At 38.9% G+C, this 538,552-nt stretch overlaps 30 protein-coding genes across 39 annotated transcripts; 11 read left to right on the top strand and 19 right to left on the bottom strand.

The window, feature by feature from the left end:
• Window positions 1-7,624: 7,624 nt before the first annotated feature.
• LOC130080306 (calpain-1 catalytic subunit-like) lies at window positions 7,625-15,744 on the bottom strand. The gene is made up of 12 exons (XM_056245665.1): window positions 15,610-15,744; window positions 15,136-15,380; window positions 13,688-13,760; window positions 13,410-13,528; window positions 13,187-13,320; window positions 12,189-12,363; window positions 11,847-11,921; window positions 10,190-10,275; window positions 8,464-8,538; window positions 8,223-8,383; window positions 7,762-7,925; window positions 7,625-7,663 (listed from the first exon to the last, which is right to left on the bottom strand). Exons 2-12 carry the CDS (start codon window positions 15,370-15,372, stop codon window positions 7,625-7,627), a joined length of 1,338 nt encoding a protein of 445 aa, XP_056101640.1. The 5' UTR covers window positions 15,373-15,380; window positions 15,610-15,744.
• Window positions 15,745-29,121: 13,377 nt separating this feature from the next.
• On the bottom strand, window positions 29,122-49,605 carry LOC130080222 (calpain-1 catalytic subunit-like). The gene is made up of 13 exons (XM_056245527.1): window positions 49,462-49,605; window positions 48,935-49,179; window positions 46,604-46,676; window positions 46,333-46,451; window positions 46,110-46,243; window positions 42,613-42,787; window positions 42,270-42,344; window positions 41,116-41,201; window positions 39,445-39,519; window positions 30,335-30,495; window positions 29,625-29,788; window positions 29,515-29,526; window positions 29,122-29,397 (listed from the first exon to the last, which is right to left on the bottom strand). The coding sequence occupies exons 2-13, from the start codon at window positions 49,169-49,171 to the stop codon at window positions 29,164-29,166; spliced, it is 1,545 nt and encodes a 514-aa protein (XP_056101502.1). The 5' UTR covers window positions 49,172-49,179; window positions 49,462-49,605; the 3' UTR covers window positions 29,122-29,163.
• A 23,051-nt stretch (window positions 49,606-72,656) lies between these two features.
• On the bottom strand, window positions 72,657-79,795 carry LOC130080219 (calpain-1 catalytic subunit-like). The gene is made up of 13 exons (XM_056245524.1): window positions 79,651-79,795; window positions 79,129-79,373; window positions 78,269-78,341; window positions 77,998-78,116; window positions 77,775-77,908; window positions 76,747-76,921; window positions 76,403-76,477; window positions 75,359-75,444; window positions 73,841-73,915; window positions 73,600-73,760; window positions 73,169-73,332; window positions 73,061-73,072; window positions 72,657-72,932 (listed from the first exon to the last, which is right to left on the bottom strand). Exons 2-13 carry the CDS (start codon window positions 79,363-79,365, stop codon window positions 72,714-72,716), a joined length of 1,530 nt encoding a protein of 509 aa, XP_056101499.1. The 5' UTR covers window positions 79,366-79,373; window positions 79,651-79,795; the 3' UTR covers window positions 72,657-72,713.
• Window positions 79,796-84,054: 4,259 nt separating this feature from the next.
• Window positions 84,055-90,855, bottom strand: vcpkmt (valosin containing protein lysine (K) methyltransferase). Its single transcript, XM_056245525.1, has 5 exons — window positions 90,595-90,855; window positions 90,291-90,404; window positions 86,990-87,062; window positions 85,186-85,305; window positions 84,055-84,519 (listed from the first exon to the last, which is right to left on the bottom strand). Exons 1-5 carry the CDS (start codon window positions 90,849-90,851, stop codon window positions 84,412-84,414), a joined length of 672 nt encoding a protein of 223 aa, XP_056101500.1. The 5' UTR covers window positions 90,852-90,855; the 3' UTR covers window positions 84,055-84,411.
• A 7,845-nt stretch (window positions 90,856-98,700) lies between these two features.
• On the bottom strand, window positions 98,701-106,908 carry LOC130080305 (calpain-1 catalytic subunit-like). Its single transcript, XM_056245664.1, has 10 exons — window positions 106,693-106,908; window positions 106,490-106,562; window positions 105,469-105,587; window positions 105,210-105,343; window positions 104,948-105,122; window positions 103,244-103,318; window positions 102,307-102,392; window positions 101,261-101,297; window positions 98,946-99,154; window positions 98,701-98,859 (listed from the first exon to the last, which is right to left on the bottom strand). The coding sequence occupies exons 1-10, from the start codon at window positions 106,906-106,908 to the stop codon at window positions 98,835-98,837; spliced, it is 1,149 nt and encodes a 382-aa protein (XP_056101639.1). The 3' UTR covers window positions 98,701-98,834.
• A 24,802-nt stretch (window positions 106,909-131,710) lies between these two features.
• On the bottom strand, window positions 131,711-134,801 carry LOC130080304 (calpain-2 catalytic subunit-like). Its single transcript, XM_056245663.1, has 3 exons — window positions 134,650-134,801; window positions 134,182-134,348; window positions 131,711-131,809 (listed from the first exon to the last, which is right to left on the bottom strand). The coding sequence occupies exons 1-3, from the start codon at window positions 134,660-134,662 to the stop codon at window positions 131,711-131,713; spliced, it is 279 nt and encodes a 92-aa protein (XP_056101638.1). The 5' UTR covers window positions 134,663-134,801.
• Window positions 134,802-142,020: 7,219 nt separating this feature from the next.
• Window positions 142,021-149,943, bottom strand: LOC130080221 (calpain-2 catalytic subunit-like). Its single transcript, XM_056245526.1, has 13 exons — window positions 149,702-149,943; window positions 149,480-149,552; window positions 147,230-147,348; window positions 147,009-147,142; window positions 146,714-146,888; window positions 144,897-144,971; window positions 144,337-144,422; window positions 144,096-144,170; window positions 143,740-143,900; window positions 142,936-143,102; window positions 142,543-142,554; window positions 142,233-142,441; window positions 142,021-142,155 (listed from the first exon to the last, which is right to left on the bottom strand). The coding sequence occupies exons 1-13, from the start codon at window positions 149,927-149,929 to the stop codon at window positions 142,131-142,133; spliced, it is 1,539 nt and encodes a 512-aa protein (XP_056101501.1). The 5' UTR covers window positions 149,930-149,943; the 3' UTR covers window positions 142,021-142,130.
• A 21,367-nt stretch (window positions 149,944-171,310) lies between these two features.
• On the bottom strand, window positions 171,311-200,890 carry LOC130080303 (calpain-1 catalytic subunit-like). The gene is made up of 12 exons (XM_056245662.1): window positions 200,543-200,890; window positions 200,374-200,446; window positions 199,881-199,999; window positions 199,658-199,791; window positions 199,229-199,403; window positions 178,297-178,368; window positions 177,967-178,052; window positions 173,778-173,868; window positions 173,543-173,702; window positions 173,035-173,207; window positions 172,034-172,239; window positions 171,311-171,783 (listed from the first exon to the last, which is right to left on the bottom strand). The coding sequence occupies exons 1-12, from the start codon at window positions 200,768-200,770 to the stop codon at window positions 171,744-171,746; spliced, it is 1,557 nt and encodes a 518-aa protein (XP_056101637.1). The 5' UTR covers window positions 200,771-200,890; the 3' UTR covers window positions 171,311-171,743.
• An 11,518-nt stretch (window positions 200,891-212,408) lies between these two features.
• Window positions 212,409-263,727, bottom strand: LOC130080302 (calpain-1 catalytic subunit-like). The gene is made up of 22 exons (XM_056245661.1): window positions 263,618-263,727; window positions 262,765-263,038; window positions 262,478-262,550; window positions 259,710-259,828; window positions 259,443-259,576; window positions 259,071-259,245; window positions 258,857-258,928; window positions 258,445-258,530; window positions 249,820-249,894; window positions 249,559-249,719; window positions 247,875-248,035; window positions 247,735-247,746; window positions 247,438-247,643; window positions 216,142-216,193; window positions 214,081-214,149; window positions 213,936-213,993; window positions 213,782-213,843; window positions 213,552-213,620; window positions 213,373-213,451; window positions 213,003-213,119; window positions 212,637-212,689; window positions 212,409-212,496 (listed from the first exon to the last, which is right to left on the bottom strand). Exons 2-22 carry the CDS (start codon window positions 263,011-263,013, stop codon window positions 212,470-212,472), a joined length of 2,109 nt encoding a protein of 702 aa, XP_056101636.1. The 5' UTR covers window positions 263,014-263,038; window positions 263,618-263,727; the 3' UTR covers window positions 212,409-212,469.
• Window positions 216,610-227,728, bottom strand: LOC130080215 (calpain-1 catalytic subunit-like). The gene is made up of 12 exons (XM_056245521.1): window positions 227,621-227,728; window positions 226,874-227,147; window positions 226,571-226,640; window positions 224,950-225,068; window positions 224,681-224,814; window positions 224,320-224,494; window positions 224,154-224,225; window positions 223,686-223,771; window positions 217,292-217,363; window positions 217,026-217,186; window positions 216,786-216,946; window positions 216,610-216,657 (listed from the first exon to the last, which is right to left on the bottom strand). Exons 2-12 carry the CDS (start codon window positions 227,120-227,122, stop codon window positions 216,625-216,627), a joined length of 1,332 nt encoding a protein of 443 aa, XP_056101496.1. The 5' UTR covers window positions 227,123-227,147; window positions 227,621-227,728; the 3' UTR covers window positions 216,610-216,624.
• On the bottom strand, window positions 245,111-246,753 carry LOC130080218 (calpain-3-like). The gene is made up of 6 exons (XM_056245523.1): window positions 246,731-246,753; window positions 246,347-246,388; window positions 246,163-246,241; window positions 245,794-245,910; window positions 245,356-245,408; window positions 245,111-245,205 (listed from the first exon to the last, which is right to left on the bottom strand). The coding sequence occupies exons 1-6, from the start codon at window positions 246,746-246,748 to the stop codon at window positions 245,179-245,181; spliced, it is 336 nt and encodes a 111-aa protein (XP_056101498.1). The 5' UTR covers window positions 246,749-246,753; the 3' UTR covers window positions 245,111-245,178.
• Window positions 263,728-270,232: 6,505 nt separating the features above from the next.
• On the top strand, window positions 270,233-272,046 carry LOC130080213 (complement component C1q receptor). Its single transcript, XM_056245519.1, has one exon. The coding sequence runs from the start codon at window positions 270,388-270,390 to the stop codon at window positions 272,044-272,046; it is 1,659 nt and encodes a 552-aa protein (XP_056101494.1). The 5' UTR covers window positions 270,233-270,387.
• Window positions 272,047-273,800: 1,754 nt separating this feature from the next.
• Window positions 273,801-275,072, top strand: LOC130080216 (thrombomodulin). The gene has a single exon (XM_056245522.1). It carries the CDS (start codon window positions 273,986-273,988, stop codon window positions 275,027-275,029), a length of 1,044 nt encoding a protein of 347 aa, XP_056101497.1. The 5' UTR covers window positions 273,801-273,985; the 3' UTR covers window positions 275,030-275,072.
• A 1,963-nt stretch (window positions 275,073-277,035) lies between these two features.
• On the top strand, window positions 277,036-284,180 carry susd4 (sushi domain containing 4). Its single transcript, XM_056245520.1, has 8 exons — window positions 277,036-277,481; window positions 278,969-279,172; window positions 279,290-279,463; window positions 279,553-279,741; window positions 281,587-281,778; window positions 283,050-283,194; window positions 283,279-283,664; window positions 283,743-284,180. Exons 1-8 carry the CDS (start codon window positions 277,349-277,351, stop codon window positions 283,778-283,780), a joined length of 1,461 nt encoding a protein of 486 aa, XP_056101495.1. The 5' UTR covers window positions 277,036-277,348; the 3' UTR covers window positions 283,781-284,180.
• A 1,762-nt stretch (window positions 284,181-285,942) lies between these two features.
• hhipl2 (HHIP-like 2) lies at window positions 285,943-297,082 on the top strand. The gene is made up of 9 exons (XM_056245518.1): window positions 285,943-286,332; window positions 288,769-289,421; window positions 289,984-290,127; window positions 290,251-290,582; window positions 291,910-292,036; window positions 292,235-292,380; window positions 292,485-292,566; window positions 293,493-293,575; window positions 295,846-297,082. Exons 1-9 carry the CDS (start codon window positions 285,985-285,987, stop codon window positions 296,667-296,669), a joined length of 2,739 nt encoding a protein of 912 aa, XP_056101493.1. The 5' UTR covers window positions 285,943-285,984; the 3' UTR covers window positions 296,670-297,082.
• Window positions 297,083-305,868: 8,786 nt separating this feature from the next.
• marc1 (mitochondrial amidoxime reducing component 1) lies at window positions 305,869-315,636 on the bottom strand. Its single transcript, XM_056245517.1, has 7 exons — window positions 315,342-315,636; window positions 314,779-314,949; window positions 312,004-312,169; window positions 311,237-311,377; window positions 311,092-311,153; window positions 310,943-311,014; window positions 305,869-306,053 (listed from the first exon to the last, which is right to left on the bottom strand). The coding sequence occupies exons 1-7, from the start codon at window positions 315,590-315,592 to the stop codon at window positions 305,939-305,941; spliced, it is 978 nt and encodes a 325-aa protein (XP_056101492.1). The 5' UTR covers window positions 315,593-315,636; the 3' UTR covers window positions 305,869-305,938.
• Window positions 315,637-317,830: 2,194 nt separating this feature from the next.
• Window positions 317,831-322,352, bottom strand: kcnk3b (potassium channel, subfamily K, member 3b). Its single transcript, XM_056245673.1, has 2 exons — window positions 321,846-322,352; window positions 317,831-318,837 (listed from the first exon to the last, which is right to left on the bottom strand). The coding sequence occupies exons 1-2, from the start codon at window positions 322,126-322,128 to the stop codon at window positions 317,969-317,971; spliced, it is 1,152 nt and encodes a 383-aa protein (XP_056101648.1). The 5' UTR covers window positions 322,129-322,352; the 3' UTR covers window positions 317,831-317,968.
• Window positions 322,353-324,718: 2,366 nt separating this feature from the next.
• Window positions 324,719-341,639, bottom strand: ezra (ezrin a). 2 transcript variants are annotated; one of them, XM_056245515.1, is made up of 13 exons: window positions 341,480-341,639; window positions 335,487-335,570; window positions 334,529-334,624; window positions 332,552-332,826; window positions 330,789-330,872; window positions 330,558-330,704; window positions 330,050-330,146; window positions 329,300-329,463; window positions 328,459-328,589; window positions 327,622-327,782; window positions 327,385-327,477; window positions 326,369-326,635; window positions 324,719-325,090 (listed from the first exon to the last, which is right to left on the bottom strand). In XM_056245515.1, exons 1-13 carry the CDS (start codon window positions 341,489-341,491, stop codon window positions 324,926-324,928), a joined length of 1,776 nt encoding a protein of 591 aa, XP_056101490.1. In that variant the 5' UTR covers window positions 341,492-341,639; the 3' UTR covers window positions 324,719-324,925. The 2 variants fall into 2 exon arrangements, with proteins under 2 accessions (XP_056101490.1, XP_056101491.1); XM_056245516.1 differs by lacking the exons at window positions 332,552-332,826; window positions 334,529-334,624; window positions 341,480-341,639 and having other exon boundaries at window positions 335,487-335,545.
• Window positions 341,640-344,548: 2,909 nt separating this feature from the next.
• tagapa (T cell activation RhoGTPase activating protein a) lies at window positions 344,549-349,108 on the bottom strand. The gene is made up of 10 exons (XM_056245514.1): window positions 348,735-349,108; window positions 348,322-348,396; window positions 348,124-348,177; window positions 347,754-347,823; window positions 347,383-347,546; window positions 347,103-347,264; window positions 346,880-346,989; window positions 346,624-346,795; window positions 346,300-346,408; window positions 344,549-345,762 (listed from the first exon to the last, which is right to left on the bottom strand). Exons 2-10 carry the CDS (start codon window positions 348,346-348,348, stop codon window positions 344,699-344,701), a joined length of 1,932 nt encoding a protein of 643 aa, XP_056101489.1. The 5' UTR covers window positions 348,349-348,396; window positions 348,735-349,108; the 3' UTR covers window positions 344,549-344,698.
• Window positions 349,109-350,391: 1,283 nt separating this feature from the next.
• On the bottom strand, window positions 350,392-353,691 carry nenf (neudesin neurotrophic factor). The gene is made up of 4 exons (XM_056245513.1): window positions 353,282-353,691; window positions 353,076-353,136; window positions 351,374-351,477; window positions 350,392-351,267 (listed from the first exon to the last, which is right to left on the bottom strand). The coding sequence occupies exons 1-4, from the start codon at window positions 353,417-353,419 to the stop codon at window positions 351,091-351,093; spliced, it is 480 nt and encodes a 159-aa protein (XP_056101488.1). The 5' UTR covers window positions 353,420-353,691; the 3' UTR covers window positions 350,392-351,090.
• A 5,205-nt stretch (window positions 353,692-358,896) lies between these two features.
• Window positions 358,897-362,639, top strand: pacc1 (proton activated chloride channel 1). Its single transcript, XM_056245512.1, has 7 exons — window positions 358,897-358,971; window positions 360,106-360,318; window positions 360,400-360,554; window positions 360,625-360,767; window positions 360,844-360,985; window positions 361,641-361,748; window positions 361,841-362,639. The coding sequence occupies exons 2-7, from the start codon at window positions 360,132-360,134 to the stop codon at window positions 362,000-362,002; spliced, it is 897 nt and encodes a 298-aa protein (XP_056101487.1). The 5' UTR covers window positions 358,897-358,971; window positions 360,106-360,131; the 3' UTR covers window positions 362,003-362,639.
• Window positions 362,640-363,189: 550 nt separating this feature from the next.
• znf106a (zinc finger protein 106a) lies at window positions 363,190-386,063 on the top strand. Its single transcript, XM_056245511.1, has 24 exons — window positions 363,190-363,326; window positions 366,032-366,132; window positions 367,168-367,229; window positions 370,232-370,426; window positions 371,247-373,022; window positions 373,154-373,550; window positions 373,773-373,842; window positions 373,938-374,092; window positions 374,198-374,258; window positions 374,515-374,554; window positions 374,591-374,778; window positions 374,889-374,939; window positions 375,047-375,839; window positions 377,986-378,032; window positions 379,084-379,229; window positions 379,394-379,528; window positions 380,406-380,522; window positions 380,635-380,826; window positions 381,313-381,375; window positions 381,474-381,593; window positions 382,991-383,062; window positions 383,196-383,267; window positions 383,351-383,497; window positions 385,239-386,063. Exons 2-24 carry the CDS (start codon window positions 366,079-366,081, stop codon window positions 385,293-385,295), a joined length of 5,010 nt encoding a protein of 1,669 aa, XP_056101486.1. The 5' UTR covers window positions 363,190-363,326; window positions 366,032-366,078; the 3' UTR covers window positions 385,296-386,063.
• Window positions 386,064-388,809: 2,746 nt separating this feature from the next.
• Window positions 388,810-407,997, bottom strand: capn3a (calpain 3a, (p94)). 2 transcript variants are annotated; one of them, XM_056245509.1, is made up of 21 exons: window positions 407,623-407,997; window positions 405,577-405,646; window positions 405,076-405,194; window positions 404,853-404,986; window positions 403,156-403,324; window positions 402,172-402,255; window positions 401,992-402,086; window positions 401,049-401,126; window positions 400,667-400,827; window positions 399,628-399,797; window positions 399,487-399,498; window positions 399,098-399,306; window positions 393,966-394,002; window positions 392,686-392,799; window positions 392,494-392,551; window positions 392,351-392,415; window positions 391,632-391,700; window positions 390,412-390,490; window positions 390,174-390,290; window positions 389,207-389,265; window positions 388,810-389,069 (listed from the first exon to the last, which is right to left on the bottom strand). In XM_056245509.1, exons 1-21 carry the CDS (start codon window positions 407,872-407,874, stop codon window positions 389,043-389,045), a joined length of 2,178 nt encoding a protein of 725 aa, XP_056101484.1. In that variant the 5' UTR covers window positions 407,875-407,997; the 3' UTR covers window positions 388,810-389,042. The 2 variants fall into 2 exon arrangements, with proteins under 2 accessions (XP_056101484.1, XP_056101485.1); XM_056245510.1 differs by having other exon boundaries at window positions 392,722-392,799.
• Window positions 407,998-409,004: 1,007 nt separating this feature from the next.
• On the bottom strand, window positions 409,005-425,890 carry ganc (glucosidase, alpha; neutral C). Its single transcript, XM_056245498.1, has 24 exons — window positions 425,798-425,890; window positions 425,499-425,561; window positions 425,258-425,360; window positions 423,771-423,898; window positions 423,513-423,689; window positions 423,379-423,400; window positions 423,228-423,294; window positions 422,015-422,111; window positions 421,721-421,904; window positions 419,966-420,110; window positions 419,515-419,750; window positions 419,315-419,441; window positions 417,790-417,869; window positions 417,475-417,618; window positions 417,305-417,401; window positions 417,109-417,210; window positions 413,019-413,262; window positions 412,858-412,922; window positions 411,680-411,756; window positions 411,531-411,605; window positions 411,329-411,442; window positions 409,809-409,921; window positions 409,525-409,625; window positions 409,005-409,401 (listed from the first exon to the last, which is right to left on the bottom strand). The coding sequence occupies exons 1-24, from the start codon at window positions 425,830-425,832 to the stop codon at window positions 409,295-409,297; spliced, it is 2,703 nt and encodes a 900-aa protein (XP_056101473.1). The 5' UTR covers window positions 425,833-425,890; the 3' UTR covers window positions 409,005-409,294.
• Window positions 425,891-427,755: 1,865 nt separating this feature from the next.
• ttbk2a (tau tubulin kinase 2a) lies at window positions 427,756-453,323 on the top strand. 3 transcript variants are annotated; one of them, XM_056245496.1, is made up of 17 exons: window positions 427,756-427,998; window positions 434,210-434,360; window positions 437,241-437,388; window positions 439,676-439,749; window positions 440,855-440,995; window positions 441,184-441,288; window positions 441,411-441,476; window positions 441,595-441,687; window positions 441,779-441,904; window positions 441,988-442,145; window positions 442,252-442,453; window positions 442,543-442,754; window positions 444,824-445,382; window positions 447,378-447,710; window positions 449,952-450,820; window positions 451,376-451,503; window positions 452,560-452,696. In XM_056245496.1, exons 2-16 carry the CDS (start codon window positions 434,292-434,294, stop codon window positions 451,491-451,493), a joined length of 3,273 nt encoding a protein of 1,090 aa, XP_056101471.1. In that variant the 5' UTR covers window positions 427,756-427,998; window positions 434,210-434,291; the 3' UTR covers window positions 451,494-451,503; window positions 452,560-452,696. The 3 variants fall into 3 exon arrangements, with proteins under 3 accessions (XP_056101471.1, XP_056101470.1, XP_056101472.1); XM_056245495.1 differs by lacking the exon at window positions 451,376-451,503 and having other exon boundaries at window positions 452,560-453,323; XM_056245497.1 differs by lacking the exons at window positions 447,378-447,710; window positions 451,376-451,503 and having other exon boundaries at window positions 452,560-453,323.
• Window positions 446,866-470,857, top strand: tmed8 (transmembrane p24 trafficking protein 8). 3 transcript variants are annotated; one of them, XM_056245504.1, is made up of 7 exons: window positions 446,866-446,883; window positions 464,188-464,232; window positions 464,660-464,768; window positions 464,858-464,957; window positions 465,056-465,134; window positions 467,372-467,662; window positions 470,527-470,857. In XM_056245504.1, the coding sequence occupies exons 3-7, from the start codon at window positions 464,662-464,664 to the stop codon at window positions 470,742-470,744; spliced, it is 795 nt and encodes a 264-aa protein (XP_056101479.1). In that variant the 5' UTR covers window positions 446,866-446,883; window positions 464,188-464,232; window positions 464,660-464,661; the 3' UTR covers window positions 470,745-470,857. The 3 variants fall into 3 exon arrangements, with proteins under 3 accessions (XP_056101479.1, XP_056101480.1, XP_056101481.1); XM_056245505.1 differs by lacking the exon at window positions 446,866-446,883 and adding an exon at window positions 464,520-464,589 and having other exon boundaries at window positions 464,199-464,232; XM_056245506.1 differs by lacking the exon at window positions 446,866-446,883 and having other exon boundaries at window positions 464,210-464,232; window positions 464,662-464,768.
• Window positions 456,685-462,578, top strand: noxred1 (NADP-dependent oxidoreductase domain containing 1). Its single transcript, XM_056245503.1, has 6 exons — window positions 456,685-456,914; window positions 457,037-457,200; window positions 459,329-459,509; window positions 460,497-460,654; window positions 461,534-461,732; window positions 462,155-462,578. The coding sequence occupies exons 1-6, from the start codon at window positions 456,751-456,753 to the stop codon at window positions 462,291-462,293; spliced, it is 1,005 nt and encodes a 334-aa protein (XP_056101478.1). The 5' UTR covers window positions 456,685-456,750; the 3' UTR covers window positions 462,294-462,578.
• A 2,413-nt stretch (window positions 470,858-473,270) lies between the features above and the next one.
• On the top strand, window positions 473,271-481,109 carry zgc:163014 (uncharacterized protein LOC100038766 homolog). 2 transcript variants are annotated; one of them, XM_056245500.1, is made up of 13 exons: window positions 473,271-473,447; window positions 474,242-474,418; window positions 475,047-475,152; window positions 475,671-475,781; window positions 475,957-476,067; window positions 476,176-476,356; window positions 476,805-476,927; window positions 477,310-477,497; window positions 477,608-477,804; window positions 478,797-478,888; window positions 478,991-479,045; window positions 479,240-479,337; window positions 480,582-481,109. In XM_056245500.1, the coding sequence occupies exons 1-13, from the start codon at window positions 473,386-473,388 to the stop codon at window positions 480,809-480,811; spliced, it is 1,731 nt and encodes a 576-aa protein (XP_056101475.1). In that variant the 5' UTR covers window positions 473,271-473,385; the 3' UTR covers window positions 480,812-481,109. The 2 variants fall into 2 exon arrangements, with proteins under 2 accessions (XP_056101475.1, XP_056101474.1); XM_056245499.1 differs by having other exon boundaries at window positions 475,659-475,781.
• A 223-nt stretch (window positions 481,110-481,332) lies between these two features.
• gstz1 (glutathione S-transferase zeta 1) lies at window positions 481,333-485,521 on the bottom strand. 2 transcript variants are annotated; one of them, XM_056245507.1, is made up of 9 exons: window positions 485,401-485,521; window positions 485,017-485,068; window positions 484,854-484,921; window positions 484,379-484,459; window positions 484,169-484,294; window positions 483,213-483,288; window positions 483,001-483,053; window positions 482,608-482,657; window positions 481,333-481,505 (listed from the first exon to the last, which is right to left on the bottom strand). In XM_056245507.1, exons 1-9 carry the CDS (start codon window positions 485,470-485,472, stop codon window positions 481,385-481,387), a joined length of 699 nt encoding a protein of 232 aa, XP_056101482.1. In that variant the 5' UTR covers window positions 485,473-485,521; the 3' UTR covers window positions 481,333-481,384. The 2 variants fall into 2 exon arrangements, with proteins under 2 accessions (XP_056101482.1, XP_056101483.1); XM_056245508.1 differs by lacking the exon at window positions 485,401-485,521 and adding an exon at window positions 485,151-485,358.
• Window positions 485,522-486,499: 978 nt separating this feature from the next.
• On the top strand, window positions 486,500-513,375 carry aldh6a1 (aldehyde dehydrogenase 6 family, member A1). Of its 2 annotated transcripts, none has more exons than XM_056245502.1 (12): window positions 486,500-486,642; window positions 487,244-487,285; window positions 488,731-488,805; window positions 489,459-489,620; window positions 492,071-492,149; window positions 492,855-493,157; window positions 493,259-493,380; window positions 502,759-502,948; window positions 505,251-505,432; window positions 507,329-507,508; window positions 511,357-511,455; window positions 513,231-513,375. In XM_056245502.1, the coding sequence occupies exons 1-12, from the start codon at window positions 486,604-486,606 to the stop codon at window positions 513,333-513,335; spliced, it is 1,578 nt and encodes a 525-aa protein (XP_056101477.1). In that variant the 5' UTR covers window positions 486,500-486,603; the 3' UTR covers window positions 513,336-513,375. The 2 variants fall into 2 exon arrangements, with proteins under 2 accessions (XP_056101477.1, XP_056101476.1); XM_056245501.1 differs by having other exon boundaries at window positions 487,244-487,288.
• Window positions 513,376-538,552: the final 25,177 nt, after the last annotated feature.

Genomic DNA, 538,552 nt, shown 5'->3' with positions numbered 1-538,552 from the left:
CTGCTCATAGACAGTGCTCCAGCATATCAACAATGACCGCGCCGGTCTGCGCAGACTATGACTGACAGCTCTCACGAGCGAGGGCGGGTCTGTGTTGAAACGATGCTGTCAATCAACAATCCTGGGAGGGGCTTCCGAGCGTGTGACGTCACAATGTCGAACGGCTTGATTTGAGACAGGGGAAAACATATAAGGAGATTAAAACAAAAACACTGGATGGATTTTTATCATTTTATGATGGTTGTGTACAGGCACTGCCAACACACATTTCAGTACAATCAACTTGTAAAAGTGCATGTACCATTATATGACCCCTTTAAACTTCAGACGTTGTTATAGGGAACATGCTGAAAGTCCCTGCCGAAACAAGGCTGTGTTGTTGCAAAGTGCCAGACAAGCAGACAATAGTTATTTTTGAAACCGGCGCAGATAAGAGCGCGGAAAAAAAGTTGTGCCTACCAGCCTCCTACAGTTCTGCAGCAGCTTAAGACACGTAACGTTAGTCCAGCGCGGCGGATACACATTTCCATGTTGTTAAATTTAAATAAGACAACATCTCTATTGCAAATGCAAACCCCTCCATCAACCCAACGTCATCGCCATATTGCCAAAGAGCTGCATGATCACACAACTCGGATTTGAACAGTTGCGACGATACACAGTGTGGACATCATTTTAGTTCACATTCCAATCGTATACAAAGATAATCGGATTTGGACTGACAGTGTGAATGTAGACATAGTTAACTACTTTATGTCAACATTTTAGCCAGTCAACGCTTCATTTACACATGTGGCTGATGCTGTGCCTCTCAACCACAAACACCTTCTTTAATCCGTTTTTTGCACTCTTCTCTTTAACTTTTGGCAGTCTATAGAACTCGAAATGTTTTTTCCCGGTGCGACCGATTAGTACAGACCAAAACACGACCATTTTTCAGCAGTAAAAATCAGCCAAATATGCAAGTCCGTTCAGTTCAGTGGCATTGTTTACGTTCAGTGCCTCCAACATGCCCGACTTCCGGATTGATGACGTGTAGTGAAAACCCTCTAAATTTTCTAGATTGCATGACATGTGGACTTAATACATCTGTATCTTGAGCAAAATACGCAAGCTGACATTCAGTACAACCTGTGTATTTTATTTAGAATACACACAAATGTCATTTACATCTTTGAGTTTGTCAAAATATTTAAAGTACCGTTTTTGAAGACTCCGCATGTGCGAACTTGCTCTATGTAAGAATTCGATTGAATCTGGAAATAAAGCGAAATAACTGAGAAAAATGATAAATAGTCCTCAGACGCCATGTCTGTAATTTATATCAAAACATCTAGCATTAATTCGATCTCAAACTGTTTCATTAAAATAAGTTATTACTCCACCACGTGCGTGACGTTAAACCAACGTGTTTGAACGACCAGCTTGCGACAATTCATACTTTGCAGTCACGTGACTACCATGGAAACCTGGCGGGCAACAAACGCTGACAAAATGGCGACAAACAGTGGCCAGCCAGGGGAATTGCAGACATGCAAATTTGCAATACAACAATCAATTAATTATTTAGACCATATGTCACCGAATGTTAAAATTAGATATCAAGAAAAGATTAACATACTCGGAACATGTGATCCATACCAGAGACAATTTATATAAAAGGACTTTGTCCATACACAGCACCCGGCCCGCTGATGTTTTCATTGCTTTGAAGCTGGCAAAGTCTCTACCGGACTTGGAGTTTGGAGATATTTACATATATGTTATAGGGAATCCGTCACCTTACACCGCACAAAAAATGAAAGCCTACAAAAGTACAGATAGCTATCTTTTTTCAAGAGTGGATGGGTTAACAACACTGTCCTATGGGAGGTGAAAAAACAGGAATATCTTCATAATCAAAGCAAAGGTCCGTTTACTTATGTTTGCAGCTATATACAAAGTGACATCTGTTCCATCGTGTGATGAAGTCTTCTGAATATGTACACCCTGCCTGCCGGCGAATGGCAGCTTGATAAGTAGTACAAAATAAAAACTTATGCCAACTGTATCATATATGGCTAGCAGGATGTCAAACATTGTAGCCTACCTGCTTATCCACTCCACATAGCATCAGACAACAGCAAAATGCGTATAATCCTGTTAGCAATCTGTTAGGCTGTAATGTAGTATAAGTGTACAATAGTATGCATGCAAAGTAACTGTAAGTAAGTAATAAGTAAACGCAGTACAACAGTAACGTGTCATTCATTCTCCATGTATTCATCTTCTCATATCATATCAAATCAAATCCATAAACTGTAAAAAAAAAAAAAAGGATCAAAGATCACGTACAGATGAACGTGTTTAAGCACATATGTTAAGATTACACGATTGACATTGTGCATCCAATCGCACAACAACTATCTGGCATGTCGTTTACACCTCAAAACACCAACTTTTGTATATTAAAACTGGCGACGTCCTGGCACGATATCTTGATTAGTTTACTGGGTTCGTTGCTAGAGAACGACGTTCTTGCCCGCCAGCCAGTACTTGTGACGTCACGTGCAAAGTATGACCAACGCTACTTTTGCGTCATCGAAGGGTAACGCCCCCTTTTGGGGGAAAACAAACGGATTCCCCTGAGAACAGAACTCGCTCTAGATCTGCTAAGTTTCTTGATAGCAAAAATGGCACAAACTTAAAGAAGCTACTGGACATGGGGTTACAGAGGTGTCCCTTTGAAATGGTCGAAAATTGGATTAATGACCCCACGCAGTGGCCAAATATGGACTATTCAGACATACCGCTATCTCGTGGAATCACCAAGTAAGTGCTAGCCTATTATTTTTTTGTCATTAAACACACTCACAGTATGACAAACTAGACGATGAGGCTGTCACTTGGATCATATTTAACTTGATTTAAGCTATTGACATAGTTTTGTTGTCGACTAGTTGTTTTTTTGTTGTCCATAACTCTTTCTCGGTGGGGGTGGAAACCGGTTACGAGCTCGGGCGTAGACGGTATGCATTGTGGGTAACGGCGGCCATTTTAGAGGCAACGCAAAGGCCGGTTTGGAATAATCAAGGGGGTAATCCATCGACCGGAAGTTGAAGCCGGCCGGGTGCCGCCATCTTGTAGCAGAACTCCACTTGCGTTAGCATTTCCATTGACTCCCATTCATTTTGGCGTCACTTTGACAGCGACTTTACATCTGAGGCGTTTAAAGACTCCATTTGTCCATTATTTATTTCTAAAGAAGCACGACAATGTATACAGAGCTCCATTACCTTCTATGTTACATTATGGCCCCGTAGAAACAGATATTGTAAAAATAGGCTAACGATTGCGTCATAACCACTCGACTCTCTGTCGCGCTGTACAGAAATTACCGCACAGACAGGAGGAGAAGCTCGCACGCAATCGGGGGGACGTCCCGTCAAGGGAGAAGCCCATAGATAATGAGTCCATAAAAGCAACGGAATACTTACTCCTGCTCACTCACGCCAAAGAACTCTTTGCTCAAGTTCCCCGTCTCTGCAAGATTAACGTTGGCAATTTTCACGCACAGCTACTAGAAGATTAACATCTGTCAGACAGGTTGCTCACGTCATCAAGCTTAGTTTGAGTCGGTTTGAGTCTGCGCGTCAGGAACGGAAGTGCTCAAAAATCGCTAAAAATGGGCTTCAACTGTCTCAACTGAGTTCCAATGAGATGGCTCTGTCCACTTCTTATACTGTCTATGGGAATAATTAATAGCGTAACTGGCTGGTTTCCACCCCCACCGAGAAAGAGTTATGGGCCGTGACAAAAAAAGTTGGCAAAACAGTACACTGACAAACTAAATAATAAGCCAAACAACGCTACTTAAAAAAATGGAGGATATGTGGAATCGATCCCTATAAACACAGAGTGGGTGTATACATATTAAAGTTTACCAAGCCTCCCTGATATTTTCTCCTAAAGTTACCTGGTCTGTGGAGTGAGCGCTTACACCTCCGATCAATTTAAAACCTTCAAGTCACTGGAGGCTCACCTGCAGTTTACAAATGGATGGATGCATGATCTGCAGATCTACAAAGTAAACGCGGAGAAAACATTCGTTTGCACTAACGTTAACCAAGCATCAGTGTACGCACGCACACACACACAGATTCTGTGAGCTATGAAGCTTGTCTATGCGGGTTTGTTACACTTCAGGAGTAATTACTCATCTATCATACGTGCAATAATCCACTGTTTTCGTCCGGTTAGTTCTGTAATCCGGTATAATATTGGGGGAAAAAACTAACATGATTTATGAGGCGTTTGCCCTTTCGATCGTGAGACCGATTACAGCAGTTCACAATACAGCAATTCTGAACCATTTTCCTTAAATTAACCTAAATTAAACCTAATTATCAAACGTTACAATTTTAATTACGTGATTCCCACAATGCATTGCGACGGGACGACACGATCCCGAGCTCTACGGTTGCGGGAAACGGTCGGGACTAGCTAGTTTATTTCTTCAAGATGCATCGTGCTATGGTAGTGAAGCGTCGAGTTACGTCGTTGTACGGGAAACGCACCCCAGGTTAGTTTGTCACAACGAGCAAGAAATGCAGCAGCGCTAAATCTCCAATCTCCGGGAAAAGTATGTTGGCAAAAAGAGAACGCGACAGAGCTTGTAATAAAACTAGAATCCACTTTGTTTTGGGCTTTTTGGAGATGGCAGAACTGAGGGATTTGAAATGTTGTAAAACAGAGTTCATAGTAAAGCATTATATTGTAGAGGGTAATTTCATTATAGTTGCTGTAGTGCTGTGCTGGAATTTATTTTCAAGGAAATATCGTGTCTATTATGGATAGCCTATAGCTAATGTCTTTAGCTATTCAGCTTGAGATGCTCTCCATCTAAACTGGTTATATCTCTTAAAGGAACACGCCGACTTTTTGGGACTTTAGCTTATTCACCGTATCCCTCAGAGTTAGATAAGTCCATACATACTCTTTTCATCTCCATACTCTTTTCATCTCCGTGCGTGCCGTAACTTTGTCTGACGCACCCACCGCTAGTCAAGCTTATTAGGACTAAGGCCATGTCAACACGGACACGGGTATTTTTATAACCGGAGTTTTTCCTACAGCGTTTTTAAAAAAAATCCCGTCCACACATGCTCGGTCTCCGTCTACATGAAAACGTAAAAACACGCAATCAAGCGCGGTCAAGAGCATGCTACGCCAGCAGGCGGTGATATAAACCTTAAAGGAGAACTCCGGCGCAAAATGAACCTTTGGTCTAATTACACATTGTTACCTAGTCAACCGTTATCTGAGATTTGTTTTCATGATTATCGAATGTAAATAGTTTTATCTCTAAAAACAGTTTAGCCTATAAAGCTAGTATAACGCTAGTATATTGGGCATAGTGTAATGACAAATAAAAATCGCTTGTTAATACCACTAACAAGGCTGAAAATAGACCCACACTAGCACGGTAGCATAATGAGGGTCCCTACCTTCAAACCGAAGCATTGAGAACTTTGTAAGTGTACAGACAGTTTAATAAGAAGATATTTTAAACATACAGTCAACTTCGCGTATACAGGCAGAATCCATCTTTGAAATACAGCCTTTACCAGTCGATCTACGAACGCCGATCCAAGTGCGCTGGTGAGAATGTGAACGAGCTATAAGTTGTGATAAGGTGAGCGCGAACAGCAGGCTTGGATCGGCGTTCGTAGATCGACTGGTAAAGGCTGTATTTCAAAGATGGCTTCTGCCTGTATACGCGAAGTTGACTGTATGTTTAAAATATCTTCTTATTAAACTGTCTGGACACTGACAAAGTTCTCAATGCTTCGGTTTGAAGGTAGGGACCCTCATTATGCTACCGTGCTAGTGTGGGGCTATTTTGAGCCTTGTTAGTGGTATTAACAAGCGATTTTTATTTGTCATTACACTATGCCCAATATACTAGCGTTATACTAGCTTTATAGGCTAAACTGTTTTTAGAGATAAAACTATTTACATTCGATAATCATGAAAACAAATCTCAGATAACGGTTGACTAGGTAACAATGTGTAATTAGACCAAAGGTTCATTTTGCGCCGGAGTTCTCCTTTAACCCTAAAGCCACGTTGGCCAATCAGAAGCGCAAATCTGATGTCAAACACAGCTGATAACGGCGCACACTCTGACGTCGCAAGGCAAAAACCCCGGTTTCACTGTCTACACGACAACACTGTAACCGGCGTTTCTGAAAATCCTCACCCTGGCAGGGGTTTTCAAAAATGTTCGGTTTCAGTGCGTTTTCGTGTGGACGAATGGCCGAACCGCGTAAAAAAAGTCACGGTTATAAAAATACCCGTGTCCGTGTGGACAGGGCCAAAGACTGGAAGTAAATGGCTTCAGCTAGCATACTGCTCCCAATAAGTGACAAAATAAAGCCAACATTTTCCTATTTATATGTTGTGATTTGTATAGTCACAGTGTCTACAAATAACAAGGTCATATGAGACACAGGCATCTTTTATTAATTATTATAACATACCTACTGGGAACTATTCTCAGAAGGCGAAGCACTGCTACTTGGGGCGGAGTGATTTAATCGCAGCACCTGAGAAGCCCCGTGGTGATGGTGGTGATGAGCAGAGAGTTCGCTCAATGTTGCACTAATCACTCCGCCCAAGGAGTAACTTAGTAAACTGCTGCCCTCTACTGTAAGAACCCCGTAGCTGCAGTGTTAGTTCAATATGTACAGGGGCACGTTTCACTTATTCCTCCAGAAACTAAATGGAGCAAAACACTATCCAGCAATAAATAACTAGTTTTATGGATTTGGAGCAGTTTAACTGAAAACCTCGACGCAGCCGCACCAGCGGTCAATCTTATAGCACAGCAAATATTAAAATTGTAATCAGACATTTGAAATATGGGAAAATAATTATTTGTTTATTTATTTTTTATATTGGATCTTTTGTGACACTTCAATTCTATACGATTTTATTTAATTTGAAGACATGATGGGCACTCACTGAAATGGCATTAACAAGGTGTCATTATGTTACTGACTGACCTGACCTAAACACAACGTTACAACATGACTGAAAATTAAAAACCTTTCACAAACAACAATAAATGTGACATATAACATTAATTTCACAGCTCACAAATTCAGATATTACATTAAATAACAATAGATTAAGAGAAACATTAATGCTTGTAAACAACAAAAATCCCCAGGGAATATAGCACTGATATATGAAACTGTCAGCACTGCAGTCGTGTCTTTTCATTTATCTGGAGTTTCACTGATAGGTCATTTCATACATATGCCACCTAAGGTTTCTTATTTCTCTTATGGGATTCACTCTTTGAGAAGATGGACAATATGAATTTTGCACACTCTTTAGGATTGAAAGTGGCCGGTACAATGAGATACTCTCCTGGTTCAAGGTTGAAGAATTTCATCACATGTCTTGCATTGATGAAGTTCCCACTACTTGCAATGGGGCGTTTGCGGTAGAAGAACTTGTCCGGGAGCTTCACATCTTTCATCTAAAGGAGAATTAAATATAAACTTGTATTCAAGCAACCAGTTTATTTTGTTAATACCATGTAATTTATGCATTTTAAAAGCTAAGTTTAACACTTTTAAGCTTGAATGATATTTTTACTTGCCTGTGGTGGAATCTGTTGAAGTAGAAAATAGAATAGCACACCATTAATAAGTGGAAACCAAAATTACTGTATTTGCTTTGACTCCAATAGAGTTATTTGTTAATACTGACCACAAAAACATAGAAGCCGATGGCATAGTTAGAAACTTCACTTCTGTTTCTCTTCTCATGGTTCTGCATGAGGGACACCAGTATGTTTTCAGGGCACTGACCACTACATTCCTTATCAAGCTCCTCAATCCTCACCCGAAACTGAGGGTTCGTCCAGAAAGAGTCTATAAGACATCCATTGAATCAGACATTTGAGGTACATGGAGTAGACACACACACACAAACCCTTTGGCCAATATTATGTATAGACACCCAAAAAGCATGTTGCATGCTGTATCTAATATTTCTATTCTTGCATGCTAGTATAGCCTGGCATGCCAGACCTACATCAAGATGTTAGCACTGGCAGCGAAATGATTTTTGCTGCCGCTAGGGTGCGTCTAGATTTCTAGGCTAATGCTAGTATGTAATTGTATGAAATGCTCACATGCCACTCTCTCTCATTATATATTATGAGCTACCTTTATTATTGAGGCAGCCACCAGCTGTAGTCCCATCAACCCAGCTGTCTTTGTAACATGTGGAAGTCCATCTGCATTCAGAGGAACTGTCCAGAAAATCAGGACTGAGGCAGCAAATATCAAGGTCTTCAAAGTGTTTGGTGAAGTCCTCCATTGACATCCTGCAGTAAAATATTAGTTACTGAAAACATTTGATTCATTAATGCTAGAGATCATATCTGAAACTACATTTAATGCTCACCAGAACTCTCCGTCATTGGCCAAAGAACGACACATGGATTTCTCCTTCTCACTCACTTTGTCCCACAACGATGACCTAAAGTTATGCAAAAGCATATATTAAAATATTGTATGGGGTTATGCTAACTGAGAAACTAACAGCAGCAAATAAAGAGGGAAAAAACAGATATGCTTTTGAACTGAACGTACAACCTTCTGTTGTAAGTATTTCTCTAAAAGGGTATAGTTGAATTTTCAAAGGCACAGAATTAAATAAGATACCAAGAAGAATGGAAATAAAGTTAGCTTTTGTCAATTTAAAATCCATTTTAAGATTTTTTTTAACCATCTTGTTATATTATCAAACCGATTTCTATCATTTTAACAGGCTGAAATGTGAATGAAACAGTGACCAGCACAAAACATCAGAATTCATCAACTCTTTTTAAAAGTAATTGATGTTTGTGCTTTGTTCCCCACCCAAATGATGTCATTTCCCAGAAGATGATGTCACTAAAAAACTGGCTATTGTTTTTAAAGGTATATTCTATAACAAAAGACTGACTAAAGGCAACAAAAGCTCATTCATTCAAAATATCCTTCAGTGAATGAGAGTTGGCAGATTCCGGCGATTTAAATGACAGTGACCGTTGATGTAACTATTAAAAATCAACAGCACTTTTAACCTCCAACGATTTAATCTATGTTAGTGTAAACATTACTTAACAAGACAAGATTTTAAACTAGAAACAGAAAACGTTTTGGCCGTTTATTTACACGACAACAGCGTTTTTGGGGCCCGTGCGAGTTTTTATAAACGATAATGTTATAATTTCTGTGTAATAAAGTACAAAAACGCAAATTTGTGAAACCGGTGATGTCATGCACATGTGTATTATGTTCAGTCTATAGGCGTGTAGTGTTTCTTTACAAAGTGACAGCGCCAACTACTGGCCTGGCATGAATAATACGGCGCTTTTAATCGTTTTTGCGAATCCGTGTGAATGTTTATACTTTTGACAACATTATCGTCTGTACGCACAAAAAGCAAAGTAAAAACTTTTACATTTTTAATAAATTTTTGTCATTTAAACGTTCCCTAAGATTCAAAAAGGCCTGCACACTCTAACAATGAAGGAAACCTGACAATTGCAAGATAAAACCACTACTTCAATGAAGAAACGGCAAACGTTTTGGTCACATGCAACCTTCCTCATTGCCTAATAAACAATTCTCAGTGCAGGAGCCATCTTAACATTTAAGGTTTTAGTTATTCTTCAGATATTCAAGGAATTACCCCCCCACCCCCCACCATCACCACCATCTTGATTGAAAAAAAAAAACACACACACACAAAAAAACGAATTTTGCATTCATGGGGACAGCTTTCAAAAATGGCAGCATCCATGCAAACCAAAGTAGTGGTATAATTCAAAATTAATTATTAAAATGTTGATGTTTTGATAAAAAATAAAAAACTAGAAAAAAATAATATGGTATTTAGCTTGGTGGGCTTAATATTGTATCTAATATACTACATATGATGGGGACAAAATTACTTTTAAAGATTTTCAGTTTGAAAGCTAACATTCTAACTGAAAAAAAGTTATATATAGCATACTAATAACTCTAAAACCTGTTAAGAATTTTTTTTATATAATAGTCATGAATCATCTAGTGGTACAAACAAAGAATGACGCTTGATCGGTGTTGTGATTAGTGAACCTATAATTTCATATGACTCTTACTCGTCACTCCAGTCACCGGTCCACTCGCCTTTTCCCCAAGGGTTCAACACTCTCACCAGCTGAACTGGTTTTTTTTGGCATGTTACCTGTAGAATACAATATGACACGACATTTTTAATGCATAAATACAGAATATGCCATTTCATCAGGGATATTGTGAAATAACCTATTTACCTCAGCACTGAAGTGTCTAAACACAATGCTTTGAGTTACATAAAGTATAAAACATTATTTCAAGAAACTTCTCTTGCAAAATCACAGGCTTGACATAAGGGATACACAGGAACGAATGTAAGCTGAACAAAGGACAAATTAAAGTGTGGAGCTCATGCTGAATACAGCTGAATGGAATTAGTAAATAAATACTGGTGTCCACAATAACAAAAATGGTTAATATGAGAAGCAAGTATAGTTGTAGTTCAGGGGTGCTCAGTCCTGTTCCTATAGATCAAACCTGCAGAGTTCAGATCTAACCCTGATCCAACACACCCGTCTGTAATTATCAAGCGCTCCTGAAGATCTAGCTGGTTCTGTTGTGTTTGATCAGGGTTGCAGCTGAACTTTGCAGGAAGATAGATCTCCAGGAACAGGATTTGGCACCCCTGTTGTAGTTAAACACCTGTCTTCTTTCTATAAAAATCAACCTCAGGCTTATTGAAAATTTTCCCAGGTGGTTACATGTGAAGACAGGTCCCAGAACAGAGCCTTGAGGGCATTACTCAAGAATTCAACACAAAGTTAAAGTCCAGGAGGTTTTAAAACTAAATGGACGGGATATGATGCAACGGAAAAAGTGATGCTCATATGGAGAACATATTCAAAAAAGTTGCTAGACAGCAAGATTTTTACATGTTTTGATATTTCTTTGAGGACTGGAATTTGAAGGAACCCTGGTGAGTTTAACCATGAACCAACCATCTATCTATCTATCTATCTATCTATCTATCTATCTATCTATCTATCTATCTATCTATCTATCTATCTATCTATCTATCTATCTATCTATCTATCTATCTATCTATCTATCTATCTATCTATCTATCTATCTATCTATCTATCTATCTATCTATCTATCTGTCTATCTGTCTGTCTGTCTAATCCAGGGGTAAGTTCGGTCCTAGAGAGCCGCTCTCCTGCAGAGTTTGGCTCCAACACTGAAAAGAACCTCTCCCGCCTATAGACCTTATGTAGCCCTGCCCCTTTTCAGCGCTGCGCTCGTTGTCTTTTGACTTCCGGTCTGTAATTTCACAGCGATCTTGCATAGGTATGAATGAACGGCTTGTAAACAAATTCCCGGTCGACCTTTGTTAAGACATCTGCTTTACAATGCTTATGATAACTTTCGTTAACTCTACAATAAGTAAATCCACTTCACCAGCTAATTACTCCTCGACAGCGATGCCATAGAAATATACAGAGTGACCGCAAAAACGGAAGTTCAAAGACAATATTCTAAAGATGACGGCGCGCTTGTTTCTCTGGTGCGTAAGGTCTATAGCCTTAGTAATCCTGAAGACATTGATTAGCTTGTTCAGGTGTGTTTGATTAGGGTTAGAACTAAATTCTGCAGGACAGCGGCTCTCTAGGACCGAACTTGCCTACCCCTGGTCTAATCTGATGGCACTGTAATCTGACATTTGATTCTGTGCAGACTTACCTTGTAAACCCCAGTCACTGTATATGCATGGCCTTGAACAATGCCATTGGGTAATACTGTGTTTTCAGATGTTTTCTGATATGGCATGAAAAACAGACATTGAATCAATAACGCTGCCCGATGAAATATGTATCAGGAAATAGGAACAGATTGTTTTATGTACAGCTAATGCTTTGTACATTGTTTCCTACATCTTACATTTTAGAAATGTTCACTATAGTAATTTGTATTTAATTCAACATGGAAATCTTTAATAAAAAATACTTCAGTGCCAGTGTTTTAGATGGACATGGTGATAATCTGTCAAGTTAATGAAAGGACAAGCCTAAGGTCACTGCTTACCCCCAGAAAGGTGCCACAGGCCATCAGAGCCTTTGCTTTTTCTGCACGGTGCATCAGGCTCCACAAATCAATAAAAGCTTTTGCTGTTTCATAGTGCACGTGGACGCCACCAGTGAAGTCCAACAGCGCCTCAGACACAAGACCAGCGTGCATGTCAGCATAGGAGCCGCACACCCTGTAAAAGCCATTCTACATTTCAATATACAGTGGACCAACAAGCCTTTAATGATTGATTCTGTGGGATTACTCAAATTGTTGATGATTAAAATAGACCAGGGGTGTCCAATCCTGCTCCTGGAGGAACACTGTCCTGCAGAGTTCAGATCCAACCCCAATTAAACACACCAGCTAATCAAGGTCTTACTAGGCTTACTAGAAACTTCCAGGCAGGTGTGTTGAGGCGAGCTGGAGCTAAACTCTGCAGGACAGTGGCCCTCCAGGACCGGGTTCGGACTGTTATCATTGTGACAATGTCTAATACTTCAGAACCAGGGTACATACAAAACATAAAAAGGGACAACATCTCTTGTAATTATGGTTAAATAATATTTGGTAGCAATTTATGGTAACACTTTATTGTACAGTGTCCTTGTTACGTATGTTATATGTACTTACCAAAGTAATAACAGTAAATTATGTATAATTACATGCAAGTAACCCTCAACCAAATCCTAATCCTAACCTAATCCAGTAAATACATGTATAGTTGCTAATTATTTCTCATGACCTAAATGTATAATTACACTGTAACAATGACACCTTAAAATAAAGTGTAACCAACTTTATTTAGCAATTACAATAACTGGGTAATAACTAGGTACTAACCCTGAACTTAACCTTTACCCATGTACAGTTGCCTTATATTACCAGTGCTGTCTTGGGTAAGTACACTGTAAGTACACATACTTTAAAATCAAGTGTAACCTAATATTTGTATGTTCAATAAACAAACATTATTTTATACTATTAAAGAAGAATAATTTTAAGAATAAACCTACTTGGCATAAGCTTTCTCCAGCAAGGCAGGCCAAAACTCATTAGATGTTTTTGAATTAACAAAAATGAGCTCGCCATTGATTGTTGGCAGTTTGTCATCAATGACAACGTCAATCCATTTCCCAAACCTCCAGAACTATATGAATAAAGCAGAAGGTTTAAGGACTGATCATTTGATTTCATAAAATGTATTTAAGTTATTTTGAAGAAGACCAAAGAACTCACTCTAAAGCGAAATATCCCTGCATAATCTTCACCAAATGACTGGTCAACTGGCATGACCTGGTCCATGACATCCTCCTGAAAGGTTAAAGCTCCAACTGAAGCAAGAAACCAGCAGTCTCCTAAGGTAAAAGCACAAACATTAGCAAAAATAGATCTTTTATTGAGTTAACAAAAGGCATTCTGGTCTATATGGAGTGATGCTATTTACTGCATAGATACAGTATCATTCAAAACCAACACTTACTGGAGTATGTAAATAAACACAGATATAAACATACCTAAATAAGATCCTTGGGAATAGTCAAACCTGGAAACCCCCTTAACAATGAGTTGAGGGTCTGCCACTATTTTCTAAAGAGAGAGATTAATTAAATTAATACATTATACAATGAAATTTGCCCTAAGGATTTGGGAACAACAGAAGACATTTAGACTCCTATAATGTATTTCGAATCTGCTTTCAAGACACTTAAAGGCACAGTCTGGTCCTGGTCCAACTCTGGTCCTGTTTCAAAACAATAACAAAGGCGTAGCTTGATGATGCCGTGACTGAAAGTGGAATCATGGGAGTTGTCTTCTTCACCTCCACACCGATGGAAAGCAATCCAACAGGACTAATGATTGATCTAATGTGTTCATTTTATTAACATTACTGTGGTATGAAGCAGGGCGAGGCCGAGAGCCGCGGGACATATTACCTTGCTGTTTTTAGTTACATTTAAAGTTTACCTTCTTTCCTGAACTTAAACTTTGTTACAGTAATGTTTGATCACTTAAATTCCCCTAATTTTATTTGCTGAATTACTTCTCATACAGGTCACTTTATCTGAGAAAATAAAAATTGTGGGGTGTAACAGCGCTTTTTTACAATCTTACTAAAATACATTTGAGTGTGTTGAAAGTTATGTTAACGTTACTCTGTGCGTTCGCTCGGTGGCTGGTATGAGACACTTGTTGCACATTGCAGTAACTTAGATCGATATTAGAATATCATATTATTAAAAGCTGTTGCTAAATGACATGCACTTCCTTTTAAAATATATTGTATGGTGGAGAAAATGCTGTACTGTTACTACAAGCTCTTTCTGATTATGCCATGTTAGCCACTTGAATAAATGACATTGTCTCTGAGGCATGGTACAAACATGTTACACGCGGTAAATCAAGAAAACAAGAGATTCAAGCAATAGGAGGACTAACCGTGTAGAACTATATAACAATTATTCGTTTTCTGTCAATAAAAGTATCCAAACAGTTGCTCACCTATCTAATAAAACACATAATATATTAAAGCATAATAATTATTAACACATAACGTGTTACAATATATTAAAACGTCTTCTACCAGTAACATGGATATGTCATTGACAGACTACATAATGACACGGGCCGTTACACTGGTTGAAATACCTGATTTCTCTTGATTTAAACATTGTTGGAAACACGTCAACAAAATATATAACATTGTTTTAGTGGTTTATGGACATTTTAATCCAAAAATCGTACATATCGTGCCTTTAAGATGCCTTGCCACAATTGTAAATAAAAATGTTGGGAAATCCTACAGATAAACCTGTTGTTATAAGCCCTAAGAGTCATTTTGCAACATTTGATGATGACAGGTATATTCAACAAGTTCTTTTAGATCTGTTCAAACAATAATGTCTATATACTCTTCTTGAAAGTTTCTGAAGGTCTGAAGATGGAAAGTCAATACAGGACTTACTGATGGCCTCAACCATTTGATTTGTTCCATATCCAATCCAAGTTTCTTCTTTGGGTCAATGGAGCTGCTGTCTGAAGGGAACTTCTCATCAACATATCTCCTGTTATTGGTGAAGCAGCTCTTCTTCAACTCCTGGTAGTCCTGATCCAAGAATTTCAAAGGGACGTCAAGAGTGCCCGTTTTGTCTCTTGTCGGCTGTTCATCCCTGGCTATTCTGTTCACACGAGGTGGCGGCATTTTTACAGCTGTACAATTCAAGTTTTCAGGAAAAAATATAAAGAGAAAAACATTAAAATTTCACATCTGCCATCTGTTACTGGTGAGATGACACAACACTATACTATAATATGTTTTTCTTGTCCCTTTGGAAGACACATCTTGATAGCTTTTAAGAGACTTACAATATAATTAGTGATTAAACTGCAGTTTTTAAGATATAAATGATATACTTCACCTTCAAGAATAACAACGCACCTTTGAGCAGTTTTCTCTTACTGGGTTTGACCGATTCTCTTTGTTCTGCCCTAGGCTCTGGATATCCGTGCTCAGAGCGAATGATGTTTTCAGGAAGGGTGTAGAGCAGTGTTTAGGTTTTGTTTTGCTCAGAAACACTTACGTAAACTGATAAAGACTTCCAAATTCCTCCCACCTGTGCAGTTTCTTAACAGTTCCACCATAGCCTTAACTCTAAACAATTTAATATGCAAATGAGCGCGGAAAGCGCTCAAGAACTGCAAATGTCTTTTTAAGATTGTTGCTAATAAGCCAATTAATGTTTTGACGGAAAGGTTTGTGTGTTAGATCGGTTGATAAGATCACAAAAGAACAAACAAAGATGACCATATGAACAGTAACTAAGAACATTGTGGCATCAGTCTAACAACAAACTACATAAAACTTAGACTTCATCTATAGAAATAAAATGAAGACAGTAACATTCCAATCCTTTTTTCTATTTTTTGGAGGTGGGGCAATTATAATTCAATAGAATACTTATTGTTGTGTCCTGAACAGGCAAGTACAGCCCTTATCCATTTAGCTTTTTCTGACATGATCTTTTCATTAAAAGAACAATGAATCGATACTATAGTCATATAACTGAAACCTTGCCCGAATTACTTGAATACGGAACATCACAGTGATGCTAGACTGAACAGAGAACCACAATTCTACAAGCAATACAATAGAATATTTCAACTTTTAGAGGAACCACTTAAAACAGTTTTATTCAATTAGAGCTACAAGTCCAGGAAAACACATAAACCTTGTTTTGATATACTGTATATTTTTTAATAAGTCAAATTCTTATTCATTGGGTACTTATCCTCAATGTATTATGTTGCGCATTAAATATAGATAGTTCACCCATAATGAAAATTCTGTCATCATTTACTCACCCTCAAGTTGTTCCAAACCTGTACGGCTTTCTTTCTTCTGCAAAACAAAAAATATATTTTGAAGAATGTTGGAAAACCAGACAGTTTTGGTGACCATCGACTGTGTGTGTGTGTGTGTGTGTGTGTGTGTGTAATGTGTGCTCTTGTTTTTATTACATTGTGAGGACTAAATGTCCCCACAAGAATAGTAAAATGTGAAATCACCTACATTGTTAGGACTAGCCAATGGTCACCACAAGGGAAATTGATTAACCCCTTAAGTGTCACGGGCCCACCGGTGGGCCCAAATCCTTTACATTTTTAAAACAGTAATATCCTATACTAAACCTAAACTAATCTTGACAAAATATATATCATTTGAAAGCTTACAATCTCTAGTTTCCATATTTGGTGATTGATTTTCAAAATAAATTACAGAGGAGCCGTAATTTATCAATTTGCAACAAGAATATTTTCATACTCCTAAGGCGTGATTAGACCTTTATTTTGAAATAGTGATGAACATGAAAAATCATGAAAGAAGGATAGAAACCTCAGTTTGTTTTCATGCCAAGAGTTCAAAAGATAGCATCCATTCAATTATTTTAAAAAAAGGTCTGAATTTTTTTTTAAATATAAAGATTTTTTTTTTTATGATGTGGCAGGAAGCTAAAACGCACATGTGTGTTCTTTTTATGTTTCTTAGAGGTTGAAATCATATCAAAATCTGCCAAACTTCTCATATTACTTCTGAATAGGATGTCTACTTCATAAATTGTATGAAAATTGTGGAAATAATGGTTCATATCACTCAAAACACATTTGGAAATGGAGGCGCCCTTATATGGGCAGTAATGGAGTCTGGTTGTCATCTAGTGAAAAAGTTTGGTACTGCGCCCAAACAAAATCTTACTGAAAGCTAATTTTTTGAGATATCAACCTAAAATTTGAAACACAACTTGTTCAGATTTTTGGCTTTGATTTTTTTGCAGTTTTAGAGTCGCCCAGGTTTTGAAAATATATATTTTATATAAAATATGAATGATAAAAATTTTTACATTGTACATTTTCATAAACTCAAACTTCTATAACTTTTTTTCTGTTTCACTTTCTTAATTTATTTCACTTCTACAAAAATCTGCCAAATGTCTTCTTTAAAACAAGACCAATCTTACGTCTATATTCCAAAGCATTCTTGAATTACAACCATTTAAGTTCGAAATGTGCATTTTCATGTATATTCAAAAAAAGGGGGGTGACACTTATTGAACATACTTAATGATGTTTTTTAGAAAATGTAAAAGAACAGAAAGTTTTCTGTGATGGGTAGGTTTAGGGGTGGGGTTAGTATAAGGGGACAGAATATACAGTTTGTACAGTATAAAAACCATTACGTCTATGGAGAGTCCCCACAAAGATTACTATTTTTTATGTTTTTGAAAAGTCTCTTATGCTCATCAAGCCTGCATTTTATTCGATCAAATATACAGGAAACTGTAATAATGTGAAATATTATTACAATTTAAAATAATTGTGGGCGACAATCTAAAAGCCAAAATAATTTGTCGGCTGAGAGACTGAATAGGGGAAACTAATTGCCAGACGCGCTTGCTCAATGAACGTGAATCCAAAGACTGCGTTTTGTAGATTTATTTGTGTTAGAAACAAACAAGGTAGTGTGTCCAATACATACTTGTTTCACTGCATATGAAATGGTGTCCAAACGGCATTAAACAGCGTTAGAAATATGTTCTACAGCGGTGAACAAAATAAGACTTCCCCCGTCATCCCCTCTCTTCCACACGAACCCCACAGGTGAGAAGATGATATAGTCTCACTTCCTCCACCACCACCACCAGGTGCCTTAATTACCGTAAGTAACCAAAAGAATGTGTTCATAAAATAGAACAATACCAGGCTCTTACAATAATGGTTTTCTGTTGCTTGTAATATACTTTAAAATATAATCTATTTCTGTGAGGACTGGAGTTCACCATGTAATTTCCATCTTAAGAAACTTCTGGAGTTCTATTTAATAAAACAAGAACCAACTTTGTGTTTGGCTTTTCTGAGATGGTGAGAACTAGGGATTTGAAATGTTGTAAAAGTGATGTAGAGAAGCCATTTTGTATTACTCAACAGGTCAGTAAAGTATTTTATTGAACTGATAAATTACCATATGTAGCTCTCTAACAGAGTTGATTGTAAAGCATTATCTATTGTGAAGGGTCATTTCATTATGGCTGTTGTAGCGCTGTGATGGAATTTATTTTCAAGGAAATATTGTGTCTATTAATGGATATAGCTAATATCTTTAGTTATTCAGCTTGAAATCCTCTCCATCTTAAGTAAGGGATAATGCACATCCAGCCGGTTGTTCTTTGAGAATAACCACTGACAGGGTGATGGACCCGGATGCGAAGCGGAGGTTAACACCTTAATCAGCCTGAAGGGGGTTATTCTGAAAACAACTTATGTGCATCATCCCTTACTTAAAGGTACAATATGCAGGATTTTTGCAGTAAAATATCCAAAAACCACTAGGCCAATGTTATATATTTTGTGTTGTTGATTACTTACAATATCCCAAATGTTTCCAACTATTTGTAAATCGTGAGCAAATTGCGATTTTAACCAAGGAAACGGGGCGTGTGAGCAGGGGTGAGGAGTCGCCAGTCAATGACGTCATATCCGTGTTAGCCTCGGTTTCCGCCAGGTTGCGCTCGCACTGCGATAGTGACCATGGGGACAGACGTGGACAACCGGATGATTGCCGTTATACCTAGCAAGACGCTCACACTGTTGTTGTTTTGTTCAAACATTATGGACCATGGCAAGCAGACTTTGAGACAAAAAGAGGACTAAAACGAAGATCAACATCTTTCGAGATGCCGAGAGCTCCACGTCTGCGACTAACTTCGACTTGACAGAGACACGAGTGTTGCATGTACTTTATTAGACAGGTGAGCAAATGTACATAAAACTAGTCAATGTTATTTAGTTCAACATGATGAAATGTTAGAATATGATCTGTATGTTATTCTAATGTTGATCTAGCTTACTGCTAGTCTCATATAGCCAGCAACAAACAACCTAACTAACAACATTCAACACACTCAAATGCCGTTTAGTGTGATAGTGTAACTGTTAGAGCAAGTGAAACAGCGCTGCGTTACCTCAAGTTGAATTCGTCTAATAAACTGACCTGTGTGAGTATTAATTCAGCACTTGCGTGTAGTTCGGTAGAATGAAATGTCCTTATTCCTTTATATGTCATGATTCTGCCCTCGTGTCCTTGATTTTCTCTAGTCTTGAGGCAGGATCATGACAGAATCATGTTTTGTGTGCAAGCACATGGTCTTGTGTTTTGAGCCATGTGCTTGTGTTGTCTCGTTACGTTACCCCCCCCCCCCCCCCCCCCCCCCCCTTGTTATCCTCGTCTCGTCATTATTGTCTAGTCAGCTTCACCTGTCTTTGTCATTAGTGTCTCCCTATTTAATCCCCTTGTGTTTGCTGTCCTGTGTCGGTACATTGTCTAACTTTGCGTGTATATCCCTGTGAGTATTTGACCTGAAGACCTGTTCTATTAATTGTGAGTTTGCTTCTTGTCAAGTCAGTATTTTATTTGTCATCGTGTCTTAGTTTAGTTGTGCTCTGGTCCAGTCCTGTTTTGCCCCCTCGTGGGTTTTTGTTTTCTGTTTTGTGCCTCAATAAATCCCTGTTTGTCTGCATATCGTCTGCATTTGGGTTCGTTCCTCCAACTTCTTGACATTATATCCGCGGGACTCGCGTTGCGTGTGGCGCTGGTATATGTCTAGCAATCGCGCCCTGCTTCATACCACAGTCATGTTAAAAACATCAATGTATTCACTCATCCATAAAAGATCCATCAGCTTGACGACAAGATCCATACTTACGCTTAATGAGGAATATACGTCATCATTATACGCCTTTGTTATTGTAAGAGGTTAGCGACCCCTGGTGGCGAAAATTCCTGCATATTGTACCTTTAAGATGGAGAGGATTTCAAGCTGAATAGCTACTGGATGGCATAATTAAATAACTGTACACAAAATATTGATTCTGAGTTTTAATACTTTATTCGCTGACCAAATGCAAAACTTCCACGAAGAAAAAGCGTTCCTAGCACTGCTGACCTCAGTAACCCGGATCAGTCTGCGTCTGTTTTGAGCAGTTGTTCTGGGAATAACATGCCGCTGGATGGCGCTATTGACCAATCCGAATCAACTATTCCACAGAGCTGTGTAATAACTGGTCATAACTCTTAAGCTTAGTAGTGAATGTTTAATGAGCAGTAGGATAATCTCTATCTCTTTTCTTCAAGTGTGAGTATCTGCAGGTTTGACTAATGGACGTGCCAAAAGGTAGAGGTGTGGAGAAATCTCTCTATCTTTATTATTGGTTGCGGAAGCTGTCTGTCTGTGTGTGGGGTAGAGTTAGTTTCTGTTGTAGCAATTCACTCATTACTCCGACCTGCGGCTATCCCTGTCTACTTTATTTAGTTATGAGAAAGAACCATATTCATCCGCACAGAGCCAAAGCACAACCAAAACAATGTTCTTCTGCAAAAATGCATGCAATTTAGTTTTTAACCGCTAGAGGGACAATGTTGTAATATTAATCATTTAATTCTAAGATTTTAATAATAACTTTAATAAATAAAGTTTCTTCCAATTCTATTGGCTCTCTAAGAGCTCAATTACACCTGGTAGGCCTATTAAGATCCATATGAGGTGATCAAAAGTGAAGAGCTAAATAGCCTACAATAATAAACCCCGAGACATTTTGGGATCGTAAATATTCTTTATTCTTTTATTTTGGATAGCCCCTTGAGATGTACCATCTCATTTTCAAGGGGGTCCTTTCAATCACTGATTGTAAATAACAACCTGAGCCACACATGCTCAAAACAAGACAATACACAATAACACAGAAAAACCACACAACCAAACTCAACAAGACATCATTCACAGCATGCCCCCCCACAAGACCAATAAATTACATGGATACATTGACAATTATAATGCCTCATAGGGTATTCACATGACATTACGGCATTTTAATGAGCCCAAATTTACTACAATACAAACTGGAAAGGAGAAAAAAAATCCTCAATTAAAACATGTACATGGTGTCTTTAAGTATAAAAACAGTGCCAATTTAAATGAATGTAAAGATGTAATAGATTTCAATGAGAATGGAAGGTCATTCCAGTCCTAGGAGCTTTATAACAAAATGCTCTTCTTCCAATTTCACAATGTATTCTAGGTGTAGCAAAAAATGGATGTAGCAAGTGTCATATGGGATAGGCTGAGATATCTCTGACAAATATTGTTGAAGATAAGGGGGGACATTTTTTGGCATAATTAATGCAACTAAAAATAAACATATGCCAGTGCAACCTTCATTCTTTAGGTTGGAGCCAGTCCAATTTTTCATAGAGCGTGCAGTGATGTGTCCATGAATGGATACCTTAAGACAAATCTACATATGGAATTAAATAAAAAATCTAGAGCTTTAAGAGAAGTAACACTTGATGTGTGATAAACAATATCTGCATAATCAATTAGCGGTAATAGGAGTTGCTGCACAATACGCTGTCTCTTGTACCAATTGTAAAGCAATCAATTGAACAGTACAACTGACACAAACATTGTTTAACTTTCTTATAGCTTCAATATGATCGTTGAATGATAGCTCAGTATCTAGCCACAGACCCAGGTACTTAAATGCATTTACATTTACAAGAGATCTTCCATCAATCATACAGATTTGTAATTCATTCATATTAACTTTAGATGGTCTCAGTTTAAACAACATAGTGCAAGTTTTTTTTTCTCATTAAGAAAAAGGTTGTGCTCTCTGAGCCAATTCTGAACAGTAATAAACTCTGATTGTAGTGCATTTTGTACCTGGTCCTTCTGGTTATACGATGTATATAGAACCGTATCATCAGCATAAAGATGAACATTACAGGATAAACAAATACTGGGCATATCATTAATATAAACAGAAAAAAGGAGTGGCCCCAGCACAGAACCTTGGGGCACACCCTATATAATTATACTAGTAGAGCATGTATTTTGTAATGCAACGTATTGACGCCTATGTAAATAGGCATCAAACCATAATAAAGATCTTTGACTTAACCCAATCGAATACAATTTATCTAAGAGTAAATAATGATCAACTGTATCAAACGCTTTCGAGAAATCAATAAAAAATGGCTCCAGTATATTTTCCTTCATCAAATGCTGTATATACATCATTTGTAAAGTTTAGTAGTGCTGTAGTAGTAGAGTGCCTAGGTCGGAATCCAGATTGTGCGGATGATAAAATACCATGATCTTCAATAAATTCGCATAATTGCATGAAAAATTAATTTCTCAAATATTTTTTGAACTGTACATATAATAGAAATAGGTCTGTATTTATTCAAATCATCTGGTTTTCCACCTTTGAAAACAGGCAATACCCTAGCCAGTTTCCAAATAGGTGGGAGTGAGTTTGAATTTATAGATAAATTATATAATTCTGCCAGGGGAAACATCAAGATATGTGATGCATATTTTATGAATTTGGATTCCATTCCATCAGGTCCAGCACCAGTACTCAACTTCAATTTTCCTATAGTTTGATAAACATCTATAGGTGAGATTAGTTTAAAAGAAAAAAGATTTTGGGGCAGGGGATTTTTAAAAGTTGTATGTGAATACGGGGTCTTATTGAGAGACTGCAACAAAGTGTTCATTAAGAGTTTGTGTAATTATTGTGGGGTTCTGTATAATTTCATTATTGATATTCAGTTGATTAATTCTCCCTATTTTATTACGGTTAAGTAAAGTATTAAGCACTCTAAACAATGCTGGGTTGTTTTTTGTTTGGGTCAAATATGGACAAACCCAAATGTTGGGTTAAAAATGTAATTTAAAATTTTAACCCAACTTTTCACTTTCAACTGTACATTTTTTAATTACATTTTTAACTCAACATTTGGGTTTGTCCATATTTGACCCAAATTTGGGTTGAAACAACCAAGCATTTTTTAGAGTGAGTTTATTCCAAAATTGTCTTGGATTCTTAAACTCTTTATTTAAGCTATTTTTATAATATTCTGACTTTGCATTCCTTGTTTTAGTTTTACTACTGTTACGTAATTGTCTGTATATTTCCCAATCGCTCTGATTTCTAGTAAGGTGGAAATTTGGCCAAGCTACATATCTTCGCTTAAACAGAGAAATCAATTCTGAGTTAATCCAGGGAAGACAAGTCCCTTTTACTCTAACTGTTTTTTAACTCTAAATCCCATGCATCATTAGGTAAGCGAGAGGCGTTGCCAGTTAATATTGCCCATGTCATCATTAAAGAGGTCCACATCAAAATATTTACACTGTCTGAATTTTATATCTTTAGGGTGTGCTTTATACCTTTTAATTTTCCACAAACAATAAATTACAGTGTGATCACTTAAACAATCTGACATGACTCCAATCTGACATGACTCCAGAGGATAACACCCTTTCAGGGTTGGTTACAAGTATCCAATCTATTAATGTCGATGATAAATTTACTCTGGTAGGTTTATTAATCAATTGTGATAAATTCACACTATTAATTAGATCTCTGTCTCCTGCTGAAGATCGGTCAAGCCAATTGCTGTTAAAATCACCTAGAATAATACATTCATTATTCTTTTCTAAGGAGCTTGGGGTTGACAATATCTTCATCATAGAGCCAGAGGAGGCAGAGGCCGGTCTGTATATGTTTCCTATTGTAAGCGATTTATTTACATGTAATATTAAATCGACAAAAACACATTCAAAATCAATTGGATCAATTTTAGGGGTAGAATGCTGAGAACACAAGTTGGAGCGCACATAAGTGACCACTCCACCTCCTCTTGACCCTCTATCAACCAACAAGTAACCATCCATTTCAACATCAAGATATGCCACTATGTAACCATGTTTCAGAGACTGTAATGATATCAGGTTTATTGTGACTTGCCCAGGCTCTTAGAAGATCTATTTTAGACATAAGGCTTCTAATATTTAAATGAATTATTTTAAGACATTTATAGGAATTAAAAGCCATCATTATTATTGAAGATCAGCAACAATAGGGTTAAGTGGTGGAAAAAGTGGGGAGCACACTGTACATTTAAATACAAACATAACACAGAACAGAGACAAAACATAAGATGTCAAGTTCATGCTCTCCAAACATAACCTACTGTTCACATATCTACTATAATAAATTAAATACTTGAAGTGAACATATGGCGTCATTCGTGAAAACAAATTAATTTGAAATAGAGTGCTACTTTTGAATGCCGTTAATGAAAAGACAAGCATTTTGGCATTACAATTCTGTCATTAGTTATGGCATCAACAGGGGCAATGGTGAGGACGATAACCTGTCAATCTCTCACACCGGAAACACTTTGATTTAGTGATGATTTAGTTACAAAACCAGAGACGTTCACCCGAATCCGACTCATACCAGGTCAACCGTCAAAGGAGACGCATTTGAGACTCATGTTACAGGTGTACTGTACACAGCGATACTTCTTGGCTGATCTCAGTAAATGCTCTCACATTTCTACCTGTGTTTTTTGTGAATGTGATGTCCATTGTTTTAGTAAACTGCTGCCCTCTACTGTAAGAACCCCGTAACTGCAGTGTTAGTTCTTACAGGGGCACTTCACTTATTCCTCCCGAAACTAAATGGAGAAAAACACTATCCAATAAATAACAAGTTTTATGGATTTGGAGCAGTTTTCAGTCTTATCTTATAGGAAATATTAAAATTGTAATCAGACATTTGAAAAAATATATGGGAAAATAATTATTTGAAAAACATTGTTTATTTTTTTAGTATTGGAACTTTTGTGACACTTCAGTCTATACGATTTTTTATATATATATATATATATATGTATAGATATATATAATTTTGAAGACATGATGGGCACTCACTGAAATGGCATTAGCAAGGTGTCATTATGTTACTGACTGACCTGACCCAAACACAACATTACAACATGACAGAAAATCAAAAACCTTACACATAAACAACAAATGTGACTAATAACATTAATTTCACAGCTCACAAATTCAGATATTACATTTAATAACAATAGTTTAAGAGAAACATTAATGCTTGTGAACAACAAAAATTTCCAGGGAATATAGCACTGATATATGAAACTGTCAGCACTGCAGTCGTGTCTTTTCATTTATCTGGAGTTTCACTGATAGGTCATTTCATATTTATGAAGTAATTGTGTGCACAAAAGTAAAACTTACTAAAGTGAAAAAAAAAAATTATATAAAGGCAACGTTTCGACCCTGCTGGGTCTTCTTCAGGCAAGAAGCTTTTGCCTCAAGAAGACCCGTTGAAACGTTGCCTTTGTATTAAATATGGGAGTTTAAAGCAGTGTTGCAGACATACATTTTTTTTTTCACATTTCATACATGTCATCTCAGGTTTCTTATTTCTATTATGGGATTCACTCTTTGAGAAGATGGAGAATATGAGTTTTGCACACTCTTTAGGATTGCACACAATCATCGTCTGTATACGCAAAATAAAAACGCAAAGGAAAAACGTTTACTTTGTCGTGTAAACGTACCATAAGATTCAAAAAGGTCTGCACACTCTAACAATGAAGGAAACCTACAATTGCGAGATAAAACCACTACTTCAATGAAAAAAACAGCAAATATTTTGGTCACATGTAATGTTTCTCAATGCCATTGCCTAATAAACAATACTCAGTGCAGGAGACATCTTAAAGGTGCTCAAAGAGATGTCACTCGTTTTATTAGGCTGAAACATTTTTTGGTCACATACTGAAAACATCTTATCTCTATCCGCTAGCTGCCTGTCCCTTGAACACACTGTAAAATAAAAACGCGGTCTCTGTAGACAGCCCAGGCTCAACAAGCGGCAAGAAAAACAAACTGGTCAAATCTGCACCAAGAAACATAACAAACAGTGTTCCAGCCAATAACCGACAAGAATGATTTGGGGGGGGGGGGGGGGGGGGGGTTTAGTGCACGTGCACATGAAGGGGGGTGTGGGGAGTGGAGGAGAGAGAAGCATGAAGAGGGAAGTTAGCTAGAGGAGAGATGTCCTAGACAACCACAATGGCTAACGTTAGAATTATAGTCTCTTGAATTTTGATATGGCCGACACCAAGACGACGTTCCGATGAACAAATAGCAAAGAAGAGGGAAAAGGAGAAGGAACGCGTGAAGTCCCGAATTTACATCGGAAAAGCCTTCAAAAGGTGGCGAGAACTCCGCCGTTAGAAGGGCTTCCAATCCAACATTCAGGTGACACTGTTTTTGCTGGACAGGTGGGTAAATCCAGTTTGTTTTTTCTAAATGGACGTTCATGTTCGCCCATCCAACACAAGGATATAATTAGCTAGAACTATGGAGTCAGTTCCAACCTTGGTGAATACAACATATAGGTTTCTAGCAGCTAGCGTTCGATCTCTATAGAGGGTTTTCAGCACTACACGTCATCAATCCGGAAGTCGGCCATTTTGGAGGCACTGAACGTAAACAATGCCACTGAACTGAACGGACTTGCATATTTGGCTGATTATTGCTGCTGAAAAATGGTTGTGTTTTGGTCTGTACTAATCGGTCGCACCGGGGAAAAACATTTCGAGTTCTATAGACTGACAAAAGTTAAAGAGAAGAGTGCAAAAACGGATGAAAGAAGGCGTTTGTGGTTGAAAGAGGCACAGCATCAGCCACATGTCTAAATGAAGCGTTGACTATGGCTAAAATGTTGACATAAAGTAGTTAACTATGTCTACATTCACACTGTCAGTCCAAATCCGATTATCTTTGTATCCGATTGGAATCTGAATCCTGTTCAGATCTGATTTGTGTGATCATGCAGCTCTTTGGCAATATGGCAATGACGTTGCGTTGATGGAGGGGTTTGCATTTGCAATAGAGATGTTGTCTTGTTTAAATTTTACAACATGGAAATGTGTATCCGCCGCGCTGGACTCCTGCGTCTCGAGCTGCTGCTGAACTGTAGGAGGCTGGTATATGCACAGCTTTTTTTCAGCGCCGGTTTCAAAAATAATAATTTTCTGCTTGTCCGGCACTTTGCAACAACACAGCCTTGTTTCGGCAACGACTGTCAGCATGTTCCCTATAACAATGTCTGACGTTTACATTTTACGTGGCGTGAGAAGGTCACATACCACACGAAATCCGATCAGAGGATTCAGACTGAAGCGGATTTCCTGATATGCGATTTGAATAGGATTTCAAACTACATATGGATGTATCTTGAAACGGATTTCATGTGCTTTTTTTGGACTGACAATCTGAACATAAGTTAGCCTATGTCGAGACTAGATATAGAAGGAAGAACGAGAAGCTAGCTCGTTCGCATCTTTACCACATATTAACTTTAGTTCGTCAAAATCCTGCGCTCTTTCCTGCTTACTTATGGTGCGTTCTATTATTTATCCGTGTCGGAGTTCCGACTAGGAAGACAGACGTTGCCTAGCAACATGCACCAACACGCCCCCTTTCCTCGGATTTTCCCGCTCGGATTTCGGACAACCGTGAGGACACCGAGCAAGAATTCTGATACGGAATCCAAGATGGCTGCTCCCTGTGTGACTTTAGTATGAATTGTTTTCATTGTTTTTGGACCGCTTTGGTTGTTTAAATGAAGATTTTAATCACTGGTATTACTGCAATACCTTACTGCGTCCGTATCACTGCCTGTGGGTATGGGAATCGGTCTTGTTGTGAGTGCAATATTGAATGAAGCCTTGTTTCAAACGGATGTTACTAACGTGGCTAGTGTTGCTAACAGAAGATAAACTAAAACATGAAATAAAGTGAAAATTTTAGAAGTTCAAATGGCTGAGTTTTGATAAGCGCCTGGTACTCGGCCAGTGCTACCATAGCAACAGCTTTCCGGGTGGCGTCCATGTTTTTCTCCGACTCGGACGCGCAAAACATACCAGAACACTTCAAGTGTGGAAATGGCGTCATATCCGAGGGCCGAGTCGGTTCGTTGACAATAATAGAACGCACCATAAGTCCTTCCCTTTATGATTTTGCAGCTTCCATGTGTTTTTTCCTGTGGTTTAGACATCATAAATTAGTGTAACAATGTGTTCAGTAGTACATAAAAAGTGCAATCCATGCTGTTGTTTACATCCGAGTACCTCCAATATGGCCGCGCATTCGGTTAACTGACCAAATCGTGACGTAGGTGTAAACCCTCTATCTCTATTGTAAAATGATCAAGCAAACTCACAGGGGGAGGGGACGGGATGAGGGAGGGTCGAGCTAGCCTCCATTTTGTTTGTTTCGTCAACAAGAAGTGACGTCACCCAACATCGCTTAGAGCACCTTTAACATAAGGTTTTGGTTATTCTTCTGATATTTCAAGGACTTACCCCCCAAAAAATATATAAAATTGATCACAAATTCAGAAAGTACATTATAACAATAGTTTAAGAGAAACATTAATGCTTGTAAACAACAAAAATCCCCAGGGAATATAGAACTGATATATGAAACTGTCAGCACTGCAGTCGTGACTTTTCATTTATCTGGAGTTTCACTGATAGGTCATTTCATACATATGTCATCTCAGGTTTCTTATTTCTCTTATGGGATTCACTCTTTGAGAAGATGGACAATATGAATTTTGCACACTCTTTAGGATTGAAAGGGGCCGGTACAATGAGATACTCTCCTGGTTCAAGCTTGAAGAATTTCATCACATGTCTTGCATTGATGAAGTTCCCACTACTTGCAATGGGGCGTTTGCGGTAGAAGAACTTGTCCGGGAGCTTCACATCTTTCATCTAAAGGAGAATTAAATATAAATTCAAGCAACCAGTTTATTTTGTAAATATCATGTAATTTAAGCATTTTAAAAGCAAAGTTTTACACTTTTGAGCTTGAATTATATTTTTACTTGCCTCTGGTGGAATCTGTTGAAGTAGAAAATAGAATAGCACACCATTAATAAGTGGAAACCAAAATTACTGTATTTTCTTTGACTCCAATAGAGTTATTTGTTAATACTGACCGCAAAAACATTGAAGCCGATGGCATAGTTAGAAACTTCACTTCTGTTTCTCTTCTCATGGTTCTGCATGAGGGACACCAGTATGTTTTCAGGGCACTGACCACTACATTCCTTATCAAGCTCTTCAATCCTCACCCGAAACTGAGGGTTCGTCCAGAAAGAGTCTACAAGACATATATTGAATCAGACATTTGAGGTACATGGAGCGCACACACACACACACACACACACACACACACACACACACACACACACACACACACACACACACACACACACACACACACACACACACACACACACACACACACACACACACACACACACACACACACACACACACACACACACACACACACACACACACACACACACACACACACACACACACACACACACACACACACACACACACACACACACACACACACACACACACACACACACACACACACACACACACACACACACACACACACACACACACACACACACACACACACACACACACACACACACACACACACACACACACACACACACACACACACACACACACACACACACACACACAATATGGCCAATATTATGCATAGACACCCAAAAAGCATGTTGCATGCTGTATCTAATATTTCTATTCATGCATGCTAGTATGTAATTGTATGAAATGCTCACATGCCACTCTCTCTCATTATATATTTTTGAGCTACCTTTATTATTGAGGCAGCCACCAGCTGTAGTCCCATCAACCCAGCTGTCTTTGTAACATGTGGAAGTCCATCTGCATTCAGAGGAACTGTCCAGAAAATCAGGACTGAGGCAGCAAATATCAATGTCTTCGAAATTTTTGGTGAAGTCCTCCATTGACATCCTGCAGTAAAATATGAGTTACTGAAAACGTCTCAGGTTACGACTGTAACCATAGTTCCCTGAGAAAGGGAACGAGACAATGCGTCAACGACGGTTTGGGAACGCCCCCAGCATGAATGCGTCTGACGCATCTATGTCAACTAGTCCAATGGAAAGAGTGACCCTCACAGGCGGGTAACATCATGACCAGGAAGTGATAAAAGAGCATCCGGTGCAAACCGGCATTAGCTTCAAAAATTGCCGAAGCAAGCCGATCACAGGGATGCAGGAAGTATGGCAGGGTGACGCATCGTCTCGTTCCCTTTCTCATGGAACTAAAGTTACAGTCGTAACCTGAGATGTTCCCTTTCGAGGGAACTCGCGATGCGTCAACGACCCTTTGGGAACGAGAATACCGAAATCGCCAGACTTTCAAATGCCTGAGTGTCAGCCTGTTGTCACACTGCACCAAGCACCTGGGACCCTGGGGCAGCATCCAGGTCCAAGCTGTAAAACCACACGTATGTGAGCGGTGAGGACCAGCCCGCCGCATCACAAACGTCTTGGAGAGAAACTCCACATAATAAGGCTTTAGAGGCCGCCATACTCCTCATAGAGTGGGCTCTGACCAACAAAGGGCACGGCTGCTCGCACTGGACACAAAAGGTTCAGCTTTTCCTGGTCCGAAGAGATAAAAGGAGGAGGACAGAAAGCCTGTAGCACAATAGGCCTCGGAATCATGGTCGGCACCTTCAGGCCTTTTCGGTTTCCCCCACTTGCCTTGAGTTTGCACCGGGGATGGTCAAGACATTCTTATATCCAAAACAGGGATACGTCCCTAAGGCCCCGTCCACACTACTGCGTTTTCGTTTAAAAACGGAGACCTTTTACTACGTTTGCACCTCCCGTCCACACTAAAACGGCAAAAACGGAGACCCAAAACGGAGAAGTTTAGAAACGCTGCCGATCCGTTTTTCGTTTTGAATCTCCGGAGGGCGTTTTAGTGTAGACGGGTCAAAACGGAGGACTTTAGAAACGATGACGTAGTAGAGGCTCACGCTCGGCTCTATGATTGGGTGTCATCAGTCATGGCATATATCTTTGCTAGCAGCTGTTGTACAAGTAAATTCTGAATTTTACAACGCTATAACTGCCTACATGCGCCGGAGTCAAGCTATTATTCGAGCGATCTGTGACAATTCCCGTGTGCAGCGGCGGCTTTGACCGTACATGGAGCGTCGGTTTGGGGTTAACCCAGAGCATGGTGGGATCATTTTATCAATGAAGTTGTGTTTACACCGGCACGCGCATGCCCAGTGTTGGTGAATGGTCACGTGATCCGCGTTTTCAGTCGTTTTAATGTGGACGGAGATCAATTCTAATACGCAGCTAAAACGCTGGTGTGGACGGAGATCGTATTCGTTTTAATTATCCGTTTCTGAACTAAAACGCAGTAGTGTGGATGGGGCCTAAGGTGCCGACCATGATTCTGAGGCCTATTGTGGTACAGGCTTTTCCTTGTCCGAAGAGGTAAAAGGAGGAGGACCGCCTCGGGTCGCCTTCAGTCCCTTGGCCTCAGCCCCTGCCTCGACAGGGTGTCTGCTCCTATATTCTGGCCCCCTGGAATATACACTACCCTCAGAGAGAGTATTTTCCCCAGGGACCACAGGAGGATCTGGTGCGCCAGTTTGCAAAGCGGACACGAACGCAGACCCCCCTGACGGTTCAGATAAGAGACCACCGATGTGTTGTCTGTCCGGACAAGCACATGATGGAAATGTCTCAACGCATTGAAGACAGCCATCATCTCCAGGCAATTTATGTGCCAAGAGAGATGATGACTCCTCCACAGACCCTGAGCCAAGCGGCCTTCCATTACCGCTCCCCAGCCGGTGAGGGAAGCATCTGTCGAGATAGCAACTCGATGGCAAAGAGCTCCCACCACCGGAACCTGGGTCAAGAACCAGAGTTTCCTCCATATAACCAAGGCGTGGAGGCACCGCCGTGTGATCTTGATCATACGGAGTGGGTTTCCCCTCGGGGAGAACCCTCTGGTCCTGAGCCACCACTGCAAAAGTCTCATGTACAGCAGGCCAAAGGGTATCACATTGGACGCTGCTGCCAAAAGACCTAACAGTCTCTCGAACTGTTTCACAGTGCGTGACTGGCCTAGCTTTAGCTCTTTCATGGCTGTAAGGATAGCAGCTACACGAGCGGGCAATAGAACGGCTCGCATCGTGACTGAATCCCAGACCACACCAAGGAAAGTGGTTCTCTGTACTGGAGAAAGCACACTCTTCTTGGCTCATATGCTCAGCTCATATGCTTGCCTGTACGTAGTATGCTGTATTAAAGAGTGTGTATTGAATTTTGTCTTTTAATATAACGGTCTTAATGCATTAAACCTCAAGCCTTTTAGAATGTCACAAAGCAAGTCCACTGTGGATTTGTTTATATTCTCTCTGGGCCTATACTCAGTCAGCTTGTGTGCATGTTGTCATTTTACTCCATTTAATCCAGCCAGGAGGGTGTCCAGGCTTTTCTGCGCTCTTTGTTCGAGTGTTTGTGCCAGATGGACATCTTTGAGTATTACTCCATGTCTATGTATTTTTGTAATGTTGTAGCCGTGAGTGTCCTGTTTAAGATGGAATGAAATTACAATTTGTGCTTTAGACACATAATGTAGCGAATAAATGTCAGTTTGAAAACACTGAATGGACCAATTAGATGTATCTGGAGTTGACCCTTTTCATTAACCATTTATGACAGTTAATGTGTCTGTCTCCCTTTTGCTATTTTTAGTTCTGTCAGGTCCATTAAGTCAAGAACACACATGACAATAAATGATTAGGAAATCGTATTGAATAAATTCCAATTCAAGTTGATAATTAAAATTTGGCGGTATGGCTCTGTTCAGGGAGTCCTCTGACCTTTCATGAGCACCATGAAATAGCAGAGAGTCAGAGGACAGCAGCAGCATTAGGGAACGCTCACAGTTTAGTACTGGGAGAGCAGAACTATTCCCCCCAAACAAACCATACCTGGCAACCTCTTGTGAAAAGACAAGAGATGGAATTAGACAATTAAAATGCTTAGAAATCTTATGGATAAATACGAATTAGTTGGCAATATGTTTCAGTTCAGATGAGCCTCCTGACCATTCATGAGCACCATGAATTTAGCAGAGAGTCAGGGGACAGCAGCAGCATTAGGGGACGCTTACATGATTTAGGACTAGGAGAGCTGAACTTTCCCCCCCAAACAGACCATAAAGCAACCTCCTGTGATAAAATAAATGAAGGATGAATTAGGGCCTGTTAACATATCGCGTCTTTTGCGCGCTCAAGTTCGTCATTTCAAATGTAGGCGCGCTCATAATGGAAGCGACGCGGTCGCGGTGTGACGCGCTCATTTTTTCCAAGCGCGTCCGCGCCGCATCGAGATAAAAACATCTCAACTTTTCAGAATCCCGCAAGCTCAAGTAGGTCACGTTACAAGAACCAAACACAGCAACGACAGATGCTTCCGGAGCGGAACTGCCCTAGCGCTTTGGAAAAAGGAGAACGCGGCACGCCTAGCGTTTTCAGGCGCTATATGTGAATGGCGCCAGCAGCCAGTAAGCGCATCCAAGGGCAATGTAACTAAGCAGAAGAAAGACAAGTAAGATTTAGCAGATGAGACTTTCTTTTAATTGACTCACTGAATAGTGATTGTCTTTTTAGAGCTGTGCCACAGCAGAAATAATTCAGTTTGCACCATGAATTGTTATTTACTAGCTATCTATCACTGCAAGCTGCTTGATCTGTGCTGTATAGTGCTAAATCACTGCATGTGCAACACGAGCAGTTGCCAATGACAACAGATAAGTAAACGCACATTGCCAATATGATCGCATAAGCCTAGCAAGGGCATTTAAATGAAAACGACTAGATAAGCCCAAGCACACGGATAGCATTAGCAACAGCATGGTGCCCATATCCTGATAGCTTTTAACAATGAGCATTAAAAAGAAACTTAGCTTAGCTTCGTGAAGACTTTCAGAGATGAATACATCGAGTCCTGATTCAATATTGCAGAGAGCGAGCAGCGATTGCAGAGAGCGAACTGAATCTGCTTAAATAGGGCGCCCTGATTTGAGCGTAGTCATTAGCAGCGAGGGGAGATGAACAGCAGATGCGCTGATGCAGCTCAGCTGAGCGATCACTAATGAGACCGCATAGTCGGCCGATAGCGTTAGCAGCATCTTGACTACCTGGTCTGCCAGAACTGACGCTGACGCTCAATTTCAAGAACGTTTCCTCTAAAAATTGTAATGTTGAAAATGTTTGGATGCAAATTATTCTACAGCGCATTCAGGAAAATCTGACACTTTTGGCAAATATTATTTCATGATAGCCCCTGTTAATTATCACAGTAAATCTTACAGAGTACAGGCATATGTAATTGTGAATCATTCGACTGCCATTGTAAATGCCACAGGCCTAAACTGTCTTAGAGTCAAGGATGCCTCCGATTTTGTAAATGCCCTTCTATCATCTGTTAAAAGTCCTTTTCCTTATCAAATTACTGAAATATGTTGATAAGATACATGTTCTTTTGTCTAATTATTATTAATATTATTTTAGCAAAGGGGGTTCCTAATGTTTTGGCTCATGGAGGATGCCAAAAGAGAGTATCTGTCGATCTTTTGCCAAATGCAGTGGAGGCTGCAGGCTGGTATGACAGTGAAGCAAGATCTTCATTGACACGAGTTTCAACTTTTGGGCAGAATCCATTTCAGTCACCAGAGGACCAGGATGCTGTGGAGAGGCAGTTTTCTATGCAGTGTCCTGATATTTCATCTCTTTTTGAACGTGCTGTCAATTTCCACCAAGAAAAGTTCCAAAATGCTTTGAAAATCTTAATTGATCTTGTTCGAGTTCATGCTTAAGTTTGCCTTACTGGCCTCTGAATTAACACAAAGCAGTTATTAGTAAAAATGGGGGAAACTGGATCAAGTTCCTGTGGAATAAAAAAATGTTCTTGATGGCATGCATTGTTTCTCGTTTTTATTGTTTGATTATACAGCCAGGACTGGACTTCCGTTTGGGTTCCACCCAGTAGGTGATCCTGCCTTTACACACACACACACACACACACACACACACACACACACACACACACACACACACACACACACACACATATATATATATATATATATATATATATATATATATATATATATATATATATATATATATTTTATAAAAAAACAAAAAACATTCATGGTATAATTATGTAATCTGCTTATTGTGATCCTAAATGAATACATTGGTATTCAATCATTATATGACTTGCCACCATTATGTTTTTTTATAGTTGTCACTTCACATTTAATAGCCTCTTAGAATGAAATTGCTATGCAAATTCACAGTGCCTCCTTTGAGCTGCATTAGACGGTGTGTACTGTACATCTAAATGCCAGGTCAGATGCTGCTTCTGTGCCACCTATACTGCAAAGCTGGGTGTTTGTTCATACAGAGTTCATCAGACAGCCTAAAGCCTCTTACGTTGTTGGTTTAAATTTTTTTTTTAAACAATTCGACATTTGCTCGCAATGTTTTTCTTTCAAAAACCACATTTTGCAGGACAATTGTCTATTACAGTATACAACGAAGGGTGCCAATAAATCTGTGGTGATATATAACACGCTTTAAGAAAAGTTTATTTTCATCACACTGTAAAGGAAAAGCAGATGTGTTTTGCCACATACATATTACGTGTGTTTGTTTTTATTTATGCTGTATTATAATTACACTGGGTCACCAAAGGGACAGATTGAAATCACTGTAAATTAACACATCCTTCTTGACTCTTCAACCGAGTGTAATGGTATTTAAGAAGCCTTTAACATTATGTGCTCAACATTAAATCTGTAACATGTAGCCAACATTAAGAATAGGGTTGTGCCGGTGAGGAAATTTTCCCATTGATTAGTTAACTTATGACAACACCAGTGTTATTTGTTAATCTCTTCTGTAGATTTTGATCTTTATAAGTTGTTATGATGATATATTGTTAATTAAAAAACAACAATAAAATATTTTGAAATCGCCCTTTAAAACGAAAGGCTCGGTTTGTGGTTCACAATTATTTGATTAAAAACAACAAAAACAATACAACAAAGACAAAGTCACTTATATTAAACACTTTTTTAATTGTGTTTTAGTTAACTGAAATTATAGTGCGCTTTTAATTGCCTCCGCTATCGTCCTGTCAATCATTCTCGCGGGTCGAGGCTATGATTACAGTTTCAGTAAAAAATGTATTTCACCATCATCTGTACCCACCCTCAGCCGATTGGCATTACAGTATTTGCAATCACAATCCCGTGTCAAAACGGAGCGTATACTGTCTAAAAGAAAAGTTCTGACTGCTGACTGAACAATTTGTCAGTGAGCCTCTCGCCGCTGTCAAGCGCAGCTTTACCAAACAGATTTAACTCAGCACAGCTAAATAAAACGGGCTGGTGGCAGACTAATAGGCCTATTTAATATTTCTGATATAAAGATTTCCGTGAAACGCGTAAAGTTGCTCAGAAGAAAGCCCAATAGGACCTGCCCTGTACAGTTTAAGAATCGGTAGCCATAGTAGAGGACATTTTGTTGAACAGACCTGAGCGACGACTGATGACGTCACATGCTTAGATTTGCTTGACCAATCGGCGGAAGGGGGGCGTCTCAGGACCGCCCACATGTGGAAAATGAATTTTGAAGTCATTTATCCGTTTTTTGCCTGTGAACTAAAAAAACGGAAGAAAAAAAAACGTTTTTTTTTGAAAAAACTAATAAAGGCGCCGTTTTCTCGTTTCTGCTTATTTCGTTTCAAATTGGAAAACAAACTATAAAAACGTACACGGACCTTCCACGCTGCCAGAAAATCTACTGAGGGAACCAGCCTCTGGGAGCTTGAAACATACCGGCAGGAACTACCTGAACTGACTGTTTTTGAACCCCCCTCAGAGGGTGCGAGTCTGACGCAATGTCGAGTTGACACTGCGCCAGAGGCTCGCTGGAAACCGCTGCGCCCCGAAGCACCAAGGGTGGCAGGGTTGGCAGAACGGTCCCATGAGGACATCGAGATGGGACGGGCACCGTATTCTGAGGTGTACACCGCCCCACCCCGGTTGGGGCTGCCCTCACAGGTCTGATGCCAGTGGCGTCAGGACCTCTTCTTTTGAGCCGAAGCCTTCTTAGCCTGAAGAACGGTCCTCAGATCCAACTTAGACTTCGAAGGCTTCGGCTGAGAGTGCTGCGTCTGTTTCCAGTGTTTTTGTGGAGAAGCACGAGATGCAACACTCTGTTTTTGTTGAGCACGATATGAGGAGCTCGCTGCTGCGGCTGCTCACGCCCAGCAGCCCCAGTAGGGTGGACATGGCGAGGGAGAATTTTTTTAAAAGCCTCGGATTGTTTCTTGGCCACCTGGAATCTGTCGACGACCATGCTTACTGCATCGCCGAAGAGACCAGAAGGATCCACTGGAGCATCAAGGAGGAATGCTCTGTCCTTCTCCTTGATCTCAGCTAAATTCAACCAGAGGTGTCTCTCAGTAGCTACAAGGGCTGCCATAGACCGCCTAATTGTTCTGGCAGTCTCCTTTGTAGCCCTGAGAGACAGATCTGTGGCCCGACGAAGTTCGCAAACCTCATCGGGCCCAACTCCGTCACTCCTATCCAAATCCCCCAGCAGGTCGGCCTGATAAGCCTGCAGAACTGCCATCGCGTGAAGCCGTATAACCCTTGCCCACTAAATTAGATGGTGTTTTAAGAGGCTTCGTGGGCAAAGATGAGGCCTTCAGAGACGATGCTGGACTGGGTGACAGATAACTCACGAGCGTCTGTTCAGCCCGGGGCATCGACTCATATCCATATTCTTTCAACCCTTTTATTCCTGAATATAAATTAACTTGGGGGCTAAATAATCGTGATGAATATATCTTATTCCACGATCTAGACAGCTCACTGTGAAGATCAGGGGAAAAGGGAAGGCCTCGTGGTGGGGGTGAAACACTAGATGTAAGGAAGTGCTCGTCTAATTTACTTTTGGGACGAGCGCCCCTTTTCTCAGCTGGCCAGTCAATATGTAATTTATCTACTGCCTGAGTGATCACCTCCACCAGCTCCTCATATGCGGGGGAAAGAGGTGGCGAATCTCCTTCCCCCATGTGTATGCTTTCACTACCAATGCTCAACACTTCTACCTCCTCGGAGCTAGAGCACTGAAGCATTGGGCTCTCTCCCCGGGTCGAAGAAGCCGCAGAGCGGCCTTCCGACACCAGAGGGAGAGCGCTGGATCTTCCAGATAAGGAAGGAGAAAAGGCCCTCGGACCCGTCTCCAACCCCTCTGAAAGATCCTTTTGCGATCCCCAGGAATGCATTCTCCGTGCTGCCTCGGCAGCAGTGGGTCCTGGACCCCGAGGATCGCGAGCCTGGCCACTTTCCTCAATAAGAGCCAGGCGAGAGCGGAGCATGCGAACCGGAAGCTTTTCAAAGTGCTGGCAATCAGCCCCCTCGAAGGCTGATACCCCATGCTCCACTCCCAAACAAGCTACACAAAGCTCGTGTTTGTCCCCACCCGTTAAATAACGCGGGCAAGAAGAAGCACAGAGTTTGTATAACTGTTTCGCCATCCTTTCGAAATATATATAGATACAGACAACAGTAAATAACACAGACAGTAGATTGCTTGCTGAGGCAACAGAAGCTAATGCCGGTTTGCCCCGGATGCTCTTTTATCACTTCCTGGTCATGATGTCACCCGCCTGTGACGATCATTCTTTCCATTGGACTAGTTGACATAGATGCTTCAGACGCATTTACGCTGGGGGCGTTCCCAAAACGTCGTTGACGCATCGTGAGTTCCCTCGAAAGGGAACATTTGATTTATTAATGCATCAAGAGATCATATCTGAAAGTACAGTTAATGCTCACCAGAACTCTCCGTCATTGGCCAAAGAACGACACCTGGTTTGCTCCTTCTCACTCACTTTGTCCCACAACGATGACCTAAAGTTATGCAAAAGAATACATTAAAATACTGTATGGGGTTATGCTAACTGAGAAATTAGCAGCAGCAAATAAAGAGGAAAAAAACAGATATACTTTTGAACTGAACGTACAAGCTTCTGTTGTAATTAGTATTTCTCTAAAAGGGTATAGTTGAATTTTCAATCGCACAGAATTAAATAAGATACCAAAAAGAATGGAAATAAAGTTAGCAATTGTACCTCAGAGTCAATTTAAAGTCCATTTAATATTGTTTAACCGTCTTTTTATATTATCAAACAGATTTTTCTCATTTTAACAGGCTGAAATGTTTTAAAGTGACCATAGCACAAAACATCAGAATTCATCAATTCTGACTCTTTTTTAAGTAATGTATGTTTGTGCTTTGTTCCCCACCCAAATGATGTCATTTCCCAGAAGATGATGTCACTAAAGAACTGGCTTTTGTTTTATTCAACAAAAGAGTGACTAAAGGCAACAAAAGCTCATTCATTCAAAATATCCGTCAGTGAATGAGAGAGAGAGCAGTGACCGTTGATGTAAGTCATGCAAATTATAAAGCAACAGCACTTGACAACCTCTAATGATTTAATGTTAGTGTGAACATTCCTTAACAAGACTAGACAAGATTTTAAACTAGAAACAGAAAACGTGTTGGCCATTTATTTACACGACAACAGGGGCTTTTGAGGGCCTGTGCAAGTTTTTGAAAACGATAATAACAAAAATAACAAAAATGCAAATTTGTGAAACCGGTGACGTCATGCGCATTGATATTATGCGCATTTAATCGTTTTTGCGGATCCATGTGAATGGTAACACTTTTGACCACATTGTCGTCTGTACGCCAAAAAAAAAAAAAAAAAACTTAAAAGATTTAAACTTTTAAAAGTAAAAACTTTTACATTTTTAGTACATTGTTGATGTTTAAACTTACTCTAAAATTCAAAAACAATGAAGGAAACCTGACAATTGCGAGATAAAACCACTACTTCAATGAAAAAACAGCAAATGTTTTGGTCACATGCAACCTTCCTCATTGCCTAATAAACAATTCTCAGTGCAGGAGCCATCTTAACATAAGGTTTTGGTTATTCTTCAGATATTCAAGGAATTACCCCAAAAATATATTTATAAAATTGATCATCAATTGCTATCATCTTGATTGAAATGGAAAAGAATTTTGCATTCATGGGGACTTGACAAAAATAGCAGCTTTCAAAAATGGCAGCATCCATGCAAACCAAAGTAGTGGTATTATTTAAAATTAATTATTAAAATGTTGATGTTTTGATTAAAGAAACCTAGAAAAAAAACAATATGGCATTCAGCTTGGTGAGCTTAATATTTTATCTAATATACTACATATATGATAAAATTACTTTTAATTACAAAATTACTTTTAAAGATTTACAGCTAACTGAAAAAAGTTATTTAGCATACTAATAACTTAATACAACTCTCAAACCTCATAAAGACTTTTTATTTATTTATTTATACCTTAATATAATAGTCATGAATCATCTAGTGGTACAAACAAAGAATGACGCTTGATCGGTGTTGTGATTAGTGAACCTATAATTTCATGACTCTTACTTGTCACTCCAGTCACCGGTCCACTCGCCTTTTCCCCAAGGGTTCAACACTCTCACCAGCTGAACTGTTTTTTTTTGGCATTGTACCTATAGAATACAACATGACACGACACTTTTAATGCAAAATGCTTGTAATAAAAGTCTTTCAAACCTTAGTGTGGGGTACTTGCTTCTTCTGTTGGATTTCACCACCACAGTTTTAACACAGAATATGCCATTTCACCAGGGATATTGTGAAATAACTTATTTACCTCAGGACTTATTATTTCAAGAAACTTCTCTTGCAAAATCACAGGCTTGACGTAAGAGATACACAGGAATGAATGCAAACTGAACAAAGGACATACCAAAGTGTGGAGCTCATGCTGAATACAGCTGAATAGAATTAGTAAATAAATACTGTGTCCACAATAACAAAAATGGTTAATATGAGAAGCAAGTATAGTTGTAGTTCAGGGGTGCTCAGTCCTGTTCCTAGATCAAACCTGCAGAGTTCAGATCTAACCCTGATCCAACACACCCGTCTGTAATTATCAAGCGCTCCTGAAGATCTAAAATAGCTGGTTCTGTTGTGTTTGATCAGGGTTGCAGCTGAACTTTGCAGGAAGATAGATCTCCAGGAACAGGATTTGGCACCCCTGTTGTAGTTAAACACCTGTCTTCTTTCTATAAAAATCAATCTCAGGCTTATTAAAATTTTTCCCAGGTGGTTACATGTGAAGACAGGTCCCAGAACAGAGCCTTGAGGGCATTACTCAGGAATGCAACACAAAGTTAAAGTCCAGGAGGTTTTAAAACTAAATGGACTGGAAATGATGCAATGGAAAAAGTGATGCTCCTAGAACATATTCAGAAAGTTGCTAGACAGCAAGAATTTTACGTGTTTAACCATGAACCATGGTCCGTCCTATCTATCTATCTATCTATCTATCTATCTATCTATCTATCTATCTATCTATCTATCTATCTATCTATCTATCTATCTATCTATCTATCTATCTATCTATCTATCTATCTATCTATCTATCTATCTATCTATCTATCTATCTATCTGTCTGTCTGTCTGTCTGTCTGTCTATCTGTCTGTCTGTCTGTCTGTCTGTCTGTCTAATCTGATGGCACTGTAATCTGACATTTGATTCTGTGCAGACTTACCTTGTAAACCCCAGTCACTGTATATGCATGGCCTTGAACAATGCCATTGGGTAATACTGTGTTTTCAGATGTTTTCTGATATGGCATGAAAAACAGACATTGAATCAATAATGCTGCCCGGTGAAATATGTATCAGGAAATAGGAACAGATTGTTTTATGTACAGCTAATGCTCTACATTGTTTCCTATATCTTACATTTTAGAAATGTTCACTAGTAATTTGTATTTAATTGAATATTGAAATCTTTAATGCAAAATACTTCAGTGACAGAGCTTTAGCTGGACATAGTGATAACAACATCTATCACGGTAATGAAAGGACAAGCCTAAGGTCACTGCTTACCCCCAGAAAGGTGCCACAGGCCATCAGAGCCTTTGCTTTTGCTGCACGGTGCATCAGGCTCCACAAATCAATAGAGGTTGTTGCTGTTTCATAGTGCACGTGGACGCCACCAGTGAAGTCCAACAGCGCCTCAGACACAAGACCAGCGTGCATGTCAGCATAGGAGCCGCACACCCTGTAAAAGGCATTCTACATTTCAATATACAGTGGACCAACAAGCCTTTAATGATTGATTCTGTGGGATTACTCAAATTGTTGATAATTAAAATAGACCAGGGGTGTCCAATCCTGCTCCTGTAGGAACACTGTCCTGCAGAGTTCAGATCCAACCCCAATTAAACACACCAGCTAATCAAGGTCTTACTAGGCTTACTAGAAACTTCCAGGCAGGTGTGTTGAGGCGAGCTGGAGCTAAACTCTGCAGGACAGTGGCCCTCCAGGACCGGGTTCGGACTGTTATCATTGTGACAATGTCTAATACTTCCATCTGTAAGGCAACCAGGGTACATAAAAAAAAAACATAAAAAGGGCCAAAATCTCTTGTAATTATAGTTAAATAATATTTGGTAGCACTTTAAGTAACACTTTATTTTACAGTGTCCATGTTACATATGTCACATGTACTTACCTGTCATGCTGCCATCATGTCCTTGATTTTTCCTAGTCTTGTGGCAGGATCATGACAGACCCATGTTTTGTGTACAAGCGCATGGTCTGTTGTTTGGGCCATGTGCTTGTGTTGTCTCGTTATGTAACTCCGCCCCCTTGTTACCCTTGTCTTGTCATTATAGAGGGTATGCGCATGACGTCACTGTCGGCCGGAGTGAATGCGATCACGCCCACAAGTGGCAAAAAGACTGAGCGGCAGCATTTGTTTTCAGCGTGAACGCCGTGAAAATCACACAAAACACATCTAAAACGGGAAAGAGCTTTGCGATTGACTGTACAACTAGATTTGACCAGAAATCTGAGGTACTGTATATTTTTACAGACTGCAAAAAGCTACAGAACAGACTATATTCTGCATAATTGGATGTTTTTAAATAAACACTGACAAAAAACTATACAAGTTTTAGGGCTGGACGATATGATGATATACAGTATAACATTAATCTAAGTGATCACTCGGATTTAGACCTATCTATATTGTATTTATATAAAACGTTTACAGGCAAATTGTCTTCATTTATTTCCCCGGCGTCGAAATCAGGCACATATAAATGTCAAGAAACACGATTCCTGGCTGCATGTCAATATCCATGGATCACTGGATCTTTGATAAGTTGTAAGGAACATTATATCGACTCCAACTTTTAGTTTAAACTGATAATAGTTTGTTTTACTCGCGTTAACGCAGTTTCCCCTATTAACTCCAGTCACGCAGCAGCTCTTCTGCCACTCAGTCCCGCTGAGGGGGGCGTGTTCCGGCGGGGAAGTGACGTTAATGCATTCCCTCTATTGTCTAGTCAGTTTCACCTGTCCTCGTCATTAGTGTTCCCTATTTTATCCCCTCATGTTTTCTGTCCTGTGTCGGTTCATTGTCAATCAATGTGCAACCAGCCTGAGTTTGTACCATTGCTGAGAGTTCGTTGTCAAGTAAGAGTATTTTCTAAAGAGTTGTATGTAGTATATCCTAGTTCTCAGTGTAGTTATTGTTTTGCTTGTTAGTCAACCATCCTTACCTCTGTTTTACCCCCTCGTGGGTTTTGTTTTCTCTATTTTCTGTTATAAATAAACCTGTGTTTGCATATTGTCTGCAATTGGGTTCATCCATCCCCATCATGACATTACCATAGTAATAACAGTAAATTATGCAAAATTACATGCAACTAACCCTCAACCAAATCCTATTCCTACCCTAACCCTATAGTAAGTACATGTAGTTGCTTAATATTACTCAGGACTTAAATGTAGAATTACACTGTAACAATGACACTGTAAAACAAAGTGTAACCAACTTTATTTACAGTCTTGTTCCCCATGTACACACATACTTATTATAGCAATTGCAATAACTAGGTAATAACTACTAACCCTGAACCTACCCCTAAACTTAACATTTACCCGCATGTAGTTACCTTATGTATATATATATATATACACTCACCTAAAGGATTATTAGGAACACAATACTAATACTGTGTTTGACCCCCTTTCGCCTTCAGAACTGCCTTAATTCTACGTGGCATTGATTCAACAAGGTGCTGAAAGCATTCTTTAGAAATGTTGGACCATATTGATAGGATAGCATCTTGCAGTTGATGGAGATTTGTGGGATGCACATCCAGGGCATGAAGCTCCCGTTCCACGACATCCCAAAGATGCTCTATTGGGTTGAGATCTGGTGACTGTGGGGGCCATTTTAGTACAGTGAACTCATTGTCATGTTCAAGAAACCAATTTGAAATGATTCGAGCTTTATCACATGGTGCATTATCCTGCAGGAAGTAGCCATCAGAGGATGGGTACATGGTGGCCATAAATGGACATGGTCAGAAACAATGCTCAGGTAGGCCGTGGCATTTAAACGATGCCCAATTGGCACTAAGGGGCCTAAAGTGTGCCAAGAAAACATCCCCCACACCATTACACCACCACCACCAGCCTGCACAGTGGTAACAAGGCATGATGGATCCATGTTGTCATTCTGTTTACGCCAAATTCTGACTCTACCATCTGAATGTCTCAACAGAAATCGAGACTCATCAGACCAGGCAACATTTTTCCAGTCTTCAACTGTCCAATTTTGGTGAGCTCTTGCAAATTGTACTCTCTTTTTCCTATTTGTAGTGGAGATGAGTGGTACCCGGTGGGGTCTTCTGCTGTTGTAGCCCATCCGCCTCAAGGTTGTGCATGTTGTGGCTTCACAAATGCTTTGCTGCATACCTCGGTTGTAACGAGTGGTTATTTCAGTCAAAGTAGCTCTTCTATCAGCTTGAATCAGTCGGCCCATTCTCCTCTGACCTCTAGCATCAACAAGGCATTTTCATCCACAGGACTGCCGCATACTGGATGTTTTTCCCTTTTCACACCATTCTTTGTAAACCCTTGAAATGGTTTTGCGTGAAAATCCCAGTAACTGAGCAGATTGTGAAATACTCAGACCGGCCCGTCTGGCACCAACAACCATGCCACACTCAAAATTGCTTAAATCACCTTTCTTTCCCATTCTGACATTCAGTTTGGAGTTCAGGAGATTGTCTTGACCAGGACCACACCCCTAAATGCATTGAAGCAACTGCCATGTAATTAGATAATTGCATTAATGAGAAATTGAACAGGTGTTCCTAATAATCCTTTAGGTGAGTGTATATATATATATATATATATATATATATATATATATATATATATATATATATATAACCAGTGCTGTCTTGGGTAACTACACTGTAAGTACACATTCTGCAAAATCAATGGTACCCTAATATTTTATGTTCAATAAACAAACATGCTTTTATACTATGAAAGAAGAATCATTTTAAGAATAAACCTACTTGGCATAAGCTTTCTCCAGCAAGGCAGGCCAAAACTCATTGGATGTTTTTGAATGAACAAAAATGAGCTTGCCATTGATTGTTGGCAGTTTGTCATCAATGACAACGTCAATCCATTTCCCAAACCTCCAGAACTATATGAATAAAGCAGAAGGCTTAAGGACTGATCATTTGATTTCAGAAAATGTATTTAAGTCATTTTGAAGAAGACCAAAGAACTCACTCTAAAGCGAAATATCCCTGCATAATCTTCACCAAATGACTGGTCAACTGGCATGACCTGGTCCATGACATCCTCCTGAAAGGTTAAAGCTCCAACTGAAGCAAGAAACCAGCAGTCTCCTAAGGTAAAAGCACAAACATTAGTAAAAATAGAACTTTTATTGAGTTAACAAAAGGCAAACTATAGAGTGATGCTATTTACTGCATAGATACAGTATCATTCAAAACCAACACTTACTGGAGTATATAAATAAACACAGATATAAACATACCTAAATAAGATCCTTGGGAATAGTCAAACCTGGAAACCCCCTTAACAATGAGTTGAGGGTCTGCCACTATTTTCTAGAGAGAGAGAATAATTAAATGAATACATTATACAATGAAATTTGCCCTAAGGATTTGGGAACACCAGTAGACATTTAGACTCTTATTATGTATTTCGAATCGGCTTTCAAGACACTTAAAGGCACAGTACGCCTCTAGTCTAGAGATCCTGTTTCAAAATAATAACAAAGGCGTAGCTTGATGATGCCGTGACTGAAAGTGGAATCATGGGAGTTGTCTTCTTCACCTCCACAGCTGATGGAAAGCAATCCAACGGGACTAATGATTGAGCTAATGTGTTCATTTTATTAACATTACTGTGGTATGAAGAAGTGCGGGGCCGAGAGCCGTGAGCCGTGGGACATTTTACCTTGCTGTTTTTAGTTACATTTAAAGTGTACCTCCTTTCTGAACTTAAACTTTGTTACAGTTATGTTGGATCACTTAAAGGTGCTCTACGTAACTTTTAGCGGCCTCTAGTGGTGATGTTTCAGATTGCAACCTAATTTTACAAGAGCGCTCGTGCTCGAACTCATAGACAATACCGTCTATTACGTAAATATCTCGGCGAATACTTGACGGATTCGGCGAGCACCGAGCTCGTTGGGACCATCTAGTCGAGCTGAAAAGAACCATATAAGTTCCATAGTTTTTGGTGGTGTTTTCGTGGAGATATTAGCAGAAAATCATCGGGCGCGCTGCAAAATTGCGGACGCCGGTGACGTCACGATCTCAGAAGAAAATCGCTCGTATCTCTGGAACGCAAAGACCCAGATAGCTCAAATTCGGGGGAGGAGGTCCCAGGGGAACCCTTGCCCGAACGCTAGAGTGGCGGGCCTCGGGGATGCCCCCTACCGGATCGCCGTTCGCTGGGACCCCCGATTTTGAACGGCTATAACTCGGGGAGCCGGGCGAGTTGGACCTCGGGGGTGGGCTCGTTCGAAAGGCCCCTTCCAGCACTACGAACGATTAGAGTCTTGGGAATATTGATCAAAGAATGACTGAGATATAAGCCAAAAAACGTGCGCCTTTAACCGGACGTAACTCCCTGACCGTCTACAATAGACTGTATATAAGGAGAGAGGCTCGGGAGCGCGCATGCACGTCACATCCGTTGGATTTCGCGGTAAATCCGACCCGGAGACTTCACATAGAAATAGGAATACTGGCCTTCAGAGGTAATAGCAAAACTCGACAAAAGGATCATTTTAATGTGTGATTACAACCCCTTCACACACAGGCAATAAAAAAAGGATTAATTTTAGTAGAAAAGTTACATAGAGCACCTTTAAATTCCCCAAATTTTATTTAAAATAAAATAAAACAGCCGCAAGTGCTGAATTACTTCTCATACAGGTCACTTTATCTGATAAATTAAAAATGTTGGGTAACACAGCGCTGTTTTACAATCTTACTAAAATACATTTGAGTGTGTTGAAAGTTATGTTAACGTTACTCTGTGCGTTCGCTCGGTGGCTGGTATGAGACACTTGTTGCACATTGCAGCCACTTAGATCGATATTAGAATATCATATTATTAAAAGCTGTTGCTAAATGACATGCACTTAATTTTAAAATATATTGTATGATGGAGAAAATGCTGTACTGTTACTACAAGCTCTTTTTGATTATGCCATGTTAGCCACTTGACAAAATAGCATTGTCTGTGAGTCATGGTACAAACATGTTGCACGCGGTAAATCAAGAAAACAAGAGATTCAAGCAATAGGACTAAAGAACTGTATAACAATTAGTTTTCTGTCAATAAAAGTATCCAAACAGTTGCTCACCTATCTAACAAAACTCATATAAAAGCATAATAATTATTAAACACATAACATAATATACACATTATATATTAAAGCGTCTTATACCGGTGATATGGATATGTCATTCACAGACGACATAATGACACGGGCCGTAACACTGGTTAAAATACCTGATACCTCTTGATTTAAACATTTTTGGAAACATTTGGGATCATGCAAGTTCACGTCAACAAAATATATAACATTGTTTTAGTGATTGTTGGACATTTTAATCCAAAAATCGTACATATTGTGCCTTTAAGATGCCTTCCCACAATTGTAAATAAAAATATGTTGGGAAATGCTACAGATAAACCTGTTCTTACAAGCCCTAAGAGACATTTTGCAACATTGATGATGACAGGTATATTCAACAAGTTCTTTTAGATCTGTTCAAACAATAATGTCTATATACTCTTCTTGAAAGTTTCTGAAGGTCTGAAGATGGAAAGTCAATACAGGACTTACTGATGGCCTCAACCATTTGATTTGTTCCATATCCAATCCAAGTTTCTTCTTTGGGTCAATGGAGCTGCTGTCTGAAGGGAACTTCTCATCAACATATCTCCTGTTATTGGTGAAGCAGCTCTTCTTCAACTCCTGGTAGTCCTGATCCAAGAATTTCAAAGGGACGTCAAGAGTGCCCGTTTTGTCTCTTGTCGGCTGTTCATCCCTGGCTATTCTGTTCACACGAGGTGGTGGCATTTTTACAGCTGTAAAAAAAATATATATAGAGAAAAACAGATAAAAGTGTCACATCTATCTTGCATCTGTTACTGGTGAGATGACACAACACTATGCTATAATATGTTTTGTTTCCAAAGACCTAAAAGAGATAAGAGACTCTAAGCCTGTTAGACCTGTTTGGGAGGGAAATCTTGTCCTTTTGGAAGACACATCTTGATAGCTTTTAAAAGACTTACAATATAATTAGTGATTAAACTCAGTTTTTATGATATAAATGATATACTTCACCTCCAAGGATAACAACTCACCAAATTGAGCAGTTTTCTCTTACTAGGTTTGACCGATTCTCTTTGTTCTGCCCTAGGCTCTGGAATTCCGTGCTCAGAGCGAATGATGTTTTCAGGAAGGGTGTAGAGCAGTGTGTGTGTTTGGTTTTGCTCAGGCACACTATTACGTAAATTCCAAATTCCACCCACCTGTGCAGTTGTGTAACAGTTCCACCATATATAGCCTTAACTCTAAAAAATGGAATATGCAAATGAGCACGGAAAGGGCTCAAAAACTTGTCTTTTTAAGATTGTTGCTAAGCCAATTAATGTTTTGACGAAAAGGTTTGTGTGTTAGATTGGTTGATAAGATCACAAAAGAACACACAATGATGACCATAATTATGAACAGTAACTAAGAACATTGTGGCATCAGTCTAACAACAAACTACATAAAACTTAATCTATAGAAATAAACTTATTGTTAGACAGTAACATTCCAATCTTTTTTTCTTTCTTTTTTTGTGGGTGGGGCAATTATAATTCAATAGAATACTTATTGTTGTGTCCTGCTGGAACAGGCAAGTAAAGCTCTTATCCATTTAGCTTTTTCTGACATGATCATTTAATTTGAAAAGAACAATGAATCAATACTATAGTCATATAACTGAAACTTTTCCGAAATTAACAGAAAAATAATTCCACAAGCAATACAATAGAATATTTAAACTTTTAGAGGAACCACTTAAAGGTGAACTAAGTAACTTTTTTACCTTAACCGAACAGCTTTGGAGTCATTGTAATGTTTATATTACTGATTTTGTGTTGAATGGTGGTCGTCTCGCACCCCCCTGGTACCTATGAGCCGCAAAACCACCCTTGCAACTTTGGGCCGGCGAGCCGCCGGCCTCAGTGTTAGGAAGTATTGTGTGATATCCTGATATCAGGTCTCGCGAGGTAACGAATTGCTTTACGGCAAAAAACAGATCTGATAAAATTCTGATAAAATGAGCATCAAACAGAAATAACCCAGCGCCGTATATATGTGGTGTTGGGCGCGCGCAGCTCTTAAAGGGGCCATACCTTCTTTCCACTCGTTACACCGTCCATCCTACTGAACAGGTACCGTGTACAGGGGGAGGGGATCCGGCCGTGAGTGCAAGCCATCTCTGCGTGAGTACTATTCACGACAGTACAAGTACTCCACAGCGACTCTAGGGGTCGCTGTTTGACAAAAACGGAATTCCTACTTAGTGCTGCTTTAAAACAGTTTTATTCAATTAGAGCTACAAGTCCAAGAAAACACATAAACCTTTCCTAGTTTTGATATATATTTTTTAATAAGTCAAATTCTTATCCTCAATGAATTAGGCTATGTTGCCCATTAAAGGGTTCCCTTATCGAATCGGTCCCTCCATTTTCCTCGAAATACTGAACCCTGATTTGAATAACTCTTTTGCTTGCAAATAGCCAATGGCGCCCATGCCCTCGCCTGATTGGCTGACAGCCTCCAACATAGGTGATGTCCGGCACCAAAAACCTCTAAATCTTTCTTCTTCACCTGGATACTGGTTTCGCTGTAGACTCACACAAACAGAGTGGACAACGTGGAATTATCCCCTCTCGCGTTCCGGCAGATTTTTTGCTAGGAACCAACTAGAAATGTTTCTTTGCTGCATGTGTGGTGGACCTATCGACTTCCATAATCAGTTATTCTGAAGGATATTGAAATCATATAGTGCATGAAAACATTTTTAACTCCTGCTTGACTCAGACACACACAGACATCAACAATCAGCATATGATTCTCAACAATGGTGACAATCAAAAGTTTCATGTCACAATGCATGCTGGGTTCTAGATTAGTATAAAACTTCCAGCATGCACTGCAGCACTACTGCATGAATAAAAAAATATATTGCCACCATTGTTGAGAGACATGTGCTGCTTTTTGATATCTCTGTGTTTCTGCAAGACAGTGTAGCTTTGTTTCTTTGGTTGTACATGATGTGTTAAAGAAAATTAGTCACAGTGGTGGTAATGTAACACTTTTGATACAGCATTAAACTCTGAAGGAGATTATATAATTAGCCATATAATTATTTTGTCATCATCATCATCATCATCAGTCGAGCTGGGCTAGAGATCGACGAGAGGTTTCCCTCCTTTCGGTTTCTTTTGGCCAGGCGCGGCAAAAAGACAGTTCCATTGTTTCCGGTTCTTTGCCAACTCGCTGATTTCCTTTTCGCTGAGAGTGATCATGCTTTTTTCGATGATGTGGCATGATATTTGTTCGCAGTACGATGTTCGTAGTGCCCCGCGCCTGTTTGTTGGTTTGATCTGTGACTCATATAAGATGAAACGTTTGACCGGTTCGTCTTCTGCCATGCGAATGCATCGTTTAAATGTTCATTTGTGATATGATCGTTCTTCTGGTCCACACCAAGCATGATGCGGTAACAATTTGTTGCATATGCGTCGAGTCGATTCGCTAGATGTTTAGTGAGGATCCATGTTTCGCAGCCATAAAGCAAGATGGAAATGCAAGCGGCTTTAAAGAGTTGAATCTTGAAGTTGATCTTGGTCTTGGGTGCTTTTAGGATGGACTTAAGTTTGTGAAACGCTACCCAAGCGAAACCGATTCGAACATTAACGTCTTTGTTTGTTGATCCTACGTAGGAGCCTAGGTATTTGAAATCATTTACGATGGCTACCTCTTGGTCATCCATCTTGAGTGCGGGAGCAGGGGTAGCATCTTTCTGTATGTTCAGGCGCATTTGCTTGGTTTTGTTGATATTTATCTCTAGGCCTACTTGGCGTGCTTGTATTTTGAGTGCGGTGACTTGTTGCTCTGCATTTCCTTCAAGTAGGGCGATATCATCGGCAAAAGCTAGGTCATTCACTTTGTGACTTAGCACGCGAGTTGATGCGCGTAAAGTTCTGTAACTTCCGTCTGTTTCCTTGCCTTTGTGTGCAAGATATCCAAATTCGTTAGCTGATAGTTTTGAGACTTAGTCGATGACTATGATGAATAAAAATGGTGCTAAGACATCACCTTGAAGTACACCTGTTGTGATTTTGAATGGCTCGGAACATGGCCTTGCAGGTATACTTGGCTTTTCGAGTCATCATACAACACCCGAATTGCATCAACGATCTTTGCTGGAATGCCATAGTGTCGGAGAATGGCGAACATCATTTCTCTGTCGATTGAATCGAAGGCCTTCTTGAAATCGATGAATGTGATGTAAAGTGGGATATCTTGTGCATATGCTCCATCCATTATTCGTCGAAGAATGTGAATTTGCTGGATGCAACTGCGGCCTGTTCTGAAGCCTGCTTGGTTCTTTCTGAGCATAATGTCGATGGGAAGACGAATTCGATTTAAGATCATGCGATTGTACGCTGCAATTGATGTCAGGGTGATTCCGCGCCAGTTTGTCATTAGCTGCCGGTTTCCTTTCTTCGGCAGAGGTATGATGAGATTTGATATCCATTGTCATCATAATCAATATAAAAAACTGCATGCACAAACCATGTGTGCAAGCACATGTGTGGCTTGCAAAAACACAGTTCAAGCAGCAAGAGAAAAACTAATGTTAAAAAGTCAAGGGTCAGCATCCCAACTAAAGCAAACACTGATCTCCATAATGGTAACTTCAAGCCAAACATTTACAATTTAACATCTCAATAACAACTTCTGTAGATGTATAACAGTAATAACGTCATGTAATAAGTGTAATAATGTGTAATGTCTGGAAGTCAGTTTTAGTTCTTGTGTTTCTCTATTTTCTGTTCGTGTGTCTCTCTTTTCTTCAGTGATTCTGCTTGTTAACATCAGGTGTTCATCACTAATGCTCAACAATCACTTATATTCACTGATCATCTCACCACAACTCTGCATCAATGTTATTTTTTACTCTTTGTAGAGTAGATTTTCCTGTGGGGGTTGAAAGGGTTAACAGTGTAAGATAAAAAGACACACCCACGAAATGTATTTTAACAGTAATAAACTAAGTTATAAAACAGGTGTATGTTTTGCCAGTAGTTTACTGTATGATTTAGTTTTTTTTTGAGTCACCATTGTGCTTAACCGTAGAGCCTGTGCCTCAGTCTAGGAGAAGATCTATAAACATTGATGGCTGCATGTTGCTTTATTTAACAGACGTGACTGTGTAGTTGCTGGCCCAGTGGAAATCTTTTTATGTACAATATTTTTTCAGTGGTCTGTGATGTGTTGGACATAGGGCCACCACATTTTTAAATTACTATTCGTATTATTTGAAGTTAACATAATAAAATACGTAGACCTATGTCACCGGGGTTAAGGCCAAGGGTTTATTCACCACACTCCGGAGGAGCAGACACCAGAGGACACCAAGAGGCAGACAACCACAGTGAGTTTAAAGGTAAGTTTTTATTCAGTTTAAACAGGGTAAAAGCAGGGACAGGAACGTTCGTGGCTCTGTGCGTCGCCAGACTCGTCGATTAGGCTCGTGGGACAGACAGTGACTCCTCTCGTCGTCAGGCTCGTCGATTAGGCTCGTGGGACAGACAGTGACTTAAAAGCTAATTTCACCAACAATGCTGCATACTTCCAGACTCAGACCGTAAGTGGAAAGGTAAGGATTCTTCACGGTACAAAGTACTCTTCGTCGGTGCACAATAATGAGACAGTGGTTTAAAAGCTTACTTCACCAGCGTTGCTGCATACTTCCAAACTCAGACAGTGAGTAGAAAGGTAAGGATTCTTCACCGTACAAAGTACTCTTCGGTTCACAGTAGTGAGACAGTGGTTGACAAGCTTACTTCATCAGCGATGCTGCATACTTCCAAACTCAGACAGTGAGTAGAAAGGTAAGGATCTTCACAGTACAAAGTACTTTTCAGCTCAGCTGTAGCATTCTAGGCTTTTGATGGAGAACAGATATTAACAACTTTCCACAAACGTGTACGCATGGGTTGGGGCCACTTCTCAGCAAAAGCACACCACACTCGTGTTCACTTCAATTCCACAGCCATGAATCAATGTGTATCAATAAGGCAAAAGCACTGCAATTCACTCACGCGATAAGGCTGTTCAGAGGCGTCAATCCGTTTGTTACACTCACGTGGTGGACATTAAATCTTCCGTTCTTGCTCAACACACTCTGAAACACATAGCTTCTCCAACAGTCAGATCCACACTCACTGCATCCTCTCCAAGCTGTTTGAATGTTCGTAAGATGAAATCAATTCACTTATCTTTCTCCCTCTCTTCACAGTGCAGGTTCAATCGATAACTCAGTCCAGTAGATTTCCCACAGACGATCACTCTGATCCAGCAAACTTCAATTGGGCGGCTTCCACACCCAGACAATTTTCCAGAGGAAGCTTGTGCTCAAAACTGCTCCAAGGCAACCAGCGCACCTGCGCTGAGGCAACCAGCGCACCTGCGCTGAGGCAACTAACGCCTGCACTGAGACAACCACTTCTCTGCTGCCTGTACTCCAAGCCCCTCTCTTTATACTCCTTTTTCCCGGGCATTTAGTTCAATGAAGCACTACTCATTGGCTTCAACTGGCGCTCATTATGGTCGGCGGCCATGATGTGTAAACCCAGAGCCGGCCCGGTGTTACACCGGCATTTCTTCCCCCTGGAAACGAGTCAACAAATTTTTTTTGGTTCCCGGTTTGTTCACCCGGTGACACCTACACCAAAAATAGTTGAGGATAAATTCTTTAAAATTGGGCAGTTCCAGCGTTATGGACGTGACATTTGCAGTCAAAACTTGAAATATAAATTCTCAGAAAATGCATTTAATACTGAAACGTCTGTTTATATATTCATATTCACTTAAGGCGGGCTTACACGTGCGATTTTTTGCTGTTTTACGAGCTCGCAGATGATATTTTTCACTCGGGGGAAATCGCGTGGAAATCGGTTGTGCTCGCATGTTGCGGCTTGTGTCGTGTGCTAGGAAGATACGAGCCGAGCCGAACCTCTCGACCTCACGATAATTTTTAAACATGTCTAAAAAGTTCGGGAGCTGTAGGCTTGAATTCGTGAGGTGTGTGCGCTGTGCAGTTGAATGAGCCGATTTGTCGATCTATCTGAATTTGACCTATCAGGAGCTGAAGAAATCCACAGAAAAAAGACGAAAATGGCAGCGCGTGAATTTGGACTATTGAAAGGGAAGCCTACTACTTTATTATGATTTTAGTATCATATTGATTAATAAATGCATGCACAATTATCAGTGAACTTGATAAATGTTGCAGATATGTTTTACTATGCACAAACAAATGCCTTTCAACTTGTGTGCAAAATTCTGAATTAAATGAATGTGCAGCAATTTGTACAAATAGAGTCTGTAGCCTATATGTGTTGTAGCCATAATACGCGCATTTAGTTTCATATTTATTATAATGTTTTATTTTTCCATCTATGTTGATTATGAAAAGTATAGCCTACGCAATATATCGGGAGACATGGCCAGACATTATTTTGACCACGTCATTAAGTGTTGTTTTGTAGAAAGCCTTTCTTTAAAGTGAATTTCGTTTTTTATTAATTGTATCTTAATTTTAATCAGTGTTTCATCAACCAATTGCCTGGATTTAATAAATAAGAAGTAAATATAGTAGAAAATCATCATGACACGGAGCGTGAACTGGACTCTCGTCTAATACGTCTAATAAATGAACCGAAACTCAGCATAGCCTATAGGCTACTTGCCTCACAGACCTGATAAATATATAGAAAGCTTGACATGTCTACTTTTTAACAGAATAATTCAAAACAAAAGAAAACAGACTACAGACTCTGCTTCTGTAATCCGTATGAAATGTGCATTTCTCTCTGGCGAGTTCACTACTGCGAAGATCGCAAGTCAGCATCATCACCTTTATATTTGCAGCCACACTGACAAAGACTTGTTTATTAATAAACAATTAAAATGTCCCCTTGAAATTATTCATAATCATTACTTTTGCCGGTTCTTTGTGGCAGCTTTAAGATACTGTATTGGCAGCGCCACCCTTACATTTTACATGAACGTGTCACCACTGCATCAGCACCGAAAACATGATTTGATTTGATTTTTATTTTTTTTCAAATCAAAAATCGTGATACGAACCGAATTGTAGGTTTGATCTATCGTTACAGCCCTAGCAAGATGAGAGAGCAGGAGTTTAGTCGTTTATCGTGGAATGGCTATCTGAACATCTTTGCAAAGCGCAAACCCGTACAGAAATAATCAATAATTATATCGGGGAGGGTCATGCCTTTTTTCACAATCATTTTGGAGGGTCATAGAAAAAATTATTGCTGGCGAAGGGAGGGTCAAGTCTTTTTTGACTACAGATCTCAAATCTCATCCGGTGGCCCCTTAAATAAATAACGAACAGTGCCTTATGGAAATGTCCCCCTGTGTTGCTATATTATTTTTATGATGAACATTGTTAGATGTTTCTTTTTACATATGGCTGTCGAATTGGAGGCCTATTTATTTATTTATCTATTTTAGAAATGGAGCACTTTATTCTGTAGTACTTAGGCCTATCTATCTTCTCAATTCTCTGTCGTACAACCAGAGCCTGTAACATTAAGTATTTTATGTATTTCGGTCTTGCATTTGTGCATCTGTGTCTGTCCTGTGTCTATGTCAAGTCAAGTCATCTTCATTTATATAGCGCTTTTAACAATGGATTGTTTCAAAGTAGCTTTACAGAGATAAACATATAATTTAAGGTAACAGAGATTGTTTTGGTTTTATAGCGGTTCTTGAATAATGTTATTTCCAGCTAAAGTTAATTTTGATTGATTCACCTCCGTCGAAATGATCAGACTTTAAACGCGAACCTGTGATTAACGCTGATGGCGTTCACATGCACATTCAGAATTGATTCTATAGTTATGTGCTTTTGAAAATATGTGCGCAGGTTTGTAATTCCATACAACCCATGCCTAAACAAACTACTTGTCTTGCCTATAAATTTTGATACAGAATTTTGTTTTATTTTATCACTTCGGGGTACGCGAGCCGGAATTCACAACGCTTTATCTGTAGAGTGGGAAAGGGATCCTCAATAGGGAGAGGATAGTTGACACTTCAGCACTGCATTGTCATCGGGTCCAGGCGAATCTCCTTCGTCAGATCTGGATACGGCCTGGATCCGGCAGGCTGCGGGTAAACCTCGGGATAAACAAAGACATTAATATTAGCGTAGATGCCATTCTTCTTATGATGTAACGAGTACATCAAGATTTAAGGGAAGTGTTCCCAGTTCCGGCTGACCTAATCTATGCAGCCTAGCATTGAATTATAGAAGTCTATAATGTATTATGTGTATGCTAGGTCAAAGAGATGAATTTTAGTCTAGCTTTGAACTGACAGAGTGTGTCTGCTTCCCGGACAATGGTGGGAAGACTGTTCCAAAGTTTTGGTGCTAAATAGAAAAAGGATCTACCGCCAGCAGTCGATTTAGATATTCTAGGTATTATCAACTGGCCGGAATTTTGAGATCGCAATAGGCGTGAAGGACTATAATGCGTTAAGAGCCCGCTCAAGTACTGCGGAGCTAAGCCATTTAGTGCTTTGTAAGTAATCAACAATATTTTAAAATTGATACGATGTTTAATAGGGAGCCAATGCAGTGTTGACAGAACCGGGCTAATATGGTCATATTTCCTGATTCTGGTAAGAACTCGAGCTGCTGCGTTTTGAACTAGCTGTAGTTTATTTATTAAGCGTGCAGGGCAACCACCCAGTAGAGCATTACAATAGTCTAGCCTTGAGGTCATGAACGCATGAACTAATTGTTCCGCATTTCCCAATGAGAGCATATGGCGTATTTTAGATATATTTTTAAGATGGAAAAATGCAGTTTTACAGATACTAGACACGTGGCTTTCAAAAGAAAGGTTGGTATCAAAGAGCACACCCAGGTTCCTAACCGACGACGAAGACTTAGAGTAGCCATCAAGTGTTAGACAGTATAGGTTATTACGTGTGGAAGTTTTTTGTCCAATAATTAGAATCGCTGTCTTTTCAGAATTCAGTAGTAGAAAATTACTAGTCATCCAATTTTTATATCAGCTTTGCATTCCGTTAATTTTGTGAATTGGTAAGTTTTGAAGAAATATACAGCTATGTCTTGCTGCACAACCAATTGCCCTATGGGGACAAATAAAGTGTAAGTAAGATGTCTACAGAAGTTCATATTGAGAAGTAACAGAGGTTTAGATGTTGATATTTGTTTCATTTGAAGTCACCATTGAGGAGGTCAGTGTTTGTTTTACTTGGGCTCTTGGCCTTGACTATTTGATGTCAGTTTTTCTCTGGCTGCTGTAAGAGTTTGTTATAGCAAGAGAAAATGGGATCAAGTATGTTGGCAATAATAACAATATAAACATCATGTAGTGCTCTGATCAGCTGATCTTTTCTAGACTGTCATGTGTGCTATTAATTTCATATAATTGTTTATTAGGTTATTTATCCCTTAGGAATTTAGTTTTGCATAGGTGCCACGCATCACAAACCCGCGATCCAAACACACAAACCCGCAAAAGTAAACAATTTAAAAGGCATATGGTTACAGACTATTTAACATTAGATTTTTTACATTTAGAAATAGCAATTGGTATAAATGAGTTTTTGAACCTATACTGTTTGAACCAGTCTGGTTCTTGTCTTTGGTCTTTGATATAGATTACAATTTGCACACCAAGAGACACAATCCTCCACCACAGGTCCATGAGTTTGCTAGGAGACTCACAATCACAGTATCATCTGCAAACTTTAGCATTTCCCTTTTGTCAAATGTGCTCCTGTAATTATTAGTGTACAAAATAAAAAGCAGAGGGAAAGAACACTCCAATGAGGGGAACCAGTAGAAGAACATAACGTGGAAGAAAGAAAACCATTGGCTCTCACACACCAAGTCCTGTTCGATAAGAAATTGACAATCCATCCTACTAAATTAAGATCAAGGTTAAATAACCTTACAAGTGTATCGGCTAACACATGTGGCCTAATTGTATTAAATGCAGAGAAGTCAATAAAAGCTAGTCGTGCCCTTGTTTTTGGGGTCTCCAGATGTTGAGCTACTAAAAATACAAAAGTAATTATGGCATCCTCAACACGCCTCCCTGCCTATGTACGCAAACTGGACAGAATCTAAATTGTCTTCTACATGCTTCAATATCTGCAGTCTCACAATTTTCTCAAATGTTTTCTCATCACCAGAGGGGCCATCTCGCCACAGGAACAATTGTGCCATGTTTTCAGATTTGTGGGACGATTTTACATTTTAAGATACATGTTAAAAATCTGTGTAAATATGCCACTTAACTGTAAACTATACGCTCTCAAGACCTTACACTAATATTATCTGGTCCAGGTCTTTTTTTTTTTTTTATCCTTTTAAAAAACCTAGCCACCGTGGGAGAATCGATATTAAACACCATATTAAGTTAAGTTAGCTAAGCACACATTGTCACGGTTACAGAGAGAAGCAGACAGGTGAGTAGTAAAGTAAACAATGTTTATTGAACAGAGGCATGGATGTGAACTGCAGTGATGATCGGTGAGAAGATATATGAAGAATCAGAACTGAATGTGGAACTTAGCTCAATGGTTAACTGGACACCACTGTTACAGATGCGGGCTGGATAAAGCATGCAGATGACAGATGGCGGATGAAGAGGCAGCAGGAGATGATGGTTGGAGAAGAGGAACAGGAAAGGGATCTTCGTGGTGAGTATTCAGGTAAGGATAGTAGAGTGTGTGGTAACATAAGGACGAGACCAGACACTCAGTGGATGTGGTGGCTATATGGTGCTGGTGATTAGCTGTGCTGAGTGCAGGCAGGTGGTGGTGATAGGTGATGGTGATTAGTATACAGGTGATGGCTGATGGTGTGCAGGTGTGGGTCAAGGAGGATGCTGGGAAATGTAGTGAAGTGTAGTGGTTATCTGGTGACTGTGACACAAATTAGGGGCCTGTCCCAATACCCTTCCCCTAGATTTTTGCCCTAACCCTCGTTTTCGCACGTTCTCGTGTAGGGGATGTCACGGGGTGACCAGGGCCGGAACCTTTTTCACGGGAGTTGTTGCCATGGAGGAACACTTCCGGTGCAACACCGGGCCGGTGACTCCCGAACAGGGCGGAAATGCAGCGAGAGCTGATCGGGCGAAATCATCGGCACGTGCGAGGGGGAAAATCCCAAACGGTGATTAGGGCGTGAGAAGCATAAAAGACGCGGTAGCGAAGGAAGGAAAAAAAAAAACAGCCGGAGACGCAGTAGAAGGACGGAGGACGGGGGGAAGCAGGATTCTTCTAGCTAAGTGGCTAGCTTTCTTTGGCATGAGTATTACATGAGGAACGATTATATCTTCATATTGCCCAGTGACGTGGAGATTATGGTGAAATAGATTCTGTTTTATGCCAGCGTATGAAGATTCTATTTATCAAGGGTCCATTTGAGCCCGAACACTGCCTTATCCAATGATTTGCTGTGCTGGGTTGATATTTTCACGTGTGGAGTGAGTGTTTTGCAGTGTACACACGAGTGTGGGACCCCTGCGGACCGTTCGGGTGATCGAGTGGATAAACACCCTTGATGTAACTGCGCCAGCTCATGGAATCCAGTCCTGTGAGTACAAACTACAGAGTTCTTGTTGACGTCTTCGTCTGTTCCCCGTCTGTGCTGAAGCACATCAGAGCTGCTGAACCGAGTATACCTCCTGTTGAACTGAGTCCATCTTCTGCCGTAATACAGCCCTGTGAGTACAAAAGACAGAGTTAATGTTGACATCATCGTCGGTTCCCCGTCTGTGCTGAAGCACATCAGAGCTGTTGAACTGAGTCTGCCTTCTGCTGTCATCCAGTCCTGTGAGTACAAAATACAGAGTTATTGTTGACATCTTCGTCTGTTCTCCTGTCTGTGCTGAAGCACATCAGAGCTGCTGAACCGAGTATACCTCCTGTTGAACTGAGTCCATCTTCTGCCGTAATCCAGCCCTGTGAGTACAAAAGACAGAGTTAATGTTGACATCATCGTCTGTTCCCCGTCTGTGCTGAAGCACATCAGAGCTGTTGAACTGAGTCTGCCTTCTGCTGTCATCCAGTCCTGTGAGTACAAAATACAGAGTTATTGTTGACATCTTCGTCTGTTCTCCTGTCTGTGCTGAAGCACATCAGAGCTGCTGAACTGAGTCCACCTTCTGTCGTAATCCAGCCCTATGAGTACAAAATACAGAGTTAACGTCGACATCTTCGTCTGTTCCCCGTCTGTGCTGAAGCACATCAGAGCTGCTGAACTGAGTCCACCTTCTGCCGTAATCCAGCCCTGTGAGTACAAAATACAGAGTTAACGTCGACATCTTCGTCTGTTCCCCGTCTGTGCTGAAGCACATCAGAGCTGCTGAACTGAGTCTGCCTTCTGTCGTAATCCAGCCCTGTGAGTACAAAATACAGAGTTAACGTCGACATCTTCGTCTGTTCCCCGTCTGTGCTGAAGCACATCAGAGCTGCTGAACTGAGTCCACCTTCTGTCGTAATCCAGCCCTGTGAGTACAAATACAGAGTTAACGTCGACATCTTCGTCTGTTCTCCTGTCTGTGCTGAAGCACATCAGAGCTGCTGAACTGAGTCTGCCTTCTGCCGTAATCCAGCCCTGTGAGTACAAAATACAGAGTTAATGTCGACATCTTCGTCTGTTCCCCGTCTGTGCTGAAGCACATCAGAGCTGTTGAACTGAGTCTGCCTTCCGCTCTCATCCAGTCCTGTGAGTACACAATACAGAGTTAACGTTGACATCTTCGTCTGTTCCCCGTCTGTGCTGAAGCACATCAGAGCTGTTGAACTGAGTCTGCCTTCTGCTGTCATCCAGCCCTGTGAGTACAAATACAGAGTTAACGTCGACATCTTCGTCTGTTCCCCGACTGTGCTGAAGCACATCAGAGCTGTTGAACTGAGTCCACTTTCTGTCGTAATCCAGCCCTGTGAGTACAAAATACAGAGTTAACGTCGACATCTTCGTCTGTTCCCCGTCTGTGCTGAAGCACATCAGAGCTGTTGAACTGAGTTTGCCTTCCGCTGTCATCCAGTCCTGTGAGTACACAATACAGAGTTAACGTCGACATCTTTGTCTGTTCCCCGTCTGTGCTGAAGCACATCAGAGCTGCTGAACTGAGTCTGCCTTCTGCTGTCATCCAGTCCTGTGAGTACAACATACAGAATTAATGTTGACCTCTTCGTCTGTTCCCCGTCTGTGCTGAAGCACATCAGAGCTGCTGAACTGAGTCCACCTTCTGTCGTAATCCAGCCCTGTGAGTACAAAATACAGAGTTAACGTCGACATCTTCGTCTGTTCCCCGTCTGTGTTGAAGCACATCAGAGCTGTTGAACTGAGTCCACTTTCTGTCGTATTCCAGCCCTGTGAGTACAAAATACAGAGTTAATGTTGACATCTTCGTCTGTTCCCCGTCTGTGCTGAAGCACATCAGGGCTGCTGGACTGAGTCTGCCTTCCGCTGTCATCCAGTCCTGTGAGTACAACATACAGAATTAATGTTGACATCTTCGTCTGTTCCCCGTCTGTGCTGTAGCACATCAGAGCTGCTGAACTGAGTCCACCTTCTGTCGTAATCCAGCCCTGTGAGTTCAAAATACCGAGTTAACGTCGACATCTTCGTCTGTGCTGAAGCACATCAGAGCTGTTGAACTGAGTCCACTTTCTGTCGTAATCCAGCCCTGTGAGTACAAAATACAGAGTTAACGTCGACATCTTCGTCTGTTCCCCGTCTGTGCTGAAGCACATCAGAGCTGTTGAACTGAGTTTGCCTTCTGCTGTCATCCAGTCCTGTGAGTACAACATACAGAGTTAATGTTGACATCTTTGTCTGTTCCCCGTCTGTGCTGGAGCACATCAGAGCTGTTGAACTGAGTATACTTCCTGCTGTAATCCAGTCCTGTGGACAAGAAGTACAGAGCCAACGTGTGTTGGAGAGACACAGGAAGAGACCGCTTGATTTTAAAAGAGACATTCCTTTAATAAATAAAAGTTCGACTGTATCTCCTGTTGTCTGGCCTCTTCTGTCCTGCGGGGTAGCTCCTCAAGGGGGCGTGGTAGTTCGGGGGTGTTTGTTGGCTGGTTCAGTAGCAACAAACCCCCTGGCCTGTGACACTTGGCGTAGTCGGCAGGGTATTCCCTTGAGTTGAGCACCCGTATCTCGGGAGATGGCTGACGAAGAGGCACCAGCGGCTAGACCTCAAGTTATGCCGGTCTTTATGGGAGCACCTTGGGCGCAAAGGTTCGGAGGGCCTGAATCAGAGCTGAGTCTACACGAGTGGAAAACCCAGACTGAATACTTGGCCGGCTTACAAGGGCTGAGCGAACAGCAGAAGTTGCAATTTGTGCTGGGGTCCCTTGAGGGGGAGGCCAAGAGGGAGGTCCAAGCCGCTCCCAGGGCTGCACGAGCCAATGCAAAGGCCGTCTTTGACTTCCTCACTGAATTGTATGGGGATGCCACCCCGGTGGCTGCTCTCCGGGCCCAGTTTTTCAACTTCCAGCAAGGTCCCCGGCAGAACCTTCGTGCATACTCCTTGCGACTTCGAGAACAGTATACTCACCTGAAAGAACGACGCGATCACGGTCTGGGGGACGAAGATACCCTGTTGCGGGACCAATTCCTCTTGGGGCTCCGCGATGGACCAATCCGTCAGAGTCTACGGCTACAACTCCGCCAGGACCCCACATTGTCCTTCGAGGCTCTCCGACGGGAGGCCTTGGCCCAGGAGATCGACCATACCGAGACCACCGACTCGCCCGCTTGCATGGCCGCCAGTGGAACCTATACCCCCGCGGCTTCAGTACCAGTTGACTGGAAGCAGGAGCTACGTGCAGAGCTCATGAAAGACGTCAAAGAGCAGATGGCTGAGCTCTCTAAGACCCTTTTGGATGAACTCCGCAGGGGCCGGTCCGGGGGAATGCCTCCACCCCGAGAGCGGTCCTATTCTGATGGGAGTCGGGAGATGGGGCGCCGCCCTGGACGGCCAGGTCAGGCCAGGTTCCAGTGGGACGAGCAGGGGTGGCCGAACTGCAACCACTGCGGGAAGTCGGGACACATGAGTCGTCAGTGTGGCCCACGGCGTGGTTCGCAAGGGGGTTTTTAGGTTTACCGGCCACTGTGGGTCAAGTGGTCGGGACCCCTTCGATTGACCCCCCCTCCTTGCCTGCTCCCAGAGACCAATTAGTCGGGCGTTGTCCTATAGTCGAAATCCAAGTCAACGGCAAGAGGCTCCAATGTTTGGTCGATACTGGCTCCCAAGTCACTTTGTTTTCGGAAAGCCTGTCCAAGGAGCTCTTTGGTGGATGCCTAGGCCAGGGGACCGAAGCGCCCTGGCTCACTCTGCGGGGAGCGAATGGGCTCGATATCCCCTACATCGGATACGTGGTAGCAGACTTTCATATCCAGGGGGTTGGTGTCCAGCAAAAGGGCGCTGTTATTGTCCGAGATCATTGTCTGGGGGCCCACCGAGCCCTTTTGGGCATGAATGTCATCTCAGAATGTTGGGAAGAGCTGTTCCGGAGTTGGCCCACCCTAAGGCCCCCTTCTACGGAGGAGCGAGAGTGGGAACGCATAATTACAGATTGCCGTAGGATCCATACTGCCAGAGCCCAGTGGGACCGGGAAGATGTCGGTCGGGTGGCCTGCAGGTATGCCCTTTCGGTCCCGGCGAGGAGTGAGGCCATTATCTGGGCCCGGCTGCCGGCTCGTTCGGCTAGACTGGACGACTGGGTCCTTGTGGAGCCACACTGGGATTGTCGGGCTGTTGAGGTTGCCCGGGGGCTTGCTGTAGTTCATCGAGGGCGGGTGTCTGTGAAAGTGCGGAATACCAGTCCATATCCGGTTAGCCTCTATCGTCATCAGCAACTGGTCCGGGTGACATCAGTGGAACCTCAGCAGGTGCGAGAAAGCAGGGATGTGTGTTTCAGCCGAGTGAATGCTGCGGTGGTCGAAGTGGCTATTACGCAAGAGGATCAGCGAACAGACCCGGTTGAAGGCGGAATGCCAGACCATCTGGCAGGGGAGTCCCTATGGGGAGAAGGGTTAGAGGAGGACCAGCGGCGTCAACTCCAGGACCTTTTGAGCAAGTGGCGGCATGTGTTTTCCACCCATGAAGAAGACTACGGTTGTACCAGCATTGTGAGACACCAGATCCCCACGGGGGACGCAGCCCCAAGTCGGGAGCGGTATCGTCCAGTACCACCGACCCTATACTCGGAGGTTCGTGCCCTGCTGCGGGGAATGCTGGAGGGAGGCATTGTCCGTGAGAGCAGTAGTCCCTGGGCGGCCCCTATTGTCTTAGTGCAGAAGAAGAGTGGAGCTTGGAGGTTCTGCGTGGACTATCGGAAGCTGAACAGTGTGACGAAGAAGGATGCCTTCCCACTACCACGAATTGAGGACTCCCTCACGAGCTTAACCCAGGCTGCCTGGTACTCCACACTGGACTTAGCCAGTGGGTACTGGCAGGTCCAGGTGGAAGAGAGAGACAGAGAGAAGACCGCTTTTACCACCCCCTTTGGCCTCTTCGAATGGGATAGGATGCCGTTCGGACTCTGCAACGCCCCTGCAACCTTCCAGCGGCTCATGCAGCGTTGCCTGGGAGGACAACTGGTCGACTCCACGCTGGTGTACTTGGATGATGTGATTGTCTTCTCCCCGGACTTTGCAGCTCATTTATTCCACCTTGAGCAAGTGTTCCAAGCGATGGAAAGGTACGGGCTGAAGTTACGGCCGGAGAAGTGCCAACTGTTCCGGCGGGAAGTGAAGTTTCTGGGTCATTGTGTCAGTGCTGCGGGAGTTTCCCCAGATCCAGAAAAGGTGTCGGCGGTGCAAGGGTGGGAGCCCCCTAAAACTGTTCGACAGGTACGATCCTTCCTGGGCTTTGTTGGGTATTACCGACGTTTTATTAAAAACTTCTCAAAAATCGCCAAGGCCCTAAACCAATTGCTTGTGGGCACTGCACGCTCACGGGGCCGGGGGTCTCCCGCGGTGACTTGGAGTCCAGCATGTGAGGTGGCTTTCCGGAATCTTCAGCAAGAGTTGCTACAGGCCCCGATTCTCGCTTATGCTGACTTCTCTCAGCCGTTTATCCTTTATACCGATGCGAGCAATTTAGGGCTGGGAGCCGTACTAGCACAGCGGCAGCAGGGAGTGGAAAGAGTAATCGCATATGCAAGTCGAAGTCTCCATCCCGCGGAGCGGAATGATTCGAACTACAGCTCCTTTAAGATTGAACTCCTGGCGATGAAGTGGGCGATGAGTGATAAATTCAAGGATTATTTGTGGGGAGCCAAGGTGCTAGTAGTGACGGATAATAACCCCCTGGTCCACTTACACACGGCTAAACTGGGGGCCGTCGAACAGCGTTGGGTGGCCCAGTTGGCAAATTTTGACTATCAGCTGCAGTACCGACCTGGTCGGGAACATACGAATGCGGACGTACTCTCCAGGCTCCCGGTGATTGATGCGAGGGGTCTGGGGGTGACTCCTCCCATGGAGGTCGAGGAGGAACTCCTGGTGGGGGTAGTGGAGGCCCCAGGATCAAGTACCATCGATGTCCCCGATAGCTGGGGATGGGACCCGAGGCGGTGGAGGGAGCTGCAGGGGAAAAACAGATCTTTTGGTGATCCGGTCCTGCTTGGTGAAGGGCTCCTTGCCACAAGCCACAGAAAGACAGGCACAGACGGTGAGGCTGTTCCGTGGACATTGGGAGAGGCTCTGTTTAAAGGAAGGAGTAATTTGCCGTTCCGTTCAGGACCCGGCAACCCGAGAGCTGGTATACCAGGTGGTGGTGCCTGAAGACCAGGTCCAGCCATTATTGCACGCCTACCATACCCAGATGGGGCATCAAGGCCCAGAGAGGACGTTGTCCTTGTTGAGGAGGCACTTCTTTTGGCCCAGGATGGAGGCGACGGTTGGATCCTTTATTCAGGATTGCCCCCGCTGTTTGCTTTTTAAGACCCGGAAGGAGGTGAGAGCTCCATTAGTCCCGATGCGGCCAAGGGCCCCTTTACACATCGTGGGAGTGGACTTCCTGACATTGGGTCGACAAGCGGACTGCTTCCAGAACATCTTAGTAGTAACAGACTTGTTTACCAAGTATTCTTGGGCTGTTCCCACTCTCGATCAGACGGCGACTACCACCGCTACGGCCCTCTGGAAGACCGTGTTCCAGCCTTTCGGATGCCCTGAGATCCTCCATTCCGACCAAGGTCCAAACTTTGAGTCGAGGGTTATCGCAGAACTGTGCCAGCTCTACGGGTGCCGTAAGACTCATACTACCCCGTATCACCCCCAAGGGAATGGGGGGTGTGAGAGGTTTAATCAGACCTTGCTAAACCTATTGGGGACCCTTGATGCGGACCAGCAGAGTTCGTGGGTGGAATACCTCCCCTCTTTGGTACAAGCGTACAACAACAGCATACATAGTACCACAGGCTTTGCGCCGGCCTTTCTGATGTTTGGGAGACACATACGTTTACCCGTCGATCTACTCTGGGGGACTGCTTCGACGGCGGGGGCCCCGAACACCACTGAATGGGTGAATCGGCACCATCGACAGCTCCATTTCGCCTATGGGAGGGTCACGGACCGAATACATAGAGCTGCAGAGAAAAACAAACGATTGTATGACCGAACAGCTCGAGAAGCCCCTTTGCTGCCCGGAGAGCGGGTACTGGTTCGGGATAGTGGGCGTCAAGGAAAAGGCAAGTTGAGTGATCGGTGGGAGGTTACGCCGTACGTGGTGGAACGACAGAGAGACCCTGACGTACCGGTGTATAACATTCGGCCTGAAGGGAGGTTGGGCCCAGAACGGGTGCTGCACCGTAATTTGCTTCGGCCCTGTCCTAATTATTCGAGGCCTGCGGGGGAGGTTCCAACAGCCCTTAGGACCTTGGAACCACCGGTGGTGGGTTGGGCAGTGGTCCCAGAGGGACGGGAATCTGTGGCAACAGGGGAGCCTCTACCATCTCCTCCCCGACGCTCACAGCGAGACAACCGGGGGCAACCACCTGCGAGATACGGTGAGTGGACCTCCGGTCAGGAGTTCTAGGGACTAGCACTCATTGGTGGGGGAGGATGTCACGGGGTGACCAGGGCCGGAACCTTTTTCACGGGAGTTGTTGCCATGGAGGAACACTTCCGGTGCAACACCGGGACGGTTCCGGTGACTCCCGAACAGGGCGGAAATGCAGCGAGAGCTGATCGGGCGAAATCATCGGCACGTGCGAGGGGGAAAATCCCAAACGGTGATTAGGGCGTGAGAAGCATAAAAGACGCGGTAGCGAAGGAAGGAAAAAAAAACAGCCGGAGACGCAGTAGAAGGACGGAGGACGGCGGGAAGCAGGATTCTTCTAGCTAAGTGGCTAGCTTTCTTTGGCATGAGTATTACATGAGGAACGATTATATCTTCATATTGCCCAGTGACGTGGAGATTATGGTGAAATAGATTCTGTTTTATGCTAGCGTATGAAGATTCCATTTATCAAGGGTCCATTTGAGCCCGAACACTGCCTTATCCAATGATTTGCGGTGCTGGGTTGATATTTTCACGTGTGGAGTGAGTGTTTTGCAGTGTACACACGAGTGTGGGACCCCTGCGGACCGTTCGGGTGATCGAGTGGATAAACACCCTTGATGTAACTGCGCCAGCTCATGGAATCCAGTCCTGTGAGTACAAACTACAGAGTTCTTGTTGACATCTTCGTCTGTTCCCCGTCTGTGCTGAAGCACATCAGAGCTGCTGAACCGAGTATACCTCCTGTTGAACTGAGTCCATCTTCTGCCGTAATACAGCCCTGTGAGTACAAAAGACAGAGTTAATGTTGACATCATCGTCGGTTCCCCGTCTGTGCTGAAGCACATCAGAGCTGTTGAACTGAGTCTGCCTTCTGCTGTCATCCAGTCCTGTGAGTACAAAATACAGAGTTATTGTTGACATCTTCGTCTGTTCTCCTGTCTGTGCTGAAGCACATCAGAGCTGCTGAACCGAGTATACCTCCTGTTGAACTGAGTCCATCTTCTGCCGTAATACAGCCCTGTGAGTACAAAAGACAGAGTTAATGTTGACATCTTCGTCTGTTCCCCGTCTGTGCTGAAGCACATCAGAGCTGTTGAACTGAGTCTGCCTTCTGCTGTCATCCAGCCCTGTGAGTACAAAATACAGAGTTAACGTCGACATCTTCGTCTGTTCCCCGTCTGTGCTGAAGCACATCAGAGCTGCTGAACTGAGTCCACCTTCTGTCGTAATCCAGCCCTGTGAGTACAAATACAGAGTTAATGTCGACATCTTCGTCTGTTCCCCGTCTGTGCTGAAGCACATCAGAGCTGTTGAACTGAGTCTGCCTTCCGCTCTCATCCAGTCCTGTGAGTACACAATACAGAGTTAACGTCGACATCTTCGTCTGTTCCCCGTCTGTGCTGAAGCACATCAGAGCTGTTGAACTGAGTCTGCCTTCTGCTGTCATCCAGCCCTGTGAGTACAAAATACAGAGTTAACGTCGACATCTTCGTCTGTTCCCCGTCTGTGCTGAAGCACATCAGAGCTGTTGAACTGAGTTTGCCTTCCGCTGTCATCCAGTCCTGTGAGTACACAATACAGAGTTAACGTCGACATCTTTGTCTGTTCCCCGTCTGTGCTGAAGCACATCAGAGCTGCTGAACTGAGTCTGCCTTCTGCTGTCATCCAGTCCTGTGAGTACAACATACAGAATTAATGTTGACCTCTTCGTCTGTTCCCCGTCTGTGCTGAAGCACATCAGAGCTGCTGAACTGAGTCCACCTTCTGTCGTAATCCAGCCCTGTGAGTACAAAATACAGAGTTAACGTCGACATCTTCGTCTGTTCCCCGTCTGTGTTGAAGCACATCAGAGCTGTTGAACTGAGTCCACTTTCTGTCGTATTCCAGCCCTGTGAGTACAAAATACAGAGTTAATGTTGACATCTTCGTCTGTTCCCCGTCTGTGCTGAAGCACATCAGGGCTGCTGGACTGAGTCTGCCTTCCGCTGTCATCCAGTCCTGTGAGTACAACATACAGAATTAATGTTGACATCTTCGTCTGTTCCCCGTCTGTGCTGAAGCACATCAGAGCTGCTGAACTGAGTCCACCTTCTGTCGTAATCCAGCCCTATGAGTTCAAAATACCGAGTTAACGTCGACATCTTCGTCTGTGCTGAAGCACATCAGAGCTGCTGAACTGAGTCCACCTTCTGTCGTAATCCAGCCCTGTGAGTACAAAATACAGAGTTAACGTCGACATCTTCCTCTGTTCCCCGTCTGTGCTGAAGCACATCAGAGCTGTTGAACTGAGTTTGCCTTCTGCTGTCATCCAGTCCTGTGAGTACAACATACAGAGTTAATGTTGACATCTTCGTCTGTTCCCCGTCTGTGCTGGAGCACATCAGAGCTGTTGAACTGAGTATACTTCCTGCTGTAATCCAGTCCTGTGGACAAGAAGTACAGAGCCAACGTGTGTTGGAGAGACACAGGAAGAGACCGCTTGATTTTAAAAGAGACATTCCTTTAATAAATAAAAGTTCGACTGTATCTCCTGTTGTCTGGCCTCTTCTGTCCTGCGGGGTAGCTCCTCAAGGGGGCGTGGTAGTTCAGGGGTGTTTGTTGGCTGGTTCAGTAGCAACAAACCCCCTGGCCTGTGACATAATTTGTCCCAAAACTTTAGGGAGCAAGGGGGAGTGCTATTCTTCCCTTAAAATCAACTCGCGAACTCAGTGAGCAACAAGATGGAGGACACCACTGGAAAGGAACAATTTAATTAAGTATATTTTCGCAAATAAGCATGTTAAAATTTCTAAATATGTTGGAATATGTTAGTTTGATGCACGTCCAATGGACTGTTGAGTTTTGAACACTAATGTTTCAAAATATTTCACGAAGCTATCTGCCGAGTGCTTCGAGAGAGTCTGCCCATCAAATATACATCTGATCTGGGTAGTTAATCTAATTTTATTTTCGATTTAGATTTTGGCTTCCAAAGATTATAAAAATATGATAAATGAGGTAAAACTATTAAAAACTAGCCGCGTTCGTCTAGCGCATCATCTTTCCCTTCACAGTGTGCTGTCATCTCAAAAGAGCTAGCCTATATTAAAAGCACAATGAGGTGGACTTTATTGTCGAGGGCACTCAAGTGGAAGTTTTAAGGGGGGGGGAAATGGGACAGGGCCTAAGTCAAACAGCAAACAGCCACCCACAAATACAGTATAATAGGGTAAATCCTGTATAAAGTGCTTGCATATTGCATACACTTTTAGCTGTTATGTATCTTTGGAAGTCCTTGAAATGAATGGATTTCATAGCGCAGCGCATTCGCGCGTCCTGTCTGAAAGGCGCTTCAGTCCCCGGCACGCGCAAGTGCACCCCCGAAGGACACGGTATAGTTCGAACACTGATCTGACTCATACCAGGTCAACCGTCAAAGGAGACGCATTTGAGACTCATGTTACAGGTGTACACAGCGGTACTTCTCGGCTGATCTCAGTAAATGCTCTCACATTTCTACCTGTGTTTTTTGTAAATGTGATGTCCATTGTTTTAGTAAACTACTGCCCTCTACTGTAAGAACCCCGTAACTGCAGTGTTAGTTCAATACTTACAGGGGCACTTCACGCATTCCTCCAGAAACTAAATGGAGCAAAACACTATCCAATAAATAACTAGTTTTATGGATTTGGAGCAGTTTAGCTGGAAAGACGACGCAGCCGCACCAGCGGTCAATCAGTCTTATCGCATAGCAAATATAAAAATTGTAATCAGACATTTGAAATAATAAATGGGGAAATAATTATTTGAAAAACCTTGTTTATTTTTTTCCTATTGGACCTTTTGTGACACTTCAGTCTATACGATTACATATATAGGCCTATATAGGCTATATATAATTTTGAAGACATGATGGGCACTCACTGAAATGGCATTAACAAGGTGTCATTATGTTACTGACTGACCTGACCCAAACACAACATTACAACATGACAGAAAATCAAAAACCTTACACATAAACAACAATAAATGTGACATATAACATTACTATAACATTAATTTCACAGCTCACAAATTCAGATATTACATTAAATAACAATAGATTAAGAGAAACATTAATGCTTGTAAACAACAAAAATCCCCAGGGAATATAGCACTGATATATGAAACTGTCAGCACTGCCGTCGTGTCTTTTCATTTATCTGGAGTTTCACTGATAGGTCATTTCATACATATGTCACCTAAGGTTTCTTATTTCTCTTATGGGATTCACTCTTTGAGAAGATGGACAATATGAATTTTGCACACTGTTTAGGATTGAAAGTGGCCGGTACAATGAGATACTCTCCTGGTTCAAGCTTGAAGCATTTCATCACATGTCTTGCCTTGACAAAGTTCCCACTACTTTCAATGGGGCGTTTGCGGTAGAAGAACTTGTCCGGGAGCTTCACATCTTTCATCTAAAGGAGAATGAAATATAAACTTGTATTCAAGCAACTAGTTTATTTTGTAAATACTATGTAATTCATGCATTTTAAAAGCAAAGTTTTACACTTTTGAGCTTGAATTAACTATATGTTTTACTTGCCTCTGGTGGAATCTGTTGAAGTAGAAAATAGAATAGCACACCATTAATAAGTGGAAACCAAAATTACTGTATTTTCTGACTCCAATAGAGTTATTTGTTAATACTGACCGCAAAAACACTGAAGCCGATGGAGTAGTTAGAAACTTCACTTCTGTTTCTCTTCTCATGGTTCTGCATGAGGGACACCAGTATGTTTTCAGGGCACTGACCACTACATTCCTTATCAAGCTCCTCAATCCTCACCCGAAACTGAGGGTTCGTCCAGAAAGAGTCTACAAGACATCCATTGAATCAGACATTTGAGGTACATGGAGTAGACACACACACACACACACACACACACACACACACACACACACACACACACACACACACACACACACACACACACACACACACAAACCCTTTGGCCAATATTATGTATAGACACCCAAAAAGCATGTTGCATGCTGTATCTAATATTTCTATTCATGCATGCTAGTATGTAATTGTATGAAATGCTCACATGCCACTCTCTCTCATTATATATTATGAGCTACCTTTATTATTGAGGCAGCCACCAGCTGTAGTCCCATCAACCCAGCTGTCTTTGTAACATGTGTAAGTCCATCTGCATTCAGAGGAACTGTCCAGAAAATCAGGACTGAGGCAGCAAATATCAAGGTCTTCAAAGTTTTTGGTGAAGTCCTCCATTGACATCCTGCAGTAAAATATTAGTTATTGAAAATATTTGATTCATTAATGCTAGAGACCATATCTGAAACTTCAGTTAATGCTCACCAGAACTCTCCGTCATTGGCCAAAGAACGACACATGGATTGCTCCTTCTCACTCACTTTGTCCCACAACGATGACCTAAAGTTATGCAAAAGAATATATTAAAATATTGCATGAGGTTATGCTAACTGAGAAATTAGCAGCAGCAAATAAAGAGGGAAAAAAACAGGTATACTGTACCTTTTAAACTGAATAAGCTTCTTTTGTAATTAATAAATATTTTTCTAAAAGGGTATAGTTGAATTTTCAATGGCACAGAATGAAATAAGATGCCAAAAAGGATGGAAATAAAGTTAGCAGAAAATGATGTCAATAAAGAACTGGCTTTTGTTTTTAAAGGGATGTTTATTACAAAAGAGTGACTAAAGGCAAAAGCTCATTCATTCAAAATATCCTTCAGAGAATGAGAGTTCCGCTCTATGAATTCCGGCGATATGAATGACAGTGATCGTAACTAATGCAAATGAAAAACCAACAGCACTTAACAACCTCCAGCGATTTAATCTATGTTAGTGTGAACATTCCTTAACAAGACTGTAATGGTATATTCAAGGACTGAGGGTGCATTTACAAGACACCATTTTAAATTAAAAACAGAAAGTTTTTTGTGTGTTTTGGCCATTCATTTACACGACAATGGCGTTTTGGGGCCCTGTGCAAGTTTTTGAAAACGAAAATGTTATTGTCTCCATGTAAAGTACAAAAACGCAAATTTGTGAAAAGGGTGACATCATGCGCATGCGTGTTACATGTTCAGTCGCGTTCAGGCGACGCGTAGTGTTTCATTGTCGTTGTACCCCAAAAACACAAAGGAAAAACTTTTACTTTGTCTTGTAAACGTACCCTAAATCTGTGTTAGTGAGCACTTCTCCTTTGCCGAGATAATCCATCCACCGCAGGTGTGGCATATCAAGATGCTGATGAGACAGCATGATTATTGCACAGGTGTGCCTTAGGCTGGCCACAATAAAGGACCACTCTAAAATGTGCAGTTTTAACACACAGCACAATGCCACAGATGTCGCAAGTTTTGAGGGAGCGTGCAATTGGCAATGTCCACCAGGGGCCTCATTTATAACCGTTGCGTACACACAAAACAGGCCCTGAAAGAGGCGTACGCTTATACGTTTATAATTTTGTTCAGTGTATATACACACATTTTAAAACATGGGGACTTGACAAAAATGGCAGAATCCATGGAAACCAAAGTAGTTGTATAATTTAAAATTATTGATGTTTTAATCAAAGAAACCTAGAAAAAATAATATAGTATTCAGCTTGGTGAGCTTAATATTTTATCTAATATACTACATATATGATGGGGACAAAATTACTTTTAAAGATTTACAGTTTGAAAGCTAACAAGCTAACTGAAAAACTTTATTTATTATACTAATAAATTAATACAACTCTCAAACCTGTTAAGAATTTTTTTAATATAATATTCATGAATCATCTAGTGGTACAAATAAAGAATGACGTGTTGTGATTAGTGAACCTATAATTTCATATGACTCTTACTTGTCACTCCAGTCACCGGTCCACTCGCGTTCTCCCCAAGGGTTCAACACTCTCACCAGCTGAACTGTTTTTTTTTGGCATTTTACCTGTAGAATACAACATGACACGACACTTTTAATGCATAAATACAGAATATGCCATTTCACCAGGGATATTGTGAAATAACCTATTTACCTCAGCACTGAAGTGTCTAAACACAATGCTTTGAGTTACATAAAGTACAAAACATTATTCAAGAAACTCTCTTGCAAAATCACAGGCTTGACATAAGGGATACACATGAATGCAAACTGAACAAAAGACATATCAAAGTGTGGAGCTCATACTGAATACAGCTGAATGCAATAAATAGGCTACACAATAACAAAAATGGTTAATATGAGAAGCAAGTATAGTTGTAGTTCAGGGGTGCTCAGTCCTGTTCCTATAGATCAAACCTGCAGAGTTCAGATCTAACCCTGATCCAACACACCCGTCTGTAATTATCAAGCGCTCCTGAAGATCTAAAATAGCTGGTTCTGTTGTGTTTGATCAGGGTTGCAGCTGAACTTTGCAGGAAGATAGATCTCCAGGAACAGGATTTGGCACCCCTGTTGTAGTTAAACACCTGTCTTTCTATAAAAATCAACCTCAGGCTTATTGAAAATTTTCCCAGGTGGTTACATGTGAAGACAGGTCCCAGAACAGAGCCTTGAGGGCATTACTCAGGAATGCAACACAAAGTTAAAGTGCAGGAGGTTTTACGTGTTTTGATCATTTCTTAGAGGACTGGAAATGGAAGGAACTCTGGTGAGTTTACTTGCAGTTACATCTTGTAAAAGAACGCACTATTCTTTCTTTCCAATAAGAAATAAGACTGTCTGTCTGTCTGTCTGTCTGTTCTATCTTTCTATCTTTCTATCTTTCTATCTATCTATCTATCTATCTATCTATCTATCTATCTATCTATCTATCTATCTATCTATCTATATATATATATATCTAATGTCTGTCTGTCTAATCTGATGGCACTATAATCTGACATTTGATTCTGTGCAGACTTACCTTGTAAACCCCAGTCACTGTATATGCATGGCCTTGAACAATGCCATTGGGTAATACTGTGTTTTCAGATGTTTTCTGATATGGTATGAAAAACAGACATTGAATCAATAATGCTGCCCGATGAAATATGTATCAGGAAATAGGAACAGATTGTTTTATGTACAGCTAATGCTCTACATTGTTCCCTATACATCTTACATTGTAAAAATGTTCACTATATTAATTTGTATTTAATTGAACATTGAAATCTTTAATGCAAAATACTTCAGTGACAGAGCTTTAGCTGGACATGGTGATAACATCTATCACGGTAATGAAAGGACAAGCCTGAGGTCACTGCTTACCCCCAGAAAGGTGCCACAGGCCATCAGAGCCTTTGCTTTTTCTGCACGGTGCATCAGGCTCCACAAATCAATAGAGGTTGTTGCTGTTTCATAGTGCACGTGGACGCCACCAGTGAAGTCCAACAGCGCCTCAGACACAAGACCAGCGTGCATGTCAGCATAGGAGCCGCACACCCTATAAAAGCCATTCTACATTTCAATATACAGTGGACCAACAAGCCTTTAATGATTGATTCTGTGGGATTACTCAAATTGTTGATGATTAAAATAGACCAGGGGTGTCCAATCCTGCTCCTGTAGGAACACTGTCCTGCAGAGTTCAGCTCCAACCCCAATTAAACACACCAGCTAATCAAGGTCTTACTAGGCTTACTAGAAACTTCCAGGCAGGTGTGTTGAGGCGAGCTGGAGCTAAACTCTGCAGGACAGTGGCCCTCCAGGACCGGGTTTGGACTGTTATCATTGTGACAATGTCTAATACTTCAGAACCAGGGTACATACAAAACATAAAAAGGGCCAACATCTCTTGTAATTATGGTTACATAATATTTGGTAGCACTTTATGGTAACACTTTATTTTACACTGTCCTTGTTACATATTGTATGTTACATGTACTTACCATAGTAATAACAGTAAATTATGCTTAATTACATGCAATTAACACTCATCCTAACTCTATAGTAAGTACATGTAGTTGCTTAATATTACTCAGGACTTAAATGTAGAATTACACTGTAATAAAGACACCTTAAAATAAAGTGTAACCAACTTTATTTACAGTCTTGTTCCCCATGTACATATGTACTTACAATAGCAATTACAATAACTAACTAGGTACTAACTCTGAACCTACCCCTAAACTTAACATTTGCCCATGTGCAGTTACCTTATATTACCAGTGCTGTCTTGGGTAAGTACACTGTAAGTACACATACTGTAAAATCAAGTGTAACCTAATATTTTTATGTTAACTAAACAAACATGCTTTTATACTATGATAGAAGAATCATTTTAAGAATAAACCTACTTGGCATAAGCTTTCTCCAGCAAGGCAGGCCAAAACTCATTAGATGTTTTTGAATGAACAAAAATGAGCTCGCCATTGATTGTTGGCAGTTTGTCATCAATGACAACGTCAATCCATTTCCCAAACCTCCAGAACTATATGAATAAAGCAGAAGGCTTAAGGACTGATCATTTGATTTCATAAAATGTATTTAAGTTATTTTGAAAAAGACCAAAGAACTCACTCTAAAGCGAAATATCCCTGCATAATCTTCACCAAATGACTGGTCAACTGGCATGACGTGGTCCATGACATCCTCCTGAAAGGTTAAAGCTCCAACTGAAGCAAGAAACCAGCAGTCTCCTAAGGTAAAAGCACAAACATTAGCAAAAATAGATCTTTTATTGAGTTAACAAAAGGCACAATATAGAGTGATTCTATTTACTGCATAGATACAGTATCATTCAAAACCAACACTTACTGGAGTATATAAATAAACACAGATATAAACATACCTAAATAAGATCCTTGGGAATAGTCAAACCTGGAAACCCCCTTAACAATGAGTTGAGGGTCTGCCACTATTTTCTAGAGAGAGAGATTAATTAAATGAATACATTATAACAATGAAATTTGCCCTAAGCATTTGGGAACAACAGAAGACATTTAGACTGGTATAATGTATTTCGAATCTGCTTTCAAGACACTTAAAGGCACAGTACGCCTCTAGTCTAGAGGTCCTGTTTCAAAACAATAACAAAGGCATAGCTTGATGATGCGGTGACTGAACGTGGAATCATGGGAGTTGTCATCTTAAAATTACTAAAATTACTTAAACAACTAAAACACATTTGAGTTGTGTTGAAAGTTATGTTAACGTTACTCTGCGTTCGCTCGGTGGCTGGTTAATTGCAGTAAGCTAGATCAATATTAGAATATCATATTATTAAAAGCTGGGTGACTTGTGTTGCTAAATGGCATGCACATAATTTTAAAATATATTGCATGATGGAGAAAATGCTGTACTGTTACTATCAGCTCTTTCTGATTATTCCATGTTAGCCACTTGACAAAATAGCATTGTCTGTGAGGCATGCAAACATGTTACTCGCGGTAAATCAAGAAAACAAGAGATTCAAGCAATAAGACTAACCGTGTTGAACTATATGATTAGTTTTCTGACAATAAAAGTATCCAAACACAAATATGTCCTACTGGTAATGTGGATATATTACGTCAATGACACATTTTGCAACATTTGATGATAACAGGTATATTCAACAAGTTCTTATAGATCTGTTCAAACAATAATGTCTATATACTCTTCTTGAAAGTTTCTGAAGGTCTGAAGATGGAAAGTCAATACAGGACTTACTGATGGCCTCAACCATTTGATTTGTTCCATATCCAATCCAAGTTTCTTCTTTGGGTCAATGGAGCTGCTGTCTGAAGGGAACTTCTCATCAACATATCTCCTGTTATTGGTGAAGCAGCTCTTCTTCAACTCCTGGTAGTCCTGATCCAAGAATTTCAAAGGGACGTCAAGAGTGCCCGTTTTGTCTCTTGTCGGCTGTTCATCCCTGGCTATTCTGTTCACACGAGGTGGTGGCATTTTTACAGCTGTAAAAAAATATATATAAAGAAAAACAGATAAAAGTGTCACATCTATCTGGCATCTGTTACTGGTGAGATGACACAACACTATGCTATAAAATGTTTTGTTTCCAACGACCTAAAAGAGATAAGAGACTCTAGGCTTGTTAGACCTGTTTGGGAGGGAAATCTTGTCACTTTGGAAGACACATCTAGCTTTTAAGAGACTTACAATATAATTAGTGATTAAACTCAGTTTTTAAGATATAAATGATATACTTCACCTTCAAGGATAACAACTCACCTTTGAGCAGTTTTCTCTAGGTTTGACCGATTCTCTTTGTTCTGCCCTAGGCTCTGGATTTCCGTGCTCAGAGCGAATGATGCTTTCAGGAAGGGTGTAGAGCAGTGTGTTTTATGTTGCTCAGGGACACTATTGCGTAAACTGAAAAAGACTTCCGAATTCCTCCCACCTGTGCAGTTGCGTAACAGTCCCATCATATATAGCCTTAACTCTAAAAAAAATTGTATATGCAAATGTACACGAAAGCAGTTTGATCTTATATAGCCAAAATAATGTTTTTTTTTTTATAATATTGAATTAATAAAGAAACTTCATCTGACTTATCAATAAAGTTAAAATGTTATATAAGATCATGAAAATACAGAAACTCTACTGATCTCTTTACAAATCTCGCACTCAAGTTCTCACCTGAGACATCCCTTAAAAATTGTATTCAAATGTGCTACTGGTATACTTTCTTTTAAATAAAAAAAAAAGAAAGTATAATTTCAGTCTACTTTTTATGGGCTTCTCAGAAATATACTTTAAATTACACAAGTATACTTGACTTAAACTGACAGAAAAGTATATTTGGCCTATACTTGTACTTAACCTTTTGATCGAGATATACTTAGTTAAAAGTATAATGAATTAGTCTAAGCATACTTAGGTTGTAGTTGTGTTTGATTGAGTAGCCTTTACACATAGTTTTACATACTGTCTTATAAACTTACATTGTTTTATTTATAAAGAAAACAGATATGTTCCTAATTGTATATGAGTATATATATATGAGAGTATATATACAGTATGAGTATATATTTTGTGTAGGCTATAGTCTACTTACTTGGTTTACTTTCTATCTACTTTACTCTTTCCCATCCCCACCATTGACGGAATTTTCCGTCATTTATGACACAATGCTTCCTGACGGATTTCACTGTTTATGGTTGGGGGAATAAAATTTTGAACCCATGAAGAGGTAATGACTATAAGTTTGGGGATGTTGATGGACTCTATCTAATCCATCTGTATTTTGATCATTGTTCTGAATCCGTAGCATTTGAAAAAACACAATTTTCTCAGCTTTTTGTTCAAAATGTTTAAATAAACTTAAACACAGTCAAGTGTTGATAAAAAATATGCATGAAGCTAGAGTACAATATTTTTGTTTGTTTGTGGAAAAACAGAGGTTCTGTTCTTTCCTTTGATTTATTGTATGTTCAGATATTCATACAAAAAAATATTGTGGGGGCCATGAAAGTTTTCTGAAAATTATTAAAAAAAATTGACACTGGCTGGCAACTGTAAAAAAAAAAATGCTGGCGGGAAAAGTGTTAAAATACAGTTAAACATTTCAAGTCAAATTAATACCTAAATAGGAACATAGTAAAGTGCAAAAAAAATACATAAATAGTAAACTAAGTATGATGTAATGAAAACTTTTAACTTGCTGTATAAAACTACCAAACTAATAGTTTACAGAGAGTATACTTCAAAGTGTACTTTCATAAGTTAAAAAATGTGCTTCAAGTATTTGACTAGTAAACTATCAGTATACCTATAAGTTCACTAGTAGTACAAGCAGTACAAATGTAAAATCTCAAAAAGAGAGCACAGAAGCACCATCTGGCCATTCTTATCTCTTCCCCCTAGCTCCTCACTCCCTCAGTCAGTCATGCATATCTCACAAATCTCATTGCTTTTCATCCCCGAAACCAGGCGTGACCCTTTGTGAATGAGAGTAGATCCAACAAAAGATTCATAAATATTTGGGTGCTAAATGTTTACAGGTCTTTTGTTCCATTTGGGTATTTAAAGAGATTTGGAAAACCACTGAAGAAAGCATCTGTAAGCAAAACTTCCAGCACAATTGCTGTGTGTTTCTCTATTGCCAGGTGTGCTGACACATTGAAACTATATGTTTAGTATTCAGGGTGTCGCCTTGCAGTGGTTGGCCTCTTACCTCAAAGACAGAACTTTCTCAGTGAGCATTGGGAAGTTTTCTTCTTGCTCGGTTCCCCTATTATGTGGTGTGCCCCAAGGGTCCATTCTAGGCCCTCTTCTCTTTCCACTTTATATACTACTATTGGATGTCATTTTTAAGAAATATAGGATTTCCTACCGTTGCTATGTTGACGATACACAGTTTTATCTACCCGCTAAAACTGACCGTTTTTATCCTTTGGACGTGCTCTGCAACTGTTTTGAGGAGATCAAATGTTGGATGGCTAATAATTTTTTGCAATTAAATGAAAGCAAAAGCAACATTTTGATTTCTTTTTAATTTAGACTCAATTGCCGCCAGTGTTCAACATGTAAGGAATATTGGGGTTACATTTGATTTGTCACTAAATTTTTAGAAACAAATCAGTACACAGTGGTAAAGGGCAGTTTCTTTCATCTGAGATCGGTTGCGAAATTAAAACAGTTTCTACCTCAGAAAGATTTGGAGACCGCAATCCACGCTCTCATAACATCACGTCTGGACTACTGTAATTCCCTGTCTCAAACTGCGATCTCTCGCCTGCAAATTGTCCAAAAAAAGCGAACTGGCACAAAAAAGAGAACACATTTCTCCCATTTTAGCGACTTTACATTGGCTTCCTGTAAAGTTCAGAATTGATTATAAAATTGCTGTATTTATGTAAAAGGCTTTATCTGGCGTTGCACCAAAATACATTTGTGACCTTATGATTTCTAACTCTACCCAAAGAACACTTAGATCTGGTAATCAGCTTCTCTTAACTGTCCCACGTGTTCGCTGTAAAACTAAGGGTGGTCGAGCCTTCTCTTCTGACACACTTTGGAACAGTCTGCTCTTAAATGTGAGGTCTGCTCATTCATTAGCCAGTTTTAAATCGGCTCTTAAATCTCATTTGTTCTCTCTGGCTTTTGATTAGATTATATTTTTTTACTGTATTTTTTTTATATTTTGTATGCTGCATGGTTTCTTTTTATGCTTTCTTTTTATATGCTCAATGTTTAATTGTACAGCACTTTGGTACAACTCTGTTGCTTTTAAATGTGCTATAGAAATTAATTTTTGAACTGTGTGTAGTATTTTATGCGGATCTGTTGTGCGCCATGTATTATTTTTAATTGATGTTTACTTGTGTTAGGCAAAAATAATTCTGGATTCTTCTGAATCATTATGAACTGTAAGTGGAATCTGGTGTTTCCACAAATCTGCAGCCAGAATAGGTCAAATTAAAGGCCCAATGAAAGGAGCAGTAGGCACAATCATCTAAAGACCTTTGATTTCTTTCTATCACTGACTTAACAAGTTGCAGTATTGTGACTAAAATAACTGCCTTTTTGTATGAACAAGCATGGAGCGGTGGACTCAAATGCAATAGAAAACCCTGCCCCCTTTGACCAAGGATAGACTTACTATGTTTTCAATGGCATCCGCTGTAAAAAAAAAAAAAAAAAAAAAAAAAAAAGAATTAAAAAAACACCTAGATCATCTCACACAATTTTCCACAGCTCATGTTGGCTGAAGGTTTTTTTTTTGTTTATACATTTCTTAGAGTTTGTAAAAGGTTTTTCCTCCCACCTGTAAATTTGGCAAACAGTGAATTCCACCATATATAGCCTTACCATGGACACAGAATGATGGGAAAACAAGTAATGTTGTTTGTAAAATAAAGAATTAATAAACTCAATCCTCGATCATGTTCCCCCCAGAGACTTTATATGAGAACCATAAACCAATAAATCCAGTCCATGCATTATTTTAAATAAATAAATAGTTTATTTAGTTCATCTTTTGTGTAGAATAGGGAATACCAGTTAAGATCAGGTGGTCTGATGAAGAATCCTTTGAACAATCATTATTATTAGTATTTGGTACAGTAAAGCACTCTAAAAATCCTAATAGCATTTTATCCCCAAAGACAATTGGGGTTATATATTTATCTTTTCCTATTTCAAGTTTCTTTTAAAAATCTTGCAAATGAAAGGAACAAGCTGATGAATCTCTAGGTTTTTGTAACATATATTCACTTAACCAAACTGCTTTACCATCACAATAAAATAAATCCCTTAAATTTTCATTTTAAAGTCATAATTTATATTTTATAGATTTAACAAAAATCTAAATGTTTCCCCCTATAGGAAAAAATAACATCTGCCTCTGTAATTAATTGTGACTTCGAAAACTAAAAACATTAATATGAATCTAATAACTAAATCATACATACTTAAAATTTAAATCTATAAAGATCCGTATTTGCTGAAAATTCAGTGTTTTCTGCTATAGATGTAGCTCTTTAAGTCTTAAAAAATTATGAAACATACCACTTAACATCTCCACTGTAGTCTCAATGCATTCAAGGGCCCAGAATAACACTGGACAAAACTGGAAAAAACATAATAATACTGAAACATCACACACATCAAACATGACACTGAAACTGAGCATTGTCTAAAAGCTGTTAAATGATTTAGTATTGACAAAAATGTTTTGGTGAAGTTTAGACGGTGATTAGCCTATTTACAGATCACACTCAGTTTAACATTATTTGAATTGGTGTAAAAAATAAAATTAAAAAAAGCACACTGGAGATTTATTGTCAGTTTAACATAGTGCACAATGCACACGCAAAACCATTTGCTTAAACTTGTTTGTCTGAAAACACACTTGGGCTCACATTAAGGCCAAATTCCCAGACCATATAACATGCAAAAAATGTTTTTTTTTTATAATAGGTACAATGACAAACACTGCAGTCTATTAAAACACAAACATACATTCAGAGGCATTGAGGTAAAAGGCATTCAGTCGACTCTTCGTCGCAGGTGGAGAAGACGAATGTCAGGACTGTTGAACTCTGGGTCTTGTTTCTCAGGTGGGATCTCCTCTGACTGGAACTCTTGCAGAAGTAGCTATGAAACAGTGTATTAGATGAGAAATTAGAAAATAGCAGATTTAGCCTGACAAGAAATTTAACTGGCCTTTTATTCATGCATTTAAAGGGAATCAATTATGCAAAACATAAATGGGTGACCAAACGTCCTGTTTTCCCAGGACATGTCCTGAACAACCTAGAAGCTTTGCGTAGTTTCACTACGTGAAATATCATGGCCAAACAGAGAAGGAAATTAGTTGAATAAAGTCGTTATTTTTGTTTGTTTTTTTGTGCACAAAAAGTATTCTCGTCGCTTGATAAACTTAAGATTGAGCCACTGTAGTCACTTGGACTATTTTAACGATGTCTTTCATAACTTTTGGGCCGGTCAGTTCCAATCCCTTAAGAAGCCTATGGAGGAGTGATCCGGCTCTCAGATTTAATAAAAAATATCTTAATTTGTGTTCCGAAGATGAACGAACGTCTTACGGGGTTGGAACAACATGAGGGTGAGTAAATTACTGACAGAATTTTCATTTTTGGGTGAACTAACCCTTTAAACTACATTTTGTAAAATGGTGGCATAATAGGTCCCCTTTATTATATATTCTACTGATCTAACACACTCTCATTAAAGTGTGCCACTAAATATGACAATGTATAGTTAGGTGTAATAGAGGATTTTACAGTTTACTTCTCTCACCTCAAAGAATCTCTTCTCTATTTCAGGATTGACACCAACAGTGCGCTGCTCATAGCAACAGATGATGCACGTCTCTGGTCCAGCCAAGAGTTTCAGAGTCTCCACTAGTGGCTCCACAGACTGTGGAATATAAAACACAGAGGGTATTAAACACTAGTACTGTTAACAATTCTGGAAGGTAGAGCTAACTATTCAGAGCAGCGCCATAACAGGTATGAAAGTGAGGCTGTGAGGGATTAGACTTACCGTGTTTTCAATGGCATCCGCAGTAAAAAGCTGCATAAAACTCGCAGATATTTATTACTTATAATTTTCCACAGCTCATGTTGTCTGGAGTTTTTTTGTCTACTGAAATTTCTTGGAAAGGTAATTTTGCAGTGTTTTGACAGCAGAACAACCAAAAAACACATTAAAGTATGTATATGTACACTCACCGGCCGCTTTATTAGGTACACCTGTCCAACTGCTCGTTAACACTTAATTTCTAAGCAGCCAATCACATGGCGGCAACTCAGTGCATTTAGGCATGTAGACATGGTCAAGACAATCTCCGGCAGTTCCAACCGAGCATCAGTATGGGGAAGAAAGGTGATTTGAGTGACTTTGAACGTGGCATGATTGTTGGTGCCAGAAGGGCTGGTCTGAGTATTTCAGAAACTGCTAATCTACTGGGATTTTCACGCACAACCATCTCTAGGGTTTACAGAGAATGGTCCGAAAAAGAAAAAAACATCCAGTGAGCGGCAGTTCTGTGGGCGGAAATGCCTTGTTGATGCCAGAGGTCAGAGGAGAATGGCCAGACTGGTTCGAGCTGATAGAAGGGCAACAGTGACTGAAATAACCACTCGTTACAACCGAGGTATCCAGCAAAGCATTTGTGAAGCCACAACACGCACAACCTTGAGGCGGATGGGCTACAACAGCAGAAGACTCCACCGGGTACCACTCATCTCCACTACAAATAGGAAAAAGAGGCTACAATTTGCAAGAGCTCACCAAAATTGAACAGTTGAAGACTGGAAAAATGTTGCCTGGTCTGATGAGTCTCGATTTCTGTTGAGACATTCAGATGTTAGAGTCAGAATTTGGCGTAAACAGAATGAGAACATGGAACCATCATGCCTTGTTACCACTGTGCAGGCTGGTGGTGGTGGTGTAATGGTGTGGGGGATGTTTTCCTGGCACACTTTAGGCCCCTTAGTGCCAATTGGGCATCGTTTAAATGCCACGGCCTACCTGAGCATTGTTTCTGACCATGTCCATCCCTTTATGGCCACCATGTACCCATCCTCTGATGGCTACTTCCACCATGTCACAAAGCTCTAATCATTTCAAATTGGTTTCTTGAACATGACAATGAGTTCACTGTACTAAAATGGCCTCCACAGTCACCAGATCTCAACCCAATAGAGCATCTTTGGGATGTGGTGGAACGGGAGATTCGCATCATGGATGTGCAGCCGACAAATCTGCGGCAACTGTGTGATGCCATCATGTCAATATGGACCAAACTCCCTGAGGAATGCTTCCAGCACCTTGTTGAATCTATGCCACGAAGAATTGAGGCAGTTCTGAAGGCAAAAGGGGGTCCAACCCGTTACTAGCATGGGGTACCTAATAAAGTGGCCGGTGAGTGTATATTAAAGATATGTATATCTAGCCCTCACATTCTCACTTTCATTCCCGTTAAAAATCAAAGATGGCGCTGCTGTGAATAAGATCTATTGCTGTATGGGTAACACAAGTTATAAAAAAAAAGTATATATATATATATATATAAGTGTAATATTGATTGTTATAGTACCTGCTCATAGTAGATACAATCAGCCATCAGAATATAATGAGGATAAGGTAGAAAATCTTCAACACTTTCACCCCTTTAAAAAGGAAAATATTTTAGTTTCATTACTTGTTTTCATGAATTGAAAACCTTTCATTGTAAGGACAAAAAACAACATATTTTTCAATACATTTTCATATAAGAAAATATGGAAAAAAATTGTCCCATCCTAATTTTTTTCCCCCAAATCTTTTGCATTCCCACGCAAAATTGTTGCGCTCCCTCGCAAAGATATTTGCGTTCCCACACAAAACCCGTTGTGAGGTCGGACAGACCCTTCCTGTTTAATGTCCCGCTGGCAGTGTTTCAGAGCTTCTTACGTTAAAGGGGTGGTTCAGAATTTTGGACATCAGGCCTCATTTCCAAGTTAGCCTTACTGTTATTTATCAGTGGAGACAGTTTTCAAAAAATTTCATCCAGTCGTTCCAGTTGCATAGTTCGCCGGTGCTAGGCTAGCGTGAGTCAACGGTAACTGCTAGCCTGTCATTAAAAACAGTTTTACCCACTCCACAGTACACCAAAAGCAAATACATTATAACGCCAGACTATCGATGTAAATGTCTGTTGAGAGAATAATGTTAGAAATCAAACTGCCCTTTCATCGCATTGCAATAGTTATACTTTGTTCCCTGTATTTATTAGCACAGTCTACAGCAGCGGCGGAGGGATATGTAGTTACCTAGGCAACCGAGAGAGGTAGTGAGAGAGAAAGAGGTGAGAGAGGTATTGCAGGTAGTTCTGACTGTAGTGCGCTTCGGTTCTGTGTTTACTTTTTTGGCGCAGTACTACTAACCGGAGCAAAGTAAAATTCCGCCGCTGCTGAGAAACTAGTTCCTGTAAATGTATTGCGATCATTGAGATGCAAGAGTAGTTTGATTTTTAACATTATTCTCTCAACAGACATTTACGTCGATAGTCTGGCGTTATAATTTATTTGCTTTTGGTGTACTGTGGAGTAGGGCTGGGGCGGTATGGATTTTTTCTAACCGCGGTTGAAAAGCAAGATATTCCCGCGGTATAGCGGTAAACCGCTTTAAACACCCAACCCCACCCCCCACCCCGACAGACTTCCGCGCACCGCGCACTCACCAGAAGGCGTTTTTGCTAGACAGACTTTGTTAAATATTTTCACCTACATCCGAAAAAAAACGAGCACAATTTGAAAGAGTCCAATTTTCATTAAGCTGTAATTTGGCATGAACCAATCACTGAATAGATTTCCTTATTTAAGAATATTCTCAGATACATTCGCATTGAATTCATAATTTTCAGGAGAATACATTATGATGTTGAACGAAATGAAAGATGAACACCTTTTCCAACATGTCTTAATTACAAAAATTATATTCCATATTTATGTTAACATAATATAATGTTATTTTTTATTTAATCTATGTCGATTATATGAAAAGTGAACACCATGAGTAAGATAGGATCATAAGATGGGTCAGACATGATTTTGACCACTTTATTAAGTTTTGTTTTGTAGAAAGCCTTTCTTTAAATAAAATTTCGTTTTGTATAAATTGTATCTTAATTTTAATCACTGTTTCATTAACTAATTGCCTGGAATTATACAAATAGCAGACATATAATCAGGACGATGTGGAAGCGACGGTGCGATCTCTTGCGCGTGAACTGGAGCTCGTCTCATAAATGAACCGAAACTCGTGCGCCCATCGGAGACGGAGTTCACTGCTGATATTCTGAGGATACAACATTAGCCAATAGGCTATACTAGGGACTTTAGCCTTTAAATATCTTTGCTGCATGCGCAGTCTCCTTTCTAGAACAGCCAAGAGCTTTCTAGCCTCGCGGCAGCAGCGCCTTGCATCGCTCATAGACCTTAAAACTGTTCAAAAAATTCAAAAAAACGAAAATTGATCAAAAAACGTTGGTGCGGATGGATGGCGGACAGATTGCGGATGAAATAATAATAGCCCATCCGCGCATCTCTAATACGAATGTAATGCTATGTGTCATGGAACATTGCGCTCCCAACTCCCGAAAGGGATTTGCTCCATCTTTTGATAAGTTTTGTTTAGAAAACCTTGAATCCATGTAAGAAACACTATCATTAGAAATAATCCATGTCACTAGAATCAATGAATCCATATCATTAGACACAACGTGCACACATGTGCAGGCCAAGGTTTTTTTTTTTTTTTTTTTTTTCGGTGATGACGGTGACGAGCTCAGACCCGCGGTTGGAGTCACGTGACCGCGGTATTGCGGTAATGCGGTAACCGTCCCAGCCCTACTGTGGAGTGGGTAAAACTGTTTTTAATGGCAGGCTAGCAGTTACCGTTGACTCGCGCTAGCCTAGCACCGGCAAACTATGCAACTGGAACGACTGGATGAAAATTTTTGAAAACTGTCTCCACTGATAAATAACACTAAGGCTAACTTGGAAATGAGGCCCGATGTCCAAAATCCTGAACCACCCCTTTAATGGAGCGTTTTATAGTGTTTGAACTTGGACTCAAATATAAAGAAATGCGATCAGTGCTTAACTCAAGGACAAGGAGTTCAGTGAAGTTGGCAATATTTTCACATAGGAGAATTGGGTTTTAGCTCATTGTCTAGGTTACTGTGATTGTAAATAGGTGTCGTTTGTGTTTTAACAACGTTTAGCTCAAGAATATTGATCCGGGAAGCACGAATAGCCTATGTGAATATATTGCCAACTTCACTGAACTCCTTGTCCTTGAGTTAAGCACTGATCGCATTTCTTTATATTTAAGTCCAAGTTCAAACACTATGAAACGCTCCATTAACGTATGAAGCTCTGAAACAATGAAGTGTCTGTCCGAGCTCACAACAGGTTTTGCGTGGGAACGGAAACATCTTTGCGAGGGAACGCAAAGTTTCTCGGGGGAACACAAAAGTTTTGCGAGGGAACGCAAAAGATTTGGGAAAAAAAAATTCCCCCATCTTAATTTTTTCCCCCACCACCACCACGTCCCTTTAGGGGCTCCGTAGTATTTAATATAAGAAAAGTCATAAATGTTTGGAATGACTTAAGGGTGAATAAATTATGACAATATTTTAATTTATTTGTGTGCAATATGGTCATGTGTTCATGTGGGGGCAACTAACTTTATTTGGAAGAAAACTTTTTTAAAAAAAGTATTAATTTATTTTGATGCAAAACTTTTATTTAGTAAACCTTGAATGTAATGAATAAATAGGTTTCATAGCTAAGGATAAAAACACGCACCTCCCAAAAAATATCCTGTGGTGTAGGATGAAATGCAGTACAAACCATTTCAGTACCTTGGCTGTGATTGAGCCTGTACGGATGAGTTGCTGATTTTTCTCAATGTTCAGCTTTAGGAGAGGCTGCAGGTCTTCTAGATCTGTCACTGTGACATTTGCCCTATGGGTGCACATTAACGTTACTCAGGTTGAAATCCAGCCAAAACACTTTTAATCAGAAGAAAGAATAATAAATTAAATCCTATAACTTTCAGAATATAATAAATTCATTTTCATCAGTTGTTTAAATGGCCACATCACATCTAATCTATTTTAAATAATGTTTATATGACACAGCATTCATAACTCACCCCAGAGTTGAAGCCACGAGACCAACTAGTCCTGTTCCTGCACCCAGTTCAACAATGCTCTTGGAGAACCACGTACTAACACCAGACTGAATACTGCAAAATTGTTCCGTTTCTAGGTATTTTGACAGGACAATAGCAGCGTCCCATACTACACAGCCAACGTCCCCTTTGCTGCACTGATACATTCTTAAAATAGACCCGTCATTTTTTTCTATTTCTCTAACAAAATAATCTTCCGAATCCTTGTCAGTCGCCATGTTCTTTAGACCGCTGAACACTGCACGCATTCTACGTCACGCTTTTACGTGACGTCTGATTCGCGAATCATTCGTTTGAACAGGTTCTTTTCACTGATGGACTCAAATCGACGTTTGACAGTTATTCATAAGTGGTAGGCTGTTTGTGTAATGTTGGAATTTTTTTTGGCTATGCGTTAATCTGTTTGTTGAACTGACATTCAAGTGGTATTTTAACTTTTAGGTTTTCACCGTCACAGAATAGACCTTATTCACAGCACCGCCATCTTTGGGAGGCTGTGAGGGATAGATAGACTAGCCTACATCTATATCTCGTTATTGGGTTATCGTTATAGTACTATTAAATGTATTTTTGAATTGTTCTGCTGATGAAACACTGAAAAACATATCTATCCGAGAGATTTCACTTGACAAAAACAAAAAAAAAAACAGACCATAGCTGTGGAAAAGTATAAGTGATCTAGCTGCATATAGCTTTTTACTGCGGATGCCATTGCAAACCGGTAAGTTCATCCCTCACAGCCTCGCTTAGCTTACATACCTATAATGGCTCTGCTCTGAATAAGGTCTTAGCAAACAACTGTCCGACAGACTAGAGGAATGTCTTGCGACTGACATCAAATAGGCCTAAAAACATCCCCAAAAGAACTAGCTAGCTTGTCTAGTTAGTTGACTTATGGAAGCTAAAGCACGTGTTTTTCAATTGTCATAAAGAAGAACTACCTGACTGACTTCAAAATATTGTAGTTTTACCGTGTAGGCTATTTGAAACGGCTTAATGCTATTATTTATTTAAGTAATTTTATTGTTTATTATTTGCTCCATTGCAGCTTAAAGTCTCCATAAACAACTGATTAGAAATAAAGTTAATTGAGTTTATTGTCAATGATATGCAGTCAGTGTGTGTGTTGTAGCCTACAATATTTTCTGTACCATTTTGATTACTTGATCAATAGTTCATATTTTAATACTCATATAACACTTCCGTTTTTGTGAAAGGTAAACCACATTTGCATGATGTGTGAGAACGTGTATGTGACTGATGTTTAGTGAAGTTTATAGTTTTGTGCTGCATTCTACCAAACATGGTGGTTTTATATGGTGCCACTAGATGGCAGTGTAGACTGATTCATAGGCCTACAGGTTTTCTAAGGTTTGTAGCATACAGTGATGACATAATTGTCATCTATTATGTACAAATGTAAAACAGAGTAACTACAAATTTAGTAAAAATTTTGCTATTACCAAAAATTAGCTGGATTTAACTCAACTACAGTATGCTCAGATTCAGAGAAAATGGATTATATAATTAGTATCAAATTGATGTGTCCCTTCCAGAATCTTCACTACATAGGACGTTGGTGTTGAACTAACTCTTCCTGTTGAGATCCAGACATTTTGATCATCCACTCTGACTGACATACATAAAGCACTCAAATTTGGTAAATCATACTTGCTTGACGTGCAAGAACAAACCTCCATTGATTCTTGCTGAAGCTCAAATGTGTTTGCGAGACACGTGACGCAAGAACAAATCTCATTGGTTCTTGCATAAAGCACGCATGCTTGCACTTCTGTTTTCCATATTTGAGTGTTTTATGCATGTCGCTAACGCTGATCAATATTTATCTGTGAATAAAAATCAAAATTAAATATATTCATCATATAAAGCTATCGTGGCCCTTCAGAAAACTTGGACTAAACAGCTCGATTGATATGGATTTCTTTTACAATCTCTTTATGAATGTTTTGAATGGTTAGAGTTTTGGGTGAATAGGCCTAGACTTACTGGAGAGACAGAAATCTCACAGAGATTTCATTAAAAATATATTTTTGTGTTTCAAAGATGATGGAAAGTCTTACGAGTTTGGAATGACATGAGAGTGAGCAAATGACTGAATTTTAATTTTTGTGTGAACCAAGTTTCTAAGTTGTAGAAGAATGCTTACTTTCACATATATCTGTACTTCTGACTACTGCATCTTCTGACCAGGAAAGTTTCAGAATCACGTGCAGTATAGAGATCCTTCTCTGCCACCCTGAACCATGTGGACTCAGATGGGGTAGCCTTGACCTAGCGGAGAGATTTTTCTCTCTTCATGTGGTTGGCGTTTCTTTACAAGAAAACTGTGGTCCATCACTTCTTAACACACATGCAATGCCAAAACCAGCAACAGTGGCTTTTAGATTTTCAATCACCTGGCTGCTGAAGAGACAAGAGAGGGGCAGGATCTCTGTGTATCTGGAATAGCATTTAATCTGATACTATAATGTAATGGCATTTATTGTTTACAAAGATCAACTGCTGTTTTCTCCCATGGTCCGCAGGGTAATAGCGTGAGGTCAGCAGTTCCCCACTGAGCTGTCTGCTATGCTTACAATATGCCAATGGTTGCATTCTGGGCAGGAGAGCTCAGCAAGGCATTTTTGACCTGAAATACTGCATGAATGCACAATATTGTGCGTTGTAATGCACTAGAACATTATGATTTAGCTATGATGTTTATCTTTTCTCAGGCCGTAAACCATGCTTGTCAATGATGTGGAAATGTGTTTTTGCATTGTAATTTAAGTCCAGCAGGCTTTCGGATTCTCAGCAGTTTCTCGTGTTATTCTGTTTCAGCAAAGACAAGAACATTGTCTATAAACTGCTGCCCCTTATAGTCAACGAGAAACTAAAAGCTGTAAGAGTTTAAATTTTCCTTCCTGCTTAAACATCTTTTATTTTATTTAACTAGACCCATCTCTCTATCTGGTGCCCAGTTTGCCTTTTCATTAGCTAACCTGTCTGCTTCTCGCTTGTCTCTGCATGAGACTGACCTTGGCATTTGAGACTGCCTGCTGAGGTGGCACTGGCAGGGTGCTTTATTTCTTTGGTGACAGCTGTTTAAATGTCTCATATTATCACTTGTGCATCAGCTCCTGAGTCTGACGAGCTATTGCAGCTTATATGGTTGGAATTTGAAGATGATTACACAGGTTTTTTAAATATAATTTATCACTAAATTGCTGTTAATCCAACAAACATGTTGAGGGAGTAGTCATTTCTGCAAAATGATATTAAGGTTGCTTCTTCACGTTTCACAAAGTGAAATGTCAAGTCAGTGCACAGTATTATTCGAATACCTAACCGATATTGTTAACAAAAGTAAACGAGAGATAAAAACACATTTACTGAAGCAACATCGCCAGTTTAGCTTGTTTCTACAAATATTTGAGCTTTTTTTTTCTGACTAAAGTACTCGAGTGCAATGCTGTATCAGGTGCTCTACTGAAAATTTACGTGAGAAACCATATGGAGCTGGTTATGTGATATAAACATCAAAATGTAAGTAAGTTTGCAAGGAATTGTGGGAAAATTTGTGGGAAAATGAATAAAAGTAGTTTTACTGCCATGTTCATTTCAGCTGAAAATGGCCAAACCAGTTATTATTTGTCGAGGCATGAACTCCACAAGACCTCTGAACATGTCCTGTGGTATCTGGCACCAAAACATTAGCAGCAGATCCTTTAAGTCCCACAAGTTGCGAGGTGGGTAACTTGCAATCCCCAAACACACACATAACATTCAAGAACTGACTGTTTATTTGCTGCCTAATATATCCCACCCCTTGATAGGCGCCATTGTAACAATATAATCAATATTATTCATTTCACTGATTGTGGCTGATCAGGGTATATGTACGTATGTGTAGGTAGACGCAAGTTTTTCCTAATATTATTGATGTAATAAGACGAGATTTTTCTAATTGCAAAATTAGCACCAGAAACAATAGAACTTTGTTTTCCACACATAAGATAAGCCAGGGAAATATTGAGCAACTAAGAGCTAGTTGTTAGCTGTTAAAAATAGACATATATATTCCCCAGACATTGAAAGGGAGTAGGTCAAGTAGCTGTTAAAGCCAGCTAACATTCATTTTGGCTCATCGCCAAAATATTTATAAGCTAATCTTGCTTGAGCAACCAGTTTTAATATACAGAATATTTTTTCCAGTGATCTGAAAAAGTTCAAAGGTATTTGAAATATGGGTAAAAATAGGTGTTATGCCATAGACAGGACAATGTATTTGCAAGAATTTAATTGTAAGGCTATGGACAAAAACTACAACCAAATTGGCACTTAACTTTAGTGAGCATGCAGTTTCTTTTGAACAGCCCTGCAGGTTGCATGATGTTCTCTTTCATCATCTCGTGTTCGAGATCCACCTATGGGAAGGGCATCCGTACCTGACCTCTGCAGAAGCATCCAATTGCACCAAGTCTGGCAAGACAGACAGAAGCGCGGAGCCAATGCCAGGTAAGGCCCCACCCCCTTACCTGAGGGCATATAACGCCTGCAGTTCTACCAGAAAGACTCGGGAGATAGAATAATGTACAAAGCATTGATTTATTGACAGCCCAGCAAGCAATTATATATAAAGTTATTTGGCGTTGGCCCCGTCCGTAGTGCATAATCCAAGGGGAGCGGATCTGCATTTCCTGCCTGAAGACGAAGGAATGGGCACAGACGACCCCAGGGGAGGTATGGACAGGACCATCCTGATGGTGGTGGGGAGGGTGGAGGTAATTGTTACGTCAGCATCTGCGAACTCAAACATGTGTAAGTGCCGATCTTTTATACAGCAAGTATTAGGACATGATTAGATAGATGTGAAGGTAATAAGTGACGTAGTAATTAAGTCTTCCTGGCAGAACTTATGCTAAAGCTTTCATTTCTCCAGTTGACATTCGCTCCTCGCGATCTCAGCACATACACAGTGCGGTTGGATTTACACTGCTCACTTGCGTGTCTTCAGGAGGACATATCGCTAGATCAGCCTCCGGCAGACGTGACAGTCTTTTTATTCAGCCAGTTTAGCTGTGCTTGCATTCTGAGCCGCCCACGCTCTTCTTATTTTTTCACCTGCTCCCCTTTTCCACGGCAGACCGCCACGGATTTCTCTCAGTTCTTTCGCGGTATGTCGCTTTCCAAATCTGCCGCTTCTCCCGGAGACAGCCTATCACGGGCCTGCCCGGCCGCGTGTGGTGCACTGATCGCCGCGAAAGACCTTCACCCGTTCTGCGTGGTCTGCTTGGGCCTCAAGCATGCAGAAGAGGCTTTGAAGAACCCAGAGAATTGCAGCCATTGCCTTATGCTGCCGAAGAAACTCATGCAGTGCTGTCTAGCGTCGAGCTCGGCCTTTCCGACTTGGATGGGGGACACGGTGACGACGATGCGATACCAGGGGCTTCCCTGGGCGCAACGTCCCTCAACTGGGCTGTCCAGCCCAATCCTGCATTCCCCTAAGATGACATCTTTGCGGCAAACCTCTCGTTTGTCGATGAACCGGCCGGATCCGGCGACGAGGACGATGCCGGCCTTCTCAGGGTCTCAGAAGGCGAGGAGGCCATCCCGCGTTCTGGTGTTCCCCCAAGCTAACACCCCCTTAGCCTTACCCCAGTCCATCCTCCTGGACTTATGTGAGCGAGTGGCCGCTCGCCTCAACATTGAGTGGCCGGCTCCATAGAGCGTCACCGACCGTCTCAATTTCCCACAGAGGAAAAGGACATTTACGATGGGAAACTTGCGCAAAGCACATGAGCGACCAACTCGATTTAAAACACGGTCTTGCGGGCCTTGAGGTAAAGAGCCATCGAGCCTTCTATCGCCATGGCACCTTAACCCTGACCAGGGAGGGCTGCTCGCCGGTTTTGCCCAACAAGATGGACCGCTTTTGTGCCTCAGTGCACCAGGCCGCTTACAAGTCCTTGACCTTGGCTGTCAGGGCCCTTAATGTCTCTTCCCTCCTCTCCGCTTACCAGGCGGAGATTCTGGAGGATTTAGGGCAACAGTTGGACAAAGGAACCCTGTGGAAGAAGGTTCTAACTGTTTTCTGTTGTGGGAGAGTGTGCGCTCTGGCTTAACCTGTCGGGTCTCCCTGACAGTGAGAAGAGGTGCATTGCGGGCGCCCTGTTAGAGCTAGGGCTGGGTATCGTAACAAAATGTTCGATACCGATACCGATACCTTGACTTCGATACCGGTTCCTGAACGATACTTTTTTCTATACCAATTTTATGTAACCAGTTTTAACAATATAACATTACCTAATTTTTATTTTTATTTTTTCAGTTTGTTGACTTTTTTACACTCATATTTTGAGTATGTAAAAAAGCACCAATACTAAAGTTTTCTATGTTTCCTAATCATTTAACAACATGTATTCTTTACTTCAATGAGCTCATTGTTTCTGCCTTAACTTAATGCATTGTTTAACAATGAAAATGAATTGAAATGCATTACACTGTCACCTCTGATAACAGATCACTCTAAATTGTAATTTAGACACATCCATTTTCTTTAAAGCTGCTTTGAAACAATATGTATTGTGAAAAATGCTATACAAATAAATGTGAATTAAATTAAATATAGGCTACTGGGGGGCAGGATATATGCCTCGCGCTCAGCACACATGAAGCTTGCCGCAAAGCACTGGCAAAAGTAGCCTAATGATTATGGATGTGTCGGGGAACAATAGCAAGGAGGTATTTTATTTGTTTATTAATGAACAAGTTTACTAATGGTGTGTTCACTGTTCACACAGAAGGCGAATTTAATTATTTGCGCGAGTATACATACAAAGTCAATGCAAAGATGCGAATAGACGCCTTACCTGGCATTGGCTGCACGCTTCTGTCTGTCTAGCCAGACTTGGTACAATTGGATGCTTCTGCAGAGGTCAGGTACGGATGCCCTTCTCATAGGTGGATCTCTCCACTCAATGTTTCAGAGAAGTTACGAAAGTAACCTATTGGTTTTCATCTACATGTATGTATTAGCAAACACTTTTTTTTCAGTTCATGCATTCCCTGAATCAAACCCATAACCTTGAAATTGTGAGGGCCATGTGCTACTGTTTGCTTCACTGACACATTTTTAAAATATATGATCCTCTGAATGTCTTATGGGTTTCCTGAAAGGATGGCCAATAATTACATTAGACCTACCTTGTTGCCGTCACTCTAAGAAACCTGGATGCCAGATCTATATTTTTTACTTTATTGGTTTCATTAAATTATAAATTCTATCACCATTTTCAGAAAGAAGCTGGCAATTAATTTACTCATTTTTATTGCATATATCCTGTCTCTTTGAAGAACAATAAATACATATATGGGAGCTTTTTCATGCATTTATACATTCCATATTAGCCCATTCTGCAGCACTATACATGAATACGAATAAGAATTATTACATGCACTTGCTGATATCGTCACACTGTGGTTTCCTCAGGAACAAACTGAAGAATCCAATTATAGATACAAACTCAAACTTTAATAATAGTACTCTGGAACAAGCTGACAGGCAGGGAAAACAGATAAACGCAACAGCGATCAGACAAAGATTGAAATAAAAGGTGCATCTTAAATAGCAAACAGAAATGAGATAATTAATCATACACAGCTGGGACAAATGAACCTCATAATGATAGTAACCATAGAAACGAAGGAGTGGCGGGAAAAGAACAAAGGAAAACAGGAACCAATCAAAACACAAACTGAAAGTCCAAACATGCACTGACACGTGACAGATATCAAGCCACACTTTTATTCATCTGTTTTTACAGCTTTTCCATTAGTCTTATTTTGACAGGATTACAATCATTTGTAATAAATGAAGTCTTTCTTCTTTTACCTGATGGCATCGAATAATGTATGCTAACATAACTGATCAATCATTAATACAGACAAATAAAAACAATAAAACTAGCAACAACTACTGTTGTACATCACCCACCCAACAGATTACACATTTACTTTACAATTGAAAAACAGTGTTTAAACAAATAAAGGTAAAACAATTTCGTGTTTGAAATAGAATAATTCATAAAAACTAATAAAATTCTACTTTTTTTTCTTGAATTAACAATTGAAAGGAAAATAACCATAAAGACAGAAACAACAAAGGGTTTACCTCACCCTCATCAAGACATGTCTCCATTCTACTCTGAAGTCTCCTGAATATGTCTGTTGGAAAGAGTAGAACTTTACATCACAGAGCTGTACTTTATTCAGGCTTTTTTCGGGTTTCTTTCTACTGCTTCATAACTTACTCAAAGTGTGTCTCATTCTTTGAGAAAATAGACAAGACGAAGGATGCGGTTTCACCAGGATTCTCCGTGCACGGTACAATCAGGTACTCTCCTGGCTCCAGCCTGAAGAATTTCATAACCTCTCTGAGCCATACTAAACCATCAGTCTGTGCCACAGGCTCTCTCTCAATGAAGAACTCAGATGAAAACCTCCCACTCTGACTTCTCATCTAAAAGAGAATAATAAAATCTGTCTTTGGTTAAAAAAAGGAATGAATCTCTTCATAAAAGGACAATATGAGTATAATATTTGTATTATTTTTTCACTTGCCTCTAATGGTATCTGTAAAAGTAAAAGGGGAAAAAAGATAAAAACAGCTATCATGAGTCAAGTCAAGTCATCTTCATTTATATAGCGCTTTTAACAATGGATTGTTTCAAAGCAGCTTTACAGAGATAAACATATAATTTAAGGTAACAGAGATTGTTTTGGATTTATAGCGGTTCTTGAATAATGTTATTTCCAGCTAAAGAACATTTTGATTGATTCACCTCCGTCGAAATGATCATTTGTTATTAAATTAGGGGCCGCTAATATACTGACAGGGATATTGCAGATAATGCACACACAAAATCCGCTTTTTCTTTGCATTTCACCTCTGATAGCTTGTTTCTTAGTCTAATCTAATAAACCAGGAATTGTGCAGAATGTGCACTATGAGTATTGATGGCTCTGTGACAAATTGCTCACATTGTCACTGACAAAAGCATCTGCTAAATGCACAAATTACAAGCATTAATATGCATAGCTCCATCCGCCAATACTGACCAATAATAATTATTTTAAGTATTTTTGTATCTGTCTTACTTATACAAGCATTATCTATATACTGTAATCTTGCCATGCTGGAATTGATTGATATGTGTGGCAGAGCGGGTTAGACCCCACCTTGTTATTTGTGGCTGTCACATGAGTGATGGATGTGGCAGCCTATCGGCCGCTGTCCCTGGCCTATTTAAAGACTGTTTATGCCACCTGGTCATGCGTCATTGTTAGCTCCGCCCCTTGTTGCAGGCGCGCCGCCATTCAATGCTGGCCGTGTTTGGTTGGCAGCGCCACGGTGATGTGCAGGCTGTTCCGTTTTCCCAGGTAGGCTATAGGTAAATGTTTGTAATGTAGACTTGTGCAGCTTGCGGTAACCTACGTGCACTTCCTTCCGGTAAGGTTGTTTTTATGTGTACGCTGCTGTGAGCAACCATACGCTTATACAATTCCGTGATGATCAACTGGTATGTAAAGTTATTCTTTTAAAGTTTCAACTACTATTTAACTGAGCTAATCAACTGATGTCTGATGTTTTTAGCAGGATATTGATTCCTTTGAAGATGCTCCGTCTTAATGTGGACGTTGGGCTGATTGTTTTCTGCATAAAATCCATTTAGACTGCGCTGCTGTCTTGCTGCTGTTACTGTTTCTGTTGTATGTCTTCACCGCTACAACCATCGATCTGTTCACCGCTGCAGGTGCCGAAGTTGTGTACGTGGGCTCGCCCTTCAGTCATCTTATCATTGGCTGCCTGTGTGTTAAGTTGTATGTTTCTTTACTTTGTTTTTGGTTAGTTTGGATGTTGATTATTGTGAAATGTGTGTGTTAAGTTGCAACGTTGTTGCCCTGTGATTTGTGAACTTGTTTTGTCTACAAGTTAGTGTTCCTTTGTGGTGAGTGTTTGGTATCACCAACCACTCTGAATTTTGTTATTAGTTGTGTCTAGTATCATTTGTTTAGTGTGTTCATTAATCTTGTTTTTGTTAATTTTAGGCTGATGGACCCCGGGTTGGGAGGCTAGCTTTTCTTGCCTTCTGGTGGTGGTACTTCAAGCACTTAGTGTGGTTTGCCGCTTGTAACCACTTATACCTCACTGGGCGTGCGTGTGTGTGCGTGTGGCTTTTGAATTAGATACTTAGCTAGCCTACCCCACTATGGGTGAGCCTCAGCCATCTTAACAGTTATTTATTTTTATTTTCTCATTTATCGTGTGTGTGTGGATGAACAGTGTGGTACGAGTCATGTGTGTGACATTCTACCCTTACAGTGACCAGAAAGTTTTACCTATTGATGTGAACTTAATAAATTAACTTTTGTACTGATATCCACGTCTCTTTGCCCTCCATGGTAACGAACCTGTGTGCCCTATTTACATTGGGTAGTTATTTCCCCTCTCTCTGAAGAGGGGTGGCGTAGTCAGCTTGTTATTTATTTACCACTATACGATTTGGTACTTGTGAACCGTTTACCACTCACCGCAACGCTACATATGCAAGGGCTTTATGTGGACCTTGTTGGACCCTTTTGCCTTCAGAACGGCCTTAAATCTTTGTGGTACAGATTCAACAAGGTTATGGAAACATTCCTCAGAGATTTTGGTCCATATTGACATGAGAGCATCACACAGTTGCCGTCACACATATTTTCTCTTTTTCAGACCATTCTCTATAAACTCTAGAGATGGTTGTGCGTGAAAATCCCAGTAGATCAGCGGTTAATGAAATACTCAGACCAGCCTGTCTGGCACCAACAACCATGCCACATTCAAGTCACCTAAATCTCCTTTCTTCCCCATTCTGAGGCTTAGCAGATCGTCTTGACCATTTCTGCATGCCTAAATGCATTGATTTCTTGCCATGTGTTTGGCAGATTAGATATTTGCATTGAACAAGCAGTTGCACAGGTGTACCTAATAAGATGGCATATTTACATATAGAATAATAATACCTGTCTTAATTATGTCACCACCTGCTGTAGTCCCAGAATTCCATCTGCCAAAATGCCGTTTTGAGGTCCAGTGATATTCAGAGGAACCATCCAAAAAATCAGGACAGCTACAACAAATATCTATGCTATAAAAAAATATGGTGAAGTCTTCCATTGACATCCTGCCATAGAAAAAGTAAATCAAGTAAAAAAAAAAGTTAATCAGCCAAAAAGCGATGTATTATATGAAGAAGTCATTTGCTGTTTTTGAATTGAGGGAGAGCTGACAGGGGTCCTGGACCATAGAAGTTAATGGGCAATAAATCAAACCCTTTTCGTCTTCCAAAAAGTGATTACGGTGGGTGTACCCAACATGGTCATGCTCACCAGAACTCCCCGTTATTTAAGACTTCATGGCAAATTTTGCAGAGACCTCTTCACAAACTGTGTCCCACAAAGGTGATCTGTAAAATGTATACCCAAACATGGGTGCAATGTGATATCATGAAGCAAATACAAACAAAATAACTTGATATGCCCAAGTGATGACATGTAGAAGCAAAGTACAGCTTTCTGCCAAGTTTGTCAACTAATTGAAGCTGTTACTGTAACAGTTGTTACAGCTCTTACCCGTCACTCCAGTCTCCTCGCCACTCTTTTCTGCCCCATGGGTTTAACAATCTCACTAGATGAACTGGATTTTCATCACTCGTTACCTGTTGCACAAAGCCAGGAATTTTACAGCGGGTGAATCTCCATTTGTCACTGGTGATCGTCGTTTGAACCTTTCTGGATCCGCCATCAAATCGATAAGTTTAATTATATCAAGTGCTGTGAGAAAAGGCTATAAATCTCCACCTCCAGCATCCTCACACGCAATATAGCCTACTAGCCGAGACTCCTTCTTTATGTGTACAGATGTGACGTAATGATGCAAAGACATGCTCGAATCTGGAAATCCACCAGTACCACTGGAATTAAAAACATTATTACAAGCTTACCGCTTTGAATCGAGCTACGGCAAGCAGATACTTTTGAACAAAGCTGGTTATGTATTTTCTCAAATATGTATTTTGGATCATTTTTAACCCAAAAAAAGCTACAGACTGCAGCTTTAAATTAATTAAAATAGGAGAAAGATAGCTAAAATAAAAACTAGTGCCAGTAAAACAACAAAAACTTTGATTAATTTCACACAGTTTACGCATACATAGCTCAAAGAATTGTAAAGCAAACTAAATCAAAATCAATCACTGTACATGTTACTTTAAAAAGCATTGTGAAACGTGCAATGATGCCACAGGCATGTTTTCCAACTATACAACATTATAAACATTGTATTTCTTTTTTTATTTTTTTTTATTTATTTTTGTAATTTTATTTCTTTTGTTGTAAAGCCTGATTTTGTTAATCTGTTTTAGTTAACCCTGTAAATATATATATATATATATATATATATATATACGTATAATGTAAAAATGTTTCTGAATCTCAATTGCAGTGGGAAATATTCCCTTATCAAAACTCTGAGACAGACTGAAATGGCCAGATGCTTGTGCAGTCTCACCTCAAAAACTCCTGTCACAGTGTAAGTATGTTCCGCAACTATGCCACAAAGTATCTCGTTTTCTTCAGGTGTTGTCTATTGTTACACAAACACACACACAGACACACACACACGCACAAAAGAAAAACATTAAATAATAGTACATAGCTGATCACAGTATATAATTAATGAAAGAACTGTTTTATATTAATTCTATGAAGTTACTTGAAAACAATTCTATAAGCAGTTTTAAAATAAAAAAATGTTTGTGACAAACATTACATATACTCAATGATCCACCAATATTGTTTTTTTATTACTATTATATAATGAGTTTAATTAATCGTTGCAGGAAAAAGTATATGAACCCTCTGGTTTTACCTGGACTTTTGCACATATTAGTCAATTTTATTTATCTTTCATAACAAGTCTCCGTTTTATTTGTTTTAAGTTTGTCAGACCCAATTATGCTCTTTTTCATGTTATATGCACATGTATGCTTTTAAAACTATAATCATTTTTATTGATTTTATGACACTCCTTGGAAAGACCTAACAAATATATTATATGTTTGGCATAGCAAACAATATAGCAAACAATAACAATAGTTGTTAACAAAATTATGAAGCAGTGGGCAAGCTACTTGGAAAATGTAGTGAGCCATAACTATATAAAACAAAACCATAACTAAAAACCATATAACTATATAAAAGTATAACAAAATCAGGTGTCGAGAGTGTGTGCATGTTTCCATTAAGTAAATTTCTCATGTGTCAGCCCAAGGATTGAGACTGGTACGTGATGTCACCATCCGGAGCAGAAGGTGGTAGGAATGCACCAAAAAGCTGGTTGTAGGGCCCACTTTTTTTAGTTTTCTTGATTCCATTTTAATGGTTTAATTCAATTGTAATGACCAATGATATAAAATGTAATGATTTAAGCAAAACTTTCTTCAAAGGTTAAACCAACCTTTTATTTTTACGGGTTGCTGTGTAGACCTTATTTGAGTCTCTGTTTTTTTTATATATGACAATAGTTTTTCTCAAACGAAGCGGTACAATGCTGCTGAAGTGACTCTCAGAGCGGCTGTGTAGATGAAGTTCATGCATTCATGTCCTAATGGCTGAAAACATGCGTGCCTCAGTGTGTGTGTGTGGTAAATGAAACCGCGCATCTGCGCCATTCATTCACAGAGACACGCAGAACATGCATGGTTGATTCCTATTTAAATAGTTTTTATGCAGTTTAATATTCACAGACACTAGTCTATATCGCGATTTTATTTAGGTTTACTGACCTACTTTTCATCCAAGATCTGAGAAATTCCATGAAATTCCTTTACATTATAAAGTAAATTAAGTTTTTATGGATTCCGCCCGTGTTTTCTGCATCGCGGGAATGAAATCATATGGCCCTATGGTTGCCAGCCGCCGTAAAACACGAAGAAGACGAAGTCACCGTCACTTACTAATCCAGCATCAGTGATACTTAGCAGTTGTATTTCCGATTTGAGCTTGAGCTTTAGAAATGCTTGGGAAAATGTAGAGCTTGTGTGGACGCTACCGCACTACTTGATCAAAAAAGAGCTTCGCTACTGAAAAGCTATTTGATTCAGAAAACAGCCACGCTACTGAGAAGTGTAGTTTGTAGTGATGATACTGCCCAACACTGTTATGAAGTACTGGATGAATTATTGGATCCAGGATTTGGGGATTTCTTTCTTACCACTGTATTAGAGGAGCAACCTATAAGCGTTTTTGACGTGAATGCACATTCCATGATGTTCCACAAATCAGCAGGAGCTGTATTCAGTTCATAATACATATGCGTCCCACCAGTGAAGTCCATCAGGGCCTCAGATATGAAACCAGCATTCAAGTCAGCATAGGACCCGCACACCCTGTAAACATGCAGTAAACCAATAATGTAAACCATTTTAAACAACGCAAATCAATGAAGGATGACATGCAGACAGAATGATACCCACTTTGCATATGCTTTCTCCAGTAAGGCAGGCCAAAATTCATTAGACATTTTTGAACAGACAAAAAGTAGTTCGTCATCAATAGTTGGAAGTTGGTCATCAATAACAACATCAATCCATTTCCCAAATCGCCAAAACTGTAAGATATTTTCAAAGATTGAAAAATCAAATTGAATCAAAAGAAATCAAAAACTGAACTAAATGCAAAAAGGGGAAATATGACCCAAGAAATTATGAAAAACTGAACAGGTATTGTAGTCACCCTGAAGTGAAATATCCCAGCATAATCCTTGGTGAATGATTTTTCAGCTGGCATGACCTGTTTCATGATATCCTTCTCAAAAGTCAGAGCCCCAATTGAAGCCAAAAACCAACAGTTTCCTAAATAAATAAGGAATTAAAAATAGTCAAATATCTGCATTTTTTCCCATATGCAAAGTTTAATGGTTCATAAAAGTTATCAACATTTAGGTTTCATTAGGGCAGTATTTATAGTGTGCCATATAAAACTTTAACAGCCAATTGAAAAATATTGGTACAGTAAAATGTACTAAAATTTTGTATTTCACAAGATTTATTAGATCTATAGCAAATAGATCTTTATTAATTCATGCACTTCCATACTCTCGTATACTTAGTAAAATGACAGAGACAGACAAAGGAAATAGCACAAGCACGTAACAGTTTCTTGTGAGCATGCGACAGTCTGTAGATTTTTTTTATTTTTGCGAAGGTTTTAGGAGCTCTGTAGAAAATATGCACCAATTGTGTCAGACATGATTTTCATATAATGATGTACATTATTAGGCAAGTTTCACATCATCGTCACACTGTGGTTTCCTCAGGAACAGACTGAAGACTCCGATTATAGATACAAACTCAAACTTTAATAATAGTACTCTAGAACAAGCTGACAGGCAGGGAAAACACACATAAACACAACAGCAATCAGACAAAGAATGAAAGAAAGGGTGAATCTTAAATAGCAAACTGAAATTAGATAATTAATCATACACAACTGGGACAAATGAACTCATAATGATAGTAACCATAGAAACAAAGAAGTGGCGGGAAAAGAACAAAGGAAAACAGGAACCAATCAAAACACAAACTGAAAGTCCAAACATGCACTGACACGTGACAATCATATTGTGGATGATACCGGTGTAATTGTTATAATGAGACCTGAGTTGATATTGAGTGGAGAACAACAATGGTCCAGGAAACATTGTATAGTAGACATATCATACATGATACCACATATGTGAATAACTCAAACTTACCTAATACACTCCCCTGTGCATAATCAAACCTGGACACGCCGTCTACAATTAAATTAGGGTCTGACACCAATTCCTGATAAGAGAAAATTAAATGCAGTTCTTTCAATACCAAAACACGGACACATAAAATTAAGAGATTTGTTGTAATTTCCATTATGGCAGAAGGTATCAAATATTTAGAAAATTCTGTATGGTTAACATACGAATGGCCACACAGCTTGGGACATATCAGGCGGATCAACATCAAACAAGCCAATGGAGCTGTTGTCTGGAGGAAACAACTCATCGTTGTATAGTGTGTTTTCAGTGAGACAGTTCTGGAGAAGCTCTTGGTAGTTCTGATCCAGGAAGTTCAAAGGACTGGTAGGAGAATTCACAGCATCTTCATTTGGGTTGTGGTGGCACCCTGGGGGAGGCATTTTTCACTCAGAATCCTTTTGCTGCATGACAAACAAATACAAACACAGTTTGTCAGTGTGCACCACCTCATTTATAAGCACAATAGTATCAGTAATGTTTATTAGCATTGTGCTTGTGTATCAACATGGGTGCACATGGCTACAGTTCTTTACACGGTCAAATTAAATGAAAGACCCCTTACAAAGGGAATGTACTTGTCTCCGCCTATAGCTGGTGTGTGGGGATCGCACTGTGGCTGCCGTCGCATCATCCAGATTGTAAAACTCTTTGGCTGCACTCTTTGGTGGGTGAGGAGAGACCCCTGATATAATTGTACAGCTCTTTTGGGTGTACAACAGCACATAATAAAAGCACGGTAACACTTTACTTGAAGACTGTAGACTGACATAAGACTGACATGACACCTTCATAACCATGACATGACATATGTCATGAATATGAAGTAGGGTTTATGCATGTTTATGACAACTGTTATTAAGTGTCTTTCGCTCAATAATGACATTTTGAATGCAAATATGACACTGTTTAAGATGTCTTTGTTATGACATCTTGACATAAACCATAACATCATAACCTGTCAGTGTCTTTGTCCAACACATTCTCATCCCAAGGCGTCATCTAACTGACACTTGCCATGCCGACGCACATGGCACCCTTTAGCGTCAGTTAGATGACGCTTCCGTTATGGGTAGGTTTAGGTCTGGGGTAGGGTTAGGGTTAGACCACTAGGAGGCGCGTCTCATATTGACGCTTAAGGGGTACCATGTGCATCGCCATGTTGACGCATGGTCAAAAGCGTCAGTTAGATGACGCCTTGGGATGAGAATGGGCTGCCTTTGTCATTAAATTAAGTTAAACTGTCATGTGGTTGGTTTTGACATTGGCTGTCATCAGTCCATTATAACTGTGTCATGAATATTTTTCGTGACCTCAACTATAGTGGTACAAATTGAATTTGTCATTAAACAGTTATAATGGCTTCATGACAGCCAATGTCAAAACCAACCACCTGACAGTTTAATGTAATGTTAACCAATAAAGCTAAGTGGTTTGCACTATATAAATGCTTCCTTCCTTCCTTCCTTCCTTCCTTCCTTCCTTCCTTCATAACACTATTTAGAAGGTCTCCCTCTTCTTTTGCCCAGAGGACACGGCACCCGTGATTTCCAACAAGAATGTCAAATTTGGACTCGTCGGACCATAGAATACTTTTCCACTTTGAAATAGTCCATTTTAAATGAGCCTTGGCCCACAGGACACGACGGCGCTTCTGGACCATGTTCACATATGGCTTCCTTTTTGCATGATAGAGCTTTAGTTGGCATCTGGAGATGGCACGGCGGATTGTGTTTACCGACAGTGGTTTCTGGAAGTGTTCCTGGGCCCATTTAGTAATGTCCTTCACACAATCATGCCGATGAGTGATGCAGTGTCGTCTGAGGGCCCGAAGACCACGGGCATCCAATAAAGGTCTTTGTCCTTGTCCCTTACGCACAGAGTTTCTCCAGTTTCTCTGAATCTTTTGATGATGTTGTGCACTGTAGATGATGAGATTTGCAAAGCCTTTGCAATTTGACGTTGAGGAACATTGTTTTTATAGTGTTCCACAATCTTTTTACGCACTCATTCACAGATTGGAGAGCCTCTGCCCATCTTTACTTCTGAGAGACTCTACCTCTCTAAGACATCCCTTTTATAGCTAATCATGTTACAGACCTGATATAAATGAACTTAATTAGTTGCTAGATGTTCTCCCACCTGAATCCTTTCTAATTTTTTTGCTTTTTCAACCATTTGTTGCCCCCGTCCCAACTATTTTGAGACCTGTAGCAGGCATCAAATTTGAAATGAGCTCATTTATTGGATAAAAGTGTCAAATTTCTCAGTTTAAACATTTGTTATGTTATCTATGTTCTATTGTGAATAAAATATTGGCTCATGTGATTTGAAAGTCTTATATTTTTCATTTTATTCAAGTTTAAAAAACGTCCCAACCCCAAATTCGGGTTGTACTTTTTACTTTTGTACGGTGTCCTTGAGTGCCTCTAAAGGCGCCTATAAATAAAAGGTATTATTATTATCATATTGTATATACTGTATATTTAAACAGTACATTAAAGATGCTGTCAGAGAAAATCCCATGAATTCAGTGTACCATGTGAACTATGCCTTTGGCCTATGCCATGCCCATCGATTGCAACATGAATTTTTATAGGGGTGTTGCATCAGAGAGGAAAAACTCTGTTTTCAACTTAAAAGGTGAAACTAATATATTATATAGACTCATTACATGCAAAGTGAGATATTTCAAGCCTTGATTTGTTATAATTTTGATGATTATGGCTTACAGCTATGAAAACCTTTTCACAATATTCTAATTTTGAATTTGGGGTTTTCATGGGGAATAAGCTGCATTTCCAGCAGGAACTAGGGATTTTGGGATGGTACTTGGTGTGTTTCCAACGCAGGAACCAGGGTCTACTGTAAATGAAGTTGCGGGTAAATATTTCCCCCTCCGAAAGTCCCTGCTCGCAAGGTAGTACTTTTTCAAAGTTCAGGAACTTTCGGGAGTGGGACTCGGGCATTGAACTTGCTGATTTGTTGAGTTCATGCCGCATTTTGTTTGGTTGACTCCACGCAGCATTTTATTTCAACCACCATTTTTAAATCTGTTGCGTTGCGTGCAGTAACATTTGTTTGCTATTCGAATCAACAATGGAGTTTAAAAAATACGACTGATGGACCAACGACGAGGTTCAAGCTTTATTAAGGTTAAATTTAGAGGATGAAATCCAGCGGGAACTGTAAAGTAGTGTGCAGTCCTTTGTCACTGGCCTATTTGCCTAATCTTTCCGGTACTTTAGACTACGATGGAAACGCAGACAGCAACAGGTCTGGGGGAAAAAGGTTCCTGGGTTGTTCCGGGTAATTTCAGTGGAAACGCGGCTTTAGACGAACTCTGAATGCGCACTGCAAACTGTTATAGTGAATGGTAAATTTAAATGTTGAGCAAGCAAGCTCATTGGCTGCAGATGCGACATGAACCAATCAGCTTGTGCCAAGTAGTTAACGCTGTAAATATCACCAACTTGCGTTAAGGAGCCATCAGCCTGTACCATCTAGAGTTTCATGACAGAACTATGCATCACTGCAAGTTTATTTAACTCATGGTCTATATGTAAAAATAACATAGCAGCAGAAACGGGTTAAAGGGATAGTTCACCCAAAAATGAAAATATTGTCATCATTTACTCACCCTTATGTTGTTCCAAACCTGTATGAGTTTCTTTCTTCTGTTGATATTTTGAAGAAGATATTTTGAAGAAGATATTTTGAAGAATGTTGGTAACCAGACAGTTGACGGTAGCCATTGACTTCTTCCATAGTATTTTATTTTCTACTATGAAAGTCGAAGCTACAGTCAATATTTTCATTTTTGGGTGAACTGTCCCTTAGGTATTGCAGTGCCCCAGGACACACCATTACACAGGCGTGGGAACTGGTGGTTGGGAGGAGATGATCACTGGGCAACTGAGGAAGGGGAGGGGGCATCTTTGACCATTGTGCTGCCTCTATTTGAAAATATTTATAGAGCCCTGCATGGTGCCCCTTGCAGCCTCTGGCATAGTGCCCCTGAGCACATGCCCAAATGTGATTATAATTAATCCTTTAAACAACTGACATCAAAGTACTTTTCTGATGAAAATAATGTTTCTGTGACATTATTATGGTTATATTGAACACTTACAATTTATTATTGCTTACAATTTTCATGATCTGACACAAAGGGTGGTGTTGCATCTCGGACGTTGAAGACTTTTCTTTCTACATTTTCTTTTTTATTAGATAGTTGAAATGGGTTAGAAAGATTATTTTTGTTTCATTCTTTTCTTTGTGTTGGCACTGTCCAGTTTTCCCTTTTTCCTCCCCAGGTCTGGTATAGCATAATTTGCTGGTTTTCTGTGATTTCTTTCGTTTTGATTTTAAATAATAATTATTTGCTTAAATTGAATTTTCTTTGCTTTCGATATATATATATATATATATATATATATATATATATATATATATATATATATATATATATATATAGCCTATATATAATTTTTTTTTTTTTTGGCCAGTCAAATTTGTTCACATGTTCTGCTGCTTCTCAAATATCACCAGCTTGCGTTAAGGACCCATCAGCCTGTACCCAGAGGCGGACAGAGTACAGAGCTTTGTTACTTGAGTAAAAGTACAGATACCCCTAGCTAAATTTTACTCAAGTACAAGTAAAAGTACTACATTCAGATGTCTACTTAAGTAAAAGTACTAAAGTACTTGTTTTTAAAAGTACTTGAGTATCAAGAGTACAAGAGTAAATTTTCTAAATATTGCATTACTAATCTACTGCCACAGTGCTTACATTTATGCACAGAAACGTCCTACATGGAGTTATGAAAAATGTTAATGTTAATACCTTGGAGAATGTAAAAGGAATTGAAAGTAAAATCAAGTCATTTTCATCTTTTTACCATGTTGCTTTATTTAATTTAATTAAATTTTTGGGGGGTCCCATCTTAAATGCGGGGACAACACACACACACACACACACACACACACACCACATGTAAGGGTGGCGCTGCCAATAAAGCACCTAAAAGCTGTCACAAAGAACCGGCAAAAGGAATGATTATGAATATGTAAAATATAGCAAGGAGATATTTTAATTGTTTATTAATAAACACTTGTTAATAAACAAGTGTTTTCTTTGTCAGTGTCGGCTAAGATGAAGTTGACGATGCTGACTCGCGATCTTCAGTAGTGAACGCGCCAGAGAGAAATGCACATTTCATACGGATTACATAAGCAGAGAGCAGTCTGTAGTCTGTTTTCTTTCGTTTTGAATTTTTCTGTTTAAAAGTAGACATGTCTGTGAGAGGCAAGTAGGCCACCTTATACACTGAGTTTCGGTTCATTTATGAGACGAGATCCAGTTCACGTGCCGTCGCCTCCGTTTCTTATCTATCGTCTGCTATTTACTTCTTATTTATTAAACCCAGGCAATTGGTTGATGAAACATTGATTAAAATTAAGATACAATTAATGCAAAACGAAATTCAGGTTAAAGAAAGGTTTTGTGTTTTCTGTTTGATGTCTCTGTGAAAGTTTTAAAGCATTTTTTTATGCCGCTTTCAGAGCGCTCACGTCCGTAACGGAGAACACGTCCATAACATTGTTTTTTCCTCATAAATGCAAACCCGAAAAATAAAATAAAACAAAATTAATATTTTATGTACTGTGTAGACTGAGCGCCAACCCTTCTTCATTCGCTGGGTAGTAGCCTACTTTGGTTTGCGCAGTGTAATTCACATAATCAGTAAAAACATATTTTGCCTCCTAAAGTTTTTTTTTTAAGAAATCAGAAATCCCTCGTGGCTACGCCACTGCCACATCTGTGTTATACACACCACATACTCAAGAACATCAAACCAAATGCTTGGCTTACATTAATGTGTAATATAAAATCTGACCATGGAGTTGACTTTGGCGGAAAGCTGAAAGTGATTGCTGATAGGCTGTCCCAATCAGTGGCGCCTGCACAATCCAATCACGTTTGAGAGGGAAACAACAAATTGAGGGTGTCCGAGATTTTTCTTTTTTTTTTTTTTACTCGGGTACTCACGGTTATGGATAGAAATGTATTGGAGTAAAGAGTACAATATTTGCCTCTCAAATGTACTTGAGTAAAGTCATGAGTACTCCCCAAAAATGATACTCGATGTAAGGACTGGGCCAGGGTGAATCTGAATAACTAAATACCTTCGTGCTAAAATCCCAAAGCCTTTAGCCCCAAAAGGCCTGGAACTTGAAAAAACACACACAAACACACAAACACACACACACACACACACACACACACACCTCCCCCACAGCTGACACCCACACTCAGGACAGAGCGTGGTTTCCTGTTACGAGACACTTGTATGACTGACTTGGAATTTGATGTTCAAAGAGAAAGAAACTTCTTTTCTTTAAAAGACATTTAACCCGATATATTCGATGTGTTTTTATGTGTGTCCATTTGCCCATGTCACATTGTAATGACTATAATTTGTCCGTAACTTAAAAGTGAATTATAAATACCCTAGGTGTATTTTTAATGTAAATGTTTACCTATAACAGTCGTGTTTGATATCGTAAAAATGCCCTTGACTTGACTCAGCCAGATATATGTATGAACACACCGTAAAAGGTATGATTATGTGCATAACACATCTCTGCAGTAGAAATGACCCTTCCTAACACAGGTCATAATTTAATTAGACAAGCAGTCTGACAAGACAAAGAGAAATAAAACCCAAAGTCCCGCCTGTAAACTTCCAACCCTCTAATTGGCCAAGCCAACAGGAAGAGGCTGGATTTCTCATAGTGTGATAAATGACGCTTCTCCTCTGCGCTCGCTCTCTTCCTCCCGTGTCATGATGTAACGTCTCGCCTCCGGGCGAGCTCTTCGCCTTTCTTTTATTTGTTTCTAGTTTAGTTGTGTTTTTCATTTGTAGATAAGTCTCTGTGTTTAATTCCAATCGACGATTGAAAAGGAAACCCCGTGACATATCTCTTCAGCAAATCCATCTACAAGGGACCTTTAAACGAGCGCGCGCTCTCTTTGAAGGAGAAACACGCGCACGTGACCACGTGACGCGCCGGACCGAGAGACACACACGCTTCTTCAAAAGCCATGGAAAGATGCAACGTTAACTCCGCGTGATTTCCCCGTAGAGATCTTTATTCCCTTTTTGTTAGTCAAAGTTTTGTTTTCCGTAGCCGACTCAGTTCACTTCCACGAAGTGAAACGAACTTAGCCGAACTATTTCCCTTTGGAAATGTTACAACAAAGACTGTAAACCTCCGTTCAACACGCGCGCCAAGCAGCCCACGTGACGCTTCCTCACACCCAAAGGACTCAGCTCACGCGGCCAGACAGGGCCGTACAGGAATGTTTCGGCACAGAGAGAAACCATAACATACGTTGATTGCAAGTATAAGTCTCTTTATAGAGCTTCTAAGAAGTTTTAAGATGATGTTCCGTGTTGTAATCGGAGAGGTGAATGTCTTCCTGCCAATGAAATTCTCCCAATTTCTCTGTTCTCTCTCTCCCCATCCCCTTTCCTCTCTCTCTTACTCGCTCACGCGTGTAAGTTATCAATTGTCCAAACTTTATGCATTTCTCGTTCATTGATGTCTTATTGTATCGTTCATTGTTGTCTATGTGTTTGTAAATACATATATCCCATGTAACCGTAGTAAATACATAAGTAGTCATGCCTCTATTAAATTAATTATATATTCATTAGATTGATGTGCTGTCTCTTTGCTCAATTTCAAGTCACTTAAGTGCCAAAGGTCTAAATGCTACAAGCTTTACGAATTACAGATACTTTAAAGAGTAACGTTAACGTTATGTGTTGATGGGCGGGAAACCCAATTCTTCTGGCCAGAGAATTGCGTTTCCTGACATCCTATAAAGTAAGATGATATTGTGGATCCCACAAATATTATCCTGACAATTGAGCTAATTCATTTTACCTGTGTGTGAAACATGGCCCGTGTAATTAACTGCAAGCAACTTGTGGTTAATTTCCGGGATTCACATGCACGCATGCAGGTAGAATGACCGATCCTCCCTTATCGGGAGATTTATTAACATGTAAGACAGATCTAATCCAAACATGTATGAATAATTATTAATTACCAATTATTAATTATGATATGCAAATTCCCCACGGATTAGATCCGCCCTGAATCCTTACATTAAAGTGGTGGAGAAAATGCTAAGCACACTTTAAACTTGTTTCTGAGCAAAAATCAGTTTTCAATCTATGTGTATATTGTTATTTAATATTGTTTATGTAATATTTAATATTACACGTGCGCATCGGAGTGAACGCTTGCGAACTCCCGATCTGATTTAACAAGCTGCTAAATGTTCAAACATCTTAGTCACTTTTAATCGCTAAAAGTAAACTGCAGTTCATAGTATTAAATTTGTCCCACAAAAGACGAAGAAACCTCTTTTGAACGACGACATTTTTAATGTTAAACTCCCCTGTCCGAACGATGTTCTTCTGTCAGGGTGAAGACAAGATTTAGTGAATCGATGCTCTTTCACTATTCTTAAAAAGGCCTTATTTTATAATCGTTACATTAACGATAAACTCCGGGTTAAAACATTGACGTAGCTACTCAATTGTAAAAACCTAAAGCATATTTAATCATAGGTGCTATTTGATATATGTTATGGGAGTCGAAAAACAGATGAATAATTCCTGTTTTCTCTCGCACAACGCAGCGACGAATCCTGCTAGATGTGCTTGTAAAACATAGCACCAAAAAAAAAAAAAAAAAAAAAAAAAATCCAAAACTGAAAACATTTTTAATCAATGCCATTTGATAAATGTTATTTGGAGTTGAAAAACAGATGAATAATTCCTGTTTCCTTTTGCACGACGCAGCGAAGAAAACCTGCCAATGTGTTTAAAATAAGTATAGCACCGGAAAGAAATCCGTCGAGATTTAAATGAGACAGTGCATGTCCCCCGAGACAATCGAAAGCGGGCTGGTTGCCATACTACTGCCAAACGCTAGGGTGCGCCCTTGAGTGTTTTCCAGTATCAGATTGCCTCCACGCCCTCCATGAGCGCAATAGCGCCATCGTGTGGACACTAGCGGTAAAGCGTCTTTTCTTCAATTTTCTCTTCCCACAACTTCAAAGTTTACCAGTGAGATTTTGAACTCGTGTGTCTAACTTTCAATGCATGGCAATTTACAGCCTCGTTCACTAACATGATTTTCCCTGCCTTGACTGTGTGCACTTGTTTTGGATTTTGGTTCAAACCACATTTGAACTTAAAAATTCAAAACTATGTCTTAGCAGTTTCTGATGACCGCTCTGTGTTGAAATGGCTTTCTCCCAGTTGATCTTGTGTTGGATACTACCACTGACACCTCACTGTGGTCGTGATCATCAAATATAAGGCCAACCCTTAATTTCCTACACTTATTCAAATTTGGTTTGAAACTAACAGATTTCAAGGTTAATTTGAATTAAGTCTCATTGCCCGTTGGGAATTGTTTTATGGCTTTTTCTATATTTCCCTTTTCAAATTATTTTTAATAATTCTGATTTGATTTTATTACAACTGTCTCCTTGCTGTTCTAGAAGTTACTTAACATCTATGAATACGCTTGATTTGAATCGTATTTAAACCAGTTTGAATGCAATTTAAATCAAGTTCTCTGTCAGCCAGCTTGACCACTAAGAGGAAGTGGCCCAAACCCCTTTGTGGCCCAAACGCGCCACTACAGCCTGCTTCCTCCTGTGCTCTTCCTGCGGCTCTAAAACTCTCCTCCGAAGGGAGACTAGGTTATTCTGATAATTAACATTGTCATAATTCCCTTTGTTTTTACCATAATTTTAGTAAAGCCGTTGCCTTTGATTTTTCTAAAAAAAAAAAAAAGACACTCAATTTGATTTAGATAAAAGAGCTTTAATTCACGTTGAGGTTCAATTGTTCTTCATCCTGTTTTGTGTTCGTAGGTAGAAATCTCTCTCGGGCTGTGGCGATTTGACAGTCAGCTCTGCTCGAGGTCCGGCGGGCTGGTTCGTCTGATCTGCGTCACCAGCACTGACTGAGCACGGGTCTCGGACTTTCCTGTATCTTTCCCTTCGTGCGGCCCGCAACACGACATTACCAATGCGGCACCGCCGGTTGTGTTCCAGGTCAAGTTGCTTGCGAGGGCGCACCTAGGTACAGATGCACCGAAAGGCCCGGGACACTGCTGTCAAGTGTTTGGGGCGACAGAAGGACCAGCCACGATACTGACTTCGAGCGGAATGACCTCATTTCACCCCAGGCAAACTAGAAAAAGGTATTAAACCCATCCACTTAGTATTGGCCACAGAATCTATGAATTCCCCCGGTCATTGAAGCGTGTGGCTCCCTTCTCCTCTCCGAGCCACAAACCGCAGGCTTAGGCCTCTTCCCTTGTAACACTTCCTGTGTACTATTGACGCCATTTCATTACAGAACTTTCCATCTTTAATGGTTGCATGTTACTTCAAACTTTGCTATCTTGCCACTGCTCTTTTCTGTTGTGCTCTGTTCCTTTCAGTTCACCTAGAAGACAGAACCTATCTGAGACCACAAGGAACGCTGAATAATAGTTTGACAAACCAAGCCGTTAGCATAGACAGGTGACCCCTAAGCTACCGCCCTGTTAAATTTTATTCAGGCCCATACCGACCCACCTAAATTGTCCCACCGAATGATTTAACTGTCTGCATCAGTTAACCAAAATTTTCATACACGGCATAGCCGGTATTATAGCTCGTTAGACATAGACGAACTTGCATTGGTCTCTCTGTGTGTGTTGTTCCTCTCGCCCGTAGTGAAGCCAGTATGTTCCGGTCCTACAGTCCCACAACCCGCTGGGACAACATGGAGACATGGCTGAGATTCATGACACCTCCATTCCTGCCCAAGGTCGCCAGTGACAGAGCCCGAGCAAAGAGCAGCTGGACGCAGACGTGGACACGCTAATGTCGCACCAACCCAGCCAAAGCTCCCACGACAAAGACTGGGCCAAACACGTCAAAACCTCGCTTTCCAGCTCACCGCGAAAGCACGCCTCCACAAAGGAGCCGCATCGCCCTGGAGCACAAGGTTGCAACGCCGAGGATGACAACGACCCCGAGCTACAAAAGGAAGTGGAAAGACTTCAAACTGCCCTGGCTAACCTTCATCGACACAGACCGAAGTGAATAGTCAGAGAAAAGAACCAGAGAGGAACTCGACGAGAAACTCCGACAAAGTGAAGCCTCTTGCAAAGAGCAGAGACCGAACTGAAAGAGACTCGAAAGCGCACGGCCTGCGAAAAACTCAAAAGAGGCCCGTGCGACCATCCACAAGCCCGTTCAACAGAGACAAGATCTCGAACACGAACTTGGCACCGATCACACAGAGTTGCCACACTCTTATAGACTGCAGCATGACCTGAAAAGGGGAAACACACACCACAAGTTTCCCCTGACCGGTCCGCACATTTCAGCCAACGCACAAGAGCTGAAAAGGGGGGTGAAAAAGCCCGCCTTCCACACATCTCTGACAATCTACAGGACATTGATTTTTCACCTGCAGTCTCCAACCGGTGAACACACGTCACAGACACCCAGCAGCACAGACCTAGAAGAACCTGTGCTACCACCACCGGCTCCGAACGAGTTTGCTGTGGAACTTACAACGAACCTGTGACTGAGGACACAAGTTTCAAGAAACTTTCCCTCCAAAACCCGTTAGCCACCATAGTTCTTCTGCCCCCACGCAATGCCCACTCAACGATGCGTGAAGGTCCCCTCAGTAAGAATTCCTAAAACCCCAAATTCCTGAACTGCAAAACCAGAAGACACACTGCACGAACACCGTGCAAGACTCCGCTAAAAGGTCCTTGATCAACATCGGACATAAAACTTTTAAAAGTAGATGAAAGTGTGCTCAAAGAGTTGCAAGACTCTGCGTCTGTAAAATTAGAATTTTACTGATTTAAAGGAATCTTAGACGGACATGTAAGCCTCAACGGCCGACAGACTATGCACGACTCTTTTGAAACAAACGGTTTCTAGATGTTGAGTAAATCGGCACCGCTAAACATTAGGTTCCGTGACAGTGAAGAGTTACATAGAACACCAGCTCCAAATAGGGTATACGTCACCTTGACGCCAGAGTGTAGTATAATCACCTGAGTTCTAAACTACCGTTAACCCACGGGCGTGCACTTGATCATCGCGATCCAACTAAAACAAAACGTGCAATACGTGTTTCGATCGCTGGCTTGTCTAAATGCCGATAAAACAATAGCTGGAATTGACATCTCTACTTCAAGTAAAAGAGCCTTAGATTCTCAACTGGTATCAGTAACTTCAGCATTAAAGCGTAAGTCTGTGTGAAAAGGGTATCATCTCAGCAGCTTGTAATCTGTACCGATATCCATTCCGCTTTGGTTAAAAGGAAATCCAAATCGCGATATGACTAAAACCTGTTTCTGACAAAGAAAACTCAGAACAGTGTTATCTATGTAGACCCGGGTGATGCTCCCCTTTCTACGATGTAAAGGCCCTCAGAAAAAAAAAAGAAAAAAAAATTTGTTGCTAGATTGATGTAATTCACCTAAATTTTGGCTGCATCTACAAGCAGAAAGCTACTAAGCGATCAAACCAAGTCACGTGCTGAAAAATCAGCATTTATGCACGAGAAGGGACGTAACTACATGCGCTTAGACAAGCGTTGACTTGCAGCAATTCTATTTCCTTACTTTGTAAACAAATAGAATAAGTCATGTAAAGTAAAGAGCAAAGTTGCATTAGTACAATTAGCAAATGCCAAAACACATCTGCAGTTTACTAAATGGAACATCAAGTTCTTGAAAAACAAAGTATAGGCGCCTCCTGTTAACCCGTTAAAACGTGTGTGATTCATGTAAAATGTACAGACATTCTTCAAGTACTGTTGAATTGTTCTGACATGCTCTGGTTCCCATGACAACAACTTGCCACAGGAAGTGTTAACTCGTAATGTCACTTTTGTAAACAAACCAGCATGGGTGGCTAAGCTAAATCTAGCCTAGCATCCAGCTAACTTAGGCTAAGCTAACCTAGCTCCCGCACAGCATAGGCTAAGCGAAATAACTTCCACAGTTAGCAGCTAGCATAATTTACTTGAACCCTTAATCACCGCCTGTGTTCCACAGGGCAAAGTATTCTAGAATACTTTCCTCAACACCAGTTAGGGTTTCTAATTATCCACTTTCCGTGTTTGCAATTCTTATTAGCTAAAGTTCACCTTCACTGGTTTAGGAATACTCCTTGCTAACCGTTGAAGACTAACTTCGCAGATCCCCTGTTAATTAAACTTAAGTTTAACTACATGTAAACTGCGTAACTAACTACAGAAGAATTTGTATAACCATAGGAAGTTTCATCTGCATGTTGACTAAACCTTTGGAGGGACACACACGATGTGGTTTTGAACATGCAACCGCTACAACCCACTATAAAGTGTTGATCAAAGCAAATCCAAAGTTTAGTCACTAATGCCACTGATTATTCTCGACTTCAGATCATTCCTGTGTTTGATCATTTTATTCCATTTTGCTTTAATTTTTATTTTATTTTCCTCATTAATTATTTCATTCCTTTGACCTTGATAATAATAGCAAGCAGCTATTCCCTGGTCTATTAGGTCATCTATATGATTTAATTTTTTTTTTTTGCCTCTCTTGTCCGAGTGTGGTTCCATCTCCTATAGGGCCCAGAAAGGAAACAGACCCCCTTATTTGTTATTTTGGCTTAATTTCAACCAGTGCACTCGTTTTGTGACCCTTCAACACCACTACTAGAGTCCTGAGGATTGACAATAAGCAGAATTTAAATAAGAAAGCTGTCCTTTTCCCTATTATCGTTCACTTCGTCGAACCATCTCTAAGTCCAGAGAAATAATCTAGTCATAAGAACCACCTTACGTCATTTATTTCATCTCGGCTATGTCCTTTCCAGGAAATACCATCGGAACCACACAAAACTTAGCCTAACAGTCACAGCTAAGATAAGGACACAAGAGACACTTAGCTTTATGCTAAATGCTTAACGAACCTATTAAGCAGTAGTTCTGAACTTTTAGGGCCACGCATTAATCACTCACAACAAGTGTGCCAGAATGCCACAGAGCCCCTGCCTAACCGCTCATCAGTCACGACACCAGCCCAGACGCCAAGACTTCTGTAAAGCCTAATCAAAAAGGGGGTGGCACGAAAACTCTACCCAACCACCACCAGAGACATTGCTTTGAGCCTTGAAGGCCTGCTAGACACTAGCTCGAACACCACGCTAATGTCAGCCCAACTCTCTGAAAGACTCAGTGCTACAGCTGAGCATCAAAACGAACTCTCAAGTCCCAAACATGTGAGCTGAACGTGCAATCCTACAGCCAAAACAACACTTGGCTCAAAACAGGTAGCTTCCGTTCACCCAGTGTACCGATCACGTACCCACTTCTGATTGGCCAAGTTCTGTTAAATCGCTTTGAGCCTTTAATAGACCCTAAACAACTGCATGTCTGAGCTCAAGTTCAAAAACCCCTCCCCCTCCAGTCACACAGGTCAAGAGAACCTAACTGGCAGGTCACAGAGGTCACAAGAACTCCCTCAGCCAGCCATAAAGGCACAACCTCAGCACCAAATGGAGATGTGAACTTGCTACCCTGCACCTTTCAGCTCACCAAAGACTGTGACTAACCAAATGAACTTTGAGACAACCACCTCTCTACCCCTCCAACCACCCACGACCGCCGTCTGCACCCACCGACAACCGGTGCCTTCAGCCAACCTGCGTCGACAAGCACATGCTGCGTGCACTAAACAACATTCAGCGTTCTGCACCTGATGCCATCACCGCGCCACAGCTTGTGATGCCACAGTGCAAAAGGGGGGTAATGCCAATGTATGCCGCTGCACGCCGCAGCACCAGAGACACTTGCAAGACACCGAAGCAAGTGGCATACCGGCGAAATTTTTCCTCCCTTTCTCTCTTTCTCTCTCCCTTTCACTTTTACCAGGATGCTGCTGTGCCTCCAGCCAACCAGAGGGCAACCGCACTCGGACATCTCACCAGGTCTGGCACCAGGACTCCTTTTCTGCCGGACCCGCACTCAGAAAGTGAATGTGCCACCTGATCCTTACAACGCCTACAGAACATACTACCCCAGCGTAACAACACAATACAGCTGGGTAGGTGCCGATGGACAAAGGACTCCCGCACTCACGCTGAGACCGTGGTTGAACACATGCTCAAGCAACTTGAGAAAATGACTGTCACGAGCACTCACAACAGAGTGCATCCCTGCAGACCATCGACAAGACACTAAAGGGAACTGTGGTAACTTTAAACACTCACAGCGTTGAACCCCATGCACTCCAACACTCACTCCATGAAACAGCTGTTTACTGTCTTCCAGAATGACTTTGCCCAAACTCAGCTGGTAACAGCCCTGATGACAAACCTGCTGCAGGGGGTGAACTCCTCCATCGACAGCCTCGCCAGGGGTAGAATTCCACCGCACCTGATACCCTTAAGCCTCGTGAAAACCGTGCTGGCGTCCGCCATCACCACGCCAACTGACTCTTTACAAATACACCTTTCCTACTCTCTGGGTAGTGCCATCCCTCTCTGCGTCGACTACAAGCAGAGAAGGGGGGGGGGCTTTCTCTCGAACTTGCCCATCATAGAGTCAAGCCGAATCTACCGGCTCAAGAACATTGTCAAGGTCAGATTTTGAAAAATAACATTCACATCAAGATCCACACGCCGGACGGGGTTGACTGCAACGACAGCAACACAAAGCCGTCCTAAGCTCCGAACCCGTACGTGTGCACATTGACCAAAGAAATTCACTATCTCTGCCCTAACAAGCCTTTCCTCAGAGACAACACTGACGGAATCTGCGGGCTGCAGATCAGCGACACCCGCTGCCCTGCCGAAGCCAAGCTACGCACTCAAGGCATCAAGACCCAAGCAGAGAGTGTAAGTGACAGGCGGCTCGCTAACACTCCTGTGCGCACAGCTGCACTCACTTACGACCAGAATGACACTGACACCTGTGTCACCTCGCTCCACTAGAGCCTGTGAATCCAAGCACCGGAAAGTGCCATCCTTCACCTTGACGACCTGGCATGATACCATCTTCCATGCAAAGAGTACAAATTAAAACTGGAAATCCCATCCTTCTCCAGGTACCACACTTTCACCCTAACTCCAGAACGGGAGTTGTGGTTTGCGAAAGGGGGGGTGATCCCAGCTAATTGACATTGCTCCTATCGACACAGCTTTCCAAGCTGTGTCTCTACTACCCATTCTGACTACCTCACCTGTTGTCCAAGCCTGGACCGCAGCCGACACTGCACGGTGTACCTCTATGGTAGTCAGACACACCCTGACACTGGGCTTGACCTTCATCCTATACAGGAGACTCAACGAGATACAAACATCTTCAGCCAAGCTCACGAAAGGTTTCGGACGAAACCCGCAAAAAGGGGGTGCCAAGTCAGAGACCAGGCCAGAGGCAGCTTCGAACCTCATAGAGCTGAATCCTCAGCCCTAATAACCACCTGCTGCATGAGTCATGATTCACCTGCCATCCGTCCATTGTGATGATTGTTGTCCGATTAAGTCCACACAAGGGACTTCATCAGACAAAAAGGGGGACTGTAAGGACTGGGCCAGGGTGAATCTGAATAACTAAATACCTTCGTGCTAAAATCCCAAAGCCTTTAGCCCCAAAAGGCCTGGAACTTGAAAAAACACACACAAACACACAAACACACACACACACACACACACACACACACCTCCCCCACAGCTGACACCCACACTCAGGACAGAGCGTGGTTTCCTGTTACGAGACACTTGTATGACTGACTTGGAATTTGATGTTCAAAGAGAAAGAAACTTCTTTTCTTTAAAAGACATTTAACCCGATATATTCGATGTGTTTTTATGTGTGTCCATTTGCCCATGTCACATTGTAATGACTATAATTTGTCCGTAACTTAAAAGTGAATTATAAATACCCTAGGTGTATTTTTAATGTAAATGTTTACCTATAACAGTCGTGTTTGATATCGTAAAAATGCCCTTGACTTGACTCAGCCAGATATATGTATGAACACACCGTAAAAGGTATGATTATGTGCATAACACATCTCTGCAGTAGAAATGACCCTTCCTAACACAGGTCATAATTTAATTAGACAAGCAGTCTGACAAGACAAAGAGAAATAAAACCCAAAGTCCCGCCTGTAAACTTCCAACCCTCTAATTGGCCAAGCCAACAGGAAGAGGCTGGATTTCTCATAGTGTGATAAATGACGCTTCTCCTCTGCGCTCGCTCTCTTCCTCCCGTGTCATGATGTAACGTCTCGCCTCCGGGCGAGCTCTTCGCCTTTCTTTTATTTGTTTCTAGTTTAGTTGTGTTTTTCATTTGTAGATAAGTCTCTGTGTTTAATTCCAATCGACGATTGAAAAGGAAACCCCGTGACATATCTCTTCAGCAAATCCATCTACAAGGGACCTTTAAACGAGCGCGCGCTCTCTTTGAAGGAGAAACACGCGCACGTGACCACGTGACGCGCCGGACCGAGAGACACACACGCTTCTTCAAAAGCCATGGAAAGATGCAACGTTAACTCCGCGTGATTTCCCCGTAGAGATCTTTATTCCCTTTTTGTTAGTCAAAGTTTTGTTTTCCGTAGCCGACTCAGTTCACTTCCACGAAGTGAAACGAACTTAGCCGAACTATTTCCCTTTGGAAATGTTACAACAAAGACTGTAAACCTCCGTTCAACACGCGCGCCAAGCAGCCCACGTGACGCTTCCTCACACCCAAAGGACTCAGCTCACGCGGCCAGACAGGGCCGTACAGGAATGTTTCGGCACAGAGAGAAACCATAACATACGTTGATTGCAAGTATAAGTCTCTTTATAGAGCTTCTAAGAAGTTTTAAGATGATGTTCCGTGTTGTAATCGGAGAGGTGAATGTCTTCCTGCCAATGAAATTCTCCCAATTTCTCTGTTCTCTCTCTCCCCATCCCCTTTCCTCTCTCTCTTACTCGCTCACGCGTGTAAGTTATCAATTGTCCAAACTTTATGCATTTCTCGTTCATTGATGTCTTATTGTATCGTTCATTGTTGTCTATGTGTTTGTAAATACATATATCCCATGTAACCGTAGTAAATACATAAGTAGTCATGCCTCTATTAAATTAATTATATATTCATTAGATTGATGTGCTGTCTCTTTGCTCAATTTCAAGTCACTTAAGTGCCAAAGGTCTAAATGCTACAAGCTTTACGAATTACAGATACTTTAAAGAGTAACGTTAACGTTATGTGTTGATGGGCGGGAAACCCAATTCTTCTGGCCAGAGAATTGCGTTTCCTGACATCCTATAAAGTAAGATGATATTGTGGATCCCACAAATATTATCCTGACAATTGAGCTAATTCATTTTACCTGTGTGTGAAACATGGCCCGTGTAATTAACTGCAAGCAACTTGTGGTTAATTTCCGGGATTCACATGCACGCATGCAGGTAGAATGACCGATCCTCCCTTATCGGGAGATTTATTAACATGTAAGACAGATCTAATCCAAACATGTATGAATAATTATTAATTACCAATTATTAATTATGATATGCAAATTCCCCACGGATTAGATCCGCCCTGAATCCTTACATCGAGTAAAGTACAGATCCCTCAAAATTGTACTTAAGTACTGTACTCAAGTAAATGTACTCCGTTACTGTCCGGCTCTGCCTGTACCATCTAGAGTTCCATGACAGAACTATGCATCACTGCAAGTTTATTTAACTCATGGTCTATATGTAAAAATAACATAGCAGCAGAAACGGGTTAAAGGGACAGTTCACCCAAAAATGAAAATATTGTCATCATTTACTCACCCTTATGTTGTTTCAAACCTGTATGAGTTTCTTTCTTCTGTTTTGCGTATCAAAAAGTGTGTATCATATGCACGTGAAAACTATGTAGCCTATCATAGCCATACATGCAAAAACTATTTTGGCCTAAATGGCACGAGAAATTAAATTCGTGGTATAGATAAGCACTTTCATAGTGCAACATTTAGTGCAAGTTTACCTTAAGATAGCATGCAGTGAAGTTGGCTTGACATAGCCTATAATAATAATAGCTAATAATTATTATTATAATCATAATTATTATTATTATTATTAGGCTACCAGACCTACTACTATATTGTGTAGGCCACGGGCTACATGAAGAATTACAATAACTAGCCCATATAGCATAGATTTATGTGGCAAAGATTTTACTCCCTCTCCAGTAAGGCTGATCCCTGCATAAAGAGAGTTGCAGTAGTCTAGTCTTGATGTAATAAAAGCGTGGAAGACGACCTCTAGATCTTTAAAAGTGAGAAGGGGTTTTATCTTAGAAATCACTCTAAGCTGATAAAAGCTATATTCTTTACAACAGAATTTATCTGTTTGTCAAAGCTAACGTTAAGCGATGAGTCGACTATTAAGCTCAAAAATCTAAGCATATAGGCTTAAATTGAACTGACGTGACGACACTAAACGGAAAAATGGCAACTTCGCAGCCATTGAAGAGGAGTGGACCAACATTCGACAAGCCATAATCAACAACCTGATATACAACGCAAAGGAGATATGTTGCACTGCGTGAGGCAAATGGTGGTCACACCAGATACTGACTGATTTTACAGTAAAAGTAAAACTACAGTAAAACTGCACATTTAAGAGTGGCCTTTTATTGTGGCCAGCCTAAGGCACACCTGTGCAATAATCAAGCTGTCTAATCAGCATATTGATATGCCACACCTGTGAGGTGGATGGATTATCTCGGCAAAGGAGAAGTGCTCACTAACACAGATTTAGACAGATTTGTGAACAATAGGAAAAATAGGTTACACTTTATTTTAAGGTGTCCGTGTTACAGTGTAATTATGCATTTAAGTACTGAGTAATAATAATTAACTACATGTACTTACTATAGGGTCAGGATTGGGGTTTAGGGCTAGTTGCATGTAATTATGCATATTTTATAGTTATTACTATAACTACATGTAACGTCTAGCAAGGACACTGTAAAATAAAGTGTTACTGAAAAGTATATAACAGTAAATCAAGCACCAATCAGAGAACACAGTAGCTTTAGTTCTGTGCTGTCAACAGTGATTACATATAGATCATTCAAACTTATTTGTTTTAAGGAAAAAAGAAAAATAGTTTTTAAAAAAAACAACTTGATACCCATTTTGACCTGAGCATGAATAAACAAAGAAAAAGTAATGAGGCTTTGACTTATTTCTCCAAGAAGCCATTTTGTGTGACAGGTTCACTCTCATCAGGGATCATCTTCATCCTCCTCAGTCTCTTCAATGTAGGCTATCTGATGGAAAAAATAACTTTAGATGACAAAAGCTAACAGACAAACCCAAGGATACAAATCACTGATTACATAAAATTATCTTTGTATTAGGGGTGTCGCAATATACCGGTATTGACGATAATCGTGATATTCAAAGCTTGAAATATCGACATCGTGTTAATTTAGAGTGTGGCAATATACCGGTCTTGGCGATAACCACGATGTTTAAAATGAATAGGACTTTTATTATAACATGACACGTATACTCCAGCGCCAGTTGAGGTGGCAGTATTGCACCCGCTGACATATCAAATGAGAAGAAGACGCCAGCGCGCGCCCGCGCAGCCACTCTGGTATGGGAGTTCTTCGGCTTCAAAGAAAACAGCACTTTAAAGGGGGTCGCACACCGGACGAGAAGCGCAGAGAATTCTTTAAAATTCGAACACATTATTTTCTAGGAGTTTACACACACCACCGGCACCATTCGGCGTCTGTCCGCGACGCCCAGCAATGGCTCGGATTTTCAGGTGAGATTCTCAAATCATTCAGTTAACGGTGTAGCAGTCGATTCTGTTCCCTACCGGAATTCCTGTTCCCCCTGACAACGCATGCGTAGCAGTTGCAACGAAGCTCAGCTGGATGTACGGAAAGCGAAAAAGGCCAAAAGCATTGGCGCAACATTTAAATGTCTTGATACACTGCAGCATAATAAAATGGTTCTCGCACTCCAATCATATTTCTGTGAATTAATTTAGCACTTGTTCATAGTTTTTGTATTATGTCTGAATATATTCAGTTGAATTGTGCCCATACAAATCGCCTTATGTGTCCATGTTGACATCCAAACTCAATGCCTCATATTATTGTCTTATTATTATTTATAAAGATTGCAAAACGTCAGAGATGACAGGTTTATGATATACAACTTTGTAAACAATATACAAATATATTAACAATGAGTTCAATGTCACCAAAATACACACATGTATTTGTGTATGAGAAAAAGAGTTCCTCACATTATTGTCAGAAGGGAAACACATTTTGTTCCCTGTATGAAATAAAATAATTAAATAAATATGAATAAAACCATATATTGCTATTACTACCTTTATTATTATTTTTGACATGCAAGATAAAGGCTATGGGTGCAACATAACAGTCTAATCATAATTAATTCAATTTCAGAGGGCACTAATTAAATGAATAAATTACCCATATTAATAAATGGTGTTCTAAATTGGGGAGATGACCACACATCATTGTCTCCTGAATTTTTATTCTTGCTGGCACATTCCAACAATGGATCCAAAAATGTATGGGGAAATCATGAACTCAAAAAACTCAAGGCACATACCCATTTGCATTAAAAAGACCATAATATGTAATTCTCAGACGTTCCTCCAATTTCCAAATTGATGGCAAGTAATTCCAAATGATAATTATTCTACACAGTGGAGACAGCTCTAGATAACTCTACATACAGGACTCAGGAGTGAGGTATAGTGATACACCAAGACTTGATACAAACAAAAAGCCCATACTTGTCCATGGACTATAGCCTTCTTATAATTAACTTGCCAGGAACTAGAACATCAAAAATAACCTATCCTGCAATTTCAGTTTAAATTAGCCTATTTCTTTAATTGGGCCTTTGTAAACGGGGCATCTAAATTGTTGTTTAGATTTATTTTACTAAAGCTAATAAAGTTATTTCAATAGATGGCCAACTTTACTACCTCTCCTCAAAAAATGGAATATAAATGTGTTTCTTGCAATAAATAACAATATCAGTCTTTCAAAACAAGCATTATTTATTTTATAAAATGAGACATTAAAAGCACCTGTGAAGTGATTGTGATTCAAATAGTCCTGCACTAGAGGCTTATCTGTATTTTACAGTCTATGGTATTAACCAGAGCCTTAATAAAACATCACATTGAAATTGGTAATACGTTTTAAATTTGAAAAGAAATAATCTGGATTGAATTGACAGATGGGAAAACTCAATTAGGGCTACAAGTTTCGGAAATAAAATACAATACTTTTTTAACCTTTTGGCTTCCCGTACATCCAGTTGTGCTTCTTGCTCGTCATAGATATGCTTGCTCGTATTCAGTTCTGATGGTACGTATGGTAACTCGGCAACTACGCATGAATTGTAGTATGATTGCGTAAAGGGAACAGGAATTCCGGTAGGGAACAGAATCGACTGCTTCACCGGATGCGCTCTGACGGAGGTAAAGTGTTCAGACTGCAGACTTAGCAACGATTGTATTTAATTGTACAGTACAATCATAACATTGTAGCCTACAGACATGATCTTAATTTCATAATGTCCTTAAACATAACAATATTGCTGGCCATGAACTGAGAAAGTGCGCGTCAGGTGTGCTACACGCGACGCGGCGCGGAGCTGCGCTTCTCGTCCGGTGTGCGACCCCCTTAAAGCCAATCTGCAGAATGTGTAGCCACCAACCTTTTTACCCATCTCCGTGTCCATCACACTGCGGATTACGCTATTTTACAGAGAGTAAATTGCGATTATTTTACTAGTCATGGAATGGGAAATGTGACATTAACCTGTTAACAGCTGGTTTTTGTTTTCATATGTTTAAATAAAGGGTGATTATTAAGTACCCTGTTTTCTTTACTCGTCTTATTTTTGTATTTGCACTTGATTTGTTCTGTTCAAATCTGCATGACTTGCACCGGCTCAACAATAGAGGGGTTTCACCAACGTCACGTTCTGGGCGGTAACCCGGATGCGCGGCCATTATGGAGGCACTCGGATGTAAACAACAGCATGGATTGCACTGTTTATGTACTACTAAACACATTGTTACACTAATAAACCACGGAAAAAACACATGTTAGGTGCGAAATCATATAGAGAAGGACTTGGGAAGCAGGAGAGAGCGCAACATTTTGACAAACTAAAGTTAATATGTGGTAAAGATCCGAACGAGTTAGGTTCTCTAGCACGTAACATTACTGCAATTCTTCCATCTATTTATTATAATACCGACATAGGATACGTTCAGATTGTCAGTCCAAAAAAGCACATGAAATCCGTTTCAAGTTACATCCATATGTGGTTTGAAATCCTATTCAAATCACATATCAGGACATCAGCCTCAGTCTGAACGATCGGATTTCGCGTGGTATGTCTTAAAATGCAAACGTCATTTATAGGATACATGCTGAAAGTCACTGTCGAAATAATGCTGTGTTGTTGCAAAGTGCCGGACGAGCAGAAAAGTATTATTTCTGAAACCGGCGCAGACGAGCGTGGGAAAAAAGCCGTACATGCAGCCTCCTACAGTTCTGCCGCAGTAGTCCAGCGCGGCGGCTACACATTTCCATTTGTAACATTTAAAAAAGACAACATCTAACATTATATTGCAAATGCAACCCCCTTATCAACGCAAAGTCATTGCCATATTACCAAATAACATGCATGGACACACACGTCGGATCTGAACAGTTGCGATAGACAGTGTGGACATCATTTTAGATCAGATTCCAATTTGATACAAAGATAATCGGATTTGGACTGACAGTGTGAATGTAGCCATAGTTAACTAGGTCGACATTTTAGCCATAGTCAACGCTTCATCATTTAGCAGCTACATGTGTCTGATGCTGTACCTCTCTCAACCACAAACGCCTTCTTTCATCAGTTTTTTGCACTCTTCTCTTTAACTTTTGACAGTCTATAGCACTCAACATGTTTTTTCCCGATGTGACCGATTGGTACAGACCAAAACTCGACCATTTTTCAGCAGCAATAATCAGCCAAATATGCGAGTCCATTCAGTTCAATGGCATTATTTACGTTCTGTGCCTCCAAAATGGCCGACTTCCGGATTGATGACGCGTCGTGAAACCCCTCTATAGGTTTAAGAGCTTTTCAGTTCTTCAGGAAACATTCAGACAGTGTTTCGCTCCAGTTTGAAACCAGATATACTTCACATGCTTGTCTTACTTCACAAAGATGTGCATTCAAATATAAGAACGCAAGAAGTAAAAATGCAAAAAAATAAAAATTAAATAAAGTAAAAATTAATTTGACTGATTTGACATTTTTTACCCCAAGGTTTCTATAGATATCGCGATATATCGATATCGTGAATTATTTTGGCCACAATAACCGTGGTGTGAAAAATCTAACATCGTGACAGCCCTACTTTGTATACAAACATTTTCTACTGCATACTTCTTTATTTTTATGTGTGCCTAAAAAGATTGAAAATTGAATGTAATAATAATAATAATAATAATTTGTTACATTTATATAGTGCTTTTCTGGGACCTCAAAGCGCTTCACATATGGAAGGGGGAATCTCCTCAACCACCACCAATGTCCAGCATCCCCCTGGATGATGCGACGGCAGCCATATTGCGCCAGAACGCCCACCACACACCAGCTTACTGATGGAGAGGAGACAGAGTGATGAAGCCAATCAGTGTATATATATATATATATATGGGGATGATTAGGAGGCCATAATGGACAGAGGCCAAGGGGCAAATTTGGCCAGGATGCCGGGGTTACACCCCTACTCTTGTACCATCATGTAATGCACATCAATGTTGTATTTTATTAATTTTTTTAATAGTTGTTATTCACACAAATAAGCCTTTAACATGAAACTTGAGTGTATGTGTTGGTGGCCCTGGGTTGTCTTTTGACTGTACCACAACTTACTCAAAGTGTGTCTCATGCCAATTCACCAGGATTCTCGGTGCACAGTACAATCAGGTACTCTCCTGGCTCCAGCTAGAAAAACTCCATCACCTCTCTCAAACCGTCGAAAGACTTTATAGGTCTTTTGTCTTTGAAGAACTCAGCTGAGAACCTCCCACTCTCACCTCTCATCTAAAGAAAAACGCAATTATAAATCAATACTGTACTTACAGGGGATCACATGACAGACAAAAACCAGCAACAAGCAACAAAAACCCAAAACGTGACTATATATACATATATATATATATATATATATACACTCACCGACCACTTTATTAGGTACACCTGTCCAACTGCTCGTTAACACTTAATTTCTAAGCAGCCAATCACATGGCGGCAACTCAGTGCATTTAGGCATGTAGACATGGTCAAGACAATCTCCTGCAGTTCAAACCGAGCATCAGTATGGGGAAGAAAGTTGATTTGAGTGACTTTGAACGTGGCATGATTGTTGGTGCCAGAAGGGCTGGTCTGAGTATTTCAGAAACTGCTAATCTACTGGGATTTTCACGCACAACCATCTCTAGGGTTTACAGAGAATGGTCCGAAAAAGAAAAAACATCCAGTGAGCGGCAGTTCTGTGGGCGGAAATGCCTTGTTGATGCCAGAGGTCAGAGGAGAATGCCAGACTGGTTCGAGCTGATAGAAGGGCAACAGTGACTGAAATAACCACTCGTTACAACCGAGGTATGCAGCAAAGCATTTGTGAAGCCACAACACGCACAACCTTGAGGCGGATGGGCTACAACAGCAGAAGACTCCACCGGGTACAACTCATCTCCACTACAAATAGGAAAAAGAGGCTACAATTTGCAAGAGCTCACCAAAATTGAACAGTTGAAGACTGGAAAAATGTTGCCTGGTCTGATGAGTCTCGATTTCTGTTGAGACATTCAGATGTTAGAGTCAGAATTTGGCGTAAACAGAATGAGAACATGGAACCATCATGCCTTGTTACCACTGTGCAGGCTGGTGGTGGTGGTGTAATGGTGTGGGGGATGTTTTCCTGGCACACTTTAGGCCCCTTAGTGCCAATTGGGCATCGTTTAAATGCCACGGCCTACCTGAGCATTGTTTCTGACCATGTCCATCCCTTTATGGCCACCATGTACCCATCCTCTGATGGCTACTTCCACCATGTCACAAAGCTCTAATCATTTCAAATTGGTTTCTTGAACATGACAATGAGTTCACTGTACTAAAATGGCCTCCACAGTCACCAGATCTCAACCCAATAGAACATCTTTGGGATGTGGTGGAACGGGAGATTCGCATCATGGATGTGCAGCCGACAAATCTGCGGCAACTGTGTGATGCCATCATGTCAATATGGACCAAACTCCCTGAGGAATGCTTCCAGCACCTTGTTGAATCTATGCCACGAAGAATTGAGGCAGTTCTGAAGGCAAAAGGGGGTCCAACCCGTTACTAGCATGGGGTACCTAATAAAGTGGCCGGTGAGTGTATATATATATATATATATATATATATATATATATGCCTAGTCAAATATTTGTGAGTATCTGTATCTGTAAAAGTGCAAAAAAGTTTGACAAAACAGTGAAATGAAAAGGATAAAGAAACATCTAAACACACAATCTTTGTTTCATTTAGGGTCCGTTAACACGACACTGTTTTCAATTAAAAAAGGAAAATGTTTTATGTGTTTTGGCCGTTCATTTACAAGACAACAGTGTATTGGCGGCCTGAAAATGCAAGCTTTTGAAATCGGGTTTCAAAGTGCAAGTTTATGAAAACGATATGTGGGTAACACTTTATAATAAGGTTCATTAGTTAACATTAGTTAATGTATTAACTAACATGAACTAACCATGAGCAATACATTTGTTAGTGTATTTATTAATCTTTGTTAGCATTAGTTAATAAAAATACAGCTGTTCATTGTTAGCTCATAATGCATTAACTAATGTTAACTATTACAACTTTTGATTTTAATAATGTATCAGTAAATGTTGAAATTAACATTAACAAAGATTAATACATGCTGTAGAAGTGCAGTTCATTATTAGTTCATGTTAACTAATGCTAACTAATGAGCCTTATTTTAAAGTATTATCGATATGTTTATAGTCTCAGTGTAAACAACAAAAATGCAAATTTGTGAAAACTGAGTTTAGAGGCATGTAATATTTCTTATAATGAAATAATGGATGAATAATTCAGCGTATATTTAGTCGTTTTTGCGGATCCTTGTGAACGGATCTTTTCCATTTTTAGTACATCATTGTCGTGCAAACGTACCCTCAGTTTCTATAAATATAAGTAGCTACAGGGGTAAAATCATGATCATGACCATCATTCTCCCGAGGTCACAGAAGATATTGTAAATTCCTATATAAAAAAATGGTTTAATTTAAAACCTTTTTAGGGAATTGTAGCCTAATGTAAAACAAAAATGTAAAAAGGTTACAGATGTTGAAAAAAATAAGTGTTACAACTCTCCCCTAACTACATGCAGAGCTACATCTGTCAATACTAACCTTAAAAACATAGAAACCAATCATGTAGTTTTTTTGGCTACTTCTGTTTCTCTTCTCGTGGTTCTGCATGAGAGACACCAGTGTGTTTTCAGCACCCTCCTCGTGTGTACAGTCCTCACTAAGCTCCTCAATCCTCACACGAAACTGAGGGTTTTTCCAAAAAGTCTCTACAACACAACAAAATAGTTAAGCTTGTGCACAGGACTTTTTATTAATCAAATCCAGATGTTCAGGGATGTTTAATAATCATTTGCACACTTTGTATGTGGAAATTAATCGTAATTATGCCTTAACAAGTTTGAAATATCAGATAGTGAAATCTGTACAAAGACCATAATGTGTGTGAGAAAAGAGTCATTACTGAAACCAACATTTGCACATAATGTTTTGTTAATATCACAATATTAATATAATGTAATATAATAATATGTTAATATATCATAGATCATTTATATTATACACATGTACCTATATTTTTCATGGAACCACCAGCTGTAGTCCCATCAATCCATTTGCCAAAATTGCGTTGAAATTTTCAGTGACATCCAGGAGATCTATCCAGAAAATCAGGACAGAGACAGCAGATATCCAGGCTTTCAAAGTTTTGGGTGAAATCTTTCATTGACCCCTCTGGGGTCGGCTATCGCGCCGGCGCGACAAGCTCACTTTTTTCCTTATCAGTGCAAAAGAGACTCAAATTACTCTGTTGATTTTGATCTTACATATAAGTGTTGTACATCATTAGATCCTATTAAGTGTCTATTTTTTTTGTGGATACTCACAATAAAAACAAAGTGTTCTTATTTTTGTCAAATAAAGAAAAATAAACATGATGCGAATTTTGCCTTCTCTCTGTCAGTGAAGTTCATTCTGAAACGCGTCCGAAAATGAACTGTAACTAAGTAAATACTTGTCACACAGGCACGAAAGATTTATCGTTATGAAGCTGAAATTCTCTTCTTTTAAATGAAGTAATTTATATAAAAAAACAAATATTCTCAGTTTATGTAATCTGTATGAAAAGAGAGAGATGTCAGTCTTTTTCCTTTCAGCTAATTATAGCGTATTACATGTTAATGTGACCACGCCCACTGAGAGCGCGCTATTCAAACGCAAATGTTGAGGCAAACCATGAAAACGCCCGCATCAGCTGGATAAAACATCCAGTTTAATAAGAATCTTGTATCTCGTCTTGCTGCGCTGTGAGGAATAATACTATCGTAATAATCCTGGAAAAGTTACCTCAGAAGTGCTGGTGGTTTCATTTCGAGGAGCACGGATTCAGCTGATGTAGTAAGCCATTTATTCTTAAGTGCTTTGTTCTAATCGCGTTATTGAATAGTGTCTGTAAACTGCACAAAGACTGTTTAAATATGAATTGCGTGTCTGTGTGTGAATGAATGAATGGCACAGTGCAATGTTGTTTACTACAGATGTACATCGCATCTGTGCCGTTCATTCACTCTCGCTCCTTCATTAGTGAACGTTATTTTTACATAAACACATCCAAACTATATTGCTATAGCCTACTGAGATTTGTTCTAATCGCGATATAGAATAGTGTCTGTAATGACAACATTTCGTTGACTAGTTTTCGAAAGATTATAAAGTTTTTGCTCTAAAATAGACATCAAATAAGCTTTTGTTAGACAGTTTCTGCTCATATGTTAAACATATAGTATGTTTTGTCAAAAATAAACTAATCAACTGTTATAGTGTTTGTTCCAATGCAAGCTAGGCTATATCAAAATAATGAATCCCTAACTTTAAAATATGTATGATAAAATGTATTGGCCTACTTTAAAAAATAATACTTTATAAGAGATTTATGGGAAAAGACAATTTTCTTTTCAAGATGTTTCCAACTCTAACTTTGAACCAATTCTATAGAATGGCCCATATTGCTAGGACTGCTATGCTCTCCGCGAGAGGCCTGCACAACACCGACTCTTCGCTCCAGCGCTACCCGCCATCAGAGGAAGCGGAGGCGGTGTTTGCGGAGGCAGAAGAGGGGTAAGCGCGGAGGAGCTAGTGCTAAGCTCAGAGCTAACCCATGTAGAACGCCTTTACCATCAATCCTGCTGGCTAACGTCCGCTCATTGGAGAACAAATTGGACTATATCAGACTGGACTTAACAACAAAACAGGAGGTGAGCGATTGTTGTGCTCTGATTTTCACTGAGACCTGGTTAAATGACACAGTCACAGAGAACGCCATTAGCATGGAGGGGCTAACTACTTTCCGTGCGGATAGAAGTGAAGCGCTCAGTGGTTAATCTAAAGGCGGTGGGGTGTGCATCTATATCAACAACAGATGGTGCACAAACACAGATGGGATTCATTCTCATTGCTCCCCGGACATTGAGTTTTTAATAGTTAAATGTCGCCCCTTCTATCTTCCAAGGGAGTTCTCTGCCATAATCATCATTGGTATATACATACCTCCCGATGCAGATACTAAAGCAGCCCTAAAAACTCTGTCTTATTCCATAAACGAGCTGCAAACTACACATCCAGAGGGAGTACTCATAGTTGCTGGGGACTTCAATCAGGCAAACATGAGAAAAGTCCTCCCTCATTTTTACCAACATGTGGACTTTGCTACAAGGGGAACCAACACACTGGACCATGTTTATACAAACATTAAGGGAGCATTCAAAGCATCACCCCGCCCCCACCTTGGCTCATCTGACCACATTTCTGTCATGCTAACTCCATCATACAGACCCCTGCTTGTTAGAACAAAGCCCTCCTCAAAGCAGGTGAGAGTCTGGCCAGAGGGAGCCATGTCAGCTCTGCAGGACGGCTTTGAATGCACTGACTGGTCTGTCTTCAGAGATGCTGCCACCAAAAGCCATACTACAGACATCGAGGAGTATGCTGATGTCGTATCAGGATACATACTCAAGTGCATGGATGATGTATGTGTCACAAAAAAACATTACAGTCCGGGCGAACCAGAAACCATGGATGACAACAGAGGTCCGAGGCCTGCTCAAGGCCCGGAACTCTGCCTTCAAATCTGGGGATGTCACTGCTCTCAGGTCTGCAAGAGCCAATCTGAACAAAGCAATCAGATTGGCAAAGAGGGCACATGAACAAAAAATCCAGGGTCACTTCAATGACCACAGAGATACCAGGAAACTGTGGCAGGGAATCCATGCTGTCACGGACTATAGGACTGCACCCCAGTCCTGTGATGACAACATGGATTTCCTTAACAACCTTAACAATTACTTCGGTAGGTTTGAAGCACAGAATACCACACCAGCAAGGATAACCACCCCACAGGAAGGAGACCAGGTGCTCAGACTGGATCCAGCAGATGTCCAGCGGGTGCTGAAGAAAATCGACCCACGGAAAGCTGCTGGTCCAGACATGATCTGGTCCCTTGCTGAGGGAGTGTGCAGTCCAACTGTCTCATGTCCTCACAGACATATTCAACATCTCCCTGAGTCAAACTGTTGTGCCTTCATGCTATAAAACCTCAGCCATCATTCCTGTTCCAAAAAAACACACTATCAATAGTCTGAATGACTACCGGCCCGTAGCACTCACTTCCATAATAATGAAGTGCTTTGAGAGACTAGTAAAGGACCATATCTCATCTGCCCTCCCCCTCTCACTGGACCCATTTCAGTTTGCCTATAGCCCAAACCGCTCTACTGGGGATGCCATATCCACCACACTACACTTTAGCCTGGAACATCTGGAGAACAAGAACTCTCTTGTGCGAATGCTGTTTGTTGATTTCAGCTCGGCATTCAATACCATAATCCCCCAGCATCTGGTCAACAAGCTGGGCTCAGACGCACTGGGCATAAGTTCTCCTCTGTGTAACTGGATACTGGATTTTCTCACAGACAGGCCTCAGTTTGTGCGAGTAGGCAACAATACATCTACCATCATCTCACTGAGCACTGGCTCCCCGCATGGATGTGTTCTTAGCCCTCTGCTCTTCACACTGATGACTCATTACTGTTGCGCAAAGTCCAGCACCAATCACATCATAAAGTATGCAGACGACACGACAGTGGTGGGTCTTATCCAGGACAGAGATGAGAGAGCATTTGGGAGGAGGTGAGACTCTTTGCAGACTGGTGCAGGACAAACAACTTAGTCCTGAACGTCGATAAAACTAAGGAGATGGTGATTGACTTCAGGAGAAATCAGCCTGTGTATGCCCCGATCTACATCAATGGGACTGCTGTGGAGATCGTAAAAAACACAAAGTTCCTGGGGGTTCACATGGCTGACAACCTGTCCTGGAATCTGCACACCTCCTCCCTCATCAAAAAGGCACACCAGCGTTTGCACTTCCTGCGGCGGCTGAAGAGGGCCCACTTTAGTCCATCCATCCTGACCACTTTCTATTGGGGCACCATTGAAAGTGTTCTGACCAGCAACATCTCTCTTTGGTTTGAGAACTGTAAAGCTTCAGAGAGAAAGGCGCTGAGCAGAGTGGTGAGGATAGCTGAGCGGACTATTGGGACTACTCTGTCGACCATTCAGGAGCTGGCCCAGAAAAGATGCCTGTCAAGAGCAAAGGGCATCATCAAGGACCCCACTCATCCTGGCTACAAACTGTTTTCCCACCTGCCCTCTGGTAGGAGGTATCGCAGTCCAGGGCCGGCCCGTGGCATAGGCGGTATAGGCAAATGCTAAGGGCGCCACCACTCAATAGGGGCGCCAATTTTTTTTATTTTTTTTATTTTTTTTTACTAATACTATTTTAAAACCATTAATTCGAAATACTACAAAATAAAGCAAACCAACTCCACAAAAACTCAACTAAGTCCCCCGACTCCGGTCCGGCGCATCAATCTTCGCGCGCGCGCGATCAGTTTACTGTTGGTAATTTGTTGTGTAGCGTCGCCCCTCGCCGCATCCAATGTAGACAGCATTGCTTTCGTTTGAGGGCGCTTAACACACTCAAGCACTGCCCGGGCCTGGCAGCTCGCGCCAGCTCGAGACACGGTGAAAGTTATCTCATTGTGACGGATGGCCGAATTTTCATGACATATTTAAATTAGCATTATAGCCTGCGATAGATACAGTGCCAAAAAGAAGAGGACACAACAAGGGGATAAAGACAGAGGTAAAGTGATGTAATGAATGAACAGTTTACCTAATTGCATAGTAGTAAGATACTATAATTTAATGGCAGTTATTTTTACCTTATAACTTTATGCTAACAGTAGTTCTGAGTTCTTCAGAGCCCCCAGACAATGCGATGCGATTTAACAATCATGTCAGTCTTATTTAGACGCATTTACTATCACTTTTATTATTTAATGTTTTACTATAGCCTACAGTTGTGCAGTTTTAAGGGCAATATGGTATTTTTTTGTTTTTTTTTGTTGCCAAAATTATTAACGATATTTATAGGCTACAGGTTTATTATGTTTTATGTAAAATTCACATTAAAGAAGACATTTCGCAGTTTCATTCATGTTGAAAACACCGTGCCATAATTTAGTGGAAGATTGCTGCCATCAACTCCCAAACAAACACTTTTGCTATAGTGCTCAATAAATAGTTTGTGCATGAATGACATTTGGACGATGACATCACTGTTTTATCCAGAGCGGCTATATATAAATTAGATAAATTAATATATTTTTTTACAACAAAATAAACCATCACTGAACATACTTAAGCTTGATTATGACACTATTTTCTTCTAGATCTGTTGTACAGGAGAAGCAAACTTTGTTGCATTATTTTCCTGTTATCACTGTAAATCTGCCTTGATATAATCTGTATTGTAGGCTAAAAAGCGCTATATAAAAATAAAGGGGACTTGACTTGAATGCTAGATGTAATGCTCTTGCCATAGCCTATATATATGACTAAATAATCACCAACACAATGATGGAGTGAAATGGGCTGTAATGCATGGGGCACCAGGTAAAATCTTGCCTAGGGCAGCAAATTGGCCAGGGCCGGCCCTGTCGCAGTCTGAGAACAAGGACTGCAAGGTTCAAAACTAGCTTCTTCCCCACTGCTGTCAGACTATTAAACACAAAAACCTACTAAAACATACCAATCAATGTGAATACTTCCTGTACATAATTATCTGTTCTGACCGCACCTTATGCTCAAATGCATTATTTTAGATATGGATATTTATACCTTCAATTGTATATATCTAGATATTTATATTTACCAGTTTTAAGACGTTGTATATTTATATTTATCATTCTACATGCTCCGCATACCCATACAAGCATTTTTTATTTATTTTTATTATGTAGCTAATATTTTGTTTTTGATTGTTTCTGTGCTATTTTTTCAAGCTGTGAACTTTGCACGTAATTTCGTACTACAGTGTACTGTGGTATGACAATAAAGAAATCTTGAATCTTGAATATCTTGAATATAACCTATTTGAACAGGATTTGTTTCCAGGTATGACTAAAAACGTGCTTTTGACTTTCATTTATATTTAGATTTTATATATGTGTGTGTATGTGTGTCTGTATATATGTATCTATATTGTCCTCGCATTTTTTCTTGAGTGACACACCCGAATGAAAGGCTCATTATGCGGGTCTTTGTCTTCTCAGGTGAGAACCACCTAATTATTCATGAGGGGGTTGGGCCATTCACGCCCATTCGCATATTGCCTTTCCAAAAAAAAAAAATGTTTTCACAATTTAAAACAATCTATTGTTTTATGTGAATGATTAGGCAGGATGCTTTTCAGATCATTTTGAAGCAAAAACTCTAGGCGACAACATCCATTAGTCAAAAGTCTTGTGGACACATGTTTAGTATGTGTTTTGTGGCCTTATTTCAGAAACTTTAACCGTGCATAAACAATATTCTCTCAAAAATACAAACTTGTACATACATGTTGCTCACATATTATGGTAGCCCTGTTTGTGCTAAATAGAGTGTAATTTCACCTGTGCCATTAATATGTTTATAAGCAACTGAAAAAAAGCACAAATGTCAGGGCGTGTCAAAACATCTCAAGGACCCCAAAAACACCTTAGACCCCAGAGGGTTAAATTATAAATTCTATCACCATTTTCAGAAAGAAGCTGGCAATTAATTTACTCATTTTTATTGCATATATCCTGTCTCTTTGAAGAACAATATTAAAGAAATATATGGGAGCTTTTTCATGCATTTATACATTCCATATTAGCCCATTCTGCAGCAGTATACATTAATACGAATAAGAATTATTACATGCACTTGCTGATATTATCACACTGTGGTTTCCTCAGGAACAGACTGAAAAATCCAATTATAGATACAAACTCAAACTTTAATAAAAGTACTCTTGAACAAGTTGACAGGCAGGGAAAACAGATGAATGCAACCGCAATCAGACAAAGACTGAACGAAAGGGTGCATCTTAAATAGCAAACAGAAATGAGATAATTAATCATACACAGCTGGGACAAATGAACCTCATAATGATAGTAACCATAGAAACGAAGGAGTGGCGGGAAAAGAACAAAGGAAAACAGGAACCAATCAAAACACAAACTGAAAGTCCAAACATGCACTGACACGTGACAGATATCAAGCCACACTTTCATTCATCTGTTTTTACAGCTTTTCCATTCAAGTCTTATTTTGACAGGATTACAATAATTTGTAATAAATGAAGTCTTTCTTCTTTTACCTGATGGCATCGAATAATGTATGCTAACATAACTGATCAATCATTAATACAGACAAATAAAAACAATAAAACTAGCAACAACTACTGTTGTACATCACCCACCCAACAGATTACACATTTACTTTACAATTGAAAAACAGTGTGTCAACAAATAAAGGTAAAACAATTTCTTGTTTGGAATATAATAATTCATAAAAACTAATAAAATTCTACTTTTTTTCTTGAATTAACAATTGAAAGGAAAATAAGCATAAAGACAGCAGACAACAAAGGGTTTACCTCACCCTCATCAAGACATGTCTCCATTCTACTCTGAAGTCTCCTGAATATGTCTGTTGGAAAGAGAAGAACTTTACATCACAGAGCTGTACTTTATTCAGGCTTTTCTTTCTACTGCTTCATAACTTACTCAAAGTGTGTCTCATTCTTTGAGAAAATAGACAAGACGAAGGATGCGGTTTCACCAGGATTCTCCGTGCACGGTACAATCAGGTACTCTCCTGGCTCCAGCCTGAAGAATTTCATAACCTCTCTGAGCCATACTAAACCATCAGTCTGTGCCACAGGCTCTCTCTCAATGAAGAACTCAGATGAAAACCTCCCACTCTGACTTCTCATCTAAAAGAGAATAATAAAATCTGTCTTTGGTTAAAAAAAGGAATGAATCTCTTCATAAAAGGACAATATGAGTATAATATTTGTATCATTTTTTCACTTGCCTCTAATGGTATCTGTAAAAGTAAAAGGGGAAAAAAGGTAAAATAGCGATCATGACAGGGATATTGCAGATAACGCATAAAACACTACATGTCATTGAAAGTGCAGAGATCATTACAACTTTTTGAAAAGCAGCTGAAGGCACATTTCTTCCACAAGCACTCCACAATCTTGAACCAAGGCACACACAAAAAAGGAAAGCTTTTTCTTTGCATTTCACCTCTGATAGCTTGTTTCTTAGTCTATTGATCTAATAAACCAGGAATTGTGCATAATGTGCACTATGAGTATTGATGGCTCTGTGACAAATTGCTCACATTGTCACTGACAAAAGTATCTGCTAAATGGACAACTTACAAGCATTAATATGCATAGTTCCATCCGCCAATACTGACCTCAAAGACATAGAAGCCAATATCATAATTTTCTTGGCTATTCCTGTTTTTCTTCTCTTGGTTCTGCATGAGGGACACCAGTGTGTTTTCAGGGCGCTGCCCACTAGCACATTCCTCATTAAGCTCATCAATTGTCACCCGAAACTGAGGGTTTGTCCAGAAGGTCTCTATAACACATTAAAGGAAGATTTGTACATTATTTCATTCTCTATGCATTATTTTAAGTATTTTGTATCTGTCTTACTTATACAAGCCTTATCTATATACTGTAATCTTGCCATGCTGGAATTGATTGATATGCTAGGTTGTGGACCTTGTTGGTACCAGGTTGGACCCCTTTTGCCTTCAGATCGGCCTTAAATCTTTGAGGCACAGATTCAACAAGGTTATGGAAACATTTCTCAGAGATTTTGGTCCATATTGACATGAGAGCATCACACAGTTGCCGCAGATTTGTTGGCTGCACATCCATGATGCAAATCTCCCGGATATTTTCTCTTTTTCAGACCATTCTCTATAAACTCTAGAGATGGTTGTGTGTGAAAATCCCAGTAGATCATCAGTTTGTGAAATACTCAGACCAGCCTGTCTGGCACCAACAACCATGCCACATTCAAGTCACCTAAATCTCCTTTCTTCCCCATTCTGAGGCTTAGCAGATCGTTGACCATCGTTGACCATTTCTACATGCCTAAATGCATTGATTTCTTGCCATGTGTTTGGCAGATTAGATATTTGCGTTGAACAAACAGTTGCACAGGTGTACCTAATAAGATGGCATATTTACATATAGAATAATAATACCTGTCTTAATTATGTCACCACCTGCTGTAGTCCCAGAATTCCATCTGCCAAAATGCCGTTTTGAGGTCCAGTGACATTCAGAGGAACCATCCAAAAAATCAGGACAGCTACAACAAATATCTATGCTTTCAAAAATTGTGCTGAAGTCTTCCATTGACATCCTGCCATAGAAAAAGTATTTCTAAGTTAGCCAAAAAGCGATGTATTATATGAAGAAGTCATTTGCTGTTTTTGAATTGAGGGAGAGCTGACAGGGGTCCTGGACCATAGAAGTTAATGGGCAATAACTCTAATCAAACCCTTTTCGTCTTCCAAAAAGTGATTACGGTGGGTGTACCCAACATGGTCATGCTCACCAGAACTCCCCGTTATTTAAGACTTCATGGCAAATTTTGCGGACCTCTTCACAAACTGTGTCCCACAAAGGTGATCTGTAAAATGTATACCCAAACATGGGTGCAATGTGATATCATGAAGCAAATACAAACAAAATAACTTGATATGCCCAAGTGATGACATGTAGAAGCAAAGTACAGCTTTCTGCCAAGTTTGTCAACTAATTGAAGCTGTTACTGTAACAGTTGTTACAGCTCTTACCCGTCACTCCAGTCTCCTTGCCACTCTTCTTCGCCCCATGGGTTTAACAATCTCACCAGATGAACTGGATTTTCATCACTCGTTACCTGTTGCACAAAGCCAGGAATCAATGTTAGTTTAAAATGATTTATTAAAGTAAAAGTGCATTAAATTAATTAAAATAGGAGAAAGATAGCTAAAATAAACACTAGTGCCAGTGAAACAACAAAAACTTTGATTATTTTCACAGTTTACGCATACATAGCTCAAAGAATTATAAAGTGAGCTAAAATGGCATGATTACTTCAGCCAAACACTTTTTAACTCATGTTTACATTTGTTATCATTTGGTGTAGGAAAGGGTTTAGGTACATTATTTTCAAACGTGAGAAGAGTATTAACCTTTTAGCACCCCTTACCTGGACATTTAATTTCCAGACTGCTGCAATACATACAATAACCCGCATAACAAAAAGCCAGATTCAGATAAAAATGAACATGCTTTCAGCGACAATCACTGTACATTTTACTTTAAAAAGCAAAATGAATATATATATGGCCAGATGCTTGTGCAGTCTCACCTCAAAAACTCCTGTCACAGTGTAAGCATGTCCCGCAACTATGCCACAAAGTATCTCGTTTTCTTCAGGTGTTGTCTATTGACACACACACACACACACACACAAAAACATTAAATACAGTAATAGCACATAGCTGATCACGTACAGTATATAATTAATGAAAGAACTGTTATATATGAATTCTATGAAGTTACTTCAATTTTATAAGCAGTTTTAAAATCAAAAATGTTTGTGACATAAACATACACTCAATGATTCACCAATATTGTTTTATTATTATTATTATATAATAAGTTTAATTAATCGGTTGCAGGGAAAAGTATATGAACCCTCTGGTATTACCTGGACTTTTGCACATATTAGTCAATTTTATTTATCTGTAACAAGTCATGACAATGCACAAATGCAGCCTGCTTTTGCCTTTATTTGGCAGGACAGTCAAGACAGGAAGCAACAGGACAGGAGAGAGGACTCACACTCAAGTCTCCTGTTGCATTACATGTTGGAGCACTGCACACAAGGCTATGGATCGGTTTTATTTACTGCTCTGTTTTATTTGTTTTAAGTTTGTCTGTTTGTCAGACCCAATTATGCTCTTTTTTATGTCAACATGTTTTTAACTCTATGATAATTTTTATTGAATTTATGAAACTCTTTCCTAACAAATATATTATATGTGCAAACAATATTTGTTAACAAAATTATGAAGCAGTGTGGGGCAAGCTACTTGGGAAATGTAGTGAGCTAAGCTAGCAGTTACTCTTCCAAACCAATCTGGCAAAAAACATAACTATATAAAACCATATAACTATATAAAAGTATAACAAAACCAGGTGTCAAGAGTGTGTGCATGTTTCCATTAAGTACACTTTTTCATATGTCAGCCCAAGGATTGAGACTGGTACGTGATGTCACCATCTGGAGCAGAAGGTGGTAGTAATGCACCAAAAAGCTGGTTGTAGGGCCCACTGAAATCCGTTTAATTTTTTTTCCACATGCCAAATTCAGTTTTTTCCCCGTTTGTTACGTTATGTGTATTTTTCTTTGTGTATTTATAATATCGGTGTATGCTTTTTGATGTTTTCTTTGAGTTTCAGATCATCGCTGATTTGATAGCAGTGCTGCCGCCTGCCAGCGGTAACTGGATGATCAGCTGGCGGTCCTTTTAAAAACTCCTCCGCTTGACAGGAGACTTTTGCGGCTTCGGTGCTGCGTTCCAATCCACTTTTAGACATACACTTGCAAACTTCCCTAAGCACTTCCCCTCATGGGAATCCCTGCCGCCATTTTGAACGTGAGTTCCACTTCGTGAAGTGGACGAGGGAAGTTTATATGGACCCTCGCTCCCTCGATTTTGACCGAGTCTACTTTATATGTACACTTCAGGCAGCTCCATATACCACAATGCAACACAATTGTGACGTCAACGCATATTGCGTTTAATTTACCTCACCGCAAACGGATCTACTTTTCTTCCAAGATCTGACAAATTCCAGGAAAGAAATCATATGGCCCTATGGTTGCCAACCGCCGTAAAACATGAAGAAGTCACCGTCACTTACTGATCCAGCATCAGTGATACTTAGCAGTTGTATTTCCGATTTGAGCTTGAGCTTTAGAAATGCTTGGGAGAATGTAGCTTGTGTGGACGCTACCGCACTATTTGATCAAAAAAGAGCTTCGCTACTGAAAAGCTATTTGATTCAGAAAACAGCCACGCTACTGGAAAGTGTAGTTTGTAGCCACGATACTGCCCAACACTGTTATGAAGTACTGGATGAATTATTGGATCCAGAATTTGGTGATTTCTTTCTTACCACTGTAATAGAGCCGCAACCTATAAGCGTTTTTGATGTGAATGCACATTCCATGATTTTCCACAAATCAGCAGGAGCTGTATTCAGTTCATAATACATATGCGTCCCACCAGTGAAGTCCATCAGGGCCTCAGATATGAAACCAGCATTCAAGTCAGCATAGGACCCACACACCCTGTAAAGACAGTTTATTTGAATTCACTCATACAGTAAACCAATAATGTAAACCATTTTAAACAATGCAAATAAATGAAGGATGGCATGCAAGATATGAAAAGAACAGAATGATACCCACTTTGCATATGCTTTCTCCAGTAAGGCAGGCCAAAATTCATTAGACGTTTTTGAAGACACAAAAAGTAGTTCGTCATCAATAGTTGGAAGTTGGTCATCAATAACAACATCAATCCATTTCCCAAATCGCCAGAACTGTAAGATATTACAAATAGTGAAAAATAATAGAAACAAAGTGCAAAAAGGAAAAGAAAAGAAAAACTGAACAGGTATTGTAGTCACCCTGAAGTGAAATATCCCAGCATAATCCTTGGTGAATGATTGTTCAGCTGGCATGACCTGTTTCATGATATCCTTCTCAAAAGTCAGAGCCCCAATTGAAGCCAAAAACCAACAGTTTCCTAAATAAATAAGTAATTAAAAATAGTAAAATATCTGCATTTTTTCCCATATGCAAAGTTTAATGGTTCATAAATGTTATCAACATTTGGGTTTCATTAGGGCAGTATTTATAGTGTCCCATATAAAACGTTAACGGCCATGTACAAAAAAATGTACAAAAATTTCATATTTCACAAGATATATTATAGATTTTAGATCTTATAGATCTAAATAGATCTTTATTAATTCATGCACTTCCAAACTCTCGAATACTTCATAATAAAATGACAGAGACAAACAAAGGATATAGGTTATAGTGTAAATAAACCAGAATAACCCACATAACAGTTTCTTGTAAGCATGTGAAAGTCTAGATTTTTTTTTTTTTTTTTTGCGAAGGTCCCTTTATGAGCTTTATAGAAATATGTACCAATTGTGTCAAACATGATTTTCATATAATGATGTATATTATTAGGCAAGCCCTGGAGGCTAACGAGGGCGTGGCTTCGACAGAACGTGAAGCCTCCAGGACGGTGGCAGCAGTTCAGGGGGCCAGGGCAGTGTCGACTCGGCGGCTCGGGAGACCAGGGCGGAGCAGATGGTGGGAGGAGCGAAGGAGACAGGAAGGACTTGGAGCAGGAGGAGCAAGGTGGGATCCAGGCTGCAGCCAGATAGGCAGCCCATGGTGAAGCCAATGGAGGGAGGAGCAATGGTGGAGAAAGGGCTGATGGATCCAGGGGGTCAACTGACGGAGGCGGAGCAGGTGGAAGAGGAGACCAGGGTATAGAAGGAGATGCCCTGTCTTGAGACAGGGACCGAGGCACAGGCAGGGATACAGAGGGCCCTGGTGGAGCCGGAGCGAGAGAGGACCATGGTAGAGCTGGAGGGAGTGAGCAGTCCAAAGGAGCAAAGGGACAAGGCGAAGCCAGAGAAGTGTAGTCCTGGGGCGTGGGCAGGTCGACGAACAACCAAGGTGGAACCAAAAGGACGAGAGAGCCCGGCGGAGCTGCTGGACTGATGGGCCACAGTGGAGAGGAGGGAGGTTGGAGCCAAGGTGGAGCTAATGGGCCGAGGTGGGGTCCTGGTCGCGAAAGCCGGAGGTGGAGACCGGGATCAGGGGCCGCTAGGAAGCAGCGGAGTCGGGGATGAGGAAATGATGATGGGAGGAAGAGGGAGAGGGAGGCTGGGTGGGAATTTGGAACTGGACATAAAACACATGGAGGAAGACAGGGTATTTCAGTGTTTAAATCTACTTCCTCTGTACTCTGGACGAGGACGTGGACAGGAGACTCAGGCGCGGTGGCGGCCATCTTATCTGAGGGCTTAGAAGCGGCGACCATTTTGGGAGAGGGCTCTGGTGTGGTGGCGGCCATCTTGGAATGAGACTCGGGAACGGCGGCCATGACGGGGCGAGACTCTGGAATGGACTCTAAGATGGGCTTGGTTCCAGACCGGGACTCAACGCTCTCCAGACACCAAATCAAGATTCCCTCCAGTCCAGCCCTGTGTTGTCTGTGAGGTCATTGGGGTGGTGGAAAGTTGCCTCAATCTGGAACAGGGTCCTCATTGTGTTATTTACGAGGGAGCTGGTAATGGCGAGCCGGAGGAATTTCCTCAAATTCTAACAGGTTGTGGCTTTCCTGAGCCACAGAGATGAACATTACCCATTCATCCATCATCCGATCTTCTGTCACACTGTGGTTTTCTCAGGAACAGACTGAAGAATCTGATTATAGATACAAACTCAAACTTTAATAATAGTACTCTGGAACAAGCTGACAGGTATGGAAAACACACATAAATGCAACAGATATCAGACAAAGACTGACAGAAATGGTGCACTTATAAGCAAACAGAAACGAGATAATTAATCATACACAGCTGGGACAAATGAAATCATAATGATAGTAACCATAGAAACGAAGGAGTGGCGCGGGAAAAGAACAAAGGAAAACAGGAACCAATCAAAAGACAAACTGAAAATCCAAACATGCACTGACACGTGACAATCATATTGTGGATGATACCGGTTTAATTGTTATAATGAGATCTAAGTTGATATTGAGTGGAGAACAACAATGGTCCAGGAAACATTGTATAGTAGACATATCATACTATATGATACAACATATGTGAATAACTCAAACTTACCTAATACACTCCCCTGTGCATAATCAAACCTGGACACGCCGTCTACAATTAAATTAGGGTCTGACACCAATTCCTGATAAGAGAAAATGAAGTGCAGTTCAATACCAAACACGGACACATAACATTAAGAGATTTGTTGTAATTTCTAGCAAAGCTGTGAAAGCCATTATGGCAGAGGGTATAAAATTTATATAGAGTAAAAATTCTGTATGGTTAACATACGAATGGCCGCTTCCACACAACTTGGGACATATCCACCACAGGCGGCTCATCATCAAACAAGCCAATGGAGCTGTTGTCTGGAGGAAACAACTCATCGTTGTATAGTGTGTTTTCAGTGAGACAGTTCTGGAGAAGCTCTTGGTAGTTCTGATCCAGGAAGTTCAAAGGACTGGTAGGAGAATTCACATCATCTTCATTTGGGTTGTGGTGGCACCCTGGGGGAGGCATTTTTCACTCAGAATCCTTTTGCTGCATGACAAACAAATACAAACACAGTTTGTACAGTGTGCACCACCTCATTTATAGGCACAATAGTATCAGTAATGTTTATTAGCATTGTGCTTGTGTATCAACATGGGTGCAGATGGCTACAGTTCTTTACACGGTCAAATTAAACGAAAGAACCCGTACAAAGGGAATGTACTTGTCTCAGCTGGTGTGGGGATCGCACTGGCACTATTGTACTGTGGCTGCCGGCACATCATCCAGATGGATTTACAATCCAGAGTGTAAAGCTCTTTGGCAGCACAATGTTGGTGGGTGAGGAGAGACCCCTGATATAATTGTAAAGTTCTTTTGGGTGTACAACAGCACATAATAAATAGCCTGGATGCCAGCCCGAACCCCGCCCACAACATTTTTTGGTCGGGAAGTTCGGTCTGGATTCAATCCATTGAGGAGTAATTATGATCAGTCAAAAAATGTTCGGGCCAATCAAATTGCCAGGGTTGGCTTTATACGATGATGGACAGATGATCTGCAGGGACGTAATCATCACGTTATCAAAGAGCGCGATGACTGCAGCTGGAGAACTGAGATGTAGAGATTCCGCTGTCGCGCCTGTTGTAAAATAAATCGACAGCGCATTAATTTTAATAGACGAACAGAAAACTGCAATCAAGGCATTTATCGATCGGAAAGATATTTTTGACGTCCTTCCTACAGGATTTGGCAAAAGTGTAACTTATCAGCTGGCTCCGATGGTCTCTAAGAAGATGGGACGCAATGAAAACCCTGTGGTCGTTGTGGTTTCTCCTTTGGTCGCACTTATGGAGGACCAAGTAAAAGAAGCAACACTCGTTATTTTACTTCTTCCAGCGTGCGTGCATTTGAGTTCTGTAGTTGACAACTGTGCTATGCAAAGTAGTTGACTTACTGCGTTGCTCTGATTGGTTGTAGGTCTATCCAATTGAGTGCAGAGTTTATTTTTTCCTGGTTCGGTTAAGACACGCCTCATAATCAAAGCCCTATGGAGCAGTATCAGACTCACATTCTGACTAGAATATGAGTATGACGAAGTCAGGCTACATAATAAAAGCAATGGCACCGTTTTTTAAACAAATTATAGAAATATAAAGAGTAAAAAGTAATCAATTAAAACAAAAAAATTTACAGAACCTCTCGTGCCCTAATTCTTTTGCATTTCCTGCGCTACCATTGGCATTCCACCTGCACCTAAAATAAAGAGGAAAGCCAAACCCTGGCTGATCGCCAACCTTGAACTATTCGATCGGATATCTCGGACAATTTCCATATCATACATTTATTCAATGAATCCTTCAAATAGCAGGAATTAAATCTGCAACATTGTTCTCCCCTCTTTACAATCACCATGTGGAATTCATGGGATTTTCTCTGACAGCATATTTAATGTACTGTAGCCCATTTCCTGCACACGCCTGTGCACAGTGGCTCTGGATGTTTCTACTCCAGACTCAGTCCACTGCTTCCGCAGGTCCCCCAAGGTCTGGAATCGGTCCTTCTCCACAATCTTCCTCAGGGTCCGGTCACCTCTTCTCGTTGTGCAGCGTTTTTTGCCACACTTTTTCCTTCCCACAGACTTCCCACTGAGGTGCCTTGATACAGCACTCTGGGAACAGCCTATTTGTTCAGAAATTTCTTTCTGTCTTACCCTCTTGCTTGAGGGTGTCAATGATGGCCTTCTGGACAGCAGTCAGGTCGGCAGTCTTACCCATGATTGCGGTTTTGAGTAATGAAACAGGCTGGGAGTTTTTAAAAGCCTCAGGAATCTTTTGCAGGTGTTTGGAGTTAATTAGTTGATTCAGATAATTAGGTTAATAGCTTGTTTAGAGACCCTTTTCATGATATGCTAATTTTTTGAGACAGGAATTTTGGGTTTTCATGAGCTGTACGCCAAAATCATCAGTATTAAAACAATAAAAGACCTGAAATATTTCAGTTGGTGTGCAATGAATCTAAAATATATGAAAGTTTAATTTGTATCATTACATTATGGAAAATAATGAACTTTATCACAATATGCTAATTTTTTGAGAAGTACCTGTACAATATGATAATAATAATAATAATAATAATACCTTTTATTTATAGGGGCTTTTCAAGGCACTCAAGGACACCATACAAAAGTAAAAAGTACATCAGTAAAATACAAAGCAACAAAGCTCCACACATAACGCTGCAGGGTAGGTGCTGGTTGTACTTTAGATCAAAGCTTCTAAAATACTTGCAGCCTTCTCAATGACATTATTAGCACTATTATAGAGAGCAGGGTTAAAATTTCTAGCAATCAACTGGACAGAAATACACAGTGTTCTCTTCATACTGTGTGCTTACTTAGGGTACATTTACACAACAACAATGTACTACAAACAGAAAAGTGTTTCGTTCGCGTTTTTTGCGTAAAGACGTCAACGTTGTAAAAAACAATCCACATTCACATGGATCTGCAAAAACTACTAAAAACGTTGTATTATCCATGCCAGACCAGTAGTTGGCGATGCCACTTTGTATTGAAACACTATGCGCCCTAAAGACTGAACACGTAATAAGCATGCACATGACGTAACCATTTTCAAGCTATCTTTTTCAAAAAGTGAAAGTGAAGTGATGTGACGGCAACCCATACTCAGAATTTGTTCTCTGCATTTAACCCATTCAAGTTTGTGCACACATATTAGGAGCCGTGAGTAGAGAACACACACACACACGGAACAGAGGGCAGCCATTCACTGCAGTGCCTGGGTGTTAGGTGCCTTGCTCAAGGGCACCTCAGTTGTTTCCGGTTTTGAGAATCAAACCCGTGACCTTCAGGTTACCGTCTAACCATTAGGCCACAACTGCCCCAAAACCTTGCACTTTGAAAACCGTTTTGTTCATTCATTCATTCATGTAAATGAATGGCCAAAACAAATACAGATTTTCCATTCTTCCAACAGAAGAAAGAAACTCATACAGGTTTAGAACAACATATGGGTTATAAACCCATAATATAAACTCATAATTTTTGGGTGAACTGTCCCTTTAAGGTTTTGCAGTGCCCCAGGACACACCATTACACAGGCGTGGGAACTGGTGGTTGGGAGGAGATGATCACTGTGCAACTGAGGAAGGGGAGGGGGCATCTTTGACCATTGTGCTGCCTCTATTTGAAAATATTTATACAGCCCTGCATGGTGCCCCTTGCAGCCTCTGGCATAGTGCCCCTGAGCACATGCCCAAATGTGATTATAATTAATCCTTTAGACAACTGACATCAAAGTACTTTTCTGATGAAAATAATGTTTCTGTGACATTATTATGGTCATATTGAATACTTACGATTTAATTGCTTACATTTTCATGATCTGACAGCTGACAAAAAGGGTGGGCTGCACCAATAAGGATTCTCTCTCTAACGGTAGCAGTTTGAAGATCACGGTAACGGTTTATACAGACAATTGAAATTTTACACATTTATTTCCTTTATCTGCAAGAGCTACTCATGTCAGAGAGTGTCTTTGGTAGTCATTCAAGTAGGTGTATTTACAATGGCGAATCCATAATGGTGGACAAAATTAAATGCAGATGAAGGTTTTGATCACAAGTTAGAATTCCAAAACCTTCTGTCACAGAGTATATTTAAAATACTCTGTTCCCGGTGTTCCCCTGGTTAGCCCTTTCTAGAAACACATGAACACATACTTGGGTTTTTAAAATACTCTTTATTTACCTTGATGTACCAGCGAAGGGAGAGATGGATTACACACACACACACACACAACTAGACTGTTGTGTCTCAGACTGGCCACCTGAGCACTAAACCAGTGGACATTTAAGCTTTTCTCAAACTGTTGACTATCACCTAGATCAGCATACATGGTGGCGGCCATCTTGATTTGAGTAAACGCATTTTATCATGCTTTTTATACTTGGGCTGTGTTGCATCCATAGACTGTAAAAAAAATATGGACGTAGTATCCGTGACGTCACCCGTAGGTTTCTGAAAAGCGTTTTTGAAGCCTAAAGTGGGCGGGGCCGGCCATCGCCATCTTGGGAGCGCGTCACCTCTCGTCACTACCGGATAAAATAAAATGGGCAAAGAGGCAGGTCGTGGGTGGAGCAGAGGTGCTAATGCTATATGCTACTGGCCTCGCGCTAAAGTGACAGCTGATTGAAGAATTACAGCCAATAGTTAAAGTTCATTTTTTTGCCTTTCGAAATATTATAATAGTTAAAAGACGTAACTAAAAGTGAGACTATTTACTTTACTTTTTTTATCAACTTTATTAATCCCAAAAGGGGCAATTAGTTAAGAGCATGTAGGCTATTCAACAGTACATAACACAGATCACACACATTTCTCACAACATACAAGCAGTCAACTATGTGTATCGTCGTGATGCATTATTATTCTGCTAGTTTTATTATTGTGATGCATTATTATTCTGCTATTATTCTGCATCTGACGGTACTTTTTATTTTACACTACAAAGTTAAATAAGCATATCTGTTCCGTGAGAGCAACAGTACCGCATAATGAGTGTGGTCTTTATATCTACAGACGTTTTTAAATCTAAACTCAAAAAAGCAATGAAATTGTCAGACATCCAGATTAGTGCATGCGAGGAAAACAACTGGAAATACAGCCCTGGTTGTTCTCTCCATCCTCGACAACGACGGAATCCAGCGGCGTGCATGGGTGAAGGTATAATGCGTGTATTAAATTGTATGAAATAATCCCGAAAAAAGCACAAACACAGCTGAGGGTGACGCTAACACACAGCAGAAAAACGACTAGCAGTGAAAGCAGCGGCAATCCACCTGTCACTCAAGTGGCCACGCCCTTAATTATGCAGAACTTTAAGGCTTAATATAATTTCAAGGGATGAGTTGTAAAAAAAATTCACCCCCCTCACAGTCGTCATGAAGGGCAAAATTAGCGATATAGACCAAAACAACTATTTGCCACCAGGCTGTAAACATGTTTTTTTCTGCTGTGAAGTGAGGCATTTTAACATGGGGGAGATACAGATTTGACTCGCTTTTGCAGTCAGCCTCAAGCGGCCACTCGATGAACTGCAGTTTATTTCACTTCCGTGTTGGTTTCAAGAGAGAGACGGGGAGGTTGCCGCTTGGTTGCATCATGTGGGTGGGAGATACCAAGTATGGTTGGTAAGGGGTGGAACCGTTTTTGATGTGGTTATTTACTTTTTTTTATTTACTTTCTATAATTATTTTTAAATGAAGTTTGTGCTGTGCCATTTAAATTTGTGTGTTGAAGGAAATGGGGTTACTTGATCTTTAATACATTTTAATGATCTTTAATACTTTCCCATGCTATTATTGCGGAGAAATGGTTGTACCCATGTGTATAAATTCTCACACAAGGAAGAAAGTGGTCAGTTAGTCTATGACTGGTGTCAGTGAGTGCAGTATCTGCTGAGTACTCTGATTGAATTCTTATACCTGATCGAAGGTTATTGTTTTTTTATATATATATATATATATATATTGAAGTTGGATTTTTTTCTTAAGGTTTATTTTTCCTTTTTGAATTTTTCCATGTTTTTGCACCAGTGAGCACCTTTCACTTTACTGGCTTGGGAGAACCTAAAATAAGCAGAAAACTGTCATTAACGTGTGTTGTTTGGAGAACTCTAGACGGCATCCTTAGTTGATCCGTGACGCCTTCATTTGTTAATAATTTGTTAAAATAAAACCTAGTAGTGCTGCCGCGATTAGTCGACGTAAACGACCATGAAAATTAGTCGATGGCAATTATTTTAGTCGACGTTTAATATTGACCGCCTATTTGTTTTGGTCTCCCGTCTCAAATGGCTCACTGTGTGCTGTGCGCGTGCGCCCTGCTGGTTAGTCTGCTATTCTCTTTCTTCCCCCTCCCCCCTCCTTCACTGCTTTGATATTGTAATAACTGGTAGTTATCAAATAAAACGTGAGTCTAACCGGAGCTAAATTATGCTATTTACTTTTTCTAAGCTAATTCCTAACAGGAGATAAGAACACTCATGTCCCATACACCGCACGACCGAGAGTGTTTCTACAGGTGGAGCATTGGTTAAATAAACCAACAGGAGGCAGTAACACTGTCTTTTCCTTCTTTTAATTAAGAACACAGAAAGAACTACTCAGGCAAGGCCCAATTGCCTTACACATCTCTCTCCATGACGGTGAGAGACACATTTTTACATTAGGCAGTAAATGGACCAATAACATCTGATCTAACTTGAACATTAGCACACATAACTTTACTATCACAAAAACTTAAAGATCTTACTGTAATAACACATAAATCAACTCCCAATAAACAATTACCCATAATGCACCCAGCTGCTAGCGCTGACTGCCAGGTCATTACAATAACCCCCACCCAAGAGGGTTAGTGTCCCCACAACCCTAATCTCCCACAACAAAATCTAACAAATGTCCCGGCCGGCGTCGAACACGCTTCGACCTCCCCGGTGTTCTGCCCTCAGCGCCAGACTCAGCCTTAAGTCCATCATTGTCCGTTTCGGCGCTGGGAGGGGATTTTGGGGAGCCACCGTGGCTTCCATCAGTCTTTTGCTCTGGGACCAGTGGGTGGTACGGTGCCAATCGGTCCTTATGAAGCACCACCCGTCTACCCCGTCCAGGCATTCGGACCCGGAAGACTACCTCAGAAATTTTATCCAAAATCTCCCCAGGTCCCTGCCAATGATGAGTCAGTTTGGGTGACAACCCCCGCTTCCTCTGGGGGCAGAACACCCACACTTTGTCCCCGGGCCCAATCATAGGCCCGTGGGCCCGGGCATCGTATGCCCGTTTCTGGCGGGCTCCAGCGTCCCCTAGAGCCTCCCTGGCCATTTGGTGGACCGTGCTCAGACGTTCCTTCAATTTCCTGAAGTAATCCAATTCTGGCCCGCCAGCAATCTCTGGCTCGGGGGGGGGACCCGAACACCAAGTCCACCGGCGTGCGGAGCTCCCTCCCAAACATCAGCGCCGCCGGTGTGCACTGACTCGACTCCTGCACAGCTGTCCTATATGCCCACAGGACCAGAGGCAGATGCTGATCCCAGTCTCTTTGGTGCTGACTGGTTAAGATGGCAAGTTGGGTGGCCAGGGTGCGGTTGAACCGCTCAACGAGTCCATTGCTTTGCGGGTGGAGGGGAGTGGTTCTTGTCTTCTTCACCCCCAATCGCTGGCACACCTCACTGAACAACCGGCTTTCAAAGTTACGCCCCTGGTCACTGTGAAGTTCATCCGGCACCCCAAACCGGGCAAACATCTCGTCCACTAGTCGCTGCGCCGTAGTGGAAGCACTCTGATCCGGCACTGCATAAGCTTCCGGCCACTTCGTAAAATAGTCCATGGCGACCAGGACAAAACGATTGCCGGCATCTGTGATGGGAAATGGACCCAAGATGTCCACACCAATCCTCTCCATAGGCGCCCCGACTAAGTACTGCTGTAATGGCGCATGAGAGCGTTGACTGGGTCCCTTCTGTGCCGTGCAAATATCGCAGCAATGAACATACAGCTCGGTATCCTGCCGACATCCCGGCCAGTAGAAACGCTGCCGCAGCCGCCGCACTGTCTTGGAGTTCCCGAAATGGCCGGCTCCCGCTGCCCCATGAACCCAACGGAGGACCTCCGGCCGCAGAGCGTGGGGAACCAGGAGTTGCAACCGGTCGATCCCCCCACCCGGCGCCTGCCACCGCCTATAGATCACGCCTTCGTGGAGCTCCAGGCTGCCCCACTGAGAATGAAGCGTCTTGATCTCGGGCCCCTGGGAGGACACGGCTGGCCAGTCCGGACATGTTTGGGCCTCTAACCAACCCCTGACCTTCATCAGTACCTGATCATTCGCCTGCTGTTGCCTCAGCTGCTCGGTGGTGAACGGCTCCCCATCTCCACAGGTGTCACCCGGCCTCACTGCTGCTGACGATGGCCCTAGACATCGTTCTTCCTGGCGACTGCAGTACCGACATTCGTCAACAAGGCATGGACGTCTGGAGAGGGCGTCAGCATTAGCATGCTGCCGCCCTGGTCGGTGTTGAACCTCGAAGTCGTACTCTTGAAGGATCTCCAGCCACCTTGCCACCTGACCCTCTGGCTGGCGGAAATTCAGCATCCAAGTGAGGCTAGCGTGGTCTGTCCTCAGTGTGAACCTGGTGCCCAGGAGGTAGGGCCTGAAGTGACGGACGGCCAGGACCACCGCTAGCAACTCCCGCCGGGTGACGCAGTAATTTCTTTCTGGGCGACTGAGGCTGCAACTATAGTAGGCTACCACTCGCTCTCCATTCTCCCCCCTCTGGGATAGTACGGCCCCGACCCCCACGTTACTGGCATCAGTGTCCACAAGGAACGGTTGGTTGGGATCAGGGTAGGCTAGGACAGGAGCGTCGATGAGAGCCGCTTTTAGTTGTCGAAAGGCCGCAGTGCAATCCTCAGACCACCCAAAACGCCGACCCTTGTTTGTCAGCTGATGTAAGGGGCTGGCAATGGTTGCAAAGTCTCTGACGAACCTCCTGTAATAGGAAGCCAGGCCCAGAAAGCTCCGCAGCTCAGTGATGTTGGTTGGTGGGGGCCAGTCCCTCACCGCGGCCACCTTTGTTGGGTCGGTAGCCACCCCGTTCTCACTGACCACGTGTCCCAGGAACTGCGTCTGGCGAGTGAGCAAGTTACACTTGGCCGGGTTCAACCGCAACCCAGCGCTACGGATGGCTGTCAGGACCTCCCGTAAGTTGTGGACAGCCTGTTCAAAGTCTCTGGCATGGACCAACAGATCGTCTAAGTAAACCACACAGCGGGCGCGGGGAATGTCTTTAAGGACCCGCTCCATCAGCCTCTCAAAGGTGGCTGGGGCATTACACAGTCCAAAGGGCATCACTTTAAACTGCCACAGTCCTTGCCCTATTGTAAATGCAGTTTTGGGCCTGGCCTCTGCCGCCAGCTCCACTTGCCAATACCCACTGCGCAAGTCCAAAGAGCTGAACCAACAGGATCCAGCTACATAATCCAATGCATCATCAATGCGCGGCAGTGGGCATGAGTCCTTGCGGGTGATCGCATTTAGTCACCGAAAGTCCACACAAGGGCGCCACGCCCCAGTTTTCTTCCGCACCATGACCATAGGTGCAGCCCAAGGACTGTCCGAGGGCTCAATAATGCCGTTAGCTGCCATTTCTCGGATCATTTCTTCAGCAGCCTGGCGCTTGGCGAGAGGCAGTCTATGGGGGCGCAAGCGAATGGGGGCAGCAGGGCCAGTGTCAATGTGATGCTGCACCAGAGCTGTTCTGGTACAGTCCTCCTCACGAGCTGCAAAAATGTCCGTAAAGTCTCCCAATAGGCGTTGTAACTGCTCCTGCTGCAGTGTGCTCAGATGCTCACTGCTTCGCCGCCCCAACTCCTCAACAGCAACAACAGTTTCAGGTGACGGGGGGGCGGATGGAGCATGCAGTGTTAGTGGCGGAGATGTACTGGTCTGGGCTGCAAAACTCTCACTGGGTTCCCCCTGAGTCTCTGCAGCTCTCGTGTGGCGTTTGGGGGTCGGAGCTTTTCCATGACGGCTCCGGCCCAATCGGAGCGGCACAGTCTCATTACCTAGGCATACGGCGGCCCCCGGCACATCAACACGTGCTCCCCAGTGGGCTAACAAGTCCAAGCCAATAATGCACTCATCTCTGATATCAGCGAGCCAGAACTCGTGGCTCGTCTGGATCATCCCCACCACCACAGACAACAGCTTCTTTCCAGGCATTACTGTCCTTTCACCCGTTACGGTGAGCAGTTCAGTGTTGGTGGGGGTCCAGTCCTCCGGAAGAGGACCGGCCGTTCCAGACAACAGTCCTTTTCGCAGCAAGCAAATGGTGGACCCCGTATCCACCAGGGCGCTGCAGGGCTGCCCGTCAACAACACAGTCCAGGTACAGTCCTCTGGCAGACCCGCAGCGTCCCACAGTAGGGCAGTCATTGTGGAGGGGTACTGAAGAACGGGGTGAGGGTCCCCTCACTGCCTCACTCCGAGGTCGTTTCCCGGGGGTGACATTGCCCGGGGCCGGGGGCTCGGAGCAGGGCAATCCCTGGCGAAATGCCCCGGTTCTCCGCAGCGGTAGCAGCGGTCTAGCCTCGTCCTCCTCCGCCACGTCTACCTCCCGTTCAGCAGCTCTCGTCAGATGACGCTGGAGTGGAGATCGACCTGTCGCCGGCCGAGCCTGTAGCACCTCCTCAGCTCTCTCAGCGCCTCACTGAGATCTCGGGGTGACAATAGGCAGACATGTTGGCGGAGCCGCTCAGGTGTAAGACCCCGCAGGAAAGCGTGGAGGCTCAACTCTTCCCTCGCTGCGGCCTGGAAGGTAGGGTAGCCCCTCCGGGCGTAAACCCGGATGTCAGCGGCGAAAGCGCCCACACTCTCTCCTTCACATCGACGTCGGTTAGTTAGCTTCTCTCTGCTCTGTTCTGCGGAGGTTCTCTGCCCGAAGCGGCGGTTGAGGGCAGCAGTGAGGGCTTGGAGATCACGCCGCTCCTCAGGAGACAGATCGATAAGGACCTGGAGCGCGGGACCCTCCAAGGCGAGGGCCAAGTGAATGGCTGTCTCCTCACAGCTCCATCCATCGTGGACAGCGGCCAGGTCGACTTGTGCCAAGTAGGGCTCCAGGGGCGTCAACCCGCTATATCGTGGCAGCTTAGCGGGCGAACGTGTGAGGGCACCCGGCCGGCCATTAATTTGGAGTGTCGGTGAAGCGACCGGAAGTTCGTTCTGCCTGCGACCAGGAGAGTGGTACACGGCCCGGTGAATGCTGGCGCCGTCAGGCTGGTGCGGAGCCCTGCTCCTCCTCCTCGTCTCGCTCGTCAGATGCTCTAGCATGATGCTGTTCTCGTGAATGGCACGCTCTAATTCGCCTATACTTTGCTCCATAATGACGTCTTTTAAACGACTTTTAAAATCCCACTTCTGACACCACTGTAAAACTGGTAGTTATCAAATAAAACGTGAGTCTAACCGGAGCTAAATTATGCTATTTACTTTTTCTAAGCTAATTCCTAACAGGAGATAAGAACACTCATGTCCCATACACCGCACGACCGAGAGTGTTTCTACAGGTGGAGCATTGGTTAAATAAACCAACAGGAGGCAGTAACACTGTCTTTTCCTTCTTTTAATTAAGAACACAGAAAGAACTACTCAGGCAAGGCCCAATTGCCTTACACATCTCTCTCCATGACGGTGAGAGACACATTTTTACATTAGGCAGTAAATGGACCAATAACATCTGATCTAACTTGAACATTAGCACACATAACTTTACTATCACAAAAACTTAAAGATCTTACTGTAATAACACATAAATCAACTCCCAATAAACAATTACCCATAATGCACCCAGCTGCTAGCGCTGACTGCCAGGTCATTACAATATGAAAAAGGGCAGAGGCAGGAGACTCCGAATTAAGTCTGAGAATTGGCACTAGACCAAAAGCTTCGAAAGTGTGGGAGTATTTCAGGCCAACTGGTAACAAAAGAGTGGTGTGTTCACTCTGTCGAACTTCACTTGCATATCACGGGAGCACAACCACGATGCACAAGCACCTAAAAAGAAAAGTTGTTGAAGATGTGTCCACAGAAAAAGAAAAGACAACGTAAGTATATGAATATTAATGAAACTAAGTGTATTAACTCCTTAAGGCGTACCATGACTGACTTTGGATGCTAAACAGGCTACTAAGGTTTTGGCAGTAATGTTTATGTTTTAAACCCCGTAATGCACGCAAGTGCATACGCGAGCAGCATAGCTGCGTGCCTGGCTGCTTTCTGCGCGATTCATTATTAAGCAGAGCTAGCATAGTAAGGCTAGTCCAGTTTCAAAGCAGCTTTACAGATAATGCATGCATCTCTACTTTACAATTCAGAGTGATGTTATCAGTTATGCATTTCAGAAATGTACATATACAAATTTACAGTTAGACAATGTATTCATTTAAGGCAGAGCAAAGAACTAATTTATGTAATGAATACATACATGTTTGTTAATAGAGGATTAGATTAGGACTAAATATGGTATAGCCAATAGCCTAATGGAAATGCAGATACTTATGCTTAGATTGTGAATACATAATGCTTTTTAACAGTTTACTTAATGAGCTTCTAACAAAAGTAGGCTGATATTGATGTGAAGGTTAAGGTGGATGCCCAGACAGGATGTTAGGAATGGGCTATCTACATCATTAGTATTGTGTATTTCTCCTCTTTTTGTCAGTTGCAGGCATAGTAGTCTGATTGAATTCCTTCCAAGGAAGGATTCCACGCCACAACTTGCAGCAGTACTCACTGACAGTGTCCTGAAAATGATTGTGAGAGATATGAGACCACTGTCCATCGTTGAAGGTGAAGGATTTAAGAACATGGTGGCAACATTCCAACCTGGCTACATTCTACCCAAACGCACATGTTTCACCAAAATGATGGAGAGGAAATATGATGTGGAACTTCAGCGAACCAAAGATGCGCTGTCCTGCAGCTCCATGATATGTCTGGCAACAGATGTGTGGACAAGTATGGCCACAGAGGCATACTTGGGCTTAACCTGCCACTTTATAAATGACGAATGGGAGCTCATGAACTTTAATTTGACCACCATGCCACTTGAAGAGAGGCACACAGCCGTAAATACCGCATCATGGATTAAAACTGCAGTTGCCAAATTTAAAATTCCTCTGCATTAAATACTTGCCATAGTTCATGACAATGCATCAAACGTTGTATGTGCCCTCAAAATCCTAGAAGAAAAACATGGGATCTCTTCCATCCGCTGCTCTGGTCACACTCTGCAGCTAATTGTGAACCATGCTATGAAGAAGAATACCCATATTCAAAAGGCCATTGGTGCTGCAAGGTCCCTGGTGGAGCATTTGACAAGAGTGAGGTTGTCAGCAATATCCTGAAGGTAAAGCAAAAAGAAATGGGACAGCCAGAAAACAGCCTCATTCAAGATGTAAGTGTGATTTGGAACAGCACGTGTTATATGATCAGACGTCTGCTGGAGCAAAGATGGCCTATAACGGCATGTCTGTCTGACCCAGGGATCACAAATAGATCAGAGCATTACCTTGACCTCAAGCCAGAGCAATGGAGCCTCCTGGAAGAGCTTGAGAGAGCTCTAAAACCCTTCGAATGTGCTACAGTGTACCTGAGTGGGGAGTCCTATGTGAGACTCTCTAGCCTACCCCCACTCATTAAAGGGCTTCTAAAAAGTGCACGGACCACTTCCTATTTGAGAATCCCCACATACTGGCATTTCAGAAAGCTGCAGAAAATGAAATAACTGAAAGGTGACAAAATGAGCTTGAATTCACTGAAGACACCTGTAATACCAGCCTAATTGCTTCTGCTCTCGATCCCAGATTCCGCAGGCTGAAATTCTCATCTGCAGATGACATCTTGAGAATGCAGGGTAAGATTCTACATCTTGCACTTGAAGAAAAGCAGAAGTCTGATGCTCTAGTACAGCAGCACGTCACACCCAGCAGTTCTGCTGACACAAGTGAAAAGACCCCTGTGTCAATAGCCGCGTTTCCACTGCCGGGCCGGGGCCGAGCCGTGCTAGTGCGTCCCAGAGCCAGTCGCGTTTCCACCGGCCACTTCCGGGGCTTGATCGGGGCTTACTCGGGGCCAACCGCCAGGATTTCTGGCCCGTCGAATACCTTGGGCCAAAGCGGGCCAGCTCGGGCTAGAGGCGTGGTCAAGGTAAAAGGCGGATATGCATATTTCACTTTTTTATATCGCGCAAAATAATCGCTGCTCGAAATGGTGAATCGCCTGTATTTGGGCAGAAGAAAGGGTACAACGTCAATTTGACGGCATGTGAAGAAACGAAGGCGTTATAAAATACATCGATGCTGAACTTTCTAAGCTAAGCATTCAGCGAGCAACGCTTCAAGTTCAGGAAAAAAAAGTTGCGGGCGCAGTATTGTACAAGGCGATTCAAACGCACAATGGACAAAGCGGAGCTCAGAGAAGGAACTTTCCAAATTCCATGGTTCGACTTGATGGACGGTGTGCTGGGTCACCGTCCCTCTGTTAGTGGCGACTCGCGAGACAATCTGGACACTATTGCAGGCTGCAGCCATGGCCGCTGAGTTAATATACATGCTATCTTCCTAACTTAAAAAATAAATAAATTCATAATACCCGCTGAAATGGGTTGCAGTGTTTCCTCGAGGATTTTTTCCAGCCGTGGTGGCAGGCCCATTTCGCCAGGGGGAGGGGGCGTGGCCCATGAGTGATATTCCCATTGGCCACTCACCCTTATCCCAGGTGTTTAAACCTCCCCTAAGCATTATAACATGAAAGGCGCCAATAAGAGCGGCAAAGCGATTATGCGCATCCCGTGCGCAGAATGATGCACTTGAAGCAACGCGAAGTCACAGCGTGCACTCCGTGCAGCACTTCGCATTGAAAAGTTCAAAGCACAAAGCGAAGAGATTATATCTATCTATGCTTAATGTATTATATCTATGCAACAGTTTATTGAGCCTTTTCTTTTAACAGTTTTAAATTTCAGTTAACTTACTGTGAATTGCATGAAGAACAATTCATAGTGCTCTCTACTCTAGTGCTGTAAGTTAGTAACAGACACCCGGGAGAAAGGAATATGATTTAGAAAGCGCTATAAACTCCAGCAAGATAAAGTAATTTTATGCAAACTATAGACCTTTATATACAAATAAAGTATAATAATGGGAACATTGATCTTGAAGAGAGTGTCGCCGTGTTACTGTCGTACCCGAACGTGACGTGCTGTTTGAATGCTGAATGGAGAATGACTGAGGAGAGATGAGTTTCCATTAACTTTAACTTAACGACTTAAATATAAATTTTTACCTCACATTATGCTATTGAATGACTTTAGAAGTCTTGGAATATAGTACGAAAACTTTATGGTGCTTTACAATGTTTTGTATGCCTTTAGTGATGGACTGTTAGTTACTCATGACATGGAGCAGCTTTAAACTGGGTTCTTGAAAACAGAGACATTGACCTTGAAAAACTAGTGAATGTATGTTTTGAAACATTCTGAATAGTTTTTTATATTTGCACTGTTAAGCAAATACTTTGCACTGGAAATTGTATTTTGATTTATATTTACATAGCAACTTTGTGCAATATTTTAAATAAAATGGACACAATGAAATAACAAACACATAAAAAACATTTTTAAATTAGTCGTTTAGATTAGTCGACTAATTGAAAAATTAGTCGAAAGATTAATCGTTAGAAAATTAGTCGTTAGTGGCAGCACTAAAATCTAGTTCAACAAATCCTTAATGAGCTCTTTGCATAATTTTATCCTTATCAGTGCAACTCACCCAAAATGTCAGTATCTCAAGAGCATACACTGCCCCAAACAGATGTTTCAGATATAAGGAGCAAACAGAATAGAGAGGACTTGAGGTTTCGGCCTGTGATTTACAGAATAGCATAATCATTATGTTATTAATTCCTGTACAGTCATTATTCATTGTAGTCCTTCAGGGGGGGAAAATGCTGAGTCTATGACTGTGCAGAATCTCTGATGGTGCACTGAGCTCTGGCTCCTGTACTCAAACACGCATTTTGATTCAAGACAAAAGTGTAGGGCTATTAGGGGAGCAACTCTGACCAAACTCAGTGTTGGGCAATGATTGGTAATATATCTAAAACACATCTTGATGCAAAACGTTGCAAACGTTGTTTTGTAATTATTATTATTATTTTCATTACACCACATTGCCATAACATGTCTCCATGAATAAGAACAGTGGATTAAAGGCACACTGCGGAACTTTTGGCCACTAGTGGCGCTCGACCTGTAACTTTCACGTCTAGCGTCCCTAGAGGCCACAAGCTCCGCAGCACTGTCGCAAAAGTCAACAAACAGTCAACCGGTCCGCTTATAGACAGTGGGTCAGCTTCCCGTGTCTTTAGATTATGTGTGCTTGCAGTGTTTGAGGCGGGCAGCCTGGCCGCGCTCGATTCCCTTATAGCAGTCTGCTGAGAGAGAGCGAGCGGGGCGAGCCCCGTGGGGCTTAGTGCGAACATGTCTGTGAGTGAATGTGGGCGCGGGACGGCGGGCCGGGCACATTTACTGCACTAAAAACACAGTCGGCCTGAGCTGACTGTAAGTTATGTGTGTTGGTTTCGTTTTACAGAAACCGTGGGACATGTTGTCTGTAGTGTTTGTGGGCACTGAGTCGTGGGAACGTTCACTACATTTAATGTAGCAGCTACATGTCGATTTTATTTGTTCAGACTGATCTCATGAAATGGCGTATGTATGACACGCCAATTCGTATTTCCATTTTTGGCGTGCTATCAACACGCATAATCGCTTTTCAGCGTGTTTATCAACGCCTTTCACTTAACGTTATATTACTGTATTATGTATATATAAATATATGACCTACCCCAACCCCGTCCCTAAACCTACCCGTCACTGGGGTTAATACCATTTATGAGTCTTCTCCTACCATCCTAGGAAAAGAAATATCGCTCCACAGATGTAGATATAGATTTTGTTTCGTTTCGCTCGGACATTTAACGGCGTACACATACACGCGGAATCACTCGGACATTTAATGGCGTAGACATACACGCAAAAGATTTCGGCGTGGACATACACGCGGATAGCTCAAAATGCGTATAAATAACACGCCACTTGAATTGAAAGTGGCGTGTATGTTTACGCAAAGTCATGATGTCATGTTGGATTTGTTCGAGCCCTGCACTGTGGCGGGCTGTGTTTGTGTGTAGAAATGAACAATGGGCTGTGGGCATTTTATCACACCCATAACACCATCGGCTGTGGCCGGAATACCAGACAATACTACACTGCTTATATGATTTATCTGTGTCACCTTGGAAACGGCATTTGTGTGCAGGCAAGCGTTAGCATCGGTCGGGCACCCATCCTCCTCCTGTAGCTCCATAGACGTGTAGCTCACGCCAGCGAGCGAACGCTGGACCAATGGTGATCCTCGTCCTGGCTTTTCATTTGTCACTATGCCTTTTTCTTTTTTTTTGTGTCCTCTGACAAAACCTTTGCCTTCTTCCTTGTAGCTGTTGGTTCGGCCATGACGAAAACATACAGACGGCAATCAAACGCGAGTTGAGCACTCACGTCAGAATCTGAGGAAGTTGTGGGTGGTGGGGGAAGTGACGTATGCCGTAAAGCGGTCGAATTTTGTAGTTCTTTTTGTGCTCGGGTTCCTACCCGAAACCCCGAAGTTACATAGTGCTAGGCACCTACAGACACCTTCAGGCTTCGGCAGACGTGTCATTCAACCTATTGTAAGTCGATGTACCATCTCAATGGGTTTTGGTAATATATTATAAAGGTTGAAAAGTTCCACAGTGTGCCTTTAAGTTTCCACAAGGTGGAAACTACAAAGTTTAAAACCAATGGGGAGACTGTTCTTTGAACAGAAGCGACTGAAAATCCAAAACACACAACATGATGATTGCTGGCATACTGACAGAAATATAGAGTGCGGAGTAAAACAAAACAAAAAAGTAGTTTAAAAGATGATGGAAATTGGGCCACAGTTATAGTAGCCGGTTTAAGTATTACTCTTGTGTTGACAAATTAATATTTTGTAAAACTTTTGGTACACTTACAGGTTTTTGGTAAAACGTTAGGTTCATTAGCTAACATTAGTTAATGCATTAACTAACATGAACTAACAATGAGCAATACATTAGTTACAGTATTTATTAATATTTGTTAATGTTAGTTAATAAAAAATACAGCTTTTCATTATTTGTTCATGTTAGTTCACAGTGCATTAACTAATGTTAATAAATACAACCTTTGATGTTGATAATGTATTAGTATATGTTGAAATTAATATTAACTAAGATTAATAAATGTTGAAGAAGTATTGTTCATCCTTTGTTCATGTTAATTAGGATAAGGTAGTAAACTAATGTTAACTAATGAACCTTACTGTAAAGTGTTACATCACCTGCCAAAACCTGTCGGTTCACCACAAATATAACCTAGGCTACATTATTTTTTTTATTTTTTTGAATGTTTGAATTTTAGCAAAATGTGGCACATTTGTAGCGTAATATTTACCTATAGCCTACTATAATCATAGAATTTAATTATCAAACAAAATATTCTCGTTGTTGTTTTTGGAGGTTCAAACTCCACTTTGCTCATAAATCTAAGCTACACTAAAAATTGAACTGACGTGACGACACTAAACGGGGAACTAAAAATATCCGAGAAACTAACATCAACAAAACACTAGCATGATAACTTTCAACCATTAAAACACTCCCTCAACTTATATTGACTTCACCATTTACTTTATATCTCATTTCTGAAGAGGTCTGTAAACACATACCTGTCGGTGTCTCTCTGTGTGTGTCTCTCTCTCTCTCTCTCAGGCTCGCGGTGCTGCTCTGGATCTGATGTGAAACAGCGCACTGACTGTAACTGAGGCAGCAGAGGACGGGGGCGCTCATTTTAACGGGGATTGCGTAATGACGTCACTAAAAAAGCCCTGTAAGTCAAGTCACCTTTATTAATATAGCGCTTTTTAAAAAACAGATTGTTTCAAAGCAGCTTTACATAGATTACAGGAAAATAATGTTGTAATAATATTGTTAAATATAAAATTAAATGTCCCCAACTAAGCCAATGGCGAAGAAAGGCGAAAAAGGCGACTGTGGCAAGGAACCAAAACTCCACCAGGTGACAGAATGGCGAAAAAAAACCTTGGGAGAACCCAGGCTCAGTCGGAGACCAGTTCTCCTCTGGCCAACGAACGAATGGTGTATTATGATTCAGACAGCATTACAGGTCAGAAGTCAGATTGGATCAGAACTTTCACGACATTTATCCAGTTCCATCTGGTTGGAGGTCGGAGTCATGGAGACAAGTTTGTAAAGGTGTCCAAGGCCTTAAAACGTCAAAATGTAATAAAAATCTTTTGCATTTGCTTGCATTTGCCTTTGCATTTGTAGTGGGAAGCAACCGCTCCGGGATCGCAGTAAAGTTAGTTTGGGGTTTGATATTCGCCTAGGCTGCTAAAGGGACCGTCTGCAAATTTCACTCAGTCCAAAAATATAAAAGTCCAATTATTCATTGCAATGATGAACGATATTTATGAGGTTCTATAGTAAATGCTTAGGCAGACTGACTTATGAGCTTCTGCCAATATCACACAAAATTATTATTAAGGCTGAAAGTTAAGTAAGTTTATTAAATTCATTCACAATTTGTAGACATTCATTATTAATCTTATGCCCAATATATTGGTATATATTGCTATAGCTTTTATAACTAAGAAATATCCAGTGTTGAGTAAGCTACTCCAAAAAAAAACGAATTAATTAATTACAAGCTAGTAATTACATCCTCAATAGTGTAATTAGATTAGGCCTACTGTACTAATTACTCTCTCACAAAATATTAAGAGAGGCCGAATTATTACTAATTAATTTCTAAATCCCATAGCAACCTCAGCCAGTTTACAATACAAGGATAGACATGAAAATGCTCTTTTAATTCTTTAAAAATAAACAATATTCAATTGCATAAATAATTCTTGAACTGTAAAGGGAGAAGGTTACATTAAAAGTATAGGCTACATTTTAACATTTAATTTGTATGTTAAATCCGCTATTGTTTTATATAGAATTTATACAGTGTTTAATGCAATTACATCAGAAGTAGCTGCAACTAAATTAAAATGAATTAAATTACAGTAATTAGATTACCTGCATTACACTTGCTCTGGACAAATCAACAAAAAAAATCCTATCTTTGAGATGATGTATGTCATATTACAATGAAGTCTTTTCATTTCTTCAATACAACCTGTTAACTTAGAATGATAATTACCTAACTTGCATTGCTAATAATAAGCATAATGCACCCATATAGCCTCAACTCTACATCATTAGAAAATGATGGAATGGTACCACTGTTCTGCATTATGTTGTTGCTTCAGCCCACATGAGGAGGAACTTGATGATGCAGGCGAAACACTGTCAATAAAAGCATTCCATTGGAGTGAATGGTATAGGTAAAATATCCGGGTTTCACAGGTCCAGGGGGACCCATGGCCACAATATTTTAAATTGTATATTTTTGGCAACCAATCTATACTGCTAGTTTAATGTTTTTTTTATTATTTATTGTTTTCATTTTGTGCATTTATTTGTTAAAGGTGCATTGCGCACGTCTCTGAGTTTTTGCAGAACTATGCCCCCTCTGGCGACAAGCAAAACTGCCTTACTGTCTTTGTCTTACGTGGAGTTTACGTTGGGGTTTGGAATGAACTACAAGCCGGTGTCTTTGAATCCATCTTCTACTTTTGTCGAAAGTTGACTAAAGTTTTGCCGCTTGAGTTGTCTTCGCTGATACGGAGAATGGCGGCGAATACACAAACCAGCAAGACATAGCCAGGTGAGCGTGAACGCACATGACGTCACGCCCAGTCAGGGATTCCGGCCCGAATCCCTCTTTTATATTTTACTGTACAGGATTATAGAGGCAATCGCAGTGATCAGAGAAGGGCTCATTCAGCCCATCAGGCAATTGTTTAAGCATGTATGGGTTAGAAAAACGGGTATTTTTAACATGAAATGTTGCGCAATGCACCTTTAAGTATGTTTTGTTTCATGATTTTTATATTTACATCAAACGAAGAATTTTTTTTGCATGTTATTAAGTTTTATTATTATTATTATTATGGGTATGACAGACACGTTATGACTGCTGTTGTATGAGACTGAATGGCACCAGTGTGGGTTTGATGGCGGCAAGTGATGTGAGAGTGAATGACAGAAACCAAGACTGTTTGGTTACAAACATTCTTCAAAATATCTTCCTCTGTGTTCAGTAGAACAAAAAAAATTTATACAGGTTTGGAACAACTTGAGGGTGAGTAAATGATGACAGAATTGTCATTTTTTGGTGAACTATTACTTTAACTGATTAGGAGTACACAGTTAAACCTCACTGACGTTACAAAGTATAAATCTATTTTGCGTTATATTTAAGATACAGTTTTAGTCTTAATCTTAGCTCTCTCCTTTAGGGATGTTCGATGTGTCTTCTGAGCTTATTTCGTTAGTTTGCACATATTCTTTCTTTTCTCTGCGCCAAAAAAAAAAAAAATGTATGAAAAACTGTATGAGCTATAATGAGTGTAAACATATCCTTAAAGGTATCAATATATGGCTTTGTCTGACATTGATTTTAAACAATCGTATGATTATATATTGATATTTGTTAGAAATGTTCAAATAGATCAATACAAAAATAAAACAACATCAAATGTAAATATTTATTACCAGGTAAGTAATAGGACCAATAACAAATACATTTTTGGGGCAAAAATTACTCTTTATTTTAAGGTGTCCATGTTACAGTGTAAGTATTTGAAGTACTGAGTAATAATAATTAACAACATGTACTTATAGGGTCAGGATTGAAGTTTGGTTTAGGGCTAGTTGCATGTAATTATCCATATTTTATAGTTATTGCTATGACTACATGTAACATGTACTGTAACAAGGGAACTAAAATAAAGTGTTACCAAAAAGTATACAACTACACAGTAAATCTAGCACCAATCAGAGAATACAGTAGCTTTAGTTATGTGATGTCAAAAGTGATTACATAAAGGGGAGAAAAAAAAAAGAAAACCATATACACCCATTCTGAACTGAGCATGAATAAACAAAGAAAAAATGATGAGGCATATGTTGACATTTCTCCAAGAAGCCATTTTGTGTGACAGGTTCACTCTCATCAGGGATCGTCTTCATTCTCCTCAGTCTCTTCAATGTATCTGATGGGAAAATAACTTTAGATGACAGAAGCTATACCAAACATTTTCTACTGCATATACTTCTATATCATGTGTGCCTAAAAAGATTGAAAATTGTATTGTACCATCATGTATGTAATGCACATCAATGTTGTATTTTTTTTTTAAGCCTTAACGTGATATTTGAGTGTATGTGTTTGTGGCTCTGGATTGTCTTTGCTTTTGTCACTTTCAAAATTAACAATAAACTTTTGACTGCACCACAACTTACTCAAAGTGTGTCTCATGCTTTGAAAATATAGACAGGACGAAGGAAGCTGATTCACCAGGATTCTTCGTGCACGGTACAATCAGGTTCTCTCCTGGCTCCAGCCAGAGAAACTCCATCACCTCTCTCAAACCGTCGAAAGGCGTTATTGCCACAGGTCTTTTGTCTCTGAAGAACTCAGCTGAGAACTTCCCACTCTCACCTCTCATCTGAAGAAGAATGCAATAATAAATGAATACTGTATTTAGTTTTATATATATATATTTATATATATATGCCTAGTCAAATATTTGTGAGTATAAAGCAGTGAAATAAAAAAATAAAGAAACATCTAAACACACAATCTATATATTTTTTCATTTAGGGGCTGTATACACAACACCGTTTTCAAGTAAAAACAGATTTTTTAAATGTGTTTTGGCCGTTCATTTACACGTCAACGGCGTACTGGCTCCCTGAAAATGCAAGCTTTTGAAATCGTGTTTCAAAGTGCAAGTTTATTAAAACGTCACATTTATCATCTCTGTTCAAACAACAAAAATGTGCATTTGTGAAAATGTAGACGTCATGCGCATAAGTATTAGGTGTTCAGTCTATAGGCGTGTAATATTTCTTTACAAAGTGACATCATCAACTACTGGCCTGGCATGCATAATACAGCATTTTTAGCTGTTTTTGCGGATCTTTGTGAATGGGGATCGTTTTGACAACGTTGTCATATGTATGCGAAAAAAGCAAAGTAAAAAATTTCCATTTTTAGTACATCATTGTCGTGTAAACGTACCCTCAGTTTCTATAAATATAAATAGCTACAGGAGTAAAATCATGATCATGACCATCATTCTCCCTAGGTTACAGAAAATATTGTAAATTCCTATATGAATTTTAAAAATGAGGGAATTGTAGCCTATGTAAAACAAAAATGTAAAAAAGTTACAGATGTTAAAAAAAAGTGTTACAACTCTCCCCTAAATACATGCAGAGCTGCATCTGTCAATACTAACCTTAAAAACATAGAAACCAATCATGTAGTTTTTTTTTTTTTGGCTACTTCTGTTTCTCTTCTCGTGGTTCTGCATGAGAGACACCAGTGTGTTTTCAGCACCCTCCTCGTGTGTACAGTCCTCACTAAGCTTCTCAATCCTCACACGAAACTGAGGGTTTTTCCAAAAAGTCTCTACAACACAACAAAATACTTAAGCTTGTGCACAGGACTTTTTATTAATCAAATCCAGATGTTCAGGGATGTTTAATAATAATCATCTGCACACTTTGTTTATGTAAATTAATCGTAATTATGCTCAAGTTTTAAATATCAGCTAGTGAAATCTGTACAAAGACAGAATGTGAAGGTGAAAACAACTTTTTACACAAGTCCATAATGTGTGTGAGAAAAGAGTCATTACTGAAACCAACATTTGCACATAATGTTTTGTTAATCGCATATATCATAGATAATTTATTTTCTACACAAACACCTATTGTACACCTGTATTATACACATTTGTACACCTGTATTGTCAATGGAACCACCAGCTGTAGTCCCAGCAATCCATTTGCCAAAATTGCGTTGTGATTTCCAGTGACATCCAGGAGATCTATCCAGAAAATCAGGACAGAGACAGCAGATATCCAGGGTTTTAAAGTTTTTGGTAAAATCTTTCATGGCATCCTGCAAAACAATGATACTGAGTAACTAATACTCGATATGTGATTCATACATTGTAAATTAAGGTGTCATATATTACAACATGATCAATGCTAACCAGAACTCCCCATTGTCAAGTTTTTCACGCCACTTGCTGTCCTTCACACTCACTGTGTTCCACAAAGATGATCTGAAAGAATTATGTACAGATACACACAAAATATATTGGCTTTGATGTGCCATACCAGCATCACAGCAACCCTATTATATAGAATGATATAACCCTATGATAGCAAACAACCATTTAAGTACATGAATGTGAGGTGACAGAGTGATTAAATACTTTTAAGAGTAATGCATTACAGTATTGCGTTACTTACAATAAAAAGTACCTTTTTAAGCTTTTTATAATTTTTTTCTAATTGGTTATTTCTAATTGGAAAACTAAATATTTTGCTGTAAATTTGAAAGTAATGCATTACTTTAGTAGTTGCTTGAAAAAGTAATCTTACTCATTTTATTGATGCGTTACCTAACACATATATATTGTTGCTGTTGGGTAGAAACCTTGTATCGGCAAAAACACAACAAAAACAGTATTTTTCTAAATAATTAAACACTGCGTTTTCACAGTTGATATTGTGGCTTTGCCCATTGACATTGTTTTGTCCATCATTAGAACTGCCGTATTTGAGGCAGTAAGTGCATCACATTATGTTTTCATCAACTTATAAACTTTTATTTATTTTAACTTAGTTTATTGTTTATTGTAAGTTTATTGTAGGTGGGCACTCTGTTTTTCAGTCATTTGGACAAAATCTCATGCCAATCGGGACGCTTCGTGCCCAGAGCGCATCAGAGCCTTCCAGAATGGGCGTGGCTTAAGGGCCCTGATAGGCCGCTGTCGGTAGCCTAAAAGAGGCCTAGAAATAGGGTTTCGTTCCACCACGTGGGGCACTACCTACTTTTTTTATATTTAACATCAGAAATATATAGAGATTCCTTAGGAAAAAGTTCTCCGCACACAACCTTGCAGTTTTTGAGAAAAATGATGCTAAAGGTGCCCATTTTGAAATAAAGGGAAAACATAGGGAATTTTGCACTTTGAAACTGGTTTATCAACCCAAAAATGCCGAATTACCACTTGAGGTACAAAATAAACCAGTTTAAAATATGTGATATACCTGAAGTTGCAATCTAGGCACAGTAAACATGATAAGATTATCAAGAAAACTTCTACGGTAGCATTAACATCCCAATTACTTCTCATTATGTTGTTCCAATTCAAAGGTAATATTTGAGGTAAAATCTGAATTACAAATAGAATTCAGCCAAAATATAATATATATATATATATATATATATATATAGGCTATATATATATTTAAAAAAAACACTTTTCAAAATAACGCATTTAATGGTGAATTGTCAATTCGCATACACGAGCAGTAACTGCACTGCATGTACACATTTTTTACATGCTATACTTAAAACAATTATGGTAACAATATTACACGTATTATATTTGAGTAGATTTTGAGGGGTTTTTTTTGTGTGAAATCTACCCAAATAAATTAAGTAAAATTTCCTAAATTATTTAGTCTATGGCACATGATGCATTTAATATTATTAGTGTGGAATGTGCTTTTTTAATATAAGTTGTCTCAATAATAAATTAAGCAGAATTTACTCGTTTGTATTAATGAAATTGACTTAATTATAACATTTACTGCATTTTTCAGGTTAAGATAATAATGACTTCATAATGCACTTTTTGTTATCAAACATGCTTTTATTCTGTATTTTTTTGCACAAATAAAACAAATCTATATAAAATGTAAGACAGCAGTTTTAAGATATGAAAAATAAAAGCAAAAAAATGCTAACATTTTCCATGTCATTGAGAAAAATAATTTTGTTACACAAAAACATGTGCATACAAATTTCTGTTGGAAAAGTCACATTCTTGACTAAAACTTGTGAATAACTTGTAGCAAAACAAATCATTTGTACTTGCTGAAAGCTTGTAGAACAATATTAAACGTTCATCAATCAATGCAGTTTTTTTTCCCACCAGAACTTGGTCATAATGCATTGTCTCAATCTAAATCATGAGTTTGTTTTTAAGTGTTAGTAATTTCGGGGAAAACTTGCAAACATCCAGTTCCAAGAAGAGCTTCTGAAAGGCCTCAAAAGTGTGCCTCAGATCTTTCGGGTAGGTGAGGTTTAGTGCATACGTGAGTCCAAGAAGAACAGCACAGGCTCTTGCCAGATTTTCCAAGCCAGCCATGACTTGCATCCCCTCCAAGATGATGCTGAAATACTCCTGAGAATCCCTCTTGCAGATGGCAATTTTCATTATGTGCTGCAGGATATCTCCATTGTCACACTGTAAAACAAACATTAAAGAAGTATTTTTATCTCGTCTGTCTCATTATAAGTCTGTCCATAATTATAAACTTGATTTGTGTACGGTTGTAAAAATTTCTTATAACAGCTTAAAATGCTAAGACACCATTATAGTTTATTTTCTTTGTAATCACTGAAACCACAAAGACCACCACTTTGCGGACCACAAAGACTGTCACAATAACATAAGTACAGTTACACCAATGATAAAGGGGGTGTATTCAGGAAGAAAAAAATAAATAAATTTAAAATTACATTTGGTGACACTATTGTAGAGGGGGAAATTAAATTTCGCTGGTCCTCTATAGACATTCAACTAACTGTATAGTAACATGTCAACTAACACAGAGTATTAGTAGACTGCTAGGTTAGGGTTAATAGAGTAAGTTAACATGTAGTTGCAGTTACTTATAGTCAGTAGAATGTCTAAAGTGGACCATCAAAATAAAGTGTTACCTTTTTTCATATAAGTGGCTGACAAAAATCTATTTTGTGTTAAATATTTTCACATTAGCTTTATATAATTTAATTAGAAAAAAGATTATTGTTTAAGTTGCATTTCTATTTTTATAAATAAAAACGATGTACAAATACATTTCTCAAAACACCATAAATATATAGAATAATTCTTGTCACTTACATTGTACTCATGGATGAGGTTATCCTATTTTTCACCCAGATAACAGATCAAGCAACGGAGGACAACGTCTCTCATCGTGTCGATGTTTTTATCGGGATTCTGATCGGGAAGTTTGTAAATTAGCATCACCCAAAGATAATGAACAAATATTGATATGTTATGAAAGTAACTTACCTGCAGTATGGGCAGGGGTGTAGCACCAAATATTGGGCCCTTGGTACAAACCATCTTGCTGGGCCCCCCGCGACGGACTTTTGACTTGAGCGCGGCGACTTCTCCAACGGGGGGGGGGGGGGGGGGGTTGTAGACGGACTTTTGACTTGAGCGCGGCGACTTCGCCAACGGGGGGGTGGGGTGGGGGGATGGGTATGAGCGGACTTTTGAGGCGACTTCTAAGGGCCCCCCCCCTGCCTCGGGCCCTGGGTCCCTTTTCCCCCCGCTACCACGCCCCTGAGTATGGGATCAATAGCTAGCTCCGTAGTGTCCGACGTTTTGAGCCATTCCTTCGCACATTGCTTGATTTGTTCCCATCGGAGTTCAGTAAAGGGCTGCGGACCTTCCCGCCATCTTTTCCGACATGAAGAACGGCGGCCTATGAGGGCCGTAGATGGGTCCCAGGCGGGGACAGAGGGTAGCCGAGCCGGGTTGAGCCTCCTGGAAGGAAACAATTGACCAGGTCGCTTTTCCAGGTCGAAGGATGTAGGCTTCTTTCGCCGGATAGCCGCAGGTTAATGGTGATTCAGGGGAAGGCAGCGCCGAGTTGAAGGTGATCAGGTCACCTTCAACTCCAAGGTCGTCCGATGATCTAGTCGCTCGTTCTGCTGCAGAGGCTCGAAGGCCAGGGAAGAAGGTGTTCGCTGAAGGAGATTAAATCTGATTCTATGGCGAAATGGTCTGCTTATATAGGCATAAGCCACGCCCATTCTGGCAGGCTCTGACGTGCCCTGGGCGCGAAGCGACACGATTGGTTCTCGCGTCTTAGCTGCACTGCGACAGTTTGAGGATCCAATGGAGATAGAAAGTTTAGTCACAAGCTCTTTTTCAATACTTTTCATTGGTTAAATATTTGCAAAACCCACAAACAAATAGTAACGATGTATGGGGGGGGGGGGGGGGGACTAAATATAGGGATATGAGGTTTCCGCCCGATAGCCACCATATATAGATGCAAGTTTGTCAGTAAAGAATAAAATACTAAAGCTGTTACTCAGTACATAAAAGTAAATAAGCAACACTTACCCGTCACTCCAGTCTCCATTCCACTCTGTCTTTCCCCATGGGTTTAACACTCTCACCAGATGAACTGGGTTTCCTTTACTCATCACCTGAAAACCAAGAATGATGCTGTCAGACTTAAACATTTAAGAGGGCAGCTAATAGCTTATACATAAATAATTTAGAGGGGGCTTTAACATACAAAAAAAGTAAAAAGTGCATGCACGCATAATCAGGAAGATTGTATGGGTTAAGGAATAAACCTAAAAAAGCATTAAGGACGTCTGAAACGAATGCCCATCACTGGTATTTGGTTGCTTTGTAGCAATGAGAATTGATTTTCTGTGGTCTTACCTGGGAAACCCCTGTCACAGTGTAAGCATGACCCCCAACTATGCCATTGGATGACACAGCTTCACGTGATCCCTAAAATCAAAAACAAACAAGATTACACACATCAATAATGTTTATACTGTACAGTTAACATTATACATCAGTACACAGCAGGTTACATATATAATTATGAATCATTTTATGAGTTTCAGTCCATGGAAGCACTTCCATAAAGTTTAGTTTTTTGAACACATGAATTAAACCATTCATTTTGCCTTTTGTTTTTTTTGTACTTTTAAAGTGTAAACATTAAAAAATATCTTTATATATATATTTGTGTTCTGAAGATGAACATAAGTCTTATGAGTTTGGAACAACATGAGAGTGAGTAAATGATGACATAAGTTTAAATGCATGATTCTTTTGTAAACCATGATTTTTTTTCACTCCTTGAAACACTAGTAAGTGCTTATATATGTAACCGAATGAATGAGATGAGTGGTGTTGATTGACGGTTGTGAGCACCAATCAGCAGGGAGTATCCACTGTTTAAGAGCTGGTTGGTTATGGCCTGGGATGCGTCACGTCCGGCTCCTCCCCGTTCTCTGTTGTTGACAGTGGACACAGGTATGTTTCATTAGCATGTAGCAAGTTCTGTTGTTTGCTGTGTGCATGGCAGTAATGATTCATGGCCTGTCTTGTTTTAAATGATTCAATGATACTAGCCTGTCTTTTCTCCTCCCTGGTTCCCTCGGCTTGTTTTAAGTGGATGTTAAAGGAGTCATAATGTGCAATTTTCACTTTTCCATGAGAATCAATGTATGTTATGATTGACTAACGATTATACATTGGCCGGGATGCCGATATTCAAAAGTGAAGCGTTTGTTTACCCAAGGGTTCTTAAACTAGCCAACGTGCACGCGCACTCAAATACGAGATTTCAATTTCTCCCCCGACTTGACGTCAAGACGGGGCCGGATATACCATATATGGACACCGCAGAGGAGGCCCGCCCTGCCCCTCTCCCCATCATATTCAGTCAAGAAAGATGCAGAAACGTAGTGCACACGTAAGTTGCTCTGTGGTTGACTGTCATAATCCACATTCTAATGTTTTTTCTTTACCCAAACTACAAGGGACAAGTGGATGAAATTTATTTTCAATGACGCGGTTCCAACAACCATCTCAACTTGCTCAACGTTAGGTGTCTGCGCTAAACATTTCACAAAAGAATCTTTTACAAATTTGGGGCAATATCAGGCGAAGTTGGCATCGAAGCTACGTTTGGAAAAAGGTGCCTTTCCAACAATCAGGGACTTGCCTGAATTTGAAATGGTAAGACTGTGTTTTTATTACTATATTTTGTGTAAATAGCAGCTAACTACTAATGCGGTTAATGTATGTGATGTAAACACGGGGAATGGACTCTACGAATGCTAGCCACATCTTTCCACTTTAAACAGACTAGAAAATGATACAGCTATTATTTAATATAATCGTATACAATATAACAATGACAACATATCATTGTATTGATTTTTTTATATAATAGATAAGGATAGATACATTTAAAAAACAGTCAAGAATTAATAAACATAAAGAAAAACATAACGTTACATGTCTGCAGATGAAAATTATTAAATATCTAAAAAACCACAACGTCAAAAAAGGCAAAAACAACACATTATAGCAAACGTTAATCTCTATAACCACTGTAAGCTGAAAATAAAGTAGACTACATCTCCGTTAATGTAATCTACATTCAATTAAAGCTAAACTTATGTGGGAGAAAATAGAAAAAAAAAACGTTTTAGCTCGTTACTGATGTTAATGTATGTCTCAGACAAAAAAATTGTCTTTACCATTCAGAGACATGTTGATGTAGACGTCCTTCAATTGACTGTTGTTCCTCTTCCGTTTCCAGCTCTGGTTCAGAGTCTGGCTCAAACATATACGGTTGAATCCCGTAGGTCGCGGCCAGGTCGGGTTCATTAACAACTTGCGCCATGATCTCTTTTTGGAATGATATGCTGAAGTTACCTGCGGTGTCAAGCCCCCTCCTTCCTGCCACCAATCAACGCGCCCCTCATTTGCATTATTAAAATGACCGTCCACGACAGCCAAAACCTCGCATCAGATCTCGCGAGACAATAATGCATTCAGAAATAAGGGTCAAACGAGCTCTCTGTTTATTTTTTTCCAATTTTTCTTTTTTAGAAGGGCATGAAATGACTATAATAGAGCGTGGGTATCAAAGTTAATACTACATTATGACTCCTTTAAGACCGCTAACCTCTCAGGTATGTGCAAACTGTTTTATGGAAAGCAGATTGGTTAGCCTTGTGGGGTTTGGGGATTAGTTGATGTTTCGCGTTGTGTGCAGTATTTCCTGTGTCTCCGCTGAACGGCAGTTATATGAATACCGTATACCCGTGCCTGTAAAGGGATAATAGAGCTCATTTCCATTTTTCGGTGAGTGTTGTCATGCCCGTAGTTATATGCTGAGAATTTTAGCAGGTGATGTATGCATTTTAGTAATTGTTTTCACGAGGCTGAATCCAGCTTCTTATTCGCAGCTTCTTATTGACGCTATCCGTTCCACCTTAAATGACGCGAACTTCCGCGTTTGCTGGCTTCTTATTGACGCTCAACTTAGGGACCGTGCGGTTTTCTCTTTTTCGCGTTTTTAAAGGGATTGTGTTACTTTTGGGTCTATATTCCGAATAAAATGATAATAAAAATTTTTTAAAAGCAAATAACACTGATATATCAGCGAAAATGGACTGTACAAATATTAAAGCACATAAATATAATTAGGCTACATTATTCTTTAATTATTGTATGTCATCAGCTCAATTTAGGGACCGTGTGGTTTTTCACTTATTCACACTTATTAGAGACCCTGTTTGTATTGTTTATATTTTTCAGAAAAGAATAATAAAGTATTTTGAAAGGTAAATAAATAATAATAACACATAAATGTCTGTAAAAATATAATTAGGCCTTCATTATTCTTTAATTATTGCAAATAACATCATTTGAATGTATTCAATACATGTTTTTTTTTTTAAATTATTATTATTACAAATTAGAATTTCACAAGGTACTGAGATTATGCTCCAGCTTGGATCCAGCCTCTTATGAAGACTTCAGATGACCCAGCACATTTGAATAGATGAAACCTACCCTTGCAAGGACTCCAGAACATCAAACATGAATGATTATACAAAATGATCTATTTATAATTGCTTTAACATACACATTAATTTTGCTTAGATGCGTATGTTAAAGCAATTATAAATAGATCATTTTGTATAATCATTCATGTTTGATGTTCTGGAGTCCTTGCAAGGGTAGGTTTCATCTATTCAAATGTGCTGGGTCATCTGAAGTCTTCACAAGGTACTGAGATTATGCTCCAGCTTGGATCCAGCCTCTTATGAAGACTTCAGATGACCCAGCACATTTGAATAGATGAAACCTACCCTTGCAAGGACTCCAGAACATCAAACATGAATGATTATACAGAATGATCTATTTATAATTGCTTTAACATACACATTAATTTTGCTTAGATGCATATATGATATTTGTAAATACTATAATTTGTGGTATCTTATAACTGTACTTTCTGATATCATCTCATTAAATCCTATTGTGGTTTTGTAACATAGAAACCTGCATTTTCTGTAAAGCTGCCTTGAAATTATATGTATTGTGAAAAGGGTTATACAAATGACTGTATGAATTAAATTCAATTGCATTGACTTGAAAGTGCCATTGCATGGTTACTGTACATTAGAAAGATATGGACCCAATCTGACAAAATACAGAAGAGTTATCACATTGTTGGCCTATTTGGTTTTACTGATGTTTTACCCTGTATCTGCTTGAATATAATCATGCACAATTTCACGTTTTACTGTATAAAAAGCCATTGCATTGTTGGCTCAATTGGGGGCTCTATATCTTAGCTGTATTTGATGGAATTTTTTAATTTTGCACTTTAGACAGTGCACAATAAGCCGCCTAATGCATTTTCTGCCCAATTCGTGGCGCTGTTTCTCGGCCGCCTCAGAGAGTGCGTTAAATTTGACATTGTCCCATTAGACTAGAGCTCCTACTCTGACGAAATCCACATTTTGAGCAGTTTTTACTGTAGAAGTTTTTTTTAATGAAATTTTGAATTTTGCACTTTAGACAGTGCACAATAAGCTGCCTAATGCATTTTCTGCCCATTTTGTGGCGCTGTTTCTCGGCCGCCTCAGAGGGTGCGTTAAATTTGACAAAGTCCCATTAGACTAGACCTCCTACTCTGACGAAATCCACATTTTGAGCAGTTTTTACTGTAGCATTTTTTTTTTTATGAATTTTTGAATTTTGCACTTTAGACAGTGCACAATAAGCTGCCTAATGCATTTTCTGCCCATTTCGTGGCGCTGTTTCTCGGCCGCCTCAGAGGGTGCGTTAAATTTGACAAAGTCCCTTTAGACTACAGCTCCTACTCTAACGAAATCCAAATTTTGAGCAGTTTTTACTGTAGAAATTTATTTTAATGAATTTTTGAATTTTGCTTTTTACAGTGCACAATAAGCCGCCTAATGCATTTTCTGCCCAATCTGCGGCTCTGTTTCTCGGCCGCCTCAGAGGGTGCGTTAAATTTGACATTGTCCCATTAGACTAGAGCTACTCTGACGAAATCCACATTTTGAGCAGTTTTTACTGTAGAATTTTTTTTTAATGAATTTTTGAATTTTGCACTTAAGACAGTGCACAATAAGCTGCCTAATGCATTTTCTGCCCATTTCGTGGCGCTGTTTCTCGGCCGCCTCAGAGGGTGCGTTACATTTGACATTGTCCCATTAGACTAGAGGTCCTACTCTGACGTAATCCACAATTTGAGCAGTTTTTACTGTAGAATTTTTTTTTAATGAGTTTTTTAATTTTGCACTTTAGACAGTGCACAATAAGCGGCCTAATGCATTTTCTGCCCATTTCGTGGCGCTGTTTCTCGGCTGCCTCAGAGGGTGCGTTAAATTTGACAAAGTCCCATTAGAGTAGAGCTACTACTCTAACGAAATCCAAATTTTGAGCAGTTTTTACTGTAGAATTTTATTTTAATGAATTTTTGAATTTTGCACTTTAGACAGTGCACAATAAGCCACCTAATGCATTTTCTGCCCATTTCGTGGCGCTGTTTCTCGGCCGCCTCAGAGGGTGCGTTAAATTTGACAAAGTCCCATTAGACTAGAGCTCCTACTCTAACGAAATCCAAATTTTGAGCAGTTTTTACTGTCGAAATTTATTTTAATGAATTTTTTAATTTTGCTTTTTACAGTGCACAATAAGCCGCCTAATGCATTTTCTGCCCAATCTGCGGCGCTGTTTCTCGGCCGCCTCAGAGGGTGCGTTAAATTTGACATTGTCCCATTAGACTAGAGCTCCTACTCTGACGAAATCCACATTTTGAGCATTTTTTACTGTAGAATTTTTTTTAATGAATTTTTGAATTTTGCACTTAAGACAGTGCACAATAAGCTGCCTAATGCATTTTCTGCCCATTTCGTGGCGCTGTTTCTCGGCCGCCTCAGAGGGTGCGTTAAATTTGACATTGTCCCATTAGACTAGAGCTCCTACTCTGACGTAATCCACAATTTGAGCAGTTTTTACTGTAGAATTTTTTTTAATTAATTTTTTAATTTTGCACTTTAGACAGTGCACAATAAGCTGCCTAATGCATTTTCTGCCCATTTCGTGGCGCTGTTTCTCGGTCGCCTCAGAGGGTGCGTTAAATTTGACAAAGTCCCATTAGACAAGAGCTCCTACTCTGACGAAATCCACATTTTGAGCAGTTTTTACTGTAGAAATTTTTTTTAATGAATTTTTGAATTTTGCACTTTAGACAGTGCACAATAAGCTGCCTAATGCATTTTCTGCCCATTTCGTGGCGCTGTTTCTCGGCCGCCTCAGAGGGTGCGTTAAATTTTACAAAGTCCCATTAGACTAGAGCTCCTACTCTAACGAAATCCAAATTTTGAGCAGTTTTTACTGTAGAATTTAATTTTAATGAATTTTTGAATTTTGCACTTAAGACAGTGCACAATAAGCTGCCTAATGCGTTTTCTGCCCATTTCGTGGCGCTGTTTCTCGGCTGCCTCAGAGGGTGCGTTAAATTTGACATTGTCCCATTAGACTAGAGCTCCTACTCTGACGTAATCCACAATTTGAGCAGTTTTTACTGTAGAATTTTTTTTTAATTAATTTTTTCATTTTGCACTTTAGACAGTGCACAAAAAGCTGCCTAATGCATTTTCTGCCCATTTCGTGGCGCTGTTTCTCGGCCGCCTCAGAGGGTGCCTTAAATTTGACAAAGTCCCATTAGAGTAGATCTACTACTCTAACGAAATCCAAATTTTGAGCAGTTTTTACTGTAGAATTTTATTTTAATGAATTTTTGAATTTTGCTTTTTACAGTGCACAATAAGCCGCCTAATGCATTTTCTGCCCAATCTGCGGCGCTGTTTCTCGGCTGCCTCAGAGGGTGCGTTAAATTTGACATTGTCCCATTAGACTAGAGCTCCTACCCTAACGAAATCCACAATTTGAGCAGTTTTTACTGTAGAATTTTTTTTTAATACATTTTTTAATTTTGCTTTTTACAGTGCACAATAAGCCGCCTAATGCATTTCTGCCCAATCTGCGGCGCTATTTCTCGGCCGCCTCAGAGGGTGCGTTAAATTTGACATTGTCCCATTAGACTAGAGCTCCTACTCTGACTAAATCCACATCTTGAGCAGTTTTTACTGTATAATTTTTTTTTAATTAATTTTTTCATTTTGCACTTTATACAGTGCACAATAAGCTGCCTAATGCATTTTCTGCCCGTTTCGTGGCGCTGTTTCTCGCCCGCCTCAGAGGGTGCGTTAAATTTTACAAAGTCCCATTAGACTAGAGCTCCTACTCTAACGAAATCCAAATTTTGAGCAGTTTTTACTGTAGAATTTTATTTTAATGAATTTTTGAATTTTGCACTTAAGACAGTGCACAATAAGCTGCCTAATGCGTTTTCTGCCCATTTCGTGAAGCTGTTTCTCGGCTGCCTCAGAGGGTGCGTTAAATTTGACATTGTCCCATTAGACTAGAGCTCCTACTCTGACGTAATCCACAATTTGAGCAGTTTTTACTGTATAATTTTTTTTTAATTAATTTTTTCATTTTGCACTTTAGACAGTGCACAAAAAGCTGCCTAATGCATTTTCTGCCCATTTCGTGGCGCTGTTTCTCGGCCGCCTCAGAGGGTGCCTTAAATTTGACAAAGTCCCATTAGAGTAGATCTACTACTCTAACGAAATCCAAATTTTGAGCAGTTTTTACTGTAGAATTTTATTTTAATGAATTTTTGAATTTTGCTTTTTACAGTGCACAATAAGCCGCCTAATGCATTTTCTGCCCAATCTGCGGCGCTGTTTCTCGGCTGCCTCAGGGGGTGCGTTAAATTTGACATTGTCCCATTAGACTAGAGCTCCTACCCTAACGAAATCCACAATTTGAGCAGTTTTTACTGTAGAATTTTTTTGTAATACATTTTTTAATTTTGCTTTTTACAGTGCACAATAAGCCGCCTAATGCATTTCTGCCCAATCTGCGGCGCTATTTCTCGGCCGCCTCAGAGGGTGCGTTAAATTTGACATTGTCCCATTAGACTCGAGCTCCTACTCTGACTAAATCCACATTTTGAGCAGTTTTTACTGTAGAATTTTTTTTTAATGAATTTTTGAATTTTGCACTTTATACAGTGCACAATAAGCTGCCTAATGCATTTTCTGCCCGTTTCGTGGCGCTGTTTCTCGCCCGCCTCAGAGGGTGCGTTAAATTTGACATTGTCCCATTAGACTAGAGCTCCTACTCTAACGAAATCCACAATTTGAGCAGTTTTTACTGTAGAATTTCATTTTAATGAATTTTTGAATTTTGCTTTTTACAGTGCACAATAAGCCGCCTAATGCATTTTCTGCCCAATCTGCGGCGCTGTTTCTCGGCTGCCTCAGAGGGTGCGTTAAATTTGACATTGTCCCATTAGACTAGAGCTCCTACTCTAACGAAATCCACAATTTGAGCAGTTTTTACTGTAGAATTTTTTTTTAATGAATTTTTTAATTTTGCTTTTTACAGTGCACAATAAGCCGCCTAATGCATTTCTGCCCATTCTGCGGCGCTATTTCTCGTCAGCCTCAGAGGGTGCGTTAAATTTGACATTATGCCATTATAGTAGTGCTGTTCCTCTAATGGAATCCAGATGTTGAGTAGTTTTTTCTGTAGAATATTATTTTTATGAATCTTTGAACTTGGCACTTTACACAATGCACAATGAGCTGCCTAATACATTTTCTGCCCAATTCGCGGCGCTGTTTCTCGCCTGCCTCAGAGGGTGCGTTAAATTGAACATTATCCCATTATAGTAGAGCTACTACTCTAACGAAAAACAAATTTTAAGCAGTTTTTACTGTAGAATTCTTTTTTGTATGAATTTTTTACCTTGACATGTTAAACATAGCTTGACTAGATACCTGTTAAATACAGAGAATAATCATGCTTTACACAGGTTGCAGTGAGAATACACAATCAATTATTGCTACACGTGCAGCTTAAATAGAACATCACATGGCATGGACACATGACAAACACACCTAAGAGGAATCAACAATAATTGGGAGCACACTCATTAACCAATCAATCAATTAACATGACACATTACACAATGCACAAATACGCCTTTCTGCAGTGTGTTATGAGTTCAAAGCTTCACAAAACAATAATTCCACAGTAAAAACTGCTCCAGATTTGGATTTCAATAGGAACAGCTGTCCTATAACGGGACAATGTCCACTTTAACGCACCCTCTGAGGCGGCCGAGAAACAGCGCCGCCAAATGGGCCTAAGGCGCAATACGCCTCTTTGTGCATTGGGTTATGTAAAGTTCAAAGCTTCACAAAACAATAATTCCACAGTAAAACTGCTCAAGATTTGGATTTCATTAGGAACAGCTGTCCTATAACGGGACAATGTCCACTTTAAACGCACCCTCTGAGGCGGCCGAGAAACAGCGCCACCAATTGGGCAGAAGGCGCAATACGCTCTGTGCATTGTGAAAAGTCAAGTCCAAAGCTTTATAAAACAATAATTCCACAGTAAAACTGCTCAAGATTTGGATTTCATTACGAACAGCTGTCCTATAACGGGACAATGTCCACTTTAACGCACCCTCGGAGGCGGCCGAGAAACAGCGCCACCAATTGGGCCTAAGGTGCAATACGCTCTGTGCATTGTGAAAAGTCAAGTCCAAAGCTTCATAAAACAATAATTCCACAGTAAAACAAAATCTACAGTAAAACCTGTTTAAAATGTGGATTTTCGTTAGAGGAGTAGCTCTACTATAATAGGATAATGTCAAATTTAACGCACCCTCTGATGCGGCCGAGAAACAGCGCCGTGAAATGGGCAGAAAATGTATTAGGCGGCTCATTGTGCATTGTGTAAAGTGCCAAGTTCAAAGACTCATAAAAATAATATTCTACAGTAAAAACTGGTCAAAATTTGGATTTCGTTAAAGGAGTAGCTCTGTTATAATGGGACAATGTCCAATTTAACGCACCCTCTGAGGCGGCCGTGAAACAGCGCCCCGAACTGGGCAGAAAATGTATTTGGCGGCTCTTTGTGCACTGTAAAATGCAAAATTAAAAGATTCATAGAAAAAAAATTCTACAGTAAAAACTGCTCAAACTGTGGATTTCATCAGAGGAACAGCTGTCCTATGATAGGATAATGTCCAATTTAACGCAACCTCTGAGGCGGCCGAGAAACAGCGCCGCGAAATGGGCAGAAAATGTGTTAGGCGGCTTATTGTGCACTGAAAAATGCTAAATTAAAGAAATCATTTTAAAAAATGTATACAGTAGAAACTGCTCAAAATTTGGATTTCGTTACAGGAACAGCTGTCCTATTATGGGACAATGTCCAATTTAACGCACCCTCTGAGGCGGCCGAGAAACAGCGCCGCGAGATGGGCAGAAAATGTATTAGGTGGCTCATTGTGCATTGTGTAAAGTGCCAAGTTCAAAGACTCATAAAAATAATATTCTACAGTAAAAACTGCTCAAAATTTGGATTTCGTTAGAGGAGTAGCTCTATTATAATGGGACAATGTCAAATTTAACGCACCCTCTGAGGCGGCCGAGAAACAGCGCCACGAAATGGGCAGAAATGCATTAGGCGGCTTATTGTGCACTGTCTAAAGTACAAAATTCAAAACTTCATAAAAAACTAATTCTACAGTAAAAACTGCTCAAATTGTGGATTTCGTCAGAGTAGGAGCTCTAGTTTAATAGGACAATGTCAAATTTAACGCACCCTCTGAGGCGGCCGAGAAACAGCGCCACGAAATGGGCAGAAATGCATTAGGCGGCTTATTGTGCACTGTCTAAAGTACAAAATTAAAAACTTCATAAACTAATTCTACAGTAAAAACTGCTCAAATTGTGGATTTCGTCAAAATAGGAGCTCTAGTCTAATGGGACAATGTCAAATTTAACGCACCCTCTGAGGCGGGCGAGAAACAGCGCCACGAAATGGGCAGAAATGCATTAGGCGGCTTATTGTGCACTGTCTAAAGTACAAAATTAAAAAATTCATAAAAAAAATTCTAAAGTAAAAACTGCTCAAAATGTGGATTTCATCAGAGTAGGAGCTCTAGTCTAATGGGACAATGTCAAATTTAACGCACCCTCTGAGGCGGCCGAGAAACAGCGCCACGAAATGGGCAGAAAATGCATTAGGCGGCTTATTGTGTACTGTCTAAAGTGCAAAATTCAAAACTTCATAAAAAAAAATTCTACAGTAAAAACTGCTAAAAATGTGGATTTCGTCAGAGTAGGAGCTCTAATCTAATGGGACAATGTCAAATTTAACGCACCCTCTGAGGCGGCCGAGAAACAGCGCCACGAAATGGGCAGAAAATGGACTAGGCGGCTTATTTTGCTCTGTCTAAAGTGCAAAATTCAAAACCTCATAAAAAAAAATTCTACAGTAAAAACTGCTCAAATTGTGGATTTCGTCAGAGTAAGAGTTATAGTCTAATGGGACAATGTCAAATTTAACGCACCCTCTGAGGCGGCCGAGAAATATCGCCGCAGAATGGGCAGAAATGCATTAGGCGGCTTATTGTGCACTGTAAAAAGCAAAATTAAAAAATGCATTAAAAAAAAAAATCTACAGTAAAAACTGCTCAAATTGTGGATTTCGTTAGAGTAGGAGCTCTAGTCTAATGGGACAATGTCAAATTTAACGCACCCTCTGAGGCAGCCGGGAAACAGCGCCGCAGATTGGGCAGAAAATGCATTAGGCGGCTCATTGTGCACTGTAAAAAGCAAAATTCAAAAATTCATTAAAATAAAATTCTACAGTAAAAACTGCTCAAAATTTGGATTTCGTTAGAGTAGTAGCTCTACTCTATTGGGACTTTGTCAAATTTAACGCACCCTCTGAGGCGGCCGAGAAACAGCGCCACGAAATGGGCAGAAAATGCATTAGGCAGCTTGTTGTGCACTGTCTTAAGTGCAAAATTCAAAAATTCATTAAAAAAAAATTCTACAGTAAAAACTGCTCAAAATGTGGATTTCGTCAGAGTAGGAGCTCTAGTCTAATGAGACAATGTCAAATTTAACGCACCCTCTGAGGCGGCCGAGAAACAGCGCCACGAAATGGGCAGAAATGCATTAGGCGGCTTATTGTGCACTGTCTAAAGTACAAAATTCAAAAATTTATAAAAAAAAAATTCTACAGTAAAAACTGCTCAAAATGTGGATTTAGTCAGAGTAGGAGTTCTAGTCTAATGGGACAATGTCAAATTTAACGCACCCTCTGAGGCGGCCGAGAAATAGCGCCGCAGAATGGGCAGAAATGCATTAGGCGGCTTATTGTGCACTGTAAAAAGCAAAATTAAAAAATTCATTAAAAAAAAATTCTACAGTAAAAACTGCTCAAATTGTGGATTTCGTCAGAGTAGGAGCTCTAGTCTAATGGGACAATGTCAAATTTAACGCACCCTCTGAGGCAGCCGAGACACAGCGCCACGAAATGGGCAGAAAATGCATTAGGCGGCTTATTGTGCACTGTAAAAAGCAAAATTCAAAAATTCATTAAAATAAAATTCTACAGTAAAAACTGCTCAAAATTTGGATTTCGTTAGAGTAGTAGCTCTACTCTAATGGGACTTTGTCAAATTTAACGCACCCTCTGAGGCGGCCGAGAAACAGCGCCACGAAATGGGCAGAAATGCATTAGGCGGCTTGTTGTGCACTGTCTAAAGTACAAAATTCAAAAATTCATTAAAAAAAAAATCTACAGTAAAAACTGCTAAAAATGTGGATTTCGTCAGAGTATGAGCTCTAGTCTAATGGGACAATGTCAAATTTAAGGCACCCTCTGAGGCGGCCGAGAAACAGCGCCACGAAATGGGCAGAAAATGGACTAGGCGGCTTATTTTGCTCTGTCTAAAGTGGAAAATTCAAAACTTCATAAAAAAAAATTCTACAGTAAAAACTGCTCAAATTGTGGATTTCGTCAGAGTAGGAGTTCTAGTCTAATGGGACAATGTCAAATTTAACGCACCCTCTGAGGCGGCCGAGAAATAGCGCCGCAGAATGGGCAGAAATGCATTAGGCGGCTTATTGTGCACTGTAAAAAGCAAAATTAAAAAATTTATTAAAAAACAATATTACAGTAAAAACTGCTCAAATTGTGGATTTCCTTAGGGTAGGAGCTCTAGTCTAATGGGACAATGTCAAATTTAACGCACCCTCTGAGGCAGCCGAGAAACAGCGCCGCAGATTGGGCAGAAAATGCATTAGGCGGCTTATTGTGCACTGTAAAAAGCAAAATTCAAAAATTCATTAAAATACAATTCTACAGTAAAAACTGCTCAAAATTTGGATTTCGTTAGAGTAGTAGCTCTACTCTAATGGGACTTTGTCAAATTTAACGCACCCTCTGAGGCGGCCGAGAAACAGCGCCACGAAATGGGCAGAAAATGCATTAGGCAGCTTATTGTGCACTGTCTAAAGTGCTAAATTAAAAAAATCATTAAAAAAAAATTCTACAGTAAAAACTGCTCAAATTGTGGATTACGTCAGAGTAGGAGCTCTAGTCTAATGGGACAATGTCAAATTTAACGCACCCTCTGAGGCGGCCGAGAAACAGCGCCACGAAATGGGCAGAAAATGCATTAGGTGGCTTATTGTGCACTGTCTAAAGTACAAAATTCAAAACTTCATAAAAAACTAATTCTACAGTAAAAACTGCTCAAATTGTGGATTTCGTCAAAATAGTAGCTCTAGTCTAATGGGACAATGTCAAATTTAACGCACCCTCTGAGGCGGCCGAGAAACAGCGCCACGAAATGGGCAGAAATGCATTAGGCGGCTTATTGTGCACTGTCTAAAGTACAAAATTAAAAAATTCATTAAAAAAAAATTCTACAGTAAAAACTGCAAAATATGTAGATTTCGTCAGAGTATGAATTCTAGTCTAATGGGACAATGTCAAATTTAACGCACCCTCTGAGGCGGCCGAGAAACAGCGCCACGAAATGGGCAGAAAATGGACTAGGCGGCTTATTTTGCTCTGTCTAAAGTGGAAAATTCAAAACTTCATAAAAAAAAAATTCTACAGTAAAAACTGCTCAAAATGTGGATTTCGTCAGAGTAGGAGTTCTAGTCTAATGGGACAATGTCAAATTTAACGCACCCTCTGAGGCGGCCGAGAAATAGCGCCGCAGAATGGGCAGAAATGCACTAGGCGGCTTATTGTGCACTGTAAAAAGCAAAATTAAAAAATTCATTAAAAAAAAAATTCTACAGCAAAAACTGCTCAAATTGTGGATTTCGTTAGAGTAGGAGCTCTAGTCTAATGGGACTTTGTCAAATTTAACGCACCCTCTGAGGCGGCCGAGAAACAGCGCCACGAAATGGGCAGAAAATGCATTAGGCAGCTTATTGTGCACTGTCTAAAGTGCTAAATTAAAAAAATCATTAAAAAAAAATTCTACAGTAAAAACTGCTCAAATTGTGGATTACGTCAGAGTAGGAGCTCTAGTCTAATGGGACAATGTCAAATTTAACGCACCCTCTGAGGCGGCCGAGAAACAGCGCCACGAAATGGGCAGAAAATGCATTAGGTGGCTTATTGTGCACTGTCTAAAGTACAAAATTCAAAACTTCATAAAAAACTAATTCTACAGTAAAAACTGCTCAAATTGTGGATTTCGTCAAAATAGTAGCTCTAGTCAATGGGACAATGTCAAATTTAACGCACCCTCTGAGGCGGCCGAGAAACAGCGCCACGAAATGGGCAGAAATGCATTAGGCGGCTTATTGTGCACTGTCTAAAGTACAAAATTAAAAAATTCATTAAAAAAAAATTCTACAGTAAAAACTGCAAAAAATGTGGATTTCGTCAGAGTATGAATTCTAGTCTAATGGGACAATGTCAAATTTAACGCACCCTCTGAGGCGGCCGAGAAACAGCGCCACGAAATGGGCAGAAAATGGACTAGGCGGCTTATTTTGCTCTGTCTAAAGTGGAAAATTCAAAACTTCATAAAAAAAAATTCTACAGTAAAAACTGCTCAAATTGTGGATTTCGTCAGAGTAGGAGTTCTAGTCTAATGGGACAATGTCAAATTTAACGCACCCTCTGAGGCGGCCGAGAAATAGCGCCGCAGAATGGGCAGAAATGCACTAGGCGGCTTATTGTGCACTGTAAAAAGCAAAATTCAAAAATTCATTAAAAAAAAAATTCTACAGCAAAAACTGCTCAAAATTTGGATTTCGTTAGAGTAGTAGCTCTACTCTGTTGGGACTTTGTCAAATTTAACGCACCCTCTGAGGTGGCCGAGAAACAGTGCCACGAAATGGGCAGAACATGCATTAGGCAGCTTATTGTGCACTGTCTAAAGTGCAAAATTCAAAAATTCATTAAAATAAAATTCTACTGTAAAAACTGCTCAAATTGTGGATTTCGTCAGAGTAGGAGTTCTAGTCTAATGGGACAATGTCAAATTTAACGCACCCTCTGAGGCGGCCGAGAAATAGCGCCGCAGAATGGGCAGAAATGCACTAGGCGGCTTATTGTGCACTGTAAAAAGCAAAATTAAAAAATTCATTTAAAAAAAAATTCTACAGCAAAAACTGCTCAAATTGTGGATTTCGTTAGAGTAGGAGCTCTAGTCTAATGGGACAATGTCAAATTTAACGCACCCTCTGAGGCAGCCGAGAAACAGCGCCGCAGATTGGGCCGAAAATGCATTAGGCGGCTTATTGTGCACTTTAAAAAGCAAAATTCAAAAATTCATTAAAATAAAATTCTACAGTAAAAACTGCTCAAAATTTGGATTTCGTTAGAGTAGTAGCTCTACTCTATTGGGACTTTGTCAAATTTAACGCACCCTCTGAGGTGGCCGAGAAACAGCGCCACGAAATGGGCAGAACATGCATTAGGCAGCTTATTGTGCACTGTCTAAAGTGCAAAATTCAAAAATTCATTAAAATAAAATTCTACAGTAAAAACTGCTCAAAATTTGGATTTCGTTAGAGTAGTAGCTCTACTCTATTGGGACTTTGTCAAATTTAACGCACCCTCTGAGGCAGCCGAGAAACAGCGCCACGAAATGGGCAGAAAATGCATTAGGCAGCTTATTGTGCACTGTCTTAAGTGCAAAATTCAAAAATTCATTAAAAAAAAAATCTACAGTAAAAACTGCTCAAAATGTGGATTTCGTCAGAGTAGGAGCTTTAGTCTAATGGGACAATGTCAAATTTAACGCACCCTCTGAGGCAGCCGAGAAACAGCGCCGCAGATTGGGCCGAAAATGCATTAGGCGGCTTATTGTGCACTTTAAAAAGCAAAATTCAAAAATTCATTAAAATAAAATTCTACAGTAAAAACTGCTCAAAATTTGGATTTCGTTAGAGTAGTAGCTCTACTCTATTGGGACTTTGTCAAATTTAACGCACCCTCTGAGGCAGCCGAGAAACAGCGCCACGAAATGGGCAGAAAATGCATTAGGCAGCTTATTGTGCACTGTCTTAAGTGCAAAATTCAAAAATTCATAAAAAAAAAAATGCTACAGTAAAAACTGCTCAAAATGTGGATTTCGTCAGAGTAGGAGCTCTAGTCTAATGGGACAATGTCAAATTTAACGCACCCTCTGAGGCAGCCGAGAAACAGCGCCGCAGATTGGGCAGAAAATGCATTAGGCAGCTTATTGTGCACTGTCTAAAGTGCAAAATTCAAAAATTCATTAAAAAAAATTCTACAGTAAAAACTGCTCAAAATGTGGATTTCGTCAGAGTAGGAGCTCTAGTCTAATGGGACAATGTCAAATTTAACGCACCCTCTGAGGCGGCCGAGAAACAGCGCCACGAATTGGCGAATTGAATAATCATTCATGTTTGATGTTCTGGAGTCCTTGCAAGGGTAGGTTTCATCTATTCAAATGTGCTGGGTCATCTGAAGTCTTCATAAGAGGCTGGATCCAAGCTGGAGCATAATCTCAGTACCTTGTGAAATTCTAATTTGTAATAAAAAAATAAAATAAAAAAAAACATGTATTGAATACATTCAAATGATGTTATTTGCAATAATTAAAGAATAATGTAGGCCTAATTATATTTTTACAGACATTTATGTGTTATTATTATTTATTTACCTTTCAAAATACTTTATTATTCTTTTCTGAAAAATATAAACAATACAAACAGGGTCTCTAATAAGTGTGAATAAGTGAAAAACCACACGGTCCCTAAATTGAGCTGATGACATACAATAATTAAAGAATAATGTAGTCTAATTATATTTATGTGCTTTAATATTTGTACAGTCCATTTTCGCTGATATATCAGTGTTATTTGCTTTTAAACATTTTTTATTATCATTTTATTCGGAATATAGACCCAAAAGTAACACAATCCCTTTAAAAACGCGAAAAAGAGAAAACCGCACGGTCCCTAAGTTGAGCGTCAATAAGAAGCCAGCAAACGCGGAAGTTCGCGTCATTTAAGGTGGAACGGATAGCGTCAATAAGAAGCTGCGAATAAGAAGCTGGATTCAGCCTCGTATTGTTTTCTGTGTGTATTTGTCTTAGGATTCTCTCTCTCGCTCGTGAGCGATTTGTTTCTGCCATAGTTGAAGTCCCGTTCGCTTCTCTGCTGCCATACTGCGAGAACGCTGTATCGTCCAATTAATCAGGGGGATTGTCGCTGTTTGGTTTCTTTAAATTATAGTTTAGTGTATTTTGGGGTTGACATTCACTAATTTGTGAAATAAGGAGAAGATAACCCCGCGGGTGCTCCTGTTAAGCTCGTCTACCCTATTATTTGAATTGAGTTAATTTGTTTCTCTTTTTTTTTATTGTACTAAAATCTGTATATTGTTTGTGATTTGATATGACTTTTTCACTGCCTGTTCCTGTGACCATACAGTGATGTAATCAAATTGTGATTTATTGTAACTGTTTTTAAGTTTGTTTTTGTTATTTTCTTTCAGTGGCAGGGTCCCACGGGTGAAGGGTCTCTTGTGGTGGTGGTGGTGCTCCTCCTATGGTTGCCGTGCAACACTTTTGAAGTGTTTTGGTTGCGTGATCTGAGTACACGGTGGTGTGTGTGTGTGCAAGTGTGCTTTTGACTAACTAGCTTTGTGATCACTTCTCCGTGGTGAACCTCGGCCCTGTAAGGTTGTATTTCTTTTGTCAGTTGTGTAATTATTAGTTATGTAAATTGTTGTATGTCACTTGTTGTTGTTTTTTGTTTGTCTTGAAACCTATGTCAGCCATGCACTAACGAGTCATCAGACACATCCTAGTGCAACTGAGGTTATTTTAATGTGAATTTCATTCTCTTTTTAAATAGGACTTTGTATTAATAAAATTTTGTATTTCTTCATGATACCCACGTTTCTGCCTACCTTCTTAAGGGAATCGAACCTGTGTGACCTAAATTCTTAGGTTTCATTCATATTTCCCGGGGTGAAATTCCCATGGGTGGCGTAGTCGAAATTCTTGGTGTCTGAAATCTGTACTACTCCGTCACATATACACTTGCACAGCCAAAGAAAATACGCTTTAAATAGGCAAATGCTTAGGAGTCTATGATTGGATCAGTATTGCAGTGATTATTTTGTTTCTAGCCTGTTATATGTTTGGCAACAGTTCTTCTAACCCTAATTGATGGAGTGTGTAGCTTTTCATTTCTTAAACAATCATGTAGGAAGACACATCATGGCCATATAGGGCTTGGGCGTCGTGACGTCATTACTGGCGTGGCGGCCATGTTGACAGCTTCGCGCATGTAAACATACAGCAAGTCGAACAAGGAGAAGCAGCAGAGTTGGGAGAAAGTAAGTTAAAAATATGTTAAAATCCCTAAAAGGATCCTGAATTTACCGGCATACATTTAATAGGGAAACCAGGGACCGACCGGTATGTGGACAAAACCGGCACTTTTAACAGTTTGGATCCATTTGGAATTTCCAACAAACAGTGGGAGCACAGTAACTTAATCCGGACAAAGGTAAACTGCACCCCACCTAGCTGCTAGTTTAGTAACGGTTATAGTGCTAACAACCATACACACATGTAACGTACTTTTAACTATGTGTTTCAAAAGTGTAGTTAGTAGCTGTTTTAAGCAAAACTTAAGTTAGTAAGCTAAACGATGCTTAAAGCAAGGGGGTAGCAACAGGACAACAGTACAGAGACTGACAGGTCCGATTGAAGGCATAGCTGCCAACTCCCACGCATTGGCCGTGAGACACCCGCATTTGATTGGTTTCACACGCTCACACGCCACACTCCCGATTTCTCACGCTGAAGTGTCAACCCGGTCGGTCAAATGCCTGGAAGATGAGTTTATCTATATATCTACCTGTTGAGCCACTCGTGATCGACTAGTTATACCGCAAATTCGTTAAAAATCTCCCGTTATCTAGAGCGAGCGTGCATGCGAGACAGAGATTGTGCTCCAACTATATTCTCTGAAGGCGAAGCACTGCTACTTGGGCGGAGTGATAACCGCAGCACCTGAGACTCGCCGTGGTGAGGAGCAGAGAGCGCGTCTCAGGTGCTGCGGTTATCACTCCGCCCAAGTAGCAGTGCTTCGCCTTCAGAGAATATAGTTCCCAGTATTTATACGGTTAAAATATGTCTGTGTCTCATGTGACTTTGTTTTTTGTACACTCTGTGACTATACAAATCACAACATGTAAATAGGAAAATGTTTGCGTTATTTTGTCACTTATTTGGATTAGTATGCTAGCTGCAACCATTTACATCCAGTCTTTGTGCTAAGCTAGGCTAGCGGTGGGTGCGTCAAACAGACTTATAGCACGCACGGAGATGAAAAAGGTATGTATGGACTTATCTAACTCTGGGGGATAAGGTGAATAGGCTAAAGTCCCAAAAAGTCGGAGTGTTCCTTTAAATGTACATGTGTGAATGATTGTTAGCACTAACAGTTACTAAACTAGCAGCTAGGTGGAGCGCATCTTAACGTTACCTTTGTCCGGATTACTGTGTTCCCGCTGTTTGCCGACTCTTTGTTGGAAATTTTAAATGGATCCAAACCGTTAAAAGTGCCGGTGTTGTCCACATACTGGTCTCTGGCTTCCCCATTTAACATATTCCGGTAAATTCCACATCCTTTTAGGGATTTTAACATCTTTTTTCTTTTCTTTATCCCAACTCTGCTGCTTCTCCTCGTTCGACTTGCTGTATGTTTACATGCGCGAAGCTGTCAACATGGCCGCCACGCCAGTAATGACGTCACGACGCCCAAGCCCTATTCTAGGATGACAATGTCAAGATTCATCAGGCTCAAATTGTGCAAAAATGGTTGTGAGGAGCTAGCCCGGCTAACGTCTGGGAACCACATGTTCATTTTCTCGTATTTGAGGCGTGATTTACAAATACCCAAAGCCGCTTATTGGGTGCTATCAAATGCGCCTGTACTTAGCTCATAGCCAATCGTTTCAATTATACCAGATGATGTATGTAGAGCGACAGAAATTAGACGAGGAAGAAGACGTACGATGGGTCAGAGATTTATGTGTACACGATGGCGCGTATCTAACCCCTAAAATCCACTGGATCCGTCTACGGCGCGGAACGTCAGCGCCACGTTTTTGATGCGTCCCTAGCTCGGCGTCAAAGTCCACTGGAAGCGTCTCAGACACGTTTCAGCAGCGGAGCGTTGGTGACTTCTTTTACCCCTAAAATCCACTGGATCTGTCTGCGGCGCGGAACGTCAGCGTCGCGGATGCCGGAGCTAATCGCGGCCATTATAGTCAATGCTCTAAAGTCCACCAGCTGCCGACGCGGCGCGTCTCAGAAGCGTCCCAGAAGCGTCTCTCCGCGCATCCAGATCGCATCCAGGTAGTAGCCTACGCATTTCCGTGTCGAAGGCATAGCTAGCTAGCAAACTGTAGGCACGATTGAGCGCCGAACTGATGCGAATGTGCTCTATTGTTAGGGGAGGAGCCAGCCTCAGTGCGTCATCAAGTAGGGGCGTGTCTACGAGTTCAGGGGCTCTAGTGCATCATCGAGCCCCGTTTTAGCCCCGCCCAAAAAATCCGGAAAATAGCAATGGTGAAAAACTGTTTAACGGTCTAACTCCACAATTCAGTAATTCACAGTTCACAGTTTTTGTAATATGTTTTAGCAATACATTTCTAACATTTATAATGGGTTTAGAATTTTTTTTTTTAGAATTGCCTTTACAGGGACTTTAAGCATTTGTGTATTTAAATCCAAACAGCGACTTTTTTGTCTGGACAGTGTATAAAGGTTTATGCCAACAATATTTGTCAAAGAAAAATAGATCCAGGATTACTGCAGGTGAGGTCTTACCCCATGGTAAGTACTACAGCCCATAAGGGTTTTTGACTTGGCTGCACGATACATAATGTTCCACAGATAAGAAGGAGCTTCATTTAGCGCAAACTGAATGTGCACCCCACCAGTGAAGTCCATCAGGGCCTCAGATATGAATCCACCATCCAGGTCCGCATAAGATCCACACACCCTGTCAAGGCAAGAACCATTTTATGGTGCAATGTAAATGCTACAACGTCACAGACATGGTTTAATGAATATGACGTAATATGCAATGTTTACACATGTACTATAACTGAACACTTTAAAATGTTCATCCACACAAAGACACAGAGACAAATCAAAGGAAAGGTCAGGCATCCATTCACCAACCAATATTTTTGAGACAAGAAACAATAATTAAATTGACTCAGTGTTTATTTCAAAGCATCTACTGCCACCTACTTTGCATAAGCCTTCTCCAGTAAAGCAGGCCAAAACTCATTAGATGTTTTTGAATGAACAAAAAGGAGATCGTCATCGATTGTTGGAAGTCGATCATCAACGACAACATCAATCCATTTACCAAACCGCCAGAACTGTAAGATAAATTACAGAGAGGGAAAGATAAAGGGCTAAAAATAGGAAGATTCCTTCAAAGATTAATTTATTATCTAATTCAGCTCACCCTGAAGTGAAATATCCCTGCATAATTGATCCTGAATGACTGATCAGCTGGAATGACTTGGTTTATTATATCTTTCGTCGAGGTTAAAGTCCCAATTGAAGCCAAAAACCAACAGTTTCCTAAACACAAATACAAATGTGCATATCTAAATAGAGTTTGACTAATGCATACATGAATTATAGGAAACAGACAATGACAAATGACATGATTTCCACTGAAACATTTGATTGGACACAAAATCTATGAGAAGCAGAGTGATGTTATCAAAATCATTGACCCATATGGAAGAAGTAAGAGACTAAGTTTTGAACTCTTATATCTTCTGTGCGAATGCGAGTGTTTTGGAGCTTATAAATAACAGAAGACAGATTTCATGGGGACTTTAAACGTTACAGTTTATGAACGTTACAGTTCATGCATTTTTTTTAATCACATTGTTCATTTAAGATGATGTAGCCTAAGCCGAACTGTATTTAAATAAACCCAGACTTACCTAATTTGGACCCTTGTTTGTAGTCAAACCTGGATATTCCATCAACAGTGAAGCAAGGTTTAGACACTAATTCCTGTTTAGACAGAATGATCAAAGTATCCTTATATTCATACCATGCATATGAAGAGAGAGATATAATTTATTATTTTAACGAACATTGTTTACATACTGATGGCCTTTTCCACTTGATGTTTTTGTAGTCCACATCAGTTTCTTTATCCAGAGTGCCAATAGATCTGCTGTTTGGAGGAAACAACTCATCAATGTACAGCTTTTTTCTACGGAGAGATTGGTGGAGCAGCTTCTTATAGTCCTGACCCAGGAACGGCAGAGGATTAGTGGGAGAACCCACATCATGATCCGTCGTGTAGTAATGGCGCTCATGAGGAGGAGGCATTTTTCACTCAGAGAAGCCTTTCTCTAAAGACAAACTACAAAAACAAAAAAGCTCTCACATTTGGTATTTAAGTTTTTTACTTACATTAGTCTGTGACTTTCTAATTTCATATTATCCTGTCCCTGTCCCATGTGTTATAGCTAATACTCAAGTATCAGTAACAAAAACTAAAACCATATCTTTTAAGGTTTGCCCAGCATTGTTCAGTTGTTAACCACGTTTTAACAAAATATTTCTTTTGCAGAATTAATTTTTTTAAAATGCATTAGATAAAATGAATACATTCTTAAAAAAGGAGAATAGACATTTTACCTGTAAGAATCTGGTTGGTCAGGAAGTTAGCATAAAAGTGCTTTCTCACCCAGTGCATCTGGTTTTATACTCGACACCTGTGGAATATTCTTTTCTTACATTTTGTTTAGATCGATTTTTTTTCTTGGCATTCAGAAGACTTCATAAGCTTGTCACTGTCTTAAACGCTTCAAATGTCTCACACCCCTGAAAATGTCATGCTCCAGAACTACAGCATTCCAAGCTTGATCTCACTGAAAGACTGACGTAAGTAGATAAAAAATCTTGCATTTTTACTCCTCAGAATGTAAGCTGTTACATAACAAAAGTTACATATGTAATTATCAAATGTTTCACAGTTTGTGACAAGTCCATCAGGCAATACAACAACACAGGTAATAGACCTTAGTTAGGAAGTGCCATATTTCCTTTGTGTCAGGAATAAAAACAAGTCTGTAGGGACAGAAGTAGGCCTACCAACGCTATATCACGGCCAATTCGTAGGAGTGAGTAAAAGGTGGCTAATTCATACGATTTGTGATGGGTAGGTTAAGGGACGGGGTCAGGGGTAGGTCATTCATATGAATTCATAAGAATTTAGCAACTCGTAAAATATGTACGATTTAGCAAAAGTTTGTAGTGAAGAAATGAGTGAGGTCGTATGAATTTTTACATTTTTTATTTTTATATAATGGCACTTAATGCTCATCATGGTATTTATTTATGTTCATAATGGTATTATTATGGTGCTCTGAGGAACATTAAAGAGTACAGCTAAATTAGCAAGTTAGCATTAGCATGGTAAAACCATGATTCTTTTTGGTACATTGTGCTAGCGCTGCATGTGCAAAGTGTGTGACTTGAGTGTTACTTCGGCCCTCTAAGACTCTACTCAGCAATCATCAGCTTAATTGAATTCGCAAGGCATTGAACGGAGAAAATGTAACTAGCATTTTGCCTGTATCAGCTGTCCAGATGATGAATGAGAACGGAAGAAAGAGAGTGTGTGTGCACTGTACACCCATTCCACATATACGGCACGTGTATATAAGGCTGTAGAGGAAAGACAAAGGAATTAAGGGAGGAGAAAAGCTGGAGAACTCCCTAACGCAACAAGGCCTTAACCTTCATGTCAGCCTAACTGGAATGAGTGACTTCACTGCATAAACACAAAGTCGATGGAAGGAGCGCTCTTGTTTAGACTATCTTGTTGAACAGCTCTCTCTCTCTCTCTCTCTCTCTCTCTCTCTCTCTCTCTCTCTCTCTCTCTCTCTCTCTCTCTCTCTCTCTCTCTCTCTCTCTCTCTCTCTCTCTCTCTCTCTCTCTCTCTCTGGCTGTGTACGACATTGTGATAGCCTTGATATGTATGAGTTGGAATGCTCAACAATGCAGTTGGACACAGGAAGAGAAAAGGGGGTGGGTTTAAGGGTGAAGAAGAGGTTCAGCACATTTGTAACCTGATGCGTATAAAGGAGTTGCAGGGAGTGTCTGAATGCTTGAGATTGCTATCACTGTGGGATTGCGCTTTTTGTGTATGTTTGTGTGTGTGTAACCATATGCAATGCCATGAGAGTTGTGACTTTATATCTGAAGTACAAACACAGAACTGCGATAAAGACGAGCATATATAACAGAAACTGTTTTGAAGTGATATTGAAACCTCACGCTCTAGGGGCCGTATCAGCTGTTATCACTGTGGACCAGCTGCGCGCACCGTTGGAGGAGCACGTTCCCCGGCATTCCCGAGCGGCCAAACGCGGCGTGGATCTAATGAATCTTCGGTCAGTGGCTCGAGCCAAATCTTCGCGCACGGAGGATACTATTCTTCAGTTGGCACTGATCAATATTAGATCCTTGTCTAACAAGACTTTTATATTAAACGACTTCTTTGTATCCCGGGAGCTTGACTGCATGCTTCTTTCAGAGACGTGGGTTAAACCAGGTGAGTGTTTCCCCTTCTCAGAGCTTCTTCCACCGGCATGTTCTTTCTTTAGCTCTCCACGAACCACGGGAAAAGGAGGGGGTCTAGCGACAGTTTTTAAAACCATGCTAAACTGTAAGAAAACCCCTTGTGAACAATACAAGAGCTTTGAGCTGCAACTCTTCGAACTAAACCTCAATCTAACAGTATTATGTGCGCTCATTTACCGCCCTCCTAAATTCAATAAGGATTTTATAAAGGATTTTTCGGCGTTCGTGGCAGGCATGGCTCTTAAGTATGATCATTTTTTAATTGTTGGTGATTTTAATATTCATGTGTGCTGTACTTCTAAGCCCTTGGTCAAGGACTTTTTAAACATCTTAGATTCGTTTAACCTCAGTCAGTCTGTGAACTGCCCGACTCATAACAAGGGACATATTTTAGACCTGGTCTTGTCCCATGGCCTAAATCTGTCCATAAAGAATATTTCTGATGCAGGTATTTCTGACCATATGCCTGTCTTGTTTTCTGTTTCTCTGCCGCGCCCTCTAAGTAAAGCGTGCGTCCCCATGCGTCAGCGGCGCGCTATAAGTCCATCTACGGCTTCCCTTTTTGCTGCAGCGTTCGATAACTCTCCTTTCATGTCCATGGGTGCCTCTTGTTCAAATATGGACATTGATGAACTGGTTACTCTATTTGACTCAACGTGCACAGAAATTCTTGACTCAATAGCACCGTTTATGCTCAGGCGCTCTAATTTAAATGGAGAGCCATGGCACAATGACACTACTCGTGCTCTCAGAAGGGAATGTCGCCGTGCTGAGAGAAAATGGAAAAAAGACAAACTTCATGTATCTCTGGGGATGTTAAGGGACTGTTTGTCTAACTACCAAGACGCTGTTAAGGCTGCAAAGACTCAGTATATGTCAAACCTTGCACAAAGCAACTGTCACAAACCTCATGTTCTTTTTAATGTTCTAAATAGGATAATCAACCCCCCTGAGCATACTGGCATCATTCCCAGTGCCCTTCTGTGTGACAGATTTTGTAAATTCTTCATGGATAAAGTGGCCAGTATCCGGGCCTTAACCCTTTGTGTTGCGCCAGATCCCAGTATTTTACCTTTATGTTCAGTTGTTTTTGAAGATTTTATGCCAATATCTCTCTCTGAGCTGTCAAAGATGGTCCAAAGTTTAAGACCCTCGGTCTGTTCATCAGACAGCCTTCCAGCCAAACTTTTTAAAGATGTAATTTACACTGTTGGGCCTTGTATTTTAAATTTGATAAACTTGTCACTTTCAGCTGGGCATGTTCCGGGTGCTTTTAAAAAGGCCATCGTGCAGCCCCTCCTGAAAAAGCATAATTTGGACTCCTCTGTTTTGTCCAACTACAGGCCAGTGTCTAAGCTTCCATTTTTGTGTAAAGTTTTAGAAAAAGTGGTATATGCCCAACTTCAATTGCATCTAAATTCCAACAACATCTTTGAAAAATTTCAGTCTGGTTTTAGATCCTGTCACAGTACAGAAACTGCTCTCTTAAAAGTTTTTAACGATCTTCTTTTAATTTCTGATTCTAGTAGCTCTGCGATGCTAGTGCTTTTAGATTTAACGGCAGCATTTGATACGGTCAACCATAATATTTTATTATCCAGACTAGAGTCCTGTGCAGGCATTAAAGGCACTGCTCTGAAGTGGTTTCAATCATATCTGACAGATAGGTCCTTTTCTGTAAACCTTGGTCCTTTTTATTCAGACAAAGCACCAATTGACAGCGGGGTGCCTCAAGGCTCAATTTTAGGCCCAGTCTTGTTCTCTCTATATATGCTGCCCCTGGGATCAATCTTCCAAAAACACAATATTTCCTTTCATTGTTTCGCAGATGACATCCAAATATATCTACCTTTGAATATCAAAACAAACTCTATTGAAGCTCTGAAAAAATGTTTACAAGAAGTTAAAGACTGGATGTCATTGAATTTTTTAAACCTAAATGACAAAAAAACTGAACTTGTAATTTTTGGGGAGCCCGATGTCTCTGGTTTTAACAGTACTCTTGAACAAATGCTGCCAAATTGCTGCCCGTCAGTAAAAAGTCTTGGTGTTTTTATTGACAGTTCTTTTAAACTCGATAAACAAATCAGCTCAGTGGTTAAAACAAGCTTTTTTCAGCTTAGACTGCTAGGGAAGGTCAAGCCCTACCTGCCCCACAACCAACTGGAAAAAGTTGTGCATGCAATAACAAATCGCCTGGACTATTGTAACTCATTGTACTATGGCCTTGATCAGTCTTCAGTTCGCCGACTACAACTAGTTCAAAATGCGGCTGCACGCCTGATGACAGGGATAAGGCGCAGAGACCACATCACCCCGGTACTGTCATCTCTCCACTGGCTGCCTGTCATTTTTAGAATCCATTTTAAGATCTTATTGTTTGTTTTTAAATCTCTAAATGGGTTGGCTCCATCATATTTATCCGACATGTTGACTCTGCACACGCCAGTCAGAGCACTTAGGTCCACTGACCAGCTGCTTTTAAACTGTCCAAGGTCCAGACTGAAAACCAGAGGGGACAGAGCATTTTGTGTTGCAGGTCCTAAGCTCTGGAACGCTCTTCCTTTCAATATTAGAGCAGCTACATCTATGGAGAGTTTTAAATCACTTTTAAAAACTCATGTTTTTGCACTTGCTTTTTAATACAAGCTGAGTTGTGTAATCTTTTTTCGTGTCGCTTTTATTATGTTGTATTGTATGGTTATTTCATGTTGTTTCTCTGTATCTGTACAGCACTTTGGGGCAGCAGTGTCTGTTTGTAAACGTGCTATATAAATAACCTTGACCTTGTATCTTCCCAATGCTTGTCAAAACATGAAAAGTGATTAACTTTGTATTGTAGGCTTGTATTTTAATGAGCAGGGTGGGGGGGATCTTGTGTGTGTGTGTGTGTGTGTGTGTGTGTGTGTGTGTGTGTGTGTGTGTGTGTGTGTGTGTGTGTGTGTGTGTGTGTGTGTGTGTGTGTGTGTGTGTGTGTGTGTGTGTGTGTGTGTGTGTGTGTGTGTGTGTGTGTGTGTGTGTGTGTGTGTGTGTGTGTGTGTGTGTGTGTGTGTGTGTGTGTGTGTGTGTGTGTGTGTGTGTGTGTGTGTGTGTGTGTGTGTGTGTGTGTGTGTGTGTGTGTGTGTGTGTGTGTGTGTGTGTGTGTGTGTGTGTGTGTGTGTGTGTGTGTGTGTGTGTGTGTGTGTGTGTGTGTGTGTGTGTGTGTGTGTGTGTGTGTGTGTGTGTGTGTGTGTGTGTGTGTGTGTGTGTGTGTGTGTGTGTGTGTGTGTGTGTGTGTGTGTGTGTGTGTGTGTGTGTGTGTGTGTGTGTGTGTGTGTGTGTGTGTGTGTGTGTGTGTGTGTGTGTGTGTGTGTGTGTGTGTGTGTGTGTGTGTGTTCTGTGTGTTCTGTGTGTTCTGTGTGCTCTGTGTGCTCTGTGTGCTCTGTGTGCTCTGTGTGCTCTGTGTGCTCTGTGTGCTCTGTGTGCTCTGTGTGCTCTGTGTGCTCTGTGTGCTCTGTGTGCTCTGTGTGCTCTGTGTGCTCTGTGTGCTCTGTGTGCTCTGTGTGCTCTGTGTGCTCTGTGTGCTCTGTGTGCTCTGTGTGCTCTGTGTGCTCTGTGTGCTCTGTGTGCTCTGTGTGCTCTGTGTGCTCTGTGTGCTCTGTGTGCTCTGTGTGCTCTGTGTGCTCTGTGTGCTCTGTGTGCTCTGTGTGCTCTGTGTGCTCTGTGTGCTCTGTGTGCTCTGTGTGCTCTGTGTGCTCTGTGTGCTCTGTGTGCTCTGTGTGCTCTGTGTGCTCTGTGTGCTCTGTGTGCTCTGTGTGCTCTGTGTGCTCTGTGTGCTCTGTGTGCTCTGTGTGCTCTGTGTGCTCTGTGTGCTCTGTGTGCTCTGTGTGCTCTGTGTGCTCTGTAACCTAAACTCTCCTGACTCCAGGTGCAAGTAGAGGATTAGAGTCCTCTTTCTCTCTTTCTGTGTTTGTGCCAGCATTGATATAACACTGTTTTGTAGGTTATATGTAAATATGTTCACTGAATCTCTTTCAATAAGAGCTGGTGCAATGACTATTTTTTAAAATAATATTTTTACTTTCTTAAGAAGAAATGCCCATCAGAATAGAAATATACACTTTATCTAAATTTAGAGATCAGCTCTCAGCTGTTCGGATATGTGCTTCATAATGATAGATATCCTTTCCTTAAAAGCAGAGGGAAATGATAGGTAAATAACACCCTAGTTGTAACCCTAAAGCTTGACATAAATTGTTAACTTAAATCTGATTGGTTGATTGGAATGCTGTTCCAGGATCAACAAAGATGTTTATCCAGGAACATGTTGTAGTTGAAGTAAGGAGAAAATAATGTTTTAATGGAAAAAAGCCATTATTGGACTTGTTTTCTTTTCTTTTTAGTCAGTTGAGAAACAAAGTTTACAAAAAAACACATATTGATGAGCACTTTTGAGTAAGAACTAAACCCCGGAAGTGTTGGGGGGTAACGCATTACAAGTAACTTGAGTAACGTAATCAGATTACTTTTTTTCAAGTAACTAATTAACACATTACTTTTAAATTTACAACAAAATATCTACAGTAAGTTACTTCAAATAAGTAAGTTGCACCTCTTCTGTCCCCATGTTGAGAGAAATCGTAAGTGCGGCGATGTTGTGTGTAAACACGATGGTTTATTGTAGTTTTAGACTAAATGTGAGCATGCATTTACCCATCTCACTTGCACAAAAACAGATTTAGTATTCCTCAAAATGAATAAAACGGTGAAATGCAGACTAACAATATTACGCAAACCTGCAAAAAATTAATATTTTACATTACACAAATATACTGCGTAAAAGGCATACAAATTGCTGTGAGAGATTGTACTGTTGTTTACCAGTAAAAAAAAAAAAAGTCAGAGGATAAAAACTCATTAAATTATTGAAAGTTGTGAGATCTGAACATTTAAAAAAGACTTTTATACAGCCATTGTAAAGTCTGTAAGTTCAATATGTCGTCTACGCTAACTAAGGTCAATAGACAGAGACGAACATGTCTCGGATTTTATATTACTGTACATCTCCATTTCCCCCCCGTTTTCACTGTACAGTAACAGTTAGATTTACCTGAAACATTTCCTCCGTCTCTGATTCTCCCAGATATCTGTGATTACTCTGGAATTGTTCACACCAGAGCTGAAAGTACAACATTCACTTCTCAGTGTTTCCCCTACCATTGTTTTGGAATTTGGAATTTGTAAATTTGAGGAATAAATAGAAAGCAGTTCAGTACACTTAAAATCAAATCGCGATGTAGACTAGTGTGAGTGAAAATTAAAACACAAAGACTATTTAAATACGAATCCTGTTCGTATTTATAAATGGAACGAATCACACAGAACGAATCCTATATGGGGAGGCTGCAGACCTGGAGCCGGCAGATATACGCCCCTGGCAGTTTTGCGACCCTGACAGTTTGACGCCCCATGTTGTTCCTGATGCGTCCAGTAGAGGGATACACTGCAAAATAACATAATTAAATCGACACGTGCACATTAATAACTCGTCCATAGACTTGACAATTTTTTAGTTTTTTGTTCATTTAAATATAAACGCTACAGTGTAGATCTGCACGGATTAAAATGTCTGTAGATATTCAGTTTGATTTCAGCCAATTTTCAGCCTACAAAAGACTATGAGTTTTTGTGAATTGAAAAATAAAAAATACACATAGTTGGATCAATTATGACAAGTATATGACCTGCTGCAGTTATAGGCCTATTCACCGTAGGTTTTTATGGGAGACTGAGTGAAATATATTATGAATTTATATAAAGTTACATTTAGATATTAACCAAATTTAGCCCATTAGACAGTACCATGTAATCATATGGATCCTCGAACTAAATATCTGCTGTAGCTACTATTCTCTGTTGGTCGTCATACAGCTACAAACTAAATAGAACGACGCAGTGTCTCGTTCCCTTTCTCAGGGAACAAGGGTTACATACGTAACCCGAGACGTTCCCTTTCGAGGGAACTCGAACTGCGTCGGTGACGACACTAGGGGAACGAGATACCCACTATGCCACAACGAACCCCGCTCATCCTAGTGTGAAGCTGTCTTCAGCCTCAACTTAGGACGAAAGCACTCGTGCACCGGGTGTAGAGGGAAGATCCAGACTGTAAAACCTCATGAATGTGTGCGGAGTGGCCCAGCCAGCCGCCTCACATATGTCATGGATAGAAACCCCTGAAAGGAGGGCTCTAGAGGACGCCTCTGGTGGAGTGAGCCCTCACGGCCATAGGTGAAGGCAAATTGCGCACCTGATAGGCCAGGGAAATAGTCTGAACGATCCAGTTGCTGATGGTCTGCTTAGAGGCGGGAAGCCCCTTCTTGGGCGACCCAAAACACACCAGCAACTGGTCCGACTTCCGCCATGAGGAGGACCTCTGGATATAACACTGCAGTGCTCTGACAGGGCAGAGCAGATGAAGTCTCCCCTCATCCGCCGTCACATGAGGTGGAGGATGAAATGCCTGCAGAACCATAGGCCGTGCCACATTAGAAGGCACCTTGGGCAAATAGCCGGGCCTGGGGTGTAAGATGGGCTTAATGTTGCCTGGAGCAAATTCCAAGCACCCAACGGAAATAGAGAGCGCCTGGAGATCTCCTACCCTCCTCAGAGAAGTAATGGCCAACAAAAAGACCACCTTAAACGAAAGGTTCTTGGCCTCAGCCGACTCCAATGGTTCGAAGGGGGCCTCGGCCAGCCCTTCGAGAACCACTGCCAGGTCCCAAGAGGGAACCCTGGTGCGAGTCGCAGGTCTCATCCTCCAGGCTCCACGGAGGAAACGTACGACCAGGTGATGCCTCCCCAGAGGACCATCACTCAGAGGAGCGTGGAAAGCCGCAATGGCAGCCACATAAACCTTGAGTGTGGACGGGGTAAGGGGTGTGAGACAAACAACACCAAATAGGACAAACTGATTTTCACAACACAGAGCGCTTGCTGAATAGCAAAAAGCTGACATTTTCTGTGTGCCGGCGTGCCTTTGTACACATCCGCTTGTGCCGTCACACGCTACGTCATCACGCAACGCCAATAGGATTGGATTCGGTTTCATTCATAAATTCAGACGCGCTACGCTGAAGGGTGTTCCCCTAGTGTCGTCACCGACGCAGTTCGAGTTCCCTCGAAAGGGAACTATCATCATGACATAAACGCACAGAAACTCAAAAGGTCTTCACGGCAACCCGTCAAAATAAAAGTTCGGTTTAACTTGACAGAAATATATTACTGTTGTAAGTCCGTCTAATTCGATCCAAGGGCGGCATTCAAATTAGCGGTGAAGGTCTCAACGCGCGTTCCGTCTCTTCCAATGGCAAAAGGATTTTTTAATTAAATATAATATATTTTGTCTTATGTATTAACTCGTTTCATCTGACTCCATAAAATGAAAGTGTTTTTCAATGATATCTGTGCATCATTAAGTATACGTTAATGTTTGACTATTCCTTTTAACTCCAAGGAAAATAAAGTCAAAGTCTGTTAGAATAATCAAATATAACAATTTATTATGTCAGGTAAAAGTATTATGCCAATTTCATAATCAGTTCAAAGATCATCAATACAAAACATCAAATGCTCTGATAAGAGAAATAGATGCAAACCCAACATTTAAGAACTACATGAGCTATCCTCACGGGCTGATCTGAGATACAGAAAACAGCCCTGATCTTCCAGTTGCATTTCCTTATATACCATGACCTCATTTCATATGTAAGTTCCAGTGGAAATTTACTGGTAGGTAACCATTTGCTTAGTTGTAATTTGCATTCAAACAAAAGGCCAGAAGGTGTTAACTCCAAAGCAAACCCTTCTGTGTGAAGGATATTTATATATTCTTAATAACCTTATTACCTTTTGTTTTACTTCTTTTGGAATGAGACACTCGTACCAGCCACCCTGAGACCTTTAAAATGATACTAAACACAATCCTTAATGATAATCATTCACATTAAAACCATACATATATACTTATGTGAGTTTCAGGTGATCTGCAAGAGTGGGGGGAAGCTGTGTGTGTGTGTGTGTGTGTGTGTGTGTGTGTGTGTGTGTGTGTGTGTGTGTGTGTGTGTGTGTGTGTGTGTGTGTGTGTGTGTGAGAGAGAGTTGTTCACATGTTAATTTGCAAGCAAGGTCCTTTGTCTTCGGAGACCAGTGGTCAGATAATTTCTCTTTAACCAGTTTTCCAGTCTTACACTGTTGTACAATATAATTTAGATATGTCCCAATGTAATAATACACTAACACTAATCCAAATAAATTATCATCAAAACTGAAATTTTTAAGGAATAATCCATGTTTTAATTTTAACAGTAAAGCTCATTGTGCAGCACGTTATTTGACAAAACGTTTCTTTAATTTCAAAATTGATGATAAATGATAAAATTTGTTTTTTATGTCTTCATTTTATTACCAGAAAAAAACACAACACAGAATTAGTGTGACATTTTTTTTCATATACATATTTTTTAAATGTTGTATAAGTTTAATGATTCATAATACATGATTTCAATTAGTTAGACATGCTTTTTGATCGCAAAAAAATTTACACCACGTATCCGTAACACGCCCGCTCCGCAACACTAGCAAAAAGAGAGAAAAAAATCCTAGGGGAAACACTGCTACTGATAGGCTACTATTTTTGTTTTCATTTTTTATTAGTGTTTTGACAGCATGAAGGATGAAATAAGCTATTACACCATGTATAATTGCAGCATTTTGACCCTATACCAAACGGTTCACCCAAACATGAAAATTCTGTCATCATTTATTCAAATTCATACAGGCTTGGAACAACATGAGGGTGTCTTGAACACAAAAGAAAATATTTTGAAGAATATCAAAAAAAGATGTACCCCATTGACTTACATGTTTTTTTGTGTTTTTTTTGCATACTATGGGAGTTAACTTAATGGAGCCCATCAACTATTTGGTTACCCATTATTATTCAAAATATCTGAAAAAAAATGACCCTAGCAACACAGGGTTTGTTCAAATGTCATCTCTTTTTTTTTTTTTCAAACCTAGATAACTAACAATGACAACAATAGGAGGTTTCAAAACCAAAACAAACAATCCGACAACTGTGACTCCAGGTGGTCAACATGAGAAATAATACATCCATTACATGAATCCCTTTTCAAACAGACAGTTAATACGGTTATTTTTGCACAAATTTCAGAATTACAAACAAATTGATCATGTGAAATGTGTATATCAAATAATAATTTTAAGAAAAGCAAAAGCATTTTAATTCTTAGAGGGATAAAAGGATGAAGAATAAGCATCACAAGTTGTTTATTAGTTTGATATAAAAAAAATGAAATAAAATAAATGTTTAGACTGCCTAAACTGCCGATCTGTTCTGGCGTTTGTTGGCAAACCTCCTGGCAAACAGACGTTCCCTCAAGAGTACATGGTGAGTCCAATCCACTAAAACACAGAAATAGGTTGTAAATTTATGAATTTTTTATGATAAAAATAACAAATAAAATCAAGCAGAATGTTTTTAAACACTTGTACAGTATGTGGTTGGAGATATGGAAAAAAAATTATGTTTACATCAGGATTACCTCACTCTCATTAAGAGTTATCTTCCCACTTTCACAGAGTCTCTGGAATATTCCTGGTGAAGAAAATAAAGACTGTTAAAATGTAATAATAAAAATAATAATAAATACCCAGGGTATTTAGCTCAAACTATTTCAGGAGTTTTACATTTTATTTTACAGTCCTGAACATCAAATTAGGCCGGCACGGTGGCTCAGAGGATTTCTGTGTGGACTTTGGTTAAATTGGAAAGTTTAAAATGGCCCATAGATGTTACAGTGAGAGTGTGAATGTGAGTGTTTGTACTGGGAAAGGCTCCAGCTTTCTGTATAAGGAAACCAGAGAGAGAGAGAGAACATCAAATTGTCTTTCTGTCTAGTGTTACTCACTAGCCATGCAGTTCAAACGCATGACAAGGCAAATGAAACCCTCCAGAGAGATCTGTTCTGAAGCACCACCATACCGCACAACCATGAGACTCAGGATGTCTTCATTTAGATGCAAGCCTAGGGCACAAAAACCATGATATACAGTAAATACAGGATCCATACAATGTGTGAATGAAAATATTATATCATAATATCTCTGTTTTCAATTTTAGGGGTCACTGGGCAGCTATAGATATACACTGTACCACCAGCAGCGATGTTTGTAAAAAATAGTTAGTGCAAATATTGAATACTTTTCTACTACTAAAGAAATTACAATATTTTCTACAATGTTTTACTGCAGCAAAGTATAAACTGTATAAGCTTCAACCTGTTTTCTCTAATGCATTTTGCAGTTCGTTCAAAGACAGAACGCCATCTTTGGAAGTATCCATGCTGTAGAAGATTTCCTGTAAAAAAAAAAAAAAAAAGTAAGTGTCTTGTAAGTGCCATGTTTCTTGTCTTAATACAATAACAATCGAAGCTAAATTCCAAACCAAATCCACTCACCTTGTACATCTTAATGCGGGTCCACAGACGAAGAAATTCTGATCCATGAAGTCTTCCAGTGACAGAGAACTATTTTTATTGTCAGGAAATATTTCTAGAGCTAAAACATGTTTCTTCACAGTATGACTGGAAACACAAGCGGATAAATGTGGATAAATCATATATCATTGTTAAACATATTATTTTTTAATAGTTAGTTTTTAATTACTTGTTTAAGGAACAAAGGATACATCTGACATGGCAATTATACTTCTGCAGGAATCCAGGCCAAATCCTTCAGTATTTTTATTTCCTAAAACGTACGGGTCACATTTGAGTGATTTATGAGGCAATTTAAGATTTATAAACTAGCAATAGAACGTACAGGATTTTTAAAACACTCACCTCTAAGTAGGTTTTCATGAAGAATCTGTTGAAGTTTCTCAGCATCAACAACTTTGTACTGTTTCAAAAGAAGACACAAGAGTTTGAAGCTTGTAGCAGCTATATTTTGTTTGTTTTTTGATAATATATTACCTTACATATTTACCTGATCGGAATATTGCCGAAACAAAGTTTTAGTTTTCAATACTTCATCCACTTTATCGTTGTATGCGACCTAAATATGAGAAAAGAGACAACTGTAGCATCGGCAACTGCTAAAATCACAATTAGAGTCCCTATTTCTACAGCAGAAAATAAATGTCTGAGTTCTGATAATCTACTCTTTACAAATTTTAGATTTATTTATTTATTTATTTATTTATTTATTTATTTAAAAGGGACAATGCATATTAATGAACATCTTTTCAGAGATGTAAATATGCCAGAATTAGCCCCAGGGCTACTTTACATCTGCAGTCCCCCGTCAGGTCATCACAATAACAAACAACAATGCTAACATTTAAATTTACATATAATACTACACAGTTTAAGGACACCTCAATATTCAAATAACATACTACAAGAGACATCACTGTTTTCAAACAAGTTACACATACACATATACAAATAAAGTGCTATTCTATGTACTTTAACTACATTGCAATTATGCTAAAGTTCTAAAAGTTACAATAAAGTGCTGGATCTGGTTTGGTATACATACAAATACTTAAACAATACTACAGTGATCTTACCATATACCTCAATTTACAAAAAAAATAATAAACAAATAAATTAGTTAATGGTCACAATTTTGATGTGTCTTGAGCCATTGTTTAAGTTGGTTCTTAAAGCTGTGGTAAGTCGGACATTCACTAATTACAACCGGTAATTTGTTCCAAATCTCTGACCCCTTAATTGACAACACATATTGTCCAAATGTTGTACGCCTGTAAGGCACAATCACCCCTGATGGAAGCCCTAGTAATACTTCTTCCCTCTCCATGTTTTTTTAATGTAATGTATTCACTCAGTGGGGGTGGGGCAAGTCCATTAAGGATCTTATATACAGTACAGGCATATTTTAGCTTTAGAAAATTTTCAAAACTTAGTAAGTTATATTTCTGTAATATTGAACAGTAGTGATGTGATAGCGGTTTTCTATCAAATATTTTTAAGGCTCGTTTAAAAAGTGACTCAATTGGTTTAAGCGTTGTGACATTTGTGAGAGACCAATTTATAAAACAATATTCAATATGGGAAAAAATCATAGAGTGAAGAAACATTCTGGCTGCTTTACATGATAGTGATGGTCTAATATATTTGAAGTTTGCAAGATTAAATTTAACAGTTTTTGAAAGACAATTGACATGATTTTTAAAGGACAGTGTAGGATCTAATACAACTCCAAGATATTTAAATTCATTTACTATCTGTATTTCTTCTTGTTTTAAAAATATATTTGAACGTGTCATTTCAATTTGTCGCTTAGAAAACATTATACAAACAGTTTTTTTAGGATTCAATAGCAGACATGATTTTGTAAGCCACTCCTGTACACGAGTGAGTGAAGATGTAAGCGACTGAGAGGCGTCTTGAGCAGTTTTGGCGTGTGTAAAAATTACTGCATCGTCTGCATACATTAAAATATTGATGTTTTGGCATACTGTAGGCAGGTCGTTAATGTATAAGGAAAATAAAATTGGTGCAAGTACAGAGCCTTGAGGGACTCCTACTGAACATTCAAGGTGAGGAGATTTAATATTATTAACAGAGACACAGTGCGTTCTGTTGGTTAAGTAGGAATTCATCCAGCTGATGGCTTGTTTGGAAAAATTGAAGTTTGTCAATCTAGACAAGAGCATTTGATGATTGACGGTATCAAATGCCCTTTTCAAATCCAAAAAAACAGCATGATATCAGATTCTCAACTCTTAAAATGAATAAAATGTTAATTTATGTAACATTATATTAATAATTTTATAGAATAAACAATAATGTAATATTCAATGTGCAGAGAAAAGTGTTCATGTAGATTCTGAAGTTGTAATTATTCTAACTTTATTGTACAATTAATTTCATTCCCATTGTAGAGTTAACAAAAACAAGACAAAGATAGGGTTTAGTTGAAAGAAAACCAATATTTCAGTAACTAATTCAATGATTGCACATATTGACAAACTCAAGAGTATACTAAACATTTTTACTAAATAAGTCTGTGTATTATTACCTCGTCTACAAGATCCACAAGAAAATCTTTCTCTGTCCTTTCTGTGTCCTTTCTGGATAAAACAAAAAAACACATGTTTAAACAAAAATTAACCTGTGTAATAAAGCACATGATTGTGAACATTTCAGTGTATAAAGTCAGTTTATCTACTTAAATGTTGAATATTGTAAACTTATAGTCAATCTCTCAGTCCTTCATGTAACTCACTGAATGTTTATCTCATTTTTGCACAGAATGGACAGGATGAATTCTGCGTTCTTATTAGGGATTTCAGTGGATGGTACAATGAGATACTCTCCTGGCTCCAGTCTGAATAATTTCATCACTTGTCTTGCATCCTGAAAAGCCCCGCTTGTTGCCACAGAGTTTCTACTATGGAAAAAGCTTGATCCAAACTTTCCCTCAGATCTCATCTAAAGGATGATTAAACAAAAAACGTGTCAGAAAGGTATGACAACTTATGTAATATGTATTAAAAACTGATTAAAAACTAATTTTACTTGCCTCGGGTGGAACCTGTAAAAGTTCAAAACAAAAATAAATGTTACACTCTAAGCACAAAGGCATCATTGTACAACCATATTTATTGCCTTTGCAGGTTTTGTTTTGTTTATATGTTTATTTATTTTTTTGTGAATACTGACCGCAAACACGTAGAAGCCGATGTCATGGTGTGAAGCATTGCGTCTGTTTCTCTTGTCAGGTTTCTGTATGAGGGACACCAGAACATTGCTCTGGCCCTGCTCACAGGCCTTATCCATCTCATTAATCTTCAGCCAAAACTGGGGGTTGGTAAAGAAGGTGTCTACAATTACAGGACACGGGTGTTAGAAGCAGATTTACATGATGACTAGAAGCTTTATATTTATAATTAATTAAAGCACCTGAATGATTCATGCAGCCTCCAGCTGTACTCCCAGGAACCCAGCTGCCATGGTGGAACTTGGAAATCCAGTGACATGCAGACTTTTCTTCCAGAAAATCAGGACAGGAACAGCAGATATCCATGTTGTCAAATGTTCTAAGGAAATCATTCATTGACATCCTGCAACAACAACAAAAAAACACTTCATATGTAAATCCTAGACTAAATGTAATTCATGTTTTACTATGCATTAAGAATCTTTTTCAAAACATGGTTCATACTCACCAGAACTCTCCATTTTCAGCCTGAAGATGTTGTTTGCGGTCCTCATCACTCACTGTGTTCCACAAGGGTGATCTGAAAGAATGATGTAAAACATACATCAGAATAATGGATCATTTTGACTATGCAATAATCAAACAATTTCACAAACTTTTTTGTTTGAGAACTGCAAAAAATAGAATAATTTGTTGTTAAATGTTTTCACTGCCAGTTGTTCTGAAAGTTAGTTATCTTAAACTGCTACTATCGTGTGATATAATTCATGATATGTTATCTTTTGCTCAATTTGGTCAAAGTTTTCTACAGTCTACTTTAACATCTGAATCTGACCATTCTTATATGAATAGCTTCAATAATATACTCTGTCAGTATTTTTTCTTTTACTAACATAACACCTACAGAAGTTTTGAATGTTATTGTTATTAGTCTTAATAATAGATACATTAAATTTGCTTCTCATATCCTTATGTATCCACTGGCTGATCCACTAACTATCTGGATGTATTCTAGTATTACTCCAATTAATAAAGATGGTGACATTCTTGATTCAACTCATCAGCTCATTATCACATACGTATATCCCCATGTGATAATGATCTGATGAGTTGAATCAGGTGTGTTTGATTAGAGAGACAAAGAAAACGTGCAGTGTTGGGGGTCCTTCAGGAGCAGGGGTGGGAAACACTGATTTAGATGATGTTATATATATGTTTATATACTGTATATACAGTGGGGTAAATAATTATTTGATCCCCTGCTGATTTTGTAAGTTCTGCCACTTTCAAAGAAATGAAGGGTCCATAATACCATATTAGGTTTATTTTAATGGATAGAGACAGAAAATCAACCAAAAAATCCAGAAAAACACATTATATAAAGGTTGTAAGTTGATTAGCATTTGTTCGAGTGAAATAAGTATTTGATCCCAAGCAACCAGCAAGAATTCTGCCTCCCACAGATTGGTTATGTGCCCATGTGGAACACAGATTAGTCCTGTCACTTTAAGAAAGTAGCTACTCCTAATGTCCTGATGTCAGTGGACACCTGTCCACAGAATCTGTATCTTCCATTTCAACCTCTCCACCACCATGGGCAATACCAAAGAGCTGTCAAACGTCAAACAACCAGATTGTAGACTTGTTGGTGTGATAATTCGGATCTCGCCTCATGGGGTAAGGATGAGAATGAAAAAAGGTAAGGGATCCGCGCAGAACTACACAGGAGGAGTTTGTTAATGATCTCAAGGCAGTTAGGACCCAACAAAGAAGTGGGCCAAGAAGAAGCACATTAAGGTCTTGGAGTGGGCTAGCCAGTCTCCAGACCTTAATCCTTTAGAAAATATGTGGAGGGAGCTGAAACTTTGAGTCGCCAAGCGACAGCCAAGAATCCTTTTTAAGGAGTATATCTGTAAAGAGGTGTGGACCAAAATCCCTCCTGAGATGTGTGCAAATCTGGTGACCAACTACAAGAAACATCTTACCTCTGTGCTTGCCAACAAAGGTTTCTTCACCTAGTACTAAGGCATGTTTAGCTTTGGGATCAAATACTTATTTCACTCACTGAAATGCAAATCAATTTATAACCTTTATATAATGTGATTTTTCTGGATTGTTTGGTTGATATTCTGTCTATATCAGTTAAAATAAACCTACCATAAAATTTGTAGACCCTTCATTTCTTTGTAAGTGGGCGAACTTACAAAATCAGCAGGGGATCAAATAATTATTTACCCCACTGTATTATTGCAAGGCAAACATTTTCATGGTCAAGTAATGTTTTGTTTCTTTATCATGTCTTGTTTAGTTTAATAGTTTTATTGTCATGTTGTGTTAGTTTCTTTGTCATGGTTTTCCTTGTCACTGTTTTGCTGATTTCTAGTTCATAGTTTGTAACTGTGGTTTCTCATTAGTTAACACCTGTTCCCTGCTTCTTTGATTGCCATCCTGTGTATTTAGTTTCCTCAGTTCTGTGTTTGTCGTTGAAGTAATGGTAGATGTGTAGAGTTCACTTGCTTTATTTGTTTATTTAAACTTGTATTTCATTGTCATTCTGCGTCACGCATCCCTCCTTAGATTCAACTACACTGCTGTAACGTTCCCCAGCTGGAGTGCCCTTGAGAGCCACTAGAGGGCACTCCACAACAGACTATTGTCATTCACAACTTCATCTCATATAACTCACTGCCCGGACTCTTCATCTATTATCACATTCACCTGTGTCTCATTATCTTGTTTAGCTCACCCCATATAAGCCTGGTTCTCTCATTCATTATCTGGGAAGTCTTGTTTAGTGTTATGGCCGTGTGTCCACCAAAGCGTTTTTACTCGTGCCTGGCGTACGTTTTCAATTGTTTTCAATGGGAGCGCAGCGTTTTTTAAACGCCATGAGCGCAACGAGGCGCTGAGCGTGTATTTAACGCTCAAGCGCTGAGCGTTCGGCGTTTTTTACACGCTGAAGCGCTGAGCGCCCGGCATTTTTACTGGTCGAGAGTTGAAAAATGTCCAACTTTTGGATAAAACGCAGTGCTCATCGCTGTCACTTTTCACCAACCGTTCAATCACAGTGGAGGAGGGGCGGGACTAATATCCAGTGTTGGGCAAGTTACTTTTAAAAAGTAATTAGTTACAGTTACTAGTTACTACTTCCAAAAAGTAACTAAATTAGTAACTCAGTTACAAATTTTAAAAGTAACTAGTTACTTAAGAAAGTAACTATTGCGTTACTTTCAAGTAAAATTTAAATTTAAATGCTCAAATGTGACCCCACCTCTACCCCTCTTTAACGGAACTTACAATACATGTGCATGTTCAATTATTTATGATAAATCTGAATATTATAATGAAATGGACACTTAATACAATACATTATTAACAGAAACATGGAACATTGTACACACATCAAAAAAAAAAAATTTTTTGCTGTGGGACAAAGTGAGACTAGCCTCCAATCAAATGCCATGTAGATATTATGTTTATATAGTAGATCAATGCAAATAACACAATAGATGTTTTGGAACTTTTTATATTTATTGCCCCTCAACAGGCCACAACTGGGCAAAATTAAATTAAGCTTGTCAAGCTCGTCGCCATACCTGTCTCTCGTTGACTGACTGGCTTGCTTGTGTTGTTCATTGTGTGTCCTGTCCTGTCCGACTATGCGTTATGATGGGTCGTTCGCAATTCATGAGCGTTAGCCGTTAGTGATGATGGATCGACTCGTTCGCGAATGAGCTTTTGATGGGTCGTTCGCGATTCGCGAATGAGCCGACTCTAAGAGCCGGCTCTTTTAGGTGAACGTCGGGAGCTGGCTCGCATATCTGAAGAGCCGACTCTATTTTTTACTAATTTAGCCTATAGAAATTAAATAATTATGTAATAAAAATTTAAATATTATAGTCAAAGTCACTTAAAGAGCCGTTTGTGAGCCAAAAGAGCCGGCTCTTTTCAGTGAGCTGAGTCAAAAGTGCCGAATGCCTACTACTATGCGTGCTTTCGAACACCCGCCCAACTCTACCTCTGATTGGCTTACAATGACATTTTACTCTACCTCAGTCGTCAGCATTTATGCGCTTGTCTCGTGCTCTGCCCACTAACCAAGGAAGAACAGTAAAAAAAGTATTTGCCTCTCGCTCAGAGATCTAGTTGGTCTGAGGAAAAAAAAAATCCAGCTTCATCAGTTATAGTAACGCGCCGCATTTTTTGGCAGTTACGGGAACGGCGTTATTAAGATGAGAAGAGTAATCAATTAGATTACTCGTTACTGGAAAAAGTAATGCCGCTAGTAACGGCGTTATTTAACGGCCGTTATTCCCATCACTGCTAATATCACACCGACCAACTGTCATTCAACATTCTTTGTGTACAAGGACATCAACCAGTAGAGCTGAACAAAATGGATGAAAAATGTATATTGCTGGTCTCCGAAAATACGTGTTTATACCAGATGACATCCCCGGATTACCACAATGTGAATTTAAAAAACAATGCTTGGAGGAACATTTCATCGGCGATCGGTCTATCAGGTAAGCAGTCAGACAGCTGATCGGTGGGGGCCGGGATCTACGTTAGCGTAACGTTAGCTTGCAAACCGTCAAAGCTAATTTTTTTTAGATACATTTCTATAAATAACACCCGGTAATCGGAATATTCTATTCAGATATTCTGTATCATAGCAACGAAGCGTCTCAACGGAAAAAACGCTGCGCTGCCAAAACGCTCTCAAGCGCCCACAGCTGGGCGTTTTCAGCAGAGCGCCTAGCGTTTTCACACGGCTAAAAACGCTTTGGTGGACACACGGCCTTACACTGCAATTCCGAGCATTCTCCATGGTTTCATGTCTTTTGGTTATGGATTTCTTGCCTGTTCCGTGGATTATTCTTTTGCCCGTGTTCCCTGCCTTGTTTTGTTTGTGTGTATGGACTGCCTGCCTGTGTTTGACCTTGCCTGTACTTTGGATTGCGTCTTTGGATTACCCTGTTCAATAAATACTGATTTGGATCCTCAACCTTCTTGTCCCGGAGCAGCTTGTGACAGAAGACTTCGCCACTATGGATCCAGCAGTTGAGATCCTCCGCCTACATCAAGGTAATCGACCACTCAAGGACCATATCCAGGACTTCTTGAACATTGCCAATTTCACTTACCTCCCAGACTCTGCTTTTATTATGACTTCTTTTGTTATGGACTCAACAACACTTTACAATCCACACTAATCCGTGATGGTCCTCGAGGGTCACTCATTCAGTACCTAGATTATGACCTTCATTTGACTGGTTTCTCCTTCACTGTCGGGGAGATTGAGGAGAACGTTTCCCTTAGACATTTTTTGGGAGGGGGAAGTATGCACCAAGCTCCGATGGCCGCAAGATGGCAGCCTCTAGGCCTTTGTCTTCGGACAAGATAGCAGCCTCTGTCTGTGTCTTCGGAGAAGATGACCGACTCTACGCCTGTGTCTTCAGACAAGATGGCAGCCTCTACATTTGCGTCTTCGGACAAGATGCCAGCCTCTACGCCTGTGTCTTCGGACAAGATGGCAGCCTCTACGTCTGTGTCTTCGGAGAAGATGGCCGACTCTACACCTGTGTCTTCAGACAAGATGGCAACCTCTACGTCTGTGTCTTCGGACAAGATGCCAGCCTCTACGCCTGTGTCTTCGGACAAGATGGCAGCCTCTAGGCCTTTGTCTTCGGAGAAGATGGCCGACTCTACGCCTGTGTCTTCAGACTAGATGGCAGCCTCCAGGCCTTTGTCTTCGGACAAGATGCCAGCCTCTACGCCTGTGTCTTCGGACAAGATGGCAGCCTCTACGTCTGTGTCTTCGGAGAAGATGGCCGACTCTACACCTGTGTCTTCAGACAAGATGGCAGCCTCTACACCTGTGTCTTCAGACAAGATGGCAACCTCTACGTCTGTGTCTTCGGACAAGATGCCAGCTTCTACGCCTTTGTCTTCGGACAAGATGGCAGCCTCTAGGCCTTTGTCTTCGGACAAGATGGCAGCCTCTACGTCGGTGTCTTCGGAGAAGATGACAGCCTCTACGCCTGTGTCTTCAGACAAGATGGCAGCCTCTACGCCTGTGTCTTCGGAGAAGATGGCCGACTCTACGCCTGTGTCTTCAGACAAGATGGCAACCTCTACGTCTGTGTCTTCGGACAACATGGCCACCTCCACGACGGTGTCTTCGGACAACATGGCCACCTCTGCGCCTGAACCGCCGGGTCCTGAATGCCTCCACTCCACCTCACTCCTGGACAATTTTAGGAGCGTCTGGAAGCCACTCCTTTGAGGTGGGGCTATGTAATGGACACCAGCTGGAGTGCCATTGAGAGCCACCAGAGGGCACTCCACAACAGACTATTGTCATTCGCTCACAAACTTTATCTCCCATAACTCACTGCCCGGACTCTTCATCCATTATCACATTCACCTGTTTCTCATTATCTTGTTTAGCTTACCCCATATCAGCCTGGTTTTCTCATTCATTATCTGTGAAGTTTTGTTTAGTGTTACACTGCAATTCCGAGCATTCTCCCTCTTGGATTTCTTGCCATTTCCGTGTATTACTCTTTTTCCCGTGTTCCCTGCCTTGTTGTGCTTGTTTGTATGGACTGCCTGCCTGTGTTTGACCTTGCCTGTACTTTGGATCACGTCTTTGGATTACCCTGTTTAATAAATACTGCATTTGGATCCTCAACCTTCTTGTCTCGGAGTAGTTCATGACAACTGCACAATGAAAAAAATAGTGTGTTGTCATTTATTGGAAGTGTTAATTAATGGTTTGCTGTTCTTGTGTATTAATTATCTTTTTTTTTTTTTTTATGAGGTGTTTTGTGTATTGTATTTTAGGACTCTCTTGAAAATGAGATGAGCATGTGTGGTTAAATAAAATCAGTTCTTACTTGTCACTCCAGTCTCCATTCCACTCAAAGCGTCCCCATGGGTTGAACAATCTCACAAGCTGAACTGGATATTTACCCATCATGACCTGTTAATTTTTTTTTAAAGATTGTTATATATATATATATATATATATATATATATATATATATATATATATATATTAGTATGAATAATTAGTAGTATGAAAATGTGGCAAATCTTTCTGATATTATCAGTAGCTTTATTTTGTAATTTACCAGAATTCTGAAGTAAAACGCATCTGTTTATTTTTAATCATTTGTGACATTTGAGAACTGAGCAGAACAAACACTAAGATTTATGCAAAAAGGCCAAATCATGTACAAACATATAAAGCATGGGTGAGTATCAAGTTGGTTGGCTTCCATTATCTTTTGTCCCTAAAATATTTACCTAAAGACCTTATTTGAATCTGATGCGTGCTGAGACTTGATTTTGTGCAGTCTTACCTGGTAAACATTTGTCACAGTGTAAGCGTGGCCCAGAACAATGCCATTTGGTAATCGTTGCTCATTCTGATTCTGTGGAAACAGAAAAATTATCAGAAGACAGATGATGTGGTATAAAAGTCATTGCTTAAAAGGTGCTGTAAGTGCTGTAAGTCTTTTTGCTTACCCCTGGTGGAGTTGCACAACCCATAAGGACTTCTGACTGGAACGCACGGTACATTATCTTCCACAAATCAGTTGGAGGCGTTTTCAGTTCGTAGTGCACATGAACCCCACCGGTGAAGTCCATGAGGGCTTCAGATACCTGGCCATAGTGCATGTCAGCATAGGAGCCGCACACCCTGTAACAGTCATTCAAACTCTAAATTGTATGCCGCAATGTAATAGACATAAATTTGATGACTATTACTGTACACGAGTCACAGGTTGAATTACAGTCGTTCTTATATTCAATACAACAGCACTATTGCTTACATATACTTGAAATGATTTTTTATAAAGTCACTAAAAGCTGTACAGGCACTTACTTTGCATATGCTTTCTCCAGCAAGGCTGGCCAGAACTCATTATATGTTTTTGATTTGACAAAAATCAGCTTGCGGTTGATTGTTGGCAGTTTGTCATCAATTACAACATCGTACCATTTCCCAAACCGCCAGAACTGTAAGTTTAAATAAGCAGAACACTGAGTGAAAAACTAACAGGAATAACTATTGCTTGGGGTTTCGATTCTGGATAATATGATCAAAATAGAATTAAATATAGAAAACGATGGCATGAAAAAAGAGGAACTTACCCTGAAGTGAAATAAACCAGTATAATTGTGTCTGAATGACTGTCCGTCTGGGACGACCTTTTGTAATAATTTGTTTTGAAATGTTAGAGCCCCAACAGAGGCCAGAAACCAGCAGTTTCCTGAAGAAGAAAAAAAAACTTATTGGAACAGTAAATTTGATAGGATATCTTTCATATTCACTCATTTTGGATTTTTCTAGTTTTACTAGTGAAGGAATTTACTTTGTTTTCAACAGAAATCGAGCCTAAATATAGCCACAACAAGAGGCAATCACAGGCACTATGGCTCGGACTAAAGGATATAGGGATGTTCATGCATCTTTTCAAATATAATAAGTCTTTAAGTGTGTAATATTATTGGGATAAATTGTATACTAATTATATAAAACTATATTGTAAGAGCAATATAAAATTATGTTTCTACACTTTGTCATGAGGGTATTAGGATGATGCATGCCAAGTTTTGTGCAAATTGAACCATCAAACCAAAAAAATAGATTTTCCAGAAAGTTCAAAATGGCGGGGAAATTTCCCTACGAACAAACAAAATCAGATGTATGGTTCTTGGAGCTTACAAGGATTTGAAAGGGGAAATTATTGTAAAACTCTAATGCACTTATTATAACACCACCTAGTGTGTTGCTCAGAGGGCAGAAAAAGAATAAAATGCAAATCTGTACAAAATTATGTCACATATAACATTTACCTCAGGAAAGCCATTTGACCACATTAGTTGGCTAAAAGAGCTATAGAGAGTAGGCCTATTTTGCTAAATATGTGTACTATATTACATATTTATTATATTTTTACTTATACCTTTAAATAAAGTTATTATAATAAAAAAAACATTATATTTAATTGTAGTTACTTTTAACCTTATACTACCAGCTGATAGGGCTCTCTGTATGTTTACAGCATTAGGTGAGTTTTTTTGTTGTTTTTTTTTGAAAAATTAACGCCTATGTTGTGTACCTAATATTTATCGAAATGAGTCACTATTAAATCAAATCACAATAATTTAATTGAATATAAATCGTGAAATTTTTGTCAAGCAGTAGGCCTATTTTAAAAAAAACGTAACTTACCAGAAATTGTACCATATAGGCCTAAACATTGTAAAATTTTTCACTAAACCTAAATAAAATCTGTTTAGTAACTAAAATGTTTTGACAATCACAATCCACTTATTGTGATGCAAGATTTTCTTTTTTACAACTACCCAATCCACCCCCCTCCCAATTACCGAGATGGCAATCCGTGACGTTCACGTCCTCAGGCTCGGATTTTTGGCTTTCTTTGGCAACACTATCAATGCCGAAATGTATTTGCATCAGTCGGTTGGTACAAGTAAGAACTCTGTATGTTGTTCACTTTACATTCAATATTATTGTAGTGTTATGTGCTTTGAGGCGTGAGGTAATTTAACGCTGTCTCTTATGATGCTTTGCAGACTCTCTGGCTTTGCGCGTTCAAGTGTTATGAAGGAGGCGTGGCTTTGGAGAAGCTCTGAAGGGAGGGTGGGATGCGTTCAAAGCTAAATCTTGCTATTGCTAGTGTCTCCAAAACTGCCAACCCACGCTTTAAGTGTATAAAACAACAATATTGTGGGTACTCAGACATACCTATCTTCCCTTGGGCGAAGTCAAACCTGGACACTGTGTCTACAATAAATGCAGCTTTTGGATACAATTTCTGAAAGAAAATAAGTAAATTTTTCAGTATTTGACTTGTGATCAACGGATGCATTCTGTCAAAAGGAATGTTGGTTGATAGTGGTTTTTAGTAGTGTCGTTTAATTTCTTTAAAGCGTTTAGATTGTCATAGTCAGATCTTTTAGCTTTCTATTAAAATTTTACAAGTTTACACTTCTAATTAGGTGTGCATTATTATCAGAACACGTTAAAGATGAAGTATAGATTACATACCATTGGTCTAATCCACTCCACTCGGGCCATGACTTCTGGCTCCAGCAGCCCTTCGCCAATGGAACGAGGGTCTGGCGGGAAAAACTCATCAACAAATCTCATTCTTTTCTTAAGACAGACGTCTTGTAAAGAGTTGTAGTCCTGATCCATGAACTTCAAAGGATGTGTTGCAGAGCCCATGCCACCCTTCATGTTGCGGTCATCCATGACTTTTAGACACATGCCGTGTGGAACCGCTGGAGGAGGCATTTTGAAATCTGTCTGGATTTCTTTACTATTAAAAAGAGGAAATTACAACAATAATACAAAGATATTACATTTCTTTAATAAAAGTTACCTTTGATTTTTCTGTGTTGGAACTTTTACATTTTCCATTTTAGGCTTTTATCCAAACGACTTTCATTTCATTCAAAGTATACATTTTATCAAACCTATTGTTAGCACAATGCTCAACTGTTTATGCTGCGGGAATACAGACATAAAACATTCATAAACACAGTATAATAAATCCTTACAGAACAACATCTACAGAAGTAAATGTACAGATGTACTTTATTTTGCATATGTTACAGACTACAGACAAAGTAATTAAATTCCTACAAGTATACAATGCATAAAGTGTTTTTTTTTTTTTAAATAAATTAGTTTGTATACAAACGGAATATAGGTCTTCCCTTCCTATGAGACTTTCGAGCTTCGACTTATTGCATTACTGACATAAATAAGATAAATAAGATGAATATGTACCTTCAAAGATGCAATGAATTTTCAGCCAAGTGACTGGTAATCTTCTCCGTCTTTACACACTTTTGCCGTACTTCAAGCTTTTAAACACTTGTAAGCCCTGCCCCATTCCCAGCGTATGTGTTTATAACAAAGAAGTGATTGACAGAAACTCATCTGAACTCATCTGAATCTTTGTCATTATAAGACACTGACATCCTATTTGCCAAAGGACAAAATGTTGGTCCACATATTTCACATTAGTAACTTAAGTGACTATTGTTATTATTATTATTTTCTAGGAGGAAAGATTGCATGTTTATTTCTGTGCATGATATTATAAAATACATTCGGCTTTTTAGACACTCTATTAGAGTTTATGGTTTGCTTTTATGGTATGGGCTTGTGTAAGGCCTCCAAAAATGCATCCAGTGCAGCAGAAACCAGTTTTGCATTTGTAATTAATATATTTATGATATATTTTTAATGATGAGTATAAAATATATAACTTATGACCATATAACTATAACAGTAGCCTATAAGACATTTCTTGATAAATGAACACTCATGCCAGCCAAGTATGTTAGGTATTTAAATCCTTGTGTCAATACAGTATATGCAAATGAAAATCAGTCAAGTTAAATCAAGTCCTGCCACTGTACAACAAGAGGAGTTTGATAGCGCCAAACTATAAGAATGTGCAATCACTTTGAAACTGTGATGTTACTTTGGAAAAAAATCAATCTGTTTGTTCATTTGGAAGGAATGAACCCTGCAGGCAGGCCTATGTTTTTTAAAAACGGCATCACAATAGGTATAGATGTCTTAATGTTGGCTACAAATAACCACAAAAGAGTCATGTGGCCCAAAGCAAGTTGATTAGTGGAAAAAGTTTATTTTATTTTTATTTTATTAACGAGACCCTCAGAGTAAGACCACTCAAAAGTTCAATATGTTATTGTTTGTTAATAATATTCAAGAATATAATTTCTATTTCTTAGGAAATTCTGGGCACTGCATCGCTGCTATACATGAATTTCTGATGGCAAGCCAACAATCAGTAATGATTTATCAAATATTCTGTGACTGGCTAAAGAGAAAAGGAAAAAATGCTCAGTGTATCAAATCATGTTAATATCCAGCTTTTTAATCATAAATTCACCAAGTATGTGAATTATTTACAATTGATAAACATATTTAGGCTAAATTGCTTCACAGGGCACAAGCTATAAGCTGAGCATTTCTGGTCAATAGCTTCTTCTTTATTTGTTTTCTGATAAAACCTCAGAATGCCTATGAGACATTTCTTGATAAATGATCACTCATGCCAGCCAAGTATGTTAACTTAGGTATTCAAATCCTTGTGTCAATACAGTATATGCAAATGAAAATCAGTCAAGTCAGATCAAGTCCTGCCACTGTACAACAACTCGCAGTCTTTTCAGCGTTGAGTGGTCCGTTCTCGTTAATGCATTAGTTGTATTTCTTCGTCAACATTTTTTGGATTGCCTTCTGAGTTTGCCATGAAAGACTTTTAACATAATCTTCTTCATCATCGTCTGCTTACTGCAACTGTGCGTGACACATAGTAGCATGTAAAATGTCCTCTTTTTTTTCTTCTTTTTTTTTACGAGACCCTCAGAGTAAGGCCACTGAAAAGTTATTGTTTGTTCGTAATATTCAAGAATACAATTTTTATTTCTTAGGAAATTCTGGGCGCTGCACCGCTGCTATACGGGCCATTCCACAGAATTGGTTCAAAGTCCGACTTGGAAACGTCTTGAAAGGAAAAGTTTTGTTTGTATACAAATTGTATAATATCCAACACATTTCTAGTAATTGTGCAGTTAATTTTCATATTGTATTTTCAGAAAGTTTTGGAATATTTTTCCTCTCCCCAAATTTGTCACTACCAAACCACAATAATACATAATTTAGTAAGAAGGCTTATAATGACCTATTAATATTTTGTTTACATATACCTTGTAAATATATTTTTAGCTATTCAAAAAAAGTTTTTACAGGTAAATCAATAACAATTAGCATTTTAACAGTATTTCAAGTGTAATTTATAAGATTTGTTGTATTTTTAATCCAATCTTTCTTTGTAAAAAGCATTGGCCTGTGACATAATCATACTAATATCAAAGTTAAGAATTCATTAGTTTGAATATACATTGAACCAAACACTGTAATAACATCTTAGTTGATAATTCAATATACTTTATTTTAGACAAAACATCCATGCTTCGGTTGTGACGGCAAATTTCCGGCAGTGACAGTAATGTTTTGTATAGCCACCACATCACATTACAGAATTTTAACTCGCATGCTAAAACATACTATTAATGATTTCCATAACTTTACAAAAATTTTGTTTATTTCCCCCAAATAAATATGTGTTCCCTTTTGTCACTACAATGATGACATGTTTCGGTAGTGACAATTTTAGATACTTTTGAGCCTAGCTCAAATATGCTAATCAGCACATGGTTAACTAGCACAGTTCTGAACCGTAACACAAAAACTCAATTTAATGGAATAACCCCCCCAAAAAATTAGCTTAATTGCAGAATAAAGGTGCTTGGTAGTTATGTTCCTTAAAGTTACACACAGATTTTCAGACTTTTTAACACATTCTCCTCAAAATGTTGGTCTCCATCTACAATGAAAAATGTGTAAAAAAAAAAAAAAAAAAAAAAAAAACATTTCAATATCATTTTCACAAGTTGAAATTTAGGGGTTAGGGTTGGGGACAGCCTCCTCCCAATTAAAAGTACTCAATAAATGATGATTTCATATATATTAAGCTTACTTATATTTTGCCAACGGTATGCCAATAAAAAAACGGTAACACTTTACAATAAGGTTCATTAGTTAACATTAGTTAATGTATTAACCAACATGAACTAACAATGAGCAATACATCTGTTACAGTATTTATTCATCTTTGTTAATGTTAGTTAGTAAAAATACAGCTGTTCATTGTTTTTTCATGTTAGTTCACAGTGCATTAACTAATGTCAACAAACACAACCTTTGGCTTTAATAATGTATTAGTAAATGCTGAATATAATATAAGATTAATAAATGCTGAAGAAGTATTGTTCATTGTTAGTTCATGTTAACTAAGGTAGTTAACTAATGAACCTTAGTGTTACCAAAAAAACTTTATTTTTAAGAGTGAAGAGTAACGAGACAATAGATCAAGTGAATCATTTACATTGTGACCCTATCGCTTAAAGGGACAGTTCACCCAAAAAGGAAAATTCTGTCATCATTTACTCATCCTCAATTTGTTCCAAACCTGTATGAATTTGTCTCTTCTGCAGAACACAACAGAAAATATTGTGAAAAATGTCAAAACAGTTGATGGACCCCATTGACTACCATAGTATTTTTTTCCATATGTGGAAGATAATAATTCGATATAGTGCTTTTCTGGTACTCAAAGCGCTTCACATGGGGGAATCTCCTCAACCACCACCAATGTCCAGCATCCCCCTGGATGATGCGACGGCAGCCATATTGTGCCAGAACGCCCACCACACACCAGCTTATTGATGAAGCCGATCAGTATATGGGGATGATTAGGACGCCATGATGATGGACAGAGGCCAAGGGGCAAATTTGGCCAGGATGCCGAGGTTAAACCCCTACTCTTTTCCGAAGGACATCCTGGGAAGTCCGGACCTCGATTTAACATCTCATCTGAATGACGGGTTAATGGGGCCCATCAACTATTTGGTTACCCATATTCTTCAAAATATCTTATGTGTTCAGCAGAAGGAAGAAACTCATACAGGATTGGAACAACTTAAGGGTGAGTAAATGATAACAGAATTTTCATTTTTGGGTGAACAATCCCTTTATTTGACCCTAGCAACTCAGGGTTGGTTCAAATGTCATCTTTTTTTTTAAAAACCTAGAAAACTAGATAACTAACAATGACAACAATAGGCCTATTTCACAAGATGGCCCCCAAGACCGGAAGTAGGGTAAACTCTTTTCCGGTGAAAGCGCTAGCAGTTACAGTCGGAGGACAAATGCGGAAACTATAAGCGGTTTAGTCCTGTTGCTTACCTTTTTTTATGGTGTTTATGTCAACCCAAAGAATAAACAACCCTATTTATCACTTCACAGCTTTCCGTGTCTTACGGGTTTTCATGGAACAAATGGGGAGACGTTAAATCACGCCAGACACAGACGGCAAAAAGACTTCTGGTCGTGCCGCCCGCCCGAATCGCTATTCATTTTCAAAATGGACTTTGAACAGCTTGTTTTCTCTCCCAGTCATTCATATAACGTTATCTGACAAAAGTAAGAATATCAGATGTTGTCCGTTTTGTTGATAGTTTTCAGGGAGTTGTGAAAAGATCGAAATTGGACAAATTCTTGACGTTTGCTTAGTGCTTACATAAAAAAAGTTCCATTCATTTTTGGCATGACACTTGATGACTAAGCTCACATTTAACGTTAATATATCGAAAAACAATAAATAAATAAATTGAAATGATGTCTGATTGTAGGCTATGAGTTAAATCTAGTGGCTTTTGTTAAAAAAAAAATCATGTTATTAAGTGTTTGTCCAGGAGATTGCAGCAATCTTCCATTACTAGATTATGGCTCCTTTTTCATGTTACCATGAATGAAACTAAGAATTGTACATCTTTACAGTGAATTTGACCTAACGTTGCTAGTATGTCTAATAATGAAATTAAGGCAAATAAAAAAATATTTAGACTAAAAACATAAATGAAGTGATTGATTTTACATGTTTAAAAAAAATCATGTTACAAAATAATATTTAACTGTCTGGGGTCCCCTTATGAAAAGAAAATATTCCCTATATGAATGATCAATATATGAAATGGTTTAACAGTATATTTGAAAACATACAGAATAATATATGGTGATAATATATTACAATATATTGAATGAAACATGTCATTCAAGTCACTTTTTGCATAGAAACAAGTCATTTTCATATATTTAAAAATGTGAGAATATATTTACTAATATATAATGTAATTTTATATTCAGTAATACACTAAAAAATATATACAGGGATTAAAGTTATCCGTCTAAGTTAATATCAGGTTTCCCCCTGTCCTTATGTCTTAAATTACCCTTTTCATTATTTTAAGGCCGTAAATATGCTTATATTTCTCAAATAGTGTAATAAATGTCTTAATTTTAGTTCGAATGGGTCGGAAGGACGAGGTGTTCACCCGCTTAGGGAGATGTGATCAAAGCCTGGACTGGAGCAAAAGCCCGTTCCTTTCTGCACAGAAGCGTTCTATTATCACTCCGCTCCTGATCCACCCACTCACGGGAAAAACTGCTCCGTGTTCAAACAACTTTAAAAATGATTCCAATATGTTTATTTTTTTAAACCACAAACGTCTGAATTTATAAGACTATATGTAACGGTTTGGAAAGTATTTTACACGTTTAATAAATGTCCCAGCTGCCCTTGCTTGCACAAGTAAACAGCAGGCCTGGCATAGCGCACCCAGGTAAAAAGCAAAGAAAGTTACAGAAAACAACTTCTACAAACAATTTTAATTTGCCAACAGGTAATAATAATAAATAAAAGTGCATGGCGTGCAAATCGGGTAACAAGTGCAATATAAACATGTTTTGTCAGGGCATCAGTCCCGAACCGGCATCAACACTCCATTTCAACATCTGCTTCCTCCTTCACACGCGCCTGGCGTGATTTAACTTCTCCCCGGTTGTTCCATGAAAACCCGCAAAACACGAAAAGCTGTGAAGTGATCAATAGGGTTGTTTCTTCTTTGGGTTGAAACATAAAAAGGTAAGCAACCGCTTTTAGTCTCCGCATTTGTCCTCCGACTGTAACTGCTAGCGCTTTCACCGGAAAAGAGTTTACCCTACTTCCGGTCTCGGCGGCCGTTTTTGTGAAATAGGCCAATAGCGAGAGGTTTCAAAACCAAAGCAAACAATCGACAACAGTGGCTCCAGGTGGTCAATATTAGAAATAATACAAACATTAATCTCTTTTCAAACAGTTATACAGTTATTTTTGCACAAATTACAGAATTACCAACACAATTGGACAATGTGAAATGTGTATATCAAATAATAATTGTTAGAAAAGCAAAAGCATTTTAATTCTTAGAGGGATAATAGAGGGATAATAAGTGACTAAGCATCACAATTTGTTTATGAGTTTAATATAAAATGAAATAAAATAAAAAATTTCGACGGCCTAAACCGCCGATCTGTTCTTGCGTTTGATGGCAAACCTCCTGGCAAACAGACGTTCCCTCATGAGTACATGGTGAGTCCAATCCACTTTTTAGTGGATGCACAGAAATTGGTTGTGAATGTATTGAATCGGAAATAGAAAATCAAACAGAATTTTTCTTTTTAAACACTTGTACAGTATGTGTATACAGTAGAAAAAATATGCTTACATCAGGATTACCTCACTCTCCCTAAGAGTTATCTTCCCACTTTCACAGAGTCTCTGGAATATTCCTGATGAAGAAAATAAAGGCTGTTAAAATGTAATAATAATAATAATAAATACGCAGGGTATTTAGCTCAAACTTTTTCAGGGTCAAACCGAATTTTGTTTACCAGTGTGTGACACAACTCTTAGTAGCTTACCCCGATGTTTTTTTTTTTTGTTGTTGTTTTTTTTTAGGTCCTGAACATCAAATTAGGCCGGCACGGTGGCTCAGAGGATTTCTGTGTGGACTTTGGTTAAATTGAAAAGTTTAAAATGACCCGTAGATGTTACAGTGAGAGTGTGAATGTGAGTGTTTGCACTGGGAAAGGCTCCAGCTTTCTGTATAAGGAAACCAGAGAGAGAGAGAGAGAGAACATCAAATTGTCTTTCTGTCTAGTGTTACTGTTGCACACTTAAAACAGACTCCGTCTTTTCTTTTGCAACTTTATTTTGCCAGTTCTGTTGGAATTATATTTTTTTTACACGAAGCAACACAACATCTTCTCACATCAGCTATATAGCCTACGTTCATTTTTTTCGGCTCCGCCCTCGACACCGCGACTGCGTTGGCTTATATCATCGTAAATGAACTTTCACCTTTCAGTAACATAAATCAATACAATATCCAGAATATTTATCAAATGAAATTACAATGAAATTATAGTGATTTCCTTACAGAATTCTAAACATATTCCTATTCTAGGAAATTATGAAATTATAAAATAATACTCCTAGGTCGCAACACCCTCCCCCACTAAAAAAAAAAAATGTCTAAACATTTTCTTTCCTATCTTCACAATATTAATCAACAATGTCCCCACAACGGAACACATGGTGGAAGGTAAGTACACAGGTAAGTATTTTCACACACATCATACATCACAGGGTATTTGTAACATTATCTCTCAGTATTTTTTTTTCTCCTTTGGCAAGTCTCTCATGGCAACAATACAAGACTAAGTGTCCATAGTCCATTAGTATCAAAGGGTGAATAATCCATTGAAGTATTGGTGGGGCCCCCCAATCTTCACAAAGGGACAAGGAAAGTACCATATACACCCAAACTTATGTGTCTACATATTCCAAAGAGAGAGAGAGAACATCAAATTGTCTTTCTGTCTAGTGTTTCTCACTAGCCATGCAGTTCAAACGCATGACAAGGCAAATGAAACCCTCCAGAGAGATCTGTTCTGAAGCACAACCATGAGACTCAGGATGTCTTCATTTAGATGCAAGCCTAGGGCACAAAAACCATGATATACAGTAAATACAGGATCTATACAATGTGTGAATGAAAATATCATATCATAATATCTCTGTTTTCAATTTTAGGGGTCACTGGGCAGCTATAGAGATACACTGTACCACCAGCAGCGATGTTTGTAAAAATAGTTAGTGCAAATATTGAATTCTTTTCTACTACTAAGGAAATTACAATATTTTCTACAATGTTTTACTGCAGCAAAGTATAAACTGTATAAGCTTCAACCTGTTTTCTCTAATGCATTTTGCAGTTCGTTCAAAGACAGAACGCCATCTTTGGAAGTATCCATGCTGTAGAAGATTTCCTGTATAAAAATGTAAGTGTCTTAATAAAAATCAATACATATCTCTGTTTCTTGTCCTAATACAATAACAATCAAAGCTAAATTCCAGACTCAAATCCACTCACCTTGTACATCATAACAAAGAAGGGTCCACAGATGAAGAAATTCTTCCAGTGACAGAACTATTTTTATTGTTACAGTCAAGAAATCTTTCTAGAGCTAAAACATGTTTCTTCACAGTATGACTGGAAACACAAGCGGATAAATGTGTATAAATCATATATCATTGTTAAACATATTATTTTTTAATAGTTTTTAATTACTTGTTTAAGGAAAAAAGGATACATATGCGACCTAAAAATGAGAAAAGAGACAACAGTAGCATCGGCAACTGCTAAAATCACAATTAAAATCAAAATAAGTGAAGTGATTGACAGAAACTCATCTGAACTCATCTGAATCTTTGTCATTATAAGACACTGACATCCTACATATTTGCCAAAGGACAAAACGTTGGTCCACATATTTCACATTAGTAACTTAAGTGACTATTGTTATTATTATTATTTTCTTGGAGGAAAGATTGTGTGCATGTTTATTTCTGTGCATGATATTATAAAATACATTCGGCTTTTTAGACACTCTATTAGAGTTTATGGTTTGCTTTTATGGTATGGGCTTGTGTAAGGCCTCCAAAAATGCATCCAGTGCAGCAGAAACCAGTTTTGCATTTGTAATTAATATATTTATGATATATTTTTAATGATGAGTATAAAATATATAACTTATGACCATATAACTATAACAGTAGCCTATAAGACATTTCTTGATAAATGAACACTCATGCCAGCCAAGTATGTTGGGTATTTAAATCCTTGTGTCAATACAGTATATGCAAATGAAAATCAATCAAGTTAAATCAAGTCCTGCCACTGTACAACGAGAGGAGTAGTTTGATAGCGCCAAACTATAAGAATGTGCAATCACTTTGAAACTGTGATGTTACTTTGGAAAAAAATCAATCTGTTTGTTCATTTGGAAGGAATGAACCCTGCAGGCAGGCCTATGTTTTTTAAAAACGGCATCACAATAGGTATAGATGTCTTAATGTTGGCTACAAATAACCACAAAAGAGTCATGTGGCCCAAAGCAAGTTGATTAGTGGAAAAAGTTTATTTTATTTTTATTTTATTAACGAGACCCTCAGAGTAAGACCACTCAAAAGTTCAATATGTTATTGTTTGTTAATAATATTCAAGAATATAATTTCTATTTCTTAGGAAATTCTGGGCACTGCATCGCTGCTATACATGAATTTCTGATGGCAAGCCAACAATCAGTAATGATTTATCAAATATTCTGTGACTGGCTAAAGAGAAAAGGAAAAATGCTCAGTGTATCAAATCATGTTAATATCCAGCTTTTTAATCATAAATTCACGAAGTATGTGAATTATTTACAATTGATAAACATATTTAGGCTAAATTGCTTCACAGGGCACAAGCTATAAGCTGAGCATTTCTGGTCAATAGCTTCTTCTTTATTTGTTTTCTGATAAAACCTCAGAATGCCTATGAGACATTTCTTGATAAATGATCACTCATGCCAGCCAAGTATGTTAGGTATTCAAATCCTTGTGTCAATACAGTATATGCAAATGAAAATCAGTCAAGTCAGATCAAGTCCTGCCACTGTACAACAACTCGCAGTCTTTTCAGCGTTGAGTTGTCCGTTCTTGTTAATGCATTAGTTGTATTTCTTCGTCACCATTTTTTGGATTGCCTTCTGAGTTTGCCATGAAAGACTTTTAACATAATCTTCTTCATCATCGTCTGCTTACTGCAACTGTGCGTGACACATAGTAGCATGTAAAATTTTTTTTTTTTTTTTTTTTTTTTTTTTACGAGACCCTCAGAGTAAGGCCACTGAAAAGTTATTGTTTGTTCGTAATATTCAAGAATACAATTTTTATTTCTTAGGAAATTCTGGGCGCTGCACCGCTGCTATACGGGCCATTCCACAGAATTGGTTCAAAGTCCGACTTGGAAACGTCTTGAAAAAAAAAAAGTTTTGTTTGTATACAAATTGTATAATATCCAAGGTACACATTTAGTAATTGTGCAGTTAATTTTCATATTGTATTTTCAGAAAGTTTTGGAATATTTTTCCTCTCCCCAAATTTGTCACTACCAAACCACAATAATACATAATTTAATAAGAAGGCTTATAATGACCTATTAATATTTTGTTTACATATACCTTGTAAATATATTTTTAGCTATTTAAAAAAAGTTTTTACAGGTAAATCAATAACAATTACCATTTTAACGTATTTCAAGTGTAATTTATAAGATTTGTTGTATTTTGAATCCAATCTTTCTTTGTAAAAACCATTAAATTAATTGTCACCGGGTGACTAAGCCGGAACTAAAATTCGGTGCATAGTCCCCCGGGGGGAGCACTTCCGGTGTAACATCAGGCCGGTTCTGGTTTGCCGTCATGGCCGATCTAACGGGAAAACGCGGAGAAATTGTTTACAGCTGAATGAAATGAGAGTTGATTACGGTGGCGAGCGAGAGTGTATGTTTGCAGAGGATATAAATGGAGCAGTTGAAGGAAGGGAAAAGCGGCGAGGTACGGGGAGTGAAGGACTGGCCAAAAGTGAGCAGACGGGCGAGGGAGAAGATTGTCCCCGTGAGTGTGAAGACCAACATTTATGAAGAGTTAAGTACCCAATTCCAGCTTTCTGTACTAACATTGTGATTGAGTTTATGGAGGCCTTGTGACCTATTAGAAGATCTGTCCATGTTCGCTGTTCTATTTTCATGAGGTTGAAGCTGGTGATGGGAAGGCACGTTTGTGTTCCTGAATAACCCCCCTGTGCAGCCGCCTCATCATTGCACTTTCTCCCCCCCCCCCCTTCGGTTGGAACCCGAGCAGCAGTTTGGATGATCCAGGTTGAATGGAGGGAAGGCTTAAACCCACTGTGAGGTATTTGTGGAATTGCAGTGCTTACAAGTTGAAGTGTGCACGTGTGAATTGTGGAGGGATTGCTGTATACACAAGTGTGAAGAAGATTTAACCATTCCGTTCGCTCCAATTTTTCCTGGGATCGTCCAGCCCGTGTGGGGTGGGGAAGTTTATAGTCCAGCTGTATAGATGTGTGCAGGTGCCGATTGACTCTCATCTTGAGGAAACGAGAAGGCCAGTCACTCACGTCGCCCAGAACTCACCGATCTCGAAGACCGCCACTTCCTGAGTTCCTCACGAGTCCAAAGCTCCTCTACTGCAGGTACTTCAGGTCTATTGCTGCGTTACAGGAACCGAGAAAGCCAGTCATTCACGCTGCCCAGGACTCACCGACCTCGAAGACCGCCACTTCCTGAGTTCCTCACGAGTCCAAAGCTCCTCTACTGCAGGTACTTCAGCTCTTTCAGCTCTATTGCTGTGTTACAGGAACCAAGAAAGCCAGTCACTCACCTGAAGGTCCCCTTGCCTGAGCTCCCGAGTTCACTGCCGTCTGGAAGGAGTAGGAAATGCTAGCCATCACGTTGTCTGGAGTTGTTCTCCTGGAGATCCTTGTAGCCCGTCTTGAGCTCCACCGTGATCCTAAGGAAACAAGAGAAGTCTGTTACTTATCCACTTTGAGTCACTCACCTGAAGGTCCCCTTGCCTGAGCTCCCGAGTTCCACTGCCGTCTGGAAGGAGTAGGAAACGCCAGTCCTCACGTTGTATGGAGTTGCTCTTCTGGAGACACTTGTAGCCCGTCTTGAGCTCCTCCGGGATCCTAAGGAAACAAAAGAAGTCTGTTACCTACCCATTCTGAGTCATTCACCTGAAGGCCCCTTTGCCTGAACTCCTGAGTTCCGCTGCCGTCTGGAAGAGTGGAACGAGTTTAGCCGTCCAGGCGGACGCCCTTTTAAACCGGTTTTAATATTTAATAAAGACAAATTACTTACTGTACCTTGTGTCCAGCCTCGTGGTGTTCTTGGTGTAGCTCCTCAGAGTGGTAGTTGGTACGGGTCGTGGTTTCTCCCCACCCCCGGCCTGTGACATAATCATACTAATATCAAAGTTAAGGATTCATTAGTTTGAATATACATTGAACCAAACACTGTAATAACATCTTAGTTGATAATTCAATATACTTTATTTTAGACAAAACATCCATGCTTCGGTCGTGACGGCAAATTTCCGGCAGTGACAGTAATGTTTTGTATAGCCACCACATTATAGAATTTTAACTCGCATACTAAAACATACTAAGATAGGAGACCGGGAGCAATTGTAACAGGGGGCGATTGTAACACTCTATTCCTCCAATCAGAAACAAGCTAGAGTGATGACACTTAATCTGTACATGCCCAGTAGGATTCTCTCTCTATCTGTGGAAAAGAAGCAAGAAATTTTCAACTTTAGCAGAAGTTGTTAACGACAAACTGATTTTGAGGTATGAAAGTTATTTTTTGGAAAAGTATTTTTCTTCTGCTGTCTAAAGTTTAGATGTCTGTGAATTTAAACTTATATACATTTTATCCCAGGTTATTGATTAAAAACGAACATGAACAACCTATGCTAATACAGGTTGGGCTAGCTAGCATATAAGATTTTGTCATGGCTGCAGTATCGGGGGCAATTGTAACACTGTTACAATTGCCCCCGAGCCACAAGGCCCATTGTGATAAGCTTGTTTGTGTGTGTTGACATACTTTTCTGTTAAAAAATGAACATATTTCACTAAATTCTATTGTAAAACTTCATTTTAAAAGGGTTTATTAAAATAAATGTTTGTTCCAGTATTAACAAATCATCAATTAACATTTTTTTATATAATGCGTGTGATGCCTGACATCTAAAAAAAATTTAACCATATACAAAAAAACTCTTAAGTAACTATTAAATACAACAGCAGTAAAGTGATTACTTTGAGGTAGGCTTTTATTTGAGATAAAGTGGTTAGGAGTTATGTCTCAGTGTTACAATTGCCCCCACACACTGTTACAATTAGCCCCTTGGCGGGGGAAATTGTAACACTCTGACTTCTTGCATTTAATTAAATATTTTAGTCTTGTTCTTATAAGTGAAAATATATAAATTGTATTATTAATTAGTGCACATATATATGTTTCTTGTATCAAAAGATGACTAGTCTATCTCAAGTAGTTTGTGAGTTATTAAGGAAAATGTAAAATATGTTACAATTCCCCCCGGTCTCCCCTACTAATGATTTCCATAACTTTACTAAAATGTTGTTTATTTCCCCAAAAATTAAATGACATGTGTTCCCTTTTGTCACTACCAAAACAATGATGACATGTTTTGGTAGTGACTGTTTCAGTAGTGACAATTTTAGATACTTTTGAGCCTAGCTCAAATATGCTAATCAGCACATGGTTAACTAGCACAGTTCTGAACCGTAACACAAAAACTCAATTTAATGGAATAACCCCCCAAAAAAGTTAGCTTAATTGCAGAAAAAAAGGTGCTTGGTAGTTCCCTTTCGAGAGGTTCCTCCTATTGCGTAAGTAGCTTACGCTATGGGAAAACTCCTTTTCTCGAGAAATATTGAAGTCTTTATGTAAAACGCATTGCAGCTGCACAGCATACAGCAATGAGCGAGGCAGCTCGGTCATTGGCTGTGCTGCGGCAACTGCACGAACCTATGACGGGGCGACTCTGAACCCGCTTCCAATGAGCGTGCTTCGCGCCCGCGCGCGTCAGGGCCCGCCAAGATGGGCGTGCCAAAGGGCTATATATTGGGCGCCCCGTCGTCTGACTTCTTTAGATTTAATCTCCTTCAGCAAAGACCTTCTCTTCGCTGGATCCTCCGGATTTTTGGAGTCTTTTCGCCGCCGCCGTCGACAAGCCTACAGCAGGACTGCTACGAGGACGCCGGCGCCTTCAGCCGCCTTCGAACGCCTTCTGCTAAGCCATCCGGCGCGCATCACCTATATCCTTTCAAAGCTACCAGTCTTTGCCCCCGTGACACTTTTCTAAAAGAGCAAATTAACTGGGCGTTGTTTCAAATGCCTTCCTGTGCCTCGTGTCGAGGCCCTCTTCAGGACGGGGATCGTCACATCATTTGCACCCGCTGACGTGTGACGCCCTGGGCCTCACCGAGCTGCGCGCTCGCTTCGCCGCTTTCGCCGCGAAAGAGCCCACCACCACCGTGCTTCCATCCCCTCTGGTCGAGCCGCGCAAGAAGAAGCGCCGCTCACAGAGGCCGCCAGAGCACGCGGTTTGCAGTGGCGTCACGCCGGGCCAATCCCCGCGTGCTTCACCACCACCCGAAGACTCCCCGCCGCCAGTCCAGTTCACACAGGCGGACCAGCACCCCTCCAGCAGAGCGATGGGTCTCGTCTCGTTTGGCACGTTAGGGGATGACGACGAAAAGGATGACAGCCTTTCCTTTGATGCTGCATCCGACGACTGGCCTGGCTCGTCCTTCGACCCCGCGCCATCGACGTTAGCGGGCACGAGCGTGGGCTCCAGCATGGACTCGGAGATCGTCCGCATCCTATCTAAGGCCGTGGAAGACCTCGGGCTCGATTGGTCTTCCCCGGAAGAACCCGCCCGCAGCCGACTGGACGAGTGGTTCCTGCAGGGGCGCTGGCAGGCTCCTCTGCAAAAGTCCTCCCCTTTCTTCCCGGAAGTTCACAACGAACTCACGAAGTCGTGGAAAGCCCTGCACTCCGCTCGCCTGAAGCCTTCTTTCTCTTCGTCGCTCTCCTCTGTGGACGGCGCGAAAGAAAGAGGCTACGAGGGGACTCCGCCAATCACCTGTGCCCACCCTCCACCGCTGGATGGAAAGCCAAAGCTTCTCATCCCTCGAAGCCTTGCCGATCTACTTCAGCTCTCGCCAATATTCAATATTTCTCGAGAAAAGGAGTTTTCCCATAGCGTAAGCTACTTACGCAATACTCGTTCCCTCCTCTCAGGGAACCGAGGTTACGTCAGTAACCGAGTCGTTATGTTCCTTAAAGTTACACACAGATTTTCTGACTTTTTAACACATTTCCCTCAAAATGTTGGTCTCCATCTACAATGAAAAATGTAAAAAAAAAAATACAAATAAAAAATAAAAAAACATTTCAATATCATTTTCACAAGTTGAAATTTAGGGGTTAGGGTTGGGGACAGCCTCCTCCCAATTAAAAGTACTCAATAAATGATGATTTCATATATTAAGCTTACTTATATTTTAAATATTATTCAATAGATAAAAGAAGGATCTTAGTAAAAATCTAAAATTTGAACAATTGAATGCTTTTTAAATGTGTTTTTTGGTTGTGGGACAGCAGTTTGCCCCAATTCTGTAAAATGGCCCATACACGAATTTCTGACGGCAAACCAACAATCGCTTTTTCAAACATTCTGTGACTTTGGCTATAGAAAAAAGGACAAAGAGAAAAGGGAAAATGCTCAGTGTTCCAAAACGTTAATATCATGCATTTCTTTACACTCTTAAAAATAAGGTTCCAAATGGGTGTTTTAGTATCAGTGTCATAAGAACCATTTTCGTTTCCCCAAAGAACCTTTCAGTCAACAGTTCTTAAAAGAACCATTTTTTTCTTAGTGTGATCTCAATTTGTAAAGAAAGACGTCACATACATATTCAACCACGCATATCTATAGACTAAACCAACACGATCTCATGAAAGTGCGTATCTATACCTATGTACTCACCCTCAAGTTGTTCCAAACCTGTATGGTTTTCTTTCTTCTGTTGAAGACAAAAAGAGATATTTTGAAGAATGTTGGTAACCAGGCATTTGACGGCACCCACTGACTTCCATAGTATTTTTTTTCCTACTATGGAAGTCAGTGGGTGCCATCAACGGTCTGGTTACCAACATTCTTCAATATATATATATATATATATTTTTTTTTTTTTTTTTTTACTTCAGCAGAAAAAAGAAACCAATACAGGTTTGGAACAACTTGAGGGTGAGTAAATAATGACATTTTCATTTTTGGATGAACTATCCCTTTAAGAACCCTTTTCCACTATAAAGAACCTATTGTGGAATGTGACGGTTCTGTGGATGTTAAAGGTTCTTCATAGAACTATTGATGCCAATAAAAAAACGGTAACACTTTACAATAAGGTTCATTAGTTAACATTAGTTAATGTATTAACCAACATGAACTAACAATGAGCAATACATCTGTTACAGTATTTATTCATCTTTGTTAATGTTGGTTAATAAAAATACAGCTGTTCATTGTTTGTTCATGTTAGTTCACAGTGCATTAACTAATGTCAACAAACACAACCTTTGGCTTTAATAATGTATTAGTAAATGCTGAATATAATATAAGATTAATAAATGCTGAAGAAGTATTGTTCATTGTTAGTTCATGTTAACTAGTTAACTAATGAACCTTATTGTAAAGTGTTACCAAAAAAACTTTATTTTTAAGAGTGAAGAGTAACGAGACAATAGATCAAGTGAATCATTTACATTGTGACCCTATCGCTTAAAGGGAGAGTTCACCCAAAAAGGAAAATTCTGTCATCATTTGTTCCAAACCTGTATGAATTTGTCTCTTCTGCAGAACACAACAGAAAATATTTTGAAAAATGTCAAAACAGTTGATGGACCCCATTGACTACCATAGTATTTTTTTCCATACTGTGGAAGTTAATAATTCGATATAGTACTTTTCTGGTACTGAAAGCGCTTCACATATGAAAGGGGGAATCTCCTCAACCACCACCAATGTCCAGCATCCCCCTGGATGATGCGACGGCAGCCATATTGTGCCAGAACGCCCACCACACACCAGCTTACTGATGGAGAGGAGACAGAGTGATGAAGCCGATTAGTATTTGGGGATGATTAGGACGCCATGATGATGGACAGAGGCCAAGGGGCAAATTTGGCCAGGATGCCGAGGTTAAACCCCTACTCTTTTCCGAAGGACATCCTGGGAAGTCCGGACCTCGATTTAACATCTCATCTGAAGGACGGGTTAATGGGGCCCATCAACTATTTAGTTACCCATATTCTTCAAAATATCTTATGTGTTCAGCAGAAGAAAGAAACTCATACAGGATTGGAACAACTTAAGGGTGAGAATAACAGAATTTTCATTTTTGGGTGAACAATCCCTTTATTTGACCCTAGCAACTCAGGGTTGGTTCAAATGTCATCTTTTTTTTAAAAACCTAGAAAACTAGATAACTAACAATGACAACAATAGCAGGAGGTTTCAAAACCAAAGCAAACAATCCGACAACAGTGACTCCAGGTGGTCAACATGAGAAATAATACATCCATTAATCACTTTTCAAACAGACAGTTAATACAGTTATTTTTGCACAAATTACAGAATTACAAACACAATTGGACAATGTGAAATGTGTATATCAAATAATAATTGTAAGAAAAGCAAAAGCATTTTAAATCTTAGAGGGATAATAAGTGACTAAGCATCACAATTTGTTTATGAGTTTAATATAAAATAAAAAAAAATAAAAAATTCGACTGCCTAAACCGCCGATCTGTTCTTGCGTTTGATGGCAAACCTCCTGGCAAACAGACGTTCCCTCATGAGTACATGGTGAGTCCAATCCACTAAAACACAGATGCACAGAAATTGGTTGTGAATGTATTGAATGGAAAAAAAATGACAAAGAAAATCAAACAGAACTTTTCTTTTTAAACACTTGTACTTTGTGTGGTTGGAGATATGAAAAAAAAAAAAAATGTTTACATCAGGATTACCTCACTCTCATTAAGAGTTATCTTCCCACTTTCACAGAGTCTCTGGAATATTCCTGATGAAGAAAATAAAAACTGTTAAAATGTAATAATAATAATAAATACCCAGGGTATTTAGCTCAAACTATTTCAGGAGCATGAAAGGGTCAAACCATGTTTACCAGTGTGTGACACAACTCTTGGTAGCTTACCCTGATGTTTTATTTTTATTTTTATTATTTTTAAAGTCCTGACCTGAACATCAAATTAGGCCGGCACGGTGGCTCAGAGGATTTCTGTGTGGACTTTGGTTAAATTGGAAAGTTTAAAATGGCCCATAGATGTTACAGTGAGAGTGTGAATGTGAGTGTTTGTACTGGGAAAGGCTCCAGCTTTCTGTATAAGGAAACCAGAGAGAGAGAGAGAGAACATCAAATTGTCTTTCTGTCTAGTGTTACTCACTAGCCATGCAGTTCAAACGCATGACAAGGCAAATGAAACCCTCCAGAGAGATCTGTTCTGAAGCACCACCATACCACACAACCATGAGACTCAGGATGTCTTCATTTAGATGCAAGCCTAGGGCACAAAAACCATGATATACAGTAAATACAGGATCTATACAATGTGTGAATGAAAATATTATATCATAATATCTCCGAATAAAATTTTAGGGGTCACTGGGCAGCTATAGATATACACTGTACCACCAGCAGTGATGTTTGTAAAAATAGTTAGTGCAAATATTGAATACTTTTCTACTACTAAAGAAATTACAATATTTTCTACAATGTTTTACTGCAGCAAAGTATAAACTGTATAAGCTTCAACCTGTTTTCTCTAATGCATTTTGCAGTTCGTTCAAAGACAGAACGCCATCTTTGGAAGTATCCATGCTGTAGAAGATTTCCTGTATACAAATGTAAGTGTCTTAATAAAAATCAATACATATCTCTGTTTCTTGTCCTTAATACAATAACAATCAAAGCTAAATTCCAGACTCAAATCCACTCACCTTGTACATCATAACAAAGAAGGGTCCACAGATGAAGAAATTCTTCCAGTGACAGAGAACTATTTTTATTGTTACAGTCAAGAAATATTTCTAGAGCTAAAACATGTTTCTTCACAGTATGACTGGAAACACAAGCTGAACCATATGGATAACTCATATATCATTGTTAAACATATTATGTTTTAATAGTTTTTAATTACTTGTTTAAGGAAAAAAGGATACATCTGACATGGCAATTATACTTCTGCAGGAATCCAGGCAAATCCTTCAGTATTTCTATTTCCTAAAAGGTACGGGTCACATTTGAGTGATTTATGAGGCAATTTAAGATTTATTTACTAGCAATATTTCACATAGAACGTACAGGATTTTTAAAACACTCACCTCTAAGTAGGTTTTCATGAAGAATCTGAGGTTTGCCTACAACCACTGTCACTGGTCCCTTTGACCTAAACTCATTACTTCAGACTTATGTGCCATCCAGAAACTTGCGCTCTGCAAGCGAATGTCATCTTGTGGTACCATCTCAAAGAGGTACAAAATCTCTTTCTCGGACCTTTACCATGTCTGTTCCCTGCTGGTGGAATGATCTGCCCAACTCAACCAGAGCTGCGGAGTCAGTAGCCACTTTCAAGAAACAGCTGCAGAGACGAATCTTTTTCGGCAGCACTTGATCCAGTAACACTAACACTTTCTTTTCTTTTCCATAAAAAAAAAAAAACTGCGTTAGATGAAACTGAGAGGGGTCATAGCACTTGCATATTGTTGTCCTACTGTTAGTTTCACTGCTTCTATTGTTCTCATTTGTAAGTCGCTTTGGATAAAAGCGTCTGCTAAATGAATAAATGTAAATGTAAATGAAAGAACCAATATTTCAGTCACTAATTCAATGATTGCACATATTGACATAGTGTCCTTTCTGGATAAAAAAACACATATTTAAAAAAAAAATCAACCAGTGTAATAAAGCACATGATTGTGAACATTTCAGTGTATAAAGTCAGTTTTCCAGTATTCCAAGCATAAATAATTACTCAAATGTTGAATATTGTAAACTTATAGTCAATCTCTCAGTCCTTCATGTAACTCACAAAATGTTTATCTCATTTTTGCACAGAATGGACAGGATGAATTCTGCGTTCTTATTAGGGATGTAAGTGGATGGTACAATGAGATACTCTCCTGGCTCCAGTCTGAATAATTTCATCACTTGTCTTGCATCCTGAAAAGCCCCGCTTGTTGCCACAGGCTTTCTGCTATAGAAAAAGCTTGATCCAAACTTTCCCTCAGATCTCATCTGAAGGATGATTAAACAAAAAACGTGTCAGAAAGGTATGACAACTTATGTAATATGTATTAAAAACTGATTAAAAACAAATTGTACTTGCCTCGGGTGGAACCTGTAAAAGTTCAAAACAAAAATAAATGTTACACTCTAAGCACAAAGGCATCATTGTACAACCATATTTATTGCCTTTGCGGGTTTAGTTTTGTTTATGTTTTTTTGGGTTTTTTTGTGAATACTGACCGCAAACACGCAGAAGCCGATGCCATGGTGTGAAGCAAGGCGTCTGTTTCTCTTGTCAGGTTTCTGTATGAGGGACACCAGAACATTGCTCTTGCCCTGCTCACAGGCCTTATCCATCTCATTAATCTTCAACCAAAACTGGGGGTTGGTAAAGAAGGTGTCTACAATTACAGGACACGGGTGTTAGAAGCAGATTTGCATTGATGACTAGTAGCTTTATAATCATAACTAGAATGTACATTTCCTGAAGAAAATGTGAGTGGTGCTTGCAGTGGCAAAACTCGCCAATCGGTTGCTAGGTGCGGTTAGCTAGTTTTTAGCAAGATGATAACAAAATTAGCATAATTAGCTAAATTAGCATGATGCTAACATGATTAGCATGTTGCTAGCATGATTAGCATGTTGCTATCATGTCTATAGCATTATGATAGCATGATTATCATATTGCTAGCATGATCCTAACATGATTAGCACGTTGCTAGCATGATAAGCATGTAGTTAGCATGATAAGCATGTTGCTAACATGATGCTAGCATGATTAGCACGTTGCTAGCATTATTCTAGCATGATTAGCATGTTTTTAGCAATATGCTAGCAAGAATAGCATGTTGCTAGCGTGATTCTAGTAGGATTATCATGTTGCCATGCATGATGCTTGCACATTTTTACTGGTTCTTATCATGTTTAACCCTAAGCTAATTGCAATTAGCATGTAGCTATTCACAGCTAACATGTGTAGCATGTTGGAAGTCATGTTTGCTAGCATGAGTCAAAAGAGCCAACCCCCATCTCTATATGATGTTCTGATGCAGAGATATAGGTCTTGCAAAACGGTTGCTAGGGTACTCTATTTGGTTGCTAGTGGCAGCTGCCAATGATGATACTCCAAAGGCTGCTTGTCAGTATGAATGATATAAACCAACTCCTATGCCTCTATGACATTCAGAATGGAAGATATCTCTCTTTGTATTTGGGTTGTTAGGGCATGGCCAGGAAGTGTTGAAGGTGTCTCATGATTGGCTGTTTGCTGACCCGAGTCAAACGAGACCACCCTAACGTTTCTATGAAACTTCTATTCAAAGATATCCCTTTGATCTCTTTTCAATGGAAGTCTATGGAACATGTTGCTATGGTGTTCTAAATGGTTGCCTGGGGCGTGGCTTGATAGCTTCACAATGATCCTGAGAGACTGATTGGTCGTCTGAGTAAAATGAGCCCTCCCCCTTGTCTCTATGACAGTGTGATCTAGAGTTAGGTTCAATACAAATTCCCAATGCAATTTACCATAGTAGGGAAAACATGTGTTTCATGGGCTGTCCTACACCATAGTATGTCAATGGGGCAACTTTGGGCAGCTCCTGCCCCCCAGGGGTGCAACTTTTACCCCCATTGTGAGGTATGTTCTTACAGAGCCTGCCAGCCAAATGTGGTAGATCACACGTTTCTGCGAAATTCTCGCTCGGAGCTATGACTCGTCAAAGTTTGTCGCAAAATACAAAGTCTATGGGACTTTTTCGGCCGCCTTTTCGCCCCCTGGGGCGAGCACCGCTTATAAAAGTCATAGCACACCTCTGCTCAATAATCCGCACGATTTGACTCCTCATTCATGGGTCTGTGACAAAATTCGTGGGAGGAGCAGCACGCCAAACTTTTGCCTTTGGCACCACTAATGAATGAAAAGCACCTGAATGATTCATGCAGCCTCCAGCTGTACTCCCAGGAACCCAGCTGCCATGGTGGAAGTTGGAAATCCAGTGACATGCAGACTTTTCTTCCAGAAAATCAGGACAGGAACAGCAGATATCCATGTTGTCAAATGTTCTAAGGAAATCATTCATTGACATCCTGCAACAACAACAAAAAAATATATGTAAATCCTAGACTAAATGTAATTCATGTTTTACTATGCATTAAGAATCTTTTTCAAAACATGGTTCATACTCACCAGAACTCTTTCGAATTTTCGTCCTGAAGATGTTGTTTGCGGTCCTCATCACTCACTGTGTTCCACAAGGGTGAGCTGAAAGAATGATGTAAAACATACATCAGAATAATGGATCATTTTGACTATGCAATAATCAAACAATTTCACAAACTTTTTTGTTCGAGAACTGCAAAAAATAGTTTCACTGCTAGTTGTTCTGAGAGTTAGTTATCTTAAACTGCTACTATTGTGTGATATAATTCATGATTCCCTATCCATGCTATGCATTTTATGGTAACACTTTAGAATACGGTTCCTTCGTTAATGAATAACTACACAGGAACAAATGAGTAACACAATATTAACAATCTAGTAACTACTATTAACTAACAAGAAATTCTGATTAACGAATTAGTAAGTAACAGCGCACAGATTAAAGTGGTAGTTCACAATTAACTAATTGATAACTACTATTTTTTTTATGCTTCCCAGAGAACTACTGAAGAATATTAATAGTTCATGCAAAACTAATCAATAACTAATTCAGGACAAATGACTAGCACTACATTAACATTAATAACTGCTGTAAACAAATACACACGGTTTATCAATATGTAATAGCATAGCAGACTTATGATTTGGGAAATAATTAGCCTATGCTCTCTCCTAGAGAACTATTTATCAACTGAATAATTTTAAAGAAATGGCTTTTTAAATGCAGTTGTCGGGACCTTACTTGTCCTGTAGTGATTCAATGCCAGTCCAGAGGAATGCCAGAAAATTGGCCAGAGTCACGGTGACGGCTGGAACATATTGAGTTATCGGCCATCCAAATACCATATACAGTGATTTTATTATTTAACCTATACCTCGCAAAAAAAAAAAAGATTTTATTAATGTCTCCTACCTCATACGTGCGTGCAAATATCTTGTGAGGGATTAGAAGATTCTACACTTTAGGATTGGCTTTTCATGTAATAATCATGATAACTAACTAGTAATGACTCAAGTGTTACTACATACTTCTAAAGGAATGACTAATTATTTGGATCCGTATTCTAAAGTGAAGATCATGGTAACTAACTAGTAATGACTCAAGTGTTACACATACTTCTAAAGGAATTACTAATTATTTGGATCCGTATTCTAAAGTGAAGATCATGGTAACTAACTAGTAATTACTCAAGTGTTACTACATACTTCTATGCGAATTACTATCTAAAACTTCACCAAAAACCTCAAAAGCTTAAAAGAATTAGTAATTCCTTTAGAAGTATGTAGTAACACTTGAGTAATTACTAGTTAGTTACTGTGATCTTCACTTTAGAATACGGATCCAAATAATTAGTCATTCCTTTAGAAGTATGTAGTAACACTTGAGTCATTACTAGTTAGTTACCATGATTCTTACAGTAGTTCTCTGGGAAGCATTAAAAAAAAGTAGTTATTGATTATTTAATAGTGAACTACCACTTTCATTTCCGAGATGCGGAAATTCGGATCAACGAAAACAATGTCAAGTAGGCCCTCTACATGTGCAATGGCTTGCTCTAGACATCCAAACGCCGGGGACAAACTCCTATCCATGAGTGTCGCTGAAGGGAGTGGAAGCGTGCGCGGAAGCGCCGGGAGAAGTGGCGGAGATCTGGAACTGGGAGACACAATATCGAATGTGGATTCTTTGTTGTTGACGAGAGGATTACACCTGCTTCATCTCAACGTCAGAAGCCTTCTCCCGAAAATCACAGAGATCCGACACCTCAGTAAAAGCAGAAAGGTGGGAATTTTTTGTTTCACTGAGACATGGCTGGATGACTCCATTACGGACGCTGAAATTGAACTGGAGAACTATTTCGTAATTAGGAGAGATCGAAACCGCAAAGGTGGAGGGGTGTGTATATATGTAAGAGCGGACATTGGTTTTAATCATAGAATGGATTTAAATAGAGCAGGTTGAAGCAGTCTGGTTAGATATTTTGCTACCGAAGAGTAAGCCCATACTAATTTGCGCATGTTATAGACCGCCTGATCAAACACAGTTTTATGAACTTTTAGAGGATGTTTGTTCAAATTGCATGGACTTGGTTAAATCAGAAGTTATCATGTTGGGGGATTTCAACACTGATTTTCAGAAAAGTGATGTTTCTGGGTATAAAGCATTGATGCATTTCTGTCGCTCCTATAGTTTACATCAGCTGATTGATGAACCTACACGTGTGTGCTCTACCCCCCAAACCACGATTGACCTTGTCCTAGTGTCAGATAAATCTAGGATAACTGAAAGCGGGGTTATAAAATATGGGTTGAGTGACCATTCTATTATCTTCTGTACTAGAAAGATCAAGCAAGCAGTGCTTAACTGTCATACGTCTATTAAGATCCGGTCACTGAAAAAGTATAGCAAAGAAGCGCTGAATGGCTGCTTAATTAAAATGAATTGGTCTAAGGTTTTGCTATGTAGTGATGTGGACAAAGCATGGTGCTTATTTAAAAGTATGTTTTTAGAAGCTATAGATAAAATAGCCCCATATAAGGAAATCAGAATAAAGCAGAGAACAGAACCCTGGGTAAATGATGACATCCTTGAGGCAATTAGGCTAAGAAAAAGGAAGCATGGGAAATTCAGAGAAAAAAAGGATGAGCAGAGTTGGGCTGATTATAAAAAGGCAAGAAATGACGTTAACAAATTAGTTGTCAATACTAAAAAGGCATATTTCAATGAAAAAATTGCTGAATATAGAAATGACTCAGGAAAGCTATGGAAATCCCTTAAACACCTTGGCTACAGTAAAAGGCTAAAAACAAAAAATACTAATATTACTCTGGATCTTGGCAACAATATTACATCAGAGAAGGAGATAGTGGCAGATAGCTTTAATAAGTATTTCTCATCAGTTGCCAGGAAGCTTGTGGAAAAGTTACCTGACCAGACTGGTCAATATGGGGAAAGTCATGTGCAGGACTTTTATTCTCAGTTAGGTGTTCAGGCGGGGAGTTTCTCTTTTGATAAGGTGTGGGAGGCACTTGTTCTTGAGAAGCTGAAGAGGCTTGATGGCTCTAAAGCCACAGGATTAGATTCTATTCCATCTAGATTCGTGAGGGATGCCGCTGAGATCATTACTCCGAGCATTACTCATATTATAAACAGGTCGATAGAACAAGGATACTTTCCCAATGACCTTAAAGTCCCTGTAAAGGCAATTCTAAAAAAAAAATCTAAACCCATTATAAATGTTAGAAATGTATTGCTAAAACATATTACAAAGACTGTGAACTGTGAAGTACTGAATTGTGGAGTTAGACCGTTAAACAGTTTTTCACCATTGCTATTTTCCGGATTTTTTGGGCGGGGCTAAAACGGGGCTTGATGATGCACTGGAGCCCCTGAGCTCCTGGACACGCCCCTACTTGATGACGCACTGAGGCCACTGAGGCTGGCCCCTCCCCTAACAATAGAGCACATTCGCATCAGTTCACTGCTCAATCGCGAGTTACTGTCAGTACTATTAGTACTACAGCCTACAGTTTTCTAGCTAGCTATGCCTTCGACACGGAAATGCATAGGCTACTACCTGGATGCGATCATGTACAAAACAGATCGGTGTCTTTATTTAAATTTCCTAAAAACGATCACATCACATCCACACATCAAGGTGGATTAATTTTGTGAAGAGCCAACCTTGATGGAGAGCTGAGGATCACCGCCAACACCCGCCTCTGTAGTGATGATTTTACACGGGATAGTTTTATAAACTTTCGTCTGAGACAACTGGGATTCACTGATAATCCGCTGTTACTGGTGAATGGGGCCGAACTGACTATCTCCCGCCTCGGCCTTCATCTCCCCGTCCCGAAAGCAGTATCAGCTAATATCAGCGTCGGCAGCTTTCCCGCGAGTGGGCATGGTTTCAGCGCAGCGAGCGGACACGCCCCCAGCGTTTGAGAGCAGAGAATACTGCTCATTTTTTCAAGATTTTGATAGCTTATTTTATGTACTTGCCGGCTTTTTTTATCATTCAAATTTGGCTGGGTGGCTAATAACACATTTTTCTGTGGTGTGACAACCTCAGAACACATACTTAATTTTGACTTTACAGGGACTTTAAGATTGCCAGAGTGATTCCAATATATAAGAAAGGGAGTAAACTAGACCCTGGTAATTATAGACCTGTTTCAATTCTTGGTTGTCTGTCAAAGATAATTGAAAGGATCATTTTTGAACAGATTGATAATTACTTAAAATCACAAAACCTACTTTATGAGTTCCAGTCTGGTTTTCGTAAATCTCATTCTATGGATTCCTGTTTACTGTTTTTAACTGACTATATAAAGATAATGGAAACTTCTGTGGCATGGTTATGTTAGACTTACAAAAAGCCTTTGATACAGTCGACCATTGTGTTTTAATGTATAAATTGAAAGCCATGGGTTTTAGCGAATTAGCACAAAAATGGGTGGGCTCCTATCTGGAAAATAGAACGCAAGTAGTGGACATTGGGGGGAAAATGTCTCAACCAAAAGGCATGGGCTGTGGGGTACCTCAAGGAAGCGTTTTGGGTCCACTTTTCTTTTTACTATATATAAATGATCTAAAGTCTGCTTGTTCATGCAGTCTTTTTTTATATGCAGATGATTCTGCGCTGATTGTTTCTCACAAGGATAAGAATATGATTGAAAGCATACTTAGCGCAGAACTTCTAAATGTTAGGATGTGGATGGCTGATAACAGATTATCACTTCATTTAGGGAAAACTGAATCCATATTGTTTGCAACAAAGATAAAGTTAAAGAAAGCCTCATGTTTTAAGGTCCTAGCTGGAGATATTGTAATTACTGCCAAGGAATCAATCAGTTATCTTGGATGTATGTTAGATTGTAATTTATCTGGTGTAGGTCAGGCCCAAAAGGTAATCACCAAAGTTAATCAGAGAGTTCGTTTTTTGGCCAGAATATCAAAGTTTTTGGATGAAAAAACAAAGTTAGTTTTGGCAGGAGCTTTAATTCAGCCTTATTTTGATTATGCGTGTGGCGCATGGTACAATGGTCTTACAGGGAACCTGAAACATAGGCTTCAGACGTCTCAAAATAAATTAATAAGGCTAATTTTAGACCTCCCCATTAGAACTCATCTGGAATCTTCCCTCTTTGAAAGGGTGGGATGGTTGAAAGTCGAGGATCGAGTGTCTCAGATGCAGCTGAGTATGGTACATAAAATTGTTTATGGAGATGTTCCCAAATATTTTAGAAATTATTTTAATAGAGTAAACGAAGTTCACAGGTACTCCACTAGGGGTAGCTCAACCGATTTTGTACCCCCCAGATTTAATACTAATCTGGGCAAACAGTCTTTTCTTTATGCTGGAACTACCCTTTGGAATCAGTTACCTGGTACACTTAAGACAGTAAAAAGTATAGGAAGTTTTAAACAGGGTTTGAAAGCATGGTTTAGGTGCCAATTGTAGTTATTATAATACTATAGTCTATTTTTATTATTATTTTTTCAGTATAATATGTATGAATTTGTTTAATGTATGATGAATGATTGATGTGTGATTTGCTGCCACTTGTACTTTTCCGCTGCCTTTATAAGGGACCACAATGGAAATAAGTCTTCGGGCTTTATTGTGTTATCCCTGACTACTTATGTATTTTATTTTAATGTATGACTCAGTTTCATACTGTTTTCATATTTTTATATTTAAGTGGTCAAATAAAATCAATCAATCAATCAATCATCTGTGCGCTGTTACTTACTAATTTGTTAATCAGAATTTCTTGTTAGTTAATAGTAGTTACTAGATTGTTAATATTGTGTTACTTATTTGTTCCTGTGTAGTTATTCATTAACGAAGGAACCGTATTCTAAAGTGTTACCCATTTTATAAAACAAAATATACAGTCTGTTCTAACATCTGATCATTCTTATATGAATAGCTTCAATAAACTACTATTATTATACAATTATATAGTATTGTTTTCTTTTACTAAAATAACACCTACAGAAGTTTTGAATGTTATTGTTATCAATCTTAATAATATATACATTAAATTTGCTTCTCATATCCTCATGTATCCACTGGCTGATCCATTTTCTCAAAATGTTTTATTGTGGTTTAATTCCAATTTACATAATAGAAAACAATGTGTTATCACTCAAGGGGGAAAATCTGATAATTATTCAAGAAAGAGGCATACCTCAAGGCTCAGTGTTGGGTCCACTTTTCCATTTTTATTAATGGTAAATGGTAAATGGACTGCATTTATATAGCGCTTTCACAGACCCAATGGCCACCAAAGCGCTGTACATTTTGCCTCACATTCACCCATTCATTTACTCATTCATACACCGACGGCGGTGTCAGCCATGCAAGGCGCCATCCAGCTCGTCGGGAGCAGCTGGGATTAGCTCATGGACACCTCGACACCTGGTCAGGTGGAACTTCTGGTTTGTAGACAACCTACATGAACCACTGAGCCACTGCCGCCCCTGCCGAAATTTGTAACAGAATGAACCGGCCAACAAAGAACCCAGCAGACAGTATGTCCTCCCAGCTCCAGCGACAATCGGAGTTCCGTGAACAATGCTGGTTGTCGGCTCCCACCGACAGAAAGAGGGTCAACCTTCCAGTCCCGTCCCGGGGTGAGTGGATCCTAAGAAATTATGGCCAACTCTGGGATCGTTTTATCCCGGGAGGTGCCGCAGGCTTCTTCCTCGAGGTCTCCACCTTCTGCCCGGCTGCCAGTGATTCCAGAGGGTCGTATGTTAGCCGTCGCGACGCTTGGGGACCAGGCTTGTTCCACCAAGACTACTGAAACACCATCCGTATCCTTCAGCCTTCGCGGAAAACGAGGGAGACGGATCTCGTGGGAGTCTGCTTCGGGGTCCTCAGCGACGGAGTCAACCCTGCCTGAGACTGTCCTTCCACTACCAGTCACGGTTCCTGGTGTGCTTCCCCAGCCAGTCACAAGTCCGGCTACGGCCTCTGCTCCGCGGCCAAGGAGAAAGAGGAGGAAGAAGGGAGCTTTCTCTCCTCCGTCTCTGTCACCCCCTGAGTCCACGATGGTTTCTCAACCTTCCGCTACAACAGAGAGGGCTGTTCCGAAGCCTGCTGCAGAAAGAGTGGTTCCTGAACCTGCCGCAGAGAGAGCTGTTCTGAAGTCTGATGGAGACAACGCTGTTCCAGGGTCAGCTTCAGTCAACGCTGTTCCAGGGTCAGCTCTAGAGTCAGCTTCAGTCAACGCTGTTCCAGGGTCTGTTTTAGTCAACGCTGTTCCGGAGTCAGCTGCAGACGACGCTAATTCCGAGTCTGGTTTGAGGAGCGTTACTCCCGAGTCTGATGTGAAGAGCGCTGGTTCTGATTCTGCTGCGGAGTACGCTGACCCCTTTCCAGCTCCGCAGCCAGCCACAGTGTTGCCTCTCTCTGCCCCACAGTCTTGTGTCCTGTTCCGTTACCTGCTATTCTCCCTGTCACTACCCAGCCCCAGACTGTTTCCCCCAAGACTTTTCCTCAGTTGTCCCCATCCAAGTCTGCCAGGGTTTCTCGTCCTCAGCCCTCGTCCCGTAAACCCAAGACCCCCAGTCCACCCACCCTCCCTAGACTATCCCCCATGTACTCTCTTGTTCCTCCACCCCCCCCCTCCCGTGTTTGTTATTTTTATTGTTACATCCTAACCCCGTTGTTGTTTTTTCTTGTATGCCGTTGCTTTTATTTGTCATGTTTTGTTGGTTTGTGTCTGTTTCCCAGTCTGTCATGTCTCGCGTTTGATGTCCTCTTGAGGAGCGTCTGGAAGCCGCTCCTTAAGGTGGGGGGGGTTCTGTCATGATTCTGCCCTTTTGTCATTATCTTTCTCTAGTCTTGAGGCAGGATCATGACAAACCCATGGTTTGTGTGCAGGCTCATGGCCTTGTGTTTGGGCTGTGTGCTTGCGTTGTCTCGTTCTCTTACGCCGACCCCTTGTTATCCTCGTCTTGTCATTATTACCTTATCAATGTCACCTGTTGTCTTTATTAGTTTATCCCTATTTTATCCCCTTGTGTTTGCTTTCTTGTGCCGGTTCATTGTCATACATTGCATGAGACTTACCTGTGAGTACCTTGTCAAGAGTTCTGTCTAGCGAAGTTGTGATATTGTATTAGCTGTTTTGTTCTTGTGCAGTTTATTGTCAAGTCTTAGTCTAGTGTTGCTAGTCATTATTATTTGTTACTGTTTTCCCCCTCGTGGGTTTTGTTTTCCCTGTTTTCTGTCATCAATAAACCTTGTGTGTTCTGCTAACTGTCTGCGATTGGGTTCATCCAGAAATTCATAACATGTAGAGTTCACTTGCTTTCTTTGTTTATTAAAACTCATGTTTCATTGTCATTCTGCGTCACGCATCCCTCCTTAGATTCAACTACACTGCACCGTTACAAACATTTGTTTGTTGTAATTTATTGGTTATGTTTATTAACGTTTTGCTATTCTTGTGTATTAATTATCTTGTAGTTTTTTTTGTGTTTTGTGTATTGTATTTTAGGACCCTCTTGAAAACGAGATTGTGCATCTCAAGGGATTTATCCATAAGAATAAAATTTGTTGCAAATAGGAAATTTCCACAACATACTTAAAAAAAAAAGAGATTGTGTGGTTAAATAAAATCACTTCTTACTTGTCACTCCAGTCTCCATTCCACTCAATGCCTCCCCATGGGTTAAACAATCTCACAAGTTGAACTGGATATTTACCACTCATGACCTGTGGAGCATATCATAATTAGAAGTATGAACATGTAGCAAATCTTTCTAACATTACCAGTAGCTTTAGCCTTTAGCTTTATTTTGTAATTTACCAGAATTCTGAAGTAAAACGCATCTGTTTATTTTTAATCATTTGTGACATTTGAGCACTGAGCAGAACAAACACTAAGATTAATGCAAAAAGGCCAAATGCATGTACAAACATGTAAAGCATGGGTGTGTATCAAGTTGGTTGGCTTCCATTATCTTTTGTCCCTAACATATTTACCTTGAGACCTTATTTGAATCTGATGCGTGCTGAGACTTGATTTTGTGCAGTCTTACCTGGTAAACCTTTGTCACGGTGTAAGCGTGGCCCAGAACAATGCCATTTGGTAATCGTTCCTCATTCTGATTCTGTGGAAACAGAAAAATTATCAGAAGACAGATGATGTGGTGTAAAAGTCATTGCTTAAAATGTGCAGTAAGTGTTTTTTTGGAATCCCACAAATTAAAATGTCCCTGTAAAATATAAGGGTTTTTTTAAATTTATTTTTACCCCTGGTGGAGTTTCACAGCCCATAAGGACTTCTGACTGGAACGCACGGTACATTATCTCCCACAAATCAGTTGGAGCCGTTTTCAGTTCGTAGTGCACATGAACCCCACCGGTGAAGTCCATGAGGGCTTCAGATACCCGGCCATAGTGCATGTCAGCGTAGGAGCCGCACACCCTGTAACAGTCATTCAAACTCTAAATTGTATGCCGCAATGTAATAGACATAAATTTGATGACTATTACTGTACAGAAATCACATGAATTACAGTCGTCCTTATTTTCAATACAACAGCACTATTGCTTACATATACTTGAAATCTTACATTTTTTATAAAGTCACATAAAGTCACTAAAAGATGTACAGGCACTTACTTTGCATATGCTTTCTCCAGCAAGGCTGGCCAGAACTCATTATATGTTTTTGATTTGACAAAAATCAGCTTGCGGTTGATTGTTGGCAGTTTGTCATCAATTACAACATCGTACCATTTCCCAAACCGCCAGAACTGTAAGTTTACATAAGCAGAACACTGAGTGAAAAACTAACAGGAATAACTTGCTTGGGGTTTCGATTCTGGATAATATGATCAAAATAGAATTAAATATTGGAAATTATGGCATGAAAAAAGAGGAACTTACCCTGAAGTGAAATAAACCAGTATAATTGTGGCTGAATGACTGTCCGTCTGGGAAGACCTTTTGTAATAATTTGTTTTGAAATGTTAGAGCCCCAACAGAGGCCAGAAACCAGCAGTTTCCTGAAGAAGAAAAAAAAAAAAACTTATTGGAACAGTAAATTTGATAGGATATCTTTCATATTCCACAACTCATTTTGGATTTTTCTAGTTTTACTAGTGAAGGAATTTTATTTGTTTTCAACAGAAATCAAGCCTAAATTTAGCCACAAGAGGCAATCATCAGGCACTAATGGCTCGGACTAAAGGATATAGGGATCTTCATGCATCTTTTCAAATATAATAAGTCTCTAAGTGTGTCTTTATAGATGTGTAATTCTGTATATTATAAAAGACAAATAACAAATAACAGTATATATACTACATCACACAAATTGACAAATATGTTTTCAATATTATTGGGATAAATTGTAAACTAATTATATAAAACTATATTGTAAGTGCAATATAAAATGATGTTTCTTTCGATGACATTTTTAATGAGGGTATTGGGATGATCAGAGGTGGGTAGTAACGAAGTACATTTACTTCGTTACATTTACTTGAGTATTTTTTTGGAATTTTTTTACTTTTAAGAGTAGATTTAATTGTGGGTACTTTTACTTTAACTCGAGTACATTTCTAATGAAAAAACGGTACTTTTACTTCGTTACGTTGGGCGACGTTCCTCTCGTTTCTTTATTTTAATGCAATATGTTGTTAAAAGCGTAGTTTATTCTAAGCGCGCGCTCTCTCTTTTTTCTGGGCATGAGCGATGCTCAATTCACAAATGATGAATCACTCTTTTGAGTCGATTCTGTTCAAAGACTTCATCAAACAAGTTGGGCAGATCTGTCTAAATCGGTTCGCGAATCAGTTTGAATGATCTGTTCAGTTTCCTGCACGCACTGAATCGTCTCGGAGTCGTAAAGATTTAAAAAACATCAGACTTGTATGAAGTGGCGGTCCACAGTCTACAGTACAGTCTAGAAAGTAAATCTGCAAAAGCATCATATTTTTTTGCCAGCGATGAAGATCTTTATTAGTTGAACATCTTCGTGTGTTACTTCGTAAGCTGTCTGTGAATGAATTATTCCACACGACGATACATTCGATTTCATTTCATTCAGGTAATACATTTTACAACCAAACAGATTATTACGCCATATAGCACTACTACAAAGTATGACATTACCCTATTTTTGGACATATACATTACTTTATACATTAAATAAGCTATCATCGTCCAGTTTATGAATGTGTGTAGCTACACACACAATGTGTATTGCGCAGTGGCGTGCGAACTCGACTTGAAAACGAATGCCTTTGCCTGCCTTATTAGACACAGTTAACCAGTTTAAAGATGCTTTCATAAATATAGCCTACATTTAAATACATTTTGGAGAACAGACAGAAGAAGATCCGTGTATTTGATCGTTGTTTGTGTTGGGCATGACATGACTGCGAGCACATGTGCAGAGTTTTAACACTTTCTAATCTGTCAATGGTTCCCAATCCCTTTACATTTGAATGCAAAACTCCATAGAGTCACTTTATTCCGACATTAATAATAATCCAAATGTAGTTGTATAAATTATTATACTATTATATACAAACCAAAGGACAGGCAATGGTTTTCGGGCTATAGATATAATATACAGATACAGAAATAATGTTTGTCTCTTCTGTTTTTGTTGCAAAGATAGCTTATCTAATTATGATAATTTTAGTCATTAAAATAAAAAAAATATGTAAATAATATCATGTTATATATATATATATATAGGCCTATGTGATCCAAAGTAACTAGTAACTAACTACTTGAGTAGTTTTTTCATTGGATACTTTTTTACTCTTACTCAAGTAACTTTTAAGATTATTACTTTTACTTTTACTTTGAGTAAATATTTCTATAAGTACTTGTACTTTTACTTGAGTACAGTTTTTGGATACTCTACCCACCTCTGGGGATGATGCATGGCAAGTTTTGTGCAAATCGAAGCATCGAACTAAAAAATAGGTTTTCCAAAAAAATTCAATATGGCGGAAAGATTTTCCTGCGGGCAAACAAAATCCGATGTATGATTCTTGGGGCTTACAAGGATTTGAAAGGGGAAAGAAATGTAAAACTCAAATGCACTTATTATAACACCACCTAGTGTGTTGCTAAGAGGGCAGAAAAAGAATAATATGAAAATCTGTACAAATACAATAAGGTTACTTGGCTTAAATATAGGCTATCTTTTATTTACACAGAGCAGGTCGCTTTATCTCAATAGCCTCTTTAATCTATTATTGAGCAGCAGCCGCCTTTTACAGTTCCTCCTGAACCGAAACAACGAGTTTACGCTGCATAATTACCGAGATGGCAATCTGTGACGTTCACGTCCTAAGGCTCGGATTTTTGTGTTTCTATGGCAACACTATCAATGCCGAAATGTATTTGCATCAGTCAAGTGGTACAAGTAAGAACTCTGTAAGTTGTTTATGTTCCATATTACTGTAGTGTTATGTGCTTTGAGGCGTGAGGTAATTTTACTCTGTCTCTCATGACGCTTTGCAGACTCTCTGGCTTTGCGCGTTCAAGTGTTTTGAAGGAGGCGTGGCTTTGGAGAAGCTCTGAAGGGAGGGTGGGATGTTTTCAAAGCTAACTTGCTATTGCTAGCGTCTCCAAAACTGCCAACCCACGCTTTAAGTGTATAAAACAACAATATTGTGGTTACTCAGACATACCTATATTCCCTTGGGCGTAGTCAAACCTGGACACTGTGTCTACAATAAATTCAGCTTTATCTGAATACAATTTCTGAAAGAAAATAAGTAATATCTTCAGTATTTGGCAACTGATGCATTCTGTGAAAGAGATGTGATTGATAGTGGTTTTTAGTAATATCTTTTAAAGCATTTAAATTGTCGCAGTCACATATTTTAGCTTTCAACAAAAGTTGTAAAAGTTTACACTTCTATTTAGGTGTGCATTATTATCAGAACACGTTAAAGATGAAGTATAGATTACATACCGTTGGTCTTATCCACTCCACTCGGGCCATGACTTCTGGCTCCAGCAGCCCTTCGCCAATGGAACGAGGGTCTGGCGGGAAAAACTCATCAACAAATCTCTGTCTTGTCTTAAGACAGACGTCTTGTAAAGAGTTGTAGTCCTGATCCATGAACTTCAAAGGATGTGTTGCAGAGCCCATGCCACCCTTCATGTTGCGGTCATCCATGACTTTTAGACACATGCCGTGTGGAACCGCTGGAGGAGGCATTTTGAAATCTGTCTGGATTTCTTTACTATTAAAAAGAGGAAATTACAACAATAATACAAAGATATTACATTTCTTTAATAAAAGTTACCTCTATCAAATTCATATCCACCAGTTCCCATTGACCACCTTTGCCATTCCCTGCCACCAGAAATACCATCCACAATCTTTATTTTAAGAGGAAGGTCATGTTTACCCTGACAGATCAATGTGTCTCTTCATCTTACAGCTTGATGACTGTTCTCGTTGGTATGTGTGCAAAGAGTCTTTGAATGTAGTTGTTCGATTTTATCAAACCTATTGTTAGCACAATGCTCAACTGTTTATGCTGCGGGAATACAGACATAAAACATACATAAACACAGTATAATAAATCCTTACAGAACAACATCTACAGAAGTAAATGTACAGATGTACTTTATTTTGCATATGTTACAGACTAAAGACAAAGTAATTAAATTCATACAAGTATACAATCCATAAAGTGTTTTTTAAAATAAATTAGTTTGTATACAAACGGAATAAAGGTCTTCCCTTCCTATGAGACTATTGAGCTTCGACTTATTGGATTACTGACATAAATAAGATAAATAAGATGAATATGTACCTTCAAAGATGCAATGAATTTTCAGCCAAGTGACTGGTAATCTTCTCCGTCTTTACACACTTTTGCCGTACTTCAAGCTTTTAAACACTTGTAAGCCCTGCCCCATTCCCAGCGTATGTGTTTATAACAAAGAAGTGATTGACAGAAACTCATCTGAACTCATCTCATTATAAGACACTGAAATCCTACATATTTCACATTAGCAAGTTATTATTGTTATTATTATTTTCTTGGAGGAAAGATGGTTTGCATGGTTTATTTCTGTGCATAATATTTTAAAATACATTCTGCTTACAGTTTAGTTTGCTTTTATCGAATGAGCTTATGTAAGCCCTCCAAAAATGCATTCAGTGCAGCAGAAACCAGTTTATCCTGCCTTGACTTGCTTTGAATGTAGAATTCTACTGCAGGCTTCATCATTATAATGATCATGAATTACAATTTATATGGATTGAAATTAATATATTTATTATATATTTAATGATGAGTATAAATATAAATTATGGCCATAGAAAGTAAGAGTATGAGACAATTCTTGATCACTCATGCCAGCCAGGTATGTTAGGTATTTAAATCCTTGTGTCAGTACAGTATATGCAAATGAAAACCAGTCAAGTTAAATCAAGTCCTGCCACTGTACAACGAGAGGAGTAGTTTGATAGTGCTAAACTACAGAAGTCAACATTTGAAGTGGATCAAAAAAGTTAATAAAAGTTGTTCCAAGACAAGAATGGGTATTGTTCAAAATTGATAAATAAAATAAAATCCACTTCAAATGTTGACTACTGTAGAAGAATGTGCAATCAGTTTGGAACTGTGAGGTTACTTTGGAAAAAAATATACCAAGGCAAATATCTTTTTAAAGCTTAAATTAATTTACAAAAGCTTAAGTTAATTAACAAGACACTCAGAGTATAAGACCACTCAAAAATTCATAGGGCACAAGCTATAAGGTGAGCCTTTCTGGTCAATATCTTCATCACTGTTTGTTTTCTGTGAGTGATAAAAACTCATATTAACATTTCCTTCTGCATTCTCAAGAACAAAATGTTCTCTGCTGTATTCCATAGTCATAATAAAATGCACATTAAATTGAAACTGATATTCGCAGCCGTCATGTCACCAGTTCTCCACCAGAGTTCACTGACACTAAATTAGTGAATTTCATTCCCATCTTCACCTGTAATCATTCAATATCTTCATGATAATGTAGTACTAGTAACTCAAACTGACTACGCCATACCCTAATGAAGGCAGGAGGAACTACAATATTAGAATCAGTAAACACAAAATGTATAATAATATTAACACGTCTTTTAGTCTATTACACTAGCCGACCATGGGTGCATCTCAACGCTCCCTATAGCTTCCGGGGTCGTGAATCAGTAGGCTATATCGTGCACATGAATTCGGGCACTGGTAAGGACAGTAAGGACCCTGCTTACTACAAGTCACCTTTATTTATATAGCACTTTTTACAATACAGATTGTTTCAAAGCAGCTAAACACACTAAGCACTACACACTGAATTTCCAGCAGCATGACAACGTCCTCATTGTACAACATCACAACTGGTGTTTATGAACAACAGCAGAACTGATATCTTTCCAACATTATCTCCCTGGTTTTCACGGTGCATTGTGGGACTTTTTAGGGAATGAACGTTTCAGTGCACTGGGAAGATTTGGTGATTGAGACAGCCCTTAAAATGGCTGTTTTAATATTAAAACAACGATTAAAACATCTGTATTTCGATAAAATCCATAAAAGAAGATAATAGCTCTCCTCTGTGTCACGTTTTAGGTTCGTTCATGTATTGTTCCCGTGTCTTACTCTTCTTCTTACTTTGTTCCTGTGTCTTGTCATGTGATCCCCTGTTCAAAGTCATGTGATCCTGCCATGTGTTCCCTTGTCTGATGTTTCATGTTGTCATTGGTTCATTGTTCACGGTGTCCCTTGTCTTGTCATTAGTCTTGTGTGCATTTAAGCCCTAATGTTTGCCATGTGTCTTTGTCAAGTTTTTGTTCCACTGTAACCACTGTTGGTAAGCGTCATGTTCACGTTCATGTTTATGTTTTTGAGTTCATGCCACGTCATGCTTTTGTTTTATGTTTTGATTTTGTTATGTTTATAAATAAACTGCACTTGGGTTCTCATCTGCACTTGCCTCCAGTGGATCCCTTTCAGAAAAACTTGACCTACCATGAACCCAGCAGTTGCTCTCCTAAATCTGCGTCAAGAAGACATCACCATAGAGGATTATGTGACAGAGTTTTTCTAAACTCTCTCACCTGTTGGAGTTTAATGATGTGGCCCTTAAGGACATACACTCACCTAAAGGATTATTAGGAACACTTGTTCAATTTCTCATTAATGCAATTATCTAATCAACCAATCACATGGCAGTTGCTTCAATGCATTTAGGGGTGTGGTCCTGGTCAAGACAATCTCCTGAACTCCAAACTGAATGTCAGAATGGGAAAGAAAGGTGATTTAAGCAATTTTGAGCGTGGCATGGTTGTTGGTGCCAGACGGGCCGGTCTGAGTATTTCACAATCTGTTCAGTTACTGGGATTTTCACGCACAACCATTTCTAGGGTTTACAAAGAATGGTGTGAAAAGGGAAAAACATCCAGTATGCGGCAGTCCTGTGGGCGAAAATGCCTTGTTGATGCTAGAGGTCAGAGGAGAATGGGCCGACTGATTCAAGCTGATAGAAGAGCAACTTTGACTGAAATAACCACTCGTTACAACCGAGGTATGCAGCAAAGCATTTGTGAAGCCACAACACGCACAACCTTGAGGCGGATGGGCTACAAAAGCAGAAGACCCCACCGGGTACCACTCATCTCCACTACAAATAGGAAAAAGAGGCTACAATTTGCAAGTGCTCACCAAAATTGGACAGTTGAAGACAGGAAAAATGTTGCCTGGTCTGATGAGTCTCGATTTCTGTTGAGACATTCAGATGGTAGAGTCAGTATTTGGCGTAAACAGAATGAGAACATGGATCCATCATGCCTTATTACCACTGTGCAGGCTGGTGGTGGTGGTGTAATGGTGTGGGGGATGTTTTCCTGGCACACTTTAGGCCCCTTAGTGCCAATTGGGCATTGTTTAAATGCCACGGCCTACCTGAGCATTGTTTCTGACCATGTCCATCCCTTTATGGCCACCATGTACCCATCCTCTGATGGCTACTTCCAGCAGGATAATGCACCATGTCACAAAGCTCGAATCATTTCAAATTGGTTTCTTGAACATGACAATGAGTTCACTGTACTAAAATGGCCCCCACAGTCACCAGATCTTAACCCAATAGAGCATCTTTGGGATGTGGTGGAACGGGAGCTTCGTGCCCTGGATGTGCATCCCACAAATCTCCATCAACTGCAAGATGCTATCCTATCAATATGGGCCAACATTTCTAAAGAATGCTTTCAGCACCTTGTTGAATCAATGCCACGTAGAATTAAGGCAGTTCTGAAGGCGAAAGGGGGTCAAACACAGTATTATAATCCTTTAGGTGAGTGTATTTAGGGTAGGTTTGAATGAGCTTGTCTGTTCCCAGCTACCTGGGGGGGAAATTCAATGGTCTCTGACACAATACATTGACCGTGCTTTATCGTTGAGCGGCTCCTCATTTTCTGTGGGTTTTGCGGACGAGGAGCACGCAAACCCTACAGTATCCTCTCACCCAGAGCCACTTCACGTCATGCCTGCCAAGCCTGAGCCACTTCACGTCATGCCTGCCGAGCCTGAGCCACTACACGACATGCCTGCCGAGCCTGAGCCACTTTAACGTCATGCCTGCCGAGCCTGAGCCACTTAAAGTCATGCCTGCCGAGCCTGAGCCACTACACGACATGCCTGCCGAGCCAGAGCCACTTTAACGTCATGCCTGCCGAGCCTGAGCCACTACACGACATCATGTCACATCCCATGTCCTTTACCCCTGCACAGGCCTGACCCACCATCCCTCCCCAAGACCTCCTCCGCTCCACCACCCTCCTGGAATTAAGTTTTGGTTTGGTTTTGTTGGGCGTCGGCAGCCGGGGGGGGGGGAGTCTGTCACGTTTTGGGTTTGTTCATGTATTGGCTATATCAAAGTGATTGTTTCTCGAACAAGAAAAAATGTAGGGCGGGGCTTGATTTTGTCCATCGTAAACTGATTGGATCATCAATTTTAATTTCAAGGTGACTTTTGTTTTGTTTGTTGATAGGCTAATAAGTCTTGCAGAAATTCAACAATACATTTTGAATTCAATATATGCTATTTGCTACTCCCTGTATATTGTTAGTGTTTGTTAGTCTTTTGCACCAGTGAAAATGTGTGATAAGGGTATTATACAAAAAAAAAAACTTTCAACCAACAAATGGAGATCCCTGATAAGAAAAAATACTACAGAGGAAGGAAACTCTGTTTACAAGTCAGAGCTCATGGGACGGACAGCAGATGTTTCTTTGTCTATGGTGGTTTTCTATTTTAAAAGAGTGAGAGATATTTGGGGAGAGACAATGGGTTGATATTTGTACTGAAATGGAATTTTAATAAACTTTGATAGAGTTAATTATGATTATGAGTATGAGCTCCATTGACATGAACCACTATAAGTATCCATGTCCATCCTTTTTAATAGATCATCCTTTTTGTATGTTATAAACATGTCCTTTGCATTTTTGATGAAGTTCCTTATCACAGTTATGCTAACTTTTATCGATGCAGTGAAGACAACGTTTTTCACTTGTTCCAACACCCTGTATAATGCAAAATAGGAAGAGTGCAATTCCCAATGAACAAGAAAAAAAACAACTTCACTTGCATCGACACATGGGTCTAAAGGCCCCACCGGAAGGGTGTCTTAGGTCATTTCCTGCCATTCAAATGGAGGCGCTGCCCCGCTCAACACAAACACAGGATGTGATCCATGACTAGATTTATCAGCAACAGGCAGGCAACAGACACAATGCCAAGATATGTTGTGTGTTTGTTTCTGTGTACGATTTTGTGGCTGAGTATGCAGTTTGTATTAAATGTTAAATTCATGCGTACAGCACTTTATGTTAGTGACTATTTTAGTTTAGTTACACAAATTTATGTATTCTCTATAGCAGTGGTTTTGTATGTTGGATTCAAACACCTAGATCATAGCTAATATTTTTTAACTTTTTGGTGTTTTATGAATCGTTTTGTTTCGTATTTTGTTTCACTGCTGAATAACCTATAAAAGGCTATTTATACCAAAATATCAGGACAAAATGTCAGTATTTGTGCAATGAACTATATCTTTTTTCAGAACTACACTTGTGGAAATATATATATATAAAAAAGTTTTTTTTTTTTTAAGTGTGACAACTAGCCCTATAGCCCTGGATGTTTGCATACATGGGCCTACTGTCTCATTAGATCAGTAAAGTAATTCAGGTTGCACTTTATTTGACAGCATGCAAGTACTGGTAATATACGAAAGCGTATTGCATTCACTTGAAGAAAAAAAATCTACTCTGTTTTTCTGAATTAACGAGTTAATTATCTCAGAATTACGAGATAATTTTTCATGAAAAAAAAGGTTTTGCTCTGTTTTTCTGAATTAACGAGTTAATTATCTCAGAATTACAAGATATTTTTCATGAAAAAAATTTTTTGCACTGTTTTTCTGAATTAATGAGTTAATTATCTCAGAATTATGAGATACATTTTTCTTGAAAAACATTTTTTTTTCACTCTGTTTTTATGAATTAATGAGTTACTCATAATCATAAGTTACAATAATTAGTCATTAATTCAGAAAAACAGAGCAAAAACTTTTTCCCATGAAAAATTATCTCGTAATACTGAGATAATTAACTCGTTAATTCAGGAAAAACAGAGCAAAAACTTTTTTCCCATGAAAAATGATCTCGTAATTCTGAGATAATTAACTTGTTAATTCAGAAAAACAGAGTAGATTTTTTTTCCTCAAGTGAATGCAATACGCTTCCGTAGTAATATAAGGTAACTACATGGGTTAAGATCAGGTTTGGGGGTAGGTTCAAGGTTAGTAGTTATTGTAACTATACTATTATAAGTATATGTATGTATGGGGAACAGGACTGTAAAATTAAGTGTTACTGTAATTCATTAAAAATATATGCAATATAATTATGTTGGGGGGAAATGAAATAATGACAACATAATACACAACTTGTTTTCTCTTTTTGATAACTTTCATTTGTGAATTATGATTAATGAAAAGATATGAATTTTGACAGTTTTCATCTCTCCCAGTTTTTTTTTCTCTCAGATTCAAAGTTGTCTGATCATGATTGTATTATTTTATTATTATTATTATTATTATCTTGATGACACAAGAACATCAAGATTTGTTTGTTTAAGCTTGATACTTGACAACCCCAATGGGCACTTATTACTCATGGTAAACTAAATTATGCATATCTGTAGGCTAATATTTCGTATGGTGTGAATGTTATTCTTCATTAGAAACTATGACAGCATGAAACATGGATATAAGTCTAATTCTAAAATTGTACTGGTGTCACGTTGTTGAACTGCCATAGGCTGATACATCTGGGAAAGCAGTCAAAACAATAAGTCAGTTGTTTTTTGTTGGCGTCAGGAACTCGCCCTGCGATTTATTCACTAGGCTAAACAGGATGCATTAGTTTGAGTCTTGGGAATGCCTATGAAGAACTCTTTCTCCATTCTCTGAGATTAACTGAATTTTTCTCCTCAAAGCGAGAGGTATTTTAAAATTAATGATATTGGCGGGATGATGCGTGTACTGATTCTGATGTTGTCCTTTTTTATCGCTGACGGAACTCACCGGGTGATCCCAACCTGCACAGCCGAGGCTTGCTTCACATTGCATTTGAAAGAAAAGGATTTTGAAAAAGCTTCTAATATCTGTGTCAATAATGGTGGCAATTTGGTTACTATGAGAAATGACAATGAATTTCAGAGCGTTAAATCGGCTCTTCTAGCAGCAGAAGACAGCATCCTTAACTCTAAACTTTGGATCGGACTTGCGTTGCTAAAAGGAAGCTGCACGGATTTCACTGAGGAGTTGCACGGCTTCAGATGGACGACAGACCCAAAAGAGTCCAAATATTCCAAATGGAAAAAGAAACCTTTGAGCACGTGCACGGAAAAAAGGTGCGTGTCGATTTCGCTGGCTGATGATCTCAAGTGGACAGATGGCTCATGTAAAGAAAGTGCATTTTATATATGTAAATTTCTTTCCAAAGGCATGTGCAAACCTATAGTGATGGAAAAACCAGGTGTTGTCAAGTATATTCTTCCGTTCTTAGACAAACCGCAAACTCAAAGAGAAAAGTTGGCGATGATACCACACGGGACATGGGCTGAAATACTGTGCGGCGGGTCGAAAGATGCAGAATCCTTTATCTCAGTTTGTGACAACAAAGATGGCATTTTTGCCTGGACAAATTCAGAGCGTTTTTGCGCTCGAGATAATAGAAGTTGTGCGCGTAAAAACGGAGGCTGTGATCACCTTTGTTCGGAGACTGTTGGAGCAAGTGTTCGTTGTGAATGTCGTGACGGTTATTATCTGATGGATGATCAAGTTAGTTGCGCTCTCAGAAACACCTGCGAAAATTCACCGTGCAAATCAAAGTGTATTCCAACAGCTGCTGGATTTTCATGCGCATGCGCGGATGGATCTCAGCTGTCTGAAGACAACATCAGCTGCGTTGATATCGATGAATGTCATCAGCGTGTCTGCGGTGAACACAGGTGTCACAACACGCCGGGAAGCTTTCTTTGTGAGTGTAACCCAGGTTTCAGGCTCTTTGCTGGCAAATGTGAAGACGTGGACGAATGCACCGAATCAAGGTGTCAGCAGGGCTGTCTCAATTCACAGGGTTCATTCTCTTGTTACTGCCACGCAGGTTACGTTTCATTATCAGACGATAGAGGGATATGTACAGATATAGATGAATGTCTTGGTAAACCATGTGAAGACATCTGCCTCAATACTATAGGTAGTTTCAAATGTTCGTGCAGAGAAAACTTCATTTTGGCTAAAAATGGCATCAGCTGCGTCCCGGATCCCACTGAGAATCCACAAAACACTCCATCTCCAGTTCATAGAGAAGAGTTCATCACTAAATTGAGTCATTTACCTGTCAGTTTTGAGTCGACAACAATCAACCCCCCTCTACTTAACAAGACAAACGCTAAAGCGGACACCACTAAACGCAGAGAAAGTTTCCTCGGTAGTTCTTGGATATTGGTGTGCGTCTTAGCTTCGGTTATTACACTGGTTGCGCTCACTGTGGTCATATCTGTCGTTTTATGGAAGCGTTCAAAAAAAGCCACTTTGAAAAATACCACCGCTGACAACTACTGCTGGGTTTCATCTGGATTGGACAAAGAACGGAAAAAAAGCAACATTAAACTGAATAATTAAATATAAAGTGTGAAATACTTATTTTCTGTCAGCATCATAACAGAGATACAATGTTATCTAGAAAGTTTTTACACAAATGCCTGTTAGCAATGTTTGTTTCAAACACCAGTTCACCCCTACTAAGAATATAACTAAGAATTTTCTTGATTTTAATGTTTTTAAAGAATAACTAGGGCATGGAAAAAAGAAAGACTGACAGAGGTGTCTCTGCCAGTGTTTTTTTAAATAAAGTGGTTTGCATGGAGCAATTTAACAACTCAAAGCCAAAGAAGGTTTTGTGTGAAATGCCCTATGCAGATAATGGCCATCAAGCCTGCACTCCAAGGTTACCAGCATCATGCATCTGTCAGAACTGTTTAAGAATGCTCTTCTGATTAAGAAATAATACACACATAGACACACACACACACACATTGACATGTTATGTTTTGTTATTAAAGATGTACAAAGATGTTCTTTAATCTGATACATTGTAGTAGTGTTTATTAAGTATACCGTTAAGTACGTTTGTTTAGTAGATTAATGTACACACATGTTTTTTTGTTTTTTTTTTGTTAGACCTAAAGATGTACAAAGATGTTATTTAATTAGGTAGATTGTAGTAGCCTAGTGTTATTATGGCATTAAGTGTACTGTTAAGTTTGTTCTAGTAGACAAATTTAAACACACACACACACACACACACACACACACAGCGAATCAAGCATACATAGTCTGTTATTGAGAGAGAGAGAGAGAGAGAGAGAGAGAGAGAGAGAGAGAGAGAGAGAGAGAGAGAGAGAGAGAGAGAGAGAGAGAGAGAGAGAGAGAGAGAGAGACATTGTTATTTTATTTCAATAAATTTGTTTTTGATCAAAATCATATGGTATGGCATCCATTTTTACTTCTTTTGTCTATTGCTACAGCTTACCCCAGCATGTGTTACCTATCCCGTTAGGGTTGTAAAAGGATCAAAGGAACACCATGTATTTGACATCAACTCACGAGGTCTGTGATATTCTTGTAGGGGGATGAATTGGTTCCATTTGTACAGGTAGTAAACAAATGTGGGTACTTTGTATAAAAGTTTGAGAACTCAAGCTAAAAAATTCAGCGAGTTATAGATGCTAAAGCAAAAGGTGTATCTGTGTCATCGGTGTCTACACTACTAGGCCTACTATATAAGTGAACGTATCCTACTGACAGTTTTCTAGTCAAATACTTGTCGCACATTTTTTTAGTTTATCAAAGTCCACTTTGAAGTATACTCTCAGTAAACTAGTTAGTTTTATACTGCAAGTATCCTTGTAAGTTTTCTTTAAGTGAACATAACATCATACTTGTCGTTTACTATTTATATATTATTTTTGCACTTTAGGAAGCTACTCTATTAGTTTCTTTATACTTGAATATACCTTTAACTGTACGTGAAATCATTGTATTTTAAAAACTGTTTGTTCTGGTGTGTTTAATTGGGGTTGAAACTAAAATCTCCGGTTTGTGCAGGAACAGAATTGAACAGCCCTGCTACTTTTTTACTGAAATGTCTTCGAAAGAGCAGGCTACATGAGGAAGTAAGTGAGCGAGTGAGTGACTGACTGACTGACTGACTGACTGACTGACTGACTGAATGAATGAATGAATCGTTAACTGTGAACATTCTCGTGGGAACACAATTATTCATGAGTAATTGTCAAGGTCATTGATTGCCATTGGTGCATTTCTTTTGGAGCGTGCGTAGGCCTATAAGTGCATCACATTTATAAGAACAAACAGTGACCCGTCATTTTGGGGGTAGGCTATTCCTCGGCTCCCTCAGGCGGGGTTTCCTTCCTATGTTTACCTTTAGGCCTCTGTAATGGGTTTTCTAAAGTTAGGAATATTCAATGCTTTTAAAGCCATATAGACTATCCTCGTGCAGCTCAAGTTGCCGTAGCCTACCTCTTGAAATCAAGATAGGATGGATTCTTATTATGGACAAACTATTTTGATTTTCATCGTGTTAATTTCGTCTTGTGCTGGATTGGGGCATAGCTGTGCTTGCTCAAGTAATCTAAAACATTGTGCAAACATCTACCAAATACCAGCGGACTTTCAAACGGCTCAAGAGAATTGCAGAGAACGGGGCGGTCAATTCTCTATCCAACCGAATGCATCTGATAAAGTTTTCGGCTTTCTTCTTGATAACATGATCGGACACTTTTGGATAGGACAACATTTTCCAAAGGATAAGTGCTCAAGTAATACGAGTGCATTACGCGAAAGAGAAATGACCACGGAATTGACGAACTTGGAGAGCGCAGAAACGGCGTGCGTTCCTCTCTGCGTGTCTGTCTCCAGCGACAGAACATTGACGGTGAAACCATGCGCAGAAAAACTGGATGGATTTCTGTGTGAGGACCCTCAGGAGGATCTCTGCAGAGGAAGCGTGGTCATCCTGGACAATGCGCGATGTATGTATGCACCCTGTGAACATACATGTATTCCTATGGAAACCGGATACAGGTGTTCGTGTCGTGAGCGATTCCGTCCTAATGCACGGGATCCACGCCGCTGTGACTTCTATTGCGCAACGTCAGTTTGTGAAGCGCTATGTATGAAAAGCGGGACGGCGTGTTGGTGTCCGGATGGCTTTGTTAGAAGCGAACAAACCTGCGTAGATATAGATGAATGTGAATCAAATCATGACTGCGCTCACATGTGTATAAATACGATAGGGAGTTATAGATGTGATTGCTTTCAGCCCTTTATCCTCGTTAATGGAAGTGAATGCGTTCTCGATCTTAGTGGTCAAGTATTCACAACACCGTCCCCTAATTATATAGCACGGGGGAGCCTGTCGACCCCAGGAGAATATGTTGGGCTGATAATATTCCTAGTAGTAGCTGCTTTTGCTCTATTAGTACTTGTGCGTTATTTGCGCGGTCGTAAAGCAACTGTACAGGAATGCAATCCACCAGATTATGACGAGTTTCAAGGAAGTGTAGCCTATTCAAGTGAATGATAACTGCTACATAACCGTGTGTTTTTTTTTTAAGTTGATAGTAATGTCTCTTTGTGTAGCTATAGGCTATGTAAAGTAGCCTAATCTTCTTTGTGACTCTACACATTCTCTGAAGGATTGAACTTTTGAATTACATTGAAACTCTGTCCCTATCTAAAATAGAAATGTTAAAAAATATAGTATTTCAAAATGGGTTGAAGCTTTAAAATTGTTCTTGAAAATTTATGTTTTTCTGGCAGTGATGCTTTAAAAGATTACCCATTAAAATGATTAACTCAGCAGTCTTAGCATCCCATAAATGTGAAAATATATGTAGGCTTGCACATGACACAGGTGTGATGAATCCGAACTGGATTAAATATTTGAATGCTATCCTGATCCACTATCAGATTTCTAACTTGTGATGCAGCCTGAATCATAATCTGTTCGTTCGTTGCCAGAGGAGAACTGGCCCCCGACTGAGTCTGGTTTCTCCCAAGGTTTCTCTCTCCATTCTGTCCCCTGATGGAGTTTGGGTTCCTCGCCACTGTCGCCTCAGGCTTGCTTAGTTGGGGATACTTAATATTCAGCAATATTATTGATATGACTGCACTGACACTATTGGATGAGAACTGAACTGAGCTGGATGATGACATCACTGTTTTTCTGCAGAGCTGCTTTATAGATGAAATGAACTGATTTAATAATTGATGATATTTACAATGGAACTGAATCAACACTGAACTGACTTCAGCTGAACAATGACACTCTTCTTTTAGAGCAGCTGTACAGCCGAAATGATCTCTGTTTGGATCATTGAATCATTTTCCTTTTATTACAGTAAATATTCTTTGAAACAATCTGTGTAAAGCATTAGGCCTATATAAATAAAGGTCACTTGACTTGACTAAAGTTTTTCTCTGCAGGAAGTTGGGAAATACATGTTTTTTTCTGTTATTGTAATCTTCAAAAGTTGCTTCTGATGTTTAAAATGATAATGCCTCTATATGAGTATATTCTTGCATGACATGAATATGCACTTTGATAAGACGTAATTTGCAAAACAAACAAATAAATGCAGCTTATTATTATTTTAGCTCTTTGATCTTTATGATATCTGACAAGATGATTTCTATAGTGAATAAATTGAATTCCTTCAGCCTAAACTTTCACCTGAGTCATGCATTCAGTGGTCAAGCTTTGTTCACTTAATTTGTTAGTAGCCTACATTAGCTAACTATTGAATTTTACTGATATTTAGATAGAAAACTTTATTGTCATTGTCACAGGTACAACGAAAAGATTTTAAAGTGCTGACCAGCCAGTGCATCATTCCTAATATAATTAATACACTTTTACCTTGAATGCATAAGATAAAACCATCTCTGAATGCTTTCAATAGCCTATCTGATATTCTGTAATTCGCTAATAAATAATGACAGGTTTCATATTTGTCAAAGTTTCATTCTGAGATGAACAAAATTCATTGCCTGCTGTTAATATGTTAAAAGGAATAGGCCTATTTACTTGTGTAAATCAAAATTGTCTATCACCAAAATTTCATGTCTTTTTTAACCCTTATTTAGGGAGATCAGATCATATCACATGCTCATCCTTTCAAATGTATTCTAGCTCTTTCTTTTAATAGCAGTAGCCTACTAGTTTCCCTTTTGCTCATTTTATATTTCTCCACACCTTTGACCTGCTGTATAATAATTCATCTACCCATCACGAGATAGCCTACTTACACCACGAGAGGCTGGATAACTTTCCAGTGTAGAAATGAAGAGCGACCCTACAACAGCAGAAGTAACCTCATTATTACATTGAATATAATCAGCTTGATCAGCTCGAGGCAGAGAGAAACTCCGACGAAGCTGATTTTCAATGTACGACAGTGGGTAGGTGACAGAAACAAATCTGAAAACACGAGCACTTTTTTAAAAACAGCAGTAGCGTCATCATTAGACCTTGGCTTTCAACCGGGTAAGGTAGACTAGTGACGCTTAATGACGTATTTTTCATCATCATCTCGACCGTCGTACATTTAAACAGCGTCGATATGTTGCGCGAGCCTTCCTCTGATCTGCTGAAGACAATTGAATAATGCATAATAATGCGTGCCGGATATGCCCTACACGCGTTCCCGAAAAGACTATTTTGGTATTTACAAATTGATATGGGGATTTACTGGTCATCATGTTCTGCGCGTCGGCGAGGAGATTCTGCAGGGTTGAAAATCCATGATGCAATCCTAATATTTTCACGTTTTACCTAGTTTTTGTCGTTGTCATCATAATTTCAGAGCATTGTGACCCGATGAATTTCATTCAATGAAAGATGTTTCATCATGGTGATAAAGAAGGCAAGAAATCTGCGTTTGGACATCCTGTCTACGGCCAGATTGTTCTCTCGATCATCCTCCTCCTCCTCCTTCCTTTTCTGGTCACCGCCTTCCCGGCTAACACAGTAGGTAAGAGAACTGCTTAAATGCTGCGATTACAAAAGTGATAAGGATTTGGGAATATGATGATGAGAATGCAGGACCTCCCTTGTGTAACGGGACACTCTGAAATTGTCGAAAGCCCCCCCGGCCCATTCTGTTCTGTTCTGCCTTAGAGTCACTTAATGCCATGACGATGCTGCTTTCCAGCTGCCTGTTAATTGTATATTGAATAACCTTTGGTCATGACGAAGCAAACAAATTCAAAACAAGCAAAAACCACAATCATAAAATTACAGAACCATTGAGTAAAACAAACAGCTCAGCAGAAAAAGTGTTTTCTCATGTAAAAGGAAATGATATATTGATAGTGTGATGCTGGAGAGACTACAGAGGAGTGTTGTAACACGGGCTGAGTTGTAACACTACAGATTTACCAAACAAAAATATGGGTGACAAAATGCTATCATGCCCTCAACACCCTCCTAAGGTGATAGAAGTTGTTGTAAGAACATATTTAAAATATAAAGGAAAATAACAATATTAGGAAAAGATAGATTGCGGAAAAGAGATAGCAAATTTCTATCTTGTTGTTTATGATTTAATTTGTGATAAGCTGAATCACCATGACTGACCAGACTTTGTCAGTTTTTCATACATGTATGGAAGAGTTTCCGCCACAGAATAAAATAACTTAAAAGATAATTACAACTTTTGTTTTCTTTTTCTTTTTTGAGTTTATTGGATAGGACAGTAGAGATTTTGACAGGAAAGCATGGGGTAGGGAGAGAGGGGAACATCGGCAAAGGACCTCAACCTGGGAATCGAACTCGGGTCGCAGTTGCTTTTCCCCCCTCACAATTGAGTTATAAAGTCAGAATTGCAAGATATAAACTTGCAATTGCGAGAAATAAAATCAGAATTGCGAGGGGAAAAGTTAGAATTGTGAGATATAGTCAGAATTGAGTGATATATTCAGACTTTTTTTCTTGCAATTGCGAGTTTATATCACACAATTCTGAGAAAGTCAGTCCCCCCCCTCAGAATTAGACTTAAAACTCAAAATTGAGTTTTTATCTCACAATTTTGAGAAAAGTTGTCAGAATTGCAAGATAGTCAGAATTGTGAGATATAAACACGCAATTGCAAGAAAAAAAAGTCAGAATTGCGTGATTAAACTCGCAATTCTGAGGGGGAAAAAAGTCAGAATTGTGAGATAAAAAGTCGCAATTACCCTTTTTATTTTTTATTCTGTGACGGAAACAAGCTTCTATGTACCTTAGACCAGTCAGTGTTTTTATTTATTTGTCCAGCATTTTCTTTTTTCTTTTTTTACATTTTTTATGAAATACTTTCATATGTAGCAGATATAAACAAGAGTATATTAAAGCTTGAAAGGTATGGAACAAAAACGATCAAATTACAGACATTAGGACCCAACACTGATATCTGCACAATCATAAGACGTCTTCTTTGCTTTAAATGCATGATTTTGGTTCTTCCCGGTGAACTTTTAGTGGGGCAGTTCTGCAAAGATCCCGGTGTTCCTGAGCACGGAATCAGAACTCCAAACACCGGTGTGTTCTTCGAAAACTCGGTGGCGAGGTTCTCTTGTGTTGATGGTTACAGCTTAAAGGGGCCGGCCAAGATTATCTGCACGCGCTTCCACAATGGATCGGTAGGCTGGAAACCAAGCCTTAAACCAGTGTGCCTTTCAGAAGGTGCGGCTACTCAATCTCAAATAGTTCCGTTCTGTAACTCAATGGTTTTTACTGTTTCATTGTAATTGTATGAAAATGTTGCAGCGTTTATTTATTTGGAGAATCTATCTTTCAAAGATTGTCTTCCTCCATTCATCGAGGATGCCCATGTCACAAATAAGACGTACAGGCCTGGCGACAGCCTCATTATTAGCTGTCATGAGGGATTTCAGATCCGGTATCCTGACACGGAAACTATGGAATCAGTATGTCAAGCCGATGGGACGTGGGATAATCAGCCGACTTGTCAAGGTTGATGCTAGTCAACAAATCTGACTATATTTCAAAAATGATGTCCTCCACTTAGGGTGTGGGTTTGATGCGCTCCTCTGTCTCCACAGGCTGTCTACGGCCGCTGATACCTCCACACAGTTACATGAACATCTCGGAAACAGAGTTCTCAGTGCCTGTTGGAACTGTAGTCCACTACCAGTGTTTTCCTGGTTACAAGTTAGAGGGTCCTGAACTTTTAGAATGCATGTATAACCTCATCTGGTCGGACACGCCACCCCGGTGCCTTGATGTTGAGGGTAAATATCATTAAATCATTTCTCAGTTTTGAGTTGAAAAAAATCAAGATCCACAGCTATGTTTTGAATAAAAATGTTCTTTATTATTAGTATTTGTTTAGAATTATTTTATGATTGCACTATATTTGCATTTTTAGTACCCTTGAAAACTTAAAAACGTTTATATGTCACCGTTTTCAACTTAAAACTTACCGGTAAACGTTTTATGCGGTTCTATACACAACAACTGCGTTTTGGGCCTGAAGATGCAGACGCTTGAAAACGGGTTTCAAAGTGCAAGTTAACGAAAACGATACGGTTATCGTCTATGTGTAAACTACAAAAACGTGAATTTGTGAAAACGGTGACATCATGCGCATGAGTGGTCAGTCTATACGCTGATTTCACGCAGCCGCCATTTTGAAATGGCTCTGGTGGGAAGATAACCGGAAGTGTCGCGAATGCGTTGGCGTATTGTTGTGTTTAACGTAGAAATTAGTTATTCTAAAAATGTACATACATTTCTTTCATACTTTAGACTATATACAGTGAAATTCATTTATAAATAAAAATTTTTTTTTATATATATATTTCAGAACGTAAAAAAAGAAGCAGGAACGAACTATATACATATCCTATATTGGATATTAACATCCAATAGTGTAAATCGCGGCAGCAGCTTCAGGTTGGTAGTCTAAAGCCCCGTACACACCAGGACGAATATCGGCGCGCGTTATTCGTCAGCGTTTTTCAACGCTTTTTTTGTGTTCACACCCAAGCGATTTTCGCTGACGATGAGCCGAGTGAACATGCAAATTCATTCCCTTACATTAGATGGCGCTTAATGTAAAACAGAAATAGTCCTATTTTGTAGTCGCTGTCGCGTTTGTCATATAGTTATTTATGTTCCGACACCAACGAGACCAGCAGCTCTACATTCATCTTGCCTGGCATCTTCCTCATCTTCTTCTTCGCCGTTACATATGTGTGCTCGGCAAGACCGTTTTGTGTTTGAGCGCCCCCAAGTTGTGTTTTACTGTAACTTCAGAAGCTCTAGACACGTGAGCAAAAGCGCCAATCTCATTGGTCGGATAGTTTTTGACGCGGCGCGTCAAACAAAAAAAACGAACCCAAGGCGTTTTTAAAAAAAAATGACGCTTTTACGCGTGGCGTTTTTCGTGTCAGTGTGCACACTCACATTGGCGCCCTTTGTTTAGTCACGAGGCGTTAAACGTCGGCGAATATCGCGCGCAAAATTCGTCCCGGTGTGAACAGGCCTTAAGGCATTGTTGTCTATCTGTACTTCCGGGGTTCTTCCCACCGGAGCCTCGCTTTCGATTTCAAAATGGCGGCTGCGTGAAATCAGTTTATAGGCGCGAAGTGTTTCTTTACATACAAAGTGACATCGCCACCTACTGGCCTGGCATGAATAATACAGCGGTTTTAGTCGTTTTCGCGAATCCTTATAAACGTGGGCTCGTTTTTACAACGTTGTCGTCTGGAAGCAAAAAGGAAAGCTTTTCAGTTTTTAGTACATTATTGTCTTGTAAACGTACCCTTAGTTAATGGTTTACAGTATATAGTCTTAACCACAAAGTATACTTCGGCCTTTCACGTCTTTAGTTTTCTCTGTTAATGAAAGACAAGTAAAATCTCATGATCTATATGTAAACTTTTGAAAGCAACTTTAAAAAAATGTATTAAGAAAATCTGCAGTAATGCAAACAGAAAGCTACGTAATAGTGTTATTTTGAAGTGTTTGTAAACAAGTACAGGGATGCATATTAAAATGTGGTGTGGGACTCAGGAAGAGGAAATGAGTTTCTGTTTATCTGTTCTTTTTCTCTGTCTCTGATGTTTTTGCAGCATGTTCCTTACCCCCGATGATAGAACATGGAGATTACATGTGCCACCCACAACCATGTGACCGCTACATTCACGGGACGGTCGTAGAATACTACTGTTATCCTGGCTACTCTTTAGCGAATGACTACAAGTACATCACCTGCCAGTACGGGCAATGGTTCCCACAGTTGCAGTTCTACTGCATCCAAGATGGTAAAGCAGTCTGCATCAGTTTCCATAAAAGATTACAAACATTTTCATTTGGAACAACCTAGTCTAATCAAGCTTGCACATTAGTACAAAGAATGTGCAATGAGAAATAATTAGGTACATTTCTCTTTCATGTTGAATAAGTTTTATGAAATTTATAAAACTGATATGTGTATGAGTTAATTATGCGTTTTGAAACAAATGGACTTGAATTAAATTGGTCAATCTTTTTTTAAAACTGTTATAAAAAAGTTATATTTCGAGTAAATTCTGTTCTCTTTAACATTACGGTCTCAACACAAATATTAAGCAGCACAGGCAAAATTAATTAATTATAAATAAATATTAAGAAATGTTTCTTGAGCACCAAATCGGCATATTAGAATGATTCCTGAAGGGTCATGTGACACTGAACACTTGAGTAATGATACTGAAAATTCAGCTTTGCCATCAACAGTTGGGAAATAATTATTTGAATTGTAATTATATTTAACAAATTTACTGTTTTTACTGTATTTTTCATTAAATAAATGCAGCTTTGGTCAGGATATATATAATACCATTAAAAAGTTTGGTGTCAGTAAGATATATCTATAGATTAATTCTCTTCTGTTTATCTGATTCCTTTAAGTTTATGTTCAATTTTCTCTCATATCCCAAACACAATATTCGTATGCCCTTCTTTCATTTATGGACCACAAAAGGAGAATTTTTAAGGGTGCTGATTGCCATCGGCCGATAACAGCTTTATATAGTTTGATCGGTGGTTTCTGTAAAGGCCGATCAAAAGAGCCCGTGATGCAAAACTCGTGAGACAATTTTTCTATACACACCTAAAATTGCTTCACTACATTGGCAGTTCTACCAATTGTCTGAAAAGAGCAATAAATTTGCAACATCTTTGCGGAGAGCAGAGAGATTGCAACGAAAGCAACATACAGCAATGAGAGCAAAACTAGGGCCTGGTTTCACAGACAGGGCTTAGATTAAGCCAGGATTAGGCCTTAGTTCAATTAGAACATTTAAGTCGCTTTTATAAACATTCCTCAGAAAAAAACATTACCAGTGACATTATCTTGAGACAAAACAATGGCACGTATATTAAAAATGACATTTTAATATATCAGTGCAAGTTGCTTCCAGTTAAAACAGCTCAAACATGCATTTTAGTCAGGGACTAGGCATAAGACTTAGTGCATTTCTTTCCTTTAAAGCGCTATCCCTTTAAACTTGAATGTACATGTTAATAAGTACAGGTTTTTTCCCCTCCATAGAGACATCCTGGCCTGGTTTTCAAGACTCTCTACTAACCACATGGAAAGTAGTGGCTTGTACGGCCACAAGTGTGCTGCTAGCCCTGCTCTTGGTGATCACAGCCAAGACGTTCCACTTCAAATGCAAATCCCAGCAAAGCCCAAGGTACAGCCAATATAATAATCACAGTATCGGTTGATCTTTTTTTAATTACTCATTAAAAAGTTTCTTTTTTTTTTCTTTTTTCAGTGAAGACCAAGATGAAAGCCGGGATCCAAACATCTTGGTTGTAGATGGTGTTGCTGTTCCACTTCCCTCTTATGAAGAGGCTGTTAGTGGTAATTATTGTCAGACACCAAACGATCTGCCCCCTGCTGGTCTGGGGAGCTCACAGCATTCAGAAGAACAAAACCCACCTTCATATCCCGGGCATACAGGGAGTCAAAATAGTGTGCCGTTGGACACCGGTGAGGCCGAGACCTGTGATAGCATCTCGGACACATCAGAATGTCTTCAAGGCATACAGCCGTCGTCCTCGCACGCTGGTGGGCTTAATAACATATCTGAGAAAACCAATGCCTTCACCTCTATGGAAGAGACCGCTTCCACAAGCCCTAGCATAGACATTGCAGACGGTAAGGCTGCTGCCACCTAGTGGTGTAACACACTGTTTTATCATAACAATGACCAATGCTTTGCTTTTTATTTTGCAGAAATTCCTCTCGTGGAGGATGGTGAAGAGGACTGCTGATTGTTACTTTTAACTGAAAATGAGACACTTGAGATTGTTTCACTCCACTGATCATTATTTCAGCATTTATTTCTGATTTTGTAGAACAATATGGCACAGGCCAAATTGCTGCTCATAAGGATGCTATTTAATGATGAGCACACCAGGGAAGGATAGGCAATAAAAAAAAGAATAATCAAAAACTAAATAAACTCCCAATTTTTGCTCATGAAGGAACTATGCATTAGATCATTGCATATTATGTTAATTTAACTTTCCCAGAACACAATATATACAATTCAAGAATTCTAAATTATTTTTCTTTCTGACTTTCACAATGCGCTGCATTCTGGACAGCCATCAAATGGTATGGACTGTAACAATGATGAATATTTCTTAAATAAATGACAAGTTAACTTTACATCTTCTAAGTTTATTGTTATTAAATTTCAGTGAGCACTTTTCCAGGTTAATTGTGGGTGAAAGTAGGTACAAGTTAAAGGCAGGTGCACTGCAAACATTATGACAAGCTGACAACAAAATGCAAAGTGCACTGCATGCACTCTTAGAAAAAAAAAAGTTTAATGGGGTTTTATATGGAACCCTATAGGCATCAAAAAGTTGATAAAAGTATCATAAAACTAATCCATATGAATCGAGGGGTTTAGTCCAAATTTTTCTGAAGAGACACAATCACTTTATATGATGAAAAGACTGAATTTAGGCCTTATTCACATATAAACATTCATCAACTTGTGATAAACACATCAGTTGTGGTAAACGGAAGCTTAAGCAAACTTGCATGGTTCGGTTGAGCTTCTGTTTATGTTCACTGATCAATGTTTATATGTAAATAAAAGCCTAAATTCAATCTGTTCATCATAAAGTGATCGAGTCTCTTCTGAAAACTTATAGACTAAACGGATTAATTCATATGGATTAGTTTTACGATCTCTTTATCTTTAGCGTCAAGGTGGTAGTTCCGTAGCCGTCAATGGGGGGACAGAAATCGCTCAGATTTCATAATAAAAAAAAAATTATTTGTGTTCCAAAGATGAACAGAAGTCTTATGGGTTTGGAACGACATGAGGCTGAGTAATTAATGACAGAATTTTCATTTTTGGGTGTGCAATAAAAAAAATAAAAAAAATAAAAATTATATTGCTACTTACGCGGACATTATTTCTGAACATTGTTTAGATCTAGTTAATCACTTTTAAACTCCATAGAAGCAGATGGAATAAAGATTTATTAGACTGTGTGCAGCATATCAACCACTTTCCAGTTCATGTTGCTGGATCACTAGGATCAAGAGCTATCTTTGAGCTCGTCTGTCATTGAAGAGCAACATATGACTTATGCATCTGTGATACAGACTTTCTTCTTAAAACAAACATAATACACAGAAACTGTTTTGAAAGTTAACCAGTTGTAAGGAAGCAATACTTTGGATAAGATTAGATTTCTTCCCCCACTAGGTGGCACACATGAGTTTGTTTTCAGGAAATCAATGGGAGTTTTTCCTCGGAACTGAAATAGGCTTCAGTTCATCTCCTCATCTACCTGGCTACTGAATTGTGGTGGAATTCTTAATTTCATTAACACAATAGAAACTAATCCGGATTCATTCAATTAAATAAAACAAAAAAATGTCAAGAAATATAGCGTAATTTTAAAATAATTTAATCAACTGTAACTGTAGGCTGTTTGTTAAGCATGGACTCTCTTTATTCATTTGTTTTATGTGATTTTATTGTTTATATTTCGTCGTACTTAACTTATTTTTGTATAAAACAAACTTTATATCGATTTCATTAAAGGTAATGTAATAAATGATTATACCAAAAGTCTTGACAGAAAAAAAAAAAAATTTATTATCCATAAAATGAATTAGTTTTGTTAAAGTATTTGTATTGAGTTTTATATATCAGAAATATGTCGAATTTAAAAATGAATTGTATTTAACCAAATATATATATATATATATATATATATATATATTTAACCAAATATATATATGGTCGTTTTATAGGCCAATTACAAATATTGTACATCACCAATTTAGCATAGGGTAAGAATACGATATCCTGTAATCAAAGGCGCATGTTTTACGAAGAGTGCGGTGCGCGCACGCACGCACACACACACAACATATAGGCTAGCAAGCAGAAATACCGCACACACACACGCTCAAGAGCAAACACACTCCTAAGCACACGGGAAAAATGCCGAGAGTGCCGGATTCACGAAATCATCATCATCGTGTAAATTGCCCTGAGGTGAGTTTCCTGACCAAGAGGACTGCATGGCTCCAAGGACTCTTTACACGCCTCATTATAATAATTTACTTCTCTTATTTGAGACATACTTTGGCACATCCTCAGTGTTTGGACTACCAGCCACCTTTCAAACCCCCTTACCACCTTGAGTTTTGCAGGCACTATGAGAAATTTGGTTGCTGTGACCAAAAAACGGACAACAATATTGCAACGAGATACTGGGACATAATGGACCTGATTGGTGAAGAAGAATATGCAGTGTGCGGGGATTTGGTAAAAGATATTATGTGTCAGGTATGTCTGATTCTTTGTGAACAATTATGATGACGTTTCAACTGTGTTACTGATGTATTAACGTGTTTTTTGAAATGTTTGTCTTATGTGTGTGAGAAAATATAAATAAGTTGCAGCTGTTTAAATTATTGCTGCTCTTCCCAGTAGATGTGCGGCTGCATGTGTTATAAATACAGATGCAGAAATTTACAGTAAATTATTTTATTAGTGCTTGGTAAGACGAGCGTAATTGTTAGGTTATCATATGACAGCTTTTGAACAAACCCCCAAATCTAAATATTATATTTTGTTTGTTGTACTTGTCCCCTCCAATTTTTGAGCCAGATAGATTTTGATTCCAAAAATAATAAAAATAATTACAATTATAATATTTTTACATTTGATACATCACACAGGTATGATTGGAACGTTCAGTGCGGCACGTCATCAACATCTGCTAAATTCACATCTGCTTTCGCGCTTTGGCTGGTTTGAACCAGAGACGAAATCGCTCTCATTTGTTTATTTTATGCTTCTGATAATTAAATGCATATAGTAGCCAACTAGCAAAAACATATATTTTTTTAGTTTGTAAAGTAGCCTACACACTGTCTATAGAAGCGGCAATAATAGTTTAAAATACTCTAATAATAGCCTACTCTATTCTTTTCCCAGTTCACCAACCATCTATATTCTTTCATGTCTTTTAAGAGAAGTAGATGAATTTAGCCACCACGTGTTGTAAAAGCAAAAGCAAAGTTAAGCAATTTTGATTCAAACCATCCAAATTGATTGTACTTAAATTAAGGCAGGAACTTTTTTAGTATTCTGAATTGCAGATCAACTAACCTTTATAGATCTACGAACACAAAGGTGTTTGAACAACAAAATACATTTTCTTACACATAATTGAGAAGCGTAATATCAGATTTCATAATATATGTTTAACAAGTGTTTGGGAATGTTTTGAATAAATGAAAATGAAATAAAACCAACACATCAGTCATACAGCCATGTGGAAGCGGTGTCACGTGGCAAGCATGACGCATCGCATGAAAATAATAAATATATAAAAATGCGAGGCTATCACTGGCCAATCTATACAGATATGAATGCTACCTCATATCAGGGTTTTTTTTTTTTTTTTTTTTTTTATGTGTACAGTTACCTTTCAAAAGCGATTTTGGAGGGCCAATCCTGTTCCAGGAGATCTACCTTCCTGCTCCAACCCTAAATAATACACCTGGACCAATTAAGCTCCTCAGGAATATTTGATAATTACAATCAGGTGTGTTGGAACCAGTGTTGTAGTCGAGACCAGCTCATTCGAGTCTGAGTCCAGGCCAATACCTGAAAAGGTTGAGTCAGAGTTAAGACCAAGACCAGAATTCAAACAGTGTAAATAGGCTTTCCTTTAGGGCAAACGAAGCCAGATTTTGCATCAGTGTCACGTGAACCTCTGTAGCATGTTCCAGAGACACGATGACACTGAGTCAAGACCAAGTCCAAATGCTGAGGCCCTTTTTTACACCTGGTATTAAAATGCGTTTTGGTCGATCTGATCACAAGTGGACAGCTCGGGTTTAAAACGTTTTGAGCTTGTCCACTTTCGACTACTTCCAGAGGTAGTCAAAAACTTATTCGACCAGACTGCTTTCGTAGCAGTCGCTCTTGAGGTTGAAAGCGTTCAAATAGCCACAAAAACCGCCTACTGGCCTAACTCATAAACATTACGAGAAGCGTGCCAGCCAGACGGGATTTAGACTGTCGGCTGAAGACCCAAATTTGGTTTGAAGACGAAAAAACATACCAAGCACAATGTTCTCTCACCATTCTTTCTAACACACACCCACAGTGTTCAGTGTGGTCTTGTGGATTTCAGAGCAGAAACGAAAGCTGATGCTCTCTGTATGTTTTTCCGACATCTTCAGGCGCGTTCATATGTAAATTACAAGCTTATTTTGTCCATTAGATCGAAAGATCTAAAAAAAAAAAAAAACATACATTTACCCGGCCATAGACCCTCCCTTCGAAGAAATCAGAACAGATGTGGTCCAAAAGTGGACAAAAGAGACAGGAATGTTTCTCCCTTGTCTACTTGTGATCCGTTCGACCAAAATGCATCTTAATACCAGGTGTAAACAGGGTCTGAGTTGGTGTAGCTGGTCCACCTGCACTCTTGCTTCCCATGCTGGGGGCCAACAAACCAACAACCAGCATCCCATGCTGGTCCCAGCATGCAACACATACCTTATGCTGGTGACTAACAATGCTGGATTTTTCAGCAGGCTCAAGATGGACTCAAATCTGGTCTTCCAACACTGGTTGGAACTGAACTCTTGGATTGGGCACCCATTACAAAGACTTGTGGGTGGGCTCTTTTGAGTGGGCCAGTATAAGCTTCAGAAAAGGTCAAAAGTCTAGTTGTCTTTTCTTACTTGTATTGCTCTTTTGCAGGAGTGTTCTCCTTACGCAGCACACTTGTTTGATGCTGAAGACCCGTACACTCCAGTGCGCCACCTACCGGGACTGTGCTTCACTTACTGCTCAGACTTTCACAGCAAGTGCCATTCTGTGGTAAAGTACCTAACCAACAGCCGGACCCTGCAGGAGACGTGCGAGAAAGACCGCTCGCATTTCTGTAACCTCATTAACCTCCCTGACCAGGACTACTGCTACCCCAATGTCCTGAGGAACAATAACCTGTATAGCAATCTGGGAAAAGTGGTGGAGGACCCCAGAGGCTGCCTGCAACTGTGCCTGACAGAAGTGGCAAATGGACTGAGGAACCCCGTGCTGATGCTCCACAGCGGAGATGACACCCACCGCATGTTCGTGGCAGAGCAGATAGGCTTTGTATGGGTGTATCTGAGAGATGGCAGCCGCTTGGAGCAGCCCTTCCTGGACATCAGCGGGGAGGTGTTGACCACACCGTGGCTGGGAGATGAAAGAGGTTTCCTGGGTCTCGCCTTCCATCCCAAGTACAGAAACAATGGGCGCTTCTTCATCTACTACTCCATTCTGATCAACGGCAAACTGGAGAAAGTTCGCATCAGTGAAATGAAGGTCTCAGCTCATGACATGAACATGGCAGACCCCCACTCAGAGAGGTTAATAGGTTTGATCCATGTTGTCATGCATATGCTATCAAAATACATGGAATATGGAATGGTTCTCTCAAAAATCCGCAATCTTTTTTCATTAACCCAAGTTGTTTAAAATCTGCACAGTTACTCTGTAGGAATATTGTATGCACAGTCAAGTTCTCAAAAAGTACAAAAAGTGCTTTAGATTTTAAACTATCATAAATTGACGTGCCCCGTTAAGCTGCATGTTAATGACATCAAACCTCATTGGTTCCCTCGTGCCTCATGACCAAATGTCATTGAAGTCAAAACTGACGTCATTGTTGTTTTTGAAAACAGACAGTCACTATAACTGTCGTTGTATAAAAAAGAACTGCGAGAATTTTTTTTAAATTATATTTTCTTTCTGTTCCAAAGAAAAAAATAACAGAATACAGGTTTGGAATGACAAAAGGGTAAGAGTAAGTAATGCCAAATTTTGTTTTTGTGTGAACTGCTCCTTTAAGTTGACAGTACATTTGAAATAGTAGGCTACTTTATATTTATCTTCCTTATATTTCAATCTGTTTTAAATCTATTTTTACAGAGTTCTTCTTGAGATTGAGGAGCCTGCAGCAAACCATAATGGTGGGCAGCTTCTGTTTGGTCTAGATGGATATCTATACATATTCACAGGAGACGGTGGAAAAGCAGGAGACCCTTTTGGGAAGTTTGGAAATTCTCAAAACAGGTGAGGACAGTTTTGAAACAGTTAATATTGTCACAAATCATGCTTAGTGCTTTGAAAAAACTCTCCAGTACCTCCCTCTTGGACACGTTATCATAAAATCTTTGCAATTCAAATATGTTTCAGATCAGCATTGTTAGGAAAAGCGCTTCGGATTGATGTGGATGGTAGCAGTTTAGATGGAAAGCCCTATAAGATTCCTCCAGACAATCCCTTTCTCGGAGAGCCTGATGCAAAGCCTGAGGTCTACGCCTATGGAGTGAGGAATATGTGGCGCTGCTCAGTGGATCGAGGCGATCCGCTCACCCGTTATGGCAGAGGCAGAATCTTCTGTGGCGATGTGGGTCAGAATCGATACGAGGAGGTTGACATCATTGTGAAGGGAGGAAACTATGGATGGAGGGCCAAAGAAGGCTTTGAATGCTTTGATATGAAACTATGCCAGAACTCTTCTCTAGGTGAGCTGGACCGTAGAATAACCACACACACATTTGGGGTCAGAGAAAATGACAAATCAAGCAGAGGATTCCAAGATTTTTTACTGCTCAATGAAACTGGTCACTGAAGAACTTCATACCACAGGCCAGTGCATACATTTGTGATCCTGACTTCTGGAAATGGTGAAGTTTTCAAAACATTTTAAAGAAATAGTTAACTCAAAAAATTAAGATTTACTTACCCACATGTCATTCCAACACTAATACTATTTTCAGTTCCATGGAATCCTTCAGATATTAAACAGAATGTCTGAGCCTGTTTTCCGTACAAGGAAAGTGGGTGATGATTTATACTGCCAAATTCCCATAAGGTAAAAAAAAAGGCCCAAATAAAAAATTAAAGTATCAAAAGCACCCAATATTCAGAATAGTGGTAAATTAATATGGGATTTACAATGACAAATTCTCAAACTAGTCCCTCTATCTTGAATTTTGTCTTCTGAAGTCCTATGAAAGACATGTGTGAGAAACATTTGTTATTTACTGATAATATGCATAGATTTCATAGATGCATAGATTTAATATGCATAGAGATCTAATTTGCTAACGTTACATTGCAATTGGCCACATTGCACACAAAAAAACCCAATGGTGTTTGGTGACAATCAGGTCTAATAGTGCAATGAGCCTAAAAGTAGCATTGCAGCAGTGGAGAGAATTTTCATTGAATAATTGCTTATATTTTTTTGCTCCTCAGACAACGTTAATGTAAAGCTACAGGAAGACTTGGAATATAACCCACAAGTTGCATGGACCACATTTATGCTGTGTGGTTTTTTTTAGGGTTTAGCAGTACAAATCACCAAACTTTCTTGTAAAAAGCAGGTCAGACATCCTAGTCCCAGACTTAAATGCATGTTTGAGCTGTGTTAACTGAAAGCAGCTTGCAATGGCATATCTTAAAACATTCCACTGCCATTGTTTTGTTTTAAGATGCAAACCAGTAATGCTTTTTTCTAAGGCACGATTATAAAAGCGTATGTCCTAATTAAACTAAGGCCTACTCCTGGCTTAATCCAAGCCTTGTCTGTGAAACCAGGCCTTTGTGTTTTATGAAAGAAATACAATTCAGGATCAAAGCAACACAAAAGGTGAGGAAATTATCAAAGAATATTCTAGAATGAAACTTAATGAAGCATATTAACTTGAGGAAAGTAAAAATATGACAAGGTCTGTGTAAAATTAAATAATTAACAAATTCTCATTTCTTTACACATTGTTTTAATGACAAAACCTGCTATAATCCACCTACGTGTTTTTTTTTTTTCGTTTTTTTTTTTTTAAATAGATGACATTCTTCCAATATTTGCCTATGGACACCATGTTGGGAAATCCGTAACTGGAGGTTATGTGTATAGAGGATGCGAATCACCCAACCTCAACGGTCTTTATATTTTTGGAGACTTCATGAGTGGGTAAGGACCAACGCTCATTCAGTATTGCAATAACTTAAAAACTGTATTTTGTGCATAATCAACTTACATTTCGATTTTCTAGAAAATAACTATAAATTTACAGTACATGAGTCATTTTAGGTAATTCAGTCACTACTTTTTTTACTTAACATAAGTCTGGGAGAGATATGACAATTCAAGCCTTTTGTTCTTATTCAGACGACTAATGGCTCTGGAGGAGGAGAAGAAAACTGGGAGTTGGAAGGAAAAGAATGTGTGCATGGGAGACACTACAACCTGCTCTTTTCCTGGGCTTATAAATCATCACCACAAGTTCATCATCTCATTTGCTGAGGATGAAGCAGGTAGGTTTTTGTGAACAGTTCTGTAAAGGTGTCATATGAATATCAAAGCAATAATATGGCTGAAAATCATTCATACAATGTGTTTGTTTTTGCTTTTTCTGAAGGAGAGCTTTATTTTCTAGCAACCTCCTACCCAAGTGCAATGTCTCCTTTTGGCACACTTTACAAATTCGTGGATCCATCCAGGTATGTCTATTTTGATACATATTGTCACTGATTCTCGTGCAAATAAAGGCAATATCTACTGTATCTATCCTTTTATCCATCCATCCATCCATCCATTAATCTATAATATGCGGGCAGTACAGTAAGTGAAGAAATGAACTGTCAAAATTCATCTTTAAGCAATGGCATCTATAGACAGATTGGGTAAGTTCCCCATTATAAGAGTTCTTAAAATGTAACTGATAACTCTCAGTTAAGACATCATGCTGGGAGACAGAAGGACAGGACGTGTCAGTTTAAGCATCATTCCTTTGGAATCTTGGAATCTGTGGCGCATGCTTTCACCAAATGGTTTCCATCCAAACTTCTGGAAATCTGCTATCATCTATCTATCACGGATCATAACTCAATGATTTGTTCATGCTATTCTGTAAGATAGGGAGGGTCTAATGTGTGAAATGTTTAATTTATTATTTTATTTTGTCTCTAAATAAAATGAATTAGTAAAGGATAAATAACTGACAAATGTATATTTAAAGAGTGAAATGAATATAAACAAACAACCATTAGCTGTTTGATGTTTTAAATAATGAACTGATAGAAATCTCAAGAAAATAATCCTGCTGGAACCAGCAAGACTACAGGAGATTAATCGGCACATCTGAAATCAATCTCACTAATAGCAATACCATACATTAATCCCAGATGTTCCATATTCTTTATACCACTTTAAATAGCCAAGTGGAAAAAAAAATGTATTCATTATTAATAGGAGCAGTTGGGAGATCATTGCCGTCTCACACACACAACCTTGTGTATCAATTTGTGTTGAAAAATTATGATGCAATTTAAAATTTCTTTTTTACCTCACAGCACTAAAGGAGGCCTACATTTTTTTAAGGTTAATGGGAGTTAATTTTCTCTGCATTCCCTCTGTCTGTCTACAGGAGAGCACCTCCAGGAAAATGCAAAAACAAGCCACTTCCAGTAAAGGTCAGAGGGAAGAAAGTGCCATTTACACCGAGAGAATGTAAGAATCTATCTTTATTAGAGGCTATATATATACAGTGCTGCTTGAAAGTTTGTGAACCCCTTGCAGAATCTGTGTAAAAGGAGAGGGATCATACAAAATGCAAGTTACTTTTTATTTAGTACTGCCCTGAATAAGATATTTTACATAAAAGATGTTCCCAATATAGCCCACAAGGCAAAAAATAGCTGATTTTATAAAAAATGACCCCATTGAAAAGTTTATGAACCCTTGATTCTTAATACCGTGTGTCGTTACTTGGATGATCCACGACTGTTTTTTTGTTTGTTTTGTGATGTTGTTCTGGAGTCCCTTGTTTGAGCAGTTAAGCTGTCTAATGTTCTTCAGAAAAATCCTCCAGGTCCCACAAATTCTTCAATTTGCCAGCATCTTTTGCATATTTGAACCCTTTCCAGCAGTGACTGTATGATTTTGAGATCCATCTTTTAGGGACTCAAACAGAAGTATTAAAAAAAGGTTCAAACATTCACTGAAGCTCCAGAAAGAATATACAGTCGTGCCCAGAATTAATCATACCCCTGGTAAATATGATCAAAAATGGCTGTAAAAAATAAATCTGCATCGCTTATCCTTTTGATCTTTCATTAAAAAAATTGGCAAAAATCTAACCTTTCATTGAAGTAAAAAAATTGAAAATGGGGGGGAAATCACATTATAAAATAAATGTTTTCTCCAAAACACGTTGGCCACAATTATTCATACCCCTATAATTTTTTATGAATAAAATATCTCTGAAGTATATTCCCATTAATATTTACCTTTTTAGCACACCAGGGTGACTAGGAACATGAAATTGTCCAGCCATGACTTCTTGTTTCACAGGAGTTTAAAAATGAGGAAGCACAAAGGCCAAATTCCCTTAATCATCCATCACAATGAATAACACCAAAGAACATAGTTCTGATGTGCATCAAAAGATTGTTGAGCTTCACAAAATAGAAAGTGGATGTAAGAAAATAGCTAAAGAATTGAAAATCCCCATTTTGGCCATCAGGGCAATAATTAAGAAGTTATAATCAACTAAAGATGTTACGATTCTGCCAGGAAGAGGACGTGTGTCTATATTTTCTTGATGGACACTGAGGAGGATGGTTTGAGTGGCCAAAGACTCTCCAACGATCACAGATGGAGAATTGCAGAAACTAGTTGAGTCTTGGGGTCATAAAGCCTATTAAAAAAAAAATCAAACAACCCCTACATCACCACATGTTGTTTGGGAGGTTTTCAAGAAAAATGCTCCTCGCTCATCCAAAAACAAACTCCAGCATATTCAGTTGTCAGACACGACTGGAACTTCAAACGGCACAGGGTTCTGTGGTCAGATGAAACTAAAAAAAAATAGCTTTTTGGCAGCAAACACACTAGATGGGTTTGGTGCACACAAGGATAAAGAGTACCCCATGTGTACAATTTAATATACCATTGGATCTTTAATGTTGGGGGCCTATTTTTCTGCTGGAGGTCCTGGACTTCTTATTCAGATACATAGCATTGTGGATTCTATCAAATATCAACAGATAAAACATCTAAACCTGACGCCTTCTGCTATAAATCTTATAATGGGCTGTGGTTGGATCTTCCATCAGGACAACGATCCAAAACAAACATCAAAATCAACACAAAATTGTGTTAGGGAGCACAAAATGAAGTTCCCTGACCTGATGAGTGGAGTGAACTGAAGAGAAGAAGCACCAACATGGATCTGGGAATCTGAAGGATCTGGAGAGGTTCTGTATGGAGGAATGGTCTCTGATCTCGTCAGGTGTTCTCCAAACTCATCAGGCATTATAGGAGAAGACTCAGAGCAGTTATCTTGGCAAAAGGAGATTGCAAAAAGGTATTTAATAAAAGGGTATGAATAATTGTGGCCAACGTGTTTTGGAGAAAAACATTTATTTTATAATGTGATTTCCCCCCCACTTTCAATTCTTTTACTTAAATGAAAGGTTAGGATTTTGCCAATTTTTTGAATGAAAGATCAAAAGGATAAACGATGCGGATTTATTTTTTACAGCTATTTTTGATCATATTTACCAGGGGTATGATTAATTCTGGGCACGACTGTATATATATATATGTATTTATTTATTTTTTTACAAATTCTGCAAGGGGTTCACAAACTTTCAAGCAGCACTCTATATTATAAATGTATTATTTCAACTTCAAAGATTCCTGGTTAAGATTGCCAGTGGTATGAAACAGAACTGCTTAAAGACTCATACATGTATAAATATACTGGGTTTTTTTAGTGACTGTGCTTGGCATAAGCGAAACACCTACAAGATCTCCACTGGAAAAGATCATACTCCCCACTAAACCACCGGGCACGCGCCAGCCCACAATGGCCAAACCCTCCACATCTGCACCGAAGAAAGAAGAGCCGGGCCAAACCACTACGGCAAAATTGGGCCAAGACAAGCCCAAGAAGACAACTCAACCAAAGGAGAAACAAATCAATGCAAGCACAAAAACACTAAAGAAAGCTCCTCATCCTCATAAGAAGACAATGTTACAAACCAAAAAAGTCACAGAAAAGCCCTCACACAATCCCAAGCTGTCCATAAAAGGAGCCCCGGAAAGACAGAAAACCAAACCGCTCAAACCAACGAAACCAAAAGAGGTGACAAAGCCGAATGTCTGGCTACAGAAGGCTAAAAAGACTGGGAAAGAGGTGAAGAAACCTGTAAAGAGCAAACCTAAGCCTAATGTCTGGCTACAGAAGGCTAAAAAGACTGGAAAAGAGGTGAAGAAACCCATGAAGAGCAAACCTAAGCCTAATGTCTGGCTACAGAAGGCTAAAAAGACTGGAAAAGAGGTGAAGAAACCCGTGAAGAGCAAACCTAAGCCTAATGTCTGGCTACAGAAGGCTAAAAAGACTGGAAAAGAGGTGAAGAAACCCGTTAAGAGCAAACCTAAGCCTAATGTCTGGCTACAGAAGGCTAAAAAGACTGGGAAAGAGGTGAAGAAACCTGTGAAGAGCAAACCTAAGGCGAGTGTTTCTAAAAAGAATCCAGACGGCGACAAAAATACTAAAAATAGCCCTCTGGCAAAAAAGAGAAAACTGTTTAAATAAGCCATGTGCGTGGTGTAGTAATTAGATGGTAGTAATGTAGTGCAGTAATGAGAATTCAAAGATATCCTGTTCAAACAATGTATCAATGAAATAGCAGCTCTGAGGTCAGTAAGATGTGTGATGTGAGAGACCAAAGAAGAAAACCACAACAGTCTTGCACCAACAGTTGATTTTGTTTAGCATGCAATACAGGAGCATTCTTCAAATGTTGATCTTATTTTTGGAATGTGGTTAAGTAATTCGTTCGGGGCGATGTTTAGATCGAAACTACAATTATAATGAGAAATTCTAAATAAAAACACAAGAATGCTTTGGAAAATCTTTCTTAAACATAACTCTTTGAAGCTAAAATACATTGCATTGTAAAATGTGATAATTTTATGACATACCTAAGAAAGAAATGTAAAACCAAAGTGGCATTGCTTTGCCTTTAATAGACACAGACAGAAGGCAAACTTATGTACCATGCATGATACGTTTTTTGGGGGTGCAAGTAAAAATGGTTCATTCAATAAAGTGTTTTGGTTTATTTACAGTAAAATACTGTTTAATGCAGATCCAAACCAAGTCTGTATGAGGGTGTAAATTAAGTATTACTTGCTACACCCTTGGTGTTTGAAGTACTAGTTCCATCTGAATAATCCCAGACTTATAGGAGGACCACTATCTGAACAGGTAGAAAAAAAAGATGTCTTAAAAATGGAAATTAATAAAATTCACATTTTTTGCAATGTGACCTTTAATGAATTAAACTTTTAAATTATGCAAGTTAGTCATTATATATGCATACAAGTATGCACTATGCACACTTTGAAAATGTTACTTTTGCTAACTCTTATTTCACAAAACAATTAATAAAACACTTTTAATAAAACATGTGTGGGTTTTTTTATAGATAAAATCACCAATAAAGTGCCAAGTAAAGAAGATTTTCAAAATAGTTGCACTTTCTGCAGCATTAAATAAAAACGGGTCAACGAAAAACAATTTCTCATAAAATTGTACCCCGGCAACAGAGACATCACTGTGAAGTATGTCAAAAACTCCAAGCAGAGCATAATGTAGATGATCTGCCATAATTTAACTGACAACAACCAGCCAATGCAAAGACCAATCCATCATTCAAGATCCTAATAACCTCCCCTTCTTTCCATTCCCTTCCACACACCTGGACAGAACTATGCACCTTACATATTTGAATAGATATGGTATAGGCACTTCTTATTTTGCACCGTGAGTTAAAACAAATTTTTTTGTGAACGTGCAGGACTTCTGATTTAGCTGCTACAGGTATAAAAACTAAGCAAAAAAATGCAAGGAATGGTCACACTATTTGTGCTAGTAACTACAACAATACATACAAATAATATGATAAGAAATATCAGTTTGCAATATCAAGCAGTTTTTGTACAAAGCCTCACAAATGATCGCACCTGCTCTTACATCAAAAATAAGGTGGATATGAATGCACAAATTTACAGAGAGATTTTTGCAGCGTTTGTAAGGTATTGTGCTGCATCTTATGGTCTTTGCATGTGTAAGATGTCACGGTGATTATAAGAATTCAACTGTGATGGGATGCTGGAATGGTGCAAGGGGATTATCATATTTGGGTCCTTGGCATCAAAATGTTTTAAACCCTGAGCTAACCTATGATTATCAACTGTAATCAGTGAATTTGATATTAAATCAGTCAAATAAAATGTTTATTCATTTTTTTACCAATTTTTTTTTTTTTTATAAGTTTGGCCAAATTGGTTAAAATAAAATAGGCAAATACTTAAAAACAAACACTCACCCACCACTTTATAGGTTCACCATGCTAGTACCGGGTTGGACCACTTTTGTCTTCAGAACTGCCTTAATTCTTCATGGCACAGATTCAACAAGGTGCTGGAAACATTCCTCAGAGATTTTGGTCCATATTGACATGATATGTTATTTCCTTTCTATCAGCTGAACCACCCTCTGACCTCTGATGTCAACAAGGCATTTTCACCCACAGAACTGCCGCTCATTGAATATTTCCTCTTTTTCTGATCATTCTCTATAAACCCTAGAGATGGTTACGTGTGAAAATCCCAGTAGATCATCAGTTTCTGAAATACTCAGACCGGCCCGTCTGGCACCAACAACCATGCCACGTTCAAACTCACTTAAATCCATTTGCAACCAAAAACAAATGAGTTGAACAGGTGTACCTAATAAAGTGGCTGGTGAATGTATAATGTTTGATTGTGTTCACTTTTAAATAAACTGGCATGCTGATGCAGGTGATCTGGCTGTGACAAAATAGGATCACAAACAAGATTTTTTTTTAAAAACAAGCTTTGTTTGGGCTTGCCTTTTGCAGTTAAACTACACAAACTTCTTGCTGACAGAACCTAACTTTGCTAAGTCTGCTAAATCTTTATTTTAAAGGCTCTCACCTACAGAGCTTTACTGTATGCTGTAATTAAAGCACAGGTTATGGGCATACCATTACAAAAGTTTCAGAAGACATGCTGGAACTAGATTATTTGTATCACGACAAGCAGAAACTAATAACTGGGTTTCTAAAAGCCACTGCAAGACATATTCGTTTGACAGAAATCCTAAGGACTTATCTAGGAGATTGCCTAAAGGTGATGATTTGTTGGACTGGGGAAAACATCACTAAGGTTCCCTTTCATGCAAATCTTGTGCTTGAGATCTTTGTAGTTTGAAATGGGCCCGCAGATTGTGTTCTGGGAAGTAAGCCCTGGGTTGTATTGCACAATTTAAAGGGTCTTCAGCACGCAAGGAAATATTTTTAATTGGTTCTCTGCTTCTCTATTGGCTTTATTCCGTTTAGGGTCTTTTTATTTCGAACTCCAAGATCATGTTCTAATATGCATTTTGATTAGGTTGAGTCTTGAGGTATACCTATATTTTGTTGTTACTTCATCTTCATCATAATCTTAAAGGACATTCTTCAAAATATAGGTTCCCATTGTGTTCAGCAAAGAAAGAAATTCATAGGTTTGAACTATTCCTTTAAAGTGTATATTGCACAAGTTGTTTGCTATTCAGATAATGTGCACTTGTCTACACTCAACAAGGCCAATGATGCCTACAAGGACTGCCAATTCATGACCCCCGACAAATATCATACTGGCACTATAGAACTGCCAAAAAGTAGTCATTTAGACAATAGGCTCTCTCAAACTTTTGAATCAAGGACCCCTTTCTTGACCCCATGCAGTTTGAGGCTGTACGTTGTACTTCAACGTATTTTAAGTAACTGGTTTGACTTCCCATTGTGTGGACAAAAAACACTGAGACATTTCTCAAAATATCTTAGTTCTGCAGATAAAAGAAAGTCATACAGGTTTAAAATGGCATGACACTGAAAAATCTGTGTAGAAGACACATTAATTGCTAATTAATTAAACAAACAATAACAAATAGTATTTTCTTGTAAAACTTGCTCCAATAACCTTGGAGTAAGTTTTACTTAATTTCTGTCAAATGTTGTTTGTTTGCATAGAATCTGTTAAAACATATATAGACAGTTAACAGCAATGACAACAATGCCCTGCAGTGTGACATGCTATACTTACTATAAAACAGCTTTAAACAAGCTCTTACCCATGACATCTGGAGCCAGTTTTACACCAGTGGGGCCCAATTTCATGACTTCAAGGGTACCACAATCCCATGAATTCAAATTCAACAAAAGACCCCCGACAGACAGGTAGAACATCCATGAAAAAACATGTTTTGATCGTTGCCTGAAAGACAACAAAATACCTGTCACTGTTTACTTTGCATGTCTGTAATTACTTGCCCTCTAGCAGACACTTTTCATCGTACAGTACACTAATTACAGGGAATATTCACGTAAAGCAACCTGAAAGAGTGAAGCTGCCAAAATTCAAGGGGCTCGGGACACCATTAACATGGGTGGGTCCCCTCTCCCCCGGGCCCTTAGTGGACCTCTCTGATCACAGGGCCTGAGACAGCATTCCCACTTATGGGGACAGTTCTGCCTGGTTAAGCTCCTGGCTCATGGACACAATGATGATGGAAGAGGATTTTAGATTTCAGATTTACTTAATCTTCAAGAGAACTGTAGAGATCTGTAGTAACTCATAAAGGGCGGCACAGTGGCTCAGCGGGTAGTACTGTCGCCTCACAGCAAGGAGGTTCGGTTTTGAGTCCCTTATATGAGCCAGGAGGCCTTTAAGTGTGGAGTTTGCATGTTCTTCCTTTGTCTGCGTTGGATTCCTCTGGGTGCTCCGGTTTCCCCCAAAAACAAGCATTATAGGTGAAATGGAGACACTAAATTGTCCATAGGTGTGAGTGTGTGCGTGTTTGTTTGTGAGTCCCAAGCCATGTAATGTGGAGGGTTGGGGAAAGACCTGGCGAACTACCCCAGAAAAATCATTGGCAAAAAAAAAATCATGGACAGTCTCTCGCATATTGCAAAAGATGGCCCATAAAATCATCAATATGACTGGAATGGTTAATGAATGAGTAACTCATATAAATGGACACCACAAAATGAAAGGGGAGAAAAATGTTCCAAGAATTGAGTAAAGCCGAAATGCTATTGTCATTTTCCTGCTCACCGAGTTTGTCATCTTAGTGAGATATTTCACATAGATGTGCTAGTCTTCCAACAGGAAGAAAATGATTAACTCTCTTTCCCAGTTAAGAGGAGCCCGTTGACTGAATGAGCGACAAACATGCTGGTTATGAGATTCTTAAGCTTGGAAAAATGGATTTAGCAAGAATTACATTTACAAATGCAAAACAATACAATACAATATACTATATACAGCGGGGGAAATAAGTATTGAACACGTCACCATTTTTCTCAGTAAATATATTTCCAAAGGTGCTACTGACATGAAATTTTCACCAGATGTTGATAACAACCCAATGAATCAGTACATACAAAGAAACCAAAACAAATAAGCTCAGAAATTAAGTTATGTGTAATAATATGAAATGACACAGGGAAAAAGTATTGAACACATGAAGAAAGGGAGGTGCAAAAAGGCATGGAAAGCCAAGACAACAGCTTAAAACTATTAGTAATTAAAAAGCAATCCAACCCCCTGTCCGTGCACATTAATAACAGCTGGTTCAGTCCCAACGGATGGCCTACAAAAAGGTCTCATTGCCAAGGTGTCACACAAGACACATCTCATGATGGGTAAAAGCAAAGAGCTGTCTCAAGACCTTCGCAACCTAATTGTTCCAAAACATAATGATGGCATTGGTTATAGGCACCATTCTAAGCTTCTGAATGTTCCAGTGAGCGCTGTTGGGGCCATAATACGGAAGTGGAAAGACAATCATTTCACCATAAATTTGCCTCAACCACTGCTCCTCGCAAGATTTCAGATAGAGGAGTGAAAAGAATAATCAGAAGAGTTGTCCAAGAGCTAACACCAAGGTGTATGGCGTTTTTAGGGTAATGTGCAGTGCCATTTCTCCTCCAAACATGGTGTGTATTATGGCATCCAAACAATTCAATTTTGCTCTCATGTGACCACACTAAATTCTCCCAGTATTTCCCTGGCTTTTCCAAATGTTGTGCAGCAAACTTTAAACGAGCTTCAACATGCTTTTTTTCTTCAGTAATGGAGTCTTGCGTGGTGAGCGTGCATACGGGCCATGGTGGTGGAGTGCATTACTTACTGTTTTCTTTGAGAACACAGTACCTGCTATCTGCAGGTCTTTTTGAAGCTCTCCACAAGTGATCCTTAGCTCTTGGACAACTCTTCTGATTATTCTTTTAACTCCTCTATCTGAAATCTTGCGAGGAGCAGTGGTTGAGGCAAATTTATGGTGAAATGATTGTCTTTCCACTTCCGTATTATGGCCCCAACAGCGCTCACTGGAACATTCAGAAGCTTAGAATGGTGCCTATAACCAATGCCATCATTATGTGTTGGAACAATTAGGTTGCGAAGGTCTTGAGACAGCTCTTTGCTTTTACCCATCATGAGATGTGTCTTGTGTGACACCTTGGCAATGAGACCTTTTTGTAGGCCATCCGTTGGGACTGAACCAGCTGTTATTAATGTGCACGGACAGGGGGTTGGATTGCTTTTTAATTACTAATAGTTTTAAGCTGTTGTCTTGGCTTTCCATGCCTTTTTGCACCTCCCTTTCTTCATGTGTTCAATACTTTTTCCCTGTGTCATTTCACATTATTACACATAACTTAATTTCTGAGCTTATTTGTTTTGGTTTCTTTGTATGTACTGATTCATTGTGTTGTTATCAACATCTGGTGAAAATTTCATGTCAGTAGCACCTTTGGAAATATATTTACTGAGAAAAATAGTGACGTGTTCAATACTTATTTCCCCCGCTGTACATGCAAATATACTAATTCAATAAAGAATCAATAATCACAGGATTTTTCCTTTTATTTTATGATATCTGCGTTTTCACTATGTTAACTTTCTCTACCACGGAAACTGTATATATATTTTGTGATGATTATTTCAAGTTACATCCGTTTCCGTTTCTTCAATTTATATTAAAGGGGCTATTTGTAGAATTCAGAAACCCTTGTTATTAGCGACACCGGTGGCCATTAAGTGAACTGCAGCCAGCAACTTATTTCTCAAGCTCTTTTTATTTTTCGTTCTTCGCTTCAAAAGAGGTTGCAAATACCTTTGCAGCAATATAAATTTTAACGAACGTCTCGACATCATCCACAATGCTGAGAGAACTCTGTTCAGAGCGATATCTAAATATGTGCTGCATGCTTTCCTCTCAATAACAAAATAAACACCCAGCAAAAATGACAGGGGTGAGAAAACAGCAGTTAAGAAAGCATCTTAAGCATAGTTCACCCAAAAATTTTATTCTGTCATCATTTACTCACTCTATGTTCCAATTTTGGGTGAACTATTTTAAGCTGAAAAACTATTAAGTGACAAACCAAGTTAGTTAAACAGCCACTGGGAGCCAGTTGTTGGACCAAAGATGGAAGGTACTGTGAGAATATTGGGTCACAGACAGAATTGAATGCTGCATTCCAGACAGCTCAGAATATGGATTTGTCCCAAATCCTACTTGGAAATAACGTATGGAACGCCACTCAAAGTGAGACATTCGACCTGCTCGTTCAACCCCAACCTCAGCGAGACGCGCAATTTGACGTCACTTCCAAGATTCTAATGCGCATAGTGTAGAGCTACCGTAAGTCAAACGTAGAAACAAACTTTAACATTAGACATTACGTTTATATATAATACCTTCATTTGAGCTTTTCGTCAGCTGTTTTCAAAGTGAATGGCAGTATTTTAGGCTATTTCTATTCTGTTTTTGCCATAATTGACAAAAAAAATTCTTGATGCGTCATGGCAACATGACAACATGTGAACGTGAGTGTGATTGACTGGAACTGAACTGAGGTCTGAAGTGGGACATTCCCACGTCCAACCTAGTCTACCCGGGCAATATCTGGTATACACATTGCACATGTGTAGGGGGGAAAAAAAACACACGTTTTGCTGCCACACAGCAGAAATACACAAATGACAACACACTAATAGAAGACAGAATGCATTCTAATAGAATATTTAGAGATTTCTGTTCCTATACAATCTTCACAAAAATTCTTTAAAATCTCCTCATTAAAGGGACAGTTCACCCAAAAATGAACATTTTGTCATCCTCATGTTGTTCCAAACCTGTATGAGTTTCTTCTGTTGAAAACAAAAAAAGATATTCGGAAGAATGATTGACAAGTTGACAACACCCATTGACTATAGTATTTTTTTTCCTACTATGGAAGTCAATGGATACCGTCAACTGTCTGGCTACCAACATTCTTTAAAATATCTTCTTTGGTGTTCAATAGAAGATAGATTGAGATTCTTTTATTTAATGCCATGTCAGCATTCAAAGCTATTTTCATGGAAAAAATTAAATTACAAAAATACAAATATCATAAATACAATAAAAACAAATACAAAAACAGCAAGTCATATTACACAAGACTTTTTAAATTAACATTATGATAAAAAAAAATCCCAAACAGTTTCAGGCATAATCTTATTAAATATGTCTTTAAGTGAAGTAACTTCATAAAAGAGCATTCTGCTTGTATTAAGTCCAGGACAATCCAACAAAATATATAGAAGATAGAAACTCATACAAGTTTGAAACAACTTGAGGGTGAGTAAGTAATGACACAATTTTCATTTTTGGGTGAACTATCCCTTTAACAGTTAATAATTGATTAAAACAGGGATGTCAAGGCTTTTATTCAAGCTTATTTGAAAACTACAGGTATGCGTGTAGAAGCAGGATTGGAACTAAACTCTGCAGGGCTGTGACCCTCCAGGAACGGAGTTTGACATCCCTAGATTAAAACATTGAGAGGAAAAGAACTTAACTTAGCAACTACATAAAATAAACTGTAAATGTGGAGAAACAGAAACGTAGTTTAAGTGTCACTGGTTGCCTTCTTCTACTGAAACTCCTTGTAACCACTGAAATGGCACCATCTATTGGGTGTTTTCCAAATGAACACAGTACTAATTACGTTTCAAAAAGCTTTATGTTCAGTATGCCTGGTCTCCTTTAAAAAATCCCAGTATTGGTAATTCAATTCAATAGTTCACTGTCTGATGGTTGGGATCATTTAACATGTTGAGAGAAAACAATACTGAAATAGCATGAGGTTTTTGACAACATCATATACTCAATGCCTCTTTAAATCAGTCACAGACTGTTACAATTAAGTTGTTGATTTGAGTTGTAACATGAAACCTGATTCTTATCACAATGCAGCATAATTATCTTGCTAATACACTGGTCATTTTGAGGTAGAATACGGTTTACTCACAAATCACAGAATTCATATCTTCTCATTGCAATAAAAGGTGACATTTTGAAAATTAAAGAATGTGTTCACTCAAAGTTGAAAACTGTTACTATTTACTCACCCCTGTGGTATTATTTTGAGAAAGAGAAGATTTTTATGTTTTAGAATCTTCCCACAAAAAAAAAGTATAGGGTTGTGTCCCTTTACCTTTGCAGAAGACTAATGGTTTCGTAATCTCCAAGACATTTGATCTATTCCAACCATAATTCTACAGCCAATACAGAAAGTTTTACAAACAATCTTTACATATGATTTTATTTTTCTTATTCAATGAAAATTATAAGAATATTGATTCACTCTAACTTCACAAACTGTAAATTAGTCCGCATGTAAATTAATCACTCGATTTTGATATATGGTTTGATATATCATTCCATCCGGCCCAGTTTCAATAGGTGATCGTATAAACGGGTTCACCAACATGAAGGATACCCGTTTTCTTGACGGTGTAGTACTGTCCCAATATTGGCGAAGTTTTCTGGTTAGGGTCAGTCAGTCGATAGCTATGAAGCAAAAAAATCAAGTAGGTGATGAAAACCGTGGATATATTAAGAGATGCCAACAACATGATATAATAAAATTACCCTATGCGCAGAATCAGGGCTTCCTTTATGATTTCGTTTTTTGAAGGGGGAAGGGGGTGTTGGGTTGGTGTTTGCACCACAAATATATTTATTCATATACAATTTATATATACACGGGGTTGATAATATTTGTTTTTTATTTGAAAGTCTCCTTTGCTCACCAAGGCTGTATTTATTTGATCAAAATAACAAAACAGTAATATTGAGAAACATTTAAAGAATTTAAAATAATTGTTTTCTATTTTAATATATTGTAAAATGTAATTGATTCCTGTGATCAAAGCTCAATTTTTCAGCATCATTACTCCAGTCTTCAATGTCACACGATCCCTTCTTATCATTATTGCTTAATATTTTTGTGGAAACTGTGATACATTTAAGTATTCTTTGATTAATAGTTTAATTTATTTGAAATAGAAATATTTTGCAACATTATATCTTTACTGTCACTTTTGATCAGTTTTATGCATCTTTGCTGAATAAAAGTATTAATTTAGTTTTTAATCAAATAACAAAATTGTATGGGTTTTTTTGTTGAATCATTTATTTAATAAAGACATTTATTATGTTGAAAAATAATTATATTTAATAGTTCTATTTCAAATAAAAGTTGTTCTTTGAAACTTTCTATTCATCAAAGAATCCTAAAAAACAAATTATCACAGTTTCCACAATAATATGAATAAAATCAGCATATAAAACAAACTGAATACTTTTTTACACATTAAGCCTCGTGCACACCGGGACGATTATCGCCAGCGTTTTGAGTTCATACCCAAGCGATTTTCAGTGGCGATGCACCGAGTGAACGTGCAAATTCACTGTAGACAGTAGATAGTGCTTATTGAAAAACAGAAATAACCAACGTGGCGTTGCGCAACTTTACACTTCTGACACTCGCTTGTCACACAGAAGAAGAAGAGAGCCAGTATTTACGTACTTGCCAAAACCATTCACACACTTTTTGCTAACTGGCAAACAGATTATTACGGTGGCCGAGACAGCTCAAGGCGCTGCAACTGAAGCAAACACATGCAAATAGAGAAAAACGCGTGCAAATAGAAAAAAACGCATGCAAATAGAAAAAAACACGCATGCAAATAGAAAAAAACACCAGCAAATTAAAAAAAACATCAGTTTCACAACACACATCAGTTTCACAACACACGTGTGCTCCAAATAAGGAAACGCGCTGCAAAAGTTCACAACACAACCAAATAACTGTTACAGAAAACACGCTGCAAATAACACAGACCACAACGGAAATGTTTCCAGGGGAACCAAATAAGTGACGAACCCGGCTGAGACGTGCTTATTGCCAAGGGGGTAATCCATCGACCGGAAGTTGAAGCCGGCCGGGTACCGCCATCTTGTAGCAGAACTTCACTTGCGTTAGCATTTCCATTGACTACCATTCATTTTGGCGTCACTTTGACAGCGAATAACTTTACATCTGAGGCGTTTAAAGACTCCATTTGTCCATTATTTATTGTCCTCTCTGTCGCGCTGTACAGAAATGACCGCACAGACAGGAGGAGAAGCTCGCAGGCAATCGGGGGGGCGTCCCGTCAAGGGAGAAGCCCATAGATAATGAGTCCATAAAAGCAACGGAAAACTTACTCCTGCTCACTCACGCCAAAGAACTCTTTGCTCAAGTTCCCCGTCTCTGCAAGATTAACGTTGGCAGTTTTCACGCACAGCTACTAGAAGATTAACGTCTGTCAGACAGGTTGCTCACGTCATCAAAGCTTAGTTTGAGTCGGTTTGAGTCTGAGCGTCAGGAACGGAAGTGCTCAAAAATCGCTAAAAGTGGGCTTCAACTGTCTCAACTGAGTTCCAATGAGATGGCTCTGTCCATTTCTTATACTGTCTATGCTTATTGCTCGTGAGCTTCCCTATGCCATACTCCCTTCGAAGGGCAGAATGCAGAGCCCTTTTGGAGTGAGCAAGGCTCTAGTGTGCTGTTAGGCAGCCGTGTGGAGCGCACTTGATGAAGGGAGCAACTAAAGACAACGTGGGATGTTCCCATGACAACGCAGCACGGTGTCCATCAGCTGGTCTTATGACAGAAATATGATGCTGTTCACATAACGGATGCAAATACATTTTTATTTTTAGTTTACAAAAAAAGCTTTTAAAATATGCGTTATATATCTGTGTCTCAACTTTAAAATTTTGGACCCTACATTACCTAACATTTCTTACGAAACTTTTCTTTATGAAAATGTAATAACATGAAACAATTTGTACAGTGTAACTGATGTAACTTATAGATAAATATCTTTCCTTCATGTTTTTCTTCTTTATCTTTTTTATTTATTTTAGTTTCCAGCTCATTGTTCTTTTCTCATTTGTATTCTGATGACATTGAACATATTGTTAATACATTTTGTACATTGTATACAAGTTGTATGTCATAAAAAATTTAATCTCTGTATGTTTTACACAAACAAATAAATAAATAAATAAATAAATAAAGTATAATTTTAAGCTGTAAGCACCAGCACGCATAGATTTATATATGGATATCTATGCCAGCCGATGCCAGCACGTCCCAGCCAGGTTCGTCACTTAATTGGTTCCCCTGGAAACATTTCCGTTGTGCTCTGTGTTATTTGCAGCGCGTTTATGTATTTGGTGGTGTTGTGAGTATTTGGAGCACACGTGTGTTGTGAAACTGATGAAGATGTTTTCTTAATTTGCAGGTGTTTTTTTTATTTGCATGCGTTTTATTTTATTTGCATGAGTTTTCTTCTATTTGCATGCGTTTTCTTCAGTTGCAGCGCGTTGAGCTCTCTCGGCCACCGTAGATTATGGATATTTCAGACACCAAAGAGACTAGCAGCTCTACATTTATCTTGCCTCGTTGCATCTTCTTCTTCGTCTACTTACTTCCTCTTCTTCTATCAATGTGTGCTCGGCAAGACCGTTTTGTGCTTGAGCGCCACCAAGTGCTGTAACCTCAGCAGCTCCAGGCATGTGAACGAAAGCGCCAATCTCATTGGTCGGCCAGTTTTTAACGAGGGGTGTCAAACCAAAAAACGAACCAGAGGCGTTTTTTTATTTATTACGCTTTTACGCCTGCCGTTTTGCTGTGCATACTCACATTGGCGCCCTTTATTTAGTCACAAGACGTTAAACGTCGACGAGAAGCGTGCGCGATAATCGTCCAGGTGTGCACGAGGTAGGGCTGGGCGGTATGACGGTATATATCGTTACCGCGGTAGAAAATGTCAACCGTAACAGATTTTTTTATTCCGTGTATACCGCAACATGCAAATAAGTGGGCGTGGTTAACTCGCGTCCAACGTGCGTGAGACTGAAACACTGAGAATTGTAAAAAGAAACACGGAGAAAGCAGATCAAGATGATCCACAAAGGAATTACATTTTCTAAAGGGTTGTTGTTGTTGTTAACGTGATATTTTCGGGGGAAAAGGCGCAGCAGTTCACTAGAGCAGTGCAGCACAGGCTACAGATTAGTACACGCTCGCAACGGGGAAAGCTGGACAACAACAGTTCATCAATATCGTAACGAATAGAAATAACCTTAAATAATGTATAGTTATCAGCATCTTTCCGTCTCTTATGTATAGTTTTAAAACACGCAAACAGTTTGCCGCCCGTGGTAATGTGCAACCTGCTTGTTAAAGTGAATGTGTAATCCTGTAGCCTATCTGAGGCAAAATTACTAAATATGCATCGCGAGTTATATATTTCTAACTCTAAATAATTGGCCACTGAACCAGTTGATAAAATCTTTCTTTGTTTCGATACGTGATTACAACTTGACACTCAAATTAACCGATCGCATTTTACTGATGCAGAAGACGCGCGCGTGCACAGTGCACACGCACTGAGAGGGAGCGCGGTGTTCACCGGGCTATGGTCAAATAATGACGCAGTTACAAGGTGTGTATAATTTAAACTAGGCTACTTAGTCAACACTAACAGTAGCTGCTGTTCGGTTTTCAAACTGCTGCTCTCCTGCTAGTCACTTCTGAACTTCTATTGATTAAAGCGCAGGGTGACGGGTTGCCAGATATCACAAAAAGAGCAAAACAAGCCCCTTAAAAACGCAGTGTAGCCTAAGCAGACATGGCAAAAATGTACCGGGGAACACGTTTAAACATAACTAGTATTACAATCCTACAAAATTAAAAGGAAATAACTAATTTATCATGTATAGAATAGTTCAATATAAAATATTCAGATATTATAAACTGATTGATGAAGTAAAGCATAACATGAGATTGAAAAATTATTCAGAAACACTTTATTTAAAGTTTAATTGCACCTATGAGTTGTATTTAATATCAATCAGTTGGGGGCAGTTCATCTAAAAGTTGATGAGTGTGTTTTGTTTATATTTAGCTATCTAAATAGTTTACCAAAGAAATAATTTACCAAATAAGAGAAACAGAAAACAATGTGAAGTACTTTTCATTTCTAAAGTATTTGGGTTTATTTATTATACAAAGCCCTTTTTGTTGATTTTTCGAGAATAGCTACATATATAAATAACTATATCGTGAAATATATCGTTACCGTGAAATAAAATTAGTCATACCGTGAAATAGAATTTTGGTCATACCGCCCACCCCTAGCAGGAGGCTTTACACATTATACCGTGTAATACTGTGATTCTTTTTCCAGATTCTGTAACTGATTAACTAAAAAGAAACAAAGCCAAGTTCTTTGGCAAGAAGCACAAGAAGAAAATGATTGACTAAACACAACAGTCATGAACTTGTGAGCTCTGCCCTTTGATCTGGGTAGATTTTAATTCAATCCAATGTGTGCACTTACTTTTTGAGCGTGTTCAGTGGCTCTTTCCGGGTGATGACTCCAGTCTCAGGGTCAACGGTGGTAAAGAGGCATCTGAATATTAATACACAGAATTAAATATTTTACATTACTAACGATTATACTTGTGAACAGTGTATATTCCACTTTACCTTCCACAGCCAACAACTCTCTTCATCTCCACTTGGCCAATCTGAATATGATCCCATGTGTCCTGGTGTAGGAATAACAGAGTTTTATTTTACATCATAACACACCTTCATATCATATCATTCATATTGTATTATTCAGTTATACCTCTGTGAATGCCTCACAGTCACTGACAACAATACTGGGACGAAATTGAAAGACAGTAACATCACTATCCAAACGGCTATTCAGGTCCCTAACAGAGGCCTCCGACATTAGCATGATGGGAGCAGCATCAGGATAGGCCACCTGAAGAATTGAAAAATCAGATCAGATAATGCCAGTGACAGATATATAACATATATATAACATAACAGACATATAACCCAAAGAAAGTCACAGGAAACATTAGATCTCTTCTTTACAGTCATGACAAGTCATTTCCAAAAATTGTGATTTCACATAGTATTGGTTTTGTGTATTGTAGCCTACTAATATATAAAAAAAAAAGTCATATTGCACTAGATTTTCGTACATGTTGAAAGGAGGTAGGAGCACAGCTGTGAAACCTTATAAAATATATATTTTTAATTACTCACCTCTGTCGTGATTCTTTTCTGTCATGACAGTATTTTTTCTTTTTAAATATACATCTATAGTTCTGCTTTTAGGATGATTGAGTGATATGTAATATAATTTTGCTAAAATAAAAATACTAAAATATAATTATGTATTTCTCATTCTCCAATTAATAAATGTATAAATAATAAATGTCTCCTCTCTAATTAATTTAAAAGTAGGAATGTTGCTATATTAAAAAGTAAATCGCAGGTACAATTTTGAGACATGTTTTATCCCACATCTCAAGAGTCAATATTACAGTTTTATTTTATTTTATTTGTAGTATGAGACATGTAGAGGACTGTCCATCAAACCTTTTCGTCCTTAGGATAGAGGGGATCTTTCTCAGAAGGTCTCTGGGCCTTTAGATGAGGTTCAAAATGCACCAGGCGAACGGTCTTGTCTGATTCCAGGTATCGAGTAAGCCAGTCAGACACATCGTCCCCGCAGTCCCTGCCCTGAACGTCTATACTAAAGACTCTGGACACACAAGCAAAATTATTTTCAAGTTTCAGTATGCCACTTCAACTAGAAGAACTCTCTTACAAAGGAAACTTTGGCCACACATAAAATGAATTAGCTTAGCAGAGGCACACAAAGGGTCATTTCTGACCGGAAAATCTTCTGTTTTGAAATGTAAAAAAAATCACAGCTTCATCAGAATGGTACGAAACTTGGTGACTTTTATGGCATTTGGAATGTGAGCACAAAAAAAATTGAGGCCATGATTCGAGCAGGCTAAGTGGTCGTAAAAAAAAAGTCACACTTGTGCTCTTCGGTCAAAAATGACTGACCATAGGAAATGAATGGGAAATCGACAAAAACTCAAATTCAGAGAATTTTTGTGTACAATCTACAAATCGGCCACGATGCAGAAAAAAAGTGCTCAGCAATGAAGGGGTGAAACTCTAAAACATCAAGAGTGCAAAACAGACACACCCACTCACACACACCAATGAATTGTGATCGAAAAATGTTCTGTTTTGAATTTTTTTTAATCACAGCTTCATTGGAATGTTACGAAACTTGGTGACTTTTATGGCATTCGAATGTGAACACACAAAAAATTTAGGCCATGATTCGAGCAGGCTAAGTGGTCGGAAAAAAAAATAGTCACACTTGTGCTCTTCGGTCAAAAATGACTGACCATAGGAAATGAAAGGGAAATCGACAAAAACACACAAATTCTCTACAAATCGGCCACGATGCAGAAAAAAAGTGCTCAGCAATGAAGGGGTGAAACTCTAAAACATCAATAGTGCTACATAGTGCAATAGGGCTATTACCATAAAGCATAATTGAGTCAGAAGACTGAAATAAGAGGTTGTAATGAGATCAGATCCAGATGGATTAAGCTGTGATAAGGCATTCCTGTTTATTTTTGTAAAAAAAAATTATTGAATTTTAATGTTAAGTGTATCTAAATGCTTTCTCTGTATTCAGGTTTGACTGTAGTAATAATAATGCAAAAACGTGTAAACTTCACATTAAAAAAAAAAAAATGTTAAAAAAATTATAAACCTTGACAAAGTATTATTTGAGAAGTTCTAAAAAAATACATTCAAATCCACATCTTAAAAGTAAGTAATTTTGTCCAAAAACTACTAGAGAATTCACAAGCCTCTCCATAGAGAGCTATACAGGCATCTAGTGGTAACACCATGAGATGACATGTTTTATTTGATTTTCTGGAGCTAATCTGACTTCAAAAATTGGATTTAAAATGCCTAGTCTCTATATTAATCTGAAATACTGCATTCATTGACTTTTTTTTTTTTTAAATAAACAATATTATTGAACAAAATTATATTGCATTGGTTTTACTGGGGTGAAGGAAGTTTCATTTTCATGTGTCCGGTCACTTCTGACCGTGAAGATATCAAGTGTGACTCCCAAATGAGGAGCACCAGAGGGTTAAACGAAAGGAGTTTGTCAGGTTATAAATTACAATTCAAAATTAAGTCAAATGTATTTAGGTTGTCCAACGTTATTGGAACATGTTTACCGTTAATGTGAAGAACTACACCTGTGTGAACTTGGAGAAAACTGACTTTATAACACTTCAGGGAAATTCACGCAAAATACTGTATCTGTCATAAGAATGGAAGTTACTGCAGTCGGGGAAGATTGAGGCAAAATCTCATTAGGTCTTTTTTTGCACATCAAGGGGTTTTTATTTCGAAAATGAGTTTCCATCTTAGTTTATGCGCATGTCTACTTATTGTAAAAAAAAATATCATCCACCTCAATTGAGCACATCGCCTACGTTTATTCATGGGATTTATGCGCATCTTGGCACTTCCATGTAGCGTTTTTTTATGCAATATCCCAAAATACACATAAAAATAGGTTGATAGAAACATAGCTAAAGTTAACTAATAATAAAGCTATTGATTAACATTGCATAAAAACCACCCTGAGGTCAGCTGTCCAATGAATTACATACATTTAAATGTGACTTAAAGGGTTAGTTCACCCAAAAATGAAAATTATGTCATGTCGTTCCAAGCCCGTAAGACCTTCGGAACACAGTTTAAGATATTTTAGATTTAGTCCGAGAGCTTTCTGTCCCTCCATTGAAAATGTATGTACGGTATACTGTCCTTGTCCAGAAAGGAAATAAAGACATCGTCAAAGTAGTCCATGTGACATCAGTGGGTTAGTTAGAATTTTTACACCAGACACACGTCAGCAGCGTCACTGCGGAATCGTAAACGCGGATTGACAACAGAACCGGAAGAGAATACAATGCTGAATAAAGTCGTAGTTTTTGTTATTTTTGGACCAAAATGTATTTTCGATGCTTCAAAAAATTCTAACTAACCCACTGATGTCACATGGACTACTTTGATGATGTCTTTATTTCCTTTCTGGACAAGGACAGTATACCGTACATACATTTTCAATGGAGGGACAGAAAGCTCTCGGACTAAATCTAAAATATCTTAAACTGTGTTCCGAAGATGAACGGAGGTCTTACGGGCTTGGGACGACATGAGGGTGAATCATTAATGACATCATTTTCATTTTGGGGTGAACTAACCCTTTAAGTGTTGGTGGGGTGGGTCACTGTTTGTAGCACTATGTACCTGCAGTCCACAACTGCATTACTGGGCTGGTGAAGAGGAACCCTCAACTCCTCCATCTTGGGTCCGTTAAGACACAGCTGCCCCCCCTCACAGCTCAAAGACACCAACACCAGACGAGGCTGCTGTCTGCCCGTCACCATGTGTCCATCCTCTGTGATGACCAGCCAGTGACTGCAACAAAACAAAATATGTGCTCAAAATGTTATGTCGCGAATTATGAGTGGTTTGAGAGGTGTCTGAACTTTGAACCCCTCCAAAGAAAAACAAAACGTGGGAAGACGACAAAATTAAGCATTTACATAAAATACAAGTAGGCTATTCATATTTTCACTGAGTTTTCAAAAGTTTTAGTACACAAAAAAGGTACAAAATAGACAAAAACATGGCAACAGCTCGAGCGCTTTCGTTAGCATCTGTATCAGACGGTAAATCATTAAAAGTCACTGATAGTTCGCACACTGACCCATATAACAGTACATTTAAACGCGTATGAAACAGACAGTCTATGCTTTCAAAGAAATTGCACGATTGGAAAGCAAAGCACACTTCTAACAAATACTCACCGATCCCGCAGTTCGCCATATTTCAGCCCCATTCGCAGACATTCTGCTGTCTCTACCGACACCACTTTCCCAGACTTCATCGGATGAACCAGCAGCTGAGTAACAACTCCAACTCGGGTTAACTTTTTCTCCTGACGCATATATTTATACACGACACCGAGTCCAAGTAGAGCAACAGTTGTGCCTGCAGCGCATAATGCGATTTGCCGATTCTGGTCAAAGACTTTCATAATCATCTCTTTGAAGTTCATCTTTATTTTCGGAAATTAAATCTGCCTGCGAAATTTGACGAGTCTGAAAGGTTTCTCAGCGCTCAGCACTGTGTTTTTATTGCAGCCAATGAAAAGGCGCGTTGCTACTGGGTTGTTTTAAAGGGACGGGTTCCTCGCTTTGAAGTCAACATGAAATCAGAAAACTTTCTTTTACGCGCTCTTATTGTGAAAGATTCATCAGCAGGTTATTTCAAAGTAAATGTTAGTCTTTTGTCAAAATATAATAACTTCACCATCTGAAACGACTTTTCTTGGCAGCTGTCGTCACCAATATCGCTTTAATTTTCAACCCTCTCACCCCAGACACCTGTCATTCAAATCATTTCAATCAATTAAATTTTTGTTTGTTTTTACAAAATGTTGGACAGATATATGACGTCACAGATTCTACCCCAAAAAAAGGTTAACTTGTATTGAACTTGTAACATATTCCTTATTAAACCGTTCACCGTATATACATCCTTTAGTTTTACTGACATTTGGCAAAATAAGGATCAATTTCACATGGACATGGACATTTTCTTTTTTATTATTATTCTAATCAGCAAAGAGTTATTTTTGCCCTGGTCCCTTTAGTAAGGACAGGATTAGAAACATAAATGTACACTCTGTCCTACCCTCATTGACCTGCTGGTCAAAAGATATTTTTTACCTTTCACATGAATATAGATGCCAAACCAGAAAAATATACACAAGAAAAAGCAACAGATGCCGCCACCATGGGTGGGGGCAATACAGGCATTTGTTGTAATGGCGTTCCTTCTGTCACTGTGTCATGCAGGTTTAATAGCTGAAGGCAAAGTCTTGGACACAAAGCGCTTTCTCCTTGGCAGGATGTGAAGATGGCACACACTCCTGTGTGAAGATGGCACACACTCCTGTGGGAGCCAAACATAGCCTGAGCAGCAAGTCCTCTCTGAGTCTTGGGGGATACACAGGACACGATGTCCAGATCAGATCAGTGGGATAACTGCTGTTTTTCCTACAGCTCTAGTTCAGACCAAGGTCATATTTATTCTTTATCTTCAAAGCTGACATTTATGTGTTAAACATCAAGAGTAGGCCTAATTAGATACCTCAGGTTCAAAAGTCGTATGCGCTTTCCGTGCCGAGATGTTGACTCTGATATCATTCTTACATTGACAACTCAGTCCTCGTTTTTGAGCAGCCGATCTGAATATTATTTTATGACTCCACGTGACCTCCATCAGGTTAATATGTTTAGGAGGTTGAGGGAGTCATGTTGGTATGCCATCTGGATCAACAAAAACCTGATAGGTGTTTCATTTTGCTGGTTACACTGAAGTCTACAGCGTATTACAGGGGACTCATTACAATAATGGAGTCTAATAATAATATCCTTTATCAGATCGCAGTTAATAAAGAGTGTCAGATGTAGTTCTCAACAATACAAAAACTATCAATGCAACATGGTTGTGCAAATTGCAGAATTATGTAATTGGCTGCCTTTTAAAGAGTTTAAATTGAATTGGCAACACCCCACAGGAAGTTGAACGGATAGGAAGGAGAATTTATTGAAAGAATTTCAATGCAGATCATGCATTCAACGGAGCCCCCAAAGGAACATGGTGATGGGAAAAATATGAGAAGGGAGAAAAAAAGTTTCCTTAACTTTTATAATAGCAAAACTTTTAAGATGCCCCGAGACACTTTGCTTTGTTTCTCAAAAGTATTGCTTTCCCCTGAAAAATTCAGCGTTCACTCACAAAAACATTAAAATGGTGTTTTTCATACAGTGTCATAATTTTTTGTGAGAAAATGCAAATGTATTGCAATATAATTTTTTTCTCCCATTTCATATTTTTCAATCACCATTATGACATATATAGATATTACTTCAAACATAAATGACATTTCATCTATCTATCTATCTATCTATCTATCTATCTATCTATCTAAATTCAACTCAAATTCTGGAACTGAATTGGAATTTAAAAGGCATTCTCAGTTCAATTCTGAATGGCAAACAACACTGCAATGCAAAGCCAAAAATGGCAGAGATTTATGAAAACTCTAATACCATAAGCATTTCATCTGAACAGGGTAAAATAGCATTCCAGATGGGAAGTTTTTTGGTTAGAATATGTTTTTAGTAACTGTTAAAACATTGTCTATTGCACCATTTCAGGGTGTAAATGAGCTATTTGAAGTAGAAGACCGTTTGAATTCTCCTAACAGTCATCAAAGCGTTGTTGGTGTAAAAATAAGTTTTCATCAGTCCACCTCGAGCTTGGGTGGTCCGTTCAAGCATCTTTATGTGATATATAATGCTATCAAAATAATTCATGTGACTCATTAAAGATCTACAGTGACTGTATAAGGAAGTGAGGTGATTCAGACAGAGCTGCGTCTCTTGGAGAAGAGCCTGAACGGTGAGATGTTTCTCAGGTCAGCAGACACAGTGCTAATGGCCGAGCAGCGTTGAGGGTTACACACGCAGCCCGTTGGGCCGGGTTCGAAAAAGTGGTGGGGCGACATGTCTCCTTGCTCCATTAGCGCATCAGTAAAGGACATATCCTGCGGGAGGATCACCATTTTCTCTCGGCTTTTGTACCACAGGCAGGAGCACACCGTCTGGAAGTGAAGCACCTCAGCATAGACGCTCTTCAGCCCTCGTCTTTTGTCTCGTCCCGCGGCGGCTGGGCTCGGAGGGTCCGGACGCCGCAGAACCGAACCTATCGGTTGATCTTTGGAGAGCAGCGCCCTCTGCGCCGCGTCTCTTCTCTCGTCCTCGGTGTTCATCGTCATGAACCGTAGCACCACTAGATTGAGGAAAGCACCAATTACTGTGAGGCCCATCAGGATATAGACAAAACTAAAGGCCACGTAATGAGGGTCGTTTTGGAGAGCGTTGTCCTTCTGCAGGGCTACGTAGTCCCCGAAACCGATGGTGGTGAGGGTGATGAAGCAGAAGTAGAAGGCATGGAAAAAGGTCCAACCTTCATAGTGGGAGAAGGCCGCTGCTCCTACGCACAAGGTGCTGACGCAGGAGAAGAAGCCGATGATCACCATGTTGGCCATGGAGACTTCCGGCCTCCGCAGGCCCATGCATTTCTTGGCTTTGTGCAACAGGAACCGGACGAAGGTGTTGATGCGTTCGCCCAGGCTCTGGAACATCACCAGGGTGAGGGGGATGCCCAGAAGCGCATACCCCATGCAGAACGCTTTCCCAGCATCCGTACTGGGGGCGGCATGGCCATAACCTTGAGAAGGAGAGCAGGACAAGATACGTGATTTAAAGAATCAACATTTTCAAGGAAGACTTGATGTTGTATGTTTAGATGTTTGTAGACCTACAGATCCTGCATAATCCATTGGAATGGACATCACATGATTTGTGGTTTGAACCAATAAAATGTTATGTTTTTATAATATGGGTAATGTCTGGTCACTGATTGGTTCCTGATCAACCAATCACAATGAATATGTGACCCCTTGCTTAGTCTGGAATACATTTCCCGCTCAACAACACAACTCAATGCTTAAAGGGATAGTACAGCCAAAAATGAAAATTCTGTCATTAATTACTCATGTCGTTCCAAACCCGTAAGACTTTAGTTCATCTTCGGAACACAAATTAAGATCTTTTTGATTAAATCTGAGGGCTTTCTGTCCCTCCGTTGACAGCTACCACTTTGACGCTTAAGAAACGTCATGAAGAGATCGTTAAACTAATCCATATGAATTGAGTGGTTTAGTGCAAATTTACAACCAAGACAATAAAGATATAGATTACACAGCATGTTAGCTTGCTTATTTTGCTAAAAAGCATGATCTTTGCATGATCAGCTGAATCCACATGTCATGGTAACAAAAAACTATGCTTCTAACCACAGGTCGAGAGCTGTAGTTCCAACCACACACCTTTGAGATGTCATTTGTGAATGTTCGTTGGAACTATGGTTTCAGGAAACACAGAATCAGTGAACTTGGTAATGACGAAACTTGCGATCACGGTTGGCTAATGATGCTTTTGACCATTGAGCTTCAAGCATCACAATAAAGATAAAGATATAGTTCTAAAAAAAATCGAAATATAAAAGAATAGCAGAGTTCACACCACAACTATAACGGCATAGAGAAACAATATCATTTACATCAATTTCAGAACGTTTTTTTTGTTTTTTTTTGCAGCTGATGAACTATAAAATCATTGACAGCCAATCAGAATCCATCCTGCTTTCAGAGCTCCAGCATTTAAAGCTGCAGACAACACGCTGGTGTGGACACTAATATGGTTAATGTTATAGTTATCTTTATAGTTATCGTTCTTGGTCTGAACGGGCCTTAAGCCGCTTTTTTACCTTTTATATGGTAATTTATGTTAACGGTAGTGTCATCAACTTGCACCCCTTATAATCCTGATAGTATCAACAAGTGATAATATTCAAAGTTAATTTAAAGATCTTTCAGTTGTAGAACATAAGTTAGTCAAGACCATGAGAATGTCAATAGGTCTTTGGTTCCACTGAGTGTGAGATTTACTGGCTTAATTCAGCCTTGCAGAGAACAACATAAGTGTTCTTTGGTTGTCTATGTCAGCTAAACAACCTCTTAAACAGTCTGAATAATTTATAGAGGTAAACAGGCCAGTCAATATCTTCACTGTTTGTAACTGGCCAGAGTAATCAGACTGTTCATCAGACGCACACCCCCCACATTTATTTGTACTGGATGTTCTTTAACTTTCTGTAAATATTATTACTGACGTTCATTGCACTTAGCCATCGCAATGTTATGATGATGCTGTAAACTCCCCAATGAGGGCAGACTAATATGGCATTAGCCTGGAGATTTTTGAAGCTCTGCACATAGCTCTCGGTATTGGGATACCAAAAAGATTCACGAATCAAGTTTTCAACAAGCAAATTAGGACAATGAAGTTAAAATGAATGAAGAATTTAACATTTCACAATATCTGTTCTTTTTTTTTTTTTTTTGGACGAAGGCTGATTTTGTACCTATAAATAAAAAATATATACTGAAATAAACCGCAAGTTCTGCTGAGAATGACTATACTTTTTTATGTGCATGAATAAATAATGACCATAATTCCAAAACTAACTTAATGTTAAATGATTTATGTAAATATCTTCATCTGACCTTATCCAAACCCTACAGTCCATGTGAATCAATCCCTATAACCTAAGAAAAACCGACATGGTATAACCCACAAATGGTAACATCTAAATTAACTGATTATATTCAAGAAAAAAATTAATTACATTTGTCATGAAGGATGTTTGAAGATATAAAAGTATGATTATTTGTACAGTACAGTACAGTATCACTTCAAATAAGCATAGCAAAAGCCATTTTTAATCTGAAACTAAAAAGCTATTAGTCTTTCAAACAAAACATGAGGGTTAAAGAGAAATAAATAAACCTCAAGGCCTATACTATTTAGCTTTATTATCGTTCAACAGGCAATGCAACGTGTCTTCAGCTAGTGAAAACGCAGAGAGAAAACTCACATACATTAGCATTTTGTAGGGTGCTCTTCCAAAAATAACCCATGACCATTTTTGAACTAATCCACCGGAAGCAATGACGAAATCACCATGAACTGTAACACGGGATTAAGCACTTCAGTGATGACTGCATTGAGTCTAATTTCAATATATGTGTTAACTAAGCAATTTTAACGAGCATATTTCACGAAGATTGAATTTAGCTGAATTTCGGCAATATGTTTATTTCAGAGAAGCACACAGTAAAATGTTGATTCTGTCAGCTGCAGTTGCCAGAACTTTCCCGTTAAAAATACAGTTTACAGGATGGCATTTTGGTGATTGTATATTTTAAAGTCCATATAGCTAGCCTATATGATTACATTAGCTTACCTAAAATTATTACTCTTATTTGAGAAAATATGTTCAATGGAAAACCCAAACAATGACTTTAAGTCCATCGAAACTGCATGTCCTCAAAATAAAACAGGAACACAAACCACAAATGCTATAAGCAACTAAATAACCAAATTAGATTTTTAGTGGAGGGAAATGCCCCTTTTCATACTTAAGGCGATTCATAATTTTCACTAATAGGCTAAACCATTTTTGGAAAATTAAATATTTGGTTTTGCATAATCGTATAAAAAGTGCAAAAGATTTTAAAGTTGAATGGCATATAGTTAGGAAACACATAATTCGACTAGAATGACTTTCTTAACAAATTAAGTTAATCAGTTAGAACTGAATATTTTTTTTACCTATGGTCGTTATCACAGTGATGGCAAAATAAAAAGACCCGGCGAACCTCCACTGGACTCCGGCTTTGTGAGGCTTCAGAAGCAACACGACCTTTTCAATCTGATCAAAGTCAAGCCTGGTGAGATTATATTTATACATGAGTAGAAATTTTCGATAGTCGAGCTTGCCCTTCTGGGTTTTCTCTTGCTTTGACTCGAGAGCATCGAAGACTCCCGCTCCAATGAGTAAATAGGACAAAGTGCAGATAATTAAGGCGAGTGTCCGCAGGTTTTGCCTCTTCATCTTCTCATAGTCGCTCCAACATATCCCTCAGTTTTCAAAGCTCCGGTCCAGGCATGGGAACTTTCCTGATTCATGGCTTGTCATAACTCCCTTGCACCCCTTGGCAGCAATAACCCAACTGAGGGTCTCCTGAAAAAGTGGCCAGTGGCCACAGGGGACCGCTATTAAAAGAAGTCGTGTTTAGTGGGAGCTGTTCTTTCAGCACCACCCCCAGGGACTCATAGGCTACACACACTCCTTATATGGTCATTTGTTCCCTTCAGTTACAGTATGAAGGAAGGTTTGTGCGTTATCGATCATATTACATTGTAATTCTTAAAGGGGCTATATGTAAGAATTTAGACAGTGTCCTTTTTACATATGTTACATGTACTTACCATAATAATAACAGTAAATTATGCATAGCCTAATTACATGCAACTAACCAAATCCTACCCTAACCCTATAGCAAGTACATTTAGTTGCTTAATAGTAAATATATAATTACACTGTCTGTATATGACACCTTAAAATAAAGTGTAACCAGAATTTTCATGTAATCGATTTTTGTATTTCCAGTGTGTGAACAGCTTGTAAGGAGACTTAAAAAACGAGACCTTCCCCGACTTCCTAGTTTATAAAACCCTGTAGACGGATATTTCTGAGAAGCACTCGGGCCGGTTTTGCCGGGAAAATCCAAAGGATGTGGCGTTAACTCGCGCTCCCGAGAGCCTCTCTTCCGCTCTATGACACCTGAATGCTAGATTACACAATGTTCAGGAGGATACTGTACTGTAATGTTAAGGTGTCGTGTCATCCAAAGAAAAGGGATTAATTCAAACTATAGTCTCACATAATCAGATCTATAGTACTGTATATCTCAAACATCATTTATATTAAAATCATAACAGAGTAATTATTTTAATTTACAGAGATTTTTTACATTAACAGAGTAATTAATTACCTCACCTTTGTTTAGACTTGATGGCAATGAATTTCAGAGCTTGTGCAAACATTATCCACATGATCAGATGCTTTCTTAACTACGGTTTTCTCGCCGCTGTCATTTTTGTGTCTAGATGTTCGCTAACAATAGGCTTTATCGCTGCAAATGTATTTCCAACTTATTGTTATTTGTAAGCAAAGTGAGTATCGGAGCATTGAATCAAGTTCAGTCTGCATATTACCTGACCGAGTGCAAGCACGAGCAATAAGTTACTTGCTGCAGTTCACATAACAGCCACCGGTGTCGCTAATAACAAGGGTTTTTAAATTCGACATAGCCCCTTTAAGTAATTACTAAGTGTCACTTTTAGGAGCTTTTTGGATTACTAATGTGATAACATGATGTGCAATATAGAAAATGTAATGTAAAGTGTCGCCCTTTACTTTACATGAAAAAATTAAATAAAAATAGTTTCTTTTAAAAAACAAAACAAGCTTTAAACCTGGGAACCTTTTCTGCATTTAACCTCCCTTGCGTATTTGAAAGAGTTTGCTTATGCTTTATTAATGGCAATAATATATAATATAATAGTCACAGCATTCAGCACATACAGATTCCTGAATTTAGAAAGTGTATCTAATAATCACTGACATTAGTAATTATCTCCAATAAAAAAAAAAGAAATGTTCATAAACCGATGTGTTTGCTTTTTCAAGAAAAGAAAAAAAAACTAAATAAACTGTTCCTACTTTCAGTGAAAATCATTGTAGTATGGAAGATTTTTATAGGAGGTTTTCAGGGAACTAAACCAGTGTAGGTAATGATCGCTGAAACGGTTTACAATGGAACACAGTAATCCAGACCCCTTGCATGTTCGCTGACCCTTTGCATATTTCAACAAATGGTTTCCAGGCTTCATAAATTGTTGTCTAGCAACATAATTAACGCTCTAGTCCTTGAGTAAATATCAGTGGTCCTTTGTGGGTTCAAGCAGGCGCACCCTTTGCATAACAATTTGCCTTTAACAGCCTCTCTGCGCATCAGTGCAAAATAAACTGTAGTTCTTTTAACGGTCACAGCATAAGGACATCTGGTTAAACAGACAATGCAAACCTTTCAGCTATTCTGAACAATTCCGCTATCCAGACATTGTGCTGTCTTTGTCAAAAAAAAACGTACATTTTTTTTCTTAAATTTTTTTTTGCCACAGACCTTCGCCAAAACATGTGAAAAACATGTTTAACCAAGCATTTTTCGTCCCACAGTAACTCGACAGAAGAAGTCATTCAAATCAATTTCATATTTTTATTTCAAAATATTGCATAGAAAATCTAATTTACTATGCGGCATTTAATTAATCAAAAATCTGTTAAAAACATTGACTTGTTTGTTATGGCCACTATTTGATCTCATCCATGTTTTAGATAATTATCTACAATCCTCATACCATATCTACGCTTTTTTTTATTTTTTTTTATTTGTTCTTTTCAAACATAAAAACTCCTTTTCGTGAGGAAGTGATGTGTTTCATGACACATAAAGATCTTAAGTTAGCCACATTAAAAAGGTTCCCATAAAAGATGACATGATTTCTCAAGACAAAGCCTTTGGCACAATTAGCATAAATAGGATCTCAAGAGTGTTCTCAAGGCAAACTTTAAAACATCATTTTAATGCCTTGAATGAGCATGTTGTCCATATTTGTCAAAAAAAAGTTACTGTACTGGTGTGTACAGTAGTGTGTAGTGTGTAAATAACCCAGTCATTTTAAATGGCAAATACAAAGTGAGACCATTTATGATTAGATAAATTCAGCAACACATGAGCAGAGCGCTGCTGGTGCTCGAGGTTTACTGGAGAATTGATCAGCCATTACAAGGCTTCAAACTCATCTATTCTCTGCTTGGTGTTGCCCATGCGGATCTGACGAAGCGTCTTGTACTTGTCCCTCCCGGCTATTACGTTTTCATTGTGCAGAATGTCGTTCTGAGTCTTCATAGAGTTATCGCGGGCCTCGGCCAGCTCAGAGCTCAGGGCCTAAAAACAATTTAAGATACAGTTAATCACAGTGTAAATACCAAATAATGACAATTGAAATAGAATATTTGGATTCATAGCAGTGGCGTATGGTACGTAGTACTGAACTGAAATTGGTGATTTGAGATCAGTGCAACTGAACGAAACATGTTGTTCGCGAATGAACCGAATAAACGTGCCATGTTGTTCATATAAAACTGTATGAATGAAACATATCTTTTATGAACAGCCTAAAATATATACAATAATAAGGCTTGTAATTGTAAACAAATTGTAAATCAATGTACTGTAGTGTTTTTAGCGGAATCTGTTGTATCAATAATACTCAAAAAACACTCACCTAGTAGTGTAATGATGTAAACCACAGATTCAACAGATTTGAATCACTGAATGAATCAAATTCCCCACTACAAGTCAGTGTTACGGAAGTATATAGAATGTAGTATGTGAACAAACTGAAAAAAGGATGATAAGACTTTCATGTTTCATTCATGAACAAAGAATTTCCTGAACGAATGATAGTCAAATTATTTTGATTGAATCAAAATCCCAACTACAAGTAAGTGTTATGTTTGTATATGTATTTAAATAAACTGAAAAAACAATGTACTGCAACAATGTAACCTTCAGATATGGATACTTAACAAACCAGTGGATGAATCTGGATCTGTTTTAGGAGTTCAAAAGATTCAATAAATCACTGAGATCAATCAAAATCCCAACTACAAGTAAGTGTTATATGTAGATATGTATTTGAACAAACTGGAAAAAAAAGGATAATACGGCTTGTTTCATTTGTGAACAACTCTGTGTTTTTGAACAAATCTCCTGAACAAATGATAAAATGACTCCTAATGCTCACTCACTCACTCAATAAATAAATCACTGGTCACCATGTACTGGTATAATAACGTAACATCCAGATATAGATACTGAACAGGCCAGTGGATGAATCTGGATCTGTTTTTAGGTGTTCAAAAGATTCACTAAATCACTGAGATCAATCAAAAACACAACTACAAGTAAGTTGTATGTGTGTTTGTGAACAAACTGAGAAAAGTATAATAAGGCAAGTTTCATTTGTGAACAACTTTGTGTTTTTGAACAAATCTCCTGAACGAATGACAAAAAGTCCAGAACCTCCAGAAACAGTTACTAAACAAATCAATGAGGAATCAGGATCTGTTTTAAGGTGTTTTTCAGAATCAGAATTTGATCACAATTCTTGCTACTAATGCATACATAATCATGTCTGAGGAAAGGTGATACGCATGTTACCATGAGCTGTTTCTGCACACGTTCGTTCTTCTCCGCCTCTGTGATGCGCTCCTCCTCATTGCGGTGGTCCTCTATGCCCTCCACAGGCAACTCAGCACTGTAGGTGCTGTTGTTCTCCTCGTGATCATCATGATCGTTCTCCAAGGGCTCCTCCATCATGGCCCGGGCAGCCATAGGGGCGGCCATGGGGGCAGCAGCCACAGGGGACGACATAACATGCTGCAACTCCTCACGGGTCTTTTCCAGATCACCCTGAACCTCATTAGCCTGAGAAAAGTGGAGGGGTCAGTTTTAAGGAGAAGAATTTAACCATATTTTAACAATTTAGGGCTGGATACCGAACGATATGAAACATTATATCGTGATCAGTGTTGTGCCTGAACGCGTTCAATGAACTCGTTCACGTTTGGGCGAACGTGAACTGAACGTACTGAATTACTGCCTGATGAACGTTACTGTGAACGCGTTCATTCTGGTGTCTGTGAACGCGCGCTCTCTCAGTTTAACTTCGTTCAATAGGGTGCCAGATTTCTAGAGCCTTAAGCCGGCTAAAACACGCGAAAAAAACACCCAATCTGGCAACTACAGCCAGCAGTGTCGCACCGCCGCATGCGTCATCAAAACAAGAAGCAGCATGTAGTCGACAAAGCAGCGAGCGAGGAGGCGTCGTATGATGATTTAAACGAGTTTTATGACAAGGTCGGTGAGGATGGGAAAAATCTTACATTACTGTGCAAACTTTGCCCGTCGATAAAATAATTGCTGTCTGTGGTTGTATGGGCTGTGGCAATAATTTTTTTTTTTTTTTTAAAGCTCGCAGCAACATATGGAAAAAAAGAACTATGAACTAGTTCATTTTTTTGAAGTATGAACTATGAACTGAACTAGTTCATTTTACAATTTGTGAACTGAACTTTGAACTAGTTCATGTAGAAAATGAACTTTCCCAACACTGATCGTGATACATGTTTTATCTATATCGCACAGCCCTAATAGATATACTGTTCACAACTCACCCTGTTCTGCCATTCATTGGCTTCCTCTTCCTTGACTCTCCTGGCTTCCTCCAGCAAGACAATCTTTGCAGTGAACTCAGCCAGCTCTGCTGCCTTTTAAAGGAAACCAAAAGGTAAATCTTTTTGTATTTCACTATAGATAAACAAATAATTCTGCCCCATTACACAAACTGTCACAGAATATGCTAGTGTCACTGTTTAAGGTGTGTTTTGTGTGTAAAACCCTCCCAAGCATACCAGCTGTTCCTGATTTTTCATCTGATCCTCCGCTTTCCTGGCCAGCTCTTCTTTAGCTATCAGTGCCAGCTGTCTCTCAGCCTCCAGACGCGCTGCCTCCTCCTCCACCCGCCGCCTCTCTTCCTCCAATATCCGTGCCCTCTCAAACTGCTCTATCAGATCTGAACAATACACAGAATCATCCAGAAGGGGGCAGCAGTCACTCACTTATACAATATCATTCATTGCAAGTGTGTGCCAAGTAGGGTGGTCACAGGATTTTGTATAATAGGCCTATGCTATATACACTCCTTGGCCAAAAATAAGTCGCAGGCTGTTTGGATTTAAACATGCAAATACTAAGAGTCTATGATTGGATCAGTATTGCAGGGATTATTATGTTTCTAGCATGTTATATGTTTGGCAACAGTTCTTCTAACCCTAATTGATGGAGTGTGTAGCTTTTCATTTCTTAAACAATCATGTAGGAAGACACATCATGGCCATATTCCAGATGACAATGTAAAGATTCATCAGGCTCAAATTGTGAAAGAATGGTTGTGAGCATGAAGAATCATTTTCACACATGAGTCCAGACCTTAAATTCATTGAAAGTCTTTGGGATGTGCTGGAGGAGACTTTACAGAGTGCTGGACTCTTGCATTGTCAATACAAGATCGTGACCAAAAAATGCTGCACCTCTTGATGGAAACAAATGTTGTGATGTTATTTCCATCAAGAGGTGCATCAATTTTTGGTCAAGATCTTGTCTTGACAATGCAAGAGTCCAGCACTCTGTAAAGTCTTCTAAAGTCTAATAATATATATGAGATCAGACATCTAGTGAAATATTCTTACCTCTCTCAACCTTTTTGGTCTGCTCTTCAACCTGGAAAAGCTTCATCATCATCTCTTGCTTCTCTCTCTCCACAATCTCTTTTTCTTTCTCTATTGCCTCCCTTTTCTTCTTCTCATTCTCTAGCTGGGCTCTGGTGGGGGGGAAACAGGTAGCAAACACATTTAGGGCCACATTTACTAACAGCTTGCTCCAGCACAAACCCTCTTTTGTCGTTAAAAATACAGTTAGGATTTACTAAAGACACGCAGTGAAAAATTAGCACTGAAAAGGCGTAGACAGGGTTATTTTTGCGGCTGACCTTACTGCATATCCATTTGTAAGAGTTTCCCTTTCAGACGCAAAATGTATGGGAGGAGAATATTTAAATGAATCATGAAAGGTAATTTACTAAGGTTTGCGCTCGTCAATTTACTGGTATTTGCGGTATTATTTACCGCTCAAAAAGAGCATGTCTTAAACCAGACGCTAATTTGCGCTGCTCTTGTGTTGCTCATTATGGAAATGATCCGGCTGTGTCGGTGTTTTTTAATTTGTGCGTTGTCAGTAGATCACACACACAGAACTTTCCACTCCCATCGGCACTTTTATGGGATTGCGCTAATTTGCCTCGTTTAGTAAATCTGGCCCAAAATATACTCCCAATGCAAAAAGAAAAACCTTTGAGTAAAAATTCACAAAGAAAATAAATAAATAAATATTTGATCAAATTAACTATTTTTGTGGCCAACAAAATTGTGGCCAACATTAGTGATGCTCTGGCCTGAGCTTCCTGGTGTCTTGCTGTGATCACAGGGCAGCTGTTCACTGACGCACTCTGGGCACTGAACACTGTGTCCTCACCTCTCCATCTGTCTCTGGTGTTTCTCCTCTCTGGCTTGTGCCTTCATCTGCTGCACCTCAATGGTATCAGGTTTCCTGCGTTGCATATAAAGTTCATGGTTTCCCATGCACAGGTGAAGGATGCGCTTGTTAATACGTAAACGAGATGCATAGAACACAAAGTCCTGCAAAAACAAGAGAGAAAGAACAGAATGTGAAACATTTAATGTCATATGCATAAATAATTGGGGAAATATAGTATAACCGGACTTCTTGAATGACTAAAAAATACATAAGAAATGCAATTCTGTACATATGACTTGAATATAGACCTACTTCTTTTATGAAGAAGAGTATGTTTTTAATTTCTTCTGAATTACAATTAATTTTGATATATTTTGGATGCATAACATGAAAAATATCAGGGAAGGGGAGTTCAAATGTCCTGATATCGTAATACACAAAAAAAGTAAAAGAAAAATATTTTTAAAACCTTTTCTTACAATTTTGATCAAGGAAAATACGTTATTAATTAGATGGTTACACCACATGACATTTATCATTACGTCATAACATTTAAGCTTTGAAAATGGTATTAAAGTTTTAAAACCATATGAAACCAACATGGATCCAAAGAGACATGTATTTTAAAATGATTTTTAAAAGATTTTTCCTTTCTTCACCTTCGATACTCTTATTTGTCGTTGTCAATAATTTCGGGGGGGGGGGGGGGGGGGGGGTTGAGACAAAATCATTTATGCAAAGACTTACGGGAGCCTTTTTGTCAATGGGTTTGATTATGAACTTCTTGTCGTTGAATGAGATGTTCCTTATTTCACTCCAAGGAAATCCAATCTTTGGAGTCAGCCTAAGTAATGAAGAACAGACAAAAATTATTTAATCTATTGAATAATGTTAATTAACAACATGTACTTGTGTTGGATCAGGGTGTGGTTTAGGGTTCGTTGCAAGTAATTATGCATAATTTACTGTTTTTACTACTGGAAGCACATGTAACGTAACAAAGTGTTACCTTTTTTGTAATTGTAAAGTCTTTTTTTGTGTTTGTCAACAAACATTACAAAAAGTTTGTGGTACATTAGTCCTTGAGTGCATTGACCTCTCAATAATAAGCAGCAGGCGTTGATGTTGACTTGTTTGGCTTGTTGTGGGCTTGAACGGTCACTCTGCAGGTCATTAACCACACAGTCATGGCACACTGACCCCAATATCCCCAACTAACATTTCTAAATAATCAGATCTTGCTCACAAAGCTTACCTGTCTTCTTTTTCATAGATGTTAAGTCCCAAAGCATCCACGCCTAACCACAGGTCTGTTCCTTTCTTGTTCTTGATGTCAAAATAGTTGACGCCATACATCTCCAAATCCTGTGAGATCTTCAGATACTCCTGCATGGCATCTTCCCTAGTGATACAGAATTCAAAGAAATGATAAACTTGTGGAGTGATATGTAGGCGAGCTGAATGGGAGCATATAAGTAAAACTCACTTGAGAATTCCTCTGTGCTCCTTATGCCAAATCTGTATCCTCTCCTCCCATTGCTCTTTAGACAGTTTATGCTGGTCAAGCACTCTGTAAACACAGAATATCAGAATCACATGCGTGTTCTGAGTATTATTGTTACTAAACTATTTGTGTTTAATTCTCCATCATCATGCGCTTACCACAGCCACAGATCCTGACAATTGTCAACAAGTTAATATTGAATTATGAAATTCTGGTATTTTGTGTCAGTTTTGTTTGAGATCCAAACAAAGTCAAAGTGATTTTACAAATATTTACACACTATGGTAAATTCAAGTGGGTACATTTTTGTTTGTTTGTTTGTTGGATAAACTTTAAATAATTAAGTTGGTAACAAACATTTAAATTCTTTCCAACATTTTATGCTTTTTTTTTTTAACAAGGTTATCTTTAAGTCAGGTGGACCCAGTCGGTGAACGTGATTTTTCCCAAGTACAACATGTTTCTGGATTAACATCTTTGTTTATCTTGGAACAACATTTCAATCAACCAATCAGATTTGAGGGATGAGTTTACTCTCATGTGTGACCGTATCAATCACACGATGAAGGAGATTACCACAGAAAAACCTTTAATTTCAATGAAACTAGGAAAGATTGCAGAATAGCAATAGAAACACAACCACACAGATGTAAACAAGAACCGACAACGGACGAAACATAACAGGGAGCATAAATACAAGGAGAACATAATGACAGACAGGACTGATAATATGTAACCATAGGACCAAATGAGGGCATAATCATAAACGAAGGAAACCGAAACTTAAAGGGGCTTTCGCAATGGGTAGTTCTAGGAACTAGCCACCAGGGTGGTTCCCTGAGAACGAATGGTTCCCTTAGGAACATTTTCCCGGTTGCATTCGCACCGCCAGTAGAAACTCTGAAGTGACGTAAGCTGCGCTCGTTGTTGTGACTTTTATTTTGACGGCGCGGCGGACCTTTATTTTGACGACGCTGAGAACGCCGGAGCACACAGTGCTCGCATTCTCCGTGTTCATTAGTTTACGATCTGTCCATTGATAGAACTGTTATACATAGAAAGTAGACAGTATATGAAAAGTTATTAGATTATGCCGTGTGGTTGATGTCCAGTGTTGCTAGCTGAGCAGAAATACATAATCATGTTTAGCTTGGTCCCCTCAAAGTTGTTCGGCCAATCAGCATACACTAACGTCACGGGTAGTTCCTATAGTGCTGGTTTAGACCCTACTCTGAAGTAGGAGCTAAATAAGTTCCTCAAAAAGGAGTTCCTAGAGCTAAAATTGTTCTTAGTTCCTGCGGTGCGAACACGCCAAAATCCGGGTACTTTCGCCAATAGTTCTAGGAACTATGAAAAGGTTCCTCTGGTGCGAAAGCCCCTAAACAGAGCAGGGAAACAGGAACTATGGGAAACAGAACATCTAAATAAGAGTCTATAACCTTGACATTTACAATTTCTGTCAAGTTTAGGCTTACAACCAGGGTTAGGTGCTTCTACATCAGTGTTATTCACCTATCATGATTTTAGGGTTAACTGGGTAGGGTTAGGTTTAGGTGCAGGGATAGGGTTAGGACTACATTTTCAGACAGGAATGTTGTTCCAGGATCAACAAAATATCCAGTAACATTCCTTACATGGCAAAATCACATTGACCGTGCTTAATGTAAATCTTATTTAAGTCATTTCAACTCGCTGAATCATTAGACTGCACTGGATTCGTGTTTTTTAGCAGTTTCCCCCCTCACCTCTGAGGCAGAAGCCTCTCAGACGACAGGTATCCAGCTTTTTGGGATTCTAGTGAGTAGTCTCCAAACTTGGCCTGTACAGAATATGAGGCCAATAGCACTGCTGTCTCTGGGGGGCAGTAGATCTCATCGCTCAAGATGCCTTCCTTCACTTGTAGGAAGAAAAGCTTTTTTGTGATGTCCTGAATCAGTTCCTCGGACACGTCCTCAGGGTAGTGCTTGGCCCGAAACTTAAACTGCAGAGGGTTGTCTTGCTTTACCTCTTGAGAGGACACCTATGAAATCAGAATGAAGAATGATTGTTGGTTTGCCGAGCCTCTAAAGGAACATGGTGACGGGGAAATAAATGAGATGGGAGGAAAAATATCATTTTTTTAATGCTTTCAAAACTTTTGCATTCCACCAAGAAACTTTCCGTTGCCAAATGCTGATAGAAATAATATGAGGTGGTAGGTAAGAAGTATATTTCAAAACATTTATGTTTGCTGGCAAAACCTTTGCATCCCCTCTACACACAGATTGATTGTTAACATATAAAGTAAATGACTATATATCAATGTTGAGTTCTAGATGTCATGATACAATGCAGATATTTCAGTGACTCAGCAGCTATTGATTTAATTTATTGTTTTTTCTTATTTTCTCCATTGTTGAGCAATAATCAAAGTTCAACATCACCTGCATGACTCGTGACTTCTCTAACAGGAATCCTGTAGTGGTCAATGTTTATTTGACTAGCAATCTACACCTATGGATTTGTCTACTGGGCTGCCAGAACACAACATTTGTGATAAGTATTACTATATGATGATATGTATGTATATTAGGTGATTGTATGTACAATAAATATGGCAAATCTACAAAATATGAGTTAACTGGAATGAACATTTCAAGAGTGAAAAATTTAACTGTTGTTCTAAAACCTGAACATTTCAAGAGTGAAAAATGTAACTGTTGTTCTAAAACCTGAACTTTAGTAACTTAATCAAATGCGTCATGTTGCAAATATACAGTCCTGTCAAAAGCAAGGCAATCACATGTCAGAAAGTCAGCCTTCATAGTAGTAAATGTAAGAGTAGTAAAAGAGTAGTAAAATAACAATTATATCCCCACCCATACAAGCTAACACATTCTCAGTGTTTTTTAGCACATTCCTATGCTGTTGTCAGGATGTTTGCTAGGGTGTTTTGGGTCATTTCTATTGTGGTTACAAAAGTGACCCAAGCCAAGAGAGCCCACCCCCAAATCTCTATGATACTTTAATCTGTAGATTTGGATTGGGTGCCTGTAAGTCTATGGGATTCTTTTGCCTTCCCGTGAGTCTACTCTGCTCTGATTGGTCAAATGGCCCAGTCTGTTGTGATTGGTCTACCGCTTACAGTTGCGTGTCGGAAATGAAACACCCATTACCACATCTGAATTTAAGCTCTGTTTCTTCTTCAGCACTTGATAAACAGTGATACGAACAGTCACGATTGCATTGTTTTTTTCCTGTATCATTTCAGGTACAAGTCCTCATCCTTTTGAAGCACGCAAAGTGAATTCACAGCTCAGAAAACAGCGTCTTCTCAAAATGTCGACAACACGAACCAAACTTTTTCAGTCTCAAGCTACAACCACAGCGATTGAGGACGGGGCAAAATAGACACTGTTCGCGGGCAGCCAATGAAGACCATAGGCTGGCATTATGCATATTTGTTACATTGTTACAATGTTGCAATTCAGAATCGATTCATTCTTTTAGGAGACAATAACTTTACTTTGATCTTTCAAACTTTGCAGACCTTTTACATTCACAAACAGCAACATTACACTCTGCATTAAAAGGTAATATTCGAAAAAGCACAACAGGGGCACTTCAACATGTTATTAACATTAATCCAAGCATTGTGACTACTAAGCATTTATTGTCTAACTACATAGTGGTGCAAATACGGGTTCAAATACAGTACATTTTCTGTATAAAATCAAAAATACCTTTTTGTCCAGTTTCAGCCATGTCAGAAAGCCTTTGTTGTCCGTGTACTGAAGACCAAAGTACCAGACCTCACGCAAACCCACCGTCTTAACCACCTGAATACATTAACACAGAGGATAAAATTCAACCAGTTACATGCGACTAACACAATGACAAATGTAAACAAATTGTGATATCGATTCCTATGACGTAAATTTAAAACATAATACCTAATCACCTATGATAAACAAGCATGACCTTATGTTGGATGTCAAACAATGGGAGAGTCTCTGTTCAGAGAAGATTAGAATAGGAACTCTACAATGAGAGTTCATGCTATCAACAGGGAGGGAAACTACCAACCCACCCACCCTCTTATCATTTAGGTGTGTACAAATAGGCAGAGACGGTGTCCACCACCTATATTCCATATACAGTCCTGTCATATCATACCTCACCAATCACCATATACCAAGGTAGTCCCGCATTACTAATCTCAACCGTATCTAAAAAATGATTTACACCCATTGACTATAGTCGTAAGCATGAATTCGGGTGTCTCTCTAAGGTAACAAAAATGCTTTTGCAATTAGCTACAAAGCTTTGTTACAAAAAGAGTTTTTTTGTAAGTCACTACAAGTTTATGAGTAATTGTGATAAAACAAAAGTAGTGCATTTGCCTAGTAGGAAATAGTAGGAAAGTAATACTTATGCAAGTGCATATAAATATCATCTTGGTAGGAGATGTTCATAGTTTGGTGAGGTCTTCTAATTTAAAAAAAATTCCCATTAGTTTTGAAATAAGCTTGAGTTATTTTCCCAGCATGCAATGTGAAACTACAAAAATGTTTCATCATCTGTATATAAAGTGGACGCAATTTACTCTTTAGCTTAAAAACACATTTAAGTACTAATTCCTCACATGCCGCCTCAAGCTTTAAAGAAATATCAGGAAGATTTCAGGAGCCGCTGCTTTACCTGCTCAAAGAGCTGTTTGCCTGTTGTAACTGACTGGATCGCAAATTCCAGCTCGGCATCCATAGTGGTGACACGGACATTGATCTGCACAGAACGAACAAAAGTGTATCAAGAACTGGAATAAATTAAAGCAGGGTATTGTTGGTGTGTTGGTATTTGTAGAAAATATGAAATGTACCATTACATCAGAACAAAAGATTTGTTTTAATTTATTACACCTGAATTACATAACACCATTGTCATATCAGATATTTAAAATCACATCAGTCAGAATATCAATCATCTAAATTACATGTCATTCTACAAAGCCACAGGCAATAAAGCCTTATGACAGATATGCATTACGTAAAATCTTCCAGAGAACTGACAACTGATGGTTTCAACAGATCCAACGAACATTAGGTGTGACATTACTAATCTGGGATACTATAATATACACTGCCCGCCTTGAGCTTTTTGCATCGCTTAATGGAAATAACATCACAACATTTATTTCCATCAAGAGGTGTATTAATTTTTGGTCAAGATCTTGACAATGCAAGAGTCCAGCACTCTGTAAAGTTCCCTCCAGCACATCCCAAAGACTTTCAATGAATTTAAGGTCTGGACTCATGTGTGAAAATGATTCTTCACGCTCCTCACAACCATTCTTTCACAATTTGAGCCTGATGAATCTTGACATTGTCATCCTGGAATATGGCCATGATGTGTCTTCATTCATGATTGTTTAAGAAATGAAAAGCTACACACTCCATCAATTAGGGTTAGAAGAACTGTTGCCAAACATATAACATGCTAGAAACATAATAATCACTGCAATACTGATAGACTCCTAAGTATTTGCATGTTTAAATCCAAAAACAGCTAATTTTGTTTTGGCCATGCAGTATATTTTACCATTTATGAGATTCAGTTTTGTACTTCACAAAGTAGGCATTAAAACAAAACACCTTGCAAACATGCTTGTATTCTACTTAAACTGATCAAGAAAACTCTAACAGTAACAAGACATGAAACTAAAAATCTGTTTCTAGAAGAGATTCCATGACTTCCATGGTGACAATCTCTTGTCCAAGGTCACGTTTCAGTCCAGCACACTTTACACAAGCTTTCATAACGACCCGGTGAACCTTGACAGAGCCTTACAAGTACTGTCAAAGTTACACAACCTCATTGCGAACTACTCTAGAGCTGTAAAGATAAACCCTTCAAACTTGTGCAACAAATGTTAGCAAAGTTATTTTCAGACCCATCAACATTTCAGTTCAACGCTTGCTTCCTGTTATAAGCTCCAATTCGCAAAGCATAAATAAAAGACCTTCATATATCCAGGATTAGTGCACATTTAGTGGCTCTAATCACAGGAAAAGTTCAAGCAATAATACTCACACTGCAATAACCATTACACCCTGGTGTTAGTATTTAGCCACATCAGCAAGTAAATGATCTGCATGTTTTGGCCACCTACTGTAGAACTATTGGTTAATTTCTGACAATACAAAGTTGCAACAATTTTTACCACTTTAAACTCTTGTGCAAATTTGGTACAGTAGAAAATATAACTAACTTTAATGAAAATAATGAATGATATATAAAAGCTATATAAAACGGGTTAACTGTAACCATGCCACAAAAGTTTGGGGTTGGTAAGATTTTTTAATGTTTTTGAAATAAGTCTCTTATGCTCATCAAGGCTGCATTTATTTGATAAAGAAATACAGTAAAAACAGTAATATTATGAAATTCTATTTTTTAATATTTTAAAATGTAATTTATTCCTGTGATGCAAATCTGAATTTTCAGCATCAGTCTTCAGTGTCACATGATCCTTCAGAAATCATTCTGTTGCTCAACATTTCTTATTATCAATGTTGAAAACAGTTGTGCTGCTTAATATTTTTGTGGAAACAGTGATACAATTGTTTCAGGATTTTTGAATAAAAATAGAAAGATGGATAGAAAGTTCCGTGTTTATTTAAAATATGAATATTTTGTAACATTTTAAATGTCTTTACTATCACTTTTGATCAATGTAATGCATCCTTGCTGAATAAAAGCATTAATGGAAAAAGGAATTTAATTCTACATTACTATAAAATTCATGGCAAAAGGAGATAAGACAATACATGCTCTTTCACAGTAAAATCTTTATATATTTTTTAATTATTAAAGTAATAATATAATTTACCTAATCATTTACGGTAAAAAACAATAAATCTGTGACTGTGTCTAAATTGTCAATGTTTTGATGGAATTTGATGCAGTTTTTGTGCCAATATGTTTCTGTTGTGATATAAAGGCCTGGCTCGCAGTCTCCGCTCTAATTCATCCCAAAGGTGTTCTTTTGGGTTGAGGTCAGGACTCTGTGCAGGCCAGTCATGTTCCTCCAAACCAAACTCACTCATCCATGTCTTTATGGACCTAGCTTTGTGCACTGGTCATGTTGGAACAGGGAGGGGCCATCCTCAAATTGTCAGGGTTCTCAAGTTTAATCAAAAGCTTGGAGTGAGATCACATGCGGTTAGGGGAGGAGCCCAAGGGGAGGAGCCCCAGTGGAGCCCCGCCCACCCCCCAATTTTACCCATTGTTCATAATTAACCAGCTCAAATTAAAATTATAACAATTGGTAAATCTGATAAATGACAGAGCAATTCATCACATCAAATATACTCTTTAATGTTATATTTCAAAATTACTAAAATATAACAAATTGCTCCAAACAGTTTGGAAAAACAAATCTTTTTGCATTTTCCCCTGACATCTTTGAAAAATACAAATGCAATGGCAATGATTATAATGTATGTTTTGACAGGATATAAAATATTACCTAGAGCACTCTGCCTTAATACATGTAGCCTTAATGTAACTAGAAAGACTATTAATACAGTATAATATATAATTTAAAATTAAATTAAATTCTTCAATAAACTTCATTCCTTCCCATACCCACTAACATTTCCCTTAGCAAAAGCTTCTGGCTTGGTTGCAAAGTAGTTGTAGAGTTTTTGACTGCATCAATAATAATGTATACGATTGGCTATATATTAAATGTTCTAGCCTAAAAATGTTAGACGAGCTTTCTTCCAACTTACCTTCTCCATCATGGCCTATGATCACGACGTGTGTTCGTGCGATATTGTTGGTTACCTAGTAACGAACGTACGGTAGCCGAGAATGTGTGTGCGTACGTTCACGCGATGGCCGAGAATGTTCCGTCAACTTCCGTGTGTTCGCGCATCTATGTTTCCTAGTAACAAACGCAATCTGGCCGAGATACGGATGCGCTGGCGGCAGGAAACTTCACTTTGTGTGCCTGCACCTCGTATACAACGTTGTATAAAGCTTGCAGGACAACTTGGTTGGCATTTCCTTTTCAGCGTGAGAAATACATGGTGTGGCGTGTGTGCGTGTGAACTGGTTGAATGGCGTGTGTCTCACGGCCAATGCGTGAGACTTGAGAACCCTGAATTGTTCCCACAAAGTTGGGAGCATGAAATTGTCCAAAATGTCTTGGTATGCTGAAGCATTAAAAGTTCCTTTCTCTGGAACTAAGGGGCCAAGCCAAACCCCTGAAAAACAACCCCACACCATAATCCCCCCTCCACCAAACTTTACTCTTGGCACAATGCAGTCAGGCAAGTACCGTTCTCCTGGCAACAACAATATGTGTGTGTGCATGTCTGTATATAAATCTGGCACATTTACACAAGTTCTCATGTCAATTACGCACTGTCCCTTTTAAAATAAAATAAACAAACATAACTCTCAGTTTTAGTTAGAAATCATGTACAATGACGTGAATAAAATGACAATAAAATAGTAGCACAAGGTGTTCAGTCTTCTGAGTATCACTATCAGTGTAACATAATGCAAATGAACCTTATCAGCAAGCCCTTAGATAAGGCACAATAGGCTGGCAGCTGTGTCAAAAAAGCTTAAATCACTGCTGTAACTAATATGGTATCTTTATATATGATAAATACTCCAATACATTAGCAGATATGCTTTCAGTGATCAAAAATCTTATCATAAGTGGCAAACAAGCTGCTTATTATTGGCAGCTTCAGCCTCTCCATATCCAAAGCAAATCAAAATTAATAATCTCAACGCCAGCATGGCAGGTATAATCTATAATCTTCAAAGCTTGTCCTCTCGGTTGGATTTGTCCTAGTAATGGAACAGACTGCATGAGTGCTGTTTAATCCAGCAGTCACCATCTCCATGAGCAACCATCAGAGCTACATGTTATCTAGCCGGAAGAAAGACGTCATAACACCTGCGTGTCTCGTTTGCCTTGGAGGGTAAAGAGTACCTCACAAGACAGTGCTAACCCACTTCTCAAATCACACACAAGTGTTTGTGCTCCACGTAGCCTTAAATAAGCTTTAGGTCTTATCTCAGATTAAATAAACGTATTTGGATAATTCATGAAAAATGGAAATAGACATAGACAATGTATATCTATATGATGCTGGTCACCATTTCTGTTAAGCTTTTTAATAAGCTTTTCTTCTGTAGTTTGTTTCAATGGTCTTGTGGTGTCCCAAATTATTTTTTAAGAACAAAGTATTGGCAAAGTACAGTCTCTCAATACATATGAGTTTATGAAAACTGCATGCACAATTTCAGCCGGGGTTTAAAGTATGTCTGTGATAATCCTGGAAGGACTTTGTACGTTTCAAGCAGCGAGGGGACAATTTCAATTGAATTATCTTTTCTAACAATTGTAATCTTTGATAATAGACATTCTTTATTGGCATCAATGGTTCATGAAGAACCTTAACATTAATGGAACTATGGAACATGAAATATTCTTCACACTAAAAAAATAAATGGTTCTTCGGGGAACCAAAAATGGTATTTTAACCAAATAATTATTAATTTAATTCAATTATAATGTGATACTCAACAATGGGGACAAACTTGGGAATGCTGTATCTCCATATTTCTCTCAGATAATTGTTGATAAGGATTAATAGCTTTTCCAGTTAAAATATACATTTCAACATCACTACCATTTGTAACATGTCCATGCGGTGTGCAGAAAGATTTCACTCTTATACCACTAAAAGAGCCCAAATACTTACAAATACATAAAGATTAAAACCTTGATGAATAAGCTGGTTTATCAGTAACCTCTCAGCAATAATTAGAGTGACATCACATCCTGGTATTCAAATACTAAAGTCAAAAGTATGTTCACAGCAGCACATCTAGCTAATCTTTTACTTTTGCGGCATTCTGCGCCCATGAACACAGCATGAACTCATCCTCATTGTCTAAGTTTAGTTAATGAGTAAAGACTCATCTTACTCAACCATGTTAACCATCAAGTTCATAGTTAGTATCCTCCTAAAGTTTGAGGTGATAACTACACCTTTTGGAGATTAAATATAAAGATGATGTAATGTAATTTCAGAAATAACCACTTATCATAAGCATTAATAAGATATGCCATTTTACTCCTCAACATTGACAAAAATAATGGGGTAATATAGTAATAAATGGCTGCTTTACCTTGGTTTAACTGCTGAATAAAAAACAAAAAATATCCTGTCTTTCAACATTATGGATTTTGTCAGAACAGATTACAAAAATATTGAATAAAATATCAAATAATCATTAACTACGAAACTTTTTGTAATGTAATGAGTCTTTTTGACAGATGCCTATTGTAAGTCACCATAGATAAATACAAAACCCACTAAATAAGACAGAATTCAATTATATTTATCAAGAATAAACATAAATTAGGATAGACATAGACATACTAGGCTACTTCCTTCACAAAGATCCTTGTGTAAAAGGCAGTTTAACTTATATAATTGTTCCCATTTATTACACTGTTATCTATTTTTGTTCTTAGGGGTGAATTCAGGTTGAGTGGGACACTTTTTCCCATTGAGATGACTGGAAAAAAGTGTCCAAATCAACCTGGATTTACCCCTATGTAAACAAACTTTACGTTTAATAAAAAGAAAAGAAATACTTACAGGCTTAGGCATCGTCAGTCTTGTATGGGAACCAACTGAAGAAAGAAACCATAGGCGCGCGCTGGATCTTTAACAGTCTCTGTGCTCGCGACCGATCTGAACAGTGAACGCTAGAAACTCATTCCTGAGTCATTTTCGATAGATGGTGTCAAAGCCTAGTCAAAGCCTCGCCCCAGCGATAGCTAGTACGATAAGTTAGTTAGACCACTCGAGTTAAAGAGGTGCAACGGGTCTCTGCTTACCGCGCAGCTGCGGGTCCTGTAGATTCGACCTTTGATCAGGCTCGCGCCCAGACGGCGACGCACGCAATGCGACAGAACTAGAGCACGTACAGTATGCACTAATGCAGCCTTGCTGATTTGAACGGAAGGTTCTTGTCTCGTCGCTAACAATGATAGAAGCTCTTTAACAGCTCACTGTTACATTACAGCATTAGTCCACCCATATACTGTACACTGCAGGCGGAGAGATCACTGGGTTGAGCTTGATAATCTAGTGCAAAGGTGGATATCTGCAGTTCTCTACTTTCTCTAGTGTATTAGTAGCCTAGGCCTACAGGTAGGCTAATATGTAGTAGCCTCACACAACGTATGCTATTTGAACACTTAAGACGTTGAAAAGTGTTTGAATGTCGTAAAATATCAAAAAATTATGTTTTAAGTAGTTTTAAATGCTAAAAGATGCTAAAAAAAATCTTACAAAATGTCTTCACTTCAAAATAAAGGTTCTTTATCGGCATCAGTGGTTCCATGAAGAAACTTTAAAATCCATGAAACCTTTACATTACAAAAATAGGTTCATTATAGTGAAAAAAGGTTCTTTAAATTATGATTATGTTCTCTACACTAAGAAAATAATAGTTATTTTAAGAACTGTTCACTGCGGTTAATTCTTTTGGGGACCAAAAATGGTTCTTCTAAGGCAGGTGTTCTCAACTCTGGCCCTCGAAATCCACTTTCCAACAGAGTTCAGCTCCAACCCTAATCAAACACACATGAACAAGCTAATCAAGGGGTGCGTCTCAATCAGCTCCCTAGTTCAGCAGTCAGGGCACTGATCAGGGAGTCGGCCATTTTAAGGGCTGTCTCAATCGCAAAATACTTCCAGTGCACTGAAACGTTCACTTCCTAAAAAGTCCAACAATGTACCTTGAAACCCTGGAGCATCGATGCTGTTCACTTCACAGAAATTCTGAAGTGTGAAACATCTTGCAAACCAACTCAATACACATCACGACACATGATAGATATTTTTTTCAAAATCAAACCATTATTTTATTATTATTTCAGCATAAACATACATCGCTAGACAGGTAATGAACATATATAGCCAACATTTATAATATATTGATGGCTGAAATGTAACAAGCCATAATAATAATAATTACCGGTAATACGTTTATTTTATATAGCGCCTTTCTACAAACTCAATATCGCTTTACAATATGACACAAATAAACATGACAGTAGACAAAGAAACAATACAGATTAACTGAATAGGTAACATAATTAAACTGAAAAGATAAACATGACAAGAATCAGATCATAAAGTCAGGGATCAGAGAAACAAGAAGCAAAAAGATGAATGTGATAAGGAGGAGCCTATCTTGTATTGAATACAAAAGCGAACGGGTAGCCAATAAAGTCTGCATAGGATAGGAGTAATGTGGGAAGATTTCTTTGTATATGTGAGGACCCCTGCAGAGTTCTGAACATATTGTATCTTATTTATTAATGTATTGGGTAAACCATAGAAAAGAGAATTACAGTAGTCAAGCCTTGAAGTGATGAAAGCGTGAACTAGAGTCTACTTTAAATAAGATAAAAAATATCAGTTCTGCTGTTGTTCATAAACACCAGTAGTGATGTTGTACAATGAAGACGTTGTCCTGTCACCGGAAATAGAGTCATCAGTGTCCCAGTGTGTAGTGAGCAGGGTCCTTACTGTCCTTACCAGTGCCTGAATTCATGTAGGCTACACGATATACTGATTCACGACCAAGGGAAGCTAGCGAGCTGATTGAGACGCACCCAAGGTCTTTAAGAGTATAGAAATTTTGAGTTTGATCAAGGTTGGAGATAAACTCTGCAGGAAAGTGGATCTCAAGGGCCAGGGTTGAGAACACCTGTGAAAAACCCCTTTTGGAACCATTTTTTTAAGAATGTAGGGTTATTTGTTTGCCACTTGGTTTGACATTTTGTTATCTAATTTATTGGTTTTTAAATGTGGGTCATAACCCATTGGTGCGTTATAAACCGGCATCCCGAACCACATTAACACGCGCACTGCATGCAGAGGAGCAGAACTGAAGGCTAAAATGACTGCTTTAACTAAAAGATTGCTTCATCATATTTCATTTAAATTCATTCTTTTTAATGACTATCAAGATTATACCTCTAGATAGGTCATAGCCTGAGTAATGCAATGACATTTATACATTTTAAGGTCCAAATGTTTTTTTAGGGGCCATTGTAGTTTAGTAATTTTTTTCAGTGTTTGTCATTTTTATTAGTTTTTTTTAAAAACATATGTCTATGTAGTTTTTGTTATGTTTTAGTTTTTAGTTGTACTTTCATTTAGTTTGAGTTATTTAAGTACTTTAACTTAAACTAAATGAAAATAAGAAATGTTGCCTTGGCAACTAGCTGAATAAGTGAATAAAATAAGTTTGTTAGTTTTTTATATTTTATTTTATTTTAGTTACTGTTTATTTTATTTCAAGAAAGGGTTAGTTTTAGCTTTAGTTAACAATAATTTACAGACCAAGCTGATTTGATTCATTGTTTGAAATAAAAACAAAAACTATTCAATTATTTAATTTAATTTTTCATAAATGGAAACATGACTAGTTTTATTTCATGTCTTTATTTCATGAGAAGACATACAAATGGTTTGCATTGCTTTTAAGCATATACAGTACATTAGTTCTGCAAACATTGCACAAAAATTTATGAACCTGTGTAGTGAAAATTCCTCAAAGTGCCTTTCAGTAACTTTTTTCACAATTTTGGGGAGCTGGAAAATCAAAATACTGTGGGTATAAAAACATTGTCACAAAAGACCAGACTAAAATGAAGAATAGGCAAATCTATGCCTGATTTGTACTTTATTGCACTTCTGAATTGTGCCTCATTATGAGGTCATAAGCAAAAGATATTACGACACCACCAAAAAGTAGCAACAATATACAAAATATATCAAAAAGAACTGAACAGTTCATCAGACATATGTCTCTCTGAGGTGTTCTGGATTGCACCACTCTGGCAGTGATGTTTCATACACAGATTCAGATGTGGTCCTCTGTCTCAACTCCGAGGATGATCCACTCATACTATCACAACATGTCTCTTCATTGTCTCTATTGTGGATATCAAAATGTTCATTCCCAGAAGGTGAATCCAATGTTTCTTCGCTTGAGGATCTGGAGCAGCTGCATGTTTTCTTCGACAGATATCTGGCGTCCTGAACGGTCAGCGATTTGCAGCTCGAGAGAGTTACATGGGAATTGTGCTCAAGTGCTTGCTGATAACTCGGAGGATCGCTTGGTATCCTGCTGTCCACCTGATGGAAAACTTCCTCGCTAGACAAGCGTCTCGGCTCCGGTTGAGGATTCAGCACCTCAGGTAGGGTCTGGCTATGGCGTAGAGCTCTCTCGATGGCCCGTTTGGTGGACCCACTTCGCCCGAAGACAGTCCTGCTTCTTATGTGTGCGCTCTTCATTGATTGCGAGCGTCTTTTTGGGGTCTCTGAACGATTCGGTGCAGGTGCCGACTGGCGGGTGGGATACGAATGTTTGCGTAGAAGGGTCTTTCTCTGATTGCATGAAGGCATGATAGGAGAGCTATTATGGATTGAGCTCTCTGAAGCGCTGGAGAAACAACTCTCAAGTGAACTTGAAGAACAATACGAGGAGCCTTTAGAGGTTGCCCTGGCCCCAGTTTTAGGTGCCAAACAACCGCTTTTCCCCAAGCTGTTCCCTGCTCTAAACACAATACAGTCATCGGAGATCTGTTTTGTTAATTGTTTGTCATGAAAGTCCATTTCTGTCTGGCTCCTAGATAGGACAAGGTGCCGAACTTCCTTGCTCAAGACGATTGCTGGTTCAGAGCGTCTGCGAGTCAACAATTTTGTAGTCCAAGGTTCCTCTGTGCTGGAATGTGTCTGGGCATTCTCTTCAACGCCGGATTTGATAGAGTCCATGTCAGAAAAACTTCCCTTGTAGCCATCTGCATCAGGGTCATTACTGTCATACGCAGAGTCGTGATGGTGTGAAGAATACGAGTCTGAAGGAGAAATCAAGGATAGATACTTATTAATTATCAGAAAATTAAGTCTTATAAGATCATAAGTATTTTGTCTACATTGGCTTTTCTAACTATGTAAAGGTTGCCTACACACGGGAGACAGATAATTGGTAAGATGTTTTGAGGGTGTGGAGATAAAATTCAAGTTGGAATTGGACGGCCAATTCGATTTCTGAAGGTATAACTGGACCGCCTCTCTTAAATTCTCATTGGTCAAAGGATGAACAACTACTGATTGCACAATGACTGGCAAAATGGCAAAGAGCACTTTATGAACCCATAGATAAGAACAATTTAAAATGATATCTCTTTAGCTAAAGTCTCCCGCATCCTCTCTTCAAGGGTTTCAGAAGAGATAATGTTTCACACTGTTCTCATATTTCCCAAGATATCATTCAAGATCAAATTCTCCTAAGTAATATTCAGAGAAACATCTGAGACAGTTGATACTTCATGCCCATTGATATAAAATCTACTGCATAGGCATTCAAAAAGACAAAATGTTAAAGAAGCTACCTTGGTTATCGCTGAGTTCCTCTTCATCAGAGTCTCCAAAGAGCATCAGCACATCCTCACCAAATATTTGGTCGCAGTTTTTAATGAGAAACTCTGTCAGATTTGTCACCTGCAAATACAAAGAGTGACATGAGGATTAAACAAAGGCCACTTCGACAGCAAAAAAATGAAATTAGGTAAAAATAAGTTTGGATATGAAACTAGGTTGATCACTTCTTCCTCTGGTGAGTTTCAGTATTACTCAGTCTGCTATTACCTGGCTCCTGGCCACATTGTGTGAGAACTTAGTAAGGTTAAGACTTTCAGAAATCACTATACACTCACCTCTTCCATCTTTTTCACGTCGTTGTCCGTTTGAAGCAAGTTGGGGGAAACACATGTAGCTAGATTGAGGGGAACCATCTTGTTTGATTCTGCCTTCTCACTTATGAGGTAAAGCAGAACAATCAAGTGCTTCAAGAGCTGAATATTTGGCTCAGGAAGCGTGTTGATCACCCTAAAGACAAAATAAAGAAAACCTGGTCACAAATACAGTTCATTTACACTTTATTCAACCCAACTGTGTCATTAGATAACTTACATTTTGATTTCAGCACACTTCTGAACTTCATCTTCCTTTTCCATTGCAGTCATCCAGGATTTGGCCTTGTCCACCATTAGCAAACTGCCAGGCAGTTGTCTAAGAAAATCCTGCAAATCGGAATACACAAAACCCAGGGAATTAATGACCAAATATGCATCTTTTAGACTTCATTACTGTCAATCACTCAAATCAAATCATGTTGCTCAAGTTCGTCCCATACCTTGATAAGATCAGCAAGCAAAAACACTGACTGGTCTGTCAGATCCACTTCTATCCCATCGTTGAGCTGCTTCTTGAACTCTCTCAGCAGTCTGGCGTTCCCTGCCTTCCTGAACACCCCCTCGGTGTCTGGACCCTTTCTCAGTAGCAATGTAAGGATATCCTGTGAAGCAAATTGAGGTAAATTGAGACATTTGAAAGACTAAAACCACATACATAAAATACTATATTTGTTTATGGTTTTGCAGTGAAGTTCTATTGATCATTCAGACAATTCTCACCATAATTGGTTTGGGAGGACAGCCATCTTTTTGACAGATATCCGACAAGGCTCGCCCAAACAGTTTGTTTTCGGGATGTACACTTGCATCATGGGATTCCATGTTCCTTTTCTGTACTCGTCGAAACATGCTCCTCCAACGCCTTTGATTGATGTTTATGTTTCCTGTTGAATATCAATAAAGAAACTGTAAAAACCCACTATTCCACTAGCATACAGTAGTCTGATATTCTAATTTACAGTAAACTGCATTAACTCTGGTTTTGAAAGGTTGTTGTTGTTGTTGTTGTTGTTTTTCTTTTCGACATCAAAAAGTCCAAGACAACAAGAGCAATGACATTTAAAAGAACAGAAGTGAGACTGTAAGCTTACCAGTGGGGGAGATCCTGGTCAGATTTGCATTAGTCTGCTGACTAAGGGAGATGCCTGTATTCAGTGGAACCTAATAGAAATAGAAAGCAATCCATCAGATGAAGCAATGAACTACAGAGGCATATCTAAGAGGAAGAACTAAAAATGGTAATTGGGGAATTTTAGGTTGGTGCAACAAGAGCTTAAATAAGCAAGCTTTGTTGGTCAAATATATTGAGCTGTAACAGGTCAGGACTTTGTAATATCCCATTTTAGGCTTTGTTCTCAATGCTCAGCCTTTAAAGAATCCTTAATTGCCCTAATCTATCAATCAGAAGGTGATAAGAAGTGCTGTATGCGTAAGATCTTGGGATCAATATACAGTACTTACATCTGTGGCTGGCATGATGAATAGGTCCATGCTGTTTTGAGTCAACGATTTAGACTGAAACAGAAAGAACAAAAGATGTGTTTATCCTTTCATTGAGATTTGTGGAAGCAGGTCAATTCAAATACGTACTAATCAGTTTCCATGATGACATTAAGGGACAATAGGTGAGTGAAACTATGCGTGAAGGTGATAACTTACCACGTCGTGACCACTCAGCACCTTCATGGGTTTGCTGGGTTGTGATGACCAATAGATCAGTCCTCGTCAGATTACCTGATCAGTGAAAATGGTTTGATTAGTGATTATAGAACTTGCAGTTTCATTTATTACAGCAACTTAATACAGAGCGGATCATAGAATCAAACTTGGCAAATCAACACCCAAAGTCCATGATCCAAATAATGCATTTAGTAAAATAATCAAATTAAATAGACTCAGTTTCAGACTTCTACACATAACAAAATGATTAGCAAAATATCAAGTGGTAATATTAATCACAGTAGAATGTATGCATAATTATGTTTAATTGAATTAGCTAACAGCTCCCAAACCAGGGTAATAACACACTACCGGTACAATAAAAACAGTATTTGTAAATAAATGTTACTCACCACTATAAAAAATTCAAGCAGATGTCAAATGTTGTGGGTGGCTGGAGAAAGCAACAAGCTACATTGACTCCGGAGCAGAACAGACTGTACCAAGAGACTCAGACAGACTGAAGTGAAACAGCCCACTGCACCACACAAAATACAAGTGGGCGGGCAAAGGGGAAATTCTGATGTGCAATGGAGACAGGAAGCAGCATCACGGGCTCCCACCATCAACACCTCTTTAGCTACAAAAGGCAAGTTGTTGTGACCGAGGGTGGAAAGTGTGACATACGTCACTCGTGTGAGGTCGAATATATACTATATGGGGGTGTCCAATTGGAGTTTAATATCTTAAGACATCAATCATTATTGTGTAACATATCATTGCATACTATATCTTATAAAGATAAAAATGCATGGCAGTTGCTTGGCATTTAGTCATTTTGTATTATTTCTTGAAATCAATTTCAGTTTCTGAGGGTTTTCTGGTAAATAGGATACTAATTAAGCCTGGCTAGTGTTTACAGTAAAGGCACTTTTACAATGATTCATTATTGTGCTGTAAATGCTAATGATACCCCGGGACTTTTTAAAAGAAACAAAAAACATCATTTTGAGACTCCGAATCTGACAGTGTTTTGCTAACTGACTCACTGTCGCTCATGAAACCGGCCAGCCCCCATGTTTTAAAGTAAGATGTATAATGGGTAAATTCATCATGAAAATAAAAGAGCTGCATTTGACCAAATGCCTTTCTGCATATACCCTCCTACTGCTTACAGTCTCCCTGGAAATCAGGTCATTGCCTTCTCATCAGGAGCCTTTTGATGTTTTTGAAAGTTAAACATGCAGGGGAGTTTAAAACTTTAAGAAGCGAGTCTTCTTAAAATCTCAAGTTTGAACAGTTAGTTCTTTCGAGAACTGGGGAGAACTGGGCAGCAGATTTCAGTTTGATTTTAAGGCACTTACCTTACAGCCTTGGTTATTTAAAAAAACTGAAAATGTCCATTTTTATTTACCAGGGCATTTTATATGCCCCAATGCAGGGAATGTGCCATTAAATATATATTTTTTCCCAGTGGAAATCAAACAGTAGAACAAATAAGAATCATATAATTTTGGTTTAAAAATATATAATATAATATAAAAGTTTGGGATCAAGCAAGGTTACATTCAATCAATCAAAGGTGGAAGACATTTATGTTACATAAGATTTATATTTCAAATACATGTTCTTTTAAATTTGTTGAAAAAAGAACCCTGCATTGTTAACACAAAAATATCAGAAGCACATTGATGATAATCAGAAATGTTTCTTGCAAATCAGTATATTAAAACGATTAATGAAGGATCATGTGACACTGAAGACTGGCTGCTTTAAATAGTAATAATATTCCACAAAATTGCTGTTTTTACTGTATTTTTGAGCAAATAAATGAAGCCTTGGTGAGTATAAGACACTTCTTTCAAAAACATTAAACATTACTGACCTCAAACATTTAAATGGTAGAATAAATATGCCGAACAATTTTTTTGTACAACTAGACCTTTTTTTTCAGATCCTTACTGAGTTTTAGCTCTTGTGACAACTAGCCCCGGTCTCTTCTACATGTTGAACAGCCATGTTCCAATAGCCTGACATCACACTCTTTTGAGACCAGATGACAACAGTCTGTGAGTTTCTAAACAACTTGTTTATTACATTCCATTCAGACTTAAAATATCCCAGATGACACTAATATGACAGGACAACAAGCCGAATTAACAAACAACTCTCTCTCAGATTAATGTGAAACATTTCTGGTCATCAAGGGCATTTTATATAGATTAGACACAAACACTATAATTATGACTGAGATGGCGTTTGAGTAAAAATGATGTTGTGGAATGATAACATTAACGCTTAACTTCTTAATTTGTAAAACGAAACCCCTCACCACAAAAGCAATTTCAATTTCTACATGTGTGAATCACCAAACTTTCCCCTCGTGTACAGTGAGAAACCAAGTGATTTATTGCAGGCTTACAATAATCAATACTTTTTAAACAGCACAAACATTAAAAATCATTTTCTAGCATCGTTTGATACATTTAAAAAGGCCAAATGACGTACCTACCGTATATATATATTTTAATCACACCTGTAGGTGGCCTCATTTGAATGACCTTCAAAGCAGCCCACCAGGGAAAAACCCACGTGGGATATAATGCATCATAATATTTTCTAGGTTGTAGGCTGAAAGACCACCAGACAACCTCAAATTTACACATGCCCACTACTGCCAGATGTCACAAACAACTATTATTCAGACTTTTGATTGGATTGTTGGATATCTTTATTACAAGACAATTATCTTTAAAGGCTGTCTCAGCATCAAAATTCATCTTTAATGTTGAAATTAAGTTGGTCTTCAGGTTTGAAGTCTTCATTGGGGCTGCCGTCCTCATTGAGAACGCGCCTGCTGGTGTATCCGATGATAGGGTACTTTGCTTTGTATGTGCCTTTAAATATCTGCTCGAGGGATTGAAGTTGATTCTCAGTGAGGCCCGTCTAAAAAAGTGGAATCCAATATTCAATCTAACAACAGTTTATATGAAGAAGCTGTAACTTTTTTTTCTGTAGCATAGTTGTGATCTTTATAAAATCCCCAACTTACAGTGTCATGTGTGAGATCTGCGGGGTCGAGGGACATTTTGGCCACAGCTCTGGTTGAGTCTTTGCCCACAAGGGCATTATAAGATGCTCCCTTTCCGTAAAATTCTGGAAATGAAAGAGACAAAACAAGGTTTCCACACTTTCTGACCCGAGGAATTCCCATTACTTTTTTAGCTACTCCTATTGCAACGTATATCTGAGTGAAACGGCTTCTCGGACAAGAAAAAATGTAGGGCGGGGCTTGATTTTGTCCATCGAGAATTGATTGGATCGTTGGATTGTTGTGGTTTGCTATTGCTGTGATCTCATGTGATTGACAGGTTGTCCCGCCCTCGTGCCAGTAAGCACACCATCAGAGAAGAAAAGTTATTTTGATTAAAGATTACGAGGTCACGTGAATTAAAAAAAAAATGATGTGCACGAATAAAAACTAAGAATTGTCAGTTTTGGTTTCATGGTGACTTTAAATACACTATAGAAATTCTCATGAATCCTGGAACTTTGCTAAAGGCCCTGATATACTTCAAGCGAAATCGAAGAACGAACTGATGTGACATCATTTCGAACAAAATCAGGCCGTAACGAAGTTCGTTTTGGGAGTTCGAAAAGTTTCCTACGGCTGGTAAAGACCATTGTACTTCCATTGTTCCGTGGCGATTACGTAATAGGCAGGTGTGCCTAGGAAGGCTCCGTGTGATCATGTGGAAATCTTCATTTCATTTCTCCTGTTCAGTCGGTCGAGGTCAGACGTCCGCGAGTGAAACCATGAACACACTAGACTAGAGAGCTGCTTTATAGCAGAAAATGAAGTTGTACTTCTGATTAAATGAGACACTGGTACTGTTTTCCATGTTTAATACGGTGCTTGATTTTAAGCAATCTATTATATAAAAAGATATATAAATAAACGTGACGTGACTTTACTTGAGTGCCGATTTGCAGAGCTCGTGCAAACATATCCACGTTGCTATGATCATATGGTTTTCTTATGCTTTATTAAAATGCTTGCTGTTTTCTCAATTTTGTGAGAGAAAAGCACACAGCACATATTTACATATTCATCTAAATTCGCTCTCAGCATTGTGGGCGGTGTTGGATGTTAGATAGTGTATCACTGCGTATTTCGAACATCTTTTTTCCACAAGCGAAGAACGAAAAATAACTTCACCGTGAGTATATCGGGGCCTTAAATCGCATAGCTTTATTGTTTTTCCAACCCTGGAAATTCCTGTATTTTCCCAGGACTGTTGGAAACTTGATCCAGTAAAATGCAAATAGGCCTGTGGTTACACTGCTTAATTCTAACACACACACACACACACACGTTTGTTTCACTATACTGTATTAGTGAGTGAGGACATTGTATAGACTTCTACTGATTTTAAATCACATTAAGGATATTTTCTTAACCCAAGTCCTACCCCTAAACACAACCCTAACAGAAACGTGCAAAGCACTATATTTAAATTAAAAACATGTTTTGGCCGATTTACAAGCCTTTTTAACTAGTAAGGAGGGTGCCCTCACTAGTCAGTTGTCATAATATTTCACCAGATAAGTGAGGACACACATAAAATCAAAATAGGGAACAAAGCAATGATCTAAACTGATAGATCTACTTCCTCTAATGAGTGTCTATTAGTTTGAAACTTCCACCAGCACACAAAAGATTGAAGAAGGTGAAGTTGTATTCCACATCTGACCTTTTCCAGTTGTGACGTCAAACACTACTCCTTTAATGGCCATGTAAATTGGTTGTCCCTCCTGTAAAGGGGGCGCGGCACGTTAACTCGTCAATAAATTTATAAAACTCGTCAATAAATACAATTTGCATTTAATAATAAATCAAAAGAACATAGTTTCGAAATAGCGTATAAAACTAGCGCCGTGTTTTTGTGACGGAACATACCTCGCTCCCATCGTATCTTTGCAACTCCTCCTCGGTGAACAAACGCACCGGTTTCGATGCGTTTTTTATTTTGCTATCATCATTTGTGGAACAAATACACAGTAACGTGTATAATACAACACTACGGACATAAAACATTGTGGACTGTCCGTGTTGACGTTTGTAAGAACCGAGTCTGCGGCTACAGTTTCCTTGTTGTCACGGGAGTGTCTCTCTGTGTTTCCATTCACTCTTTCAGATGCTGATCTCAGATCAGCTTTCACAATCGGAGGTGGAAATGCTCCATTTGTTTCGGAACAGTATCTAATTGGTGCTTTAGGACAAAATGGTTTAATATTTTAACGTATCGCTGTTTGGGGTCCGGATATAGTGGACCTGTGTGATTTTGCACTTCATGAAAATTCTAAAAACAACAACTTCTGCTTGGGAACTTTCTAAACTTCCACTTGCCGCGAGTTTCTGTTTCTCCATTCACGTGAGATGGACCGGAAGTGACGCGCACCAATGAAACTCCTCTTTGGAACTTGGCTTATTGTTTACAGCCAAGTTCCTCAATATTTTAAACGAGGGAATTCTCAGAATGTCATGGTTATTATCCATAAAAATGCACAGATTTAATAAATCTCTACATTTATAACAATATTGTATCTTATTTTATAAAGCCCATATTTAAAAAGCCCAAAGCTTCACAATTCTGAAGCACAAACTTTTGTTACATTTTAATAGATCTTTACAAATCTACGCTTTAGATAGATCTTTACAAATCAACATTTTCTACTGTCAATACTTGTGCAATTACAAATAAAAGTTTGATAGAGAGAAAAATTATTTTTGAAGGATTTTATAGTTTTGTTGGAATAAATATAGACAGAGAAGACAACATGGGGGATATTAAAGTACTTTTTTAGCGGCCATGAAATAATTACTTATTCAAAAAAAGTACCTACTGAAGAAAGTATGCGATTTCGGATGCAGCCAATATGTACACTTAAGACAGATCCATAGACCACAATACAACTGTATTGTTATCATTTTAGTTTGTGTAATTTTTTTTACATATTCTCCAACAGCCCATGCATGCATACAGCCCATTGGAATGGTGTGTAAAACAAATCCATAAGAGAAAAAACTGTAAATAATAAATCATCTCCATTGCGGATTCCCGTGATCAAGGGGGTGTTCTGACATTGCAAGGGTTCTGCCAGTACTGGGCACTCGTGCAGCATACACTATGTCGCACATTTAAGTGAACGAGACGGAGGGAAGTTAGAGGGAAGGGCATTAAAAAATGGACTTATAGCTGCGTCACAATTCAGAGGCTGCATCCTTTGAAGGGCAGATTCGAAAGCCGATTGCATCACTGCGGCACGACGAAGGCTATCCCAATTCGAAGGCTCCTTCAAATGCGGCCTCCAAATGCGTCCTATACGTGTCTTGTGAAATGAAGGATACAACAGAACAGATATATCCTTCGCGGCCTTGCCTACCCCAGAAATCATTGTGCGCCAGTGACGACAGGATTTTTTTGGAGAGAAATTGCCGAATTACACTTTTAAACCTAATTATTGGGTTTCAACTGACTCAAATATCTAATGATACAAATGAAAAGAAAAAAAAACTTTAAAGCGGTTCAAACGTTGACATATCTTACTTAAGATCGATTATACATCTTTATAAGTGTATACTTCATTATACACTTTGTACTCTTTATTATATACAGAAATGGACCATGGTGAACATATTTAGACAGTTTGTAAACCCTGTTTTCTTTTTAGACAGTTTAATATAACTTTAAAAAAATGTCCAGAACAACGCTCTTCAACGGCACCTGTCAGAGTTTCTAGGTGACAAGAACAATCCTCCGTAGGCTAGACCGTCCCATTTAACAATGCTCAATCCAACCTTCGAGGCCTTCAAAGCATGCAGCCTTTGAATTGTTACACAGCCCTATATGCATTCGGAACCGCATACTACTCTTACTATTTCTGCCATAGATAGATATGGTAAACAACAAAGTAGTATAAGCAGTATACTAGTATGCGGTTCCGAATTCAGCGCTAGTCTCATATAGGCCTAATTTATATACCAAATTTTACACTACTTTTTTATCTTTAGCTTTTAATGCATTGTGAGCTTCTGTCATGAATGTGTGGTTTGTTTGGCCTCGTCTCTTTATCTTGTGTTTTGTTCAGAACTTTGGTCAGCCATGTTTGCTGTTTTAAAATGTGCTATATAAATAAAAACAAACCTGAAACTTGAAAAACAAACTATATACTGAAATTTGCGTGCCTACAAATCTACTAGAGAATAGTGTCCTGTCCAACCATCATAAGCTTCCAAATAAATTAAGTGTTTAGTAGCCTAACGTTCTTCCATAACTTACATTTTTATGGTCATCATTTATTTTTTATAAACATAACAAACCTCATATAACGAGGCTGACTGACTCACATGATGACAAACCTGAACTACAGTGTACATGCCCCCTGTCGTCCAGTAGGGTTAGCAGCACCATATTAGACATTCTCTGGCAGCACCCTTGCGAGATGGGTCTGTCTGCGGACTGCAAGAGAGGGGCGTAACTTGAAGTCGGGCGTAACTTGAAGTTGGGCGTAACTTGAAGTTGTCCAAATCACACCGAACCACGCGATATGTCAGAACGAGATGTTGTTGGCAAGATGCACTGATAGATCAGTGGCAAGATGGCAATTCGTTTAGAGACAACGGTAAGAATATTTTCCACAGATAACCGTTTAAAATGAAATGTGTCAGTCATTTTCATACACATTTTGGTATTGTTTCTAGAGTTGATAATCTATTAAAACTTATCGGTCCTCGTTTAAAGTTAAGTAAGCAATAGTTTTTTACGGTCTAAGTTATTGTTGCCTTGTCGTAATGAGTTCCTTGTTAAAACATGTTTTAACGTTGCATGAACACCCTCCCATTTCGAACTTGAGTTTAATGAGCTCGTAATTACGATTTCAGAAGTTGTAAATATCTCATTTCTGATAGCACGTGAAGGCATGTTACAAGATGGTGATCCTGCAATTTGCACCCTTGCTCTCACATGCACTCGGTTCTGGAGGATAGTGAGAGAGGAATCCTTTCTGAAGGAAGCACACTTCTGCTGGCTAGACAGTAAGTTATGTCTCTTTCCTTCTGCCCTCCTCCATATTTTTTAGAGGTAAAGCCCCTCTGAGCTATAGGTGAAAGTCTCCCACTCACAGCATCATGCACTCAACTAGGACATGCAGGCTCGCCGCTTTTTACATCGCAGCAAGGGCAAAGAAAAGCATTTGGAACTTTGAGCTACTCAATCTTTGTCCCACAGATGCCAGCAACACAACACATTAGATGGCCCCTGGAGTGGTCACTTGCCATTATTAAAATGTAAATGCATGTTGTACATAGATGTTGTCTAATTTAATCTTTTCTATACCAGTATACCAGTTTCCTTTGTGATTTTTGTGCAGCTGTGGTGCTTTTAAATGACGATTCTACATTTGTCCATTTATCTATGTCTGGGCCTAAGTTGTGATTCAAGTCAAGGTTCTAGTGCTAAAATTATTTTAATCATCATAATATAATCTACACTAGACTAATGCTTTTTGTTTTAGGCAATAAGTGTATCTTTTAATTGCTAAAAAAAAAAATTGTGGAGGCACACCACTAATAAAATGAATACTGAAGACACACTGCTACCAGAAAATTTCGTATTAAAAAAAAGAAAAAAATGCAAACAAGTTTTACACATACTACTTTTGTCATCAGGTGTGGTAAACTGGAACTCCTTTTCAGAGGACCATAGAAGGACCTACAGAGTTCCCTTTGGTCTCCCGTTGCATTCTATGCAATGACCTGTATAAAGACTGTGAAGGATACTGGGGATGTGGACGAAGAGGAAACCTACAAGGGTTCTACTGTGAAAATGACTTTGCAGGATACTGCAGCATGGACTGTTTTTTTTTTTGCGGCTGGAGGCACGGTCTGATTTTCCAGAAGTTCAGAACTTATAGGTTGTGTTTGCATAAACCCTTGTTGTCCTTCAATAAAAGTTTTTGTGATGACTGTGCTTGTAGTTAATTTGTCTCAAAGTATTATAAGATGTGTTTGACAGCGGTGCATTTAACTGTTCATTAGTGGTGTCAAAAATGAATTGTCAGCACATCAGGCATACGACATGGAAAGATGTTTAAAAATATTTATATAAAAAAACATTACATTGCAATATGGTTTCTAGCAATACATTATCAATACATTGGTGCTAATGCAGATTGCAACTTGCTTTGCTGTATACAGACAAAACAAAATAAGAATTTTGAAGATATCATCTCAGAGGTTTCTGTTATGTTAAACTCGTGCGAGAGCATATGAAACTTCTCGTTTATGTTAAACTCGTGCGAGAGCATATGAAACTGTTCTCGTTTATGTTAAACTCGTGCGAGAGCATATGAAACTGTTCTCGTTTATGTTAAACTCGTGCGAGAGCAAATGGAACTGTTGTCGCGGTAATTTGGAAGTAGGCATAACTTGAAGGGGCGTGACTAAAAGTGGGCGTAACTTGAAGTCTTGCTAAAGTGGGCGTAACTTGAAGGGGCGTAACTCGAAGTCTTGCAGACTGCAGACAGATACTATTGACCCTTGCCGTTCCGAGACTCGTTCAGTGACGGGGGCGTAGTCGTTCAGTAAACCCAACCAATGAAATGTTCCGTCACAGCCCACCTTGAATGCTATTGGCTCTTGCCATAGTCAGTCTTTCAAGGCACAGCACAGACAGTCAGTCACGGAGATACCACGTCACGCGCTTCAAAAGGAACGAACGAAAATAACGTCTCTTAAATGTGAATGATAACGAACGAATTATTCGCTTTAAAAAGAGTTCACGAAACAACACTACATGTTATTCTGCCTTTTAAAAAACTCCCCCAGTACTGTTGAGAAAATAACTTAATTTCTTTACGAAAGTGCTGGCTTCTCATTAGGCTACTGAGAAAACATTTATGGAAACCATGTGGTGTGATAGAAAATACGAAACAGAACCTAAATCGTGTTATTATGTGTTATGGAAGACTTTGCGTAAACTTTTCAGAATAAGATCAAAGATAGTATCCAAGCCCTCCCCAACTAACTAACAGCTGTGATGTCACGCTTGGCATGTTTGTTGGCCGTCGGCTGAGCCTCACGCGAGCTCCTCGAGACTATCCGTAACAAGAGATGAGAAGGTCTGGGTCCTGCTCCTGCAAGTTGATGGCAAAGTTTAAAAGCCCCAAATATTCGAAGGTGAAGCACAATGCTGAGGAGAGACACATCTCGATCTTATCAGGAGGTAATGAAACTAACTAGCGTGTGAAATGCGGTTTTGATCCAGCAGGACTCATTCATAGGGTTGTAACCGCGATCCGTATGAAAGCACTAGTTTCTTTACAGCGAGTAAAGCAGAAGCTGCAGTCATGTGATATCAGCTGACCGCTGGTCGTTAGAGAGATACGAGGCGCAAAATACTGTCAAATATACATTAAATGTGCAACTGTAAATAACTGTATTTGTCTGTATTTTTTTTATGTCACTTATTGTTGTTGCATTGTAGTTCAATGGTGAGGACTGTGCTGCTGCTGGGCCACTTGAGTCTTACGAAAACAATGATGTTTCTGAAGTGGAGCATGATGAAGCTAGCTGTGACCCTTTACCAGGTCAGAACTTGTTCCTAAAATATGACACTGATAAGTCATTGTTTTTCTGTTCATGTGTGTAGATCTAGATTGAGGTATTAATCCGGTAACACTTTACAATACGGTTCATTAGTTAACTACCTTAGTTAACATGAACTAACAATGAACAATACTTCTACAGCATTTATTAATCTTAGTTTATATTAATTTCAACATTTACTCATACATTATTCAAATCAAATGTTGTATTTGTAAACATTAGTTGATGCACTGTGAACTAACAATGAACAGCTATATTTTTATTAAGTAACGTTAACAAAGATTAACAATACAGTAACAAATGTATTGCTCATGGTTAGTTCATAATACATTAACTAATGCTAACTAATGAAGCTTATTGTAAATTGTTACCATTAATCCTATAGTTATATTGTGGTGGTACACTTTTATGTATTCAGAAAACATCACGATTTTCTGCAAAACTGTTAATTTATAGATTAAATTAACTAATTTAATAATTAATGATCTTCACAACGGAACTGAATAAACAGTGAACTGACTTCAGCTGATCAATGACAGCCAAAATGAACTCTGTTTACATCATTGAATCATTTTCCTGTTGTTTTGAAACAATCTGTATTGTATAAAGCACAATATAAATAAAGGTGACTTGACTAGACTTGTAGGTAGGCCTATGTATGTATTTTTGTGTTTTGCATTTATTTATTATAAATTAATATATATTTTATTTATTTACATATTTAATATATAAATAATGTATTGATTTATAAGTTAAATTAACTTAGGGAGTTGATTTAACAATGTTTGATTGTATGATACATTTAAGTTGCTGAAATAAAAACATAGTAAACCACAAAGTAACCCGTTTTCACTGACCAGGTAATCTGACATAGAGGACTGAATCTATATATTTTTTTATTTGATTTATGTATGCTATAGTTATAATGTGATATGGTCTAGTGGTGCAATTGTGTTATTTTTATTTATTTATTTATTTGTACAAATTTCTCTTCTTGGACAATACATTATTTATTTATTTAGACAAATTGAACATTTAAATTCTGGGACAGTTCTATATTGTGTCTTTTATTAAAGACATTGCTTTAAAATAATATAAAGCAATTCATATTGCAGATGAGGATGCTGTGGACAGCAATCTAATGCCCATTGGTTTCAACAAAGCTTGCCTGAAGAATGTTTTCACAGTCATCCTTGTCCTCATTTACCTGCTGCTCACTACAGTGGCTGTGTTCTTGGCCTACCAGACTATTTCAGACTTCATGGAGAAACTCAACCATCCAGTGATGTCTGTTTCATACAAAGAAGTTGAGGAGTTTACTGCACCAGGTGAGCTATAATACACTGTCATGTTATGGTATCTCTCATTATGTCTATTTACAGAATCTTTCATCATTCCTTTGCGAACAGGAATGGCTTTGTATCCTGGGAAGGCGCAGTTATTAAGTTGCATGCATCACTATCATGACAACATTCCACCTCTTGTTGCATCGGGCAGACTAGAGAAAAGTAACTGTATAACCGAGGAGGTCATTTACTATGGGCCATATTCAAACCAGACGCAAGTATGTTTTAGAGCTTCTTCGTCAACTATTTTTGAAGAAATGCTACTATTAATAATCTTTTATGCCGCAGAAGCGAGCCATAGTGGTCAGAGGGCCGACTGATGTGAGGAACCGAGAACTTATATTCCTTCAGTTCAGTCGGAATGAAACGGAGGAGGATTTCAGCGCTATCAGTTACATGTTTTTTGCCACATTCAGTGACTTGCATAAAAGGTAGATCTATATACAAATGTTCAGCATGAATCAGATTTGTTTGACTGTTTATATAAAAAAGTATTTTTCTTATCAGCTCGGATAAAGCAGCTTTTATGATGGACTGTGAAAGGAACTACTCCATGTGGACCTTCTCTGGGGGATTTCGGACATGGGTCAAAATGTCTTTGGTCAAGACGTCAGGCAGAGGAAATGAATCAGTTGAATTTAGACAGGAGGTAATAGATTTGTTATGCTATTTTTTTAGTCTTTGTCAACTTCAGCATGCTAGTATAACAATCAGGGTCATAACCACCATGGAAAATCAAGTGATCATGTTTTTTATATAAATATTCAGATTAGTGGTCAACCAAATTAGGCTTTTTAGCCATTTCTTAAAGAGGACCTTGCTTTTTGCATGGTCAACATTCTTTAGTGTGTAATGTTGCAGTTTGAGCATGAAAAAAGTTGCAAAGTTACAAAGCACAAAGTCACTCCAAAAGGAGGTAAAGGCCGTTCACACCAAGGATGATAACTACATGGATAACAATAAATATAGTTCTAAAAAAAAAAATCTCAATATTAAAGAATAGCAGAGTTCACACCACGGCTATAACGATAACTGCGCAGAGAAATTATATCATTGGAATCGTTTCTGATTGAGATGCACTGACAGATTGGGTATTGAGGTGCTGCAACAATGTAAAATATGTGAAAAATAATGTTTTTTGAACATTCAAGCATGAAAACCTATTCTTGTAAAACCTAAAAACAAAATCAAGACTTCATAAAAGGGCATAATATGTCCTTTTATATATATTACACTTGATCCACCTATAATACTGAGTATTTTGTTGCAGCCACTTACTTGATAATCATCCATATTTATTTCAGTCCAGTGTGGTGAAGTACATGGACAAGAGGCCGCCACAGGAGCAAGCCAACGAGCTTTTCTTTGTTGTGTTCCAATGGCGAGATCCATTTATACAGCAAGTGAAAGATGTAAGTGAACACATAATTAAATATTAAACTAATTGTCTCTGTATAATGCTATACAGAGAGTCTAATTAAGTGTGCCTTTTGTTTTTGAACAGATAGTCACAGCAAACCCGTGGAACACTATAGCCATATTGTGTGGTGTCTTCATGGCTCTATTTAAAGCAGCAGAGTTTGCCAAACTCAGCATTAAGTGGATGATCAAAATCCGTAAAAGACACTTAAGGGCAAAAATTAGAGAATTGGACCAAATGAGCTAATTCTATTACATCTGACAACACGAATGGAGTTTTTAATTACGACCATCGACCACTTTGAGACTTATGGCGAACTATTTCAGTGCAAAGAATGTATTACACTTTCATGAAAAATGTGTTGTTGCTCTATTGTACGTTAAGTTTTAACTGGACAATAGATTTTAACTTGATGAGCTGAGCCATGTGTTCTACAGTACAAGGGCAAAGTGTATTAATGTGGTTGTGACACTGAAATATTAACTATTCACACTGGTTCTCAGTGAGATTCAGCTAGCTGAAATGATGACTGAGTAGGAATTTAGCTGAAACAAAAAAAAAAGGCTTTTAATGACAGGGACCTTTGGTTAAGTTGCATTTCCAATTGATCAACAAATGTATAAATAACAGGACATTCAATGACAGAGACATACGGCCTTGCTGCTGTTTTCTTTAAACATTTTGCTGTCAGTGTGAATGAGTTATGCTTTATTGTTATGAGACGTTGTTGTATAGACCCATACCAACATATGGAATTATATCATTGATTTAAAAATGTTCTGAAAACATTATTTAATCATGTTTACAAAACAAGCTGGCCTTTTTTGTAGTTATGATGTAACAACTTTGACTTGTTTCCATGTGATGATCTTTTTTTTATTGTGTTTTTTTTTAAGTTATAAAAATTTTAAATATAAGAATTTTTGTTATTAGCATTATAACTTCCAATTGTATTAATATACAAAATATTCTTCTATAACTGATGCTGCCTCCAGGACTACAAATGTTATCTTGTTTAAACTATTGTTTAAAACCAAGTTACTTGAATGTATCCTAGTAAGTACAGCTAAATTAAGTATTCTTATGAGGGGATTTTGACTGTTTTACGCAAGAAGTGATAATAATGTTATGGCATTATAATAAAGAAATAATTGTATTTTATTTTATTTTGCACTTTACGTTTATTAATCAGGACTAATACCAAAGGGAAGCTTTATTTTCTACTAGTATTTACTTGTAGTGGTCTTTTTTGTTCTTCGTCTCCTTCTTTAAAATCTATAAAAGTATTCTGAAATTATTAACTGCTTTATTGTATTTTACATGAGCTAGTGTGTTTGTTTATTTTACAATTTACATGGTTACCAGCAGGTTACCAGATACCGTTATCTAGTAACCGTTATCTAGTGACTTTTACTTTAAAATCTTGCCGGCCATTTTGAAACTGATCGGTTGTTTCCGTTTTCACCGAAAAAAGGCGCCCATAACGTTGCTAAGAAGTGTGGAAAATTAATAGAAATGGTGTGATTTTTATGGAAATCTGAAGAAATGCGTTCTCCGCGTGAATTAAGAGGTATACACGATACCGGGTTTGTCTTTATCCACGTTGTTTTGCTCCTTAACTTATATGATCTAATGTTCAGTCCATGCAGTGTGTTAGCCTAAATGCTAAACATCTGCACATGAGAAACACCCCTGGCTGCATGTTTCAATTTTTACGTTTTTCTGCAATTTAACCTTCTGTCAGTTCACAGTAGCATTTTAACCAGTGATGTTAGCATCATTCTTCTTAGAGCTGCATTAACCAACGAGCGAATTTGTATCAAACACGCCGTTCTCTGCATGAATGAGTTGTAAACAGTTTGATTGGTTTCTCTATTGATAGATTTCAGTAACTCAAACCTGGTTATTAACCTTCAGGCTGTTTCATGTTCCACCCCGTTATTATATTACCGAGCTGTTTTTACAGGAGAGGGAGGCAGGGCTCTATTTACTTGTAGAGGACATGCAAACTGACCTGTGCTTGAGAGCTATTTTAAGCTTTGTTGTTATCAGTGGCACCAATGGAAATTACCACTCACAGCACTGATGCTTTGCCATTTTTATGTTGTGGAACTTTAATATTTCCTGCACCGCGGCCTAATGTCATGCCATTTTCTGAGGCATAAACTGCACTTCCTTTCAGTCATCCATATAAACCCTGTTACACCTGATATAAGAAATAATAGTCAGAAAATAGAAACTTTTTTTAAACGGAACAGTAACGTTGTGTTGAAACTTGCATGTTTGCATGTGTTTTTGTTGTTGTTGTTGTTGAGTATCATATTTGATACATCAGGCTCAAATATGATGTAGTGAGAATATGGAGCTCATACCTGAGGAGGATAAAAACATTTAATCCTTATCAAAATTGTATTCAGAGGCCCAAACTGAGCAGATTTATGCAATTTTAGGCAATTGCTGATATTTATATAGCCTAGGCTAAAAGGAATATGAAATCCTGATAGCTTGTGATAAATCAATGAGATCTTAGCAGTATAGCTGACTACTTCCATAAAATACATATAAATATCAGTTTTTACACTATATTTCCTAATAATATGTCTTGGTAAGATGATATTTAGATGCCAGGTTTTATGATCAGAGTTTTGTAGTTTTTATTGTGGTGACAAAACATGTAATGCAATGCAATACAAGAATGATTGAGAGATGTACATATAAATGTTCCTCAAAAGCCTGATGTATAATATCTGGTTCTTATGTTTTAACAATTTTTGTAAAATAAAAAAAAGTATGGATAAACTAGTTAAGTTAATTCAGTCCACCAAGTGTTCATCTTGGAATATTACTAACAGTATAAATGTAACTGTTGAGTTTACTTAATAAAAATCATTGAATATTTTACAGCAAATATTTCACTGAAGGGGACATTTTTAGATAGGCCTTTTACTGTCAAGATCCACAAATAGAGTTTATTTTTATTTTAGTTATGTCAATTTTCACTGCGCTTTTCACCACAATTCAGTTCTGGAACATTTACATAAATGAATGTGAATGTTTATTATTCTCAATAACTAATAGTCCATATTGAGCACTTTAGAGCAGGGTGACAAAAATGCGTTCTGTGTTAGTCTTTATGTGCAGATGCGCTACACGGGTTTGACTGTTGCGCCTGGTGTCTTTTGCAGCGAACGTCTTGCATATAACATGGCATTCTAAAGTTAAACTTTTAAAACGTGTCTCTAGACCTGGCTTGTTCTATTCCACTGCCATGTGTATCGCATTTTTAATCGCAAAAACGCGTTCTTTGTGAATGGCCCCTCAAGCTGCGTAGATACAGTGTTGGTCCAGTGTTTTTCCAAACGCTGTTCGAGAACTGAACCTGTCCAGACATGACCCTTCTGTGGTGTCGCGGTTGGCTTGTGTGCTGCACTCTCAGCATACTGCATTTAGTCCCCTGACCGACTGCTGTTTCTGCTGGTTTGTGTCTCCTGGCACCTGCATGGAGCCAGACACACTGACCTTCTTTCCGTCCTTATGGAGTTTGTCCAACCTTTTGCATTACTGATACCACACAGTCTAATGTAGGAATTGGCAAAGCCTTTTCATACGAGCCTCTGCAGTGAAATAAATAATAAAGCTCAAGTCATCTTTGAGTTATGTGCATGGCTGAGTCTGAATGCCTTCGCTGGTACATATTCAGATTTGTGTCTGTCTTATCTATCTATCTCTATCTATCTATCTATCTATCTATCTATCTATCTATCTATCTATCTATCTATCTATCTATCTATCTATCTATCTATCTATCTATCTATCTAGTTATATCCAATATTTTATGGACCATAAATGTCCATAGTTACACTTTATTTTATGGTGACATTGTTACTGTGTAATTACACAAATAAGTTCTTAGTAGTAGTTATTAATTACATTTGGGTTAAGGGTAGGGTTTGGTTTAGGGTTCGTTACTTGTAATTATTACTAGTACATGTATCGTGTATTCAACCTTGAAATAAAGTGTTATCACTTTAATATATGATCAATATTTCAATTTTTAAAGATTTATATTCCCTTTGTAAATCCAATTTTTTTTTTGTTATCTCAAATATATTTTGATTTGATGTCTGTGTTTTGACAGGAAATGTTTAACTATTTAAGAGAGAGAGTGTATGTGTGTATGTATGAAATAAGACATTTTTAGCATATGATTTTCTTGATTTTGCACTCATCATGTATGCTGCGTGTTCTGATTGTTTTATCTGTCTCTTTATGCAGAACCCTGTTTATTTGTGGTGGTCTAAGATACAATAACATCTTTCAACATGGTTAAAGAACAGAAATGCATTCTTTGTGAAACGGTCTACAGCTCCAAACAGGTAAACCTGGCTTTTTAAACACAAACCTTCTCCCAGTTCTGATATAATGTGACAATTTGAAAAGTCTTAGTGGTTAAACTGTCAGAGATGGACAAAGTACACAACTTCCTTACTTGAGTGAAAGTACAGACACTACTGGTCAAATATTACTCCATTACAAGTAAAAGTTGTAAAGACCGATTTTTACTTAAGTAAAACTACAGAAGTACTCGTTATTATCAAGTATCGAAAGTAAAAAGTAAATGCCAATGCATTGTTGTATTTAATACTAACAGTACCTTATGCCTCTGAATTTATGCCTGCCTACCCTCATATCAATATCAAATGTATTTCTAGAACGCAGTTCCAGTATGGGATTGAATGTTAGATTGAATAAGTGCTCTCAATAACGTCCACAATGGTTTCAGACAGCCAAATGGCTGTTCCCTAAAATAGTGCCCTATTTAAAGTTTTTTGGCTTTTAGTATGAATATGTTAGCCCTTACTGCTATCTATAAGCTAGTATGCTCCAAAACAATGACAAAATTTGCATTTAAAAGACCAAACCCAACGATGAAAATTAAAATCAGGTTGATGTTCTGACATCAACCCGACTTTCATTTCCAACCAAAATGCAACCAAAATCATCCCCTGACTAACGTGACTACTTTCTACTCAAGGACCATTACAGAAATGTAGTGGAATAAAAAGTACGATATTTGTTTCAAATGTAGTGACGTTTCCATAAAAAATAATACTCAAGTAAAGTACAGATACTCAAAAAGTGTACTCAAGTAAATGTACTTTGTTACCGTCCACCTCTGCAAACTGTAATTTACACGTTCATGTTGGCTCCTATCTGACTTATGCACATGCACTGTTCTGTTGTGAGATCTATAACCTGTGCAAGGCAAAACATTATAAGAATAAAATGCAAGTTAAAAATGATCTGTGTAACATGAAAAAGTTTGTTTCACCAAATGTATGCCTATATGTATTGAAATATTGTTCAATACCATAATGCTATATTTCAGTGGTGTCTGTCTTTGTTTTTAGGAGATGGAAGAGCACATGAGGAGTATGCTGCACCACAGGGAGCTGGAGAATCTGAAAGGCCGGTAAGAGGTCATGATACACACAAATGTTGCACAGAATCATGTAATCCACCTTTTTGTCAACCAGAACCCCTTGACTTGCATCAGGCTCTACTTCAGATAAATATTTTAAGTTAATATTTCAATAATATAACAACACATTTGCACGTTCATGGTTCTGTAATGACGGTTAATGCTCACTTGACAGGCAGCGAAACAATATTTAATCTTTTCTAAGTAAGTGTTTACATTTTTTTTTTTTATGATTCCATTAGTTATTAGCTTTTCATCAACTCACAAACTCCCTCATGAGCCCCTGTTTGGGAAACCCTTCTCTACACTATCAACATTACAGTTATACTGTCAAGTTCATAGAACTGAGCTACCTTTAAATCTCAGGGTGTTGTAGCCTCATCTGAGATGTTTGTACACTAATTATAATGCTAATGCTATAATGCTTAATCTGCTATTTAAAAATTTGGAAATTCACCCCAAAATTTTGTTACAATATATATATATATATATATTTTAAATGCTTATGCAGCAATCTACGGAGCCCCTAAAGGGACGTGGAAATTATTTTTAAAAAAATCAAATTTTCCCACTCAACTTTTGCGTTCCCCGCAAAGGTATTTGTGTTCCCACGCAAATTCTGTTGTGAGCTCGGACAGACACTCCCTGTTTATTGTCCGCTAGCAGTGTTTCAGAGCTCTGTACGTTAATAGAACGTTTCATAGTGTTTGAACGTGGACTCAAAGATAAAGAAAGGCGGTCAGTGCTTATTAACTCAAGGAGTTCAGTGAAGTTGGCAATATATTCACATATTCGAACTTCCCGGATCAATATTCGTGAGCTAAATGTTGTTAAAACACAAATGACACCTATTTACAATCACAGTAACCTACACAACGAGCATCAACACAATTTTCCTTAAAAACTAGCTTTATAAGCAGGCGGAGTGCAAAACCCAAAACCCTGCACATTTTATATTATGAAACATATTCAATAGCTTCACTGTGACTCACTGTACTGTCACCAAATTCAGTCCACACATTACTGCTCTCCTGTTGGTTATACTACAAAACTTGGTTTGATTAAAAAAAAGCATATTTTTTATGATTATTTATTATAAAACAAAATCAATAACTTCACCATTTTTAGAAAAAAATATTCAATAGCTTCACACTGTTATAGTGTAATGCCATAAAATTTAGTAAGAAAATATAGGCTAATGCAAAAGCTATGGTTGTAACTATTATGTTAGCTGCGTGCCAATATCATTTGTGTAAAGAATAGGCCTACTTATTTTTTATGTGCTATTACTCTCCAAACTAAGTGTTGTATAGCCAGCATTAGAGCAGTGATGTGTGAACTGAATTTGGTGTGTTACAGTGAAGTTATTGAATATTTTTCATAATATAAAATGTGCATTTTATAAACTAAGTGTTGTAGTATGACCTGTGGGAGACCATTAGTGTGTAAATTGAATTTGGTGACACTACAGTGTGTAATGACTATTTTATAGTAACTTTTTTTGGGTTATATTGCACTTTGCAGATGGTCCCTTCGGACTTGTCTGTCACCCTCCTGCTCATAGCGATCAATTTATATTATAAAGCTCGTTTTGAGGAAATTTGGGTTGTAGCTCGTTGTCTACGTTACTGTGATTTTTAAAAACCTAAGTGTCATTTGTGTTTTAACAACGTTTAGCTAGGGAATGCAAATTTCTTTGCGAGGGAATGCAAAGTTTCTCGGGGGAACGCAAAAGTTTTGCGAGGAAACGAAAAGATTTAAAAAAAATAATAATTCTCCCATCCCAAATTTTTTTCACCACCACGTCCCTAGGGGCTCCGTAGCAATCACAAACAGCTGTGAAAGTCATGGGAAATATTTTGGAAAATTCTTTGATGAAAAGGTGTGGAAACCCTGAATACACTTATGGTCAAAGCATGTGTATTGAAAGGCACGTGTCTCTTTTGGTCAGTGGATAGATAAGCCGAGGCAGCTGCCATAACCCAGGAGTATATATAGGGACGTTGGGAACAACTGGTAAGGCCGACAAATGACAACTGCCTCGTGACAATTATGTAGATCTCTGGAATGTGAAAAGTGAGAATTGCATTCTTAAATGGGGAGAGTATTGAAATCCAAGGTGAAAAACACACAAACATCATGGCCTTTAGAGGTTCGACATATTTGAGCTAATTGCATTTTGGTAATAATGTTTATGAGATTAGTTTAACTTGTTTTGTGCTTTAATCAGAGCAATAATTAAGAGCGGTAATCAATAATTAATTTGAACAAATGGTAATGAACTGCAGAACAATAATCACATATAATTCTAATCATAATCAAAATCATAGTACTCATTCGCAAGCCATGCAAAACACGTATATTTTCGAATTAGAAAGAACTTTGCAGGCTGCTGACTGGAAAATGGCAAGCTGCCATGACACCATTTTTCAGGGATAAACCAACTGCCAACAGCAAGCATCTATCAGCTCACGAGTTTGGCAGTTAAAGAGAGAAACTATGGAGGGAGGGGTTCTCAAGCCGGCAACTGTAAGCAGGTCGCATTACAGCTTGCTGAAGAGTCCTGGCCTTGGTGCAGCCTTAAAGAGCAGTGGAAGGTGGAGCCAGAGGGTGGGGGGATGCGATTTCACACACCAAAATCGAACCGCTCTCCCAACCCTCTTCTCAGAGCACAGCAGACTCCATCATGACAGCGTGCTAGGCTCAGCTGGTGCTGAGCGGGTGGTCACCCCTCTGAGCTCAATGTCTCCTATTGCATTCTGTTCTTGCCTGTTTACTCTAAACCAGTTGTGAAGCCCTTGGAGATGTACCACAAGATCAGGAAGATTGCATTTTTTTTGTTCTTTTTTAGTAACTAGTTGGATTTTATATTGAAAAGTCAGTTTGCCTCCTGATCTCTTAAAAGGATCCTAACTGATTAGACAGCCACTCTCAAAAGTATCAGCCATGCCTGAGGGAAGCATTGAGCAGCCTTTGTGCATCTCTGTCCCCAGGGACTGTGGACACGAGTGCCGGGTCTGCGGCGTAACTGAGGTGAGCCTGACCGACTATGCCAGTCACATCTCCAGCCCTTCACATAAACAGTGCATTGAGGATCAGAAGCACCAGCCCTCAAACGAAGACCAAGATGAAGACTACTTTGACAAGGACATTGTGCAGCTCATCGAGAAACGCAAGGATATGATCAGGTGAGTCTTGCTATGGCCCTGCTAAAAACCCTGAATTGTATGGCAGTGATGGTGGTTGCAGACCTGCCAGTCTTTATTTATGATATTTAAAGATATATATTTATCAGTTATGTATTTATTAGATGGTAGTGTACTTTTAAGTTAAATCGTTAAGTTGAAATCTTTAAGTTGAAATCTTTCTTATTGGAGTGTCTTTCCTTGGTGTTTTAATTGTCTGTTTGTAACCACAACACATGCAGTTCTATATTAAACTATTCTGCAAACAGTTCTGACACTAGAGTCTGGTGTCATGTGAGGCCTAAAACAGCCGTGACTGCAACACTTGCGCTCTCAAACTCTTGGATGCATACCACACTATACCCTTCCAGCTCAACCCTTAAACAGTATGGGCAGTATGTCTTTAAATAGTCTGACCTCATCAACTATTTTTATGCGCCATGCTGTTTAAATGAGAGTGTTAGACATTCATAAATGACAGAAATCCTTTGCATTCCAAGAAAATTCAGTCAAGATCACTGCAAATTAAGACAGCCAGTAAATAGCTGTAATTCCTTAATAATTCAAAAAGATTCCTTTTAATACGATAGTATTAATACAATATAATAAGTTTGATCCAATAATATAAGTCTGATATTAAGATAGGAAAAATCATACACATTTCTTCCATGGCATTTATGTTTTGTGTTTCTTCCCATATTTTTATTTATTTGCATTGTTGTTTAAACTATCACCATGCTATTCACCTATCCTCATTGTGGTGTGTCAATACAATTTTATCAGTTAAATCATTATGTGACCATTCTGTATTGAACTCTATTAGGAAAGAAGAGGCTTCTGCAATGCATGCTAAAGAAGAGCGGGACAACTCAAGGAGGTGGCAGGAGCTTCGGACTCAGTGGCAGGGGGCAAGGCCTTTGATGTACCAGCAGTGTGGCCCTTGGGACCGACCCTATCCTAACTTTCCTCAGATGCCCAAAAGGGGCAGGGGCTCTAATTGGCAGAATTTAAGATTTCCATCCCCTGACCGCAACAAATGGTTTAACCCTAACCGACAGGGTAGGTGTGCCACATGGCATGCTGAAGGACCACCTGACTTGCAGAAGTGGGGCTCTGTTGGTCGTCAGGGAGGGAGTTTGCACAACCAAGGAAACTTCTGGAGTGGTAGACAAGGTGGCTATGGAGTCTGCCCTCCACATCTGAGAAAGCAATTTCCCTGGAACAACAATCAGTTTAATGCCCCTTGGCAGGGACAATATATGCCACCACCTAGGCACTATAAATCATCTGCAAGAGAGCATCAAAAAACACCCAACTGCTCTGAGAATCAGACAAAGGGTGAACAGAGTGTAGAAGAGTCTGGTGGTGATCACGATCCCAACAAAGGTAAGGGTCAGAAGTCAGAGAAGGCACATCGATGGGCACCTTATCCACCAGCTAAACTTGGGGATGCTTCATTTCAGGCTAACCTTCAGCAAACTTTAGATAAGTCTAATGTGGAATCTCCTGAAAACGTTATGGCACAAAGTTTCAACGAGGGCACTCAGGACATAGTGCGGAAATCCAAGGCAGACCGAATAAATTGGCAGGATAATCCCACAGAACCTAACTGTGAAGAGAGTGTGTGCAGGGAGCAGAAGAGTGCCTTCAAGAACATTGGCAGTACTAATATAGATGGTTTCGCCTACCCCTCCACCTCCACCACTAGAAGAACAGAGATGCCCAGCAAGCTTGCAGGAAGTCAAGACTCTGTCAGCGCTAAAGGTTCTAAGCATTCCCATTCAAGTTCTGAATTCCCACAACATGCCACTTTCAATGCAGACCAAGACAGTCTGCTTTCAGAGATGCTGCGAAAAGCTAAAGAGACATTGCTTAACAGAAATAACTCTTTTGATGTATGTTGCCCAGAGAACAGCTTCAAAGGATCAAAAACTGTGCCTCAGGTTAATAAGCAAGTTGAGAATTTAGAACTAAACAAGAATCAAGAATTACATGAGAGTACGAAAAAACTGAGCAAGAACAAGAGTCAAGAAAGGCTGGGTTTTGTACGATGTATTAGCAATGAACAAGAGCATTTAACCAGCACAGACAAATCAGTACAGATTGCCAATGTGCGCAATGACACTAGGCCATCTCTGCAGTCCTTGCATGTTAGTACCTCCACTATGGACCATGACGATGAGGAGGAGTGTGTTGAAATGGAAGAAAATCCTCACCTACAAGTACAAGATCAAGTCATGGACATACTAGATGAAGATTTATACTCAGTTGGTGAGGAGTCCCACAGCAGCCCATCCCAACAAACAGCAGGTGGCTCCGTGCCCTCTTTAAGTAAGCTTGCCTTGCCTGCTTGTCTCCAAAGGGATTTGAACCGCCATATGGGAACCAAAGGCAAAGCAGCATCCCATGAACCCAACTTGAATATTGCCAGACGAATTAGGAATGTAAGTGGCACGCGAAAGAATGAGCCTGAGAAGGATTTAGGACTTAAACCCACCTTGCGGCAGCTCATTAGCACCTCTGGCTCCAGGCGGAATGTCAACTGGGACCAGGTCTACCAGGAAGTCAACCGGAAGAAGCAAGGCAAGGGCTTACCAAGGTACTGCATGAGTATTTCTTAAATTTTGGTTTACTTTAATTAAATGGTTGTAGACTGAAACTCAGTCAGTACTTTAATGTATTGTTACTTCCTTAATACCCTAATTCCATATTCTTTCTGAATCTTTTCAGATTTGGTATAGAAATGGTGCCCTGTGAACCCGAGGGTCTGAACCAAATGGATGAAAATGATGTACCTCTTTCTGAGGGCTTTCATTGGGATTCTCTGTTTGACCTCAGTCCAGTGCCTTCCCGCAAGCGTAGCTTGTCTGAAAGCAATGTGGTCAAAGATGGCCCTGCTGGTACCAGCTCCCTTCCTAATGGTGTAGACCCAATGAAAGACTCTCCTCCTTGTGGCCCCTCACAGCAACCAATGAGAGAAGAGCTGCAGTTCAAAGGTCATCTGGAGATTCAAGGTTCGAAAGGGCCTTCTAACGGCCCAGAGGATGCTGAAGGAGACAGTGGTTGTACATCAGAGATTGAACAGATTGACATGCAAGGAGCTGGGAAGAAACGCAGAGCTCCTGGGGTAAGCTTTCTACTTTCTACTGTGGAAATACAGCTCTGATCCAAATCTAGTGAGCACCCCTGATGTCTACCATATTACGTAGCTGCCTTCCAAGGCAACATCCTAATTGAAATGGAGCATTATAAGTGTCTGATTTGAAATGTTCCACATAGAAAGTAATGCAAGAATAACCTAAATTTAATCTAGGTCTTGCCATTATTTAATTGGTGATCTCTCCTCTAGGATGTTTTGTCTCCAGAGATTCCTAACGAAGATAGGAAAAACAAGAGGCAAAAAATTAAGTCTAAGAAAGGTAATAAATCTATGTAATCAGGGTTTGAAATTAACTTTACCTCGAAAGCCAATTTAGTTGGCTATTATAATATGGGTATGTATTGTGTTTTGCAGAGCGCTCTCAAGTGGATCAGTTGCTGGCTGTATCTCTACGTGAGGAGGAGCTTAATAGCTCGCTTCAGGCAGTGGATAACAGTCTTATTCAGGCACGTGCTGCCCTGCAAGCTGCCTATTTGGAAGTACAGCGTCTGCTTATGGTGAAACAACAGGTAATAACTTTTTTACTAGATCACATTTACAGAAAAATACTTTTCAGTTCTCACTGGGCTATCACTTTATTTTGCAATATTTTAATAACTACGGATATTTTACAGGTAATCGGTGAGATGAACTCTTTGAGAACCCAGCGGATTGAAATTCTTCAAGGAATGCAAGGTACAAAAATCTAAATGGAAGAGTCATTTAATCATATGTACTAGCTTTACAAATCTAAGCTAAAAGTTATCAGGAAAATTAGAATAGCTTTAATGGTGATCATACTGTACAAATGGCCTGTAAAGGTGGTTGATTGCCAGTTTGCAGTATGTATTAGCTTATGACAGTAAGCACCTTGAGTTTTGTGAACAGCTTATTTGTTATTTATAATAAAATAAAATAGAGATCAAGAATTCTATTTCTATTACGCTTTCAGGTGAATTTGAGCCAAAAGAAAAAGAGAGGAACAGTGAGATCTTAAGCTCTTCATTAACCCAGGTTACTCAGATCACCCCCAGCGCTGTTCTCCCAGCAACAGCTGCCCAATCATCCTCTTCAACCTCCTCACTGCCTGTTACCATCAAACAAGAGCCCATCGCTCAATGTAACCCCATTCCTGAGCATAACCTTATCAAATCCCCCTTCCCAGGACCTCAAAATACAACACCTGTCCAAACAGTGTTTGCAGCTTGTCAAACAGGTAGGTTCCAATCCTCTTCAACCTCCTCACTGCCTGTTACCATTAAACAAGAGCCCATCGCTCAATGTAACCCCATTTCTGAGCATAACCTTATCAATCCCCCTTCCCAGGACCTCAAAATACCACACCTGTCCAAACAGTGTTTGCAGCTTGTCAAACAGGTAGGTTCCATTCATTAAATTGCAGCTCAGAGGTAGTTATTACTAACGTAACTGAATTATTGAATTAATTAAACTGAACTGAATATTAATTCTTCAATTTGAAACAGATACTGCCTTCAAGTACAACCTGGAGTCTTCACATGACGCCACAAGCATGGATTTAACGGCAGCTCCCTCAGATCACAGAATAGAGCCATCACCCAACAAAAAAATTCATCAAAATTCTCTAGAGGGGTTAGCCAACCCTCCTTCCCAACTCTCTCCCAAGCCGCTGTCTCCCTCAAACCACATAGAAACTGATCCAGTTAAGCGTGTTCGAAAACTGAAGAAGAAAAAGTGTCTTAAGAAAGCAAAGGGGAATGAGCAGCCTGAAATCAGTGAATCAGAGCTTGATGCAGAGCAGCCCGCTGCTCGACCTGCCCGCAAGTCCCGACCTAATCGGCGATCCAGCAGAACCTATGCCTCACCCCCCACACCAGAAGAGAAAAATGAAAATGAGGAGATGGTGGTGACCGAAGCTTCAAAGGCACAACCACAGGGAACCAAGCTAGCAACACCACCAATGAAGGAAGCTCACTCTGATTCATCTGAACTGGAAATGGTGGAGCTTCCCCCACCTGTGCCCACTGATTTTGTCAATCTAGATTCTTCAGACCCAGATGAGATGCCTGAAAAGAAGGCCAAGGAGTCGGCCAAGGAGTCGGCCAAGGAGTCGGCCAAGGAGTCGGCCAAGGAGTCGGCCAAGGAGTCGGCCAAGGAGTCGGCCAAGGAGTCGGCCAAGGAGTCGGCCACTGCACACTCAACAGACCGTGCCGTCACAGACCCCCAAAATCTTGCCTGCAACGAGGTCACCTCCACTAGTGAAATTGATACTAGCAGTTCAGTCAAGGCTTGTGAAAGGTAAGTCTCATGTTTTGGACTGTGATTTTCTAAACATTCTTATTATCTTATAGCATGGGTGTCCCATCCTGCTCCTGGAAGGGTAATGCCTTGATTAGTTGTTTCAGGTGTGTTTAATTGGGTTATGTGCAACAGATTTCCGTATTCTGTGAAACAAGTTGCATCACTTCCGGTTCAGGTCTTTTCTATGTGCTTCATTAAATATAGAGCCGTTTTACTCAAGATACCTTCAAAGGAGGAAGCAAAAATGAGCACAGCCGATGGCCTTCACATATACAGATTGATATTTAAAAGTTTTTTATTTTAGGTTCTTCTTACTAACATTTAGATATTTTAATTTAAATAAAACGGGAACAATAAAAATAACTATCTAGGTTAGCTGATTTCTTAAAAGTCCATAGATATCGCCGTCAGTTCATACTGCCGTTTACACTTTCTCTAACAAGCGGATGCAATGAGACCTGTTTTCCTGTTTGTTCATGTGATGGTCAGCATACTAGGATTGGTGCTAAACTCTGCCGGATAATGATCCTCCAGGAGCAGGAGAGGACACCCCTTGTCTTATAGCTTGTGAAGTAAAAAGTACTGATGTTCGATTCTTGAATGAATATTTATTTTAAGCCTGTAATCGGCCGAGCTGGTCCCCAGAACTGAATCAAACTTTAGTTCTGGGTTGATGATGGAGGAACCGTTTTGAAATGAACAAATCAAAAAGTACCGGCTCATGCGGTTGAGTTGGACATGACCGAAAAGCTGACTTTCAACTTTGCCTGTAGGTTTGATTCATTCATTTCAAAATGCTTCTTTGGTTCAATAGCCCCTCTGGACATGCTTATGGACATAAGGTGGGCTTATGGTGCTGTGCAAGAAGCGTGCTACTTCGCCTATGTCATCAGCCCGGACCTAAAGTTCCTTCAAGAATCGAACATCACTAGTAAAAAAGGGTCTTTTGAAACTTGACTTCTAAATGAATACTTCCGAAGTTAACCAAACTGAGATTCTCTGTACAACTACAATTTACTTTAAAGTCTGCAGTGCAGGTAGCATACGCATTGTGAATACACTTAAAATTATGTATACCGGTAATATTCAATGTATTAATAATAATAATAAAAAATACTATATTATTCTAGTTCCCTGTTCCACAAACTGTGATTAGAAAGTGGACTTGGATGTGTTGTGTTTTTAATCTCTTAAGGTTAGTAAACATTCTGAAAGATATTATTCGACAAGCATATGTATGGGCTTTGAACATGGTTGAACACAATGGTGTGTGATAGGCAAGAGTACACAGACATACAGATACTACGGTGGCACATTGCTGTCTGCCACATACATATTATATTTTTCACTCAATTATGTCATAATAACGAGATGTTATGTCGTTTTAACGACATCTCTCGTAATAACGAGATGTTATGTCTTCAAAACGACAATTTTTCTAGGCCTTATAAGGACGTGTAGTCGTACAAAATATGCCTTTATCTACATAAAATGTATATAGCCTATCATACCTTTATCATACTTCTACGTTCAAAAAGCTGAAGCAAATAGTTGTGGACATTCATGTTAAAAGATGAAATTCTGTACCTTATTAATAAAGCATATGTAGCCTACAGAATAGCAGATGAGCCCAGAATACGAATGCATTGCTATTAATTACACCTTAAGCGTTTTCCTCCCATAGAAAACCCTTATTATAAAGAAAATGCTTAATAGGCTGCTAAGACGGGGATAAAGTTGAAAAAATCTAATCGAAAGAAAATACGGTACCCTCTGATTATGTAATCATGTCCGTATGAAAGGTGCATTTCTCTCTAAAGGTGCATCTACTTTACAGCAGAGATGTATGGAGATATGTTAGCAGCCTACACTGATTTAGAAAACACTAGTTTATTAATAAACAATTAAAATGCTTTGTTATTTTTTCAGACACATTTATTATCATTAGCCTACTTTTGCCGGTTAAAACGACATATCTCGTTATTACGACATAATTGAGGGGAAAAATAATATGCACCGTAAGATACAGCTCGTTTAAAATCATTTTCACTGCATGGCCATCTGGCACCTTGAATCTTTCTGTCTGCTTTCATTGATGTTTCTCAGTCTTGCAGTATTAAAAATCTTGTTTTTATTTTTACAGTGTAATAAAATCAGCCTCAACAGTGTTGACCTCCAAGTTGCATTCAGGTATGTGATATATTCAAAAACATACATGGAAGCTGTAACGTATCATTCATACAATTTAACTGCTGCCTCAACAACATATTATGTGCCATTCACTTACTAAATATGTAATTTTTTTTAATTTATTTTTTACTTGTGGGAGCTGTCAGTACATATCAATTCATCTAGTTCCTTGCTCATTGCAGTCGTAGCAGAGCAACCAAATTAGCATACAAATGTAGTTCATCAAGTCCCCAAATTACTTTTTAAGGGCAAGGTATTCTTAGTGCCTGTTAGTTTTATACTTAACCTGTGCCTCTGAGAGTGATTTCTGGTATGACAACCCTGAGAATTGTGCCAACTCATATACAGAATGAGAGCAGTGGTGCTGGTTTCTTGTGAACTCCATTAAATGACTGAAATTAAACATACAGGCACTTTCATATTATCTCAGTCTCAATTATCCCATGGAAGAGAGGGGTGGGGTGAGCAGTTGCTCATTATCATTTAAAGAGACATGCACAGAAACTGGTCGCTGTGAACAGAGCTGTTTTTGAGGAGGTAAAAGGGTGTTGTTTTACACAACTTTTGAGGAATTTTAACCAAAGTATTTTACAAACTTTACATGAAGACCCTAAAGAATCATACCAACTTGTGGGAAATGGGCATCTGATGACCCCTTTTAAAGAGATCGTAAAACTATTCAATATGAATTGAGCGGTTTTGTACAAATTTTCTGAATATTCACGATCACTTTATACGCTGAACAGATTTAATGTAGGCTTTTAATTCACATATAAACATTGATCAGCGAACATAAACAGAAGCTCAACCGAACCTACTTGATGCGCAAGAACAAACCTCTTGCTACCTAACCCACGAGAATGAACCTCATTGGTTCTTGCGGAAGCTTCCGTTTACCACAACTAATGTGTGAGTTAATGAATGTGTATATGTGAATAAAAGCCTAAATTCAATCTGTTCAGCGTATAAAGCGATCGTGTCTCTCTTCAGAAAATGTGGTGTTCATAGTGTTAATGTTTCACTCAATAACTTGTGTGTGTGTGTGTGTTAGCAGATATATCAGATCCAGGGGAGGAGGATGTGCCAACTGAAGGAGAGTTTGAAGGCCATCAAGAGGCCGTTAATGGAATGCAGATCCATAACGGACTGCTGTATACTTGCTCAGGGGACCGCACTATACGTGCTTTCAACTTGATAGTAAGATCATTGTGCACTTCTTTTTTTTTCAGTTGAGTGGGTAAACTTAGTACAAAATTGGCTGAAATTTGTAGTTCAGTAAAAGCATTTAAACAAGAAAATTATGTTCTTTTGAATGTAGCTCACAAAGCAGGTTTCTTTAAGAAGTCTCTTAATTGTTACAGAGCCGGAAGTGTGTGGCTGTGTATGAAGGTCACAGCAGTAAAGTGAATTGCCTGTTGGTGTCATGTGGAGGAGGCCTGCAACAACGCCTGTACTCGGGATCAAGTGACCAGACCATCCGCTGTTACAACCTAAAGGTGCTTGGCTTTGACCCACACTGCTTTTTACAGGGTTTCTGCGGGTCTTTAAAAAGTCTTGAATTCAGTTTGATCAAATTTAAGGTAATATAAAGTCTTAAATATTTTAAATGGTATAAAAAAGTCTTAATTGTCATTTTAAGAGGTCTTAAATTTGGGGATGGAAAAGGAATCACAATACGACCAAATGTGATTATTAAACCTCAAACCGTTGCATGTTTCAAAGTAAAAACCAGGTTCTACGGCTCTACAGGCTAGCAGTTTCAGAGTTTCAAAATAAGAGTCCCGTTTTTATTAAAATTCCCTCATTATCCTTTTTTTTTGGGTGGGGGGTATTATTGATATTTTGGTTACACAATAAACTGTATCTGCCAACTAACTTAAATTTTTTTCTTCTACTGAAAAATGAAGTGGACATTTTTCAGATACACAGTCTGCACATCTTCATTCAGCAAAGTATAGAGTTATTCACACTGTCAAGCTCCAAAAAAGTACCATGAAACAATACAATAGCTCTGCTCTGTGTAAATAACCAACTGATATTTAAAGGATTTATTTAACCAATTATTGGTTCCAAACTCAAATGACTTTATTTTATCCGTGGAACACCAAAGTTCCAAACATTGAAAGTGATATATTACGAAACTACAAAAGAGCATAAAGGCTGATAAAAGTAAAAAATGTTTTATTTTATTTAATGTTAAATCAATGGTTAAAATTTTAATTTAAGTAGTTATTAATGAACATCCTAGACATCAGTGTCTTAAAAGCCTTAATGTCTTAAGTCTTATAAGTCCTTCTATTCCTAAGTTGTATTTTAGTCTTTAAACGTATAATATTGTAAATATGACAAGCATTTGTCTATTTTTTCCCTCAGACAACAGAATGTAAGGAACAGCTGTCTCTCCCAGATCGAGTGCTCTGTCTTCATAATCGTTGGAAAATTCTCTATGCCGGTCTGGCCAATGGCTCTGTGATCACCTTCAGTCTTAGGGTATGAAGTGTTTAATGAATCAGAAATCAAAAGAGTTTGGGTTAAAGTAAGTTTTGTGTCCTCTGTTCTTTGGCTGTGGGGTAATTAACAACATTTCTCTCATCTCCTGTAGAACAATAAGCAGCTGGATATGTTTGAGTGCCATGGCCCGCGGGCCGTAAGCTGCCTGGCGACGGCTCAGGAAGGGGCTCGGCGTATCCTGCTAGTTGGTTCCTATGACGCCACCATCAGCGTTAGAGATGCTAAGAATGGGCTATTGCTGCGTACGCTGGAGGGCCACAGCAAAACTGTGCTCTGCATGAAGGTTTGTGCCTGAATCACACTTTTTCTAATGAATATGCTTAAAGGTGCAGTACGCGATTTCTGAGAAACGCTGTTGAAAGTGGTTCGGACTGAGCACCACACAGAGTTCATAAAATGGAAATTGTCAAGTCTTTTCTTTCCTATTGTGACTTATATCCGAGTGAAACAGCTTCTCGAACATGAAGAAATGTAGGGTAGGACTTGGTTTTGTCCATCGGGAGTTGATTGGATGGTTGTGGTTTGCTATTGCACGCCAGTTAACACATCATAGTCAGAGAAGAGAAAATATATTCCATAAAAAATAAGATTTGTCAATTTAGATTTCATGGTGACTTTTTTCAACATGAGGGTGAGTAAATGATGACAGAATTTTCATTTTTTGAAGAAATAAAGTAAAAAAGAACAACATGAGGGAGAATAAAGGATTCTATCAAAAGATGTGTACCAAGTATCACACCCTAAGTATTTATTTGTTGCTTCTCTGCAGGTGGTGAACGATTTGGTGTTCAGTGGCTCGAGTGACCAGTCTGTACATGCACATAATATACATGTGAGTACCTCATGCACGGTGTTTCTCCTTTCCCATTGAGATGCAGGAACTAAGTGTCTTGTTTATTCTAAATTGCTTCCCTGTCTCTGGATCTCCAGACAGGAGAACTGGTGAGGATCTATAAGGGTCATAGTCATGCCGTCACCGTGGTGGCCATATTGGGAAAGGTGATGGTCACCGCATGCCTGGACAAACTAGTCCGTGTATACGAGCTCCAGGTATATGTGACACATTTGCTGATAACTACTTCTTTTTTTTTTTAAACAAGATATTTTAAAGAAATTTCAATTTAAGAATTTAATTTCTTTTAGTTTTATTCATAAAAAAAATATGTTTAGCACCATTAAGATATTTTTTACATTGTTTTAAGATAAATTAAGCACTGTAAAATAAAGAGTTAACTGAAATAAAAATATAGCTAAATATAAATATTAAAATAAATATTATAAAAATAACAAACATTATTAAAACATGAAAATAAATGAAAACTGAAAACTGAAAATACAAAAATAAAAGCTAAAAATAATAATAAATACAATTGACTTTATATAAATAATACTAAAACCACACTGGCATCCGTTGAACAGTATTTTTTTAACTAAAATCATTACAAATACTACTACGATGTATGAAAACTTTACAGTTTTAATGTATTTTTCACATTATTGGCGCTTTTCCACTGCATAGTACGGTACGGTTCGGTTCGGTACGGCACGCTTTGGCGCTTTTCCACTGCATAGTACGGTACGGTTCGGTTCGGTACGGCTCACTTGTGGTGCTTTTCCACTGCATGGTCCGGTACGGTACGGCTCGCTTCGGCTCACTTTAAATGGTACCTGGTCTGTTGAGGTTCCAAGCGTACCGTACCGGTACTAAAATGTGACGTAAAAACACTGCAGATCACTGATTGGTCAGACAGAATCGTTACTACCAGCGTCATTGGACACTAAACCCGCTAGATTTAAATAACCAGTAGACAACAGCCAACGCGGTAGCATCTGTTTTTTAAACTTTAAAAAGAAATGTCTGAATCGTGGTCAGTGGACGAGGTGCAGACGTTCCTCTCGTTGGTTGCCGAGGAGCGGATCCAGCGAGAGCTGGATGGGGCAAAACGGAATGAAAAAGTGTTCCAAGAAGTAGCTCAGCTCTTAGCCGCACACGGCTATCACCGGACCTACAACAGTGTAGGGACAAACTAACGATCAGTCCCACCCACTTTGAAGAGGTACTAACTGCGGTGGAAAAGCAACCGAGCTAAAGCGAACCGAACCGTGCCGTACCGAGTCGAGTCGTACCACGCAGTGGAAAAGCGAAGCGAGCCGAACCGTTCCGCGCCGAGTTGAACCGTACCGAGCCGAACCGAGCCGAGCCGTACCAGCAGTGAAAAAGCGCCATAAGATGATGAAAATGTGAACAAAATGTTTTTTGCATCACAGTAGTGCAAATTTGGGGAAAGAAAAGTGCTTAATTGTCATGAAATCAATGTAAACAAAATATTCCATTTTCTTTAGAGGTGTTGTGAATATCACTCTTTGTGGATTGTATTGGAATTATATTGTTGTGTGCTTGTTATGAACTCTTTTTATGATATTGACCAAATCTCTGGTGGTTCCAGTCTCATGACAGACTTCAAGTATATGGTGGCCATTCAGACATGGTGATGTGTATGGTCATCCACAAGAGCATGGTGAGCACATCTTAACACCCTATTGGGATCCAATAGCAGGTCCCACAATTTTCTTTTCATACAGATTTACAAGCATTGATTGCTTAAGTAAACATTTTTTTTTAAAAAGGCGGTGATGATTTGTCCGTTGCAGATCTACACAGGCTGCTATGATGGGAGCGTGAGAGCTGTTAAATTGAACCTGATTCAGAACTACCGCTGCTGGGTAAGAAACTGAGCTCATGACTTATAATGTGACTGGAAGCCATTCCTGATGCCAGTTAATATCTGTTGCATGACTCTTTACAGTGGTACGGTTGTACCCTAATCTTTGGCGTGATGGAGCACCTGCAGCAGCACCTGCTGAACGACCACACCAGCCCAGCACAGCAAACATTCAAATGCCGCTGGAGGAGCTGCGACACATACTTCACCACACGCAACGGCTCCAAGCAGGTACGGCAGCTTTCCGACACTCTTAAAGGAGAACTCCGGCGCAAAATGAACCTTTGGTCTAATAAAACATTGGTACCTAGTCAACCGTTCTCTGAGATTTGTTTTCATGATAATCGAATTTAAAGAGTTTTATCTCTAAAACTGTTTAGCGTATAACGCTATTAAGCGGGGCATTTAATAAGTAAAAAGAAATCGCTAGTTAATACCACTAACAAGACTCAAAATAGCCCCACACGAACACAGTAACATGATGAGGGTCCCTACATGCAAAACGAAGCATTGAGAACTTTGTAAGTGTACAGACCGTTTAATAAGAAGATAAAGACAGTCCACTTCGTGTATACAGACAGGAGCCATCTTTGGAAAACAGTCTCGACTAATCAAACCACGAACGACGTGCTAAGTGAGCTGAATTGTATGAAGTTCAGTGAACTTCTGAACTGTATGAATGGCGTTCGTGGTTTGATTAGTCGAGACTGTTTTCCAAAGATGGCTCCTGTCTGTATACACGAAGTGGACTGTCTTCATAAAATATCTTCTTATTAAACGGTCTGTACACTTACAAAGTTCTCAATGCTTCGTTTTGCATGTAGGGACCCTCATTATGTTACTGTGTTCGTGTGGGGCTATTTTGAGCCTTGTTAGTGGTATAAACTAGCGATTTCTTTTTACTTAATAGATGCCCCCATTACTAGCGTTATACGCTAAACAGTTTTTAGAGATAAAACTCTTTACATTCGATTATCATGAAAACAAATCTCAGAGAACGCTTGACTAGGTACCAATGTTTTATTAGATCAAAGGTTCATTTTGCGCCGGAGTTCTCCTTTAATGCAGGCATTAATGTTCACTTTCACACATGAAAATTCTGAAGTTGTACCGCAAAGGGTAATTTATCAATTTTGCTGCATGTACCACACCTGTAACGACTTTCTGTAAGCTGCCATTCATGTACCACCAACAAAATGCCGTTTAACCCTCTGCTGTCATTTTCCATAAATTCTTCAACCCGCTGCATCAGAAATATAATTGGCTACAACTGGAAAATATTACAAAAGAATGACAGAGTACAATTTATTTTCATGACAGTTAACCACATTTTCCTCCCAATTTTCAATACCATAATGCAACAAAAATTCTGTATTATTTTATTTATCATGGTTTTATGATTAAAAAAATGGTTCAAATGATTGTTATACTGTGCCCGCAGCGCACACTCTTCAATTGGCGCGCTGTATATCACTTAAATATATATAATTGTAAGAATATTAATTCAACAGTGTGTGTGTGTGTGTGTGTATATATATATATATATATATATATATATATATATATATATATATACATACATACATACACATACTGTTGAATTGATATTCTTACAATTTATGTGCATGTTGACTTGTAGGGTTTTATTTTTTAACGTGTGTGTGTTAAACATTTGTGAGAAGTAAATTTGCTTGGTTCAAATTCTTATAAATTTGAGTCACGGCTTAATGGCCATATGAAAATTTCATATGCAAATGTAAACAGTTGTGAGCAAATCGGATGTGTAACAGTATATTAGATCTGTGCATTCATTCTTAAATTTATAATAATATTTCACAATGTTACTATTTTTACTGTATTTCTGATCAACCCCAAGCTTATGAACGGTACAATGTGTGTAGTTATATATAGAGAAAAACAAGAAATTTTATGAAAAAATGATAAAACATTGACGTGCCTCTTGTCTTTGTAGGCAGTGCATTGTCACATGCAGAAACATGCTGAGGACGACAGTAAAATGGAGCCATGAGGGGCCAATGGAATATCACAGACATAGTCTCCTCTTTTCCCATATTGGGAATGTCTCATTCAGCCCTCACCAGAGGAGCCCTTTTTTATATGACCCATCAGATACCAACAACTGCCACTTAGATGATGCTGATGCCACAGTTTAAATTAAAATGGATGATTTTAATCGCTCAGAAATTCGTATTATGTAGTAAACAGAAAAGACGTACAAGTGTTACTGTTAATTCAAACAAAAAGAAGAAAATGTGCCCTTCTCTAAGTGGATGTGATTGGTATCTCTTAAGTCTTTTTGATTTGTCTCTTCTCTTTCACTTCTATCTGAAGTGTGAAATATGCTCAGTTCTTTTATACTGACGTGGCATTGCTCTGATACTCTCCCTCCTGGAAGGGATTGATTTCTGTGTCAGATGCTTCTACATGTCTGTCATCATCAGATCTAAGATTTACTGACCAAATGAACACAAAGAAACTGTGGGAAACGGTTGGGTACCGGGACAGCAACAGAGGTGCGGCAGCTCCCTCAGCAAACACGTGTAGCTCACTGTCGTGTGTGTGTGCGGTCTGAGTTTAGAGACGTTATGATGTGGAGTGATTTAAGAAAGCGTGAGACTTGTCAAGCAACTAGATTTTAGTGGGGGTTTTTTAATGAAGGACACATCTTTCTCAAGTTGCATCGCTCTGTTTGTTTGTGTTGTCACGGCGGTACATACTTGACAACGGGGACACTTTTACATCTCAATCTGGTTTCCAAATAAAAACTATTTCAGTTGTTTCTGGTGATTTTATTTGATTTTCTTTCTTTTAATTGATCATTTAAATATAGTTGTTTGAGTGGTTTCCTCTTTTTTTCCATCTTTTTTTGGGGGTTTCTCTGTGGTTGCTCATCAGTGAAGCAAAGTTGACGGATTCAGGTGTGCTGTGACTCGAGACTGCAGTTGAAATGTGTTTGCTGTGCTGTTGACAGAGTCTGAAACGTGACAGTTGGTGTGCGTAAGCCTTTGAGAACACACAAATGTGTTTTATGACAGTGTGTACAAGAAGACAATTTTGTTTTCCATATTTTTCTGTAGCGAAGAAGTTTGTTATATATTTTCTTCACAGTATTTTGTGGCAATTGTGGAGATGAGATTTGTAGTTTTATGAAAGTACAGGAGGGTCCTCGCACTGGAAAGTACCTTTTATTTTTCTGTGTGAGAATGAAAGTTGTAGGGGCGATAAACATGGGAGGTGGTTTTGTGCAGTTGGGTGCGTATTACTTCACTTCCTGTAATCCTCAGCCCTATTACAAACCAAAACCAAATTTAGTGTAACTGCAAACATTTATTGACATCTTAATATCCTAACATGGTTTCTGATGTTAGATTTTATATGGAGTAACAGCACTATCTCCTGTCAGTTGAAACAGATTTGAACTCTCCTCTGCCTGCCCCTGAAGTGTTGGGTTTAACTATTATATGGTCACTCTAGGGTTTGTCTTTTTTCTTAGGTTTTATCATAATGGATGAAGATACAGCTTGTTTTTCCACCCAGTCATAGCCTTTGAAATGCATCTCAGCTCTTTGCTATAGTTGTGTGTTGCTGAGGAGAGATTGCAGCCAACCTCTTACCCGGTATTCCCAAGTTTCTCACACTTGTTGATCTCAAATACTATTAAATCTTTATAGACATTTTGTACACACGCTATTGAAACAAACAGAATTAAAAAAATATATATACATAACTGTGCTATTGTGTCGGTTTCTTTTATCCTAAGGGGAAATTTGCTTCCATAGAGGTTATATTTCCGTATAGTACTTCACTTAACACTTTTTCAGCCTGGTTTCACAAACAGGGCTTAGATTAAGCCAGGATTAGGCCTGTTTAATTGGGACATATAAGTAGCTTTTATAAACATGCCTTAGAAAAACAAGACTTGAGACAAAACAATGGCACTGATATATTTTAAGATGTGTCAGTGTAATTTGCTTTCAGTTAAAACAGCTCAAACATGCATTTTAGTCTGGGACTAAACCGGGGGATAATGAATAAACTGCAAAGTAATAAAGGCTTATTAGAGAACTATAGATAAACTATTATCTAACAAAACTAAAATAGTTTTAAACATTACATATTTTACTGGTGACTTCATTCATCAAGCTCAACCATGCAACCCTGTTATTGTGTGAAAAATTGTCAAACTAATATGTTCTTGAATTTATGGAATATATGTTTAATTATTTCTAGAATGTAATATCACATTACAGGGTATTAAATGCTGAGAACCCAAATTTTGTAACAGGGCTGCTGAAAAACATTGCTAACCAGAAATAAAATAAATGTAGAAATAAATAGATTGTATAATATAAAGCTTTAACAGACCCTTTGTTGAAAAAGAACAAAAAAAATCCCAATTTTATTTTGTAATTGGCACTTTATGCTTATGTTTAAATAATTAGGCTTTAAAAAACATCATTCTTGTTTTTCCTGGGAAAGCACTTCAACCAAGAACTACACAATTATTTATTTTGTTAAACGGGTGAAGTCAGTACACTCATTTGAACAAAAGGTTAAATGGGGGTCAAGCACAAAAACAAAAAAAGCCTAGGATCGCCCCATGTCTTTGCCCACAGTTATGAAAGAAAGACCTTGAATCCTGCCATCCATCATGAGTTCTGAGATGTTCCCTGACGATTCTCCTCCAATGATTGTTTCCTCGCCTGGTTCATCATGTTTTTCGTTTCCCATTATGTTAACTTACAAAACAAAACAACCAGGATTTGAAACAAAAAGGACCATCTACATGGCCCTGCTTTGTTTTTTTAATGGATTTTGATATTACCAAATGGGAACAAAATGAGAAGCTGGGATGCATGTAAGAGTACATCTGGGTAAATATGGAAAGACATTCTTTAAGAAAGCTGAATTAGAGAGAGTGGTAGTATTATGAAAAGAGTTTGTGTCAGATGCCACAGAGCAAGAAGAATATTAGAAGAGAAAAAAATAATACTAATGCAAACATCAAGATGAGACTTTGTTGGCGTATCCAAAAAGTTTGTTTTTGTAGTCTGAACTCACATGAAACCCAATGTTTACAAACATGATCCGAACCACATCCAAATGTGGTGTGAAATCGGAATCAAATCTGGATTGTGTTTCAGTGTGAATGGTCAAATTGAATTTCATTCGTAAAGTACTCTCTATTCAATACCCCAAATTGTCATGAATTATATATCCGAATCTACTTGTTCTTTTCTGAATCTAGTGTTATAGTTTTATGTTAGATAATCCGTTATATATATCCATCAGCATATGGCAAAGAGAAATCTCAGCGTCATGTAAATTAGCATATTTTGAGGCTAGTTGAGGTAAAAGAGAAATGCTGTCTGTAGCACCAGTGTAGACAAACTGAATGTTCATGTGAAAAGAATGATGACTTTGAGGAACCAATTACAACAGAAAACCAGAAATCATGCTAAAAATGACACAATGACGTGCCTCAAAAGTCGCGTGTGCGTTGCAACGCCCCTGAAAACGTTTCCTCCGCAGTCTGACTAAAAAAGTGACATCGGTCTATAACACTATTACTCATTTCACCCATCATGGCAATCCCTAATAAAATTGAAGTAATCGTGTAAAGTTTCTCGAGCTGGTGTTCGATGTGGGCTGAGGTACAGAGAAAGAGGTAACAGTAGTCTGGCACATTGAGTGTTGAGGTAAAAGCTGGTAGTTCTGGTCCTTGCCGAGTCTGGGCTCGCCTGGATCCGTAGGTCTAGGCATACATGGTTAGCTGGAGCCACTGGAGAAATTGAAATAGCGGTTTAACATTTTGTAATCGGCTAACCTACAGCTTTAAAAGGAAGGCTTTTGGCGTTTGAAGCTTAGGACTCGGACGTGATGCTACACATTATTACATTATATCTTAAGATCACTCACCTCCAGTACATTAAGTCTGATGGTGCCGTCTCCACCTCGATCAAAGGCCTGGAACGCTCCTACAAAGAGAACGGGTTCACTTCAGACATGATTATTAGCATACACAAGCCCCAAATCAATTGGTACTCAAGTTTAAATGAAATATTTGAACTAAAATGGTACGTATTGTGTTGTTGGATCATTTTCAGGAAGCGGCTCTGTATGTGTTGTTCCCCATGATGACTTGCTGATGTTTTGACTGGATATTGAACTTAGTCATCTTATTTAGATAACTTTTAGTGCTTAAAATTTTTTGAAAAATTCTACCATAACTGCATTGCACTAATCCATTCTCTCATTTAATCATGGCCACGACTGAACAAATAACCAGGGAATTAATTAGTACAGTGTGGTGACTACTGAACTAAAACGAGAGAACGAATTTATAAAATGTGGCCACAAATGAAAGTTGTGGGACTTTTTTTAATAGTCTTTCTGACATCATATTTAATAGAGACTTTTATTATTATTTCATTGTTTAAACTTAAATTGGCCTCATCAAGCTTAATAGTTCAACTCTGCAATGAGGGAGGGAAAAGTCAGTGATCAGTCAGCAATTTTTTACAGAAAAGAAATATAGTTCTTGGCATAAGCCACGAGAATATCGACTGCAGGAAATGTTTTGATGATATTTGTCTGCTAAGGCTATAATTTAGTACTGACTTTCAGTCCCAAGGCATTTTGAATATAACAGGGTTGACAAAATGAATGTTTTGTTGTTTTTAAAGCATGATTTATTACAAGGCATGATGAAACTGTATATAATTCCAAACTTACTATGACAAACTTAATATATTGTAGAAGCAAAATAATGTAAGGTATTGTTTAACATAAAAAGTGACCAGCTTAAATGGCACCACTTCCTGATAGACACTGTATACTATTATTTGCCAGTGAAAAAGTGTTTGCAGTTAATTTAGCAACTTACTGAACATCCCCTCCAGTCGTACAAGACAGCTGACAAAACTGTCAAAGTCGACGTTCATGTTATCATTGGCGTAGCGCATGGTGACGATGTCATACAGCTGGTTATTCAGACGGAACCCTGAGTGGCAAACAAGACACGTGACTGTACAGTGACAAGTCCATTAGTGTTAGTCTAGACAAATGTTCTTCAACAGGAGAACAGATCCACTTACAGTAGAAATGCATGAAAACCTTCTAACCTGCATCATTGATGGCGTTTCTCATCTCATAGCTGCTGATAGTGCCAATATGATCAAAGTCATAGCGCTTAAAGATTCCCTGCAGACAAAATTCATAAAGTCAATGTGTGCAGCAATCTTTTTTATACACTCACCCGCCACTTTATTAGGTACACCATGCTAGTACCGGGTTGGACCCCTTTTGCCTTCAGAACTGCCTTAATTCTTCATGGCACAGATTCAACAAGGTGCTGGAAACATTCCTCAGATTTTGGTCCATATTGACATGAGAGAATCACACAGTTGCTGCAGATTTGTCGGCTGTACATCCATGATGCGAATCTCCCGTTCCTCCACATCCCAAAGATGCTCTATTGGATTGAGATCTGGTGACTGTGGAGGCCGTTTGAGTTTAGTGAACTCATCGACGTGGCGTTTAAACGATGCTCAATTGGCCCAAAATGTGGCAAGAAAATATCCCTTACACCATTACAGCAGCACCAGCCTGAACCATTGATACAAGGCAGGATGCATCCATGCTTTCAAGTTGTTTACCCCAAATTCTGACCCTATCATCTGACTGTTGCTGCAGAAATCAAGATTCATCAGACCAGGCAATGTTTTTCCAACCTTCTATTGTTCAATTTTGGTGAGCTTGTGTAAATTGTAGCCTCAGTTTCCCGTTCTTATCTGACAGGAGTGTGTCTTCTGCTGCTGTTGCTCTTCTGCTTCAAGGCTGGACGTGTTGTGTGTTCAGAGATTGTTGTGTGTTCAGAGATGCTCTTCTGCAGAACTCAGTTGTAGCGAGTGTTTATTTGAGTTACTGTTGCCTTTCTATCAGCTGAACCAGTTTGATTATTCTCCTCATCAACAAGACATTTTCACCCACAGAACTGCCGTTCACTGGATATTTCCTCTTTTTCTGATCATTCTCTGTAAACCCTAGAGATGGTTACGTGTGAAAATCCCAGTAGATGATCAGTTTCTGAAATACTCAGATCAGCTCGTCTGGCACCAACAACCATGCCACATTCAAACTCACTTAAATCCCCTTTCTTCCCCATTCTGATGCTCAGTTTGAACTTCAGCGGATCATCTTGACCATTTCTACATGCCTAAATGCATTGAGTTGCTGCCATGTGATTGGCTTATTAGATATATAGGCATAAATGAGCAGTTGAACAGGTGTATCTAATAAAGTGGCCGGTGAGTGTGTGTATGGGGAAAGAATGAGGACAAACCTGCCACTGTTTGATTTTGTTCCACAAGTGTCTAAACTCTTGTAGATTAAGTCTTCCTGTTCCATCCATCTGTGCGATAAGGATTAAGAAAACTTTGCTTGCAATATTCTACACTATCACCTCTGCTTTAAAATAAAATCTAATGTAATTCTAACAACGAAACTAGTGATTATGCCTAAATTGAAAAGTCAATTAAATTTTTAAGAATATAAATTCCTAACTTAATGTTACAATGCTGAAATGTAGTATGCTATGCTTTCGTTTATCAATAATAATGAAAAATTACACCCATAACAAGGCTGTAACCCTATTAACTGGTGGAAACAACTGACATGAGAAAACGGTTTTGGATAAATACCTCAGAATGGATTTACCATTACCAGGATTATGCTAACATAACAATATTTGGTAACAAGTTAGTTTAGTGTCCAATTCTCACTTTTAACTAGTTGCTCATTAGCATGGGCATTACTAGCATAGTTGCTGTTTATTAGTACTTATAAAGCACATATTAATGCTTTATTCTGCATGACTATATTCTACATCCCTTAATCCTACCCAATTCCTAAACTTAACAACCTTACTAACTATTAATAAGCAGTAATTAGGAGTTTATTTACGCAAAAGTCGTAGTTAACAGAGAGAATTGGACCCTAATGTAAAGTGTGACCCAATATTTTAGCTTGATAGCACCTTGAAAACAGACATACAAAGGATACATCCATGAGGGCGATCATGCTTCTACAGTTCTCTCGACTGAAGCACTCAGCGTGTATGTCTTTGTCTGTAAATAGCAGATAGTTTCTTGAAGACAGTATACAGAAAAACCATAACCCAGAAACAAGTATTCAAAGATACGTACATTTAGACACCACCTTGTTCAATACATCTTTGAGTTCATTGGCTGAGATCTCCATTTGCTGCAAGATATAAGAATAAACAGAAAGCCAGGTGTGGTGTTTATTACGGCAAAGTAAAACAGTATTGATATTGTAATTACCATTGTTACCACTGGCATGGCCAATTACCAGTCCCACCCCACCTCCATACTCACACTCCCCCCAGCGCTCAGTGGCTCCCCAGTACTCACGTCCCCCGCGATCTGCTGGAAAATGGACAGGAACTGCTGGTCCTCCTCACTCTCTTCCCCAGTTGAAGCTGGAGCCGGCTGATCAGACATGGTAGTTGTAAATTACACATGTCAGAACTGAATTTATTCTCTCATTTTCATTGTGTGAGTAGCTAAAGAATCTGATCACTTTTAGAGAAAAAAAGATTTTACGCCTCTACATGGCTGTTCACACCAAGAATGATTACTATAAATATATTTATATTAGCATCCACCAACGGATGATATCATTCTGTTTATTATAAGTAAGCGCTGCAGTTGTGTGGATTCTGATTGTTTGTCAATGTTTTTATTATTCATCAGTTAGAAAGAAAAACACTATCGTAGTTAACGACACATTGTGGTGTGGACTCTACTGTTCTTTTACATTTATAATGATTTTTAAAAGTATATCTGTAGCATTATCGTTATACTTAGTGTCATTGGTGTGAACGGGCCGCCCTTCAAAATAACAGTCAAATAAAATATTGAGAAATAAGAGAATAAACTGAAACCTTTGAAATATTTATATTTATTTAAAATGCTTGCATGTGTGAAATCCCATAGCCAATGGGTTGCAACATATTTCTGAGTGTTATTTATTGTGTTACTTTATAGTTGCTAAAGTGTTCTGGGTTGTTGTAAGAGAATAGTAAGTTGGTTGAAAGAGTCCATCCCGAGTCTGATATTCTGAGGCAAGATCCACAAAACTTATTTCAAAAAAGGAGATTTTTTTTTAGAATTTTTTTTTTTTAGATGTGCAATTCTTCTTAAGAAGTTCTGAAATATTTGAAGAATTTAAGAACAATATGACAAGCTTTGGTGTTATCTCATATGGCAGATCTTGCCGAAGATGCGTTTTTGTAGAATTTCGATTCGACGTAATGCATAATCGTAATGCGTAATGCAAGATTTTTAAGAAAGAAAAAAGTTAAGAATGTTTTTGGGAATACAAAATATTCATGACTTTATTTGTAAGTGAGAAAATAAGAAAATATCAGTTAAGAACTTCATTCTTAAGAATGTCTTGTCTCTAGATGTCAAGTCTCTCCTTCTAGTTCAGTCTATGGGATTTTATCCATTTTTACAACAGTTGTTGTAATATCTGCCTTCAATACTTTCAGCCGAGTCCAGTACTTATGGTTAGTGGTTTGGTACTATTTGAAATAAAGTAACGTCTTAGCTGAACTTAGATTTCAATCAATTCTAAATGATCAAGAACTTACCACTGGATGATCAGCTTCAATCCTGTTCTCTATCTCCCTGAGAAGAAACCAACAAACAATTGTCACCAAAGTAGACAGCACAAGACATCAAAGATCTTTTGGGGAGTCTTTGTTTTTTACATATAGTATGTCTTTTCTGTCTTTAGAGCCCCTTTTGATAAATAGTCAAATGAGCACTTTTCTCTGGATACATCAGCCATATAAACATATGTGCCTTTTTTCTGTGATAACTGATTAGGAGTTACTCATACTTACCATGTGTAAATAATCTTTAAAGTATGATTACCTTAAAATATTATTAATGATAAATGTTAAAGTTAATTCTCTGCATGTTTAAATTTTTTTGAAAAGTTTGATTAATGGTTACAGAGATTATCACTGGGCCAGTGATTAATTTACATTTAGGCCACAGCAAGAAATGTAACCCAGGTTCCCTGAAGAGGGAATGAGACGCTGCGTCGAGACGCTGTGAGAACGCCCCTGCGTGATTGCGTTGTGTGGCACGTGTATAATCAGTCCAATGGTGTGACGAGACGTCATAGGCGGGAGATGTCATAGACCAGGGAACTATAAAGCACACCTGAAAACAGACCGCGTTAGCTTCTGATAGACCGAAGCAAGTCGATCACAGGCATGCAGGGAGTATGGCAGGGCGATGCAGCGTCTTGTTCCCTCTTCAGGGAACCAGGGTTACATACGTAACCTTACACGTTCCCTTTGAAGGGAACTCGAGCTGCGTCGAGACGCTGTGGGAACACTATACCCACGACGCCATAATAGCAAATGCCTGTTCTGTGTGAAGTTATTGCGCACACTAAGAAGCAAGCACCCTAGAGCCTGGAGTGGAGCCTAGAACCAAGTCGTAATATCTAACAAATGTATGCGGTGAGGAACAGCCTGCCGCATCACAGATGTCATAAAGGTAAACCCTCAATAATAAAGCTTTTGAGGCAGCCATGCTCCTTGTAGAGTGGGCCCGGACAGCCAAAGGTGAAGGCTGACCAGCCGCTTCATAAGCAAGATTACGCAACATTAGTAGGGACCTTAGGAATATAACCCGGCCTAGGGTGAAGAAAGGCTTACACCATACCAGGTGCAAATTATAGACACGAAGGAGTAACCGACAATGCTTGCAAATCTCCAATTCTCTTGATAGAAGAAATAGCAAGAAGAAATAAAGTTTTTAGTGTAAAGGTGATGATACACAGGGCAACTTTTAGAGCAATGTTGCTGGGCAATCTTGCCGAACTATTGTTGCTTTGGCACTTTCCCATTGAAAACGGGCAATACATTTATATCTGGATAATTTAGATCGGTCGTGGGCCCTGTGTCTCATCTTGTTGCCCGTTGACGGCAACATTGCCCAGCAACATTGCCCAAAAAGTTGCCCTGTGTATCATCACCTTAAGGGACTTTTCTGAAACCTCTTCAATGAGCTCGAAGGGAGCAAAAGCTAGCCCTTCCAATACAACGGCCAAATCCCAAGCCGGTGCTCTAGAGCGCAGTGCAGGCCTCAGCCTCAGGGTGCCACGAAGAAAACGAGAAATAAGAGGATCTTTCCCCAATGTTGCACCACCCAGAGGAGTGTAGTAAGCAGATATAGCTGCCACATAGACCTTTAAGTTGGAAGGAGATAACCCCGCATGGAAACGTTCTTCCAGATAATTAAGTACTGTAACAACAGGGCAGTTAACAGGATCCAGTTGCCGTTCTCCGCACCAAGCAGAGAACTGTTTCCATTTCAGTGCATAGTCTTTTCGTGGAGGGAGCTCTGGATTGGTGTATGGTCTCCACGACCTCGGCCGAGAGACCTGATTCTATGAGCTGGGCCCCCTCAGGGGCCAAGCCCACAGTTTCCACAACTCCGGGCGAGGGTGATAAATTGGGCCCCCTGCTTGGGACAATAGGTCTCTCCTGATTTGAATCTCCATATCCTCTCCAGAACTCCCGGAAGCATGGATATTGGAGGAAAAGCGTACAGGTGTAGCCTTGGCCACACCTGAACCATTGCATTCAGCCCGAGAGGAGCTGGGTGCGTGAGAGAGAATCACATGGGACACATGCGTTGTATCTGATGATGCGAAAAAGTCGGCTTGAGCTTGACCGAAATTCTCCCAAAGGAGCTTTACCACCTCGGGGTGAAGTCTCCATTCCCCGGGCCTCAGTCCCTGCCTCGACAGGATATCCGCTCCCTGATTTAGATGCACCGGAATATATACTGCCCTGAGAAACAGTAATTTTCCTTGGGCCCAAAGGAGGATCTGATGAGCCAGTTTGCATAGGTGACGTGACCTCAGACCCCCTGATGGTTGCGGACAAGCACATGGTGACCTCTCAGGTCTGGCAGGAAGTGCTTGAGAGCTCGAAACACCGCCATAATTTCTAACCGATTTATGTGCCAAGAAAGAAGATGGTCCTGCCATAGACTTTTTGCCGAGCGACCACTCATGATCACCCCCCAACCTGTGAGGGAAGCATCCGTCGTCAGCGTTACGCGACGACAAGAAGCCCCCAGCACTGGGCCTTGGGCGAGGAACCAAGGATTGTCCCACATGACTAAGGCACGTAGGCATCACCGCGTGACCTTGATCATGCGAAACGGATTTCCCCTCGGAGAAAACCCCTTGGTCCTGAGCCACCACTGCAGGGGTCTCATGTACAGGAGGCCAAAAGTTAATACATTGGATGCAGCTGCCATGAGACCTAACAGTCTCTAAAACTGTTTCACAGTGAGTGACTGGCCTAGTGACTGATGAAACGAGGGCAGGGAACAACACACCGCTTAAAAATCTTGCTTGCTCGCCATTTATGTAAATATATATATATATAACTGTGTAAATATTGTGCTTGCAATGACAGACAACACCAAATAGACAGAGACAGTATACAGAGAGCGTTTGCTGAAGGCACAGAAGCTAACGCGGTCTGTTTTCAGGTGTGCCTTAAAGTTTCCTGGTCTATGACGTCTCGTCACACCAGTGGATTGATTATATACGTGCTTGAGGACGCAATCATGCAGGGGCGTTCCCACAGCGTCTCGACGCAGCTCAAGTTCCCTTGAAAGGGAACTGGAAATCATAACATGATCCTTATTAAAATACTGTGAATCCTTGTAATCAGGGCTTGACCTGCAGCATCATCAGTATTCCTTGGAGACCTTCATCAATCCTTCGTGTATCCATGTCTTCCTTGTAGCTGAAGTTTAATTGTGCGGCAAGACTGGGTCAGAACTGAAAGGGAATGTTTACCGGAGGGTCCCAAAATGTGCTGTTGCTTGTCCTAAAAAAGATTCCATTACAGCCTCGAACTGGGGCCGATTTCTTCCAGCTCTACAAATCAAATTGTCATTAAATTTTTGTCCTTGTGGTTTTCCCAATCGTTTCCCATCCCTTCTGTAAAGTGAACTACTATGAAACTACCTTGGTATTCTTGTGATAATATAACCATGATCCTATTCCTACAACACCATAGTCTTTGTACATAAAATATATTTTGGTGAGGATTTAAAGCGCCCTTTTGCACCCACTGACATGAGTATTAACTTCTGTAACAGCTGCTTTCCAGCCAAATGTTTCAGAAGTTCTTCACCTATGACACAATTTAACGTAACAGAGTACTTACAAACAACTACAAAAACACCAGAAAAATTAGGATGTCATATCAGCGTTAGAGAGTTAATTTTTACGGAGCCCCATACATGACAAAGAAAAATATAGATAATGTGGTGTTAATTAATTCCCAAAATTTGTTAACTAAATTAATCATTGCCATAATTTAAAGGTACACAATGTAACTTCTTTTTTTTCTTTTTTTTTAACTTAATTTAAATAATGAGTCAATAGATCATCAATCCTTCTTCCAAAACTTGTTTTTATTCATTATGGTAATCCTTATTATAAGAGTCTATATTTTAGATGGGTGGTTTTCGCTGGAAATTACGTACATAAGTAACTCGCCTGTGCGCGTCTCATCATATCCGTAAATAGAGAAAAGTTGCTCTGGCTACTTTGACGCGTGTATGATATGGGAGTGGCAGACGTTAGTTGTTGTCACGAGTGAGAAAGGTTGACATGGAGCAGCTAAATCACAAAACACTGGAGAATCACCTGTTCAAAAAAAACAGAACAGAGGAGATTCTGCTGGCAAAAAGAGATTGTGACAGAGCTCGTAATAAAACAAGAATCAACATTAACTTGGCTTTTAGGGATGGCAAGAACTGAGGGATGTAGATGCCATTTTTTATTACTCAACAGGTGAGTAAAGTATTTTATTGAACAGATAAATTGCCATATGTAGCTCTAACAGAGTTGATTGTAAAGCATTATCTATTGTGAAGGGTCATTTCATTATGGCTGTTGTAGCGCTGTGCTAGAATTTATTTTCAAGGAAATATTTTGTCTATTAAAGGTTAGAGCTACAGTAATATCTTCAGCTAGTCAGTACAACATTTAATTAGTACAACATAGGAACGAATTAAGTCATGGGTGGAAACTTTTCATTCGTGCTTACAATCTATTTTCCCCCTCTCATGTCATGTGCGGAGCTCCGTAATTTTTTTCTCATAATACAAAAGTAATTTTCTTAGGGGCCATTCAAAACAAATGAGTTTTTGTCTTTAAAAATGTGAGACACAGGGCAGTGAAATTGAAAAAAACCCAAAATGTGTTTCTCTGAGAGAAGCATTTCTAAAACGTGTCATGTGTGCAATGCTGTAAAAGACACGAGACGGCAGCGCAAATTGTAAAAAAATTGCCCGTCTAGCACATTTATATAAAAAACAATAATAAAGCTGCACAATGGAGTGAAAAACGGATTCTGTGTGAACAGGCCCTTAACCAGCATTTTTATTTTTTGAGTAAAAAAAAAATACATTTATTTAAGAACCAAAAAATATTAATATATATACATTTAATTTCCTTTTAATTAAATTAACTATTAGAAAAAAATATTATTTATTTAATTTAATTCAATTTATTTATCCTGTTTATGGATGTTCTGCTATATTTTCTGACAAAAATACTTAAGAAAATTATTATTTTTGCTTTTTGAGGATAAATTTACTCAGATATCATTGTACAATAATATAATAAAAAAAAAACACCAGCGCTCTCATCCCTTCTGCTCTTACTCACTCAGAGGTATTTCTCCTTTCAGAGAAGACACGGAGGATGAAATCGCCTTCCAGGTGGGGCTCGTATGTGGAGGGAACGATGACATACTCCCCTGGACTCAGGCGGAAACGCTGGGTCACCTCTCGCAGGTTAATGTACGCCCTGGAACGGGCCTTAGAGGAGTTAGACGTGAAGAACTCCTTCTGCATGTGCTGCTTGTTTCCGTGCATCTGACAGACAGAGAAACACAACAGCAGAAAAAAAGGGAATTTGATCAGAAACAATTACAAAGATGTTTATATTCCATCTATAAAACAACACTAGTTCTAAAAGAGCAAAGAAACTGCATGAACATGAGCATGATATACACAAGCCTTGGGTCCAAACATTGCATCTTCACATTTTCATACCTCCTTTGGCACCTATGGGCAAATAGAGAGAGTTAAAAGAGTGTTGGATTCACCATCAACCTGATCTTTATCACTATTTGCATGCTTTTGTATAATTTTAGTGATTTTCTCTCTGGAGATTAAATATAGTAGCATTGATACCTCATAGATGGAAAATCCAATAGTGAAGAGATTTGCACCCAACTTGCGTTCTCTACGTCTGTTTTTCTGCATTAGAGCAACAACAAAAGTGCATGCTACTTCATCATCCTCTGGGTCATCATCTTCCTCCAGAAGACGCAGACGGTATTGTGGATTTGTCCAGAATGTGTCTATAGGAAACCACACAAATAATATTAATGTTTACTTCGTTGAAGCAAATATTGTTTTTTTGCAAGACATTATTTTTCGGTTTTTTATATTTTGACCTGTGAAGCACTTTGTGATCCTTTTTATGTATGAAAGATACTATACAAAATAAATTAAAAATGAATATCATAACATTGTTGTTGTTTTAAAACCATATCTAAAGCTTTTTAAGAACTGTTTTTTAGAGACCCAGTTCAAATAATAAAAATTGACAAAAACAAGTTTTATAAAATTATTAACATTTATTACATTATACAGAGGTAATTTGAAAAGAAAATGCAATCAAAACTGTCCTCGCCAAATGGTATGATATAAACACCATAAAGTAAACATTATCAAAATTCATCACCAGTAGATGAAAGCAATCAATGTGGGCTATTCGGTGCAAACTGCTCTGAAAGCAAGAGCCTGTAGAATGCGCAACAGTGCCACGTTTTGACTCTAAAACATGCAGCTCTTATGTATTTCTGTCATGATTGGCATGGTAATGGATATGGCAATGTTAATGTATATGGTCTAGCTGGAATAGGTCTGCTACGCTGCTGCTGCAGAGCAAGTACAGAGACTTGCTACTGGGCAACCAATCAGCTGCGCTATGTACAGTATATGACGATGCAATCGCTACCAAATTGAGTTAAGGACCTATCAGCCTGCGCCATCTAGAGTTTCATCATAGTCTTTTGAAATTTAATTATCAGATTAAGTCATATCATGATTTGTCCCTAAATTGACTTTTTATGACCTGAAACTTGATAAAACAAAACTTTTTAAGGACCCATGGGCACCCCGTTTTTTTTTCTTTTTTTTTTCAGTTTATTAAAATCACACCCACCTGGATAATTCCTGCATCCTCCAGCAGAGCAGCCTCTTATCCAGCGTCCCTCATTAACAGACACCGTCCATTTGTGTAGCTTATCATCCTCCAGAGCATCAGGGGTCAGGTTGCAAATCTCTATTTTTGTGTAATTTTTCTTAAAATCCTCAAATGACATCCTATGGGTTGACGACAGTAATGTGAATAATTATCTTTGTGAATAAATATATGGACGTATTTTCATGGTCTTGGTTTTGTCATGGACTTGGGAGCTTTGGAGCTTCTTTTGGTCATGGTCTGGACTCAGACTCGAATGAGCTGGTCTCATCCACAACACTGTCTATATCAGTCTCATAATTCTTTATGAGGATATGTTTGCTTGTTGATTTTTTTTACTCACCAGAATTCTCCATCTTCAGCATTCTGATGCTGGAGTTTCTCTTTTTCAGCTTTAGAGATGGTTTCCCACTCTTTTGAACTGCAGAAAACAATAAACAATATTGTAATAGTTGTATAGTAATATACATTTTTTTAACCCTGTAAAGCCTGGAAAATTAAATGAAAGTCAGAAAAATTAAATCTTTCAAGTGGAACAGTTTTTATTTAAAAAAAAAGCTTTTTAAGCATCATATTTCATTTTTGATACTTTTTTTAAAGTATCATATTTCATATTTCATTTTTAAGTATCATATTTCAAAAATATGCAATTTGGTGCAGTTGCTGATAATTATATGGGCTAAAAGGAAGATAAAATTATGATAGCTTGTAAATCAATAAGATCTTTTTAACAGTATAGATGACTACTTACATAAAATACACACACACACATATATATATATATATATATATATATCAGTCTATATCTCCCAATAATATGTCTTAGTGAGATGATATTTGTACAGAGGTGTACATATAAACGTTCCTCAAAAGTCTCATGTATCATATTTCATACTTACGTTTTACATGATTTTTCAAAAAAATTATGTATGGATAATCAAGTAGACATAAGTAAAGCCAATCCAGTAAGTGTTCATCTTGAAATATTAACAATATTAAAGTTATTCTTACATTTACTTTAAACATATCTGTAAAGATTTCACAGCAAAAAGACACATGTATTACGATCTGACGGTGGACATTTTCAGAATGATACTAAAAGGCCTATTAATTGCTATAAAAGTATAAACTATCAATCAGACGACAGAAAACATGTAGGAGATTGTGTACTTAACTAGTTATTCAGCAAAGTTTTGATCATGTTAGAGGCCTTCGTATATCAAATATGATGTAAAAGGCTTTATAGGGTTAAACCAGTCTAAATTCAGATATAAGCAGATACTCACTTATCGCTCCAAGGTCCGTTCCATTCTACCTGACCCCAGGGGTTACGCAGACGCACCAGACATATTTTAGACTCCTTCTGCTGGGACTGTTTACACTGCAGACACAAAATATCACAATTATCATCAGAGGCTATCAGAGTTCAGTTAGAAACAAGAAATACAAAATAAGAGAATGTTTACCTCCTCTACAGCGGTAACAGAGTAGGCATGTCCCTTCACAAGACCTGTAGTGGTACGAGTTTCAAAGCGCGCTGGGACCAGGGACTGTGGGTAAAAATGTAATTGCTTCATGGTAGGATACTAGAATTTGGACCAAAAGTTACCATTGGTTTTATAAAAAAATATTTACTATCAAGAGTGTTGTAAAAAGGCCATTGTCGTGGAAATTTTAGGCTGAATGTTTGGCTGACCATGTTTTAACATTTGACCTTATTTGACATGCTAACACTCTGAAACAATGTACTAAGACGTTTTGTCCTTTGGATCAATGTATGTGTGTCTCTTGGAAGAAAACCCATGACTGTGTGTATAAATAACATAATTTGGGAAATGTTTAGACGTATTTAGACGTGCTAGCGTATAAGTTATACTAGTATAAGTTGGTCTTAGGGTTCCAAATCTAAGAGAGTTAGGTTTGAGGATAGAAAATCCATAACACCATATTATGCCCTTTTATGAAGTCTTGATTTTGTTTTTGGGGGCTACTAGAATAGGTTTTAATGTTTGATGTTTTAAAAACACATATTTGACATTGTTGTAGCACCTCACGTCACTTCCCAGTCCGTCATTAACGCTCTGTTTAGTTTTTGTCTCTATGAAACCCCTCCTTCTGAAAAGCAAAATGTGCTCTGATTGGTCGATTGAACCAGATTGGTTCAGAGTGGTTGGTCAACCGCTTCCAGGGCGTTTCAGAAACGGCACGCCCCTTTCATTACCGTGGTATTTATTATTTAAATGATTTAAATGAGGGATATTGTAACGTGTTTTTTTCAAGGAAGAAATCTCATGACTACAATCGAGGCGTTTCGGGGAGTTCAGATTCAGGGCTTACTGATAGAGAATAACTCCATTTGGAATGACTTTGTAACTTTGCAGACCTTTTTCATGCCCAAATAGCAACATTACACACTAAAGAAAGTTGAAAATGTCTTCTGCTTGACTCACATCAATGGAGCAGCCCATGAGGGAGCCTCTCGCCAGAGCTTTCTTCATGATCTTGAACAGCTGTTTAGGTGCCTCCTTCATCTCATAGAATTCAGTCACTCCACCGGTGAAGTCTTCCATTCCCTCTGCAGTGTTTCCACCCTTAAGAGCCTCATAGGAGCCATGAAGTCTGAACAGGAATACAAATAAATTACATTAAGAGAGCAGGTGCTGTGTGCACAAATGATAAAATGAATTCCTGCTGTACTTCAGTTACTGTATAGTTTCATTAGATACAATTAATTAGCTCAAAAAAGAAAGAAAAAAACAAAGAACAGTTCTGATCGTGCAAGGTAATGTTAGGGTCATTCTTAGGAAATTGTGCCATTTGTGTGTATATGTGTCCCCATCACTGATATCATTAGAGTGTTAGTAGAGTAGTAGACTGGTAGGGTTAGGGGTAGATAAAGTTGACATATAGTTTATGATTTATAGTTTACTTATAGTCAGTAGAATGTCTGTTGGAGGACCATCACAATAAAGACTTGGCAGATATTAAGCAGACAGTCCTACTTATACTCAAATGAGAGTTAGTTGACATGTAGTTGCAAAGTTACTTATATTGTAGTCAACAGAATGTTCAAAAGGGACCATCAAAATAAAGTGTTACCAATGTTGTTTTACAGCTGAACATCATCCAGTCTGCATGTCATCATTTATCACCATTTGTGAATGCAATATGTGATTTAATTTGTGTATAAATATGAATCTGAAATGGAATGTAACAAAAAATGTATTGAATAAAACATGCATTTAGTGATATAGACTTTTATTCACAAAAATAAGAGATATAAACTAAGAATTCTGAACGATCCACGTTCACACAGATCTGCGAAAAAGACTAAATATGCTGTATTATTCATGCCAGACCAGTAGTTGGCGATGTCACGTTGTAAAGAAACAGTACGCACATATAAAATGAACACATAATATGCATGTACATGACGTCACTGTTTTCAAAAATTCACGTTTTCGTTGACGATAACAGTGTTGGTTTCAAAGACTTGCACTAGAAAGTGTGTAAATGCCCCATTTGAAAAAATTCTGAATTCTGAGATATAAACGAAAACAATAGTCAAAATTCTGTGATAGAAACAGGCTTCCATAGTCTAGTGTATATTTACGTATTAAGGGGTCGATCACTTAGAATGTTTTCCATTCCACTGCACTACTTTTCCATTTTTTTTCCATGTAAAGACGGTCTATGCGGACATCTTTAACCGCTGCGCTCGTGTCTTTTGCAGAGTTTCGTGCATGACACGGCATTCTAAAAACACTGCACTCAAGTTAAAAGAAGTTCAACTTTTAATAAAACGCATTTTCGTCGTTCCACTGACCTTCGTCTCACGTTTTTAACAGCAAAAATGTGTTCTGTCTGAACGGCCATTAGTGGACTTAGTAATTTTTGCCCTGACCTTCAACCCTGTAACATTCAACCCCCCCAAAAAATGTATATATTACAGGGTTGACACAAAAATACTACAACGATTTACTTTGCGACCTCTAACTGTACAGTTTATTTAGGATTGGGGGTATGGACAATATAATACCTTAAATTGTCCTATGTCACATCCATAAAAAGATGCTCCAGCTTTTAAATATCAAGGACTGACCAACTCCAAAACAAAAGATGTAAATGTCAAGCACTTGATACTTACTTAGCATAAGCTTTTTCCAGAAGAGCACTCCAGAATTCATTCCTTTCAGCGGACTTGGTGAACACCAGCTGGTTGTTGAAGGTGGGAATGCGGTCATCAACAACAACATCCACCCAGTCACCATAACGCCAGAACTGAGTTGGAAAACAGACAGAGGGAGACACGGAAATCAGGCGTAATGAAGCTATGAATTCAAAAGCTATTTTGCTGAAAAGACACCGACCTGGAAATGGAAAATTCCAGCATAGCCTTCAGAGAAGCTCTGCTCTTGAGGTATAACACGATATAGCAGCTTGTCGTTCAGAGTCAGACATGCAATGGCAGCAAGCAACCAGCAGTCTCCTATAATACAAGAAATAATATTTCACAAAAACATTTTATATACTGCACATATAGACCTATTTGCAGCAAAACCTACACTGCTGATCTCAGCATTTTCAGATTGTCCAGGGGAACATGCCAGGTTGGTACTCTATGTATTAGCAACCTTTGTGTCTTTGGGCTCTTTTATTGCCCATATGGGGTCACAACAATAGGAAGCACTGCTAGTTGGATTCCCTTCCAACAGAGTAAACACAAAATGGAGGGGTCCCTGCTGGACTGTTGGCCTGTATATGGGGGCCAGAGAGAGGTACCCGTTGCTGCAATTAGACTCTAAACACACTCTCCAAATATTTTAGGGTAAACAGTCTGTAACATTATTGTGTTAAAGTGTTAATCTTACCCAGGTCTCCCTGGCAGATATCTGTCCTGCTAGCGTCTCCGACAATGAACTCTGGGTTTTCACATATCTCCTGCAGAACAAATGCAGAAAAGTGTTTGATCGTAACTCAGATTTGACACATACAGTAGTTTGAGAGATACAAAGACTGATATGATCAATCTCTGATGTTTGGGATGAATAGATGGATGGAGAGACTAGTTGTCACAAGGTTTTAAGCTCGAAGTATGGAAGCCTGTTTCCACCTCAGAGTAATAGTGTTCATAAATGCTCTCTTTTCTTGCAATTGTGACTACATCTTTCACTTGTAATTGTGACTATATCGCACTATGTGACTTTATTTCCTGCTTTTGCAACATTAATCTTACAATGTGACTATTTCTCGTAATTGCAGATTTATATCTCACATTTTGACCTTGCTTCTTGCAAGGGCGATTTTATAACTCACAATATAAGTATTTCTCACAATTGCGATTTTATATCTCACAAATTTACTTTATTTCTCCCATTTGTGGCTTTCTATTTTGCAATGTGACTATTTCTCTCAATTGTGACTTTATATCTCACAATGTGACTTAAGTCCTTGCAACTGACTTAATATCTCACATTGTGACTATCTCACAATATGACTATTTCTTGCAATTTAGACTTAATTTCTCACTATGTGACTTTAGTGTTCACAATTGTGACTTTATATCTCAGTGTGACTTATATCTGTGATTTTATATCTCACAAATTAACTTCTTTATTTTTTATATTACAGTGTGAGTATTTCGAATTGCAACTTTATATCTCACAATGTGACTTTAGTTCTCATAATTCTGACTTTATATCTCACAATGTGACTTTAGTTCTCATAATTCTGACTTTATATCTCACAATGTGACTAAAATATTCTTGTAATTCCGACTTTATCTCACAATGTGACTTTAGTTTTCACAACTGTGACTTTCTCAGTGTGACTTTATTTCTCCCAATTGCAACTGTATATCGAACAATGTGACTTTATTCCTCACAATTGTGACTATATATAACAATGTGATATATATTTCTAATTTTAAACTTAATCTCACAATTATGCGTTTCTTTTTTTACAATTTATTAAAACAAGCTTTTCCATAGAATTATCATGATATGAGTATTTTTTTATTAATCTCTGGTAGGTAATCCTGTTAATCTCAGGGGTAACCATTGACTGTCAAGTGAAATTTACTTGTAATTTTATTTACTACAATATCTGTTGGCCTAAACCAGAGTTTCCTGGGGGGTTCATGAGTTGATGAAAAGCTAATAATTATTAAATTGTAAAAATTTAGAGGGAAAAAAACAATCAAAATGAAAAATGAAAAACCTTATTCGTTTACCTCCATGTCATTTGACCATATGCCAACATCATGTGTTGTTAAATAACTGAAATATTAGCTTATAATCTCAGGGGGTACTTGAAGTAAAGTTTAGATCAAAGAGGTTCAGATGACACAAATGTTTAGGAATACTTGGTATAACAATGGGTTGAAATGTTAATGTTAATATGTACATTTCATGAATTGCTTTGTGCTTCATAATTAAATACCCTTCTTTAATATGCTATATGCATTGTGACAACTGACCCCACATAGTAAGAAAACTATCCTTGCTGTTGGGCCATCTAGTCATAAGAGTTCAAAGCATGTTCAATGAAGTGCATTTTTTTAGCATGGACAAATCAGAGAATTTGCTAAATAGCTTTTTATAGCCAATACTTTAATGACGGTGTCTATACCAGGCTTCTAAACACATGAAGAACAGTGACAACTAGCCCCAGTTTTCCCAACATGCCCTCTGCAATCATATCTTTTAGGTTCTTACTCCATCAGAGGCCGTTCTTGACCCATTTTGCCATCTGAGCATTATCATTTCCCATGAATGTGTGTATGTATAAGCAAATAAATCTATTTTTAAGGAAGTCCAATTAGTTGTCATTCCATCCATCCCATAAGCCATTTTGACATCCCACCCACAACGTCAGTCCCAGTCCACTTGAACCCACACAGGCCCTCTGCCTCCTACCTTGGGACGCTTCCAGACGATGTTCTTGACTTTGTTAGACTTGTGGCCCAGCTCTTTATAGCCAAGGGAGTCCACAGTGGCAGGGAAGGTTTCATCCTCAAAAAGGGTCTTTTTCTGGAGATACTCCTGCTTGAGGAGGTTGTAGTCCTGGTCGCTGAAACGGAGAGGTTTGCTCAGGGAGCCTTCGCCATCCCTTCTCTCTCTCTCCCGGATTAACCGGTCGCAAAAGAACCCAGACGGCGTGTAGGGCATCGTGTCTCACTGGGACAGTGTTTTTTTAGGGATTGAAAACACTGGCTTTTGCCACCACAACTTAAGTCTTACAAGCCAAAAATCCCTGGCATAAATTTAAACAGCTGACGTCTGATTGGCTCTCCTGCTAAATGACGCACCTTTCATGCGGTCAGGGAGTAGAAACCAGGGTTAGAAGAAAAAAACAACGTGTGAACAACACACTCCTTTTACGTGCACAAACACATACACACAAACACACCTGCATACATACACATGCATACACAAAATGCTACACTCTTCTCTTTGGGCTTCTCCCATTGGCTGATGAACAATGAGTATTGGGGCGAGGGTTGCGCTCTCGTGCCGCCATTGTAGGGCGACACAAAGGAAAGCGGTCCTGCAAAGAGAGGCCAGTGAGATGGCCTGCCTCAGCAGAAGGCATTCACAGCCTTTAAACCTGTTCTCAATAGAGTTCAGCATTAAGCACTCTCAGCATAACCACAGGCTTGACCTAACTTAACTAACTCTCTATATTATATCACTTTATCAACGCATCATTTGTGTGGATAATTATCGACCATCTACTGTAACCAAAATTGTTGAATGTTCAGTTGTATCATACAATAGCATTCAAAAGTTTGGGGTCGGTAAGATTTTTACTAATATCTTTTGGTGCACCAATCATATTGTTTTCTATTTTAATGGGTTTTAGAATGTAGTTTATTCTTATGATGGAGCTGAATTTTCAGCATCATAACTTCAGTCTTCAGTGTAACATGATCCGTCAGAAATCATTCTAATAATGCTGATTTTGTCCTCAAGAAACATTTCTTTTAATATTATTCATTTATTTTTGGAAATCATGATACAGTTTCTCAGGATTTATGTGGAATAGAAGAACAGCATTTATGTGAAATAGAAATCTTTTGTAACATAAATGTATTTACTGTCACATTTGATCAATTAAATGGATCCTTACTAAATAAAAATATCTTTTTTTTATATATATTTTAAATTTCTTAAATAAAATGTTCTTAGCTTTTGAATGGTACTGTATATGGATCATAAAAAAAAACAAAATTACTTTGCTCTTTCAGAATTCTTTATTTACAAATTAAGATGTTGTTGCAATTTTATTTCTTTTGAAAACAAATTTCACCTCCATCATGTCAGATCTACAGTATTATGTAAGTGTGGCGAAGGAAAACAGCTATTAATCACGTTAAAACAAACTTATTTCTTGAGGTAGACAATCATTATGGAGGGAATCTTTAATATTAAACTGCTGATTTAATTAACCAAATTATAATGTTTTATTGCAATTATAAGCTGCTGACACTTTTTAAGGCATGCAACAGCATCTGAAAAATACCAAAATTAAAATTGGAAAAATAAAACAAAAATAATGCAATCCGGGACATTTGAAAAATACCATTCACTATATTATTATTTCCCAGTCTTTGTGTATTTCTAGGCCCAAGCCAGTTAAAGTTAATACACCTCGTTTTACATCGAACTCAAACACGACTGGTGTCTTCGCCGCACCTTAAAGAGAGAAACAGAAGGTTTATATTATAACTCTCTGGTTTATATTTAACACCCCATTATTTATGCATGAAGTATTCTACTAATAGTTCCCACAAAAGAAAACGTTTGCCGTCTACACACCTGACTTGAGCTTGGGTTTTCTTTTCAAACTATTCAGACCAAGAATGACCACAGATTCCACTTTGTCATCTGAGACAAACAAGCCTTTATCATCAGCACGGCTGAAAACACACGGCACAAGGAGAACGGCGTATTGAGCTTTCTGAACACACACAATGGTATATACCATGTTCTAACTGTTTACATTTCAAATTTTGTGTAAACAGTACCAAAAGATCAAACTTATAAATAAAAGACCATCCCTAAAATATAAAGTAAAATGAAAAGTGATGTTGAGCCATTACCTGCTAACAAGCCTGCCAACTCGCATGCTAAACCGGCGCAGGCAGAACTGCATCTGGTCTCTGTAACTAAAAGAGTGGCCGTCATCCAGATAAACAAATCCATCAGCATTGCCCTGCAATGCAAAACATATAATCCAAATCAATGCGGTCTATTATTATGTGTGTGTGTGTGTGTTCAAATCTTGTTTAATGTTGGGCTCCTCAAAGATCTGATCACGAGGCACTAACAAAAACAATCATGCACAACCATGTTTCTTTGGACATGTTCACTTGCAATACTATGTTTTCTGGACATGTATAATTTTAAATACTTTAGAGCAGGGGTTCCAAAACTTTTTTTGTCATCCGAAAATATTTAATTGAAGTACCCCCTGAGGTTTTAAGTTAATATTTCTATAAATTAAAAACGCATTCGCATATTCATGTTTTTCTGATGATGGTTAATGGTCAAATTTTTTTGTTTTTATTTGTAAAATATTTTAAAAGAAATAATAATAATTATTATTAATTAAATAACTTATAATAACAAATGAAAGCAGAATATATTACTGTTGTAAATCACAATTACTTAAAGAAAACAATTATTATTTGATAATAATTATAACAATTCTTTTATTTTAACAACTCTCTGTGTAACAACTCTAATGTCTTAAAGTGCCCCTATTATGCTATTTTAAAGGTTCATAATTGTTTTAGAGGTCTCCTACAACAGGTTTATGTGAATCAAAGGTAAAAAAAAAAAACATTAGAATTTTCTCATAATATACATCATCATGCACTTTGATATTTAAAACTTTGCAGACCGTTTACATTAACAAACAGCTATATTACACACTGCATAAAAGATCATATTTGAAAAAGCATAATAGGCGCACTTTAAATTCTTAACTTCCAAACTTCAAACCCTTAAGCTTCTAACATTTTATTTTGATGGAATACTGGTGAAATGCTGTAAACTTCAATCCAAAAAATGCTGAACATTATGTGAATGTAAATAAAGAGAACCTAGTGCACATTGCATTCCCAAATGCTTTGGAAAACGTTGCTTTAGAGTACCATGTAAATACTGTAGAACATAAATATGAAAATAAAATGGTACCATAGTAATATTAAGTCTTTAGAGTGGGCGATATAAGCACAAATTTGATACACACTCAGCTTTATTGTGTCCTTATTACAGGTACCTGTACTTACTATAGTTATAACAGTAAATTATCCATAATTACAAGCAACTTAACACTAACCAATTTATTTTTAAATGTAATTTATTCCTGTGATCAAAGCTAAATTTTCAGCATCATTACTCCAGTCTTCAGTGTCACATGATCCTTCAGAAATCATTCTAATATGCTGATTTGTTGCTCAAGGAACATTATTATCAATGTGGAAAACAGTTGTGCTGCTTAATATTGTTTGTGGAAACTGTGATACATGTATATTATGATATTAGCATCTGATTCCATCCCTGACCCGTACTATGGTACCACCCAGTACTTTCTGTTTTATTGTCATGTGGTCACCTTAGTGTCCAGTGCCACAGTGAGAGTGATTGGATGCTGCTGTAAGTCTGCTGTACAGGACCCACAGCCTGCTCTCCTGGGAACCACTGTCCCGCCACGCTGGAACACGGGCACCTGACACAGAGGGTATACCGTGAATAACTCTGTATGACTACTATATTCAGTAGACTGCTGTATCAGAGATGTGATGCGAGTCACTCACGGTGTTCAGAGTCACTGGCAGATCCAGAGTTCTGGCACCCTTGTGTACTTCTGCCGTGTTTGTGTCGTACCACAGCTTTCAAACACACAAAACATCTCTTATGAACACACTTTAACCTTCAGTACAATTCATTGGTGAATTAGGCTTACCTCATCAGACCCTGGGAGCAAAACCCTGACCTCTGTGACCCCAGGATCTGTCACAGGGCACACAAGGAGAGCACTGCCTGAAAAATGTCCATTAGTTAGAATGGTATCTGATATTGGACTGCTATGTTTTAAAAATGTCTCATATCATTTATAGTGACCAATAGTGGATGAAGTACACAAATCAAGAGGAAAAGATATAGCACTTCTAGTGTAGAAGTACATAAGTACTGTACTTGGATTTTTAATGTACTTAGAGTGAGTATTAAAAGTAAGTGATAGATGAACCAGTATTTTGCAATTTTATATATTTTATCCTAGAATAAGGAAAATTAGTAGATGAAAACAATGAATATTTATTGATTTGCATTCATCAAATAACCAAACATTTTATTTTATTACCAAAATACACTATCAAAACAATAAACGTTACAACATTTTGTTAATATTGACATGTCCACATTCAAGTAGGCTTAAACAGCTAAATGACTCACATTTATGACCTAAATGTGATTTTTTTTTATACAATAATCAATACTTAATATTCAGCATCTGTTTTCACGCCATCAGTCCGCACAAGCTCGAGCTCCGAGGATCTCATGGTACTTGTCATATTTTGAGTCAGATATCTCAGTGAATTGCTGACCTGAGACTCAATCTGAATGAATCCCTGCAGTCGGATCAGTCCGATGACTTGTGAATGAATCATTCAGTGAGATTTGTGAACCGTTTCAACAGGGTTATTGAAAACAATCAGCTCACGAAGAAATCGCTGCAATCACGGACACTGCAATCGCGTCTTGAAAAGTGTTGAATTCAACAAGGAATTCAACAACAAGGACTGATAGGATTTTGTAGAATTTAGTGGAGTAGAAAAAGTATATTACGCTCGAGAATGTATGCTTGGAAAGTTGTTTTCCTTGCATGTATTGGCCACGAATTAAGAATTAAGAATATTTATTCATTCACTCATTTTAGTTAAATCTTGGCTACGGTGTACTACTAATACGTTCTCTCATTTGTGATCACAATTTAACTAAATTAAAACAAATTGCTACAACATGGTCACAATTTGACTAAAACGAGGGACAAAAGTAATTTTTTCTATTTTTTTTCTTCCATATTCCACACTGATAGTGACTGTATTAGCAGTATTACACAGCAGATCTAGTCATGTTTACCAATCATGTACTGGTTCTCCACAGCAAACGTGCTTGAATCGCGGGGAAACTCTACCCAAAGAGGTCTGTAGGGAAACACACACAGAAAACTCTTCTGTATCAGCAGCATACAAATAAGCCATAGTAAATAAGGTTGTGGTGGAGTTGCAGCCTTGCAGTACCTGATGGGAGGCAGGGCTGACATGTGTGCTTGGTGGAACAGAGTGTACCAGTACGGCAGGAGACAGTATCTGTCCTGAACAGCAGAGCGGATTGCAGAGGTGACTTCGACCCCAAACAGCCAGGGCTCACGACGCTTGGTCACTTTAGCCGAGTGTCCTCTGAAAAATGGCTGAAGAGCCCCTGCTTGATACCAGCGGACCAGGAGCTCAGGGTCTGGATCCTGCACAAATCCCCCTACATCGGCTACACACACACATACCAGACCATATTCAATCAGTGATGGTCATTTTACACCCAGTTCAGCATGAACATACACTATCGTGCAAAAGTTTGACCAGATATACAGTAAAACAGTAATATTGTGAAATATTATTACGATTTAAAAGAACTAATTTCAATTGTTATACATTTTAAAATGTACTTTATTCCTGTGATGTCAAAGCTGAATTTTCAGCATCATTACTCCAGTCTTCAGTGTCACATGATCCTTCAGAAATCATTCTAATATGCTGATTTGGTGCTCAAGAAACATTTAACATTATTATCAATGTTAAAAACTTTGTTAATGGGTTAATATTTCTGTGGAAACCATGATAATTTTTATCAGGATTCTTTAATGAATAGAAATTTCAAAGGAAGAACATTTATTTTAAATAGAAATAATTTATAACATAATAAATGTCTTTATGATATACACTCACCGGCCACTTTATTAGGTACCCCATGCTAGTAACGGGTTGGACCCCCTTTTGCCTTCAGAACTGCCTCAATTCTTCGTGGCATAGATTCAACAAGGTGCTGGAAGCATTCCTCAGGGACTTTGGTCCATATTGACATGATGGCATCACACAGTTGCCGCAGATTTGTCGGCTGCACATCCATGATGCGAATCTCCCGTTCCACCACATCCCAAAGATGCTCTATTGGGTTGAGATCTGGTGACTGTGGAGGCCATTTTAGTACAGTGAACTCATTGTCATGTTCAAGAAACCAATTTGAAATGATTAGAGCTTTGTGACATGGTGGAAGTAGCCATCAGAGGATGGGTACATGGTGGCCATAAAGGGATGGACATGGTCAGAAACAATGCTCAGGTAGGCCGTGGCATTTAAACGATGCCCAATTGGCACTAAGGGGCCTAAAGTGTGCCAGGAAAACATCCCCCACACCATTACACCACCACCACCAGCCTGCACAGTGGTAACAAGGCATGATGGTTCCATGTTCTCATTCTGTTTACGCCAAATTCTGACTCTAACATCTGAATGTCTCAACAGAAATCGAGACTCATCAGACCAGGCAACATTTTTCCAGTCTTCAACTGTTCAATTTTGGTGAGCTCTTGCAAATTGTAGCCTCTTTTTCCTATTTGTAGTGGAGATGAGTGGTACCCGGTGGAGTCTTCTGCTGTTGTAGCCCATCCGCCTCAAGGTTGTGCGTGTTGTGGCTTCACAAATGCTTTGCTGCATACCTCGGTTGTAACGAGTGGTTATTTCAGTCACTGTTGCCCTTCTATCAGCTCGAACCAGTCTGGCCATTCTCCTCTGACCTCTGGCATCAACAAGGCATTTCCGCCCACAGAACTGCCGCTCACTGGATGTTTTTTCTTTTTCGGACCATTCTCTGTAAACCCTAGAGATGGTTGTGCGTGAAAATCCCAGTAGATTAGCAGTTTCTGAAATACTCAGACCAGCCCTTCTGGCACCAACAATCATGCCACGTTCAAAGTCACTCAAATCAACTTTCTTCCCCATACTGATGCTCGGTTTGAACTGCAGGAGATTGTCTTGACCATGTCTACATGCCTAAATGCACTGAGTTGCCGCCATGTGATTGGCTGCTTAGAAATTAAGTGTTAACGAGCAGTTGGACAGGTGTACCTAATAAAGTGGCCGGTGAGTGTAAATGTCATAATACTGACACTTTTGATCAATTTAATGTGTCCATGCTGCATAAAAGTGTTAATTTCTTAAAAACAAAAACAGATTTACTATACCCAAACTTTTGAAGAGTAGTGTATTCAGAGCCTAAAATTAGTATATGAAATAAAATGATATGTTTGCGAAGTTTTTATGAATTCTAACAATACAATGTTGTGAGAACATGAACGTGAACGAACACGAACGACGCTCGGGACAGTTGACGGACCAGCTCTTCATTGTCATGAAAGTTTAAGCCTTGACAATTTAAATATTCAAGCTCAAGAAGATGTGAAAGGAAACTCAATTCATTACTCACGCGCTGTGTAGGAAGTTTAAACATCCGAAGCGCACGCCCGGAAAGCCGTATCTCAGACAGTGTGGGAATACTAAATCGAGCTGTCTGTCACGTCTTCTTGCGCTTGAGCGGACAAATTCACACAAAATTCTGTAAAAAATGCCCGTCTCAGCGAGTATCCTAGTAATCATAGTCAACTATGTCTTAAATGAACGTAAGCAGTTGAGAAAGAAAACACGTGTACAGAATGTATCAGTATTCGGTCTTAAAGTGACAGCAGCCTAAAACACCTGCTGCTCTCTGTGTTTTTGTCATGATCCCGGTATTCTCTCCTGTCTCTGTCTCCCTCTTGTGTTCTTTTTGTTTCCTATATTCATTCACCTACACGCTGACACACCCACCATTCTTACACGCGCTCCCTTCATACACACACACCTCGCTTAGACACACCCACTTACTATCACGCTCATTCATTCTCCGCCAGCTGATTGCCATCAGTCTTTCCATTACTCTATCTCCATTTTCACCGGTTATCACTTTCTTCCTAATTAGCGTTCCTACTTCTAGTTCTCATTTTTCCCCTTTCCTCTGCCAGATTATTGACTATGTCAACGTGTGTTACTGAGCTTACCTGTTCGCATCCTGTCTTGTCTTGTCCTGTTGACGTATGTTTGCAACCTGTGCACTGCCAGTGCTGGAAATTACTGAAGTCTTTCTCTACTCAGCTTCTCTGTGTCTGAGGGCGACAGACGGACCACGAGCCCTGATTTGTGTTTTGCTGCTGGATGCTGAGTATCATTGCGAGATCACTCCTCAGTTTGATTTGATTACTAGAGACTTTCTGTTCATCTGATTCCCTGCTACAAGAGACTTTTCTGTTTGACTACTCTACGCAGCTTGCATTATTTTCATTAAAAGAACTGTTGTCTCACAGATTGCATTTGGGTCCTTTTTCCTGAACGTGTCTGTGACAGTTTTAATGTTAAAAAACACTCACTGCTCTTGACTGGATAACTTTTGTAACTTTAATAAGGATTAATCTAGTGGCGCTTTTCCACAACACAGTACCAGCTCGCCTCGGCTCGGCTCGACTCGACTCGCCTTTGTTTGGTTTTCCACTGTGTAAAAGTTGTACCTGTACCTGCTTTCGGGTACTTTTTTTCACACCACCTCCGGCGAGGTTCTGAGCGAGCTGAGGCGATACTAAAATGTGACGTGAAAACAATGCCGACTGCTGATTGGTCAGAGAGATGGAGTATCCAGAATAAACCCGCAATTTTTAAATAGTTTGGCCAGAGATAGTTACTTAACTTACTACTATTATTATGGCAACTCGGAAGAATACGCCGTGGTCAAACGAGGAGGTGCAGACATTCCTTTGTTTGGTTGCCGAAGAGAGGATCCAGCGAGAGCTTGATGGGGCAATGAGGAACGAAAGGCGTCGCTATGACGATCGGGTACTATTTGTGGCGGTACTTTCTCCAATGGAAAACGGAGCGAAAAGCGAGCCGAGGCGAGGCGAGCCAAGGCGAGTCGAGTCGAGCTGGTACTGGTAATGGAAAAGCGCCATATGTTTAATGTATACAGTGAAGAATATGCAGTGTTATTTTACATTTGATTAGCCTACTTTATTCAATTTGTGTACCTGAAAATTGAATTTTCACTGGTATCTAAAATTTGAGCGTCATAACTGCAATTCATAACTGATTGTTTAATTGTCATAAAATTTTTGCAAAAACAGTTTCATGGCCATTGGCAGGTGTGGCAAAAAGTTAGGCCCTGAGTGTATAGTATATGTATGACATATTTACCAACATTAATATTACAATCAAACTGAATATGACATAAAAACTGTCACTTTATTAGTCTAACCTCCACAAAACTGTATTCCTGTCAAACTCAGTGACAGCAGCATTGGTATTGAAATCTTCAAGTACTCCCAAGTAGCAACATTGTCCCCAGTCCATATGGCACCTGTGACATAAACAGTTCAGTGTTGCTATGGGCAGTGCTGTTTGTTTCCAGCAACACAATGGACATAGTGTATGTCATCTGATTTTGAAGTTACCTAATCTTTGAGACCCAGCAAAGAAGGAACGTGAAAGGATAAACGGCCTTTCTGTGCCACCTGAGCGGGTTAATAAGCCCTCAAATGTTGCCATATGCTGTAAAGGGGGGGAAAAAACAATATAACCATAATCTATCTCTATATTACAAGCCTGTTTTGACTTAGCTTACCTGATAGAAGCCATATAAGTTGTGTAGTTCCCTATGTTCCCATCCTCCGAAGTGCACTGCATCTTTTGGCATTGTCTGCTCTGGCCCGTTAAAGACAGAAGGTTCATTCATGTCGTTCCACACAAACAAAGATTCTGTTGAGCCCTAATGGAAGAGTGGATAAAGAGCAAACAGTTACCTATAGCAATGTAGAGACAATTAATTGATTTTTAGATCAAAAGATGCTAAGGAACCACCTCAAATAGTGCTCAGTACATTTTAGCAAGCAATAGATAAATTAGATTACCTTAATAGTGACCAAAAATTGAGACTCACTTCATATTTGCTTAGAGAGAACTGTCTGGCATACAATGATCTTGTCTTTGAGCTACTGAAGTCCAAATAACTGGATTCACCTGATGGAACAGTAGTTACTTGATTTGGACATTTCCTTGAAATGTGAGTGCTACATTTTATGTTAAACAAGATCTCAATGTAAGTCTATTATTAAAGGGATAGTTCATCCAAAAATAAAAATGTTATCATCCTTTACTCACTCATGTCTCATCATGTCATTTTCTTTCTTCTGTGGAACATAAAATCTGATATTTTTTTCTGATTTCAGTGATTTTTTTTGTCCTTACAATGGAAATCAATGGTAACCAAAACGTTTAATTACCAGAATTCTTCTAAATATCTTCTTTTGGATTCCACAGAAGACAGAAAGTCAAATGATATGAGGCTGAGTAAATGTTGAAGGGATTTTCAGTGTTGTTTAAACTATTAAAATGTTTAACCATTAATTGAAATAAAGCTGAAATAAAGTAAAATACACATATTAGATGATTTTAATATAAACTTTGGCAACCAACTAAAATAAAATAAGTTTAATTTGAAGTACTAAAATTACTAAAACTAAGGGGGCATTTACACAACACTGTTTTCAACTAAAAACGGGAAACTATTTATGCGCTTTGACCGTTCATTTACATGACTCACATGCGTTTTGGCGGCCTGAAAATGCCATTTTTTGAAAACGGTTTCAAAGTGCAAGTTTTTAAAAACGATTTCGTTATCAATTCACAAATGTGCATTTGGCGTGCAGTCTACTGGCCTGGTATGAATAATACAGCGTTTTTAGTAATGTGCACGGATCCGTGTGAACTGGGATTGTTTTGACATCGTTGTTGTTTTTTACGAAAAACATGTGAAAAACTTTTTTTGTACATCTTTGTCGTGTAAACGTACCCTAAAACTGAAGTTAATATAAATGTCAGGGTTTTGTCTCTGTTCAAGTTTTTTTTTCGGGTTTACCTGTTTGTTTCATGCCCCCCCCCCCCCTTTCCCCCCTTCTAGTCATCGCATTGATTGTTTATGTTTTACACCTGTTGCTTTTTCCCGTGTATATATTGTGCTTGTTTTCAGTCTATCTTTGTTTGGTATTTGTCAAGTTTAGTTGGTTGTTCCGTTCATGTTTTTTGAGTGTTATGTAAACTTTTTCTTTCCTATTTTTAATCCCAAAATCGAATACATTTTACAAAAGCACATACAATAATTAAAGCTTAAACGAATATACAAAAATAATAGCTAATTCAAAATTTTAAATACTACAATAGAATAATAAATAAATATTAATAAAATAACACTGATTTTCATTTTCAGGTGAACTATTTACCTTTAATCATTAGCCTAGTAATAGTGATCACTAATGAAGAATTATGGATAGTTTAGAGAACAAACTGAAATCAATTGATGGTACGATTTCTGATCGGTTTTGACTTTTAACAGTTACTGCAGGTACAACAGTCTTGTTGAGAAATTTTTCTGTATGATTTTCATTTTCATGTATACTGGATCTTACCTGGCCAACATGTTCCTTCATAAACAGTGCCTTCTCTATTCTTCACAAAATGGCCTCCGGCTTTAGCTTCACAGTAAAACGACCAATCAGGATCAATCTTGATGTGCGGGTCACTAATAACAACCAACTAAAGAGGCAAATAATAAACATAAAAAATATGATACCTGATACCTTTTAACTTTAGAAGCCCATTACTATACCTTCCTGTCCTTCTTCTGGAGGTGACGCTGCAGTTCTGCTGGGTTTGGAAAAAGCTTAGAGTCCCAGGTGAAGTAGCGCTTCCCGTTTGTGTGCTCTATGTCCAACCATATGACATCATACGGAATACTGTGGGAGTCAAATCCAGCATCCACAGCTTTCACATCTGCCTCGTCCTCGTAGTTCCAGCGGCATTGGTGATAGCCCAAAGAGAAGAGTGGAGGAAGAGCCTGATAGCCTGTTGGCAGAGAAATACTAAAGGAACTTCTGTATACTGTACATTTATAGCCACCTTCTTTTTAATATAAGAGCAAGTGCGGACATTTGTAACTTGAATATGCGAGGTTTCCGGTGTCATCTGAAAAAAATCAATGTCAATGAAAAACCTACAAAAGTCCTAAATGTAAACTTTTGTTATACCACCATTGACAATATTTGGGGGATAGTATGTACCTGTGAGTTGAGCGTATTGAGAGAACACTTGGGCAGCTGTGGGTCCCAGCAAAATGAAACAGTCGATTGTGCCGCTCTCGGATATCCATCTAACATCAGTCTGAGGTGCGATCTTGCTTTTCTTCCCTGGTGGTTCATCCTCATTCTGTTCAGACAACAAAAATATTCAAATGAAACAATACACATCTGAAAATGCATATTTCTCCTATTTTATTGATTAGACTATTCTCCAGCTAACAGGGAATGTTCTTAGAACTTTGGCTAATGTTCTGGCAAGGTTCTCTCAAAGTTCATCTAATGTAAAAGACATTCAAATAAAAGTTTCCCATAATGTTTGCAAAACTATCAAATGGAATGTTCCCTTAAAGGGATAGTTCACACAGAAATGAAAATTTTGTCATCATTTCCTCACCCTCATGTTGTTCCAAACCTGTATGAATTTCTCTCTTCTGCTGAACACAAAATAAGATATTTTGATGAATGATGGTAACCAAACAGTTGACGGGAGCCATTGACTTTTTTTCATACTATGGAAGTCAATGGTGCCTCACAACTGTTTGGTTACTCATTTTCTTCAAAATATCTTCTTTTGTCTTCAACAGAAGAAAGAAACTCATTCCTGTTTGGAACAACTTTAGGGTGAGTAGAATATTCATGTTGGGGTGAACTATCCCTTTAACATTAATTTAACCAAGACATTTTTTTTTTTTAAAGGATTTTAAAAACTGGATGTTTTGAACGTTCAGGGAACATTCAGAAATAACGTCTTCATAACTTAAAGGAGAACTCCGGCGCAAAATGAACCTTTGGTCTAATAAAACATTGGTACCTAGTCAACCGTTATCTGAGATTTGTTTTCATGATAATCGAAGGTAAAGAGTTTTATCTCTAAAAACTGTTTAGCGTATAACGCTAGTAATGGGGGCATCTATTAAGTAAAAAGAAATCGCTAGTTTATACCACTAACAAGACTCAAAATAGCCCCACACGAACACAGTAACATAATGAGGGTCCCTACATGCAAAACGAAGCATTGAGAACTTTGTAAGTGTACAGACCGTTTAATAAGAAGATATTTTATGAAGACAGTCCACTTCGTGTATACAGACAGGAGCCATCTTTGGAAAACAGTCTCAACTAATCAAACCACGAACGCCATTCATACAGTTCAGAAGTTCACTGAACTTCATACAGTTCAGCTCACTTAGCACGTCGTTCGTGGTTTGACTAGTTGAGACTGTTTTCCAAAGATGGCTCCTGTCTGTATACACGAAGTGGACTGTCTTCATAAAATATCTTCTTATTAAACGGTCTGTACACTTACAAAGTTCTCAATGCTTCGTTTTGCATGTAGGGACCCTCATTATGTTACTGTGTTCGTGTGGGGCTATTTTGAGTCTTGTTAGTGGTATAAACTAGCGATTTCTTTTTACTTAATAGATGCCCCCATTACTAGCGTTATACGCTAAACAGTTTTTAGAGATAAAACTCTTTACATTTGATTATCATGAAAACAAATCTCAGAGAACGGTTGACTAGGTAACAATGTTTTATTAGACCAAAGGTTCATTTTGCGCCGGAGTTCTCCTTTAATGGGAACGTTAGCAAAACGTTTTTAAAATATAATTTTGTTAGCTAGGTCAACTGTTATCTGAAAGTCATTTAAACTTTACAGTGTGTAATTTCTGGCCCACTAGTGACACCAAACACTATTGCAATTGTTTCCAAACGGTCGATTGAATAATAGAACTGCACCTCATTTGGCTTTGAATTGTACTTGACATCAACCAGAGTCTCAGATGCGTTCAGCCAGAACACTCCAGCTGTCCTCTCTGGCTTGTGTGCTATCAGGACAGGGACAGAACCGTACAGACCCAACCTGCTATTGATGTCATAGCCAAACACATCCAAGTTGTATAGCCGATACGCCTCAGAGACACTGTGAAGTAAAACAAGTGTTGCTACATCATATTAGGCAAGAGTCTATTCTGTTCAATTTGTCTTCTATAGGTATGGATAATGTCTCAACCACATAATGAAGTGCACTACCTTGTGTCCTTCAACACCAGGGTATCAGCATGTTCAGGAAGACCATACGTATGGTTGAACCCATGGAGACTTAAGTCCATACCCACCGAACTAGGACCTGAATTTAAGACATCAGCAATGATATGTTATAAAATAACTAGAGAATGTGGCTGGTGCTTGCTCATGTAAAACTATGTATGAATTTCTCTCTTCTGCTGAACACAAAAGATGATATTTTGAAGAATGTTGGTAACCAGACAGTTGACGGTAGCCATTGACTTCCATAGTAGGAAAAAAATACAATGGAAGACAGTGGCTACAGTCAACAGTCTGGCTACCGACATTCTTCAAAATGTCTTCTTTTGTGTTCTAAAAATAACAAAATTTCTTCTTTTGTCTTCTAAAACTAACAGAAGAAAGAAACTCGTACGTTTGTTTGGAACAACTTAAGGGTGAGTCAATTATTTTTCATTTTTGAGTGATCTATCCCTTTAAGGAACTGTCTTTTTGGCAAATTTTTAGCAAAAATCTATGGGCAAAAGTGGTAGATTGCCACAAAGCACAGTTCACACAGAAGTCACTTTCAAACTAAGCAGCTTTCTGTTGGTCAACGTGGCAAACTCGCGTGAAAAACTTGAACCAGATGCAAAATTTGTCTGGGGATTTTTTTGACCTCTCACAAAATTCCCATGGATTCTATTTAAACTTACTGGGTTTTGGTGGCGAAATTTATCCAAATAATGATAAATGTGACCACACCGTTACAGTTAAGGCCCGTTTATACCAAAAAAAGATAATTATAACAATTAAAATACTGGCGTCCAGTCGACACCAAGCAAGAGCTGATAACATTCTGCTCATTAGAAGCGCACACTGCAGTTCTTCTGCTTCTTTAAAGTCAGGTGGGTTCTGATTGGCTGTCAATGTTTTTATTGTTCATCAGCTGGGAAAAATAGTGATTCAAATGATATCGTTCCTCTGTGTCATTTTCATTCCAGTAGTGGTTTGGACTTTGCTATTCTCATTGAATTAGAATGATTATTAAAACTTTGTAGACATCGTTTTAGTTATTGGCATTGGTGTGAACGGGCCTCTAGGGGTTTGTTTAAATCCCTAACCTAACCTATGTATACATCATTAGTAAAACAAACAACCATATTAATAATAATACAAGTTTCACTGGAGTTGATGAAATGAACACTGGAGTTGTATTCTGTATGTTATGGCAGTTTACCGTTTGCCTTGATGTCCTCGAACTGTCTGAAAGTTTCCTTCCACAGCCCGCATTGATTTTCATCTTCCTTTGAGATGGAAGACCATGATTTGTCAAACAACAAGTAAGTTCTCTCAATCATACATTTTCACATTAAAGCTTATAATCTCACCTGACATGAATTTGAAGATGATCTGTAAGAAATTTCAATAGAGTTAAATGGGAAAAACCAACATTAGCTATTACCAAATAGGTTTTTATGGGAGTATAAAACAACAGTCTTCATATATTGTTCCTCATACATACCTAGTTGGATCTTGCAGAGTCTCAAAGTAGAGTTTGTTTTCTGGGTTAAGTGTGACAATCTCCTCCCCATCACAGGAAATCTCTAGTTTGAAAGGTGAAAAGGAAACCAGCAACTGGTACTGTCCCAGACCCCAAGTTAGACATACACAGTCCTCTCTCTTCCAATGAACTCTCAGCCTGTCAAAGACATAACAATGAAGACCTGGCAGTAGCAGATCTAGGAGAGATGTGAAGAGAATTGTGAAGTTGATGGCTTACGGCTCATATCTCATCTCTCCAACCAGAACGTCTGAAACGTGGTAGCGTTGTTTAAGAGGCTGAAGCTCATCAATTGAAACTCTGACCGTTCCATTTTGGGTTGCCCGTATTTGAAGACTCAGCCGATTCTGGAAGATGTAGAAATAGTTTCGATAACGTTTTATGATATTTTGCATCTTTGAATACTTCCAAACTTTACATCCTTTAAACTACATGATTTGAATGTAACATTTTTTTTATTCAGTAAGTACACATTAAATTGGTCAAAAGTAACAGTAAAGACATTTTTAATTTAACAATTTTTTTTTTATTATTCACAAAAGTATTAAGCAGCACAACCGCTTTCAACTGTGCTCGTGTTCATCTGTGACAAGAAATGTTTCTTGAGCATCAAATCAGCATGTTAGAGTGATTTCTGAAGGATCATGTGACACTGAAGACTGCAGTAATGATGCTGAAAATTCAGCTTTGCATCACAGGAATAAATTACATATGAAAATATATTACAATTGAAAAAAGTTATTTTAAATTGTAATAATATCTCACAATATTGCTTTTTTTAACTGCATTTTGACGAAATAAATGCAGCCTTGGTGAGCCATTCCAAAAAATATATTTATTACTAAAAAAGAAAAATGTGGTCTTAAAGGGTTAGTTTAGTTCACCCAAAAATTTAAATTCTGTCATCATTTACTCACCTTCATGTCATTCCAACCCCATTAGCCCGAGAGCTTTCTATCCCTCCATTGACCAGCTACGCAACTACCACTTTGACGCTTCAAAAAGTTTATAAAGAGATTGTAAAACTAATCCATATAAGCAGCTTAGTCCAAGTTTTGACGCTTTGACGCTTCAAAAAGTTCATAAAGAGATCATAAAACTAATCCATATGAGCAGCTTAGTCCAAGTTTTCTGATGAGACGATCGCTTTATATGATGAACAGACTGAATTTAGGCTTTTATTCACATATAAAAACATTCATCAACTCACACATCAGTTGTATTAAACGGAGGCTCAAGCATGTTTGCTTGACGTGCGAGAACCAATGAGGTTCATTCTCGTTTTACGCAGCACGTTTGAGCTTCTGGAAGAACCAATGAGGTTTGTTCTCGCACATTAAGCAGGTTCGTTTGAGCTTCTGTTTATGTTCGCTCAAGCGTCACAGTGGTAGTTGTGTAGCTGTCAGTGGAGGGACAGAAAGCTCTCAGATTTCAACAAAAAGATCTTAATTTGTGTTCCAAAGATGAATGAAAGTCTTACGGGTTTGGAATGACATGAAGGTGAGTAAATAATAACTAAATTTTAATTTTTGGGTGAACTATCCCTTTAATTCACGATTATGGCCAAGTCTTTAGAAAGCAGAATAAAAAAAAAAATCTAATTAAGTAAATGCATTAAACTTATTGTGTTAAACATATTTTGACAAACCCCTGCCCTCGACAACATTGAAAGAATGAGCTATGTGAAATAAGCAGTGGCAGTCCACCTGAGAGTCCCGCTCACAGAGCTCCAGACTGGCTCCTCTATCTGTGAGCAATAAAGTCTCCAAGGAGGCAAAGTACTGAGACACTGCTTTATCTCTCTGTCGCCTATTGTAGAGATCAAAGGTCAAACAAATTCAAACTTATTAAATTTATTTCACTAAAGAAATAAAGAGACTTATTTCCTAAACAATGGCATCTAGATATTATTAATATAATAATGACAACAACAATAATAATACTTACCTGTAGAATGTAATGTCATGGTTTTTCTTAAACTTCTCTTTAAACTCATCACCCGGAACGCCACTGTAATGTAATGTTATGTACATCATAACTAAGTACAGTTCAATTGGTTCTGGTCAAATTTTTCTTAATAGGCTACTGTAATAATTGCTAGTAGTCTGCAAGCATATGCTACATGTCCTTAATGACAACTGAACTGATGATAAAGACACATATCGCTCACAATTTTAACAACGTGCTTTTGATCACATTACGTGCAAGCATGAACATCGTTTCAATGCTGCAGAAATGCTTGTTACCTCTCGAATTCAGTTGAAAGAACATTCACCTCCATGATTCCGCCACATAAAGAGGAAGTTATTTGACAGGACTAGAGGTGTGTGTTCTTTCTAATGGGCGACAAACGCTAATACTATTAAATGTTATTATGGTGCACAAATATCCCTGCAAGGGGGCGCATGATGGCTCAGACAGCCGAATCCTCCATTCAGACGCATTCAAATCTCAAAAAAATATTTTAATCTCAAGGTTTGTAATTGTAATTTTAAGCGACTGGCATACAAACGGGAACCTGCCTAATCAATCTGTGCAAATATATATTTTTAAATTCTTTGTGAACATTAATCACAAACGGCTGTGATTGGTCCATCCTCAGTATCGTTGAGAAAAGGAACAGGTAGGCTACAGACCAGAGCCGTCACCGTTGATATGGTAGGTAGGCTATCTTAGTAGCTGTCTGGACAATAGTTTAAACTTTAGGTATGACCATGAGATATGTTAATAGTGGTTAGATTTTAAAACACAAGTTAAATATAAATATGAAATATATACATCAAATCGACGAATTATTTTTTAGACCCTAGACATGACCAATTAGAGAACGTCTGGGCTACTAAGCCCCGCCTATTTGAGGATTACAATATTCCATTCTCGTTTTACTCTGTCTGTGGTTCTTTGAGCCCTGTGACATTTATGTCGAAATGTCACGCTGAGGACGATTGGGTGGTCTGTAATTGGACTAAAATAGCATTTTCGTTTTAAATAGTGTTGACATTATTATCTGCTGCTTCCTTCATTTTGAGAAATGCCTGTTTGAATTTAGGTATTAAATAGTATTAAAGGGATAGACCACCCAAAAATGAAAACTTTGTCATTAATTACTCACCCTTCATGTCGTTGCAAACCTGTATGACTTATGGGCAAAAATTACAATGGAAGTCAATGGAAACTATAACTGCTTGGTTACCAACGTTTTTCATCTTTTTGTGCTCTGCTGAATAAATAAATGTATAGTTTGGAACCACATGTAAGTGAGTAAATATGAAATTTTTATTTTTTTTCGGGTCAACTATCCCTAAGATAATTAAGAGGGCAAGTGGAACGCAGTATTCTATCAGTATTCTATACATCAGTAGTAGGCATATCAGCATATCCTTAATTGTCCTCCTCCTCATCATTTAATAATGACAAGAAATGCTTTTATGCCTTTATTATTATTCCTAAGACATTTTATGTATGGATAGCAATATTGGATATGAGGAATTGCATGTATCCAAAAAAAAAGTTTTTTTCTTAAAAGAAGTGTACAGTGTACATTTTTGTACACTTTCTTACAAAAGGGATCATATCAGCGTTGTTGGGTAAGTTAGGCCTACTCTAAAAAAGTAATTAATTACTAGCTACTAATTACATCTTCAACAGTGTAATTAGATAACTAATTACTGTCTCTATAAAGTAATGCATTACTTATACTACCACATCAATCTCAACCAGTTACAAAGATAGACATGAAACTGCTTGTTTAATTATTTTAAATAAATAATACACAATTGCATAAATTCTTGAACTGACCAAAGTATTTAAAGGGAGAAAAGTGACATTAAGAACATAAATTGTAACATTAGACGTTACATTTTGATGTTAAATTAGTAACTGTAATTAAATGACAGAAAAATTAAGAGTAGGCCTAATCCTTTACTTTTTTAAAGGGAAGTAATTAAATTGCAGTAATGAATTACTTAAGTAATTAATTAGTCTACTACACAATATAACACTGTATATTATTTAATAGTTATTATATAAGTCAGAAACCAGACAAAACTGTGATTTGCGTGCTGTCCCGTGTTTAAACAGAAGAGGGATCGTTCTCACATTTTAAACACTTCTCGAGAATGCGCCCGGAGAATCTACGTGCACTCTCAGAGTGGAATGCTAGTGCACGCGCTTGCTGTTGCGAAGGGCGATAGCGTCGCGAACGAGCGCGCATGCAGGCAGAAGGATCAGCACGTCACGAATCTGCAGAGATGCTGAAGGACCCGCGATAGGGACATTTACAAAAACACGGCGCAGTTGTGCATATGTCAGAGCAAATGACACCTCATTTCGTTCTCATGGAGGAACATTCCGCGTATTTACACCATTTGACGTCTTCGACATGATTTTAAAGCGTATTTTATGAGAATTATAAACCACACCCGGCGCTGTGAGGATCGGGATTGAGGTGAGTAACATGGATACGGACACTGGGCTCTATGACATGCCGTCAGTGACAGCTGCAGTCACAATAATGCAGTTATAGCACTGTTTTCAAGGTCATGTCCACTGGAACGAACAATTTGTGATAAAGTGTGTGGATGTGTTGTTGTCTGTGTTCACTGTAGCAACGCGACACATCGAGCGGTGCGGATCACATTTCAACAGCGGGCCGCTGCCATTAAACCAGTTCATACTCAAACAGACGAAATATTAACATTTAAATATGGAATAAAATAATCTGATGTTTTTATTAAGAAGTAAAATTCGTCTGCAATGAAACTAGTATATGCAGACAAAAGCAAACGCTGTAATGATCTGATAATTACTTAAACAAGCTCTGCAAAACACACACACACACACACACACACACACAAACACACACACAAATCGTGCTCAGAGTGTTACATACGTTAATTAGCACAATGTGCACACCTCTGTTACATTAGTTTCACAGATCAGTTCTTTAGCGTTAGTAAGTTAATGTGTCTACTTGTTAAAATGACACCTGTCAATCACTAAGCTCTAGGTTTATCTCGCTTCTTAAAGATAATATAATTTCTGATGTCTCTGTACTATTAAATTTTCTTTTGGTTGAGACTTTTATCCAAAGGAAAGCAACTAGTACAACAAAGAGCTGTACTGTCTAATTTTTTCGGTCCTTGATTGGTTGATATTTTAGAACCTCACAATTGGGCTGTGTTCGAAATCGCCCCCTATACCCTCATTTACTATTCCCACATTACTCCACTAATATAGTCCACTTGAGGGAGTGAATGAAAACGAGTGAGTGAATTCTGACTCTTGAGTTCGCCGGAAGGGCTGCCGCTTTTGCATAGTTTGTGCTAGCTGTTTAATAATCATTTAAAACTTAGCAAACTGCCTCCAGTAGTAATGAAAAGATTTATCTTGAACTCTGTCATGGAAACTAGCATGTATAAACCTTAATTAAACAATTTAATAATCAGTTAAAAAGGAATTTATACCTGTATGATATTACGCTGTACCCACATTGGACCGCAGCGGTTTGGAAAATGGATGGATGGATGATTCAGCTGCGGGCGCCATCTTCTGGCCAGACGTGGAAATTCATTCTGCAGTGAATTGTGGGTATTCTATAGTGATGGGCGATACTGCAAATTTCTGTATCGATCCGATACCAAGTAAATACAGGGCCAGTATCGCCGATATCGATACCGATACCGATACTTCTTAATTTTAAAAGCATGCATTTGAACTTGTATGCACTTTCCTGTGCTAGAGCAGTGTGTCATGATTTATGAGGTGAATGCATCATTAATATGCTAAATCTGAACACGTTTTCATGACTACTAGGCCTAAATATTTTGTGATTTGTGCTCTCAACTCCCCTTTAATTAGTCAGTGACTTTTATAAAACTAATTATAGTACTAGCCTACTAGTACTAGCCTACTGTTAAAAAGTTTGGGGTCTGTAAGATTTTTATTTCTCTTAGTAAAAACTGTAATATTACAATTTAACATAGGCTATCTGTTTTCTATGCCATAGTAAACTGTAATTTATTCATGTGATCAAAGCTGAATTTTCAGCATCATTACTCCAGTCATGATGATAATTCATTTTAATATGCTGATTTGCTGCTCAGGAAACATTTCTTATTATTATCAATGTTGAAAACAGTTTCATATTTTGTTGGAAACCATGATACATTTTATGCATAATTATTTGATGAACAAAGTTGAAAGAACAGCATTTATATGAAGTAGATTTTTTTTTTACAGTGTAAAACCCTTGACTGTCACTTTTGATCAATTTAATGCATCGATCCTTGTTGAATAAAAATATTAATTTCATAAAAAAGATCTTACCGACGTCAACATTTTAAACCGTTATGTACAGTTTTGGTTTGTTTATTGCGAAATAACTCCTGATTGTTTCTCTGTCATCTAAGCAAGGCTTCGTTTCCCAAACGCACTGGGCCTGTGAGCTCAGCGAAGCACCAGCATCGAACGCTCTCTGTGATTGATTGGTTTCGTCTTGTATACAGATGACTAGGAGAAAAGGTTCTATCCTACACAATTACCCGCTAACATTCGCTTATTTTTCCACTTAGAAGCTTATTTTACGCACTGAATTGCGTGCTAAATTAATAAAAAAATACTGGTAAAAAAAATACATATTTTTATTTACGATCGATATTTTTATGTGAGGATCGATCCTTTTCGATACCACGTCAGTATCGAAGTATCGATACTTCAGGATCGATCCGCCCATCACTCTAGATGTTGAGCATACATTGGCTGGATCCCAAATGGCACACTCCGGCCTTGTGGACCTCCTTCGAGTTCACACTTGGTGACGTCAGGAATTGCAGACCTAAGGGGCGCTGGCGTCGAGTCCACGAGGGCACGGGAGAGTGTATTTTGGGACAGGCTTGATGACATCATGTCACCGAAAGTCAAACAGCCATGTAACTCCTCCCCTCATTTATCTGATTGGGCGTTCGCAACTTCGCAAAGATTCCTGGGTAGGTAACTCGTGTGGAGGGTGCGAAAGTGCGGGGCTTCGCCGAAGTCCGCATCAAGGGCACTCGCGAGCACACCTCTAAGCACTGAAATACCGAATGGGACACCCTACGGAGTACGGACTCATCAAGGGCATCAAGGGACACCCTACGGACTCATCAAGGGCACTCGTGAGCACACTTCTAAGCACTGAAATGCCGAATGGGACACCCTATGGCCTCATCAAGGGCATCAACAAGGGACACCCTACGGACTCATCAAGGGCACTCGCGAGCACACTTCTAAGCACTGAAATGCCGAATGGGACACCCTACGGACTCATACACTTGCATGACGAGCACGCGCAATTTAAGGCCACGAGACTGCGATCCCCATTTGGGATCCAGCCATAGGTTGTACACTCATTATTGTGGTGGTGCATTGTGGGATTGAATGATTGCACTCGATAAGGGTTCGGACACCACTACAAATAGCTGTCCCCTCAAATAGTGCCCTATTTAAGGGTATAGGGAGCAATTTCGGACACAGCCTTGGATTTTTCGCTGTATTATCTGTGTTCCAGACCAGAGTAAATAAGCATGCATGACATGGAAAACCCGGAGTGGAGTTGGACCAGAGTGATTACAGATGCTTGCTGTGCGGGAAGGGAAATCTCTGTCCTCCACTCCACCCACATACGTTGTTTCTGCACACTATGTCCTAAAGAAAAACCTCTTGAAAAATACTTTTTTTGACTGTTATAAAAATATATGAAATATATGACGACAGTTGTTGTTTTAACTTTATTTTGTATGTCTTTTTTATATTCATTTTTGTTTTTATTTCTCAACAGATGTCACTGCTTATCGTATTGCAGAAGCCAGTGATAAGTTGTCATAGGACAATTGATGATCTCATGTGCGACTTTTTTCATGATTAACTTTACTATATTATTATAAAAATTAAAGTGTATTTTTTTGTTGTGGATGTCCCAATTGCGATTCGCATTTTTCAGAGTTGCCTTTGTGAATAAATAAAGATGTACCTGGTTGTGTAAAATAGGTGCATAATATAGTAATATCGATATTACGATCACAGGCCCCTTAATCTAATCAAGTCATATTACTGCATGTTTTGAGGTATAACTATCATATCGCTGGCTAAGAGAATCGACATCAGGCGATGTATCATGATGAAACATCCAATTTACAGCCCTACCTAAAACTATTGTATAAAAGCAATAAAACCCTCTAAGTCCCTCTGTTGGTCTAAATATCAGCACAGTTGTTACCTGGCTGAACAGGTATATACTGTATATACGGAACTACAGCCTCATTAATATTAGAAATTATTGTTACTGAATTTAAAAAAAAAAACGTTTTCCTCTTTCACAGGTCCACATTTCACTTAAATACACAAATTAATGTCCCCCTGTAGTCAATAATTTGATCATTTAAAACTCATCTTTGATCACCAAAATGACATTTTAAACATTTTCCTGTGAAAAAAAATGTCTTTATACCTTAAAAAAGCTTGAATGCAACTCTACACCTTTGCTTCATTTAGTATAAGTGGACCCATGAATATGCAAATTAGTTTCAGTCACAGGAGCTCAGATTATCTGATCCACTCGGTCAACTTTACTGTAGTAATCGATGCACAATGGCAAGTGGAAATACTGGTTTAATTCAGCTATAAACGTTTGAACCAGAAACTGATTCAGAAGAAGAAGTGGAAGAATGAATTATACATGTTCGTATACAAGTCGATGTTGGTAATCAGAATGGTAATGCGTTTTATATCGCACTCTACAATGTTGAACACATAACGGTAATTAATATGATTAGTCTTTTGCTTGACTATGTTATCTAACAGCTAATTATGTGTGTTGCTAATGTTTACACAAACCATGTTCCTGTTCGCCATCTCAGATTCAGCTGCGTTCTAAAAATCAGCATCCTTAGAAATGCTTAGAACAACTCAGAACGGAGAAAGGAATATAGTTCATCATAACATCGTAATATACATCATATACACAACTCAGGGCATAACCTGGCTCCTCTCGAGACCGCAGTTAATGATATGCTAAAGCCCGCCCGCACGTTCACGTGATTGGTTACAAGGGACAGTGGTGGCCAACATTATTAGAACACGTGGCATATTTAAGAGGTTTCAGTTGTTATTTTCCAAGAAGACAGTGACCCTAAACATTCTTCTAACTATTGCCGGAAGTTCGAACTACCTGCGACTGAAGGAATCAGCTGGAACATTGAAAATGACGGACTGGCCCCGTCAAAGTCCGGACCTCAACCTCATCGAGTAAATTTGGAGCGAGTTGGAAAATAAACTGGACAGATCTATTGTACATTCAAAGGAAAGCCTTTGGATAACATTAGTGTTGAAGTTCTCAGGAAATATATTGACACTATGCCAGAGAGATGTGCTGCTATAATTGCTGCAAAAGGTGGACATACCAAATATTAAAGTCAAAAGTGGATAAAAACAGTACGACTCACTGTCTGACTCAATCACAATCTGATATTTGTTGTGCTCAGGGCAACCATTTGCATGTTTCATGAAAATTATGAAATTTAATCATGTTTTGGAGGCAAAAAATGTCAATATTTTAAGATCTGTCAGGTGTTCTAGTAATTTTGGCCACCACTGTAGTTTGTGACGTCAGAAACACTTGACAAAGTCTCTTGCTTAAAGGATAATTCTGGTATTTAACACTTTGAGTCTATTTTCTAGTTTGTTTTGGATGAACTAGAGTGGTGGACTTAGAAATTTTGACGATGGGTCCTGTCTGGACTTTTTGACTATTTTAGAATCGCCTCTGAGCGCTTCAGAGTGGATGTCTATGGGCATGCTCAAACATGTCCTTAAAACAACCCTTAACGTTCGTTTTCAAAACTGTGCAACTCACCGAGTGGTTAGTGGTGTTCGTTGATGTTCCAAAACAAGTAGCGTAGCGAAATACAGTTTCTGTCGTGTTTTATTTGCCATTTTTTAAAATCGTATTGATGTCTGCTGGAGGACTCAGTGCTCGTTGATATTACTGCGCTACCGGAAACGGAAAGGGGTCTGTTTACATTTGGTTGTAGTCTTTCGCTCGGTTCTCCGTCTCTCAGAAGGCTATCGTGAGCTGAGCAACTGCGGCAAAGTGGTTGTCGCCATCAAGTGGCCGGGAGTGTGCTAATGCTTCAGACTCAAATATCGAGCGGAAGTTTATACGCGGTTGTGAGGTATCTGAAAAAATAGTTCCACTATAGCAAATAACACGGATTGAAAGCATACATTGCGCCGATATATTTGTTTTTAATCATCAACGAACACCACTAACCACTCGGTGAGTTGCACAGTTTTGAAAACCAACGTTAAGGGTTGTTTTAAGGACATGTTTGAGCATGCCCATAGACATCCACTCTGAAGCGCTCAGAGGCGATTCTAAAATAGTCAAAAAGTCGAGACAGGACCCATCGTCAACATTTCTAAGTCCACCACTCTAGTTCATCCAAAACAAACTAGAAAATAGACTCAAAGTGTTAAATACCGGAATTATCCTTTAATGAAATATTACATTTTTACTTAGCAGTTTTTATGATGGAATAAGAAGCCACGGATTGTGCATTGTAAGTGCTGTAACAGTACAACAAGCAACTTTAACACAATGCTCTTTTCTTTTCTGTGTCCAGTGGGCACCACCGGGCTCCAATGCCAGACCGAGGCCACTGCCACTGGTGTTAGGGGACGAGCACGAGTCAGACCACAGACAGGATGAGCGCAGGGCAGGAGCAGACAGACATCCTGACCACGGGCATTCTGGTGAAGGAACGATGGAAAGTAGTAAGTCTGCAGGTTTTAATGCACATCAGTGTGGTGTAGTGATGCGTAGATCGCGGTTATATCTGCGGACACTGGATCATCCTGGGGTTGGGCGGGCCAAGTAATAAAAAAATAACATTCCAATTAATTAAGCTTGTGGGTCACGGGTGGATGAGATAAATCATCATAATGTGTTGATTTTAATAAAGACACAAACTCTCATTTCACAGTAATACGCGTCCCTCTTTTACTTTCGTTTTCAACAACAACATATCTCTTAAAGGTGCTGAATCATTAAAATGACCGTAATATGTTTGCAGAGATGTAGCAAACATGCTTAGTTCAAATACTTGTTTATCCAAATACAATGCTACGGCCTGTCAATCTACTTTGAAATATGCATTGTGTTCCAGAATGTCTGTTTTTTTTTTGGTCTGTGTGATCCCGCACACTGCCAATTTACTCAATAGTATTTCGACACCCTGGGTTGCCAGTTGGCGGAAAACAGTGTATTGCAGCCATGGAAGCCAGCAAACGAACTGGGTCAGAGATTACAGATTCTGCCCGACCAATAAAAACATTGCAAATGTATTTATTAGCTGATCAACTTACAGTGTAAGGCTCATCGCTTTCCATTGTCAATTGTCCTCGTTCCTGTTGTATGTCCTGAGTCTGAGGAGGAGAAGGGGTCGGGGAAACAACTCTCTCTAACAGTTTCAATTTGGACTGCAGTACCCATTTCAACCACTAGCTATCAATATTACATACTGCACCTTTAAAGGAAAACCGTTCAAGGAAAACAAATACCTAAAGAGCACTATATAAAATTAATTACATAAAACACATTATATAAAACACAAAGGAAAAAAACTACATGAGAGATTGCTTAATAACTTAACAGATTTAACAAAAAATATACACATGCCTAAATTATTCTGATAGTGATAAGTGTTTTCCAACATGATGGAAATATTAACTTGTTTAAAGCTTAATTTTCCATCAGGCATCCATTTGCAGACTCTAAGCTACGGAGTTGTGGGGTCCACTTGTTTAAGCAGCAATGGAGACAAAACCGATCAGAGAGAAATTTGAAAAAGGAGAATTAAAAACAAAAGGGAGAAAAGAAAGAAAAATATTTATTTTTAACAGCAGAGTTGTGACGTTAGAACTGGTCCTTGCATCTCTAGTGTGGTGCTTTGCTTGTTAAATTACCAGACAGCATAGTTATTGATTTAGACATTTCTTAAAGGGGTCATATAATGGTACATGCACTTTTACAAGTTGATTGTACAGAAATGTGTGTTGGCAGTGCCTGTACACAACCATCATAAAATGATAAAAATCCATCCAGTGTTTTTGTTTTAATCTCCTTATATGTTTTCCCCTGTCTCAAATCAAGCCGTTCGAGCCTGTGACGTCACACGCTCGGAAGCCCCTCCCACGATTGTTGATTGACAGCAGCGTTTCAACACAGACCCGCCCTCGCTCGTGAGAGCTCAATCATAGTCTGCGTGGACCGGGCATTGTTGATATGCTGGAGCACTGTCTATGAGCAGAATGGCGTCTAAGCGATTGTGGTGTTCTGATCTTGGGTGTAATAACGAACACAGTTCTAAATCCTAAATTGCTAATTCCACATTCCTAAATCCGAACCGCTGAAGACGCAGTGGCTGAGTTTGTTTTCGAAGGGAATATTCCCCACGAGCAACGTCAATGCTTTCATGTTTGCGCGAATCATTTCTCACCAGACTGCTTTATAAACGAGGATCAGTATAAAGCTGGTTTTGCTAAGAAGCTGCTCATGAAAAAAGGATCGGTACCAGCTATTCGTGTTCCTGCTGAACCTCTAGAACAACTGAAGTGTGTGTAACGTTTTATTAAACTTTATATTAATATTTATATTAAACTTTGCAAATCGCTAGCTGCAGGCTTCACAATGAATGCGTCGGTTTACACTCAGGGTACATTACGGCATGTTTTCTATGTACGATGTTCTCAATATAATTCATAATCCCACGTTTGTACTGAACAACGCGTTATGGTTATTGTGTTATTGTGTTACAAACGGTGTACACACACACAGAACAGAGAGGCGGGGTGAGCAAAGCTCATTATCATTTAAAGGCATATGCACTGAAACGGCGTGCTGAAAACAGCTGTTTTTGACCAGGTAAAATAAGTGTTTTCTTACAATACTAATGAGAATTTTTAATTAAAGTATATTACAAACTTTTAATTTAGACCCTAAAGAATCATTTTCGCTTGTACAAAAATGGCATTATATGACCCCTTTAAAGAGATAGTTGTTCACAAAAATTAAAACCTTGAAAAGAAACCGCATTTAAATTTGCTTTCTGGAAAGCATGAAACCATGTTTGCCTACGTAGTGGCAAGTAGTGACTCACTCCTCACGCTGATCTAATATTGCAGTGTGTCTTCATCTGTGTAACTCACTGACCAGCTCTTTTAGTGCACTGATCAGTAATACAATGCTTCCTCTGACGGAACGTTGTATAATCCTCCGAGAAAACTAGCTGTCTCTGTACAGGGAGATCTGAGGGGAAAAGGAAGTGACATGAAAGGGCAGAAGACATTGTGGGGACATGTGATGCCAGGAGAAATAAATTGCAAAATATAAAAAGTTAAATCCAACCACTGTGCAGAATTTTTGTTTTGTTTTACATTAAATCTAGTATAATTGGTGTATAAGTATAAGTTTAAATGTACTTATCATAGTATAAGTACATTTAAAGGGTTGATTTAAATAGTGTTTATTATATTATTTTAGAATTATATCATTATTTATTTAATTATCAATGTTTCTTGCACCAAAAATAGTCCAAAATAGTACAGTGATATCACTCTGGTCTGCTTACCTCTGATATTTGCTTTTTGCTTCAGGTGAAAAAAATCGGCGGTGGCGGCTTTGGCGAGATCTACGAGGCTCTGGACCTGATGAACCGCACCAGCGTGGCTCTGAAAGCAGAGTCCGCTCAACAACCCAAGCAGGTTCTGAAGATGGAGGTAGCGGTCTTGAAGAAACTTCAAGGTAAGTGAAGTAGAGCAGATAAATGTATATGTGACCCTGGGCCACAAAACCAGTCACATGGGTCAATTTTCTGAAATTGAGATTTATACATTACCTGAAAGCTGAATAAATAAACTTTCCATTGATGTATGGATTGTTAGGATTGGACGATATTTGTCCGAGAGATACAACTATTGGAAAATCTGGAATCTGAGGGTGCAAAAAAATCGAAACATTGAGAAAATCGCCTTTAAAGTTGTGCATTTATGTTGGCGATTGTGCTGCATTCACTCACAAAAATAAATGTTTTATATATTTACGGTAGGAAATTTACAAAATATCTTCATGGAACACGATCTTTACTTAATATGCTAATGATTTTTGGCATTAAGGAAAAATCTATAATTTTGACCCATACAATGACCCATAGCTATTGCTACAAATATACCCGTGCGACATGTGACTGGTTCTGTGATGTTTGTAAATGTTTTTTTTATTTTCATTTTTTTTATCACAACTGCCATACATCAAATTTACTAGTTTTTTAGTTTTTTATATATATACACCACCGTTCAAAAGTTTGGTGGTCCTTGAGATTTTTTATTTTTTTTAAAAAATTGGAAAAAGGTGCAACACTCACTCTTAAGGAAATCCAACATTATTGGTTAAAAACGTGTGACGTTTCAGCCATTATCAAGGCCTTCATCAGACATCAAGAGCAACAATCTCACATATTGCTTTGAACACTCTTTCAAAATTAGCAAACGTTTTTTTTATTACATTTTTTAAAGAAATGTATATTTTCTGTAAGAACGCATTACATTGAAAAGTGATGTAATCATCTTCTTCTTCTTCTTCTGAAATGGTTTATTTCAAATAAACATTATATTCATCAAAGAATCCTAAGAAAAAATATATCACGGTTCTACAAAAATTCTAAGCAGCACAACCGTTTTTAACATTGATAATAATAAGAAATGTTTCTTGAGCAGCAAACCATCATATTAGAATGATTTCTGAAGGATCATGTGACACTGAAGACTGGAGTAATGATGCTGAAAATTCAGATTTGCAATCAGGAATAAATTAAATTTTAACATTTATTATATATTTAACATATATAATAATATTTCATAGTATTACTGTATTTCTGATCAAAGAAATGCATTACATAAATACATACTGACCCCAAACTTTTGAACAGTATTTTTTTTCTTATATCTTGATTTTTGAGTACTTTTGATCTTGTGTAATTGTTTTCTTGATTAAAACTTAACTATGTTTTTGATTCCGTTATATACATTACAATTTCAAAGAGGGAATCTGAATACCGGTAGTTTCAAATAGAGATACGAATGTCTGTGATTATAAAACAACTCGTACTGCAAGGATCTGTAGCTAACCTTGAAATCAAACCGTGCTCTCTCTTCTACTGGGCAAAGAATCAACAAATCAATTAGCAGAGCACCGCAATGACACCATCATTATCCTCTTTCGCTCCCTTTACAGTCTTCCTCCATTATATCCTCAACCTCTCCACACTGCTTATGAAAAAAATCAATGTACTTGTATCACGTTGGCTGTAATATGCCTTTATGATAGGACAGAGTGGTTTGATCTCTTCCTGAGGGAAAGACTTGTAACTGGAGATCTCTCTATCTACTCGCGGCCCCCAGAAGTAAACAAAACACTAGCAGTGATGCACACAAAACATGATACAGTTGCTTTTTTTTTTAAGTAATATATGCAAATCTACTAGACACTAGCAAAAAAAAAGTAGATGTCATTTTTCACAAAATTATGTATACTAATACTCACACTCATAACAGAATAATCATAATAATGGAGCACTGGAGACCGGGTGGAAGAGGCAAGTGAGGAAGATAGGGCCTTGCAGAGGGCTGTAGGGTGTTTCATATCAGAGTGGAATATGAATGAAGCTGGTCTGATCTGCTACTGTGGCCCAGAGTGTCCCAAGAGAGCCGAGTCGCACTGAACTAAATGCATAAACCTCCCCCTTCTCTGGACAGACCACCATAATAGGAGGAGGAGTAGAGGATCACATGGACAGAAAAAGAAAGAAACTTACTGTTTACTACTATCATTCTTTTTCAAGTCCACTTCTAATGTTTATCATGTATCCACTACCCACCTTCTTTTTGATCCTTTGAAATAAACAGGCTTTTTTGCTTAGTACTTTTAAGACTTCTACTGTATATGTAAATGACTTCTGTTATGCCTGGTTGGCATGTGAAATGAGTTACAATGATATGTAGTTTAATGAAGTTTCATCTCGTTGCTGTTTCAGGAAAGGATCACGTTTGTCGGTTTGTTGGATGTGGCCGCAATGATCGCTTTAACTATGTTGTCATGGAACTTCAGGTGAGGCCTGATTGACTGATTATGCATTTGTTCTAACTTAATGTGTGCCTAATATTACAGTTTATTTATGGTGATGGTCTGGCACACTTAATTGTTGTATTTAATTAATATGAGAGTGCAGTAATATACACAGAATGCTATAAAGATGATAAATGGACAATAAAGATGGTTAAAGCTTCTATGTGATCTGTAAAGAAACCATTGCCTTAAAGGTTTAGAAGGCTTATACAAATCTGTCATCATTTACTCACCCTCGTGTCGTTCCAAACCTGTAAGACTTTCGTTCATCCTCGGAACACAAATGAAGATATTTTTTTAATGAAATCTGAGAGCTTTCTGTCCCTCCATTGACAGCTACACAACTACCACTTTGACGCTTCAAAAAGTTAATTAAGAGATCGTAAAACCAATCCATGTGAATTGAGCGGTTCAGTCCAAATTTTCTAAAGAGACTCAATCACTTTATATGATGAACAGATTGAATTTAGGCCTTTATTCACATATAAATATTCATCAACTCATACATCAGATCTGGTAAACAGAAGCTTAAGCATGCTTGCTTGACATGTGAGAACCAATAAGGTTCATTCTCCTGTTACTCTTCCTGTTGAACTTCTGTTTATGTTTGCTGATCAATGTTTATGTGAATAAAATCTGTTCATCATATAAAGCGATCATGACTCTTCAAAAAAATTGGACTAAACTCAATTCATATGGATTAGTTTTACGATATCTTTATAAACTTTTTGAAGCGTCAAAGTGGTAGTTGCGTAGCTGTCATTGGAGGGACAGAAATTTGTGTTTAGAAGATGAATGAAAGTCTTACGGGTTTGGAAAGACATGAGGGTAAGTAATTAATGACAGAATTTTTGGGTGAACTATCCCTTTAAAGTAAACATAAGGTAAATGCATAACTTACCTATAAATAGATTAACTCATTTATGCATTTAAAATGTAGATTTGTCTTTTTGTAATTTATATAATAATTTGATGACTACATACTTTGCAGCCTGTGTTCATTTATTTATGACTTCATATCAAACCTGCCTTTTGACCAAATATTTGTTGCCAAAACAATTAACTGTTGCCTTTTTGGCTTTTGCAGGGCCGTAATTTAGCGGATCTGAGGAGGAGCATGAACCGTGGTACTTTCACAGTCAGTACTACACTCAGACTGTGTCTGCAGATGCTGGAGGCCATCGAGAGCATCCACTCAGTGGGCTTTTTACACCGTGACATTAAACCGGTAAGAATTGTCGGTTTAAACTCTTTTAGCTGCCTTACAAAATATATATTTCTGTGTTGTAAATAAGTAGTACCGGTAGTATACTTAAATAGTGTGGTTAGTATAATAATAGGATGCTTTAAAGTGTACTTTTTACTTAAAAGATTACAACCTCATTGTAATAAATAGCTTGTTCTCACTGTTTTCAGTCCAACTTTGCCATGGGCCGATTCCCTAGCACATGTCGAACATGCTACATGTTAGACTTTGGTTTGGCGCGGCAGTTTACAAACTCCTGTCAAGAAGTCAGACCGGTCAGTATCAATAGTCATTTCTAATACAGGTTTTCTGACTGTACTTGTTTATATGTTTGTGAGAATTTATCTGTCACTGGGTTTTATATATTTGTGTACTGTAAGATTCTTTTCTCTCCTAGCCGCGTCCTGTTGCAGGGTTTAGGGGTACAGTACGATACGCCTCAGTCAATGCCCACAAGAACAAGGTAAGAATCTGCCATGTTTGCTCTGTTGTTCCTGCACAATCTCTGCTGTTGTTGGTAATATTTCAGTTACAAGGATAATTCTGGTCTGATCCGATTTATTTTGGTCTTACTGTCACAGGAGATGGGAAGACATGATGACTTGTGGTCTTTGTTCTACATGCTGGTGGAATTCTTGGTCGGGCAACTACCCTGGAGGAAGATAAAAGACAAGGTGCTGATCGGGCTGGAGGAAGAAGTGCTTAGACAAGCATATGCCTGTCTGTTTGGGAAGTGATGATGATATTTGTATATTTATGCATTAGGAGCAAGTGGGGAAGTTAAAAGATACATACGATCATCGGCTGATGTTGAAACACCTGCCGCCAGACTTCAGTGTCTTTCTGGACCACATCAGTAATCTGGACTACTTTACCAAACCTGACTATCAGGTAAAAATATGATACTTTAATAAATCAATGGAATATCTAGCCGTTATTGGTTAATCTGACTTGAAATGATCTATCCACTTTAGCTTCTGAGGACCGTTTTTGAGAATAGTATGAGAACCTACAACGTAGTGGAAAATGACCCTTATGATTGGGAAAGGATGAGCTCCGATAGCCCACTGACAATCACCGCTGCGGCAAACACGCCACAGCATCACACACGCCTCACGCCTGCTCAGATGGGGTAAATCATGTGACTGCTTTACTTTTGTTGAACTCTCTCTCAAATATTTGGATTTTCTTAGTTGTGGGATTACCAAAAATACTCAGGTTCTTCTGTTTTCTTCCAGCGTTTTGAATGCCTCCTTGATGCCTGGAGATCAGAAGGAGAACACAGATGAAGTTCTGCAGGATGAGCAGCTCAGTGATGGGGACAATGCTCGGCCCGAGAATCTGCCTGGATCTCCGAGCCTTCCTCTCAGGAACCAGGAGACTGATGTCTGGGAGGACCTGGACCGCAATCGGAACCGAATCTGTCCTGCTGTCTGGAAGGTACCAGAATGTGTACCGTGAACTGAATCAATCGCAGACATCTTTGTCTATTGTTGCAGGCTTCATATTCTGTTGTCGTTCTCTTCTAGATGGGAGCAGAGGATGAACATAGCAACCAAGGCAATCAGAGTCCCCATGCAGGGCTTAGCATTGGTTCACCAGTGCGAGTCCGGTCAGAGTTGGTGCCCTCAGATAGAGACACTCCTCTTCTGAGGAAATTGCGAAACATTCATAGTTTTGAGCTGGAGAAGAGACTAACTTTGGAGCCCAAACCCAACACTGAGCGTTTTGTGGAGGCCTGGTAAGTCTCTTCAACTCTCAAGATTGCATTATTTCTAGAGATGCACTGATTGCAGTTTTTTTTGGCCGATTCTGATTTTTTTGTTGGTGTGACCTGCCGATACCGATTGCAGATTCTGATTTTCTTTCAAAGAACTGTAATTGACAGCAGATACAAACAAAAATCTACTTTTCTTCAAGGAAAAAAAACAGGAAAAATACAGTAATAAAATAAGAACAAATCAAATTTCCCAAACAGCAGCACAAATAAATGCAATAGAATAAAGAGATATGAAATAAACACGGCTTTAAGTTTTTCAGGTGGCTCTAATAGTATATTCAGGTAAGAAATAATACAGAAATGAAAGTAATCAAATGTAAAATAACACTGGATAGTCTTCATTGTAAAAATTAAATACAGACTAATGCTTACAATTTAAGTTACAAAAGTTTTAAGAGCAGAGAGTGATTTTCTTTGTCTTGACAGACAGCAGCAGGAATAGACTGCTGTCACTTTAAGAGTTTAATGCATGGTATCCAATATACTGTTACACAACTTGTGTTATCTTTCTCAACTAATTAGGTTCAAAAACTGACTGTTTAACTGAATACTCGCTGAATATAATTTAGTGTGTATTTGACCATTTAAGCGCAGTAAGCCACTCATTTTGGTACTTGCGACTCACAAGCTGCTTGAGACTGAGAAGCGGCTTGTGCGCTCCACTTATATAGATCAATGGTGCGGACGCTTTTGGTGTCAGCGCGAAACCTGGAATTACCGTATTTTCCGCACTATACGGCGCACCGGATTATAAGGCGCACCTTCAATGAATGACCTATTTTAGAACATTTTTCATATATAGGGCGCACCGGATTATAAGACGCATAAAATACTGCAGTCAAACGTTTGACTGGGTTTGCGTTATGCATCCACTAGATGTCAACAAAACAGTCAGATAAAGTCAAACTTCATCTGACAACTCCGTTCACTCCCATGGTAACGTTGTTCAAACGTTAAAGAAAAACTCCGGTCAATTTTAATATTGAGCTCATTTTTTGTAAATTTGGAGTGCTGTCAGTACAGATAACAACGACAAAAACCGGTGTTGCCTACACCGTGTTATCCTCTTTTTTAAATGTGCACCCTGTTGACTTAAACGGGAAAAGTTTTAAACCTGCTTTTAGCCTCTTAACAACCTTAATGCGTCATTACAAGTGCACACCCATGTGAGTGAACACGGTGAATCTGACTGCAGTAAATGTGAAAGATATGAATAAAAATGATGTTTATTTAGCCAGCTCACATACCTGTATTTTCTTCCTGTTTTCGGTCGAAGTCCACAGTAGGCGATTGTCGAGTGCGCGCGCGCGATCATTGGTAACTAAGCAACAGTGGAGACTCAGACTGTCAGCCGATGACGGTGCTGTGTGGTGTTCTGAGAATATCAGCTCAAATGGATGATTCATCCGAATCAGATGTTGAACACACGGAGGAGGTTTGATCGCGCGCGCAGCGCGCGAAGTCGACAATCAACTACTGTGGACTTCGGCCGAAAACAGGAAGTAAATACGGGTATGTGTGCCGGCTGAATAAAGAGATTATTGCTGCCTTCGTGAAAGCTCGGATCACAGTAGAGACTGATATATGGATATATCAGCCCAGGCATCCACGATCCATTGCCAGATAGTGGCGTAAGTCGGCCGGCGCTGTCTCCCCGGCTTGGTGAACGTGTGTGCACCACCCATATATAAGGCGCTCCGGATTATAAGGCGCACTGTCGTTTTTTGAGAAAATTAAAGGCTTTTAAGTGCGCCTTATAGTGCGGAAAATACGGTAGTAAAATTATTACAGGCACTATTTAACCGTAGCGAATGAGACGAGTAAGTGAGAGGAGGCGGTTGTGTGTCACTTCGCTGTCGGAGAGAAGAGAGCGAGAACGCGCAGCTGGCGTTATTGCCTGTGCCGCTGGCAACAAAACGGACCGGCTCGGTCGATCTGTGCTTCTCTAATTATTTCAAATATTCAGCATTCAGCAACTTTTCGGTATGTTCTGGACTCTTAGTCTGCATTCTTTCTGTTTCTGTGAACAGTTCTGGTAAGCAGCCACCTGGTACAGCACGGGAAGGGGAAGCTGATGGTGTCCCTGGCATGGCCATATCCAACGTAAGTCACACAGAGCGTGTTTGGCACCATGACGAGGATTTCCGCTCTGGCGGTGGCTCACCCAAGCCTGCTTCACCTGGATCTCCTGAGCAGGGCGACGGTGCAGCTAACAGTGGCTTTGTTGCTCTAAACCTGAGCTCAGGTCTACAAGATGTTGAGTTGCGTGATTGGGTGATGGTAGAGAAGGGCTCTGACCTGCAGGACTTCAAAGAGGCAGCAGGAAGTAACCCTGGTCATAAAGCCAAACTCACTAGTAGCCCATCAGATGAGTGTGAAGAGGAGCCAGAGCTTTTGCAGCCAATGGATGAATCACCGGATAAAGAATCCACTCCTAGTCCCGTACAAGGAGACGCCCACACGCCTCACACAGTCCAGGGCCCACAAAGGATGGACCGGTTGGAGCTCTGTGTATTCCCTGCTGCATGTGGACCTCCTGTTACCCCCACCAGCCCTGGTGAGGCACTGGCTGAAGGAGCGCTCACACAGGTAACTAAAGCCTAGAAAAGGTGTTGTTTTCACTGCTCCTACAAAATGTCTACAGTCCCAAATTTGGTAATGTGAAAAGTTTTCAAATTAATGGGTTTGTCAGCAAAGCTGCCAACAGGAAGTGAGGCTCTATCTTGGCAGTGCTTTGGCTCATCAAGACAAATTTTGGAAGGTGTCATGGATACCATGACCCAAGGGTACCTGAGCAGTAGGTTGACAGTGCCCCCTTAAATATACAGTATTTCATATGAAACCTGTGTAATCCCTACCAAGTTTCTCACTAAATTTGGATGAGCCAAACAAGAACTGAGGCTAAGGCTTGGCAACATTTTAATCTATCAAAAAGTTACAGTAATAATGTTTTTCACTTAACACCCCTCCTGATAATTTCCTTCCAGCTGCCCTGTTCTGGATGTCTAGGCAAACACAGTGCTCGAAGTGGGGCGGTACTCACCGGTACGCAGTACCGGCACTTCTACATTTTATTCTTTTTTTCTTGCGTACCGCTACTTCTCACATGTAGCCGGTACTCTACCACTGACAGAAAAATATAATATATAGAAATATAAATGCAGTCCATTTACTGACAGAAAAAGCGTCAATGTCAGAGAGATTGGTAATGACCTAACGTTACATAAACTACACTACCCAGAGGGCACTACGTGACTTACTTCAGATCTTGACGAATCACGTAAAGGCAAGCAGTCGGCCCACCCTATCAGAAGTTCGCTTCTCAGTGGATGCTAGTTCGAAAAAGCTGTCTGATGCCTGCGGCTTCCGCCTGATCGTTAAAGATTTTTTTTACTGTTGAAACTGAAAACCTAGAAACTAAAAAGAAGTGTGTCGAGTTTGTAAGTCGTTATGTTAGCCTGGCTTCAGAAAGGTACTAAATGAACGCGTGTGCCAGAGCCAGACACGACAACAGAGGTCCAAGTCCAAGTTAACGTTGATGTGAGCGGAACAGCTAGCGTTAATAAGGAGTCTGCAGCTACCAACCTTAACGTTACCTTAGTTCATGACACCGACGTCAACAATAACGTGAGTAACGAAAGACATGGATGGCCTGACTGTTGGTCAAGGGACCAAATGATGTATTTTTGCTCCACGAAAAGCTGGCTCGTTTTTAAAGATAACAAACTGGGCTGCAAAACATGTAGTAGCATCCCGTCACTTGCTGCCCTGTCAAGAGAATGTAGGGAATGTTTAATTCAAGCCTTTGGTACAGACAAGGCGAAGCAACAGCAGTCACTGTGTAAAAAAAGACTTGGAGGAGTTCCGTTTTCACACACACATGCAGACACGCACGCACGCACCCACCCACACACACACGCACACGCACACGACTTGTTAAATAGATTTATGTTGTTAATAAATATTAATAAATTGTTGTTGTACCAGCAATATCTCCAATTTTTGTTTTTCACGGTAGAAATCTCAAATGTCATGATTTGCCAATGCAAGAGAGTGCCGGTACCTTTTTTCCCACTTCAAGCACTGGTCAGCAGTATAAAGGTGGTCTCTGAGGGCTGCTCACCTGTCAGCCACAGTAATGGGATACAGACAGCTCACCCTCAGGTCTGTGATGTAAGCTTACGTTAGTCTGAGTTAAGCTGATCCTGATACCCGAGCTCTTGTATCCTCACTGCCTTGGTCAGGACACTGTCTGTGGGTGGAGTGCTGTAAAACCACACAGAGCTGGTTTCTTTTATTAGTATGCTGCAGATTTGAGCACATTACTGACTCAGAAATTTTGATTTTAGTGCGGAGGTCTATGGAATTTTCTAGAATTTGCATTCTTCCTACCAACATGTATGCTGCTGTGCCATTTTGCTTCCTCTCATTCCTTCATTACCACCTCCTATCTTTCTGTCCGTTTTAATCAGTATTTTTACTTGTCTCCATCTTCGCTACCCATTCATCGCCCCTGACTCACCTAATTCACCTCACTAAACCCTCTTCGCCTCCCTTCCACTGTTCCCCACTTTCCTTCTCTAGCTGCCCACCTCTCCTGCATCCCAACCTGAGGAGCTCGTGGCGAGGACGTGCAGCCCCCTGCAACTGCGCTCCCCTAGCCCGCACACCCTCCTGACCACCCTGTCGGACCCCCTACACCAGCGCGCCCTGCCCGGGTTGCGCCGCAGCCAATCTGCAGACCACCAACACCACCCTTCCTCTTCCACCTCCTCGTGCCACGCCTCGCTGCCACTACCTTCCCAGCTCCGTGCCGCCCATTCGCCTGGACGCAGGAAACTTCCTGCCATTCCAGCGAGTGCCGCAAACAACAAGTTCCCCTCAGTCATACGAATCACCCGCGCTCAGCTACAGCAGGTGAATAGGCACTCCCATTCCGTGCTTCCCATAACTTCAACCACCTCTGCCCACCAAACATGTCTTCTCTCCAGTCTCACTGTTTCCTACGTTCTTTATGTTCTTGATCTTTTTTATTTTATATAGTTGTATTTGACTGTAACACTGAAGTTATGCTGTTTTTGGTGTGCTCTCTCCTCAGGGAACCTCAGGAATACTGTTCTGTCCGTTATGCATGCCCAGTAAAGTTTTCTGTCAAGGTTGTGTGTCCTTAAAACTGTGGACCTTGTTAATAGCTTTTGTTAATAGCTCTGTTCCTACAAAACAAGTGAACTCCCTACCTTAACGGCATTTTAGGGCATAAAAGGCATGCTTCTAACTAGAAGGGCATCCCAAAAAGTCGCATCGCATATATCCTTCACCGAAAAGATAATACTGGAATGCATTGCAACAAGATTAGTGAAAAATACACAAAAAACAGGAACATAGCAATTACAACATTTATAGAAATTTAAGTTTGCACCAATAATGTTTCATTTTCCTTGGCAAAAGAAAAAATTGAAGATGGTGTCTTGAATAAATGGTTCTGCTTGATCAGATGAGTCCACATAGGAAAGTCTGGACTAGACATTTGTAATTGTAGCAAGCAGACTATCGGGTCTATGTGTTAGCACTAGTGTAGCCTGGTGTATTGCCTTTTTCTATGTACATTGTACAATTTCATTGTTTTGCATTTTATTATTTGCAGGGCCGTCACTAGCATTTTTGTGGCCGTTTATGAGAGGGTTGTACAATCCAGCTCCTGGGGGTGGTGGGGGGGTTGACAGGTTAGCTTAGACTTGAAACAATTTAATAAGTTGTGAGTCAAGTCTTCCGCTGGACTTCCGGATAAATATTTGTGTGGTGATTGTGCCACACAGAGGTAATGCTTATTTAGAGAGTTCCAAATCAGTCACTAGTTTTTGGAACAGAGCTTGTGTGTTTTCATTCCGCTGAATATGTGACTAACCATCTCTTATCCTGTTTAAGCCTTTGGCAGTCAGGTTTTGCCTTTCATCCTAGGTGTCTAAAGCAGGAGTATCTTATCCTGCTCTTGGTGGGACACTGTACTGCAAAGTTTAGCTCCAACCCTAATCAAACAAACCTAACCCTTCTGGATTACTAGAAACTTCCAGTTAGGTGTGTTAAAACAGGTCAGAGCTAAACTCTACAGGACATTGGTCCTCCTTAAGCTAGATTTGACCCCTTTGTGATCTAAAGGATATTAACACCTTAAAGACATTAGCCCCTTTCACACAGCAATCCCGGTAAATTACCGTAAAATTGCCAGAATTACTTTACCGGTGAATACACAAATAGGCTGTTCACACCAGCAATGGCATTCTGGCTTTTTACCGGTAAGAGACCATGTACACATCAGCTCCAAAATACCGGTAAATTATGTGATGTCAGTCATCGGAAGTGATCTTTAAACGCAGCGCCATTGCCTTCTTCCGCCCGCATGAGAAGCGCTTTAGTTTCTGTTAGTTTTTGTTCTTAATATCTGTTCAATTTGACAAAAAAAATTGACGTCTGAGTGACAGGCATAAGGGGATGATCAAACAGAACAGAACAGCATGAGACGCGCATAATAGTATCCAACTGCAGAGCCGCATGAATTTTTCGCTGATGAATGGAAAAGAAGGTTGGGTCTCGAGCACGACACGTTGAAAAAACTGTGAGATGTGGCGCAACGGTCAAATATGATCATCTTGCGGATATTTAAATAGAAAAACTTTTAAAAAGCTTACTGTAAACAGCGCTGAATAATCACGTCATCTCCATGAGAACTGTGATTGGCCCAAAGCAGACTTCTTACTTCAGCACCTTCTGACGTTGCACATGATCATACCAGTAATCTTCATTCCGCATTCACACAGAGCACAATACCTGTAATTTACTGGTAATGTTACAACTTCCCCTACTGCTAAATTGATGTAACCAATTTACCGGCATTTTTGAAAAGGTCCTGTTCACACATGATCTCTTACCAGTAATTTACCAGTAAAGACTGTATGTTTGAAAGGGGCTATTGTCTCTTCACTAACATTAAGATATTACGTGTGGTTTGTCAAAGATCTGTTTCTATCTGCATGCAAGCATGTTTGATTACCAATACAGGCATTAATATCAAGACTGAAACTGAATTTATGACCTCTGGGTGACATCAAGGACATGAACATTTATGTAATACATTGCTAATTTTCTCTATCCCTCTCTCAGCTAACAGCTCAGCGACCTTCTGTGCTGTCCTCCCAATCTGCATCTGAAAGTGTTCCATTGGAGAGACGTGATACTGATAATGGTAACAATGAGATCCATGCTCAAGACAACACAACTGACATCAACTCCCCACAGGAGCCGGCAGCTTTCCAGCCCACCAGCCCCTCTAAGGTCGAGGTGGATCCTTTGCTAAATGGGAATGGTCCTCAGAAACCTTCAAGCCCAGTGCCAAGCCTGATGCCGTCTCCACGCACACCTTCCTCTCTGCATAGCCCAGTTCTGATGAAAAGCTGTCTTACACCTCCTTTAGACACACAGATAGACAGCAACAAGTGTCTAAAACTAAAAGACCCCAAGAGTGATTCGTTCATTATTGAGCACTCCTTAGAGCCCAACCAGTGGTCTCTGGAGGAGGGAAAGGAAGGTGGTCCTACCAGAAACGGCCCCTCTTCTCCAGCCTCCAGGCACAGCCGTATCCCAGTATTAGAACCATCTAGCCTTGTGGATCCACCACCTGGATCTGCTAAAGAGAAGTTGCTCCAGAGGAGGGTTCACCACATTCCACTTTCACCCTCCGCTTCCCCGACGTTATCCTCCGACAGGCGTGTCATCATGGCTGCCATGCAGCGGGACCAGGTTTCTTCTGCCTCTTCTGAACGCTCTCAAGATGACGAGTCGCTTCTGGGTTCTCGTTCCGATCGTAATGGAGATGATGCTCCATCACTGTCCTCTTCCTCCAGTCCACTTTTACGGAAGAGCAAGATACCACGGCCAGTTACCCCTACTACTAGTGCGGAAACCATCACGGCACACTTCATGCCCCGTCCACCACCAGGAAAACCTCCTAGCCGCTCCACTGTGGATTCAAGGTAGTTATTTTGGCTCAGCAAAGCCAAAACATTTTTTAACCCTAGACCGAAATGCATGACTTTCTAGAAAACCAAAATTCTTACTTACCCACCAGAACTTACAGACCTACAGTATGTCTACCCCTTATCAGCTGCCTACAATTGTTCTAACTACCACCTAGCAACCTCAGAGAACATCTTAAAGGGGTCATATGATACGTTTTCATGTTTTCCTTTTTCTCTAGTGTTTTATGTCGTTGTTTGTGCATGTATAAGATCTGCAAAATTACAAAGCTCAAAATCTCCCACAAAAAGATTTTGAATTCGCCTCTATCGAATTCTCCCTCACATACCTACGTCACTATGTGGAAAATTTGCATAATCCCGCCCAAACGCATGCGTAAAGAAAAAAGGTGTGGTCTTAGTTATCGTAGTACGCCATGTTGTGGTGTTTTTTTTTACGCAAAAGCACTTTATTTGGCCGTCCGAAAGTGGATACAATTAGGAATCAGTGATTAAGATTTATTTACAACACAGTTCCAGAATAGTACAACCCAAATGTTCGTGTTTGTGCAGCGCATTTTACAGAGGACAGTTTCCTGAACCTGGGAGAGTACAAGGCCGGCTGTGCACAAAGGCTATTTCAAAAAAATGGGGCAATTCCAACTTTGCTAGGGCAATCTGGCGCTTCTGAATCAGAGCCTGTAAGTATGTTTTATTATTTGTTAAAGTATTTGCTATTGACAATTCAAATGCAGAGTTTTGTGCAGTGTAGATTAACGCCTATTGTTTGTAATTCTTATGATCGAAAGTGCAGAGATCGATTTATATTTACAAACTGTTCTCCGCTCATAACATAACTGGCCGCTGAAGCAGCACGCGCCCATTGAGCTACACCAGTATGTTTTTAAACTGTATTTATGTTATCACTTCAGGACGTGAAGTTGTTACAGTGAGGAAAACTAATTAAACCGTTATAACATCGTATCTGAAAAGTAAGAGAGTTTCAAATTAAAAACTTCCCACTGTGAAATGTTCTGCTGAAGTCGCGCTTGCAAAGTTGGTTCCGATCGAACGGCTTGATCATCTGCATTTTCAGAATCTGACTCGAGCTTGAAATTATACAGTAAAACTGACAAGATTATTAACTGTCTTTATAATAGCTTTGGAAGCTGAAGCTCGATTATGGTAAGCAGCGTTACATTTCCGACACATGCTGGATGTGTTCGGCCAATCACAATGCACTGGGTCAGCTGGCCAATCAGAGCACACTGCGCTTTTCATAAGTTGGGGATTTGTAGAAATCTAAGCGTTTTAGAAAGACTGGGCGTAGAGGAGCTACAATAATGTACAGTATGTGAAAAATAATAACATTAATTAATTTTTTAACATTAAAGCATGTGAACATATTCGAATCTATTACACCCAATACACCAAATAATGATCTTTGAAAATAGCATCATATGACCCCTTTAACAAAAATCCAGAATCCTCTAGGACCCACCCATATCACCTGGAAAGTTGCTAGACATTTACTAAAATGATGGGTGCTTGGCACTGTTTTGGGTGGTTGCTAATTAACTGCTCAGTGGTTGCTAAAGAGCTCTCGATGGTTATTAGGCAGTTGCTAAGGCATTTTGAACGGTTGCTTAGGTATTCGGGGTAGTATTTAAAAATTGGCATCTTTTTGATAATTGTATGAGTTTTTCATGCAATCTCATGCTATACCATTGTTTTACTTTTCTTTACTTGTCCTCCAGGCACCGGCGGTACAGGATTCCTGCCGGCAGCAGCAGTGACTCAGACCTGCTGACCTGTCTGGCCCAGCTAATGCATGCCAGCTCGCCCCGTGGCTCTCCGCACCACAGCTGCTCATCCCCCCAGCACGTGGACAAGAGGCATGTGTACGTCAGTCCCATCTCTGCTCACCACCTCCACCAGCGCAGCTCTAGCGCCTCCCCCCGCAGTTCCTCCTCACTGCAACGCTCCATCAGCTCTTCCCCGTCCCGCCACGAGCATCGCGGGGGCTGTCTGACCCGCAGCCGCTCTCCTCCCAGTTTCTCTGGCTCGCCTCCTCTGCGCCGCTCTCATCCTCACACACAGGAAGGATGCTGCGGGAGACAGGCTCGCTCCGCCGCCATTCACACCCAGCGGGGCAAAGCCGGCATCCGCGAGCTCAGGTGCTCAAGCAAGCTGAGCAGATAGTCAACCACAGGGTTTAGACACTGGCAGAAGTGGGACATTTGGGTTTCAAATGTCCTAATTTCCGTATAGCTAAAAACATTTGATTCTTATTCCGCCACGCATCTGGATTTTTGCAACTTTGTTTTCTCTCCATCAATAGCCTCAATTTTAAGATCCTGCTTTGAACACTAAAGTTAGTTTCAGAACATGGGAGGTTATACATGATGGTGATTGGCTGGATCTTTTGTATTTTATAGTTTCTTTTCTTTCAAACATTCCAGAGCATTAATGAAGATGATTGTATGTATCCATGAATTACATAAGGTTTGCATCAAGCTCAGCTGTAATATAGTATTTATGATGTTATTTATTTGGGCTTTGATGCATTGCAGCGCTCTCCGAGCAGTGGCAGGTACACTGATGGATCATACCATCATTAACCCTATCAGTGCTCTGTGCTTTTGCAACTGTCAGCACCTATACAGTATGTGGCCTGAAACATACTCTACGCAAGTAACAAAGCTACAATTCAGTCATTAGTGTTCCTATACGTTCAGGATTTACTTTCAGGTCAACTACTGGAGCAACGGTTACAAGAGTTATCATTTACTCACCCTCTTGTTGTTCCGAAGCTGTAGGAATTTCTTATCTGGAACCATACATTAGGGTAGACTGTTAAAAAAGATGGACAGGTCGTCTCTGTTTCTTTCCAGTGTAAAAAAAAAACGGTTGTCACCAATTACGTAGTTTGGAGATCGAGTCAGTCGTAATCCTGAGGTGGAGCGCGGTATCAAACTCCCTCAGACTGAATCACAAGCACAGCTGTCAATCATGATGTTACATCCTGTTTTTAAAGCATCAAATAACTAACTAAAACCAAACTTGTTGGGAAAACAAACACGTGAACATACTTCTGCATGATACGAACTACCTAAAATGACAGAAACCATCTTTGGAAAAAATTTATTTGAGCTGTAATTGGATTTTTTAGTTTGGCTCACGTCCCATTCGATTACATGGAGAGGTTGGGGTTTATGACCTGTACTGCAGCCAGGGGGCGATCGAAATGCTCTGGCTTCACTTTTCAGGACTTCTGTGACAGACTTGTGTGGACCATAAGAAAATATCTCAGTGGGGTTTTTTAGTTTGTTTTTTGATACAGTGGAAGTCAAAGGTAACTAAAAATGTTTTGTTACAGTACCAACATTCCTCAATAGATCTTCTTTTGTGTTCCACAGAAGAAAGAAAGTCATACAGGTTTGTAACGACATGAGGATGAGTAAATGATTTTAGTTTTGGGTGGACCATACCTTCAAGTATGTACAAGGGGACCATGCACTTAAAATGGTCATGCCAAGCATTGCGTGTACTTGCGTAGACTGTTTCTGACCTCACTGAGTTTGCAAGAGGAAAGCCAGTTCTCTTTTACTTTCTTTTTTTTTCAAGAAACGGTGACCACTGAAACAATCAACAACAAAAAAGTGTTCTTGTGCTTCAATGTGCCTAAAGAAGTTTTGCTTTGGAATATATATACTGTATAGGGCAGGCTCAAGCTTTCAGAATCTAGAGTCACTAACTATTTCGTTTGTATTTTTTCTGTAGTGCTTCTTGTATCTCACAGCATTTTTTACCGTTTCCAGTGAAAGTCACACTTAGTTTTTACTGGTTATTTGCAGGCCCAAACAGAATCCACTCCTACTATACTTAAAATAAAAACCCTAAAACTGGACCATTTACAAAGTTCTGTACACTAGATTGCATTTTTGAATGTAACATTTATTAGTTCATTTGATTTCCGCTTTTAGCTACCAATAAGAATGGAATACTCTCAGATCCATCAAACATTTGCATTTGTAAACCCATTTTACAGATTCCAAGCAGAAAGTCTGCAGATTCTCTCTTCGCATATCAAAAAAATGACTACTCTCCTCGCTTACAATATAAAAGATCAGTCAAAAACGTAATGTTAAAAGGGAAGGTTTTAAAATTGCAATACTTTTACAATTTTTTAATTTAAGGGAAGAGTTCTAATACTGATACATTAGCCAATATCTGTGACTAAACATGAATGTGCCACATGATATATTCAGTCGAACGAAACTAAACACAACTTAGTTTTAAAACCTCAGCTTTTTTTGTCTGCAATTTGGCATTTGCCACTCATATCGAAGTTTTACGTTTCATAGTTCATTAAGAATAATAATAGCTATTTTTTTTAAAGCATGCAGCTAATTCCTTCAAAACCTGGAGCATTAACTTACACAGCCGTCTTCCTTTTCCGCTTGTAAAATGCTGTAATTACACTTCCCATAGAATGCCAACCCTTTGCATGAGCTAGAGAGAAATAACAAAATGCCGCAATGTACAATAAATACAGCTTACAAGTTTTCATATACAGAGTACCTGGAGTTTGTTGCCTGATTGTAAATAGGGACTTCATAATTGTTTTGCCTTTGGTTTGTTTTAAACATATTCTCTTAAGCTCATTATTACCTGTTTTAACTTTATATCAGCACTTGCAGAGAGAACGTTTATGTACCTACTCAATCCTCGGCTAGTTAATATGCGTTTATGTGTATGCTGGTGTAATCTGGTAAGTGATTTACCAGCATGTGGTACAAATATTGATTATTTCTCATTAAAGAAAAGGCATTAGTAGCAAGATCCCCCCCCCCCCCCCCCCCCCCCCCCCCAAAATAGCATCACTTTAGTTAGATAATTAGTTAATTACAGTTGCAATTACAGTCTTCACTCTGCCCTAAGAAACTGTCTGGTCAGTCACCTTAAAACAGCTGTTTTCTACCATCACTGCAATAAATCCTTTGGCCAAATGAGATTACTGGCAAATTTCACCCTGGCGAAGTTTCTATGTTCATCGGATCACTGTTAAATAACAAAGAAAACAGCACAGAATTTTCCTGGACACCCTGAAATGCTGTTTTTCATTTAGTTGACTTTGCCTTCTGTAAAATAACCGATCTATTTAGCGTTTAGTGAAATGCTAGTCTAGTATACTGTAGTCTAGCTGACCGTTCAAAACAAATTTACACATCATTGAGATTCGTTTCTTGTTGGATCTCAACTTTTTCCCTCCCATGCATTTGTGTATCGAACATCTAAACGGCGCATTATTGTTATGGCAATGAACTGACAGTTTATCTGTAGTGCGATTTCTCATCTCTAAGGAAAGGAATGAACAAAACTAGCAAGTTGTAAATGTTCCAAAGGGCGAAGTAGTGATGTAATAGTCTGAGAAAAGAAAACAATACTTGATGATTACAGTTTTGCATCTGTATCATTTTTATTTATCTTTTTCTTACGGCATATTGTTGTTCACAATTTATGAAGTTAAATGTACAGTGTACAAAAGAACGTTATAGGGTGGGACATTGTACATTATTGTAATTATTTGTGTTAATTTTCATTTGTATCATAAATGCCTTGTACAGTGTTTTTTTCTGTTTTGTTTATTTGTTGTTGTTGTTGTTGTTTTGTCAGTTGGAATTATTTTATATTTTATTTTTATAAACTTGCTATGAATAAAATTTTCATTCAGCATGTCAACATAGGTCTCCGAACATGAAATGTCTCTATATTTAAATGTTCTAAATTCTGAATAAAGTGCCAATTTTACCGTTGGGACTTTTATTTTGAAAACCTGACGTAAATTATTCTAGTTTCACACAGTTTGAACTAGTTACTATAGAAACCGGACTTGTTTACGACGTTAAATCTGTAACTTTAACGAGCAACGATTTAAATGTTTTATGAAAATGCTGGACTTCACTACTAATTTAAACTCTCTCGGATTTGAGGCTGGACTCAGTGAAGTTGAGAAAGAATTGCTTTTTCTGCGCAGTCGATCTGCTGGGCTGACTGTAAGTGGATGTGCGCATTCTGTATTTGTCTATGATCTTTTCAGATTGTTAAGGTAAGAACAGTCGAGCAATGTTGTTATCTCTGACTATAATATCCATATAGACGGCGTTAAAAAAAAAGAGTTTTTTACTTTTTTTATTATTACCGTCGACTGTTGTGTACATTTTCCCACAGAAAGAAACTGAACGCTGAGAATGGCAGCACTGCAAACACACATCTGTCTGTTGGCATACTGGGTGGAGGTCACGTGGGCAAACAGCTGGCAAAGCTTTTCCTGCATTCATCCGACCTCAAGCCATGCGACATCAACATCTCAACTAAAAGACCTGAGACCTTAGGTTAGTGAGTAACGTTATATATGTACAGTGTGTTCCATACAGCTATTTTGATGGAGGGAAACGATACTTTTTTTTAGTTTCTCGATACTTTTTTTTAGTTTCTTTCAACATTATTTGTTCTTCAGACATTGCTCTTAAAAGTAAAAGTATCAGCTTTATGTAAAGTGACCACATTTGTTATTTCACTACTGAAAATGTGTACAATTGAACTATTTACTCATTGAGATCCCTATACGTGTATTGGGTGTGTTGCACACATACATTTATATATTTAAATACAATGATAATATACACTCACCGGCCACTTTATTAGGTACACCTGTCCAACTGCTCGTTAACACTTAATTTCTAAGCAGCCAATCACATGGCGGCAACTCAGTGCATTTAGGCATGTAGACATGGTCAAGACAATCTCCTGCAGTTCAAACCGAGCATCAGTATGGGGAAGAAAGTTGATTTGAGTGACTTTGAACGTGGCATGATTGTTGGTGCCAGAAGGGCTGGTCTGAGTATTTCAGAAACTGCTAATCTACTGGGATTTTCACGCACAACCATCTCTAGGGTTTACAGAGAATGGTCCGAAAAAGAAAAAACATCCAGTGAGCGGCAGTTCTGTGGGCGGAAATGCCTTGTTGATGCCAGAGGTCAGAGGAGAATGGCCAGACTGGTTCGAGCTGATAGAAGGGCAACAGTGACTGAAATAACCACTCGTTACAACCGAGGTATCCAGCAAAGCATTTGTGAAGCCACAACACGCACAACCTTGAGGCGGATGGGCTACAACAGCAGAAGACTCCACCGGGTACCACTCATCTCCACTACAAATAGGAAAAAGAGGATATAATTTGCAAGAGCTCACCAAAATTGAACAGTTGAAGACTGGAAAAATGTTGCCTGGTCTGATGAGTCTCGATTTCTGTTGAGACATTCAGATGTTAGAGTCAGAATTTGGCGTAAACAGAATGAGAACATGGAACCATCATGCCTTGTTACCACTGTGCAGGCTGGTGGTGGTGGTGTAATGGTGTGGGGGATGTTTTCCTGGCACACTTTAGGCCCCTTAGTGCCAATTGGGCATCGTTTAAATGCCACGGCCTACCTGAGCATTGTTTCTGACCATGTCCATCCCTTTATGGCCACCATGTACCCATCCTCTGATGGCTACTTCCACCATGTCACAAAGCTCTAATCATTTCAAATTGGTTTCTTGAACATGACAATGAGTTCACTGTACTAAAATGGCCTCCACAGTCACCAGATCTCAACCCAATAGAGCATCTTTGGGATGTGGTGGAACGGGAGATTCGCATCATGGATGTGCAGCCGACAAATCTGCGGCAACTGTGTGATGCCATCATGTCAATATGGACCAAACTCCCTGAGGAATGCTTCCAGCACCTTGTTGAATCTATGCCACGAAGAATTGAGGCAGTTCTGAAGGCAAAAGGGGGTCCAACCCGTTACTAGCATGGGGTACCTAATAAAGTGGCCGGTGAGTGTACACACACACACTGACACACATATATTATATAAACAAAAACATTTATATTAGATGCGATTAATTCAATAAATGCAGCCGTTGTGAGCATAAGAGGCAAACATTCTTATACTGACCCCAAACTTTTAGCAGTCTAAATGCACTCAGAAGCAGTTTTTTATTAAAAGACTGTAGAAATTCATCTTGTTGCATATATTATGTTCCCTAAATTATTAAAAGATGTCAATGAAACAGTGACAAATAGGTGCACAAATATCTTTAGTAGGAATTATTTTATTTTTTAATCATAGCTGAATCAGTACTACACATGAATCAGTTCTCATAGTCCTTACAACACTGTGTGGCTGAACTGATCTGTGAGTGTGTTGATCTGTATAAACACATGTGAAGGTCCAGCGCCTGCGACCCACTGGCGTCCTCTTGTCAGGATGATTATTGATGCAGTCAGGAGCAGTTTCCACTCTAATGCTTCACATGTCATAAAAACCCTCCCGAGCCTGGTTGTCATTAAGATTAAAATCAGTCCGGTTTTACATTTGACATTGTAGGACTGGTGCGCCCTAATCGATAAGCCTGTATTTTCATCAAGATCTACTGGTTAATTCGGTCTTTTCTTTCGTTGATCCACAGGGGAGATTTCAAACATTGGTGTCGAGTGTTACTTTGACAACATTAGACTGGCTAAACGGGCAGACTTGCTCTTCCTCTGTGTCTTGCCCTCTCATCTTCCTCAAGTATGCTCAGACATTCGCTGCCATCTGTCTTCAGACTGTCTTGTGTACAGTTTCACTTCAGCAGTGCCATTGAACAGGTACTTCAGATTATTAGCTTTATTTTCAATAATATACCCACTGTTATTCATTATGGAATAAGTGAAATCTGTTTGTTGATTGCATCTCTGTCAGATTTTGGTTATAGAGTGCAGCAGTCGGTTCTGGAAGTAAAAACTCTAAAGACACCTCTATTTGTTTATGCTGAAGCCGTCAGCCTGAATTATTTTAGCTTAGTTTTAAAATAATCGTGTTGGAACTGCTGAATTCCTGGTGAAAAACTACATTACCCATGATGCTGTACAGAAAATGACATCAATCAGAGAGTTGAAAGAAGCAACACGCTCTTAAAGATCTCTTTAGCTCCGCCCACTCCCATGAAGCACTGCAAATGACGTCGATCTCTACGCTCTCAAAATACTGAAATGTTTGTGTATGCATATTTTGCAATAAACTTAAAATATATTGTTTTTATACATATAATCAAAATTCGTTAATGAGTAGTTTTATATTTCTCCATAGTTTTAAATTCTATTATGCTGTTCGCAATGCTTCATGGGATTGTAGTTCTTTCCCTCACTAAAGCTGTTAAATTCATATTTTTTTACTTTTTGTCCATTTTATTTTATTTTTTAAATCAAATTTTTTGCTTCATATATATCAAAGTTTGCAGTGTCGGGATTCACCTCGTAGCTGATTGGCTTGGTTTATGGCTTATAACTCTTTAACGGAAACTCTTTTAAAATCCCTATTGGAAAAACGAATGGAAAAGATGCTTCCGGAACCAGCACCTGAAAAAGGGAAAGGGAACTGTTGCACTCTATACTTCCAGAACTTAGATTTTGAGGGAAACTTACAATTAAACATTTCTAGTGTTAGTTATTATTCATATTTTAAAATAAATGTATAAATAATGTGTTTCTATTTTATTGCAAATATTGATTTATTGAACTTCACATGTAGCCACAATATTGTCACACAATAGTTAAGCATCAGCTTATCATCTTCTCAAATCTTTTTTTTTTCAGGCTTGCGATGCTTCTTGAACACAGTTTTATTATTAAACCTCAGTATGAGTTTGTGGCTTGTGATGATGTCACTACAATTTGGCTCCTCCACAATGAAGTTTCCGCAGCTTTAAAGCACAAGGAAGTGCTTTCGGCATCACTTCCTCTTTCCATGAATGGTGTGTAAAAACTGTAGGAGTATCCTTGACAATACATTTGTATTTCCCCTTTAAAATGTTTATACCCATCTGTCATTTTTACAGACATTAATATATGAAGACATTATTATATTATTAGAATTGTTATAAATATTTACATATTTACATGAACCGGTTAAAAAACTGTCATATTTAAATATATAAAATAGTAATATCCAAGTAAATATATATATATAAAAAAAAAACTATGAATAAATAAATGCATTTCTTTTAAACGTTCTATTCATCAATGAAAATCCATCATACGGAGCTCATCCTATGAGATGGGAGGAAAAATGATGTTTGCATTCTCTCGCAAACATTTGTTTCCACAAAAATATTAACTGTTTAGAACATTGATAATAATATGAAATGTTTCTTGAGCAGCAAATCAGCATATTATAATGATTTCTGAAGGATCATGTGACACCGAAGACTGGAGTAATGATGCTGAAAATTCAGCTTTGCATCACAGGAATAAATTAAAATAAACAATATAATAAAAAAAAGTTACTTTAAATTATAACAACATTTCACAATATTACTGTTTTTACTGTATTTTTAATCAAATAAATGCATCCTTGGTGAGCGCTGACTTGGTGACTTGTTACAGTGTGATTATACATTTAAGTACTTAAATTTAACTACATGTACTTACTATAAGGTTAGGGTTTAGTTATTTGCATGTAATTATGCATAATTTACTGTTAATACTGTAGTAGTAAATGTAATGTGTCACCATACTTTTTATTTCCCCTCAAAATACGTCTGTGTCCATCTGTCATGTGAAGTCAACACAGTGTGGTTCTGGTATGGTGTGCTATAAGAGTCCATTAAGTAAACGTTGAGTGTTTGCTGAAGGTGGCCTGTTCCTGGATCAGAGATGGGTATCAGCTGTGCTCTACGGTCTCCTCAACATGTGCTCGGCTGCCAAACTGGGGTCCGGAAAGACTCTTCTCCTGCTAAATGGGCTGTTTGAGACCGCTGTTCCAACAAAGACATTTACTTATCACAGTTTTGTAAATCCACCCAGTGCATCTGATCCCAATAAACCCGATGAGTGAGTCTAAAGCTTCTTTTTTTTAATTCTGTGTTATTTTAGTTTAATTATAGTTAAATGTAGCTTTTATTTGTACACTTTTAACTTGCATGCTAACTTTAGTTTCATTTTGAGTTATTTTATTATGTGCTTTTGTCATTTTAGTCGTTGTTGTTGTTGTTGTTGTTGTTGTTGTTGTTGTTTTAATATTGCTATTTATTTTTATTTCAGTTTTAGTTTAATTTGAGTTTTTATTCATTATCAGTTAATAATTTTAGTGATTCAACTTATTTCAGTTTATTGCCAAGGCAACATTTCTAATATTCATTTAGTTTAATAATAACCCTTTTCCATAGTAGTTGATTCATATTCATATTGACTACCTATTATATAACCAAGTTTGATCATTTTGTTCATAACATGTTGTCTCTGTTGTTTTACAGGCTTTTTCCGTGGATCAATTTGGTCGACGCACAAACTAAAGATACTCCATTGACTGATTTGGTGTTGAGAAATAAAGGTTTGCGAGACTGCATTTCAGTCATGTACTACAATGTATTTTCAAACCCAGCAGAAGGATAGGACGTCATTTTGTTCACTGAGACAAATCAATTAAATTGTGCAACATTTTAGTGTCAGTGTACATTTCTGTGTTCCTGTTCAATCTGTTTATAATTAACCAACTGTTATGTGCAGATGTTTGTAAGTCTCTAAAATAAGTGCTAATTAAACTCAGGGGAGAAGTTAGTATGTCAGCTCAGCTGAATCCCTGCTGCATTACTGCTATATTTCTGTTTTACACACAAGGCCACATTTTCAAGTACATTTCAATGTGCCAAGATAACTAGAAAAAGGCAAATCAAGGAAATATTGACAATAGAGCTGGTCACTTATCTCACAAAACATGTAATGCTACCAATGTCAAATAAATGTAAGATAAATATATATTTTTTTTTTTTACAAAATTAACTAAATTTAAATAAAGCAATACATCATCAGTCATTCTTCCAAAACATGTTTTTGTCTTACCCTGATTCACTATGGGAAGCCTGTTATAAGTGTTTATATTTTAGACCTGTCGATGTGGTTTTCTCCGGCTACTTTGACGTGTGTATGGTGTGGTTAGTTGTCACAATGACAGAGAAAGGTTGACATTGAGCCGCTAAATTTCGAACCTCTGGGGAATCACTCGGTTTAAACAAACGCCAAACAAAGGAGATTCTGCTAGCAAAAAAAGGATTGTGACAGAGCTTGTAATAAAACAAGCAACAACATTGGCTTGGCTTTTCAGAGATGGCGAGAACTGAGGGATTTGAAATGTTGCAACGCGGAGATGGTGTTTTTTATTACTCAACAGGCGAGTAAAGTATTTTATTGAACAGATAAATTGCCATATGTAGCTCTCTAACAGAGTTCATTGTAAATCATTATCTACTGTGAAGGGTCATTTCATTTTGGTTGTTGTAGTGCTGTGCTAGAATTTATTTTTAAGTGTGTAATGGGTAAGTCTACAGTAATGTCTTCAGCTTAAGATCTTTTCCATCTAAACTGGTTATCATATCAAACCATATTCGATATAGTCACGCAGGACAACAAAACTATTGTTCCTCAAAATGCATGCAGTCTTGTTTTTAACCACTACAGTGGCAAAAGTTAGTGTGACTACGAATAATGATACAAAAGGATGACAGATTAATATATTTTTTATAATGTCAAATAAGCATAGTTATTGTAGTGCTAAATATCAGCTTGGCTGCTATTACGTGTGGCAGTATACAGCTGAACCAGTAATGCTGGTATTCAGTAATGCAGCACTCTGTGATATTGCTTTAAAGTCCCCATGAATTCAAAATTGACCATATTTACTTTGTTTGCCTAAATTGATCGTTTTGTGGTGAACAATTCATCCATGCAAGTCAATCCACACCAAAACATTTTTTGGCTTCGTAATCTTTAATCAAAATCTGAAATTGTTTAGAGTGATACAAACAGTGCGGATACAGTCACAGCTGTTTACTAAATATCAGCTCACATGGAACGCCACAATTCCAATCGATATGTGTGTGTGTGTGTGTGTGTGAATACATATATATATATATATATATATATATATATATATATATATATATATATATATATATATACATAATTTATGCATAAATATATACTTAACTATACTAACTATAACTATTTATATAGTTTATAAATAGAACAGTATTTATTAAAAACAGAAATCATTTAAAACATTATATCACATTTAATCAATTTAATGCAGTAAATTCTTCATTTCTTTTCAAATTTCCTAACAAACATAGCTTTTTATGTACTGTTTAGAGTAGTATTTTTTCATAGGACTTTTATTATATCTTTGTCTGTGTCTGGCAGCCATCCAGAAAAGACTTGTCTCCTCTGCCTTCACACACAAGTACGTATTTACAAATTAACGGACTTCCTGGGCGTTAAACGTTATTTGTCAAGCAAGCAACACTGTTGCTTCTACAGCATCACAGGGTCGCCGGAGGTAAGAGCATGAACATGTATTATGAAACAATACTGTACGTGTGGGTTTACCACATACGGTGGGTTTGATTTGAATGCAAATGCGGTTTATGCAGTTTTTTGTCTTCTGCTGAGATTGATGATTTAATGGCGAATTACACTTTAGTTACGCGACGTGTCAAAACTGTTGCTGCGATTCGTATAAATGTCAGTTAATGACGAGTACGCACAAAATGTAGTTCATCTGTCACTTATTTTGACAGATGTCTATATGTATTGTTAAAAACCCAATTTTATTTGTTCTTGTAGATTTTGTTTCATTTTTTAATGAAGTTTATTGAAAGACAGTTCGTCAGCTGAAAACTCTTACCTGACTCAGGTGAGTTTTTAATAGGTATAATTGTGATGAATGTGATGATTTATGTATGTCGTGTTTTTTTGTACTCTAGAGATGGAGAAACTAGAGACATCAGAGCTTCAATCTAGACTCTCATCCCTGTCTGTTTCTTCTTTCCCTGGTATAACGTCAAAAAACTGTGAAACAAACCCTTTAAACAGGTTTGTGCATGTTTATATGAGTTTTAAAAAATTGTTATTTTAGGGTTCAAGGGTATTTAAACCTCATCCTTCCCACTGTCATTTTGAAGACTTCAAAGCACAGACCTTTCCCAGACAGTGATCCAACCGGACAACCAAAGCAAAATGGACGATAACAGCAATAACAAAGAATCTCCACAGTCTACTGAGGTATATTGCATTCATTCAAGCCTGTCCGGTGTATAAATAAGTGAGCTTCAGTGCTGTTCTTGTATTTATGATTGTATGTATTGTGCTGTTGTCAATAGGAGCCCAGCGCATCTCTCGGGAAGGCAGAAGCGAGTGACACACAGGAGAGCAGTACTTCACACTCCGGGGAGAAAAAAGGTTAGCACATCCCCTATTAGAGAGGTGAAGCTAAGCACAGAAAACTTCTCATTATGTTTCATCATTGCCCCTCGAGAACAAAGCTGTCAGAAAAAAGAAAGATGTTTATGATGTTTGTAGTGTGCCATTTATAACCTATGCCACACATATAATTTCTAAAGTCACCATGCAATCAAAATGGACAATTCTTTCTTTTTTTTATGGAATATTGACGTTTTTATTATAAATGATTTATTCGTGCACATCATTATTGTTTAAAGAGGCCATATTATGCCCTTTTACAAAGTCTTGAGTTTGTTTTTGGGGTCTACTAGAATAGGTTTTAATTCTTGTATGTTCTAAAAACACATTGGCTGCGTCCCAATTCGCCTACTTATACTGCGCCCTAAAAGTATGTACTCTTTTTGTGACGAAAAAGTACATACTTTTGAGTGTAGCAAAAGAGTGGGCAAGCTTTGGGACATACTACTTCGTCATCTTTAACGGACAGCTCTGTCGCGTGCATCCTGTCACCGTAAACTGCCCTGTCAATCATCTCGTCACAGTTAAAATCCTCCATAATCTAATTTAATTTCTTACTGTTTCGGAGAGAAATGTTGTCGCACGTTTACCTGCCAGTCGTGGGTTTTTCATGTGGAGACTCTCCTCATGTGTTTAAAATTTGAATATAATGATTCATTTAAAAGTTAATGGCTAAACGTATCTTTACAAAAGTTCACAATGCTGCTGCAGTTGCAATATAATGTAGCCAACATTGAATAAATACATTTTCGTCAGGTTAGATTCTGATAATTAATCACTCAAACCACTTTATCTAGACCTCTCTACATAACTGCCGGACTCGCGCGTCCTCCATGTCTGTAGTTTTTTAACACTTTTCATGCTTGTTTGGAGTTCTAACCGAATGCTCGTCCAACGCGCGATGGGTTGTGGGCAATATCAGCCATTAGAGTGCGCATCGATCTTCTCGATCTGGAAATAGTAGAAACACTCATTTCAACATACTACGATTTGGGATGTACTAATTCTATTTTCGAATACTATTTAGGACGGATAGTATGCGAATTGCGACGCAGCAATTATTTTTCACATTTTTACATTGTCCGTCAGTAACGCTCTGTTTAGTTCCTGTCTCAATGAAGCTCCTCCTTTTTGAAAGCGCCATGTGCTCTGATTGGTCAGCTGGAGCAGTGTGTTGTGATTGGTCAACCGCTTCCAGCATGTTTCGGAAATATCACACCCCTTACCATAGGGCTGGGCGATATGGCAAAAACAAAAATCTAGATTTTTTTTTTTTTTTTTTAAACGATTGACCAATTCACGATTTCGATTTTGTTTTTTTTAATGTTTAACTGGTCGACTACAATATGATTCAAGTAAAATTCTATTTATTAACCATCTGGTTAAAAAAGTTCTATTCCACACCTAAAGTGATCAACATGGTGTAAATGTAAAACAAATATCTTTGCAGAAAATATGACTGAAATATGAAGGCAAATATTGTATTAAACATATCCTATCTTATCCTTATCTTAAACATATCCTATATACTCAGGATTAATATTAAGAAAGCTATGTATTTCTTAGCCAATAACACCAGTAATAGGCTATTACGCAAGGTATACATTTAATTAGTTAATGCAGTCCCCGGGAATCGAACCCATGACCTTACTGTTGCTACTTATAATAATAATGATAATGATAATAATAATAATAATTATTAGTATTATTATAAAAACAACAGCGGTGATAATAATAAAATAAATTAAATCATTGTTTATTTAAATTAGTTTGCCTTTATCAAATTGCTGTTGTGTGTAGTTTATAAAAACAATAAGCAATTTAAGGTCTTGCATTTAAGTAAATTGTTTTATAATTAAGTTGTTGCCAGGTGAACCAATGCGCAGTCATACAGCAACATCATTGTGCAATGAAATTATTTTTATTAATGTATACATTTAAATAATTCAAATGCAAAAATATTAAAAATTTTCAATAATATATGCAGTTCATATAGTTTAGTTTATTTCTTTAAAAAGTATCCAGGTAATGAGAATTTTGTGGGAAATGTGCTTAATTGTCACAATGTAAAAAAAAAAAAAAAACTTAATCATAAAAATAGACTTTCTTGTTTTCTTATGATTTTGAGCTGATTTGAATACATGCACTACTGTGCAAATATTCTCAAGGTGTTAAATGAAAGAATATTCATTGATCGGTCACTTCTCTCTTTGCAGCTCTTCCTCCGATGAAACCGGCCTCCACGTGGACCTCTGTGGCAGTGAAGGAGCTGAAGACTAAGCTTCGTCAAGAGAAGGACAGCGTGGTGACGGTATATCGCGGAGACATTATGACCGTCCATGTACCCATTGTTCCTGAGGCCAAGCGAGTGTGCTGGGAGTTTGCCACAGATGGATATGACATTGGATTTGGGGTTTACTTCGACTGGTCACCGGTCACTAGCCGAGCCATTACTGTCCACATTAGTGAATCCAGTGACGATGAGGATGAAGATGAAGAGCTGGAAGGTGAGAGAGTACTTCCTGCCCTGTTAAGTCCTGTATTTGAGTCCTTAACACGGTTACTTCACACACAATACGGTTATTAACTCGCACCCGTAAATTTTCAGGACTCACAACTAGGCTTGGGAATCGGTTCCAGGTTCCGGTTTGGAACCGGTTCCAAACGTTCCGATCCATCGGAATCGTACACGTCCACACGTTAACGATTTCACTAACGATTCCGAATGTTCCGTTCCATCCATTCCCGCGTCGCGGCCAGGGATGGAAATTAGCACCCGCCACCAGCCAAATGCGGGTGATTTTGTGTTGTGGCGGGTAAACTCGCTTCACCTACCGGCCACCGTGGCGGGTAAATAAAAATAGCATACTGTTTCACCCGGACGGCGGACACTTTTAGAGGAGGCACACCTTCAAACAAAAATGTGGCGTTACATCGCAGGCGTAGAGGTCTGCAGAGAAAACATCATGGTGCGTTCACACCAGACGAGAATAGAGCGTCTGGCGCGAGTGATTTCATTGTTAAGTCAATGCAAAGACGCGTTACGCGCGTAAAAAATTCCTGCGGCGCGAATGAGGTGTAGAGCGCGCCGTGGTAGATGCGAATACGCCTCATTCGCGCGGCAAGTTCGAGCGTCTCGCGTTCCGCGCGCATGATTTTATTGAGTGCTTTTGTGCATTCACGCGTTTGACGCGAATTCGCGTAGGCCGCCCGAGTTGAAAAATCTGAACTTTGGCGTCAATTCGCGCCGCGTTAACCAATCAGGAGCCTAGCTGCTGTCACGTGGTGAAGTATCTGGATGCTTCAATAAATTATTTTGTACTAAATGCCTGATGTGGTTCTAATGCACAACAAAGCAAATATTTTATCACATAAAACTTGATTTCAATATATGAGACATATTAATTTTGTATTGAATGTTATTTATTCCATTTCATATCTAGATTATATTAAATATTATTCTAATGTAAAGGCAACCAACATACTATAGCTCATAAATCCGTGTCTGGAGAGTGTTGTGTGAGAAAAAATCACAGGACAGGTTATTTACTTTTGGAGGCTGGCTCAAATTATCATCAAAACAAAAATAAATGACAGATTAGGTGGATGAGGCCGAGGGTGAGAGAAAGAGAAAATGTCAGTATTTCATTGAGACTTGAGATTAAATAAACTGCTTAAGTATTCTTGTAGTATTAATTTTCACATGCAGTTACACATTGTCGGTTAAAAACAAGAAAGTGGCTGGTAAAAACATTGAAGAGTGCAGTGTCATGTGGCATCATGCAGTATTTGTCCTGAAAAGGCTACTCAGTAAATGTCTGTAATTTAAGGTCATTCCTATTTTATTTGTATACATTTTAATCATTAACTTTAAAAGCACACTCTTTTTATGACTAAAATAACAGTAAAGGGTAAAAAAAAATGAATTCCCAAAAATTTAAACGGAAAAAACTGAATTTGGGAAAAAATTTAACGGAATTTGGAAAAAAAATAAAACTGATTTCATTAGGGCCCTAGATATTGCACACTTGGTTTTCATTCTCTAAAACCACTTTAAATTAGACATTCAAAGCCAACAACTCTCAAAGCCACCCTGTAAGTGTTCAGCGAATGGTACAGGAATCGAAATGGGAATCGATAAGGAATTGCATCGATAAGCAGACTCGACAATGGCATCGTTATCGATAATTTCTTAACGATGCCCATCCCTACTCACAACCTCATTCTTTGAAAACCTGTGATGTGTGAACAGAACCGGACTGGACAACTAGTGACTAGTGATTTAGGAGGATTTGTAGACCGGAATGCAATATAATATGCATAACTATGTTTTCAGTATAAAGACCTTACATAATGAACCGTTGTGTTTTTATTACCTTAGAATGAGCCATTTCTATCTACATACACCGCGGGTACCCTTACATTGAAATAGACATTTTGTGCCGACATGTTTCTACGGTGGCCCTAAACGGACAAACTACTACAGAGCGCGTTTCGTCACTATGTTGTTCTTCGTGCAAAGAAGCTAGCTAAAGTCAGCGAATAAAACACTGACACAATGATGAATTCGCAATAATATTTGCAATAACATATCGTTTTACTGAATAATAAAGTAAACATAATTTCTTAATGTATCTTTGTAAAGAATTGTTTAACTGGCTACTCTCTGCTGTCTCAGACGATGACATCACTTCCTGTCGGCCACCGGTGCAATTCACAACCTCAACACTATAGATGCTGCGAAAAATCACACACTGCACCTTTAAGCAACCCCACAAAAAAAAAATCTCATTATTTGATATTATTATTATATGAGAAAAAATGTATAGGCATACATTCATAATTTATATACACTATCGTTCAAAAGTTTGGGGTCAGTAAGTGTAAGAAAATTGTTTTATTTAACAAGGATTCATTACATTTATCAATTTTACATTGTAAATTTTTTTTAGTATTTGAACAGCATTTAAAAAAAATCTAATTGGATCACAGTTTTCACAAAAATATTAAGCAGCACAGCATTTTTTTTTAACATTGACTATAATTAGAAATGTTTTTTGAGTATCAAATCAGCATATTAGAATAATTTCTGAAGGATCATGTGACACTAATGATGCCGAAAATTCAGCTTCGCATCACAGGAATAAATTACATTTTAAAATATATTCAAATAGAAAATAGTTATTTTAAATTGTAATAATATTTCAAAATATTACTGTTTTAACTGCATTTTTAATCAAACAAATGCAGCCTCCGTGAGCATAAGAGACTTTCCAAAAGATTTCTTTTACAAAACTGTACAAGGCTTAAAATAAGTAGATGCATATAAGGAAAACTCCAGTGACAAATGGACAATTGTTTTGTCAAACAGGCCCTGTGGTTCCAGGAGATGTGGAGAAGGGCTCTAAATCAAATAACAACTCGAACTTGGGAGAGATCCTGCCTGTGTACCGTCAGGACAGTCATCTGGCAGTGCAGGGCGGCAGCCACGAGTTCCCAGGAGACGGCACATACCAGCTGAAGTTTGACAACTCGTACTCGCTGTGGCGGAATAAGACTCTGTACTACAGAGTGTACTACAGTGCCTGAGGAATCAAGTGCTTATTAAAAAAAAATCATCGTATGTATTCAATTACTGTATAATTCTTGCTATTGTTGATTTGTGCTTTTCGTTTTATCCAAGCCCTATCATAGATCAAAAACTTGCTTTAAAAAAAATATATATATATATATATGGCTTTAAGATGTTACGTGCAAGATGATATATTTCATATAAAAGGTCCATATATGTTTTATAATTGTATTGTCTGACACCACAACAGAACTGTGGCATCACATATCAGGGACTACAGAGTAACTAATCAGGGAAAGTATATGGGTGGTGAACCGGGTCGAATGCTTTTCAAACAATTCTACACAATTCAAAGGGAAACAAAGACGGTGAGAAAGTCAATGTAGGTGACTTGGCAGAAGTCACTGTTGATTCAGGTAATGATATACGCGTTTTTCTTGTGTGTTTGTTTGGTTTTTTGCTGTTTTATGTCTAATATAATATTACATAGACCTGCATTGTGCAGCATCATACACTATTTCTTACATACTGCTAATACTGAGTTTGTTTTCTCAGCCACAAAGACACTGGAGACCACAGCTAGTTAAGATGTATTTGAAACCTCATATTCATATGTTTTTATTGCAGTTGCTTACTCTACTAAGATGGCCATCACATCAGTCACCAAATGGTTAAAGACTGCTTGTTTGCAACTTTAAACCATTTCCTGCCACAAAAGCTAATTTGTTGCATAACTGATCCAATATTTACACGTCCCAGGCTCTCATCTGGCGTGATTAAGGGTTGTTTGGCATCGGTTCGGTCTCTGAGGTCTGTATAGACACAATGCAGATGGCCTGTTGAAGACGTTTATTACATTTATGCCTCTTTTCCAAGGTGTCTAGAAAACTGCTTCTAGTAGCCTATATAGGTTTCATGATTCAGATAAGTTCATTGGAAGAGCTTTCTTGCTTATATCACGCAATATGTCTCGATAAGCGCTGCCAGGAGGTATAGCGTTAAGTTTCCTTGACGACTTCTTGATTATGAATATCAAATCACGCTGCAAACATTTCTTTTTCTACCTTAAATTATTTGCATGTCTTAAGAGACTGTTGCATTGTGCTGCTGAGGTAGGCTACTTTATGCTACCAATGTGCTTTTCTGCTAGTCTACCTTTTAGTATGATATGTATATGATATATGTTTGTCATCCTTTTTCGTTCGTTGTTTCATTTACTGTGTGTTGTTCACAATAAACGTTGAGATGAATTCAGTTTGCTGCCTGTTACATATCCAGACTCATGGCTCCTTCCTGGTCTTCTGATAATACACTGCGCTTCCTTGTGAGAGTAGCCATAAAAAGTGCTTTTTCAGCATTAAAATTTGTATGTTCTTGAACGACCACATGCACCATTTCCCCTTAAACAAAGGTTAATCTACTGAGTCATATCACCATTAGAACGAAGTGCCATTCTTTCTTATTTTAGATAGAGGGCGCTGTTAGACTGAAATAAAGACAACATTACAATCCTAATTTAAATCATTCGACTTTCTGCAAGGCCTTTGTTTATATTTTTTGAATATTTATGTAAAATAGCATGTTTGATTATGCTTTAATATAATTATACATCAGATATTAATATTATATCTAATTGCTCTTTTTATAAATAAATAACTTGGACAATTATAAACAAATCAATTAATTCAGGATTACATTTAGAGAAAATCACCATGAGCCAGCGGGTTGGTAATTTATTTATCACAAAATGTAGCACTGAGTGTTTGTATCAGTATTTATTATTTCTTAACTTTTTAATATTTATTTAGCTGTCAATGATTATTCCTTTTTAATGACATATCTTAATGTATTTATTTATGCTGTCACTCCATAATCAAACATTTTCAGTATAAGAAATGTTAATTGATCATGACTGAGTGTTGTGCATTGTTATTGTATTGTAGAAATAATACTAATATATATATATATATATATATGTATACATATATATATACGGTACTCAAATAAATATTTAAAAAATTAAAATGGCAAAAACACTAGAAAATAGCATGTATTGTATTAAATGTTTTTAAATAAATTATTTCAGGATTACATTTTGTGAAAATTGGGTCCAGATTATCATTCTTGCATTCATTAAATGTTTTGAGTTTTGTATCTTTTTTGTTGTTGTTGTTGTTGTTATTCGCGATTATTTTTTAATAAATAGGCTTATGTCCCGGTTTTATTTTTTCTAAAACGTTTTTCTTATTTATTTTGTTATTCAGGATTGTTCGCTATTTACTTTCACAAAATGTATTAGGCCTATGGCTTTTTTGTAGGTTATTAATTAGGTCTCCTGTTTATTTTTTTTCTAAACTTTTGATTTTGTATTTATTTAGCTATTTATGATTATTCATTCATTAGCTATACTTACATTTTAATTTATTTTTTTATTTTTTTCGAAAGGAGATTCGAAAGCACACGGAGCCGTCTGCTCTCGCGGTAGGCCTACTCTGATGTCATCCGCCGATCGGTCACACCTGTGGCGCGTGAGGCACAGGACTCAGGAGGTGATAAATACAGCAGAGGTTGTGCGTGATAGGCTGCTGCTGTGATCGAGTGTTTGCAGGCCTCACGCCGAGAGCACTGGAGGAGTTTGACCGAATCTGAATCAACAGAATGGGCAAAGTTCACTTTTATGCAGTCTGGTCCTTACGTGAAGCACCTCGTCAGTTTATACGGTGGGCGCTTTCATTTGATCCACTGACTATATGACCTAATATCAATGTGTTATATGCAGCAGGTTGCAATTAAACAAACACGAAGGGGTTTAGGGTATCACAATTTTACAGCAATGCTTATTTCTCAAGGTAGAAATCTTTTTATTACAAAAAGAGTAGCTGGATATGTCCATGTTCACCAAAAAAAAGGAAAATTCTGTCATTTAGTCATCCTCAAGTTGTTCCAAACCTGTATGAATTTCTCTTTTCTGCTGAACACAAAATATATTTAGAAGAATATAGGTAACCTAACAATTGATGGGCCCCATTGACTTCCATAGTATTGTTTTTCTGTACTATGTAAGTCAATGGGATCCATCAAGTTACATTCTTCAAAATATCTTTTGTGTTCAGCAGAGGATAGGAGAAAGCAACATCAAAAATCCCTGTCAATCACATGATCACACCACAACCATCCAACAATTAAATCAGTTCCCCATGGACAAAATCAAGTCCCGCCCATTCGAATATAGTAAACAGTAGGGACAAAAAAGACGATCAGAACTTCTGTTACTGTATGCCGACTTTAATTATATAGTTGACACGTTTTTGAATGTATGCCAGTGTAGTTTAAATGGATATGTTTGTTTAGGACTTTGTAATAAAATGTCATAATTAACAAGATGGTTTTTGAAACCAATGTAAACACTGCTAGAGTAACAAAGCATTTATAGTTAGTATAATTGTGGATCTAGCCCTTGTGACACCTCCCTGTATGAAAACCTTTTTTATTTTTATTTATTTACCCCATTTAGAAATGTCAACCGTATGATGTACCAGGTTCAGATGCCGTTACCTTTACCGAAGCAGCTGATAGTATTTGGTTTAGGGGAATGGTCATCCTTCTCCAGTGACACCGAGATCTCTGTGGAGGTTCTGCTGGGTCCAGAGGTCAAATCACAGGTCATCGGGACTCTTTCACCTCACTCCGGGCAAGTACAGTGAAGATTCTCATATTCCCATCCCGATGTTATTGTTAGAACTATTACAAATTGTTTTCGGTAAATGAAATGGAGGTGAAATATGCAGAATCCCTGACAGCATTCAAAAGACAACTGAAAACTCATCTCTTCCGTGAGCACTTAGCATAGCAAAAAAAAAAAAAAAAATTCTTTCCTTTTCCTTTAAATCCTTGCTTATCTGGCTTATGCTACTCCGAGCAATGTCTGAACTTTGTATTTTGAGCACTTCTTGCGTTGTTTTTGTCTCTTCACGATGACTCGCTTGGTTTAGTCCTCAGTTGTAAGTCGCTTTGGATAAAAGCGTCTGCTAAATGACTAAATGTAAATGTAAATAAAATGTAAAAAAATCAGATGAAAAACGTAACTTATGACACTAAAAAAAACGTGGCAACTTGGCCATGGAAACTAAGTGTAATGGTTCTAAAATGACTAAAACTGAAGAAAAAAAATGTCTAGCTACATAGAAATATAACCAACAACAAAAATAATGCAATTGACAAAAGCACACACATTTTCTAAAACTTCAAATGAAAACTGAAATTTTGAAAATAAAAGCTAACTAATAATACGTTTTGTCTGGGACACTTTATCTGTGAAGGTGTCTGATCTGGCAAGGGGTTTGGACTCCTGAACTCCTCACTGAAGCCAAACACAGAGGCAGGAGAGGAGTTTATGCCAAAGTCTTGCTCCGCATCACTGGACAGGTATTTCAACCTCTTCTCTCACTGATGCCGATTGTCCTGTTTTTTGCCTTTCTCGTCCATCCTTTACAAACTTCTTAGATGTTGTTAACCATATACTAATATAAACAATATGTCGAGATCATGATCAAATTTACGTCGAAAACGATGATGAGGTCTGGACATTTTTACTCGATATGGATTCATCTAACAGCCAATCACACAGCAGAAATAAACATGACAAAAGCCAGTCAGTGCATGTCGCTAATACGTGATTTCTGCGTGAATGAACGGTGCGGTTTCGTCTGATACACAAACCCACACACGTGACATTATATTGTTTATTATTAAATTGATTGACAAATATTAAGAAGGTTGATGTCTAACTTTAAAAAATGAATGAGGAGGAGAAGGGTAGTGAATGACGTCCCGGGCCACTTAAGACCCAAGGTATGCATTTTAGGGTTAAAGGTAAATGAATATCGTGATGCATATGGATATCGTATGATATTTTTGGCCATATCGCCCAGCCCTATTTGAAGGTGAGCTCCAGTTTTATCAGCAGCACTCCACGAGTGAGGAGGAAACGTCTAGCGCTGAACCACTCCTCCAATCTCTCCAGCACCCTTCTCAGCAGCGGAGAGAGTCATGATGTGAGTCACGCTTTACTGAAGACTTAAGAGAAATGATCCATTCATTGTTCGTCAGTGGATTACAAGGTCATTTCTAACCGAACCAGTCATCAGATTTCACAATTTTTAGACATACGGTTTATAAAAACATCTTGAGACATGACACAAAAGAATGACTACTTGTGTTTCTGTGAAGATCACCCAGAGATCACCTCCCGAGGGAAGCGTCAGCTGTGCGGAGCTGGGCCAAAGCAAAACGGAGACACGGGAAAACGCTCTACTCAGTGTTCAGGGTGTGTGGCCAATGGTAAGGAAGGAGTCATCCACAAACTAGTTCTTCAGCAAGTAGATCATCTCCAGGCAGCGAGAGAGTCTCAAATGTTTCAACTTACTGTGTCTTTGTGTGGTTTTGAAGGATAAAACTCCAAGACGCTCCATTATAGGAATAAAGGGGAATGTTTGGAGTTCTGAAGAACCGGAAAGCCCTTGGGATCCAAACCTAGTTTCAAGCCTGAAGAAACGCAAACTTTGTAAAATGTCTGCGATAGATTTAGAGGACGAGACGACGGTCAAACGTGTGAAGAGTTGCAGGGCTGGTAAAGGCTCATTCCTCTGCTCAAATTAAATATCACTTATGGTTATTTACACACTTGGAATTTTTTATGTTACATCATGATAGTTTCAGAATTGGTTATTGATATAACTATTGAAATGATGGCATAGTTTATATTTTTATTACATAAAATATAATTCTTTTGTATCACATTGAGAACCCAAATGGGTGAAATATTATAATATGTTGACATTTTGAAAAGAAAATGACATATGTATGTTTAACTGTCAATAATTACTGGTGTTTGCCAAGGTAAGCTATTGCCCATAAAAAGTACAATAAAACTATGTAATTTTCTAATCTTTGGATTTTATTTTATTTTTCAATTCCCATGTAATTGGTAGAAAGTGACCATGAGAATGGCCTCAGCTGCTGACATGACATTAAATTCTCAAAACCCCTAACCCTAAAGTGTTTTATTTATTCCTCAGACTGTCCATCAAAGCGCTGGAGCCACGCAATGTGTTTGAGTGATCCTGAAACGGCCGTTCTGATTGGTGGAGAGGCTGATGACCAGGCCAATTGTAAAGACTCTATATGGAAACTGGAGATTGGTACGTTACACAGTAAATCTATCGAAATTCCATTACTTTTTAAAAAAATTTTTTTTTACAAATATACATTATGTAATTACTATTATGGAAGCATTATTATATAGAATTAATAACTTATTTCTAAATTAACTATATAAGTTTCTTACCACAAAGGGAAGAATTTCAAATATTTTCTTTACGTACAGTATGTCTTTGGTTAAGATTAATTGGAGAATATATATATTTTTTTAATATAATTTTATATAAATCCTATAAATATTATTGTATACAATTAAATAATTTAATACTTATTTAAATATTTATTTATTTAATAAATGAAATTGTTTCATACTAATAACTGCAATGTACCTTTAACATACCTTTCAATGGTAATAATTCTCAGACAATGATTTCTGGTTCCCCATGGACGTCGCATCATCTGAGGTCAGTCCACCAAGCTCACAAGGTCACTCTGCAACCTTCGATCCTGAGTCTAAAGTCATCTATGTGTACGGTGGCCTGAGAGACGGCCAGCGGTACAGTGATATTTATGTACTGGACACTATAACATGGAAGTGGAAGCTTGTTTCTGTGAGTATTAGATCATTTATTTCAGTAATTTCATTTAGGATTTGTGTATGTTTTGTGTAACATGATCATTTGGTTTCTGCATTCTGTGTGTCACTTTTGGGTTCGGATAGGCAAAGGGAAATATCCCGTCATTGGCATACCACAGTGGCACAGTCTATAAGAAGGAGTTGTATGTATTTGGAGGGATGCAGCCCAGCCGATGTCCTGAAGGCAAGGAGTGCAGTAACGCATTATACATCTTCAACCCAGAACATGGTCTGTGGTATCAACCGATTGTGGAGGGTGACCGTCCTCTGCCCAGGTTTGGGTAAGTAGTTGACTTTCTCTTTTTCTTTCTTCCTCTTCCATCTTCCTAATCTTCATAAAAGTAGTCCATACAACATTCAGTGACTTGGGAACCTATGGAAGCTTGTTTCCGTCATGGAATAAAACATTTAAAAAAAGGTAATTTTCTTGCAAAAGCGAGTTTGTATCTTACAATTCATACGTCACAGTCAGAATTGCAAGGTATAAACTTGAAATGACAAGTTATAAAGTCTGAATAGTGAGAAATAAATGAAGAAAAATTGTGAGATAAAGAGTTTATTTCTCGCTATTTTGACTTTATAACTCACAATTGCATTTGAGAAGTCCCAATAACCCCTTTTTTTCCATTCTGTGGTGGAAACAAGCTTCCACGGGAACTGGATCAGTCTGATTTCTTACTTTTTCCACATACAGTATGCTCACATAAAGCGATATACAACAGTATATAGCAAATCTCAACTGCCTGATTGTTTATATAGCAGCAAAATACATCGCTAGGCAATAATGTAGTTTATATTTTGCGGCGATATAAACAATCAAGCTGATGAGATTTGCTATAGACCTCAGTCAGGTTAGACGCCATATTGAATTAAAGGGATAGTTCACCCAAAAATTTAAATTGTCATCATTTACTCACTCTCAAGTTGTTCCAAACCTGTATGAGTTTTTCTTCTGTTGAAAACAAAATATATTTTGAAGAATGTTGGTAACCAGACAGTTGACGGTAGTCATTGGTTTCCATAGCAGGAAAAAAAAAAAATACTACGGAAATCAGTGGCTCCCGTCCAGTACCAATGTCTGGTTACCAATATTCTTCAAATTATCATCTTTTGTTTTCAACAGAAGAAAGAAACTCATACAGGTTTAGAGCAACTTGAGGGTGAGTAAATAATGACAGCATTTACATTTTTGGGGTGAACTAAGTTTTTAGCCTAAGATTTTAGTCCATTTATTTGAACTATAATTTGTCTAATTGTTTGTTGTTTATATCAGCCACTCCAACACGTTGCTGTCCAACAAGATGATCATTTTTGGTGGGAGAAAAACCGCCACCTACCTCAATGATCTTCACATCCTGGATCTTGGTAATGACCTGGAGCACATTGGTATCTTCTGGTATTCACTGTCTGCTGTTGTTCATATTATCCCTGTCTCGAATACTAAGTCTTTTCTTTCTTGTGGAAAAGGCTTCATGGAATACACTGCTGTAAAGTACGAAAACATGCCACCATTGGCTCGTGGGTAAGACTTTAAATTATGAATGCTCTTCAGACCATCACAACTTATTTTTAAAGAACTTTACAATATGTTGATAGTTAAAGTAAAATTCCTTTTTGAAGCATTTAGAAATTCTTCATTGAGTAGGCTTGTGTGCTGTGCATGTGTATTGAAGTGAAGACTGAAGTTTATTTTTCCTACCTGATTCAACTGGGCAGGTTTCACGCTGCTCTACCCGTGTCTGACAACAGGGTGCTGATCAGCGGAGGCTGCAGTGCTATAGGAGCCCTACAGGACCTCCATCTCTTTAACATAGGTTTGTCATTCCCTAATTGACTACATGAAGTACTATACAAATATCTACACTGCCCGGCCAAAAAAAAGTCACTGTTTGGATCAGACTGTTGACTCTTCAGTCAAGATCTTGTTTTGACAATGCAAGAGTCCAGCACTCTGTGAAGTCTCCTCCAGCACATCCCAAAGACTTTCAATGAATTTAAGGTCTGGACTCAGAGGAGCCAATTCATGTGTGAAAATGATTCTTCACGCTCCTCACAACCATTCTTTCACAATTTGAGCCTGATGAATCTTGACATTGTCATCCTAGAATATGGCCATGATGTGTCTTCCTACATGGTTGTTTAAGAAATGAAAAGCTACACACTCCATCAATTAGGGTTAGAAGAACTGTTGCCAAACATATAACATGCTAGAAACATCATAATCCCTGCAATACTGATCCAATCATAGACTCTTAAGCATTTGCATATTTAAATCCAAACAGCGACTTTGTTTTGGCTGGGCAGTGTATATCTAATTAAAGTTTAAATACCTTAAAGTACCAACCAACTTGTGAATTGGTTTTAAAATTATGCTGATGGGCTTTTTTTTTTTTTTTTAAAGGTACGCTATAGCGGTTAAAAAAAAACTTTATTGTTAAAAATTTTTTGTTTGTACTTTCGTGACTATGCGGATGAATATGTTTTTTGTACCGCTCATAAAACATTCACTACTAGGCTTAAAAGATAGAATCAGTTTAGATGGAGAGGATCTCAAGCTGACTAGCTGAAGACGATACTAAAGCTGATACTGCAGCTTTTACCCATTAATAAACACGATACTTCCTTGAAAATAAATTCCAGCTCAAAGCTACAACCATAATGAAATGCCCCCTCACATTACATAATGCTTTACAATCAACTCTGTTAGAGAGCTACATATGGCAATTTATCTGTTCAATAATTTCCCTCACTTCTCGCCATCTCTGAAAAGCCAAGCCAATGTTGATTCTTGTTTTATTACGAGCTCTGTCACATTCTCTTTTTGCCAGCAGACTTAAAGTAATACTGATGCCCAGATGGAAATATATATATATATATATATATATATATATATATATAAATATTTCAAAAAAGTATTGTCCAGATCTCCGCCGGACCTCTTGTGACTTTAATTGAATACCCCTGAATATAGATGGTCTCAAAGCAAAATGTCCCAGATCATTGATTGGTTCTTTACAAGGCTTTACCGTTATTAGTCTGAAAGGATGCGTGTTTGCAGATACCAGCTCCTGGACATCAGTGGTGTCCCCATTGCTTTGCTCTAAGCCTCGCGCAGGCCACAGTCTGATAAGCCTGGCTTGTACAAAGGCTTCATCTTCAGACCCGAGGGATCAGCGTCATGGCAACAGCCTCTCTCTCCAGTGTAACATCCTAGTGTTCGGAGGGTCCGACTGTTCAGGAACATTTTATAATGACACCATTAAATGCACGGTTGAACTCCGTGTTTAGGATCAGGGACTACATGATTTGTTTTTCTTCTGAGAAATGAATGTAGGGTTTTACAGGAACCCAATGTAAAAAATTGGAATACAAGAAGCACTTTTATCGTTTGTTTTTTTTAAACGTTGCATTGTTGCAGTTTTAGCATGAACAGCTGTTTTACAGCTACTGTTTTTATAATCTCCTTCAAAGCAAGCAAAGGCTTCACTCTCACTTACATGTGTAGTTCAGGTTTGTGTTTAGTACAGTACATTCAGAGACTCGATGTATTTTTGTGCAATAAATGTTTTCTCTTATTTTGCACGTATTTTACACGTTTTCATCGTTTGTATTTTTGTCCACTTTGTACGTTTGACGTTGTACTCTCACTTTTTCCTTTGAGTCACTGGCATGTGCAGCTCATCTCTTGTTCATGGATGTCTGAAAGTTACTAAAAGCAAATCTAGACTTTTCACCAAAGCAATAAATGCAGTACTTTGCGAAAAAAAGAATCTGAACTGTCTTAACTTTTTAATGAAGAGTCTCACAACTGTTCATCAAAGCGATTTATTGATTTCATTATGGATCATTAGAAAGTTATGCCTACAAATCATCAGGCGTATCAGGTTGATGTGATGGATGACTGACTTCGAAAGCATCGATCTCGATTAAGGTCTGGTTCAATCGTCTGATAGTAGGGAACTGGGACATATCCACCTTGAACCTAAAGGATGGTAGAATTTACATTAGTGTTTGTTTAGCATAAACCTTTTTAACTGGCATTGGTCCAGGAAGTATTTTTTTCCATTAATTTCTTCCATAGGGATTTAAAAAAAATCTTCGATAAGGCGCCATGATCTAAGTCCATCAGCTACGAGTTGAATAAGAAACATTACACACTTTGATTTGAAGCAACAACAAAAAAAACTGATAATCGGATAAAAAGACAGGTACAAGATAGTTTTAACAGCTTTAGTGAGGTAAAGAACTACAATCCCATGAAACATGATCAATCAGCTGGGGGAAATTAAAGGTCCATCTTCGTCTGTGAGCAGTGTTTACTGAGCTAGATGAACATTAGTTCACAAATAAAATGTTTAAATTGTTACTGCCTTTAGTTATTATGTTAGATGTAGTAATGCTTAAAAGCACTAACTTGAGATTTATACTTGGTTTTAATAAATAAGCATTAATAACAGTGTCAATGTAAAAATACAAAACAGAATTGTATTTGGTCTCTTTTGAATGTAATGTTTAACCAGGAAAATTTGACAACATTCAATGTAACTGGGACATGAATTTATGTTTGATTTATAAAAAAAATTAAGATTGCCACATAATTTCAAAATGCCACTATATATATATATATATATATATACAATATATTTTACATTCATTGCAAAATATGTATTTATATATATATTCAAATATTTATTTATTTATATTATTTGTAAATATAAGTATTTTGAGAGCGTAGGAAGACTTTTAAAGAGGTTTGTCATTCTTTCGCAGTGCTTCATGGGAAAGAGTTCTTCTGGTACGTTTTGCTTGTTTCAACTGTCTGATTGGAGGAATTTTCTGTACAGCATCATAGTTACTGTAGTTTTTCACCACGAATTCTGCTGTTAAACATGATTATTTTAAAACTAAGTTGAAATAATGCAGGCCAACAGCTTCGGCAGAAGGAAATAGTCGCTCACAATATAGGGCTGTCTTTAAAGGTTTATAATTTATCATTAAAAATCATTTTCCCTATGGAGAAACTGAATGGAGTTTTTACCGACCGCTGCACTCTATGATGTTAGCTTTAAAGAGACATGTTTTACCTTTCAGCGTTGTAGACTTGAGGCACAAGACAAATATCTGCCATGGATATCTAGAGGATGAACAGTGTAATAACGCCATGATATCAAAGCACATTATAGTTGAATTTATAATTCTCATACATCACTGTTTAAAAGTGTGGGGTCTGTAAGATTAAAAAATAATAATAATACTTTGATTCAGCTAGGATAAATTATATTAAACCATTTCAAATTTTAAATTGTAATAATATGTCACAATATTATGGGTTTTACAGTATTTTTAATCAAATAAATGCAGCCTTGGTGAGCATAAGAGACTTCTTACAAAAACATTAAAAATCTTACCAACCCCAAAGATTTGAATATATAATATACTGCGATTTCTTTTGATTACATTTGGTAAAGTATTATTACCTCATCCCCCACACAGTATTTTCCTGCTGTCTGCTTCAGGATAGGCTCCAGAGCTTCAAATAACACACACAATAACATTCCATTATACAATTAAAGCAATTAGTTAGCATGTTAGGACAGTAATTGGATCAAAGATAAAAACAAATAACCTGACGGTTTATATGACAGCAAGATGTCACTGCATTTAAAAGTCCTTAATGAAAAAAACTCACCCTCGAATCCTCGGTTGATGAAATGTTGAGCCCACTGTACCTTCTCTGCTCCAATCTTCTGAATCACGTACAGATTCTGAAATACAGCATCATTAAAAATAATGGGTCTCCGAGGTTTTTAATGTAATGTTTGACTGACATTCTCTAAATAAAGCACTGATGCAAGATTCGCTTGTAGAGGACTAATGTTTACTTTTCTATGTGATTGGACATGATTTTTACCTCACAGATGATAAAATGAGCGGAAACTTTTTGTTAAAGGGATACTCCACTTGTTTTGGAAATAGGCTCATTTTACAACTCCCTCAGAGTTAAACTGTTGAGTTTTACCATTTTTTTCTGGTTACTGATATTCTTCTAAATATCAGGAAATCGGTTGAATGGATTCGAAAATGGTAAAACTCAACTGTTTAACTCTGAGGGAGTTGTAAAATGAGCCTATTTCCAAAAAATGTGGAGTATCCCTTTAAAGAAGCGACCTGGTAGTGATGGAAATATTATAGGGATTTGGGGTTGGGCTCTCTTTATTTTTTTATTTTATTATTTTTTTTTTTTTACAAATGTGCACCTTTAAAGTCACTGAAATCAAAATGGACCATTTTTATTTTTCTATGGAATATTGCAGTATTTATAATGAATGATTTATCCATCCACATCATTTTTATTTATTTATTCATGTACCCTCATAATCTTTCATCAAAATAACTTTCCCTCCCAGCATCTCTTCTGTTCTCTGATGACACGTTTACTGGCGTGAGGGCGGGATCAACCTGTCACTCACATGACATCACAGCAATAACAAACCACAACCATCCAATCAATTTCCCACAAACAAAATCAAGCCCCGCCTTGTTCAAAAAGGCATTTCACTCAGACATACTTCACAACCGGGAAGAAAAACGTCCATTTCTTAGCGACTTTAAAAATGATGTCATGTCTCACACACTCACACTCACCTGGAGGGGCTGGATCCCTGATGCGATGATGTCACAAATGATGCGGACGTGAGCTCGCTGTTTTGGGTCTGCAGGCAGGAGGCGGGGCTGTGGCCGAGTTTCCTCGATGTACTGGATAATGGCCAACTGTGTTGTTAAATAACAAATCAATGTTAACATGAAATTATATCATTTCTGTGTGCTACAAAGCAGGAGAATCCATGTTCTTACCGACTGAGACAAGGTGATGCCATCGATGGTGACTGCAGGGACTTGCTTCATTGGATTTATTGCCTTAAACTGATCTGTGAGCTTGTGAAGAAGATTACTCAGTTAAGAGAATTGAGTTAGTGCCAACATGGAATGTAATAGATCAGAGGCTTTCAATCTTTTAGAGGCCAAGGACCCCCATATGATCATCCTCGTGAGGGAGCCCCATCCTAAAACTGAATCTAATTTCCAACATTTACATATTTATTTAAAACACATCTAATCTATATTAATCTTAACTATTAATTCAATTTTAATTTCTTCATTTGAATATATTTATTTAATTCTTTTAATCTTTATTTTTACATTTTTCTCTCTCTCTAAAATTCTCCACCTAGCACTCCCTTTGCAGTCCCCGGACCCCAGTTTGAAAGCCCCTGTATAGATAATGTTAGATAAATATCAACAATCCAGAGCAGAGATTTCTGCAGTATACCTGTTGCCCGCCATCCTTGATGAGATTTACTGGTTTCTGCTCATATTCAATGCCTTTCAACGCAAACGCTAGGAATATTTAAAAACACATTAGAGTAAACTAACATTGAAATATGCAGAAATAGATTCAAGTAATAGAATGAACTGATGTCTTCAAAACTCACCTATCCGGACTCTCCAAGAGCAAGAACTCCTATAGTATCCATAAAGAACAGGCTAGAACATTAAAAAACAAAGCAGTCAAATAATGTATTAGAAACAAGAACTTAATTTAAGATAAGCAACAACGTATTTAAACCTTCGCTTGTGTCTCCATGGTATTCATATATCTGTTCTGCAACTACTGAAACTACACAAGAAAAAAAACTACTACTACTTGGTCAACCAATGAGATGCAGCACCAAAAATCCTCCTCCTGGCTGAGGCTTTTGTGACTAAGCAGCAACTTCACTGGACTTCGGAAGACATCTGGAAATGTGTGTGCGTTTAGATGTCTATCATCTCTCATCTGCAATGTTCATCCAAGCATACGGGATTTGTGCGTTTACCTTGATTACACGTGCAGCTGATGCACTCAGATTGTTGGTCCCTGAAAAGAAAGGACTTTGTTTGAGAATCATTTATTGATGCTGGGTGGGTTCACAAACAGTCCTTCTTATGAACCGATTCTTTTTGAGGATTCAGTCTAACCGATTCGTGAACCGTTTAGGATGATTAAAAAACAAATAATGTTTACTGTTAACGATTTTTGGAATCATTCCTATGAAATATATATATAAAAAAAATCAACAATATTATTTCTTATATTGGAAGTCATATTTTGAGGAATCAGTCGAACCGATTCGCGAACCTTTTAAGAGGACTTTTCTTTAGGAATAAAAAGAAATGTGGGAACAAAACTGTGAAACGATTATTGGAACCATTCATATTAAATATTTTTATTAAAAACAGACCATTATTATTTCTTATATTGGAAGTCATATTCTTATTTGTGTTAGCAATAATTTTAACAAAAGTGTTTGAACAATAACAAACAAACATAATAAAATAAAAATTTAAAAATTTAAATTTTTTATTTTTTTTATTTAAAATAAAATAAAAAAATAACTAAAAAACAACTAAACATTTAAATACTTAAATTTTAAGTATTTAAAAACGAAAACGAAATATTCGTTTTTAAATATTAAAAATTAACCGTTCGAACGAACCGAATCCTAAAACGATTCAGACTCCTCGATGCACATTGTAGTTCAAAACAATGCATTTATTTGATTTTGCCCTCGGAATAGAAAATACTTCATCGAGCAAAATGGCGTGGAGTAAATAAAATGTATCAAAAATGAAGATTAAAAATAACGTAGTTAAAAAAAAATGTCGTATCACGTAAATGTGTCACATGTCTTTCTTTAATGCAATTAATTGACAGGTTTAATACCCTATCACTTTCTAGTCAACGGAGCTCTAGCCTATGATCTTTGTGTGCGTCATCAAAGAAACGCCTCTCAACAAACGCGCACTGCTATTGGTGAATCATCTTACACGTCTAACCAATAGATTTCATGAATTTGGGGGGAGGATTTGGATTCGGCATATAATTGGCTATTTGAAGACTATATCCCGCCCATTCTTAAAGTTACAGTAGGAAAGGCGATTCCTCTGCAGGCTGCAAGTCTCGGCGCACAACACGTCCTCTGGCGGGGGTTGGACGCACATTAGGGGGGTGAATACAACAATAATCTACGAATTCCATCATGGCAGCGACATTAATGCGTTCCCTTGTAAAGAAGAGGGTAAGAAACACAAAAAGCATTGCATTTTTTTTTTACAACCATGCAAGTAGTATGAGTTTGACGTTACGTAACATCAAGTTAGCGGTCAAACACCACGAGCATAACGTTATACTTTGTAGCCACCCTGAAAGCAGTTCTAAATATAATGCACTAAAAATTGCAAGAAGTTTGTCGCCTAATCGCCACAAAGTTATGACCTTTATTATTATCAAATAATATAATTTCGCAACAGTTCACTAAGTTCATATGCGCTAAGTGCTACTCGTGTTATCACAGTTCTAGAAAGCATTTGACTTCATGCATTAGTCCTTGTTTAAGTTTGAGCTACAGTGAGTCAAAATCAATCATATTTGCTGCAGAAAAGCAGCTTCTCTGTATTTAAAGAGAGATATTTGCATATCCACATTGATTAAAAGCTACATAACATAACCCATTAGTTTTTTTTGCAATGCTGATCTGTGCTTTCTATGAATCAGGTTAAGTGTAAGAGAGGTGCACTGCGGTTTTACTGTATATGAGGTTTAATATACTGACTGACATTATCAAATGAAGTTATCTTCCCAGAGACAATAATGTAAATTAATTAAATACTGTTCTGCAGGTTCCTCTTCAGATGGGACGCATGTGCTACTCCTCCTCCTCTGTGGTAAGTTCATTGGGGATGTGAGCACATATCTGTGCAAAGGGTGTTTGGGCTCAAAAGAAACAAGTGGATTTATTGAACGTTTGTCAAATATGTCAAATGCATTGCAGTCTAAAAGTAGCGACCATGAAAGCCAAGCAGGCAATTTGATTGTGGAAATATTGCTCATATATCTATCTTATTGTTCTAGGTCCTCAACCTATAGTAGTGTTCCATAAGCCTTTAACCTTTAGACAATGTAAACATCAAATGAAACTTTGCCTCAGCATTTTAGAAGTTAGTGTTAGTTAGTACTCAACCTTGTACTAACTAACACTGTATGACTCAGATCTGACAGTGTCTTTCATTCTAGGCTTTTATTTCCCTCTATTGAGAGGAATAACACTAAGTAGTCTTTTTATGTGTAAAGGCTGGAATACACTACAGTACGCTCTTAAAAATAAAGCTTCCAAAAGGGTATTTTTTAGTGATGCAATAGAAGAGAAATTTTTTTAGTGTGAAGAACATTTAAAAAAATCTAAAGACATGTTTTTGCCACAATAAAGAACATTTTGTTTTTGTGGATGTAAGTGCCAATAAAGAACCTTTATTTCTAAGAGTGTAGATGAATTAAGATTTTAAAACACTAGGCATCATACACTTGCTGTAAGTGATTACAGAGAAAAACTGGACGACTGAGGATCACACACTCCAGACTTTGAAGACGTTCAAACCCAACTCATGCAGAAACATGCGTTTCGTTGCTTGCTGATGCATGACAAATCTAACATCAGCTTCAAATATCAAAATGTTTGATATCCTTCGGCTGGATGGAATCATAGTCAAGTTATAAAGTCAAAGTCTGAGCGATTACCTGTGAAATCAATCAACTCAGATCTGTAGACTGACTCTGACTTTCAGCAACTAGCATCAAGTCCTCCAGACTGTAAATAAATCAGAAATTGGTTACACTTTATTTTGTTGGTCCACTTTAGACATTCTACTAACTTTGAAAGTAATTTGCAACTACTGTACATGTCAACTAACTCTAATTAGAGTATTAGTATATTGTTAGGTTCGGGTTAGTAGAATATGTATTTGCTTTTTAAGTTATTTAAAGTGAGTATAATGTCTGTTGGGGAGCATCTAAATAAAGAGTTGGCAGATATTAAGCAGACAGTCTATTAATACTCTAATGACTGATAGTTGACATGTAGATGCAAAGTTACTGATAGTTTGTAGAATGTCTAAAGTGGACCATCGAAATCATGTTACCCAAAAACTTGGTCAAAAGTCATGTAGTGTATTCCAGCCTTAAGCTATTTTCTCATCTCTCACTTAAAAACAAACCAAGCAAAACATACTAGTGTTGCTGCATCAAACCATTATTTTTATATGTGTTTGTGTTTATGAGTTGTGTTTTATGTTTGCTTTTTACACATGCTTTTCTCTGTGTCCTTCCTCAGCCTACCACCAAGTTGTTCATTGATGGAAAATTTGTAGAATCCAAGAGTCCAGAATGGTTGGACATTCACAATCCTGTAAGTTCATACTGTACTAGCAGACGTCTAATGCTTTTGCTGAATTTACACTGGAAGAGATGATGTACTACACCAGTTTAACGGATTACATTCTTGAGCACACTTAGGCCAAGTTAAAACCTATTAGATGCATGTGTTTTAATCACATGTGACTAAACTACACTGCACCTGCACTACTTAGTTATACCAGCAGTCAGTATATACTACAGATTCACTGATATTGTTTGGTGTTTTCATGGTTTTGATAAGGAGTATTCACTGAGTATTACCAATGTGCAGACGGAGCAACAGGGGAACCGTTAAGCTTAGCCAGGTTCTTGAGCTTTAGTCTAATCTGCTTTACACCATAGAAAACAGATGCTAATAATAATTGCTTTTTTGTTTCTTCACTCTGCATTTACACTCTATATTCTAGAAACTCAAAAAAAAACTGCTCTAATGTGATATTATTCAGATATAATTCGATTGCTATCTATGAGTGAATCTCGTGTTAGAAAATAATAGTTGTTTTTCGATGTTATGTTAATATTTGTAACCGCAAGAAAGCACAACCTTTGTAACTGTATCAGCACTTTGCAGAAAAATGGGCACAAAGCATTATTTATAGACGCAATGTCTCTGTGATTAAATTATAATGCTCGTGCTCTCCTCAGGCCACCAACGAGGTCATTGGTCGAGTGCCTAAGGCCACGCAAGAGGAGATGTTGGCCGCCGCGGACTCGTGCTCACGCGCGTACCACACCTGGTCCGAAACGTCCATCCTGGCCCGCCAGCAGATCTTCCTTCGCTATCAGCAGCTCATTAAAGACAATATTGTAAGTGACTGCTGCTCATCCTCAACCCCTTTGTTTTGCTTTTGGTTTGTTTTCAGTAACTGGATTATAGTTTAAAGGGATAGTTCACCCAAAAATGAAAATTATGTCATTAATGACTCACCCTCATGTCGTCCCAAGCCCGTAAGACCTCCGTTCATCTTCGGAACACAGTTTAAGATATTTTAGATTTAGTCCGAGACCTTTCTGTCCCTCCATTGAAAATGTATGTACGGTATACTGTCCTTGTCCAGAAAGGCAATAAAGACATCATCAAAGTAGTCCATGTGACATCAGTGGGTTAGTTAGAATTTTTTGAAGCATCGAAAATACATTTTGGTCCAAAAATAACAAAAACTACGACTTTATTTTACACCAGACACACGTCAGCAGCGTCTTACGTCAGCAGCGTCACTGAACGCGGATCCACAACAGAACCAGAAGACAATGCAATGCTGAATAAAGTCGTAGTTTTTCTTATTTTTGGACCAAAATGTATTTTCGATGCTTCAAAACATTCTAACTAACCCACTGATGTCACATGGACTACTTTGATGATGTCTTTATTGCCTTTCTGGATAAGGACAGTATACCGTACATACATTTTCAATGGAGGGACAGAAAGCTCTCGGACTAAATCTAAAATATCTTAAACTGTGTTCCGAAGATGAACGGAGGTCTTACGGGCTTGGAACGACATGAGGGTGAATCATTAATGACATAATTTTCATTTTTGGGTGAACTAACACTTTAAGGCGAGACACGGCAGGCAAAAACATCGTTTTTTTTTTTTACTTGTCAATTTTGAGATTTTAGGATATTTGTCTTCAATAACATGTCTTCTTTCAGACTTGTGGTGAAAAAAAGTCCAAAATACACATTTAAGTCTTTATTTTACGACACTTCGTCTGTTTGCGTCTGTAGATTTCTCATATATTCATCAAAAGTTGGCGTTGTAAATCATCCGTTGCTCCGCGATCGCGATCTGCACCCTGTCATCACACACACCGTTAGAAAGCTCTCTCTCTCCTGTACAATGCTGTCGGATCCAAATATGGTCATTTCCTTTTTATCAGCAACCAATCGTGAAAGTAAAAGGGGGGATTTAACTCTAAATGCGCAATCTCATTGGCTGATGCCAAATCTTTAAAGCCTGTTTTCTCAAAATGACTTTTCTCTCACATTCCAAGTCCAAAATCTCCACTTCAGTAGCACCGATATACACCAAACTTTCCAGTCTTGTACCTAGTTATATTATGAGACATTTACGGAGGGATTTGTAAATATATTATTCCTAGCCTGATTTATATATTTATACATTTTATTCCAAAAAACATGGCGAAAATCATTTTTTTAAGGCTATTGTAAGAAATTATAGTCTGCTCCGATCCAACTTCCACTCCAATATAGATGTATTGAAATGTTCCTTCACTTAAAAGAGCTTATTTATCATAGAATTAATTCCTTACAATCTTAAAAGTATCACAGAGTCACGTTTATTACCTATAGCGTGGGAATGACAGCGCGTATTCAAGAACCATCTTGATTAGGGAGCTTCAAAGAGATGTTATCACCTTAAACATTTGGCCGTTCTTATTTGAAAGAAGATCAAAGACATGGACACAGAGGTACCACTTTTAGTTCTCTTCAATTTACATTTAAGATAGAGTTTCAGCTCCACGCTGAGAGAGAAGACGAATTTGTTATTCTCAATTTACATTTAAGAGAGAGCTTCATTTACATGCTGAGGGGAAAGACAGATGTAAGACGGTATAAAATGTTTACGCTGGGATGAGTTCGGGGTTCATTCTGACGCCAGTGAACCCAAGGTGCTTCGTGTCCCTTGCCACTGCTATGCTGTAATAAACTTCATTTTTGAGATCTTCGACATCTACGTCATTTTTTCTTTCACTATTGACAGTATATTCTGATTTATAGGATAACAAAAGTAGATATCCATAAATCTCTCTGTAATTTTTTCCCATCTAATATGTGAACAATGAAAAAAGAATTTTGAACCTGGCTTTATCCAATCATACTCAGATTTCGTTTTTTTAAATGTACGCAAATTAGCGCATATTTAATTAGATAATGCCTAATTTGCATATTTAAACATTAAATTACAGAAAACTTGTAATACATTTTTTTCTCATCTTAATGTAGGTAATCAACTGGGAAAGATTCATGGTGATATCTGCTAGTTAAAAAAATTACCCTATTCACCTGTAGTGTCTCGCCTTAATTGAATTATGCAAATGGTTACTGATAGTGACAATTAATAGTCCTTTATTGATTTGTAATGTGAATAATTGAAATCTAGAGCTTTGAAAAAACCAAAACACTGTCTACAAAGGCTGCATGAGGGGGGAGGATATTGTGATTTATTATTTTGGTGAATCGTTCTGCCCTACTGCCTGCTAAATGTATAATATGTGATTTGATTTGCGTTTCAGAAAGAGCTGGCCAAGTTGATAACCCTGGAGCAGGGCAAAACCCTGGCTGATGCTGAGGGCGATGTGTTCAGAGGACTGCGTGAGTCTCTTGTGACAATTCATGAGTAAAATCTCTGTTAGTTAATTCCTGTGAATGTTTTAGTAAAGTCTGTAGAACATTAAAATGAATATTGGGTGTTATTTTCAACCTAATGACCATTATTAATTACAAGTTCTACAAGCATGTGAAGGCTTTTTACAGTTCAGAATCGTTACGATTTACAACATGGTGTGAATGCACATCGATCGCAAACCCAAATGAAACACACCTGAACCAGCTAATCAAGTCTTCAGGACTTATTTTACATAAGTTTCCCTGTCTAACAAAGCACTCCCAACTTAAAGGACAATTAATACTTTATTTTTGGATGAAGCTTAAGGTAATTCTTTCAAAAGCATTAAAACAAATGTTTACCGACCCCAAACCTTTTGAACGATAGTGTAAGCTTCTCATTTCTGCTTCTAAACCTTCCTGATGCTTTCCTGCTAAGCTTCCATCACAAGTACATTTACTATAAAGATGTTTCCTTTTCTGTTATACACACTGAGAAATAAAACTGACAACATATCACATGACATAATAGTCATAATGTTTAAAAAAAAAACCTGTGATATTCCATTTTTAGTGCTATAGATGAGGTGTTGTTGGCTGTTAGGGCCAAAGAAAGCCTTTAGCCTCATATCTGTGTGCACATTTTGTTTGTGTGCCGTCACATTATTTACTCTGTGTTTGTTGATCTTGCAGAGGTGGTGGAGCACACCTGTGGTATCACATCTCTTATGCTGGGTGAGACCCTCCCCTCTATCACTAAAGACATGGACACGTACACATACCGGTTGCCCATTGGCGTATGTGCCGGTATCGCCCCGTTCAATTTCCCGGCCATGATTCCTCTGTGGATGTTCCCAATGGGCATGGTGTGCGGGAACACCTATTTAATGAAGCCCTCAGAGAGAGTGCCTGGCTGCACCATGTTGCTGGCCAAACTGCTGCAGGACGCCGGCGCTCCAGATGGAACATTAAACATAATCCACGGACAGCATGACGGTACAGAAAATTGCCAGAAGGATTACTATTTGGCCGCATTATGATCTAGATTATGTGTGCAGATAACTAAATGATTTTTTTTTTTTGCATGTGTTTTATAGCTGTGAACTTCATCTGTGACCATCCCGCCATCAAAGCCATCAGTTTCGTCGGCTCCAACCAGGCTGGCGAGTACATCTATGAGAAAGGCTCCAAAAATGGCAAGAGAGTGCAGAGCAACATGGTTGGTTTTGAACACAAAGTTAATGCATTTCACAGAAAACCATATTGCATGTGACAGTCTGTTCATTTACGAACAACAACAACCATACTCAAGCATCCTCTCCAAAAAAACCTTAACTTCTTTAAAGAGGCATTCAGTAGTTCTTTAGCTAGCATTGGGTTCTTTAAAGGTGCTCTAAGCGATGTCACGCGTTTTTTAGGCCAAAAATTTTTTGTCACATACAGCAAACATCTATCTCCTCACCAGGGATGGAAATTAGCACCCGCCACCAGCCAAATGCGGGTGATTTTGTGTTGTGGCGGGTAAACTCGCTTCACCTACCGGCCACCGTGGCGGGTAAATAAAAATAGCATACTGTTTCACCCGGACGGCGGACACTTTTAGAGGAGGCACACCTTCAAACAAAAATGTGGCGTTACATCGCAGGCGTAGAGGTCTGCAGAGAAAACATCATGGTGCGTTCACACCAGACGAGAATAGAGCGTCTGGCGCGAGTGATTTCATTGTTAAGTCAATGCAAAGACGCGTTACGCGCGTAAAAAATTCCTACGGCGCGAATGAGGTGTAGAGCGCACCGTGGTAGATGCGAATACGCCTCATTCGCGCGGCAAGTTCGAGCGTCTCGCGTTCCGCGCGCATGATTTTATTGAGTGCTTTTGTGCATTCACGCGTTTGACGCGAATTCGCGTCTGCCGCCCGAGTTGAAAAATCTGAACTTTGGTGTCAATTCGCGCCGCGTTAACCAATCAGGAGCCTAGCTGCTGTCACGTGGTGAAGTATCTGGATGCTTCAATAAATTATTTTGTACTAAATGCCTGATGTGGTTCTAATGCACAACAAAGCAAATATTTTATCACATAAAACTTGATTTCAATATATGAGACATATTAATTTTGTATTGAATGTTATTTATTCCATTTCATATCTAGATTATATTAAATATTATTCTAATGTAAAGGCAACCAACATACTATAGCTCATAAATCCGTGTCTGGAGAGTGTTGTGTGAGAAAAAATCACAGGACAGGTTATTTACTTTTGGAGGCTGGCTCAAATTATCATCAAAACAAAAATAAATGACAGATTAGGTGGATGAGGCCGAGGGTGAGAGAAAGAGAAAATGTCAGTATTTCATTGAGACTTGAGATTAAATAAACTGCTTAAGTATTCTTGTAGTATTAATTTTCACATGCAGTTACACATTGTCGGTTAAAAGCAAGAAAGTGGCTGGTAAAAACATTGAGTGGCTGGTAGATTTTGAAATCCACCAGCCACAGTGGCCGGTGGACAAAAAAGTAATTTTTTTTTTTTTACTGGTATATTTTCGCATAAACTATCAGTGTAAATAGTTTGCTACATACTAAGAGCTTAAGTACGGAAGTGATGGCGTGAGTTGACATAAAGAGAACGGTTCCTCAAGGAGAGAGAGTCGGTGGTCCCGTGTTGTTTCTAGTGAAGTTAAATTCAGGGAATAAGGGTGGTCGAAGAGACCTGGGAAATTTGTTTATTTAGTTGAATTTGTATTTTTTTTTTTTATTTTTTTTTTTTTTTATGTCTAATTGTTCAACTAGGGGCTGTTTTTCATTTTTGGTCTATAATTTCGCGAATATGTTCATTCTGGTGTATTTTGGAGACATTCAAGTGTTTAATAGAGAAAAAGGGTGCATTGCATATAATTAATAACAATGTCTAGAGAAGTAAAGCTTAAAATTACATCCTGGAACTGTAGGGGACTTAACAGTATAACAAAACTCAAGCAGGTTCTGCTCCGACTCAAACAATTGCAGTGCAAGATTGTGTTCCTTCAAGAAACACATCTACGATCTGAAGATATAATAAGGGTTAGAAGGAGTTGGCCCGGACAAGTTTTTTCTGCATCTTATAGTAGCCAAGCACGAGGGGTAATTATCTTGATTCACAAATCTATACCATTTCAGATGTCTGAGGTAAAATACGATACTATGGGGAGGTATGTCATTATAAAGGGAACCCTTTTGTCAGAAACACTGAACTTAATTAACGTATACGGTCCCAATACAGATAATGCTACATTCTTTACTAACCTATTCTTAACTGTTTCCTCACTTCACGGTCACTATATAATGGGAGGTGACTTTAATTGCACCCTAGATCCGGGTAAAGATCGATCTTCTGGAGTCGATCAATCACACAATCAAACAAGAAAAGTGCTAAAATCTTTTTTAAATGACTTGAATTTAATTGATGTATGGAGAAAACCAAAAGCCCACAGATATTCAATTCTCATGTTACTCTAGTACGCACAAGACTCACTCAAGAATTGACTATTTTCTCATATCAGCACCTCTCCTGTCAAAAATTCAGGACTGTTGGTATGATAGTATGGTACTATCAGATCATGCTTCCATATCTCTGATATACATGGATGCCAATTTAAGAAGTGACCCACCAAAATGGAGATTACATCCAAAGTGGCTAGGAAATTCAAAGTTTATTGAATATATGGACCAACAGATTGACCTATATTTCGATATGAATACTTCAGAAACATCAGCTAGTACTAGATGGGAAGCATTTAAAGCCTTTATTAGAGGTCAGATAATTAGTTACACTAAAACACAATCAAAATTATGTAATCAAAAGTTAAATCTTCTGGATTCTAAATTGAAAGACCTAGAAAAAAGACAATTTCAAAATCAAATTAATGATACTAAAATTGATCAAATTGGTCAGGAAATTTTATTTCTTAGAGCCCAGTATGAAGAGATGTCCGCCTCTAGAGTGGCAAACAGTATGATGAAACTGAAACAAAGCTATTATGATCAAGGAGAAAAGCCAGGGAAACTTTTAGCATGGAGAATCAAACAGTTGCAGTCCGAAAGCGCTATTAATTCTATTCAAGAAGAGGGGGGAGACATTACGACGGATCCTGTCAAAATAAATAATGCGGTTAAAGATTTTTTTAGCTCTTTATACAGCTCAGAATACACAGAAGATAGGAAACAACAAGAAACTTTTTTTAAATGAGGTTAAAATTCCTAAGATCTCTAATGAGGTAAAATACAATCTTGAAGCAGATTTATCAGAAGAAGAAATTTTAAGTGCTATTGAGAATCTGAGAGGTGGTCGAACTCCTGGACCAGACGGAATTCCTATAGATTTTTATAAGAAGTTTAAGAAGAAATTAGCCTCTCCTATCTTAAATATGATTAAAGAGTCATACCAACAAGGTGTACTCCCACCATCTTTAACCCTCTGATGGTCTTCGGGGTCTATTGGACCCCAAATGACTTTTGCTCAAATTAAAAAAAATGTTCTCTTTGTCCAAATGGTTTGAAACTTTCTACGGCTCTCAACACTTTCTAGATCTACAAAAAAAAAAAAAAAAAATTAATGATATCTGTTTTTATGTTGGCGTGACAAAAATAGTCACACTCGTGGTCTTCGGGGTCTATTGGACCCCGCAATCAAAATAGACAAAATAACATCATCAAAATCAGAAACAACGTAGAACACATAGACAGAAATGACAGAAATAAAGTGGCACACTTCCAACAATGCAAAAAACATCCACAATCCAAAATTATCATGCTCACCACAGGCGCACACACACACACAAACACACACATAAAGAGGAATACATTTATACAGGAATACATACAGACTATAAAAACTGTTCTCTTATCATTTGTAAAATAAAATAATCTAAAATGCAGAACCACCAGAAAAATAAATTGGTAACACTTAGACGCATTGAAAATGTGCGCACACACACACACACACACAGACACAGACACAGACACAGACACAGACACAGACACAGACACAGACACAGACACAGACACAGACACAGACACACACACACACACAGACACACAGACACACACACAGACACACACACAGACACACACACAGACACACACACAGACACACACACAGACACACACACAGACACACACACAGACACACACACAGACACACACACAGACACACACACAGACACACACACAGACACACACACAGACACACACACAGACACACACACAGACACACACACAGACACACACACAGACACACAAACACACACACACAGGTATACATTTGTAAGGCTATAAAAAGTCTTATAATTTGTCAAATAAAATCATACAAAATGAAGAACCACCACAAAAATAAATTGGTGACACTGTACACATAAAAATAAAAATAAAATGTACACACACACACACAACAACAACAACAACAACAGTGAAGTGCCAAACCTGCTCCAACCCTGTCTGCAGAAGTAATGCGGTTTACCATGCATAGTGTTTTTTCAGTACAAAAAATGCTAAATTGACAAATTATTTTATTTTTGTTATAATTGTGATTTTATAATATTTAGATATGAATCCAACTGAATCCAACTTTAGAAACTATATCTTTCAGTAATTCAAATAGCAAAAAGCATATAATGGAGCTCTATAGCCATCTAGTGGTTAAAGTGATTTATTACAAATTTTAACCTGTATTTTCCAAAAAATGGGCAAAAATCTTACATTAAACCTTGTGAAATTATCCATGGTATCCCCAGGAATGAAAGTTAGAAATCTGGGTCTTTTATAAAGTTTATTTAACATAAAATGCTGTTTTTTTGTAAAAATCCTATTTAATTAAATATTTATTAATTTATTTATAGAAATTTAAAAAAAAATCATAAATTCTCCAAAAACTGCACAAATGTTGAGTAAAAACATTAATAAACAGAGTAAAATTATATTTGTTAAAAAAAAAAAAATATTGTTCGGTTACAAAATTAAATGTTGTTGTCTGGGGTCCAATAGACCCCGAAGACCACGAGTGTGACTTTTTTTTGAAGACCATCAGAGGGTTAAGAGGTGCACAGATTATGCTCCTTCTTAAACCCAACAAATTAAAAACAAAGTGTGAATCCTATCGTCCAATTTCATTACTAAACTCTGATACAAAGATACTTAGTAAGATATTGGCAAAAAGACTAGAAAATGTCTTACCAAATATAGTGGACCATGATCAGAATGGATTTGTGAAAGGCCGTCAGGGATTTCACAATGTACGGATGTTGTTTCATATTTTACATCATAAAAAGGGTTCTCCAGATACAGCAATTTTATCTTTAGACGCAGAGAAGGCCTTTGATAGGGTGGAGTGGCCTTTCCTCTGGGAGGTTCTACAAAGGTTTGGTTTTGGGGAAGTATTTTGCTCATGGATTAAGTTATTGTATACACACCCTACAGCAGAGGTCCTGACCAATGGAATAATTTCAAAGCCTTTCAAAGTAAATAGAGGCACCCGGCAGGGATGTCCTCTGTCACCACTTTTGTTTCTCTTGGTAATCGAACCGCTTGCTATTGCAGTACGAGATGAAAGCAACATTAGTGGAATTAGGATTGGCTCAATAACACACTGCATATCCCTATATGCAGATGATGTTTTATTATTTCTTACAGAGCTCAGCCAATCTATTCCAGCTTTTTACTCAACCTCATAAAAAGGTTCGGGAAATTTTCTGGCTATAAGATAAATCAGTCTAAATCCTCTATTTTATTTCTTAATCAAGAGGAAAAGTCAAAATGATCATACTTAACTTCCAGTCTTAACGTTACAGATTCATTTACATACTTAGGACTCCAGATAGAAAAAATAACTTCATTGAACTACAATGCCCTAACAAATTCAATTACTAAGTCTGTAGATAGATGGTCAGGTTTACCAATCTCATTAATTGGTCGCATTAATATATTAAAGATGAATACACTACCCAAAATAATTTATTATTTCCAAAATATCCCTTTGCCCCCCACTACCTCATTTTTTACCATTCTATGAAGAATTTTTATCCAGTTCATTTGGAATAATAAACACCCAAGAGTCCGGACATCTTTGCTTTACCTATCATACGATAGGGGAGGATTGAAGCTCCCAAATATTCAATTCTACTATTGGGCATCCCAGTTAAGAGCGATAATGTTTCATTTTTCTGCAAGTGCTCCTCCTAAATGGCTAGAAATAGAAAATTTATTTGTGAAATCGAAGATTCCTTTTAACTTGTATCTTTATTCAGCCAATATAAAAATATTACAGAAAAAATCTTAGTGGAATATCTTTTAATCCAATAGTACTGAACATGATTAATGTCTGGGGGGAAGTACGAATTCATCTAAAGGAAAAAGAGTCTTTATCTGTGTTTAGCCCAATATGGGGAAATGATAATTTTATACCTGGTCGAAGGGATTTAGGCTTTCGACTCTGGGCTCAGAATGGTGTGAGGAAAGTTAAGGATCTATACAAAGAGGGCGTTCTAATGTCATTTACTGATATTACTGACAAGTTCAAAATCCCTAAAAAACATTATTATAAATATTTGCAAATTAGGAATTTTATACGTACTGCCCGGGGGCAAGGACTTGCTGAGCCAGAGCTAACTAATCTGGAGAAATGTGTATCTAAACCAAGCCTTGGTGGAGGACACATATCTTGTTTATACAACATGTTATTGTTAGGTTCTCAGGAGTCATCTACATCCAGACTTGCCATGTGGGAACAGGACCTTGGATTGAAGATAGATAAGGAAAAATGGGAGCAAACATGTGCAAAAGCCCAAATACAGACAATTAACAGCAGACTAAAACTGTTACAGTACAATTGGCTTATGCGTACCTATATAACTCCGGTGAAACTAAACAAAATTTATAGCAACATACCAGATACCGGTTTTAAATGTAACAGTGCAAAAGGCACATTAATTCATTGTATGTGGGAATGTGATAAAATAAAAGCTTTTTGGAAAGAAATTAATAATATGATATGGCATATAGTCTCAGTTAGATTGCCACTGGATCCGGGGCTTTTCATTATTGGTATTCATCCTGATAACTGGAAAATTAATAAGGACACTCAAGTATTGATTGACATGTGTATTCTACATGCCAAACGGCTCATCGCCATTTACTGGAAAAAGATAGAAAGGCCTACTATAACTCGATGGTTAAGAGAAATATCTTCATGCATTGCAGTGGAAAAGATAACATATATTCTTAAGGGTAAAGAAGACCAATTTAAGAGGATTTGGAGTCCCTTTTTATTATTTGAGCATGGGGATATGAACAATATAATAGAGGAGGAACAAAATGCTTGATTAGGTATTATATCCATTTTAAAATATATTTAAATTTGCACTAACCCTATTTTATTTTATTTCTCTTATCTGTGACTATTATTGATTGCAGTGTATTGTTTACTCTGACTTCCAAAGTACATACTTCATTATCCAATGTTGGTTTGTGCTATTGCACTTTTCATGTAATACGAGCCCCGGTGTTTTTTTTTTTTTTTTTTTTTTTGTACATTATATGTGATGTTACAGACATGTGATGTACATTGTTGTGTAAGTGTTTAAGAAAAGGCAATAAAAAAAGTATTAAAAAAAAAAAAAAAAAAAAATTACACAAGCTATGTTTTCATCCACCTATTTTTTTATGGATTTTGGGATATCGCATGAATAATGCTGGATGGAAACCACACGATGCGCATTAAAAACGCTCACTTGAGGCAGATAATTTTTTTTTTTATCCGATACGAAGACATGTAAACTATGATGGAAACACATTTACTAAATAAATCCCTCAATGCGCAACAAAAAAAAAAATAGCGTGACTTTGCCTCAACAGTGGATGTGATTGGATAACTGGACTAACCAGCGGATCAGTTTCATTGTACAGCATCTCAGGTGTTGATTTGATCTGAGCCAAAGTCTGTCATCAGAATGATTTGGTTTAATTCTCTCCCAAAAGCGTCTGGATTCCCAAACACCAGCATCTGAACGCAAGATAACATGACAGCGATTTATTGCGTTTTCGTTTGCACGCTCTGAGACGCAAGCCATTTATGATGATGGAGGAAAATAGAGCCAGTATCTTCATGGATTGCAGCAACGTCCATTTTTATTACAGATATTTTGCGCCAGTTTCCCAGAAGAAAGTGACGATTTTGTTTTCTTCAATGCATGGTATGAAAATGTTTTATTCCAAACTACTGAATGCATCTTTAAAAGGAATAAATAATTAATTAATTAAATTCAATCCATGTTGTTTTAAATCCATATTACTTAGTTACTTCCAGGGAATATGAAATGTGAGTTTAAGAATATCCTGGTCACACTTTCCAATATGATGAAAGTGAATGAACAAATATTTTTATTGACCAAGTTGAAAAATAAATGATTCATGAATGAATCCATCCTATCTGTTCTGTCTTTTTAGGTCTAAATCAGGGATGGGTTCTGCTGTCCTGCAGAGTTTAGCTAAAATCAAACAAACCTGGACAAGCTAATCAAGGGCTGTGCTTGAAATCATCCCCTATACCCTCATTCACTATTCCCTACATTACTCCACTAATATAGTCCACTTGAGGGAGTAAATGAATGAGTGCACTCGATAACGTCCATTTGCAGTTTCGGACACCACTACAAATGAGTGTGCCTTTAAATAGTTTCCTGTTAAGGCTATAGGGGGCGATTTCGGACACAGCTGAAAGCTACAGGCAGGTGAGAGTTTATCAGGGTTGAAGCTAAACTCTGCCGGACCGGAGTTGCCCATCCCTGGTCTAAAGGATCGGTTGGTTTCATTGGAGAAGAATTTGTCAGTCAATAATAACTTGGAATATATTGCAGTGCATGAAGTCGTATGGACCATTTTTTTGTTGTATCGTTATGGTGTCTTTACACCCTTTTTGAAGCTTGATAGCTTCCATGCGCTTTCATTATATAGAAAAGAGTGGCCAGGATTCTTTTATTAAAAGAAGAGGAGTTAATAAACTAATATTTAGTAGTGTGACAATAAACAGTGTAGCAGCTGTATCTTCTCAGCATAACTGTAATGGCCAGATGGTGGCAGCATTCGGTTACAAATGAATCTTCACCATTCTGGTTCATTCCTAACCTCTATAATGAGGCTGCGATTTTAGTCTGACTCAAAATTTGGGAAGGAAATTTTAGATTTAGCATGACTGACTTACAGATGATGCACAGCAGTGAATTAAGTTAAATTGTAGAAATGTATAAGTTAGCAGTTTACAGATGCCTTGGATTTCGATATCCCACCACATCAGCTCTCACTGCAGATAAACTTCCTTGTTTGAAACCCTATAACAATCCCCACCACTACCACAATCCTTTTCTTTTCTTTGCAGTTTTGCAAATTAACTTGAATTTTACATTAGAATCTTATGCCAATCTAATAGCTAGCTATTCAAGATGGTAAACAGTGTTTTTTGCATTTTTCCCTCTCTTTTACTTTGGCCATTTCCAATTGTGCTAGTGCTGGAGTTTGTGTTTTGATAAAGCTGTAGAGCTGCTTCTTCAGAATCTCATCTTCTGTCCACCAGGGGGCGAAGAATCACGGTGTGGTGATGCCTGACGCCAACAAAGAGAACACACTCAACCAGTTGGTAGGTGCTGCTTTTGGAGCAGCCGGTCAGAGATGCATGGCACTTTCCACTGCAATCCTCATAGGAGAAGCCCAAAACTGGTTGCCTGAGCTGGTTGAACGTGCAAAGAGTCTCCGTGTCAATGCAGGTACTTGAGCTTTATTATATTCGTCAGTTCTGATCCTGGTGTACCCCAGTACGGCACTTTTCATGTCTCACAAATCTGACACCCAATTTAGGCGTGGAGCACAGTGTCCTAATCAGACACAACACGATAAAGCCCAAAATGCACTCTGCTTGTCTGCATTCGGGAACAGTGCGCATGATGTAATTTTCATCATCAGCATAGCCCGCTGATGCCTGACAACTGCACTTGCAATGATTGAATACCACTAGGTTAGGTGAATGCCCCGAATGTGTCCGTTTGCGCTTGCGTGGAGTGGAGTATACTTTGAAAGAACGGTTTTGTTCACTGTGTCTCTTTCTGGTTGAATGATCTTCCCAACCCTAGCCTGACCTCCGAATCCTTGACAATGCTCATCTCTTCCCTGAGCACTTAACTGCATCCTGGAGAAAACGTATTCCTTCCTTGTTCTAGCTTTTACTATTCTGAACAAAACTTCGTATTACTAGCATTTCTCATTTGTATTGCCCCTTTAAGATGAATCACTTGTTGTATTCCTCATTTGTAAGCCGCTTTGGATAACGCCCGGTGTCTGTTAAAATGAATAAATGTAAATGTGAAAGGTTTGCATGTTCAACTGTGTGTGAGACGGAGCAGAATGCGGAAAAAAATGAAATAGACAAAGGGACTGTCCATCTAGGGTTTGTCACTTATAATTTTGGACCAGTGAGATTTTGTTGAAAACATTACATTTGTTCTGATTGGCTGTGGTTCTGTTGGGTCCCATAATATAACATTTTAAAGTTTATTTTTTTCGTGCCAGTTAGAACACATGATATGAATATTGACCGATCCATTGATTCATAGTGTAAACGCTCATGTGGTCGAACAGCCACAAAAGACCGTCTACTCTCCGCCTACTGAGCTAATGCGTAAACACAATGGGAAGCGTGCTAGTCAGACGGGATTTCAACTTTGTCGGCTGAAGACCCAAATTTGGTTTGAAGACGAAAAACGTACCCTCATCAAATGTTCTCTCACCATTCCTGATTTCTAACACACACTCACCGAGTTCAGCGTCGTCTTGCGGTTGTCAGAGCAGAAACGAAAGCTGTGCTCTACGTATGTTTTTCCGTCTCCAGGTGTGTTCATATGTAAATTGCATGAGATTATTGCGCCCATTAGATCGAAAGATCTTAAAAAGCCCATACATTTACCCACCCATAGACCGTCTCCTTGAAGAAATCAGAACAGAAGTGGTTGAAAGTGGAGAAAAGAGACGATTTAAACACCAGGTGTAAACGGGTATGTGTCTCCCTCGTCTACTTGTGGCCTGTAAACAGGGCCTATGATATACAGTACCATAAATGTCACCTTAGAATATTTGTTAATGATATTCATTGAATAAAGTCTCTCTTCCACAGTTTCACTCTTTTTTTTTTTGTCTGAATTCATTCAGGTTGCTCTATCCCTCTCTTTTAGCCTTTTTGTAGACCACCCATGCCTTCATGACCACACCTCTCCCTGAGCAACTTAAAACATGTTCAGCTCACCCAGAGGAGAGACGCACTATTTGTCTTGGTCATGCCACAAAGCTGAAGCACATTTTGTGGTATAAAGGGGACCAGAAATTAGTATGGGCCGATCAAATGTTTGAAAAAAAGTTCTGCCGATGAAAATTGTAATCAGAGGAACTAAACCGCAGCAGCTATTCTGAAACCTTAAAACAGCCCTCTAAGACAAATGGCCTCAGGGTATCTAAAATTGTGTGTGTGGCTGTGTGTTTATTCATATGTTTGTGCATGTATATGTGTGCAAGTGCATATGGATATGTCAGTGTTTGCCAGTCCCTTTGGTTACAACCCAGTAAAAAAGGGCAAATTAAAGGAAAGTCATCCATCTATTCAGCGAAAATCAACAAAACGACAGAGAAACCCTTTCTCCAGCATTTTGGATGTCTAAACTTCTGGTTAACCAAGTAAATTGTTGTTTGGAAGGGAAACCGCTACATTTTCTGCCAACTATCCACCTAAATCATCTTCACTACAGTAATGATTCAGCAAATGAGTGCATCTTGGTTGTGCGCTGAATTGTTAACATATGAATTCACACGTTTTTGTGGTCATCATCAGATTTCTGCTCATTCATTATATAATAAATAGTGTTCATTCAGCTTTCGTTTCAAAGTGCCACATGTGATGACAGTTAAGGCTAAAAACATGTTAACAAAAATCGAATTATAATCAGAAATGGCTGTGGTTTGGGTATGTTTTGCAAAAACTCCTTAATTTATTTGATTAATATTTTCCATTTTCTCTTCTGTAAGGTGACCAGCCCGGAGCTGATGTGGGACCTCTCATCTCGCCTCAGGCCAAAGAGCGAGTGAACAGCCTTATTCAGAGTGGTGTTGATGAGGGCGCCAAGTTGCTGCTTGATGGCAGGAATGTGAAGGTCAAGGGTTACGAAAACGGGAACTTCGTAGGACCAACCATCATTAGCAATGTTACGGTAAGAACCACTATTTGCGCATGTTCATCCCACTTATTCATGTTGCTCCAAACCTGTATTCCTTTCTTCTTTTGAACATAAAAGAGGATATTGTGCAGAATGTCTTGATGTTTTTATATATATATATATATATATATACAATGAAAGTCACTAGGGTTTAGAGATGTTTTGGACCTCATTAACCGCTTTTCCACTATTAGGCCAGTTCAAGGCAAGGCCAATAACCTTGAGCCGCAAGGCCAAAATCAAGCTGTGTTTTCCACTGTCAGGCCAGTAGCCCCGCAGGGCTACCCTAAAACCCACCCTTAACACGCCTCTGTAGAACGTTACACAACCTCACCAATTCACCAGCTTGGGGTAGCTAGCTGACTGAAAACTAGCTAGATCAGTCCAGCATTGGTATTTGACCATTATTTACAATAAAAATGTTACATTGACAGTTATTTATTAATTTGTGTCAGGAGTCCACATTAATTCATGCTGAATTATACTGCATTTATCGTTATTGCACATAAAAAGAGACACGTAATACAGTCCTTCCAGAAAAAAAAGAGTTTGTTTGTGATTGTTGCGGGCAAAAATCCTTTATTATGCAGCCCGTTTTCTTAAAAAATGCGATGGAATATGCGGGACATTTATGCGATGAAATTGCGGGAACTTGCAAAAACTGCGGTTTGATGAAAAAGAGAAAAAAAAGTGATTCCTCCAACACCCTGTTCTCACTAGGCTACTACCTTAATGTAAAGAGTCATTTCTTATTACTTCCTATGATAAGCAAGCATACTACATCACAGAAAGTGCTGGAAATATTTAATTTCTCATCTTGTTTTATTTCAGACCTTAATAAAAACATCAAACTTACAAAACATTGATGAGTCAAACAAGTTCTGTAGCTTTACAAAAGGAATATGCTACAACTTCTGTAAAAATGTATAATATTTTAAAAAAGTGTGCTCCTGTTTTACAGCTTTTCGATGATGTTCACGTCGCATAATTACGTCACTTCATAACGTTCCAATGGCAACAGGGGGAAATGGCTGCTCTTGTGTGAAGCAAATTATGCACTAAATCATGCGATCGCATAATCGCCTTTTTCTGGAGGGACTGGTAATAGCCTACTTATTAAGTCGACCCTGCTTCCATTTATTTGTGATCAAAGGAATGCACAAAACAACTCTAAGTCAAGTCACCTTTATTTATATAGCGCTTTTTACAATACAGATTGTATCAAAGCAGCTTCACACAGTGATAACATGAAAATAATACAACAAAGTTTGTTTCTAGAAGAAAATTGCATCATCGTTCACCTTAAGGCAGGCAGATCAATAATATTGTTGAATATTAAATGTCCCCAACTAAGCAAGCCAAAAGCCAAGGCGACAGTGGCGAGGAACCCAAACTCCATCAGGGGACAGAATGGAGAATAAAACCTTGGGAGAAACCAGGCTCAGTCGGGGGCCAGTTCTCCTCTGGCCAATGAGCGAACAGTGTATGATTATGATCCAGGCAGCATTACAGATCAGAAGTCAGATTGGATCACAACATTCAGAATATTTATCCAGTTCCATCTGGTTGGAAGTCGGAGTCATCACGCCGGTATGGAGACGAGTTTGTTGAGGATCAGTGCCGATGGCTGTCGTGTCGATGAGGCCTTCACTTTCTAAAAGTTAAGGCTTTTAAGTCCATAGGCATGTCTAAGTTCAAGCGGTCTCTGGTATTCCCCATGTTCATAGCTTTTGGCCCGACAGTAGAAACGCAGCTATTGACTTTCATTATATGGACAAAAACTGTTTGTAACCTGTAGGTGGTTAAATCCCAACTAAGTTGGAACATGTCAATAGGATGCAAAGGCTATGTAATGTTATACACCTGCTGTTTGTGCTACCTCAATTTCAGCCCGACATGAAGTGCTATACAGAGGAGATATTTGGACCTGTATTGGTGGTTCTGGAGGCTGACAGCTTGGATGAAGCCATCAAAATGGTCAATAAGAACCCATATGGCAACGGAACTGCCATCTTCACCACCAACGGTGCCGCAGCACGTAAATACACCAATGAAGTTGATGTTGGTCAGGTGAGATTTCTTTCAATATTGGCTGGGTTTATGATTAACATTGAGATACATCAAACTGTCTCAACTGGATATCAGCCTAAACACAAGAGATATCCCATTAAGAAACTGGATTTCAGCCTAAACACAAGAGATATCCCATTAAGAAACTAGATTTCAGCCTAAACACAAGAGATATCCCATTAAGAAACTAGATTTCAGCCTAAACACAAGAGATATCCCATTAAGAAACTAGATTTCAGCCTAAACACAGGAGATATCCCATTGTTAAACTCTGGTTTTAGAGTTTATGCTTATTGGGTTGAACTGGTGGTTTTTTGGACTGCAGGAAATGGGAATGCTTGTATTAGTGAGAAAAAGAATTGTGCTATATCAGACTCAGTATCTTATTATATACACACATCCCTACTAGTTATTCCACCTTGATAGTGCAGTTTAACACTGTTGGAATCTGTGTGACCTGAGATGGGTGCATGCAAGAGTCAGAACTTTGAGAGACCTCTGGACGTCTGGAAAAATCCCCCCTTATAGACAGTGTAGACATGTTAATGTTCAGTTGTGTCGTATTGGGCACCTCCATATGTCATGTAGGCTCTTGACAAGACCATTGTAGGTAAAGAGTTCCAGGCACACACCTCTCGAGTAAATATTAGAATGTGAAGTAAATGAAATGTGTAAAATCCCCTTGGCGCCACTCCTCGACCGAAAGCACGTTTCATATGCAAGTGTTGTCTCTTTAGCATAAGTAACACAAGGCCGCCTTTTAAAAAATGTATGTAAAGCCTTCCTGAACTTCCCTTGTTTGCCACATATTTTAAAATGTACAAAATACAGCTGCTACCACAAAACATCCACACTACAAATAGTTCACAGCAAATATGTGCTTTTTATTCAAACCAGCACTATGCCAAAATATTTTGCTGGTAAAGCCCTGAGTCTGAAATTAAACTCAAAAGGGATCCCTTGCAACCTGTTGATCTGGTGGTTATGCAAAAAACAGCCCCCTTTTACCCCGTTTATTTGCCAGTGGCGAGCCGCTATGCTGTGTGTTTGCGATTCACATGCTGGAGTACACGGCACGGGCCATGTGCTGAGCTGGCCTCTCAATCCCCCTCACACAAGAACCTCCTTTTGCCTTTTTTTTTTTTTTTTTTTTTTTCGTCCACTCCCTCACGAGTCACCTTCGGCCAGAAGGCTCAAATTGTGCAACCGCATTAAAAAAAAAAAACTCTGCCAGTTTCCAGCCTCACCCCATCCCAAAAACAAAATGTTTTGTTTAGTTATTCTCTGCATCCATTACTTTTCTCAGCTGGTACACAAACAAATGATTGTGGCTTTCAGTTGTGTGTCGACTGCCTCGTCAACTCTTTCAATAGAATGAGCTGATTGTTCCACACTTTCCGTACACAGTTGTTGAAGCCCAACAGTAGCTTGTTCCCAAAGCAAAGATGTGCATGGGTGTTTCTTCAACTTCAGGATAATGCAGTATGACTGAATATTATAAGGGTGTGTTCACACTTGGCATGTTTGGTTTGATTTCAACGAACCCTGGTGCAATTACTGTTAGTGCGATTCATTTGAATAATTGTGAACGCTGCCATCTGAACCCTTGTGCACCAAAAAACCGGGCTGAGACGCTGAAAAGATGGGTCTCGGTCCTCTTCCAAACGAACTCTGATGCGGTTCGACTGAAATATGAACACAACACAGACCAAAGACATGTAAACTAACCAAAAACAGGACATGATGTCACAAGATGTGAACCTATAAAAGGACAGAATGCTCAAGTATGCGTGTTTTTTCTCGTCATAGTTGCGATGTTGCCCATCACAGTTCAGTACAGGCATCTCCTCGCAGCAGATCTTCGTTTGTGTGTGTGATGGAGGGATTCCTGCCGCTGTTTTGAGTCCTTTACACGTTTTTATAAGCTCTTCACGAGTTCTCAGCTGGTCAAAATACCATCATATGTAGGCTATGCACATACAACGAGCGCATTTAGCCCAGAACACAGTAAGTTCTGTCACGAAATATACATAATAAAAGCCGACCAATCAGGTTGTGAGCATATCCCTATGTCTTTAGGTTCGGTGTTAAAATGCCAATGTGAACGCTAAGCAGACCAGAACTGAAGGTGTTTTTTTTTTGTCCAGACCAAACGAACCAAGCGAACCGAACTACAAGTGTGAACACACCCTAAGGCCGTGTGTCCACCAAAGCGTTTTTTCACGCGCCTGGCGTATGTTTTCAATTGTTTTCAATGGGAGCGCCGCGTTTTTTAAACGCCATGAGCGTAACGAGGCGCTGAGCGTTTTTTTCACGCTGAAGCGCCGAGCGCCCGGCGTTTTTTACTGGTCGTCGAGAGTTGAAAAATGTCCAACTTTGGATAAAACGCAGCGCTCATCACTGTCACTTTTTACCCAGCCGTCCAATCACAGTGCAGGAGGGGCGGGACTAATACCACACCGACCAACTGTCACAACATTCTTTCTGTACAACGACATCAACCAAGAGAGCTAACCGAACAAAATGGATGAAAAATTAATTTTTAGCATGAAACAAATTATCTGCGAAATCAGTTACAAGTAAACTGTGCTGCGGATATTCTGTATCATAGCAACGAAGCGTCTCAACCGAAAAAATGCTGTGCTGCCAAAACGCTCTCAAGCGCCCACAGCTAGGCGTTTTCAGTAGAGCGTCTAGCGTTTTCAGCTGCCTAAAAACGCTTTGGTGGACACACGGCCTAAGTGTTGTTTAAACCTAAACTAAGCAAGCCAGAGGTGACAGTGGCAAGGAACCCAAACTCCATCAGGTGACAGAAATGGAGAAAAAACCTTGGGAGAAACCAGGCTCAGTCAGGAGGAGGCCAGTTCTTCTCTGGCCAAATAAATGAACATGATGTGATTTATGATTCCAGGGTTCATCACAAGTCAGATTGTGGATAGATATCGTCAAGCCATCATTAGGTGGGAGTTGTAGTCTGTCCAGCAGGGCTGCAGTTTAGCCTGTAGTGGACGAATAGCATATCAATGACTGTAAGCATGACGAAACTGCGTTGTGGTCCTAGCAGGTCCTGGCATGGGGGGTTCATAGCTGGCCATAGGGGTCTGTGCTGAGGAGTCTGTGGTTGTGTGTATTCAGGATACAGAAAAAGGCTGGCTATGAAATTTGCGAAACGAAGGAGTCGGCCATTTTGTTCCAAAAATGTCATTTCCGTTACAGAAACTATTCAACTTCGGAAATGACACTGTGGAGGGAATTTACTTTACTTTCAGAAAAAAAATGTACAATTATTTGAAACACGCATTTTAGCAGGTTTTTAAGAAAGTTTAGGTTTCTTTTTACAATCCACAAGGCAGATGTTCTCATAGTGGAAGAAACCCATGTCAGAAAAAAGAAACGAAATCCACTGGGATGATTGTCCTGTTTTCGCTTGCTATCTAGTAAAGGTTAGCACTACATTTAAACTGTAGTTATGTAAACTCCTATTTCTGGACTTTAATTGCTACATTGACATTGAAGCGCAGTAGGCAAGCTCTTCAATACACACTGGAAAGGTTGGAGCTGCACTTGTATGGTGAGATTTCTAAGTTTACATTGAGCAGGGAGACAAACGTGAAGAGGTAATGTATAGAATTTACAAACCGTCACTCCCACATGGTGTCTAGCGACGTGAGGAAAGCATACAGCTTTCTGCGGCAGACAAAAATGCATTTGCGTCTGACGGGTAAGCTGTTGTCTTAACTGTCATCAGGGTGTGAGTGTGTCAGATATGTGAGATGCAGTGAACATGACTGCTAAGATGGCAAACACAGCTGACCTCTGAGACGTCTGTTAATGTGCTCCTTTTACAGATTGGAGTTAATGTACCAATCCCCGTCCCACTGCCCATGTTTTCATTCACCGGTTCCAGAGGCTCCTTCAGGGGGGACACAAACTTCTATGGAAAGCAAGTAAGTATTCATCACTCACTGTGTGTGTGTGTGTGTATGTATATATATATATATATATATCAAACACTATTAAAGTCAAGTAAACAGTCTGTAATAAAATTACAAATAATCAAACTACAAGCAATAGCACACATAAAGACCATATAACAAAGATGCCAATTAAATAAACTGCTTTTCAGGTAGATCTAACTGTAGTTAGATACAAATTAGGTACAGAAATTGAATCAAATGTAAAATAACTGCATAGTCTTCACACTGTATAATTAAATAAAGATGCATCCTTATTAAAGTTACAAAAGTTATTCAGTCAAAAGCATTTAATTATTTTTTTGTTTCTTTTGCAGTGAGTCTGTTGTATGATTAACATTAAAGGTCCCGTTCTTCATGTTTTTTTGAAGCGTTGATTGTGTTTACAGTGTGCAATATAACATGTGTTCATGTTTCGCGTGTAAAAAATACACAGTATTTTTCACACAATTGACTTATCTGCATACCGCTGTTTTCACTGTCCAAAAAACGGCCCGATGACTTCCTTGTTCTATGAAGTCCCTCCTTCAGAAATACGTAACGAGTTCTGATTGTGCCAGCGGTTCCTGTGTTGTGATTCGACAGCAGCTTATCGCACGTTGCCCGGAAAGGTCACGCCTCTTAGCATAAATTGGAGATGCATGCGCAGCTGAAGTGCTTCTTCTCCGTGGGAGCGCAACAAGACCACGCCCCCTTTTATTGTGTATTCCTGCGGGCGGAGATGAGTCAAAAAACTGTTCTAGTTACGTCATTAAAAAAGGAAGTAGAGGGATGTAGTCCAAACCGGCCGTTCGCTGTAGGCTTTGAAAGGGGACTTCTGTTAAATAAAATATCTCGCTAGGCATTGAACTTTGAGCTTTATAATTTTACAGGTATTATTTATGCTCTAACAGCAACATTACACACTAATTAAAGTTTGAAGAATGGGACCTTTAAAACGCAGGCAGCATCAGGAATATTAGGCTGCTGTCACTTTAAGACAATGCATAGATCCAATATACTGATACTGTTACACATGTGTTTTCTTTCTCAACTGTTTACGTTTACTTAAAGACATAACCAACTATGTTTACTAGGATACTTGCCAAGACGGGAATTTTAGCATAATTTTGTGTGGAATTGTCAAGAGCGAGAAGACGTAAAAGAGAACTCAATCAGTATTCACGTGCTGTCAGACCAGACGCGGCTTTCTGGGCGCGTGCTTCGGATGTACAGTTTGAGTTTTATCTTTTGCGTCGTCTTGCGTTTAACCCCTTTAAATTAATCAGACGGTAGAAAAGTAGAACATCTGACAAGAATACAGTTTTTTTTTAAATAAAACACAAAAGACTAATTTCAATTATACAAAATAAACAAAACAAAACAATTACCAAATTGAAAGAGACATTGAGAAGTTGACATTTGTTTCTGCCTTGGAAAAAAAAATATTTTCGAATGATTGGTCACGCCATATCTTCCCCAGATGTCAAATGAACCGGCCGGAGTTTAAAATCAGGTGACATGGTCCATTTGGTTTACCATGTTTTGTCTCCAGAGTTTGGCTTTAAAATTTCATCAGCTGTAGTTTGTCATAAAACTATGACTGACATGTTTTGACACAAGTGGTTTATTGCTTTCGCCAGCATACGTTTGCCAGCCACCTGCCATTTCTCATGTGATGTCATTGTCATTTTGGGAGGGTATTAAAAAGATGACTAATCTTGAGTCATTGTTTAGTCTTAAGTATTTTGGTATTCTTTCCATCACAGGGCATTCAGTTCTACACGCAGATCAAAACTATTACCTCACAGTGGAAGGCAGAAGATGCTACACTGAAGTCCCCTGCCGTTACAATGCCAACAATGGGACGTTAAGTGTTGATCACCTGTATAAATGCCGCCCTGCCCCCCAAAATCTTCAAAACTACAACTTTTAACTACTGCTATTGATATTTTCTAAATAAATTGACCTGTTCACTGCTAAACTGTTGTATTTAGTTAAATAATTCCAAAAAATGTGATTTTTGTTTTCCCACTCTTTGATAATTAAAAAAAAAATCAAATAAATGTAGCTCATATTGCTCTTTAATTGTATAAAACATCTTATGTCAAATGGTTTGCAGTTTCTTACCCTGATATAGCAGAAGTTTCTATGTTTCATAAGATAATGACTCCACATTCAACACTAAATTTAGTTTGAGTGTTGACCAGATGTATTAAGTCTACAAAAAAGGTTAAGTGCTACAATATCTAATATCTGTAGCTAACTGGCTTTTCTGAACTGTTCAACTAGCATCATCTCTCGTTATGAATGTCTATACATTTCAAAATTTGTGAACTGTTGATGAATAGAAGACTGTTTTGGGCTGTTTGCCTCAATAAAAAAAGACAATAAATTTGTTCTTGTTGAAGTTATTTATTTTTAGTAGCACTTGCTAAGGTAAAGCCGGGTGCACACTATATGATTTATAATAGTCCTTTACGAATGTTGCTTGTCAAACTGTACGAACATGATTCCCGCGGCTGAAAGCCATTTGACACTGTAGGATCTCAGTTGTCATAATGCCAGACTCTATGACAGTCAAGATGCATTAAACGGATGCATGCAAGAAGACTTGTCCAGAGTTTTACATCAATCTGTGACGTGAGCTGCATTTACATGCGGGAAAGAAATGGTGGCTAGCAAACAAAAACAATCTCTTGCGTTCATTTTGATTTGGCTTTTCTTGAAAAGAAAACTGGATAAAACGAAGATGGTGGAGCATTGTCGTCTCGCTAATTGCGTCAAATTTGATGGTTGTCATAAGAGAAACCACACTGCAGCATTGCACCTCAACTTCTGACACTGCAATACAATTTTTCCTCCAACTAAATTCTGGCAATGGCCATCAACCGGCTGTCTGCGAACATGCTTAAAAAAAACTACCAATTAAATACTTCAAATTTTGGCCTAGGATCATAGGAATCTGTTAGGATTCACAAAATTGGTCTCAGACGGCCAAATCGTGGTCAAAATCGTACAGTGTGAAGCCGGCTTCAGTTTCACTACATATCCACAAGTGTTAAATTGAACTTAAGTGCTTATTCAACTATTATTTTCTAAGTGATTAAACTTAGACATTGGTGGAAAATCATCTGCAAATTAGGTGGGCAAATGAAGTCAGAGGTGATGAGTTGTGTTTCTTGGGTCATAGAGGTCTTATGATGTGATTCCTTGACAATCCTGTTTGGGAGACAGAACTCTGTAGTACGCCATTAATTATGGTGAACCAGCACAGGGAAGATGCAAAGCTGAGATAAATTACTCTGGATCTACTTCTTACAGCTTGGCTGCTCTGTCTGCTAAACAACCAACCTCATATGGAGTAAATCTTGGAGATGGTTTGTAATTTGCATGGCGTCCTCTGACATGCTAGTGTCTAACCCTGGCACCCTTGGAAAAAGCTGACAAAGCCAAGAGATGGGCTGGTTTCTTATGTGGGCAAAGAAAAAATGCAGAGACGACATAAAACATTTTTAACGTGATGTACACTACCTGGGTGTTACTATGAAGCTAATTCCACTGGACACTAAAAGTTTGCTCCCAGTACGTACTGTACATTTCAAACTGCTGAACCTAAAGAAATATTTTACATTGTTTGTTGCAACTTATTAAATAACTAAAGCATCAGTGAACTGCTTTATATGACCAAAGTCTAGCACAGCAGAGATGACAATTCCAAACTGGTATGACTTGCTTTCTTCTGTGAAATACATAAAAAGATAAGATATTTAAAAAAAAATCTCTCTTTTTTTTTTGTCCATAATAAAAGTCAGTAGTGACCCTATTGAGGGTGTGCGTAAATAATGACAGTTCTGGGTCAACTATCACTTTAAAAGTACATTTTTTAAAAACTGAACCCGCTTACTTGAAGGTTACCACAAAGAAGTGTGAAATAATCTGTAAATGATGTCTCAGCAAACATAACCCGCAGAGAACCAAAACCTAGAAAAGTAGTTCCAGCTCAACAACTTTTTTTGGAAATAGGCTCCTTTTACAACTCCCCCAGAGTTAAACTGTTGAGTTTTACCGTTTTTGAATCCATTCAGCCGATCTCCGGTTCTGGCGGTACCACTTTTAGCATAGCTTAGCATACATCATTGAAGTGGACTAGACCATTAGCATTTCTAAAAAAAAAAATGACCAAAGAGTTTCGATATTTTTCCTATTTAAAACTTGACTCTTCTGTAGTTACATCGTGCACTAAGACCGACGGAAAATGTAAAGGTGCTATTTTCTAGGCTGATATGGCTAGGAACTATACTCTCATTCCTGCGTAATAATCAAGAAACTTTACTGCCGTACCATGAGTGCAGCAGGCGTAATGATATAACGGAAATAGGATACCTTCCGTCAACATAACGGAACTATTTTCAGGCGCTGCGTCATATCATTACGCCTTATACAAAATTTCAACAACATTTCTTATACTAAATAATTCATGTAAGTGCTTTAAAACTACAAGCTTCACATTTCTGCTTTTAAACCATTTGTCCCACTGACCTGCTAAGCTTCCATCGCTAGCTACACAGTACAGTATGATAGTAAATGTGTTTTCCGTTCATTTTTACAAGCTGAGGGATGAGTCAAAATTCTTTTCTTAGGTAATCATCAGCATGCCACAAATGCTGGCCACTGAATATTCTTTGGGTATGTCAGTGTCTGCAACACCAAGGCGAGCATGATCTAGTTGCGCTACCCTGCTTTCTCTAGATATCTACAAATAAGTTGAAAGTACAAAATGTGCATGCGAAGCTAAGTAGCATGTTCTAACTCAGCATGCAGATGTTTCTTGCGGTGAGTTATGTCAAGGCCAGTGCAGCTTTATTTTTACCCTTGACTCCTGGTTTTGTCTAACTCCTCTACATCTATTCAGCTGAATGTTCTGTCAAAGCCAACTTTGCATCATGTTGCCATCGCATTTACCCTGAAAAGAGAGGGCTACTTGAAGAGAACCCAACTCCAGGAGTGAAACTTTCAAACAACTGTGATATGCATCTTTTAAAAAGAGATTCCGGTAACACTTTACTTGAAGGGGTGTGCATAAGACTAACATGACACCTTCATAATCATGACATGACACATGTTATGAATATGAAGGAAGTTGTATGCATGTTTATGACAACTGTCATTAAGTGTCATTCGCTCAGTTATGACATTTTTAATGCAAATATGACATTGTTTGAGATGTCTTTGTTATGACACCTTGACATAAACAAATACATCATATCCTGTCAGTGTCTTTGTCATGACAAGTTGACATTACTAAGACAACACAACCTGTCATAAACATGACCTAGCAGATTAATTATCAAACTTAAGAAACCACTTAGCTTTATTGGTTAACATTACATTAAACTGTCAGGTGGTTGGTTTTGACATTGGCTGTCATGAAGCCATTATAACTTTTTAGTGACAAATTCAATTTGTACCACTGTAGGTGAGGTCACGAAAAATATTCATGACACAGTTATAATGGCCTCATGACAGCCAGTGTCAAAACCAACCACATGACAGTTTAATTTAATTTAATGTCAAGTTGTCATGACAAATACACTGACAGGTTATGATGTTATGGTTTATGTCAAGATGTCATAGCAAAGACATCTTAACAATGTCATATTTGCATTCAAAATGTCATTATTGAGCGAAAGACACTTAATGACAGTTGTCATAAACATGCATAAACCCTACTTCATATTCATGACATATGTCATGTCATGGTTATGAAGGTGTCATGTCAGTCTTACGCTTTCTATAAGGTCAGTAAAGTCACTACCGAAATTTAAGGCGATGTTAAAAGCACATCTGCTAAAAACTTCCTGGGCATCTTCATGATGGGTGTTTGATCATTGTCTTGTCTGTTCTGTGCGTTTCTGCTTTTTTTAAAATTCATTTTCTTCTTTCTCTGTACTCTTATTTGTGTTTTATTGGTGATTGTGAAGCACCTTGGGCAACAGCTGTTGCAATAAAGGTGCTATATAAATAAACAAATGAAATTAAACTAAGCTGACCGTCAATTTTGAAGTCTTCCCGAATGGCAAGTAGCTCCCTGGTCTACGTATGACTTTGCTGCCATGTTATCTTCATTTTTGTTTCCGAGTCTATATGCAAATGGTCTCCATTATCTACGCTAGTTAGCCATGTTTATCTTTATTTAAATCTTCATCTGAAATTGCACAGAGTAGTATATCTAAATTCACAGTATTTATATAACAGTAGACAATAGGCAACTGAATATTACTTTCTAGCAGAGTTTCCGCTAGAAAAAAATGGTGCCGGTCAAAGTGACCGGCAGAGGTTTCGTTTTACGGACATTTTGATGATATGCCGGTCAAATATCGTCTCTTAATTAGTCAAGTTGAGGAAAACTGGAGGCAGGCTATATAACTTAAAAAATGACATAATCAGGCTTCATAGAATGCAACGTTATTATTAGCCTAACTAAACATGAACGTCCGATTGCCTTCAATCAACACCAATTGTTTTTTAATATGGTTTCACACACATTGACTTTTTGAAACATTGAGGCACGGATGTACCTAATACAAATAAATAAAACATCTCCAGTTAACTAGCAGATCATTCATTTAGTTCGCTATTAAATAAGAGATCTAGCGCTAAAATCTGTTGTTTTTGAAATCAAGCTGAGCGCTCGTGTCCGCTGCTATCAGTTGCATGGACGACGCGCTGTGCGAGTTGCATAATCTTCACTCGGACGCGCGTTTCAATCTATCGCCGTTGCGGAGACTCTCTATTCATTCCGGTGAAATCACAAAATAAAATGCACACAAACTTGTCCCTGCTTGATATAGGCTGTAACCACTGATGAACAGGCTATTCAGTTTTGATGAGAGAAAAAAAAAAAATGGTAGCCTACGAGTGCGCGGATTAGAACCACTGATCTATATAATGGGATGTTCCTGATTCACCATCGTCTGGCCTCTGGAAAAAGCTTTTAAGGCTAGTCTGCCTGGGCCTGGCCATATTTGAAACATCTCACTCAATCGTTCGTTGTTTAGGTCTATATTACAGCCGTTTTAGGCGTGCGCTTTATTTGAAATGCAGCATGCGATGTTGTTTAATAACTTTCAAATGGTAGAGCCTGTTCCTTTATAACATAGCCAAAGGTCGGTGTATTTTTGCTTTATACATTGTAGGCTTATTCTCAAATTCATATTGTGTTAGGGGGGCGGGATTTTTACGCAATTTTAATCGGACAATTTGACCGGAGAGATTTAATTTTGTCGGACATTTCATTTTTTTTTCCCGGCCAATGATAATGATAATGACAGAATAATAATGATAATGAAAAATCATTAATCAAACCCTGCTTTCTAGCCCCTCCCATTCCGAGGTTGTTTTAACTCATACGGTGGCCGTATTATTTCAAATCTGCCGACAGTTGCAAGTAATCTCCCCCTCGCATTCGTCACGGTGTCACTGACTGTAAAAGTGCGAAAGGCGAAGCATGAATTTCCAGGTATGTCCCTCTTTGGCTAATGTATTTTCAAGATGGATGTGCAACACGGCTTCCGCCATTCGAGCTCGTACGTATTCTAAATGGCAGATTCTACGCTTACGAGAATACTTGATTAGTTGGTAGAAGTAATTACACATTAATGAGCACATATAATTTTGAAAGAACAAAGTGTTTTTTGCTAAGAATCAACTTAAAAAATGACACAGTGTAGCTTTAACACACTTACAAGCTGATGAGTTGAATCATCAGTGTTAAAACATTCTGGGAGGTATTTCCCGAGGACCGGAGTTGAGAAACACTGCTGTAACATACCTTTTAAACGGATGCAAAGTTACTTACTCAAAAGAAGTACCTACGATTTCAGACGGAGCCATTGTCATCACTACGACACACATCCTATGTTCACACAGACACATTTTAGCAATGTATTATTAATAGGGTCTAAAGCTGTGATTGTATTTTCTGGTATTCCGGCTTTGCTTGTATTCGCACTGAATAATTTCCAGCAATTTGCACCAAAAAATTGGGCGAATGCACTTGTGTTGAATACTTTACACAATCGCAAAATGCACACAGCTGGAAAAATATGTGGACTAGGAGTATTGTCAGTGGATCTGCAAAATGTTGATGGGTAACAAACTGAAATGTAAGCAGAGAAAATTATGGACTTGGACACACATTACTATATTTAAAACTAATCTTAAGCAAGCTGTTTGTGAATAAAATTTCACCCTATAAAAAATATTTTCCACCAGCAGCAGACAGCTCAGACATTTGAGATGAGGTGCAATGACTGCCAGGACATTTTTGAATTGCTAAAAGTTTAACCTCCTCCTCCTAAAGTCACAAAATTGTCTACATTTATACATTTCTAAAAATCCATGGCACCAAGTTTTGCTATGCCTTTCCCAGGGTGTCTGCTCCTGCTCCCGATGGGCCACCTTAGCTCCAGCCCCAATTAAACATAAATAAAACCTGAACAAGCAAAAAGTGGTCCTCTAAGAGTGGGATTAGGTGCCCTTTCAACCACTTCTGTCCTGATATCTTCGAGGGGGAGGGTCTATAGGAGGGTAAATGTATGAGCTTTTTTCCCCTCAGATCTTTCGATCTAATGGACAAAATAAGCTTGTGTAATTTACATAATAAACTAACACAGAGACGACAGAAGACTCAACGGAGAGCAGCAGCTTTCGTTTCTGCTCTTACAGCCGCAAGACCACACCGAACTCGGTGAGTGTGTGTTAGAAATCAGGAATGTTGAGAGAACATTGTGCTTGGTACATTTTCATCTTCAAACCAATATTAGGTCATGTTCGGACAAAGTTTAAATCCCGTCTCACTGAGTAGCCCAGAGTGCAGTCTGGACGATGGGGCGGGGCGACACTTTTAGGTGGGGCGACACGTGTTGCTCCGCCCACACCCGACTTTATTGGTTTATAATACAGCAATCTTATTGGCATAGACGCTTGAGGCACGAGTATGCGCATTCCTTTATGTACGAGTTTATGAATGATCTATGACGCTGTTTGGCCGTACTATATTAAGTGATAACCATTGCGATTTCAGTAACGATCAATTGGATAATGTTTTGATGAACTTACGAATCAAGTTAGATGAAGTTACTGTCAAAATGTATTCACAATTCACATCGTTTCAAAGCAGCTTTACAAAAAGTCATATTGTAAGCTTTAATATTGAGCAGTTTTATGGCTTGGCGATATCACAAAATATGTTTCTGATAAATAATACACTGTTTGAGATTTAGCCTAGCTATAGGCTACTATATTAATGTACCCTGCAGATAAGTCAGTGCCACTTTTGGTGGGCAATGAGCATGACTGCATGAAATTACTGGCAGATCAAAGGAGAGATCATTTCTATGTGGGCTGATTTAGACAATATTTTCCGCATGTCATCGAGCTCCTTAATTTTACATCATTCGTTTATGCTTCTTCATTTTTCCATTAGGATCAGTGAATAAACACAAACTCAGGATTTTACACAAATTATGATAATTCCCTGTGTAAAAAATATGATAATTCCCTTTACACAAATTATGATAATTAACCTTAGTAAAACAAAGGTTAAATCCGAAAGTGTGTTTTATTTTATTTTAAAGCAAAACCACAGTGACAAATAAGACAGGCTACCAAATAGCAAGCCCTGGCCATTGGGTTATGTGCGTACAATGGGAATAAAATCCGTGCAGCGCTGCAATGTGAAAATAAATAAATAAAAAATGTTTTTTTTTTTTTTTTTTTTTTTTTTACTAATACAGATGTTATGTTGATCTATAGCAAATATTATAATGTAGGCTATGTGCTCAAGAGCGTATTTAAGCAATTAGCCTACATGTTCATATCACTTCTCTGCTGGGTGTTTTATTTATTTTATTACAGCCTATTTTAATTGCACAGATTTATAGCAGTGTGTTTTTTTTATGGTTATGCAGCTAGCCTATATGTGAGTGTTAATATTTGTAACCATTTTTATCCAGTAGCCTACATGAACATGAACACGCAATGCGATGGTGGATGAATAAACAATTGGATTTTTAATAAACAGTACAGATCGATAGTCGTACATAACCGGTTGACACTTATTAGAAAACATGAATCTTTAAAAAATATAACATAGGGCTTTACAGAATCAATAGGCCCTCATATTGTATGAACAGGTAATCAACCAGGAAACGTGTTTGCCGTTAAACATTTTATTTGCACTTTGTACCAAATAATGCAAGCATTGGACAATCTCGTTAAAAAAAATGACAACAAAAAACGGTCATGCTTTAGAATTTAAAATCAGCTGCTTACATTCTAACAGTCAATTATCATCATTTGCGTAAAATCCCGAGTTTGTGCTGATCCATCGATCCTGATAGAAATATGAAGAAGCCAAGTGAATTACGCACTAATCTAATGTAGCCTCCCTGAACATCTCCCTGAAGTACAAGTAACGTCACCAAGCGTTCGTTTTTAAACAATAACTTAATCTATACTGTGTCTTAAGTATAATAAAGTATTAGCCAATAGATATTAACAAAAATTACCATGGTAAACTGATAATAAGATACGATTAAAGTTAGCATTTAATATTTATTTGATACGGCCAAATCATTCACAAAATCGTACATAAAGGAATGCGCATGCTCAGACCTGGATCGTTTACACCAATAAGATTGCGGTATTATAAACCAATTAAATTGGGTGTGGGCGGAGCGACACGTGTCGCCCCGCCTAAAAGTGTCACCCCGCCCCATCGTCCAGACTGCACTCTGGGGTAGAGGTCTTCTCGGGTCCTAAAAACTGTACCCGACCCGAATCGACCCGAATCACTACTTACCCGAACCCGACGTGCATAAATTATTTTTTTTTAAAGAAAAACCCGACCCGTGACAGACCCGATAAAACTATACCCGAGTCCGACCCGACCTGACGCCATTTCCTTTAGAACCCGACTGGACCCGAACGTAAACGGCATTTACATTGTGCACAGCCTGCAGCCCTGCGTTTCTCAAAAATGGACTTAACATAGACGCGCAAGTGTAAGCGCGCTGAAGTGCTAAAATGTCAATCACACATCACTGTAACCCATTACGTCCTATAAAATTTGGCATAATGTTATTTACCGGTCCATACGATGATTAGAACAACCATTCGTTTTCCCTGACATTTTTCGCAATTTCTGTTATCGCCTCCATGCTTTTCTGACAGTGTCGCGTATTTTTAAAATTGATTGACAGGCCTGGCTATACGACAATTCAAATACTTGCATTTAGTCAAACATCCATCCACATGATGGCGCACTAGTTCTTCTTGGCAAAGGGAGGGGTTGGTTTATGTGGAGCGAGCAACTGAGTAAATAAATACGGAGGCAACCGTGCTTATGCTTATAGCCCATTTGCACGTTAAGCGCGGATTCGCTCTCTCACTTAGAAAAAGTGAGAGAACGGTGTCATAGAGTTGTTTTAAATACTGCAATTTTCTTAAATGCCCAACATAGTTTAAAAGATTTCGGGTCTTCTCGGGTCCATTTGGAAAAGGCATATTTATTTTAAATTACCCGAGACCCGAGGCCACTAATACCGAACCCGACCCGTGTCCGAGACACTCGTCGGAGTTTTGGACCCGAACCCGCTCGGGTCTCGGGTCGGACCTCGGGTTTTCGGATCCAAGTGGACCCGTGAAGACCTCTACTCTGGGGTACTACGTCTCACTAGCGGCTTCCCGTAATGTTCACGTGTTAGGTCAGTAAGCGGAGAGTAGGCGGTCTTTAGTGGCTGTTCGAACCACATGAGCGTTTACACTGCGAAAGCCCTCCGGTCGAATGCCGTTTTCGACTACCTGTAGAAGTGGTCGAAAGTGGACAAGCTCAAAACATTTTAGACCCCATTTACACCTCTATTTTGCGCCGTCCACTTGTGATCCGATCGACCAAAACGCATCTTAATACCTGGTATAAACAAAATGTAAGTCTCTGATATTTCCACTGTTTTAACTACCTGCCAGTAATAGTTCTGATCATTTAGAAAAGTAAAGCACACCATTGCAATTGTAATAGCAATACTTGCATTAGCAAGCAAACAATTCTACATAACTTAGGATGCATGGAAGCTAAATGTCTAGGCTCTTTCAAGTTCTGGGAAGAAGTTTATAATAATTTTGGTTTGTGTAGGGTATTCATATCTCAGATTGAAGCGCGTGTTTGGTACCAGTGTCCACAATTACCGTCTCCCACATTTGCATTTCCCAGCAAAAGGTCCAAGGGCAACAAAGGGATTAGAGAACTGCCGGCTTGGAAAGCAAGAGCTTCGGTAAGAGCGCCAAGCGCCAGGCCACAGAGACAGGAGACTGCCTCCTACTGTGGAGGTGAAGGGAAAAAGCTACCACAAGCAAAACAAATACACAGGACGGTGCAAATAAATACCTTGGGAGGGAATGCCGTATGCTGTGCCCACCAGAGATCAGGAACGTCCTGAATAAGAACATTTAGTGAAGTATCACTGTAGGCTACATCTATAAATAAGTTTGCTGTAGCTTCAGCAGGTTTGTTTTTGGCACCAAGAGGACTTCCCATTGTGTGGGACATATTTTAAAAATGGACACGTATCATTCCAATTCATTTACCTTCAAGGGACATCAGGAAGGTGTCTGGTCAAACAAACCCTATGTTAGAAAACGAGAGGAATGTGGTTTGGAAAATAGAGCTTGCACACCAAACTCATGGAAAGAATACCTGTTATAGGGCACAGCTTGTGCTTCCAGGTAGTGTGTGTTCAATTAATGGAAACTTAAATATTTATCGAAGTTCATTCAATGTTCATTTCAAAACAAAAACAGAAATGTAAGCTGTACCTGCAGCCTTTAGAGCCACTCTGGCTCTTTTCATAAATGTAATAAATTAGCATGTGCAGACAAAACGCTCTAATGTTAGCAATTAGCGATGGTTTGCTAGCAGTTAGTTTTTTTTCCCGAAGCGCATTTATGCACTTTTAGGAATATATTTGATTCATGTATTCGTTATATTATATTGTTTTTGTCAATGAAATAAAAAAAAAATGGCCTTCCCAGTCAAGCGTTTATCTGCATTTTGAACTCAAATCTCATTTTTGGATTTTAATCTCATTTCGGTGATTAAATTCAGCATTGTAACCCAAAATTTGCATAAAAATTACATTTTTGTTTTCTCTAGATGGAATAACATTCACAAACTTGGTGAATCCTGCAAAATAACATATATATATATGAGAAAGGAAATAGGGTCAATTTTGATTTAATGTTGACTAATGCTAATTTGCAAATCATCCATCGTAATTACCTTGGGCACTGCGAAATGTGTCAAAGGCGAGACCAGATGATGCAAAATTGCCATGGAACTCCCACAAATTGCCTTTACATCCCACCAAGTTACAATTCTGGGGCATTGGGCTGGTCTTGGCTTTGCTTAAGTCTGACTCATCTAATTGAATTAGGCTAACCTCAAGTGCTAGGTTTGGGGAAGCAGGTGAAGGATTGCCCCGTGGAAATACTCCAAATCTCCCTGGCAAGAGGCTTCCACCCATTTCCACATAAGTGAACTAGATAGGTGTTTTGTTGACATGGCTTACGTGAACTAATCACGTTAAACTAACATGGTTATTAGTGGCAATGAGAAGCTAAACACAATGACATTACTATCATAATCAAGCGCATGCCAGTGTTTCCCACACTGTGTTTGGAGAACAGTCCCATCCGGTCAAGGTAATCATTGGTTTAGGTGATGTATACCGTCTCCAAGGGGGGAAAATATAGAATGGTCACAATAATAACCTTTTTTTTTTTTAAACATAGGTTATTTATTTTCATTTACTGTATGACAGTGCAGTTTGATGTGTAAAATTAGCCTATAATTGGAAAGAGGGTAGAATCGTGGACTGTAAAGTGCTAGCTGGGCGATCTTCACTGCTTCCTTCTGTAAGCAAATTTCTATACAAAGACACCATTTTTGCAGTGTTTTTTTTTCTCTCTTCAAAAACCCACTCTTTTTTTTCACTCGAGCTGCACTAGACTGTCTCCACAAGTTTATTTTCGAGAAGAGGTGTTCTATCACCTATTAAATGAAGGCTGAGTAGAAAGGGCTAAAATAATGCTACTATTATATGACATTTCTATGGGCGTCTAAAAAGTGGATGTTTCAACGGTTCTTTTTTGTTGTTCTTTGAGCCTTCCTGCTGTTGTGCATTACCAGAAACTAAGGCATTTACTGTCACACTGTCAGGTTTTGGGATTGACAACCGCATTTCCTTACAGGTGTGAGTCTCAGCAAGAACCAATGGGTTCATTCTCGTGTTACGCAGCACGTTTGAGCTTCTGCGAGAACCAATGTGGTTCATTCTCGTGTTACGCAGCACGTTTGAGCTTCTTCGAGAACCAATGAGGTTTGTTCTCGTGTTACGCAGCACGTTTGAGCTTCTGCAAGAACCAATGAGGTTTGTTCTCGTGTTACGCAGCACGTTTGAGCTTCTTCGAGAACCAATGTGGTTTGTTCTCGTGTTACGCAGCACGTTTGAGCTTCAGCAAGAACCAATGAGGTTTGTTCTCGTGTTACGCAGCACGTTTGAGCTTCTGCGAGAACCAATGAGGTTTGTTCTCGTGTTACGCAGCAGGTTTGAGCTTCTGCGAGAACCAATGTGGTTCATTCTCGTGTTACGCAGCACGTTTGAGCTTCTGCGAGAACCAATGAGGTTTGTTCTCGTGTTACGCAGCAGGTTTGAGCTTCTGCGAGAACCAATGTGGTTCATTCTCGTGTTACGCAGCACGTTTGAGCTTCTGCGAGAACCAATGTGGTTCATTCTCGTGTTACGCAGCATGTTTGAGCTTCTTCGAGAACCAATGAGGTTTGTTCTCGTGTTACGCAGCACGTTTGAGCTTCTGCAAGAACCAATGAGGTTTGTTCTTGTGTTACGCAGCATGTTTGAGCTTCTTCGAGAACCAATGAGGTTTGTTCTCGTGTTACACAGCACGTTTGAGCTTCTGCAAGAACCAATGAGGTTTGTTCTCGTGTTACGCAGCACGTTTGAGCTTCTTCGAGAACCAATGAGGTTTGTTCTCGTGTTACGCAGCACGTTTGAGCTTCTGCAAGAACCAATGAGGTTTGTTCTCGTGTTACGCAGCACGTTTGAGCTTCTGCGAGAACCAATGTGGTTCATTCTCGTGTTACGCAGCATGTTTGAGCTTCTTCGAGAACCAATGTGGTTTGTTCTCGTGTTACGCAGCACGTTTGAGCTTCTGCAAGAACCAATGAGGTTTGTTCTCGTGTTACGCAGCATGTTTGAGCTTCTTCGAGAACCAATGAGGTTTGTTCTCGTGTTACGCAGCACGTTTGAGCTTCTGCAAGAACCAATGAGGTTTGTTCTCGTGTTACGCAGCACGTTTGAGCTTCTTCGAGAACCAATGTGGTTTGTTCTCGTGTTACGCAGCACGTTTGAGCTTCAGCAAGAACCAATGAGGTTTGTTCTCGTGTTACGCAGCACGTTTGAGCTTCTGCGAGAACCAATGAGGTTTGTTCTCGTGTTACGCAGCACGTTTGAGCTTCTGCGAGAACCAATGTGGTTCATTCTCGTGTTACGCAGCATGTTTGAGCTTCTTCGAGAACCAATGTGGTTTGTTCTCGTGTTACGCAGCACGTTTGAGCTTCTGCAAGAACCAATGAGGTTTGTTCTCGTGTTACGCAGCATGTTTGAGCTTCTTCGAGAACCAATGAGGTTTGTTCTCGTGTTACGCAGCACGTTTGAGCTTCTGCAAGAACCAATGAGGTTTGTTCTCGTGTTACGCAGCACGTTTGAGCTTCTTCGAGAACCAATGAGGTTTGTTCTTGTGTTACGCAGCACGTTTGAGCTTCTGCAAGAACCAATGAGGTTTGTTCTCGTGTTACGCAGCACGTTTGAGCTTCTTCGAGAACCAATAAGGTTTGTTCTCGTGTTACGCAGCACGTTTGAGCTTCTTCGAGAACCAATGAGGTTTGTTCTCGTGTTACGCAGCACGTTTGAGCTTCTGCAAGAACCAATAAGGTTTGTTCTACGCAGCACGTTTGAGCTTCTGCGAGAACCAATGGGTTCATTCTTGTGTTACACAGCACGTTTGAGCTTCTGTGAGAACCAATGTGGTTCATTCTCGTGTTACGCAGCACGTTTGAGCTTCTTCGAGAACCAATGGGTTCATTCTCGTGTTACGCAGCACGTTTGAGCTTCTGCGAGAACCAATGAGGTTTGTTCTCGTGTTACGCAGCACGTTTGAGCTTCTTCGAGAACCAATGAGGTTTGTTCTCGTGTTACGCAGCACGTTTGAGCTTCTGCGAGAACCAATGAGGTTCGTTCTCATGTTACGCAGCACGTTTGAGCTTCTGCGAGAACCAATGGGTTCATTCTCGTGTTACGCAGCACGTTTGAGCTTCTTCGAGAACCAATGAGGTTTGTTCTCATGTTACGCAGCACGTTTGAGCTTCTTCGAGAACCAATGAGGTTCCTTCTCGTGTTACGCAGCACGTTTGAGCTTCTTCGAGAACCAATGAGGTTTGTTCTCATGTTACGCAGCACGTTTGAGCTTCTTCGAGAACCAATGAGGTTCCTTCTCGTGTTACGCAGCACGTTTGAGCTTCTTCGAGAACCAATGAGGTTTGTTCTCATGTTACGCAGCACGTTTGAGCTTCTTCGAGAACCAATTAGGTTTGTTCTCGTGTTACGCAGCACGTTTGAGCTTCTTCGAGAACCAATGAGGTTTGTTCTCATGTTACGCAGCACGTTTGAGCTTCTGCGAGAACCAATGGGTTCATTCTCGTGTTACGCAGCAGGTTTGAGCTTCTGCGAGAACCAATGAGGTTTGTTCTCGTGTTACGCAGCACGTTTGAGCTTCTGCGAGAACCAATGAGGTTCATTCTCGTGTTACGCAGCACGTTTGAGCTTCTGCGAGAACCAATTTTTCGTCAGAGACTGATTCGCAGACTAATGCTTGTTTATGGAGTCCACTTGTTTAAGCAGCAATGAACATGTGACGCTAGCAGAGAAACTAACCCACACATATTTTGACATTAAATGATACATTTAATTTAATATCGTATTACTCAGAACGCTTGGAATACACGACAAGTGTCTCATTGGATCATTCTGTGATACTTTAGCATAATGTTGTTGTTGTTTTTTTTACTCATTTTGTGGTGCATAAAAGAAAGAAGGGCATAGGGCATTAGAACAACACCAGGGTGAATTTATCATTTAATTTTCATTTTAGGGTGAACCCTTTAAGGACTCAATATAGGACTGACAACCATATTCTTTTGCTGTGTAAACGTGGCCTAAATATCATATTGACATTTATTTGTTTACTGCTAAGACCTTGAGGGTTTATTGCCTTTTCTGTCCATGCAGAACTTACAGTAGCTTTGCTGTAGTCTTTATTTATGTAACTTCAAGCTCAATGACAGTGTACGTTAGTGCAGTGTCATCTAACAGTTAGTCATTACAGCAAATATGGAGTTCTCTTTCCTGTTCCAGAACCAAAACGTTTAAAAGAAAATGTTTGAGAACAGAATGTAATTCTGCAAAGCCAGTACCGCAACCTAAAGGGTTACTGGGATAAGTACAAAGTCTGACCTATGGCCTTTTCTTGTGATTCTGGGCATAGTTCTTCAATTGAAAAATACCCGCTACCGATTCTATAATTAAAGACCTTTAATTCTGTGCTTTATATTTTATTGACCACATTTAATGAACAACACTTAAAACTTCAGTTTAAAACTGGAGAAACTTCAGTTTAAAACTGGAGTAAATTAAGTTTCCGCTGACTGGATCATCACTTTTATCACAAATTCATTCTGTTTTTGTTTTGTTTTTCACATTCCTTTTTGTTCGAACAGTGTATAAATAGGGACCGGAAACCTTCCAAAAATGTTTATTATAATAGATTTTTTGGTTACACTTTATATTGATGGTCCACTTTAGACATTCTACTAACTATCACTAACTTTGCAACTCCAAGTCAACTAACTCTCAATTGAGTGTAAGTAGACTGTCTGCTTAATATCTGCTAACACTTTATTTTGATGCTCCCCAACAGACATTATACTCAGTATAACTTTGCAACTACATGTCAACTTATTCTACTAACCGGAACCAACAGTGTACTAACAGTCTACTAATACTCTAATGGGAGTTAGTTGACATGTAGTTGACATGCAAGTTACTTATAGTTAGTTGAATGTATAAAGTGGACCATCGAATTAAAGTGTTAACGATTTCTTACACTTTTGCAAAAAATTCAGTAACCTTCCAAAAATGTTGATAATTTATATCATATACTGTATATAAAAATGTTGTCAATAGATTAAAAAAAAGAACAGGTCACAGTTTTTCCTGTAATTAATTGCGATTAATTGCCCCTAATATTAAAATTTCAAATATATGTTATATTGTAAATTTTATATTATATTATATTGTCAAATTGTTATTTGAATCTCCAAATAAATGTAGAAACAAGAAAGTATACAGTATAATCGAAAGCCATCAGAAACATTTAAATATTATATAAAACATATTTTATTACAAATAGATATTTTATTATATATTTCTATATTGTAAATAAATAAATTAGGCCTATCAAACGATTAATCACAATTAATCGCATCCAAAATAAAATTGTGTTTACATACTATATGTGTGTGTACTGTGTATAATTATTTTGTATATAAATGCACACATGTATATATTTAAGAAAAATATGTTATTTATATTTATAAAACGGTTAGTTCCAATCCTTGATTCTGATTGGTCAATAGCTGTGCTTTATTCACGATAAAACACGGCTATGACCGCTTCACCCAACGGTTCTATGTATCACTACACAACACCCCTAGCAACCACTCTTAGCAACTTAAACAGATGTTTCATCTCATTGATATTGTTCATTTAAAGCTAGAGCAGAGCATTGTGAGAGATCGAGTAAGCGAGTGTACCTGCATTTACAGTAGACGTAGCATTTTCCTTCAGGTCAGTCCTATATTCATAATAAAAAAATGCGTTTGAATGTCCGCTGCATATTTTGTCCTTTTAACAGTCATGGGGTTTTCCGTGCATAACGTTAGTCATCTGTCAGTTGCGTCTGTCTTCTCCGTGATCACAAGTTCGAGTCCTTTCAAAAGCCTTCTCTACAGACTCACTCACTCATAAAGACAGTCTTTGCCGCCATCTATTGGCGAATTAATATATCTAACTTCTTTTGCTGTTCACGTTCCGGGACTATTTTTTCCAGCGGAAGGCAGGCTTTTAGTGATTTTACTTCATGAAAGTTGCATATAGCTGCCAACTCTCACGCATTGTAGTGATGGGAAGTTCGGTTCTTTTCCGCGAACCGGTTCTTTCGGACAGTTCGTTTCAATGAACCGGTTCAAAAAACCGGTTCACCAGTTCTTTTACGTCCTCGCGTAATGACGTCAATTATATCATCCCGGCAGATACAAATACATTTAAATTAAAGGCATTTGTAATCATAACTTCACTTAAATAATAGTACTCATCGTCATAATCCTCTTGGATAAGTTTCTTACATTTACATTTTGCAAACGAACCCTGTAGCCTACAGGCGATGTACAAACGCGGATGTTTAACATGCCTTAAATAAGTGCATAAGTGGTCTTCATCATTTTATTTGTAATAAACTTACATTTCGCCGAATTCGGCCCCTCATTTAAGTCCTCGGTTCACCCGTGCTGCGTGCTCATCAGCACATCATCAGTTGGCCGAAAGAAAGTTCTGTTTAGAGACGGTGCTATCACGCATGCTCAGTATCTCCAGCTCATCGGTTCTCCGTATCGAACGTGTCCGAAAGAAACAGTTCTCGGTTCTGTACTGGTGATTCAAGAACTGCAACAACCAGTTCTTGACTCGAGAACCGTAGCATAGGCTGTGTGCTGAGCTGAGAACTGCTGAAACCTGAATATACAGTCGACAAAACTAAAAAAATCGATGCATGTCTTTCTTCTCCAATATGTTTAATACGTTATGTTTTAACACATTATAAACATTTACTAAGCAGTACTGTGCAGTGTGCACCATTAAAACTTTGGCAAGAGTTTACGTCAACTATTTATATCAACTTACTTAGAAATTAAATGAGCTGTTCCTGAAAATATTATTTTAATAAATGTTTGATTTGACAGGTTTACAATCCATTCATTGTGTTTCCAAACTTTAAAATAATACAGTGATAATACAGTAATTATGTGATAAACATGTTTCCAACATTATGATGTTCAACTAAATAAATACTTAAGAAAGGTACATTTCGTCCCTCAGAAAAAAATTGCACGCATGCTCAGCTCATCGATCAGTTGTTCTCATTATGTCGAACGTGTCCGAAAGAAACAGTTCTCGGTTCTGTACTGGTGATCCGATAATCGCTGTACATGTGCGTTAGTTAGCACGCGCATGCGCATTGCGCAGTATCAGCTGCTCGTGCTCATCACTTCTCTCAAAAACAACACGTTTCAAACTGTTGGATTTACTGGAGTGAAATATACTCCGGGATATTGGTTTATTTCGAGTCAGAGGGACTGTCAGGCATGTCTGAAAGTGAGTAACTTTAGTAACTTGTGTATCAGCACTGACGCAAGGCGCGAACTGTTTCGAACGATTCAGTCCGATTTAGTGTACTGGTTCGACCGGTTCACTAAAAAGAACCGGTTCAAAAGAACGATTCGTTCACGAACCGGCCATCACTAACGCATTGGCCGTGAGACACCCGCATTTGATTGGTTTCACACGCTCACACGCCACACTCCCGATTTCTCACGCTGAAGTGTCAACCCGGGCGGTCAAATGCCTGGAAGATGAGTTTATCTATATATCTACCTGTTGAGCCACTCGTGATCGACTAGTTATACCGCAAATTCGTTAAAAATTTCCCGTTATCTAGAGCGAGCGTGCATGCGAGACAGAGATTGCGCTCCAAACCGCGTAGAGCGAGCGAGAGACCTTGCGCGAGAGACCTTGCGCGAGCGAGACCCCCCCCCATCCCCCCCCCCCCCCCCCCCCCCCCCCCGTCAACAAATCTCACGCCGAGCAAAACTCAAAAGTTGGCAGGTATTTTTCGGCTTTAATATTTTTATTGTGTGGCAACCGTTTTATAAAAGCAATAAGGTACTCGAGGCAAGTGCTGTATCGTGAATAAGTAACGGCTGAAGGGGTTGCAGGCACTCCGCTTCGCGTCGTGCCTAACAACGCCCTCCAGCCGTTACTTATTCACGATACAGCACAGCCTCTCGTACCTTATTGCTTACATAAAATGTTTATATTTATATAAAATATACATTATATATAGGCTACATTCAGTCTATATACAGTATATACATGCAAATATTTCTTAAATACACATGCATGTGTGGGTATTTATGTATTAAAAATAATTATACACAGTACACACACATATATTATGTAAACACAAACTTTTATTTTGGATGCGATTAATCGCAATTAATCGTTTGACAGCCCTAAAATAAATATAATTTGATATATCCCATAACATGAACAGATTGATAAATGTAACATTTAAATGTATAAAACAAAATGAGATTATTTGTGGCATATGATGTTATGTCATGAATGTCATTATTTTAAGAAAAGTTACTTTCTTTGTAGCAGGAAAAAATTGTGGGTCCCAGCTAAATAAATTTAGTTGAGTAAAATCGAATTCAAAAACATAATTCAGACAGAATACCCATTATTAAAGAGCAGTATATAATAATCTTTTTTTTTTTTTTGTGAGTGTTTCTATGTGTGTGTTTTGGTTTGAAACACTGACACAAATTTAATCATAGCTGCCAATGTCTTAAGGTTTTGACCGTACTGTCAAACTGAATTAGGAGATGAATATCCACTTCAAAGGTCAATTATTCTGTGGTGAAATTTCATGCCTTTCTCTCTGTCTTTGCCTTTTTTAATTGCTGTCAAAATGGCTGGGTCACAAGGGACACAGCTGGAAAAGCCTTGATGAAATAACAGTTTGGCTGACTGAATTTCTCCCTGTTTTTAGTCACATGTCAGACCACTTTACTTGTTAAAAAAAAGCAGACACTCACGTTCTATCGTTTGGTTTCCATTATCTAAGCCCTCTCTCAAGTGTTTTATCACATAACGTGAAGGCCAAGGGAAGTGGGCCTGGAAATGACATCTGAGCCCACCACAACAATACATTTTCCAGGATTTTGCTAAATTGGCAAATATGACATTTCCATGAGTGTCTAAAAAAGGGGTGTTTTAAGGTTGTCCAGACCAAGCTTCTTGTTTTCTCTCTGCTGAACACTTATTGGGACCCATTTTTACCAGTATGAAGTAAGGGATGGTAAATGGAAAACAGCTGTTGACCAAAACAGCTCATTTTCAAACTTTAAAACAACAAGAGAAGTGGTGTGATGTTACACTTCTATTTAAGCTTCAATGAGCATTTGCAATGCATTTCGTGATTGAAATACTGGGTTCATAAAACGTTTGCAATAATAACTTTAAGGTTCAAGTTTCTATGTAAAAAAGTTTCGTACAGTTTCTTTTGAAATTTGCCAGTTGCCACCACCAGCTCATTGGACACGCGAGGAACACAAAAACTTACACTTCAAATTAGACATCACACATGTTCATGTTCATAATGTAGGCTAATTCAATGTTGGCAAACAAAATACTCATGCTGAAACAAATAAATATAAAGCAAATTGAACAGGGAACATTCTACCACATGTACACGGCACGCATCACAATAAAAACTCCATATACCTGTTTAATGCATGTGACGTGAAGACTCTACACTCATTTTTGCAATTATGGACATGTGGGTATTTAAGATTCTTTGGTCTCATTATTTTTTAGATGTGTTTTGAGTTTTTACTATGACAAATGCAACATCTCTGAGTTTCATGTACAAGTGGAAAAAATTAACAGGCATTATCACACACTTTATCTATGGGGAAAAACATGCAAGTTCCACGTGAAAATATGTGTAACATAACATTTTCAGACACAGTTTTGGGGAAGCTGCTAAAATGTATTAAAGAAGGTCATTAGCGTTCCTGTATAATGGTGAGTTTTGTAACTTGACAAGCAGTTTTATGCCTGCTACAGACTTTGCGATTTTGGCAATAATATAAGATCATTACAAATCACACTGTACGACATCTAATAAACTTGGGCACGACATGTATGTAGACAGACTGTACGATGTTGATACATTGATACACGTTAATATAGAAGAATAAAACACCATCATCATGCGCTCGTGGTAAACAAATAATAATAACAAATAAATAAATCACACTTTGGCAATTGAGGTTTTTATGTGCGCTGAAAATAAGAGAAGTAAGCGAAAGAGGAGAATATGGACGCGACCATTTCTAAGGAAAAGAGGCCAACTTGGCATGCCTATTTTGTAAATGGAGCTTAAGGTAAGTAGTTATAAGTTTTAGCACCTGTCGGTTTGATCAATACACCATTTCATGTTGCATTTTTATTGGTTAGTTAGTAGACGTGTAGCAGCAAACACTGTGAGATGATCATGCTAAACTTCTGGCACTCTCAGAAAATTATCGCAGGCTATCTTTGGGTGCAAGACCGTGACAACAGCAGTCTTTGAACCTCTCTCACTGTACGACGTTTAGGAGCCACGACCACAGAAATCACCACGATTGGTCATCTTTCATCTGGGACAGCCCAAAATCAGCCCGGGCATAAGAAACGATTACATTTTGTTGTAGTTTACTGATTTATTTCTTTGCTGACAGTGCTGCTTAGTCTTTAGATAGAATCCTATTTTGATATTCATCATGGCTGTGATCAAAAGAGATTGGTTGCCATCACCCTATGATTTCATTTGAAAAACTGTTCACTCTGTGGGGACTTGTGTATAAAAAAGGGGGTCACGGAATGGTCGGGACTCTCTGTTGTTTGCAACACTAGGGTGTAGCCTTCAGAAACCAAAGAATTGTGGGGTGAGCGGTAACCGAGGCTGCATAAGGTTATGTAAGCAAAAGGGGTTCACTTCCAGTTCTTCTAGAGGAGAGCAACTTCAGCCAGTGATTGACATGCCATTGAGCCACCAAACAAATTTAAGATAAAAGCCAGTATTGCATAAGATTTGGATTAGCCACAAAACTTAAACAAAATTGCAGTTGACTTAGCAGATTCTCAAGGGCCACGCTTCTAAAAAAAAAACAATGTAAACATAGCACAGAATCATTTTGAATCCATCCAGCAGCACCACCCTCACATTGCATGCCTTGTACTCAAGTTAGTTGCCGGGTTCCCAGCCGGTCATTTCTGTTCCGTTTTTGATGAAGCTGGAGTGTATCCATAAAACATTCCACAGGCAGAAAAAGGCTAAAGAACATATGTCAAAATGTCAGGGTGTAGCTACTGTATGGCGGCTCTTGGCTTTAAGTTCGTATATGTTGTTGGGCAACTAAATATAAAGCTAATTACTATGACAGAGATGAAAGAAGAGACACCCCCCTCCCACACACCCCCATATACAAATAACCGTAAACATTTTCAAACTGTCATTATCATCAAATCTGTTATTACAAGAATTGGTCTCTTCATTAAGAGTTCTTGGGCTAGACACTCTCAGAAAAAAAGGTACAAACGCTGTCACTGGGGTTGTACCTTTTCAAAAGATACACTTTTGTTTCTTTTAGGTACTAATATGTACCTTTAAGTTACCAATAGGCACCCTTTAGTTACAAAAGTGTACCTTTTGAAAAGATATCTCCAATTGTAAATAAAAATCTAAAACAATATTAAGTGAAAGATGGGTGTTTTGATTTATTTGGAAATGATCTATACTGGATCTTGTGTGAACATGTGACTTGCAAATGCGCACAGGAGGGATTTTTCATCAAAACTGATTGCTGAAATTGGAAAATGACAATGAGTTAGTGTAAAAGCGAGTCAGTGTACCGCCATTGTATTGAAATACCCAACATTCATTAAATGATCTACTTTTGCGTTTTGTACAAGAATTAATACATGAGGATAAGTAAATGGTGACATATTTATTTTTGGGTGAACTATTACTTTAAAAAGCAATGCATGTTGCATAAGGAATAACACATTCAGTTCATTTGTGCATGATCAAACCTCACAATTTTGTTGTCATATTTTTGTTTTATGCACTATAAAAGTATCCTATTGTTTTGTAACTCTATTACAATTTAGATTAAATGATGCATTGCATATTCTACTGGGCTGGCAACGAATTATTCTAAATTATTATTGTTTCGTTGTGGCAAAACATGTTTCAGTCAACACTGCACAAATGGTTTGGATTGTGTCTGGCTTTGGCGCTCATCATGGTTTATTTTTTATTGCATCAGTCAAACAATGTACTGTAATTGCCTTGCTTTATGCCATAAACACTGTTTATGATGTATTGTGATAATTCCATGGATGTACAGACTGCCTTGTCAGTAATTGTCTCAGATATGTGTGAACATAAGTGCTCATTTAGAGACCAAAAAACAACAGCTGAGGGTGCTCTTAACAGCAGATGTTACAGTCACCATATTGTCCAGTGGTGCCATAGAATGGGTCCAGCCTGAATGACAGAAATCCTCATGATGCATCGCAGCCTGCATATAATGATCTTTTGCAGGAGAGTGAATACTTTTTATGACACTTGCAAGCCAGCCACCTATTGAATTAGTTCATAGATGCACTATACTGTTGCTATGGCGCAGTTCAAAGTGTTAAAACGGTTTAAACTTGTCAGAAGTCAATATGAGGGCCTGCACATGCATGCTTGGCACGGGAGAAAAGACCATAATGGGGTACCGCAATTTGAAAAAAGAAGAAAAAGAGGAAAGAAAGTGTAATATTTTTAGTTCCAAATTACAACGTTGGAACTGTTGCTTTGCTCAGCCGACTGTCCGGGGACTGGAATGGCATGATGGGAGCGCAGCCACTGCCAAACTCCACCCAGGTCCCCTCCCTCCTTCCCTCTGGCCTCTGCTTCTCATCTCCCCTCGAGGCACTAAAATCGGAGACCTGGTTTCCACCGCCCCTGATTTCTCCTTTTCCCTGTCCCTCAGCTGGGTCTCACCGGCAGTGGCAATGAAAGCCATTCTTAACTCGATGTGCGGTGAACCACTTTCATTAGTTGCACGTAAAAGAGAAAAAGACATGTCATCGTAATGCAACCCTTCCATCGGGCCTGCATTTTTTAGGATTGCACAACAATTCATTAAAGCTACCCTCCTTGATGGTAGACCAAGGTTCACAGAGTCGAGAAAACCCCTCTATAACCCTTCTGTTCAGTTCATACGAGGTTTTCAATTGTGTTTGCTCCTGCACACAGGATTTGATCCCTACATGCTTTTTTCTGTCAAAACCAATAGAGAAGAAATAAAGAAGAAGCTTTGCAAAACTTCCACCAAAGAAAATGCAATCACTCATACGCTTTCTCTCTGAATAATCCTAAAATATGTTCTTGCCTAGCTACAAGTCTTTGCAAGTAAATTGAAAAGAATTTTTTTGGTGCTAATTTAGTCATTTACCTCCGAAACTGTAAATTGTTTTGTGTCTAAAATTTGACCCTACGTGTCCTGAGTACAGGATCTTCCACTACTCTGTGGGCACTCAAAGTACACAGACACAGAAGTTTACCATCTGCCGTGCCAAAATACCTGGCAACTGATGTGAAAACAACACAAGAATCATTTGTCTACCCTATGCTTGAGCTCTGAAGTTTAATGATAACAATGCCATTTTATATTCTTGCCACAAACTCCTTCAATAAATTAGATAATGTCTACATCTATTTACACCTCTTTTAAAGCGAGCAACGGAGGGACAAGCCCTATTTTAGAAATTACGAGACAAATAACTAAAATTAACTACATGTAACACGGAATCTCAAGATCCCAGTTAAACGGTGGTTTAAGATTCTTTAGCCAGTTCATGATATAACTACTATTCTTGGAAAGGAAACTGGCTTGCAGCAATTGGAAGCTTGCATGAGTAGGTTTTAATACTTGTAGGAGAAAGAAAAAGTGGTGAAG

Source organism: Rhinichthys klamathensis, unplaced genomic scaffold, assembly GCF_029890125.1.
Source record: "Rhinichthys klamathensis goyatoka isolate OS25496 unplaced genomic scaffold, OSU_Roscu_1.1 h1tg000032l_1, whole genome shotgun sequence".
Lineage (NCBI taxonomy): Eukaryota > Metazoa > Chordata > Actinopteri > Cypriniformes > Leuciscidae > Rhinichthys > Rhinichthys klamathensis.
This window is presented reverse-complemented; position numbering and strand designations above follow the sequence as displayed.

Bases quoted from the DNA above. Each gene is read 5' to 3' on its own strand.
- LOC130080306 (XM_056245665.1), bottom strand. From the start codon at position 15,372: ATGCCGCCACCTCGTGTGAACAGAATAGCCAGGGATGAACAGCCGACA. The intron at 13,321-13,409 runs GTGAGTTCTTTG...TTATTCATATAG, and splicing joins CAGGGATATTTCGCTTTAGA to TTCTGGAGGTTTGGGAAATG. The intron at 7,926-8,222 runs GTAGCTCATAAT...GATGTCTTATAG, and splicing joins TGGCTGCCTCAATAATAAAG to ACTCTTTCTGGACGAACCCT.
- LOC130080222 (XM_056245527.1), bottom strand. From the start codon at position 49,171: ATGCCACCACCTCGTGTGAACAGAATAGCCAGGGATGAACAGCCGACA. The intron at 46,452-46,603 runs GTATGTTTATAT...CTTTTACCTTAG, and splicing joins TTCCCAAGGATCTTATTTAG to GAGACTGCTGGTTTCTTGCT. The intron at 42,345-42,612 runs GTAAGCAGTGAC...ATGCCATATCAG, and splicing joins CCTGTGGCACCTTTCTGGGG to AAAACATCTGAAAACACAGT.
- LOC130080219 (XM_056245524.1), bottom strand. From the start codon at position 79,365: ATGCCACCACCTCGTGTGAACAGAATAGCCAGGGATGAACAGCCGACA. The intron at 78,117-78,268 runs GTATGTTTATAT...CTTTTACCTTAG, and splicing joins TTCCCAAGGATCTTATTTAG to GAGACTGCTGGTTTCTTGCT. The intron at 73,916-75,358 runs GTAAGAGTCATA...GCATAACTTTAG, and splicing joins ACCGGTGACTGGAGTGACAA to GTCATCGTTGTGGGACAAAG.
- vcpkmt (XM_056245525.1), bottom strand. From the start codon at position 90,851: ATGGCGACTGACAAGGATTCGGAAGATTATTTTGTTAGAGAAATAGAA. The intron at 90,405-90,594 runs GTGAGTTATGAA...GTGCACCCATAG, and splicing joins CTCGTGGCTTCAACTCTGGG to GGCAAATGTCACAGTGACAG. The intron at 84,520-85,185 runs GTGAGAGAAGTA...ACTGTTTCATAG, and splicing joins TAGAGAAGAGATTCTTTGAG to CTACTTCTGCAAGAGTTCCA.
- LOC130080305 (XM_056245664.1), bottom strand. From the start codon at position 106,908: ATGCCTCCCCCAGGGTGCCACCACAACCCAAATGAAGATGCTGTGAAT. The intron at 105,123-105,209 runs GTGGGTATCATT...GCATGTTTACAG, and splicing joins CTGGAGAAAGCATATGCAAA to GGTGTGCGGGTCCTATGCTG. The intron at 99,155-101,260 runs GTCCACATAAAG...ATTCTCTTTTAG, and splicing joins AGGCAAAAGGGTCCAACAAG to ATGAGAAGTCAGAGTGGGAG.
- LOC130080304 (XM_056245663.1), bottom strand. The intron at 131,810-134,181 runs GTTAGTATTGAC...GTTTTTCTTTAG, and splicing joins TTGGTTTCTATGTTTTTAAG to ATGAGAGGTGAGAGTGGGAG.
- LOC130080221 (XM_056245526.1), bottom strand. From the start codon at position 149,929: ATGCCTCCCCCAGGGTGCCACCACAACCCAAATGAAGATGATGTGAAT. The intron at 149,553-149,701 runs GTATGTTAACCA...TTCTCTTATCAG, and splicing joins TTGTGTGGAAGCGGCCATTC to GAATTGGTGTCAGACCCTAA. The intron at 144,972-146,713 runs GTAAGAAAGAAA...GTGTGTCAATAG, and splicing joins GTTGCGGCTCTATTACAGTG to ACAACACCTGAAGAAAACGA.
- LOC130080303 (XM_056245662.1), bottom strand. From the start codon at position 200,770: ATGCCTCCTCCTCATGAGCGCCATTACTACACGACGGATCATGATGTG. The intron at 178,369-199,228 runs GTAAGACCTCAC...TTTTGATTTTAG, and splicing joins GCTGTAGTACTTACCATGGG to GGATCACGTGAAGCTGTGTC. The intron at 173,703-173,777 runs TAATATATGACA...ATTGTTTTGCAG, and splicing joins GGTTAGCATTGATCATGTTG to GATGCCATGAAAGATTTTAC.
- LOC130080215 (XM_056245521.1), bottom strand. From the start codon at position 227,122: ATGCCTCCTCCAGCGGTTCCACACGGCATGTGTCTAAAAGTCATGGAT. The intron at 225,069-226,570 runs GTATGTCTGAGT...TTTCTTCTTCAG, and splicing joins CTTCGCCCAAGGGAAGATAG to GAAACTGCTGGTTTCTGGCC. The intron at 224,226-224,319 runs GTAAGCAAAAAG...CTGTTTCCACAG, and splicing joins GTTGTGCAACTCCACCAGGG to AATCAGAATGAGCAACGATT.
- LOC130080218 (XM_056245523.1), bottom strand. The intron at 246,242-246,346 runs GTGAGTGGATTT...ATTTGTATACAG, and splicing joins TCTTTGTTATGATGTACAAG to GAAATCTTCTACAGCATGGA. The intron at 245,206-245,355 runs GTAATCCTGATG...TCTGTGTTTTAG, and splicing joins TAACTCTTAATGAGAGTGAG to TGGATTGGACTCACCATGTA.
- LOC130080302 (XM_056245661.1), bottom strand. From the start codon at position 263,013: ATGCCTCCTCCAGCGGTTCCACACGGCATGTGTCTAAAAGTCATGGAT. The intron at 258,531-258,856 runs GTAAGACTGCAC...TATGCTCCACAG, and splicing joins CCGTGACAAAGGTTTACCAG to GTCATGAGTGGTAAATATCC. The intron at 212,690-213,002 runs GTGAGTAACACT...TTTCTTCACCAG, and splicing joins GCGTTTGAACTGCATGGCTA to GAATATTCCAGAGACTCTGT.
- LOC130080213 (XM_056245519.1), top strand. From the start codon at position 270,388: ATGATGCGTGTACTGATTCTGATGTTGTCCTTTTTTATCGCTGACGGA.
- LOC130080216 (XM_056245522.1), top strand. From the start codon at position 273,986: ATGGATTCTTATTATGGACAAACTATTTTGATTTTCATCGTGTTAATT.
- susd4 (XM_056245520.1), top strand. From the start codon at position 277,349: ATGTTTCATCATGGTGATAAAGAAGGCAAGAAATCTGCGTTTGGACAT. The intron at 279,173-279,289 runs GTGCGGCTACTC...TATCTTTCAAAG, and splicing joins ACCAGTGTGCCTTTCAGAAG to ATTGTCTTCCTCCATTCATC. The intron at 281,779-283,049 runs GTAAAGCAGTCT...TCCCCTCCATAG, and splicing joins GTTCTACTGCATCCAAGATG to AGACATCCTGGCCTGGTTTT.
- hhipl2 (XM_056245518.1), top strand. From the start codon at position 285,985: ATGCCGAGAGTGCCGGATTCACGAAATCATCATCATCGTGTAAATTGC. The intron at 286,333-288,768 runs GTATGTCTGATT...GCTCTTTTGCAG, and splicing joins TAAAAGATATTATGTGTCAG to GAGTGTTCTCCTTACGCAGC. The intron at 292,381-292,484 runs GTAGGTTTTTGT...CTTTTTCTGAAG, and splicing joins ATTTGCTGAGGATGAAGCAG to GAGAGCTTTATTTTCTAGCA.
- marc1 (XM_056245517.1), bottom strand. From the start codon at position 315,592: ATGAACTTCAAAGAGATGATTATGAAAGTCTTTGACCAGAATCGGCAA. The intron at 314,950-315,341 runs GTGAGTATTTGT...GTTTTGTTGCAG, and splicing joins TATGGCGAACTGCGGGATCG to TCACTGGCTGGTCATCACAG. The intron at 311,154-311,236 runs GTATAACTGAAT...TTCCTACACCAG, and splicing joins ACTGTGAGGCATTCACAGAG to GACACATGGGATCATATTCA.
- kcnk3b (XM_056245673.1), bottom strand. From the start codon at position 322,128: ATGAAGAGGCAAAACCTGCGGACACTCGCCTTAATTATCTGCACTTTG. The intron at 318,838-321,845 runs GTAAAAAAAATA...CTCCTTCTCAAG, and splicing joins CACTGTGATAACGACCATAG to GTTATGGCCATGCCGCCCCC.
- ezra (XM_056245515.1), bottom strand. The intron at 330,147-330,557 runs GTAAGCTTTGTG...TTCATTACTTAG, and splicing joins ATCTATGAAAAAGAAGACAG to GCTGACTCCAAAGATTGGAT. The intron at 327,478-327,621 runs GTATGCTTGGGA...TTCCTTTAAAAG, and splicing joins TGAAAAATCAGGAACAGCTG to GCAGCAGAGCTGGCTGAGTT.
- tagapa (XM_056245514.1), bottom strand. From the start codon at position 348,348: ATGAAGGTGCTGAGTGGTCACGACGTG. The intron at 347,824-348,123 runs GTAAGTACTGTA...TATTTCTATTAG, and splicing joins TCATCATGCCAGCCACAGAT to GTTCCACTGAATACAGGCAT. The intron at 346,796-346,879 runs GTAAGTTATCTA...TTTTGTCTTTAG, and splicing joins AAGTGTGCTGAAATCAAAAT to GGTGATCAACACGCTTCCTG.
- nenf (XM_056245513.1), bottom strand. From the start codon at position 353,419: ATGTTTTATGTCCGTAGTGTTGTATTATACACGTTACTGTGTATTTGT. The intron at 353,137-353,281 runs GTATGTTCCGTC...CCCCCTTTACAG, and splicing joins AAAGATACGATGGGAGCGAG to GAGGGACAACCAATTTACAT. The intron at 351,478-353,075 runs GTCAGATGTGGA...TTTCATTTCCAG, and splicing joins TGACGTCACAACTGGAAAAG to AATTTTACGGAAAGGGAGCA.
- pacc1 (XM_056245512.1), top strand. From the start codon at position 360,132: ATGCCCATTGGTTTCAACAAAGCTTGCCTGAAGAATGTTTTCACAGTC. The intron at 360,986-361,640 runs GTAATAGATTTG...TATTTATTTCAG, and splicing joins CAGTTGAATTTAGACAGGAG to TCCAGTGTGGTGAAGTACAT. The intron at 361,749-361,840 runs GTAAGTGAACAC...GTTTTTGAACAG, and splicing joins TTATACAGCAAGTGAAAGAT to ATAGTCACAGCAAACCCGTG.
- znf106a (XM_056245511.1), top strand. From the start codon at position 366,079: ATGGTTAAAGAACAGAAATGCATTCTTTGTGAAACGGTCTACAGCTCC. The intron at 374,259-374,514 runs GTACAAAAATCT...TTACGCTTTCAG, and splicing joins AATTCTTCAAGGAATGCAAG to GTGAATTTGAGCCAAAAGAA. The intron at 381,376-381,473 runs GTGAGTACCTCA...CTGGATCTCCAG, and splicing joins TACATGCACATAATATACAT to ACAGGAGAACTGGTGAGGAT.
- capn3a (XM_056245509.1), bottom strand. From the start codon at position 407,874: ATGCCCTACACGCCGTCTGGGTTCTTTTGCGACCGGTTAATCCGGGAG. The intron at 402,087-402,171 runs GTAAACATTCTC...TTGTGTCTGCAG, and splicing joins CTGTTACCGCTGTAGAGGAG to TGTAAACAGTCCCAGCAGAA. The intron at 392,800-393,965 runs GTAAGTTCTTGA...ATGTCTGATCAG, and splicing joins TTGAAGCTGATCATCCAGTG to CCGGCTCCAGCTTCAACTGG.
- ganc (XM_056245498.1), bottom strand. From the start codon at position 425,832: ATGGAGGTGAATGTTCTTTCAACTGAATTCGAGAG. The intron at 417,402-417,474 runs GTAAGCTAAGTC...CCCCCTTTACAG, and splicing joins ACTTATATGGCTTCTATCAG to CATATGGCAACATTTGAGGG. The intron at 409,626-409,808 runs GTAATGGCTCAA...GTGTGTTTTCAG, and splicing joins GTTGGCAGGCTTGTTAGCAG to CCGTGCTGATGATAAAGGCT.
- ttbk2a (XM_056245495.1), top strand. From the start codon at position 434,292: ATGAGCGCAGGGCAGGAGCAGACAGACATCCTGACCACGGGCATTCTG. The intron at 439,750-440,854 runs GTGAGGCCTGAT...TGGCTTTTGCAG, and splicing joins ATGTTGTCATGGAACTTCAG to GGCCGTAATTTAGCGGATCT. The intron at 442,146-442,251 runs GTAAATCATGTG...GTTTTCTTCCAG, and splicing joins CTCACGCCTGCTCAGATGGG to CGTTTTGAATGCCTCCTTGA.
- noxred1 (XM_056245503.1), top strand. From the start codon at position 456,751: ATGAAAATGCTGGACTTCACTACTAATTTAAACTCTCTCGGATTTGAG. The intron at 459,510-460,496 runs GTACTTCAGATT...TTTTTTTTTCAG, and splicing joins TCAGCAGTGCCATTGAACAG to GCTTGCGATGCTTCTTGAAC. The intron at 460,655-461,533 runs GTGTGTAAAAAC...TGTTTGCTGAAG, and splicing joins ACTTCCTCTTTCCATGAATG to GTGGCCTGTTCCTGGATCAG.
- tmed8 (XM_056245504.1), top strand. From the start codon at position 464,662: ATGGAGAAACTAGAGACATCAGAGCTTCAATCTAGACTCTCATCCCTG. The intron at 464,769-464,857 runs GTTTGTGCATGT...GTCATTTTGAAG, and splicing joins GAAACAAACCCTTTAAACAG to ACTTCAAAGCACAGACCTTT. The intron at 465,135-467,371 runs GTTAGCACATCC...CTCTCTTTGCAG, and splicing joins ACACTCCGGGGAGAAAAAAG to CTCTTCCTCCGATGAAACCG.
- zgc:163014 (XM_056245499.1), top strand. From the start codon at position 473,386: ATGGGCAAAGTTCACTTTTATGCAGTCTGGTCCTTACGTGAAGCACCT. The intron at 475,153-475,658 runs GTATTTCAACCT...CATATCGCCCAG, and splicing joins TGCTCCGCATCACTGGACAG to CCCTATTTGAAGGTGAGCTC. The intron at 476,357-476,804 runs GTAAAGGCTCAT...TTTATTCCTCAG, and splicing joins TGTGAAGAGTTGCAGGGCTG to ACTGTCCATCAAAGCGCTGG.
- gstz1 (XM_056245507.1), bottom strand. From the start codon at position 485,472: ATGATTCTCAAACAAAGTCCTTTCTTTTCAGGGACCAACAATCTGAGT. The intron at 484,295-484,378 runs GTAAGAACATGG...TTAACAACACAG, and splicing joins GCATCACCTTGTCTCAGTCG to TTGGCCATTATCCAGTACAT. The intron at 483,289-484,168 runs GTGAGTGTGAGT...GCTGTATTTCAG, and splicing joins CAGGGATCCAGCCCCTCCAG to AATCTGTACGTGATTCAGAA.
- aldh6a1 (XM_056245501.1), top strand. From the start codon at position 486,604: ATGGCAGCGACATTAATGCGTTCCCTTGTAAAGAAGAGG. The intron at 489,621-492,070 runs GTAAGTGACTGC...TTTGCGTTTCAG, and splicing joins AGCTCATTAAAGACAATATT to AAAGAGCTGGCCAAGTTGAT. The intron at 492,150-492,854 runs GTGAGTCTCTTG...TTGATCTTGCAG, and splicing joins CGATGTGTTCAGAGGACTGC to AGGTGGTGGAGCACACCTGT.